The following is a 576,716-nucleotide window of genomic DNA, read 5'->3' as shown; positions in this document are numbered from 1 at the left end:
ATTATTTTGATAGTTTGACTGATTACATTCTAATTGTCTTGACTCACCTGATTCCTGAGTTGAAGTTAACTTTGAGAGAAATTGTTCACAGAAATTTTAATTCTAGTGCCCAAAATTCCTGTTATAGAATTAATACGTTATTGTGTTGTTGATTATTAATAGCATACACCCAGTAAAGAACAGACTACTTACTTGCTTATTTGAAAGAATTTATCTGCAAACTGAACCTGAGGGTGGAAGAGTTATGCATGTGGCAATGTGTCAGGACATATCTAAAAGAGCTTCAGGAAGGGAGAAGAGGCAATTATGTTAAACCTTCAGGACATGCACAATCATCAAGAATGTCACAGTTAGTGGAGAAACAACCCAGACCTATTCTTGTGTTTATTTTTTTTTGCTCCTAATTCATTAAATTTTGATACAGAGTAAAGGAACAGCTTCATTGTAAGTTTGTTATCACAACCTAAATAAAATGCTCAGAAAAGTGAATGAAAGGTAGGCTTAAAATTTCTGTTCTATGCTGATTTATTCCTTTTAAATTCTAGTTTTCCTCCCTTGTTGTGTGAATAATTCTTGTTCAAGAGTAAAACATGAATCAACGTTGGTTTCATCTTGAAAGGACAAAATTACTGATCCCAATTTAGATTTATTTCAATTGTCCACTAGACATTTTTAATCAGTTAGAGTTATAACCATTTTTAAAAGCAGAGCAGTTTGAGTTAAAACAGGTGCACTGAGACCTACAGTGAATTCTCTACTGTCAATAGTCTCTGGAAGAAGACATGCAAAAGAAACCTGTAGCTTAAGGAATGCCATGTTCCACATTAGAGAGTGGTTTTCTGACTTTTTCTCTTTTTAATAGTGGGGTTAATTTCTTACGTGAAATATTATTTGGAACCCAGCTATGAAAGAAGAGCCAATAAAGACGGCTGAAGTATGATTTGCTGGCTTCTCCTTTCCCTCATTCTTTTCCTGAGATATCTCTGGGAAACCTGAGAACTCCAAGTTTGAAAATTATTGGTAAGTAGAATAAAGGAATATCCTTATTAACTTTGTCACTCTAATTGAGTAGGTGAAAATACTTAAAAATATATTTGAATTTTATATTTTTAATGGATGCTTTAAAGAAGGTAGAGCAAACCTTTTCTGTAAACATCCAGATAGTAAATATTTTATGCTTTGTGGACCAAGATGCAAAATCTAGAATATGATGTAGATACTTGCATAAAACAGAGGAAACAAATTTCCACATATTTTTTTGACAAAATCAAAATATAATAATAATAATAATCGAGTACAAGTTTTTGTAATATAGGTTGCCTAATGAGAATAATTGAATTCTTATTTTTTTAAATAACATTTCCCTAATTGGAGTTCAATTTAGTGTTCTTTATCATCAAATCAACTGCAAATGTTCATCAGTAAAAATAATTCTAGCTTACAGAAACAGATTTGGTCCATGGACCATAGTTTGCTGACTCCTCCTCAAGAATAAACTTCAACTGGAAAATAGCAATTAGGAGATTTCAGTTAGCCTTAAAGGATTTTTATTTTACAATGACTACAATGAAACCTCTTTTCATTTCATTATATTTGCAATGCTTTTTATCTTAAATTACAATATCCCATGTGGCTAAAATGTCAGAAAAAGAGAACTCTCACACATTCTGTGTGGGAGTCTTTTCAGGAAGGAAGTTTGTCAAAATGTGTCAAAAATCTACAGAAGTGTATATACACTTGATTTGACCCAGTGATTTTCATCTAGGAATTTAATGTAATGAGGATTATATCAAAGTATTTGTATATGAGGTTCTTTTATCACAGCATTGTTTATGATAGTGAAAATTAGGGCACATCCTAAGTGTTCTGCTATAGACAGATAAGTCAAATCAATTATTGTAGAGACATAAAAGAGATTACTATGCAATATTGCAAATTATTTTGTGGAACTTTATTTACTGACATGGAAAGATGCATACATTTTATGGTTAATTGTCTTAGAAAGCAAACTACAAGCATTATGCATAGTGTGTATACAAATACATGCAAGCATATTCACAGAGAACAAAATGAGAGGCTACAGGCTAAACATTAACAGTGCATACCTGTGAGATGGTAATATAGATCATTATACTCATAACAATAGCTATTTTTTAAGTGCTTAGTAACTGCAGGCACTCTGGGAAATGCTTCCTATACCTACTCTCACATAATCTTTAACTCAATCTTCCATCATAGGATTATGTTATCTCCTCTAAAGCATGGAGACATTAAGGCTTGGAGAAGTTAAGTAGTTTCCAATTCCTCAGTCCACACAGCTAGAAATGGGACTAGAAACCAGGGAAACTGGAGGTTGGACTTAGATGTGTTTGATTTCAAAATTTGTGTTGCTATCTCACATGCAATACTGTCTTATTTTCTTCATACTGATTTGTATTTATGCTCTTGCTCTAAACTATTAATTGGGTGTTTGGGAGAGAGTTAAATATGAGATCATTGGGTGTAAGTACATTAAGAAGATTTAATTGTTATGAAGCAGATTTAATCATTTCCTGCTTTGTTACCTCTGTTTCTGGAGGCACCTACCTACCTGTCCTTTCCACTAGCCCAAGGAGCTTCCATAAAGATTTCAAAGTGTAGAAACCATGACTTTAGGCTGCTGCAAAGACTAGATATTGCAGTTAGTCAGTTTTTCTTGACTAAGCCCACAACGTAGTGTGCTGGTTTGGTTGTATTATGTCCCTCAAAACACCATGTTCTTTGATGCAATCTTGTGGGGGCAGATGTTTAGTGTTGATTAGGTTGGAACCTATTGGTTTAGTGTTTCCATGGAGATGTGAATCAATTAACTGTGGGTGAGACCTTTCATTGGATTGTTTCTATGGAGGTGTTGCCCTATCCATTCAAGGTGGGTCTTTATTGGATCTCTGGAGTATTTTAAAAAGAGCCACACAGGCCCAGTTACAGCTGTAGCTTAAAGAGACATTTTGGAGAATGCAACCTAGGAGCAGAGCTGCTAAAGCTGAGACAGACATTTTGAAGATGGCTGTTGGAAGCTGACACTGACATTTTGGAGAACACCAGTTTGAAATGCAACGTGGGAGCAAGCAGACACCAGTCATGTGCCTTCCCAGCTAACAGAGGTTTTTCGGATGCCAATGGCCTTTCTGCAGTGAAGGTACCCTATTGTTGATGCCTTACCTTGGACACTTTATGGCCTTAAGACTGTAACTTTGTAACCAAATAAATCCCCTTTATAAAAGCTAATCCATTTCTGGTGTTTTGCAAAATGGCAGCATTAGCAAACTGGAATATCTAGTCAAGGAAAAGTTTGTTTTTCTCCAAAATGAAGAATAATCTTACATATTTTAAAAGTAAATTCCTTTTCTTTAAGAGACATTCTGGAACACACACGTTCTCTCTTTGCCACATCTACTGCGAGAATGAAGATCATTCTCAGCAATCAGCTGGTCGATATTCCAGAAAATGTGGACGTCATGCTGCAGTGGCGCACAGTTATTGTGAAAGGCCACCAAGGAACCCTGTGGAGGGACTTCAATCATATCAATGTAGAACTAGATCTACTTGGGAAGAAAAAGAAGAGGCTTTGGTTTGACCAATGGTGGGGAATTAGAAAGGAGCTGGCTACAGTTTGCATTATCTGTAGTCACAAACAGAACATGATAAGAGTGTCATACTTGGCTTCCGTTACAAGATGAGGTCTGTGTGTGCTCACTTCCCCATCAATGTTGTTATTCAGGAGAATGGGTCTCTGGTCGAAATCCAAAATTTCTTGGGTGAAAAATACATCCACAGGGTTCAGATGAGGCCAGGTGTTGCCTGTTCAGCATCTCAAACGCAGAAAGATGTGTTAATTCTGGAAAGAAATGACATTGAACTTGTATCAAATTCAGCTGCTTTGATTCAGCAAGACACAACAGTTAAAAACAAGCATATTATAAAATTTTTGGATGCTATCTATGTCTCCGAAAAAGGAACAGTTCAGCAGGCTGATCTAAGAGTTGTGTAGCAACCGTAAACAACAAGGTGGCAGACCTATTTGTGACTTTAAGGATGCAATAAAATTCATCTTAAAAAGAATAAAGGCATTCTGACTCTAAGCGCTTTTCAGAATCTGTGCAGGAAGTGTGGGTAACAGTTGTTAATTGGGGATCAGGAAATTTCCCCTCACTTCCCAGTGTTTTCCCTCTTCTTACCACATTCTCTTAAAAGTGAAGAGGGATATTTTAACTTATTCAAGTTAAATCTCAAGTGTTTACATAATATTGTGTTTACCCCAAATAAATTATCACCTGGATTCAAACTTCATATTTTTTTTCCTCTATGCTAGGCTATAGATGCTGTAATGATGATGGCTATTGAACTCCGACATTTTCCATTCACTGAATGAGATGAACTGTTCTCTTCTGCTAAATTGCTCTTTAAGATAATGACTCCTGACACCAAAGGTCTGTGAGCATCTTGGCATTTTGGTTTGTGTGATTAGTAGATAACAGAGTACAGTCAACATGATCAATTTTTTTTCTGACCTGTTTTGTCACATCTTTTGTTCCCAGGTTCTTGAAAAAAGCATGATGGGTAAATTCATCTTTCTTTGGAGCTGTGAAAAACTGTAGTTTTATTTATTGAATGCAGTTAAAATGGTCTATTTTGAGATGATCCCAGATCACGGGCAGACAGGTAGGCCATGTGCAGCTATTAAAGGAGACACATGAAAAATCTTGACTCACCAGTAAATTAAAAGAAATTATCAGTATAAATCTTTGTGTTGAGTTGGGAATTTAATAGTCATTATTGACCATGGATTATTTTGGAGTAGGCAAAAATCAGGTTGAACAGAGAAGGATGTTAAATAGTTAAACATAGTAATGTGGGGTTGGGAAGGGAATAGAAGGAACAAGTATATAATGAAAGCTTTGATTTATTTTAGTTCCATTCATTCATCTATTCATTTAAAAAGTATTTATTTAGCTCACTAAGCACTAAGGGCACAAAGCTCAGCAGAACAGACCCAGTCTCTGTTCTCGTGAGTTTCCTGGGTGGATGCTAAATGTCTTAGTGTCTTGAAACATGACATCTTCCATAAATCTTGAAGGTCTGTAGCTCCCTCACCTACATATACACATAATTATGAAAGTGAAAGGGAGAGGGCAATATGAAGAGTTAACTTTCTTGGCTGCGTAAAAGTTTAGATTGATTCAGATTTTTAAAATACCCGACATCACAGATCAAGACGAAAGAGGGAAAACTACACTCATAATTGTTATTTTAAAATAATGTTTTAAACTGGAGTTTTAATTCCTCAGAAGTGGCACTAAATGTTGGCAAAGTGCTGTTCACAACAGCAGGGCTGTTCTTTTTGCTGGTTTTGCCAGAGACTGGTGACTTCCTGCTTGAGCCTTTTTGTTTAAGTGGAGAATTTTCCCAATTTGACATATTTATTTTGTTATAAAAATCACATTAAAAAAGAATAATTTTGAGATAATGCCTTTTTAAAGGAATCAGGTAAAATTTATTACCTTTCCCACAAATATGAACATATTTTTTTTATCAGCATTTCAAGAATCCTGGTCTGGAATGACAAGATTTCCCTAGGAACTTGATCTTGACCTTCATTGAGCTGAGTTTCAGTGATCCAGGCTTTTTGTCTTTTAGAAGCTCTTTTAAATTAATTTCTGTGTTAGGAACAATTAGGCTCTCCTTTCAGACTCTTCGTTTTCTTATTTTGCATATGGCCCTAAAGGGGAAAAAAAGGAATTTATTCTGGAAGATAAGATGGCTGCAGAAGTATCAAGAACTATTTCCTCATATAACAGTATTTGAAAGAAAGTGTCCCTATTTTGTATTCCTTTTTCCTGAGCTCTTTGCAGACTCCTCTTATAACTCATTGGTCTACACCTAAACAAATCTCTAGCAAGGTTTGGGATTGACTTATTAGACCAATCACGATTCGTCCACAGGTCTGGAGAGCTTCAGTCTCCTCTGAAGCCAGTGTCTTCTCAAAGGATGGACAAGACATGTGTTGGCACAAAGAGTGTGTGAATGACAATTCGGTAAGCAAGCAATGAGGTTTGCCAAAGTTTTTGTTCTTGTCGTTTTGCAAATAAATGTTATCAACTATGGTAAGTTTTTTTTTCTCTTATGTTTGTTAAAAAACTCTCTCATAGTATTCTGTTTCTTCTTTAGGTTATTAAATTTCTCATCAAACTCATTGTTCATAGATACAGGTAAAATATTTTTAAAAATTAAATGATTCTTGATTATAGAATTTCTTTAATTGGAATGGCATTTTATTAAAAGAGATATATTTTCAGACTTGCTACTCTGAATTTCAGGACCTAGAAATGAAGCAGGGGAAGGGAAAGAGAAGTTCACAGTTTATTGAAGGCAAAGATACTTTACATAAAATTATTTATTTCACTAGGTCCTGGTATCAGGAGCATTTAAATCTCTGTTTCTTTTAAGGCAGTTAGATTATCTGAGATGAAAAGGGACAAGAGAGCTGAAGGATAGTAGTAAGTCATTTGGTGGACACCTGTGAAGTATCAGATACTGTATGGGGCTTTATATATGTCCTTTCTGAAGCCCCAATTGAAGTAAGAATTACCCCATTTTAACCCCTGGGAAATTGAATCAGAAAGCTTAAGTAACTTTTAAGTGGAAGAATTGGAAATCAAATCTTTCTAAATATTTTCCATAAAATATGCAAGCCTGGATAAAATATATTTAAAATAAATTACATATTTAGTAAAATTTAAGTTTGAGTTCTTACTCTTTGCCAGGCATTGTGTGCTAGGAACCTTCCATGAATTAGTGGGTTAATCCTCACAGTGACATTACAAGTTACATACTAGTTTTATTCTTCCTATTACAGATAAGGCTCACAGACATTGTCTATTCTCTGAGATCACACAGGTACCAAGTGACAGAGTCACAACTAAAATTTGGATAATCTGCTTCCAAAGAATACTCTTTTAATCACCCTCTAAACTACTTTATATTTGAATTGGTTAACAAGAAGAAAGGTTGATGTACCTAAAGCTTAAATCAAAGTTATACAGAGTACCGGGTGACATCATCAAGATGGTGGAGTAGGACACTCCGAGGAAAGTTTACCCTTAGAGACAGCTAAATGAAAGGGCAGACTCAACTCACTTGGAACTCTGGGGGAAGTCTTCACAAACACTCAACTGAAGAAACAAAAACCGACCCCCCCAAAAAAGTAGGAGCTCAGCACAAATTTGCCATTCTAGACACCTCCCTGTGCTTTTTTTTGGTGTAGCTTAGGAGATACACAGTGGCAGCGCAGCAGCCTGGGCACCTCCTGCCGAGCTCACAGACCACAGAGTCACCCCTGGCAGTGACTTCGGTCCGCATGAACATTCAGGCACAGGAACCCAAGACCACATAGATCCAAAGTGGGGCCTTAGTCCCACAAGCATACAAAGCATTTCCCTGGAAATGAGAGTGACCCATGGAAGAACTATTAGAAAGCTGTTACCCACACCCTGCCTGATCCTTAATTGCTGGTACATCTAAATTAAAAAAAAAAAAAAAAAAAAAAGGTGTTTTTGAGCACTGACCCTATTTAGCTCTGTGGGTAGAATCCCCTAAAGCAGAAATTGTCTGGAGGCAGAAAAGCCACAGGGAAAGGGAAACATGAATCTCAGTAAGGGAGAGTGGACCTAGGGCTGAAAGCTGGAGTGAAAAGGTGAACCAGTGTGAAGGAGAGGAACTGAGCCAATCACAGCTCCTGGGGAAGGAAATTTGTACGAAAACATAGAGAACATCCAGGACTCCCCAAGGAGGAATAGATAAATGAGACATCATCAAAATTAAAAACTTTTATGCAAAGGACTTCATTAAGAAAGCAAAAAGGCATTCTACAGAATAGGAAAAAATATTTGGAAATCAAATATCTGATAAAGGTTTAATATCCAGAATATAAAAAGAACTCCTACTATTTAACAACAAAAGGACAAACAACCCAATTAAAAAATGGCCAAAAACTTGAATAGACATTTCTCCAAAGAAGATACACAAATGACACAAAGATACATGAAAAGATTCTCAATGTCATTAGGCAACAGGGAAATGAAAATCAAAACCACAATGAGATATACCCTTTCTTACCCACCAGAATGGCTACTGTTTTAGTTTCGTGGGCTGCTGGCACAAATACCATGAAATGGGTTGCGGCAAGCAATGGGAATTTATTTGCTTATGGTTTTGATACTAAATAAAAGTCCTGACCTAGGCATCATCATGCTGATGCTTTCTCTCTGAAGATGGTGGCATTCTGGGGCTGGCTGCTGGTGATCCTGGGGTCCTTAGCTTGTCATGTAGCAAGGCACATGGGGGCTTCTCCTGGTGTCTCCCTTCTCTTCTGGGTCCCATTGAATTTCAACTTCTTGCTTCCATGGCTTTCTCTGTTTTTGTCTGAATTTCATACCACTATGAATGACTCCAGTAATAGGATTAAGACCCATCCTGATTGAGGTGAGTCACACTTTAACTGAAGTAGCCTCATCAAAAGGCCCTACTTAGAATGGGTTCATATCTACAGAAATGGATTAAATTTAAAAATATGTTTTTCTGGAGTACATGCAGATTCAAACTACCATAGCTACTATTAAAAAATGGAAATTAAGTTTTGGAGAGGATGTGGAGAAATAGCAACTCTGTATTTTGTTGCTGCAGATGTGAAATAGTCTATCTACTGTGGAAAAGAGTCTGGCAGTTCCTTACAAAGTTAAGTATAGCATTACTATAAGATCTGGGAATTACTACGATATGGGAATTACTATATGATCTGGGAATTGAAAGCAGGAACTTGAACAGATATTTGCACACCCTTGTTCATTGGGACATTATTTACAATTGTCAAAAGGTAGAAGCAGTCCAAATATCCATCAACAGAAAAATGTATAAACAAGATGTGGTAATACATACAGTGGAATGTTGTTTGGCTGTGAAAAGGAATGAAGTTATAATACATGCTACAACTTGGATGAACCTTAAAGGCATCATGTTGACTGAAATAAGCCAGATACAAAGGGATATATACTGTATGAACTCACTTATATGAAATAAAGCAGAATATTCATATTCATAAAGTCAGAAACTAGAATACAGTTTGCCAGGGCTTGGATGGGGGAGTGGAATGGGGAACTAATATTTAACTGGTATGGAGTTTCCGTTTGGAGTGATGAAAAATTTTTGCAATGGATGATGGTGATGGAGGCACAACTTTGCATATGTATAATCACCACTGAATTGCATATTTGAAAAGGGGGAAAAAAGGGAAATTTTAGGTTCTATATAAATTAACACATTCACAAACCCATAGAACTGCACAACACAAAGAATGGACTCTGATATAAACAATGGGCTAAAGTTAATAGCATAATTATGATAATACTGTGTCATCAATTGTAACAAAATTACCACAATAATGCAAAATTTTAATAATAGGGATAAGTGTGTTTAAGGAAACTTTATAATTTCTTCATGATTTTTCTATAAACCTACAGCAACTCTAATAAATTTTTTTAAAAAAATTACACAGAGCACCCATGGAAGGACAGTAATGGAAAGTCAGTGATATATAAATTGTTGAACAGATCTTAGAGGGATTTTAAAAATTCAATCATGAAAATAATATTTCTTATGAAAATAGCATATGCTTGGAAATATTTATTTATTATTAAAGAACATAGTCCAGCTGCCTAATCAATTAGTCAGTCAACTAAAGGATCAACAAAAGAGATACTCAGTCCCTGAAAAGGCATTATAAAACAGAGTGCTGAGGCGAATTTCTACAATGTTATTATTTGGGCTCTGGCAACAAACATTATCAGATAACTCACACTTGTGGCCATAATATGCCACAAAAGAGAGGCATACAGTAAGCAGCTGGACTTGCTGCCCAGCCCCCTAAGTGGGACATGACTCCCAGGGGTGTAAATCTCCCTGGCAACGTGGGACATGACCCTGGGGAGGAGCCTGGACCTGGCATCATGGGATTGAGAATATCTTCTTGACCGAAAGGGGGAAGAGAAATGAAACAAAGTAAAATTTCAGAGGATGAGAGATTTCAAATGGAGTCAAGAGGTCATTCTGGAGGTTATTCTTATGCATTATATAGATATCCCTTTTTAGTTTTTAGTGTACTAGAATAGCTAGAAGGAAATACCTGAAAATGTTGAACTGCAACCCTGTAGCCTTGATTCTTGAAGACAACTGTATAATTATGTAGTTTACAAGGTGTGACTGTGTAATTGTGAAAACCTTGTGGCTCACTCTACCTTTATCCAATGTATGCACAGATGAGTAGAAGAATGGGGATGAAATTAAATGAAAAATAGGGTATGGGATGTTTTGGGTGTTCTTTTTTGCTTTTATTTTTACCTTGTTTTTATCTCTTTTTTGGAGTAATGAAAATGTTCAAAAATTGATTATGGTGATAAAAAAAAAACTATATGATGATACTGTGAACCACTGTACACTTTGGATGATTGTATGATATGCAAATATATCTCAATAAAATTGCATTAAAAAAGAGATGCATATACACTTGAATATATATTTGTAACATATCTTAAAATAAAAAATATATTCAAGAAACATAAAATGGTTATTGATACAATATACCCCCCTCTCTAAACAACTTAAGATACCCTGAAATTTCAAAAACTATGGTAACAGGCATCTAATATGTGTCTATAGAGAAAAAGTGAGGAGAAGCAGTGATATGTCATAATGGCAGGTGGTGTTTATGAACTCATAATGCAGGTATAAATCTCATTTTTTCTAAATGCCAACAATATCTTTTCCTCACAGCTTACTTGAGTCATTGCCCAGAAACCAATGGATGAATGTGAAATGTATCAAGATATGAAGCAGGGTGTTAATTAGTTAGCAATGAATGAAAATTCATGATATGTGAAGAATTCAGAAGTGAAGTGATTATAGGAATTCCTGTGGTTCAAATAAAATGTTTTTACTTTGTGAGTTGTAAAATTGTTTCTCAGCTAATTTGAGTAGCATCTCTCTTGTCATCAATAAATGATATATAATATACCATATATTTTTGAACTAAAATTATTTTTGCTTTGAGAAATTTTGCTTCATTCTTTGATATAAATATCTAGACTGAGAATGATTCCTCTGAGTAGCATTTAACACACTACTGGTAGGAGTAAACTTAGAAAGTATGTCAGTTTGAATTATGCCACAGGGATTTTTAGGCCAGAGTGTAGAGGTTGGTGTGTGTGTGTGTGTGTGTGTGTGTGTGTGTGTGTGTGTGTGTGAAAAGAGTGAGGCACTTATTTATTTATTTATTTATTTTTGTTGAGATTGTTCACATGCCATACAATTATCCAAAGATCCAAAGTGCACAATAAATTGCTCATGGTACCATCATACAGCTGTACATCCATCACCACAGTTAATTTTTTTTTTTAATTTTTAGAACATTTTAATTACTCCAGAAAAGAAATAAGGACAAAAAAAGGAAACTCAAATCCTCCCATACCCCTAACCAGCCCTGTCTCCATTACTGACTCTTAGTATTGGTATAGTACATTTGTTACTGTTGATGAAAGAATGTTAAAATACTAATTGTAGTAGAGAGTTTGCAACAGGTATATTTTTTCCCTATATGCCCTTCTATTAATAACTTCTAGTTTTAGTGTCACACATTTGTTCAAGTTCATGAAAGAAATTTCTAATATTTGTACAGTTAATCACAGATATTGCCCACCACAGGATTCACTGTTTTATACATTCCCATCTTTTAAACTCCAACTTTCCTTCTGGTAACATACATGACTCTGAGCTTCCCCTTTCCACCAAACTCACATACCATTCAGCACTGTTAATTATTCTCACAATATGTGCTACTGTCACCCCTGTCCATTTCCAAACACTTAAGTTCAATCTAGTTGAACATTCTGCTCATAATAAGCAACTGCTCCCCATTCTTTAGCCTCATTCTACATCCTGGTAATTTATATTTCATGTCTATGAGTTTACATATTATAATTAGTTCATATCAGTGAGACCCTGCAATATTTACCTTTATTTGTCTGTCTTATTTCACTCACAACAGTGTCCTCAAGATTTCTTCATCAACCCATTTTTTTAAGGCAGTTTTGCTCACACACCATGTATTCTGTTCTAAGTAAACAATCAATGGTTCCCTGTATAGTCACGAATTTATGTATTCACCACCATCACCATTATCTATATAAGGACATCTCCATTTCTTCCACAAAGAAGGAGGAAGAGTCAAAGAAGGTAGAGACAAAAGAAAGAAAAAAAAATGAGAAAAAAAATAAACATGACAGCTAGGAAGAAACAAAGGGAAGACAGCATTAAGCTAAAGTACAACAAAGAGTCAGACAATATCACCAATGCCAAGAGTCCCATACCTCTCTCTTATGTCCCCCTCTTACATGCATTTAGCTTTGGTGTATTGCCTTTGATACATTGAAGGCAGCATAATACAATGTTTCTGTTAGTTATAGTCTCTAGTCTGCAGTTTGTATTTTTCCCCCAATACCACCCTATTTTTAACACCTTGCAAGGTTGACTTTCATTTGTTATCCCTCATGTAAAGACATATTTGTACATTTTTATCACAATTGTTGAGAACTCTAGGTTTCACCAAGTTATACAGTCCCAGTCTTTATCCTTCTTCTTTTCTTCTGGTGTCCCACATGCTCCTAACCTTCCTCTTTCAACCATACTCACAGTCATCTTTGTTCAGTGTACTTACATTGCTGTGCTGCCATCACCCAAAATTGTGTTCCCAACCTCTCACTCCTGTCTTTTCCTATCTGTCTGTAGTGCTCTCTTTAGTATTTCCAGTAGAGCAGGTATCTTGTTCACAAACTGTCTCATCATCTGTTCTTCAGAGAATATTTTAAACTCTCCCTCATATTTGAAGGGCAGTTTTGTTGGATATAGGATTCTTGGCTGGCAGTTTTTCTCTTTCAGTATCTTAAATATATCACGCCACTTCCTTCTTGCCTCCATGGTTTCTATTGAGAAATCCGCACATAGTCTTATCAAGCTTCCTTTGTATGTAATGGATCGCTTTTCTCTTGCTGTTTTTAGGATTCTCTCTCTATCTTCGACATTTGATAATCTGATTATTAAGCATCTTAGTGTAGGTCTATTTAGATCTATTCTGTTTGGGGTATGCTGCGCTTCTTGGATCTGTAATTTTATGTCTTTCATAATAGATGGGAAATTTTCATTGATTATTTCCTTTATTATTGCTTTTGCCCCTTTCCCCTTCTCTTCTCCTTCTGGGACACCCATGACACATACATTTATGCACTTCATGTTGTCATTCAATTCCCTGAGACATTGTTCATATTTTTCCATTCTATTCCCTATCTGTTCTTTTGTGTGTAGGATTTCAGGTGTTTTGTTCTCCAGTTCCTGAGTGTTTTCTTCTGCCTTTTGAGATCTGCTGTTGTGTGTCTCCATTGTGTCTTTCATCTCTTGTTTTGTGCCTTTCATTTCCATAGATTCTGCCAGTTGTTTTTTCAAACTTTTGATTTCTACCTTATGTTCACTCAGTTTTCTTTGTATCTTCATCTCTTTTGCCCTATCTTCCCTAAACTTTTTAAATTGCTTTAGCATTAGTTGTTTCAATGCCTGTATCTCAGTTGAAGTGTAAGTTTGTTCCTTTGACTGGGCCATAACTTCGTTGATCTTAGTGTAGGTTGTAGTTTTCTGTTGTCTAGGTATTTGGTTTCCTTGGTTACCCCTCAGGTTTTCCTAGACCAGAACAGGCTCAGGTCTCAGAAGGGGGCAATATTTAGTATCAGGTTTCCCTGAGGGTGTGTCTTAGAAGATTTATACCCCTTGTGAGGCCTCTAGCAGCTGTGCTTTTCCTAACCTGCCCAGCAGTTGGCATCTGTCAGCCTGTTGCTCCTGACTGGTATAAGGAGGTGTGGTCCACAGTTTCTGTTTTGGCCATTTTCCCCCAGGCTCTGGGGTTTGGTTCTGAATGGGAGGCCAGTGGTAGGGCTGGGCACCACCTCCTTCCTCTTACAGAAGATACACCCCCTAGGGAGTGATCATCAGCATTTAAATAGGTTCTTTGTCTTTCTGACTCTGCTATCTCCACCCTTGTCTGGGTCAGAGTGCTATGAACTGAAAATGGATGTGGCTTTCTCCACTGAGCCACCCAGGTTGAGAGAGAAAAAGGCACAGAAAGCCCCCTTCCAGGCCAGTCCACATTGCCCCTGGCTTCACCTGCTGGCCAGAGATAGCACCTGGTCCTCTGGGCTCCCCCTGCTGGTACAGAGAAGTCCTCTGGCTTTTTAAGTCAGTCATCACTAAAAGCCTCTGTCTGCTTGTTGGGGATTTGTCCTTTGTATTGAGCAGTCTACTTTTGCTAATTAAAACCCCAGTTAGAGCTGGACTGATGTATATTTGCTTGTTCAGAGAGTGCTGCTCTCTATCACAGTGAGGCTTTGCAGTTCAGGTTGCCGTGGTGGAGAGGGGGCTCCCGGATCTGTAAGTTTTTACTTATAGATTTTATGCTGTGATCACAGGCATTCCTCCCAATCCAGGTTAGTGCATGATGTGTGGACAGTCACGGTTGTCCCCCAGCAGTTATTCCAGATTATTTACTAGTTGTTCCTGGTTGTCTATTATGTTCCAGGGGGACTAATTAACTTCCACTCCTCTCTGTGCTGCCATCTTCTTCCATCTTAGAGTGAGGTATTTTTAACTTAAACTCTTATGAAGTGAAGTGCCAATAGATCCAGAAGCTAACTCTCCGAGATTAATCTTTATCAGGAGGGGTCATAGTCATGATTCAGCAAGTCCAAGGGAGAATGAGAAATATCAAACTTTTTCAATAAGAATAAAAGGAGAAATTTCTTAAATGAATTGTTACATTGTGTGTTTTGGTTTGCTAAAGCTGCTAAAATGCAAAGTGCCAGAAATGGATTGACTTTTACAATGGTGATTTATTAACTTACAATTTGCAGTTCTTAGTCTGTGAAAGCGTCCAATTCAAGACATCAACGGGATTATACCTGGAGACAGACTGCTGGCATCTGGGACACCTGTCACATGGGAAGGCACATGGTGATGTCTGTTGGTCCTTCTCTCCTGGGTTTCATTGCTTTAGCTTCTGCCTTCTCCATCTGTGGCTTTTTCTCTAAATCTCTCTGGGTGTTTCTCTATGAGTTTCTCTTCATTTCATCTCTTGGCTTCTGTAGGTGTTTTATCCTCATATAAAAGACTCCAGCAAGAGGATCAAGACCCACCCTGAATAAGGAGGGTCACATCTCAATTGAAATAACCTAATCAAAATGTCCTACCCACAATAGATCTACACCCACAGGAATGGATTGGGATATATAACTTCAAACTACCACATTGAGTAAATTCATATTTTAAAATTTGATTCTTAATTATACTTTTTCCTAGATATTTAGGACATAGTTCTCACTCTCTTATCTCCTAAAACCCCCAAAATATTTCCACTCCCCCCTCTTATTTAAGGACTTATTTCCTACTTCACTGAGAAAGGAAGAAATAAGAAGAGGACTTCCGTAAGCTGCCACTACCACTTCTACACAGCTATAGGCATCTGCTTTCTCTTCTGACATTATAGTTAAAAAATCTGTTACTACAGGAAAAAATATTATAGGACTAACACTAATGGGACCTTATCAACTAGATACCATGCCTTCTCCTTTATTACAGAGCATGGTCGCAGGAGCTTTCCTTCCTGGTCTTCATTTAAAAAAATTGGTCTTTTCTACTGGAGCATACAGGCATTCTTTAAATTCTCCTAGAAGGGGAAGAGGAAGAGGAAGAAGAGGAAGAAGAGGAAGAAGAAGAAGAAGAGAAGAAGAAGAAGAAGAAGGAGAAGAAAAAGGAGAAGGAGAAGGAGAAGGAGAAGGAGAAGAGGAGAGAAAGAAAGAAAGAAAGAAAGAAAGAAAGAAAGAAAGAAAGAAAGAAAAAGAAAGAAAGAAGACTTCCCTTCTCTTGACCTCACCTTCTCTTCATTCCTGTCTCATTTCTTGCCTCTTCTTTACAGCCAAGGTCTTGAAATGAATTTTATCCACTGGTTACTCCAATCCTTCTCCTCCAATTCTTTCTTGAAAGCAGTATCATAAAGATTTTGATGCCAACATTCCACCCAACTGCTCCAGTGAAGATCATCATTGATCTCCTTGCTGCCACATCCAGTGGTCAATTCTCAGTCCTTATTTTAATGGCCTACAAATATTTGACATGGTTGGTTTCTCCACCTCTTTGAAATATGTTGCTCACTTAGTTTCTAGGACATTATAGTGTTTTGTCCTCCTATCCCATTGAACAGTCTTTCTCAGTCCTACTCACCTCTTTGACCTTTAAACTTTCTAGTATCCCTCTACTCAAACTTCAAACATCTCTATTCTTTTTACACTCACTCCTTAGTTAATATCATCCTGCTTGATGATTCCCAAATTTATATCTTCAGCTCAGAGCTCTCTCCTGAACTTAAGACTCAAGATCCATCACTCTACTTAACATTGCTCCCTGGATGTATAACAGACCTTTTAATCTTAACATATCCAAAAACCTGATTTTCTCATATCTTCTACCTCTAGCAAAAGACAATTCCATCTTTCTAATTCCTTAGGTAAAAACTCAAAACCATGACTTTGTTCTTTCTTGATCCCACATCTGATTGGTCTTCAAGTCATTTGGGCTATGTCTTCAAAACATTTCCATAAACCTACCATTTCTCACTACCACCACATCTGCCAATCTAGTCTGATTCACTGTTATTTCACACCTAAAGTCTTGGAACATCTTCTACCTGGTTTCCTTTTTTCTGTCCTTGCCTCTCCTAGCATGTGCCAGTTTGAAACTGTTTTGTACCCCAGGAAAGGCTGTGTTCTTTTAATCCAATCTTGTGGGAGTACACATAATTGTGTGTGGGCCATTTTGATTTGATTATTTCCATGAAGGTATAACCCCACTCATTCAGGGTGGGTCTTGATTAGTTTACTGAGGTCCTTAAGAGAGGTAAGAGAGGACACAGACCCAGATGCTTGGAGATGCAGACAGGAAGTTGTTTTGAAATGCTAGGCTAAGAGATGAAGCCCAGAGTTTGCCCCAGAGGAACTATGAGAGAACCCCCAGATGTTTAGAGAGAAAGGCCCTGGGAGAACAAGTAAGGATGCACAGGAGCTGAGAGAGAGAAGCTAAGAGAGACAGAAGCCCAGAGACATTTTGGAGAAAGCCATTTTGAAACCTGAACCCAGGAGCAAAGTATCAGCAGTCACCAGCCACGTGCCTTCTCAGCTGACAGAGATGTTCTAGATACCATCAGCCTTTCTTCAGTGAAGGTATCCTCTTGTTGATGCCTTAGTTTGGACACTAATGGCCTTAGAACTGTAAATTTTTAACCTAATAAATCTCCTTTATAAAAGCTATTTTTTGGTATTTTTGCATAACAGCAGCCTTAGAAAACCAGGACACAGTTTATTTTCAATTCAGGTGCCAGAATGATCTTTTTTTCTTTATTTTAAAATTATTTAGTGAGAGATATCAATTTCCATTGTGAAGATAGCAGTAAAATTTAACTTGGTTCAATGAGCCATCTTGTCCCTGCTAGGCATTTGCATATTATCCATAATCTATAGCATTTGCTTGGGGAAACCTTAGGAGGAGGAGATACAGTTTACTAAGTTGATTCACATCCTAAACATTTTTGATTCTAAATCATTACCTAAACCCAGGTTAAGAAAGCAGTTTCATTTTATGGCTTGTATTCCCACTTTTCTTCATTTTGACATGGTCACTCATATTTATTTAGAAATACTATTATGAACCAGTGATCTAGATCTATGCTACTTCAGAATGATCCTTTTTAAACATAAGCCAGATCATGTAATTTCTCTTTTCAAAACTGTCCATGGCTGTTTCCCATCTCATTTGGAATACAAGTGAAAGGTCATAATATGTGCCTTTCTGCCCAGAATAATTATTTCTGACCTCATCTTCTGCTACTCTCTTCCTAATTTCCTCCCTTCCAGCCACACTGACTTCCAGGATGTTCCTCCAACAGGCCAAGTATGTTTCTGTCTTGGGGCTTTTGTACTTGATATTTCCTCTGCCTTGAACATTTTTTTTCCCATATATTTGTGAAACTTGCTCCCTCATTATCTTGAGAATTTTATTCATCTTCTCATTGAGGTGTTCCCTTACCAGTTATTTGAAACTGCAACCACCACATACCTTCCTCTATATTTTCTGTATCACATTCACCAACTGATATATTAGATAATTAGATATTTTACTTAACTATTTATTTATTGTCCATTGTCTCTCTTAGAATATATGCTCTACGACAGCAGGGGTTTTTGACTTCTGTAACAGTAGTATTTAAAACATTTCCTGGCACATTGTAGATACTTTGTAAACATTTGAATATGTTAATATATGAATAAAATTGGATAGGTATCCAAACGTAACTTGTAAAACTTTTCAAGAGGTGTGAAATAAATTAGTGATTTATGTCATTAGGTTTAGGTCTTTTAACATAAGAATTCCATTGTACAAATGTAAAAGATACTCTTTACACTTTTTAGAATGGACATTTTATTGAACTGGTAAGGCAATATAGAGAATTAAATGAAATTCAGTCAAGCCAAAGGTTACAACTTTCATTGTTAACTTACAGCTAATTTTTTCCAAAATAGAATTTTGTTGCCTTTCAATTCAGTGGTTATGAATACTTCTTTCTATTTTTTCTTTCAGAAATGAATTATCTCTGTAGGTTATCTGTAGAAAAGTGGGAACTTTCACATTTATAAATGATCTTTTGAATGCCAACATAAATAGTAGGGTGAAGGTAAGTTAGCTAAAGTTAGATTTTTGAGGAACTCCTAAACTCTAAACAAGAGGTTTCCAAACTGTAAGGTGCACAAGATCCCTCTGGACTTGCTTGTGAAGTACAACTTCCTGGGCTCTATTCTTGGCTTGATTTACTAGAATCTCTGATGATGGTCCCAGAAATCTGCTCTTTTACAGTGCCCCAAGGGATTCTGATGCAGGAGCTCTGTGGACTTCACTCTGAGGTATGCTGCTCTGATCACTCAAAAAATATTTAATATCTTTCCTAGAAATCAGGTAAAGGCCAATGGCTAGGAGAAAAATATCATAAATTTCACTCCTGTAGAGACCAGTTATTCTAGTTACCATTTGCAGCTTAGCTGCAAACTGTACTCTACCTCCAAGGTGCGCATGGCTAGGAGAAAAATATCATAAATTTCACTCCTGTAGAGACCAGTTATTCTAGTTACCATTTGTAGCTTAGCTGCAAACTGTACTCTACCTCCAAGGTGCGCATATGCTATGGGTTACAAAGGGGAATGAATAATTTCCACCATTTGATCAATATCAACTTATCACCCTCACAAGAAAAATAATTCTAAGGAAATATCACTTAACTATAGACGTCTAGAATCACCATTGGGCTATATTTGGTGACTCGTCGTCATCAACTCCACAAATAGCTACATTTTGTTTTGTTTCTGTCTTAGAGTTTTGTCCCCTTGCTCCTTTTCTTATCCTAAGAGAACCAGGTGATTAAAGGGGTCAGAATATGGCACACTGTTACCATGGAGACCATAAGCTACTCAACTCTTACACTGGTGTTTTTTTTTTTCTTGGTTTTTGTTTTTCATTTTCTAACCAGCTGTTATTCTCTCTGAGTAAAGGATTTTTATGAAGTGGAAATGTGAGCCTTTAAAATCTTTCCTTTTAGCTCTAGTTTGTATGAGAGTGGAATGCCACTAAGTGCTTTTAACTACTCCGGAACAAAGGGGCAAAAAAATGTTGGGTTTTTGGTGGTGACATTTCCTGACACCATGATGTTTGTTTTATGAAATTGTAGTTATTTTCTTTTAAGTTTTTGTTAGCATATAATAATAATGAGTGGGAACACGTGGAATGCTTTTAATGCACTCACCTCCTCCTGCTATGAGAGAAGGAAACTGACATATTGGTAATTGCAGAGTATTCAATGAAATTCTATCAACCCCTTTATAACAGTAGCTGCCATTTGGGTACTTACTATGTCCAGATACTCTTCTAAGTGTTTACATGTATTATCTCATTTAATCTAACATCAACCTATGAGATGGGTTCTATTAAGATCATTTTATTGAATGAAGAAATTGAAACATGTTGAGTTTAAGTGACTTGTGCATCACTATTAAGTGATGAAACTAGAATTAGCCCCAGAGCCCACATTTTGACTTTGATCCCTGTTCCAGAGAAGCTGCCGCTGAATCAATTGTACTTATTGTTACAGTGCTGCTCTGTAACTATAATTAAGGTCACATTCATGTAGGATGTGGGTGTGCAAGTCACAAGGCTGAACCAGTAGTTATTTCAGCAAGTTGGGAAATATCCTAGAATTAGGGTGTAACAGATACCTCTAGTGCTTGCATGGCAGCCCCTAAGTCCAGCTCCAATTTCAGGAGCAGCTGTGGTGGACAGTTCTTTGACAGTTCAGTTTCAACACAGTCAGCCTCCCACCTGGAACCCAGATATGGGTCTTTCTGAACTTTACACCAAGTCTTCCCTGATGCTCAGGAAGATCCTTATGCTGTGCACAAGAGCAGCCAGGAAGTAAGTGTGGGGGAGTTAATATGCCCAGGGACAACCCTCAGCCAATGAGAGAAGGACAGAGAGATTGGTGCATAAATGCTCCAGGCTCTATTGCCAGCTGGATAATTTTACAAGGCATTCTGTATACTTCTCAGGGGTCCCGGTAGAATCCAGAACCCATCCTGGAACAATCCAGCAATGACCTCAATAAAACATCTTTACAGTGGCTTTTCCTCCTTCCCTGTCTTACCTTTTCCACTTCTTTACTCCTGTTTCCTGGGATCAGCACCTAAATAACCCAGCTGCATTAATGTCCTTGTCTTGGGTTCTGCTTTCTGGAAGAACCCAAACTAAGAACGAGAGCTAATTCTCATTATTCAAAAATGTGAATTTTGAAGACTTTGAAGACAGAAACATTTGTGTATATGTTTGAATTATGGCTCTGTCACATATGTGCCCAACAACATTGTCAGTTAAACAAATATTATGAGCCTCAATAACCTCAAGTGGAAAAATTGGGAAAGTTATACTACCTCATGTGATTGTTGTGACCTTATTCAGAAGCCTGGTATAGTATGTGTCCTGGTGGGGTTATGATACTCACCCCACCTCTGCACTCCTGTCTGTGAGCAGGTGCTAAACTTGGGAAGAAAGAGGAATGGGGGATAGCCCAGAAGACATGTGTATGGGAAATGAGAACTCAGGACATACATTTTTCTCCTCTAGGAAAGTAAGGTAAACTAAATGTTGGTTAGAGATCTCTGTTCATATAAATGTGGCAGCGGATTTGTGAAGCAATGTTTTCTCAATATTTTGATAAGCAAGTTTGAGAAAAGGGTCTGTTTTTCTCCACTCCTCTTTGAGGAAAGAATGATGAGTCTGTTGCAACCTGAAAAGAACTCTGGGGCCTCCGACATTGCCAAAAGCTTCTACTTAAATTATACCTTCATTTATTAAAATGCTTCTACTTTATTAAACTTTCTGTCTCCTGCTGTTGTATAGATGTTACAGTGAAAGGGAATGGAAAGTGGGTGAATGTGGAATGTATCTGCAGTTGCTATGGAAACGGGAGGTACAACCATTCAGTGAAGAGAGAGTGTTCACCCAGGAATTCTCCAAATTGTCCCCAAAGGCCATATGACTGTGTGCATGAACTGCATAACAAGGCTGGTGCTGTATGTCCACTGTCCAACCCCAAACCTAGGTAGGAGCGAGTTTACCTAGCATACACAGCTATGCATCCATGAAGATAATAGAAGTCATCTGTGCTATAGTTCTCACCTTTGTTTTTGCAAATAACAGGGGAGACAGAGTGAATGGCAATAAGAATGACTTATATTTGTGCAGCTCTTTCCACATTTCCAAGGGATTTTATATTCATTGACCCATTCAGTCTTCTTAAGAACCCTGGAACACAGGCAGCCTTGGCCTTACTATCCCGGTATCACAGGGGAGAATACTGATGCACAGGGGATTTTTTCAAGGTCATATAACAAATTTGTAGTGAAAATGAGACTAATTTCCTGGACTTTTGTTTGTGAAACCTTTCCTTTCTGCTAAAGCATATCCCAGAGATACACTGGAGGAGAATAAACGACTTGGGGGTTTGTTTGTCTGGATTCTGGAAGAAACCCTGATGGTTCTGTTGGAAGCTCTATGCCAAAGTTCTATATGTGGGTCCACCTTCTCTCCATCCTGTGATCCATATTTGCCCCTAGCTAAAGCTCAAATTATTTTTCAGTAGGACAGCTTTTTCTTCCATGAAACATTTCTGAAGTTAGTCTATACACACTTATATACCTTTCTTGAATGCCCACATCATATATTCTAACCCTGTTTGTACTGTTTCATGTAAGAGAACCTTGCCTCCTCACCTAGATTATCACTTTTCTGCCAGCAAAAGTCATAAAATTATATTGTGAGCTCTTCATTTCCCCCAGTTTCTAACAGTGTTGGACATAATTTGTTTAGCTATGTTGATTGATAGCATGATGCTTTGCAGCATCCCTTATACTACAGCTTTGGTGGTTGTTCTTATTTGCTTATTTTATTATTTGTTTGTTTTATTAAATAAAGTCATATTTAAATTTGTGAGATTATATCCCTTTTATGACTTATTTGCAGTCCAAACAGAGGCAAGTAAACAATTTGCTAACAATGTCAGAACCCCTCTCAATTGCCATGGATTCCTTAAGTTTCTGTACTAATTTAGTGAATTCAAACCCAAGTTTGACTCCTAGAATCTTAGGATAGTTTACTGACCTCAGGATGTGTTCCTACATTAGAAGAATGAGCAATGAGTTGTAAGCCTAGCTCAATGGAGTTAAAAGGAAGGCCTAAACCCTTCATACAAGTGAAGTTCCTGTTAAATTGCAATACATTTATCATTTCTTTCTTAGTTTACTCCTTCTCTAGACTTAAAAAATGCACTTAATGAATAATGGCTTAAACTCAATAAAATAATATTTCTGATTCATGTAATTGTCCTTAGTGGGCCAAGAGGACAGAGGTGTAGCCCACCACTCATTTAGTCTTGAAACAGATGGAGACTTTGCCTCTTTCAGGGAGTGGCTTCCAAGTTCACCTTGAGGATGTCTCTATTGCAGTGAGCTGGAAGAAATGGGCCAGGGCTGGATCACATGCACTCATACTCACTAGCCTCACCTAACTGGAAGGGAGTAGAAAATCTAGTCTGTGCATCCAGGAAGAAGAGGAGAACATGGATTTGGGGGAGCAGCTAGCATACACCCACTTCCATCACCACAATAACCTGCCTTTCATCATCAATATCCCTAGTGTTATCAGGAGATACAAAAAACAGCAAAAAGAAGAAACTTATGAATGCTTCCTTCATCCCCGAATAGAAGTTTATCTTTGGGGATGTCAAGCACTGATCCTTGGTCTCTTAACCCTTGTCAGTGAAGATCAACGGAATTGTAAAATGAACTTTCACAAAGTCTCTTCCCAAAGACAAGCAAAAGGGGAGAAAAGATTGGCCAAGGTCAGTTTGTAATATTCAAGGTTTTCAGACTTGGGTGACCAGTAACATCTCATTTCAATTTTATTTGAATATTCATTCCCTCTTTAAAACCTCACACACGTTACCATCCTCCCTGTTGGGAATACTGGGCCTGGTGACTAGTATTATGAAAGAGAAGGAATTTCCCCTGAGGAATTTGTGATTGAGTAGAAAGTGGAATACGGCTATTGTAGATCTGTGGGAAGGAGATGTGGCTCAGGGCCTGGTTTTGAGTTGGAGCTTCATGGATCACCTTGTAGGGGGTGACTTCTTAGATTTCCATGAAATCACTGATGCCCGGTGCCCCTGAAATTTCCTTGCACCTCTTGATTACACTGAATGGCACTACCCCATTCTTTGTCCACTGTGTAGGGTTTTGTCTTGATTTTTATTTCTTTCACACAATGAAACTCCTTATTAAAATAGCTCTTGACAGATTCTCCTCTTCATGCCCTTCCCCTAGGAATGGCCTCTACTACCTTCTTCCGAGTGTCACATATACAGTTTACTTACATTGAGAAGCCATCACCTGGAAGATAAGTAGTGGATATTGTCAGTGTAGGAACATAAACTCAGATGACTCAGTAAAACTTGGAATAAAATATCTGTGTGGAGAAATGTAACAAATCCTTTGTTGTGAAGTAGGGATAAACATATTAAGAACTTTGCATAATTATTTCCTTTTATAATTATAGCAATGCTATAAAGCAGCCATTATTCCATTTTTTTTTAAATAGAAGGGAAACTAGGACATAAAAATTGTTTAGTCATTTTTTTCCCAAGGTCAAATTGCTGGTAAGTGTTAGAGTAAGCATTTGAACTTAATTCTGTCTAATTTCAGGCCCTATGTACTTAAATATTACTCCAGTTGGCTTCATCCTTGGGATGAAATATTTTCCATTTGCCCTTAGGTACTACTTTAAAGATAAATTGATCAAAATGACTGGAAATGATTATCATCAAAATAACTTCTTAAGTTCATATCTGTGTATAGTATTGGGCTAGGTGTTAGAAAGAAAAAAAAAAACTTGCCTCTAGAAGCTTATGCTTGACTGCATCAATACTTCTTAGTATCTCTTGAAACTGTGGGTGCCAGATATGTTTTATTTCAATGTCAGGCTTCACATTTAATTGTTGAAATTTGACATATCCTTTAAGATCACTTTGAAAATCACCAATTCCAAGAATCTTTTCTAGATCAATACAAAGGCAATTTATTTCTTATATTCATAATATATTGTCAAAATTCTATATATGCTTTAGAGTTTTTATTCCAGCTTGGTTTTTCTCCCAAAAGGGTTTCTGGAAGGCAGAGTTACATATTCTATGTATTTTTGCCCTTCATGATGCCCCACATGGAGCCTTATACATAATTAGTATACTGCAGATAATGGCAGAAATGAGAGCAATACATTCTCTTAGCTTGAACATGACCCTTTTTAAGCTTTGGTTTTAAATGGAAAAATTCTACTCTGAATTTTGGTTTGCTTCAACCTGTCTTTCCCCAAGCAATTCTGGAAAAGAAGTCCTTGAAAAGATAAATGAGATGAAGGAAAAAATTTGATTGATTAGAAAATGTAATTCTCCCTAACTTTTCCAAATTTGCTCCAAAATTATGTCATAGCTTAGATGAACTATTTTATTCTTTCAGTGTTTATATTTTGCTCATCTAGGAGGTACATACTGCTGTGAAGAATTTGTATCCAGTGTTACTAAGAGCAGTGCATTATCATATTCAAAAAATTGAACTGTGTCTTGGGAAAGGTAAATAAATTCACAACCCCAGGGGAGATTTTGATAAATCTTTGGGTTCATTTATTGGTTCCTTTAAAACAATTTTATAATGAAGATAATCCAGCACCATTTCACAGACCTTAAGAAAGTAAGATTTTAAATGCAGTAAATAATAATGAAAATATTGATCCTCACAATACAAGTGTGCTAAAAATTAAGAGCATTTTCTTTCTCCAGCACTAGAATTGCAATGGTTTCATTTGTTCTTTCATTCTTTCATTTGTTCATTCATTCATTCAAAAAATTCTTTAATCACTCCCTACCTTGCTACTTTAAGGCAGCTTTGAATTTCTATTGTAATTTACCCTCCAAATTGCCCAGAATCAATTCAAAGTTCTAAGAAACAATTGATCCTTATTACAGATCCCTTTGTTGGTCATTTCCCTGAAGTCTCTCTTGCTGAAAGGGGAGCTTGAATGACATTCCCTCTATTCAGGGAAGACATACTCATTGGTATGAGTAATTGCCATAGCTTATGCTACCCATAAAACTACAAGTATGTGGCAGCTCAAGTTAACATATCTAAGTAGAGTGCTATATATTTGAACAATTCATAATAATGACAATATTTATGATTTTGTAGTTAAAATTGATTTTAAAAATGGCATATTTTCTGAGAAAAGTGCTTATGCTCATCTTACAGGGACCCTTGAACCCTCCAAGATTTTATCCTTTTAAGGTGCCTCAAATTTCAAGTAACAGGACTTTATTTTATTGACCTGTCTCTTGATCATCTTCAGGATTACAAGTGCTCTGAGTAGTGATAACCCAATGCATTGTTTGCTGCACATTAAGAAGCACCAAGCAAGGAGGAAGCCTAAAGATCAGAGTAACCGATGGAAGCCTCCACCCAAAGCCACCAAGAATAAGACAGTACATCAATTTTCTGAGTAAGTATGTAACTTCTATTGAGTTATTGAAAATTAAATTACAACTAAGTTTTTATGGAGAGAATGTGCTAACGAGTTTTTAGTAGTAGGTGGAAGAAAGAGAAAAGATTTTAGGTGTCCTTTGGGAGAACTAAGCAGAGATAAATGAGAAATCATTTAATTAGCATCTAATCAGCATATGTACTGAAACCGAAAAACAGTCTTTTGCCTTAGAACAAAATGTGTCCCCATTTTCCTCCCGGAGTTTGAAAACGTAAAGCATGGCGTTTTGGAGAATTTGTTGATTGTCTTTCTGTTGGTCTACTCTTCTCTGCCCATCTCTTCCCGCTGGGGGCTGGTCCCTTCTTCAAGGTGATGGAAAAGACTGAGAAGGGAGTGTGAGTCTAGAGGGGAGCTTCTTGATTGTTTTGAACCCCTGCTCAGAGTACCAGCGGTATTAGCATCTGTCTTCCCCCAATCTGGGCTTCCTGAGCATCTGCGAATTCTTTATTGAATTAGACCAGGCATGACATCAAGGATGGATAATGATATGATTTATTAGCCACACTGACAGTCAGCAGGTGAAGCACCAGACAGGATCAGCAAGCTTCTTCTTTAGGTGGTGGACTCAAGGTATCACATGTAAGTAGAATGACCATAAATCAGGCCAATATGATTTATTGTCCCAATTATGACACATTTGAGTGCAAAAGGAACTATTAATTATTAAATTAAGATGATAGGCTTAAAGGAGAACTGTCCCAGGCAAACCAGAATATATTATCATCTTACATATAAATTGCATTCTTTGTAATGTCATCCCATGCCTGGGACACAAACTCCTTTACTTACTCTTGGTTTCCCATCAAGACAGAGCTAAGCAGACCACATAATAATTAGCACCTATTTACTGCTTACTACATTTGCTTATGGCTTTTCTCACTACAATACCATTATAAAAAGTTTGGGGTCCTATTGTTAGAGCAACAAGGAATGGAGTCTGTACAGTGCAGACATGATTAAGATCATTGACTGTACTTGGTCAGATTCCTTCTGTGTTGTTGTCTTTTCTCACAACACATTCTTAAAGGAATATAAGAATACATACCATTTCACAGTGCTATCAATTTTCTCTCTTCATAGTATTTTTCTCCCACTCCAAATTATGGCTGGTCAGCATAGTTTGCCTAAATTTACTAATTTAACTTATTCTATTGCTCCTAGCTAAAGTTGACGGCTTTCCCCTTCTATTATAATAGAGATTTCTATTTCTGGTTAGCAAACTTGCCATTCAACCCTATTTAAAAATTTTGCATATTAGTTCTTTACTTTGTTCTTGGTTTCTATATTTTATGTATTAAAATGCAAATCATTTGATTTTTATGTATTTTAGTATGCTCACTTTTAAAAGTATAAAATATTTCAACAATCTAACAATTTAATAAAATTTGAACAAGAAAACGTATCTACCGTTTTGACTACAGAGTAATAGTAATACTTGAGGAAAACTCCATGGTCTTTAGGATGTTAGTAAAAAGTTTTTAAAAGTGGATTTTATGTCTATCATATTAAGTATTTAGAATCAAATATTAAATTTGTTTTCATCTCACAGATGTAGTAATTTTGAATAAAATCTGAATAGTTCTAAAATCACTGATGCACTACTAAAACCAAACAGAAAGTCTTTAAGAATATAAAAATTAAATGATGGATCACATATTCTAGACTACATATTTATTCATGTAGGTTTTCTTGCTTGCTCTCCTTTTATGCCTGCTTTTGAACACAGGTAAACTATTTTATTTTCTCAATATTTTCAAACACAAAGCTATAATCTTTGATATGTAAAATAAAAGGGTATATTATATACTGTATCTGCCTCTAACACCAAAATTCATTTTTTTTAATAAATAAATTAAGAAAATGATTACTGAGAGAGAAGCAGTTCCAGAAAGGCAGAGTAAGGACTTCTGAAAACTTGCTCTTTTGTAAAAACAAGAACAAGAACAAGAATACTGGCTAAAATTGTTAAGCTCAACTTTTTCATAAGGCTGGAAATTAATGGCTTGAAAAAATTTTAGGAATGTTTATTCAAACATTTATTTAGCTGAATCTTGGTTTTAATTTGCCCTAATCCCATCCCTCTCTCCCCAGCTCTGCAGTAATTTTTTTAAAGACACATTTATTAGCATCATGATCAGATTATTACTCTTAACAATCAATAGCATGGGTGCAAAAAAAAAAAAAAAATCTCCATTAAAGCCTTTTGTTGGAATGCTTTACACTTTCCACAGGACAAAAACTAAAATAACCTGTTGTACAATTAGTCACAAATATAGTCCTTATAGTTTTTTGCCCATACACATGAGTATTGTCTAAAACACATCTTCTTTATAAAAGTTAGTCCCTGCCATCATTATGCTTGACTGAGTTCACTAATCTGTTGTAACCTGTAGCTTCCCTGTTACTTCTCTGGCTCTCCTCTCCTGCTAAGCTTTGTTTCCTGGCAGTAATTAAAACCTTTGCCACTGCCGTAGATACTGCTGATGCTAGAACCACCATAGCCACCTTGGTTTTGTGGTTTGGCAAAGTACTGGCCTCACCACCATAAGGGCCAGAGCTTCTGTCTCCAAAGTTTCCTCCCTTCATAGGTCCAAATTTGAAGATTGATTGTTGTAATTGCCATAATCATTGTAGCTTTCACCACCTCCAGAATTGCTTCAATCATTACCAAATCCATTATAGCCATCCCCACTGCCACCATATCCATCACCACCTCGGCTGCCACCAAAGCCACCATGACTGCTGAAGGTTCCTCCATGACCAAAGTTGTCATTCCCACCAACACTACCTCCACGACCACCACTGAAGTTTCCAGAACCGCTTCAACCTCTTTGGATGGAGGAAGCACTGGCTGTCTCTTGCTTAGACAGGACTTTCTTTACTATACAGTTGTGGCCATTCACACTATGGAATTTCTGAAAGACATTCTTATCCACAGAGTCATGGTCATCAGAGGTTACAAAAGCAAAGCCTCCCTTCTTGCCACTGCCTCAGTCAGTCATGATTTTAATCACTTCAATTTTCCTTTACTGCTCAAAATAATCTCTTAGGTGAGCTCTTCAATTTCTTCTTTAATGCCACCAACAAATATCTTTTTCACAGTTATGTGGGCACCTGGTCCTTGAGAGTCTTCTCTTGAAACAGCCCTCTTTGGTTCCACAACTCTTCCATCCATCTTATGTGGCCTTGCATTCATGGCTGCATCCACCTCCTCCATAGTAGAGTACATGACAAACCCAAAGTCTCTGGAGCATTTAGTGTTTGGATCTCTTATTACCACACAGTCTGTGAGTGCTCCCCATTGCTCAAAATGGCTCCTCAGACTCTCATTGGTTGTTTCAAAGCTTAACTCTCCAATGAAGAGCTTTTGAAGCTGTTCAGGCTCTTTAGGAGACTCTTCACTTAGACATGACGGCAGTGGGAGGAAAGAGTTCAGTGATGTTTCCTTCGCTGTGTCCATGGGCAGAAAAGCTGCAGTAGTTTTTAAAACCAATAACCTTGCAACTGTGGTAGCTGTGAAGACCAGCAGCCTTGTGGTCACTGGAGGGTTAAGAAGTGTCACTCTTGGGCCTACCTGGTAGGTTGCTGAAAATATCCATTCTCCAGGCTTGTTTTTATTTGACCAGATGCAGCTCCCACTCATGTAAACAGCCCTATCCTTATGACATTTGTTGGAAAAAATCAGTGAAGATTGTTTAATATCACAGATGCCTGAGTTAGTGTTACCAGTTGAGGTTAATAAGAGGATGATGAAAAATATTAAAAGCAAAAATGAGGAATGAGATATCCATAGGGGGCTTTGCAAAGCTTCAATATATTCCTGGGAATATAGAAGGGCTATGTACATGTCCAGGGCAGGGTGCATGCCCAGGAAAGACCTGAGAAGTCCATTAGCTCTTCTCTCTGGCTGACTTTGAAGCGCTGCACAAGAAGGAAGTGAAAGCTAAAGCAGGAGGCTGACTGCCTCCTGGAGTATTGAAGGTGTGCCCCAACACACACACAGAGCCCCTGGGCAAATGCTGGGCATTTAAAGAAAACTCTGTCCAATCATTAAACAACCACTAAGCTAGCATAGCAGGATTGTGGGGTTCTACACAGGAAAAAAAGCAGTTAATATAACCTGACACTAAGGAAGTTCAGATATTGAATTTACTGTACAAAAACTTTAAAAAAATAAAGGACACTATGTCTGCAGAATCAAAGGGAAGCATGAGAACAATGTCTTACCAAACAGAGATTATGAATAAAGAGATAGGGGTTAGAAAACAGAAACAAATAGAAATTCTGGAGTTGAAAAGTGTAATAACTGAAATGAAAAATTCATTGGAAGGGATCAACAGCAGATCTGAAGTGACAGAAGATAGAACCAGTGAACCCGAAGACAGGTCACTTGGGATCATCCAGTCTGAGTAACACAAAGAATGAAGAAGAAAAAAAAAGGAACAGAGCGTCAGAGATATGTGAGATACCTTCTGATGTACCAATATATCAGGAGAAGAGGGAGAGAAATGGGCAGAGTGAATACTTAGATAGAGTAATGGCCAACAATATCCCAAATTTGATGAAAAGCATTGATCTGACATCTAAGAAGCTCAATGAACTCCAGGTAGGATAAAATCAAAGAGATCCACCCTCAGACATGTCATAGTCAAATTCTAGAAAGCAAAATGCAACTAGAGAATCTTGAAAGCAGCAAGAGAAAAGCAACTCATCACATACAAGGGAACCTTACTAAGATTAGCATCTTATCAGAAACTATGGAGGCCTGAAAGCAGTAGATCAAGCAAGAATTCTTTATCTGGCAAACTATTCTTCAAAAAAATGAAGAAATTAAGACATTCCCAAGTAAAAACTAAAAGAATTAGTAGCTATCTGGGTTGCCCTACAAGTCCTGCAGGCTGAAATGAAAGGACAATAGACAGTAACTTAAATCCACATTAACAGAGAGCTCTGGGAAAGATAACTATGTAGGTAAATATTAAAGACAGTATGAACATATTTTTGTTTGTAACTCTTTTCTTCTATCTGATGTAAAAGACAACTACATAATGCAAAAATCATAAAACTGTTCTGATGGGCTTATAATGTATAAAGATGTAAGTTGTATGGCAACCACAGCACATATCAGGAGGGAAGGAATGGCACTATATTGGAGCATAGTTTTTGTCTACTATTGAAATTAAGTAGGCATTAATCTGAACTAGAATTTTTAAATTAAAATGTTAAATAAAATCTCCAGGGTAACCATTAAGAAAATAACTTAAAAAATCACTAAAAGAAACAAGGTAATTAAAATGTTATACTATAAAATATCTATTTAATATCAAAGAAAGAAGAAATGGAGGGATAGAAGGACCAAAAGACATAAGATCTACAGAAAACAAATATTAAGATAACATATAGAGTTGTACTTTATCAGTAATTACATTAAAAGAAAATGGAATAAACTCTCCAATCAAAAGTTAGAGATTGGCAGGATGAATTAAAAAATATATGTATAAGAGACATACTATAGATTGAAAGACACAAATAGGTTGAAAGTAAAAGGAGGTAAAAAGTACCAGGAAATAAACAGTACCCAGACAAACATTACTCAAAAGTGAGCTCTAGTGGCTACACTAATATCAGAAAAAAAATAGACTTTATGACAATGATTGTTCCTAGAGACAAAAAAGGGCATTTATAATAATGAAAGGGTAAGTCTATCAGTAAGACGTAATAATTATTTAAAAACGCACTTAACAACAGAGCCCCAAAATACATGAAGAAATAAACTTAACAGAACTGAAGGGAGAAATAGACAATCCTACAATAACAGTTGGAGGTTCCAACACCTAACTTTCAATAATGGGAAGAACAACTAGGAAGAGCATCAACAGAAAGACAATATGCAAACCAACTAAACCGGCACTATGGGCTGCTGATATGTATACCACTCTATCCAATGAGAGCATAATGCACATTCTTCTCAAGTGCTCATGGAATGTTCTCCAGGATGGATTATATATTAGGACATAAAACAAGCTTAAATAAATTTTAAGTGTGTGAAATAATACAGAGTATGTTCTCCTATCACAATGGAATGAAATTAGAAATCAATAAGAGAGACAAATATGAATGATTCACAAATAATATGGAAATTAGACAACACACTTAAATAACCAGTGGGTCAAAGAAAAAAATCACAAGGGAAATAAGAACAAACTTTTAGATGAATAAGAATGAAAATTAATATGCTAAAGTTGATGGGATATAGCTAAAGCATAATTAAAGCATTAGAAGGATATTTATAGCTGTAAACATCTCTAGTAAAACAGAAGATAGATCTCAAATCAATAATCTAACCTTCCATGTTATGACACAAGAAAAAGAACAAACTAAGCCTAAAAAAAAATAACACCTTCCCCCCCAAAAAAAACATAAAAAAACAAAAAACAAAACAAAAAAAAAAGAGAAGGGAGGAAATAACAAAACTAGAGTGGAAATAACTGAAACATAGAATAGAAAAATAATAAAGAAAAAGTTGGTTCTTTGAAATCATCAAATTGGTAAAACTTCAGCTATACTGGCAAAGACAAACAGGGAGAAAACTCAAATAAATAAAATAAAAAATGAAAGAGAGGACATCACTATTGACCTTACTGAAATAAAAAGAACATAAGTAAATACTATGAGCAATTATTTGATGACAATTAGATAATCTAGATGAAATGGACAACTATCTAGAAAAACACAAACAATTAAAATAGACTCAAGAAGAAAGAAAAAATCTGCATAGATACATAACAACTAAATAGATTAAATTAGTAATAAAAAAAACTTCCTACAAAATAAAATCCAGGCTCATATGGCTTCACTGGTGAATTTTGCCAAATGTTTAAAAAAGAGGAGAAAACACTAATTCATATGGGTTCAGTGTTACCCTATGAAACATAAATGAACTTTTGCATTATCCCTCAACTCTTCCCTTCCCCATGAGCCCTAGAGAACTGATGGTTTCCCTAGCAGTAAAATAGTGCATCTTTGCTTGAGGAAAACAGCATTTCTGCACATACTAAAGTAAGCTTGATTGGCCAACTTTCAATCCTTAATTTGAAGGTATCACAGCCAAACACAATGCACCAATGCCTCAACCCCACATCCTTTGTACAAACTTATAAAACATTGCCCTGTCCTCTGGTCACCATGGACATTTGAGTTCGAGAATTGCTGTCTCTCCTCTTGCCACCAAGGATGAGGACCCCATGTAGCTCCCCTAACAAATCTGCTATTTTTCTCACCAAGTTGGACTTGTGTGAGTCATTCTTTGGTCTGTCGTGCCCCTTGCAGTTTGGTGGAAGGCTGTCTTATTACACAGCTTCTTGCCTTACTCAGATCACCCGAATATCAAATCTAGACAAAAGCATCACAAGAAAGAAAACTACAGAACAAGTTTCTTTTTGAAAATAGATGCAAAAATCCTTAACAATATACTAGCAAACCAAATCCATCAACATGTATAAAGGATTATACAAAACGACAGAGTGGGATTTACCACAGGAATGCATGGTTGGTTTAACATGAAAATTAGTCAAAGTAATAGGTCATATTGATACAATAAAGGATAAAATCCACATGACCATCTCAAAAGAGGAAAAAGCATTTGACAAAATCTAACACACTTTTATGATAACACTCAAGAAATCGGTGAAAGAAGAGAACTTCCTCAATCTGATAAAGGGCAGCCACGGAAACCCCCAAAGGTAATGCCATACTTTATGCTGAAAGACTGAATGCTTTCCCTCTAAAGTCAATTACAAGACAAGGATGTCTGCTTATGCCATTTCTATTCAATGTTGTGTTGGAAGTTCTAGACTGGGCAGTTAGGCAAGAAAAAGAAACAACATACATTTTGTAAAGTAGGAAGTAAAATTATTTCTATGTGTAGATAATATGTTCTTGTATATAGAAAATCCAAAGGAATCCATTAAAAAACCATTGGAATTAATAAACAAGTTCAGTGAGTTTTCAAGATAAAAAGACTAAAATACAAAGGTTAATTATAGCTTTATACATTAGCAATGAACTGTGTGAAAAGAAAACAATTCAATTTACAACTAGCATCAAAAAGAATAAAATACCTAGGAATACATTTTAAAAAGAGAAAGGCATGACTTATACACATAGAACTACAAAATAACTTGGATAGAAATTAAAGAAGACCTGAATAAATAGAAAGACACCCATGTTCACAGATTGGAAGATGCAAGATTTAATATTGTTAAGATGGCAATATTTCCCTTCTATTTTTGTTGTTGCAGAAGTTGAAAAACTGATTGTAAAATTCATATGGACATGCAAAGCCTCCAAAATAGCCAAAAAAATTATGAATAAAAGAGTACAAAGTAGGAGGACTCACATTTGCTCATTTCAAAACAATACAAAGTTAGAGTAATCACGACAGTATAAGAATAGACATACCAGTGAATGGAATAGAAGTGAGAGTCCTGAAATAAATCCTCACATTAACAGTGAATTGAGTTTTGACTAGGGTACCAAGACTATTCAATGGGGAAAAGAATAGTCTTTTCAACAAATGGTGCTCAGACAACTAAATATCCATATGCAAAACAATTAAATTGGATCCCTGCCTCACAATATATACAAACATTAACTCAAAATGGATCTATCATCACCTGAATGTAAGAATGAAAACTCTAAAGCTCTAAAAGAAAACACAGGGGTGACTCTTCATGAACTCGGATTAGGCAATGGTGTCTTAGACACAACAGCAAAAGAATGAGCAACAAAAGAAAAAAGAGTTAAATTAAACTTCATCAAAATTAAATACTTTGTGCTCCAGGGGCATCATTAAGAAAGTGAAAAAACAAACCATAGAATGGTGGAACATATTTGCAAGTTATATTTTTGATAAGGGCTTGGTATCCAGGATATATAAAGAACTCTTACAACTTCACAATAAAAAGACAATGATTCCAATTAAAAATGGGCAAAAGATCTGAATAGACATTTCTGGGAAGATGTGTGAATGACTATAAAGCCATGAACAGACACTCAACACACATTAGTCCTTAGGGAAATGCAAATAAATAACCACAACAAAATACTACTTCATACACACGAGGGTGGCTGCAATAAAAAGACAGATAATAAGTGTTGATGAGGATGTAGAGAACTTGGAACTCTCATGCATTCTGGTGGGCATGTAAAATGGTGCAGCCACTGTGGAAAATAGTTCAGTAATTTCTCAAAAAGTTAAATGTAGAATTACCAGATATATGCCATTCCTAGGTATATACCTAAGAGAATTGAAAAAATAAATCATGCAAAAAATTTGTCTGCAAATGTTAATAGCAACGTTATTCACAATAGATTAAAAGCGGAAACAACCTAAGTGTCTATCAATCAATGAATGGATGAACAATACGTGATGTACCCACGCAATGAAATATTATTCAGCCTTAAGAAGGAGTGAGGTACTGATATGTGCTACAATACAGGTGAACTTTGAAAATGTTATGCTAAGTGACAGAAGCCAGGCACAGAAGGCCACAAATTGTATGATTTAACTTATATGAAATGTCCAGAATAGGCAAATTCTTAAAGACAGAAAGTAAACTTGTGGTTTCCAGGGCATAAGGGAAGGGGGGAATGCGAAATGACTGCTAATGGGTACGGGGTTTCTTTTTGGAGTGCTAAAAACATTCTGGAATCAAATAGTTGCATGAGGCTAGGTGATTCCAACTGTGGGAGACTGCTATAGGAAAATATCAGTGCCAAGACAGAGGTACAATTCATTATACCAGAGGATTTCCACCTTGAGGGACATCTTCCTCCTCTCCAAATTAATTAAAAATCTTAGGCTCAAGCCCTTCCTTCTGGCAATCTATCACTAGTTTACCTCTCTAACATTCCTTATTTATAGGTGGAAAATGTGATACAGTTAAGTTTGAAAATACTATTAAAATATACCGCAACATTAATGAACTATACAAGATTAACAGATATATGGACCGAACAGAGAATTTGAAATAAGCCAGGAAAATAGACTCAGAGAAATGGGTATCACGGCAGATACTATAGGTTGGCTCACACAACATTGTTTCCAAACTAGTTCTGCCTTACATTCATGTACTTTAGAGTCTGGGAAGGCAAAAACCAACCTTTGAGAAGGTCTTTCAGCTAGAGCTGGATATGTGAGACAATTCTAGACAATGAGATATAAGCAACAGTCTCCTGAGGATTTCTGGAAAGCCTTTGCTTGCTTGACAAAGGTGTTGCTTCTTCCCCTGTTTGTCGTCTTTGCCCTCTCTTACTTCTAATTGATGCTGGAGGACAATCACCGTATTGATATATCATCCATGAAGAAAAAACCTTGGCCCTAACTCTGTGAACTGTTGAACCAATGCCAGCAAATGCACACTTCCAAACCTCTTGCTGTTTGTGAAAAGTAAATAAACTAATTTGTTTAAGCCACTATATCATCAGATTTTATTTTGATCACAGGTATAAATAATTTTTAATTTGTGTAGATAGGATATTGAACATATGAAGTATAAAACAAGTCATTTACAGGGTTCAACTAGAACTAGTAAGAAAAATGCAATAGATTAAAGAACTCAATAGAGAGGGTAAATGGCTGAATTCGAAAGCTGTAAGATGAAGTTCAGGTCCTACCCAGAAGGAATCAAGAAGGGACAGAGAGATGGAAAATATAACAAAAATTAAGAGTTTAAGGAAAATTGAAGTAGTGGCATCAATATCTGAATAAGACGAGTTTCAAATTGTAAGACAAATGTAACTGGAGATAAGGAAATATTGAAATTTCCTATAATTAAGGGAAGATATAAGAACTTAAGCTGAAAGGCTTCATGGAGTGTAAGAATAGGTAAATGATAGCTTACACCTAGGCACATTATGGTGAAATTTAAGAAGAGCCCAAATATAAGGAAAAAATTGGAATAGCTTTTAGACATTGAAAGTAGACCCCCTCAATGTAACAAGAAATGCATTGTTATCAGATTGCTCAATAGCAATGCTGGATAATGAAATACTATTTTTAGAGTGTTGAAGAAAAAGACCTTTGAATTTAGAATTTTTCCCTGCTGAATTATCATTTAAATGCTTGAAAAAAATTCTAACGTAAACAATGCCTGGTCCTGTGGGTATGAACCCATTTGTAAATAGGACCTTAGAAGATGTTATTAGTTAAGTTGTGCTCCAAATGTATGACAGTAGGCTTCAATCCATTATGGCTAAAGTCCTTATCAGCAAAGGAAATTGGACACAGAAAAAGAAGGCATGGAGAGCAGCCAGAAGCTGGAAGTCAGTGGAACCAGAAAGGACAGGAAAAGATGCCGCCATGTGCATTGCCACATGAAGAAAAGCCTAGGAACCCCAAAGATTGCTGGCCAGTCAGAAGATACCACTTCTGGGAAGAAGCAAGCCTTCTAGCCTCTGAAGCCATGAGACAGTAACTTCCTGTTGTTAAACCAACCCATTGTATGGTATTTGTTTCATCAGTTAGGAAAGTAAAACAGAAGGCTTACCACATAAAGATCCTTGTCTGAAAACAGGACAGGAGTCAGTAAAGTATAGCCACTATGTACATTTGTAAATGAAGTTTTATTGCAACACAGTTCTGCTATTTTGTTCAGGTATTGCCTATGGATACTTTTGTGCTACATGGTATAGTTAAGTCATGCAATAGAGGCTCTAGATAGCCCACAGGCCTAAAATATTCATTATCTGACCCTTTACAGAAAAAGTTTGCCAACTCTTGCTCTATGACAGAGTATGCAATCAAGAAGAGAAATATATATAGGAGGATACTTTGAGACAAGAGAAGTTAGAATGAGTAAAAAACTTGATAAAGTTTACTGTTGTCTAAATAATAAAGGACTAAAACAAACTAAAGTACATCCAAAAAATTCCATCAAATAAATCAAACATGTTTTATTTGATGACAGCACGAGTGGGAAGAAAAACTAGAGGAATTCAGTTTGTCTTGTTCCGGCAGCATATGGCTTTTCAGATTTGCACTGAACAATGACACCACATCTAAGGAGGAGCCGCTCACCACACACACATCTTAGAGAGATAACTTGGGCCTGAGTTCTGCCCCTCACTTCACTGCCTTACTTGTGGACAGTGGGGTGAGGCACAGGTATGTGCAACTATGTCATGATGCATGAGCTGCCTAGAGTGTGGCATGTACAGGCACTTAGCCACGGCTTCGGCTTGCCAGGGCACTAGAACCAGGCCAATCCCCTCCCCCTACCTGCTGATTTTTTTCTTGAGGAAGGGTTACCTTTCTCTAATTCACACACATTTTCCTGATGAATTATCAGGTGCCCCTTTTTAAGAGGATGATTTAATTATGAATACTTTTAAAATTAATAGGAAAAGTAAACAGATGTGTGGCTATCAATAAATTGGTGGAAATCAAGGGAAGTATAAAAACAGACCAGCAGACGAATAGTCTATCTGTTCGATGGAAAGAAAAGAGAGGGGAAAATTAAGAAAACATGGTAAATGGAAATGTAAAATAGTTGGTAAGAAATAAATTCAAATGTAAGATAATCACAATGAGTATGAAAGCATAAAACATTGATCCAAAGGCATAGTTGCTCAGATTAGCCATTTTAAATGGCTATTGTTAGGCAAGGGAATCAAATGACTGTATCTCCATGGAAACATAGACATGGTATGGTAGTTGTCAAGTGGTAGTTATTACTGTGCTTTTTTCTGTATTCAGTTAATTATTCAGAATCAAAGTAATGTCCAATATTCTGGAGTCCAGCGGTGGGCATCCTAAGGTTTTATCTTCCAATTAACGATCTATTGCAGCAGTGACTCTGCTTGGGAAAATTATAATATGACATAGTGACATGAAAGAAAACTCCTAGGATAATCTTCAAGAGTTTTAATATGCTCTTATAAGGAAAAGTTTCTGCCTTTCTAAAAATAAACTTAATGAAATAATACTAAATATCTGATTTTGTAAGAACCAAATTTGTCAGAAAGAGCTGTCAGTTATAATACAAAGGCGATTAAAATGTGCATAGAGACACTGAGAAATTCAGTTTCACATATTTTGCATAAATGTTGGCTAGTTAATTATGAAGAACAGAGAAATTGTAATCCAATGAGTTCTTGATTGCATGACTGCTTGTTTAAAAGATTTCCATAAACTTGATTCTGCTCTATTTAAAAGCAAGAACTGAAAACTTCCCCTATTTCTGTTATTTAAAAATGTATGTGTATAGTATACTTGAGCCAATTTTGGAGATCAGGAAAGGCTTCCTGGGAAAAGTGCTATTTTTAGCTGAGATCTCAAGCATTGGTTAAGATTAGCCAATGGAAGTAGGTGGAGAGTAGGTGGAGAAGTGTATTCCAGGCAAAGAAAACTGCATGGGCAAGGCTCAGTTGCTAGAAAAATTGTGGTGTATCCAGGAAACTGTAAGCAGTTCCTTATAGTTTAAGAATAGAGTAGTAGGTTGGGAAAAGGATAAAAAAAGAAGTGAGATTATTAAGAACTTCTTTATAATCCATGCTAATGTGTTTGAACTCCTTGAGAAGGTCAAAGGAAATCACTGGATGATTTAATTAAAGGTATATGATTATATTTGTGCTCTGAGATCACTTTGGAAGAGATTTGAAGGATGATCTAGAAAGGACAGACTAGGGGCCAGGAGAGAAGACACGAAGCTTTGGAGTAATCCAGGCAAGAGATGGTGGTAGCCCAAATGGATAAGCAGCTGTGGGGATAGAGAGATTTTAGGGAGTTGTTCTCAATGACTGATTTGTTGCAATGGAAGAAGGAGCAGTTAAAGCTGATGCCAGCATTTATGATTTTGGAAACTGGTGGATGATGATATTATTCTCAGGGAAAACTGATGGGAGTGGGCTTTTGAAGGAAGGGAGACAGTGTACTTGGTTTTGTGCTCTGAAATAGATTTTTATTAGACCAGTAGAGGGATTGCTAGGAGAGCAGGCATGTACCTTTGCCATACCAGGCAGGAATAGAAGAAAATAATATGTCTTTTAAAAAGTTAATTTGAAGAAGCACCTTTTCTACTTCCCCCATACAACTCCTCCCACAAGCATAGATGCCCTTTTACCAACTCCTCTCTCTCTCTCTCTTTCTCTCTCTCAAATCTCTGCTTTGAACTTGTTTTTCGATTGATTGTGAAAGATTAGCCTCAGTCATGCTAAACCACATATGCTTTTACAGTTTAACTGTGACAACCAAGAGAACTTAAAGACTGAAAACGATGAAAAGTGTTGATAAAATTAATACTATACTTCTTATTGTATTAGTTTTCTATCACTGCTATAACAAATTACCACAAACTCTGTGGCTTCAAACAACACAAATTTATTATTTTACAGTTCTGTAGGTTAAAGCCTGACTTGAGTCTGAACTGGGTTGAAAGCAAGGGTTGGCAGGGTTTTAGGAAAGAATCTGTTTCCTTGCCTTCCTTGCCTTTTCCAGCCTCTATAGGCTGCTTGCATTTCTTGGCTCATGGCCTGATTCCTCCATCTTCAAAGCCCTGGTGGATTTGAATCCTTCCCACGTTGCCTCACTCTGACATTCTTTTTGGCCTTCCTCTTCTACTTTTAAGGACCTTTGTAATTACATTGGGCCCACCTGGATAATCTGAGATAAACTCCCTATTTTAGCATCAGCTGATTAGTCACCTCAGTTCTGTTGATAATCTTTGCCATGTTACATAATATATCCATAATTCCTGGGAATTAGGGCATGGATATCTTTGGGGGCTGAGGGGGGCATTATTTACCTACAACACTTAAGAAATCAAATTACTCAGCACTTTAATTTTTAAGGGTTTTCTTGTGCTTTTCTAATTTAATCTCATAAAGGTCATCAATGACTTCCACGTTGTGAAGTACAACACATAGTTCTCAGTTCTCATCATAGATTCACTTAAGACTGTTCTTCATATAATTTTTAGCACATCACATGGCTTTCTATCTACCTCACCGGCTATTTCTTCTCAGTCTTCTTTACTGGGTGTTCCTGTTCCCCCAGAGTATTTAATGTTAGTGAGCCATGATTCAGTTCTTTGTCCGTTTATTTGTAACTTCTAAACTCACTTCCTTGGTCATCCATTCTTACGGCTTTAAATAACATTCATATGCTAAGAACTCTTTTACCTCTATGCCTAGACCTTTTTTTTTTTAAATTTTTTTAATTTTTAATTTTTTAAATTTATTTACTTCTCTTATCTTCATTTTATTGAGATATATTCACATACCACACAGTCATACAAAACAAATTGTACATTCGATTGTTCACAGTACCATTACATAGTTGTACATTCATCACCTAAATCAATCCCTGACACCTTCATTAGCACACACACAAAAATAACAAGAATAATAATTAAAGTGAAAAAGAGCAATTGAAGTAAAAAAGAACACTGGGTACCTTTGTCTGTTTGTTTGTTTCCTTCCCCTATTTTTCTACTCATCCATCCATAAACTAGACAAAGGGGAGTGTGGTCCTTATGGCTTTCCCAATCCCATTGTCGCCCCTCATAAGCTACATTTTTATATAGTTGTCTTCGAGATTCATGGGTTCTGTGTTGTAGTTTGATAGTTTCAGTTATCTACCACCAGCTACCCCAATTCTTTAGAGCCTAAAAAGGGTTGTCTGAAGTGTGCGTAAGAGTGCCCACCAGAGTGACCTCTTGGCTCCTTTTGGAATCTCTCTGCCACTGAAGCTTATTTCATTTCCTTTCACACCCCCCTTTTGGTCAAGAAGATGTTCTCCGTCCCACGATGCCAGGTCTACAATCCTCCCCGGGAGTCGTATTCCACGTTCATGCCTAGACCTTTCAAATTGCAGACTTGTCTATTCAACTGCTTCCTCCACATCTCCACTTGAATGTCTAATAAACATTTCAAATTCAACATAATTGCAGCTGAACTCCAACTCTTCCCATCCAAATCTGTTCCATCGGTGGCCTTCCCAACTCAGTTGATGTCAGCTTTATTCTTCCATGTTTTTATGACATAGACTTTACATAAACCCTGGAATCCTTTCTTTTCTTCACATCCCCTACCTACTCTATCTGGAAATCTGTTGCCTTTCAGATATACCCAGGATTAATCATTTCTCAGTACCTCACTGCTATTGCCTTGGTCTGTAAGCTATTTTCAGGACTTTATGATCCAGACAAACTTGTTGAAAGTTGTTTTTCAGTGATGAACACCACTTTCAGAAGCACAGTGCATAAAAATGGAAGAATTATATATTCTTTATGCAGGCAAAGTCTTAATAATTTTGTGATATCCTTTATTCACTTAGAAATTCTTTGACAAATGTGCTATAAAGCATGAACTTTCTTCAATTCTAATTTTACATGTTTCCTTTTTTAAGAATAAAGGAAAGGCATCTAACTTTGAAAACAAGAGCAACATCTCATTGTTTTTGATGACTGGTCAAATCCAGTAAATTCCTGCGTTATGTTTCTGGATGAGGTAGACTATGATATCCTTGGATTTAGATTACACCTACTACATTTTTTTACTATTAAATCAAAATTTTAATACAGATCAGTAAGAAAAATAGTGAAACCCCAATTCAAAAGAGGAAAGTGATATGAATAAACAAACCATACAAGAAATCTAATAGGTAGAAAAAATTCCACCTCAGTTGTCAAGGACAGCAAAATTAAAATTAGCAAAAATTAAAATTTAACCCCTAACACTGGTAAAATTGTGATAAAAATGATCCACTCACTCATTGCTAAAGATGATGTAAATTTGTGCAACCCTTCTGCAAAGCATTGTGATACCAAGATTCATAAGCACTGACCAGAGAGCTCACTCCTGGGTAAGTCCCATATCAACAAAATCTTCAACCAAAAAAGAGCTTCATGTTTGAAAATGCTTACTGCAAAGTTATCATCAGCAAGCAACCAAATGCCCAGAATTAGGTGAATGGGTTTTAAAAAAATAATCAAATATGCAGCCATGAAATATATACTTTCTTAAAATATATATATAAAATGTACAGCTACTACTTTTACCAAACCATATTAATACTTATCTTTAATAGTTCAAATAAGAAACTTAGGGTAGTGGATCTTGATTATGCAGGTAAGCAAACATCAACCTATATTTTTATGTACTCCTTAATATGCCTTCTAAATATATGGATAATCCATAACCAGTTATAGCATTAGGATAAATGTGATACACTGAGGTAATGTTTAATTGTAGAGAATCCTGCTTTTTAATTTGATGATCAATTTGGTCTCCCATGAAGATGAAGGTGAAAAATGAAATTTACAGCCCAGGTAGAAATTATGTCTGTCAAACTTCCTGCTTCTAGGACATGATGATTCTGTATTAAATCATGCCTCAACACTTTGTTTAATACTAAAATGTTTTGTATTTCTAGTTACTGGTTCTGATTAAGCTCTTCCTCTTTACTGCATCCTCCTGGGGCTGTTTGTTTGAGATAAATATTATAAATTTTTTTTTCTGTTCTATTCTTTAACCATTTTTCACCAAGCTTTCTTCATGATAGTGTTTCATTTTAACAGACATATTTAAAAATAATTGCTATAGTACCTTGCATACTGGAACTTCTCATACCAAACCTAAAGTTACTCAGAGTATTGATGAAAATGCACTGTTTGTCCCCAGTGATGGTGCTAAGCTACTTTTTTTGGTCTCTTCTCCAAAATGGTCCATTAAAGGAGAGAAAGAAAATGACCTGGGCCCTCTGAGCTAAAACACCACTTAGAAAATAAATAAATACAAGTGAAGTAGAGAAGATCCTACCATTTAAGAAGAGTAAATTGAAATAACAATTATAGGGGGGAGAAAAATCCTAACCTTAACACCTATTATGGTGAAAGGCAGTTACAGATAGTAGCTAACCTAGATTCCTGAATGACTATGGGGAGTAGAGTCCCCTGACACTCTTTGTTGGACATGTAGTGTGAGCAAGACATAAAATGTTGTTGTGTTAAACAGATGAGATTTTTGAGTAAATTTATTACTGCAATACAACCTAGTTTACCAGGAGTAATAAAATGGATTAAATTTAAGGCAAATATTATGTGAAAAAGGCAAGTTACAAATAAACAAACGAACAAATTAGAACGACTCCAATGTTATTGGGCTGAGAATTAGAAGAATATTGTTGCATTCATTGGGCAAGAGTGTAGCATATTGTACAGAAGGGAAATAAGAGTTTTGTTTGGGAATATGTTTGTGATGCCTACAAACACCAAACCAGACACACTGAATAGAGACCTGTAGAAAACTCCAGAAGCTGGGACTGGAGAAATAAATTTGGATTCATTGGTGAGACCTAGGGAGCAGTTATAAACAGAACAGGAGATGTCTGTAAAGGGACTGAACCCTGGGGTACTCCAGCGTGTAGAGGTCAGGGTAAGAAGGAGCAGCCAATGAAATACAAGGAGAACTACAAACAAATTGTGCTCAGGCAACCCAGTGAATATGACGAAAGAATCAGTTATGTCAAATGCTGCTAATATATTGAGTACAATAGCAGCCTGAATGTCATAAAACCCTAAGAGAAGTTTTGATGAATGGGAGGGGTGAAGAGAGAATGAAAGGAGAGGAAGTGGGAGGCAGCAATTATAGATGTTGTTTTCAAGGAGTTGTGATATGAAAAGAAATGGAATGGTAGATGGAAGGGGGGGGTGTAGCATCAAATAGGATGAGGGATTTTTTTTTTTTAAATGGGGATATTTTAGCATTTTCAGTGGTGATGGGAACAGGGAGGAAATTGATTTAAGATCTAGGGAAATGAGGAGACAATTGTGGTTGTGAACTAGAAATTAAAGAATCCAGAGAAAATGTAGAGGGGTTGGCTAAAATTGGAGCACAGACAATTCATCCAGAGTTGCAGGAGGAAAGGCAATATATAGTTTAGGTGGATATGCAATATATGAAGGCAAAGTACAGGTTGAGGTAAGTTGGAGGGTTTTGTGGTAGAAGCCTATGGAAGTTTTTTTCTGATGGTCTCTGATTACTTAATTAAATGAGAATCAAGGCTATTACCTAAGAGTGAAGAAAATGGATTGATAAACAGAGTATAAAATAGTTATACACAAGAATGGAAGCATGAATTAGGTAAGGAAATATGATTAGATTATAAAAAAGCTCTAAGGACTCATTTGAGATCAAGGGTTTAAAGTGAGACTAGTTATTGTATTTGTGTGTGTGTGTGCTTTAAATTTTAAACTTTTTATTTTGAAATACTTTCAAACTTACAGAACAGTTACAAAAATAATACAAACCCCATACAGAGAACTCCAACATATTCCTAGCCCTATTTATCCAGATGCAGCAATTTTAACATTTTGCCACATTTATTATATTATTCTATTGCTTTAATATTTTTGTTTACTTGGGCCATCAGTTCCTGTTTCGTTATATGCTTTGTAATCTTTTCTTGTAACCTGGACATTTTGATATTTTCATGTATTATCATTGAATTGTCTGTTCCTTAAGTTTGTATCCAGCCAGTTTTATGACAGAGCTTTCCTTGAATGCCAGGAACCAACAACAACAAAAAAAGAGAACACTTTTCCCAGTCTTTGCAGAGTGACCTGTGCTAGTGCTGTCTATCAGGGCTTATCCATACAAAGAGTTTAGAGAATAGCTTGAGGCCAAAATGTAGGGGTTGCATTGATTCTTTTTTGTTTGTTTGCCTTATATTTTTACTGCCACAAAATTGTCCATATTTTTTTGTTCTTCCAATACAATCAGACATTCACTGCCACTTATAAAGTGAGGGATGTGAACTAAGACATATTAACTGTTTCAGTGAACAGATTTTGTGAAGTGCCTTCTGTTTTAGTACTTTAAGTTTATCACATTTTGTTGACTTCTGACATTCCACTTTCCTAGACTATAGGAAAGATCTGTTTATGTAGTTTGTTTTTAAAATGTGCCAATGCCTGTACATTAACAAGATTTCTAAAAACAAAGTTGTATAAAACATTTAATTTATTGATCTTTTTTTGGAAATTTGATGCATCACCACTCTATTATAACTGAGTCATTAATCTTGTAGCCTCATCAACATTAACTGGTTTGTTTTCATGATGCTGCTGAGGAATCTTCTGTTTTTGTAGAGGTTCAAGGGAAAGGCCTTTTGAGAAGCGTGCAAGTTCCTTTTGTATATCTACAAAAGCTTTATTTACTCTGTTAACTTTTTCATCATCCACAGTGTTTATCTTCTTAAGATTCATGGTAACTGATTTTGCTTTATTTTTATTCTTAAAGTTTTTTGGCTGGCTATGTGAAATACATTCCTAGACTTCTGCCCTGTTAGTTTGTTCTTGGCCATTTTCCCTCACCAGTCCTTCGATACCCAGGTGCAGCTAGCTGCTCAAGCACATTGATTCTTTACATGCACATGTCTTGTCTTGGGCATGTGCATGTGGCCCTTGGAATTACCCCATTCACATGGTTACAAATGTCCCCTTTTCCCTAGGAGACAATTTTCCCATGGTGCTGTGCACTACACTGTGCATCCCACAGCCAGCAATCCCTTGCCTCATGTAACCACTTGACTATTCTCCAAAAGCATTCTGTAGGTGAGCTCAGTAAGCTGGCTTCTATGTAAGAGCAAGTTCTGGGATACTGAGTCCCTAAGGCCACCACCAGACAGATTGGGCTAGATGTGCATGCTCCCAGTATGTGCATCAGGATTACTCTACTCCCTCTGCAACTGTTTGGGAGTGTGGGCTAGCTCTGTGCCAGGGATCTGTGTTTGGGAGTGTGGGCTAGCTCTGTGCCAGCCTGGTGAGGGGTGGGGAAGGGGCTAGCCTGAGCATCACAAAATCTTACCTCTTTTAAGTGTTTTTTTTTTTTTTCCCCTTGATTCAGCACTCATTTTGTTATTGCAATCTGTTAACTGTTTTCTGGAGCTTTGAGAAAGATATTTCTGCCAGTTCTTGCTGGTTGTTCAAAGTTTTTGTGAGGGCACAGAACCCTAAAGCATCTCATTCTGCCATCTTGATTGGGGCAGGTTGTTCTTGTGTCTTTGCTCAGTCATACAAGGTACAAGACATGGAGGGAATTGGATTTGTATAGGATTGGGATTTTATAAGGCATAAACAAGGGAAGATGAAAGGGACAGATGAGCTAAGGCTTATGCAGGATAGTAGTGATTATAATAATGGGCCATGGAATCCAAGGTGGGGGCTGCAGTGAGGACATGAAGTGAGTTTCAGTTCAAACACGGCCAATTTCAAAGAGGAATCAAAGAATTTTGGGAGGAGTAGGAAGGAGTTGCATGCTTGAAATTGACATTATGGAGGACTGCAGATGTGGGTAATAGCAAGGTCTATTGTATAACCATTGGGGGGTGATTGAAGTGAGGTAAAGGACCAGATTCTGGAGGAGGGCAAATTAGTAATGGAGAGGCCAGTATTGAGACTTTGTCTACCTCAGTGATTCTCCATCCTGGCTTCAATTAAAATTATCCAGGGAGCGTTTAAAAAATATCCAAATCCAGGCTCCATACCAGACCAATTAAACCAGAATCTCTGTGGATGGGACTTGTGCACTGGTGCTACTTTAAAGCTCCTCATAAAGCCAGTTTGCAGTCAAGGTTGAGAATTATTGATAGATGTGGATAGAAATAATGATGGAAAGAGAAAGGAACTGAAAACCTTTAAAGAATGGAACAGGGGAAGTGGTGACCAGGATGTCTGTCCATGATGACTGTTGCACACACTTGTAGAATAATAGTAGTACATAGATGTGAAACATCTTGATTCGGTCTCCCAGAACTATTATTGAGTATTTGGATTCCCAGTCCCCTTGCAATATTTCAGTTCTTGAAACGAAGAATGCACTCACCCCTTTGGTTCTGTGTTAGAGAATCTTTCTAGCACTATGGTGGTTTGAAGCTGAATGAACCCTAGAAAAACATATTCTTAAATTTAATCCATTCCTGTGGGCATGAACCCATTGCAAGTAGGACCTTCTGATGAGGTTATTTCAGTTAAGAATGTGTGGCCCACCTCCTTCAGGAGGAGTCTTAATCCTATTACTGGAGTCCTTTTTAAGCCGAGTGAAATTCAGACAGAGAGAAAGCTACAGGAGGCAAGAAGCTAAACCAGGAATAGAAGGGAGAGACCAGGAGATGCTGCCATGTGCCTTGCCATGTGACAAGCTAATGACCCCAGGCTCACTGGCAGCCAGCCCCAGAATGCCACCATCTTCAGACAGAAAGCATCGCCTTGATGATTCCTTGATTTGTACTTTCTTTTAGCTTCAAAACCGTAAGCAAACAAATTCCCAATTGTTTAAGCCAAACCATTGCATTGGTATTTGCTTGAGCAGCCCAGGAAACTAAAACAGGCACTAAAATATTTGATTGACAAGTATGGTCTATGACAATCCCCCATTGTCCTTAAGTATGCACTGTGGTAAATAGAATAGAACTGTGGCTACCAACATCAAAGTTTTCTATACAGTACAGAATGAGAAAAAGAACAGTGAAAATTAAATTAAGCATATATTTCTCTAAAATTTCTGGAAGGCCACTGCTTCCAAAACAAACTGGATTTATACACATTAAAAACAAAATCTATGTTTTTGAATTCCCTGCTTTAATTATCCAGGAAGCTTTGCAGGTATTTGGGCTGCTGAGGCAGATTTTTCCCCAAAGTTTTACATTGAAAAATGTCACATCAGCCCTTCCTGCCTTGAAATTTAATTTTTATTTTGCCCTTGCAATCTCTTTTGATTCAATTTTACAATACTCAGCAAAAGCTAATGTAGCTGTCAGACCTTTTCACGAACAATCATTGTTGGTACTTTTTCCAGGGTTGGTCTTCTATCACATGTTTAAAAGATGGAACATAAACTTCTTTCTGGTTTCCTCATGGTTTTACATTGTTTTTGTTGTATGTAAATTTTTAAGAATGTTGCTCTAAATCATGTATCTTTAAAAAAGATCATGGAAGTAAACTTTTTGATATGTATATGAATCTAGGGTTGGCAGAGATTATTGCATTTAAAGATAATGCAACAATTCTACAAGAGTAGGAAAAAAAAGAATAGTTCTACTTTCTCACTGTGGTGAAATTGGGTATGAGACGTGCTGATGAACTCTACTATTTGGAAATGGTTTTTCCGGCTAAGTGTAATAGGAAGGATCAGCTTTATGAGTAGATGGGAAGGGCAGATCTTTATACCAATAATTTAAGGGCCCTGAAATATTTTTATCACATTGCCTGAAAGATATGTTTGGAGATTTAAACATTTAAGGGTTGAATTTTTTTTTTTTTCATTCCTCAAGAACTCCCAATTCAAATGCCTGTAACACTGGGAATCCATATCATCTAACTTTGGAGTGCTGAGTACTTAATCTAGCTAAGTGCTGAGATGTACAGAGAGAAGATATGTCTCTTCTGGTAAGAAGTCAGACTAGGTGAGAGGTGAGAATAGGAGCAAATCATGTAGGACCACAGAAGTGCGGTGGTATGTGCTCTATAATTATATTGAAGTTTTGCCTTTTGCTAGACTTGCTCTGAGGCCCAGTGGGAATATGCTGAGAGCAGAAGGCCAAAGAAACCATATCTATATATTAGTTTTTGAGTGTGTTTGGGTGTGCATGGTGGTATCATGGGGCCATGATTTCATATAATAAACAAGTTCCTACAAAGGAATTTTTGAGATAAGGAATTCAATGAATCATCAAGAAGCAAAATTGGTTTATTTTTAGTAAAATGTCAGATGCCAGTATATTAGCAAATATAGAATATTATAAGAACCTGAAACCTTTTTCAAAATCAATTGTTAACAAAATAGAATCTAGTTAATGAATAAGGACTTCACATTAGAAGCTATTTAACAAAGATGCGTCAGAGAGTGTTGGTAATAAACCATTCCTGGCAATCATCCTCTTAGTATTCTACTTTATATAATTAAATTGTAGTGAGAAAAAGAAAAAAGGAAAATGAAGAAATATAATAAAGGATCTTTTGACCTCAGATGTAATTTAAATGATTCATACTGGCAGAAATGCACCCTTTGTAAAGCAGCTACTGCTTTTTACTTTAATGGGGTTTTTTTGGAGGTGGGGCGGGGGGGGGGATTCTGGTATTAGTTAGTTCAGCCATTCAAAGGAAAATTTTAATTATAAAAATATGAAAATGATATTTCAAAAACAAAAAGAAGGACTTGGTTTTACACATACAGACACAAACACACACCAGGTGTATATAACATGTGTATACCCGTATGTATTTATATACACACACTATACATATCCACCTACACACGCACACACAAACATAATAGGGAGACCTAGCTGAGCTTATAGTGTAAAGAGAGATTAGACATGTGAGACCTTGCAAACAGCTTTGCTTACCCACTCCCATCCCCCAAAGATAGTTCTTTGAGTGAGTTGAATGTATAAGGACTTCTGTTTATTTGACTAAAGGAGGAAAAAGGATGCTGATACAAGGGCAACTGGGACAGAGAAAAGAGACAGAAGAGACAAAAATATTAGAAGGACAAGACACTGTAGTGGCTACATACTTGTCAATTTACCTAAGCTGGAAGTGCTTTCTCCAGAATTCCCTTCCTGTTTGGTTTGGAGCTAGAGTCAGCCACAAGAGAAATTTGAGAGCAATATGGGAGCTGGTAGTAAAGCAGTGGCTATTACACTCTAAAGGTTGGTGTAGGATGACAGGTATTCTTGTTGTTCGTATGCTTTGTTGCATCTGCTTGCTCACCTTGTCGATGTGGAGAATCAGCAGGATTTATGGCTCTTCTGGTTCTCGTAGGATCTCCTCCTTTGGCGTCTCAAGTCCTGGGTCAAGTGCCTGTGCATCTCAGTGGTGAAGGCTATCAACTTCTCCTGCAGATCGCCAAGGTCAACAAGTTTAGAGGTGGTGACAGACATGAGATCCAGTTTGTCCTCATGGGTTCTATTTGTTCCTGTGGGTTTGGGTTATCATTGCTCTTCTCCAGTCCCATCTAGATTTTCTTCTCAACTGCCAGCCATGCTTACCCATAGCAATTCAGGCCCAACACCAGTTTCAGAGGCAACTGTATTCATGTGCCTAAAGAAGGCAAGACTTTGACCAAGTACCTGCGTCTACAACACATTATAGGAAAAATAAGGAATGTAATGGATTTGGTTGTTTGCTTTTTAGTGCATTGGGAACAAAAATCATGTGCTTACACCTTTAAATTTCTAGCTCAAAGTCTAGATAAGGGAGCAGAAAACTTCCATGTCTGCCCGAAAATAAATTTGTCATGAGTAGTGTACGTACATGTGTGTCATGATCGGGACTGTTGTGTGTGTGGTATCTGTGCATATCTCCTGTAGTTGCATTGCTGAGTATTCTGAAAATCAAACCCAAAGCCTAATTCTGAGTATCTGTATTACAGTACAAATTGAATTCCTAATCTTGCAGGTTTCTTATGCACAGTTTAGGGCATTTGGCAGGGTAGGGTGGAGGAGTGGAAGCCTGATAATTGGGATGGAGACGTATGAGCAGATTCTGATGAAGCTGGAGGCCATGAACACTTATATTTCATCAGGTCCCCTTTGCTAGTAGATGCAGTCATTCTTCCCTATCTGAAGAGGTTAGTCTCCTCTTTCCTAAAGACCAATAATATCCTCCCCTGAGGTAGTTAGTTACCTTGTAGGGAACTGCTTATCGTTCTCAGGACTCAACATCTCTTAACGCACTCCCAACATCTCTTATTGCTCCCAATATCTCTTATTGCTTTTAGAACTATCACCAGACTCAAATCCCAGCAGATTCCAGAACACGAGGCATAGAGCATGACCTATGAGGGATTATGACACACACTAAAATAATTGTCAAATTTTGCCAATTTGTAGGGACAGAAACCTATAGAATGTGTGTGGGAATGGATCCTGAGGAGTTAGATCAAGCTGAATTCATTTATATGGCAGAAATTCAAGATTCAATGTGTTAACTTGAGCAGTTGAGAGTGGGTTTTACAATTGTCTTGATTAGTTGACTAAAACTTGAACCCAAGACATTCCACTCTAAATGGAGTCAAAATGTCAGAACTTTCATGAATACCAAAGAGAAACATACTTAAAAGTTTAGGAAGATTGGAATGCTAGAGTATATTTATCATGTGGGTCATCTTACCTGCTAATTGTTTCACCTAAGATAGTTTGAAGGATAGTCCATTCATGAGGTTGTTATAAATACATTCATGACAGACAGCTCAGCAACCCAGAAGAGCTTTCTAGTGTCTGTTATCTATAGGAGAAGAGTGATAATGGGAAACATTGCCTTTAAAATTGGCTCTCTGAATTCAGTGGGGTGATGGGTTGTCTAGGGTGGCAGGGACAAAGTAGTGGCATATAGTTGTCAGAGGCAAGGTGGGTAGGGCAACTATAAAGGGCAATGGAGTCAATATAGTTATCAGAATAGTCTGATTTGCAGGTATCTTTGGCATTGGCTAGTTGATCACGGTGTCCTGAGAACTGAAATAGATGATATTCTGATTTTTCTGCAAACCACTGTGGTCCTTTGACCTTTTGTTGACCCTCTGAGGACTTAGTGCAGTTACCAACTCCACTAGGCCTGGAAAATGAGCAGGCATGAAAGAATAAGGAAAGGCTATTGCACACCCAGGACACTGGAAGCAGGTAGAATCTAGAAGGGATTATTTCAAATCACTAGAAAGCAATGGATACCTGGGATCATGCCAAAATTTTGTCATGAGAATCAATATAGAACCTCTGACAGTGATATCTTTGTTCTTTGATGTTGAGAAATGTGGTCCCTTGAGTATTTCTGTGAGTCACAATGATTTCTTCCTCCTACTGTTCATGTCAATCAACTAAAAGGCTCATATGCATAGACAGAAAGTTCTTGGTAAGGGAGGAGAATAGATATTGTACAAGTGAATTAAAATCTTCCTTTAGTCAATTTCTATCCATTGATTCTACTTATGACTTTTGGAGAACTAGAGACTAAATCTAAATCCTCTCTTACAAGTCCTCTCTCAATGAGGACTTTGCAATTTGAGATAACACCTTACTTCTTCAACAATTCTTGACACGGCTTTCCATACAGACCTCTCCTCTGTTTGGCTGCCTTCTTCTGGCTATCCCTTGACTTGTATGATCAAATACTTGGGGTTGAGGTGGGTCTCTGTATTTGACTCTACATTACATGTGGAAAGAGCACCAAAATTGAGTTAGGAAGACTTGGTTATTTATGTACCTGTTTTTACTGGTTTCCAATTGCATGAACTTTGGCAAGTCATCAAATTTTGCAGATCAAATGTTTCCTCATTTTTGTAATTGTTTGTTCTTAGGAATCGCTTTTATACCAACAGAGTGTTCTAAGCAGCCCTAAAGAAAATTCTTGTAGAAGACACTATGACTTCCTACCAATAGGATGTTCATAAGTCCCAGAGTGAGTGGGATAGTATCACTTCATATCTGTTTTCTTGTTAGAATTCTTAATAGTGCACCATTTTATTCTCAATAGTGTCCCAGTTGGATGATAAATTTTGTGATTTACCTATGCTTGCCCTCTTCCTTATGCCAATTTTGCCCAAGTTTCACCTTATCCCCAGAGCTAGAGGTAGATCCTGATTAGCCACTGACAATTATGCTAATCTCATACCTTACTAGTGATTAGTTCAGGAACACCTGCTCAAGTCAATTAGAGCATAGCATTCATAGATTGTTTTCTGCCCAGGAGTGAGCACAAGTCCTAATCTGGCCCAATCAGACTAACAGGCAGAATTTATAAACCATGATAAAGTGGCAGCTTTTTTTTTTTTTTCCCTCTATGAATTAGATAATATATTATCCCATTGTTGCTGGCAGCCACCTTGTGAGACTTTGGCTGGCGGGATCAGGAATAAAACTTGCATGCAGAGTGGGCATAACAGAACAATGGAAAGAAGCTAGAACTTTGTACCACACCTAAGCCTGCCCTAACTCTAGATTTCCTGGTATGTAAAATGATATATTTCCTTATTGTATTCATTTGAGTCCAGGATTTCTGTTACTTTATCTAAAAGCATCCTAAGTGAAACAATGTGTATGCATTTTCTATGGCTGCTATAACAAATTACAACAAATTTGGTTGCATAAAACAATAAAAATTTATTCTCATACTTCTGGAGGTCAGAATTCAAATCAATTTTCACTGGGCTAAAGTCAAGATGTTGGCAGGATTGGTTCCTTCTGAAGGCTCTAGTGCGAATCTGTTTTCTTGTATTTTCCAGGGTCTAGAAGCCTTCTGCATTTCTTGGGTTATGACTCCTTACCTACATCATTCCAACTTCTTGCTTTCATTGTCACATCTTCTACTTCTGAAGTCAACTTCCTTCTTGCTTCCCTCTTATAAAGACTCTTGTGATTGCATTTATGGCTCACCTGAAAAATTCAGGATAATCTCCCCATCTCAAGATCCTTAACTTAATCACACCTTGCAAAGTCCCTTTTGCCATGTAATGTATTCACAGATTCTGGGGATTAGGAAATGGGCATCTTTAGGGGTCCTTATTCAGCCTGCTACACAATGCTTTGACTGTAAGGCAGAATGACAGTTCTCTGCAATGGTGAGATAGGTGACATAGGATGTTGACTGGGAATTTCCTATCATCTTAGAATTTGAGATGAGGTCATGTGGTGGATTGAATCATGTCCCACACAAAAATATTTTTAAATCTTAGCCCCTGTTCCTGTGGATGTGAACTCATTTGTAAATAGGGTCTTTGAAGATCCTATTTGGATGAGGCCAAATGGATTCAGGGTGGGCCTTAACCCAATATGGCTGAAGTACTCATAAGTAGAGGAAATGGGGATGTGCTCAGTTAGCAGAAGTCAGTAGACACCAGAGAACGAGACAGGAAGAGACAGCTTGCCATGTGATGGAGGATTACTGAAAAGCTATCACCAGAATGCTACAGACTTTGGAGAAAGCATGGCCTTGCTGACACCATGATTTTGGACTTTTAGCTTCTAAAAATGTGAGCCAATACATTTCTATTTTTTCAGCCAACCCACTATGTGGTATTTGTAATAAGAGTCCTGACAAACAAAGATAATAAATATGAAAGCAATAGGTGATAATTATGCTCACATTTTAAAGACAAATACTAAATACAACCATGATTAAATTACTAAAAGCTAGGAGGTTTTTGGGGACTATCATTCCAGCCACTAATTTCTAGCTTATATAAGAGAAAAATAGGAACTTTAAAGTGATTGTTGAGAGTACTTAAAATAAGTCTGACATTAGATAAATGAGGAACACTAAGGCATTTCCCCTTCCTTCTCAAATGGGGTGCTGGCGTTCATCTTAAGCCAACTGATGGGTCTCTAAGAGAATAAGTCTAAGAGTCTGGAGATGCCAAGAAGTAGCAGAGACTGGAATCTCATTTCCTGGCTGGCTGCTTTAATAGCTGCAGAAACTTTTAAGCTTGCCTGGAGTCTGGTAGAGAAATTCTTTAGAGATTTAACATTTCCCCTAGAGAAGGGACATCTATGTACAAAGCAACTAGTGCCTGCTTCCTACTTGCTTCCAGACTGGAGAATTCTGAAGCCATGAAGCTGACTGGAAAAATCTGCAATTGCAGGACAAGCAGAGAGGGCAAAGGCCTAATAAACTCTATTCCACTATTTGGTAGAGTAAGAAGGCATGATTTTTCTATACCCTAAGTGGCTGTCATGGAAAGGCTCAAGATGTCTAACTGGGACCTATTCAAGAGAGAAGTCAGCTGGAGAGAAGGAACCCCAGGGTTCCAGTTTGCTAATGCTGCCATTATGCAAAATAACAGAAATGGATTGGCTTTTATAAAGGGGGTATATCTGGTTACAATTGTACAGTCTGAAGGCCATGAAAATGTCCAAATTAAGGCATCAACATGAGTATACCTTCACTGAAGAAAGGCCAGTGGCATCTGGAAACAGTCTGTTAGCTGGGAAGGCATGTGGCTGGCATCTGGTGATCCCAGATTTTGTTCCAGCTCTTCTCTCAGCTCCTGTGCATCATTCAAAATGTTGCTCTTGGGGCATTTTGTCCTCTCTTAACTTCTGTAGTATCTCGAAAACACTAGCAAAAGTCTGTTTTCAATGGCCATCTTCAAAATGTCTCTCAGCTGCTCTCCAAAATGTCCCTTTCAGCTGCTCTGAGTTCCTTCTGTTTATGAGCTCTTTTTATAGGACTCCAGTGATTAAATCAAGACCCACCCTGAATGGGCAGAGTCCATATCTCCAAGGAAATAATCCAATCAAATGCTTTGCTCACAGTTGATTGAGTCACGTCTCCATGGAAACACTCTATCAAAGGATTCCAACCTAAGCAACACTAATATGTCTGCCCCCACAAGATTGCCTTAAAGAATATGGCTTTTGGCGGGACAGAATACATCCAAACTAGCACACCCAGCAAAAGAGAACAAGAGGTGCACCAAAGAGAGCAAGAACTGAGGGCAGTTCTAACAAGTCAACTGGGATGTTTCACTTATATAAGGGAATTCTGCAGGCTAGAGGTACTTAAGAGATACCATAAAGGGTGCACAAATGTGCCCCATAAGAGAGCCAGCATTGGGGGCTTGCTGTGGCAAATTAAAATAACATCTTTCACATAATATATAACTATTTTCTTAATCTCTCCTATCCACTACCCTGACTCAGGGAAATCTGCAGGAAGAATTAATGCAGAGGGAAGATGAAGGGGGATAAAATAAACAAGGACCACTTCACCATTGAAGTTATCTCATCTATGGATCTTTTGAACTGTGGCACGGGGTGAAGCTTTGAATGTCAGATTGAAGTTCTAATTTAGCCTGGATTTGATTTTTTAATACCTGAAATTCAGTGGTAATTCCCTAAATGCAATTGTTCTTGCTACCAGTAGTGACCAGAAAGGCATGGGATATGCATGGGATATTATCTTGCAACAGAGACTATTGGGCAGCAATAGCTATTAAAAAAAAAACTAAAAAAGTTCAGTACTTTTTTGATAAAATAATTGTATTAGTTTCCTAGCTGCTAAAACAAATACCATACAATGTGTTGGCTTAACGACAGGAGTTTATTGGCTCAGTTTCAGAAGCTAGAAGGCTTGCCTCCTCCTGGAGTCCATATCTTTTGGCAGGCCAGCAGTCTTTGAGATCTGGGCTTTTCTGTCATAGCAGCTTCCCTTTTCTCTTCTGGGTTCCATTGACTTCCAGATTTGTGCTGCTCCCTGTGGGTTGTCTTTCCATGTCCAATTTCCTTTGCTTATAAGGACTTCAGCTGTATTGGATTAAGGCCCACTCTCATTCAATTTGGGCACACTATTATTAGGTCCTATTTATAAGTGGGTTTATATCCACAGGACCAGGGGTTGTGAACTCAACATGCCTTTTGTGGATGATATGACATCATTCCCCAATACTAATATTTAGACAAGAATGTGTCAAGGAAAAGAGAAGACTAAAAATGTGGAGAAGGAAGCAATATGGAGTAGTAAATGCATTACTAGTGGAGAATATCCAACATTAGAACAAACATCTAGGCCTCTTAAAAAGCAAAACAAAGCAAAACAAAACTCCTAAACAAACCACTAATCTAGCCAAATGCTATTTTTCATTGCAAATATGAATTACTTAGTTCTTTACTTATAGTTTGCAGCTTAAACATTTCCAAAATTGCATTTGCAATCAGTTTTTTTTTTTTAAATTAAGCACAGAATGGCAGTTAGTAGAAAATTATATTCCACTTTTTTCCAACCCCAATACATGACTCAAATGAAGAGGTGGCATTCATAGAAACAAGAGCAAGAATAGCAAAAGAATACTGTAGATGGTATTTTCCTGTTCATTTTATCCAATAGATATGTTAAAATAAATCTTCCATGTGACACATTAGGCAAAAGCAAGCTAGAAGATCTTTTATCACAGCTTGCCTTACCATACCATTTTTTTTTCATTTCCTGTATGTGTGTTTGGCCTAGAGACCTCCCATTAGTTTTAAAGGAATCCAGTGTCTAAATATGTACTAAGACATAGGAATGTGTCCTAGTAAGGAAAAACTTCTATTGCCTCATGCGATAGTGCTTCAGGGGAATTCTTCTGAAAAGGTTAGTCATTAATTTACTTCCTGCTCATGCCAAAGATTAGGCAAGGAAATAATATGGCTTTAGGATGAACCAACTACACAGAGGACATTCATTAAACTTCCATCTCTAGAAAATAATATAAACCTTTTTCTTTTTAAATGTAAGTGTAAAGGATCAAAATGCAGAAGTAAGCTTTATTTAAATGTCAAGGTGAAGTAGTCAATCTCTTAATAATGAAGACTCTCTATATTAAAAATATGAATGTTTACATAAATTCATGCAAACTAATAAATTTTGAGCAGCTACTATTTTCCAGGCAATATGGTAGATGGAGATACAACGATGAATAAAATAGACAAAATTTCCTGTGCTTGCATAGTTTATGTTCCAGAGTGAAGAGAAAGATTCAAATAACTGAATTATATATATATATGTGTGTATATATACATATTCATTATACATAGATTGTACATATATATATTCACTTAGTAATGAGTTCTATGGGGAAGGTATAACCAAGGAAGTGGAGGGAGGGAAAAGGAAAACTATTTTAAATAGGATTGTCCTGAATTCCTTATGAATGAAGTAACTGAGTAAATATCTGAAGGAAGCAAAGGAGGTATGTGGTGGAAGATGTTTTCAGGCAGAAGGAGGAGAAGCACGCATTGTGCTTAGCAGAAAAGAGGCCAGTATGACTGTAGGAGAGAAAGGAGAGTGGTAGTAAATGAGAACAGAGAGGCGTGTAGTGATGCAGACTATATAGGACCTTAAAGGCCATTATAAGGGCTTTTACTCTGAATGGGCTAAAAGCCATTGGAGGGTTATGAGTAGATGCAAGACATGAACTTAACTATAGTTTATTTTTATTAGAGAAGTTGTGGGTTTACAGAAAAATCATGCATTAAATACAGAGTTTCCTAAATGCACCCTATTATTAACACCTTGCATTAGTGTGCTACTTCTGTTATAATTCATGAAAGAGTATTTTTATATAGTCCACCATTTACAATAGGGTATGCTGTGTTGTAAAGTCCTATTTTTTTAATAAATTTTTATTCTAGTAGCATATATGCAACCTGAAAAGTTCCTTTTTAATCACATTCAAATATATAATTCAGTCATGTTAATTACATTCACAATGTTGTGCTACCATCACCAGCCTCCATTACAAAACTTTCCCAACACCTAAGCAGATTATGTACCAAGTAAGCAGTAACTCCCTGCTTTAGTTTGCTAAAACTGCTGAAATGCAGGTACCATAAAATGGGTTGGCTAATACAATGGGGATTTATTAGTTTACAAGCTTACAGTTCTGAAGTCATGAAAATGTCCAAATCTAGGCATCATCAAGACTATACCTTCTTCCTGAAGACAGGCTGTTGGCAATGTGGGACTCCTCTGTCACATGGCAAGGCACATGGTGGCATCTGCTGGTCTCTCCCTTCTCTTCCAGATTTCATTGCTTCCAGCTCTGGCTTCAGTGGCTTCCTCTCTGTTTCTGTGGCTTCATTTCCCAGCTTCTGTGTGTTTCTTTTTCTTTCCCTGAATTTCATCCTCTTATAAAGAACTCAAATAAGAGGATTAAGACTCACTTTGGGCATGCCTTAACTGAAATAACCTAATCAAAGTCCCACTTACAATAGGTTTACACCCACCAGAATGGATTAGCATTATGAACATGGTCTTCTGGAGTCCATAAGGCCTCCAAACCATCACACTCCCCATTTCCTACCTCCATCCTGGCCCCTGGAAACTTGTATTCTGAAAATGACTATGAGAGGCCATTTCACACCCACTAGAATGGCTACTATTTAAAAAAAGGTGGGGGGAGGCAGAATAAGTATTGGAAAGAATGTGAAGAAATAGGAATACTCATTCATTATTGGTGGGAATGTAAAATGGTGCAGCTGCTATGGACACAATTTTGCAGTTCCTCAGAAAGTTATGTATAGAATTACCATATAACCCAACCATACTATTTCTAGGTATATATCCAAAAGAACTGAAAGCAGGGACTCAAACAGATATTGGCACATCAATGCTCAAAGTGGCATTATTAACGTTTTCCATTATTAGCATTTGTATTCTAGTTTCTGAATCTATAATGTGCTTATATTAATTATTTCATATCAGTGAGATCATACAATTTTGTCCTTAGTGTCTGGCTTATTTCACTCAACATATCTCTTCTAAATTCATCCATGTTGTAGCGTGTATCAGAACTTCATTCTTTTTATGGCTCAATAATATTCCATTGTACGAATTTACTATGTTTTGTTTACTTATTCATCTTTTGGTGGACACTTGGGAGGCCTCAATCTTTGGAAAATGTTCTAAGTGTTTTCATCAAGGAGGGGTGCTGGATTTGGTCAAATGCCTTTTCTGTGTAGATTGAGATGGCTATGTAGTTTTGTCATTTGTTCTGTTAATGTGGTATTTACATGAATTCATTTCCTTGTGTTGACCTACTCTTGCATGCCTGGTATAAATCTCACTGATCATGGTGTAAAATTCTTTAAATGTGCTGTTGGATTCAGTTTACTAATATTTTTGTTGAAGATTTTTGTGTCTATATTCACAAATTTCCCCTTGCTTTTGTTTATTTGGGAATATCTTAATCTTACCCTCATTTTTGAAAGACAGTCTCATTGGATATAAAATTCTTGGTTGGCACCTGTTTTCTTTCAGCTTTTAAAGTATTTTGTTCTACTGTCTTCTTGCCTTTATGGTTCTTGATGAAAACTGACATTTAATCTTATTGGGACTCCCTTGTGTATTACACCTTGTTTTCTCTTGAAGTTTTCTGAACTCTTTCCTTGTCCTTGGCATTCCACAGTTTGACTACTATGTGTCTGGGAGTGTTTCTCTTCAAATTCATCCTGTATGATTCATTGGGCTTCTTGAATGTGCATATTCATATTTTTCATTTAATTTGGGAAGTTTGCACCCCTTGTTTCTTTGACTATTCCTGCTGTCCTTTCTTTCTTCTCATTTTAGTACTCACATAATGTGTATATTGGTATGCTTGATAGTATCCCAGATGTCTCTTAGTCTCTGTTTATGATTTTCATTTATTTTTTTTCTCGACCTGAGTCATTTCAGTTGTCTAGTCTTTGAGTTCATTAGTTCTTTCTTCTGCCAGCTCCATTCTACTGCTGAAACCCTCCAGAGAATTTTTTATTTCAGTTAATGTGGTCTTCAACTCCAGCATTTCTATTTGGTTCCTTTTTAAAATTCCTGTATCTTTATTGAGATTCATTTTTTGTTCTTTCATCATTTGCCTGATATCCTTTAATTTTCTCTCTGTGTTTTCCTTTATCTTCTTGACCATGTTGAGGATCTTTTTTGAAAAATTCTTTGATATTACATTCAAAGTCTGGTGTTTTTTGATGGTTTCTGGATTTTTATCTTGCTCCTTTGGATGGGCCATCATTTCCTATTTCTTTATTTGCCTTGTAATCTTTTGTTTCACCCTGCACATTTTAATATTTTAAAGTGTTAAGTCTTGGATATAGACCTTGAGCTGTCTGTTCCTTGAATATGTATCCAGCTAGTGATATGACAGAGGTATCCTTGAGTGACAGAAACTAGCAAAAAATTACACACCAATGCAGAAAACAACTTTTGCAGTGTTTTCTCTCCTTTGGAGTTTAGCCTTCTGATCAAGACCAGCCTGAGGCAAATATGAAGTATAGGATCCTCCCTACTTTTTTGAGCCTGCCTTTTTTCTTGGGCTTGTGCTTGCTCTTGGCCTTAGGAATTCCTCCATTTACAGGAATTTGAATTCCTTCTCTATTCCTTTTAAATAGACTTTCTCTCTTTCCTGGGTGCTATACTGTGTGATTTAAAGCAGGTAAGCCTTTGCCCCAGGCTGCTATAAGACTGTGTCTTACATGGCTCTAGCTGTCTGAAAGCTGCCTCTGACTACAGGGCAAATTCTAGGAGGCAAACCAGAGTCAAATTTCCTGATTAATTAGCACCAGCATACAGGCACCACTGCATGTATATAGCTGTTACTCTGCTGTCTCTGGAACAGGGCTAGAGATCAACAATGGGAGCACAGTTGGGCTTCCCACTATATTGGCAAGGATTCCATGAGCTTCTCTTACTGTTTTTTAAAGCTGTGTTTTCTTGACTCACCCAATTACTGCAAACCTTTAATTGTTTTCTGGGGCTCTAAGGAAGATGGTGCTGCCAGTTTTTGCAAGTTGTTCAAAGATTTTGTGGGGAAATGGCACCTCGGAATGTCTTATGCCACCATCTTCTTTACCAAAAGCCTCCATATTCATTGTTTTACACATAGAGTTACAGTTGTTCCATCACCATTTGATGAAGACAACATTTCTTCCCTCAGGGACCGAACTTGGCACCTTTGTCAAAAATCAAGTGGTCATAAATGTGTGGATAAATATCTTTTGATGATCCAAAGTTTTAAATGTTGATGAAGTCTAATTTATAAATTTTTTATGGTTTGTTATTTTTTCCCCAAAAGATCTTTGTAAAACTCAAGATAACAAATATTTTCTCCCATGGTTTCTTCTAAAGCTTTTATAATTTTAGGTTTTACCATTTAGGTCTATGATACATTTTATTTTAAATTTTTTTTACTTTTATTAGTGTTGCTGTCATTTGATTTTTTTATTCAGTTTTTTGAGATGTATTCACATACGATACAATCATCCACAGTGTACAATCAATTGTTCTCAGTACCATCATAGAGTTGTGCATTCATCACCACAATCAATTTTTGAACATTTTCATTACTCCAAAAAATAAATAAAAAAATAAGAATAAAAATAAAAGTATAAAAGAACACCTAAAACATCCCATCCCCCCGTCACACCTCTATTTTTCATTAAATGTTTGTCCCCATTTTTCTATTCTTCTGTCCATACACTGGATAAAGGGAGTGTGAGCCACAAGGTTTTCACAATCACATAGTCACACCATATAAGTTACATAGTTATACACTCATCTTCAGTTTGACAGTTTCAGGTATTTCCTTCTAGCTATTCCGATACACTAAAAACTAAAAAGCTATATCTATATAGCACATAAGAATACCCTCTTCCCCCTTTTGGTCAAGAAGACTTTCTCAATCCCATGATGCAAGGCCGAGGCTCATTCCTGAAGTCATGTCCCATGTTGCCAGTGAGATTTACACTCCTGGGAGTCATGTCACATGTAGGGTAGAAGGCAGTAAGTTTGCCAAGTGGGCTTAGGGAGAGAGAGGCCACATTTGAGCAACAAAAGAGGTTCTCTGAGGGAGACTCTTAGGCACAATTTTAAGTAGGCTTAGCCTCTTCTTTGCAGCAAAAAGCTTCATAAGGACAAGCCCCATGATCAAGGTCTTGGCCTACTAAGTTGTTGGTCCTCAAAGCTTGTGAGAACATCAGTAATTTCCCAGGTGGGGAAGTTCAGTATTTCTGCATTTTCCCCCAGTTCCTGGGGCAGCGAGGGAGCTGCAAAATACATTTTTATCCCTGCCTAAATTACTTTGGGATGTACAGGGGTTTCACACTCACCTGTACAAACCTACCAGGTCTCACTTCCTATTCTAAGTTCCATTATGATATATTTTATGTCTATTTTTGTGTAGGGTGCAATTAAGGAGCAAATATTTTCCTTTTTTGTGTGTGTGTCACTTTTTGAAAAGTGTGATGGTTAATTTCATGTGTGAATTTGGCTAGGTTGTTATGTCCAGTTGTTTTTTCAAGCAAGCACTTGCGTGATTGTTACTATGAGGGTATTTCATAGATGGATTAGTATCTATATTCTGTTGATTGCTTCTATAATCAACAAAGGAGGCTGCTCTCAGCAATGAGGGTGAATCCTCATCCGATCAGTTGGGGTTGTTAAATCAGAATTGGAGATTTCAGGAGTCAGAAAGAAGAATTCCTGCCTCTACTTCAGCCAGCCAGCTCCTCCTGGGGGTTTCAATTCACCTTCATTGGAGTTTCTAACTTATGGCCTGTCTTATGGAATTTGAACTTGCCAATCCCCATGTTTGTGTGACCAAATTCCTACAATACATCTCATTTATGTATATTATACATAATGTATATAATGTCAGTTCTATTTCTGTGGAGAACCCTGATTAATGCAAAAAGATTATCCTTGCTCCATTGAATTATCTTGAAAACTTTGTTGAAAATCAGTTAACCATATGTGTTTGCATATTTCTGGACTTTCTATTATGTTCCTTTGATCTATGTATCTTTCTTCATGCCAATACCACACTATCTTGATTACTGTAGCTTTATCATAATTGAGAAATCAGGAATGTGAAATTTCCCACTCCATTTTTTGTTGTTTTGTTGTTGTTTGCTTGTTTAGAAAGAGACATTTGGCAAATTCTGGCAGGGGGACACTTGAGGAGAAGTGAACACATTTTTTTCTTTTCAATGTCCAGTGTATGTTCTTCTTCATTATTTATCAAGGAGTACCATATGATAAAAAGTTTTTTTTTTTTTTTTTATGTGAAGGGATAAAGAGGAAGTGGGAATATAGTGCATCAGACTGGAGAGAAAAAGGGAAAGGGATGGAATAGTCTGAACGGTAGCCACTTTGGAACAATAGCGTGGCCTCACAGTGGGACCATTTCCTGGGATGTCCTGGCTGAGTGGGCTGAAAGAAAAACCACCTATTCAAGCATTGTTTGAAGAACACAAGAGCTGTTCTGGGCCATGTCTTTTGTCATGTAACATATTCAGTAGTCACATAAGTGGGAAGGTCTCAGTGCATACACTTCTGTACAGCTTTTATGCAAAATAGGAATTTTCAAAGTATCTACACAGAGAACCCTTCCTAGCTAACTGCCCTGAAGATGGAACAACACGTGGTCAGTGCTACTAATCTTTATTGCTCCACCACCCAGCTATCCATCTATGTATGCCAGGAGATTCATCACCACAGAGTCCCCAATGATGATTAAATAGGATCTCAGATATCTAGCAGGGTTCTGGGACGAGCTCCTCAAGCTGGGATAATGTAGCATGTTCAGCACTCTGACATCTATATTATTTTATTTAATTCACCAATGTGGTGGGTATTTTATGAATTTTATGGATGAGAAAATTGAGGCTTGGCAAGTTTATATAATTTTCCAAAACACAATAAACTGGTAAGCAGAGGTGTCAGAATTTAAACTTGGGGTTTGGTGGTTCCAAAGCCAATGCTCAAAATCACTCTGAAATTAAAAACTGATACAATATCCACTTGGAATTATTTTCTCCAGATTGAAGGACACTTCCTTTTCAACCTTTATTTTCTAAGATTTTGATCAAATTTATGGTTTTCCTGGATATTCCACCCCCCCCCCCCCCCGCCCAACTCTCCATGTCACTCCTTAGTTGCTATACTATGGTATTGAGTAAATAAATCCAAATTTGCTCCTCAGGGACAATTACTGTAACCATTAAGTCAAGCTACCCTGATTGGGCCTATTGACTGTGAATAAATGGAACATGAAATTGTTGGCTGGGGTTGGCACAAGCTTTTATGCTGTAGCTTAATGCACCCTGAGGGTTTATGGATGGATAAGCTGAACCTAAGTAGGTCAACTATACTTTATAACCCGTCTCTTCCAGAGGAGACACTGAAAGTGTTTCACTTGATAATGCACAGTCTGTAATAGTCTAACATTTAGCACTCACAAATTGCTGTTCAACCTTCAGTATTCTAAATAAACATGACATGATACACTTTAGATAGCTGTTATACATGGTCAATCCATACCACTGCCAGTTAATAGTGATGGTCAATAGGTACCAATGTTTGCTGCCCATTACAATTTATTTTTGAGTTTTAAGTTACATTAAAGATTTGGGGACTTTGTTATGTTTCCTTTCCATTTACTATCACAAGTAATTAGCCTTATTGCTTTTAGCAAATGTTGAATTGTCATATTACATAGTATATATTGAGATCTTTTTACATTTTTGGTAATTTTTCCAGAATAAGTCACTTTTTTATGATCCTTATTTAATTCTACAGAGAATCTTGGGGAAAAAGTTAGAGGTAGTTTATAATATGTGCACATTTTGGCACATATTATTGGCAACAGATGAAGTTGCAGTTTACTGAATTTTAAACTGGAAGGCATGTTACACAAACTCTAAACTGAGTGAGACAGAGAAATTTGAACATAATTCTGATTATCAGCAACTCTGGGAGTAATATTTAAAATTTCTAATATACTTTTTTTTCTGCCTTTCCAAGACCTCTGATCTAATTTTCTCTAGCTATCTACCTGGAGGGTGGAGAATGAGTGGGTGGAGAGAGATTATGATTTGTTAGGGAAGACCAAGAAGATGTCCAGCTTCCACTATTCAATCTTAAGATCATGCAGCAGGATCATAGTACCGGACTTTGCCTTAAGAAAGACCTTTCCAATTTCCTTTATGTCCTTTTTCAGCACATCAAGTGTGGAGGAGTCAGTATATTGAGCTTTCCTGTGCTGTAGAGGAGATATAGCAGCTTGCTATTAAGTATTAGTTGGAGTCAGGAAGAGGAAATAAATATAAAAAGAAAGAAAAAAAACCTGTCCTTTTTTACCCCAAGAAATTAATGAAAAGAAAAAGAGAAAGCGTTAGCATTACTGAACACCTCCTCTCTTAGTTTGCCAGGGCTTCTATAACAAAGTATCACACACCTGTTGGTTTAAACAACAGAAACTTCTTGTCTCACTGTTCTGGAGGCTCAAAGTCTGAAATCAAGGTGTCTGCAGGGCCATACTTCCTTTTAAAGGGGAGAATTTACTCCCTGCCTCTCCCATGGCTCCTGGGGGGTGTCTGGCAATCCATGGTGTTCCTTGGCTTGTGGCGTTGTGACTCAATCTCTGCCTCTGACACATGGCTCTCTTTCTGTCTCTGTCTCTCTATCTGTATCCAAATTTCTTCTCTTTGTAAGGACAGCATTCCTGTTGGATTAGGGCCCATTGTAATCCAATTTGGCCCCATCTTAATTAACATCATCTTCAAAGATCCTATTTACAAATAAGCTCACATTCACAAGGCCAGGGATGAAGACTTGAACATGTCTTTTGGGGGAACATGATACAATCCGTAATAACTAATATGAGTTGCACTGTTATAACTACTTATATATATCAGCTCATTCTACTCTAACAATGACACTATCAGATAAATTATTGTTTTATTTCCACTTTACAGCTGAGGAAAATGAGAACAGAGAAAGTAAACAATTCAACTGCGATCACACATCTAATGAGTACCAGAGTTGAACTTGGCTGATATAGCTCCAAAGCAGATGGGTTAGTGAGAATAATGTGGGAGGCAAAGAGGCAGGCAGCTTATGTCCCTGCTCCCTGGTCAGGACTCCATAAAGAAATCACCTCTTAGCCTCAACTTGCAGCAACCTCAGGCATGACCATAGCAATGTGGCTACACAGTGTGGTCCAAAAAGGGAGATGTGCAATGTGAATTTCCTCAGCTGCCTTAAGGGCTCAGTGAGAGGCTAAATTGAGAGCAGGTGGCCCCACCAGTAACTCTGTATCCTGAGTTGGTGTTGGTGGACCATTTGGCCACTGGATTGAAAGGAAGTTGTAGTTGTTGTGCAGAGATCTGTGGCCATTGGGAACAGAGTTGAGACAGAGTCATCCAGGGTTTATTACTAAGTGTGGACAAAGCCAGGAGAGACTGACACGAGTCCCACTGACATAGACTGAAGTATGCAGCCAAGCAGAAGTAGAAACAGCACCCAGGGCCAGAGGGTTCCACACACCTAGGAGCAGAGTACCTTGCACTCAGGACGCTGACTCCTTACTTTTTTATGAGGGTTCAAAAGTCTTGTTTCTTTTCCTCCCCCATTTGCATGCCATCATAGGGAGAAGAGTAGAGGAAAGAGGCGAGCTCAGGGACTAAATGATTTTTTTGGAGAGATTGAATGTATTCCCATGGGAAGTCAGCACTATTGGATTGGGTTATGTTTGAACAGAATTTAGTTAATTTGTTTTCCTGCTAATCAATAGGGATGGGCTAAGATAGAGGGCTGATTACATTCTTCCTCTTCTAATCCATCCTGTGAAGAACTTTCATTTTTTTTTAAAATTTTATCGTGAAATAAATTCAAACTTACAGAAACAGTTGCAAAAACAATACAAACCCCATACACAGAACTGCAGCACACCTCAACCCCCCTCCACCGATACCCAGAGCCACCAACTTTAACATCCTGTTACTCCACCATTTCTTTCTTTCCCTCCCTCCCTATCTATCATCCATCATCTGTTGCTCTGTCTTCTAAACATATGAGAGCAAGCTTCACACATCCTTGAACAAACAATATAATTCACATACACATTTCCCATGAAATAGAACATTCATTTATGCAATCACGTTAAGTGCAGCTAAGAAAGAACTTTCATGTTTAACTCACACCTGAGTTATAGTGAAAGTCCAGTTTTATAAACCTTGTGTGAAATATGGTTCACCAGAAAAAACATAGGGAAATACAAAAACTACTTTGTAGTCAGTTGTACAGGTGATTAAGAAGGCATATGTTAGAAAAATGAAAGGGAAGAGTTGCGCATGACTGAAAGAGGGCAACAGGACAATACTAACCATACTGATAGTAGCTGGTGATGTTAGAAATCTATTTAAAAAAAGAAAAATTAGGAGACATTTAATATCAGTGCTTCCTAGCTGTTGCAAAAGTGTAAAAGAAAAGAAAAACACAAATACCTAAATACTGTAAGATATAGAACAATGAAATTATAGGGGAAGGATAGCAATTTCAGAGCTGTCAGTAGGTTGTTCCAGGGCCACCCAAACTTTTTTCATTGCTTTTCCTCTCCATTGCACTATGGATCTGGACCAGGCGGTAGTGGGTAGAGGGAGAACAGTCTCTTGTTGCACCTCTCCCACAGTTCTCAGCTGCCTCATCTCATCTCATCCCTGCCTGTCCACACTCACTGCTTTCAAATCATTCAGGCCCTTGTTTCCTCTTACTTGGGCCATTGTGAAGCCTTCTTCATCAATCTTATCTCTTACATTCTCTGTCTTCTAATCCATCCTATAAAACTTTGCCAGATTCCTCTTATGGGAGCATGGCTTTCATTATGTACTTCTCTTGTACAAAATCTACAGAAGTCCCTTCAAAAGACCTTCATTTGGCTACTAAATTGTGTAAGAACTTCTCTCCCTGGCATGTAAAGTGTTTCATATTAAGACCATAACAACTCTGCTGCCCAAGGTTTCAGTATTCATTTCTATGCTATCTTTGAAGCTACTACAGTGCTTGTTCCTTGGTTCCTGGATGATCTATAGTTTTGATCATTCAAGGATTGTGGATACACATATACAACCAAATAAACAGGTGGAGGAAGAAACATATTAAAGATTGCAGCCATGTGATCAGGATAGGTGTAAGCAAGTGGGACCTCAGAAGAAGAATCACATTATTAGAAGGGAGGTCTTTTGGGGCTTTTAGGAGAAAGGCCTAATCAGGAGCTGCAGCTCATCTCAAAGGCCACAGAGACACAAAGCAGGCTAGGTATCTACCCTAACTGAATGAACTATATCCCATTCAGTCTCCAATTGTGATAATACAAATGGGAATACTGGGTTGTGAGTAGAGAACTGCAAACATACATCTGCTACACTTCTGAGATCCTTGACCTGTTTTCTTTTTTTTTTCTGCAATATCAGAGGTCGATCTATCTATCTATCTATCTACCATCTATAACCATCTATCCATTTATTTATCATCATTCTCTCGATCAAATTTCTTATTGGTTTTATTTAGGCACAATTTACATGCAAAATTTTTTTACCATTTTTAGGCAAAATCCAATGAATTTTGACAAATGAAACTCATCCATGTAACCACTAGCATAATGACAATGTAGAATATTTCCCTCATACCCCAAACTGCCCTCATGCCTCTTTGTGACTTATCCCCTCCCTAATATCCCCTCCGCCACCACGGCCACTGCTCTGCATTCTATCATTACAATTTTGCTTTTTCTAGAATTTTATATAAATAGAATCATACTATATGTATGCTTTTGTATTGTGCTTCTTTAACATAGCATAATGCTTTTGAGAACCCATCTCTATATAAGTTGATTGCAGTTGAGGGTAAGGATGTGAAAAGAATAGGAAGTCTGGACTCAGAAACCACTGAATTTGACTTCTAGATTTGACCCATTATCTGTGTGGCTGTGGGAAAGTTAATTAACTTATTTAAACACTGATGTCCTACCCATTAAATGGGGGCAAAACAGTTGACTTCATAGTGTTGTTGTGAGGACTATTAATATGACCTATGCCTGTATATTTTAAGTAATCAATAAATATTAACAAAATAAAGAAGTAATAATAAATAATAAATACATAATAAATAAGTGACTATTACATGCCTGACACATTTTTTGCCTTTAAGAATGGTAGCCAATATTATTAACAGTGGCAGGGAATGTTGCAACCCAGTATCCGATCTCCCTAGGGTGACCATATGTCCCAGTTCATATCTGCTGTTCTGATGTTATTTTTAATGGTACTCTTTTAAAACTCAATAGCATCCCAGTTTGGAAAATAAATTACATGGTTACCCTAGTTCCTCCTTTTCCCTCAGTAATGGTGTGACGGTTTGAAGCTGTCTGTATCCCAGAAAAGATCATGTTTAGAAAAGATCAGCTAATCCATTCTCGTGTGTGTAAAACCCATTGTAGGTGTGGACCCATTGTAAATAGGATCTTTTGGTGAGCAGGATCTTAAGTTGAGATGTGACCCACCTCATTCAGGGTGGGTCTTAATCTTCTTACTGAAGTCCTTTATAAAAGGGTAAAAGACAGAGAGACACACATACACAAAATGTCCCAGAGAAGCTAACAGAGAAAAAGATGAAGAAGTTGAGAAAGAAGCAGCCAGAAGCTGGAAACAACAAAACCCGGGAGGGAAGGGAGAAAACAGCAGACATCACCATATGCCTGTCCTTGTGACAGAGCTTGTGAGGATTGCTTGTAGCTTATGAGGATCTCTTGTTGATGCTTTGATTTGGACATTTTCATGGCCTAAGAACTGTAAGCTTGTTAGTTAATAAGTCCTTATTGTAAAAGCCAATCCAGTTCTGATATATTGCATTGGCTTTAGCAAACCAAAACAAATGAACTTCTCAGATTTTGACTGCATGTGGCCAAACAGAATAGAGACTATTTTTCCAGATTCTTTTGTAGCCAAGTAGGCATTTTACTAAATTTTGGCCATTGAGATGTAAGTGAAACTGTTGAGTAACTTTTGAGAAGTTATGCTTTTTTTCCTTTTTCTTTCCCCTGATGGCTAGAATGGGGACATGGTGCCTGGAGCTGGAGTAGCCATCTTGGATCAGGAGATGAATTTAATAATGGAAGTCATGTCAAGTAGAACCACAGGATAGAAGGAGCCTATTCAATATTATTTTAGAGAGAAGTAAACTAATAGTAAAAAAAAATTATTGTGGTAACATATTCAACATAAAATTTCCCATTTTGACAATTTGCAAGTATACAATTCAGTGTTATTAACTACACTCACAATGTTGTGCTACCTTTGGCACAATCCATTACCAAAATTTTTTCAATACCCCAAGAGAAACACTATACCCATTAAACAATAACTCCCCTTTCCATCCTGCCTCCTGGCCCATGCTAACCCACAATCTACTTTATGTCTCTATGAATTTGTGTATCCCATGTATTTCATATAAGTGTAATCAGGCAATATTCGTGCTTTTGTGTTTGATTTATTTCACTCAACATGAAATCTTCAAGGTCCATCCATACTGTAGCATGTATCATATTCATTCCTTTTTATTGCTGAATAATATTCCACTGTGTATGTTTTTATCTATTTTGTTTAACCATTCCTCTGTTGAATGAAACTTGGGTTGCTTCCACCTTTTAGATACTGTGAATAATGCTGCTATGAACATTGGTATTCTGCTGTTGCTTTCAATTCTTTTGAGAATTTACCTAGAAGTGGAATTGCTGGGTCTATATTTAACTTTCTGAAGAACTGTCAAACTGCTTTCTAAAGTGGCTGCACTATTTTACATTCCCACCAACAATGTATAATGTTCCATATTTCTCTGCATCTTCACCAGGTAACACTTGTTATTTTTCATTTTTTTAATAATAGCTATCCTAATAGGTGTGAAGTGATATCTTGTTGTGATTTTGATTTCCCTAATGGCTAATAATGAGCATCTTTTCATGTGCTTATTGGCTACTTTTATATCTTCTTTGCAGAAATGTGTATTCAAATCCTTTGCTCATTTTTATTTGGGTTGTTTGTCTTTTTGTTGTTGAGTTATAAGAGTTCTTCACATATGCCGTATAGTAAACCCTTCTTGAATATATGGTTTCCAAATATTTTCTACTATTCTGTAGATTGTTTTTCACCTCTTTGATAATGTCCTTGGCTTCAGAAAAGTTTTTAACTTCGAGGGAGTCCTATTTATCTATTTTTATTTTGTTGTTTGTGTATTTGGTATGAAATATAAGAATCCATTGCCTAATAAAAGGTCTGGAAGATATTTTCCTATGTTTTCTTCTAACAGTTTTATAGTTTTATTTGTTATATTTAGGTCATTGATCCATTTTGCGTTAAACTTTGTATATGATGTGAGGTAGGTGTCCACTTTCATTCTTTTGTATGTGGATATCTAGTTTTCCCAGCACTATTTGTTGAAGAAACTCTTCTTTCCACATTGCATGGACTTGGTACTTTTGTCAAAAATCAATTGGCCATAGATGTGTGGATTTAATTCTGAACTCTCAGTTGTATCCTTTGGTCAATATATCTATCCTTATGCCAATAATACACTGTTTTGATTATTATAGCATTATAATAAGTTTTAAAATCAGAAGTGTGAATTCTCCAACTTCATTTTTCCTTTACAAGATGGATTTGGATTTTTAGTGCTCTTTACCATTCCATATGATTTGGTCACTGACTTTTCCATTTCTGCAAAGAAGCCTGTTGGAATTTTGATTGGGAGTGTGTTGAATCTGTAAATCACTTTGGATAGTACTGACATCTTAACACTCTTAAGTCTTCCAATCCATGAACACGATGTCTTTCCACTGCTTTAGGTCTTTAATTCCTTTCAGCAATATCTTTTAGTTTTATGTGTAAAAGTTCTCGATATCCTTTGTTAAATTGATTCATAGGTATTTTATTATTTTTCTTGCTCTTGCAAATAGAATTTTTTCATGATTTCTTTTTTGGATTGTTCATTGCTGTTGTATAGAAACTCAACTAATTTTTGCATGTTGCTCTTGTACCCTTATACTTTGCTGAATTCATTAATTAGCTTTAGTAGTTTTCTTGTAGATTCTTTGAGATTTCCTGCAGATAAGATCATGCCACCTATGAATAAAGATGGTTTTACCTCTTCTTTTCCAATTTGGATGTCTTTTATTTATTTTTCTGCTTAATTGCCCTCATTAGAACTTTCAGTAAAATATTGAATAGAGGTGTAGAAAATAGGCATTCTTATTTTGTGCCTGATGTTGGGAGAAAGTTTTCAGTGTTGTACCAGTGAATATGATGTTAGCTGTGGGTTTTCCATATGTGCTCTTTATAAGGTTTAGGAAGTTCCCTTCTCTTGTCAGTTTTCTGAGTGTTTTTATTATGAAGGGATGTTAGATTTTGTTAAATGCCTTTTCTGTGTCAGTTGAAATAATCATGTGTTTATTTTCCTTTCTTCTATTAATGTGGTGTATTACTGAATTTCTTATGTTGAACCACCCCTGCACCCCTGGGATAAGTCCCACTTGGCCATGGTGTATAATCATTTCAATGTGTGGTTGCATTTGTTTTGCTACTATTTTTTGAGGATTTTTTGTCTCTATTTTCATAAGAGATATTGGTTTGTAATTTTTCTTTTCTTGTGATATCTTTATATGGCATTGCTATTAGTTTGATGCTGGCTTCATAGAATGAGTTGGGAAATACTAATTCCTCTCCAGTTTTTTTGGAGGCTTCTTTTTGTTTTGAAAGCTAACTTTTTTTTTTTCATTTTCTGGTATTCACAGGCAAACTTATTCCAATTAATACATGAGTCCTTCCTTACACATCACCCTCAATCCAGAAAGCCCTAACTTGTCTAGGGCAGAGTGCTCCTAAAGCCAAGTTCCACTAGAAGATAATTTCTTCTTTTGCTGTCTGTGAGATATAGCCAAAAATAAATATCCATTATCATATTTCTGTTCTTGTACCTAGTCTGCAAGGTAGAAGATTGGAGTGTATGAACAGTTGAGGATGTGTCTCTCCTTATAAGTTTGTAGTTTGAAGACCTAGGAAACTTGGTCATAAAATAAAATGAGACACATTATTCATTTTTATGTAAGCATCATCTAACTGCTCTGCTAGTTCTTCACTTAGATCTTTAGATAGATTTTTTGTGTATTGTAAGGGGAGTTTTGAGATCTCTTGATACAAGGAAGGAACCCCAATAAGTTCATATTTATTGACCCTGAGAAGGCAGGTTGTTTAAGTTTGGTTCAGTTGTTCCTTTACTAGTCTGTGTTTGTGTGTGTGTGTGTGTGTGTGTGTGTGTGTGTGGTAAGGGTCTTGATAAGTTGAATATAGAGATTAATCTCCTCTCCAAACTGTTGATATCTCCCAAGTTCAAAGGATAACACAATGGTTAAGACAGTTAAAGTTGTTATAATTCCCTCTACTGAGTCTTGATTTGGAACAGCCAAAGGAGTTGGTTGTGCCATGTTCTATAAGGTAATCAACTTGTGTCCCTTATCACTGGCCCTAAAATAGGGCCTCCCATCTAAATGCTCCTTCCATCTATCTTGGTTCATTGACTAAATGCATCCCTTTTCACCCATAAAAGAAGTATACACACTAGTCTGTATTAAAAACTCACTTAGGAATCCCCTAAGTCTCCTTTCTTTGAATGCTTGACTTTGTGACTTTAACCTCAATCCTTGCCTTTGGCCCACCTTTGGCTTTTTGATATCTCCCTATATTTAAACTATTTTTCCTTCTATGCATTTTTGTGTGGCTCTAGTCTCTGTTTCTTCACTTTATCCAACATTTCATATGGGAACTCTCCACACTAAGCTTGCCCTATGGAATGAAATCCCTGTCCCAAGTCTCTAGGAGGGCATTGTCCTGGGAAGGTTCTGGTTTCCCAATAAGTAAGGGAATCATATACAACATGTAAGGGATTGGCAGAATTTCTTGGAGACTTCTGGTCTCTTTCCTTACTTCTATAACAAGTTTTGCCCAGTTTCTCTTCATAATCATAATACCAATTCAATAAATCCTACAATATATGCTTGTCCATCTTATTTGTTCTGCGTATCTCAATATCTGATAATATATTTCTCTCTACATCAGGGAAGAGTACAAAATTTGTCTGGAACACTAGGAATTAACAGATGCAAATCTATTTCATTGCTTTTTCCTGAATCTATATTCGGTGATTTTCCTTGTCTTTCTGTTTTAGAATCAGATGTGCTTCCTTGTGCTTCCTTGGGGAACTTCCTTTTACTTAGTAAATGTATCTCTTTTCTTCAGTGTCCATCATTCTGATTCCCACCTCTACCTACAACACCTTTGGTATTTTTAACTTTCTGGTGTTATTTCCTGCCAATTTTTGTTCTTGGAGGCATTTAATAATTTGTAATCCTAAATCTTCTTATTGCAATAGCCAAATAGCAAGTAAATAGCAAATCACCAGTTTGTGGCCATTTAATTAGGTTTTTAGTATCTGCTTTGTTGAATTAATATGTAGACACCTTTCTTCTCACCACTATTTGCATCAATACTCAGAGAAATTATCTAAAACTGGGATTAGGATTAAACAGTGAGAGTCTTCCATAAAGGAAGCCCCAGAGCATTTTGTCTTCTTTTATTTGCACTTTTTTCTCTCTTATCTTTCTGCTGACTAGACATTCAGTTTCATGGCCAAGTTTATTTATGCCAAAAGTAAGATTATTTTTACACTTGTTTTTTATGCCACTTATAATGTACACATCACTATATTTATTCAGATATCACTGGGCTTCAGAGTTTCAGAGCTGAAAGGGATGTTATCGATCATTTGATCCAAAAGCTTTTTGCATACATGTTATAAAATTCCACCCTGCCCCCCCAACATTTTTTTTTTTTAACAATTTGCTACAACCAAAGATACTCCCATTAATAACGTATAAGTTTGCCATAAGGTAACTGTTGGAAATATTTTTTGAGTTATGAAAATATAATTCATAAGAAGTAAATAGTAAGCAGAAAAAATAATTAGGGATACTATGAAAGTTAAACCTTAATTCAGAAGACACTTTATCAACATGCTCATCTAAAGTTGGTGATGACTCAACTATGGTCTGATAATTGGGGAGGTACAGTGATTGAATACCTAGTTTGTATTTAATTATAGAGAGAGCATTAATCTCCATCAGAGTAAGTATTTAAGCTTCATAAAAATGCAGAGAAAGAAACTCCTTCCCAATGGCCCATGACTATTACCTTGAATATGGATGCCTACATTCTTATATCCAGAAGGGTTCTCTCCCTTTAAAAAACATAAGCAGTATAATTAAAAGATCAGAATTGTATAACAGAGACACAATGGCCTCTTAAGTGTTTATATGTGCACAGAGAAGTATGGTATTTATTTATTCCTTTAAATAACGCCCATAGTATATTGAATCCATTGTCATCCCTTAGGCCAAATAAATATCCCCTCCCCTTTTCCTCCTCAGTCAGAGATTGAGGTTGGGGATGAATCATGGCTGAAACTGTAAGCCTGTTGGAATTTCATTGTTAAAGGGCATGTTTTTGTATAGTTATGAGAGAGACTATTGAATAATGGGCCTCTTTATTAGTTTCATCTGTTTCAGAGAGTTTGATATATTAGGGGAGGGGACAAAGGAAAGAAATAAACACTGTTCTGCATATTAACATGGAGTACTGATTCTACTGTGAGAATATGCGTCTTTCCAAATTATAGGGCCATTGGAATAACTTTTCTCATCACCTTCATGGGTTTAGTTATTCAGCCTCTCAGAAATAATGTTTGTCTTTAAAAGTGTGTGTTTGTGTGTGTGTATATATACACACTTGTGCATGCTTTGCGTTCAAACTTTCTTGTCAGAAAATCAAAAGAATAAGTTGTTCTGAAAAAACATGCTGCTTGAATATCTGGAAGGAAAATAGATTTGGAAGGCCCACACCCATCTTGGACCACCATTTTCCAGGATTTGCAATTCCAAATGGTCCAATTCTCTATCCTGATGAAGGACCTTGCCCCCACCCCATTGGCTATTAATCTAAGCCTGTAGTCCTCAAACTTGAGCATGCATCAGAATCACCTGGGAATCTTGTAAAAACAGATTTTTAGGTTGCAGTCCAGAAAAATTCTCAGGTGATGCTGATGGTGCTAGTCTGGGGACAACACTTTGGGAACCACTGATCTAGGCTAAGCCATTTAGATATTGTGATGGTTTGAATGTATTATGTCACCCAAAACGCCATTATATTTGATGTAATCTTGTGTGGGCAGATATATCAGTGTTGATTAGATTGTAATTCTTTGAGTGTTTCTATGGAGATGCAACACACCCAACTGTGGGTGATGACTCTAATTGGATAGTTTCCATGGAGGTGTGGCCCCGCCCATTCAGCATGGGCCTTGATTAGTTTACTGGAGCACTATATAAGCTCAGACAGAAGGAGCGAGCTTGCTACAGCCAAGAGGGACATTCTGAAGAATGCACGGAAGCTGAGAGAGGAGCTGAAGCTTATAGAGACATTTTGGAGATGGCCTTTGAAAGCAGACTTTTGCTCTGGGGAAGCTAAGAGAGGACAAACACCCTGTGATGGTTAGGTTCATGTGTCAACTTGGCCAGGTGACCCAGCTGTCTGGTCAAGCAAACACTGGCCTAACAATTTCTGTGAGGATGTTTGAGGCTGGTTAATAAACCAACAGACTGGTTTATTAAATTATCAGTCAATTGACTGCAGCTGTGACTGATGACTCACCAAAGGGCGTGCCTTCCACAATGAGAGAATGCAATTGGCTGGATTTGATCCAATTAAACAGTTGAAGACTTATAAGCAAGACAGATGGAGGACCTTCACTTCTTCTTCAGCTGCCCAGTGAAGCATTTCCTGAGGAGTTCATCGAAGTTGCCTGTTCGTTTCCTGAGGAGTTCATCGGACACATTCGTCGAGGATCCCAGTTCATTTCCTGAGGAGTTTGTTGAAGTTGCCGGTTCGTTTCCTGAGGAGTTCATTGAACACATTCGTTGAAGATCCCAGTTCATTTACTGAGGAGTTCGTCGAAGTTGCCGGTTCGTTTCCTGAGGAGTTCATTGGTCATCTTCCTTGGAGTTGACAGTTTGTTGACAGCTCTACAGAATTTGGACTCGTGCATACCCACAGTTGCGTGAGTCACTTTTACAATTTGATAATCAGAGACACCTCTCATTGATTCTGTTTTCCTAGAGAACCCTAACTAATACACACCCCAAGAGCAACTGAGAGTGACATTTTGGAGAGAAACTGAAGCCTAGAGAGGAATGTCCCAGGAGAAAGCCATTTTGAAACCAGAACTCTAGAACAGATGCCAGCCACATGCCTTCCCAGCTAACAGAGGTTTTCCGGATACTATTGGCCATCCTTCAATGAAGTTACCCCCTTACCTTGGACACTTTATGGTCTTAAGACTGCAACTTTGTAACCAAATAAACCCCCTATATAAAAGCCAGTCCATCTCTGGTGTTTTGCATTCCAGCAGCATTAGCAAACTAGAACAGATATGAAGAAATGTCTTGTTGGAGAGAGAAGGCTGAATCCTAGAAGAAGTAACCCTTACTAGGGGGAAAGACTTTCTGAAAGATGACTGGGTGTTTTAGAAATGTTATATCATTTAAGAAACAGTTTAATTTTACAAGTCAGTTTTCAGAGGGGTGGCATGACATGCTCTGTCATCCTAAATAACCATACAGAAGACACTGTTCTTTCTTGAAGGACAGATCTTGAAAAAATGACTTTTATATGATTATAGGTTTTTATATTCAAACCTAATAACAGAGGTCATGCTATTGCAGACCCAAACACTGATTCAACTGGCACTATCAGATATATTGTCCTGGGATTTTCTTTTAATAGAAGCCCCAGGTTTTATTCCCAGTTATTCTAATTTAGTATGTTTGGAATGGGACCAGGAGAACCTATTGTTCAAAGGACTCCCCCATGATTCTGATTGCTAGTTATTGTGAAGCATCAGTGTAACCTTCCACTCAATGCATCTGGGCTAATCCAAATAACCATGTAGGGGAGAAAAATGCATTCTTTCTAGGAATACCTGTTTCATTTTTGGAACAACTATAATGATCAAAATTTCATAGCTATGTTGAGTACAATTTTGATCTTCTTAAACTTGCTACTTTTATGACCATTTTTTACTTCTAGTTCTGCTTTTTAAATAATAAAGTAAAACAAGTCCATACTTCTTCCTCATGGTAATTTTTTACAGTTTTTCTTAGACTTTCTTCTGCAGGCTATTTATCCAAATGTTCACTTAAAACATGATTTGTAGACCCTCTATGTTGATGTCATACTCCAATTTGTCAAAGATCCTTTTTAATATCTAGAATTCAAAATTGGAATGGTAGTCCATTCTAGTTTAGAAATCTAGCCACTCATGATTTGGCCATTGGCCAATTTTTCGATGCAACTTGAGATTTATAGGCTTTTAAATTTTATTTGTTTAAAAGAAAAAAAATCATATTTTTGGATTATGCAAATTTTCAATTTATTTTCTCAAATCTGTGTGTGAGTGTGTATGTGTGTGTAAACTTCTTTAACTTCTTTAATGAGAGAGTTGGCAACTCCAAAACAGGAATGGTAATTTTAAATACCTACAAGGGCCTGGCAGGTTAAAAAAGTGTGAATTGGGCCAGCTGTAAATAATAAAAGAAGGGTAGAGATTACAACAAACTGGAGAGATCATTTTTTATTTAAGGGCTTTTAGATTCAAATAATTTGATAACACTGTATTACCAAAATCCAAACCAACTATACCAAATCGAAACAACACCTGTAGGTGAGATTTGGCCAAACTGAAACCATTCAGCTCCCGTGCTTGAGTCAAAAAGTTGTCTTTGGAATATGTTTCTAAAGACATGTAGACACTTATGTTGTTACTATTTTTTAAAAAAAAGATCTTTAGGAGTAAGATAAGATGGTGCCGTTTTACCATATGTCCTTTAAGATCTTCAGCTTTTGAAGACATGCTAATACTTTTAGTTTTGCTGTCCATGACTAGAAAATGTTACAAAAGCACATAGCTCTGGTACTCATTTTCCCTCAACTATACAGATTTGCTATATTGCATATAATTAAGAGTAGGAAAGACACTTTTCCCAAAGCAAGAGCCTTGGTCTCAATTATTTTGTCCTTCTTTGTCAATGGTAGAGAAAAGTCCCCTTGGGGCAGACCCTCTTTGTTCTGAGAACAACCACTTGAAAGGGCCCTCTGATTTAGCCTCAGTTGCCTTGGGGAAAGGTGTAACAATACTTGTCTTTCCTTTGAAGCACAGAGTGTTTAATTCCAAAATATCCTTGTTATATACAGTTCTGTGAAGGAGGTGGACAAATTTGCATTAGGGTTAAAAAGCCACTTGGAAGCAGAGAAATGAAGATCCTAATATCTTTATTTTGTACAAACTACCCAATGAAAGAAATGGTCCTAACTGAGGATCATAAATATGATCATTGAGAGGACCTGCAGAGATGGTAACCAATTAATTCCCAGTCACTAAATCCAGTGGTCAATTCTCAGTTCTTTCTGTACCACCCCTGATACATGCATCTTCCCTGATTCCCTTGGCTCCATTTGCCCCTCTGAGCTTTGGTAGCTTGTTCAATGGAGAGTCCCAGACACCTGTGCCTCATGTCTTAACATTACTTGGTACCCCTCTCCCTACACTAAAGGCTGCCTTCTGCATGGTCTCCATTATGCTTATCATGGCAAGAGCCACAATAATTCTTGTGCCAATGTCTAGTCTTGCTGAAACCACAGGGAATCCATTTGCCTCTTCTGAACTCAGATGAAGTGCTGCATAGAAGAGATGAGGCCACATAAAAACTAGGAAGTGCAGGGAAATTAATGCCCCCTTGGGCAAACTTTGACCTTTGAGAGATAGGAGTGAGGAAGGTGTCATCAGACACATTCCTTTCATTTCTTCTATCCCAATGCACTTTTTGAAGAGAATTGAGCCATATGTTCTCTCTAGGGAAATACCTCGTGATTGAACAATAACTATGTATGTTTCATCGAGAATTTCTGATATGCTCAGTAATGCACCACCTTATCATGTTTTCTCTACTTACCATTGTCACTTATTTCCCCTTTCACTTTTGTTGTCTTGATTTTGTATGCTCATTAATGTCAGTAGCATTTTACAAAGTTGATCAATCCTCTCTGAAACACTTGGCTTTCAAAACCAACGTTCTCCATATTTTTCCTCTGTATCACTCACCACTGCTTTTCAGTCTCCATTGCTACTTCTACATAAACTCGACCTTTTAGCATTATAGTGCCCAAGATTTCAGTCCTTCCACCTTTTCTATTCTCTATATGCTCCCCACTTCTTAGTGTTTTCATATCCATTTCAAAGCTTTCAGTATGAACTTTGCTGAAAATCTCAAATTTTATTACCAGATGAAATTTAATATCTATTTACTCCCCTGCATTGGAAGTTTTCTGAATTTAATCTAACTAGTCCCCCTTATTTTGAAAGAGTAAAGTACTTTTTATATGGAAAGCAAATGAAAAGAAAATGTACTCTTAAGATCAATGGGGTGCACTCTGTAAGTCAAATAAAAAAGGTTATAAGGATGTAGCCTACGAGCATGGATTCAGGAAAATGGAAAGAAAATGATAAGGTAGTTTTGACTGGGGAGAAGACTTCATTTTATGCAGAAATTTTGTCATTCAGATGATAATCTGTCCCCACAAAGTCTGCCATAGAAGGGATAGCTTTGAAGGACATTGTGATGAGTTTTTCCTCCTTTACTCTGTACCAAATAGTCTAGTATTTGTGGTATCTTACTCTCAAAGGCAAATCTACTGTAAATGGGGATACGTGGTATCTAATTTTTGTGTATATTTCTTGTCAAAAGTATGTGAATGATCATCTTGCACAGCCCCAGTGGAAGCACTGGAAGTACAGTGTTTTGGGCAAGGCCAGGGAGCAGAGTCGAATTACATGTAATTCCACTACCACCAAATTTTACTGATCATCTTAAGTGCAAGACATTGTTATTAATCATCACTTCATTACATCTGTTCCAGTTTGCTAATGCTGCCATTTGCAAAACACCCGAAATGGGTTGGCTTTTATAAAGGGGGTTAATTTGGTTACAAAGTTACAGTCTTAAGGCCATAAAGTGTCCAAGGTAAGGCATCAACAATAGGATATCTTCACTTAAGGATGGCCATTAGCATCTGGAAAACCTCTGTTAGCTGGGAAGGCACGTGGCTGGCATCTACTTCCTCCCAGGTTGTGTTTCAAAATGGCATTCTTCATAATGTTGCTCTGGGGGTGTTTTGTCCTCTCTTAGCTGCAGCTGCTCTGTGTCTGGGCCTGAATGGTGGGGCAACACTTCCATAGAAATAATCCAAGGAAAGGTCTCGCCTGCAGTTGATTGAGTCACATCTCCATGGAAACACTGAACCAGTAGGTTCCAACCAAATCAACACTAATATGTCTGCTCCCACAAGACTGCATTAAAGAATATGGCTTTTTCTGGGGGACATAATACGTACAAACCAGCACATTGTTCTTATCCATTTCCTGTGTCTCTTCAGACACCACCATATTTCAGTACATGTTTTTTTTTTTTTTTTTTTTTTTGATGTATAAAAACAATGAACAATATCTTTAGGGACTCCAGAATTAAAGGAGGACAAATTATTCCTTCTCTGTGAATCACTATTTCTGACCATTTTGGGGGTTCATCCCTTTAGTCTAATGTATATTGTTTGGACTTGGACATTGGCATTTAAAAACAAAGAAACAAACAAATGAGATATACATCATTTACCCTTGAAGTTCTGTGTGAATTAATTTAGAGAGGCTGCATTGTATAGTGGAAAGAATGATGACACCGAAGTCAGAAAGAGCTGGTTAATATTTGAACTTCCCACTTAATAGCTTGTAACCTTGGCCAAGTTTAATTACTGAATTGCACTTATTCTGATCCACTGTTGTAAAAGTTAAATGAGTAAATATACTTAGGCTTAGAGTAGAGTAGGCAGTGAAAAATATGTAGTTATTTCTAAGTCCAGTTTACCAGCCTATGTCAGGTGTGATTTCCCCAGCAGGAACTGACCAAGAGTCTAATTGAGAATATGTTCACGTTTACACATTTCTATCATTTATGTACTTATGATTGTATTTATAGGTATTTGTGCTGGTTTGGATATGCTATGTCCCCCAGAAAATGCCATCTTCTTTAATAGAATCTTATGGGGGCAGATTAATTAATCTTTTTGATTTGGGTGTGTCCTCTTGATTGAATGTTTCCATGAAGAAGTGACTCACCCAACTGTGGGTAATACCTTTGATTAGATTATTTCCATGGAGATGTTACTCCACTCATTCAGTGTGGTTCTTAATTAAATCACTGGAGTCCTATAAGAGCTGACAGAGAGAAGGAGCTCATTGCTGCAGCCTAGAGAGACTTTTGAAGAGATGCTTGGGAGTTGACTGTTTGGAGATGCTATCCTGGGATTTGCTCTGGAGAAGCTCAGAGAGGACAAAATACCTCAAGAGCTTCAGCTGAGAGAGACATTTTAGAGATGGCCATTGAAAGCAGACTTTTGCTAGCTCAGAGTTTGCCTGTGGTAAACCAAGAGAACACCCCTAGATGCTTAGAGAGAGACATCCTGGGACATAGCTATTTTGAGATGAGAACCCAGGAGCAGATACCAGCATGCCTTCCCAGCTGACAGAGGTTTTCTGGATGCCATGGGCCATTATTCAGTGAAGTTACTCTATTGTTGTTGACTTTAGTTTGGACACTTTTATGACCTTGGAACTGTTGCTTTATAACCAAATGAACCCCCTTTAAAAAAGCCAATCCATTTCTGGAATTTTACATAACAACAGCATTAGCAAACTGGAACAGTGTTTTCCCCTTATGTCTCATTCCATAAATTGAAATTCTTTTAGGTAAGTGACTTTTTTATTCCTTTTGTGGTCTTCCCATAATGTATCACATAGAGCTGTATTTCAGAGGTCATTTAATGTTTTCTGCTTAATGAATCACCAATAAATTTGTGAAATCTATGATAGTGGTAGTAAGTCTTTATAGCCTCACCTTTACTTTAAAATAAAGTAATTCCAACTCTAGAATTTTGCTTCAGCCTTATTTCTCCTCTTATCTGTTCTTTTCTCTACAATTTGTATAGATCATACTTAGGAAAGATTATAGGAATTTGAAAGATTTCTTCCAGGCTGATAGTTTATGCTTTCCTAACCACACTCATCTTCTTGCTTAATGCCATTGATTATCACTTTATTAGCTACTATTTTCAGTGTCAAAAGTAGTCAAATTGATATCTGAGTAAATTGTTATTAAGGTCTTTGTTATTACTACCTTTTAATTGTTTTTGAACTTAACCTTTAACTTTAGGGTCTAAAGGTCATTTGTAAGCATATTATATTGTTAAATCCTTTACTAGAAAATATTTGTGATTTGAAAACTAGGCCCTAACATTGTGGGGCTAGTTGTTACAGCAACCATAGCTTTATAAATTGTTTTTCCTTTTATAAGGCCATTGTCTTTGTCCAGGGCTTCTTCTGACAGATACTTATATACATTCCTGATTTATTAATTATGATTCCACATTCCTGCCTAAAATTCCCACCACTGTTCTTATATGATTAGTACTTTACTCTTGATGAATTTCCATGTTTATATATGTAACAACTACAGCAGCTCCAAATCTTTTGCAGAGAAATCTGTAACAGCTTTAATTCAGGAAAAAAGATCTGAGTGGTACCAACCAGAGGAAACTCAACGCTTGTACTAGCAGAGCTGTTGATGCTCTTTCTTATCGAGCTTGTGGCAGTCATTATAGCAAGGCAGCCTTTGATTTAAGGCAAAATCCTAACTCAAATCTTTCTCTTCTTTAGCTAGGGGTATCTGCAGGAGTTTATTCTGGTCCCTGCTTAGAGGATTTGGGACTATGTAGAGCTTGATGAAATGTGATTTTAAAACCATAGGGGAAAAAGGTGAAAGAAACCTTTGTGTATAAGAAGAAAGAAGAATAGCTCCATGCTGGGCTTTATGTCACTAAAAAGTACAGTAATAGGAGCATGATAAGTAGCTTTTGAAACTCCCCACTCGTTACAAACTTAAAACAGCCACAGTTACCTCAATTACTTGTTTTTTTCCTACAGTCAAGAACAAATTGTAATAGCTTAAATCTTTTGGGGAACATTTTTCATCCAGGAATATTAGATTGTAGAGTGAAAACTAAAAAGAGGGGTGTGGGGTGGTAGCTTACAAGACATCAACAATTTGTTATGATTAAAATGGGAAAGGGGGATTAGAAAATTCTTCCCTCTTATGCCATTTAATCTATATGAAAATCTGTGCTAAATATCTCTTCAGAAACTTGTAATAATTTTTAGTGTAAATGAGTTTTAAAAGACACAAAAGAATGGGAATTTATCCAGCAATTTCATTTAACAAGCATATATTACAGTGGACTGGCTTGAGAAGACAGTGAGGTCATGAGAAGAGGAGGAACTTAGTTGTAGTCTAGTCCCAATTTTATCACTACACAGCTATATGATCTTGGGAACAGCACTAATATGTGTCTCAGGTTTTGAAATTATAAAACAATGAGTGTAGGATTAGACGATACTTAATCTAAGTTTCTTTATGGAGATGGTGTTGTACAAAGCAATTATCAAAAGCAGATTTCCTACTGAAAATAGGAGAGGGATAAAGAGAATATTCCAGAAAACCCAGAGGTATCACTTGGTCCTTATACTAAAGAAAACAAAAAAAAAGTCTTCATTTGGCTGGAAAAAAAAAAAAAGACCAGTTGTGGTTTGAGGATTGGTTGAAAAGAGATGACTTATTCCACCAATATTCTTTCAGCCATGAGCAGCCATCCACACCAAATTCGTCAATTAAAAGAAAGCTGTGACTTCTCAGACAGCATTACAATTTAGTGTAATGGTGGACTGAAGGATCAGGTGTAGATAATAACATAAATTGGAGAGACTATGAAGGCATTTATTCAATTACAGTTCAATTATGAAATGCCTTCTTATTGGGTCTAAATAAGCCTATCATTGGGTTCATTCAACAATACACATTTTTGAGCACGTACTTTGAGCCAGGCACACTTGTTCATTTGATTTTAAACCAAAGAGCACCTCTGTATTTCATATCTTCTCATAACTAATTATGTCAGTCATATTTGCATTGGCAAAGAGCTGTTTTTTTTACCCTGTGTTCAGTAAGGATGTGTTGAAATACCCTTTCTTACGGAGTAACAAGTTTTTTTTTATTGGCATCATGAGAACATAATAAGAATTCTCCAGTTGTTTTTGGTTATTAAAATGCAGTCAAGAGTTCTGGGAAGATGGTGGATTAGGAGAGGCAGACTAGATAAAGGGCAGAAAGTGCTCCTGAACAGCAGTTTCAGGATGCCATTGGCCAAACAGGGACCTCTACACCACAAAGTGGAAACTTAGATGGAGAGGCAGAGAGACTGTGCTTGGAAGGATGGGGGAGTTTGTTCATCTGGGACCACTGCTAGGGACTGTCTACTGGAGCCAGCTGCTGAGTGCAGGAGGGAGCAGTTTTCCATGCCTTGTGTACCCATTTCAGCAGTTGGCTGCAGGGATAATTCTTCACAGCCCCAAGACTGAGAGCTCCCATGAGGGAACTCAGGATTTGGTGGTCTCATAATGACTGAACTCACTATTACTCCATGGAAGCCTGTGGTGTGCACAGCCAAGAGGAAAGGGCACCACACTGAAGCACCAGAAACCCCTCTCCACCCCAGAGGCTCACAGGTGCACAGCAGACAGGGACTGTTGTGCATTTGAGCTGGAGGGTAAGAAGTGTAACCCCACAGCCCCACAGTGGTTCACTCACAGCCCTGGGAACTACCAGACCCACTGTGCCCTGGAGTGGACCCCTGCAAAACTGTGTAGAGTCTGCCTACCATCCACAGGGCTGGCAGTCCCCAGTGCACATGGAGAACTCTTGTGCTGATTAGATTTCCACCCTGTTTGGACCCAGCCTATTGAACAGACAAAGTTGGAGGAGAGCTGGCTTGAGAGTAAGAGATGGCTCTAGAGCACCTTCTGCTGTTAAGACAGGGAAAGTTGTACTTCACCAAGCTGTAGCTCTGACAAATTATAGGTAAATGTTCAAATAGTTCTACATGCCCAAAAATAGCCTTATCAAGATAAGCAAATGCCTCAAGGCATACAACAGGAATCATAAAGCACATGAGGAAACCAGAAGATATGGACAAGCCAAACAAACAAAAAGCCAGAGGAGACACAGAATTTGGAGCAATTAATCAAAGAAGTACATGCAAATCTCCAAAACAACTTCAATGAGTTGGCTAAAGACATAAAGGACATAAAGAAAACTCTAGAAGAGCATAAAGAAGAATTTGAAAGAGTAAATTTAAAAATAGCAGATCTTATGGAAATAAAATATACTGTTGATCAAATTAAAAAATATTAGAGACACACAACACAGATTTGAAGAGGCCAAAGAAAGAGTAAGTGAACTAGAGGACAGAACAAATTGAATGCAGATGCACAAAAAAACAAATGGTGAAAAAAAAATAAAAAAAATTGAAATGGAGCTCAGAGAAATGATAGACAACATAAAGAACATGAATATAAGAATCACTAGTGTTCCAGAAGGTGAAGAGAAGAATAAGGGGCTAGGAAGAATATTTGAAGACATAGGGAAAACTTCCTAACCCTTCTGAATGACATAAATATGCAAATCAAAGGTGCCCAGAGAACTCCAAATAGAATAAATCCAAATAAACCCACTCCAAGACGTATACTAATCAGATTATCAAATGCTGAAGAGAAGGACAAACTCCTGAAAGCAGAGAGAAGTGATTCACCACATACAAGGGAAACAAAATAAGTTTAAGTACTGACTACTCAGCAGGCACCATGGAGGTTAGAAGGCATTGGTATGATATATTTAAGATTCTGAAAGAAGAAAATAGCCAGTCAAGAATTCTTTATCCAGCAAAACTCTCCTTCAAAATTGAAGGAGAGAAGCAGGTCTGGTTAAGACCAGGGCAAGCCAGGCCAAAGGGTAAAGGTTGAAACTGATTGTGTTTTAAAACTTCAACTTCCATATGAGACCAAGGGAATAGATATCTATTTGGTACAGGATCTAAATTTTCTAAATGGTACAACTCTACAGTCGATTTGTTCAAACACCACAATTTCATGGAACTTTGAATAGGAAGTGAGATACGGTAGGTTAGTATAGGCTGGAGTGAAATAGTGACACATCCCAGAGTAATTTGGGCAGATAATAAAAAATATATTTACAGCTCCCCCTCCCTAGCCCCGAGGATCTGGGGGAAGGTGCGGATGTGTTGGACATCCTCACCTGGGCTGGTGTTGATGTTGTCACAAACACTGGGACTGGCGGTTTGATGTGCTGAGCCCTCGAGCATGAGACTTGCCCTTATGAAGCTCATTACCACAAAGGAGAGTCTAAACTTGCATGTAATGGTGCCTAAGAGTCTCCCCCTGAGTACCTCTTTGTTGCTCAGATGTGGCCCTCTCTCTCTCTAAATGAGCCATCTCGACAGGTGAACTTGCTGCCCTCCCTCTTACATGGGACCCGACTCCCAGGGGTGTAAATCTCCCTGGCAATGCAGAATATGACTCCCGGGGATGAATGTGGACCTGGCATCATGGGACTGAGAGTATCTTCTTGACCAAAAGGGGGATGCAAAATAAGATGAAATAGTTTCAGTGGCTGAGAGATTTCAAATGGAGTTGAGAGGTCACTCTGGTGGACATTCTTATGCACTATATAGATAACACCTCTTAGGTTTTAATGTATCGGAATAGCTAGAAGTAAATACCTGAAACTACCAAACTCCAACCCAGCAGTCTGGACTCCTGAAGACAATTATATAATAATGTAGATTACATGGGGTGACAGTGTGATTGTGAAGACCTTGTGGATCACACCCCCTTTATCTAGTGTATGGATGAGTAGAAAAATGGTGATAAAAACTAAAGGACAAATGGGGTGGGATGGGGGGATCATTTGAGTGTTCTTTTTTCACTTTTATTTTTTATTCTTGTTCTGGTTCTTTATGATGTAAGGAAAATGTTCAGAGATAGATTGTGGTGATGAACACATAACTACGTTATCATACTGTGGAAAGTGGATTGTATACCATGGATGATTGTATGGTGTGTGAATGTATTTCAATAAAACTGAATTTAACAAAAAAAAATTGAAGGAGAGTTTAAAATTTTCACAGACAAACAAATGCTGAGAGAATTTGTTAAAAAGAAACCTGCCCTGCAAGAAATATTAAAGGGAATTCTACTGCCTAAGAAATAAAAGAAAGGAGAGAGAGGTCTGGAGAAGGGCACAGAACTGAAGAATGTTAGTAAACATAACTTAAAGGATAAAAAAGAGAGGGGGGAAAACCTAAGATGGTGGCTAGGTGAGACAGGGCAAAAAAAAAAACACCTCCGTGAAATATACTAGATAAAAACCAGAAAGTGACCCAGAACACCACTTCCAGTGATTCACTAGCTGGACAAGGTCTGCTAAAACCACAGGGACCATGCACTTGGTGAAACTTGGAGTCTGCATTCTGAAATGAGTGAGTAAGCCAGCTGAAAGTCCCATGGCTGTGCTGCAGTGTGGGGAAACCAGGGGTTGGCATTTGAGTGCACCCACAGCTAGTTGTCCTGGAGCTGGGAAGGCAGAGCTGTGTGAAAAGGGGGGGGGGGTTGAGATGCCCCATTCAGCCATTTCTTCATCAGGCTGGGAGTGCCCCTGCATGGCCTGGTGGCCCGGGGCTTCCCTTGAGGGACAGCGTACACTTGTGATGTAGCACAGCCTTCCCACAGCAGAGGTCCTGGAAGATCACAGCTGAGAAGGGGGGCCACCTTGGAAAACCCAGGGACCCTACATCAATGCCAGGGACTTGTGGGTCAGTAGCAGAGAAAATCTGTGGCAAGACTGAAATGAAGGCTTAGACTCTTGCAACAGCCTTGAATCTCCAGGAACACCTGGGAAGTTTGAATATTAAAACTACCCTGCCTCCCTAACCACCCAGACACACTTCCCACATTCAGGGAGGACAGCACCAACAACACACCCAAATTGAGTGCACAGATTGAACCCCACAAGAATCTTTTCCCCACACACCACAAAGAAAAATTTGTGGAGAACTGACTTGAGGGGAATAGGTGACTCACAGATGTCATCTGCTAGTTAGTTAGAGAACGTGAACACCACCAAGTTGTAGATCTGAAAAATTAGATTGGTATTTTTTATAACTTGAAAGAACCCTATCAAGCAAAGCAAATGCCAAAAGGTCAAAAAACAATAGAAAATCTTAAAGCATATGATAAAACCAGACAATATGGAGAACCCAATCCCAAATACCCAAATCAAACAATCAGAAGAGACACAGTACTTGGCACAATTAATCAAAGAACTACAACCAAAGAATGAGAGCATGGCACAGGATATAAAGGACATGAAGAAGAACATGGCACAGGATATGAAGGACATAAAGAAGACCCTAGAAGAGCATAAAGAAGAAATTGCAAGAGTACATAAAAAAATAGAAGATCTCATGGAAATAAAAGAAACTGTTGGCCAAATTAAAAAGACTCTGGATACTCGTAATACAAGATTAGAGGAAGTTGAACAATGACTCAGTGTCCTAAATGACCAAAGAACAGAAAATGAAAGAACAAAAGAAAGAATGGAGAAAAAAACAAAATAAATTGAAATGGATCTCAGGGATACGATAGATAAAATAAAACATCCAAATTTAAGACTCATTGGTGTCCCAGAAGGGGAAGAGAAGGGTAAAGGTCTAGAAAGAATATTCAAAGAAATTGTTGGGGAAAACTTCCCCAACCTTCTACACAATATAAATACACAAAACATAAATGCCCAGCTAACTCCAAATAGAATAAATCCAAATAAACCCAAACCAAGACATATTCTGATCAGACTGTCAAATACAGAAGAGAAGAAGCAAGTTCTGAAAGCAGCGAGAGAAAAGCAGTTCACCACATACAGAGGAAACAACATAAGTCTAAGTAGTGACTACTCAGTGGCCACCATGGAGGCGAGAAGGCAGTGGCATGACATATTTAAAATTATGAGAGAGAAAAATTTCCAACCAAGAATACTTTATCCAGCAAAACTTTCCTTCAAATTTAAGGGAGAGCTTAAATTTTTCACAGACAAACAAATGCTGAGAGATTTTGCCAATAAAAGACCTGCCCTACTTCAGATACTAAGGGGAGCCCTACCAACAGAGAAACAAAGAAAGGAGAGAGAGATATATAGAATTTTAACAGACATATAGAACCTTACATCCCAAATTACCAGGACACACATTTTTTTCTAGTGATCACAGATCTTTCTCCAGAATAGACCATATGCTGGGACATAAAACAAGCCTCAAGAAATTAAAAAAAAAAAATTGAATATATTCAAAGCACATTCTCTGACTACAATGGAATACAAATAGAGTCAATAATTTTTGATTTGTAACTCCACTATTTACTTCCTACAGGATATAAAATACATAAACTCTAATGATAAATCAGTGGTTTTAGACTCAATATAAAATATGTAATTTTTGACAAGAACTATATAAAGGTGGGGGAATGGAGGAGTATAGGAGCATAGTTTATGTGTCCTATTGAAGTTAAGTTGGTATCAAAGAAAACCAAGGTTGTTATGGATTTAAGAGGTTAAATTTAAGCCCCACAATAAACACAAAGAAATTATCAGAGAATATGACCATGGAGATGAAAAGTAGAGTATGGGTTATGAGAAGTGGGGGAAGGGGCAATGGGGAGTTAAGAAATGAGTGTAGGGTTGCTGTTTGGGGTGAAGGGAAATTTCTAGTAATGGATGATGGGTAGGTGATAGCATTAAAACATTCTAAATGTGATTAATCCCACTAATGGAATGCTAAGGAGGGGGTGGAATGGGAAGATTTAGGCTGTATACATGTTTCCACAATTGAAAAAAAAAATAAGACAGTCTAAATAGATGAAAATTGAATGCCAAGGATGATCCTGGATGGGATCTGAGGATGGAGGACAGGAGGCTCAAAGGGACACAGTTGGGACATAAAAAAAAAAAAGGAAATACAGAATGTAAGCTTGGTATCAATGTTGAATTTCTTGAACTTAGCTGCATAAAAGAATGTTCTTATTCATGGAAATTGTATATGTGAATTATAGTGTTTGTTCAAGGATGTGTGCAGCTTGCTCTCATATGTTCAGAAGACAGAGCAATAGATGATGGATGATAGATAGGGAGTGAGAGAGGGAGGGAAAGAAAGAAATGGTGGTGTGACAGCATGTTAAAGTTGGTGGATCGGAGTATCAGGGGAGGAGGGTCAGGGTATGATGTGTATGGGGTATGTATTGTTTTTGCAACTGTTCCTGTAACTTTGAATTTATTTCAAAATAAAATTTTAAAAAAAGGGATGGGGAGAGAACAGATCTGATAAATACAAACCAAAAGATAAGAGGGTTGACTCAAGAACTGCATTCACAGTAATAACATTGAATGTGAATGGATTAAACTCCCCAATTAAAAGGTACAGATTGGCAGAATGGATTAAAAAGTATGAGCCATCAATATGCTGTTTACAAGAGACTCATCTTAGACCCAGTGACACAAACAGATTGAAAGTTAAAGGATGGAAAAAAGTATTCCATGGGAGCTACAGCCAAAAGAAAGCAGGTGTAGAAATACTAATATCAGACAAAATAGACTTTAAATGCAAAGATGTCATAAAAGACAAAGAAGGACACTATATCTTTATAAAAGAGACAATTCACCAAGAAGAAATAAACATAAATGTCTGTGCTCCCAATCAAGATGCTTCAAATTACATGAGGCAAACATTGTCAAAACTGAAGAAAGCAATAGACATTTCTACAGCAGTAGTGGGCAACTTCAATACACCACTCTTTTCTATATATGGAACAAACCAACAGAGGACAACTAAAGAAACTGAGACCTAAACAATGTGATAAATGAATTAGACTTAATAGACATGTATAGAACATTACATCCCAAATTACCAGGATATAAATTCTTCTGTAGCACTCATGGAATGTTCTCTAGAATAGATCATATGCTGGGACACAAAACAAGCCTCAATAAATTTAATAAGATTGAAATTATTCAAAGCACATTGTCTGAGCATAATGGAATGTAACTAGAAGTCAATAACTACCAAAGAACCAGAACATTCACAAATATCTGGAGGCTAAACAACACACTTCTAAACAATCAGTGGGTCAAAGAAGAAATTGCAAGAAACATTGGCAAATATTTAGAGAAGAATGAAAAAGAACAGAACATATCAAAACTTATGGGATAAGTGGAAGTGGTGCCGAAGGGGAAATTTATAGCTCTAAATGCATACATTAAAAAGGAAGAAGAGCTAAAATCAAAGACCTAGCTCTAATATTTAGGTCTTTGATCCATTTTGTGTTAATTTTGTATAAGTAGTGAAGATAGGAGTACTCTTTCATTCCTTTGGATATGGATATCCAGTTCTCCAAACATCATTTATTGAAGAGGCTGCTCTGTCCCAGTTGTGTTGGCTTGACCACTTTATCAAAGATCAATTGTCCATAGATGACAGGGTCTATTTCTGACCACTCAATTCAATTCCATTGGTCAGTATATGTATTTTATGCCAGTACCATGTTGTTTTGACCACTGTAGCTTTGTAATATGCTTTACATTCCTCTTTCTCAAGATATTTTTTGGCTATTCGGGGTATGCAACCCTTCCAAATAAATTTGGTATTGGTTTTTCTATTTCTGCAAAGTAAGTTGTTGGGATTTTAAGGGGGATACCATTGAATCTATAAATCAACTTAGGTATAAATTACATCTTAACTTTATATTTAGTCTTCCAATCCATGAACACACTATGTCCTTCTATTTATTTAGGTCCTTTGAATTTCTTTTAGCAATTTCCTGTAGTTTTCCATGTAAAAGTCTTTTGTGGCCTTGGTTAAGTTTATTCCTAAATATTTGATTCTTTTGGTTGCTATTGTAAATGGAATTTCTTTAACTTTCTCCTCATATTGCACATTACTAGGGTATAGAAATACTACTGATTTTTGTATGTTGACCTTGTACCCCACTACTTTGCTGTAGTCATTTATTAGCTCTAGGAGCTTTGCTGTAGATTTTTCAGGATTTTCTACATATAGGATCATGTCATCTGCAAGCAGTGAAAGTTTTACTTCTTCCTCTCCAATCTGGATGCTTTTTATTTTTTCTTGCCTATTTGCTCTATCTGAAACTTCCAGCACAATGTTGAATATCAATGGTGAGAGTGGGCATCCTTTTTTTGTTCCTGATCTTAGAGGAAAAGCTTTCCATCTTTCCCCATTGAGTATGTTAACTATGGGTTTTTTATATATTGCCATTATCATTTTGAGGAAGTTCCCTTCTATTCCTTTCCTTTTGAATGCTTTCATCAGGAAAGGACATTGAATTTTGTCAAATGCCTTTTCTACATCAATCAAGATGATCATGTGGTTTTGCTGCTTTGATTTATTGATGTGGTGCATTATGTTAATTGATTTTCTTTTGTTGAATCAGCCTTGAATACCAAGAATAAATTCCACTTGATATGGTGTATAATTCTTTTAATGTGCTGCTGGATTCAATTTGTGAGTATTTTGTTGAGGATTTTTCACCTATACTCATTAAAGAAATTCATCTATAATTTTCTTCTCTTGTAGTATCTTTGTCTGACTTTGGTATTAAGGTGATGTTGGCTTCATAGGATGAGTTAGGTAGCGTTCCTCCTCTTCAATTTTTTTTTTTATAGAGTTTGAGCAGAATTGGTACTAATTCTTTCTTGAATATTTGGTAGAATTCACATGTGAAGCCATCTGGTGCTGGACTATTCTTTTTGGAGCTTTTTGAAGAATGATTCAATCTCTTTACTTGTGATTGTTTTGTCGGGCTCTTCTACTTCTTCTTGAGTCAGTGTTGGTTGTTCATACTTTTCTAGGAAGTTGTCCATTTCATCTAAGTTGTCTAGTTTATTGGTGTATAGTTGCTCATAGTATCCTCTCATTATCTCCTTTATTTCTGTGGGGTCAGCAGTCATGTCCCCTTTCCCATTTCTGATTTTATTTATTTGCAGTCTCTCTCTCTCTCTCATTAGCTTAGCTAAAGATCCATTGTTTTATTGATTTTCTCAAAGAACCAGCTTCTGGCTTTGTTGATTCCCTCTACTCTTTTCATGTTCTCAATTTCATTTATTTCTGCTCTAACCTTTCTAATTTCTTTTCTTATGTTTGCTTTGGGATTAGTTTGCTGTTCTTTCTCTAGTTTCTCCAGGTGAACAGTCAATTCCTCAATTTTTGCTCTTTGTTCTCTTTTAATATAGGTGTTTAGGGCAATATAATTCCCTCTCAGCACCACCTTTGCTGCATCCCATAAGTTTTCACATTTTGTATTTTCATTTTCATTTGCTTCAAGATATTTACTAATTTCTCTTGTAATTTCTTCCTTTCTCCACTGGTTTTTAAAGAGTGTGTTGTTTAGCCTCCATATATTTGTGAATTTTCTGACCTCCTGCCTGTTATTGATTTACACCTTCTTTCCCTTATGATCTGATAGTGTTTTGTGTAATATCAATATTTTTAAATTTGTTGGGACTAGCTTTGTGACCCAACATTTGGTCTATAATAGAGAATAATCCATGAGCACTTGAGAAAAATGTGCAACCTTTTGTTGAGTGGTGCAGTGTTCTATAAATATCTGTCAAGTCTAGTTCAGTTATCATACAATTCAACATCTCTGTTTCCTTATTAATCCTCTGTCTAGATGTTCTATCCATTGATGAGAGTGGTGTATTGAAATCTCCAACTATTATTGTAGAGGTATCTACTTCTCCCTTCAGTGTTGTCAGTGTTTGTCTCATGTATTTTGGGTCATTCTGGCTTGGTGCATAAATATTTACTATTGTTATGCCTTCTTGATGAATTGTCCTTTTTATTAATATAGCATCCTTCTTTGTTTCTTTTAATTGTTTTATATTGGAAGTCTAATTTTTCTGCTATTAATTGTTTGCATGAAATATTTTTTTCCAACATTTCACTTTCATCCTACTTTTGTCCTTGTGTCTAAAGTAAGTCTCTTTTAGACAGCATATGTATGGGTCCTATTTTTTAATCCATTCTGCTAGTCTATGTCTTTTTTATTGGGAAGTTTAATCCATTAACATTTAGTATTATTACTGTAAGGGCAGTAATTGATTCTACCATTTTGTCTATTGGATATTTTTTATGTCGTATCTATTTTTTCTTTCTCTCCTTTTACCCTTGCTGATAGTCTACATTTCTACACTCTTTTCTAAACCTCCCTCTCCTGTCTTTTCCTATCAGCCTATAGCACTCCCTTTAGAATTTCTTGTAGCATAGGTCTCTTATTCCTAAAGTCTTCCAGTGTCTGTTTGTCTGAAAATATTTTAATCTCTCCCTCATTTTTGAAGTACAGTTTTGTTGGGTATAGAATTCTTGACTGGCAGTTTTCTCTTTTAGTGTTTTAAATATATCATACCACTGCATTTTTGCCTCCATGGTTTCTGGGATGAAATCCATACATAATCTTATCAAGCTTCCCTTGTATGAGATGGATTGTTTTTCTCTTGATGCTTTCAGAATTCTCTCTATTTCTTAACATCAGACAATCTGATCAGTAAGTGTCTAGGAGTAGGTCTACTTCGATATATTCTGTTTGGGGTATGCTGCACTTCTTAAATCAGTAATCTTTGTCTTTCACAAGATTTGGGAAATTTTCAGTGATTATTTCCTCCATTATCCTTTCTGCTCCCTTTCCCATCTCTTTTCCTTCTGGGACATCCATGACAGATATATTCATGTGCTTCATGTTGTCATTCAGTTTGCTGAGACCCTGCTCGTATTTTTTTCCATTGTTTTCTCTATCTGTTCTTTTGTGTATATGATTTCAGTTCACTGATCCTTTCTTCTGCCTCTTTAAATCTTCTGTTGTGTGTCTCCATTGTGTTTTTCATCTTTTCTATTGTTCCTTTCATTCCCATAAGTACTGCCATTTGTTTTTCAAGCTTAAAAATTCTTCTTTATGGTCACCAGTGCCTTCTTTATATCCTTCATCTCTTTTTTCCTCATTTTCCTTCAGCTTATTGATTTGATACAGAAGATTTGTTTTAATATATTTAATTAGTTGTTTCAATTCCTGTATCTGGGTTAAAGAGTTAGTTTGTTCCTTTGGGTGGTCCATATTTTCATGCTTCCTAATATGACTTGTGATTTTTTGCTGTCTAGGTACCTGATTTTCTTGATTAGTTTATTCTGGAGATCATTTTCACTTGTTTATATGGGGTTTTCTTGTTGGTTGGCTTTGTTCTCTACCTGTTCTTTGGCAGTCAGTTTAACTTATTTTAGACCTCTAGTATTGCTTCTGTTTAACTGATCAGAATTTCTCAGCTCCTGTTTTCTGGTTCTTGCCCTGCCTATATGGAACCTTTTTTTGAGGTGGTTTCCCCAGATACGACAGACCCCAATCAGATTTTCCTGGTCCATATGGGCCCAGGTCTTGGTTGGAGGGTGCTATGTGTATCAAGTTTCCTTGAGAATGAGACCCAGCAGGTTGTCAGACCTTACTGTGAAGCTCTAGACTCAGCTTTTCCTACTGTGTCCAGCAGGTGGCACTTCTCAGTCCACAGCTCCTGCCCTTACCTGTAGCAGGTGAAAAGAGATGCAGTGTCTCTATGTCTCAGTAGCCCCTGTCCCTGTCAGAGGTGTGGCTGACTCAAGTTGTTTCTGTTTTCCAACACTTTGTGTCTTAATTCCATGAAGGAGGACTGTCATTTGAGCTGGGGTCTGCTCTCCTTTTCTTGGGAAAGATATGCCCTTTAGTGAATTACATCCCACACTTGATTCATTGCTTTGTCTCTCAGACCTAGCTTGACTCCACACTTGCCTGGGTCCAGCTGTCATTTGAAAATATCTATGGTTTCTCTAATGAGCTACTTAGATTAGTTTTCAAAAAGAGGAAAAGCTCAAAAAAAAAAAAAAAAAAGAAAAAAGAAAAGTAAAAAGAAAAATCTCTTTTCAGAGATTTTAACTAGCCTCCAAGTTTCACTTGTCAAGAGCCAGAGTTGGTACCCAACTCTGTGCACATCCCTTCACAGGGTATTTCCCCTTTCCAGTACTCTGAGCTTGGCCAACTCCAGAAGCCTCTGTCTTTGTTCTTTTTAATGTTATTTTTTTTCTGTCAGCCACACCTCCTTTCTACCAGGTTAAGGCTTCAGTTGGAGTTTGCCTGAGCTACTTTTCCTTGCTCCCAGTAGAGACTATTTAATGTATTTAATGACATGCCCTTTAGGGAATTGTCTCCTTCACTTGTCTAGTTACTCTCAGACATCCCTTAATTCTGCCCTTGCCTGTGGCACTGCTGAAACCTGAGAGCTCCTGCAGCCCTAGTGGGCTATTGAAAAGTAAAATAAATAAGTAAATAAACAGAGAGAAAGGAAAGGAAAACAAAAAGCCATTTCAGACCTGGACACTAGCTCCCTGAGTTTGCTAATCAAGAGCCAGAGTTGGTACCCATTTCTATGTGCCCCTTTTACTTTGGGCTCAGCCCTTTTCCAGTATTCTGAGTACTCAAATTCCTCCATATCCAAAAGACTCTGCTTTTTTTTTGTTGTTCCCACCTCCTCTCTGCCAGGGCGAAAGCTCCTTGTTCCTTTCTTGCTTGCTGTTGATTGGTCTGTGCTTGGAGCTTTTATTTCATAGTCTGAATTTGTTAATTAATTCTGCTTTTGGAGCCTGGTTGAGCCACCCTCCATGTTTCCAGCAGTGGTTGCTTCTTTTTCCCTTGGGGAACCAGCTCCAAGACAGTCCGCCCTGTCAGTGAGGGAGGGGCACCAACCTCCACAGCCAGGGAGACTCACAGTTCTTCACTACAATCTCAGCCATTGCACCATTCCAGACTGGTATACAATGTGTGTCTGGTGAGAGAAGTTCCACAAACTGTTGTTCCAGATAGTTCCTGGCTATTTGCCAGCTGCCCAAGAGGAGTAAGTAAATTCTACACCTCACCATACCATCATTTGCCTTGCCCTCATTTTTCTGTTTCTTGCTAACAGAAATGCTTAACTGACACATTTGTCCTGTCTGCAGAGTTCTGTGTGGGAGGCATTGCCTGAATACCCTCATAGCATAGCAGTTAAGAGAGTACTTTTGTAGTCACAGTGTTTGCTTTGATATTGAACTGTGTCATTTACGAACTTTTTCTCCCTAGGCACATTGTTAATCTCTTTGAGTCTCTGTTTTTTTATCTGTAAAGTGGGAATAACATTATAATCTACCCTATCGGGTTTTATGAACAGTAATGGATTAATATATAGAGAGAATTGGAGTTGTTTCTTTCCCACAGGAAGCCCCACTTTCCATGTTCTAATACTATGTGAGAGTCCTAGGCAAATGAGGAGGATATACAGGAAACAAAATCCACCTTAGAGGGGGTGAAAAATGGGACTAGCAGCTATAATGAATTACATACCCTCTTGGGTGCATTAAGCCAAGTTCAAGAAAGAATTGATAGGCAAAAAGGAAAAAAATTGTGTTCCTGCAACTCTGTTCAGACCAATTCTAAGCAGTCTGAAAATGTCCTCAAATACCATATTTGGAGGATACTCAATGCATTAGACCCAATGAGCTCTTCATTTTAAAGGCAGGAGGAGAATGATGGGTCATGTTCAGTGATAGTGGTTGGGTGGAATTCCTATTGTTTTAGCAATTGTTTGAATATGGTCATTTCTGAATCCTAATAGATAGTGAGAATGCTGGTAGCTATTGCATACATTTCTTTACTGTATGGTGTTGGCATTTCTACTTTTATGGATAGTTTTTGAGCCCCAAAACATTACAGGCTTAGCTTGGAAAAGGAGACAATGGACTGCACAGTCTTGATTTCCATACTTACAACATAAGATTAACATAAACTAGAGTTGTAATATTCACTAATTCAGAGTTGACTACTAGTGGTTACGGTTGTTATCAGTTTGTTGATTGCTTATGAAATTGAAATTTTGCAAGAGCTAAGATTATACAGTTAAGAAATGATAGCTAGGAATGTTAAAGTTTTCTTGCATTGGGATTCTTGACAACCCAGGTACAATGAAGAAGGATTTAACTTAATAGAAACTTGCCTCCACTTGTGGCTAAAAGAATAGTACATTTTCCTTTATATCACAGCCATTGTAAAAACACTTCTGAATAAGAAAAATATATATCAGAACAGATTGCTGGGAACAGGAGCATATTCAATTTACCTAAATAATGTTTCTTTAATTCTTTTTGCTTGCTTACTTCTAATTCGTTTGGTTTGTTGCTTTCATTATTTTTCAGATTCTAGTTGCCTGGGGTTTACTTGTGTTTGAAAGTCAGTTGAATATTTCTTTATTAATTTTTCTTTCCTACCTGGAAGGTGAAATAATAAAGGCATGATGCTCTTCCCTATACCTCCTATCTCCTTCACTCATCTTCTTCTTAGCTTTCACTTGCTCAAATCTTGGAGAAAGTCATTGTGGGTTTGGCCTCTAGCTGATAAAAGCCTATTGTCTTGTGAACTAGAAGAGTTCCCTCTACTTGTTTAATATCTGATTAATTATAGAATTAACCTAATAAGAAAAAAAATCCTGTTTAAGGGATTATTTTCACCCTCTTTTAAGCAACATATACTTGAATATAATTTGAATACTTAAAAAGTTTTATTTCTGTGGTTGGCAGTATGAATAGCACATGGAATATGGGTGTTGGAGTTAGGCAGACCTGAATTTTAATATTGGACCCATTTCTTACTAATTCTCTTTTTACCTCACTGTCCTAAGACTAAGTTTCATCATTTGAAAAATGAGAGGTTAAGAGTGTGGGGCTCTGACCTGGGGTTGCCTGCATTCATAGCCAAACTTTGTCACTTAGTAAGCTCTCAATAAATGTTGTTATTACTCATAGAACTGTTGTGAGAATTAAATGATAAAATTTAAATGAGAAATGCCTGAAGGTATTTGACAGCCATCAGTTTTCTATCCCTTATTTTCTTTCTTCCTTCCCTCTTTCTTTTCTTCCTTCCTTCCTTCCTTCCTTCCTTCCTTCCTTCCCTTCCTCCTTCCTTCCTTCCTTCCTTCCTCCCTCCCTCCCTTCTCTCTCTCTCTCTTTCTTTCTTTCTTTCTTTCTTTCATTTTCAGTCCAGACCCTAACTTCATTTCTATATCATAAGCTGCTGGCTTTTCTGTTTCAGTCTGTATCCTGTTTGCAATGGTTATTTTAGTATGTTAACATTCTTACTATGATATTCTGAAGATGCATGGTTGCTAAAATTTTTCTTTCAGTGCCCACTAAATAAGCAAACACTTTACTCAGCCCTAAAGTGTCCTAAGCACTCTTGCCCTTGGGAGCTTTCACTCTATCTAGGGAGTCCCCTAATTGAAGAGCACTGACTATTTGATGAGCAGCAAGACCCAGAGAAAGAAAGAAGCTAAATAATAAAGAGTTTGCAAAAAAAAGGCTGAGGGTAAGCAAAAGATGGCTCACAGATTGTTCGGGTTTTCTAATGCTGTCATTATGCAAAATACCGGCAATGGATTGACTTTTATAAAGGGGTTTTATTTGGTTACAAATTTAAAGGTCTACAGCCATAAAAGTGCCTAAACCAAGGTATAAACATGAGCATACCTTCACTGGAAAAAGGCCATTGACATCCAGAAAACCTCTGTTAGCTCCCAGGTTGCATTTCAAAATGGCATTCTCCAAAATGTCTCTAGGTTTAGCTTCTCTGGGCAAGCTCTGGGCAAGTATCTCCAAATCATCAGCAAAAGTCTGCTTTCAACAGCCATCTCCAAAATGTGTCTCTCAGCTGCAGCACCAAGCTCCTTCTGTCTGAGCTCTTATAGGGCTCCAGTGATTTAAGATCCACACTGAATGGGCTGGGTCACACCTCCATGGAAATAATCTAATCAAAGGTATTACACACAGTTGGGTGGGTCACAGCTCCATGGAAACAATCTAATCCAAAGATTCCTACCTAATCAACACTAATACATCTGTCCCCACAAGATTTCATTAAAGAACATGGCATTTTGGGGGGCATAATACATCCAAATTGGCAAACAGAGGTGAAAATGTTAGCTTAGAAATAGCAAATGTGTGCTTGCCACCCCTCTCCCTGGCCCATGGCAATCATTGCTGGACCCAGAAACAGATTTATAACCCTTTTAAGCCCAATTCTCCACGAACCTGCAATCATCACTTGGATTTCAATTTGCCACTTGTGCCAGTTTAAATGTATTATGTCCCCCCAAACACCATTATCTTTGATGTAATCTTGTGTGCACAGACTTATCAGTGTTGATTAGATTGTAATTCTTAGTGTTTCTGTGGAGATGTGCCCCACCCAGCTGTGGATGATGACTCTGATTGGATGGTTTCCATGGAGGTGTTGCCCCACCCATTCAGGGTGGGTCTAAATTAAATCACTGGAGCCATATAAATGAGCTGACAAACAGAAGGAACTCAGTGCAGCTGTGAGTGACATTTTGAAGAGGAGCTACAGCCAAGAGGAACACTTTGAAGAATACACAGAAGCTGAGAGAGTAGCTGCAGATGAGAGACAGTTTGAAAATGGCTGTTGAAAGCAGACTCTTGCTCTGGAGAAGCGAAGAGAAGACAAACACTCCAAGAGCAACTAAGAGTGACATTTTTGAGGAACTGCAGCCTAGAGAGGAACATCTTGGGAGAAACCCATTTTGAAACCAGAACTTTGGAGCAGACACCAGCCACGTGCTTTCCCAGCTAACAGAGATTTTCCGGACACCATTGGCCATCCTCCAGTGAAGGTACCCTTTGTTGACAGACACTTTATGGCCTTAAGACTGTAATTCTGTAACCAAATTACCCTCCTTTTATAAAGCCAATCCATTTCTGGTGATTTGCATTCCAGCAGCATTAGCAAACTAGAACACCACTTATGTGTTAGAGATAAAATGCTGTGGTCACTCCCCCCTACGTGGGATCAGACACCCAGGGAAGTGAATCTCCCTGGCAACGTGGAATATGACTCCCGGGGAGGAATGTAGACCCGGCATCGTGGGATGGAGAACATCTTCTTGACCAAAAGGGGGATGTGAAAGGAAATGAAATAAGCTTCAGTGGCAGAGAGATTCCAAAATGAGCCGAGAGATCACTCTGGTGGGCACTCTTACGCACACTTTAGACAACCTTTTTTAGGTTCTAAAGAATTGGGGTAGCTGGTGGTGGATACCTGAAACTATTAAACTACAACCCAGAACCCATGAATCTCGAAGACAGTTGTATAAAAATGTAGCTTATGGGGGGTGACAGTGGGATTGGGAATGCCATAAGGACCAAACTCCACTTTGTCTAGTTTATGGATCGATGTGTAGAAAAGTAGGGGAAGCAAACAAACAGACAAAGGTACCTAGTGTTCTTTTTTACTTCAATTGCTCTTTTTCACTCTAATTATTATTCTTGTTATTTTTGTGTGTGTGCTAATGGAGGTGTCAGGGATTGATTTAGGTGATGAATGTACAACTATGTAATGGTACTGTAAACAATCGAAAGTACAATTTGTTTTGTATGACTGCGTGGTATGTGAATGTATCTCAATAAAATGATAAAAAAAAAAAAAAAAAAAAAAAAAAAAAAAAAAAAAAAAAAAAAAAAATGCTGTGGTCAGATTTGCTTATCTGCATCTGACAAATGTCACCTTTTGGAAAACTAATTAGTTCTTTAAGTATCCATATCTCTTCCTGAACAAGGAACCTTCCTTATATTTCTAATTTCAAATTCTAAAGATGTTTATTTTTCCAAGGAAAAATTTAAAGGTTTTGTCCTTATGCAAAGAAATGACTTTGGCAAATGATATTTAAAATGTCAATCACCACAATACACCTATATGTTCCTCTCATATAAAAAGATGTCTGTCTAATTTCTGTGAGAAATTTAAAAATCCCTTATCCTATGCTATAACTAATTTTTAGTAATTATAAGGTCCCTCTCTACGTCTTTGCCCAGTAGAGTCTTATTAAAAATCATAAATGTTGGGGCCCTTAAAATCCTCATATATATATTCAGAAATAAATTATTTTACCATTGTTTTCAGATGATTTTTTTTTTTTTTGCCTCAGAAACTTGGCTTGGATAGCCATAGCAGTCTACATCAGGGGATTTATTTCTCCATTATGATGCATCCCACTCTTTTTTTCCAGTGTCGTGATGGGTCAAGAATTACATATAACAACTGATGAACAGTGTTTCTTAAATTTTTATTTTATTTTTACCTTTTTCCTATGACATTTTTTTCTAGCTTTAATGTCACTGTTGTGTCAGTGTTCCATAGGCAATGTGGAAAAAAAGGACAGACTGCTTTATTTACCATCAAGAACACACAGGTCACCTCTAGTTCTAGGAGTGCTGTGACTTGGATGGCTTTGTTTATTACTTGATTTAATTTTAGGCAAGGTTTAGCCTGTGCTGGCCAGAAGACGAAGATACGTGTAATGGGAGGCACCAATCCAAACACAGGAACAGACATAGGTGGGAGCTGAGGTACAAAGAATGTCATAGGAGAGACATATGTCATGCAAGTTTCAGAGTTGAGTAACTCATTCTCAGCTTAAGTTCCAACCGTGCTCTGCAACCACAGGGACTACCTGGCCTTGTGTATCTGTAACAGTCACTAGAGATGATGTAGTGTTCAGAAGCTTCACTTTTAGAAAAAAGGAGTTAAACCATTCTTTAGGTTTATCCTAATTCTATCATCTACCCCACCATCACTACCCCCAGCAATTTTATTAGCATATAGTGTCCTTTTTTTGTCTATTATGACATCTTTGCATTTAAAATATATTTTATCTGAAATTAGTATTGCTACCCCTGCTGTTTTGGCTGTAGCTTGCATGGAATATTTTTTTCCTTCCTTTCATTTTCAATCTCTTTGTGTTACTTGGTCTAAGATGAGTCTCTTATGAATAGCATGTTGATGGTTCATACTTTTAAATCCATTCTGCCAATCTATATCTTTTAATTGGGGAGTTTAATCCATTCACAGTCAATGTTATGACTGTGAAAACAGTTCTTGAATCAGCCATCTTATCCTTTGGGTTTTAGTTGTCAGGTCTATTTTCTCCCCTCTCTCTCTTTATACCTTTAAGTTACCCTTACTAATACTCTTCAGTTCTGTGCCCCTCTCCAGACCTCTCTCTCCTTTTTTTCTCAGACAGTAGAGCTCACTTTAGTATTTCTTGCAGGGCAGGTCTCTTGTTAACAAATTCTCTCAGCATTTGTTTGTCTGTGAAAATTTTAAACTCTCCCTTAATTTTGAAGGAGAACTTTGCTGGATAAAGAATTCTTGACTGACAATTTTTCTCTTTCAGAATTTTGAATATGTCATATCACTGCCTTCTCACCTCCATATTGCCCACTGAGTAATCAGTACTTAATTTTGTGTTGTCTCTCTTGTATGCATTGAATCATTTCTCTCTTTCTGCTTTCAGAACTTTCTCCTTCTCTTCTTTTGACAATCTAATCAGAATATGTCTTGGAGTGGGTTTATTGGATTTATTCTATTTGGAGTTCATTGAGCATCTTTTATTTGCATACTTATGTCATTTAAGAGGGTTGGGAATTTTTCCTCAAAAATACCTTTGAATACTCTTCCTAGCCTTTTACTCTTCTGTTCGCCTTCTGGAACACCAATGATTGTTATATTTGTGTGCTTCATGTTGTCCAACATTTCCCTGACATCCATTACAAATTTTTTTATTTTGTTTCTCTGTTTGTTCTTTCGTGCTTTTGCATTCAATTGTTCTGTCCTCAAGTTCTCTAATTCTTTCCTCTGCCTGTTCAAATCTGCTGTTGTGTGTCTCAAGTATATTTTTAATTTGATCAACAGTATCTCTAATATTTATAAGATCTGCTATTTTTAAATTTACTCTTTGAAATTATTCTTTATGCTCTTTCTAGGGTCTTCTTGATGTTCTTTATGTCCTTAGCCATCTCTTTGAAGTTGTTTTGGATATTTGTGCTTACTTCTTTGACTAATTGTTCCAAGTTCTTTGTCTCCTCTGCTTTTTTAATTTGGTCATTTGGGTTGTCCATATCTTCTAATTTCTTCATATGCTTTATAATTTTCTGTTGTTGCCCTCATGGCATTTGCTTATCTTGATAATGTTATTTTAGGATATGCAGGATTATTTGAACTTTGTCTATAATTTGGAAGAGCTGCAGATTGGTGGAGTGCACCTTCCCTGTCCTACCAGCAGATGGCACTCTTGAGCCACATCTTACCTCAAGCCAGTTCTCCCCCAACTTTGTCTATACACAGAGCAGGGTCCAAACCAGGTGTGAAGCCAATTGGTGCATTAATTCTCTGTGTGCACTGTGGACTGCCCACCCTGTGGGAGGGAAGTGGGTCCTGTACAGTTCAGCAAGGAGCTCACTCTATGGCACAGTGGTCCCAGCAATTTCCAGAGCTGCAGGTGGACTATTCTGGGGCTGCAGAGCTGTGTGTCTCAACTTACAGCTCAAATGTACCATAGTCCCTGTCCACCATGCAGCTGCAAGTCCCTGGGGTTGAGGAGGGGCTACTGGCACTTCTGTGTGGTGCCCTTGCCTCTTGGCTGTGCACAATGCAGGCTTTTGTGGAGGAAGAGTGGGTGTGGTCACAAGCCTATCGAATTCTGAGTTCCCTCACAGGAGCTCTCGGCCATGGGGCTGTGAAGGTTATCCCTCCAGGCAACTACTGAGATATGGGATCATGGGGCATGGAAAGCTGCCCCCTTCTGCATTTGTCAGTTGGCTCCAGCCACCTGTCCCCAGCAGTGTTCTGGGCCAAACACTCACTCATCCTAAACGCAGTCTCTCGGCCTCTCCAGCTAGGTCCTCATCAGGTGGTACAGAAGTCCCTGCCTGGCCGGTGGCATCTTGGAACTGCTGTCCTGGAGAACTTTCTGCCCTTTATCTAGTGTTTTTCATGGAGGAGAATTTTGCTCTGCCTCTCCTAATTTGCCGTCTTCCCAGAAGTTCCACCTTTTTTTTTTTCTTTTAAACAAAAAACTTGCGTGTCATGACCCAACATAAAAGGTTAATCCAGCCTTCACAGGCTATACTCAACTACCTTTGGGTCCCTCCATGTATCTGCCTCTTTCTTGCCTTTGAAATTCCATGTCCTTTGTCTAAAATTCAGTTTCCCTTTGTTTACTTGGCAAATTCTTGCTCTTCTTTCAAGATTCAGTGCATGGCACCTCCTTTAAGAAGCCTCTCTTGGACTTCCCTTCACACTCCTCGTATGATTAAACGCCATAGCTTTGGCTTCTATAACATCTCACCATAATAAATTAGAGCATTTATCTCACTACAGTGTGCTAGATTTTATAGTTCTATCTCCCTTACTAAGATGGCAAGTCACCTATGTAATCCCATGACTAAGTGGTGTTAAGCACACAGTTCTTGTTTAATAAAGTTTGTTTACTGGAAATTGTTTACTTCAACTCTGCATGAAAATGAAAATGCTTTCATAGAGATGTGAGTGAGGCAGTGTTGTGAGGTTTTCATGGTTAACTACTATACAGGTGTGTACCACAATTGCTGATAAACTTGCCTTGGAAAACAACCACCATCCTTCTTCATTCCTGTAATACCTTCTCTGTAATTCTTCCTCCTTTTTCTAGCACAGTACTTCTGGCAAGAACAATGGCATAATGTAGATACCCTGGCTGCTGGCAGGTGTGGTGTGGTTAGTAATGTATGGAATTTGATTTGGAGCTGTCTCAAAGATTTACTTTAGACCCTCATTGATGTTCCAAGCTCTTGGTTTTGGCAAGCCTGTTATTTGCCAGTTGTCAAATTTGTTGAGTCATTAGTCTGGCCTTGTCATCTGGAAGCCTCCACATGATTGATATGGCTCTGCTATGCTTCCCAATGGGATAATTAAGTGTCCACTCAGCTCTATCTACCTGGTTTTATAAAAAGTAAAATAAAATAAAAACACTTATGCCATTCCTTTTCCTAACTGTGAAAGCAGTAAGCTGAGGAAATGCATTTGAACAAGCTGTTTACTCTCTAATATTCAGTCCCCGAAGGACAAAATTCATGTTGGCAAAAGCAAGCCTTGCAATTCTTTTCAGGCTAACAAAATAATCTCCTCCATTTGTCCACTTTCTATAGTGATTTTGCATATATTTTCCTTTCTTCTTCCCAATAACCCTGTAGGCTAGAAAGGACAAGGATTATCATTGTTACTTTACAGATAAACATCCCACAACTCCTAATTTATTTTAAGATCATATGCAGTTTTTCTATTATATTAATCTACTGCGGTACCAAGTGAACAGACATCCTGTTATACAACAGTGATATCTGCATATTGCATCTACCTGAGTGTTATTCTCCCATCCAGGGCCTATTTCTGGAGCATATATATTTTGACAAACTTGTTTACCAAGATATGAGGGTCCCTTCAAGAAACCTGTGGGGAAGGGGAGCAGTCAAGGTGGGTCATTCCATCCCAGAGTAGAAAGCTTGTCTCCGAGGTGGAGTGACAAGCAGTCCGCATTGCAGAGTCTGAGGGAAAGTGATAACTCAATCCAAGAACTGATGAGAAATCTGTGAGGTGCTTCCCACTTGCCTACACAAATGGTTCTTTTCAAAGGCAGGGTGCTTACTGCCTCCAATATAATGTGACTCTTGGATACTATCCAGTCAGCAAAACAGAAATTCATATTTGGCAAGGGGAACCCAGCCATGCTTCCTGGTGTACTGAATCAATAGGAAATGACTCTGGAAAAACACAGCAACGACAGCAACAAACGGTTTTGAACTTTTTCAACCAAACACTGTATAAAGTGAAGTGCCAAGACTTTCCCATGTGATATCCCTTTTCAAATGATAACATATGACTTTGAACTTTTGAACCATGTATGCTACGTGGCCTTCATCTTTTTGAGTTCATTAAACCAAAATTCTTCTAGAGCTGAAAGGTTGCCCCTGTAAGGGATTTTAGTTTTCTTAATTCTTGCAGAATCAGGTCCTGATTCCTTAGGATATTGTTGACGTCTTTGCTCTCATCCTTATCATTATCTCTTCTCAATTCCTCCCCAGCCACTCCCACTTTTTTTTTTCTTTTTTTGCTTTCTCTTTTGAATATCAGGATAAATCACAAAAAGTCAATAACTTATAATTCCTCATTCATATGTGCAGCCAGGCTGTCAGGGAGGAGGAGGAGTGGGTGGGGATGCAGGGAGGATGGATGACTGAACAGACGCAGGAGCAGCAGGGTTTGGGGATGGCAGGGAGGGGAGCTCGAGAGGAGGATCTGTGGGGCTGCAGCATTAGTCTGTGGAAATTGATGGTAGGTCGCTAGAAGTGGTCAATTTATTGTTGGTGGTCCTTTTCTGTTTGTTTTATAATTTCAGTTTTGAGGAGGCAATATTTTGATACCGTGACTCTTTCAGAATCAGGAGAGTACTTTGAATATGAAAAAAAAAAAATAGACAATTCTTAGCCATGTGCTTGGATTGGCTCTCGTATAGGCAAACTGATGTGTCTAAGAACAAGATTTCTTCTTGTTTACCACTGCTTAGAGACAGCACTAGAAAAGACCTGTAAGGCACAGGCAAATTTCTGATGGGCTCTGTTCCATTTTAGATTATAAACATTAAGCAGTCAAGCAAACCAAGTAGAACAAACAAAGATCTCGACACATGCAAACTTTCTCTCCTGTTCTTATCCCCTTTCTACCAGCTAAATGACTATGGGTATTTTAAAACTTAGTCTAAGTTCAGCAAAAACAGATGATAAGAAAGTGTCTCACCAATCAAGATCTCCCTATATTTCCTCAATGTTTATTATGATGTTCACAGGGAATATTCATTGAACACTTAACTATCTGCCAGGCATGATTGCCAATGTATTACACATATATTATGTACATTATTTCATTAACTACTTCCAATAGTTCTAGGGGATAACAATTGCTCCCAACTTACAGATGAGCAAGCTGAGGATTAGAAAGACTACCCTTCCTAAAGTTGTGCAACAATTTAGATAGGATTGAACACTGGTCTGTTATTTCAAAGCTCCTATTTTTGCTTCCTCTATACTCTATATTATACACCAGGTGTTTTTGTTATTGTTGTTTTTCTTTTCCTGTGAGGTGTCACCAGAAAAACAATTTTACACAAAGGAAAAGAGAGTTACAAATGCGTTGTGCAGCTTTATCCACATTGTGAGGTTTGAATGCTGAAAGTGTTGAAGTTGAGGTCCATTTCAACACAAGTCTCAGAGAAGTGCTCTTACTATCAAATACCATGTAGGCTGACCTTCTCACTTCTTTTGTCCCAGGATTGTCCATTTCAGCTGACTGGGGTGGTCATAACTGCATAGCTGTCACTGTTAACATGTTTCATTTACCTATTGTGTGATTATTTGAAAACAAGCTCCAAATGGTTTGTGATCAGTTCTTGATACCTAAAAGAATCAAAATAAAAATAGCAGCTTAGACTGAGCAACTGCCCTACCAGACACTGCACTAACTGCTTTACATTTCATGTCATTTTAATTCTCAGTAAGATGCTCTAAAGTAGGCATTAATTTAAACTTTACCCATAAAGAAAATGGGGCTCAGAGAAATTGAGTAACATGGACAAGGGCTTTAAGCAAGTTGTGGAGTCAGCTTTAGAACCAGGTCAATACAACACCGTTCAGTTCAATTCCATAAATATTCATTGAGCATTGACTGCTCCAGGCCTGGAGCTATGCATGGGGGACTCAGCAGGGAGCAAGGCAGAAAGACTGGGCCTTGTGGCTCTAACAAGGTAGGACAGTTCGACTCCCCTATGTACTGAATGTCTGCAGCAGTGACAACAAACCACTGGATACATTTGTAATTTTATATCCTTTTCTTTGACTCCATCATTTATAATCATCATAATAGAATTAGTACTCTTATTAAGTAGTTCATTGTTATGTTACTGTGACTGCACTAGACAAGGAATTGTTGACAGATTACAAACCCTCTGATGGAAACTAACTTACTACGGACAAAACAGGACAAGGGTAGATAGCTTTTGCTTTAAAAGAAGCAAAACAAAACACATTAAAAAATGAAGACTTAAGCAAGACTCTCTTCAAAAGTATTTTCAAATTGCAAGTCCCAACATGTAACATTTAAACTTAACTAGTCAGTGAACTTGTCCTTGGAAAATCTACTTCCCTTCCCTGAATACTGTAGAGAAAAAGAGATCTTAAGTCAGGTGGTAACGGCTCTGACATGTGCAAAAAATGCCAAGAGAATTCCACTTTGACCTTCCTTGAGGCTGTCATTTTAAATTGCTCTCTTTGTTATGCACCTACCTGTTTCTAAATTTAAGCTTAAATTCCACCCTAAGGGGCTCCCATTTGATGGAGTGTTTTCACATGATTAAAATACACGTATATTTTAAACCTTGAAAAAACTCTAAAAAAGGAGTTTGAACATTTCTTAAACTCAGGGCAAGGAGATATATTTCAAAATCTAGATTTCACTGGGTTGCTCTCACTAGGGGTGATTTTATTTCTCTTCACCCAAACCCTACCCTCCATTTTGTATATTTTTGCTTTGACCAAGACTACTTGTGGCTTGCTGTTGATTGAAATCAGAGTACAGATTGCAATTACTAAATGAAAAAGCATAAAGCTGCTTAATGAATTCCTTTTAGGAAAATTTTAAGCAGGTCCATGTATTTATAAAACTTCTACAATTTGTGACTTAAATGAACATGGCTTACAAAGTAGGAAAATGGATTTAAATTCAACTTTAGTTTCTTTAACAATATCATATGAAATTAACTACCATTTTGTCATGTGTCAGTTATCATGTGCTTTCCATATATTGCCTGCTACTAAAATGTTCACCATAATGTGCATGGGATATACTACTTGTGCCCCATTTGATAGAAAAGAAAACTATTTTGACCAAGGCCACACAACTTTAAAGTGCAAGCGCTAGGTTTCAAAGCTAGATTTATCTAATTCTGGAAACTTCTTCTCCTATTAACAGTCAATGCTCAGCAGTTATTTATTGGATATTTATTATGTGTAATATGCCAGGGATACACTGGGAAGAGCAACTAGACCCTTGAGCTCTAAGAACACGAAGACCATTTGGAGATAAAACCGTATGAATAGGTAATAACGAGTGAGGAGGAGTGAGGAGGGGGCTTGTGGCAGTGCTGAAGTACACAGAAAAGCTCTGTTCATGTGGATGGGCCAGGGTCAGGAAAGACTGTCCAGCAATTGCTGTTAAAGTAGAGACCAAAATTGAAAAGAAATTGGGCATCCCCCCTACGTGGGATCAGACACCCAGGGAAGTGAATCTCCCTGGCAACGTGGAATATGACTCCCGGGGAGGAATGTAGACCCGGCATCGTGGGATGGAGAACATCTTCTTGACCAAAAGGGGGATGTGAAAGGAAATGAAATAAGCTTCAGTGGCAGAGAGATTCCAAAACGAGCCGAGAGATCACTCTGGTGGGCACTCTTACGCACACTTTAGACAACCTTTTTTAGGTTCTAAAGAATTGGGGTAGCTGGTGGTGGATACCTGAAACTATTAAACTACAACCCAGAACCCATGAATCTCGAAGACAGTTGTATAAAAATGTAGCTTATGAGGGGTGACAGTGGGATTGGGAATGCCATAAGGACCAAACTCCACTTTGTCTAGTTTATGGATCGATGTGTAGAAAAGTAGGGGAAGCAAACAAACAGACAAAGGTACCCAGTGTTCTTTTTTACTTCAATTGCTCTTTTTCACTCTAATTATTATTCTTGTTATTTTTGTGTGTGTGCTAATGAAGGTGTCAGGGATTGATTTAGGTGATGAATGTACAACTATGTAATGGTACTGTAAACAATCGAAAGTACAATTTGTTTTGTATGACTGCGTGGTATGTGAATATATCTCAATAAAATGATGATTTAAAAAAAAAAAAAAAAAAAAAAAAAGAAAAGAAATTGGGCAGAAGATGGAGGGATTGAAAAATGGATTAAGAAGGGCAATTCAAGTTCAAGCACAGTTAAGAGGCCTAGAAGCAAGAGAGACCCTGGTATAATGGAGGAAAGCATGTGGCTTGTGTACAGGGGCTGGAGCTTGGGCTGGGTCTGGAGAGGAAAATGGCCAAATCAAGGCCTTTAAACATGCTCTGCTAAGGAGTTAGGACCATCCTGACATCAAGAAAAACTCTGTCTGTAATGTGGTCTTTGGGGCTGCAGTTTTCTTTGCTTCGGTCATTTGCTTTGTGGGATCTCCTGACTCTCCCAAATACCAGAATTGTCAAATCAGGGGGCTTAATGCTTCACCCTCCATTAAAAGCATTTACTCTCTCTTGCTGTGCTTTAATTCTGTTTCTTGCAAGCTCTATCCTTTGTAACCATGTGCTTCTCTTGTTCAAGGGAGCAAAATTGGGAACAATTGGCCCTGAGAACCCTGAGTGCCTAATTAGTGGTTCATGAATGTGGCTACAAGTGTTAATGATGATATAAAATCTTAGTACCATTGTCCTGCACACTTTTCAGTACTGCTTCTAACCCTGTGCCACCACACTCTAATTACACATTTTACAAAAATCCCAGGAAACATCATGAAATATGGGCTGTTCAGGAAATCACTAAACGAGATCAAGCTGGATTATACTGCTTAATTTCCAAGATGCCGGGTGGCTATTCAAATAAGTACAGTTAGCTTCACAGTGTTTACTTCTTAGCAGATGGGATCCACTTGTTTCAGTATAAATTCTGTTTTTAAAGGCATACGTTTTTCTCCTGGGTGACTCTGCAAGGAGTGAAAAGTTATCATCACAGATAGGAATGATTAAGTTGACCAATGAGAGGAAAACAAAAATACCATGAGTTTCAGGTGTTAGTTGCTGGTGGTAGTATTCTTTGAACCACAGATGGCAACTTTCTCATATGCTGTCTGTTTGACCAGATAGAGCACTGGGAATTCTGCCAGACTTTTGTTCCGTCACCATTTGTCTCCATTTTAAAAATAAGCATTTATGGACTACTCTCTTCTTCATTAGTCTCTTCAGGAGTTGTTATTCCCATTTTTCAGAAAGGGAAAGTGAGAGACAGGAGGGAGTAACTTGTTTAAAATACTTTACTTTAGCAGGTTATTAGACCTTAAGGCTTCCATTTGCTATTAAGTTTATTGAATTTCCTTATTGAGTCATATTGTCATTTTCTGAATCAGCATCCTATTCAGAGTTTTGATTTCAACATATCTGTACTTTATCAACCCAATCCCAGGAAATCCTTCTATTGGCATACGTGGTTTTATTTTGGTTTTGTCTTTTTTTTTTTTTTTTGGAGATTATATTCTAAAGGCTAGAAAAGAAGTGAATGTCACTGATTCTAGTTCCTTTATCTTAAATAAAAGAAAAAAACAGTCTCATTATTTTTCTTTTCTAAATTAAAAACCCAAACAAAATCAAAACTAACACATGACTCATATAAATGTAAATGCTATTCACTACAGGGAGAAAAGAAAAGAGTAGCACCCAACCCTCACACTAGAATTCCTATGTTACAGGGAAGGCAAGATACACAAATAACTATATATTCAGATGATATCAGCAACAGTAAAAATAGCTTAAATTTACTGAGTGCTGACATGTTTCAGGAACTTGCCACACATTGTTTCATTTGATCTTCACAACAGACCTCGAAATACCAAGGTTTAAGGAGGTTGAACAATTTTCCTAAAGGCACATAGCCAGAAAGGCAGAGCCAGGTCTCAAAACCTGGTCTGATGCTGAAACCTATGAATCTTTCTTCCTTGCTCTTCCTTTTCAATTTTTTTTTTTTTAGCTATTCATGGACCTTTTTTCTTCCTGATAAATTTTGGATTCAGTTTGTGAATTTCTTCAAAATATCCTGCTGGAATTTTTATATGCTATACAATGACTTTAAAAAATTAATTTGGGGAACTAAGACATCTTAACAATGATAAGTTGTCTCATCCAAGACCAAGGGAGTGATTTTCCATTTATTCAGATGTTCTTTTGTGTTGCTTAATAAAGTTATTTGTTTTTCTTCATGGAAGCCTTGCACATTCTTTATTAGATTAATTTCTGCCTACTTTGTGATATTTGTTGCTATTTGAATAATTTCTCATTCTAGATTTGTTTCTAGTTTGGTTACTGCTGGTATAAACAAACGATTGATTTTTTCAAGTTGATCTTGTGCCTAATGACGTTGCTGATCTATCTTACTGCTTCTGGTAGTTTTGGACTCTGCATTTCTTTACAGATGATCATAGTATCTGCAAAGAATAAGAGTTTTATCTCTTGTTTTTTAATTCTAATACTTCCTTTTACTCTTTCTCCAGAACTGTGTTGAACAGAGGAGATCTTGTTTTCTGATCTTTAAAGAAAATGAATGTCAAAGAGAATATTTTATGTGATTTTTTAACAATATTAATCAAGTTAAGGATTTACTCTTAGTTTTATGTCTTTGTTTTATTTTAATCATAAGAGACTTTCTGATCAATTAGGCTAAGTAAATGATTTTTCTTCTTGGAGATGTGATAGACTCTACTGATAGATTTTCTGTTAAGTTATATTTGCATTTTTGAGACAATATCTATTCAATCATAGGACTTTCCTTTTTCTTAATATGATTTTAGATCTATCTAGATTATGTTTCATCTAGAAATATTGTATTAATGTTAATAAGTGATTTGAACCTCATATTTCTCTTCTTATATAGATTCTCACTAGATTCTAAGAATCAAGGTTGAACTGGATTCTTAAATGAACTGGACAGCTTTCCTTCAATTCATGTTCATGCTCATTTAAACCTAATGTAGTAAGGGACAATGACATTTTAACAGAGTCTTACCAGTGCTTCAGAAGGGAGAATTCAGAAGTGGGATATTTATAGGGCACTGGGGTCTGGACTCAGGTGACTTAAGATGAGTATTTCTAGCCTGGAAACTAACCAGGATTGGAAAAAGTCTGTGATACAGTTTATGTTTGGTGGACATAGCAAAGCAAGGGTCTTGAAGTGAGTCTTGATAAGCAAACTTTTGTTTCATAAGCAAGCTATTTTCCCAGGTGAATACACTCTCTTCTTCAATAAATTGATCAGTGAAGCAAACAGTGCTCACTGAGAAGATGGCATTTGAGCAAAGACCAGAAGGAAGTGAAGATTTATGGATATCTAGTGAAAAATCATTCCAGGTAGAGGGAACAGCAAATATAAAGGCTCTGAGGCAGAAGGAATGTCTGTGGGATGGCATGTAGGCCAGTGTGGTAACAGTCAATACCTGAGCAGTAATGGAGGAACTGAATTATACAGAACATTGTAAGGACTTTGGAATTTACTCTGAGAGAGCTAGGAAACTATTCAGCTGGGTGGGTAGGTGGGGGAGGGAGGTGTTGAAGAAAAGACTACCATGATTTGACTTGGGTTTTAAAAGGATCATGGTAGTCAGAATAATTTAGAATTCAGAAATAAACCCATGCCTCTTTGGCCAACTGATTTTTGACAAGGATGCCAAGTACATTAATTGGGGATAGAATGGTATCTTTAACAAACGGTCCTGGGAAAAGTGGATATCCATTTGTAAACAATGAAGTTGGAGCCTTACCTCACACCATATACAAAAATTAACCCTAAATGAATCAGTGACCTAAACTTAAAAGCTAAAAACCATAAAACTCTTAGAAGAAAACGTAGGCAGTGGGGATGGGGACAGCTTCACAACCTTGGAATTGGTAATGATTTCTTAGATGTGATGCCAAAAGCACAAGCAATAAAGGAAAAAATCGATAAAATAGACTTAATTAAAATTAAAAACTTTTGTACATCAAAGGATGCTATCAGAAGTTGAAAAAATAACCTAGAGAATGAGAGAAAATAATAACTATCCATATATTTGACAAGGGTTTAAAATCCAGAATACATAAAGAACTGCTACAACTCATACCCAAAGAGACAAATAATCCAATTAAATAATTGGCAAAGGACTTGAATAGACTTTTCTCCAAAGAAGATATACAAATGGTTAATTACATGAAAAGATGCTCAACATCATTGGCCATAAAGGAATTGCAAATCAAAACTGCAATGAATACAACCTCACACCCACGAGAATGACTATTAATAAAAAAACAGAAAATAATATGTTTGGCAAGGATACTGGGACATAGGTACACAGACATTGTTTGTGGTATTGAAAAATGGTGCAGCCACTGTGGAAATCAGTTCAGCAGTTCCTCAGAAAGTTGATTATAGAATTGTCAAATAACCCATAAATCCTCATTCTTGGTATATATTGCAAAGAATTGAAAGCAGGGACTTGAACAGATATTTGCACTCCAATGTTTATAACTGCATTATTCACAGTAGCCCAAAGGTAGGAGCAATCCAAGGCCCATCAACAGAAATATGGATAAACAAATTATGATATATACACACAATGGAATATTATTTAGCTGTAAAACTGTCTGAAGTTCTGATGCATGCTAAAACATGAATGAATTTTGAAAACATCACATTAAGTGAAAAAAGCCAGACAGAAAAAGACAAACAAATATTGTAGGATTTCATTTATATGAAATACTCAGAAAAAGAAAATTTCATAAAGATAGATAGTCAAATGTAAGTTATCTAGGGATGGAGGGTGAAGGTGTGCAGGGAGAGGGAACTATTGCTTAAATGGGTCAGATTTTCTGTTTGAGGTGATGAAAAAGATGGGGGTAATGGATATTGGTGATTGTAGCCCAATATTGTGAATGTGACTAATAATGATGAACTGTACACTTGAGGCAGTTGAAATGGGAAATTCTGAGTTGTATATTTGTCAATACAATAAAAAGTTTTTTTAAAAAAGGATCTCAGTGGCTATCTTGATGAAAATAGGTTGTAGGGAAGCAAGTTGGGGCACTATTGCAATAATTTAGGTGAGTGATGTGATGACTTCTTAGATCAAGGTGAAGCCACAGAGGCAGTAAGAAATGGGTAAATTCAGTATGAATATAAGGTAAGGCAAACAGGTTTTGCTGATATATTGGATATGCGAGTGAGAGAAACAGAGGGCTAAAGGAAGCAATACGAGTTTTGGCCAGAGTTACTGGTAGAGTATGGTTGATATTTACTGGGAAGAGAAAGGTGCTACGAGGAGCAGCAGATGTTGAGGGTGTACATTAGGAGTTTGATGTTTTTTGGTATGTTGATATGAGGTACTTTTTAGATATGCAAGTAGAGGTGCCACGTAGCTAGCTAGTTAGATGAGTTGAGAGCTCCAGGGAGAGGTCTGAGATAGAAATAGGAATTTGAAGTTCTTAGCAAATAGTGGTGTTTAAAGTCATGAGACTAGATGATATCACCTAGGGAGCTAGTGTAGCTAGGGAAAGGCCCAAGGACTGAGTTCTAGAATCTCTGATGTTTGGATGATGAGGGAAGAGGAGGAACCAGCAAAGAATATTGAGAGGGACAACCAAGGCATTGGAAGGAAATCAAAGAGAAAGAGTGATGTCCTGGAAGTCAAGGGACAATTGTTTCAAATGAGGAAAGAATGATCAATTTTGGGCAAATTAAGATGAGGAATGAAAAATAGGAGAACCCTATTTAGCACCGTGGAAGTTACCAGAGATCTTGAAAAAAGCAGTTGTGGTAGAGTGGTGGGGATGAAAACCTGATAGAAAGCATTCAAGAGAGATGAAAAGCGAGGGATTAGAGGCAGGGGCATATAGACTTCCTCTTTGAGGAGTTTTGCTATAAAGGGGATCAGGAGAAGTGGGGATAGCTAAAGGGGAAAAATGACATCAAGAGATATGGTATACTAATGGGCTTGATAAGTAGAGGGAATAAATGATGATGTTAGAGAAAGAAGGATTGCTTATACATTGATTTCTATTTCTACCCATAATTCTGTCTGTTGCTTTAACTATTTTGTGTATGTATGTGAGTGTGTATGCATATATATACTGTTCCAGTCTGCTAATGCTTCCATTATACAGAATATCAGAAATGGATTGGCTTTTATAAAGGGGAGTTATTTGGTTACAAACTTACAGTTCTGAGGCTATAAAAGTGTCCAAACTAAGGCATCAACAAGAGGATACCTTCACTGAAGAATGGCTGATGGAATCCAGAATACCTCTGTCAGCTGAGAAGGCATGTGACTGACGTCTTCTGTTCCTTTGCTCCTGGGTTACATTTCAAAATGGCTTTCTCCAAAATGTCTCTGGGTTTCTCTTAGCTTAGCATCTCCAAACATCCTTCTGTCTGCATCCCCAAGTGTCTCCAAGCATCACGGTTGGCTCCTTTTAAAAAACTTTAGTAAACTAATCAAGAGACACCCTGAATGGGTGGGGCCACACCTCCATGAAAATATCTAATCAAAATGTTTCACCTACAGTTGAGTGAGTCACATCTCTATGGGAACACCTAATCCAAATATACCACAAGATTGGATTAAGACATGGCTTTTGGGGGGACAAAATATATCCCAACTGGCACATATGCATACATATGTATTCTCATACACATGCATTATATATAAGTTCATAACCATATTTATTAAAAATTTTTACTCTTTCTTCTGCAAGTATATAACAGTCCTTCTGGTGCCTTATGTCTTTCATCTCTTCTGTTTTTAAATTGCTGCTAAAGCTGTTTTTGTGTTCATATTTGCCTGAAATATCTTCATTCATGCCTTTATTGAAATCTTTACATATCCTTTTATTTTTAAATGTACTGTTTTATAGATAACATATTGCTGCTCCTTACTTTTTTAGTCTAATACGAGTGTTTCCATTTTAATTTGTGAACTCAACTCACATATTGTTTTATTATGTTAGTCCTTATTTCTGACATCCTTTTTGATAATTGTATTGTATATTTTCCATAATTATTTCCTATGTTTCATTGATTAAATGAATCTGTCTTACACTGGTTTGAAAGTTGTACATTCTATATTTATTCTTTTAGTGGTTGTCCCTAAGGTATTAAGAACAATATCCGTGGTTCTCTTTTCCCCTAAGGAAGGCAATGCCCTGAGCGTATTCTTAGGGCCTTTGATCTGTTTCTACCTTGTATTACTTACAGTTCTCTAGGGAAACAGAATCAACAGGAGATATCTGTAAATATGAGATTTCATAAAAGTGTCCCATGCAACTGTGGGGATGCACAAGCCCAAATTCCACAGGGAAGGCAGCAAGCTGGCACTCCAATGAAGGTCTTTGATGAACTCCCCAGGAGAGGCTGGCTAACTGGAGAAGAAGAAGTGAGAATTCTCTCTCTTCTCCCTTAAAAGTCTTCAACTGATTGGGCTAAATCCAGCTGATTGAATTCTCTCATTGCAGAAGACACTCCCTTCTTTGATGTAATCAGCCACAGCTGCAGTCAATTGACTGATGATTTAATAAACCAGGCTTCTGGTTTATTACCAGCCACAAATGTCCGTGAAGTAACAGGTCAGTACTTGCTTGACCAGACACCTGGGCACCATCACCTGACCAAGTGGACACATGAACCTAGCCATCCCATACCTTCAGGCACTTTTTTTTTTTTTATGTTAGTATCATTTAGACTTCTATTTTTTGAGTGTTTTGGCTCTTTCTTCTTTTTGTCTACATTTTGATCGCCTGTTTCTTATTTGGTAATAGCTCATTTACACCACAAAAGATAATAACCTGCATTCTCATGCTCACTTCTCATATTTTGTAAAGTATATTTAGTTTTATTTGTCTTTTTGCTGAGTGCTTCCTCCAAGAATGTTTTAAAAATGAGTTCTTATAGGGTAAATTTTCTGAGGCCTTCCATGGCCAAGCATATCTTATTTCATCCTCATTTTAAAATTTTATTACTTTAGCAGGACCTACAATTTTTAAAAATTTATTATTTTAGCAAGACCTACACTTCTAAGTTCAAATTTTCAGTCCTTCAAAAGTATGAAAATATTACCTCATTGTCTTCTTACTTCAAGTGTCCCTGTTGAGAAAAGTGATGTCAATTTAATTATTGCTATTTTTTAGGTCATCTTCTCTTTCTCTAAAGGAGATAGTTCATAGAATTTTGACTCTGGTTTTGATGTTTTTGTAATATATGATGTGTTAAGATGTGGGCTTTTTTCCTTATTGATTCTGTTTTGCACTATTTATTATAGATATTGGAAAAATACAACAAGATGTTGTTTGGCTGCATAAACATAATGCCAAATACATTCATCTATATGAATGCAGAGAATAATGCAGAGAATAATGATTTCATTTATTTGGCAATAATGTCTATCATTTATTAATTCTAATTACATTAGGCTTTGTGCAAAGAGTTTTGAATGCATTATTTCATTAACCATTTCCACAGCTTTATGAAATAAATACTATTTTTATTTTCATTTTAGGAGATGAAGAAATTGAAGTTTAAAATGCTTGCGTAACTTGTCCAAGAACACCTAGCTAAGAAGTGGTAGAGCTGATACAGAACCTAAACCCAGGTTGTTTATCTCAGGATCTTTCTGGTAATCTCCTGGTTACCAGGCATCTCTAGTTATCTATGCTAAATGATGATAAATTTATTCTATTTAATTGATTAATTCTCTCGACATGTATGCTTCATCTTATTAGCTTGGTGGTTTATTGTTTAAAATACGTATTCACTTGTATTTGTGTGGAGAGGAGCATGGAGAAGGAATTTTCTTGCCAGTTTGTTTGCCTTGGGCACATTTATGGTAGTAATTGCAATACCGGTTAGAGGAGAGAAGGGCTGTGCTAATGAAATGAGTTAGCAGCACTATTTGCTCATTACTCTTGTCCTTGCAAACTGTCATCTTCTGGTTACTGCTTAAGTAATCTCCCAACTACAAAAAGTAATGTAAGATCCACATTTGAAAGAAGAATGATTGCTAAGTGCCATGGGCAGTGTTATCAGCCACTCTGTCTTTGTGAATGGAGTCGGCATTTATCATCCATGTGTTCTGTTAACTGCTTTTCCAGGGTTGGGTATGATAAGTCAAGCTAGAAAGGCAGACTTTAGTATCAGAGCTAAATGGATGAAAATGGGGTGGGGATGGTGGGGTGGTTGTGGGAAGAGTTTAAATGTTGCTGTTAGAATCATTCACTTCCTGATTAATTTCTCTGAGGTCAAATTTAACTCTCCAAAGATTGCATAGACAGTCATTTTTACCATTTGTTTTCCTAACTTCTTCGTAATTCTGTATGGAATTTGAGAGAGTATTAATGCAGGGGAAGGAAACTTGACCATTACAGGTAAAATCTGTGGGCACAGGAATATTTCTTTTGTATTCCTTTTTAACTCTTCCATTTGTAAATATCCTGTGGGCTTGGGACAGAACTTCCTTTTAGATAGAGTTCACTTATAAAGATGAAATTCTTGTGTTCTAAGCTTGAAGGGATGGCTTGACGTGATTCACTTTATACTGGCTGCTGTGATTGTAACTCTTACAGTTATACCTGTCATGATAATATTAACTATCATTTATTGAGGTGCACCATATATTTGACCATTATTTATGGTCGCCTCAACAATCTGTGAGGTAAATATTATTATTCTCACTTTAGAGCTGAGGAAACAGATGCAACTTTCCCAAGGCCACTCAGCTATAAATATCAGAGCTAGGATTCAAATGAAGTCCTGCCTTTAAAGCCCATCTACCTCTCCCATCTCTTCCCCTCTTCATCACCTCACCATGGAACTCTCCTGTAGACTCATTGCCTTTATCAAAGTCCTTTGGTTCTTTTCCCCTGGTATCATGTCAGCCAGTGCTTTGGTTATGTGTAGATTAAATGTAAAAATCCTGGGCCAAAGACATGTGTTTATATTTTCAGAGTACATTAGCATTCAACAGTTCTCTAACTAAAACATTTTTCTGTTCAATAACTTCCAGGGAAATCAGACTCAGATTGATTTACTGTTGAATTGGAGGTGGGAGGGCAGGGATTATTTGTAAACATAAAGGAAGAAAGACTATTTATTTACTTTTCTCTATTCTAGATTCTTTTTCCTTAACATAGCTGAATCTAACAAAAGAATTATGCCTTTGTTACTAAACAAACTACTGATGGATTGTTACCAGAAGACATCTATACATTCAATTCAGATAAGAGGCTGCATTCAATCAGACTGTGGCACCATCTGATGCAATTTTTTTCCCCTAGTCCTACACACTGTCTGTAATGATTAGTTCTCTGGGATTTCTCCAAGTGAAAGGTTAATTTATAGTTGAATCAGATAATGTGGTTTATAGCACTAGGGATGTCTGGTTCTGTGTACACTCTCCAATACAGTAGTAGCTAGCTGCAGAAGGATATTTAAATTAAAATTTAAATCAATTAATTAAATTCAATTAAAAATTAATTCCTCAGCTACACTAACCACATTTCAAATTCTCAATAGTTGCATGTACCTAGTGACTACTACGGGACAGTGCAGTATAGAACATTTTCATATTCACAAGAATTTCTATTGGATGGTGTTGAACCATAAAGGAGATAGCAATGAAGTTATGAATGGTTATGGCACAGAGGATGCTGATCAGCATCACTTGAGTGATAGAGTGAAATGTATCATGCAGTTTTGCAATTCCCTATTTATCTGTCTCGCTAGATGCCTATTGTTGGTAGGGGATTCAGTCTTATTCATTATGGCATCCCTGTCACCTAGCACAGTGACTGATGCCCAGAGGCTCAGTAAATATTTGTTCAATGAGCAAAAATAAATATTGTTTAATAAATAATAATCAAGAAAATAACAGTAGAAAAGCATTCGTGTAGGTTATAGAATATAGTGAAAATTTGGACAGTATAAATAAAATAGCCATTTTCTTTTCAATGTGAATTTTGTCAGTCTCACTGAGTAGTTGATCAAAGAGGGTTTCAATGTAGAAGAGATGACAGTTGTCCAGACTTCAAGGCCTGAAGCCATCTGTCACCAGGAATGAAAAAAGAAGCCAGAGCTTAATAGCATTGTCAAGTTCAGTTGACTCATATTTGGAAAGTGTCGTTGTCAAGTCATGGTGGAACACTTTGCTTCTCCTGGATGAATGAGAATCTGAAAATGAAAATCATCTTTTTATTCAAAGTGTTTAAATTTATTTCCTTTTCCAGAATTAAGTAAAAAATAAAATTGGAGAATGGATTGAAAAGTCACTTACAGAAGCATTCACATTTTGGATTATGAGCAAGCCATGATAAAGGAGTCATTATGCCTTTGGGAAATAAAGCAAATAAAATAAAGTTTACAGCAAAATATTGCATTGCTATGTCTTTCTTTCTATAACATATGTTTAGTAAGCATACTATATGTAAATAAAGACTTGAAATTGTGGTTGTAATAACAGAGCAAATGAATTTTTTTTTTTTTGCATGTGTGTGGTTTGCAAAATTAGTTTGCAGCAGGGTATGGAACCACAAGATTACTTCCGGCACTGTAGAGAAGAGTTGAACTTGCGATTTAATTAGGCTTCTCTTGCCTATGGTTTAACCACATATTTTATGGCAGACAATCTTTCATATGGTCACTTGGAGACAAAATATGTAAAAACCTGTGTTATGTAGTTAACCTCATGATGTGATTTTTTGTTCCATGGGCTGTATTCTTCTCAGTGGCTAAGTCATTCTACAGTTGTCACAGCATCCTTTCCTTTATGCTGCTTCTGCTGACCCACATCTGTAGGTTGCCCTGGAGTCATATTCCCACTGAGGGTGGTGGGTTTTATGAATCCACTCTTACCCTCTCATGTGGTTCTTATTTTGCCTGATTAAGCATTTCTGAGTTAGCAACCCACTTCTCTGAGATAGAATGGGGATACCTGATCCCGACATGGATTAGATTTGACTTTTAATCTTGATTTCATTAACTGGATGCTCTCAACAACTGAGACACAAAGGATTAGGAAGTGAAGTCACATTCTTAGGCTTTGATGATATGTGCATGTGAGTGTAGTCTGGGGGTGGCCCGAGATGAGGCTATAGGAGGTATTATTTTGTAATAGTCTCCAGAAATCCTGAAGTTAGATATAACTTCCATGTCTAGGAAGGCATTAACTTTAAGTTTCTTTAAATTATAAGCAGTTCCCCTCTTTTTGGGGAGATTGAATCATGTCTCCCCAAAAAGACGAGTTCAAGACCTAACCCCCAATCCTGTGGGTGTGAACCCATTTGTAAACAGGATCTTTGACTATGTAATTAAGGTGAAGACAAACGGAATGAGGGTGGACCTTATTCCATTATCCATTATGGCTGGGGTCCTTACAAGGAGATGGCTGAGGAGGAAAAAACAAGAGGAGGAGACAGAAAGAGATCACTATGTGACAGAGGCAGAGATTGAACCACCACCATAACACTAAAAACTTCAGAGAAAACAGCCTGTGGATACCTTGATGTTGGGCTTATAGCCCCCAAACTGTGAAATAATAAATTCCTGCCATTTAAGCCAATATGCTCTGTGATATTTGTCATAGCAGCCCTGGAAAACTAAGACATCCTTAGACCAGAGAGCTACAGAAGAGAGACAAATGGAAAATTACAAGGTAATTAATTTGCCAATTGCTTTTTTAAAAAGTAATTTATAATTGCAGTTTTTTTTTTTTAACCTAAGCTATCCTTTTCTCTAAATAATCTATAGCTTTTTGAATTTGGGGAGAAGGTAAATTTTCATACTGTAAGAACATGGCTGAATATCCAAGTGATTAGAAGTGATTGATTAGATATGTTAAATAGTGATAAAGCATTTATTGTGTGATTTTGTTCTCTCTATTCTTTCATATTTTCTCTCTTCCTTAACTCTATCAAATAAAGCTTCTCCTTGCAACCTTGCCCCACCCTGCAGTCATATAAAAGAGACTCCAAACCAAATTCAGCTCTGTGGGAGTCGGGAATAGTACAGAACTGGAACATGGCTTGTCTTGCTGTCCTACACAGGAGAGGAAATGTTCTAAGTTAGCATTGCTGGGGACTTAGGCAAAACAAAAAGAAATATTTTCCCTTTGTTTTAATAGAAAGCATAATTCTTCCGGCTTTAAGCAAAGATATTAATCCATGAGTTGGAAGGAAATTGTCAATCTGCTAAGCTTCTGAATATCTAAGAGATAACTCATAATTAGATTAATTATAGATCACATTTAAATACATATTACATACCATACAATGTATATAATATTTAATAATTAGACTAATAGATTTCTGAACCCCAACTTAAGAAAGCTGTGTCTGCTTGCCTGACCAGGTATGTCAGAGATGGGCAAGATAACAGTTTCTCCCTTTAACTCTCTGTCAGGACACAATACATTCTTTTCCTATGGAGGTTTCATCATTAAGAGATCCAAGTAAATCCTGAAGCTGTTAGCTCTGATGGACTCTGGCAGGAAGCCCCAGATGACTTAGGCAGAAAGCTCTCATTAGAAGGGACCTTAAAGTGATGTGACATGGCTGGAATATGTTAAACTCCATCACAGACACGGAGGTCTGGCTCTAGTGACTGTTTTAAAGCCCCACAGTCACACTCAGATAGATGCCTTTCTAGATTAGGAAAATCAGTTTTCCTGACAGGTGTGAAGGGGCACTTTGCCATTTTACATTTATGGGCTCTTTTAAATTCAGTTTTATGATTTATTTTTTGTGGTTTGTTTTCTCTAATATATTCAAATCTATACATTCTGATGATAAGGGCTCAGCACATGAAAAGAAGCCTGAGTGTAATGGGTCAATGACACAAGGTATGAAGTGCAAAATCAGCTTCCATCAGAGACCACTATTCTCTAAACCTTTAAATCTTAACTTGCAGTCAAGAAAGCAAACCACTGTGAGCCTCTCTAGGTAAAGCAAATTACTTCTTCAATCACCACTAAGGATATTTTAGGAACCCTGATTAGTTTGGTGTTCTCCATAGGGTGATAAAACTATTTTGAAAAAAAATGCAAATAGAGAAAAATATTATTTGTCCCTGTGGCAAAATAGTCCAAGAGCTATTTCAGTAGTTGAGAAGCTCCTTAGTGCAGTTCTGAGCAAATTCCATAAATATGTTTGAAAATCCATTCACTTTGAGCCCCTCTCTTTAGTCTTGACAGCTCTCTGCAGGCATAGGCATGTTAAAAATTTCTGTACCTTAGGATATGATTTCCTATTGCTTTTAAAACTAGCCATGTAAATGAACCACATCCCCTTTTTCCACCACAGAAGGTAGATTTTCTGATGCATCCTCACAGTGTTTAGATTCCAGCTACACTGGCTTCTGAGGTGATCGTGGTGCTCTCTCTAGCCTCTTATTCTTAACCTGGAGTGGTTTTGTCCACCAAGGGATATGTGAAAATATCTGGAGACATTTTTGGTTGTCACAACTGGGGGAGTGCTACTGGCATGTAGTAGGTAGAGCTGCTTCCAAACATCTTACAATCACTCATAACAAAGAATTTTCTGGTCCCAAAAAGTCAGTAGAGCAGAGGTTGGGAAACCTTGCAGCAGTGTATGGTAAGAGAGCAATTGGGCAATTTCTCTGCACTGATGACTTATTCACATGGAAGTCACCAGTGCAAAGGCACAGGATGCAGAAGCTTAGCCACCGGGGAAGTGTGCCCTTAAAAATCCGCTATCCTGTGAAGACTTTCTCTGTGAGCCTTGCCTCATGATCTGGAGAGTTTCAACCTTGAGAGAACTCACTTAGGGGGATGTATAATCTCTCTCCCCAGTAACAATCCTACTTTAATGGATAATTATATGAGAGCATATTGAGTAATCCAGTAGACCTCTCTTCACATCAACAATCACTTTTTTTGCACTTTCTATTTTGCATTAGCTATAAATTATTCACTGCTTACTTTGTGTCAGGCAAGTGTGAAGTACTATACAGGGGTTAACTTATTTCATCCTTACAGAATGAATTGAGGCTGGCATCATTAGCTCCATTATGTATCTGAGGAAACAGAGACTTAGAGAAGAGTTACATTGTTGGTAAGTATTGAGTTGGAGCTAACACTTGGATTTAGTTTGATGTCAAAACACATGTTCCGGTTGGGGGAGAGGGTAGGCTGCAGGTGGTTGGAGCGGGAGAGAGAACAAGTGCTCTGGAGCCAAACTCCTGGAATCAGATTTTGGCTTTGTTCTTTTTGAGAACCTGGATTTGGGAATGTAATTTTACATTTGCCAATTTTCAGTTTCATCTTCAGGAAAATAATGCAAACTATAGTTCCTATCTTATGGGGGAGATATGAAGACATACTATAAGCATATGGACAACTCCAGGGCATGGCACATATCAGGAAAAGGAAAAGAGTTTTATTTACTCTTATCAAATATAAATAAGATGGTATTTCCTGAGTGAAAGTAATTTCATGGATTTACAGTCCATCTGGCAGAACTTCCTGGTGAAAGCAGCCCCTCCCCACGCTTTTCTGGTCTCTCCCAGTGAGTGGAGAGCTCAGGCCCTATTGGAGTCCTCCCACATCGCCCCAGGGCAGCCCCAGGCTAATTCAACCAGGACTGTCCACATTTCTAGTACAGGAGGCCTCCCAGAGGCCCTCTGAAGGATTGGAGTGGGACACAGCAGGCACAAATGAGGTGCCAAGAACTATTTAGTGGAAGTAGTAATAGATCTCAATTTATTATCTCTACCTCCTCATGCTCATGCAAAGGTTGGAATCAAACGCATGCGCATTGTTCTCAGATGTGAGCTCAGATGTCGCCCCCAGAAGGGCACCAGGAGACTCTCAGCCCGTCAGGCCTTGGATATCTGAACCGAGTTCCAGATTAGTGCTCCAGCCACTAACCCCTAGAAAGGGATGGACTCTAAACTCCAGGGAGCCTGGGGAAGTCCAGCCATCTCAGGACCCTAGGCCAAGTACAATCTCTGGGAAAGAAGTAGCGTAGGCCATTCTCCTGATGAAATGAGTTAGAATTCTTCTGGCTTTAAGCAAAGAGCTGTTCAATGATAAAACAACAACAGCAACAACAAGAAAACCATGCGGTTACTCAGAACACCCATCTAAGTATTCTGGAGAAAATCAAGATAATTAAGACATACAGATCTGCCTGATGATATTTCACCATTCTTGAATAATTGATGCTTAATCATAGCAAAACACTATGAAAAAAGAACCAGGCTTTTTAATACAGTCATCTGGACCAAATGTCAGAATAAGAGGTGTTGTGAAAGAATTCTAGGATGTAAGCTCTATGTAAGGAAATAATTAATCTGTATGGTTTATCTTTGTATCCTCAGTACACGGAGTAGTGCTTGGCAGGTAGTATGTGCTAGATTGATGTTGCTGAATGAATGAGTGATACCTTTATAGGCAGACAAAGATTTCCTTGGCTTTTCCATAGTGACACTATCTGTTAAGGTTTATTGCTTCAAATAACAGCATTCCCTTCAGAATAACTTAAGCACAAATTAGTTTTATTGCATATATATTTATATGCTTATGCAGTACAAGGAAATAATGAACTATGAAGCCATGGGAAGGATTCCAGCTAGTTCCAGGAAGTTCTTGGATTTTCATTCTAGCCCTGGGCCCACCACCCAATTATATTTGTATCTCAGCTCATAGGTCTAAAGTGATCCCATTTGGCTTCTGATGAGCCAATAAATTGTCTCTTCATGATCAAGAGATAACTTGGCCCAATAAATTGTGGTCAAGGATAGGGCAGAATCATGCAGTACAAACATGGATAACTTAAGCAACTACTATTTGTGGGAGAAGAGCATTCAGAGAAGGGTGTGACCAGGACAAATACCTCATGAGATATATGAAATGTGGACATTTCTGCCTTGTTAATGTGTCTACTGACCACCTAGACTGATGTGAATACCTCCTGACTTCGCATATCCACGATAGAGTAGCTCCTATCATTGGCTGTTGCTACCATTTGGGCATTTGGAACTTAGTTTAGGGAGAGGATTATTCATACACATACATACACAAAACCACATTTGATTAAAATGATCATATTTTTATGCTTGATAATTGGCAAACACTCGTTTGCAGAGAAAACTTGTTCATAATTGAAGTGTTTGTTCTGTGAAGCAGATGGGGAAATTAATGGCCATAGGCTTCCATTTCTATTTCAATTTACAGAGTGGGTCATGTAAGGAACACTTTTTTATTTTCCATAAGTACAAGCCTATATTTTAAACAATTTGCAAATGAGATTTCTCAGTCACTGTTGAAATGTGTTATTGTAGTTCATGTGTACTGAAGGTGTTCACAACAGATAAATCAGAAGGGAAAGGTTGGATGACTGCATATTGGATGAAAGAAGTGTGGCCACTTGAAAAAGAAATAAACAGAACTTGCAAAGTGTTGTAGAGTTGGGAACTACATTTTCTCCCTCCTCATTCAAAGACTGATTTCCAAATGCTCATCCTAATTCACTACGTAAGCAGGAGATTTCAATGCATGTGCGGCCTTAACCGATGGTGTACATCCTGATACTATTATAATGCAGTTTGTTTAGAAAGTATAGAAATTGGTATCAAATATGAACACAGAGCTGACGGCTTTGACATGTGCTGTCTGGGTAATAAGAGTCTGTTGAGGGAATGGACCAGATTGATGGCTTAGTTGAAAAAGCCATGGAGGACTTGAAAACAGTAAGACCAGATTTTAGCAAGTAAAGAAAATCTGTTATATGAGAAGGACATTTCCTAATAATTATATGGATTACTTTTCATAGCAGTGAAGAAAGTGTATTCTCCCATGAATCAAAACATGTATCCTCTCCTGACTTTTCCTTTACTCCCCTGCCTTCCTGCTATATAGTTCATGACAAAATGTTACTAAGAGCCAAATGCTTACTTGAAGTGTGGGGACAGCTGAAGGTCCTCATTGAAATTTGCTTTGTGTGGCTTTCTTGTAAAATATATAGCTTTAATTTTTATCCTATTTTTTTACATCATGGCTTTAAGGCTATAGATGGTGATTTATTGGTCCATTAGCTACTACTCTGACAACATTTTCAATTCTTTCCTCCTTGCTTGCCCCACTCAAATCAATCACATTTGATATTTAACAAATATCTGAAGCATATTCATAGTTCAGAACCTTTGGACTTGCTATTTCCTGGGACTAGGAAGCTCTTTTCCTATATCACTGTAGGGCTTGGTCCCTCGTCTACTCTGTATTTGATTGTATGTCTTCCCTTTACCACAATACATAAAGGGCAGCTCTGTTCATTTCTATTCCCTTCCTCTTTTATAAAGTTATATATTTATTTTTTATCTATCTCTGCTCAGGAGAATGTAAGATTCCATTAAGCAAAATGATTTGCCAGTTTGGTCCTGTAATGTATAACCGATCCTAGAACAATGCCTGGCACATAGTAGCTTCTCAATAAGTACACATGGAATAAATGAATAAATAGACTAAATAAAAATATAAGCATATTTTGCATTTGCCTCAGGAAGTTAGTATACGACACTAAATGAATGACACGTTTTATTCACAGAGTTAAGATACTAGTTTAAAACTGACTTTCAATTGAATTACTTAATGAATGAAATAATTAAAGTTGGCCCCTATTAGGTAGTTATATAACAAATCTCCCAGTTTTATTTTCTGTCATTGTCACTTTGTGTTATAGCAAGAATTCTAAACTCAGTACATCAACTTGTCCTATGAATGTGTCATAACTTCTATTTTGTTTTCAGCTGACCAATTAAACAAAAGATGAGGGGAAGAAAAGTACTTTCTGTTCTCAGATGCAAACCTTCAAATCCATTTGAAACCAAGTATAAAGACGTTTTAAACAAAAGAGTCTCTTTAAAACAAAAGGTAGAGAGCACAAAGTGGTTCTTTATAAATAGATCTCAGAAAAATGTACTTAACCATTTGACTTTAAAATAGATGATGAGTGTGGAAGATTAGCTAAAGAGCAAGAATTAGGCAGAACTGTGAAGTGGGCATATCTTGTCTTTCAGACCACCTCCATATTTAGGTTTCTCCGGTACATCAGATGCCCATTTTTGGTGGCTTATCTCAAAGTTTATGGCTGCCATAACACCCTAATTCCCACCTCTCTTGACACTGCTCTTCTGGAATCTCAAGTCTTTATGATTCAAGAGAAGTTGTGATAATAAAATACTACTACTAATGATGTGAATAACAATTTTTCAAGTAATTATGATAAATACTACTTTATAATTGTTCAGATAATTCAGATGATTATTAATCACTTTGATAAATCTTTTTTGCTACTGGACTCATGTAATAAAAGAAAAAGTCTGAGGTCTGCCATCTAGTTGATACACATGCATTCTCCCAGCCTTCTGATGGTGGTCTGTCTTAAAGTTTAGCATTAACCAGTACTCAGAAATATTTATTGGATGCATGATAGTGACTCGTGGTACTAACCATTGAGATCATACTAAGAATGTAGTCATAAACTCTGCAAATAAGGAAGATTTGGCCCAGTCACAGGTATTGAGAAGAATCAGGATTTACCAAGTCAGTGAAACGATACCATATGACACACCAAGCAATATACCATCTAGTTCTTCCAAAAGGAAAATGATTGCTTACCAACTTACCAACATTATTTTTCCTTAAAGCAGTTCAATCTGTTATCACCTAGCAAAGAATCAAGTTTAGTGAAGAGGATAGTTTTAAGTCCTGCTACTTTAATGCTAAGGAAAAAACAATTAATAGATGGTAATGATTATTTCTACAAAGTTTTTAGCTTTGCATCCATGTTCATTTCTATCTTGGACTGCAGAGATCTTAGCTGGAGATCTTAACTGTATCCACTGCTGAAGTTCAGACAGCAGTGTAGTTGCCAGCCAATTTTCTATGAGGGGCTGAGGCAATACCTAAGGCAAAATTACTCTATTAATGAAGTGGCACATAATTGTCACTGATGCTTGTCTATCTGGTTAGAAGTGATTCTGGGTTCCAACATCAGATCTACTGTCAACTCAGTTAAAGAACATGGATGCTGAATTCCTTTCTGAACATCTTTTCTTTTATTCCAAGATGAAAATAATATCCTTCTAGCATATATTTTAGGAATTTTCTGAAGAAATAAAAACCACATAACATAATGAGCAAAACAAAGGTAGGTAGTTTAAAAATTTTAAGTCAGATAAACTTCTATAGATTGTTATAATGGCAAAACTATTTTATAAATAATGTATTCAACATGGTCTAAATGTGTTTTTATGTCTTTTTGGGAGTTGGAAACCATCAAGGATTTGACTTTAGTGTACACTAGTGTGGGATATATTGATCATCAAATTGATGCATTGACAGAGCTATGTTTAGAAATCATAATCCAGTTCTATTAAACTGGCTCCATAGCTTGTAGTATTTGAATCAGTGAAAGATGATAACTTACTTGGAAGATCTGTATTGTATTATATCAAGATGCTCAGCTGGGACAGTCTCTCGAGTGACTAACTATAGGAAAGGTTTTATAATGCTAGTTTTTAAAAATTATCTTTTATCTCAGTTAATATTATGTCTTACATCATCCTTTCACCATAATTTTAAATATTAGTAATTCATTAATTGAATACATATATATTTATTTACTAAATTCTCTGTTTTTAGGATTATTTCTAAGTTTTCAATATTATAAAAAATGTTCCATTATTTCTGCATGCTGCCTTTAACATAATTAAAATTGTCCTGAGTGCATTAGTTATGTAATAGAGTTTGCTAGAACAAATAAACTACCAAATTTCAGTGGCTTAACCCAGTAGATATTTATATTCCATTCATTTAACAATCCAGTTTTGATTCTGCTTGGTGAGCAGCTTTCATCCAAGTGGTGATTAGAGGACTTAGGCTCTTTCCATCTTTGGGAACCATTATCCTACAAATTCTCAAAGTCTTCTGCTTCCAGCCAATTAAGAGGGAAGGAAAATACTTCTTAAATACCCATGACTGGAAATGACATGTATAAATTCTGCTCACATTTTATTGGTGAGAACCAATCACGTCACCAAACCTAGATACACAGGGACTGGGATATGGAATTCCTGATTGGGTAACTTCCTTCCTGTGACAGTTCCATACTGTAGAAAGAAGATCATAAATCTCTGACAGTGCCAACTCTGAAACACTTAGAATAGATTTCCAGAAGATTTATAGAGAAAAGGGGCATGGAAGTGTCTGGCTTTTGATAGATATTGATAGATATTTTCCCAAAAGTTTACTCTCTTTTCATCACAGCCTCATCAGCCTTGGGTTTGTCATTAAAATTCCTAGTGTTTTTTATTTAATTCCTTTTGATTTTCTATATGGCAAGGAATATTTTCCATGAATAGCTATAAATTTGTCTCTTTCCTTTCACTATTTACTGCCCTTATTTTTATCTCATGTTTACTCACTGACTAAAACTTGCAAGCAGTATTAAATATTGATAGTGATGGCAGAAATATTTGTAAGTATTTCTAATATTTTACTATTAGTTACAATTTTGCCTGTCATGTTAGGAAAGTATTCTTTCATGTTTAAACCCTATTTTTACTTTAAGAATTTTATTAAATGCTAAAAAATTGTATTGATGTCAAATGCTATATTAGTGGATTCATTAATGAACTGATTTTGAATTCTTCAGATTAGTATTAAATTCTTCTTATGATATTTTGTCAAATTGTAATCAGAATTATATGTGATTGTCATATTTATATTCATATGGCATTAATTGCATTATATATGAAATGCTCAGCTTTGTATATTTTTCTACATTAGAACATGATTTAAATAACATATAGACATCTGTATTGGTAATTTCATTTATTTATTCATTCGATCATTCATTCAACAAGTATTTATTTATTGCCAAATATATGCCAGTCACTGTTTATGATGCTGGAGACACAGCAGTGAATAAAATATACAAGTACCTGAGCAAATGCACACACACACACACACATGCACAGGTGTGGTATAGCAAATTAAACAAATAAATATGTAACATTTCAAGTAGTAATAAGTGGTCTGGAAGAAATATAGCAGATTGAAGGATTTAGATTGCTGGGGTGATCAGTGTATATCTCTCTCACTTAAGGCTATTTGAGAAAGGACTTTAAATTCAAAAGAATTTACACATTAATATCTTTACATTATGAATTTGACCTGTGATAATTTGATAAAGGTGCATTAAAATTTTCCTTTATAATTGTGCTGCCATATATGTCTCATTGTCTGTTTCTATTTTCTTTTTATCTTTCTTGTTATGTTAATTAGCATATCAAGGTTCAAATTTGTTATGTTTTGCTGAATGATTGAATTTTTATCAATAAGAAATTATCTTCTTTATGCTTCCTAATGATTTTTGTCTTTTATTATTTGCTATTAATATCATCTTCATTTATTTCTCATTGTTCATGTTTGACATTTGTTTTAGCTTCCTAGGCTGCTTAAAGCAAATATCATGAAATGGTTCAGCTTGAACAATGAGAATTCATTAGCCTATAGTTTGAGGCTGAGAAAATATCCAAATCAAGGCATCATCAAGGTGATGCTTTCTTCCTGAAGACTGGCTGCCGGCCATCCAACACTGCTACTTGGCGAGGCGCATGTCTCTCCTTTCTCTTCCAGATTTTGTTGATTTCATCTTCCATGGCTTTCTCTCTCTCTCTCTGTATTCATTCCATTTATAAAGAACTCCAATAGTAGGATTAAGACCAATCCTGAATGAGGTGGGTCACACCTTAAGTAAAGTAGCTTCATCAAAGGGTCCTACTTAAAAATGGGTCCATACCCACAGGAATGAATTAGATTTAAGAACATGTTTCTGTGGGGTACGTACAGCTTCAAACCATCACATTTGTCAGTGATTTTTAGAACAAAAGTTTTATGAAACCACCTAGTAAGATTTCTTCTCTTGTTTTAACCTCATATTATATCTTGATCTTCTTTCTTTTTGTTAAACATAAAATCCATGTAATTACTAGTTGGTAAATTCCACAAAGGCAGGGATACTTCTGTCATGTTCACTGCTGTGTTTTTAGTATTTAATGTAAACACACAGTAGTTGAGAAAATTACTCCTCTAAATGAACAAATTAATACTGTCATACTGTTTTATAATCTCCTTTTTAAAATTTTAATGTGAACTTAATAATGCCATGAATACCTCCCATGTCCATAAATAAATATTATTCTTTAACATCTTTTCATGTGAGTGTATGATACTAGATAGAGCAATTTTGTCATAATTTATTTAACTTTTTCTCCATTGTTGGATATTTACAGTTATTTTCACTCTCTCACTATTATAAGCAATACTAATATGAACTTTGTATAGTGAAAAATACATACATTTTTTAACTTCTGGAAGAGAAACTGTCATGAATATATGTTTTCAGGATTTTTGATATACTTTTGCAAATTTTTCTCCAAAATCATTTCCTAATTTATACTTCCATCCTCAGTTTATGAGTATCTATTTCTTCTCACTCTCATCTACATTGGGGATAATACATGATTTTAATGTTTCTCAATCAAAATGAACAAAAACGATACCTCAGTTGTAATTTGCATTTCTCATTAACTAGTAAGTTTCAACACATTATATATATATATATATATATATATATATATATATATATACCATTGTATTATATTTTATATAAAATACCTGCCAATGTTTAAAGTCTATTTTATTGGTATTTTTGCCTATTTCCCATTAAATTCAGAAGGGTGTGTATGTTAAAGATATTGTCTGTCTTGTCAAGTTTTTGAGTTTTCTTGTCTCTAATTTTGTTTATGGAAATTTTTGTTTTTAATTTTTATGTAGTTGAATTTATCCTCATTGGTTTTCTTTCCGTTTTATAAACTTAGGGTTTGGCAACATGATTATAACAGTTCTTTTCCTTTTCAGCAGTGTTTAAAAAAGCATAAATTTTCTTCTTTTTTTTTTTAACATCTAACTACAACCTCTTTATTTGGGGTATGCAATCATTTTTTTTTTTTTATTTTGAACTCCATTATTTATGGTTCTAAAATAAATCCTTTTGTTTCATATATTGCTTTTTGCCTTTAATTTTTTATATGCTTTTTGCCTTTAATTTTTTATATATATACACACCAGAGTTTTTGTGTGTTTATTTTCCTTGACAAGCTGTATTTTTTATTTTTTCCTCATTCTTCTATTTTAACTTCTGCTTTAACTTTTAGAGTTTTTCTAAAATGAGTTTTTAATACAATATAAGATTTTTATTTTTTGCCCTACTTTTGAGCCAGTCTAAAAAATGTCTTTGCCATTAATAAAACTATTTGGCAAGTTTTTGGTTAGGTTTTATAACTAATATATTTGACCTTAGTGTTTTCACATTATTATCTGTGTTCTGCTTCTGTTTCTTTGCTATCTTTTTTGTTTGTATATATTTATATTTGCATATGATTTCTCTACTTTAGTGTTTGGACATGAATGCCTTATTTTTCATTCCATTGTTACAGAATTTCCAGACTGAGGGCCCACAGCTAAATTTGTTATGCAGAAACATTTGGTTTGGATTCCACATACCGGCCTTCAGAAAGCTTTAAAACATAATTAACTCAAGAGATTTCACAAACAAATCTGGATTTCTGGCTTCTCAAAAAAAAAAAAAAAAAAGGAAAATTGGCCAAAGTGGACCTGATTCCTGTGTACCAGCAAGCCACAGGAGCTGGGAATCCAGCTGACCACATGAGCTGACCTCTTCAGAGGTGCCATGTACCTTCCAAATCGCCAAGTTTCCACAGTTCCCCATTGTGTCTTTCTCACTGATGTTGAGTCAATTGCTATTTGTCACCACACTTGTGCTGCTGTTTTTTCTTACACTTGGCTTATTTTACTCATCTGTGTTATTGTCCTGTACTTTAGAGGCATTTGAACTTGGGTTACAGACTAGAGCTTTAACTGGACGTTTCCAACCTTTATGACCCTGGCAGAATCAAAAGTGAAACAATATTTTCTTTCATCTAGCTTTTCGGGACAAAATGTATGATTGAAGCAATAATTCTGTGAAGCAGTTACAACCAGATGCTTGTACACATAGGAGTTTCACAACGGCTTCCCAGCAAGCAGAAGCTGTTTCTTCCCTTCTCCCTTCCCACTCCCCGCTCCCTGCCTTCTTCCCCCTCCTTTTTTTTGAACCAGATGTTGAGGTCTAAGGTACATATAATAAAATTTATCCTTTTTAAGTACACAGTTCAATGAATACTGTCAAATATACAAGACCACGTAACCTTCACAATCAAGATCTAGAACAATTATGTCAGGAAGTTCTCTCATGTCCCTTAGCAGTCAATCTTCTCCCCTTATCTCCAGTCACTGCAACAACTGATAACGCTTTCTGTTCCTCTAGCTTTGCTTTTTCTAAAAGGCCAAATAAACAGAATCATACTGTATTTTTTTGTTTTTACCATCTTTTACTTTGCATGTTTTTTTTTTTTTTTGTGATTCATTCATGAGATTACGTGTGGTTAGCCATTTGTTCCATGTTATTGAAGAATAGTATTCCTAATATACCACAATTGGTTTATTCATTCACCAGTTGATGGATATTTGGGTTTTTTCAAATTTTGGGCTATTATGAATTAAGCTGCTACAAATATTCACATATAGGTCATGTGTTTGCGTTGTTCTAGGATAAATAATATCCAGGATGGAATTGTTGAGTCAAATTGAAAGTGTATGTTTATCTTTGTAAGAAACTGCTGTACTCTTTTTGAAACTGGTTATATAATTTTTCATTCTCATTAACAATGTATGAGATTTCTACTTGCTCCATATCCTCACCAATACTTGGTATTGCCAGCCTTTGTAAGTTTAGTCATTTTAATGAGTATGAAGTAGTATCTCATTGTGATTTCCATTTGCATTCCCCTGATAACTAATGATAATGAACATCTTTTCAAAATGTTATCGGTCATTTGTATATCTTCCTTGGTGAAGAGTCTTTTGAAATCTTTTGCCCATTTTTATTATGATTTTTTTCTTCTTGTTTTTGAAGAATAATATTCACAATAAAAGTTCTTTATCCAATACGTGTTTTGCAATTTTTTTCTCCCAGTCTAAGGCTTCTGATTTTATTTTGTTCATGGTGTTCTTTGAAGAGCAGAGGTTTTGAATTTTGATGATATTCAATTCAATTCATCTTTTTATGTTTCATGTCTTTTGCTTTCTGTGTACTAAGAAATCTATAATAACCTAAAAAGATTTTCTCTTATGGTTTCTTCTAGAAATACTATGGTATTAGCATTTACATTTAGGTCTATGACTTGTTTCATATTAATGCTTTTATGTGATGTGAGCTGAGGGTTGGAGTGTATTTTTTTTTATGTGGATATTCAGTTGTTCCTGCACCATCATTAGCGTACCTTTTTCCTACTGAATGCTTGGCATCATTGTCAAAAACAATTAACCTTATATGTGTGGGTCTATTTTTGGAATTTTAAATTTGTTCTGTTGATCTATGTAACTATGCTTAAGCCAATACCTCACTGCTTTGTTTATTGAAGCTTTATAGTAGGTCTTAAAATCAGTAGGTCTTAAAAAAAAGTAGGTCTTAAAATGCTCTGCTTTTTAAATATTGTTTTGGCTATTCTAGGTTTCTCATTTTCCCTGTTAATTTTAGATTCAGCTTTTCAACTTCTACCAAAAAAAAGGGCTGCTGCTATCTTGATCAGGATCACTTCGAATCCATAGATCAATTTGTGGAGAATTGACATGTTAACAATATGGAATCTTTTGAACAATTAATTTGGTATATCTCCATCTATTTAGGTCTTCCTTAATTTCTCTTGGTAATATTTTGTAGTTTTCAGTATTTTACTCATCTTTCCTAAAGGCCATATAATCTTGTGTTCTTTTAAATATTTACTTAATATTTACTCTACCTATTGCAGAAGATGTTTTCAAAGGAATAATCTTGCTGTGATTCTTCTAAATATTGTGTTGCTTTCTTTGTGGTCATGGGGGTTGCACTGTAGGTGGTAATGAGAAGAGAAAGGACTTAGAGCATATTTTGAACATACTGCTAATAAGACTTAGTGATGGATAGTTGTAGAGTCTATAAAAAAGCAAAACTCAAAGTTTTTGGCCTAAGGAACTTTGCAATTGGTGATACTGTATCCTGACATGGATGCCTTTTTTTAAAAAAAAATTCAGTTTTATTGAGATATATTCACATACCATACAATCATTCATGGTGTACAATCAACTGTTTACAGTACCATCATTTATTGTGCACTCATCACCCCAATCTATTTTCTTTTAATTTTTTTTAATGGTTGATTTTTTTTTTTTCTTTTCATTTTTATTGAGATTGTTCAGATACCATGCAATTATCCAAAGATCCAAAGTGTACAATCACTTGCCCCTGGGTACCCTCATACAGCTGTGCATCCATCACACTTAAATTTTGTTCAATTTTTAGAAACTTTTCATTACTCCATACAAGAAATAAAGTGAAAGATGAAAAAAGAAAAAAAGAAAAGGAAACTCTAATCCTCCCCTATCCCTAACCAACCCCCCTCAATTGTTGACTCGTAGTATTGATATAGTACATTTGTTACTGTTCATGAAAAAATGCTGAAATACTACTAACTGTAGTATATAGTTTGTAATAGGTATATAGTTCTTCCCTATATGCCCCTCTGTTATTAACTTCTAATTGTATTGTCATACATTTGTTCTGGTTCATGGAAGTGATTTCTAGTATCTGTACAGTTGATCATGGACATTGCCCACCATAGGATTCAGTTTTATACATTCCCATCTTTTGACCTGCAACTTTCCTTCTGGTGACATATATGACTCTGAGCTTCCCCTTTCCACCTCATTCATGCACCATTCAGCGCTGTTAGTTATTCTCACATCTTGCTACCTACACCTCTGTTCATTTCCAAACATTTAAGTTCATCCTAGTTGAACATTCTGCTCATACTAAGCAACCGCTCCCCATTCTTAAGCCATGTCCTTTATCTTGGTGCCTTATATTTCATGTCCTTGAGTTTACATATTATAATTAGTTCCTATCAGTGAGACCCTGCAATAATTGTCCTAATGTGTCTGGCTTATTTCACTCAGTATATTGCCGTTGAGGTTTTGTCATCAACCCATTTTTTTTTTTAAATATGGTTTTGTTCACTCACCATACATTCCATCCCAAGTAAATAATCGATGGTTTTCTGCATGGTCATACATTTATGTGTTCACCACCTTCAGCACTATCTATATAAGGGCATCTACATTTCTTCCACAAGGCAGGAGGGAGAGTCAAAGAAGGTAGAGAGGCAAAAGAAAGAGGAAAAAAAAAATGACAGCTAGGAAGCAGCAAAAGGAAAAATAACCTTAAACCAAAGTAGAATAAAGAATCAGACAATACCACCAAAGTCAAGTGTCTAACATGCCTCCCCTATCCCCCCCTCTTATCTGCATTCACCTTGGTATATCACCTTTGTTACATTAAAGGAAGCATAATACAATGATTCTATTAGTTACAGTCTCTAGTTTATGCTGATTGCATCCCTCCCTCAATGCCTCCCCATTTTTAACACCTTGCAAGGTTGACATTTGCTTGTTCTCCCTCGTAAAAGACCTTATTTGTACATTTTATCACAATTGTTGAATATTCTAGATTTCACCAAGTTACACAGTCCCAGTCTTTATCTTTCCTGCTTTCTTGTGGTGTCTCACATGCTCCCCACCTTCCTCTCTCAACCGTATTCATAGTTATCTTTGTTCAGTGTACTTACATTGTTGTGCTACCATCTCCCAAAATTGTGTTCCAAACCACACACTCCTGTCTTCTATCACCCTGTAGTGCTCCCTTTAGTGTTTCCTGTAGGACAGGTGTCTTGTTCACAAAGTCTCTCATTGTCTGTTTGTCGGAAAATATTTTGAGCTCTCCCTCATATTTGAAGGACAGCTTTGCTGGATACAGGATTCTTGGTTGGCGGTTTTTCTCTTTCAGTATCTTAACTATATCACACCACTTCCTTCTTGCCTCCATGGTTTCTGCTGAGAGATCGGGACATAGTCTTATTAAGCTTCCTTTGTATGTAATGGATTGCTCTTCTCTTGCTGCTTTCAGAATTCTCTCTTTGTCTTTGACATTTGATAATCTGATTATTAAGTGTCTTGGCGTAGGCCTATTCATATCTCTTCTGTTTGGAGTACGCTGCGCTTCTTGGATCTGTAATTTTATGTCTTTCATAAGAGATGGGAAATTTTCATTAATTATTTCCTCTATTATTGCTTCTGCCCCCTTTCCCTTCTCTTCTCCTTCTGGGACACCAGTGATATGTACATTATTGTACTTTGTTTCATCCTTGAGTTCCTGGAGACGTTGCTCATATTTTTTCATTCTTTTCTCCATCTGCTCCTTTGCATGTAGGCTTTCAGGTGTTTTGTTCTCCAGTTCCTGAGTGTTTTCTTCTGCCTCTTGAGATCTGCTATTGTATGTTTCCATTGTGTCTTTCATCTCTTGTGTTGTGCCTTTCATTTCCATAGATTCTACTAGTTGTTTTTTTGAACTTTTGATTTCTGCCGTATACATGCCCAGTGCTTCCTTTACAGCCTCTATCAATTTGCAATATCTTCTCTAAACTTTTTGAATTGATTTAGCATTAGTTGTTTCAATGCCTGTATCTCAGTTGAAGTGTACGTTTGTTCCTTTGACTGGGCCATAACTTCGTTTTTCTTAGTGTAGGTTGCAATTTTCTGTTGTCTAGGCATGGTTTCCTTGGTTATCCAAATCAGGTTTTCCCAGACCAGAACAGGCTCAGGTCCCAGAGGGAAGAAATAGTCAGTATCTGGTTTCCCTGTGGGTGTGTCTTAGAAAATTGCTCCACCCTTTGATGCCTCAGGTCACTGTGCTTTTCTGCCCAGCAGGTGATGCCTGTTAGCCTATAATTCTTGACCAGTTTGAGGAGGTATGGCCGTGTTCCCCAGGCTCTGGGGTCTGGTTCTGAATGGAAAGGGCCCCACCCCTTTCCTCCTAGAGAAGACAGACCCCTCAGGTGGAGGTCATTAGCATTTCAATGGTCTCACTCTCTGCTTGCGCTGTCTCCACCCTTCCCCAAGTCACAGCCCTGGAAACTGAAAATGACTGGGGCTTTCTCCACTGAGCAAAAAAAGAAACAGATAGTCCCCTTCAGACCCAGTCCAAGGCGACCCTCCGGCTCTCCCAGGTCAGTCGTCACCCAAAGCCTCTGTCTGTTTTTTGGGGATGTGTACCTGTAGTGAGCAGTTCACACTCGCTACTTAAAACCCCACTTGGAGCTCAGCTGAGCTATATTCACTTGCTGGGAGAGAGCTTCTCTCTGGCACCACAAGGCTTTGCAGCTTGGGCTGTGGGGGAGGGGGTCTCACGACTTGGTCCCGCAGGTTTTACTTACAGATTTTATGCTGTGTTCTCGGGCATTCCTCCCAATTCAGGTTGGTGTATGATGAGTGGATGGTCTCATTTGTCCCCCCGCAGTTATTCTGGATTATTTACTAGTTGTTTCTGGTTTTCTGTAGTTGTTCCAGGGGGACTACTTAGCTTCCACTCCTCTCTATGCCGCCATCTTGCCCGAGTTCCCCCCTATTTTCTTTTAATTTTAACAAATTTTTGTTTTACAAATTATATTTACCACACCCTTTTTGAAGAAAAAAGGATCAAATTGTAGAATGTTAAGAAAAAGTACAGTGGAATTATTTGTCTTTTATGGAGTGTTGAATTTTTTTTTTAATTGCGATTGTTCACATACCATATAATTTATCCAAAGATCCAAAGTGTATGAACAGTTGCCCACGGTACCAACAAACAGCTGTGCAGCCATCACAACAATTAATTTCTTTTTCAATTTTTAGAACACTTTCATTACTCCAGAAATGAAATAAAGACAAAAAAAGGAAACTCAAATCCTCCAAGACCCCTAACCACTCCCACCCCTCCATTATTGATTCATAGTTTTGGTATAGTACATTTGTTACTGTTGATGAAAGAATGTTAAAATACTACTAACTGTAGTATATAGTTTGCAATAGGCATATATATTTTTCCTATATGCCCCTCTAGTATTAACTTCTAGTTATAGTGTCATACATTTGTTCTAGTTCATGAGAGGGATTTCAAATATTTGTACAGTTAAACATGGACATTGTCTACCACAAGATTCACTCTTTTATACATTCCCATCTTTTAACCTCCAACTTTCCTTATGGTGACATATGTGACTCTGAGCTTACCCTCTCCACCACATTCACACACCATTCAGCACTGTTAGTTATTCTCACAATGTGCTACCAACACCTCTGTCCATTTCCAAATGTTTAAATTCGCTCTAGTTGAACATTCTGCTCATAACAAGCAACCGCTCCCCATTCTTTAGCCTTGTTCTATATCCTGGTAACTTATATTTCATGTCTATGAGTTTGCATATTATAACTAGTTCATATCAGTGAGACCCTGTAATATTTGTCCTTATGTGTCTGTCTTATTTCACTCAATATAGTGCCCTCAAGGTTTCTTCATCAACCCATTTTTTTAAGTAAACAATTGATGGTTCCCTGTATAGTCATGTGTTTATGTATTCACCACCATCACCTCTATCTATATAAGGACATATCCATTTCTTCCACAAAGAAGGAGGATGAGTCAAAGAAGGTAGAGAGAAAAAAGAAAAAGAAAAAAGAAAGAGAGAAAAACAAAACAAACAAAACATGACAGCTAGGAAGCAACAAAAGGAAAGATAGCATTAAACTAAAGTAGAATAAAGAGTCAGACAACATCACCAATGCCAGGAGTCTCATACCCTTCCCCTGTGTCCGCCCCCACCAGCATATGCATTTAGCTTTGGTATATTACCTTTGCTATATTAAAGGAAGCATAATACAAAGTTTCTGTTAATTATAGTCTCTAGTTTGCATTGATTGTATTTCCCCTCCAATCCCACCCTATTTTTAACACCCTGCAATGTTGACATTCATTTGTTCTACCTCATGTAAAAATGTATTTGTACCTTTTATCACAATTGTTAAGCACCCTCGGTTTCACTGAGTTATACAGTCCTATACTTTATCTTTCCTCTTTCATTCTGGTGTCCCACGTGCTCCTAACCTCCCTCTTTCAACCATACTTGCAGTCATCTTTGTTCAGTGTACTTATATTGCTGTGATGCTATTTCCCAAAATTGTGTTCCAAACCTCTTACTCCTGTCTTTTCCTTTCTGTCTGCAGTTCTTCCTTAGTGCTTCCTGTAGAGAAGGTATCTTATTCACAAACTCTGTCATTGTCTGTTTGTCAGAGACTATTTTAAGCTCTCCCTCATATTTGAAGGACAGTTTTGCCGGATATAGGATTCTTGGTTGGTGGTTTTTCTCTTTCAGTATCTTAAATACATCACCCCACTTCCTTCTTGCCTCCATGGTTTCTATTGAGAAATCTGCACATAGTCTTATCAAGCTTCCTTTTTATTTGATGGATCGCTTTTCTCTTGCTGCTTTCAGGATTCTCTCTTTATCTTTGACATTTGATAATCTGATTATTAATAGGCACAGGCCTATTTGGATCTATTCTGTTTGGGGTACGCTGTGCTTCTTGGATCTGTAATTTTATGTCTTTCATAAAAGACAGGAAAGTTTCATTGATTATTTCCTCTATTATTGCTTCTGCCCCTTTTCCCTTCTTTTCTCCTTCTGGGACACTCATGACATGTACATTCCTGCATTTCCTGTTGTCATTCAATTACTGGGGATGTTGCTCATATTTTTCTATTCTTTTCTCTATCTGTTCTTTTGTGTGTCAGCTTTCATGTGTCTTGTTCTCCAGTTCTTGAGTGTTTTCTTTTGCCTCTTGAGATCTGCTGTTGTATGTCTCCATTGTGTCTTTCATTTCCATAGATTCTGCCAGTTGTTTTTGTGAACTTTCAGTTTCTGCCTTATGTACACCCAGTGTTTTTATTATACACTTCATCTCTTTTGCCATATCTTCCATAAAATTTTTGAATTGATTTACCATTAGCTGTTTAAATTCCTGTATCTTAGTTGAAGTGTAAGTTTGTTCCTGTGACTGGGCCATAACTTTGTTACCCTTAGTGTAGGTTGTAGTTTTCTGTAGTCTAGGCATCTGGTTTCCTTGGTTACCTCAATCAGGTTTTCCCAGACCAGAATGGGCTCAGATCTTAGAAGGAAGCAGTAATATCTGGTTTCCCTGAGGGTGTCTTAGAAGATTGATACACCCTGTGAGGCCTCAAGTCACTGTGCTTTTCTGCCCAGCAGGTGGCACCTGTCAGCCTGTAGCTTCAGACTGATGTAAGGAGGTGTGGCCCATGGCTGATTTCCCCCAGGTTCTGGGGTTTGGTTCTGAATGGAAGGGGGTTAGTAGAGATGGGCCCCACTTCTTTCCTCTTAGGGAAGATACACCCCCTGGGGAGATATCGTTTGCATTTGAATAGTCTCTCTGACTCTGATATCTCTACCCTTATCTGGGTCAGAGCTCTAAGAACTGAAAATGTCTGAGGCTTTCCCACTGAGCTGAAAAAGGGGCAGAAAGCCCCCCTTTAGAGCCAGTCTACAGCCAGCCTAAGTTTCACCCATCAGCCAGAGATAGCACCTGGTCCTCTGGGCTCCCCTTCCTCTCAGAGAGGTCTCCAGCTTTCAAAGATCAGTCATCACCAAAAGCCTCTGTTTGCTGGGGATTTGTACCTTGTGTTGAGCAGTGCACTTTTGTTAATTAAAACCTCAGTTGGAGCTGGGCTCAGCTACATTCACTTGCTCAGAGAATGCTGCTCTCTATCATAGCGAGGCTTTGCAGTCTGGTCTTCCAGTGGGGGGAGGGGGCTCTTGGCTTGGATCCACAGTTTTTACTTACAGATTTTATGCTGTAATCTTGGGCATTCCTCCCAATTCATGTTGGTGTATGATGAGTGGGAAGTCATATTTGTCCCCTCACAGTTATTCCAGATTATTTACTACTTGTTCCTGGTTGTTTATTAGTTGTTCCGGGGGGCAAACTAGCTTCCACTCCTCTCTATGCCACCGTCTTCTTCTGCCTCCCCCAGGATGCCTTTTAAGCATCTCTCAGTCACACTATTTTTACAGATAATATAAAATGTTCTAGTTATTTTAAAACATAAACTGATTTGAAGTAGGGAAGTGGGTGATTGTGGATTCTAGACTAAACTTTGAGGATTGACTCTTCGTAACTTACCTCTAACACCACAGAGTTTTAGGGAATCTATTGTCCTAACTGCTAGTGCTGGAGCTTCAGGATCACCCCATTTTGGCTTGATCTAAAGATCAGGAAGTTTCTGCTACAACTGTGAACTTCTAGAACAAACTATGCCTGCTGTATTTGCAACAGCAAAATATGTGCCTTCTGTCACTGCTTCTTTCCCTAGTTAACTCAGACCCCAATTCAAGACCTGTGTGAAGGCATCTGATCGTCAGAACCTAAATTACATCCAGAACACTATCTCAGGGAGATCTGGGAAATGAAACTTGCTAACTTTTGCCGTACAAGTGGCCACAGTACAAATGTCTTCAAAAGAGAGATTTAGCTGGGCTTCAGATTGGTGAATAGTCTAGACACAAAAATTTTCCAAAACCCCATCACATCAGCTTTGGCACCTGCAAATTTCCTCACTGATATTTGAAGAGAGAGAAGATTTATGAGTTTATCTCCCAGCAAAGTTATTGGGATAAACCTAGAATGAAAAAAATGCTGCTTCCTCCATTTATGTATTATTCAGTACACCAACCATTTACCTAATCACTGCAGAGAGCTGTTCTGGATAAAGACAATGAGGTTACAAATGGCTTCTCTGTTGGGAGTGGCCCATTTACTCTGCTTGGTCAAGTTTAACTTTCTAACGGACAAATGCCAGGGAAATTTAATTTGAGAAGCCTTTTGAAGGGCCTTGAGAGGTAGGGAAATCATACTTCTTCAGGGGTAAGCTGTTCATAGTTCAAATCTATCAATACAGTGGATTTATGGGTACTGTTAGAACATGCACATTTCTTATTTCTCACCAAATTTATAAGAAGTTTTTGTTGCCTATATCTTTCAAAATATTGTTTTTCAAGTGGACAATGGTTTTTTTGTTGTTGTTGTTGCTATTTGAATTCTTTAAGTCTGCTGTTATACATTTATCTCTCTTTAGGAAAGTTATTGGATCTCCTTTGGTCTTGTTTTCCTCATAGGAACGGTGCAATCCATCTTACAGGACTGCTGGGGACTAGTGAGATGATGTATGTGCAATCTGCACAATAAATGTTAGTTTCCCCCTTTTCCTTTCTTTTCTTTTTTTTTTTTTTTAATCTTCCTTAAATAAATTGCCTTAAGGCTTTTCATTTATTTGTCAGTGATACCTTTCTTGCTTTGAAGTTAGGAAAAGTAGGATTTCTCATACCAACTCCAGACAGCATCTTATCTCCTATCTTAAAGGATGGAGAGGGTGGCCCATTTTCTCATATTCAATTTAAGATGCTGATATTCAGAGAAGCTCTAAGGCAGCAGTTTGTCTTTCATACACTGAGTTTCAGGAGGTTGGTTGCATGTCTATTTTTGTTAGCTTGCAAAGGGAGGTAAGCCTCTGAACAGATTGGGAGTTAGAGATTCCGTAGACTTTAAAAAAGAAAAACTATCTCATTTTTGCTAGAGGAGTTAAAGGCTGATTTTAAAACTTAAAGACCTCACATTTCTGTTCTTTGGGGACTTATTCTGCATCTTTTGATGACCAATATATGCAGTCTTAAAATGAGTTCCAGGTTTTTCTCAGCTTTAGTGTTTCCTCCCCAAACAGCTGTCAGAGGCACTGCGTGTGGGCAGAATCCGTAGGCAGAGGCACTCTGTGGGCAGGCACTGTCTGTGCCCTTAGTTGCAGATGGCACTCAGTGGATGGAGCAGGCTTCCTTTTTTTCTTTCTTTTCACCCTACCCTCTCATGAAAATACATCCTTAACTCTGCTTCGTGGGGAGGCTGATTAGCCTAGGGCTCCATTTTCCCTGTTTACAGAGAAAACAAGAGTTTAGAGGGAAGTAATGCAAATAGATAATTTAAAGTCATGGACCATGAAGGCAAGGAGAGCTGGTGACTTGAAAAAACCTGGAGTGGATTGAAGCTTGACAAATAACTGCTAAAAAAGAAGAATGGAGCTTCCTCCAAAAGGCCTTCCCAAGAGCAAATTTACAATACTGGATGGGCCCTAAGGCATGCTTTATTTGATAGTTGTCATCATATGCATTACAAACTTCTGGGTGTTACCAATCTCTGAAGCCAAGGTTAATTAGGTCAAATTAACTTATTGCACTCACTCCTCTTTCCAGGTACTGAAGAACACAAAGCATGGCAATTTAGAATTATATTTACTTAGTGTTATTAGCTATTCTTTAGTAATACCTATTAGTATTAGATAATGCCCAAGGCTGTTAGAAGAGGTCTGCTTATACCTCATCCGTATAACTTCTGTGTCAATCTCAATAGAATGTATCTTGCTTTGAGCCAGAGAGAGAGCTATAGAGAAAAGGCTACAGATGAGAGATCAAGAAAAGGGAAATTTCTCTTTGAAGTGGTTGTGGAGGAAGCAATAGTTTACAAACTAACAAAACTTTGGAAATGGTATATGTTTTGGTAGAGGGAAAAGGTGGCGATTATTACTTTGTTCCCTCCATGGTTAGCATTTGTTTAAAATTTTCAGCTATTATTTCATCATCTCCCAGCAAGATTAGCCAGGACCACATGTATTTATATGTTCTTTGGCATCAGTTTAGGTCCTCCAGGTAGCAGACACCATGATGGAATTAGAAGTGCAAGAGATTTAGTGGGAGTAATACCTGTGAAGGATCAAGGGGAAGCGGAGCAAGAATAGTCAAGAAGAGCCTTTAGACTTCAGTGCATGCCTACCACCTGGGGAAAAAGAGGGGGAAGGGCCAATGATTAGGTTGAAAGAGCCTAAAACCGTCTCTCAGAAAGATCGTGAGGCTGATGGGCTGCCCAAAGCAAAGGTGGTCCATTAGAGGAACCCCGCAGAAGGACTGGCCTGGCCTTAGTCCCTCCACTGTGCTCAGTTACTGGCTGAGAGCAGCCCTGGAAGAGTGGGGCCTTGGCGTGGATGCCAGAGTGGATCCCAAAGATGGGGGATCTGAAGACTGTCAGCACCACCCTCTTCACAGCAGGGTCTCTCTTGAAGGGAGAGCTGGGCAATGTACTGCTGTGGCTTCCATACTACTGTAATGTGCTTGACCGCCATGAAAATTCTAAAAACTTTATATCTTTTCTCATGTATTTTTGCTTGTGTTAGACTTTATGTTCCTGTATCAAGGACAGAGTTTTAGCAAATGTTTCGTTAAACCTCGTGCATTTATTAGTTTGTAAGTGATGCCTATACCCAAATTTTTACTCATTTGGGCCATCTACTCATAGGAGATGTGTGACAAGGCAATTAGTCTGAGACTAATTGAGTTGTGACCAATCTCTGTCCCACAGCTGAGGCTGGGCAAAATATGTGCTATTTCTGATATTTTTGGTTAACACATTTCTTAAACCTTTTGCTCAAAGTTTGTCACATACCATTTAAGATTAAGGACAGTTGTTGGCAGGTGAATCTACCAACTTGAGCCTATCTGGGATGACATGTGGTAGGGCAAAGGAGGGAGTGTTGGCTCTAGGTAGAGAGAAGATTGATGGGCTTTCTGCCCACAATCACAGTTCTCTCCCCAAGACAGTCGTCATAGCATTCCAATTCTAAGGTAATCACATCATGAAGAAGCGATCTGAAATCTCACAGCATGAGTGCTACATCCAAACAGATCACTGGATCAGCATGTCTGAGGGCAATACGCAGACTACAGACACCTACAGAGTTTCATCTGCTTCTAAAAATTAATGAATCAAGAAACCCAGGTGGCAGGGCAGATGTAAGTTGACCTGATATGCTCCCTGGGCTTTGCTCAATTCTTCCTCTCAGGGCTCTACAGGACAGAACATTTTCATTCTGGAAGGGAAGAACTGTGATGAAGCAGCAGGATGGCAGCTTTGAACATTGGAAAGCCACTTTTCCACATTTGAAAAAAATGTGTATTAGGAGTGGTTTGAAGAAAAGGAATTGAAGAAGTCAACTTCAGAATAGCTTCTTTGAAAATAGCTTCTTCCCTTCTCCTCCCCATGGTCTGTTTATGGTAATAGGCATGCACGGTGTTTTGTGGTTCCTTTAGAATTTAGTCTCATGTCCACTTAGGCCATGGCCATGCCTTCCAACCTTTACCCAGGATGTAATTATTTGTATAAACTATCTGTTAGAGATTTCCTTCAGAAGACTTGGCCACAACCCTCTGCAGAGGTAAGATGCTACCAAAGATGAAAATAGTTGGGTTAAAAATTTTACAGAGATGGATAGTAGATTACAAGTTACCATGGGCTGGAGGTGAGGGGAAGGAAGAGTTAATGCTTAATGGGTGCAGAGTTTCTGTTTGAGGTGATGAAAAATGTTGGGTGATGGATGTTGTTGCTGGTAGCACAATATTGTGAATGTAATTAATACCCCTGAATTGTACACTTGAAAGTGGTTAAAATGGGAAATGTTGAGTTGCATATATGTTAGTAAATAAAAAGTTTAAAAAAACCAAATGATTGTAAACCTCAAGTTAATATCCTTACAATTGGTATTGGAAAGAGTATAGCTAATAAAAATTACCTTTGAGAACTAATTCCAAAAGGCAGCTGATAATGCTATTTTGGAATGAGGAATTGGAAAATAAGTTGCTGCTACTACAAGTTTTTAGCCATATCATTCCTAAATTAGGCTACTGCTAAATCTGTTAGGTGGGAAATCATAGCTATCTGTTCTCTCCACTGCATGAGATAAACTGCTTGTCAAAGATTTGTGTCATGTCGGTGCCCTGGGCAAATGTTTACTGTTGTAACAATTCTGTCAAAAAATAAGTTTGCGGCCTGGCAACAAATTCACTGAAAGATTGCTGGTGAACTTCCGCTCAATACTGGACTGTAGTGTGGGTGTATGTGCTAAGGAGACTCAGAAGATGGGCTAATAGGAAGCAACCTGCTTTAGTGCTATTTCCATAAGGTACAGCACTTGAGAGTCCCCTGGAATGACTGTGACCTCATCCAGCCACTCAGCACGTTTCTTAGTTGCATTAAGAAAGTCCACTATTTTTGTTAAAAATGCAGAAGACTCTGCAGTGGCAAAGTTTGAGTATTTCTGGACTCAATAGATTTAAATACTAGAAATATTACCATTGTGTTAATTGCTCAGTAGTTTTAGGTATTAGAACCTAAGTTTTTGTTTGACATTGTATTCTCTTAATGAAGTTAATGAAATTACAATGCTGAAGAAATTAAGTTGACTCTTTCAGCAGCACATGGAAAAGCGGATCCTTATTTTACTTCCTTACCAAATCTCTAAATTGAGGCCATATTTTACTCTAAATAGTTTTCTATTCTCCTTTTGGCACTTTGGTGGAATAGTACATATTTAAAGATTGGTATTTTGGAACTGTGCAAACCACATAAGTGTTTTTGCTAGGAGAAGTTATTTCTGTTAGTTGCCTTCTTTTCTTATAAGTTGACTGTAAAACATTATGAGGTTTATACCCTATATAAATTGCTTTAATTATGTTGGGTTTATGTAACTTCTTGTTTGTGTAGACTAAATGTGCACATGAATTTTTTTCTAAAAACTTTTTTTCTAGAAGCTTGTTGAATTTCACTGTAAATAAATATAACCACATTTAAATGTAATTGTTCATTCTTACTGCTTTTACTTAAGTCTAGATGGCCAAGATCATTGTCTTTGCATGATATTTCATTTTGGTAATTAAGTGGGAAGAACAGGCCGGTATTCTCATCAAAGCAATCCCAGATGGTAAGTGTAATTCTTAGACTTCCAGTTTACCAACATAAGAATCCTTCCTACCCTCTCCTCTGTCCTACAGAAACAAACATGGCCCAGATGCTGTGATAAATGTGTGGGATTCATCCTATATCCTTGCAGGAACATTTGTCATGGCCAACTCTAATTTAAGACCAAAAAATGCTTTCAGCTGTTTCTTCCAGTTGCTAAATCAAATGGCAGTACCAGGAAGAAATTCGAGGAATTTTGAAATGACTGAGAAACTAATATATAATGAAAGTCCCAGCAGAAAATGAAAACACCAACAAAATACCTGTAATATGAATTTGTCTGAATGCTCAGTAGTCTGCAGTCCAATATGACTGTTGAATAAAATATAGCAAAACTTCAAGACAGTTTAAAAATGCAGTTATTGCTCTCTTTAACTGCCTTGATGGCTGTTTTGTCAACTGACAAGAGAGTTGTAGGTGGTATTTAAGCCCTTTCTGGGCAGCATTCTTTTACAGGTTATCTCCATGCTCTTTCTGTTTTAATTCCCTTCCATTTTACCAGTCTTAATAGTTCACAGTACATTGAACGTGAATAGGATTGAAGAAATGTCACACCTGCTTTCCATATTTATGCACATTTCATGCTTAGTGAGAGTGTTCTTGTGATGAAAATCCATTTCACCTAAAACTCTTGTGCCACTATGTAGTATCTTAACTCTTAGTTTGACAAGGACTTGATTTATTTGGGGACATCTTTACAGAATACTCAGAGTGATCTCCTTGATGATATGAGGGACATTTTTCTTTCATGAATGGATAACAAGATTAGTAAAGTTTTGGGGAAATGAGAATAAGATAGAAAATAACCAAGACTGCTTATGGTAATTCCACCCTGCCTGTGCTTCCTGTTCATTTGCTTGCTTGTATGTAATAATTGCATTCTTATTTGTGTGCCAACCATATACAAAACTTTGTGTTGGGTGAGTGAAAAAATATTGTATGACTTCAAGTTTCAGGAAAGGATTTCTGTTCTGCTGATGTATAGTGAGTTTCTTGAACAAATCATAAGAATATTCAAAATTGTAATTAGTGATAATTTAACAAAACTAAATATACGTGTTTTAATTTCTTTAGGGTACTGGTTACAGGCACAGAAAAAACTCTGGCTATCTTAGCAAACGGAATTTATTGTGAGGATATTGCGTATTGACATAATAGGTGGGAAACTGGAGCACTGAACTAGGAGAATGGACAGGATTCAGGGATCCTGTGGGGAATGGGCAGTGAGAACTGAAGACAAAGTCATGCTGCAGGAACTGTGTGACCTCCATTCTCCTTCTGTACCATGATTAATCTGACCTCAACTGTTTTTTCAGCATTCCAGCAATGAGTATCTGATTGGCTGAGTTTAGGAAACTGGCTGTGCCAAGGATGGGTGGAAGAAGAATCTTCAGCTTATCAGTGAGAGGTTGTAATGGGAATGACTCAGGTGAAATCGCATTCTTGTCAAAATTCTTGGGGGAATTTTCTCAGAAGAAGATGACAGTGCCAATAGGAAGAAGGAAGGGACATTTAGATACTGGGTGGCCAAATATGACAGATGTCTGCTATGGGATGGTAAAGCCAAGTTTCTAAAGGATTAAAAAAATCCTCAAGTTTATATAAGCAAGATCGGGCTTTGCCGTCTTCCAAGTTACCCGTTGACCACCAGTATTGGAAGGGATATCAGTAACAAATACCCATTTTGAATTTCTTTCTACATCTATAAAGTGGTAATACCTGCCATGTATGATTGCTGTGAAGATAAGAGATGATGTATATAGTTTTCACAGTGCTTGGTTAAAAGAAAACAACTCACAAAAGACAGTTATTATTATTTTTAGTATTTTAAAGTCAGAAGGTGTTCCAGTTTACTAATGCTGTTGTTGTGCAAAATATCAGAAATGGATTGGCTTTTATAAAGGGAATTTATTTGGTTAGAAATTTACAGTTCCAAGGCCACAAAAGTGTCCAAACTAAAGCGTCAACAAAAGGATACTTTCACTGAAGAACGGCTGACGGAATCTGGATCACATTTGTCAGCTGGGAAGGCACACAGCTTGTGTCTGCTGGTCCTTTGCTCCTGGGTTGCTTTGCTTTCAGCTTTTGATTCCAGTGGCTGTCTCTCTAAGCATCTGGGAGTCCTCCCCTAGCCTCTCTGCAGGGCAAACTCTGGGCCCCATCTCCCAGTCTAGCATCTCAAAACTTCCCTCTTCCGCATTGCAAAGCATCTTCAGTCAGCAGGGTCTGTTTTGGTTCTTGAGCTCTCTTAAGTAGTCCAGTGAACTAGTCAAGACCCACCCTGAATGGGCAGGGTCTACACCTCTATGGAAATAATTCACCCAGAGGTTCCACCCCTATCAACAGACTATCAGTCTGCCCAACAAGATTGCGTTAAAGAATATGGCTTTTCTGGGGGACATAATATATCCAAACTGGTACAGAAGGTCATTCTTCTTTTACCCAGGCAACTTTTGAATTTTCACAGGTCCTTGAAAAAATAATTGAAATCCTAGAGTTCTTCCCCAAAATACATGGGAGAGAAAATTTGATTTAAAAATATAAAATATAGGCATTGTAATAAATGACCTCAACCAGAATTGAATGGTAGATAACTCCTGTAGAATTCCTTATTTTGAATCAGAATGAATGTTTTTTGTGTGTCCACCAGGAAAACTAGTATTGGCTGCGAGAATTGGTATGTTAGCAAGCATTTGTCAAATTCAAATGTTACTCAAATGGTCTTGACTAATTTTAGCCTGTTGGTGCAAATGGGGTCATATCAGATTACATTACGATAGTGCTTACCTGCCCTAAAAGACCTTCGGCATCTTCTCAGTCATTTTGGGGAGTTCTTTGGATATATTTTTTTTTTTTATCTTCATTTTATTGAGATATATTCACATACCACACAGTCATACAAAACAAATCGTACTTTCGATTGTTTACAGTACCATTACATAGTGGTACATTCATCACCCAAATCAATCCCTGACACCTTCATTAGCACACACACAAAAATAACAAGAATAATAATTAGAGTGAAAAAGAGCAATTGAAGTAAAAAAGAACACTGGATACCTTTGTCTGTTTGTTTCCTTCCCCTATTTTTCTACTCATCCATCCATAAACTAGACAAAGTGGAGTGTGGTCCTTATGGCTTTCCCAATCCCATTGTCACCCCTCATAAGCTACATTTTAATACAACTGTCTTCGAGATTCATGGGTTCTGGGTTGTAGTTTGATAGTTTCAGGTATCCACCACCAGCTACCCCAATTCTTTAGAACCTAAAAAGGGTTGTCTAAAGTGTGTGTAAGAGTGCACACCAGAGTGACCTCTCGGCTCCTTTTGGAATCTCTCTGCCACTGAAGCTTATTTCATTTCCTTTCACATCCCCCTTTTGGTCAAGAAGATGTTCTCCGTCCCACGATGCCAGGTCTACATTCCTCCCCAGGAGTCATATTCCACGTTGCCAGGGAGATTCACTCCCCTGGGTGTCTGATCCCACGTAGGGGGGAGGGCAGTGATTTCACCTTTCAAGTTGGCTTAGCTAGAGAGACAGGGCCACATCTGAGCAACAAAGAGGCATTCGGGAGGAGGCTCTTAGGCACAACCATAGGAAGGCCTAGCTTCTCCTTTCCAGCAACCATCTTCCCAAGGGTAAAACCTGTGGTAGAGGGCTCAACCCATCAACCCACCAGTCCCCTATGTCTGTGGTCATGTTAGCAACCATGGAGGTGGGGTAGGCGAATACCCCTGCATTCTCCACAGGCTCCTCAAGGGGGCACTACATCTTTTTTTTTCCTTGTTTTTCTTTTCTTTTTTTTTTTAACTTTCCCTTCTTTTTTAAATCAATTGTATGAAAAAAATTAAAAAGAAAACAAACATACAATAAAAGAACATTTCAAAGAGACCATAACAAGGGAGTAAGAAAAAGACAACTAACCTAAGATAACTGCTTAACTTCCAACATGTTCCTACTTTACCCCAAAAAGTTACCTAATATAGCAACATTTCTGTGAACTTGCTCCTACTATATCCATCAGAAATTAATAGACCATAGTCATTCCTGGGCATCCCCAGAACGTTAAATAGCTTATCTGTTCTTCTTGGATTATTGTTCCCCCTTCCTTAATTGCTCTCTATTGCTAGTTCCCCTACATTCTACATTATAAACCATTTGTTTTACATTTTTCAAAGTTCACATTAGTGGTAGCATATAATATTTCTCTTTTTGTGCCTGGCTTATTTCGCTCAGCATTATGTCTTCAAGGTTCATCCATGTTGTCATATGTTTCACCAGATCGTTCCTTCTTACTGCCGCGTAGTATTCCATCGTGTGTATATACCACATTTTATTTATCCACTCATCTGTTGAAGGACATTTGGGTTGTTTCCATCTCTTGGCAATTGTGAATAATGCTGCTATGAACATTGGCGTGCAGATATCTGTTCGTGTCACTGCTTTCCGATCTTCCGGGTATATACCGAGAAGTGCAATCGCTGGATCGAATGGTAACTCTATATCTAGTTTTCTAAGGAACTGCTAGACTGACTTCCAGAGTGGCTGAACCATTATACAGTCCCACCAACAATGAATAAGAGTTCCAATTTCTCCACATCCCCTCCAGCATTTGTAGTTTCCTGTTTGTTTAATGGCAGCCATTCTAACCGGTGTTAGATGGTATCTCATTGTGGTCTTAATTTGCGTCTCTCTAATAGCTAGTGAAGCTGAACATTTTTTCATGTGTTTCTTGTCCATTTGTATTTCCTCTTCAGAGAACTGTCTTTTCATATCTTTTGCCCATTTTATAATTGGGCCGACTGTACTATTGTCATTGAGTTGTAGGATTTCTTTACATATGCAAGATATCAGTCTTTTGTCAGATACATGGTTTCCAAAAATTTTTTCCCATTGAGTTGGCTGCCTCTTTACCTTTTTGAGAAATTCCTTTGAGGTGCAGAAACTTCTAAGCTTGAGGAGTTCCCATTTATCTATTTTCTCTTTTGTTGCTTGTGCTTTGGGTGTAAAGTCTAGGAAGTGGCCGCTTAATACAAGGTCTTGAAGACGTTTTCCTACATTATCTTCTAGGAGTTTTATGGTACTTTCTTTTATATTGAGATCTTTGGTCCATTTGGAGTTAATTTTTGTGTAGGGTGTGAGGTAGGGGTCCTCTTTCATTCTTTTGGATATGGATATCCAACTCTCCCAGCCCCATTTGTTGAAAAGACCATTATGACTCAGTTCAGTGATTTTGGGGGCCTTATCAAAGATCAGTCGGCCATAGATCTGAGGGTCTATCTCCGAATTCTCAATTCGATTCCATTGATCTATATGTCTATCTTTGTGCCAGTACCATGCTGTTTTGGCAACTGTGGCTTTATAATAAGCTTCAAAGTCAGGGAGTGTAAGTCCTCCCACTTCGTTTTTCTTTTTTAGAGTGTCTTTAGCAATTCGAGGCATCTTCCCTTTCCAAATAAATTTGATAACTAGCTTTTCCAAGTCTGCAAAGTAGGTTGTTGGAATTTTGATTGGGATTGCATTGAATCTGTAGATGAGTTTGGGTAGAATTGACATCTTAATGACATTTAGTCTTCCTATCCATGAACATGGAATATTTTTCCATCTTTTAAGGTCCCCTTCTATTTCTTTTAGTAGAGTTATGTAGTTTTCTTTGTATAGGTCTTTTACATCTTTGGTTAAGTTTATTCCTAGGTACTTGATTTTTTTAGTTGCTATTGAAAATGGTATCTTTTTCTTGAGTGTCTCTTCAGTTTGTTCATTTCTAGCATATAGAAACATTACTGACTTATGTGCATTAACCTTGTATCCCGCTACCTTGCTAAATTTGTTTATTAGCTCTAGTAGCTGTATCGTCGATTTCTCAGGGTTTTCCAGATATAAGATCATATCATCTGCAAACAATGACAGTTTTACTTCTTCTTTTCCAATTTGGATGCCTTTTATTTCTTTGTCTTGCCGGATTGCCCTGGCTAGCACTTCCAGCACAATGTTGAATAACAGTGGTGACAGCGGGCATCCTTGTCTTGTTCCTGATCTTAGAGGGAAAGCTTTCAGTCTCTCACCATTGAGTACTATGCTGGCTATGGGTTTTTCATATATGCTCTTTATCATGTTGAGGAAGTTTCCTTCAATTCCTACCTTTTGAAGTGTTTTTATCAAAAACAAATGTTGGATTTTGTCAAATGCTTTTTCAGCATCTATTGAGATGATCAATTGATTTTTCCCTTTTGACTTGTTAATGTGTTGTAATACATTGACTGATTTTCTTATGTTGAACCATCCTTGCATGCCTGGAATGAACCCCACTTGGTCATGGTGTATGATTTTTTTAATGTGTCTTTGGATTCGATTTGCAAGTATTTTGTTGAGGATTTTTGCATCTATATTCATTAGGGAGATTGGCTGGTAGTTTTCCTTTTTTGTAGCATCTTTGCCTGGTTTTGGTATTAGATTGATGTTAGCTTCACAAAATGAGTTAGGTAGTGTTCCATTTTCTTCAATGTTTTGAAAGAGTTTGAGTAAGATTGGTGTCAGTTCTTTCTGGAAAGTTTGGTAGAATTCCCCTGTGAAGCCATCTGGTCCTGGGCATTTATTTGTGGGAAGATTTTTGATGACTGATTGGATCTCTTTGCTTGTGATGGGTTGGCTGAGGTCTTCTAATTCTTCTCTGGTCAGTCTAGGTTGTTCATATGTTTCCAGGAAATTGTCCATTTCCTCTACATTATCCAGTTTGTTGCCATACAGTTGTTCATAGTATCCTCTTATAATTTTTTAAATTTCTTCAGGATCTGCAGTTATGTCACCTTTTTCATTCATTATTTTGTTTATATGGGTCTTCTCTCTTTTTGATTTTGTCAGTCTAGCTAGGGGCCTGTCAATCTTGTTGATCTTCTCAAAAACCAACTTTTGGTGATATTTATCCTCTCTATTGTTTTTTTGTTCTCTATGTCATTTATTTCTGCTTTAATCCTTGTTATTTCTTTTCTTGTACTTGGTTTAGGATTGGTTTGCTGTTCATTTTCTAGCTTCTTCAGTTGATCCATTAGTTCTTTGATTTTGGCTCTTTCTTCCTTTTTAATATATGCGTTTAGTGCTATAAATTTCCCCCTTAGCACTGCTTTTGCTGCATCCCATAGGTTTTGGTATGTTGTGTTCTCATTTTCATTCGTCTCTATATATTTAGCAATTTCTCTTGCTATTTCTTCTTTAACCCACTGATTGTTTAGGAGTGTGTTGTTTAACCTCCAGGTATTTGTGAATTTTCTAAGTCTCTGATGGTTATTGACTTCTAATTGTATTCCATTGTGGTCAGAGAATGTGCTTTGAATAATTTCAATCTTTTTAAATTTATTGAGGCTTGTTTTATGTCCCAGCATATGATCTATTCTGGAGAAAGTTCCATGAGCACTAGAAAAGTATGTGTATCCTGGTGATTTGGGATGTAATGTCCTGTATATGTCTGTTAAATCTAATTCATTTATCAGATTGTTTAGGTTTTCAATTTCCTTATTGGTCTTCTGTCTGGTTGATCTATCTATAGGAGAGAGTGATGTGTTGAAGTCTCCCACAATTATAGTGGAAACATCAATTGCTTCCTTTAGTTTTGCCAGTGTTTCTCTCATGTATTTTGTGGCACCTTGATTGGGTGCATAGACATTTACGATTGTTATTTCTTCTTGCTGAATTGCCCCTTTTATTAGTATGTAGTGGCCTTCTTTGTCTCTCAAAACATCCCTGCATTTGAAGTCTATTTTATCTGAGATTAATATTGCTACACCTGCTTTCTTTTGGCTGTAGCTTGCATGAAATATTTTTCCATCCTTTCACTTTCAGTTTCTTTGTGTCCCTGTGTCTAAGATGAGTCTCTTGTATGCAACATATTGATGGTTCATTTTTTTTGATCCATTCTGCGAATCTATATCTTTTAATTGGGGAGTTTAATCCATTTACATTCAACGTTATAACCGTGAAGGCATTTCTTGAATCAGCCATCTTATCCTTTGGTTTATATTTGTCATATTTTTCCCCTCTCTCTATTAATATCCTTTATTGTACCCATACCGAATCTCTTTAGTACTGAACCTTTCTCCAAGTCTCTCTGTCGTTTCTTTGTTTCTCTGTCTGTAGGGCTCCCTTTAGTATCTCCAGTAGGGCAGGTCTCTTGTTAGCAAATTCTCTCAGCATTTGTTTCTGTGAAAAATTTAAGCTCTCCCTCAAATTTGAAGGAGAGCTTTGCTGGATAAAGTATTCTTGGCTGGAAATTTTTCTCACTCCGAATTTTAAATATATCGTGCCACTGCCTTCTTGCCTCCATGGTGGCTGCTGAGTAGTCACTACTTAGTCTTATGCTGTTTCCTTTGTATGTGGTGAATTGCTTTTCTCTTGCTGCTTTCAGAACTTGCTCCTTCTCTTCCGTGTTTGACAGTGTGATCAGTATATGTCTCGGAGTGGGTTTATTTGGATTTATTCTATTTGGGGTTCGCTGAGCATTTATGATTTGTGTATTTATGTTGTTTAGAAGATTTGGGAAGTTTTCCCCAACAATTTCTTTGAATACTCTTCCTAGACCTTTACCCTTTTCTTCCCCTTCTGGGACACCAATGAGTCTTATATTTGGATGTTTCATATTATCTATCATATCCCTGAGGTCCATTTCGATTTTTTCAATTTTTTTCCCCATTCTTTCTTTTATGCTTTCATTTTCCATTCTGTCATCTTCGAGGTCACTGATTCGTTGTTCAACTTCCTCTAGTCTTGTACTATGAGTGTCCAGAATCTTTTTAATTTGGTCAACAGTTTCTTTAATTTCCATAAGATAATCCATTTTTTTATTTAGTCTTGCAATGTCTTCTTTATGCTCTTCTAGGGTATTCTTGATTTCCTTTGTCTCCCATACTATGGTCTCATTGTTCATCTTTAGTTCTTTGAGTAGCTGCTCTAGGTGCTGTGTCTCTTCTGGTCTTTTGATTTGGGTGCTTGGGCTTGGGTTATCCATATCGTCTGGTTTTTTCATATGCTTTATAATTTTCTGTTGTTTTTGGCCTTGTGGCATTTGCTGAACTTGATAGGGTTCTTTTAGGATTTGTAGACCAACTGAAGTCCTTATCTCTAATTTATCAGATCTACAGCTTCGTGGAGTACACTTTCTCTAACTAACCAGCCGGTGTCGTCCACGAGCCACCTGTTCTCCACAAGCCAGTTCTCCCCTGCTTAGCCTTTTTGGTGAGTGGGGGAGTGAGTCTTGTGGGGTCCAATTGGTGTACCAAGCTTGCGTGTGTAGTTGGTGTTGCCTGCCCTGTATGTGGGGTGTGTTTCTGGGCAGTCAGGGAGGGGGGGTGGCTCTAACAATCAAATCTCCCTGGTGATCCTAGAGTTTTAAGGCTGCTGCAATAGTCTAATCCTTCAGTTCAGTCCTGCCACAGTTTGTCTCTGCCACTGACCCACAAGTCCTTGGTATTGGCGTATGGCTCCTGAGACTTGCAAGTGGGCCCCTCTTCCAGGCCATGCACCCCCTGGTCCTCTGTTGAGGGATGACTGTGCTATGTCACAGGTGAGTGCCGTCCCCCCAGGGCAGTTCTGGGCTGCCGGGCTGTGTAGGGAGGCTCCTAGTCTGCTGAAATGATGGCTGAATGGGGCTTTGTTAATTCACACTGCTCTACCTTCCCAACTCTGGGACTATCAGCTGAGGTTGCAGGGAAGGCTAATGTCCACGCCCAGTTTTGTGGTGTGTGCCTGTTATTTGAAGCACTTCCGTCACACTGGGTTGTCTGGGGCAGTTCTGGGCTATGGGGCTGGCGATGGGCAGGAGTGTTTCCTGTCCACCAGGATGATAGCTGTGAGCGGACACCCCCCTTTTCTTGGGAAGTTGTGGTGTTTAGTGAATTTTCTCAGCCACTGGATTATTGCGTTTTGTCTCAGAGCTCTCCTAGTTCTGCTGTTGACTTGACCTGCCCAAATTGCAAGTCTTTGAAGCTTTCTGTATTGGGCTTCTTAGAGTAATTGTTTTAGAAAAAGAAAAAAGGATTAAAAAAAAAAAAAAAGGGCCCTCCTCAGAGATCTAATGGGTTATTGAAATGCTAAGAGACAAAGCAACCAGGGCCATTAAGGAAAGGTCCACAGGGCAGAGAGATCAGCTTTTCTTCGGGATTTGCATATGCGCCTCAGGGCCTGAGCTCGGGCCTGGGCTCTGCCCTTCCCCCTTCTATGTTCACCAGAACTCCAAAAATCCTCCGCTTTTATTTTGGAGTTTTTCTTGTTGTTTTTTTTCTATGCCTGTCTCCTCTCTGCTGGGCTGGCTGCTCTCAGATTCTCTGGTGTCTGGTCTCCGTCTATCTATGGTTGGAGTTTGGATCAGCAGAATGAGTTTCCAATAAGGGCTGCCACTGCAGTTCTCCCTTCTCCTTCCCGGAGCTGACAGCCCCTCCTCCCACGAGACTGAGCCTGGCAGGGAGGGGCGCGGGTCCCCTGGCCGCAAAAACTTACAGATTTCGCTGATCTCAGCAGTTCCACGTTTTCATGAGTGTTGTATGAAGTATGCCGAAAGTCAGATTGCTCTGTGGTGTCCAGTCCACGCAGTTTCTGGCTTTCTACCTACTTTCCTGGAGGAGTAACTAAAACATACAGCTCACCAGTCTGCCATCTCTTTGGATATTATATCACATTTGCTTCTGGTACGTCATTGGCAAGTGATCTTGTGAAGACACTGCTGCTCTCAGGATAGCTGTCATCCACCAAGTCCCACCTGGATTTCAGGGAGCCAAAGCGGAATGGGAAGAAAGGAAGATGGCCCCATTCTGGCATTTACCATCTGGGCATGGAAGATTTTCTATTTTTATTTAAAGATTATCTGTAACTTTTACAAATATAGTTTCTTCAACTGAGATGGGGAAAAACCATCTCTCAGGGAGTCAGTTGCCACTCCCTTCCATTGTCCTTGCATGGAAGAATGCTGTTACAGTTTTTCCCCCACATAATCAGTGGCCAAAAAGATCATCTTTCTCTTAAAGGTGCCACACAGTTTATGATGATAAACCTGTTCTCAGCATAAAGAAAAATGTTTGTCTTCCTATTTGATATTATATTGGAAGACAGTTGGTGTGTCTATATCATGCTGTTTACATGTAAGTTAATAGAAGAAACAGGATGAATACATTTGAGTGGAAATTGAGCTTTGTGCTTTCAAAACTGCTGTTGTACAATCCACATTGTAGTGAATTCTGCATTCATCATTGACCACTGAGGCCAAAGTGTCCTGCTGAAATATCTTCTGATTATTTGTTCTTAAGCTTATATTTATGGCTTCTCAGCAGTCTACATTGAAATAAGAGGCAAAGTAGAGGACATCCCTGTTTACTCAGGAAATAACTGAAACCAGAATTTTAGCCTCCTTCTACTTTGTATGCAGTCAGGAGGCCTTTCCATAGAAGCTTGAGCAGTGTGCTCCCTGAGTTCTACACTTGATCTCAGCCAAAAGGCTGACAAGTGATCCCCAAAGTTCTAGAGCTTAGGTCCTCTTGCTCCAAATTACTTTTCTCATTCCCATTTTTATTGTTTTTACAAAGAAAATGATGCAGTAATACATTAAAGTATTTGAAAAATTAAAACTTTCCATAATTTCCATTTACTACTCAAGCTAATTATTTTTATTTTGTTTTTCCAATTCATGCTCCCATGAATATGTATTTTACATGGTTATTGAAATATTCCCTATATGCTGTTGTGTTCCATTTCATATGCTGTATTATGAACTCGTTTCTACCTAGAAGTCATAATACTAATGTTGGGTTGATACTCTCTGAAAGGCTTTTCCTGAATCCTTAACCAAAATAGCCCCCCATTCCTTCACTGTCTATGCCTTCCAGCTTTTTATATTTTCATAGTACTTATTGCCTGACACTCTAGTATATACTAATTTCTTTAATGAATCTCTCCCACTAAAATGAGTACAATGTAGGAAGGTATAGAGAAGTGTCTAGCTATCATGAGCAGTCAGAAACCATTTGTTGAATAAATAGATTAACAAATAATTAAAATTTGATTGTTAGGTGTTTGGAGGCATTGCACTCTTCTACTGTTCATGTGCTAAAGAAAATCTTATTGCCTGTAGGCTTTTACTCCTGTAGAATATATTCCTTATGATTACAATGATAGGTCAAATATATATACATATATATATTTGTTCACTCTTTTTATTTACTCATTATTCATTGATTTATAAAATAGTATCTGTACTGACCATTGTTTTATGTCTGGGGACAAAGTCATGGAAAAGATAGATGAATTTCTTGCCTTTATGGATTTTTATTCTAGTGAGGGAGATAGATAATAAATAAGCGACTAAATATATAATAATTATCAGACAGTGATACATCCTATGGAGAAAAATGAAAAAGGGGAGGAAAAAGTATGCTGTTTTAGGTAGGAATATTAGGGAATGCCTTTTTGAGAGCATAAGTATAAGAAGATTCTTAAGGGATTGAGCCATGTGATATGAAATAGAAGGAACTGCAAGTGCAAAGATCCTTTGGCAGTAACTATTTTTCTGTATATTGCCATTTATATTCCCAAAAAGATGTATCTCATCAGTTTTGTGTTCTCTTGGTTAAAGCTTTTAATTTTGCTAATTTATTAAGTGTATATTTTATCTTAGTTTAGCTTGAATTGATGTTTTGATCACAAATGAGGACACATATTTGTTCCATGTATTGGTTTACTACTTGTATTTCTTCTTAAATGAACTCCCTGCTCCTATCCTTTGGGAATTTACCATTGGAATACTGATACTTTTTTATATATATAAAGTTGAATGTGATCTTTATATGTTAGAGATGCAAATATTTATCCCAATGTCAGTATCATTTCAATTTTTGTTTTGCTACATTTCATATAGCTTATCTTTGTGATTTTGCATGTAATTTAATGGGATAAACTGACTTTAAGAAGTGACTGTGGTAGATTGATTGAATAAATGGTCCCACTTTTTCACCCCTCCCCATATCTGTACCCTTTGCCATGTAGCTTTTTTTATACATTCCCATGTAGACTCCAGTTCAACTGTGGCATGTGGCAAATGTGACAAAAATCATTGACCTGAAAAATACTTGTGCCATTGCTTTCACTCTTCTGCTCTGTGGTTGCCACAAGACTGTGTCTGGGCTACCCTGAGGGTGGATGGGAGATACATAGAGCCGAGCCAAGTTGTCCTGAAGTCCTAGTCAATACCATTCTAGATCAGCACAGCCAGCTGACCCCCCAGATATGTGAGCGAAATTAGTCAAGGTCACTGAGCCGCGTTTGTAATCACAGAGGAGAGCAGTCACATGATGGAAACCAGTCAAGATGAGCTGAGCCTCAAACACTTTTGAGTTAAATAAATGTGCGTGGTATATGATACTGGGGTTTTATGGCTGTTTGTCAGCACTTTTGTGCTATAGATAATTGATAGAGTGCCTGTGATGGCTAATTTATGTGTCAGCTTGGCTAGGTTATGGTGCCCAGTTTTTGGTCAAACGCTGGCCTAGATGTTGCTGTGAAAGTATTTTTGTAGATGGGATTAGCATCTACAATCAGTTGACTTTAGGTAAAAGAGATTATGCTCAGTAATGTGGGTGGGCTTATCCAATCAGTTAAAGACCTTAAGAGTCAGTAACTGAGGTTTCCAGAAGAAATTCTTCTTCAATACTACTCCATCCACTCCTTTCTGAGTCTCTGGTCTGGATTGCTGGTCTGCTTTAAGGATTTTAGACTCAAGACTTCAACATCAACTCTTACCAGAATTTCTAGCCTGCTCTGCCCTACTAATTTCAGTTACCAGCCCCACAATTTTGTGATCCAATTTCTTAAACTGCTTTATATATAAATATCTTTGATTCTGTTTCTCTGGAGAACTCTAATACAGAGCTCATTCTTAAATATACCCATCTTGTTGTGTTATTTGTGTCTGGTGTATGTGGCTGATATTAATGGAATGAAGTTTTAAAAAAAGATGTTAAAATCAAATAGTAGCGCTGGTCCAATATTAAGAATCCATTTTATAGCCATGTTCTAGAAGATGCTGTGTGGATGAATTTGTATGGGAAGAAACAAGGATAATCCAAAGAAACATCCCAAGATAGACCAATTTAATGAAGATCAAAGGGTTCTTTGTCTAGCAACCCTGAATGAGAGAGGGTACTGCTGACTGAACATAAAGAGGAATAAGAGGAATACAGACATTTTAAAGGTATAAATATTCGCTGTATTTCAAATAAGGGGTGATAGGTACACTATAGCCCAATCTTATATTGGCACCTTTCTGTAATGATAAGAAATGGAGAATAAAGGTGCAGCCACATTGTGCTAAGTGGATAGTGTCTTTTCTTCTCTTAACACTGATGAGGTCATGGCCTCTCCCATAGGGCCATCTAACCCTGGTGCTCAGCAGCTGTCAGGTAGCCAGGATCATTTATAATAAGAAAAGCTTAATTCCCAACTGTCTATTGTTTCTTCGTCAAACTCACAACAATCATAGGCTTTATGGTATCTAGTTCCATGGTAAATAAAAGGGGAGGGAAGGCTATGTCATCCCCTGTTTGGACCACTGTGCTCCAATAGACAAGGTATTGACTGCATCAGTGCTAGAGTATCAGGAGTGCTTTAATGTGTCCAGTCTCACAGTCAAGGAAGGAAAAGAGTATCAGAGCAAATGATTTTGTGACTCAAGCTAATTGGGTCCACCTATTAGTATTCAAATTATCATTTTTTTCCCCTTTTCACATCTATATTTTAAGACTGAGAAAGTTATAATTCGTCATACATCTGATAAATGTTTTATTGGTGCCAGGTTTTCTAATGCTTCTCTTCCCTGAAATCTGAACTTTTCAGGTTAAAGTCAGATTATAATGTTATTAATAATGAAGATCTGAACCCATTTAAAGAGGAAACAATCATATTCAACATAGTCTAAAATTTTTATGTCAAAATTAGAGCTTACAAAAGAAGAGCTAATCAATGAATAATTCACTGCTGATGCCTGATTATAGAGGTAAGTGAAATTTTTTCTGAATTTGTATTTTTAGACTTTGATGACAAATGAGTTTCAAGGCCATTTTCCTTTGATTTATAGAAATATCCTTGAGAAATGATTTAAAGGGAATCCAGATTCTACATCTAAGGTAATCAGTGAATAAAGCTTTGACCACATCTTTGGTAATACTGGATTTTAAGTTTCCTAAATTATGCTGTAAACTACTACATGCTGAGATTATATAGAGTTCAAAAGGATTTTGAATTCATTATAAACCTCTGAGTATTTGTATGAATATTGTATTAGATTGATTTGAAAGTTGGATTTATGTCGAGTGGAATTAGTTATTATTTCATGAACAGAGAAGATGACGTGGTATCTACACTTATCCATTTAATAAACATCAAGTGAGCTCCTACTTCAATAAGAGTGAGAACAGAGCAGCAGGGTAAATTTTAGTTTGCAAAAATGTTTTCAGATAACATTCTAATTAGTGGAACTTGATGTAACTCAGTGGACCAGTAAAAGTTCTGCTTAGGAAACAGAAACCACTCTAGATATTTCATTCAAAAAGAGATTTTGACACAGGAAATTAAGTGCTTTTAAAATCATTCAAAGAGCTAGAGGAGCTGGTTCAGATTATTACCACTACTGTAGTTATAAGATCTGGACATCAAGAGACAGCAGCTGTGGCTCGTACCACTGCTGATGACGCTACAATTGCCTCAAACCCTTGAAACAAGTGACCAGACCCTCAAAAATGGATTCCATCTGCCATAGACACAGACATGGTTCTGACCTTTCCTTCCAGCCACCGCAGTAGAAGGCAAGTTCTCTCTGTATCACTTCTATGTTCTATGTCTCTCACAAGACTGTTTCCTATCACGTCTAACCTCCTGGCTGCTGGGAAGCCTAAGAAATGTAAGCTTTGTCTTTCAAGTCAGTTTGATAAAGGGGATATCAGAGAAGGATGTGAAAAAGAGTAAGCCCATATTCAGCACACATTGTCTATTTTGAAGACCCATGATAGCTTCCTGTCTGTTTTTAGGAAAATAAATTAAAAATATCATAAAACCTCTAAAACTATTCCACATTTGCAGGCAGCCTCATAAATGGCTAAAACTTAATTTTGTCAGAATGTGATACAGGTTTCCATGGATCAAAGGACCTTAGCCCAAATTAATTTTTTAAAATAGGTGTTTAGTTTTTGTATTTAGTATAAAGAGAAATATTCCCACCTCAAATGTAATGTTCCCGCTGTTGAATCCAACCTTACTTAATAGTTTATTATATTTCGAGATGAACTATTACTATAATAATAATAAACAATGTTTATTGAGCAGTTTTCATGTTTCAGGTTTATAAACGTTACTTCACAACTTATCAATGAAGTAGCATTGTTATTAGCTCCATTTTACTCACGAAAAACTGAGAATTAAGTTAATTGATTTGTGCAAAGTCATAAACCCCACCAAACCTCATCCTCCCATCTTTCCCAGCTTGGTAAATGATACCAGCATCTACCAAGTTGCTCAAGTCAAAAAATTCAGGCATTATCCCTATTTATTGTTCTTAGCTTTGCCATCAAGCCCATCAGTACATCCTGTTGACTCTGGTACCAAAATACCCCTCTCTCCATCACCTCTGTTATCACTCTAGTCCAAGACACCATTATCTCTTGAACACCACTCATACCCACTAACAGATCATCTTGCCTCCACTCTTGACTCCCTATGATCCATTATCCATTCTGCAGTAAGAGTTACTTTTCTATAAAGCCTTCCAATGACTTCCCACCATACCTGGAATAAAATCCAAAACTTCTTACAAGACTTTGCACCTGCTTGCAACTCCAAACTCAGCTCATATCTGTCACCCTTATCTACACCATGTAAAGTAATCTTATTCAGCACACATTGCCTATTTTAAAGACCCATGATAGCCTCCTGTCTGTTTTTAGGAAACACTGACCTTCTCTTCTTGGTATTTTTACACTAGGAACATCTTCTGCCTTCAGGGCTATTCTCCCTGCTCTCCCCAGGGCTGACTCCATTTCATTTTTCTGTTGTTAGCTTAAATGTCATTCCTTAAAGGGATCTTCCTGATTACCTAAACTAAATTAGCCAGAGTCACTTTCTGTCTCATCCCTATTTCCCTTTTTTGCATAGGACTTATTGCTTCCTGATGTGTTCTCATTTTATCAATTAGTTGCTTTTTGGTTGATCATCTGTTCTCCCTAGACCTTACCAAAATGTTAGCTCTGTAAAGGCAGAGACCTTGACTGTCTTGTTCATTTTTGTATCCTAGCACCTAAAAGAGTACCTATCCTGGTACCTGAGAGGAAGGAAAGAGTGAAAGAGTGAAAGGAGGAAAGAAGGAAGGACGGAAGGAAGGAAGGAAGGAAGGAAGGGGATGAAGAGATTCAAATCTAGGTCTGCTTCACTTCTAGATATTCACTACTGGACTGCTCTAAAAGAAAATGTGCTCCAAGTATTCAACTGAATTTAAAGTACCACTTTAATTACCAAGGGAAATAATGATTGATTTACAAGTTGTAAGATAAAATTTTGATTTTATGAAGCAAAATTTTTGGTTTCTTTCTGGGTATCATTGCTAGTAGTGTTGGATTCCATGATGAATCTGCATAATCCTGAGAAGAGCTCAAAAATGCAGATGTAATGAAAATTGCTAAGTTCACAAAAGTCATACAGACAGCTTATTACTCACTCATTTTGGCTCCCATTTCTTTCTTTTCAATGCCAAATGTGCAACTCCACTGAGAGAATTGGGATATTGGAGAAAACCACTTAGCTAAACACAAATGTAAAAACAGATGCAGGTGGAAAAAGAACCAGAAACTATCAGAGGAGGTATTCTTATTTACTGAAAAATAGCAAAGGGTTACAGAGTATTAACGTTTCTTCATAGGCCACCATAAGAAAATGAATAAGTTGATTGGTTCTAGGGAGAAGGCATCATTTGTTTCTCAAAGAAAGAGGTCTTCTTTTAATAATGTTCTCAATAACATGTTAAAGTAAGATCTATGTAGGAAGGTTCCACTGCTGTCTGGAACTTGTTTTCAAAAGTTTCTAATATAAACTTTAAGTGTTTGATGGTGTGTTGGGCAGAATTCTAAGATGGCACTCATGATTCCTTACACTCCCCCTGTAAAACTCTCTCTCCTTGAGTGTTGGCAGGACCTGTGACTTGCTTCTAGAAGACAGAATAGAGAAAAGGTAAAAGGATTTTGTGGTTGGAATTAAGACCCCAAGTCAGTTGATTCTGAGATAATTAAAAGAATATTATCATGGGGGTGGGAGAGTGGGGCTGATTTAATTAGGTGAAAGCCCTTAAAAGAGGAACTTGGCCTTTGCTGACATGAGAGGTTCTCCTTGAGTGCTTGATGAAGTGGGCAGCTGTATGGAGGAAGCCCATGGAAATGCGGGAGGTCTCTAGGAACTGAGGGTGGTCTCCAGCCTTTAGAGAGAAAAAAATCCAGGGACCTCAGCCACATATCCTCAAGGAAATGAATTCTGCTAACCAACCTGAATGAGCTCAGAAGCAGATTCCTCCCCAGTTGAGCCTCCAGATGAAAATTCAGTCCAGCCAATATCTTGATTGCTGCATATTGAGACCTTGAACCACATCTAGATTCCTGACCCAGGGAAACTTTGAGATAATAAATGTGTGTTATTTTAAGTTGCTTAGTTTGTGGCAAATTGTTATGTAGAATAGAAAACTAATACAGGTGGCTTCAAAATTAAGAGCCAATACGTGGCCTTGCACTTAGACAATTTTTACTACATCTACTCCAGTTTGTTACCCTAGTTCAGCTGCAGTGCTCATTTTTAAAATGCAAATATGACATCCTCCTTGCTGAAAACTCATTTGTGATTTCCATAATTTTCTGGAAAAACTAGAATCCTTATGTTACTCTTCACTGTCTGTGCCCTAGTCATACTGTCCTTATTTAGATTTCTAAGTTGCTCTTTCCTTCTTTTTGCCCCAGGGCCTTTGCACTTGCTGTTCTCTGTGTTTTTTATATTTTTCCTGGCATTTCCACCATTAAATTCATTACTACTCCTTCTTGCACCCTTTCTTCAGATCTCATCTCCATTGTCACTTCCTCAAGAAACCATTACTCTGATTTTCTTAATAGGTCAATCCCCATTTTCATAACTCTCACAGAACCATGTACTCTCCTTCACAACATTTAAGACAAACTTTAAGTACATATTTATTACTATACTTATTATTTTAAATGTTTATGGCCCTATGAAGGCCTGCAAATATTCCTGTATTGGATTACCACTCATCCCAGTATCCATAGCTCCCAGTATATTGCCTTTCAAATATTAAAAATTCAAATGATTATAGTAATAAATAGTATTTATTGAGCAACACACCCAGTGAATTTAATCACATAACTATCTTATAATGAAGGTAGTATTAATAAACCATTTGCAGATAAGAAAATGAAACAGAAAGAGGATAAATCAATTTTCTAAGTTTATACAATTAGTAAGTTTTGGAGTTGGGATTTGAACGTGGACACCTGAAGCTCATGTCATTATTTAAATATCCCAATTAAGTGGTTACCAGTCCTATATGCTTCCTCCCAGGGCAAGTGATATATAAACAAATGAATGAATGTGAACCTAGAGGGAATTTGTCATCTGTTCACTTGCATGGAGGCCTAATGAGAACACACAGCTGCTTATGACATGTGGAGAAACTGTCTTCCCCACTGAGTGGGGGAGGCATAGATATATATTCTGGGAACAGTGATGCCACTTCCATAATTTTTTTGTGACCTTAAACAATATATTTTCATATGATTTTTCTGCCATATTTCAAAGAATATTGCAATTTCTCTTATTCCCATCTCAGAAGCTAAAACCTTACCTGACTTTTTAGAGCTGGCTTATATCAGGAACTGCTTAGCTTTTCTGTCATTCAAGAATGTGAGGAAAGAGATGGGCTTTATAGACATAGATAGGTTGTTGTGCCATTTTCTGGCATTGTTTCTTTAATGTTAAACCCTGAAAGATCACCTCTGATTGAAATCCAAATGGGATGGTACATAAACATCTCACTCAAGATACCACAGTTTACGGAAGTCAAAGTGAAGAGAACAGATGGAGCACATAAAGAAGGTCCTTATGCCCTTCTATGTCACAGCTAATGACAGGCCATCTGTGGGGATTTCCCAAGTCTACTGAATGCAGATCTGGAAGTATGGATACAATGTGCCAGGTCTGAGTTACAGTATACCTCATTTTACAACATTATGACAAATGCCAATGTCTTGCTAGAGAGCTTGGGGCTCTGTAGTGTAACTGCAGATGATTTCACTTGATTGCCAGGCATGAATGCCATAACATCATCTCACACTTCTCTGAATCCCTTGTCTTTCTTTTGCTGGACCAAAGAAAAAAGAGAAAGTTCTAGGAGCCAAACTGTAGCACCCTTATTGTAGTTGATATAAAATGTCCATTCCCATTTGGAGAAGTGTAAGAGACAATCCATTGGAAATTGTTGGTTGATTTGCTGAAGGTTAATTTCCCTCTTTGGGAGTCATCTATTGCTATAGAGAGCAAAAAGACAATCTGAGCAAAACTACATTACTGGATTCCATGGACTTAGAAATTGCCTAAGTGTTTGATACATTTTAATATGCAGCATCTCTAAATGGTCTTATACCAATTCTCAGTGGAATGAAGCTTGATGTTGATTTGAAGACATAATAAAAAGAAACATGCAGCAGAAATGACAGCGAAGACATGTTTTCTCATTCAGTTGTTCAAAAGACAGGTGATAGCTGTCAGCTTAACTTTATTTGGTGTTAACCCTAACTTTTATTAAGTATCTGCAAAATTTATAACTAAACGTTTAGTTTTAGGCTAACCAGGTGCAAACTTTGAATGTCAAATAAGTATCACCCATGCACCACCCCCTTGTCCCCTCATTTCCCATAGCAGACATCATCAGTTGATCATGACACAGTTTCCCACTAAATCCAGGTTTCAGATTCCATCTCAGCACATCACTCCAGTTACTCTCTTCCAATTCAGTGGAAGATGAGGCCTGTTTACATATATATAAAATGTATGCCAGTGTTTCTCAAACAGTATAGGTTTTTTTACTGCAGTATTACTTTGAGTCTTCAATACTTTGATGTATATGCCATTCTAAAAGGTAATGAAATATATGATATTTTCCAGACTGATTTTTAAAATACCCATGAGTTCCTTGGAACAAAATTTGGGAAAATGCTATAGTACCTTACTATTCATGAATTTTCCAAAAGACTTCTGATGTTTTGGGGCAATCCAGGTGGTTATTAAAAATTATGTAATAATTTGTCTTTTTATAGTGGTATGGATTTGAATCACATGCTGTGAGGATGAAACAAGACAGCCTAGTGCATCACACAGCATTCACATTTCAAAGAGGATTTCTTTTATTGCAAGCTCTCTTCTTTGAACATTTGTTCTGAGCCAAAAAGTTCAAAGGACTTACCTCTCATTTAAATAGGGTGACCATATATTCCAGTTTATGCCTGAGGCAGTCCCCTCTTATGCCATAATCATAAAAACACTCCCTTTCATGATCAAAAAGGTGCTGTTTGGTTGATAAATTAATTAGATGATTTCCCTATATTTAATACTCAAAACAATCTACTCTTACATTGACATTATTACCCCCATTTTTCCAATGATGAAATATGGCACAGAGAGACTGAAAGACTGGCTTAGTTCAAGCAGCTAGGATGTAATTGAGCCAAGACTCACACTAGGTCAGTCTTCTTGAATGTAGTTCTCTATCATTAATTTAGCTACATGACTTCATTTAATACTCATATAATTATGTAAGAAGCATTATGTATTGCAGAATACAGTAGAAATAATAAATACACTGTCATTTATAAATTTGAGGTCTATTATATTGAGAGCTTGGCCTCAATATAATAGTCCCTGCCTTTAAAGATCTGCACCACAAAAGTAAGGCAGGCCAAGTGTAGCTGGCTGGTATAGCTATGGAACGGACTGCAAATAGGGCCTCCTACCAGCTCTGTGCTATTTTGCTTGGACCCACTAGATCAGGCTCATGATACAGATCTATGTTCTAAATGCTCATCTTTTTTAAGAAAATCATATGAAGTGGAAATTTAGATAAGACTAAGTCATTAAAATCAGACCCCCTCAGCATTATTGAAAACAAAGGGATTCAGATGAGCAAATATTCAGTGCACAAATAGGATGCAATCACGACCCAAGTAACAAAGTCATTCTTATTTTAAAAAAAATACTGAGAAGAGTCTCATTTTCTAAAATTTGAAGGCTCCATTGGGTAGAATAATGTTTGAGTTCTGAAAATGTGCTAGATTCATGTTCTTTTGAGTGTTTAATAATCCATTTAAGCTTAAGCCATACGTAATTAAAAGTAAAGATGTTCATTTATGCTGTCATAGGGGTTTCCAGTTTCAGAAAACTCTGCATAAAGTTAACTGCCTTTATTTTAACAGCTTTCTTTTAAGTGCTAATTCCATTTTGCTTTGTGGTGTGGAGCAGGGGCTCTCAACCATGGCACTATTGACATTTTGGGCTGGATAATTCTTTGCCCTGTGTGTTGTAGGAACTTTATCAGCATACCTGGTCTCTAACTAGATGCCAAGAGCACCTCTTCCCAGGCCATGCTAGTCAGAAATGGCTCTAAGTATCGCTAAATGTCTCAGAACAGGGGAAGCAAAATTACCACAGTTAAGAACTATTGGTAGTCCAGATGTTTCCCCTTTTTTATCCTAGAAAATTGATAGGAAGAAAATAAGAAAATTAATATTAAAAATAAAACTCTTTTGATAACATTTTGTACCAGTTAAAATTTTTCTAGTAGTGGCAAATTTCTGGTAAATTTAAGAACCTGAGGAAGGGGACTGGTTCTTGGTTAAAGTTAGGAGTAATGATTGGAGAACAAATCTGATTTTGAGTAAGGAATCATGGGAAAGCTAAAGAATAGTAGCTCCTGGCTGCTCAGAAAACTGTTCTGACAGTGGCTTGGGCTCTTTGAAAAAATGTCCCAAATCTCCAAGGAAAACTCAAGTATCTCTATTCTACTTCTCTGCCCTTTGCCCCTGTCCCATGATCTCTCCTACCACTAAGGAAAAGCATTTGTTATGTGGCTCAATTCTATGGACAGTATTATATATGCTATGATGAAGCATAGTGCTACAGTTTTCTAGGCTGCTGAAAGCAGATACCATGAAACGGGTTGCATTAACAATGGGAATTTAGCTTACAGTTTTGAGGCTAAAAAAATGTCCAAATCAAGGCATCATCAAAGTGATGCTTTCTTCTCAAAGACTGGTTCCCACATGGCAAGGGACATGGCGGTGCTGGCCTCTCCCTTCTCTTCTGATTTTCTTTGCTTTCTTGCTTCCATGACACCTCTCTCTCTCTCTCTTTCTCTCTTTCTTCCTCCCTCCCTCCTTCTGTCTCCATCCTGTTTATAAAGGACTCCAGTAAGAGGATTAGACACACCCTGGGCCATGCCTTAACTGAAGCAACCTCACTGAAAGGTCCTATTTACAATAGGTTCACACCCACAGGAATGGATTAGCTTTTCTGGGGTACATACAGGTCCAAACTGCCACACACAGAGATAAGAAAGATTGCTTCCTTATAAACATTTTCATTTGGGATTGCCCCTGAATTTGAACTATCCTTCCATTTCTTTACTTTTCATCTCTTCCTTTCATGGGACAGGTATGGGAAGAAGGATTCCTTCAGATCCCCCAACTTCAAACTTATCAAACCTTCTTCTTTGCCCTGGCAAAGCCAAATCAGTCAAGGGTAGCAGTCATGGTAAAGGAAACACAGGAAGAACCTAGATTTCTTTTTTCCATGTTTCTTTGTGATGACAAGATATTAAGACTTCAAGAACCAGAATGTCTAGGGAAAGAGGCTATACAGTGGCTTTTTTACTTTGGTTTTATTCTAAGGTTAGCCCCATTCATAAGAGTAGTACTTAGAGATCCTAGTTTTAGATTTGCATCTATATTAGAGACCTGAATCACACTCTGCCTTTATCTCTTGCTTTTACCCTTAATCAAGTCTCAGGTAAGAAATGATCCAATTGCTTTACAGTGAGAAAAGTTGACATTTTTCCTATCACTGGAAATTTACATTTTTAATAAGAACCAAGCTTAACACTTTGTATAGGGCAGCCCACAAAAGTGGGGACTCAGTGAGTGAGATGGCATACTATCTCTCAAAAGCTTGGTTGTAAAACTATAGACTGCATTTCCAAATGTCATAATCAACACCTTCATATTAGGGATTAGTCAAGATACAGCATTAGTTTTTTTAATCTTAACTTATTTAAAAATATTAATAGATATGAGAGGCCTATAAGAAGTGATTTGCAAAATGACTCTAAGTAGCTCCTACTGTCACTGTTTTTAGGTTCATTACTTTATTTGCTTTTCACAATGGAATCAATATGTGTTTTCATATTTTTAACATGACACATAAGCATGCTGAGGTAGCCTATGTTAACTCTTTTGATCTTAGTTTTCTTTTTAGATGAAGAATATTTCCATTCTGAGCATCATGTTTTTGGATGAATGACTTTGGAAAGCTCCTGGCCTCAGCATGTAACTTCTGACTTGATGTTTCTCCTCTGATTTTTGAAGTTGGAATTTTGGAATTTACATCCAATATGTCTAAGACCAAATTCATCATCTTACTCTCCAAACTAAGTCTTCTTCCAGTGTCCCTTATAGAGTGCCAGCACTGCCAACCAGCTTCTGGACAAGCCTGTAACCTAGAGGTCATTCTTGACACCTCCTCCTCCCTGCTCAACATATGCAATCCATCTCCAAGATTTTCACTCCTGAACATCTCCTGAATCCATTCCACTTCTCACCATCTCCAACGACTCAATCATTGTCTAAGCCACCTTTGTTTCTAATCTAGACTATGACAGTAGCCTCCTGACTGGTTTCCTTGCATTTCTTCTTGACCCTCTGATGCTTCATTCTCTTATTGACCATTATTGATTAAGGGAGCATGTTCTGTTTTTCAGATTGTCTAGCTATGGCTTCTAAATCTTGTTGCACATCAAATCACCAGGCGTGCTTGCTAAAATGCAGGGTTCCCCTGTAGAGATTCTAATTCAATGCATTGTGAATGAGTTTCCAGAATTTGGATATTTAATAAGCACACTAAAATGATTTGGATGCAGCCAGTCTGAGGAAGAGCATTTTGGGACTATTGGCTACAGCTCACCAGCACCATACCCATTTTAAAGAAGGCCAAAGGTTTCCTGCACATATCAAGGAATGAGTACCCACTTGATGTGTTTAGACACTAGAGATACAATAGTGAATAAAAAAAATCCCTGCTTTCATAGAGCTTACATAGAAGAATAACAGAACACAAAAAATAAAATAAAATATATGTAATGTTAGATAGCAATATGTGCTATGGAGAAAAATAAAATAAGATGAAGGATGGGAGAAGAGGGGGGGACAGATTGCAATGTAAAATAGGATGGTCAGGGAAGGTCTCACTGGGACAATAGAAACTGAGTAAATACTTAAAGAAGAAGAGGAGAGTGAGCCATACAGATTACTGAGGCAAGTCCCTCAGGAGCTCAAAGGCTCTTCAACAAAGCTCTACCAGAGCAAAGGAAATGAGGCTGAGAATCCTCTTAGGGGATTTGGGGGAAGGCATCTGCACTTGGAACAGGATTGAGGGGGATCTGAGATCAAGTTTCCTTAGGGACACAAGTGTCCTGAGTTGGCCACAAATGGACCAGGAGTGGCTCGGCCCTCCGGTGCTGTCCATGTTAAGGTCTGTCAAAGGTGCCCACAGCTCCGGGGCACGATGCAGCCTGTGCCACAAGAGGAAGCTTTTTCCACCGGGATAGCACAACTGAAAGGGAGTATATTTGGTCCCTGTGTCCACAGGACTCTTTCTTATCCATTCCATGGAGTCCCCTTCTCCAAAGCAGCTGTTAGTCCTTGACCCCACCCTTATCCTACATTACCCACCCACCTTTTCTTTCCCAGAAAGCCCTCCTTCCCTTGGAGTTTTCCACTTCCTGAGGAATAAAGTTTTACTCGAGGGAGGGGAGATTGGGGTACAGGGCCTTGGGCTGAGGAAGAAAACGCACAAAAGAAAAGTGAATGGGAGAGAGGTGAGAAGTCCAGTCCTGCCTGGGCTCCTGATTCTGGAAGCTGTAGAGAAACTTGACACCAAGGCAAGGGTGGGGAGGAACTAAACCGTCTTCCTGGAGCAGGAAGTGAGCAAGCGAGTGAGAGCCAGCTGGGGATGTGCTCTGTTTTCTTTGGCCTCCTCCAGTCCCTGGAGGTAACTCAAACAGAAAGAGGAGCCCTAGGGAGGAGGATGCAGCTGGCAGAAAGATCCGGCTTTTGTATCCTACCCTTCCCAGGAGATGGAGTCTGGAGGAGGGTGGTGGTGGGGCTGGGGGTCATCCAGGCTGACATTTTGCCTGTTGCTCTCTGTGAAGTGTGGAAGGTAGATGGAGGCACAGAGTTCTAGAATCAGAGACCACTCCGGTGAGAATATGAGGTGTGGGGAGGAGTTGGGGGTGGGGGGTGGAGATGGAAGGAGGGAGGGTTAGGTGTATGAGGGATGGGATGAGAGCAGAAGCAGAACCTGAACACCCTGGGCAGCCACACTGAGTTCCTGCATTCCCTCCTGCCTTGGATCTCCTTAGGGTTCCCCCCCAAAAGGTTCTACTCCCTGTTTAAGAGAGGTTGACCTTGTGCACTGCTCTCTGGGTGTCTGAGCTCCACCAGAACAGAGCATTAGGGTCATCCTGGCAGAAGCTCTGGGCTTAGGCAGGCAAGGGTAACCCTCTTGGAAAAGCTGGCCTTTCTGAGACCCAGCTTGTCTAATCTCTCCTGAATATATGCTGGTCCTTAGAGAGGGTGTGGTCATTTTCACTGCTCACAGAAATGCCTTCCTTAAAGGTAGCTCCCTCCCTACCCCTAATTCTTCCATCAGCTTCCATCCCCAATGTCACCTAACCCCAAAATCATTCCCAATACCCTCCCCTAACCAATCTCAACCCAAGCATATTAGAAATCTCTGAATTTAATTCCACACCTTTATCCTCATCAAATCCTAAACCTTAGCATGGCCGCAGCTCTAGACTCTCATCCTGATCTATGTAAATCATATTCCTAACCCATACATAGGAATAGGAATTCTTAACATATATTGAGCATTCTTGACATGTAATAGGCTTTTTCCATTTGTTGTCAATATTTAATAATACCAACCAGATGAGGTAGACCTGACCCTTATCACCATTTTACAGATGAAAAAAATGAGGCTCAGAAAGTTTACTCAGGTAAGGACTCCTGGCCTGGGATGTGACCGGCAGAATGACAGCTCCTGGCAGGAGAATCTCACAGGAAGAGTGTAGGGCCTCAGCTGGGATGTTTCCGTCTGTATTAGGAATGTTATGGGAGTTCTGGAAGTCAAACCACGCACCATCAGAAGATGTCCAGATGGGGGAATCTGCTCAGATATTGGGTGAGAGTTGGCCCTTGAGCCTTAGCTGGAAACACACTACAGTGTGTTCCTGTCACTTTTCAGATGCTGGAGAAAAAAAATACTTTGTATTTACTCTACTTTGTGGACCCTACATGGTGAAATTAACTTGGTTTATTCATCTTAAGAAATTTTTTAATAGACCTTCCTCTTTAAACTGGTAAGCAGAAGAATTTAGTGTTATTTCTCACAGATTTACTTTGGAAAGCCAGACATTGCCTTAACCATTCAATTTATTTGTAGCAATTGTACATGGAGAACATAGAATGATAAAATAGAATTCTATTCTAAGCTAGTAAATTGTTTCTACGAAATCAGTGATTAAATCATGAGTCTTTTAATGAAGAATATAGGTTGTGAAAATATGTATTAATTTGAATACATAGTACGAAATTGAAAGTTTTATAATGTTCTCTGGGTTATATGTAAATAGACAGTAAATTAGGGATGTTCTCCGCAAACATGATGTGACAATAATCATTAGAGTGTTGGATGTGAGAAATCTAGAAAATGGACCAGCCACTTAAAAGGCAAATATGTACTTTATGAATTTGCATTTTCATAACTATTCTTAGGATAGTATAAGTAAACTATTAACTTTGCAATGCAGTATTTAACTTCTCTGCTCATCTTCCCTTAAATTCCAAAATGGAAAATAGCTGCTTCAGTGGCAAGGTGCATTCTAAAAAGGAAGAATTTTCAAAAAATGCAATTGCTCCATGGCATTCAGCTTTACTTTTGATATACCCATCTGGAGCAGGTATAATGTCAATTATATTGTGTGAGTAACAAATTCCAAAATCCAGAAATCCTGAGGCCTACTTCTGCTTTCATAGTAGAGAATTTCCCTGGAAAGAGCAGGCAATCCAAATGCAAGCTTGCTTCATCCAGAAAGTACAGTATCCTCACATTCTTGAGTTTCATTATAATAACCTGGAAATGAGATCACAGGAAATGTATTAGTGAATAGTGGATCATCAATAGAAATTGATTAGCTGCCATAAAATCACCCCTACACATAAATCGAAGGAACAACTATTGTTAGCTTGAAAAATACATATGTTTATCCTCTCAGGAGAAGACAATAAAATATTTAAAGTATTCTGTTCTCTGGACAATTGATTCCTTCAAGTCCCTAACTAGCCTGCTTTAGGTTTTCTAAAAAAGTAGAACTAATATTTTACCTTCTTTAATGATCTTTCCTGTAACAGAAACCAAATTCCTTTTCAGCTTGGAATCTAGCAGGAAGCTAAAAAAGAAAGATACTGAGTTAGCATTTTTCCATTTCAATGCTGAACAAAGACACATGACAAAGATATAGTTGCCTTTCATAACGATGGAAAAAATAGCTTTGTGGAGGTAACTGACAAGGGAATCCTGCATGTTAAACAGAAACAGAATCATTGTAAAGTTGAATTACATCAAAGTCCTTGAATTCAAATTTTATTTCCATTTTGAGGGAGAGCAGTGTAAGTTTTGGAAATCCATTCTTTTCCTGTTACCCAAACTCTAGCTCTCAAAAACTATGCCATGGTTGTGTCGTCTTTCATATCTTGTAGAAGGATCTTTGTTTGGCAAAGGTATTTGCACAAGCTCCTGGGCCCGGGTAGTACCCCAAATTCTGCTACAGTTCAGTGAATCTAATGAGTCTGTTTATAGCTCATTGTTGGGCCACTGAATGCTCCAGAAATGCAAATACTTCAATCGTTTCTTAAGGGTGAATGACTTTCATAATGACTTATGATGTATTGAAAACATAAGTGAGCTTAAAGGGTTACTATATTTTGGTAAATTAAAATTACCTCATTAGAACTTACCAATTTCTCTAATTCAGGATTTTAGTAAGAAATCTGGCTGCCACACAACCTTTGGTAACAGTGCAAATTTCTTGCATCATGTATGTACATTCAAGATAACTGGAACACCACAATTTTTTTGAATGAAAATTTGTGGTCAGGCCATTATCAGTATTTTCTTGAATTGGTTTTGGTGTTTGATTGCTGCTGTCTTTGTTTAAGGTTATTTTTAGCTTTTTGTTAGAAATTTATTTTCAGTTAACTCTTCCAAGTGAAGTGATGCATATTTGCATCAACAGTATTTCAGGGTTATACTTTCCCTATAAGTAGACTTTATGGACTGTATACATTGTGATTCAAATAGACTTACCATATTTCTACTGCTAAAGCAGATACATTCATAATTCCTCTAAGATTTTCTTGGTCTGTACGCACTGAATTTAGCCACAGTTCAGTCTTGGTGACTTTTTCTCTTGACTTCCTTCTTTGCTTTCTTCTGAATAATTGATTTCCTTAAATTATTGCTCATGGAGTTTGCACACAAACGTTTAGGTAACTTATTTAGTCCATATTTGTTAGGATGTTCATAGCACAGGGAAGATAAAAGCCTCACCATGTTCTTTCTCCACAGAGAGTTTCCTTCTTTGCATTTTATAAAAATTAAGATAAATGTAACTTACCTTATTGCCAAAGGGTACGCTATTAAAAATATTCTCATTGTGAACAGTTTCATTACCTAGAAATAAAAATTCTGTTACTATCTTTTCAGTCATTCACACATTTAATGATTCACTTATTTAACACTTTTTTATGATACATGCAAAGAGTAAAGAGAAAAATTACTAGAGATAAAAAGGGCACCTTGAAAAGGCACCCTTAGCAGGTAGGCGATTAATTTCTCCTACCTCTGTGAATTGACTTGGGTAGGATACTGGAGAGTCAATTCAGCTCAGTAGCAATCTTTCCAAAATCTTTGAACTTCCGCTTGATTATGCCTATCATTCTCCTCTACCTTCTCCCCACTCCTTCTGCTCCTTTTCCAGGACTGGCCCATTACAATGTACACTATTTTGTTACAATTTCTTCCTACTACTCTTGCCTTTACCACAGCCTTCCCATTTTGCATCCTAACAACGTGGCTCAGTTCTGTTGCTTCTCCATTTCCATAGCAGTGCTTTGGTCCAAGGTGTAAATAGTTGCCTCTATATTATTCAACAGCCCCCTAGCTGGACTCTTGCTCTCCCTCTCAAAGTCCTGCACACATTCCTTCCCCATCATCTTTCACACACTGGAGTGATCTGCTCTCTCACATGTTATTCAAATGTCATTTCATTTTTTCTATCAATAATTCCAAACATCAGTCCTATTTGCCATATATCATCAGCAGTTTTTACAACAATTCCCAACAGTAGGAATTCTTATCTTCATTTCACATATAAGGAAACAGAGCGAGGGAGTTTAAGTGATTTGCCAAAACCCACAACTAGTAAGTTGTGAAGAGCCAGGCCAGACAGAGTTTAAAGCACTTGTTACTATATTTCACTGCTATTCTAGAATCAACTCATGCTTATTTCAGTTGTTTTGGGTATAAATGTAAAATCCATGTGAGTTTTTACACTGATATCCTTACTCATATTAGGCTTAGGCTAATATTGAAACTGGTTTACTACGTGCTTTGTTTTAGTACTAAATCATTCACTAGATGTTAAGCACTTACCACATGGATGGTGCACAATGGTGAGTTTATCTAGAAGACAAGAAAAACAAAACAAAAACAAAAAAATTATACTGAGCTTTGCTCATTGTTTATCCTGAGCTCTCTTCTTTGCATTATTTGGCTAATTCTTGTCTTTTAGGTGAGTATAAAATCTCACAATCTGATTTTAAAATGCTAAAGTCAATTTTGTTTATCCCCAGCAACTAAGTGTGAAACCACATCCTCTATTACTTTTGCCTTTTTACCTCCTGACCTTTGTTTCAAGACACTTAGCATTATGGTTTTAGATATATTTTACACTTATTAAAAGCTGGCTACTCTGCTTTGCTATTCCTTAACTTGAACTACTTGATTTTTTAAAAATTTCAGGAATAATTACACATGGTACAATTTACGTAGGTTTAAGCATATAGGTTGGTGACTTTTGACAAACTTATACAGGTATGTACCCAATTAAGATAGAGAACATTTCATGTCTTCAGAAATCTCTTGTGTCCCTTTAAGTCAAGCCTCATCTTGCCACAGTCCCTGACAACCCCTGATCTGATTTCTCTATCTACAGATTAGTTTTGTTTAGATTAATTATATAAAATTCCAGATAAATGTAAGCATACAGCATGTACAGCATGTACAGCATGTACTCCTTTGTGTCTGGTGTCTTTTACTCACCCTTACATCTGGGAGATTCATTCATGTTGTTCTGTGTAACAGTTATTCCTTTTTATTGCTGAGTTGTTTTCCATTGAGCACATGAGCCACCGTGTAAGTATCTATTTTCATAGTAGACATTTGGATTGTTTCTAATTTAGCTATTATGAATGGAACTTCTATGAGCTTTTATAAATAAGCCTTTGGGTGGATATATGCTTTTGTTTCTCTTGGAAAAATACCTAGGAGTGTAGGGACTGACTATAAAGTAGGTGCAAATTTAACTTAACAATAAACTGCTACATCATTGTTTTCCAAAGTCATTGTGCTATTTTATACTCCTATCAGCAATGCATGAGGGTTCTAGTTGCTCCACATCCTAACCAACACTTAATTTTGACAATCTTTTAAATTTTCCCCATTATAGTTGTTGTGTAATAATATCTCATTATGGTTTAATATGCATTTTCCTGATGATTAATGATGTTGAGCAACTTTGCATGTGCTTTTTGGCCATCTGTTTTTGTAAACCAAAGTCTTGATTCTAGGTGTGCTGATTGGTACTGGCTGTCATTGCTTCTAGGTCCTCTCAGCAGATAGGGCAGGGTTAAGGAAAAATACATATATATATGCACATCTTTATTTATTATTTGTAATATATATTAATGAGTTTTTATTCTTTCACTTCCAATTCAGTCTAGCCTTTCCTCTTTCCTTCTTTTTAGCTCCTTTATCTGACAATAGGAAACCTGGCTCTCATTATCATAGAACATTTACTCATTTGCTCAATCCTAGGATACGTATAAAGTAGTATATACATATACATATGAAGAATACATATTGGTAAACTATACCTGGGTGGGAAAATAAACCCTAGTAACTGTAGTACAGAATATGATTTTAATGTACTGTTCTTTTTTATCTTCCATCTTAGAATACAGAGTTTTCTAAAATTATTTAAGTCAGCTTTGCCTTTCGATTTGGTTATGTTATTTATTTGTAATATTGTTAGGTTCATTTGCTTCTGCTTGCATTTTGCCCTTATCTCCCTTTTTTGTTTGTTTGTTTGTTTTTGTTTTTTGTTTTTATGAGATGTTACCTAAACTTTGTTCAAAGAAAAGGATAAGTTTAAATATAGACAGTGGACTAGCCCAGTCTGTATTTTCAAGCCTACATTCTTTATCTGATGCACTGAATGCTTTCAGTTCACAGTACCTGGAAGCAGTTTTTCTCTTTAACTTTTTCCTCACTCAAAGCAGCCACACACAGTAGCCATTTGAAAGCTGGAAACTTGGCTGTTGCCTTTTCCTAGGAGGCCTGGCCAGAGCTGCCCAAGGTTTCTCTTCAATGAGAATCAATGCTGTCACGCTGTATGGATGGCGATAGAGCAAGAAAGTAGAAGCACCTGGTACAGGTTTCGTGAGATCCATTCAGGTTAGCATCCTTCCAAACCCGCTGCTGAATGCCATTTGTTCACTTTGCATGTGTTGAACAGTTTATGGCCTAGGGGCTGCTGTCAATTTATGCCCTGGAGGTTACCTGCAATAGCAGCTCCAGCAGGGCTACTTGTGGAGGTAGCAAGTAGGCGTCACAGGCTGGCTGTTGGACATGGATTCAGTTCTCCTTTTGGTGGGCGAAACATCAAATACACACCCTCACTTCAGATATCACTAATGGCTTTGGTGGAAACTGTGCTTCAGTAGCTTTAAGAGTAGTATTCTCTTGAAGAATGGCCCGCTGGGACTGGTTATGGCCAAAAGGCACTGATAGAAGATCACACTCCTTGACCAGACAACTTGATCTCAGATCTTTGGTGGTTCTTTCCAAACCACAAAACACTCTGGTGGTAAATACCAAAAGTACCAGCACTTCGTGACGTTAACTCCATGCCATCCACTGAATTGTAGCTATCATCACCCATGATTGTGGAAAGACCCAAATCTGTGATTTTTATCTCTCCACATGCTGTACCACTTACTAAGAGAATATTATCTGATTTGAGGTAATAGTGTATGATGGGAGATTTTATTTCATTTAGGTACTTTAAAGCATTCACAATCTGCATGATAATGGACTAGGCCTCTTTCTCCAACTTTAATTTGTGCTGCTTCAGGTAGAAATCCAGATCATTTCCCTCACAATATTCTAATACTGTACAAAACAAGTTGGTGTCCAGTGAAAAGTAATCACACAGCTTAACTCTTCTGGATGATCCAGTTCTCTATGAATCCAACATTCCCTATATTCATGCTTGTGGTAGTTTTCCTTTTTCTCATCTCTCCAGTTTTTATTTAACTGGTATATTTTCACAGCTACATACCTTTGCTCTGTTACATCAAAGACCTTGTAAAAATGTCACTGAAACCTCCTCTACCCAAACAATGTAACCACAAATATATGTCATTAAGTGTTGGGTAATTATCTTCATTATGTATCTTTTCTAGTTCTCTGATATGTAGATTTCTAACTCTTCCTAGCCTTTCTAGCTCATCCTGTATCTCTGTTTTCTCCTTTTTCAAGATAATCGAATCTGAGTTTGAAGATTTTTTCTTGTTCATGGTCTTCTGCTAACGTTAACGTTTCATTTTCGGCTCCATTGGTCTTGCTTTTCCACTGTTTCTGCTCATCAGTTGCTGGAGGGGCCTGTGCCATGGCAGGAGATATGCTTTTCTAACATTTTCCGTTGTCTTTTAATCCTTTCTCTCTGTGAATTAATCCTTTCCTGTACTTGATAAGGTTCTCAAAAGCATAACCATCTGCCCATTGTTCAGTAAAAGAGGCCCCGAATTCGAAAGTAGTAAAGTGACCCAATCTCAAGGGGTCTTGCATGCTCTTATCTCTACTTGCCATCTTCTGTTTGATTTTTCTATAAGGAGTTTCTTGCTAATTGCCACACATTTATTCAATCGTTCCTTGTATTTCTCTAGCATCTTTTGCTGATCTGCCATCTCAAATCACAGTTGGCTCTTAATCATCTATTCCCTCCTTTTAATCAGAATTTTTATTGTTTTCTCATGCAGATACATATTATATATATATATATGTGTATATATATATATATATATATATTTTTTTTTTTTCCTATTGTGAGGTTAGACTGAGTCTGTCTGTGTTGGATTGAGATCTGTTTGGGGGAGCTGCAGGAATGCTCTAAGTTGACAGATCCCATAGAAGAGGGACTGTTTTGCTGAGCTGAAACAAAAGTGAAGCAGAGGCCAGCTCGCCTTTGTGCCAACTGCTCTGTATTGAAACGAGGTTTTGCTAGCATCACTGACATCAAGGTTGGCAGAGCAGATCGCTCCTCCAATACCTCCTCTGCATCACTGCCATCTCAGCCATAAAGGGGCTCCTCTACTGACCTCGGTGAGGGATTGGATAAAGAATGGTGCAGTGAGGATGCTGCAACTGGTAGAATATTTCTGCCAGGGCTGGTTCCTGGCTCACTTCCCCAGCAATCACAAAGTAATCACTACTTTTATGTCCCCTAGGATTGCCTTTTCCTTGGCTAGTTTCATACGATTCAGCCTGTATTTTCTGGTTTTGCTGGTCATTCTGCTTTTTCTCAGGAATTTCTACTTCTTTATCATTCAGGGACCCCACACTGCACAAACTCTGGTTGGAAGACTCACTATTGAGTGTTCCCTTATTAACATCAACTCCTGTAGACTTGGCCTCTAATAATTCCTGCTCTCGTGGGTACTGGCTATGCAATTCTTCCATCCTTTCTACTGACGCTACTGCCACTGCCAGTCCATGCTCCTCCCAGGAGGGGCCCCGACTTAATACAGGTCCTGGCCACTACGCTCTCCCCATGGGCAGGCCTGGGATGGAGCCCAGACCTCTCCTGAGCATCGCAAATGCCCATCATGGCAGCTACTGCCAGTGCCCAGCTCTGCGAGAGGGTGGGCAGGGGAGGGCGGCGCGGAGGCCGCAGACCCCTGGGTTCCAGAACAGAGCCAGGTGCCCGACACGGGGTCCACCCTTGTTAGTTGAATATATTTTTAAAGCATTAACATGGTTCTAAAAGTCAGAACTACACAAAAAAGTATACTCAGAAAAGTACAGTTTTTTATTTCTTTTTTAGTTAATTTTGGTAAGTTTTGTTTTTCAAGTAATATGTTCTTTTTACATAAGTTATCAAAGTTGGCAAAAAGTTAATTACATTTCCTTAGCATCCTTTCAGTGTCTGAAGGATGTGTTGTGATATCCCCACTTTAATTCCTGTTACAGACGACTCTTGTTTTAGCTCTTTTTTTTTTTTTTTTTTTCCTTTATCTTTCTTGCCAGGGGCTTATCAATTTTATATGTATTTTCAAGTAACTTTTTGGCTTTGTTATTTTTTTCTATTCTGTTTTCTATTTATTGATTTCTGATCTTATTATATTCTTTTTTTTCCTTTAAACTTTAAAAAATAATAATAATTTGCTTTTCTTTCTGTAGTTTCCAGGGTGAAACTTAGATAATTGATTTATTTGTTTCCTCTTTTCTACTATGACATTTATATCTATAATTTTTCTCTAAGTACTTATTTAACTGCATCACATAAATTTTGGTATGCTGTGTTTTCATTATTATTCATGTAGTAATATTTCCTTGTGGTTTTTTATTTGACTTATGGGTTATTTTGAAATTTTTTGTTTAATTTCTAAATATTTGAAAGCCTTTCTAGATATCAATTTGTAATTTATTTCTATTTATTTCTGCCGTGGCCAGAAAATATAAGATTTCAAAATATTAGAGTCTTTCAGAAAACATACTCTGTTAGAGTTCAAACTTTTTAAATTTATTGAAACTTTTTTTATAACCTAGTATGTATTTGGTGTTGGTGAATTTTCCATGTGCACTCTAAAGAATGTGTAGTATGAATTTTTTGGATATATTTTCCTGTAAGAGTCAATTAAGTCTAAATAGTTCATAGTGTTTAGATCTTCTCTACTTTACTGATTTTTGTCTATTCATTCTATCAATCAGTTGCTAAGAAAGAGGTGTTAATATCTCTGAGTTCTGTTGGATTTTTGCTTCAAGAATTCTGATCTTTTCTTATAATGCACACAAATATTTAGGATTATTGTATTTTCCTGGTGACTTCCCCTTTTTATCATTGTATAATGTCCCTTTGTATCTTTTGTAAACCTTTCATCTTGAAGTTTATGTTGTCTGCTATTGATATAGGCCACGAGCTTTGCTATGCTTACTGTTTGCATGGTAGATCTTCTCCTATCTTTTACTTTCAGCCTATCTATGTTTTATATTTAAAATATATATTTTTTTATATTTTAAAATATAAAATTTTAAATATAATTTATATTTTATATTTTAAATGTCATATTTTATATTTAAAATGCATGTTTTATTTTTTTGTTAGAGAATACGTTAAATACTTCATTTAAAAGGCAGCAATTCTCAGAATAGATCAAAAGGCAATATTCAACTTTATGCTGTCTAAGAGGCATGCATTTTTAGGGTATTGGTGGTAGGGTGGTGTATGGGAACTCTGCATTTTATATATTTTATGCATGATATTTCTGTAAACCTACAACTTTTAATGAAGTTTTAATCCATTTACATTTAACATAATTATTGATATGATTCAGTTAAATTTTACTATGTTGCTCTTGGTTTTTCATTTATCCATTTTGTTTTTGTTCCTCTTTTGCTTCTTTCCTTGCTTTATTTTTAGTGAATTAAATAGTTTTTGATGCTGCTTTTAATTTCCTCTGTTGGCTTCATAGATATACCTCTTTTTAAGTATTTAATCTCTGTAGTGGTTGTTCTGTGACTAAAATAGGCATTTTCTTAACTTAGAGTCTATTTAGTGACAACAGTGTACCCTTCTTGCTTCATGACTTACACTTGACACTTCATACTTCCTACCTTACTTTTTCCTCTTCTTACTTTATAACTGATTCTCCACCTCCACACTTTACACTTCACAATATAAAATCTTATACAACCATATAATTCTACGTATCTGTTATGCTCTGCTTTGTCCTTTGTGTGATTATTTTAATAACTTTTCCTTTGTCATATGTCATGAACTCCACCTGAAGTAGTAGTATTTTTGCTTTAAGCAGTTGTCTTTGAAACAATTTATGAGAATAAAGAAAATATAATAATTTATATTTTCTCATATTGTATCATTTTTCAGTGCTCTTTATTCCTTAGTATGGATCTTAGTTTCTATTTGCTAACATCCCCTTCACCCTAAAGGCCATTCTTTAGCATTTCTTGTACTGTGGTTTCGCTATCATTGAATTCTCTGATTTCATAAGTCTGAAACTATATTTCAACATAGTCTTTTTTTTTTTTTTTGACAGTTTAAAGATCTCATTCCATTGTCTTTATTGTTTCATTGTTTCTGAGGAGAATTTTTTTTTTTTCAATCCTTCTTCCCACTATGTAACATATCATTTTTCTCTGGCTGCTTTCAATAATTTCTCATTACCTTGGCTTGAAGTAGTTTTTACTACAAGTTGCCTAGATGAAATTCTCTTAATAATTATGCTATTTTATTCTATTAGGGTTATTTGAAATTTTTAGAACTATATGTAGAGGTTTGCAACAAATTTGGCAGGTTTTGGTCATTATTTCTTTAAAAATGTTTTGCCCCAATATCACTCTTTTCTCCCTCTAGGACTAATTACAAGTATTGCAGACCATTTTATATTGCCCTTTATGTCTTCGAGGCTCTGTTCATTTTAAAAATATTTTTCCTCTCTGTTCATTGGATGGGATTATTTCTATTGCTCTGTCCTCCAATTCACTGACTTTTCTGTTATACCCAATCTGCTGATAAGATTATCTGATAAATTTTTCATTTCTTTTATTGTAATTTTAATTCATACAAATTACATTTGGGTCTTTTGTATAGTTTTCTTTTTTTTCTGCTGAGATTCCCTATTATCACTCATAAAACCATATTTTTCTTCACTTCTATCATCTGTATAAAGTTGCTGTAATGTCTTTGTCTGCTAAGGTCAACAACTGGGCCATCTCAGGTTCAGGTTTATTGAGGACTTTTTTTTCTTGACTGTGAATGACATTTTCCTGTTTCTTTGTATGTCTTTATTTTTTAACCAAGTGCTAGACATTGTTGATAATCCGTTGTGCAATCTGGGTTCTTCTGCTGATGAGTGTTGATTCTTGTTTTAGCAGGCAGTTCAGTCACTGGCTTGAAATTGTGCAGGCTTGGTTATATGCTTTTTTAGTGTTGATATGTAGAAAGCCCAAAGTATCATCTAAGTCCCTCTAACTTGGCAGGCCTCAACCTCTAAGCAGTGCCTGCCCTGTGGATCTTACAGGGCTTGGTTTTAGGCTTTCTTAGGTTAAGTTTAGAGTAGCTCTTACTCTGGGTCATGGTCCTTACTCTTGACATCTCTTTGTGTCACAGCAGAATAACAAGACTTTTAATGAGGTATTAAGGAGATCTTTTCACTCTGGTAGGGAAGGAACTCAAACATCCCCAGAACTGCTCTTTCCCAGGCACTGCTCAAGCTGTAATATCTCTGCTCTGCTTTCAGTTTTTATCAGCTGCTATCTTGTCTGCCTTTAGTGGTCTTGTCCTGCACATGATTAGCTCATGTCTTCAACCATGGACTTGTGGAGACCCTCACATGAACCATGAACTTCTGAGGCTAACACTCTGGTCAGCTTCTTCTTCTTCAAAGATTCACCATGCAGATTCCAGCAGCTTCAGTTGCCCTGAGTATGATCTCTGCCTCTGCAGTTTAATAGGCCTTCCTTGCTTTGCTCAGACTCTAGTCAGGAAATATTCCCCTGGCAGAGAGCTGGGCAATCATGAGGCTCACCTTATGAGTTTCAGTTGTCGCTAGGATTGTAGTCTTGGGTACCTGATAACAGTTGTCTCAAGTTTTGCCCAGTATTAGAGTAACGTACAGTGGGAAGATTAGTCTGTACTTGTTATTCCATTGTGGCTGGAAGTGAAATTAATTGTTTCATAATTAAGAACACCAGTGATTCAGAGCATTGACTTTGGGTTCAAATAGAAATGGCTGGTACTTTCTAATCTGTGTGTTCTTGGCTTCTTAGTTCCTCAAATCCTCTGTTTTCTTAATTATAAATAGTGGACTATGCCTACGTCATAGAGTTTTTGTTAAAGATTAATAATATAATACTAAGTGCATAGTAGTATTTGATAAATATTAACTGGTACTACTGTTTATTGTTCCTTAGTAAAAGTACTTATGTATTTCGTAATTTTATAAACACAAAATTTTAATCTTATTACACATTAGAATGGAGGTCTGCACAACTCTGTCATCTGTAAATTAGCCACATGTTTATGACCTTAATTATTTTAAAAAGTGTATTTCTGCTTTAGAAAACATTTTCTAAGAGAGCTTAAAGAATTGTCTATGAATAGCAGCTCAATAATATGAAAAGAAAATGGACTACAACATAGTGAATTTCCACATGAAGCACTAGTTAAAAGCTCTGAAATACTATTGAAAATGGAAAAAATGAAATATTTTCAGCTTTTCTAGTAGTTGTCAGTTTTTAATTACCTGTGCAGGGGTAGGGACTTGGGGAAAGAATGGTCATATAATGAACATAACTTATTTTCAATTTTAGAATGTCTTGTTTATTTTTAGAGGAAATTTACCATCATAATAATGTTTGGTTTGTGTTAGCATTAAAGGAAGTTCTTTTTTTTTTTTTTGAGAGAACTGTTAATTATCAGCAAGGGGAATGCACATTGCCAAGATGTGTGCTTCCTGTAGGGGAAGCCAACCGAGATTTATAAATGTAAAACAATCCACATGTGGACAATTGTGAGAACTGACTACATTGAGAATATTCTACCTTATTAAAAAAGTATGACTCCTTAATAATTTAATTCCTTTTATAATGGTTCACAAAAAAATGGAGCAAAATCATCTTATTTGCAATTTACATAGAAATCAAAGGAATAAAAGCAACTATCCTTTATTGAGGATCCATTACAGGCCACAGAATGTGATGAGTATTTTATATGTTAATTCATACAACTATCAGATATGTGTGTAATTATTCCTGTTTGGCAATTAAGGAAACTGAATACCAGAGGTTGAGACAGTCTCTAGGACATCTGCTGGGAAGTGAGGGAATGTGAATTTGAACTCAGTTCCCTTTGATTCCACAGCCCCTGCATTTTCCACCATGTCACTCTATCACTTCTGTATAGCAGGCAAATTTTACTTACCATAGGCAATTTCTTCTTCTGGCCTTTTTCCAATAATGCCATCTCGTAGTTGGCGTAGTTTTTCCTTAATGAGGGAAAGACCAGGAAACAGATGTCGAGGTTTATGATGGACCAAAATGGAAACATCAACTATTACTACAGCACTACCACTTCTGCGTAGTATTTATTAAGCACTTATGATGTACCAGCTGCCAGCTTAATACTTTCCATGTATTCTCTCCCTTATTCTCACAACTTCACAAAGTGCATGTATTCATCCCCATTTGGCAAACATAGAAACTGAGACACAAGATATTAACTAATTTGCCCAAATCACATAGTTATAGGTGGTGGAGTCAGGGTTAGAAGTCAAGGCCCAATTCTTTTGGGAGCTGTTTCCCTAACATAACAATTGTGGGGTACTCACTGGCTGGAGTCCTAAAGCAGGAAGGCTATAAAACAAGGGTTTGTTGCAGTCTGAGCCTGTCTCCAGCATGTACAGGGCACATTACTTCCTGACCTTCTAATTCTAATAATGAGGGGTTTAGCAGCAAATGATACATAGCTAGATTCCCTGTCTTAGCTCATTTGTGATTGCTCCCTAAATATTTCACATTGAATATCTATTGTCCTTTTAACCAAAAAGGAAAATAAAATAACATTCAATAAATCTCCTTTCAGAAAGGAACATAGAAATATCTCTTTTTCTTCAGGGTTTCCCCTGAAACCTAGAAACCACTCTTCCTACAAAGACAGTTGTTTTCATTGCTCTAAAGAACCTCTACTGTGAGTGGAATGTGCATCTTTCTTGAGGCACTTAATGATTATGAGATGAGTGAGGAGAAGAAAGACTAGGTTTTCACCTCTCAACCATCTCATCTTCAACTCCGAGGATTCTACATAGGTATTTGTCATCCTAGCAACCCTTCTATAATTAATTTTATGTTTGTATCATTTTCCTTTTAGTTTCATAGGACAAGACTTCCTTGGATTTTGATGTAACTTAACAGTAACCTATGATGGATTCGTCACCAGATACAAATGAATAATTTTTTTAAGCTGCAAGAATACTATACTGGAAAGTATATTGGAATGAGTGTGTATGCCTGTGTGTCTTGGGAATTGAGAAAAGGGGAGAACATTCATTCTTTTTCTCACTCAGACTTTTGTCTGACATAGGTCCCTACATTAAGAACTGACTGATTCCCTAACAGTATTCAGCCAGATTTTCTAAATTTTTGAGTCTTATGAAAATGATTTTCTTATTCCTTTTAAACCTGGTCTACGTATTACACTCTTCAGAGTGTTAAACACATGTTAGTGTAAGGATGCTTCACTTTAATTTCATTCAAGAGATTCATAAACATTTGCTAAGCTAAGAAAAGCCTTATAAACTGATTACATGTTAGCTCTGATACCCTGGGTCTCAGGATCGAGTCCACAATGGTTTGTAAACATGAGCCCTGGATATTTTTAAACTTCTAATTGGTAGTTTCAAAAAATCTTGCTTGTGAAATAAGTAGAATAAGCAAACTCAGAGTCAGAATCTAGAATATAGGTTAACAGGGGACATGGTAGGGAACGAGACGTTAATGCTTAAATTGTACCGAGTTTCTGTTTGGGTTGATTGCAAAGTTTTGGTAATGGATTTTGGTTATGGTAGCACAATATAGTGAATATAATTATCAGCAATGAATTAAAAGGGGAAATTTTAATTCATTCCTGGTTAAAAGAGGAAATTTTAGGTTGTAGATATGTTACAAGAATAAAAATTAAAAAAAAACAACATAGGACTATATAACACAGTGAGCCCTATTGTAAATGATAGACTATAGTTAATAGTACAATTATCAAAATGTTCTTTCATGAATTGCAACAATTGTACCACACTAATGCAAGAGGTTTATAATAGGTGGTATATGGAAACGCTGTATTTTATGCATGATTTTTCTGTAAACCTACAACTTCTCTAAATAAACAGTCAATGTATTTCTTGTGAAGACTGAACAATTATAAGGAGGTTAGGAGCTCTACAAGTGAGCAAAGGTTTCAGAAGGGATCTGAGTCAGTATTACCTGCTGAATCATTTCCAGGCCACTCTTTCCGATCTTCCAGTGTTTAAACTTCTCCAGTGCTTCATCCACAGACAGTTTCCCATTTTTCACTTTCTCCTGGAGGAGAATGAGTTCTTCCTGCCCAGCAGCCAGGCAGTCCTTTGGAATGGAAAAGGCTTGACTCTCCCTCCGAGCTCTGTCTACAATGTGAGGGGAAAGTGTTTTAACAGGAAGTCAACATATGGACAACTGGAAGGAAATTCTAAGAAAAAATTAAGCAGAACTGAGTTTCTTGTTTCTGATTATCCATGAGCAATTGCAAAGTGAATCAGCACACATTCTTTATGAGTTTCTCCTAGGGACAGTAACGCCTGGCAATGAAGTAACATGAGTGAAAAGAATGCTTCTCATCATTGATAGCAAAAATTCTACTGGACTGTGCAAATTGGAGGCATTAAAACAGATCATGTGCATAAAATATACAACATGGTGCCTGCCCCATAGAGGCTAGATAAATATTAATGTTATTATGATTAATAAATTTTTGTGGAATGAACACAAAGTCTCTAGCTTTGAGAAAAGAGATCTCAACCAACATCCAAACATCACTGAAAGCTTAGGATGACTTTAAAATTTGTTACCGAAAGATTTAAAATAAATAATTGCTGGTCATTTGACAGCAAAATGCTTCCTTTTCAAAAGAGTTTATTTTGGAACAATGTTGTTTATTGTTTGCTGCACACAATAAGAACATTAGATGGTCTGCTTTCCCATGTATTGAGTTAATGCCACACCAGAGACTGGCCTGAGGGGCAGCGGAAGCAAATCAGCAGACCGTGTGCTGAATTCCATGTTTATTTGTTGAGTAGGGTGCTTAAAGACATCAGTGAACCTACGTGCCTTTAGGGATGGTATACACTGTCCATGTCACTCCAGTCCCACCCTTCCTTATAGCTACCAGATGATTTAACACACTTGTGCTATCTGCCAGACCACTTAAATTTGAGTCTGTACCTTCTCATTTAGCTATTTCCCTTAAGTCCAAATATCTATTATACTTTCTTAGGATGGAGGAGGGTAACTCAGCAGCAGCACATGTCTTAATGTACTGTCAAATCTAAATATGCCACTGGAGTCTAGGTTGTCCTGTTCAACAGTATGCTAGAGAAACCTGCTCATTCCTGGGAGTCCTTCTTGAATAAAGAAATTAGTTAAACCAGACTGTGTCTACAGCAGAGTGAAAAGGGTTTGGGAAAGGTGGAGGTTATTCAAATTCTATAGCAGTAATGATTTGCTGATAGAATTAGGATTGGTTAGTCTGGAAAAGAGAAGTTTTCACTATTTGATGCTAGGTTTTAAGTATATGAAGGGGATGTAATTGTCAGATAAGGGCTGCCCTGGAATGACCTAATGTCCCTTTCAGTTTTGAAAAGGAGTCTGGCAGTGAATTTTGGAACAGGGACATGGAGGTTTCTCTCCTGAAATGATTCACATGCAAGCAAAACTGTTCAATGTTCCATCATTCTCATTCCCACAGGGACCTCCTTGCCTTGTCTTTTCTTTTCAGAAGTTCTTTTCCCCCTTGAACTAAGAAGATGTCAACAGATTCTATCCAATAAATCTTTTCCTTCAGGGATGATAGAGCATGAAATCCCGGGAAAATTGGAGAAGTACAAGTCAGCCAGAGGGCTAACTGGTTAAGCAGCAAAAAGCACAGATAACAATGAGATCTTGCTTCTTATATCATTTGCTTTTTATAGGCCTCCACACTCCAATCAATTATGAAATGCAGTGTGCAGTCGAATTCTATGTGCCATTCCTGCCAAAGGGTGTAGGGTTAGCATCATCATTTAACAGCATTGCCATCTACCTTTCATCTCACTTCCATCATCACTTTGCCCAAGTGTGAATTCATTTTTATCTTAAGTAACCCATGCAACAGGATTCTCTGCTTTGGGAAAGTATTGCCAGAAAACTGGACCAGTTTCAATTTTTCTACGTGTTCAGGTTTAGGTGGATTCAGAAAATAGTGAATCCTTTTAATAAAATTTATTTCAATTGCCCCTTCACCGTTCAAATTCTAGCCATCAAAATATAAGTAAGGTGACTTTTTTTGTCCAGTTTTAAGTGCATGTGCAGAGAGATGTTCAAAGGTAAAAGAACATGTCCTAGATATCAAATAATTTACAACTGGAATAATTTTGCATATGTGTGATTTTATTTCTTTTTATTTCACACTGACACAAAACATTTTGTCTTGAGAAATTACTATTAGGCATTACAAGCTGCAAAGAAAAATGATCAAGGCATTTTAGTACTCTTCCTCCAAGGGCAGACTAGTCAAACCAAAACATTGACCTGTAATCATTTGGTAGGGTTTGCAAGACTGCTTTGTTGCATTTAGATTACTATTCGATAAAGGATGGAAGTGTATTTTTCCTTCCTCCGGAATTTCGTATTTCTTATTAGTTTACCTTCAGAAGACTTACAATGAGTTTAACATAATATCCATTGAAAAGTATTTGACAGGTCACCTGCTGAACATATCGTAGACTCCGGGTCTCTCGTAAAAACTTCAGGACAAACTATAGTTTCTAGGGGTTTAGTTCCTTTTGGATAAATTTCTTTCTAAATTGTTCTTCATTTGATCAAGAATTCATAATCTAAATATCAAGCCACCTATTGCTGTGAGCATATGAACCTAGAGATTGGGTACTCAAATGAAATGGGCTTTTAACTAAAATTCTTGCCATTTTAGATGAATGACTAGAGGAATATTTGAAAAAAAATTGTAAGGAAGCAACCTGACTGTCCAAAAACAAGGGGTCTAAAATACAAAATAATTAATGAATAAACATTACATAGTCATAAAATAATAATAATAAAGTACGTATTTTAAATGACAAGTACAAAAGCAGGATACGAAATTGTTAATACGCTATAATATGCTAAAATTTTAACTATACATACTATAAAGCACAGGAAATAATTTTGTAAAATGATTGTAGTTGTGTAATAGTAATAATAGTATATTGTATTTACAATAAGAAAAATCCTTCCACTTTGCTAACAGACTTATTTATGGAATACATGTCATTCCAATTCATACCACATATACTATACCTACAATACCTACCATACCATAATAGTAAATTTTAACTCCTGTGTTATGCCTACCATACCATACTGTAACTGTACCATTACATCAAATTATTTTGTGGGCAATTTGAAAAGAACTTGTCAGTAATAGGACCTAAAATTTTAAATCTGGGTTTAGTGTTTTGTTACTCAGCTAAGGGATTGATAGATAAGTAAGTTTCGACCTGCATGGGCAAGTTAGGAGGTGCTTGGATTGTAGCCCTATTTATAACTTAAAACAATGACTCTACAACACCTCAACTTTAAGGCTGCATATATTCTTTGCTATTTCACTTTCATTATTGTGATTTTAGAATATAATTTTTCCCACCACTTAGGAAATACAGAAGATTACTAAAAAATGAAATGACTATCATTCACTATTGAACTTTTCATACATAGGTATTGTTAACACCTTGGTAATTTCTCCTTTTTAAATGCACGCATGAATGTACAATTTCCTTCTTTTTTCTGAACTGGCTTTATACTGATATGTTTCCTGCTGTTTTTAAAAATCTCATCCTGTCATCTCACCTAAAATATTTAGTATCTGTTTTGCTTTCATCTCTTCACCCTTAGCTTTCTGCTGTTGTTGTTCTTCATGTTTTCAATTTATGAATTCACAATTTTCTGAAATTTTCTTTTTTTGCCCTTACATAATTGTGCCAGTTGTCTAGTACTGAACCTGAAGGTTGGACACTCTAAATAAGTAAAAACTAAATAAGCAAAAATTCAAAAGGACCTATACTTCTTTATAGTTATTATTTATTGCCTTAGAATTTTTTCTAAAACTTCAAATATTAAAAAAGCTTCAGAGTTAATTATAATCACTATCACAATTATTTGTTGAAAGTACTTCATGTTTACATGTGTGTGTTTGTGTGTGTGTGTGTTTCCCACTAACTCCATGTCAATGGCTGATGCATTGGGGAAGATTTCTGGCAACCTGATTCATTAAATAAATCATTTACAAAAGTATAATTATCCTGTGTTTTCATAATGAAATTCTCTTTCCCTTCCTCTGGAGTAGTTTTTGAGGTTCCCATATAATTTGTTTTGTTCTCTAATCATTCTTGAAAGAGAGCTGTTAAGTAAAATAATTGGCTGTCTACATTGGTGTTGCCAGAAGTGACCCCTTTTCTCAGATATAACAGGGAACTTATAAAGAATTGAAAATTAAAAAGTGGGGCTTTCTGAAAGAAAAAAAAGAGAAAATATCCTGCAAAAGTTGCAGTTTAAGCAATAATTGGAAATAAGCTGGTTTGGGTCCATAGAAGTAGCCCATCATAAATAGACACATATACTATATAAACAATCTATGATAATCCTCCACTTTCCAAAACTCTCCTTTATAACAAGGAACCTAAATGTCAACCAACTGTTGTAACTTCCCCTTTGGAAATCCATTAATTACCTTTATAAGCCAATGTAACTTGCTAACTATTTTGAGACTCTTCTTAGGTTTAAGCTCTCCCTGCTTGAGCAGTTTCTCCTTCCATAAAACCATTACAGTGATCATTATGGGTGATTTGATTTCTTTTGACAATTTCTGGTGTCAGAAGTGGGATCCACAAATAACTCCTGACCATTCCTGCAGCTGGTGAGTGATCAGGTGTCAGTATTCATGGGACCATTTGCATCTGCTTCTGTCTTCCTGCCCATGGAGCTTGAGGGGTAACTTTCTTCCAGATCTGCATCCTGCTTTCTTTATGTTGAGTTTTTGGGGTTCATTGAGACTTGGTTTTGGTCTGTCTGTGAGGGTGACCAGAGATTCTGGTACACTTTAAGATGGCCACTTATCTGTTTCAGAACCCCTATATAATTTTCATTTTCAGAATCTTTGATTGAACTTAGACTCTTCTCAATTTAAACTTAAATCTCTCTCTTCTCCTAAGCAAAGATGCCTGCTACTTATATGTTTTCTCACTTACAGGCCTAGTTTATGTTTGGTTTCGAATAAATAAGTAAATCCCATCAGGGGTGTCTTGAATTTGTGGTGGTCACTTACGGGGAAAATTTGAGCTAGCTATATTGAGGTGAGGTGAGAGGTGTAGTTGAATAGGGGTTGCCAGACTCCACAAAAGGAGTGGGGGCCATTTTTGATTGGTGTTGAAAATATTTTAAAAGACAAAATGACTCTAAAATAGCCTGTTTAAAAGAATCATTAGAGTCCACATAAGAAAAGCCAAAAAATCTTGATACTAGTCCTAATATTCCCCCTTATAGTACCACAAACCCCTCTCACCATTATCCTTTCCACCTCATCTTCCAGAGCCTGTAGGTCACTGGTCCCTAAAAATTAGACCAAGGTTGAGCCCAATATGTCAGGCAAGGGCCAAACTTTGTCACATTATAAAAGATTTCCTGGGCTTCAAGAAAAATCATTCCAAATTGTAGAAAACATTGTATCAGCTAGTTCAGATGTCTTTTTGCCCACTATCCAAACCTCTTATCACAAAAATAAGGCCACTAAATGGTCAACATTTCTTTACTCTGTTTGGTGTCTCCAAAGGAAAAGATTTCTCACAAAACAAAATTACATTCCAGATCATCTGGTGACCAATCAAAAATGCCCCCCACTCCTTTATGCATGGCACAAGCCCATTTAGAGTTCCCTTCCATGGACACATCAAAATACTAACCTTAAAAAAATCCAAATTAACCCTTTCATTCTGTTACATAAATTATCCCTAATCAAAGCATTTTTGGAACATGCTGGCTACTGTCAACAGTGAGTCCGAGTCTCCTCAATTGGCTATCCCCCTTAATAAATGAGCTAAAACCTCAATTTCTGAACTATTAAAATGAGAGGAAAACCATGAGTTGACCTTTTACCCAGTCAAAAAGAGCTCTAAAACAGCCCACAATCTTAGGCTTATCTAACTGCAATTTACCCTTGGGAGTTCTCACTCAAAAACATAGAGATCAATAGAGACCCACCATTTGCCCAGCAAAGACAAAAAGCCAGCAATTTTATATAATCTAGTGCTTTGTCTTTTCGTGTTTTGTCTTTTTTGTGTTTTTAGAATAAATTTGTTTGACTCATGGCTAATAACTTTGAATTATAAGTCTTTACTGTGTTTGTTCAAATGTTTACATAGGTTATGTGAATGGTATTTTTCCCTCCAGGGGTATTGCCAAAATAACTGTTAAAATTCCTTAAAGAAATTTTGTTTAAATTGGTTCAAGGATAAATAAGCATTTATATAAGTTAAATAGTCCTGAAACCCAGGAATTAAAGAAATCAAACTTTCAATGCCTCAAGTGTTTTTAAAAGCTAACTCAAATGTTTTAAAATCCAAGTTCACATAATCTAGGTAGATCTTTAGCAGATGAGACTACATTGTTGGCTAAATAGAAGCAGTCATGGCTTTTGAGTTATAGGTGATTGATATAGTATGTCTGTTTTTGCTCTATATAGGTATGTTTTTCCTAAAGTTATAAGGGTTATTGATTAAAAAGCTAAAACTATGTTTGCTAAATGTTTTAGATGACAAAAATTGTAGTTTACATTGACCAAATTGAGTCATTATTTTGACAAAATTTATTTTGTCAATATAAATATTTTGACAATAATTGTGCTTTTCTAAAGACAGTTTTTACAAATCTTTTTGGTAACTGAAGTAGGTAAGATATATGGAATGTGTCTTTATTTCTTTATTAGATAAACACTGGGCATAGTTTTGCCTTAAATTAAAACAACTAGTTGTTGCAAAACAAAACAGAAGAGAACATAAGACAAAACCTGAATGTATATGGAAAGTTGTAGAGGTTTGCAGAAAAAAGGATTTTATTTCATGTGGTCAAAGTTGATGGGTTTATTTATGATTTTTAAGAGCTTTCATAGCAAATAATATATTAAACTGTATTTTCTTCTGTTACAAAGACAAAATGTTCTTGGATTATTGGTCTGCCTTCAGTAAGACATTATAAAAACAGTGTAAAAATAGTTTCTTGAGCTTAATTAAAATAGTCATACTACCTCCCATAATAGCTACTCTAATTTTTATTAATACTTTGGTTAAATAGAAACCAAGTGTTGTCTCACAATGACCCATGATCTTGTATAACTAAGTGTTCAAACCCTAGACAACTCTTACAATTTTGCTTCCTCCAAAATCAAATCCTAGATAATGTCTTGATTTCTCTCTTCATTACTCTTTGTGACTTCACATTTAGAGGATGTGTTTTAAACCTCATTAAAAAGGACCTGATCAGGCTTACAAAAATATTTGATTGCTATTAAATAACAAAATTTACCCTTGGATTCATATCTCCCAGTTTAAATAGGCCTCTCTCAGGGACTAAAATTTAGCATTCATCCCAATAAATGATGATAAATTGAAACGGACTAAGGATCAGGATGAGCCAGTCCCAGAAGCTCAGAGGTGGACAGCTTTATCCAAGATCATGGAATAAGAAATCGTAGATTGGAACTTTCCCCATTTGGTCCTGGTACCTTGTAATATTGTTACCACCTTTTGATTTTTTAAATGATCTATTTGCCAGTCTTTCCCAGTATCAAATGAAATCTTTAGTTCTATTAATGTTACCTTTATTTATCCCAATATTTATCCCACCCTTTAGCTCTAACAACACAAAAAATCTATGATAGAGCCTGCCTAACCAATTGTTGGCTTTGTGCAAAACTGCTTTATGAAAAAAGGCCAGAAATTATATAAATCCTGTTCCTGTAATTGCATTTAACACCAAAAAGGCGTAGGAAATGCAGACAACTACTATTGTCAACACATTCACAGACTACACATTCTCCCATGCTGATAACAATTTCTTATGTCACTGGAAGTTCTCCTATTTGTATGGAATACTTCAATAGAAAACACTACTTCACAGAAATTCCCTCTGACTTATGTGATCAAACCTTATTGTTTCATCATAAATGTCTTAAATGGGTCCCTGCTTATAATGATATTGGCCTTAAAATAAATGATACTAAACTAGCCATCAATAACTCAACCTTTACACATACAGTTTCAAAATTTTCAAAATATACTTACAATTCATTTAGCTGCTGGAATATGTCTATTATTTCCTTATATAACACAATGTGCCTGTTTGTATACATTATGTTCCCCAGAAAAAGCCATGTTCTTTGATGCAGTCTTGTGGGGGCAGAGGTATTAGTGTTGATTAAGTTGGAATCATTGGATTAAGTCATTTCCACAGAGATGCGACCCACCCAACTGTAGGTGATAACTCTGATTAGATACTTTCCATGGAGGTGTGGCCTTGCCCATTCAGCGTGGGCCTTGATTAGTTTACTAGAGCCCTATATAAGAGCTCAGACAGAAGGAGCTTGCTACTGTAGCTTACAGAGACATTTTGAAGACAGCATTGAAAGGTGGCACTTTGGATAACACCATTTTGAAATGCAACCTGGGAGCAAGTGGATGCCAGCCACGTGCCTTCCCAGTTAACAGAGGTTGTCTGAATACCAATGGCCTTCCTTCAGTGAAGGTATACTTATTGGTGCCATAGCTTGGACACTTTTATGGCCTTAAGACTGTAACTTTGTAACCAAATAAACCCCCTTTATAAAAGCCAATCCATTTCTGGTACTTGGCTTAACAGCAGCGTTAGCAAACTGGAACACACAATAAGCTTGATGTTTTCTAGGGGTGACCAATATTCCAGATGAATTCAGAGAAGAAATTCTACCCACACAATGACTGGATTTGCCTCTGGTCTTTTGTGGCTCCTTACCAGACACACTGGTTGTTCTTAATTTAACTAGATCCCCACTTTATTGGTCTCCCAAAGACTCAATTACTTGAGGCAGTTCAACTTTACACGTAAAGTTACCTGAAGCAATGTTTATTTCTTATGGAAAAAGAATATATAAAGCCTTTCCCCTTGATTGGTTGGGAAGATGTAGAATAGGATACCTTGCTCTGACTGTGACTAAATTGTCTTCCCTAAATGCTGGCCAAATAGTTAATTTAAGCTCCTTTGTACATCAAGTCTCAACTTGAAAAAAAAAGGAGAAATACCTCCAACTCTTTAATATACCATAATATGGGGTTTCATTATTTCATGTCCACCATCATATTTTCTTGGAGACATATGATCTGGAGTGAGCAATTATAAATATATCAAAGGTTATGGAAAAGAGCTGTAAACTACTCTAAAAACTTTTCTGACCTCCAAGATGAAGTAAATGCCTAGCATCAGTGGTCTTACAGCATAGATGGGCCCTAAATATTCTGATTGCCTATTGGGGGAACACTTGCACGCTGATACATGAACAATGTTGCTTTTATGTTAAAAAATCTGGCAGTGTAGTTAATAATTAAAAATTTTAAAAGATAAAATCAGAGTATTCCATGATATGTCACATAAACATTTCAATGGGCAGATTTATTTCCTGAACTAGTTTCCTGATTCAGTGGACTTTGGGAACAAATAACACATTTTGTATTCATTGTTTTTAATAATAATTATTGGAATCTACATTTTTAATTCTTGTTGTACTAATTGTGTTTCAAAAATTTGTTCAAATTCCTTGTTACCCATGAGACAAATGATTTCTTTTTAAATAGTCATCAAAAAGGAACTGTCTCTGGTGGACCAAGACTAAAATTAAACATAAATTAACAATAGGTTCCCTGACTTGAAAAAGGAGCCATTACCATAATCCTTTCAAACAAATTAGCAACTCCCCTCCAAGAGTCTTAAATGTAATTAAACAATCACCCGACACACCCCATTACAATAAAAAATGGAAAATCCGTGTGGAAATTAAAAGGAAAAAAGCTAAACAGCCATCCAACATACCCCGTTACAATCAAAAATGGAAATTAAATAGAAAAAAGCAAAGCTGAATCTGCTGTGACTTGCCTGAAACTGAAACTACTGTGATCTCAGACTAAAGGAGAGATTAATGGTGGTGACCAGAGTATTTTGGCCAAGTTTGCAATGAAATCACTGGAAAAATGACCAAAAGGAGGGACTGTTAAGTAAAATAAATTGGCTGCCTACTTTGGTGTGGCCTGGAGCAAACCCTTTTCTGAGAAGTAGCAGGGACTTTCTAAAGAGTTAAAAATAAAAATGGGGCTTTCTGGAAAAAAAAAAGGAATGTACTTTACAAAAGTGGCAATTGAAGTAACAATTTGAAATAAGCTGGTTTCAGTCCAATAGAAACAGCCTATCAGAAATAGACAAATATACTGTAATAACCAATCTATGATCATTCTCCACTTTGTAAGATCCTCCTTTATAATAAGGAACCTAAATGTCAATCATTAAAACTTACCCTTTGGAAATCCCCTAATTGCCTTACTCACCACTATAACTTGCTGACTGACTACTTTGAGTCTCTTACTTCGGTTTGAGTTCTCCCTGCTCTAGCAGTTTAGTAAAACCATTAAATTGATTATTGTTGGTGACTGAGTTTCTTTTGACAGAACACATCTATAGAATCATTATTCACCAAGAGATTTGGTGTTTATTTGTCCTTTTGTTCTATTCTCTTGTGTTCAGTTCAAATTTTGTTCTTAGTCCCAGGATTGCAGAGGAGTTTGATCAGAGTAGTTCACAGCCCAATATCCTAGAGTCTAGGAAGCTTCTGTCCATCTAATGCAGCCTTGCTCCGTAAAGGTGAGACATGATTCTCTGGCACTATGGACTGATAGATCTGTAAGCAGCTAAATTACTTAAAGAACTCTTCTGGACCATCCCGTCCCTCTATCACAGAGCTGTTTTTCAGAGTCCCAGGATGCAATGTGTAGCATTAAGTCCTTCCTCCTCAATTCCTACTGGGAAGACTAGTTTCTGCATGTGTATGTGAAACACCATAACTGGAGGTGGGGAGCACTTTGAACTATTAGTGTCTGTGTAAAAAAGGGATAGCTGGGGTCAGTGGTGAGATTAAACATCTTCCCACCTTCTTTTCTGAGCTAAGGATTTGGTTTCGTAGACAGCAAGAGCTAGACTACTGATTTTATTTGTCTCAATCTTCTTTTTTTTTTCAACTTTAGAATTCATTGGAATTGGTTCCAGATTCCAGCATTAGCTTATCTTCCTATGTTAGTTCTTACTGCTATTAAGAATTTCATTTTCTTTGATGCCTTGCCTTCATGGGTAATACCTGTGGGCTGTAAGCACATCACCGTTTTAGATCTGAACTAGTTGTTATACAACTTTTTTCCAGGTATGACTTTAACAAAAAACAAAAAAACAAAGCAAAACAAACAAACAAAAAACTTTTGTGAGCAATATAAAAAATGGAAATGTAAGTTATATTGGCAAAGAGAACTGAGGCCATCATTCTTTTATGGAGTACAAATGACCACATTTTGACAGTTTTCCCTCTTTTCTTTTTAATATATCCAATACTGGCAAAAACAGCCTGATGAAAATATCTCAGACACCAGCAATCCCTTTCCCCACATGAGGGTAATACCATCCACGTTGCCCCAAGTCTCCTGCTTATAGAAAATTTTATTACCTAACATTTATCAAACTGCTGCAGCCCTGGACACTAAGAGAACACATAAAAGATATGTTCCCTGAGTATATTTTCCCCATGAGCATGCACCCCTCCCAAAAAGACCAGCCAATAATGATTTTGCAGTCTGGGTGAAGAATTAGTGGGCCGGGACTAAACCAGGAGTTGCAAACTCGTAAGCCTATAGGGGCCAAGCAGATAAAATTACTGATCTCTTATAATGCCTGCTTATTAAACACATAATAGTCTTCATTATCACAAATAAATATGTTCTCTTTCCTATTTTCCTGATAACATGACTCTCTCAATAAATCTTTTATTTTCTCACTTTTGATAGAATTATAAGTTTAGAAAAATGTATCTCAAGTATAAGAGAAACAACACGGAAAGCATGATAACAAATGATAATCACAGAAGTCATTCGTAGCAAATGATACAATTACATAATAGGGAGTGGTTGTAAATCTGAATGTTTACATGAAACATGGTTTTAAATGTTGGCAAAAATTTAAAAGTATATTTTTCAAGTTATTTCTGAAACACAACATACTTTATAGAACATATTTGGTCTCAATGTTGTCTCTGAAATGTACTGTTTCTTTTGGTGGGATTTTTTTTTTTTTTTTTTTGTATATTGGTTTTGAGACTATTTGCTGATTATTATTCTCATCTGTTGTACTCTTAATCCAAACATTTGTTTGCTTAGGCAAACAAATTTTAGAAGCTCACCTGAAGTTAGAGGTCACTGGTATAGGGTATGGTTAGGGTAGATGTTTTCCTCATACCGCATCTCACCCCACTCCCCAAGGAAACGGTTTGCCCTCTAAGAGTGACAGGAACAACACATCCTTGATGAGATTTAACCATGTGAGAAAGGAGGTTTGTGGATGAACAAGCTGGGTCAAGTTAGCTGAACCTTGACCACAGAGAGACAGTTTGCTAAAAGAATGATTAAACTTCATCAGTTGCCATGTATCATATCTAAGGTAAGACTATGTTAATGAAATGGGGATAATCTCAGTGAGAATAGAAAAAGCTCCTCAGCACTGTCTAAGAGGACAGGATAACAGATATGGGAGACGTGTACAATCTTAACCCTGAACTAGTATACAATTTAATGATGAAAAGAAAGTTACCCAGGTATTCCCACACCCTTGAAGAGAGAGCCCTTAAATTCCTCCAGCACCCTTTGACTTGATCCGTGTCAACCTAATAATTTTCTAGTTATAATATATTTTATAGAAATGGTATTATTTTCCAGGGTCCTAATGGATGCTGGCATCCCAGTCACTGAGAAGGAATATTCTCCTACTGTGGATTTACTAGATTGGCACTGGGATTATGAATCAATCTTCTGTGAGCTTGCTTAATATGACTCAGACTTCTAAAACCTCAATAACTCAAGTCACCATGCTAACATTTAGTTCTAAAAGTTAAAAAGAAAACAAAACAATAAACCAATACCTTGACTGCCCCTGTGAGGCACAATTTGGGGCAATGGGGTGGAAGTGTGGGTGGCAACATATTCTGACAATGTTCTCTGGCACCTTTTAATTTCTAAAACTACTTGGGAAAATTGATTTGACAATTTTATTTTGAAGGAAAAGTTAATCTGTGATCCAATGTCCTCCTCACTTTTCCTTATATTTTTCGAGATGTGGAAATTGAGATGAAGCAATCCATTGAGGTTCCATGGAGAGAATGCCAATTATTTTTGTTGTTGTTCCTCAGGAAAATTCCTTGACTTAGCAATAATGTAACTTCCTGGCAATCCCTTGGCAGACCTGAACCTAGAGCATTTGAAACACACTTTCAGTGGTAAAATAGTTGGCTTTCGTAATCCCTTTTCCTTCCAGCATACAGTGGGAGCATTAAATAATTTCTTTTACTTTCCTTAGAGAACTTAGTAGTTTCCTTAGAAAATATTGATTCTGACAAGCATCTCATAACAGAGCCTTTTTTATTCTCTACCAAATAAAGAGATTATCATTGGTGAAGTCTGTACTTCTTTTCCTATTATACCATGAAATCTCAGGATATTTGAAAAGCATTCATTCAATAATAAGCACTTTGGATTGCCTAGTATGTTCCATCAACTAAAGAGTCATATAATTTTAAAAGTTTAGAGAAAAATGTTTTGATGGAGGAAAGTCTTTTAAGCACTTAGTTCTTTTATTTCAAAATTTTCCCATTCATATCTTTTTTCTCATGTGAGACGTTCATTTCCCTGCAGATTGTATTTATTAGAGATTTCTTTTTAAAACACTTCATAAGGTTTAATGTTCCCCTAGTCCTTTCAAATGGAAAAAAAAATCTGTTCCATGCCACTGTGTCACCAATATCCAGAGCTGAGACCCAGGGAAACTTCTCTAAGGTGACTAACCAAAAACTTCATCAATAAGTGTAGACAGGTAAATCCATATAAATTTGATAAAATGTTCAGTATCCCAGCCTGCAGAGAGATTTAGAAATCTAGTGATAGTTGACTTTGATAGAGGAAATTAGGTAGCAAGATATGGACAGATATTAATTAAAAAAAAATACTTTATGAACAGGTCCTTGTTCTCATTCACTATTTTCTCCTCCCCTTTTTTTCTGGGTATAAATGGGTATCATTTTTCTATAAATGTGGTGTCATAATAATTGGGCTCTTCCAGGCTTAATGGAAACTGAAACCTTACCTTATATCGCTCTCTGTGGGACAGCCTGAAGGATAGATTGATAAGATCAAGCATTCCAAAGATCTCTTCATTACACTTGCTCCTTGTCACCTTCCTCCATCTACTGTGACCCTCTTCATATTTTTCACTTAATTCTTAACAGAATTTAATTAAAATATGATGGTTGAATAATTTACAAGATAAATGCTTCAGGGGAAGTTTCTTCCGAAGAGCTGAAAGCATTTTCCATCTTCTCCTTTTATTCATTCCAAAGCTCTGTGAGGTATGTGGAGGATTCTACATAGGAATATTCTATATATTTTGTTTAATTTTTTAGTAACTCTTCTGAACCTAATTAAACAATGGTCTCACCTAGAATTTTGCATTTATTTCTTGAGAGAGTGAAAGGTACAGGGGGAAGATAAAAGTAGACTCAAAAAAAAGATATTTCTTCAATAAATCACTTGGATATACTGTGTGTAAATTTGCATGCAAGAAACGAACTCCCTTTGTCAGTTTTCCATTTTTAGTGATTTCATATTTATTGAAGAAATATAGACTAGAAGTTCAGCCTCATGATGAGTCACATTCATACAGAGTGGTAGATTGAATCATGTCCCCCACAAACACATGTTCAAGTCCTCACCCCTGTTTCTGTGGGTGTGAACTCATTTGTAAACGAAATCTTCAGATCTAAACCATGGTTGTGTGGATGTGAACCTTTTAAGATTCTATTAAGATGAGGCCAAACTGAATCAGGGTAGGCTTTAATCTGGTAAAACAGGAGAATTTATAAGCACAGGAAATTAGGACACAGTAGTACAAGCCATAAGAGGAGCAGGTCACCTTGTGGTGGAGGCAGAACTTGATTGCGAGAAAGCCACCACCAGCAAGTGGTGAAGGCATAGTCTGCCAATACCTTGACTTTGGACTTCTAGCCTCCAAATTCAGTCAACAAATTCCTGTGCTTAAGCCAACCAGTTTGTGGTATTTTGTTACAGCAGCCCTGGAAAACTAAGACAAATGGCAGCTACATTGAAAGAATCTTCTAGGTACAGTCTTGCTGTCATGGAAATGCTACTTGCAGTGATGGGTGAAGGCTCACTCTTTGCAGGACACACCTCTGGAGGGTCATTCAGGTGTCCACTGAGGTTCTGAATTCAATGGTTACTTGGTGTTAGAAGTTGGCTCAATTTGTACTTAGCTATCTCCACAACGGCACAAAAGGAAACTGAATGAGAGTGAGAGTGCTTTGGTGACTGCTTTGAGGTAATTTCCTGGTTTTATTTTAGTGTCTCTCTCAACAATTTGCTGGTAACAACTTGAAGGCAATACTTTTTTTTTTTTTTTTTTTTTTTTTTGGTTTTAAATGACACCCCTTTATTATCTTTATGATTCTGTGGGTTGACTGGGCTCAAATGGGTGGTTCTTTTGCTCCACATGATGTTAGCTGGGGCTGCAGTCATCTGGCAGCTCTCTGGAGCTAGAGAGGTTCCAAATGACTCATTTGCAATTCCAGAAGCTTGGCAGGAAGGATTGCTCAGCTGGGATACTAGGAGGGTTGAGCCTCTCCCTCTATGTAGTCTCCCAGGCCTCTGCCTCTCCTTTCCACATGGTCTTTCCAGCAGAGTAACTGGACTTCTGATATCAGGGGCTCAGAGCTCCCCAAGTGACATTCCAAGAAAGGAGAAGTGGAAGCCATTGGTCCTCTAAAGGTTAGGCCTAGGATTGGCACAGAGTCACTTGTGTCACATTCTACTGGTTAATGCAGGTCACCGGCCAGCACAACTCATTGTGGGAGGTGACTATGCAAGGACTCAAGGAACTTGGAGTCAGGAAGACATCATGACAAACCTATTCCAATGCCTTACTGAAGTCAAGATTTATTGTCATTTGCATTTCTTCCTTTACAAATCCATTAATCAGAATCCACTTTTAATTTCTCACATTATCTAATGATGACTTTGGAAGGTTGAGACCTTAAGGGACCTGAAGCATGAGAAGCCATATGTTGTGAGTGACGCAGAGATGAAAGAAAGAGCACTGCAGCTTCATATCAGTTAGAGTCTGGGAGTCCAAATCAAGGTATCATCCAGATAATGCTTTCTTCCTGAAGCCTGACTGCTGGTGATCCTTGGTTCCTCTGCTGCATGGCAAGACACATGGCAGCATCTCTTGGTCTCTCCCTTCTCTTCCGGGTTTCACTGATTTCAGCTTCTTGCATCTGTGTCTTTCTCTGGAAGGTAATACTATTTTTAACTGAAGCTATTTCCAAAGTGGGTTGAGGGTTAAAAGGTCTGTATATGTACACTGATGATAAGAACCAGTCCCCGATATCTGTCATCTTTAAAAATTTTCATTTTTGAACTTTAACCAAGGTTTTATTGTCAGAAAAATCATAATAAATAACTTGCTAGAGTCTCTCTTCAATAGAAGACAAGTATTTCAAGGAAAATGGAGGGAGCTGCCCCTTTATAGAACAAGAGGAAAATATTCCGCTTTTGGGAAATGTCTTTGTAGCTACAGTTTTCAGCTCTTCTCTGCATAACAAATAATTGCTAATAAAAATGTTGTATCAAGTGCTGAAGGCAAGAAAATAGTAGGAAAAAGGTAACAATCTTCTCTTGGAGCTCAATGTGGATGGAGCACAGAACACCAGTGCTGGTCCCCGTCTCTGGCGAACTGGACTGAGTAATTAACCATCTGCCCCTTCCGCCAAACTAAGTTCCAGCAGTCTTCCCTCTTACAGTCTACGGGAGCATGGTCTCAAGTATGTGTTAGGAAATTTATCTTACTTGACCTTCTAGAGCCTTGCATATAGTATCAGCATAACCACCATAAATATTCTGATAAGGTCATTTCCTGTCTTTTTAAATTAAAACAACTATTTTGCATTGATCCTATGGGAAAAATTTTATTTGGGTAAGACACAAACTTAAGACTAAAATTAATCAAGCACACAATTATTGACTTCTCTACCAGGAGGCTTTATTCCATATTCATTAAGATTTCTTTGAATCTATTTAGAGTGTATTAAATAAACTGAAATTAGTGTCTGTACCTTGTTTCTTAGGAAGACAATGGAACTTGTCACCATCAGATTGTCTTCTGGCTGCCTTTTGTTGGAAAACTGTAAAAAATATAGACCATATTATTTATTGAACATAAACATTAAAAAAGAAAACATTCTGTGTAAGTCTTTAGGAAGCCAGAATGCAATAAATCATTTTCCTTAGTAACAATTCCTGAATTGTATTATTTTTTGAGTAGGAGGATTATTAAATTTACAATTTTCTCATTTGTGCAGCTTATCAGTCATTTCAAAAAGCATTTTCTTTGGGCAGAGTAGTTAAAGCTGATAGAATGCTTCATTAAACTATTTAAATCAAGATAGGATTCCATTTTGATATCAGGTTAAGATAAAAGCTACATTTTGTTAGAAGTGATAAATGCTCCATTTGCACAGAAATTATTCATGCTGACTTTTTGGTGATAAGCAAAGATAATGACTGTTTCTTCTTAAACAGATGAAAAGACTTTTGTATTTCACAGATGTAATAATACAAAAACACTTTATTCTTGTATCATCAAGCTAGACCTCAGACCTATTACAGCAGCTTATTTGAATTACTTCATGATGTGAAAAGTACTTTATTCTCATTTATTTCTCACACGAAATTTTATGAGACCAGTCAGCATTACTCACCCCATTTTGCAGATGAATGATAAAACTGATTGTTTAATATTTATTGAGCATCCTCGAAGTTCTGTACTTCTGCATTTGCTAATGAAAAAGTCTATACCCATTACAACTTTACTTTAGAAAATGAACATCCCAGAGTTACATGTATTTTTTTATGGGCAGTCTGGATTATGGGATTTGGGAATACAAAAGGCCTTGGGATTTAGTCCAACCCTATGTGTTTACAGATGAAGGAGATAAAAGTAACTAACTTCTTAAGGGACTAAGTAATTTTGCGATGATCCCAATGTCCCTGTTTAAGTAGAGATGTGATTTAGGTCCTAAAGCCTTGAACTCCAATCTATTCCTTGGTTCTTCAGGGCAACACCACCTCTCCTCTTTCATAGCTATTCCCTCTTTAAAGAAAGAGGAGGAGACAAGGGAGGTGATTAAATGGAAACCTTCGAGCAACTCCAGCATGGTTGTGCCCATGGTTCCTCTTAGCAGTTCACCCAAGATTTCCTAGAATAGCCAAACTGGGCACATGGGAGAAAGAGTGATCCACTTGGAGGGTGTTTAACCAGTTCGATTGGAAGAAGCTTCTCAAGAGTTTTTTTTGGATCTCTGTCTTTGGATTAAATATTCTTTAAACCAATCAAATATCAAGGTCATGTCTGTGATGAATTGAGAAGACAATTTTTGAATTTAAAAGTGACTCAGATTATATCAAGTCAATAATTATTTACTCAAAATATATCATTTGTCAGCTGCAGTCATCCTCTTTCAAACAGGATAGGCAATTATATTTTCAAAGTATGATGTTTTTAAGAAAAACTATGCATATGAAATAACATTTCTAGTTGAAAATCAGTTTTCTGCTTTAAGTTAATATTTGGAAAACATGATAAATATATATTACTGCATTTATGGTTTATATTTTTCCTAAAATAAAATATACTGAGGGTTATATAGTGTGTGAATGTATTTGAGGGTATTAGAAGAATTTTTACAAATCGTGCTTGATTTTTTTCATTAGCCAAATCTAAAAGTCTTTCAAAAATGAAATGCCTTTGAAATTTTCATAACATCAGACTTTCCAAGCTTTTTTGCCAAGATTTTTAAGATAACAGCTGAACATGTCTAAGACTAAAAAGCTTGGTCCCATTCATATGGGAAATAATCTGAATACAAGATGAGTCCAGAAAATAAATTCTCCAAATAAAAAAGTTCATTAGTTGGTAAGTTTTAAGAGTTCTGCAAGGTATTACAGCTAGAAAGTACTTGGAAATAGGATTATTTTTCCAGCTCCTTGGAGTTAATTTGTTAAAAATCACTTTACATTTTATTGAAATACTTTTTGCTGACAACAAATGCCAGCATGTGTGAAATACAGTAAATGGTAAACATATAAACTCTCCCTTTCAGTTTCTAGATTTAGTAGCATATGTATTTATGAGGTTGAGATTTCTCCAGGGTTTATATTTAGGACAGCCTGAGATGGGTTAGGGGATTAGAATGGGAAAATAGGATACTCTGAGTGGGGCAATTGTGAAAGTGGTGCTAATAGTACATTTTAAAATCAGGATGGCCAGTGAGTCATGCCCATAATACAAGTGTCCTCTCTACCTCTATGACCTCCCAGTTACACATAGTACAACTGTGCCCCTCCTCCTGCCTACAGACAAGGCTCACTTTGTTACAAAAGACCGGAATTAGCAACGAGTACATTGCCAAACACTCCGTCTACTCATCACTACTAAAGTTAGGAGGTGTTTTTTAATGTGAGGCAACATTGGGAAAAGACCTATTACAACTTGCTTCCTGAAGAAAGAATTACTTCATCAAAATTATCATCTAAGCAAACATGCATATCAGGGAAAGAAACCCCATGATTAGCCTTATGAAAAGAACAGAGAGATACATAATTCCAGAATATGTTCATCTTTTTAAAAATTAGTTAATATATCCTGAAACATTTAAATTTTCTTAACAGCAACCAAACTTTTGTTCTAAAAAGCTTTATATACTTTATTATATTCACCCATACAGCCTCAGAAGAGGTTGAGTGTAAAATCCATCCCCAAGATGTAAGTCTAAAACCTATGCTATAGTGAGAATTGAGTCCTGGGTTATGGGTTGCTCAAATTTATATAAAAACATACATATTCTTGTACTGCAAGAATTGTGGTGAGTCAGATGAGAGTCTGCTTTAATTATACACACTGTAATTGAGAAATTCTATATACCAGAATGCTAACTAACATGGCATAGAGGAGTATAGTTTTGTCTTTACATTGATAGCATGCATGAACTGGGGCAATGGTTTTCTTCTCCTAGGCCTTCATTTCTTGCTTTTAAAGTTAGTGCTTAGATGTGATGATCTGTAAGGTCTCAGCTCTAATACTGTAAGATGCTACTAATTTTTACTTCCCAGGTCATTTCAGGGCCAATCACACCCTGATTAAGTGAGTATGGATTTAAATAAAATGCTGTGCTTTGAGAAAGATATTATTTGAAATCAGGTGACTTTGACTAATAGAAAAATGAGAAAGTTAAGTCATGGACCAAAGTTAATTTTTGTAATATATTGAGACAGTCCTGTCCATATGTGTTTGAATTCTTGGAGGATATTATGTTTGACTACATTTTTAGTGCATTAATGCTCAAAGAAAGCTCTCAAGGCAATTATGACATACGTCAACTTTGATGACTCTCTGCCTCAGTGAAATCTTATTTTTCTCCTCCTACCTAAAATTGAAATTTGAGAAGAAAGAAAAATGAATGCATTATTAGTAGTTGTCACAACCTTTAAACATAAAAAAGCCCATAAAGAAAGAAAAACTATTTTTGAGGTTTAAAATATTCCCAAACAATGCAAAGGTCCCAAATACCACCCCCCCTTTATTTTAAATATCAGTGGAATGGCTTCTGTAAAATTTCCTCCAGAATAGAAATAACGTTGAATGGGAAAAATTAGCATAGTATTAAATATTCAAAACATTAAGCAAAGCAGAACTAGCAGTAAAGAGCAGAGGAGGAGGAGAAGGTGAAATATAATGAATTCACTTGCACTATTTGTCTTTCTAGATTGCTTTTGCAAGAACATTCTTCATGTCAACCTCATCTGTGACCTATTCAAGCAAAGGGAGTGTTCTGTAGTTGGCCTTCTTAGAAAATCTGGATAAAGTTTATTTTAAATTATTTTATAAGTGGCTAAGTTGATGAAGTCTGTGTAATAACAAAGAACATTTATAAAGAAATGAGTTATAGCCATAAACCCCTTGATGTCTCATGCTCATTGTAAATGTATAATGAAATATTGTTTAAAGCCATACACCTATCACTGATGAATTATTCGTGAAACTGAAGAATTGATTTGAAATAAAATATATGGATCCAGATTGTGTTCTGGGCTCTCAGAGAATGATAACATATAGAGTAGCAGAAGTCCATAATGCGCTCCATTTTGGTATATTCATTTAAGCAAAGGTCAATTATGTCGTTAGTGTCTTACTGATGAGTGAGGATAACCATGAGAAGCAATCAGGAAGGACAAGAGCCATAACTCACTCCCTACAGCCTCATTTTCCCTGTCTTCTCCCTCACCCCTGCCCCCCTTTTGCATCTTTTGAAAGCTAATCACAAAGTGTTCAAATGAGGTAAAAAAAAAAAAAAAAAAAAAAAAGAAAAAGCAGTGGCAACAGCTCCATCGCCAAGCCAGCAAAAAGGGAACAGAATGTTCTAACCCTATGAATATTCATAATGACTAATCAAATGTAATACTTGTGGATATCTGTTTGATCCATCTATGATTTCATCTTAAATGTTCCCTAAAGTAGTTGAATGTTTACTCTGTTAAAAATTGGAATTAATAGAGGTCAGGTTTTCTCAAAAAGGGACAGCAGTGATGAACTCAAAAAGTTCATCACTATGCCAAAGCTTAGCAGTTGGAAAAATTAGCATACTATTAAATATTCAAAAAATTAAGCAAAGCAGAACTAGCAGAAGAGCAGAGGAGGAAGAGAAGGTGAAATTGGCTGGGCTTCTGGTTGGCCAAGATAGTGTTGTAAAACACTCCAGAATACTGTGCCCCCACAAAATCTTCGAACAACTAGCAGAAACTGGCAAAGCCATCTTCCTCAGAATTCTAGAAAATGGTTAAAGGTTTGTAGTTATCTGGGTGAATGCTACGTTAAAAAAAAAAACTTTAAAAAATAATGGGAGACTCTCGTGGCACCTTGTTTGTCCCCCACCACTCCCTTCCAGGCACATTGTGGGACCAGCTTGTGCCAGCAATGTGGGTCCCTGGCCCTGTCCCAGAGGGAGGAGAATAACCCTAATGCACATACTTTGGTGCTTGTATGACTGTGCCAATCTATCTGGTGACAGCCTGAAAGACTGAACCAGGAAACTTCTCTCTGCCTCACCCTCCCAGAACTTGCCCTGCAGGCAGAAGCAGCAAGTAGACCACTAAAGTATAATAAACAATTAAATCCACTTAATGGAAAAGAATGCTACTGGGAAAACCAGATATCCATATGCAGAAGAATGAAAGTAGACCCCTACATCACACCATATATAATAACCCCAAATGGATCAAAGACCTAATATAAGAATCAAAACTATAAAACTCTTAGAAGAAAATATAGAGAAGCATCTTTAGGACCTTGCATTAGGCAATGGTTTCTTAGATTTTACGCCCAAAGCATGAGCAACAAAAGTAAAAATAGGTAAGTAGTATTTCATCAAAATTTAAAACTTTTGTTTATCAAAGAACTTCATCATGAAAGTGAAAAACCAACTTTTAGAATGGGAGAAAGTATTTGGAAGCCACATCTCTGACAAGATTTTAATATCCAGAATATAAAAAGAAATCACGAAACTTAACAACAGAAAGGCAAACAACTGAATTAAAAAATAGGCAAGAGATCTGAACAGATATTACTCCAAGGAAGATATACAAATTGTAGATAAATAAATGAAGAGATGCTCAACATCTTCAGCCATTAGGGAAGTGCCAATCAAAACCACAATGAAATACCATTTCATAACCACTAGAATGGCTACTATTAAAAAACAGAAAATAACAAGTATTGAGGTGATGCAGAGAAATAGGAACACTTATTCATTGTTGGTGGGAATGTAAAATGGTGCAACCACTGTGGAAAACAGTTTGGCAGTTCCTCCAAAGTTAACTATAGAACTACCGTATGACCCAGAAATCCCTCTTCTAGGTATATACCCAAAAGAATTGAAAGCGGGTACTTGAACGGATCTTTGCACATAAATGTTCATAGCAGCATTACTCACAATTGCCAAAAGAGGGAGGCAACCCAAGTGTCCATCAACAGATGTATAGATACAAAATGTGGGATATACACAGAAATGAATATAATTCAGCTGTGAAAAGGAATGAGGTTCTGATTTTGCAACAACATGGATGAACCTTGAAGGCATCTTGTTGAGTGAAACAAGCCAGACACAAAAGGATGAAGTTGTATGATGTCACTGAAATGAAGCAATTAGAATAAGCAGATTCATAGAATCAGAAACTAGATTACAGGTTACCAGGAGCAAGGGTGGGGTTAGAGAATGGGGAGTTAACGCTTAATTGGGAAAGAGTTTCTATTTGGGATGATAGAAAAGATGGTGGTGATGGTAGCACAATATCTTGAATGTAATTGACACCACTTAATTATATATTTGAGTGTAGTTAAAAAGGGAAATTTAGGTTGTATATATGTTATCAGAATAAAAAAAAATTTTAAAAGCCACATAGGAGTGTACAAAACAAACAGTAACTCTGCTGTAATTATGAATTAAAGTTGAATAGTATAATTATAATAACGTTTTATCAATTGTAACAAAGGTACTACACTAATGCAAAATGTTAATAATAGGGAGAATTGTGGTTGCGGGGCAGGGTTATATGGGAACTGTATTTTCTGCATGATTTTGCTGTAAAACTAGAACTTCTCTAATGAAAACTTAAAAAACAACATTGCAAATGTTTCGCAAATCCCTTCACAGGTATCATTTAATATCTCTGTGAATATTTGGCTGTGAGAATATAAAGAGCAAATCAAAACATCTGGTTTACACAAGAAGGCTTGATCCTCAGAATGAACAGTGTGAGCACAGGTTAGCATGACTGCCCCTTTGAAAAGCCATGCCATTGCTATGTCGTGGAAAGGAGAGAGAAGGATATTACAGGGGAAGACAGGAACATTTGGCTAACAAGCAGAATGACAAATATGCCCTCATCTGGGGGAGTACCTGAGATATATTATATACTAGGGCATGAAGCTAAATGGTTTGGACAAGGTCACCCAGCTGGAGAGTAGGGCCTAAGGCTCTTGATTTAAGGTCCACTTTTATCCACTTGACCATATTTCTTCACCAATGAGGAGAGAAACCATCCCACTCTGCCACATCTACAATGATATAGATTAATTTTCCTAAGGGTTTCTACAAGGCCTTTTTTTTCTCATTTTTAATTTCAATTGCATTCTGTGTGATCAATTTCAAGTACAAGCAAATTTCAAGTGGAAAATTTCTGAGAGCAAGTGAGTTGTACTTGACATTTAAGGGTCCCCTTTGCTAAGTAGGTCTCAAAAAAGGTCATATACAACTTTCTTGCACTGCAAAATGCCAGGGGCAACCTTTGTATCAATTGAAAATTGAAAGGGAAATTATATTCTACCCCAAATCAGCCACATGGACTCTGACGGCTCTTTCTCCTATTAATTGTATGAGGAGAAAATGGGAAATTGTCCATTAATATTGAAAAATGTTCCCCAATAGTTATTCATCTCTTTATGATTATGGATAATTTTACTATCAGTCTATCTACACATGGGAAGTGCTCATTTGTTTTAAATGGAGAATACTGTCACTACAGAGTGCTGTAAATCCATGTTAATTTCTCTATTTTCTTGATGCTTAATGAACCTGATCCTTCCAAATATTATAGGGAGAAAAAGATGGAGATAATAAAATATCTGAAAGCAAGCAGACTAAAAACTTTTCACTTGAGCAGAATGAGTTACTTCTTTTGTGGTGGTTAGCATCAGATTAGGTTTACAACATTACTGAGATAAAAATCAGAACCATATCTCTTGATACAAATAAACTAACATGGGTTCAGTTTTGCATTAATAAGTTACCTTTTTGGGGACATGGTGATGGTGGAAATAGAATTTCTCTCAAGGTATTAAATGCTTAGCTATAACTGGATATCCTAATTCATTGTCCCATTCTGTGTGAATCCCCCTCTTCAAAGTAGTAGTTGTTTGAACAAAGGATGGTTTAAAACAGGAGCAATTTAGGAATTAGTAAATTGGTATAGTCTTCTGACTATCCTCCACAGCATTAATGAAGTCTCCCATTCTAACACATTGACATGGGCTTGTCACTATCATTCATTGATTCTTTTATTCATTCAGTTAACATTCATCAAATATTTACTCAGTTTCTGCCATGAATTCATCCCTGAGCTTGGCACCAGAGTTACAATGATGGACAAAAACAGAAGACATTTGTCTCTTCCTTAAGGAATCTTATGGTTTAGTAGGAAGAAACCAATATTAATAAAATAATCTAGAAATAAATATATGAATGAAGGAAATTTGTGGTGCCATGTGTACAGGCACTAGAACCAGACTACTCTGGGTCCAAATCCTGCATCTTCCTCTTAGTTTTATCACCTTGGGAAAGACACTGAAACTTACTGAGCATCAGTTTCCTACCCTAAAATGATACTGTTAATGCCTCTCATGCAGGATTGTTGCATGAATTAGAAATTATCATGAAAATTGTCTAATAATTATTAGAAGGAGTAGACTAAGTAAACAGAGAGGACAGGTTTTTCCCTTGGTGTCCCATTCCAACTCTCATACCTTCCTTTTTTTATGACTCCACCAGAATCCAGAAAGCACACAAATGCTTTTTCTATAATTTAAAGTTAGTTTATCAAATTTGTCCCCTGCCCAGAAGTTGAGTAAAGGTAAAGGAGAATAATTTATTGAGTGTATACCACATAGCAAGTTTTATGCTGGGTATTTACTAATTCTGTGTAAATATAACAATCCTTGAAGTAGGTGTTATTTCTATCCCCAATTTACAATGAAGAAATCAACTCTCAGATATATTAAGTCATTGTTCAGAAAATATAGGCTGAATTTGAATACAGGTCTTTCTGCAAAGCCAACATATATATTTTTTTCTTATACTTCCGTGGCTTTCCTTTGCCTCGTCTCTGTCACTTTTTGAGTTTCTACAATAGTAAGTTGGGACTCAACTTCATTATGCACTCTTTTTCCATCCATTACACCACATCTTTCTCTCTTGGCTATGTTAATACATCCTGGATATGCCAACATTCTGCTACTACTTCTGTGCTTTGGCAAGAATTGGGGCAAATTAATTCTTCTAATTGAATGGATGGCTTTTTGTGAAACTGAGTCAAATCTATTTAATAGACCTGCCTGAGCCAGGAAAAAAAAAAGGAGGAAAGATGTGATGAAAGATTTTTACCCTGAAAAACACAAGGAACATCAAGAAAGAATTAGTTGATGAGGCAATGTTTATCCTAACGTAGGAACAGAATGATAAACAATCAGTGGCATAAAAAGGGAGATACTGGCAAGCATATCCTGGTGAAAAAGAAAAGGAAGAAACAGTAGAAGGGGACTGTAATGACTTCATTTATAGTTCAGCTTTTGCTACTGATTTGGGATTTGGGGCAAAAAAACATACTTGTTTTTATATATTTACCTGCAAAAACCCCTCACCACATTATAATAACACTGGTTCCTCTCTCCGTATGATACAAAAACCACGAGAAAACTTTTAATTGTGTAACTGAGTTAGAAAGATGCTTATAAGTGTTGAGGGGTACCAGGCTTGGCATGGGTAAGGAAGATAAATAACCTTTAAAATTTCTTAGAAACTTAAGAAACTAAGATTTTTTTTAAAGTCCCCATATGTGTATATACATATTGGACAAATTATACTAACATCAAGTAGGGAATTTATGCAATAATACATAGAAAGACTTTATCACTTGGCACTTGATAAATCTTTGTGTAATTAATAAATAAATGAATGAGAATGAAAACAATTCCAGTTAATTTATTCAACATGGGGGTTAGTTGAAAGTCTAAGGCCCTAAATTCCTTCTCCAGTCCTATGCAGTGAGGCAACCATCATAATGAGAGATGTGTTCTTTGTAGAAATTGAACAGAAGTATCTCTGGACATGGGAACTAAGGCACAGTTGGTGGCAGGAGTTATATACTGAACTGAAAACAGGGAGAATAAGTTAAATTGTGCATTCTTTGTTGAAGTTTCCCAATCTCCTTCCCATACTCTGATCTCAGAGTGCTCGCAACCAGATATATAAATACAGACTGGTGTTAATTGGATTTTACTCTAGAAACATTGAAAAGCATCAGGGAATAGATCTACATAAACTAACATTTTGGGGTCATTCAGTGAAAAAGCTGGTTACCTCCCAAATTATCTTACGATAGAGTCCATAACTTAACAAGTAGAATTGCCATTCAGGTTCTTGATGCTTCATTCTTAAATATGAAAGCACAGCTAAGAATAATCAGATACTCAATGGAAATATGAAGCATTAAAGATAGCATCAAAACAAATAAAGATAATAGAAACAATATGAGAGCTGAAGTAAAATTAAAATAAAAACAATAAGAAGCAAAAAATTATAATGGATATACACAAAGAAGGAAGAGTAGATAAGTAGATACTGAATTAATGCTTTACATCCTTCCCTAAGGAAAAGAGAAAGAAATGCTAGAAAAAAGGAAGTACAAATAGAAAACAAGAGAGTGCTTGGAAAACATGAACATGATAGTCAATAGAAGGATGGGACGAAGTCCACAAACTGAACAATATGAAATGGGAATTGATGTTTGTGGTCTTGAGACACTCCCTAAGGATTGCAGTTGAGCCCATGATGCACCTTTTCAAAAATCTCTAGAGTATAACTAAATTCTTATATTGAGCTATATATATTCTCTCTCCTTATAATATTTATTGGTTAGGTTGTATAAAAATATTTATTGGGATTTAGCAACCTTGTTGAAGAAATGGTAATATCTTAGGAGATCAATATAATGGGTAATCTGAGAATTTCTAATTAAAGCTTATCCCCTGCCTTCATAACATAGATTATTGTTCCAATCACATTTTATCTGAAACATTTTAAAATTTGTTATAGTTTCCTAATTTGTTACAGTTTCTTGAACATTATTGGCAGTAGATTATTTTTAAGTATATATGTTGTGTACTGGTAAATAATTTTACATATACTTGATATATTTCAATACATACTGTTTAAGGAATGGAATGGTTTCTTTTGAACATATCAGGCATAGATGAGTAACTGTGTTAGTCTCTGGTGGATTTGGGGTATATTTTTGAATGTTTTGTTTAGGCATTTGGTTTGGATTATTTGAATTTAAAATCTATTCCCTTTCAGCAACCAAATATCTTGTTCAAAAATCTTTAATAAGTGTCACATTTATTCTGTGTATTTGTTTGTATGTCTGTCTCCTGTAGTAGTCTAGGAACTCTTCAAGGATGGGAACTTGTTTTATTCTATACTCAAAGCCCCTACATGGTTTCTAACCTATAAAAGTCACTCCACGAGCCCACGATTTTAGAAATCGTGGGCTCGTGGAGTGCATCAAACTAAACAGGGTATACAAGAGCAACAGGCAAAAAAACAGGTGAGTCAATCCATCCTCCTGGGACTACAGATGTTAAAAACTCTACTATAAAAACTTGTTTTTCTTTACATCCAACTGAGTGGAGAATGAGAAAGAAATTAAGTCTAAAATGAAGTAACCCTTCTAAGATTAAGGAAATGAATTGTAGCAATTGGGACGAAGTGAAATTATCAGATAGATTGGGGTTGAATATCTCAGATTCTAGTATTCAAACTGCTTAGGTTTTAAAAGTTATTTTAAATAAAATTAGGTGCAAAAAGTAAAGTTAGAGTACCCTCATGGTCTACTGAGCTTCCCTCATGTAGAATTATAGAAGTGTCAAATAGAATTTCTCCTCATTTCCTACTTTCTCCTATTTCATGTTCCTTGGATTGTTTGTCAAAACGTTCCTCCTAAATGAAGAAAACCCAAACCCAACCATCATTCTTATTATCTTCCTTCATTGTGTTTCCTAATTTAAAAAATGGGCCTATACAACTCACATGTGACTTGAAAAAAATAATTTTAATCTTTGTTTTCTGGATCCAAGCACTAAGCAGACAACTTTATACCCCACATTAAAAAAAAAAAAAAATTTACCAGAAAGGACAAACAACAAACATTACCTTGAGCTATGTAGGATGTGGTTTCCTCTTTAGGAGGGATATTTGTGGGCCGGGGTGTGGGAGCAGGAGGTCTGTTTATAATAAAAGACCGACTTCCAGTTTTTTTCCTTGTACTCCTATTGGCCAATATTGTGTCATATTCACTGTCATCATTCTCAGGAAAACTGTATGGGTCCTCCTCCTCCTGCTCCTTCTCATCTTTCTTTTCTTCCTTTCCTTTGGGCTCGCCTCCTGTTTCTTGTCTTACACCAGGATCGCACCAGTTTTGACTTCTTTCCATTTGGCCTTCCAGCATTTTTCCTGCATATGAAATATTTAGATGGTGTTTACTTTTTTGTTATATGCAGTATTATTGATGTCCATCTGCACTTGCTTGAGCTTCTCAAAGTGATTAAATCAAACACCATAGGAAACAATTTAAGAGAAGATTTCCTGCTTCCTGAAAAAGTGTATACATTACCTCATAAATTCCAAAAAGAGAAGTGAGCTGTGTATTTTACTAAAAATATCCTCTTGCAATTTGTAACTTTTAACTTTGTTAAGGAAAAGGTTGTTTGCATGAGACAGAGTTCTTTGTAAACATAAAATATTTTTCATATTATTTTATGGAATCATTAAATGAATGATTTAATGTCGAGGCAATTCTTATAAAAATCTCATAATACTAATATATATACATATATATGCACATATATATATACATATATATATCCTGTCTGTTCTGTTTCCTAAGAGAACCCTTATAATACACTTGGTTTCCTAGTAAGTCAGTTTCACTCTGAGAAACTCACCTTCAAAAATGCAACTCTTGATTTCTACAATACAAACCTCATTCTTAGCTAAAGGACACTGTAAGCAGAGTTGATAATATTCATGACATAAAAGATGTACCGACAATCAATGGATTGAGGATTAATTCTTGTGGAAATAATAAAATTATAGGTTTTATAGTCTTTGATACCTTTCATACTCAGTAAAATATGTAAATATTTTTATAAAAATGTGTTAAATATTTTAGTAGAAATTATTTACAAGACAGATTTCATCATAAACTTTGGTTAATGAAGAGGTTGAAGAGAATTTTGAGGACTCTCTACCAGGCCAATGAGAATAATCATTTTTTTTAATTTGCCCTTTGACAAATATTTTACTTAAAATACTAATGCCAACAACAGAATTGAAGGCATTTAAATTATTGACTGAAAAATCATTGTTTTCCTATGGCATTTTGACAGATTCATGCACTTGTGCTAAGGGAGCACTTCCCTCCCTTCTCTTTGTTTAGTGAGAAATCTGTCCAAAAACATTTAGTTTGCTTATAGGTATTTTAGTGCAAAGACAAGTTTTTCTTTAGGGAGAGACAAGTTTTAGAGCAGAATAAAGGGATGTTATTATCAGAAAATTAAGCAATTGTTTTGGGTGGGTTTATGAGAGACACTAAAGTAATATCCCAACAGAACATTAGATCTGATTATTTTAGTTGGCTTAACCTAAGAAGTATTAACTGCCTATGACTTTAAAATCACCATGAAGTACCTTTTCCCTTATAAATACATGGTTTTGAGATTTTGACTTCATGACTTGTTTCACTTCATGTTTCACTGACAGCATCACAGCTGAAACCAGATTAAGTGTGTGGGAAACGATTTTACAGCGTTTCATTTTTAGCAGAATATGTCAACTATCTTACTTTTATGAACCCATTTCCTGAGCTGTTAACTTTCTTTGTTTTCCCACCCACCTCCCTTGCCAACTATTTCCAAAGTTGGGCTTGTGCTAGAAATAATACATTTTACTTTTCATTTTCCAGTGCATCAGATTATACTTTTCAGAGTAGGACCTGAACTTTCTTAATTCAGGTTGTACATTAGCAAATAAAGATGGAAATAAATCACTCTTATAATTCCAACTTTTGAAATAATTGGGCTGAGAATGTGTAACAAAGAGAAGAATCCTAAAAGCCCAGAAAACCTGTTTATATGAATAAGTATTTTACATATTCCAATTACAGTCTTCATGGTCTTAATTCTCAGCCAAAAGGGAATAATAGTGATACCTATCTTAAGAGGTTGTTGTGAAGATAAGAGGAAACAATGTATTCTTTATAAATTGAAAAGTGCTATACAGTGTTATGTATTGTTATTTTCTCTAATGAATTTGTCCACAAAGTGGTCATGGGGATTTGATATTTAGGTCTTGATGAGGTAGCCTCTCTTCTCATGTACTTGAGGACAGATGGACACTACTCTTTTTTTTTTCTTTTAATCTTAAATTTTTGTTTTTTGTAAATGCAATTTTATTGACATAAACTTACACACATATAACACATCCAACGTATACAATCATGGCAGGTAGTATCATCATATAGTTGTGCATTCATCACCACAATCAATTTTCTAGTATTGTCGTTACTCCAAAATAAAGAAAAAAATATTTTAAAAATATAAAAAAATTTAAAAAATAAATTAAAAAGTACACCCAAACCATCCCATACCCCTTATCCACTCTATTATTTGCATATTTTTTGTCATTATTTTATTACTTATCTGCCCATACACTGGGTAAAGGGAATGTCAGCCACAAGGTTTTCACTATCACATGTGTAAGAAAGGGATAAGTTTAGTTTTCACATAGAGACAGCATGGAATAAGGGAAATGGAGGCAAAACCAGTTTAAACAAGCCCCAGACAAAGAGAAGAGAGAATCTGCCTGCTCCTTATATGGAAAAGTAACCATAGTTACTGGAATGTAAAGAGATATGAGGTAATATCAGAGGCGGGAACTCACAGCAAAAAAAAATAAAAATTTGAGGGGGATAGGCTGATCAGTTCAAAATCTCAATAATGAGCTAGTTGGCTCTCTAGGATTGGCTGTACAAATTAAAATCTCAAAAGATGAATTAGTTAGTGTTCTCGGATAGGCTGTAACCTCTGTAGTACCCAGTCAATGGGGAAACAGGGGAGGGACTTGCGAATTAGGAGTAGGAGATTTAAAGATCGCCATTCTCTTCCTCTGGCGCGCCAGTCTTCCATGTGTTTGGCTGGACGCCCTATCTTGCAAGATTGTAAATAAATTCTTTTCTCCTCCAAAACCGAGTGAGCGTTTATTCCCTTACAGGAACCGCTTTATTTCCGACAACATGGTCACACAATAAAAGCTATGTAGTTATATAATTTTCATCAAGAATCAAGTCTACTGGATTACAGTTCAACAGATTCATGTATTTCCTTCTATCTATTCTAATTATTTCCAGTGGAAATAAAAGGAATCTCTATATAATGCATAAAAATAACCTCCAGGTTAACCTCTTGACTCTAAGATCTCTCAGCCACTCAAACTTTATTTTGTTTCATTTCTTTTCTCCCTTTTGGTTAAGATGGCATTCTCAATTCCGTGATGCCAGGGAGATTTACAACTGTCACTTGTTGCCAGGGAGATTTACACCCCTGGGAGTCATGGCTGCTACACTTAATGGGCAATTCCTGAAGGTATCAATAGCTAAAGTCAAAGAACCCATACGAAGTCTCTGGCAAAAAAAAAAAAAATACATGGTAATTTATGGTCTTACTTTTGAAGACTTTAATCAAATAATTTTAAGGACAAATATTGGCATTTTATTTTCCATTTACTTTCAATATCTGCCCTAGGAAAAGATGAGATTAAATATAACACTGCATGTAAAATGGAAAAATATAATACCAGATTTCAAACAAAAGGAATGCATTGGGTTTTATTTTGCTTTTAATATTTGGTATTTTTCAGAAGATATATTAACCAATATTAAACTTTTGGTCTTAGATATTTGGTGAACACTCTCTGTAGAGTAGTTCTAACTAACATATCATATATAGAAATTTACAATAGGAGAAAATGCAATTAATGTTAGCTCTTTTAAGAGAATTAATGTGACATAAGACCACCTTGTCTTCTTAACAATTGATTTTTATGATTATATAAAATGGTTCACATCAGCATACATCATGAAAACTGTAGAAGTTTGTTGTGAGTGTACTACTAACCTGTATGCCCCCACCCCCACCCCTGATATTAATATACCTACTTCATTGATACAGGTCAAGGGCACACAGTAGGTGCTCAGTAAATTATTTGAATGTGAAAGTAAATCAGAGGAGTGTCCATTAGATTATAGGTACTTTCCCTTAAGCAGTACTTTCCAGCTATAAATATAGTGCCTAACCTTATTAAAGGTTTATAGTGATAAAAATGAGCCTTCATAGAGGAAAAAACTTCAAGGATACAAATGTTAAGTTTCATGAGTTCAAAATTCACTTTTTGAAACAGTGTTTATGTGCTTTCTTTATAATTTTCTAGGACTTGACAATTAAAGGATAGTCATACACAGGGTTTTAATTGTGGGCTTTTTTTCATACTTTAAATTTCTGCTGTAGGGACATATTTGAATTTGAAATATCCATATAAGATAGCAATCAATAAATTGGGGATAAGTAGTGACTATAAGAATGGACCCGGAGTTGGAAATTTTCAGATAACAAAAGAACAAGCCAGGCAGATTAGCCCAATGTGGAGGCTTCCCTTCATACTCTGCATACTTTCCCCCACTACAATACTTACTTCTTGCATTGGGGAAAAATGCGATCCTAGCCTTGCTAACTGTTCTTCCAATTCAGCAGTATATGGAATATTCCCAGGCTTTGGTTTCTAGAGCTAGTCAAAATGCAGTGTGTAAGAAACCCTGTATCACTCGATTCCCCTACAGCTATCAACTGAGTAAAGTGCCCAAGGTCATTTTCAAATGTCTGTAAAACATTATTCTTTCTCTCTAGCTGGAAGACTAAGAGTATTACTTAAACGCAAAGCTGTTTACTTTTCCACATGGAATGCCTGGGGTCCATGCTATGTACAGAACCACAGACTCCTTTCAAGTTTTATTTCTTTACTAAAGTTTCTAATGAGATCTTGTTCCTAAAGGAAAAAAAAAGAAAGAAAAAGATAGTGGCAGTTACATGTTACTTCATTTCCTAGGCCCTAGTTGTTAAAGAACAGGAGAAAAGTTATTCTTGGTTTCCAAAGTTAATCTCTGCATTGGTCTACCACAGCATATATAGGATGTATGCCCACAAAAGTTTTTTTTAATTTAAACTCACCTTGTAATGTGAAGTGTGGTTTTTCCAGTTGGGGGACAGCAGCTACCTGTCGTGGAGGGGGAAGTGGGGGTCTGGTGCACAGGAGTGGCTCTCTTGAGTTATCTTCTGGATTGCTTTCAGGAATGAACACATACAAGTCATCATACTGGTCCTCAGAATTCCCACTGCCAACCTCTGGTGGGCTTTGCTCAGCCTCCATGCCTGGTTCATTCTCTTTTTCTTCCTCTTCTGTTTCATTTGCCTCAGCTCCTTCTGCACTTGGTCTGTATGCCTGTCCACTTTCATGATGAAATGCTGTGTTCTGTGCAGCTGTTTATGATAAGGATTGTATTATTTCATTTAAACCCACCATCTGGAGGCATTTCATGTTTTATAATTTCATACAGAATTAGTAGTGCTGCTAATAAAACTTTTATGAACTGATGTAGTGGAAAGCGGACAAATGCATGACTTTGGTGGACAGTCATTTCTGGGCCTTTAAAATATTTACTAAATGAATAGTCAAAGCTTCCATTATTATCTTGGTACCTCAGTACAAGACATGCTCATGCATATAATAATATTCTGATCCTCTAGAGTTATTGTTTGAGCAGATTCATATATTTGATAGCATTATTGCATTTTCATTAGACAGCAGCATAACTGACCTAATAAAATAAGTAATAGTAAGTGATAGAAAAGGCAAGGGAAAGAGAAAGAAACAAACCTTGACTTGCATGTATATAATGCAATAAAAATGAATCTGTGACTCTTACATAGTTATAAGAACATATTTACTGTGTGAATTCTTGAAATATTACTTGTGAAAAAATGTTAATATGTTTTACAGGGAAGCCATCCAAATCACATTAGTAGGTAGATCTTTCTGGGACTCAGTTCTCTCATATATAAAATAGCTTCAATCCTGAAACTTAACCAAATGATCCCGTCAAATTCCCTCTACTCTAAGAACCAACATTCCATTGTTACTTTTTATACTGTACAAAATAAATGCTCTTAATCACTCAGGAAGAAAAAAGGGGAAAAAAAGATATAAAGCAATAATGTTAAACTTTAAACAAAAAAAACTTTGATTACATTTTCTTTATTAAAAAAACTACTCTAAAAAAGGTTTCAAAATATTTTTAAACAAATTTTGGACCTCTAGATTGCAGAGAATATGTGAATCGTTGCCATTGTCAGTGTAATAGAAAAGCAAATAATTGTTTTGAAATGAAGCTAAACTATAGCTAAAGAAACCAATAGCAGAGCACAGAGGAGGAGGATTTTTTTTTTAATGAAAAGAAAACTGTATAAACTTTTTAGCAACAGGAGAAAAATTAGTTATGTGGAAAAATCAAGCCCATGATGGAACCCCATATTTCTACATAGATTTTTCTTTTTTATTTTCATCTCTTTCACATGAGAAGGATAAAAAACACAACTTCCAGCATTAGAACTGCAAACCAAGATTATTTCGTTAACAGCCTAGCTAAGCAGACAGACATTCATTCTTGGTGTTTTTTGCTGCACAGACGTCTCTGCACAGATACCTCATTCAGCTTTCTACCCCTAATACCAATCACTGAGCCTAAAATAAAGTAGTCTCTAAGACTATTGATGGTGTAGATGATGGAATGACTAAAAAGAAATTATTGCTCAGGCCAGGAAAGGGTCTTCACTATTTCTGTCTGGACAAATCAAGCATTAACTTGGAATTACCTCCACGGTAAAGGACATTATTGTAGCCACCCTTCTGTTTATGTAGGTCAGTGTATCTTAACACTGACTAAGCAGCAGGGTCTCTGTGGTGCTTGTCCAATATGCCAAGGCCTGGGATCGGCTCTAGAGAGTTGAATTTATTGGGCCAGTGGGTTGTTAGCAAGCTTTGTGGTAATTGTGATACCAAGACATGATTGAAAACTACCAATTTAGGGTGTCCCTAAGTCCCCACCTCTCCCATGAAAGAAGGTTGAGTCACACAGAGTTTCATATTGAGGAAAGTCCCCAGTTCCAAACCATCTGCACAAATGAGGTTGTTCTGTACAAAGAACTGAGATAATGATTTTTTTCATTGCAAGCAGTTCTTCTGAGGATTAAATGTCATAATGGATACATGGTCATTATCAATGATGGCTTTATTATCAGTTTTACTCTCATTAAGAATGATAAAACACTGTTATAAAATGTGGTGCATTAATTCATTCTCTTGACAATTAGCATTTTTCTGTATTCCGCAATAATGTTTGAAAGGATTTCACTGATTTTGCCAAAGTGTACAAGGTAAGGCATTGCATTTCAATGTATCTTCTATTGGATTTTCAGGTCACCCTATCATTTGAATACTAGTAGACAATAATATTTAATTGGGCACCTACCATGTGCTGTTACAGGTGCTGGGGCTACAAAGAAAAAAGTGTACAAAACAAGTCCTGATCCTTTTCAACATATAATCTAGAAGGGGGCACAGGCAATAAACCAACAACCAGATAAAGGAGATGAAATGTTCAAATAAATGCAATGAATAAAAGGAGCAGGTAAAGGGAAATTGAGAGTGATGGCAGAGAAAGGGATCATAATCTGGAGGAAGAAGTGAGGAACCAAACTGTATGGATATGTGGAGGCAGAGTGTGCCGAGGGGACAGAAAGGGCAACTGCTTTGAGGCAGGGCATCCATGGTGTGTGAGAGGTCACTGTGGCCATTAATGAGTAAGAGAGTGGTTGGAAATGCTACCAGAGATTATGTATGGCCTTATAAATGCTGATAAGGATTATGTATTTTACCATGAGTATGATGGGAAGGCATGGGAGGATTTGGAGCAAAAGAATGACATGTTACTTTAATTGCTTTGTGAAATATAGAGTATAGAAGCAGCAAGTGTGGAAGCTGCTACTGCTGAATTTCTTAAAAACAATACTGTCTAAATTCTATCATCCAGATAATCCTTTGTGGACAAGGGCTTGGGGACTGTCTTGGGCATTGTAGGATATTTAGCAGCATTCCTGTTCTCTTACCCAATAAATACACCCCATCCTCCCTGGGTAGTGATAATCAACAATGTCTCTATTTATTGCCACATATCCCCTGGGTTGGGGTTGGGGATGCGAGCAAAATAGTCCCCAGTTGAGAACCACGGTGCTACTGCCATAATCCAGGGGAAAGCTGATGGTAGCTGGACTAAGAGAAAGGACAATGAAAGCAGTGAGAAATGGTTGAAACCTGGCTATATTTAGACGAGAGAGTCAACAGTACTGGCTGCAATTGAATTGAGAGAAAGTAAAAGGAAGAGTTACTTCAAGGGTTTGGACTGAACTGAGCAAAGGAAGAAGTGAGTTTTCATTTCCTGAGATGGGGAAGTCAGCAGGTGGAGCAGGTTTGGAAGTAGCGGGAATAAGTTTTCAGATTTGGGAATGTTAAGTATGAGATGTCTATCACTCCTGCTGGTAAAGATGTCAAGCAAGCAGTTGTAAATCAATGAAGTCTGGCAGAACGGGTAGCCTTTGTACATGTGTAGGAACACTCTGAATTAGTCTTCAGACCATAGAATATAAAATTACAACCTATTAGAGCCAGTGAAGTCCTTAGAGTGTCCTTGTCCGAACTTCTCATTTCACAACTGAGAAAACTAAAGCCTCAAAGGAATGTAACTTTGTCTAAATGAAAAAAAAAAAAAAACAAAAAAAACAAAACCTGAAAAACATAGTTGTCAGGTAGTCAGAATATTTATATTAGCCCAACTTGTGTATTTCTTACTCTGGGTAAGAAATCTGCTGTTTGTTTGATTATTAAACTGGGAACTTATTAGAAGAATTTAAATCAGTAACATAATATAGTATCTCTGCCATATTATAAATTATAATTCAGTCAGTTAATTAAATACCTTCCCACATTCCCTTCGATTTTACCTTTCCATTTATGTATAGCATACAGGACAACTTACCAGGAGGATATGTAGAAAATGAGATAATATCATCTTCATAGTCATTTTCTTGCTCATTATTTCTGCTAATTTCTTGGATCTAAAAAAAAATTGAATGTAATTTTCAATAATATGCATTAATCTTAATACATCTGGATTTCTACACTTTTTATAGAAAGCTGATTCTTGTGGAGATAAGAAATAGTTTTAAAGTTTTCATTTGAATACTTTAACTTGATTATAGCACATATCCTACTTATTATATTTGTATAATATGCAATTGTTCAATAACACAGGAAGTATAACTGTGGCAGTAGAGCATTTATAATAAGCAATAAATTGATTTAAAAATGAAACATTGCAAGTGCTAAGATTGAAAGTATCCCAAGATTCAAAGAAATTTCATAATGAAATTGAAGTGCAATAAAGAACTTCTGGATAAAATTGAAAACAATTGGTTTCCTTAAAAACCATGTGCTTTGATTCCTTTTAACTTTCTATATCTTTTACCAGTTCAAAAGAGATTTTGAATTACATCAAATATTATACTAGAGTGAAGGACAATGAATTTATAAAGTGGCATATTTTCACTCTTTAAAAGAAGAAAGAAACCTAATAAACGAATTTTTTTTCTTTCTTTCTGAAATCAGTTCCAATATAATTGGAAGGGAGAATTACTGAAAAACTACAGAAAACTGTTATGTCTGGAATTGCTAGTCTTTGTTCATAACTTCTGAAGGAGACATGGCATCTACAGTTGTGGTACATATTGGTGCCCACAGAGAAAGCTAAATAATGCCAGCGACCGTTTTTCTGTACAAAGCATCTAGGGAAAGGGATGGAGCTCGGTTGCATTTAACATGGATCACATTTTGCAACAATGAACTCTAAGGGATTACGCAAATGATTTATGCTTTTGTTCTTAAGTAAAATTGATTGAAATGATTAGGTCATGTGTTCTGCTTTTGGAATGTCCCTTTAAAAATTAGAAGCAATATTAAAGCATTATTAAATTTATAGCAGCTTGTTATGCAAAGGTATTTGACCTGCATATTAACTTTATCAATTTGATTTGCCACCACTTTGGCCAATGTGAGATAAATGGATTTTTTTTTTTTCCAAATAATGCTATCCACAACTTTACAAAAGGTAAAACAGTCTTTGGTTTCAGTGGTATCTTGAAAAGAAAAATCTTTTTAGTATTTTTCAGTGAACCTGATGTAATAACTTATTTTCTATTTAAATCATTTTTCTTCTTGGTGGGCTTAACCAGATGCTATTATGAAAAATCATGTGTTTTTTACTAGGTGGATGGACATGATAAATATTTATTTGTTTAAGTATTAAAAGTATTACTTTAATATAGCAATTTTTTCTAATTAGCCCAATTCTTTGTTCCAATCAGCCTGATCTATATATTTTATAAGGTAGGTCAAGAATTTTAAGAAAATTCCATAATATCCTTCAAACCATATCAAATAATTTTTACTAGTTGAATAACAGGAATAGTTTTCAAAGATCTCAATAATTATGTGAAAAATGCTGTATACTGTTCACAAGCCTGGGCATATGAGCTCAGAATCACTAGAAATTAATAAAAGAGACATTGGGCAAGTGTTGTAGGTGTATGTGTATATGTGTGTGTGTACTGAAGGTGAAACCTAATGGAATCATAATTTTTATCATATGACATTTGTACAAACACTCCCAAACCCAAAAATGTCTTAAAGGAAACACTTCCAAATTTTAAGAATGGCCCATTTTGACTGATTTGAGCACTCTCACAAATTTATGTACGATAGATATTTTGTATAATTAGGCTGTCAGAGAGTACTTGTTTTCTCAGTAAAGGAGCTTTGGAAAAATTTACACTTAAAAACAAGTATTCCTTAGTTGGTTTCCTTACTCTTACAATCATATTTATTTTGAAGAGCACGTTAGGTCTAATGATATGATAACACTCCAATAAAATCAATGATGGCCTAAAGAAAAGTATTCTGATGTCTCATCACCTAATACTTGGCTGTGTAAAGTAGTGGGCAGAATATGGACTTTTGAGTCAGACAATCTAAGAACATATCACAACTCTGTTATTTGTCAGCTCTGTGACATTGGGCAAGATATTTAACCCTGAACCTCAATTTTCTATCTTGAAAAATGTGGATAGCAAAATGTACATCATTAGATTGCTGGGAGAGCTAAATTAGAATAAAGTTAAAAAAAAAACATATTACCTCTACTATGTAGTGAGTGCTCAATACATATAAGCTATACATATTAGATTTTCCTTAATCCTATATAATATAGAACTACTTTTAAGCAAGCATGATGGCCTCATCAGTTTGAAGGGGGGAATCAATCAATAATAAAACAATAATAATTGAATTTATTTATTTTCAACCATGTGCCTTCAGATATTTTGCTGCAACAAAAAAAGAACTGGGATATAGACTATCTGTCGTAAGTGTGGTAGTCAGTATTTTGTTTAAAATACTACTAAAATTTACAACTAGTAGAGATGTTAAGAAGCAGTAAAAGTATATTTAATAATTTAATACATTTCTTCTGAGGTTAGAATCTGGCTCTATTCATTCATTTGCCAAATATTTCTGCAAGCCTACCATATGTTAAATACTCTGTTTAAGGAAAATAAGAGAAAAAATTTTAAAAAGAAACAAAATCCCTGCTTTCAAAAAATCATATTTTAATGAGAGAGGGAGAAACAATAATAAAATATTTAGAATATAGTATAATAAGAACTGGAAGCAGAGGAGTTACAGAGTTTATTTTTACTTCACAGCAGCAAATGAATCCTTACAAGTGAAATGGAGAATTAAGAAATAGATAATCAAGGCAAAAGTTTTATTCATTTTTGGGGGATTGGGGAGGTTGGATGACTAAATTGTCTCTATAATTGCCTTGATTTCCATTATCTAAATAAAAGATCCAGCTTAAACCACAAAATCTATTATTTGAACATGCTGAATGTAATATTCCAGCCCACAGATAGTCTCTGCAGTACACAGTGTTTAATGAAATTATAATCATTTGTGATCTAAGATAAATTAAAAAGAGAACTTCTTGGTGACTGAGATATCTAAAGTACCACATGGCTTTGGCATCTGGTCCTGTACAAATTAATTGATCACAATAATCTGATTTTGAGTGAGTGAACAAAAACAATCTTCTTATGGCAGTTGGTTTCCAATCTTTTTATGAGATGCTGAAGACATTATAATTGACCTAACTATGCCCAACTTTCATCACTGTTAATTTTAAATTATTTTAATCAGTTTTTAAAGCACATGGCATTCTGCATAATGAGAATAAGGAGATGAATATGTTTTAAGAGTAACAAATTGACCATGTAATATTTTACATATTACCCCCAAATGAATGCACAAGGCTGTAGAATCCATATTCCAATGGAGATTAATAAATATTATTCTTACTGAATGTTAAGAATAATGAACAATGTGATACTACAGTCATGAATCATAGCAAACATCAAAACATTTTTCCCCCAAGGGCACATGGTAAGAGCCTAATCTCCATACTCTACTGACATTTCTTAAGAAAGTTTGTTTTTCCTTAGGTCATCTAAGAATATGGTCTGGAGTCAGATTCACATAATTTCCCATGAAAAGTTTCTCTTTATTTTATAGAAATTAGAGTCCTGAGTGTACAATTTAAATAGGAACTCCATCCATGGTTGGGAGAGAAATGAAGAAGAATAAAATAGATTTGGAGGTGTTAAACTCAGGAGAAAAAAAGTGAACATTTTCCTTGGTAAGAATAAAAATTTAACTGAAGAATGTGAGGATGTATGATCCATTTTTTTTTTTTTTTACAGAATCTTCCTATAGAAAATTAAAGTAGTGAAAAGATACTTTCACCAGATGGACAAAGTCTAGAAGTCTCATTTTGCACAATGAGAAATTCAATTTTCTAATTGTGATAAAAAAGGACAATCTGGTGAGGTGGAAGGAACAGTTACCATGGGGACAAGCAATGGTTATGCCTGTTAGTTGGTATTAAGAGAGAAAGAAACAGCAGGCATATTGAGATCTATCTCCTCAAATTTATGGGAATAGATTAGAAAAAATTGCCTTCCAAAAAGTTCATTGATTTTTTTCTTTTTTTTTTGCTTTTGTGGCTGGTAGGTATCTTGTTTTGACTTCAGCTGGTTGACTGTGTTCCACTCCATCCTGTCAACACCTTATATTTCCTTACTCTGAGGCCACCCTCCAGCTGATCTCCTGAGGTGGTGACCCTGAGGGGCTCTGGCCCTGGTCCTGATAGCTCTTTGTCTTAATCTCTGCCCATGATGCAGCTCTAACTTCAGTTGTAGACTGCAGGCTTGTACACCTGCCTCTTTAAATACATTCTAGTTCTATTTTGGTAGTGCTTATTTCAAACCAACCCTAGTTGTGACTAGTTCTGTGAGATACCATCCATAGCCTTGGTTTGACTTCAGCCATCTCTGTCACTAAAATAAGAATGATAAAATTAGAAATCCATTCCTTGGTTGGGATTATGATTGCAAATATGAAATCTAGCTACCTTTGTTTAAAATTATGGAACCCCAAACCTGAAAGGAACCTGTGGAGAATAACTACTCGACCCTCATTTTCATACACTGATACAATACTAAAACGAAGTGTTGCACTAAAACTGTAAACAATTTTAATTAAAGCTTCATTGATCCCAGAATGGTATTCAGAACTCAAAGATTTCAAAGAGAATGAATTTCTGCTTCAGGTGATTTTACCATAACATAAAAACACTGAACCCTGCAAAATTTTAACTATGTTCTCCAGATATGTCTTCTAATGTTTTCAAGCATGACAATTACAATCAACATTGGTCAATCAGTCAATAACTATTATTAAGTGTTTTCTATGTGCATAATACTAGGTAAGTTTCCAGGGGTATACAAAAGTTGTAAGCATAATATGCTCTCCAGATGCTGAATATGTACCTGGAAAAATAAAAGTGAAATGGATGAAGCATTTGTAGACTCTGGTTTGACTAGAGGTGAAGAAGTGTGAAGTCATTCTACGTTGGAATAACTAGGGCTGGGTTTTAAAGGTTGGGTAGAATTTTGGAGATAAATCCTGAATCTAGTCCTAGCAGCAACTGCATGTCATGTTTATTGTGTTAGCGGATGAATAAACAAATGAATGGACTGGTGGAAGATGAAAGAGTGTAGGTGCTCTTGGTATGAAGAATGACACAAACAAAAACAAGGCTGAGCAGACCATACATAGCGGCAAAGAGAAAAATCACCCAATCTAAGAGGCAGATGATTTTTTTGGTAAACAGGTAAATTTTGATAGGAAGAATGAAATCAACATTTGCTTATTATATCCCCATTGTGGAGTATTGGAATTATCTCTATATGATAATGATGATGATTTTGCTATTAACCATCCCATCCATCAATACATATAGGTTATAGGCTTAAGAGTTAAAGTTCAGGAGTATAGTCAGACAGATCTGGATTCAAATCTTACTCTCCCATTAAACTCCATGAGTTTAAGTATGTTCTTTCTGGGCCTTAGTGGATGCAAAAAAGAGCATAAATGTAACTTACCCCAGAGTTATTGTGAAAATTCAATGAGATAATACTTACAAAGTACCTAGCATGGAGCTTGGCACATAGGAAGCACTCCAGAACTGTTAGCTCTATTCTCTTTATTAAGACCATATTTTATTTGAAAGAATTTTTATGTTGCCCTGTTTTTTTCAAATTACTGTCTAAATTATGTTTTTAAATTGGTTTAAATGATGTCACAATTTATATTCAATGATAAGGTTTAGTAAAGATCAGTTGTGTTAAAGCTGGAATATAAAAAATAAAAATGAAGTCTTCTCCAAATAGTGTTTTTTCTAGCTTACTATGATTTAAAAAAATGATCCATATTTTTAAGTGTGAGAAATTCAAAAGACAGATGCAATGATGGGCCAATATTGGGTCATTTAAGTGAGTGGAAATTAAGCAGAGCTTCTGGGCATGGTTGTGTGGGCTATACACCAAAATTCCCAAGGGACACCAATCCCCATTCCCACAGACTTGATTTGTAAGGCATCCTAAGAGCTGGGTTTCAGCAGAGTTGTGTGTGCGTGTGTGTGGCGGGGGCAGGAGGGGGGGAGGGACTCAAATAATTCTTCAAAATGCTTAAGTCCCAAATGACTTATATTTGATTTTACAATGTTGATATATATAACAAGAAGGACCTGTTTAGGGTAATATTAAAATTAAGCATAAAATGATGTGAGGGAAGGCAGGTGCTAACTCTGAAGAGTCTTACTCTAGGAAGAACCAGAAGTAGGGCTGGAGAAATTGGCCACGGATGAGATACAAAGTTGACATGTGAATAATCAAGAATTGATTAAAGAACTTGGCTAGATATGAACCTTTGATTACTTCATTCAACACTTCAACTCTGGTTTTCTTTTCCTATGAGATCAAAAGTATGCACCAGACAGTAAGTAGCATCTAGCTTTGCTATTGAGCATTCTAAAATCTTGAAATCAGTTTTAGTTTCAAAACGATAAGTTTAAAAAAGCATGTTTGTAGAGAAAATACAAAGTATCATATCAAAAGTATAAATCGCTATGTTGTTTTAAATACCTTAATCAAATCAATAAAAATGCTTTAATTTTGTGGAAAACTAAGTAGAAAGAAAATAATGTATGGGTTTACATGTTTCCAAGTTGCCAGGATGGAGTTAGTATAGAGGTAGTCAGATTTACATTTTTGTTGATAATAGCCAATTTTTTTCCTTTTTTTGAGATTTTTTTCCTTTTTCTGAGTCAAAAAGAACCAATGGAGAATAAACAAAGTAATAAAAGGCTAGCGTTTTCATCAGCACAGTTGTTAGACCTTTCTTTTAGCTAAAAAGAGGCACAAATGGTTTCTGAAGCTTTATCTAAGCCAGAAGCAAACATAAAATAACACTTAGAGACCCAGTAATTTCCCATAAAGGTTATATTCTTCAGTTGTTAGATAATAAGTGTTATTTGACAAATGATACAAAATAACCTTTAGTTTATATTACCAACCTATCAGAAAACTAGTATTTTTGACAAATTAAACAATTTTTGAAGCTTATATTGTTGCAAATCCATTCCCAATGAGTGTTTTATGGGTGGAATAATCCCTGATTTCCAGATACAGATTAGAAGGGTAAATTCTTATTGATCAGAGGAACATTTAAAACAGGAAAGCTCTGGCCTCAAATCCTCAACTTGAGACAGTTCCCATGAGAGAAAGTCACTATAAATAAAAGCATGAGATACACTGATTTCATATATGTGGATTCAATATTTTTAGATGCAATCAAACACACAAAGTACCCTAAGTATTTTTCCCTACCTTTACAATTTTACATTTAAATTCTGGAATTTAACTAGTAATGATATCTATACCGTTGAGTAGCAAAGCAACATCTCATAACCAGAGAAACTTCAGACACACACACACATACACATGTATCCTCAATGAAAAATTTTCCTATTAAAAGCCACAATTTTCACCCCATTCCAGTTCATCAAATTCCACTCAAATCATATACCTATGTGGAGACCTTTTACATTCCATTTAAATTTGATGAATACTTTAGTAGTATGCATGCTATTACCTACATACAGATCTATTCAAGGAAAATCATTTCTAGACAAGAAACGCATTTTCAAGCACCAAAATAACCAAAAGTGTAATAGAATAAATTTGATAAGTTGATAATAGAATGAACCTGTTGGAAATAAATTTGCAGTGCACTTAAGGTTAAATGAAATGGAAAATTTTTCTGGTAGAAGAAACATCATTGTTATTTAAGAAATATACTCCCCCCACACCCACATGAAAAATCAAAATAGAAGAGAATCAATAAAACCAAGAATCTCAGTTTGGAAGAAAAAACATTATTTTCTTCACTCAGAAATCTGAAAGCTTTTAGCTTGTAATAATGAAATAAATTTTATTTTGTGGGGTCCCCAACAAAGGCACTCAGGGATTGCAGTCTGTATTCTAGAATTACAGTACAATGTGCCTCATCTCACTTCATTCTGCCATTAAGAATTGCAAACCTGCTTGTTTTTTAAACTTTGAGTGGTTTATTAGGCAGATCTCAGTCAATTGTGAAAATAGTCTTTAATTTCATATCTATTACAAAAAGAAATCAGAACCAGTCTAATGGAAATCAGACTACATCTAAAATCCATTTTAATCTGTAAGTAACTAATGTGAGTATGTAGCCTTGCACAAAATTTAAATAAGTTTGACTAATGCATTTTACCTTAAGCTTTGCCTTTATGAATCTGTGGAGAGACATTTTTCTGGTTCTAAATAGACAGCCATTCATTTCTAAGATTTAGGCCATACCATTTGACTGAAAGATGATTTCACAGTAGGATATGTGTAAGTTTGAAACAGTCTCTTTAAATAAAAAAAAAAAAGTTCATATGCCAATAAGAAGTGGATTTAATATTATTCATTTTGTCTAAAGTACCTCTGAAACTGTTTAGGGTAAAATTCTGTAGTAACCAACAATGACTTAGCATACAAACATAATTATTGAGTCAGTGGGTCATCTAGTTTTCTAACATTACATGTTAATGCTTTGTCTTGATATTTGAACCTTGTACATTGTTAGAGACCATGTAATTAAAACAAGATAAGGATTGAGGTACTTTATCTGGGATTTGCACTTATTAGCACAGCTTAGCTAAGTGCATGAATATAAACTTAAATATTCTGCCCAGTGTTTGAATGCATTTTGAAAGTTTTGTAAAGACATATTCTTCACCAAAAAGTTGGGCTGTTCAGAAACTCATCAAACTAAAGCATTGTCAACTCAGGTACAGTTTAATCTCTAGAGAATCACAACAATGGCAGAGGGACTTTATTTTTTTTTTTATTTTTAAAGCACTTATTGAGAACCTACTAAATATCAGAAGCTAGATTAGGCAATGGAAATATAAGGACTATAAGGAATACAAATTTCTCTCGTATTCACAGACAAGCACATACATATTTATGATTCATATGTTGGGGGTAATAACAACAATACCAACAGTAATATCATTAATAATACTAATTTACATAGTGTTTCTTATGTACCAGACACAGTTCTGTAACTATATTAACTTATTTCATCATCACAACAATTTTAGATTAGGTATACTATTGTAATCCTAATTTAATGAATGAAGAAATAGGCACAGAAGGGTTAAATTTTTGCACAAGTTTACACAGCATGTATCACTTATTACAGATCCAAAACAGCAGGGAAAATAAGTACCTAGGAGTACTATAACTTGATTCATAGAGATTCATAAGAGAGAAGGTTGAAAAATTTTTGCAAGAAACACAAAGCCTTAGGATGATGGCATTTGAGAGATTTCTGAAAGTTGATAAAAATGTCAAAAGTCAGGACAGAGGCTGGGGCAGGGCATCATGGACAATCAAAGCATCATAATCAAAGTGTGGATGTGGGAAAGCATTGCTCATGTTCGGGAAGCCATGAATTGTCCAGCTAGGCTTGAGGATAGGACAATGGACATCTGTCTGTGGGGCAAAGGCAACCACAGTGGTAGTGTTCTTATCTTCTCACCCCTCTCCAGCATTCAGGTCAGGCAGCCTGGCGTCCAGCCGTCAGTTAATGCTGCCTTCTGAGTGCACTGAGATAAGTGCAGTATCTCCTGTCTGAGTTACAAGGAAATGGAAGACACACTCTTAGTCCCCAAAGAAGAGCTGAGCAAACAGAACTCATGGCATTTGAAAACATAAGCAAGGAATCAAAAAACCGTATCATAACTATATGGATGCTGATAGAGGAGTGCTAGCAGAGGTATTGGGAGAGAAACAGGTAAGACTGAGTAAAGATGGCTCAAGGTTTTCCTATTCATTTTTCTCTGATCCCCTGCTGGCACAAGAGCTAGGTATTTTTTTGAGAAGCAGGAGACAGCTATATTTTTACATTTGGCTTGGATACAAATACAGTTAAAGTCTCTTATAAATGTTTCTTGTGTTCTGAGAAATGAAAAATGGGATGAATGGAAATATGGTATAATCAGAGAATGTTGCTTTAGGCCCAGTCTGTTAAAAAAGTGTTGTAAGATGGAAATGTTACAAGGAAGAACATATGGGTTTTACAGTAATATAGTTTGATAACTTAATGGGCTGTGTCTGCTTGGTAGCACAGAATGAAAGCATTTCTGGCTGTTCCTTCTAAATCTACCTCAAACAATATGTAATTATCCATTAATGTATTTATATCAAAAACAGGAAAATGTAGGCTGAGAAATTTTTAATGACATGTTCATGGCCACTGGCTGAGGTGAGTTTCTTCTAATCCAGAATTTTTTCCACAGCACCTTTTTCACATATATGTGATATATATATCTAGAAGCTCTACCCTCTGTCTTATTGTGAAATAATGAGAGAGGCAGTTCTATGATTTAAGATCTTAATTACAGTTCTCTACATTAAAAAAGCAATTAATCATTTTTAAAGCAGTTTTACATATACCACGGTCCTCATATCAACACTACAGGGCAGGGAGAGAGAGTTCTACAGATGAAGAGATCAAGATGAAGACGTTGCTTTGCTCACAGTTCATGGCAAATAATGCAGTCAGATTCAAATCCAGAATAACTCAGGGTTTTGGAGGTCATATCTTTGGGACCCAAGTCCAGTGCTGTTTACACTACAACGTGGAACTTCCTTCCCCTGCTAAACCATCCGCAAGTGTAAAGATAAAATTAAATAGACACGGTAAAAGAAAATAGATTTTGGAAATGAAACTTTTTACTCCATGAAGACATCATGTTTGACTACAGCTTAAAGTTCTTCTATTCTAGAAATGAGAACAAAGTTTGAAAAATTTATGTTGGTGGTAAAAATAAATTTGAAATTCATATCCCCCATATTTGAATATTGCAATATTCTGAAAAATAAGAGAGAAAATTATGGAGTTAATTCAACAAAATCTAGTAATCAATGAAAATCATGATATGCAGTTCAGGATGAAGGGTGACCATTATGAGTTTAAAGACCGAGCAATCCCACTACTAGGCATATAGTCAAAAGAACTGAAAGCAGGGACTTCAACAAATACTTGCACACCAATGTTCACACTGGCATTATTCACAATTGTGAAAAGATGGAAGCAACCCAAGCATCCATCAACCGACGAATGGATAAATAAAATCTGGTATATGCGTAAATGGAATATTATTCAGCTTATACATGTGACAACATGGATGAAGCTAAAAGACATCATGTTGGGTGAAATAAGCCACACACAAAAGGACAAATGTTGTATGATCTCACTGATTTGAAATAATTAGAATAAGTAAATTCATAAGTCAAGAATATAGCATATAGGTTATCAGGAGACATGGTGGGGATAGGGAATGGGAAGAAATGTTTTGGAATGATAGAAATGTTTTGGTAATGGATGGTGGTGATGGTAGCACAATATGGTGAACATAATTAACAGCACTGAAATATATATCTGAATGCAATTAAAAGGGGGAAATGTTAGCTTGTATATATGTTAACAGAATAAAAAATTTTAAAAGTATCCACTGAAGTACACCACACAATCCATAAACCCTAAGTTAAACCATGAACTATAGTTAATAGTACAATTATAAAAATATCATCAATTGTAACAAATGTTCCATACAAATGCAAGGTGTTAATAGTACAGTGGTATATGGGAATCTTATATTTTATGCATGACTGTCCTGTATACACACAACTTCTCCAATAAAGAAAAAGAATGATATCTTTGCATATTTCTGCTGATATTAGAAATGTCTGTATTTTATTGTCTATTTACCAGCAATTGAATTTCCAGAAAGTGTAATGCTTTTTAGAGGTGAAACATTTTTACAACGGGTAGACTTAACATATATTTTGATAGATGTAACAAAAAGTGAAATAAAAGTAAAAGTCCACACATTATAGTTACATTTGTCTAAGACTTGAAACAAGAAGATTAAAATTAACTTAAAATTGTGATTTCAGACTACTTTGTTTCCATGGTCCCCATCACCACAGAAAATTTTATATCTATCCTTTCTTTCTTATTTCCTGAATCTTTAGTCAACATTTCAAAGATAATCAAAACACTTAGCCTTTTATCACTGACTTGTCTCTGGAATATAAACTCACTGTTGTTTGACAGCCTCTGTAATCATGATCAATTCTAGTGCAAACCCTACTGATGGGTCATTTGCTAAAACAGAGGTGTCTGATCTGTGCTTGTTTCTTCTGTTACTTTTATCTGATCAAAGAATATCTGCCCAGACATGCATTACCACTTTATCAAATACCTAACATGTGGTGCTCCAGAAACTTCAAGTCTTAGGGATATTTTTCACACTTATGATAATTTACTGATTCTTTTCCAGACTTGTACATTAGTTGAATGCTCCCTTTCTTCTTCTTTCACTTTTTAAAAATGACTAAATGCAAACTACAGAAAGATGGGCATTTATATACTTAGTTAAGTTTTTATTGCATTCTACAACTGTAGCTTCATGAGACATTTTCTTTAGCTAAATAAAATAAGCTTGATTCAGGTGACCCTATGTTAACCTTTTGTGAATTAGAGTTGCACTAGTCAAAAAAGTGTGGGCCAGGTATACTAACAATTAAAATATAGGAAAAGGGACAATTAAATAGATCATATGTAATGGAAAGATTTTCTGTCAGGATGATTAGGGAAAAAATGAATTTAAAATTGTGACATCCTACCCAAAGCCACATAATAATTCATGACTGGGTTAAGAAATTCATGTCACATCTAATATCTATTTCTTGTTATGTTAAATCCATATAAGAAGGGACTGGAAGTTTCCAATTAAGTCTCTTGTTTCTACCTTACTCCATCCTGGAAAGAACAGTCTGGTGTATTGTGTTTTAGGAGATTAGCACCAAAGATAATTTTAAGATGACCATCAGTATCAGCTAGTGTAGTGGCTCTTTGCCCTGTGGGCCCATTAGATCATTTGGGGAGCTTTTATAAACTACTTATTCTCAGATCTCACCTTCATCTAATTAAATTAGAATCTCTAGAGGTGGGCTCCAGCCATTGGTCTTCATTAATGGCTCTGATGGGGATTCTAATGTGTATCCAGGATGAAGAACTACTAGGATAGTGATTACAAGCACAGATATGGAATCAGATAACCCAAATTCAAAGTGGCTCCCAACTATTGATGATGAACAAGTTATTTAACTTTTCTCAGCAATAGTTTTCATCTGAAAATCAAGTATCTTCTTTGGGTTGTCTCAAGGATTAGACTAACTAACTTTTGGCATATCTTAAGTACTGCTACTATTATGCAATGGGGGGGATATTCACCTCACGTATAGGTGAAGAGTGACAGCATATACCAAGCCCTGGCACTGTGTTTCTATTCTAGTACTCCAATATCTGATGGCATTCCAGATTTCCACTATCATATCACTTCCTAAACAAGAAACTAAATTTTTTCTTATTAGGCAATTTGGTATCTTCTTGAAGCAACAGAGCAGTGGGGTTAAAAGCTTGGAATCTGGAGCCAACATCCAAGTTCAAATCTATTAGCTCTGTGATACTGACCAAAACTTAACTTTTCTGTCCCTCAATTTGCTCATCTGTAAATTGGGCTACTAATACGTACACCTCAGAGGAATGTTGTGATGCATGAGTTAATACATATGAAGCATTTATTGTGTTCCTTACACATTGTAAGGGCTCAATAAATGTTATCCATCATGATGGTAATAATGCTAATAATGATGATGGTGGTGGTGTACTCCATTACCAAAGGAGACATCCATAGGTCTCTATTTTCCATGAGTGGAAAAATCTAACACCATGCCAACCAGGTCTTTCAATTTTTCTGGGCTGTTCTCCCACACCATGCCCATTAGAACCAAGTGCGGAGATTAAATTTTCAAGGACAAAGTTTATATCTACCTTGTTTCTCTGCTAGTTCATGTCATTAATGGAAGTAATGATTCAAATCCATAATCACTTTTTGAAAATAGTCTGAAAGGTCATGTCCTACTGATAGCTCACAAGTAGCATCTTCTTTGTACATACATTTGTTTTATAAATATTTCTTGATCATTTATCATAAGGTTATATGTGATCACAGATTGATGTTGGTGTTAGAGGAAAAATTAAGAGAATTCATAGATTAAATCTATGTTTGTAGTTCTTATATGAAAGCTTCTTTTGTGGGTTTTAATCAAAATGTTCTTGATCAGAAACCTTGAATAAAGAGACTTTTGAATTTCCCCAAGGGTGTTGAATATCATCTTTGAACATTTAATATTATTCTCTTAGCATCTTTAATCAATATTTAAGTTTTAAGAAATTTTGCATCACAGACATATCATGTAATTTACAAATTTACTAATTTTGATCATGACTATAGTTACTAATAACTAAAACATCTGTCATATCATTGTGTCAAGGGTCCAATTGGATATCACAATTAGCAGCTGATATTAGGTGCTTACAACTAAAACTGTGGAGGTACTTGTCATAAGGAATTTATTATAATGTATCTCATGTCTGCCAAAAGGCACATAATCTTTTATTGCTTTCTATGCTTTGAGTGTTTTAATTTTTCTACAAACAAGGTATTTTCACATGATTTTTGCTTGACTCAATGTGCCAAAATGTATTTGTATGAATATCAACTCCTGTACTTTCTGAAATAAATACTATCATGACCTGTTGAAAACACCTCAAGGCAAAGCAGGCAATTTATTAACTATGGCTTTTTGAGGCATCACAAGTTGTGTCTTGTGGAAGCAAATAAAATCTCCACAGCTGGCACTGCTGTTTTCTTAATATTTCACAGCCACCACCCAAAAATGCCCTTAGATGATGCTTCTAGCAATGGCTGGGTAATGAAAAAGAAATAAAATGCAGAGGAAAAGTGATTACAGTGGTGATATTTTCCATGGGATTGGAAATGCACATCTTAGGAACTTCAATAGCATTTTCTGTCATGCGCCAATTTTGTTATATATGGAAAAGAATGCTATTGATTTTTTCTTTAACTGATGCCTCAGAGTCCAGCCTGAGAGGGCATTTATGCTGCTGAATTTCTGGTCCTATATACTGAAGGTGGTATCCATTCATACATTCATTCATTTATTCAACAAATAGAAATTGAGCACCTATTATGTGTCAGGCAATATTCTGGATAATAAGGATACAACAGTAAATAAAATATGTTAAAGTGCCTGCCTCTGTGCAGCATCACTCTAGTGAGGGCAGACAGGTAATAAATGAATAAATATATAATATGCCAGGTGATTATGTTTACTATGGAAAAAAAAGAGGGAGATTTGGAGTATCAGAATGGGCTTGTTATTTATAGTTCAAGTAGTTCACATAATATGAATATGAAATTTATGTATATGCAGGTATTTGAACATTTGAACATGAAATATTTACATGTTACTATATACATGAATCATAGTGCCTCTATGTGACTTCTGAGGCTAGGTCATAAAAGTGGTATAGCCTTTCCCTGTCTCTCTCTTGGGATGTTCACTCTTGGACACAGATACCATGCAATGAGGAAGTCCAAAAATATGGAGCGCCTCACCAAATGGAGAGGAATAGAGGCCTCTAGCTCATAGCCCCATCTGAGCTCTTATCCCTGAGCTCCTAATTTCCAGACATGTGAGTGTTCCTTCTTTGAACGTGTATCCTCCAACCCTCTTTGGAAGTGCCCCAGCTGACATCATTTAGAGCAAGGATAAGCCCTGCCTCCATAGCTACTGACTCAAATTGTGGATTTTTGAGCAAAATAAATCATTTTCATGGTTTTAACCCACTCAGTTTTGGGATAGGTGATTACACTGCAATGTATACCAGGACAGTGAATACACATATGCATAACTATTTTGGTTAAAGCTCTGTTGAGTGTGTTCCTTTCAATTTTAAGATTAGATGCCCAATAAAACAACTCAAACTAAGTTGGGTGACTTGGGAAGGGAACCACTGGGCTGCATATCTTAGCTACCAAGAGAACCAACACAGCTCATTTCAGCAGAGTTACAGTCGCAGATGACTGTTAGATTGACTCCTGAGAGACGATCTGGACACTTTCCCTGGAACCGCTTTGGGTGCTGAGTCTAGGTTTTCTAGTGAAGTGATGAACCTGGAGTCAAAAACTGCAGATTGAAGCTGTGCAGATTAGAGATACAGAATTTTGAACAAGTCATTTAACCTCTTAGAGTTACTTTATATATACATATATATGTGTGTGTGTCAATATATTTACATTATTTTCTACCACATGGATTGTGAGGCTTAACAATGATAAATAATGGTAGTATTTTTGAGTGCATACTATGGGGTAGACATCATGCCATGTGCTTTTCACACATTATCACAGTTATTCTTCAAAACTACTCAATTTTTTAGGGACTATTGTAATCTCCATTTTTTACAGATGAAGAAACTGAGTTACAGAGTGATTAAGTAATTTGTCCAAGATCAAATACAAGTATTGGAGTGGGCTTATAAAACCAAGTGTCTTGGATAGCAGACTCATGCTTCTTAATCTCTATGTGGTATATCAAATGAAATCATATACATGAAAGATGTAAAGTGCTGAACATGTTTAAGTGAAAATGAAGCCGTATAGGATTGTACATATGGAAGAAGCAGAAGAGCTATAGAAAATGAAATGAGAGAGAATTTCGGAAAAGCTGTATGCTTCTGGCACTGCCCACATCATCTTTATATGTCGTGAAGCCAAAAAATGGAGGATTTGGGAGAGAGGCAGCCCAAATGCAGCCTTCCTGCCTGGAGCATAGGGCTTCAGAGAGATGAGTTGGAGAACAAACATAAAGGTAGGAAGCAAGGGGCTTCCTTGGAGCCCTATAATTACCCAGATAACATCTTGAAGCTCTGGATTTTGTTTCTAGAGCTTTGTGCTGGAGTGACTCAGGCAGTGACACCATGTCACCTAGTCTGAGTTCATAATGGATGATGCCCAATTTTTTTCCCTATTGGCTACTAGTTCACCCTCTCAGATCCTGAGACTCCTCCTTGGCTTCAGAGCCACTCTGGCCACAATTATTTTGTTTATCACACTTAACTCTTTATGGTCTGTAGCAACTCACTAGAGGCTCAAATCAATCTGTGGTTCACTGCCATCCTCACTCTGACCTTTAATTCTTTCTTTTTGTCATGGGTTCTTAAGCCTGTTTTCTTCTTGTTTTGCACTTTTCTATTATCAGTGGCCTTTAAGTGAAGAAGAGGTGTCAAAAGAAAAAACACTGTGTTTCTTAAGGGATTTCAGTACGTGTTGCCCAAGATCTTATTCAGACTATCTGAGCTCTCCTTGTCTGTGCTTGGGAATGTATGTGCTGCCTTTATTGGCACAGACTTCAGTGTTGCCCCTTTGATTTTCCAGAAACCAGCCTGGGACCACACACACTGCCTTTGTTCCTGTTTTGTGCCTTAGCTTTGGTGTTTTCCAAGGGTCCTGCAATCCACCATTAGTTTTTGCATTTGTCTTTTCCGTCTCAGCATTGACCTCAGCTATTTACCATAACCTCCTAAAAGATCACTTAGGGCTTAGTCTATCAGGTTGGAGCCCCAAATAACTACCCTGCTCCTTGAGAAATCCATATGTAAAAACACAATGCATAACCCCTATAAGCAACCCATTCAGTAGTTGCTCCTTTTTGTATTTGATCCTAGTCTAATCAATTGTCCAAGGCAGAAACCTGGACATTATGCTTGGAGCTTTCAACTCTCTCCTTTACCACTAAATCCCTTAAACACTTAAGCTATCAGCAAATCCTGTCAATTTTACCTCCTGGTCCAGGAACAAACTCATTGCTTACTTGAATTATTGCAACAGCATGTATCTATTTCCTTTTTTCCAGCTTTGCATACCTCTACTTTCTAATCCACAAGGAATCTAAGCTACAGCAAGAGAAATCTTCCTAAAATAAAAATTTAACTGCCACCCTCCTACCCTCTTACTTAACACCCTTCAATGGTTCTTCAATAGATTCAAAACAATGAAGAAAGAATATACATGGCTTAAAAAGTTCCAGGTTTGAACAATACATTCTATGCTCACCCAAATTTACAAGGTCTTTCATTATTTTGCCTCTTCAGCCTTTTCTCTAATTCTGTTTGTTTAAGCCTCAGAGTATATGAGCAATTTCCCTGAAAATGCTATTCCTTCTTTCACTTCTGGGTTTTTGCACATATTATTCCATCTATAGAGATCACTTTCCCCACTCTTTGTCTGGCTGACTCCTTCTTATTCTTCAGATTTCTCAAAAGATTTAGAAATCCTTTTCTTCTTTCCCAAGAATGAGATGTTGAGTTCTCATAGCATTCCATCTTCAGGTCTCTACTAGCACTTGTTCTATATAATTGTTTATTCATATGTTTGTTTCACCAACTGCTTGAAGTTAAGATAATGTTATTATGTTCACTGTTGTATCCTAGTACAAAGCACAGATTCTGGAAAATATTTCTTGGATGACTGAGTGATGAATAAATAAACAAACCTGAACTCTAGTAAAAAAAAGTATTTTTGAAGAGTAGCTATATATCTAGGAAGTTTAAAAATTGTTAGGTGAAGCTTCATGCTTTATTGACATCCATCCTCTCAGAAGGAGGGAGCGTTCATGTGAATTTGTTAAAATTTGTGTTCCTTTCTGAATCTGGAATAAGATGTATTCATGCTCTTTTGCATTGGTTTCATTAGCTTAGGAAACTGCAGCGTTGGCAGCCCCTGCTATGAATACCCTAAGTGGGAGCCAGAGAATTTCAAGATCCTTTCATGATGTAGTTCTATTTAGCTGGGAAATGAAGCTGGGAAATGAAGTAAGAATATTATTAGAAGTAGTTACTATTTGCCAATGATAGGAATAGTAACCAATCTATTGTGAGCTTCACTTTGGTTATGGAGAAGATGTAGTCAGTGATTTATATAAATGTTTTGGAAGATGTGATTTAAAACAAAATTATATAAACTTCAAAACATAAATGTTTCAGGAAGATTTCAAGAGCCTATGCATATTACAGAAAGAGCTTTTTACCATCGGACAAATTAACTTAATGAAAATAAACACTTTTTTTCTATACCTCAAATGAAGCTACTCTTAAAAAGAAAGCCATTTTCTTAAACAAACTAGGAATAGAAAGGAGGTGATCATAAAGTGATAAAAGATAACAACACCAACGAAAACCTTATAGTAAACATCATGCATAATGTTGCAACACAATGGCGTAAAAGAAGGCTTCTTGCTATCACTGCTTCTTTTCAAGATTGTTCTGGTGGTCTTAGTAAAATAAGGCAAGAAAAATAATTTGTCAGGATTAATAAGAATGCTTAGGAATGTTACTGGATACAAAACTAATACAAAAATCAATTGCATTTCTATATACCTTTGATAAAAACTAGAAAATGGGAACAAGTAAATATACCATTTAAATAGCATAAAAAATAGAGAGTTTTTAGGAACAAATGTGACAAAACATGTACAGAATGCAAGAACTGTATGTTGAAAATAATGAAATTTAGTTGAAAGATATCATAAAAGATCTAAATAAATATAGACATGGTCTACATCTGTCATTGATTAATCATAATAATCAGACCTGTTGTTCTTCCCCCGATGCTGTATCCATGACTTTTGTCATTTTACTCTGCAGTTCCACTCACTATAGAGGTGAAATCCATTTCACCACCAGCTTATATTGAGTCCAAGGATGTGATTTGTTGTGGCCAATGTGTGTGCAGTGGGCTGATCTTCAAAGATCTCACATACTACTCTCCAGACTTTGTGAATATGTTACCTTATATGGCAAAAGGGAATTTGTAAACGTGATTAAGTTAAGGATCTTTAGATAGGGAGGTTGTTTTGGATCATCTTGGTGGGCCTGATGTAATTACAAAGGTTCTTATAAGAGAAAAGAAGGCAATATGAAGACAGAGCTGAGAGCACTTTGAAGATGTGATCCTGCTGGCTTTAAAGATGGAGAAAGGGGTCAGGAGCTAAGGAATGCAAGGAAAGTGGGCAGCCTCTAGAAGATGAAAAAAGCAAGGATTCTCCCCTAGAATCTTCAGAAGGAATCAGCGCTGTGGTTATTTGACTTTAGCCCAGTGAAACTGATTTTGAACTTCTGCCCTCCAGAACTGTAAGAGAACAGACTTGTGTTGTTTTAAGCCACCAAATGGTAATTTGTTACAGCAGTAATAAGACACTGATACAGCGTGTAAACAGAGCTGCACTTGTAAAGGCTTAACAAAGTGCTTGCCTATTTCTATTTCTGCTCTGGCTCCTCTGCCACTACCATGGGATCAATCTCTGTTTAGCCAGCTCACAGCCAGGTAAAAGGAGCTCAGGAGAAATGGGACAATGAAGAGAATCAAAGAAATCTTAAAAAAAAAAAAAAAAAAAAATTCTAATTCACATACAAATAGTTAAGATAGAGTATGGTATTTATAAAATTAGAGCACAAACTTTAAAATTGAATCATTAAGAGAAGTAAAGAAGATTCTGGAAAATTAAAACCATGATGAAAATAAGGAAAAACTCAGTGGAATATTGAAAGATAAATTTTTAAAAAATCTCCTAGAAACAAAATAAAGAGGTGAAAGGGATGAAAAAATTAAAGGATTAGCCTAGAAGAATGATTACCTGAATAATACAATTTCTGGGATGAGAGAAGAGAGAAAATAAAGGGAAGGAAATTATCAAAGAAATAATTTATTAAAATATCTACAAATTAAAGGACATGCATTTTATATTGAGAGAACTCTACTAAGTAGCCAGCAAAAGTTATGAAAAAAGATCCAAACCATGGCATATCCTGATAAAATCTGGAACAACACTGAAACTAGAAGCAATGGCACAGTCTTAAAATTTCTAGGAGAAAATGATTCCCAAACTAGACTTTCATATGCAGCCAAATTCTTAAAGTAAGGGTGGGCTCAGAAAACAGATATTTTCAGCCCTACGATCCTCAAAATATTTTATGTTCCATGCATCCTTTGCTCAGAATGTTTCTGAAAAATATGCTCCTCTAAAATGAGGGAGTAAAACAGGATCCAGGAACCAGGGAATTCAAATGTGAGAGAGATAATTAGTAACCTAAGGATAATGAAGCTGGGTGATGCTAGCAGGCCCAGAAAGCAATCAGCGTATATTAGAGTAGGACAGCTCCTGGAAAAGATGAATTTGATGGATCATCTGATGAGTTTAAATGTATTGGTGAGATTTAAACTAGGGTCAGAGTGCTTGGTATGAATTATTGACAGAGATATAGGGTATTAAGCAAGCAAGCAATCAACAATAAAACTGAATCGTACTAACTATAAGGAAAACAAAAAAGATGAACAAGAGAGCAAATGTAATAATTTTTCTCCATCTAGAGTAAACACTGAATACTGATGTAACCCAAACAAATGCTATAACTGTATTTAGAAGTTGGGATGGGGGATAAAGTGGGGAGAGAGTATGTTTGGATGGAGATGTGCATGAAAAGAGTTAAATTCTCATATTCTGTAGCAGCAAATCAATAGATGATATCTAAAAATAATAATGAAAAGCAAATAGTATAGACTATTTATCTAGAGATGTGAATGCAAATATCAAAAGGGCAGCGCAAAGAAATGAATGTGGGTACCTCTGGAGCATCAATAACACAGGAGAAGGGACAGATAACTACTGTTTTCTGTTATAAACCTTGCAAAATTATTTGGCTTTTCAACTGTATCTGTATAAAACTTGCATATAGTAACGTAATTTTTAGAACTTTGTTCTAGCTTAACTCTCATTATGAAATCAAAGGAATTTAAAAATAGAAGAAATTTGAGAATGATAAAATTTCTGTTGATATAGTGAAAAAAAAACCAGCATAGGAATCAGGCAAAATGATTTTCTGCCTTGTCAGTAATGAAATGAGTACTTTTCCTCATCTATAAAATGAAGGAATTGGACTAATTTATCTCTAAAGCCCCATTAGCTCTAACATTCTGTTTCTCTTATTGTGATGTTGTGAACGATGTACAACAGTATGCGGCTTGCATCCTTTTTATTTTTTATTGCCATGAAGCATTTAAAAAAATAAAACATCATTGATTCTATCAATTAATTAGGAAAACAAATTATTGCTAACATAAGACAGATGGTTAAACTCTCACAAAGTAGAGTGTGTAGGATAGCGGACAATCCTGTCCCAAGATAAAAGGGTCTTTTAGGAGGGAATCCCAGCTTTTACAGAAATTCTCTGTTTCCTTTCTGTCAGGAATAGTACATGAACTGCAATGAGCATTTCTGTGGCATACAGCACAATTGCCCCTGCATTCTTGATATTCTAGGTGACAAACAAAAAGCTAAATAAAATAAATCATTCTTTAATTGGAATTTAACAGAACATCCTCTTCTTTGAAAAAATTCTGAAAGAAATTTTCTTTCCTGTTATTACAGAGCCTTTTAAAACATCAACTTTTAATCCAAACATGTACCATAAAGTATTAAAGCTGGAAGGACTATAGGCCAACCTGTTCATCTCAGATAAAGAGAGAACCTAGTGTGGTAAGTGCTGTGCCCAAGGTTTCACACACTCAGTGACTGGTGGCACTGCCAGGGTCAGGACCCCGGTCTCAGACTCCATGACACCATGTTGGTAGAGATGAAACTACCTAATATAGCCAATATGAACTCATTAGTAAAGGTAAAACAAAAATAAATTTGAAAAAAACAAGCAAACATAAAAATACTAGGAAAAGCTCAATCTGCAAGTTCTTGGTAGATCTTAGAGAAAAGAAAATCCAGAAAGCATTTAACCAAAAGCTTTACATCATCTACCGTGTTGTGCCAGCTTTGTAATTTGGCAGAAACAAAGCCTATTCCCTGTAATCAAACACCCTGGCTAGGATTCTGGGTCATAATAAATTAATGAAGTGAGTTTCTCCTCTCTATTAGATTATCAGTGGCTATCATTTTCCAAGACAGAGATCATAAAACACCATAGAAGAAAATGCTCTATCAGCTAGCATGACTTTCGTGCCAAGTAATTATTAATGCTGGAAAGGAAATATGCTGGATCAGCTTTGGTAATATATTTAAAAACCTCAGGCACTGAAAGTCTCTACATCCTCATGCTCCAATTTACCACACCTACTCACTCAGCTGTATTTCTTTCTCTCTTCCTATTGCTTGCTGTAACAGAGAATTCTAGAAGGAAAACTGGAAAGTTTGTATATATATATATTTAAAACATAATTTGGAATGGTTTTAAAGGTATTTTATTTTATTTTTTTTTAATCATCATTTTATTGAGATATATTCACATACCACGCAGTCATACAAATTAAAGGTATTTTAAAGACTAGTAATTCAAGAAAGAATGAAGTAAATTGCCTGAAAGAAACCATGATTGCTACTGTTAGTGAAAAAGCATTAGAAGACCATATAAAACTTTTTCCACTAGTTTTAGGGCTACTGTCTGTCCTGCCTCAGAGTTACTGCCATATTCTTTCAAATTATGCATGAAGACATGCATAGTTACAACTACTTATTTGGGAAAATCCTTTGCAGAATCAATGACTAGATTCACAGTTAAAAGATTCCATAATAATTGTGATTTAGAAAGATGGAAAATAACCTACCGACTTTGTAATAACTTGACTGTGCTTTTGAGAGTAGTCTGGATTAAAAAGTTTGGAGGACAAACCACAGTTCCTGAGGGGATTGTGGACCCACACCTCCATTCAGATTTGGACTATCTATTGGGTGACCAACCATTCGGTTTGCTTGAGACTCTCCTGGTTTTAGAAAGCCCTGAATGCCTAGAAATCCCTCAGTGCCATGCTAACCAGGAAAGTTGGCCACTTATTATACAAAGTGTTGTTGTTTTCTCAGATGCCATCCTTAGATCTCTGAGTATTGGGGGGAATTTTTTTCCCATAAAATAAAAGCACATACTTGAATCTTAAAGGGCATTTATTTCTGTAACCTTTTGATGTTAGCATGTCATCTTGCATATTTTAGGAGCTTGGGGGAAATGTACCATCTTGCTCTTTATTTATTTGCCATTTAAATGTTTCACCAGAAGCCAGGTGGGGAGGAGCGATGTGCAGAATGAGCCATGCTCAAAAGAGATACGTAAAAAGAAAAACAAATCCTCAACAATGCTGCCATGCTCTATTCTAATATAGTTTCCATGAAACTGTGCCTGTCATTCTTTTGTCTTTAAATACAAGCTCCACTAAAACGACTGATCAGAAATGTTAAAAAACAAAAACAAAAACAAAAAAAATCAGAATTTAAAATCACGGAATCTAAGATATTCTTGGTTGAATGAAAAGAAAGGCTGGTCCCCATATTTCCTAGGCCAGGGTTTGTGTGTTTTTGTTGGGAGGGGGGATTTACCAACAAAGACCTACATTATTTTGTAGCCCTATTCTTTAAAGACTGGGTCTGCTGAAGAGAAAGAGATGGACACAACTATATATGTATGTATATATATATATACACACACACACACACACAAACACCCCAATACGTAGTCTTTCTGCATACTTGAAAGTCCTACTTTGTGGATTTTTCTTTTCACATACACAGGAAACTGGTCTGTGTAAAGCACATGTTGAATGTGGCCTTATAAGGGCCTTATAGCATAGTTGAAGCTTGTATGCATCTGAGTTCCAAATTCTCACTTGTCTGTGGGCCAACAAAGCCATTTCCTGTGTTCATTTTGAAAGACAGAATGTCAGTAACAATGATACTCCTGCAGAAAAAGAAGACATTTTCAGCTTCTCCCTCTCTTTCTCTCTCTCTCCAATTAGATCAACAAATGTACAAAGTGAACAAAGAACAATTTACCTACCCAAGAAAATAAAGAGCTCATTTGGGACACTGTGCATGGGTAAGCCTACTATTTTAGTCATTGATTTGTCTTTCAAGTGATTCCTATTTTAAATTGGATGCCATCATGGTTGCAAAACCTGTTCTAATCAACTCACACAAAATTTGTTTTCTTTCAAGAGGCAAACGAGACAGGTTCTCACAGGTTACAGCCCAAGGAAAAGAAGGGTTAGGAGTATGGGCTTTGGAGTCAGATGGAACCAGATTCAAATCCCAGGTTAGTCCTTCACTAGTTGTGTAGGATTTGGGGAGTTTTATAACCATCCTAAGCCTTGGTTTTAACATATACAAAATGAGGTAATATTGTTTAATTAATGGTTGTAATAAAGATTGACATCCTAATATATGAAAGTGCCTAGAATGGCAACTTGCATTGACCAAGTGTTCAATATATGGAAGCTATTATTAGAGAAATCATTTTTACTTAAATTTCTTGAATATTTAATACATGCTGAGCAGTGTTCACAGCACTCTACATGAATTAACTCATTATCCTTGTAAGAACCTTATGAGTTAAATACCACTGTCATCCCAACTTTATAGATAAGAAAAAGGACACAAAGATAAATTAATTGCCCTAAATTTTCTTGCATAAAGAATTTGTATTTGTTGTTCTTAAACGTTTCAGTATACCTTGTGTTCTGTGGATAACTTTGTGAAAGTTTATCAAGGTGTAAAAGTCATTTTTAATAGTCAGGCCAGGATTTGAACATGGGATGTTTGGGTTTAAATGTTCTTTGCTTAACCACTGTATATACTATTTTTTGGAGATACCATGATTCTCCTAAAAGATTTGTGTGGAAATATATATTCCATTTTTTTTTTTTTTTACATGTCAGACAGTTTGCAAACGACAGTTCTTATTCTGTGAAGTTTGCAAATGACAATGTTTAGTCCTATAAGGAATACAATAGCAATCCTGTAAGGAACATATAAACAATGGTGAATATGAAGGGAGGTGAAAATGAAGGGAGGTGTCTGGGAACTCATGGGGGAAAGGCTACATATTTATTAGACATTTGAAGAGTCTCCACAGGATGCAATGTATTTTGTAGCATTGAAAGACATCAAAATAGAAATTCTTAATGTGAGAAAAAGAATCATAAAATGATGTGTTTTCACAGTTAGAGTCAAGGAGTACTGCTTTTGTTTGTTGTGTTTTGATTTTTGTTTTTTATAAGCTGAAAAAGAAAAAAAATAATTTTTTCTTATAAATCCAAGAATGCTTAGGGTTATCTCTAATTATATGTCAATATCCTCTAAAATCACAAACACTGAGAGGCGGGGCAAGATGGCAGACTGGTGAGCTGTATGTTTTAGTTACTCCTCCAGGAAAGTAGGTAAAAAGCCAGGAACTGCGTGGACTGGACACCACAGAGCAATCTGTCTTTGGGCATACTTCATACAACACTCATGAAAACGTGGAACTGCTGAGATCAGCGAAATCTGTAAGTTTTTGCGGCCAGGGGACCCGCGCCCCTCCCTGCCAGGCTCAGTCCCGGGGGAGGAGGGGCTGTCAGCTCCAGGAAGGAGAAGGGAGAATTGCAGTGGCTGCTCTTACCGGAAACTCATTCTACTGATTCAAACTCCAACCATAGATAGACTGAGGCCAGACACCAGAGACTCTGAGAGCAGCCAGCCCAGCAGAGAGGAGACAGGCATAGAAAAAAAACAACACGAAAAACTCCAAAATAAAAGCAGAGGATTTTTGGAGTTCTGGTGAACACAGAAAGGGGAAGGGCGGAGATCAGGCCTTGAGGCGCATATGCAAATCCCGAAGCAAGGCTGATCTCTCTGCCCTGGGCACTTTTCCTTAATGGCCCTGGTTGCTTTGTCTATTAGCATTTCAATAACCCATTAGATCTCTGAGGAGGGCCGTTTTTTGTTTTTTTTTTTTTTTTAAATCCTTTTTGCTTTTTCTAAAACAATTACTCTAAGAAGCTCAATACAGAAAGCTTCAAAGAATTGAAATTTGGGCACGTCAAGTCAAGAGCAGAACTAAGAGAGCTCTGAGACAAAAGGCAATAATCCAGTGGCTGAGAAAATTCACTAAACAACACAACTTCCCAAGAAAAGGGGGGTGTCCGCTCACAGCCACCATCCTGGTGGACAGGAAACACTCCTGCCCAGCGCCAGCCCCATAGCCCAGAGCTGCCCCAGACAACCCAGTGTGACGGAAGTGCTTCAAATAACAGGCACACACCACAAAACTGGGCGTGGACATTAGCCTTCCCTGCAACCTCAGCTGAATGTCCCAGAGCTGGGAAGGGGGAGCAGTGTGAATTAACAGAGCCCCATTCAGCCATCATTTGAGCAGACTGGGAGCCTCCCAACACAGCCCAGCAGCCCAGAACTGCCCTGGGGGGACGGCACTCACCTGCGACATAGCACAGTCATCCCTCAACAGAGGACCCGGGGTGCACAGCCTGGAAGAGGGGCCCACTTGCAAGTCTCAGGAGCCATACGCCAATACCAAAGACTTGTGGGTCAGTGGCAGAGACAAACTGTGGCAGGACTGAACTGAAGGATTAGACTATTGCAGTAGCTTTAAAACTCTAGGATCATCAGGGAGATTTGATTGTTAGGGCCACCCCCCCTCCCCGACTGCCCAGAAACACGCCCCACATACAGGGCAGGCAACACCAACTACACACGCAAGCTTGGGACACCAGTTGGGCCCCACAAGACTCACTCCCCCACTCACCAAAAAGGCTAAGCAGGGGAGATCTGGCTTGTGGAGAACAGGTGGCTCGTGGACGCCACCTGCTGGTTAGTTAGAGAAAGTGTACTCCACGAAGCTGTAGATCTGATAAATTAGAGATAAGGACTTCAACTGGTCTACAAACCCTAAAAGAACCCTATCAAGGTCAGCAAATGCCACGAGGCCAAAAACAACAGAAAATTATAAAGCATATGAAAAAACCAGACGATATGGATAACCCAAGCCCAAGCACCCAAATCAAAAGACCAGAAGAGACACACCTAGAGCAGCTACTCAAAGAACTAAAGATGAACAATGAGACCCTAGTACGGGATATGAAGGAAATCAAGAAGACCCTAGAAGAGCATAAAGAAGACATTGCAAGACTAAATAAAAAAATGGATGATCTTATGGAAATTAAAGAAACTGTTGACCAAATTAAAAAGATTCTGGACACTCATAGTACAAGACTAGAGGAAGTTGAACAACGAATCAGTGACCTGGAAGATGACAGAATGGAAAATGAAAACATAAAAGAAAGAATGGGGAAAAAAATTGAAAAACTCGAAATGGACCTCAGGGATATGATAGATAATATGAAACGTCCGAATATAAGACTCATTGGTGTCCCAGAAGGGGAAGAAAAGGGTAAAGGTCTAGGAAGAGTATTCAAAGAAATTGTTGGGGAAAACTTCCCAAATCTTCTAAACAACATAAATACACAAATCATAAATGCTCAGCGAACTCCAAATAGAATAAATCCAAAAAAACCCACCCCGAGACATATACTGATCACACTGTCAAACATAGAAGAGAAGGAGCAAGTTCTGAAAGCAGCAAGAGAAAAGCAATTCACCACATACAAAGGAAACAGCATAAGACTAAGTAGTGACTACTCAGCAGCCACCATGGAGGCGAGAAGGCAGTGGCACGATATATTTAAAATTCTGAGTGAGAGGAATTTCCAGCCAAGAATACTTTATCCAGCAAAGCTCTCCTTCAAATTTGAGGGAGAGCTTAAATTTTTCACAGACAAAGAAATGCTGAGAGAATTTGCTAACAAGAGACCTGCCCTACTGGAGATACTAAAGGGAGCCCTACAGACAGACAAACAAAGACAGGACAGAGAGACTTGGAGAAAGGTTCAGTACTAAAGAGATTCGGTATGGGTACAATAAAGGATATTAATAGAGAGAGGGAAAAATATGGCAAACATAATCCAAAGGATAAGATGGCCGATTCAAGAAATGCCTTCACGGTTTTAACGTTGAATGTAAATGGATTAAACTCCCCAATTAAAAGATATAGATTCGCAGAATGGATCAAAAAAAATGAACCATCAATATGTTGCATACAAGAGACTCATCTTAGACACAGGGACACAAAGAAACTGAAAGTGAAAGGATGGAAAAAAATATTTCATGCAAGCTACAGCCAAAAGAAAGCAGGTGTAGCAATATTAATCTCAGATAAAATAGACTTCAAATGCAGGGATGTTTTGAGAGACAAAGAAGGCCACTACATACTAATAAAAGGGGCAATTCAGCAAGAAGAAATAACAATCGTAAATGTCTATGCACCCAATCAAGGTGCCACAAAATACATGAGAGAAACACTGGCAAAACTAAAGGAAGCAATTGATGTTTCCACAATAATTGTGGGAGACTTCAACACATCACTCTCTCCTATAGATAGATCAACCAGACAGAAGACCAATAAGGAAACTGAAAACCTAAACAATCTGATAAATGAATTAGATTTAACAGACATCTACAGGACATTACATCCCAAATCAACAGGATACACATACTTTTCTAGTGCTCACGGAACTTTCTCCAGAATAGATCATATGCTGGGACATAAAACAAGCCTCAATAAATTTAAAAAGATTGAAATTATTCAAAGCACATTCTCTGACCACAATGGAATACAATTAGAAGTCAATAACCATCAGAGACTTAGAAAATTCACAAATACCTGGAGGTTAAACAACACACTCCTAAACAATCAGTGGGTTAAAGAAGAAATAGCAAGAGAAATTGCTAAATATATAGAAACGAATGAAAATGAGAACACAACATACCAAAACCTATGGGATGCAGCAAAAGCAGTGCTAAGGGGGAAATTTATAGCACTAAACGCATATATTAAAAAGGAATAAAGAGCCAAAATCAAAGAACTAATGGATCAACTGAAGAAGCTAGAAAATGAACAGCAAACCAATCCTAAACCAAGTACAAGAAAAGAAATAACAAGGATTAAAGCAGAAATAAATGACATAGAGAACAAAAAAACAATAGAAAGGATAAATATCACCAAAAGTTGGTTCTTTGAGAAGATCAACAAGATTGACAAGCCCCTAGCTAGACTGACAAAATCAAAAAGAGAGAAGACCCATATAAACAAAATAATGAATGAAAAAGGTGACATAACTGCAGATCCTGAAGAAATTAAAAAAATTATAAGAGGATATTATGAACAACTGTATGGCAACAAACTGGATAATGTAGAAGAAATGGACAATTTCCTGGAAACATATGAACAACCTAGACTGACCAGAGAAGAAATAGAAGACCTCAACCAACCCATCACAAGCAAAGAGATCCAATCAGTCATCAAAAATCTTCCCACAAATAAATGCCCAGGGCCAGATGGCTTCACAGGGGAATTCTACCAAACTTTCCAGAAAGAACTGACACCAATCTTACTCAAACTCTTTCAAAACATTGAAAAAAATGGAACACTACCTAATTCATTTTATGAAACTAACATCAATCTAATACCAAAACCAGGCAAAGATGCTACAAAAAAGGAAAACTACCGGCCAATCTCCCTAATGAATATAGATGCAAAAATCCTCAACAAAATACTTGCAAATCGAATCCAAAGACACATTAAAAAAATCATACACCATGACCAAGTGGGGTTCATTCCAGGCATGCAAGGATGGTTCAACATAAGAAAAACAATCAATGTATTACAACACATTAAAAACTCGAAAGGGAAAAATCAATTGATCATCTCAATAGATGCTGAAAAAGCATTTGACAAAATCCAACATCCCTTTTTGATAAAAACACTTCAAAAGGTAGGAATTGAAGGAAACTTCCTCAACATGATAAAGAGCATATATGAAAAACCCACAGCCAGCATAGTACTCAATGGTGAGAGACTGAAAGCCTTCCCTCTAAGATCAGGAACAAGACAAGGATGCCCGCTGTCACCACTGTTATTCAACATTGTGCTGGAAGTGCTAGCCAGGGCAATCCGGCAAGACAAAGAAATAAAAGGCATCCAAATTGGAAAAGAAGAAGTAAAACTGTCATTGTTTGCAGATGATATGATCTTATATCTAGAAAACCCTGAGAAATCAACGATACACCTACTAGAGCTAATAAACAAATTTAGCAAAGTAGCGGGATACAAGATTAATGCACATAAGTCAGTAATGTTTCTATATGCTAGAAATGAACAAACTGAAGAGACACTCAAGAAAAAGATACCATTTTCAATAGCAACTAAAAAAATCAAGTACCTAGGAATAAACTTAACCAAAGATGTAAAAGACCTATACAAAGAAAACTACATAACTCTACTAAAAGAAATAGAAGGGGACCTTAAAAGATGGAAAAATATTCCATCTTCATGGATAGGAAGGCTAAATGTCATTAAGATGTCAATTCTACCCAAACTCATCTACAGATTCAATGCAATCCCAATCAAAATTCCAACAACCTACTTTGCAGACTTGGAAAAGCTAGTTATCAAATTTATTTGGAAAGGGAAGATGCCTCGAATTGCTAAAGACACTTTAAAAAAGAAAAACGAAGTGGGAGGACTTACACTCCCTGACTTTGAAGCTTATTATAAAGCCACAGTTGCCAAAACAGCATGGTACTGGCACAAAGATAGACATATAGATCAATGGAATCGAATTGAGAATTCAGAGATAGACCCTCAGATCTATGGCCGACTGATCTTTGATAAGGCCCCCAAAGTCACCGAACTGAGCCATAATGGTCTTTTCAACAAATGGGGCTGGGAGAGTTGGATATCCATATCCAAAAGAATGAAAGAGGACCCCTACCTCACCCCCTACACAAAAATTAACTCAAAATGGACCAAAGATCTCAATATAAAAGAAAGTACCATTAAACTCCTAGAAGATAATGTAGGAAAACATCTTCAAGACCTTGTATTAGGAGGCCACTTCCTAGACTTTACACCCAAAGCACAAGCAACAAAAGAGAAAATAGATAAATGGGAACTCCTCAAGCTTAGAAGTTTCTGCACCTCAAAGGAATTTCTCAAAAAGGTAAAGAGGCAGCCAACTCAATGGGAAAAAATTTTTGGAAACCATGTATCTGACAAAAGACTGATATCTTGCATATACAAAGAAATCCTACAACTCAATGACAATAGTACAGACAGCCCAATTATAAAATGGGCAAAAGATATGAAAAGACAGTTCTCTGAAGAGGAAATACAAATGGCCAAGAAACACATGAAAAAATGTTCAGCTTCACTAGCTATTAGAGAGATGCAAATTAAGACCACAATGAGATACCATCTAACACCGGTTAGAATGGCTGCCATTAAACAAACAGGAAACTACAAATGCTGGAGGGGATGTGGAGAAATTGGAACTCTTATTCATTGTTGGTGGGACTGTATAATGGTTCAGCCACTCTGGAAGTCAGTCTGGCAGTTCCTTAGAAAACTAGAGATAGAGCTACCATTCGATCCAGCGATTGCACTTCTCGGGATATACCCGGAAGATCGGAAAGCAGTGACACGAACAGATATCTGCACGCCAATGTTCATAGCAGCATTATTCACAATTGCCAAGAGATGGAAACAACCCAAATGTCCATCAACAGATGAGTGGATAAATAAAATGTGGTATATACACACGATGGAATACTACGCGGCAGTAAGAAGGAACGATCTGGTGAAACATATGACAACATGGATGAACCTTGAAGACATAATGCTGAGCGAAATAAGCCAGGCACAAAAAGAGAAATATTATATGCTACCACTAATGTGAACTTTGAAAAATGTAAAACAAATGGTTTATAATGTAGAATGTAGGGGATCTAGCAGTAGAGAGCAATTAAGGAAGGGGGAACAATAATCCAAGAAGAACAGATAAGCTATTTAACGTTCTGGGGATGCCCAGAAATGACTATGGTCTGTTAATTTCTGATGGATGTAGTAGGAACAAGTTCACTGAAATGTTGCTATAGTATGTAACTTTCTTGGGGTAAAGTAGGAACATGTTGGAAGTTAAGCAGTTATCTTAGGTTAGTTGTCTTTTTCTTACTCCCTTGCTATGGTCTCTTTGAAATGTTCTTTTATTGTATGTTTGTTTTCTTTTTAACTTTTTTTTTCATACAGTTGATTTGAAAAAAGAAGGGAAAGTTAAAAAAAAAAAAAAGAAAAAAGACAAACAAGGAAAAAAAAAAAAAAAAAACAAAAAAAACAAAAAAAAAAAAACGATGTAGTGCCCCCTTGAGGAGCCTGTGGAGAATGCAGGGGTATTCGCCTACCCCACCTCCATGGTTGCTAACATGACCACAGACATAGGGGACTGGTGGTTTGATGGGTTGAGCCCTCTACCATAAGTTTCACCCTTGGGAAGACGGTTGCTGCAAAGGAGAGGCTAGGCCTCCCTGTATTTGTGCCTAAGAGTCTCCTCCTGAATGCCTCTTTGTTGCTCAGAGGTGGCCCTCTCTGTCTGGCTAAGCCAACTTGAAAGGTGAAATCACTGCCCTCCCCCCTACGTGGGATCAGACACCCAGGGAAGTGAATCTCCCTGGCAACGTGGAATATGACTCCCGGGGAGGAATGTAGACCCGGCATCGTGGGATGGAGAACATCTTCTTGACCAAAAGGGGGATGTGAAAGGAAATGAAATAAGCTTCAGTGGCAGAGAGATTCCAAAACGAGCCGAGAGATCACTCTGGTGGGCACTCTTACGCACACTTTAGACAACCTTTTTTAGGTTCTAAAGAATTGGGGTAGCTGGTGGTGGATACCTGAAACTATTAAACTACAACCCAGAACCCATGAATCTCGAAGACAGTTGTATAAAAATGTAGCTTATGAGGGGTGACAGTGGGATTGGGAATGCCATAAGGACCAAACTCCACTTTGTCTAGTTTATGGATCGATGTGTAGAAAAGTAGGGGAAGCAAACAAACAGACAAAGGTACCTAGTGTTCTTTTTTACTTCAATTGCTCTTTTTCACTCTAATTATTATTCTTGTTATTTTTGTGTGTGTGCTAATGAAGGTGTCAGGGATTGATTTAGGTGATGAATGTACAACTATGTAATGGTACTGTAAACAATCGAAAGTACAATTTGTTTTGTATGACTGCGTGGTATGTGAATATATCTCAATAAAATGATGATTAAAAAAAAAAAAAAAAAAAAAAAAAAAAAAACAAACACTTTATTTTTCCACTAATGCAGTTATTATTAAAGTCTGAGGCTGAACAGTATATGGATCTCCTCCAGGAAGCTTTCCCATGAAATGTGTAATCAGAAAATCATATAGATAGAACTCTAGTAAAATGGTAGGTAGAGATGTCATACTTTTGAAAGCTATGCTGATTTTGCCATTTAAAGCAATCACTCTGCGGATGAGGAAAATTTGGAGGTGCCAGGGTGGGGAATAATCAATAATCACATTATATTAAAAATTTGATACTAATTTGTTTGGCCGTTTTCCTTCTGCCTATCTCTGTCTATTTTCTCCAACCCTGTCCTCCCTCCATCTTAAACTCTGAATCCCATTTTTGAACCGTATCCTCCCATCCTCTTTCACTTTTTCAACTCTTCTTCTTTTTTTTTTTCTTGCTGGTACTTCTACATGATTCAGGCATCTAGTTCTTCACTTTCTTTATTTTCCATCCATTTTATCAGTCTTATGATGATTTAAGTTGTAGTCATCAAACAATCCAGATCCCAATGGCCAATCACTTCTGCTTGTCTTTCTCAGCAATCTCAATGTCAGATCTCCTTGTCTTACCCTGTACCAGCTCAACCATTCAGCAATGCAATGCCAATCTGATCATTTTCATTTGCCAGCTTTGGAGGGTCATACCTTTACTATAGTAGAGGTGGACCCCAGATGTGAGTCTAGAGATACAACTCTTCCAAACAGGCTGTGTCTCGCCACCTGGGTCAGGGTCTAAAGTTGAGCTATCAATATGAAACTCAGACCTGAATTTCCAATGCTTGTAAAGATCAGATTTGGCAGCTACTTCTGAATTAACCTAATGTCCTACACATACTCTTAACCCTATTTTTTTTATTTTCCAGGTAACATTTTTGCATTCTACCCATGGAATCTCAGAAGCTAACCTTAGCTCACTCTAATGTTTAGCTTCTCTCTCACCAGAACACACAGTTTGGAGTCATCTTGCCCCTAGTGAAATTAAAATAGGACAGCCTTTTACAGACTGATGAGCATTCAAAGGAAAATTATATAATCATGAATATTGGGGGCTAAATATGTGAACTGGATTGCAGGTAGTTCTGAAGCTTGAGTTTGCCAAGGCATATTGTAGGAAATTGACTTTTGACTCACTTTTCTCAGGATAAAAACTCAGGAATGTGTGAGGGTTGTTTTCCTTCAATTACTCTCACCTTGTGGATAGACAAGGATGCAGCCAGTCTTCCCAAATGTCAGTTGCAATTGAGCAAGAGGTAATTAGAAATCCATGATAAAGATGCAGATATGAGCTTCTTGTAACTGGTAGAATCCTCAGTCTGTATAAATAGTGCTCTCAGCAGTTTTTATCCTTAGGGCATGTGGGGTATTGAGTACCATCTTATTGTCTCCTAGTTTGTGTAAATTTTTGCATTAAATTTCCATATCCTTTTTTTGATATTTAAATTCTTCTAAATCATTCAATATTTTGAACACCTAAACCATAAACATATCCAAAAATAAAGAAAAATTTGTAAAACCGGGCTACTTTAATGATTTTTTTACAACATAATAGTTTTCTTGGTGATTGCAGAAATGTAAGACTGTTTGATAGTATACAGAAACATGAGAGTAATGGTGGTTTTCCTGATTGGTATGTAGTCTTCAACAATTAGTAGTTACTTGCATGAAACTGCTGTTAAAGCAGTAAGATTGCATTTATGCATCCATTGTCTTCAGGATTGTTGATAACCTGTGCATATTTTCCCCAAATAACCTTGCCTCCTTCTGTCACAAGGCGCAGGTGGCTCACATTCACTTCAACGACAGTATCTTTGGTGATACTACCCAAAGTTTTATATAGTGAGGATGAGGGATTCTTCTTTACACTAAGTATTGGCAGACAAAAGGTGGCCTTAAGTTCAGGATGTGTAGTATGTGCCTTCTTGAAACGTAAGCCCATTGGTCTAATGAATCTTTCATATTTAGATGGTTTTCGTGTAAAGCCATCTCCAACAAAACAGACTTTAGTAACTATCCTCTTCCATGCTTTCTTCTTTCTCTTTCCTGTTTGGATAACTTTTAATACTTCTGTTTCTTCATAAGTTCAAAGTTTCTTATGAACTTTGGGCAGAGGGACTTCCCATTTCCCTGCTTTCTCTTTTGGTTTTTGTTTAACCCTATCGGAAATTACTTCAGCTGGGCTCTGTCCCTCTGTCCAGCAGATAGGCAGCCACTGCACCCTATGGAGTCTTCTCATCATTCTTTTGTTTGGTATTTCTCTTTTCATGCATTTTGATAGTCTTTTTCATTTGTATTTTCTCAGCATGGTGTTGTTTATGGTAGAGTTTAACCTTCAGGCCAATCATCTTTTTTGCCTTCTTTGACCATTCATGAGCCTCTGACTTTCTTTCTTTCTTTATCTTTTTCTCATGGTAATCCAAATGATATGCATAGCATTTACTGTGTAACTCAATATATTCATTTTGTGGCATGATGAATGCCACAGAGCTGCGAGGCACAGCCACCGGGGCAAGAAAAAGCAGTCAATTTTCTGGTCTTCGAGACCCATGAGCCAATTCCACTAGCCAATTCCATGCAACCCACGATAGGAAAGTCTCTATATCATTTTTAATTAGACAAATTAGGTAACTTTTAATTGTGTTGCCTGTTATCTTTCTGACCATCACATTACAATGCTATTTTGTGCCAAGCACACACCATATGTTGGGTTTCCAAACTCAAAACCTCAGAGCTTCCGAATACTTTTGCTCATCTCTTGTTGGCTCTTTCTTACATTACCACTACTATTAGCTTACTAGTGCTCCTTAACTTGGCAATAGTAGGGATAACTCTAATTTGCATTTATTATTGCAGTATATTGGTATTATGTGTTTATATGTCTACTCTACTGGAAGGTGGACTTCTCAAAATAAATCATCTTACCTTGTTCAGTGCTTAGAATATAATTAAATGTGTAATAGATTGGTGAATGTTCTATTAGACCTTCCTATTTTAATGTCACTATTTAATTTTGTCATTTCAAGGTCTTACACAGTGTCATATGTCTTATGAGTGTTTACTGAATTCTAAGCAAATTAAAATCATATGTAATTAGTAGAGTCACATGATAGTTTAGAAGAGTTTCTCTTTACCGAACAGTTAACATGCATGGGCAAAGCTGCAGAGTGGTAGTGTGCAAAAAGCCCTGAACTTGGAATCAGAGGATTGACTTCCAGTCCCAATTCATGCCTGTGCAACTGCAGAACAGAACCATTTAAATTGCCTGTGCCTCAGCTTCCTTATTTGCAAAATGAGAGAGTTGAATTAGTGTTCTGCTGGTTCTAATCCTATTAATATTCTGACTTGTTCATACTCAAAGAAATGCTCTTTGTGCTATAACTCTTCCTGTTCTCTAATTTCCTTTCCTAGGCAAAACACCAAATTCTGTTCACTCACCCCATTTGTTCTCCATTACGGTGCCTTATTCTGAACAAATGTTGAAAACCATCATTAAGGTATGGCAGGCTATACATATTTGAACTGTTCTTACACATTTCAAATATTTTGTCAATGACAACTTTATTAAAAGTGCTTATGTTTTATGATTTAATATAAGTTTGGCTTTTGAATTGTATAGACAATTCAACTTCTAGAAAATGAAGTTAGCCAAATTTTGGTATCCATAGACTGGTTTCTCTTATGAATAATATTGTTAATTTTCTCTTCTTTTCATGGATGGGGATGTCTTGAATCATAATTTAAACTTTGAAATAATCCAAAATGTATAATACCAATACTAGTCTACAGAATTCTTTCCAGCCAAAAAAAAAAAAAAAAAAAGGCCTTCTCTGCTTAAATGTGTGATCAAAATTCATGATAATTTTGTTTTTCTTGACACCATTCTCTTTGGTTATGTAATCAGAAACAAGCCACTTATATTTTCTACAATACTCAGTTTTCTCATCTTTAAAAATGGAGGAAAATTTAACTCACATGTATACTAGAAGGATTAAGCAAGATATTAAATATGAAAGTACTACTGTATAAAACATAAAATATGAAATAAATATAATTTATTATTTAAAAATAATTCAGTTGAAACTCTTAAGTTTTAATACTTTTTTTTTTTAAGACATCTTACTTAAATGGACTTATTTACAAGATGTAAGTAGACAAGTTTTATTCATCATGAGCAAAAATCAATTCCATGATTTCCCCCCTTTTTAATTAGGCAGAGTGAGCTCTAAACTTGCTTTGCATGTGATGACTGTCTTAGACAGTTTGTAACCCCCATATCCATCCCCCGCACCCTGCCTCTGATGCTGACTACAAGAGTGTTCTGTTCCATTTTGGTCCCTGAAGGCATTCTTCAACATCATGCTTCTTAGTGGTGAAGAACTGGCTTTTACTCTTGTCAGGCTGCATTCTGGTTGCAGTCAGTGTAAGTGCCATTAATTGCCCATTTTCAGAGAGGTGTTAGATCACTGCTCTGGCCTCAGTGAACCTTGGATTGAGTTCAGTCATATTCAAATTATCCAAGTATAAAATCTGAATCCTTCATCTTGCACTGCCAAAGGTATATTGGATTCTAAGTGATTCAGCTTTCAAGGTACTTTCTTTAAATTATTCAAGAATTGTGGAATGGGTTGAGAAAAGCAAGTGCTGCACTGATAGAAAAAGAAAATCAGGAAAAGTGATATCTAGGTAGATACAAAGATTTAATAATAAGCTTCTGTGTCTCACAGTTTGCAATTTTCTTTATTACATTCTTTTTTGTTAATGAAATAGTTAGAATGAGATCATATTCCAGTTTTATTCTGAAAGATTTACTTTCCAAAATGGAGCAGAATACAATTTTTTTTTTTCCTTTTCTTTTTACCATATGGCTGCTAGGACCAACACCTTAAAGTTACTTACATGTTCTCTGGCCAAATTACCCAGGGAAACTTAGAGAAGACCATATTCATATAAATTTTCCATATAAAGGTGAGTCTTTTATTCAGAATAAATCACTATTGTGAACAATCTAGAATAGGAGAGAAAACAATACTAGGAATCCATCAGTTAAATTAGTGACTCTCAACCATTTCCTCTATTCATACTTCACATCATATTAGGGGAGAGGAGAAGAATGAAAGGAGGGGGAGAGAGCATGTGTGATCATTTAAAAATATTTCTTGTTGGAAAAACAGCAACTTTACAGTGGAGAAATCTGGCAGATACCATTTTACTCAACTGATCCAAGTTAATATCTACAATAATGAGGTACAACAAACTCATGTCTCTTGATGTGATGTGCTGAGAAGGTTGAGATGTTTTCTCTGGAATTCTTACCCAAAATACATAACCTGAATTTAATCATGAGGAAAAATCAGAGTCAAACTGAGAGACTTGATACAAAGTAACTACTTTTCCCAAAAGTAGAATAAGAAAAACTGTCCCAGATTAAAGGAGATGCAGGAGACATGACAACTAATTGCAGTGTGTTTCTGGGTTGGATCCTGACACAGTATAAAGTCTATTAGTAGGAATTGACAAAATGTGAATAAATTCTTTAATTAACAGTATTTCACCAGCATTACTTTCCTGGTTTTGATAATTCTAATGTTAATATGTAAGAGGCTAACATTTTGGGAAGCTGGATGAGGAAAATACAGGAATTTCTTGGGGCTATTTTTGCAATATTTTGTAACTCTGAAATGATCTCAAAATGAAATTTTTAAAAAGAAAAAACACAAATTTAAAACAACAGATAATGTGACATGACCTGCATCCCACATCAGTTAGTGGTGCCTCATGCAGGGTTCTACCACAGGTTTTTCATTCCAAATTCATGCTAAGAACACAGAAATAAGCAACTGCATTGTGTCTTAAATTTAAGTTTTCATATCCTATTGCTACACATGAACACCAGATTAATATTTTATAGAAATAATATCATTAGTCTGCAAGATACGATTATCAACTGATTATTTTCTAAATCCCCAGTCATTTTATGTGGGGGGGGGGGGTGGGAAGAATGTAGCTTGAATCACCCATCCTGAATTTCCAGAGACTTAAAAATAGTTATTTATTACGTTTTTCCTTCTAAACCAAAAGCATTTATTTCTGATATATGCTAAATTAGAAGGAAAATCACTCCCCTACAAGGCATAGCCCTCTGAAGAGTTTTCTACAACCTTTATGAGGATTGCAACTCCCAACTTTGATGATCCCCAAACTGATTTTTATCAGCCTGTTCAGGTTAGAAATAATAAGAAGGTAAGATGACTTACCATCTGAGTTTTATGTTTTTGAGCAAACAAATAAGGAAAATGTTTTGCTTGATATGAAAATTCAACTAAATGGATTTTGTATGATTCCTTTTGAATGATTCATATATTTCTATTTTGACCTAGAACATAACACATATTGATTTATTGCTATGGATAGCTAATCATTAATTAACTCTATTGAAAATGGAAAACCATTTCTTTCCCATGAATCTGATAATGTGAAAAACAGTCGTGTTAGAAGGCCAGATATACTGTAAAGGAAGAACTGAGCACTGCAACAATACCCACAATTTTCAAAAAAAGGATAAACTGCCAAATCAAAACCATGATGTTCAATACAAACTCTTGAAGCTCAAACTCCTTTATCATCAGTTCATCCAAAAATTTATGTCCTAAAATAAAACTATAGACAAACAGTAACTCCTCACAGGCTTATGTGTCTAAAGACAAGTCTGCTGACTGTTTCAAAAACTCCTGAAACCAATCCTTACCAAGACTTTCCCCAAACCCCTTAGTTTCCCAGGCTGCTATGACAAATACCACGTAATAGGTTGGGTTAAACCACAGGAATTTTGAGGCTAGGAGAAGTACAAAATCGAGATGTCAGCAATGCAATGCTTTCTCCCCCAAGTCTGCAACCTTCTGGTGCTAGTTTGCTGACATCCTTGGGGTATCCTGGCTTGTATCTCTGCTTCACTTCACATGGTGACGTCCTTTCCTTTCTCTTATGGCTGCCCTTGATTTGTGAATTCTGGTCCCTCCCCATGGCTTTCTCTTTTTCTTAAAAGCCTCCAATAATCTGGATTAAGAACCACTCTCATTTGGTTGGGTCACACCTTAACTAAAAATAACATCTTCAAGAAGTCCTATTTATAACAGATTCACACCCACAGGAACATGGATGGACTAAGATTAGTGACGTATCTAAATTGTGGTACATAATTCAACCTACAACAGCATCCTTTTCTTAACTCCTCCCTTTTGAGATGCCTGCCCCACTGCTATCCAAGGTATGCAGTATCCCTTATTGCTGCAAGTGATAAACCTAATGCCCACAGGTGTGTTTCTGGAGGTTTTTTAGCTGATGGACATTAACAAATGTTATTTTAGACAGCAATCTTAATTAGTAGAAATTTTTACTCCATAGTTTTAGGAATCCTAAGAAGTAAATATTTTTAGAACTGCTTCAGTGTCTTCAGAAAAGCGTTAAGCACAAAAACAAGAGGAAAATAAGTACCTATATGACTCAAAAAATAGAATAAAAATCCCCCAGATAGGGAGCTGTGAGAATCACAGGAAACATCCAATACGCTTTGTAAGTATGGTGATGAAGTGCAAATTTGTCCTAGAGCTGACGTAAGCAATGGCTTTCGACCGTGGCTACACATGAGAATTATCTAAGGAGCTCTTAAAAATACTGATTGTCCAGGGACCATCTTAGACCAACTTAATTAGAATCTCAGGAGATGGGGCCCCTGCATGATTCAGATGCAGCCAGGGTTGAGAATCCTTGTTTTAGAGTGTACACGTAGCATTCTACTAAAATATTTATTAAATGCTGAATCTGTTCATCTATCCATCTTTTCAAAAAATATCTATTGTGTGACTTTGGTGTAAAGCAAACATTTAAGAAGTTACCTAACTCAGAATAAATTTGACTAAAACACAATAAACTCTTTATTTCTTTTTAAAAAAATTTCTAAAATTTACACACCAAACAATTACTCCCCCTTCTCCTCTCCCTCCTTTCCTTGGTGACCTCTAATCTACTCTGCCTCTGTAGATTTGTATTTCTAGCTATTTCATATACTTGAGATTTGTCTTATGTGACTTTCTTACTTCACCTGGCATAGTATTTTCAAGGTTCATCCAAGTTGCAGAATGTCTCAAAACATCATTCCTTCTTACTACTGAATAATATTCCATTGTGTGCATGTACCACATTTTGTTTAACCTTTCATTGTCAATGGACATACAGGTTGTTTCTACCTTTTGGCTATTGTGAATAATGCTGCTATGGACATTTGTGTACAAGTATCTGAGTCCCTGTTTCTAATTTCTTTGGGCATATACCTATAAGTGGAATTTCTGGGTCATATGGTAATTCTATATTTAACTTTTTGAGTAAATACCATACTGTATAGTGGCTGCACCATTTTACATTTACATCAACAATGTATGAGGGCTCCAATTTCTTTGCATTCTCTCCAACACTTTTTTTTTTAAATAATAGCTATCCTTATGAAGTGGTTTTCATTTGCATTTTCCTAATGGCTGATGAAGTTAAGCATCTTTTCATATGTTTGTAGGTCATTTGTATATCCCCTTTTGAAAAATATCTGGTCAAGTCCTTTACCCACTTTTTAAATTGGATTGTTTGTCCTTTTGTTGTTGAGTTGCAACAGTTTTAAACAAATATTTTCTGGATGCAACTATCAATAAACTCTTCATGGCAAAATCTGCACTTAGAATGGCTTTTTCCTGGTACATCGGATGTTTCTGAGAACGGGAAAGGCTGGCCTTTTGAGAAGATGCTGCTTCAGGATAGAAGTTGGTTGCTTAGGAATTGTTGTTATTCTATAAAACTATCAATGACAGTAATAAAAGCATCTGAATTTTATAGTACTTATATTTCAAATGCACCTTCAAAATTATAATTGCATGTTATTTGTACAATAATTCTGAGAGTTCAGTGGTAACTAGATACTATCCGCATTTTCTGGACAGGAAAACCATCAAAGTTAGGGTTTGAGATCAGCAAGTTAGTGGTCATGAGACTGGGATTAGTGGCTTTTATACACAGAGAATAACTGCTTAGTATCAACTTCATAAACTCCCACAAGATTCATAACTAGAAGATGATACTGACCTTGGCTTCTAATTTCTAGTATAACACTCATACTCCTTAACTTTCTTCCTAGGACTTCTTGTCTAAGCATTTATTTTTTCCTTTCATTTTCAAGATTGATTAGGTTTTTTAATATCCCTTTTTGGAAGTGTGGCAAGTTAAGCTAGTCACAGTATTTCAGAAAAATTATGAATATTAAATATTTAGGCTTCTGGTAATATAAAGAAATTCTTTGCTCAACCAGGCTGGATGTGTATCATATCTGATATCAGGGTGTCTTGAAGTATCTATACATTCCCCTCTGTCATCTACTGTAAAGTTTACTGTGATTTAATACACCAGAAACACTATTACTGGCTCAAGAATTTTATTTCTCAAGCACTTCAAGTCTTTATACTATCCTCTGAGTACTATTCTTCTCTATTATGGCTTTGCCAAAACATTAATGCTGTCCAATATGATATTTGGTTTACATTTTAGCAAATTAATTAAAATAATATTGAAAATGAATAAGCTAATTTGGGAAGGCTTTGAAGCACTGGCAACCTAAGTGCTATTGCTTCTAGCTAAATAATTTCCTTCTCTGTTAAATACTGGAGGCTTTTTCCCCCTTCTTCCAAAAATTCCTTTGTGGTAGAAAGTCTTTCATCAGGTTCACTTATTTCCTTTAATCTTAGGGTTAGGTTTTAAATATCTGTGAAGACCATGCTATGCTTTAAAGAGATCATTTATTCATAATTTGGAATGGCAACAATAGGAAGCATCCGATTATCTGAAGAGGGTGAAATGAAATTGTCATTGCGCACTCTGTGCTAGGCATTGCTGTAAGCACCATATGTATATTAACTGATTTTGTCTTCACAGTGGTTTTTTTTCAACAAACTGGGGAAGGTACTAGTTTATGGATGAGGAAACTAAGGTATAGAGATTTCATAATTTGCCTGAAGTCACACAGCTGCTAAATAGTAGAGACAAGATTCAAACCTAGGTGGGTCTTCAGAGTCTGATCTTTTAAACATGAAAAAAACTGCCAGTAACTTCTAAAAGATTCCCCATAAATTTTACCTTGTTTTTCTCTAACATATAACATGACTGAATGTCAATACTGTATTTGAGAATGAGTGGTATTTTAAAATCAAAAATCATTTTTAACCTCAGATTATCTTTAATTTGGCTTTGAACTTGACATGAAGAAATTTTTAAAGATAGGTCACTGATATTTCCATCATCAGTTAGGAATAAGAAGACAAGTATGTCCTAAAACTTGGAGCCTAACCAAATCACAGCTTGTTACAGAATATTTACATTGTGTTTGGAGAAAAATTAATAAAATTATTTTTTTTGAAATCGCTATCAGAAAATTATCTAATCACAATTTTTTATTATGTAAGGAGATTCAATTTTAGGGAAAAATTGCCACATAATTTGTTACACTGGTTGTGCAGTGTTTTTTAATCATACCTAATGATTGTATTCATCAGATATATTTGTCAATTGGATGAAATGTAATATGAGTGCTCCTCACTTTATGCAGTAATGCTGTGTTCTTGAAATATTAGGAGTAAATCTGGTATAATGAAATACATGATAATCTAAATGTACTATAGAAGCACTATATTTTATGAATATTATAGTAAGTTTTTTTGTTGAATGAAGAATTGCTTTACAAAGTTATTGATCACTCACAATTTGTGTTTCAGAGAATCTAGTGTAAATAAACCATATTTGTTTATCACAAAGTAAATGTGTATCTATTCTGCTGAAGTATTCTTTAGATGTGATAACAACAAACGGAAAAACATTCTCTACTAGACTTCATAATGGTAGGAAATTCAGGTAACTAATAATTTTACTTCTAAAAAAAGACAGGGCAATGTAAGAGTCATAGAATATCAATGTCAACTCACTTGTTATTAAATCTCTAACTTTAAAAAATGTTTTTAGGTCTCTAGTTCGTGCCTGTGTAATTTATTTTCCTTGTTTCTTCCTGGAAGTCATCCAAAAGCAACAAGAAGGAAAAAAAAGTAATAACCTCTCCTGTTAGGGAAACTAAGAGACATACATCAAAAATTATAAAAGGTAGTCAGGAGCTACCCAGCTATGGCAGATCTCAGTAGGAAGCACAGTTGCTTACGGTGAGGAGTCCGCCTGGGAAGGCAAAAGCACTCACTGCCTGTAATAAAGGGGCCTAAACAGAGGAAGCTTGGTGGTAGCAGAGCCACATTCAGTCCCCCTGCCCTGCCCCACCACACACAGTTCAATCTGGCAAAGCAGAGAGGGCAGCCTACACAGAGAAGGGAACATCAACACATCAGCCACTTTTCTGAGGCAATCTAATTCTGTGGCGGCTGAATTTGGCTAACCTGAAAAAAAAAACTGTGACCTCTTCCCAACTAGAGGACAGTTTTCCAATTTTATCAGAAAATCCAGCTCATTGAATGTTGAATAGTAAAAAGAACTGGTATGGTAGCTAAAAAATATACTATAAGAAAAAGTTATGGAGAAAGAACATTTTAATAGACGAAAGAGTTTTCAGTAGGAACCCTCTGCCATAGATCAGGATAATATTTAAACAGGTAATTCCAGCATTATTAAAATGTGCCAAAGTATATGAAAAAAGGAAATACTTCCAAATTCTATTTTATTCCATGAATACCAAAACTAACAATGATTACACAAAAATACAGTATTTAGCTTATGCATTTCAATGTAAAATACAATTTATCAGTCAGACTCCATTGACATTATATGAAAAAAATATCATAACCAAAGGTGATTTTTTCTAGGAATACAAAAATAGTTCAATTTATTAAGTCTATTCATTAAAAAAAAAATTCCTGTCTCCATTGATGCTGAAACGGTATTTGCATTCTTGATTTAAACAACACCCCCAAAATAGGAAACAATGAATATGTATGTAACCTGATAAACATAAACATCTATTTCAGTCCCAAAGACAGTATCAGGATTAATGGAAAAATGATGGAGGCATTTTCACTAAAGTTAGAAACAAGGCAAGGATGACTACTATCACAACTATTAAATAACACTGCACTGAGCTAGTAGTCTCATTTAGTCAGAGAAGGAAATTAGGAGTATTAAAATTAGAAACGAGGTGGAAAAGTATCACCATTTGCAGATGATACATTGTACCCCTAAAAAACACATGAAAATTAGGTAAAATGTAATACAAACATCAAAATAATTTAGTAAGGTACCAATATCAATACACATAAAGCAATAGCCTCCATTATATGAAACATCTTAGAAGATGCTTCTAAGCATCTAGAAGATGCAGTGGAAGAAAGACCTCATTTATAATAGCAACAAACAATCAAATGCTGAGAAATAGACTTAACAAGAATGAGCAAAACATAGCAGAATATAAGACTATCCTTCAGGACATGAAAGAACACCTGAAGAGAAATGGAGTTGGTATACTGTGCTCTAGGATAGGAAGATTCAAGATCATAATTATGTCGAGCCCCTTAAGTTCATTTATAAATAAAGGCAATTCCAACAATGTTTTATTTTTCAGAACATAAGGTTTTCTAAAGTTTGGTAGAAAAATATAACAATATTCAGGAAAATTCTGAAAAAGCAGAGCAAAGGAAGGAGAGGAGCCAGTCTTGCCAGATTAAAACACACATACCATAATGACTCAATTATGAACAGAAAGAAGGAGAGAGTAATGGAACAAAACAACAGAAAGCACAGAACTTGACCGAAATATATGTGGAATTTTATTATGTGAAAATGGTGGCATAGCAATCAGCAGAGAAAATGAACTAAGCAACTGTAGGGACAATTAGATACTCATTTGAGAAAAAAAGGATAAAATCCTCACTCATAAAACAGGATAAATTCAACATGGATAAATGATTAAATGCAAAAAAATGGCAGAATTCTTTTATAATCTCTTCAATAATCTTTCTAACATTGAGATAAAATCCATAAACCATAAAAAGAAATGACTGATGAACTTGGCAACAACAAAAAAAGAATAATGTAAGCAAAGACAAATGAGAAACTGGGCAAAAAACTTTTGCAGTGTATATTATAGACAAAGTGCTAATCTCCCCAAACTCTAGGGGACTTCTCAAAATTGAGAAGGAAAAGACTAAAAATCCAAAAACAACAACAGATGAGCAGAGAATATTAACAAAGCAATCACAGAAAATGTCATACAAATGGTTTGAAACCATATGAAAGGATCTTTGAACTTATTCATAATAAGAGAAGTAAGGTATCACTTTACCACTGTGAAAATGTGAAATTCTAAAAGTTTGATAATTCATAGCAAAATAATCAGATATTCTTCTACATGGATTGTAAAGGTATAAATTGATTTGCCACATATGGAAGGCAATTTGGCAATCTATATCAAAATACATGTATTTATTTATATAAATTTTTTTGTTGCATATATTTGCTATATATTATATGTTTATTTTATATAATTGTTACATATGATAAATAGGTTATATAAAATACATATTTATTGATATATTTATATATATTTATCACATATATTTACTGTATATTATATATTTAGTTTATATACTTGCTACATATAATAAACATACTATATATGAATTAGCAGCCCCTAAGAATGTGGCAATCAAAATTCAGTAGATACATACACACACATACGTGTAGAGATTTTATTTTTATGACACAAGTGAAATAGTAAATTTCCCATAGCTTATTAAGCTTTTCCTTATGATTTTCCCTCAACCTATATATTTTTCTGAAAATAAAGTATTCCTTTAAAATGCTGATAATTGATGTTAAGAAAAGGAGACATTTAATAGTAGTGTGAGTCATTTGAAGCATTTCAATAAAAACCAGGTAATTTTCCTACTCAGGACAATAAAAGGATATTTATGGTCCTTTCTCTTTCTGGATTACATCCATATCTTTATTGGTTTCCTCTGAAATCTTTTATACAGATTACTTTTATATGGGCCAAAACAAAAACTATGCAATTTTAAAACCTATCTTAGGCAGGTGGCTTTTTCTTCAAAAAGCCTTTGCTGCATTGAAATGTAACAATACCGTTCTTGGAATTTTACATTGACTTATGTTTCTTCTTGTCTCATATTTCACAGATAAATTGGGTCTCAATTTTATAAAATTGATTTTGCCTAATATTTGCATTACTGCTTCTTTTACATGGTCTACGCTCTGATATTTCATAAAAAATGATATGAATGCAAAAGACATGTTATTCCAAATGTAACTATCAGCCAACATTGCTAAATGGCATCTACCAAATTTAATTTTAAGTAGGAAAGCTAAAGCTTGAAGAAACAATGAATTACCACATTGATAAAAACAATTTATGTGGTATTTTGATTCTTGAAATTTAGTGATGTTAGTTGGATGGATATTAATTTTAGTATTTCCCAGAAATATATTGTTTCAAAGTTTACATTTCAATTGAAAAATATTTTAAGCAGAATTTTGTGTCATTAAATAAGAAAATTAACCAAATATAACATTTTTATTACAGTCATCATTACACAGTTTTTTTAATTGGGAAGAAATAGAAAAAACTATGATTCCAAAAAATGTAAATAAGTAAATTTCCTAAAATTAAAACAATTGCTTTGAAAAGCTCTCTGTATAGATTTAGAATTATTTATTTGAGCGATGAATGATTGTACGCCAGGGAAACTCAGGAATTAAAATGTTGGAAGGAAGGTTGGAATATTGTTTGTTGAATACTTTACTATATTGTAGGCATGTCACGTATATTATTATAATTAAATAATCAATTGTATAATTCACAGAATTTGTATCATGAGGGTAAGGATATTGGGTCTGTCCTGCTCACCAATAAATTTCTCAGGTCTAACATAGTGCCTGACATGAAACAAATGCTTCATGCTTATTTAATCTCTTGTTGTACATGCTTGAAAATAGCAGCAACAACAAAAAACTAAAACAAACAAATAAAAATCCTGAGAGTTAGGAGTCACTACTATCATTTTTATAGCTGAAAACACTGAAGCTCAGAGATATTAAACTATTTCTTAACTTGTGCATTGCTGAGCTGGTGCATTGCTGAGCTCCTGACTCTGAACTACTGTACTTTACTGCCTTTCAGTGATTCTAAGAATCTCTTATAATTTCCAATTATAAAGCTCATAGATTGTCAGGCATGACATTTAGGAAGGGACATTGAATAGTTTAGATTGGCTGGATTGCAGATGAGTGAGGTGAGGAATAATGATGGGAGATCACTGGGACTAGCAGCTAGAGTGACTCGAATGCAAGGAAGAGGATTTTATTCTATAGGTAGGAGGAAAGGAAGATTTTTGAGCAGAGGAGTGAAAGATTCATCTGTTTTCAAATCTCAACATATTAACAAATACATCAGTGAATGAAATGAATCACGTATGGAACACAGCTGACACTCTCCCTGTATGTCCTCCTTCTGCTCAATGTAGACAATTGTGATAGATAGGCAATCACAGGTCAGTAGCCCATGCCTGATTTACACTGGAGAAATGCCAGAACTGGATTCATAATTGGGGTTCAGACTAAGATTGAAGTATCTGATCTGATGCACAGGTGAGAGTACATAGAAGTCAAATTGCAGGGAGAGATGAGGAATTCAAAGAGAAAAATTACTATGAATGAATAAATACTTGGCACTTGAATAATTATTGAACACTGAATACAGAAATGTGTTATGAAGAAAAGTGTTCCCACAGTGTGAGATATCCATCTACCATCATGACACCACCTAATACCCAAAAAACTGATAACTGAGACATAAATTTATTTTACCACCCTATCTTCTGGAAAAGGTAAGCCCCAAAGTTGAGCAACCAAAACTTGAGAAACTCCAGACAACTGCAATGGGAAAAGTACAGGTTAAAGCACCCCACCCCACCCACGCAGAGGTCAAGATTGGGTGGCTGAATGGTTGAGTGAGTAAAGCTGTCCCATTCCTGTACTTTCTGCCCACAGAGGAAAGCAAAGGAAGCAGCAACTTGAACAAAGGGGCAAAAGGTCCTTGACTATGGCTCCAGTTTTATGACCAGCTTTTCTTTCTATTGTAAGATTTAAGAAAATCTGGAAGGCTGCGATCCTGCCCCTTGCAAATAGAAAATACTTACCAAGTGAATTTGGGAACAAACTTTTCAAAATACTTTACCCCAAACTAGTAAGACACCGAGTACATTTAGGTTCAAAGTATTTTTTCTCTAATAAATTATAAAGGTTATGAGAATGAAGAAGCATAAAATCAATGCATGGGTTTTATTATTCTGAATCAATTATCACCCTAACACTGAGGTTTAAGAGGCCTGTTGTGCAATTCCTGCTCACCAATAAACAAGCCAGGTGAAATTGGTCGTCACATTACCTTTTTGAGTCTCAGTTTCCTCATTTGTAAAATGGTTGGGTTGAGTTATCTGATCTTTGAGGGACTCTCCTTTAAAATGTTATGGTTCTAAAAATGAAGTCCATTGTTATTTGATCTGGAATTACAAAACTGGCTAAAATAGAATCACTAGAGTTTCAGAGATGTCTTCTGTTCAAAAGGACCCACTTAATTTTTTTTGTAACATAATTTTCAAAAATGTTTTAGAAATGATTCTTTAAAATGGTATTTTAAATGCATCATATTTTCTCATTGGGGTCTGCTGAAATTCAAAAGGAAATATTTGATGTTTTGGTGACTACATATTTGTCTTTATGCACATTATTAGAGTCATCTATTTTTAAAATTGCAAGTCTTATAATAGTTCCATCATTTTTTCTTTAAGAACAATGGAGAAAGAATAGAAGTGACGCATTCTGAGGCAAGGATGAGATTCTTGGCTGGAGTGACCACAGGTCTGACTCAGGAGAGTAATTCATGTGATCTTGCTGATATAAGGTCAGAAAATACGTGAAAGAAAGAAAGAGAGGAACTCAGCTAGTTCATTAGCCTGGAAATCATCAGACTCTTTACTTTTATTTTTTGTTATTTTTTAGTTTTTTTTTTCTCATCAGATTCTTTAGAATTGCCATCCTGCTCCTTGAATTCATTTAATAACAATAAGATAGGAGAATGGACCATATCACAGAAATGCCATAATTCTGTAAGTAACAACTGAGTATAAAAGTGTAAGGTAAAAGGATGTAAACTGTAGCCCTCAATGACCACAATGACAAGAACAAGTTTAGGGCTAATTTGTGTCATTAGGGCTGTTCAAAATATTCTGATGCTCCTCCATTTGGGTACATCATAGATAGGGCTGCAATTCTCCACTCTCTTTGAAATAGGCCTGGCCATGTGGCTTGATTGTCAGGAAAAGTTGAGTCAGTGTGTAATTCATCACATTCACTTCCTCCTGATACAGGACATGGGGAAATATGAGTAGTGATGGAGTCTCCGTCAACCTAGGTCCCTTAGTGACTAAGATGAGCATAACCCCCCTCTTCCCCCTGAACTGAATTCAATATGCTGTGTGAACAAGTGTGATTTTAAGTTTGGTGTTTTTCTTGTTGCAGCCTTACCTGGCCTATCCTGACTGAAGAATTTGTAGGAACTCAGGGACTCTTTCCACACAACTGCATGCGTCCATCTTGACTAAATATACACAATCCTGATGATTTGCACAATACTAAAGTATTTTTACTTTCTGATTCATATTTTCTTATTGATAATATGATTAGTTTTATTGTTATAGTAGAGTTCCTTAAAATAAACCCTACCCTAAATATTTCCAATGTGCAAAATTCAGGCTGCATATAAATATGTTATTGCTAAATCTTAAAAATAATTACCACCCATGAAAAAGGCCTGTTTGGCTAAGCTTGCAGATAGTTATTTTATTAGTACCAGTACTCGAAAGACTAAGCTTTTTGAAAGTATTAGTTATAAAATTGAATAAAACTCAGAGATAAAAAAAAATTATGGTATTCATATCAAGCAAATGACAGTGAGAATCAAATGAAATTTATAATTTACAATTAAAACATGATATTCATTTGGCATGTGAAGGGAGAAAATCTGGATTCTTTCTTACCCAAATTTTTGCAACTTAGCTAACACATTAACCCCCAAAACAGAAAATTACCGCATCAACACTTTCCTCTGGCTAGATAATTAAAGAAAACATCTACATATACCCACTCAATTAAATATTCCATTAAAATAACTAAAATAAAATATCTTAAGACTTCTTTTTTTTAATATAGAATTAAATATTTATTAGCTCTTATAACTGGGAACACATATAATTAGCATAACCCTCCCTAAATATTTTAATTCAGTTTTAATGAGATGTAGTCACATACCATACAATCATCCAAAGTGTACAATCAATTGTTCACAGTACCATTGTATAGCTGTGCTTCATCACCACAATCAATTTTTGAACATTTCATTACTCCAAAAATAAAATAAAATAAAATAAAATAAAATAAGAATAAAAATAAAAGTAAAAAAGAACACCTGAAACATCCCATCTCCTCCATCCTACCCTATTTTTTAATTAAGTTTTGTCCCCATTTTTCTACTCATCTGTCTATACACTGGATAAAGGAAGTGTGAACCACAAGGTTTTCAAAATCGCATGGTCACACCATGTAAGATACGTAGTTATACAATCATCTTCAAGAATCATGGCTACTGGGTTGCAGTTCAACAGTTTCAGGTATTTCCTTCTAGCTAATCCAATACACTAAAAACTACCAAGGGATATCTACATAAAGCAAAAGAATGCATTGCAGAATGACTTCTCAACTCCATTTGAAATCGCTCAGCCACTGAAACTTTATATTGTTTAATTTCGCTTCCCTCTTTTGGTCAAGAAGACTTTCTCAATCCCATGATGCCAGGTCCAGGCTCATCCCCAGGAGTCAGGTCCCATGTTGCCAGGGAGATTTACACTCCTGGGAGTCATGTCCTACATAGCGGGGAGAGCAGTGAGTTTACCGCTGAGTGGGCTTAGAGAGAGAGAGGTCACATCTGAGCAACAAAAGAGGTTCTTTGGGGGAGATTCTTAGGCACGATTATTAGTAGACTTAGCCTCTCCCTTGCAGTAACAAGCTTCATAAGGGCAAGCCCCAAGATTGAGGGCTCGGCCCTCTAAATTGGTAGCCCTCAATGCTTGTGGGAATATCAGTAATTGCCCAGTTGGAGAAGTTTAATATTTCCACATTTTCCCCAGTTCCTCATGGAGGTCCTGCAAATACATTTTTATTACCTGCCCAAATTACTTTGGGATGTATCGGGGTTTCTCACTTCCTATTCAAAGTTAAATGTAATTGTGGTGTTTGAATAAACTGACCATACAAGTTAAATTTAGTGTGCTACAGAAAATATAGATCCTGCACCAAATAAACATCATTTCCTTGGTCTCACACAAAAGTTGAGATTTTAAGACACATTAAGAATTCTTATATACTAATTTTCTATATTCTTTGCCAGCATTAAGCCAAATCCTGGATAGTCATTTTTTTCCCTAGGTCACAGGAAAGTCCCACACTTAGATTAGTTAGAAAATGGTCAGATTAACCCCCTTTCTCACATCTGGTGTTATTACTATTGATTTTCCCTGTGGCTTTGGAGTATAGATCCAGGGACAGTTCAGGCTGTATTTAGAATACTGAAAAGAGCCAGCAAAGAGCAATACCTCAAATTCATTGTTTATGACCACAGACCCTTTTGATCTTTAGACAAATGGAGAACCTGAGATGCTTCTCTAAATGCTCTTCAGTGCTGGTTTATACCCATATGAGATGCTCAAAATTAGTTAGCATGTAAATTAATGCCTAACCAGATTCTTCCCCTTGGTTGAGGAAGGTGTATTGTGGAAAAAAGTCTTTGAGAGAGGATCTTAATGAAAAAGGTCTAAGAGAAGGAATAGCATAAACACATAAGGAAACTGGCAGATAACAGGGATAGAACTTATCAAATACAATCAATCACAGATTCCATTCTCATATTAACAAGTCTTGCATATTCACTGACTCATGCAGGTATTCATTTAATAAAGAGTGATTGAGCATTTGTTATGCCCTAGACCTGTACTCAGTACTAAAGATACAGGGCAGAAACAGCAATGCAGTTTCATGACCTTATAGCCTTTCAGAGAAGCTGAGTAATAAAACAAATATTAACACTCACAACTAACATTTGAGTATTATTGCCTGCCACTGGTAAAAGTACTTTTCATGTATTAACTCACTTGATCCTTGCTATACTCTTATGAGGTAGGTTATGTGGTTGCACACTCAAACCACTATGTTCTACTGTCTCTCCAATAAACTGTAATGACTGCCCTGCAGAGGAAATAAAGGGGACTGTGTGCCTTTATGATGGGCATGACATATAGTGTAGAGGTGAGGCAAGACTTTCACGAAGAACTCATCTTTAAACTTGTATCTGATGGAGTCACTTGCTCCCAGGTTGAATATAAGGGAAATATCACCAGCTAAATATGTTTAATGACAATCTAGATGTATCTCCAAAACTATTTATATAATTGACTGAAAATAGTCTTTGATGGGCATTCTTAACATTGCAGGAATAACTGCTTGTGAAGTTAGCACTTTCAGAATAAGTATTCAAGAGATTTTTTCCATTGACCTCCTTGAAAATATGTTTAGAATAAAGTATAATTTTTCCCCTACATCTTCCTCTTATCTTAAAACACCAGGGAGTCACATTCATTCTTGCAGGCTCCTTGGCTACCAACAAGGACACTGCACATGAAGGTATCAGTTTTAGATAGCATTCTCAAGATGAGGCCAACTAGTAGGCTCACCAGGGGTAAACTAGAATCTAGATAAGACATAACACAAGAGCTAAAGTTTAAAGTATATCAGATTTAAGGTTATATAACATTACAGGCAAAATCCATTACTGCACTATACAAGACCTCGGAACTATTTGTCATAATGGAAGCTTGCTAAGTTTGCTACGATCAGTCCACTGCTGGCAATCCCACTTTCAAGCTCAGAAGCAGGTGATGAAATGAGATAAACTTCTCTCTATAGCATAAGGTGAAAGATAGGAGGTATTATGAATATTCTAACTTACCCCCTTGCTCTTTATCCAGTGTGTTAGAAATTTTGTGTTGATTGAGCACAATGTTTAGAAACATATTTGGACTTTTACAAGGGGAATGTTTAAAGTAAAGACGAGATAATGTTGTTAACAGCTAATTCTGCCCCATCACAGAACCACAGAATAGGAAACCAGTAGTTTGATTCAGTAAAACACCCCCATTTAGTCAGATCTTTTGACAAACACCAGGATTGTTACATGGAAAGGAAGCAGAGAAAACATTTTAGTATTTTTTAATGGGAATATTTTTTATTTAAATTCATTTAATATATACATTCTGTGGTAGTTTGAAACTGTATGCACCCCAGAAAAGCATGTTCTTAAAGTTAATACATTCCTGTGGGTGTGAACCCATTGTAAGTAGGACCTTTGATGAGGATGCTTCAGTTAAGGTGTGGCCCACCTCAATCAGGATAGATCTTAATCCTATTACTGCAGTCCTTGTAATTGGAATGAAATTCAGAGAGAAGAGAGAGCCATGGCAGCAAGATGCTGGAATCAATGGAACCTGGGAGAGAAGGTAGAGACCAGCAGATGCTGCCATTTGCCTTGCCATATGACACAGGAGCAAAGGATCTCTGGCAGCCAGTCTTTGGAGGAAAGTGTTGCCTTGATGATGCCTTGATTTGGACATTTTCCTGGACTCTTAACTGTGAGTGAATAAATTCCCATTGTTTAAGGCAAACCATTTCGTGTTATTTGCTTTGAGCAGCCTATGAAACGAAAACACATTCTTTCTCTCATCAAGATAATAAACATTTACTGAGTACCTCCCTATGCCAGGCAATAAGTTCAATTAACAAAGCAATCCTCTTGACATTCAATGGGAAAAGTAAAGAGCTATGTTGTTGAAACACTTCATTGTTAAATAGTTCATAGTAATGAGGATATATCTCTTTAAGAGAACAGTGAGCTTAAACTGAACAGCTAGACAGAATTAGGGAGTCAATTAGCTTCCCTGTGACTCAATTTTGTCATCTTTAAATTGGACACAATATAATAATATTGTCTTTTCCAACTCACAGACTATGTGAAAGTGTTTTAGATGTAAAAGGAAATATTACTTTGGTTTCCATTTGTAAAAGTCAATAATACTGCATAACATCAACCACCAAAAAATGAGCTAGCTCATATGTGTGCCAGGGGATTTTTCACATAATATGAGAAAGAGCAAGTGACTGTAAGAACTTATGAAAGTAAAGCATAATGACTATTTTCCATCACTAGAGGAATTTAGCACTTCTTGGAATTTTCACATCATGAAATAGTCTATTTAGATCATTCATCCCCATGAAAAATATCACCAGCAGCAGAGTTTATGAATAAGGCCATAGATTGTAGTGGTTAAGTAAGCAAGCTCTGGACTCAGATAATCATGTTGAAATTACTACACCATTTATTAACTGCATGATTTGAGGCAATTACTCAATCTAAGCTGAAGTTTCCTGATCTGTATAACAGAGATTATAATGAAACATACTCAGTAAGGTTTTTTTTTTTTTTTAAGTATTCATATAAATAATTAAAATTAAATATCTAGGGAGTTTTAGATGACAAGATACTAGGTAAGGTGGTCTTACTGTTTATAATAAACAGGACTATTCCAGGCAGATTCCTAAGTTTTACCATATGTCTAATGTTGGTGCATACAAATTTCTACAAAATAAGTCAGTAATTCTTTCTTTTTTTCCTGCTTTTCACATATTTTGGTTAACAGAACATTTGCAGGCATACTTAAAAGATATGAAGTATCTATTTCATTGTCCCACAGGAGTCTATAATTGGGTTTTCATTCTAATTTACTTGATTTCAGCATTGTTTATTGCCTGTATAACGAGAAAGCTCAAGCTTTCTTGCGTAACAACTTTAAGTTATACTTCTTGCCAGTTACTTTTCATAATTTATAACACAGTCTATACCAAGTGGCATGGACAGTTCACCTGTCATTCATCATCTGGCAACACACCTGTGAAGGTCCACCACACACCTGCGTGCTGTGGCACACCTGTGACAAACTTGATATACTTAGGACTCTGTCTTAGTTGGCCAGAGTTTGCCATAACAAAGTAGCACAAACTGACTGGCTTCAGCTATCTATTGTCTCACAGTTTGGACTTCCGAGGTCTGCAATGTTCTGGTGATGGTTTGCCAACAATCTGTGGCATAACTCAATCTCTGACTTTGTCACATGGCTGTCTTCTCTATGTTTCCTACAGACTGTCCAAATTTCCTCTCCTTATGAGGACACCAGTAATATTGGATTAGGACTCACTCTAATCTGGTTTGTCCTCAACCAATAAGGTCTTTGAGATCCTTTTTCCAAATAGGATCACATTCATGGGACTGGGGGTTAGTACTTGAACATATCTTTTTGGGGGACACAATTCAATCCATCACAGGCTGTGTGTGTAGAATCCTACTACATATATATTTTGAATTATCACAGACAAGGCTTAAGAAAATCATATTTTGTTTTCATATCTCATTCTGGGTTGAATCTAAGGAAAGGAAAACCAGATTTTACTGATTTTCCATACCAGCTATTTGGTTTTCTCTGAGCAAACATTATCCATCTGGGGAATATGGTATGGTCAAGAGATATTTCCCAAGTGGGGATTGTGAAGACTGGCTGAAAGGTTATATGAACATTTTAGATGGAAATTAAATACGAGTGAATTGACATCCACCCTGGCTTTTCTCATTTTCTATTTAATTAAATTTTCAAGATTTAGAGGGCAAGATGACTTTTTTGGAGTGAATATATCATCTAAAATGAGGCTAACAGTGTTTTCTTTCCATGTTTGTTTGTTGTTTTGATCTCCCTCGAGGATAATGGAGGTAACAGGACAGGGATATAATAAAATAATAAGGATTGTGGATTGTTCATTTCTGAAACTTTCCCACAGCTCATTATTTTACCTTTCTACTTCTGACTGTTACAGGAAATTCCTGAAAATTGGAACAATATTTCACTGTACATTTGCCAAACTCTCTTTCCTCAACTATTCCCAAATCTTAAAACTATCTCCATAGCCCTAAAACTACATAACCCTAGTCTTGATTAGTTCACTCCGAGGACAACCATGACAACAGTAGGTATTTCTTGAATCCTAATGTGTGCCAGTTTATCTAATCCTCACAACAGTCCTGTGAGATAACAGTGCCTGATATGCAGCAGGAATTCAATCAAGGATGCAATCTAGAGTCGAGTGGAATGATAGGAATTCAGAGGAGGAAGTGGAGGCTTAGGGAGATTAATTTACCCAAGGTCACACAGCTAGTAAAATCCTTTAAAACTCAAGGCTGTCTGACACAAAAGACTGGGTTCTCTACTCTTCCTCTCTAACTTAACAATATATTTCTGTCCAAACTTATTTAAAATCATCTATATGTATTCCTCCTCCAGATCTATAGCAATGCAAAGGTAAAGAAGGGATCTTAAATTTAAAGCTATTTTAGCATCTAAAGTCATTCTATGCAAAGAGTTAACCCTTAATCCGTACTCCTTACACAAGGGCTTAGGTAGAGGAGAAATTATGACAAATTTTGATCTCTGATTATATGAACTTTACCTAAAAATTAGCCTGATGGGAGGAAGTGTGAAATTATACTCTATGTATAACTTTGCTGGTATGGAAGCACGGTAACAATGCTATTTTCTACTCCTTACTCACTCTACCTACAAAGGAAGATTTGTTTCTCGTCCATCTACAATAACAAGCAGGTGTCTATTTCATTCAGGAATATAATTCTCTAGACTCTACACTTGTATTCTTAGCCCAGATACATTTGAACTCTGAATTTAGTGAAAGGGGCTGTTTAATTTTCAAACCTAATATGTATTTCAGATGACTCAACTTTCTAAGTTGATTTTGTTATTTTTTTTTTAGTTCTTTGCCTCTCCACTTCTTCAAGGTCAAGTATAGACAAGTTCAGGACCCTGATCTGACTGTGTTCTCTGTATTTTGATCCTATTTACAAAAGAAGCAGCACATTCTATCTTTCTTTATCAAATATAAGTTCCAAGTCATACCTAAGCATACTGAAATCTGTCTATGTAGTAGAGACAGTTCCCTGATGAGCTCACATCTCAGACATTATCTCACAACAGTTTTCTTTGTCTGCTTTCAGAAACCTTCAGCACTCACAAGTGTCTGGAAAAGGAGGATGGTTTCTCATATATTCTGCATTACCACTATCACCTTTGGATGTTCCAGTTCTCAATAAAATTTTATCATCACAGCATTTTCAAAATATTATTTCATTACCTTTGCAGTCAACTTTTCTCTTGCTTTCCCATGGGAGAGTTTTTTTTTTTTTTTAATCTATTTGGAATTCTTGCTTCCTGCCTCCTATATAAGAAATTTTCTAGCATTTGCATGACAGGTGAAAGAAGATTTTGCAATGATTTTTATTTCATTTCTTAAAAATCTCCTGCTATTTTAAAAATGTCCATTTCACATTCAAGTTGTCCTCATTTTCTTCTTGACCAGTGTCCTTGGACTTTTGTTCTGTGGGAGCACAGATCCCCCCAGTAGTCTTGCTAAATTTCTGTTTCTCTCACTGCAGCTAGTGGTGCATGCAGGGAAGGTGCACTTTTTCACTCTCTTCTCTGCACTAATCCTCACTCAGTCAGCCGGGAGCCTGAAAGTTCATTTCTGTCTCCTGGTAGACTCTGCAGTCTATCTTTAAGACCACATTTTTGCCAGTAAGAAGGAAAAAAAAAAAAAAGCAACTTTTCTGTACAATTCCATTTCACATCTGAAGTTTTCCATGTAGACCCAAATCTATCCAAACTTTGCAAAGTCTGTAACATTAGAACGCCATTTCAGCAGTCACATCTCAATGTTCTTTATATTTTGTGCCTAAATTGAATATGCTGTTTTCTTCCTCTGGCTGTTTAATAGCTTCTCTGCAAATGCTTTCCAGCAATTTTGTGGCTTTCCTATAAACTCATTTTAACATTTGTCATGTATTGTTCCATCCCAAAAGATTAGATCAAATGATTTCTTGCCTATAATTTGAATTGCAGTAAATATACCTTTTGGCATAATTCCCAATGGATTATTGATGCCTCCTCCCAGCCTCCATAGCCTCTTGTGTGGGCATTTCTTCTTATCAATTGTGTATCTTACTCTGAGAAGAAATCTTTTCAAAGATTCGTGTGAACCCCCACACCCCAGCCCCTCCCCAGAGATCCCTTTTCTTCCCGTTGCATATGGGGAACAGAGATTCTCCTCCCTTCTATGCTATGCTTTAGCCAGGTTTTTTCCATCTCTTGCTTTCCCCAGCTTGATGTTCTGCAACTAGTTGTTGAAAACAGTTAAGTTTTATGCTTTTGAATCTTATCCTGAATTATCCTAAAAGTCCTTTGTTTCCACACTGCTTTTTAATGTTAACTTCACTACTCGCAACAACCCTCTTCCTTTCATTTCCCCAGTTACCTTTTCATATCTACTCCTTCAGCTTAGCTTGTTCCTTTCCTCATGACTAATAATAGAGTTAAGGTTTAAATCTAAAGAGGTATGATATACAAGTGGAATTCAGACAGTCTAGTACATGAAACCTGATTCTGCTATATTTGAGCTAGATGACTTCAGGCAAGTTATTAAAACTTTCAAAGCAACAATATCTTTTTCAGTAAAACAAAAATAAAATTTGGATAATTGTAGAGACCTTGTAGGTTTTCTGAATTTAATGTTATTTTTTCTGAATTTGCTACCCATTTATTTTCTTTGAATATCTACTGTATACACTCCCCCAAATTTGATTATATCTCTCACTCCCTCATCTGTGCTGCTCTGACTCTCAAGTTTTCTTTCACCACACTGACCCTTATTGTATTGTAATTATTTCTCTAGAGACAGCACAGTGATGTAATTTTTAGTGTGACTTCTGGACTCAGAAACCTGACTCTAAATTGCCTTGGATTCTCCATGCTTAGTTTCCTCTATAAACTGAAGATCATAATAGTATCTACTCATATGATTGTTATGAAGAATAAATGAAGAATAAAGGACTTAAAATAGTGTCTGGTACATAGTAACTGCTCACTAAACATTAGCTGATATTTGTGTAATTCCATTCATATGTGGTCTCTGTGATGTTGACAGTTGTATCCACTCATTTATTTCTCCTTAGAAGCAAGCATATTACCTAGAATACAATGCATGCTCAAATAATGTTTACTGAATTGGACTAAATTGAGTAAAGCATCTAGAATACACTTTCTGGCTTGTGCAAGGCACTTGGACAATGTTTGCTTTCCTTGGAACAAGTTTTACTGCTTTCTTCATTTGGAGAAAATTTGTCACAGAAAAGCTGTGCGAATTCAGTAGCCCATTAACTGGAATTCAGGTGGACTGCTCCAGGACCCGACTGTACGGATGGAGCTCACAGCTTCCTAGTCTGGCTGTCTGGCCAATGGTTAATACATCTTACCCACGAATGCATTTTTGTGCAATGTATTCTGGCCCTGTGAGTCAAGACATGAGGTGGGCCACAAATGGCAGTTTGAAGTATGTCTGAGACCAGCAATAACCAAAGATCACTTGGGGTCCCAATCTATTTCCTAATAAAAAATTAGTTGAATATCTCTGAATAAAAGAAATAAGTATTTTCTACATAGAATGACAAGCTACTTGCTTTTCTCCCTCTCTTTCACCCTTTTAGAAGCTTGGAAATATTCAAAGAATTGCATAACATTACTCTTCATGATGTCTATCATAGCCAGATTTAACAATTTATTATTATTATTTAAATCCAAGACTTGTGGTTCCACTACTACTTTCTGAAGTCTTGCCTTGACTCTTGGCAATGAAAGGGAGTCTAATAAAAATTTGCTGAAGGCAAAATAAGATGTTCGTTTAAAAAAAATTCTTTAAATTTTGACCTAAATTTATGAAGAAGAAGAAGAAGATAAAGGATAAAGGGGAAGAAGAAAGAGGAAAAGATTGTTACAGAAAGGGGAGATAGAGTAAATATTCAGTGAATGGTTACAGGTTCTGATGAAAAATAAAATTTCTTCTTGACTGGTATCTTCTATTGTCTATATACTTGTATGAATTTTAATCTCATTACCTTTCTAACAGAATAACAGAAGAATAAACTTATTTAGAAGAGAAATGAACTTATGTTAGGGAAAACCTTCCTGGAAAACAAATCTTCCCATGTGTTTCATTTCGATAATTTCATTTGGATTTCATTAAGCAGCAAGCTACAAGGCAAATGGACATTGACCTTTGGGGCAAGAGGGTTACTAAACCTTCCCAAATGTCATAAGACTATAAATTAGTTCAGAGTACATTACTCAGCATGTTTCACATGATTATAAAATGAAAATTTCTGAAGAAAGGTCATATCAGTACTTCAACTGGGAATTTATGGAACTTATATGACAACATTGGCAGATAATCAGAGCACTCGGTGGGTGTCCAACCATCTAGGTCTATCTCAGAGGTAGCCTAACCAATATAAGTAACATCAGGGAGCTGAGCTTTTTGCAGAGAAGTTCCATGATGCTCTGGTATTAAAGGACTCACTTGCTGAGACTTGAGACTCACATACCATAAAGTTGCTATATGTGGCTTCTCAGAAGATAATGACTAATTTTTTCAGCATCTTAGCCAGGAGGCTATTTTAAATGAAGAATAGGCTGACATAAATAAAATCATTCTGCAATTCTTTTAGACTCAAATAAACTTTTTTCTAGTGATATTTGTACCCTTTAATTAAGAAGAAATAGGCTTTGCTATCATCCAGGGATTATAATGCTCCTTGTCACATTTGCTTGAATCCAGACCTAACTGTTTGTATACTTTGTGGCACTGCTTTTTATTTAGGTGGTTATGCAATGTAAAAACTCTGCAATAGAGAGTGGCAAAAGCTATTTAGTTTCTTTTGGATTTCAAAATGCCTGTCATTTTAGACTGAAAATGCTTTCTGTTTTTGAGTAATAGTACAGATTAAAAGGGAGATAGCTTTCAAACATAAGTAGGAAAAGGTCAGTATTTTGTCTATTTATTCCTTCTCTAGAACACTTTTTCATTTATTTTAACTTAATCTCATCTCTAATAAAAAAAAAATAGTTAGGCTTATCCATTCCTAAGGGAGAGGAAAAAATTGTTTCAGTAAAGAAGTCATTTAATACAGAGCCTTTGTGAAAAATGATACCCTGTTATAGCTTTTCATATAAATGGATTTTGTAACTTCCATAATTGAACTCCACGGTACATACTAGTTAAAATTACAATATAAAATAACATTATGTACCTATAAAATATAAAATTAAATTATAAAAATAATATGAGCATGTTTCCCAGAGTAGGACACTCTAACAGCCAGAAAAGAGAGCAATTACAATTCTAGTTTATAGATCAGTAAAGATTTTTCAGAATTTTGTTGCTTCTATGGGGCTGTGTGGTGGTGCATTTTTAAAGTAAAGTAGACATGCTATTCATCAGAAAGAAATCTAATAGCATTTTTTATGAGCATATGTAGCCACTTCCCCATGATCTCTTGACCTCATCATCTAATTACCCTATCAGTGATGGATGGCCAACCAAACTTTAGCCCATCCATGATTGATGTTGCAACAATGGGGTGAACAGAAAGTGGAACTCTGCTGATAAGATTCTAGGCTCAAGATACTTGATGTATTCAATGGAAATAAAAACACATATATTGACTCTCTAACAACATGCAACACACTAGATGCTGCTGAAGATACAAAGGTGACAAAATGATAGCTCTTGCCTTTAGTTATACACGGTGTAAAACCTGATGTCAAGTGACTTGTAATTAAAATAAATGCTATGGGAGCTGTCAATGTAGGATGGGTTTTCAGAGATGGAAAAACTAAAATATGTTAGAATTATCAGGAAAGCCTACCCCTATCAAAATGGCAAAGTGAGAAACCACAGAGCTTCATCTCCCCATAGAAGCTTTGAACAACCAGCCAGAGCTGGCAGAAACAGCTTTCCTAAAGCTCCAGAAAACAGTTAAAGGATTGCATCAAGAAGGTGAAATCTGAATCAAGAAAAAGACAACATAAAAGCGGTAGGATCTCCTGATGCCCTGGCTGACCTTTACCCCGTCCCTTAACCTGCTTGGCAGGCAGCTGGCCCTTGCTTTCAAGAGAGGGTCCCTGGTCCCAATTCTGAAGGGAAAAGTAACCCTTGTGCATTTAGTGGGAGCACATATATCTGACCCAATCTGCTTGGTGACAGCCTGAGGGACTGTACCAGGACACTCATCATACACTCACCATCCCAGAACTTGCTCTGTATGTAGAAGGGAGCTCACAGAGCTATCCTGCAGAACTCTATGGGAAAGCAATCAAGTAGTAGCTGCCTGGGCAAGGGACTGCTGACTGTAGGACTTAACACTATAGTGCCCAGAACCATAAGAAAACACCTTCCTATTTAAGTGGGAACATTTATATCATGTAAGTGGGGGAATTCCTGGGGCCACATGTGCAGCAAGGACAAGGGAGGCCACTAGGATTCAGCCTGGAGCAACTCTCTAAACTCATTGTATGGATAAGCTCTGAAGGAGGGCACTCACGCAGGTCAATCTGAAAGACTATGATAGGAGTTTTCTTCTATCCCTTCTCACTTTTTTTTTATTTAGCTCCTGGCATTCAAGGAAAGCTCTGTCATAACACTAGTTGGACAGAAGATTAAGGAACTGATGGCTCAGAATCTAAATTCTGGTGAACATACATTAAAATATCTAGCTTTCAACAAAAGACTACAAAACATACAAAGAAACAGAAAACGATGGCCCAGGCAAAGGAGAAGATTAAAGCATAGAAACCATCAATGTGGAGAAACAGACCTAGGACATACCAAACAAAGACTTTAATGCTCAAAGAACTAAAAGAAAACATGGACAAAAAACTAAAGGAAATCAGGAAAATGATGGATGAAGACAAAGAGAATATCAATAGAGACCTCAAAATTATGAAGAGGAACCCCAAAGAGTTGAAGGCCACAGTAACAGAAATTAAAATTTCCCTAAATGTGTTCCACAGCAGATCAGAGCTGCACATGAAAGAATCAGTAAACTTGAAGGTAAGACAATTGAAATCATCCAGTTTGGAGAGGAGAAAGTAGAAAGAGTGAGGAAAAGTGAACAGGTCCTGAAGAACCTGTGGGAGCACTGTGAGAGTTCCAGAAGGAGAAGAAAATGAGAAAGGGGCAGAGAGAATATTCAAAGAAATAATGGCTGGAAACTTCCCAAATTTAACAAAAGACATGAATATATCCATCCAAGATGCTTAATGAACTCCAAACAGGATAAACCCAAGTAGACCCATTCTGTGACATAATCAAACTGTCTAATGACAAAGATAAAGAGAGTTCTCTAAAACGTGTCAGGGAGAAGCAACATGTCATGTACACGGGAGCCTCAGTGGAGTAAGTGCTGATTTCTCATCAGACACCATGAAGGCAAGAAGGTGTGGGTTGAAATACTTAAAGTGCTGAAAGAAAACAACTGCCAACCAAGAATTTTATATTTAGCAAGATTTTCTTTCAAAAATGAGGTAGAGATTAAGACATTCCTAGATAAACCAAAGCTGAGGGAGTTCTTAAGCACTAGACTGACCCTACAAGAGATGCTAAAAAGAGTTCTGTAGGTTGAAAGGAAAGGACAATAGACAAGAGATCTAAGCCCTGGTGAGGGTAATGACATTAAAGTCAGTACTGTATTTTTGGTTTGCAACTCCACTTTTTCTGACTTCCTAAAGGATCTAAAAGGCAAATATACAAAATGTAATGATAAATCAGTGCTTTGGGACTCATAATTTGTTACAAGAACTAAATAAATGCTGTGTGTCGGGGATCAGGAAGGTATAGGAATATAGTTTCTGTAAACTGTTGAAGTTAAGTTTACCAAAACAAATGAGACTTATAGATTTAGCATGTTAAGTTTAAGCCCCATGGTAATTACAAAGAAAATATCAGAGAATTTGCACAGAAAGACTTATGTATACACTGGAATACAAAGTGGCGTCTGAGGTCACTAGAGAAAGTACAGGTAACAAATGCACTGATGGAAGGTGGGTAAATTTGTATATTTTGAGGGTTAACTTGACAGTATTCTCCTAACTGAACTGCTCATCCTTTACATGCAGCAATTCCACATAGACATATAAATGATTATATGTGTCATTGTTTATAATAGAAAAACTTTGGGAACAAAATAAACATACATCAACAGGAGCTTAAAGAACTTACCTAAACATACCCACACTCTGGAATACTATACATTCATTTAAAAGAATATACTAACATGGAAAATATTTTTAAAAACTCAAATAGAAAAAGCAAATTGCAGAATATTGTTTACAACATAATTATAATTGGTCGAGGCTGGAGTAAAGAGAAACAAGCATCAAAGTATCCATTCAGTTCAAAAGTATCCATTCAGGATAAAGTGACTGGGGAAATGGTGAAGTTGTTAAAAGAAAGAGGGAAATTGGTGCCAGGAGTTGGTTTGCTAACAGATGAATGAGTTAAGCAGACAACTGGAAGAGAAGGTTTGATGGTCAGTTGAGAATTCTGAAGTGACAAATATTTGGAGTCATCTCCATAAAGATGATAGTTGGATCACAGCAGATGAACTCTCTGTGGTAGAGAGCACAGAAAAGAAATATAATCCAGAGGCAAAACCTTGAGTAACACGTGCTTGTAGGCAGGGAGAGAGGGGAAGGAAAAAAACACAGAGAAAGAGAATCAGAGACAAGGAAAGACAACTCAGTTCAGGCAATATCACGAAGGCTGAGATAAGAGAGTGTGAAGAGGGGTGAACCATGTCACATTCTGTAGAAAGAAGTCTACCAAAAGGAAATCTGAGTCAAGTTGATTGGCACTGGAGTTACTGATAAATTTTAAGAGAACAATCTTGGGGAATGAGAGAAAAGAGAAGACAGATTTTAAGGGAGTGGGTGGTAGCACCCCAATTATATATTTGAGTTATACCTCCACTTGCTTTGTAACCTTTCTAATTATTTCATCATCTAGGCACCAGGAAATGAATTGGAAATAAAAGAAAGAAACAGCAATGACAGTAAAATTATTCCTTGTGACTGAACTTACATAAACAGGCACTTGTAGGCCTACATACAAAATTTTCAAATTTGTTCACTAGACACTTCAGTATACCACTTAGCAAGGTAAATTGTTCCCCATTCTTAAGGGACTCAGTTGGATAGAGCTGAGAGGTGAAGGATAAGGCAGGGATTACAATATTTTAAATAGCACAGCAGGAACTGTATTTATTTTCTTTCTCTAGTAAAGAACAGAAATGAAATAAGACACATTTCTCTAATCCATCTGAAACCTTTGGTTTCTTTCTCCACCTAAAGCAAACTGACTTTCTAAAGAACCATTTATTTGCTTTAGATTTTCCTCAAACTGAACTATTTTAAAATAAGAGGTTGATGGTGAAACCAGTGTGATCACTAGAAAAGTAGGGACAATGAAGAAGATTCAGGAGTTCTAAAAGGAGGAGAAATTTTCTTACTTAAATGAGAGTGACAAAAACAAACATGGTTTCATTCCCCAGTGAAATGCATCAGCCATCCTTTTGAAGTTGGGACCTTAATGCCAGTGCTCCCTCCCCTGGGTAACTGAAGAAGCTAACAGTAACACCCTCATCAGAGTTGGGCGCATCAGGAATACGAGAGTCTAGACCTGGCTGTCACCATTTTACTTAGCATATGTTTAAACCTATTCAAAACTTGATTAAATATCATATACAGATTGTAGCACTCACCTAAGTGAGTGATCAACACCTGTAGTAAAGTCACTTTACCTCCATATATTTTCAGCATCTGACCAATTACTTCCTTTTATCTTCCTTCTCAAGTCAGAAAGACAGGAAGAAGATGGTTAAAAAAAAAGGCTTTAGTGATCATCTTGTTCAATCCTTCAATCCTTCCATCTTACAGATGAAGAAACTGAGGCCCTGGGAGGTGACCTTCCCAGGGCTACATGGATTTTTAACGGAAAAAGCAGAGCTAAAAACCCCTGCTACTTGATTCTTAGTCCTTGCTCCTCACATATATGATAAATTCAACAGTTACTTAGCTTGTTGGGGGTTTAATGCTTTAAAAAAAATTACTTACTGATTAATTATTCATGAAGTTTTGTATGTTTGAGCAAAGCTGGACAGAGCAATAGAGAACAAGCTTAGAATCAGAGAGGGAAGACACACTCTACTAATCAACTCCATTTCCTCTCACCACAGGTAGAAATAATTTCCCTTTTTCTCTGCTTGACCCCTATTAATTTCTCCACTGCCTGCCACCTCCTAAGACCTCTGCAGGGTTCTCCACTGTCCACTACATAACTGCCCCCACAAATTGTCACACACCATATTTGTGGGTTGGAAGCAAGCATAGAGGTAGAATTCAATGTAACTGCGAGCATTATAAACTAAACAACAAAAAGCTCTTGGTGACCAACAATTCTGTTTGGGGGCTTCTTTTTCACTATTATCTATTTGTACTTCCTTGCACATGGCTTTGTAAATTATTTACATGTATCACAGAAGTTCTTCAAGGGGAAAGACCATGATGATGAAACTTTTTCATCCATTTTCCTTACAACTCTGTGGTCCTGGGGACCCAGAGAAGACTTAATAAATTTCACTTGCATTTTTAGACTGCATTGATTTGGTACTTTCCAGTAAAAATGTCCTCCTACTTTCTTTTATAAATGATGAACAAGAGTTGGAGGTTTTATTGCTAGCTCTGCCTGTAATTGTTTATCTGGACTTCAGCCTTTTTATCTATAAAGTGGGAGGGATAGGCTTGCCCATTCTAATATCCTTTCCTATTCTAACATATAATGGGCCAATGTCAGAATCCTGATATAGGAGGATGAGACCAGGGAAGGTAATGATCACATTTTCTAAAAATGATATTGAGTGCTACTATGAGAGATGATACTAGACTTCAAAATCTCTGACTACTTCATGTATAGCTTATGTGTTTTTTTTTTAATTGTGCAGAATTTCAACCCATAAGATTTTTCTCTTCAACACAGTTCATGAGGATGGATTCCTAATCCCCCAGCCTTGATTACCTTGATTAAAGAAGCTGTGTGGGAGCAAGCAGCACTTCCATTCTCGTGGACGGCCTGACCACATTTGATTAACTAGCTAACAAGACTGCCTTTCCAGTTAATGCTAAGTGTGCTTGCAGATCACACTGGTGAATATATTGAAGAAATGCCTTATGGTACTTTTATGATTTTTGATGGGTATTGCCATTATACTTGTAGCCTTGTGTGGTGGACTGAATTATGCCCTTGGTCTTGATCTGCATTCTGGTGGGTGTGGTCCCTTTGTAAGTAAGATTTCTCCAAGATGTTACTTCAGTTAAGGTGTGGCCCAGTGGAATCAGTTTGCGCTTTAACTTGGATTATGGAGCCCTTTATAAATGGAGTAAAAGTCAAACAGGGGGAAGACATGGGAGCACCCAGAAACTTGAAATCAACAGGGCTCGTAAGAGAAGGAAGATGTCACCATGTGTATTGCCATGTGACAGAAAAACCAAGGAGTAAGGATCACTGACAGCCAGCCCAAAATGCCACAGTCTTCTTGGAGAAAGCATTACCTTTCTGACACCAAGAATTTGGATTTCTCCTAGCCTCAAAACAGTGAGCCAGTAGATTACCATTGTTAAAGCCAACCCATTGTTTTATTTGTTTTAGCAGCTAGGAAACTAAAACACCTTGCCTTGACATTGGGCATTTTCATGCCATAATAAAATTTTCAAATTCCAAAAAGACATCTTATTTCAATTTCCCATGCCAGGATAAATCAAAACATCGGAAATACACTTCCTAGGAAGCAGAATAACAATAACATTTAGTATTAAAAGTAAACACCTCTAGCTGGACTTACAGTTTCCCTGCTATATAGTTTCCATCTTCAACTTTCTCCGTCCTAATCATAAATCCATAAGGCAAAGCTGATTTTATGAGACAATCCATGACTTTTTAGATAACAAAGTGAAATTATCAACACATAAAAAGCTTCCACATAATTTCCTCAAGGACTTTTGATCATACATATTCTCAGTTAGTTGAGGTGCAAGATTTTCTCAAAATACCTGTGCTGCCATCCAGTCTACCACTAGAGTTCTGGAACAGAGCCATTTTGCTAGCAGTGAAGCAGTGCTTGCTGCATCAGAACTCTGCCAAACTTAGCATGTGTAGAGGATGGATGTCAGTATCCATATCCACACAATTGCTTGGCATCCTGCTGACATCCTCCTGCACACATGACCCAGCTCATCAGAATTTAGCTGGAGTAAGGTGGCCATGGTAGAGTGGCCATTACAAGGTAAGCACAAACTATATCTTAAGGAAATGTTAAAGCACATCCTTGAATCACACAAAAGTACTGTGAAATGCTGGGAAAACAGCACCAGATGGGCCAAGCTGGCATACAACTATCAGAAACAGAAAGAAATATTTTAAGCAAAAAATCATTGGGGCAGTCTGCAAAGCAAAGAGGAAAAGACAGTGAGCATATTTAGAATGACTTAGTAAAAAGGGCATGGATTTTAAACTCAAGCTTGTTTTTAAATCCCAGCTGTTAACTTGGTAGTCTACTTTGGGAAACTACTTAGCACCTTTGAGTCTCAGTTTTTTCAGTCTATAAAATGGGGGTGGTAGTATTTATCTTATAGAATTATTGTGGGGAATTAATCTAGTCTAGTGCTGCCCAGCACATGTCAAACAAATAAATGTAAAAATTAATAAACATCAACACAAGTAACAAACTTAAGGATAGTTTTCAGGTGCACAAATTGAAGAAAGATGTTTTAGCCTCAACATTTATGTTTCCAGTTATGTTTACCGCACCAGGATCTTCAACTACAAAGGTTAATAAATTAAATAAAATGTAAAAAATGATGGCCACTTTAAGTGGGAAATTGAAACACTTTCAAATTTTCCACATAATCTTGAAATGTTTAGAAAGTGGAGGGACAACATACCAATAGTCTTCCCTTCTAAATTTCCAGGGTGAGTTCACTGGTGTTTTCTTCATGATGTGTGAATTGTCCCTAAGCCATCGAATGACTCATGGTAGACTCACAGACCATGACTCAATTAAGAAAGGGATGTGTTTTGTCCAAACAGTGGCTTCCTGTGAGAGAAGACACCCATTCAGTGTCTCTTAGGTCCTGAATGATCATGTAAGTAAAATTTACTTCTTATTAGAACAAACCTGCTTCAGTGGTAACAGGATTCAGGGACTGCAGGAAAATGGTTACATTCAATGCAGTAATCCTGGCAATGGAACCCCAAAGGAGTGGCTATGAGATAGAAGGAAAGAAAAGATGCACAGAATATACCAAGATAGCCATAGAGATACAACTTGAACAGATTAAATCAAAGGCATTTTGTTTGTTTGTTCTGAGCACCAGAATACAAGGGAAAGGAGGTAGTGCATTCATCTCCTTGTTAATAAATATGGTTTCCGGTAAAGTTAAACTTACGACTGATGGAGGAAGGGACTCACCAACCATACCATCAAGGGAAAGAAAAATAACCATGAGGCCTTCAGAAGGAGACGACTGGCAATGCTCTTTCTGTATTGAGCAACAGTGGGGCCTGGGAAAGAGAACTGGGTTCTCACAAGGACGGAGCCACTAAATTATCTGATCTTGAGTAATTCACTTGCATCCTCCATAACTGTCAGTTTTCTATCTGTACAGTGAGAACTCTGAGGTTTCTCCCTTCTATATGATTTTGCTCCCAAGAAGGGAAAAAAAGATAGAATACTTTGTCTACAGATTTCAAGTGGGCAGATTTTTTTATTCTCTGAATTATACATTGGCAGCAAGGCAGAGCAAGGGTGGGGACTTAGAAGGAATGATGAGCGTTGTCATGTTTTTTGGTTCACTTTGCAGATAAGCAGAGAGCTGAGGCTTCCAAGTTAGCCTGGCACTGCTCCAGGTCTCGACATTATCTTACATTCTAGGTCTGTTACCAACTCAATGTGGCTTTTAGTGGTTGGGTTATTACCAAAGGGATTGCCCAAACTGCCTTAAATAGCTGATGTCTAGGGCTTTCAGGTGAGTGCGTACCATTTGACTCAGCTCTCTGCTCTGGGTTTTCAAACTGCAATTCAAAAGAATAAAAACAAAATAGAAAATGGCATAGTATTACAATTGCCTGAATACTTAAAATGTTCTGAGGGCAAAGATGATGATAAGGTATTCCCAGCTTCCATGGGAATACAAATGAAAGTCATGAAGATGAAGCAGAGATCATGTAGTCCCACCTTCCAACTGCTCCAGGATCCCATATGTGGCCCTTTTGATCTTAAACATTCCAGTGACAAGTACACATTTCTTGCAAAGAAACCCATTTCTGGCTTTAATGGTTTAATTGTTAGAATAGCCTTTCCTTGTTTGGAGCCCCAAAGCATATTTTGTTGTATTCCCAAAGTGTTATATGCAAGCTATTTTAAAATATTTAATCTTATTTTTAATGAAATGAGTAGTAGCATTTCACAAATCGCTCAGGGATTATTTTGAAAGTATTTATTTTGGAAATATTTTATTTTTCTTTTTGATTCAATAGTTATTGAGCACTCACTACATGCCAGATACTGTGCTAAACATTTCCATTAACTATCTCATTTACTACACACACCAAAATATGAAATAGGCACTATTATGTCCATTTTACATATTAAGATACTGAGATGCTTTGCCTCAGGGAACACCTATGGTTAACTGATGGAACTGGGATGTAAAACACATGCCCGTTGTTCTAGTTTGCTAATGCTGCCAGAATGCAAAACACCAGAGATGGATTGGCTTTTATAAAAGGGGGTTTATTTGGTTACAAAGTTACAGTCTTAAGGCCATAAAGTGTCCAAGGTAACACATCAGCAATCAAGTACCTTCACTGGAGGATGGCAAATGGTGTCTGGAAAACCTCTGTTAGCTGGGAAAACATGTGGCTGGTGTCTGCTCCAAAGTTCTGGCTTCAAAATGACTTTCTCCCAGGATGCTCCTCTCTAGGCTGTAGTTCCTCTTTAATGTCTCTCCATTGCTCTTCTGGCATTTGTCCTCTCTTAGCTTCTCCCAAGCAAGAGTCTGCTTTCAACGGCTGTCTTCAAACTGTCTCTCATCTGCAGCTCCTCTCTCAGCTCCTGGGCGTTCTTCAAAGTGTCCCTCTTGGCTGTAGCTCCTCTTCAAAATGTCACTCTCAGCTGCACTGAGTTCCTTCTGTTTGTCAGCTCATTTATATGGCTCCACTGATCAAGGCCCACCCTGAAATGGGTGGGGCCACGCCTCCATGGAAATTATCTCATCAGAGTTATCACCCACAGTTGGGTAGGGTGCATCTCCATGAAAACACTCAAAGAATTTCAATCTAATTAACACTGATAGGTCTGCCCATACAAGATTACATCAAAGATAATGGTGTTTGGGGGACATAATACATTCAAACTGGCACATCCATAATGATAAATCTATTATAAAATAGTTACCTAGCTTATTTTTATTTAACTACAAATTCTTACTAATCACTTTTAAGGAGAGGATATTTTATAACACCAAAATGTACAGTGAGCTTATATAATTTAATCAAGGAAAGGTCCAGTAAGAGACAATTTTCTCCTCAACAACAAACCGAACATCAAATTCCTGTTGCATAACCATGCTGCATTATCTTTCAAGAGATCAGTGTTAGAATAATATACAGGACAACCTTTGTCTTGTTTGATATGATTGAATAACAACTTAAGTGGTAAATGCATGATGTGAAAGTGAAAGAAACAATGACTCTAGCTGTGTGGCACAATTATAGACAAAAAGAAGTACATCTAAACTGCACCAGGAAATAAAAATCATGTTTATGTCAACAACACTGGGAAACAGGAAAAGATCTAGTCCTAGACCTGATAAATTTTTTTATTCTTTTCTAAATCTCTCATGAATCTTTTGAACAATCAGTTTGATTGTGTGTTAAACCAGTAAACACGATGGCTGTGCTAGAAAGACATATATTCCTATGTTAACTATATAGCCTCCCTTGGTAATGATTTTATGGCTCTTTCTGGTTGTTTGGTTGGTCAATGTACCCTCCCCAGCTGCATCATTGCCTGCATGTACAGTAGCTAATCTGCCATCTCTCTTTCTATAGCACCTGTCAATGAAGCGTTTATGAGCAGTAAATGAGCACTGCACAGCTTATAACATTTTAACACAATCCCTCATTAAGAAAGGGTTTTTTTTTTTCACTTTTCATTCATTAATTCAACTCATGCCAAGGTAACCACCTACCTTCACATTCCCAATGGCTTGGCTCTACAAATTATATAATGCTCTCTGTGAGAAACAAGCAAAAATTTTTAAAGTATTCCTTCTGGTATTCAAAACAGCTTTCTCATCAAGCAGTAGCAGGTTACTTTTGGGTGAAGCACAGAATCCTTCTCTCTGTGTTTTAATGTGTGTATGGCATTAAATAAAACACTTCAATTATATATGAAGTAACTGCATGTGATTTTTTTAAAAATCTGCTTAGAAAACGGATTTCACATTTGGTCAACTGGGGTGATGTTGGTTCAAAGAAGGACTGTTAATCAAGTTGAAAAAAGTCAGCAAAGTCAGTGGACTTAAGTTCATGGGTATATCTTTTCCCCTACTATCTGAGTATTTCCTTTGTCAACATGCCAGCCCTCCAAACCCTTGCTTGGTCTCTTCCCAAGACAACTATCAATTCCGTCACTTCACTGGTTAGCCGCTTGAAAAAAGAGACCCCTTATACCAACGGGTTTACTGCCACCTTTTCCAGACACAATAATCATCAAGAATTTCTTCTGGACTTTATCTTCTCACTGTGTGGAAGTCAGAAGAAGTGCAAGACCTCACAAATGAGCACTAAGTTTGCCAGAGTGTAAAAATCCCTTTGATTATTTTCCCACAGTGAAGTTTCATAGGGAAGGCAAAATGCACAAGAAAGCAGAGAAGCATTAGACTCAATATATATACCACCTCAGCATTCACAAAACATATCTAATAAAATATATGTAATCCCATAATCCAGTGGGGTTTTATTTAAAAGATCACTAAGACCTTGAGATTGCCAGGAGGCAATCTGTGAACTTTTTTAAAGTCATGACTTTCAAATCCATATGAAAACTGAACAATGAGATAGTGATCATCAACAGTCTGGGAGGAGACAGGCAACTTATCTTGTCAGCTCTAGTTTAGAACACTTGAATTCTTTGCTAACTGGATCCAGAAAACAAGCAATAATGTGGGTCAGCAGTCTGCTGCAAAATTTCAAAATGCTATGGCCATGAGATTGGGAAAGTTAGTCCCCTAGAGCAACTAATAAATAGCCAGAAAAAAACTAGAAAATAGTCTGGAGCAAGATGGGGGATATCTGTGACCAGACAACATCATACACCAGTCTGCAATGGGTGGGACGGCTGAGATCTCAGCATAAGAACTGTAAGTAAAGATTCCCAAACTGCAGAGCTGGTGTCCCTCTTCCACTGGCATGGCAGGCTGAGTTGGAAGACTTCCTGTGGGAAAAAGAAGCAGTCTACTAGGAGGAAGGGAAGGTAGCTCCAACTGAAGTTTTAGTTAACTGATTTGGACTGCTGAATACAAGATATGAGCACAGATAAACCTGGAGAAAGCAGGAAAGGAACCTGGAGGTTTCTCCCAGCAAAGATGGGGCAGGGCTGATGGAAAAAAAAAAAAGAACACACACACACACACACACACACACACACATATAAAAAGGAAGATTTTTGCATCAGCTGAGCTCAGAATGCTGAAAAAGGGCTGTGTGCCAAGAAAAGGGGCATACAGAACTGGGCACCAACTCTGGTTCTTGAATAGTAACTGGGGGGCTGGAGATTGGCTCTGAAAACAGGATTTCTTTATTTTTTCCTTTTTTTCCTTCTCATTCTAAGTAGCTCATTAGAGAAAGCCTCAGACATTTTCAGTTACCATCACTGATCCAGGCAACAGTGGAGTTAAGATAGAGAGATGAAGAAAGAAGTCAAATGTAGGAGTATAACCCCTAAAGGGCTTATCTTCCCTGAGAAAAGGGAGAGGTGGTGCCCAGCTCAAGTGGCTGCCCTCCCTCAGAGAACTCAGACCCTAGGGCCTGGGGTAAGGGGGGAGGAAGAAGCAGCTTAAGCTTGGCTGCTGACACTCTCAGCCTCTGGCTGGGACAGAGGCTACTAAGAATTAAAGGCAATGCTCATCTTTATGCTGGTGGGGATCTGCAGGCTGACAAGCACCATCTCTACTGGACAGGATAGGAAATGTGCAGCATCAAGAGGTCTCAAAGGAAAGTCTGACAAATTTCTGGGTATCATCCTCAGGGAACTTGATACTGATTACACCCTCTTCTTGACACTTGGGCCCATCTGGTCTGGGTAAATCTGATTGCAGTAATCAAGGAAACCAGATGCCTAGACAACACAAAATTATGATTCACACTGGAAAAAATGAAGATATGGCCCAGTCAAAGGAACAAACTTACACTTCAAATGAGGTACAGAAGTTGAAACAACTAGTTAAACATATTCAACAAGCATGCTAAATCAATTCAGAAGTCAAATCAATGAGCTGAGGGAAGATATGGCAAAAGAGATGAAGGGCAAAAGAAGACACTGAGTGAACATAAGGAAGAAATTGAGTTTGAAAAAACAATAGGTAGAACATAAGGGAATGAAAGGTATAATAGAAGAGATGTAAAACACAATGGAGACTATAACAGCAGATTTGAAGAGGCAGAAGAAAGGATTCAGGAATTAGAGGGCAGGACATTTGAAATCCTACTCAGAAATGAACAGATAGGGGAAGAAGGGAAAAACTATGAGCAGAGTCTCAGGGAATTGAATGTCAACCTGAAGAGAATGAATATACATGTCATGGATGCCAGAAAGAGAAAAGAAGGGAAAAGGGGCAGAAACAATAAATGGAGGAAATAATCACTGAGAATTTCCTCTCTTATAAAAGATATAAAATTACAGATCCAAGAAGTACAGCATACCCTAAACAGGATATATCTGAATGGGCCTATTCCAAGACAGTTAATAATCAGATTATCAAATGTCAAAGACAAGGAGAGAACTCTGAAAGCAGCAAGACAAAAGTGATCTATGACATACAAAGGAAGCTCAATAAGACTATGTGAGGATTTCTCAGTAGAAATGATGGAGGCGAGAAGGCAGTATTATGATATATTTAAGATACTGAAAGAGAAACTTCCAATCAAGAATTCTATATCTGGCAAAACTGTCTTTCAAAAATGAGGGAGAGTTTAAAATATTTTCAAACAGACACTGAGAGAGTTTGTGAACAAGAGACCTGCTCTACAGGAAATACTAAAGGGAGCACTACAGTCAGATAGGAAAAAGCAAGACAGAGAGGTTTGGAGAAGAGAGTAGAAATGAAGACTATCATTGAAAATAAAAAAGGAGAGAGAGAAAATTAAAATAAAGAATAATAAAATAAAATAAAATACATATCAATTCCAAAAATCAAAATGGCAGATAGTAGACATTATGTTAAGTGAAATTAGCCAGAAACAAATGAACGGGTACTCTGTGGACTCACTGATACGAACTAACATTGATGAGTGAAATTTGAGAGCTAAAGTTAAGAACACAGGTTATCAGAAGATAGAAAGAGGTTAGAAATTGGGCATTTGATACTGAAGGAGTACAAAGGGTAAACAGGATTGACTGAATAGATCCAGAAATGGATAGCATTATACTGTGAAATGATAACACAATATTGCAGGTACTCTGAACAAAGATGAGTGTGAGTACAGTTGAAAGAGGAAGGCTAGGGGCATATATGATACCAGAACGAAAGACAGAAGATAAAGACTGGGATTGCATAACTTAGTGAAACCTAGAGTGGTCAATGATGGTGATTACATACACAAATACAAGAATGTTTTTAAAAGAGGGAGAAAAATGAATGTCAACATTGCAAGGTGTTGAAAATTGGATGGTACAAGGGAAAAAATACAATCAATGCAAACTAGAGTCTACAGTTAATGGTAACATTGTAAGATGCTTCCATTAATTGTAATAAAGGCAATACACCAAAGCTAAATATCTTCAACAGGGGGATATAAGGAAGTAATATGGGATTCTTGGTGGCAGTGGTGTTGTCTGACTTTTTCATTTTATTTTACTTTATTTTATTTTTTCTTCTTTTATATTTTTCTTCACTTTTTTCTTCTTTTTGTCTGTCTTTGTGGAAGAAATGGAAATGTCCTCATATAGGTTGCAGAGATGAATGCATAACTATGTGACTACACCTGGAATCATTGATTGTTCACTTAGAATTGATTGTATGGTGTGTGAATAAAACTGTTTAAAAAGTAAACAGAGGGATACAAGTGCTGGAATAAATGTGGACAGAGGGATGTACCTACTCACTGTTGGTGGGGAAGTAGAATGGTGCAGCCCATCTGGAGGGCAGTGTGGTGGTTCCACAGGAAGCTAACTCTGGGGTTGCCACATTGTCCTGAAGCCTCATTACTGGATCCATACTTGGAAGAACTGAGAGCAGGGACATGAATGGACATTGCACACTGGTGTATATGGTGGCAGTATTCATGATTCACAATGGATGGAGGTGATCTAAGGGTACATTGACTGATAAATGGAATGTTGAACTGTGGTATATACATACAATGAAATATTGAGCAGCATCAAGAATAAATGAAGTTGTGAGATATGCAACTAGGTGAATGGACCTTAAGAACAGTATATTGAGTGAAATAAGCCAGAATTGAAAAGATAAACATTATAACACCTCACTTATGTACAAAATCTGAGAACTGAATCTGAGAGCATAGGTTATCAGATGGTAAAGTTTCCTAGACTATAAGTTCTTACAGCAGTCACATCTATTTATAAGTTGTAATGCTTATTTCTAAATTCTGAGATGATGAGCTGTTGGTGTATAACCTGGTCAGTCCCTGGAAATTTAGGTGTCTGTGTGACACCTCAGACTCAGAGCCAGAGTTCAACAGCTATGAATATCAGCATTATCCCATACAGCAAATATTAAAGAAGCTGAAAAAAAGATCAGACTTTAATTAGAGATATGAACAAAATGGACTTTGTTAGGACTAAGGTAAACGAGACTACAGGGAAAAAGATGATATATACTGTGTTTTAAAACTTCAACTTCTATGTGATACCAAAGATGTTTATTTGGTAGAAAATCTATATTTTCTGTAGCATGTTAAATAATAACTTGTATGGTCAGTTTTTTCAAACACCATAATTACATGGAACCTTGAAAAGGAGGTGGGATCTGGTTGGTTTGTACAGGTTAGCATGGAACCCCAATACATCCCATACTAATTTGGGAAAAGAATAAAAATGTATTTGCAAATACAGTCCCTTGAGGGACTGAGGAAAAATTGGAAATATTAAACTTCTCACCTGAGAAGTTCCTGATATTATCACAAACATTGGGGCTACCATTGTAATAGGCCAAGTCCTCAATTTTTGGGCTTCACCTTATGAAGCTTTTTACTGGAAAGGAGAAGTTAAGCCTACTTACAATTTTGCCTAAGCATCACCCTCAGAGAACCTCTTTTATTGCTCAGATGTGGTCTCTCTCTCTAAGCCAATAACAGCAGGTAAACTCACTGTCCTCCCCCTATGTGGGACATGACTCCCAGGGTTATAAATCTCCCTGGCAATGTGGGACATGACTCCTGGGGATGGGCATGGACCAGCATGGTGGGATTGAGAAAGCCTTCTTGACAAAAAGGGAGAAGAGAAATGAAACAAAATAAAGTTTCAGTGGCTGAGAGACTTCAAATGGAGTCAAGAGGTCATTCTGGAGGTTATTCTTATGCATTTTATAGATATCCCTTTTTAGTTATTAGTGTATTCGAATAGCTAGAAGGAAATACCTGAAATAGTTGAACTGCAATCCAGTATCCTTGATTCTTGAAGATGATTGTATAACTATGTAGCTTATATGGTGTGACTGTATGATTGTGAAAACATTGTGGCTCACATCCCTTTATCCAGTGTATAGACAGATGAGTAGAAAAAAGGGGGACAAAATGTAAATGAATAATGGAGGTGGGGGAAGGAGTAGGAGATGTTTTGGTTGTTCTTTCATACTTTTTATTTTTACTCTTAGTGTCATTTTTATTTCTTGGAGTAATGAAAATGTTCAAACAATTGATTATGGTGATGAATGTACAACTATATGATGATACTGTTAACGATTGTGCACTTTGGATGATTGTATGGTATGTGAATATATCTCAATAAAATTTCATTTTAAAATAATTTTAAAATATTTGTTCTGCAGATATCTTCTAATCAGTTTATTCTCTCAATGAAATGCTGCCACATTAAAATCTTGGTATTTACTGAACAAGAATAGAGGTGCTTCAATTGTGGGCAGGTTGTTTATTTTCACTGTTTCAAGATTAAGTATTCTGTGCAGGGCATTTCCTACAAATATGACAAGAAATGGAAGAAACCATATGGGAACATTTCAATCTCTGCTTACCTATTATTTAAGTTATCTTTGTTCTCAGAATAATATCATCAACTTTGTGGATGAAATAGTACTATTTCATTACCCCCAGGGTTCTTACACATAGTAAAACTTAGGTAACAAATTTTTTATTTCATTTCATTCCCATTATTTGAGACTTGTTAAGAATTAACCTTATCTCAAATCCAATTTCTCTATTTCACTTGGTTAAATGGGTATGGGGTACCCTTTATTGTTATAGATGAGAGCATAAGGCCTTACCTAGTTACCCTCATTGATCACAAACCATTAGTGTAAACATTTTTGTTCTTTTCCTTCAGTTGTCATTTCATTTTGTTTTCTATAAAAAGCAGTAACATCAAAACTCATATGCAGAAGTCTTTTGGCATGAATGGTACATGGCACTGGAGAAGTGTGGAAAGAATGTAAATGATTCCTAATCATCAGGAGTGTAGAAAGAATGTAAATGATTCCTAATTATCAGGTCCTGCATCTGGAAACTTGCTTTGCCTTTTCTTAGCTGCGAAAAGGTTTATTCATAGCTGTCAACCTACTTTTGGTATCTGTCCAATGTATAACATCTGCCCGACAGATAAAATGTTATCAATACCTGGCATTCTGTAATCTGACCAATATTTACTGAGCACCTATCATCTGACAATGTTGTCAGGGCTGTGGACCCACCAGTAACAGAAAAATTCTAATCTTCATGGAGCCTACAATCTACTGGTGTTTTACCAAATTATAAGCATTTGCTAAACACTCAGTAAATTATAGTTATTATTTTATTACTATTTTTATTGTAACTATTATAGATTTACTAAAAATAAGTCCCTTTGTAAAAAGTTTTATCTTCTATTGAGAGAAGTTTCTGAGAATCTATTGGGTGTATGAGATGATTGTGATCCTCAGAAACATCATGCTGAAGATAAGTACTGATAGTCATAGCAATTAGAATATTACTCATATATGTACATGCAAAGGCACAGTGTACTCTAGTACTTTGGAGATTTATTCATTTCTGTAATAGATAAAGCCACAAGTATTTGGACTTGAAATCAGTAGTTATTAAAAACATCCTCTGGGTACCCATTTTGTTCTTGAGGGAAATGCATTAAGACAGCACATGGGCTATTCGCTTGCTATAGCTGAGCTCTGAAATGACAAAAGAATTTTTACACTTTTAAATTTGTGAATATGCAAGTATTATTTTTAAAAATAAATATGTTGGGTTGTAATAATTGTTTAAAATTAAGATTGATCATGATTGCACAACTAACTGAAGATAATGTGAGACATTGATTGTTTATCTTGGACAGAATACATGTCCTTGTTTGAGGTCATCAAAGAAATTACTATATATAACCACTTGTTAAATCATACTTTGAAAGTTATCACCTTTGTTGCATATATATTTCACGATAAGGAAATAAGTGAAATTGTGGAACTGTAACCCATAACATTCTTTGAAATTTGCTTTCTAACTTCTTGTTAAATTGTACTTTGAAAGTCATCACTTTTCTGTATATATGTTATATTTTACAATCAAAAACGTAAAAAAAAAATTTTTTAATGAATGAGCTCTACCTATAACAACTAAAAAATTAAAAAATAAAAATATTTGTATTGGTAGTTATTTAGTTTCTGTTAGATTGCTGAAGGGAAATCCTGGAAAATATTTATAGGTTTGTTTTTATTCCTTAATATGCAATTTAGTAATTTTCTTCAGTTTCCATCTGAAAAGTGAAAGTCATAATTGTAGGTATATTTTTGTACTGGAATTTATCAGAGTGAAACAATGTTTTAAAAAAAAAGGCCAAAACTAGTATTTTGATTCCTCCTTAAAGTCCATAAATCATTGCATTATAAAAGTGAGGACATCTAAGTATTAGTTTTTTCTTACAAAGGGCTATCTAAGCTACTAGAGCATCTTTTGAATTTCAAATGGTAAAAATAACAATTCTTTAGCTTTTGTTCAAGGAACTGTAAAATAATGAAGCAGTTATAAAGTACTTGGATTTGAGATGTTAACTGTTAAAGCAACTTTAAGGTTTCCCTGTAAATTTGTGTCAGGCTAAAGTTTATAAAAATAATCCTTGATGAACAGAAAAATAATGTGATTATAAAACTAAAATTATTCATGTTTTCATAAACACTTGTCAATTCCATTTTTTTTTTTTTTAAAGCTCTGGTTCTTAGCCAAATTTTAAGTTTTAGGTAATTTTTTTAAAATAAGATTTTTATTTTAGAAGGGTTTTACATTTACAAAAATTGTGAAGATAGTTCTGAGTCCCCATATATTTCCCCCAAGTTTCCCCTATTACTAACATCTTATATTAGTATGATACATTTGTCACAATTAATGAACCAATATTTATACAGGGCTATTGAATAAAATCCATATTTATTCAGATTTCCTTAGTCTTTACCTAATGTCCTTTTTCTGTTCTAAGATCCCATCCAAGATACTACATTATATTTCTTCACTATATGTCCCTAGGCTCCTGTATTAGTTAGGGTTCTCTAGGGAAACAAACCCAACAGGAGATATTTATAAATATGATATTTTATAAAAATGTCTCACGCAACTGTGGGGATGCATGAGTCCAAATTCTGTACAACAGGCAGCAAGGTGGGACTTTGATGAACTTCCCAGGAGAGGCTGGCTAGCCGAAGAAGAAGTAAAAGTTCTCTCTTCTCCCTTGCAGGTCATCAACTGATTGGATTAAATCCAGCTGACTGAATTCTCTCATTGCAGAAGACACGCCCTTTGTTAATGTAATCAGTTTCAGATGCAGTCAATTGACTGATGATTTAATAAAACAGCTCTCTGGTTTATTAACCAGCCACGAATGTTCTTGCAGTAATGGTTAGGCCAGTGCTTGCTTGACCATACACCTGGGCATCATCAGCTGGCCAAGCTGACACATGAACTTATGCATCACAGCTCCTGTTAGCGGAGTCAGTTTCTCAGACTTTTGTTGTTTATATGTCCTTGACAGTTTTGAAATGTACTGCTCAGGTGTTTTGTAGAATATCCCTCAGTTGGGGTTTGCCAGATGTTTTTTCTCATGGTTAGAAAGAGTCTGTGGGTTTTGGGGAGGACGATCATGGAGGTAAAGTACCCTCCTCATCATACCATATCAAGTGTACACACTATCAGCATGACTTACCACATTGATCATGCTAAACTTGATCACCTGGAAGAGGTAGTGGTTGCTAGGTTTCTCTACTGCAAAGTCATTCCTTATTCCCCCTTTTCAACACTGTACTCTTGAAGAAAGTCACTATGTGCAGCCCACACTTCAGGGGTTGAAATTTAGCAGGTTTTTTTAAACTTTAAATTTGACATGAATTTTTTCCCAATATGAAGCTGTATTTGGAAATATTTGGTTTTCAAAGAAAGACCATTAGAAATTTCATGACTAGGACAACAGTCTCCTTCCTTTTTATAGCACTTAGCTAGGGGTGATGTTCCAAATGGTGATAGGACTCTTATTGGACAATTTTCAACCTCAAGAATTTTTTAGGTTTATGTGCCCGTTTCTCTTTAAGTGTGCAGAATCCCAGGAGTTCCGGTGGAGTTTTTATGTGTATCCAGTAGCTCTACTGTTCTCTTCAAACATTTATACAAAGTGAATATAACAATCATCTCCATTGAATTTAATAGTAGTTGCCTCTCTTGTGTAGCTTATATGTGTAGAGTTAATACTGCAAGAAACTAGGAGCAGCATAATGAGTGAAAATCTCCAACAGCAGGCTCAACTGGTCACATCCTTCATGAAGAGACAAGGATTCCAGCTATCCCAGAAACACCCAAAACAATATTTCCCAGGGTCTCACCTGCACAAGCTTGATTACTGCAATTTGACAAATCCTTCAAACCAGGAGGTGCATCGATGGACTAATGGCACTAACTTTTATTTATATTGTGATCTCGAGAGCCTGTGATCATTTCTGCACGTTCTTTATAAATATGAGCTCATCAGAGAACCTAATATAAAACTTCCTCTTTTTCTTTGTAAAATTTCCTCTATTTTTCCATATTACACTTGGAAAGTTAGAAGTCTGTTGGTTTGTGTTTATTATTGGATTATGTGTATTGCTTTTTCATGATTATTGTTACTATTTAATAACCCCAAATTAAGTTTTCTTATTATTTTGAGAGATGAATTTTTCTGCAAGGTAAAGTCTGAACATCTCCAATGTTACTTTTAAAGGAATAAGGGCTACCAGCTACATCTGGATCAGTGAATTCTCTTGTCATTAATAAATCTTGTAACTTTGCCAGTTTTCTAATATTCTATTTGGAGGACATATTCCACATGCTTCTTCTGGCTGGCTTCTTCTTTGACCTGATGACATGAATTCTATTCCTATCCCTTCTTATAATTTCCTAATAGGCTTCATTTTTGTTCTTTCATTCAACAAATACATACTGAAAGTCTACTCTGTGACAAGCACTTTTTGAAACTCTTGGGACACAAGAGTGAACAAAATAGAGCAGCCTTCCTGTTTTTAGGGACTTTAATGGATAATGGAGGAAAACAATAAACATCATAAATAAGCAAATTGTCTAGTATGTTGTGCCGGTTTGAATGTATTGTGTCCCCCAAATGCCATTATCTTTGTGGTCTTGTTGGACAGATGTTTTTGGTGCTGGTTAGATTTGCTTGGAATGTGCCCCACTCAGCTGTGGGTAATAATTTTGATGAGATGTTCCCATGGAGGTGTGGCCCCACGCATTCAGGGTGGGCCTTGAGCAGTGGAGCCATATAAATGAACTGACTGAGAGAGAGAAAACTCAGTGAGTGCAGCTGGGAGTGATGTTTTGAAGAGGAGCAAGCTTGCTAGAGAGGAACGTCCTGGGAGAAAGCCGTTTTGAGGCCGGAGCTTTGGAGCAGATGCCGGCTGCCTTCCTAGCTAGCAGAGGTTTTCTGGACACCATTGGCCATCCTCCAGTGAAGGTACCTGAATGCTGGTGTGTTACCTTGGACGCTTTGTGGCCTTAAGACTGTAACTGTGTAGCAAAATAAACCCCCATTTTATAAAAGCCTATCCATCTCTGGTGTTTTGCATTCTGCAGCATTAGCAAACTAGGACAGATTTTGGTACCAGGAGTGGGGTACTTTTGCTGCTGAGTTTGCAGATAACAAACATGTTGGAATGGCTTTTTAAATGGATAAGGGGAAGATTCTGGAAGAATTATGAGGTGCTTGATAGAAAAGGCCAAAACTTCTTTAAAGAGACTGTTTGTGGAAATATGGACTCTAAAGATACTTCTGATGAGGCCTTGAACAGAAATGATGAATATGTTGTTGTACACTGGAAGAAAGGTGATCCTTGTTTTAAAGTGGCACAGAATTTGGCAAAATTGAGTCCTGGTGTCAGATGGAAGGAGGAATTTGAAAGCAACAACCTGGAATACTTAGCTGAGGAGATCTCCAAACTACGTGTGGAGGATGTATCCTGGCTCCTCCTTGCAGCTTATAGTAAAATGCAAGTGGAGAGAGAGATAAACTTAGAACTGAACTCTTGGGTTCAAAGAAACCAGAAGCTGATGGCTTGGAAAATTCCAGACTTCCAAGGGGTGGAATCCCAGAAGCTACAGCCCAACATGAGGATGTAATCAAACATGGAACCCAGCAGCCATTTAAGTACAAGCCAAGATTGGAAAAGGAGTTAAGCAGAAAGGATTTGTGGAAAGTCCTATTGTCTGATGGCTTTGACCACTGCATGCTTCATGCAAAGCCAACAGAATTTTTGCAAGATCTTTATAGACAGAGCCATTGCCAGTCTGGACTGGAAGAGACAGACAAGGAACAAACTGAAGGAAAAATTTCTTCAAATACAGAGCCATGGAGGTTGAGGTCTGGAGTCAGGAGGTCTGGGGCTGGGAAAGTGGAGCAGCCCACACGCATGGAAAGGGTGAGTTTGCCCTGGAGGTCGAGGGCGGGCTTTCTGCCTCGATGCTCTGGAAGAGTTTTGCCACCTCAGGTCCCAAAGAGGGTGGAGCACATTTCCAGGGAATTGGGGAGAGCCTGGATGCCACCCCACTGTTCTGAAGGGGTTGAGCGTGTCCCCCGGAGATGGAAGGGAATCCGGGAGCTGCCCCGATGTTTGAGGAGGGTGGGGCCGAGAAGGTGGTCTCCCCAATGTGTGGAAATGTTGGAGCACTCACCCAAGCATTTGGAGAGAAAAGGGCTGCCACAAAGGCCCTTAAGAAGGGTTAGGCTCCCGCTCTCTCAAGCCCCATGGATGCAAGGTTGTTCTGTAAATGACTCTCAGACTTTGAAATCTAATGGACTTTGTCCTGCGGGTTTTAGGAACTGTTTTGGTCCTGTTAAACCTGTTTTCCTTACTGTTTCTCCTTATGGCAATGGAAATGTTTATCCTATGAATGTTCCTCCTTTGTATATTGAAAACACATAACTTGTTCTAAGTTCACAGATCCACAGCTAAAGAAAAATTATGCCTTAGGACTGGCCATGCTTATAAATTGATTTTGATGGGATTTTGTACTTAACTTTTGTTACTGAAATGATTTAAGTTTCTGTGATATTGTGATGAAATGACTGTATTTTGTATTTGGAAAGATAATGTCATTTTGGGGTCCAGGGGGTGGAATGTGCCAGTTTGAATGTATTGTGTCCCCCAAATGCCATTATCTTTGTGGTCTTGTTGGACAGACGTTTTTGGTGCTGGTTAGATTTGCTTGGAATGTGCCCCACTCAGCTGTGGGTAATAATTTTGATGAGATGTTCCCATGGAGGTGTGGCCCCACCCATTCAGGGTGGGCCTTGATCAGTGGAGCCATATAGATGAACTGACTGAGAGAGAGAAAACTCAGTGAGTGCAGCTGGGAGTGATGTTTTGAAGAGGAGCAAGCTTGCTAGAGAGGAACGTCCTGGGAGAAAGCCGTTTTGAGGCCGGAGCTTTGGAGCAGATGCTGGCTGCCCTCCTAGCTAGCAGACGTTTTCCGGACACCATTGGCCATCCTCCGGTGAAGGTACCCGATTGCTGGTGTGTTACCTTGGACGCTTTGTGGCCTTAAGACTGTAACTGTGTAGCCAAATAAACCCCCTTTTTATAAAAGCCTATCCATCTCTGGTGTTTTGCATTCTGCAGCATTAGCATACTAGGACATATGTTAAAAGGCAAGAAGCACCAAGGAGGAAAAAAAAAATATGGAGCGTGGTACGAGTTATATCAGGAGTACCAGTGCTGTGGGGAGGAGGATGCAATTTTAAATTTTCCATTTAGGTGTACCCCTTTTACATCCTTCTTATTATTTACCCTTTTCCACTGATATGTTCCATTCAGGTATCCTATCCAGTAAAATATTTTTGATTGTTTTTACCTTAATGTAGTAGAATTTTACATGTAGATTTGATTTTATATCATTATAATTAGCAAAACCTATATTTTATGCATTTTGTTAATATGACAACTGGGCAGAGTCTTCTTTATTTTCTGTTAAGAATCTCCTCCATCCCTGATGAGAAATATCCTTTATGAGAAATAAACGTCACCCGTAATGTCCCCCACAATACACCTGGATGGACAGAGTTTGGCAGGTCTTGGTAGGTACAAATACCAGATTCCCCGTGAAGGATGGAAGCTATGAGAACAGGAAAGGTGAAGGAAACAAAAAACAGGGGAAGCCACCATGAATTTGACTGGATTGCTGCATTGTTGCCCAGAACATTCTTGTTTTGAAACATCCAAAATTGCTGGCCTCGAAAACCTCCAAACTATCAGTTTCCCATTTTTTTCCTTTTTCCACAAATATCAGATTAAAATTGTTTTGATCTGGCTAGTGTGTTTGCTGTTAAGTGTTTTTATCTTAGTCTTCATGCAATATCATGTCCCTCCCCAGGAACTGAGCATTATGTTATCATGTAGTAAGCCAAGAAAACTAAAGTCTGTTCTTTGAAGACTTTAGTGTATTTCTCTCTTCACTTCTCATATATGCCTATTCTTTTTCCAAAGTCACAGATTTCAATAGGGGAGGAGATAAAAATAACACATGGACTCCCAAATGCTTCTGTTTCCTAGTTAGAATAAAGAGTAACATACAGGTAACAAAATGCTGTTCTGCTTACCTCCTAAATATATTGTGAGGAGTGAACAAATGAGAAAAAGTTAGTAAAAGTATGAGGTTCTATTAAAATGAAAAGACATTTCTCTGAAGAGAAAATACAAAGTCTAACAACACATGAAAAAAAGTTATCCTCACTAGTATTAGGAGACTCAAATCAAGACCACATTGAGATATCATCTCACAGCAATAAGAATGGCTGCCATCAAACTAACAGGAAACTACAAATGCTGGAGAGGACGTGGAGAAATTGGAACTCTTATTCATTGCTGGTGGGAAGGTATAATGGTACAGTCACTCTGGAAGACAGTTTGGTGGTTCCTCAGAAAACTAGGTATTGAGTTACCCTACGATCCAACAATTGTACTTCTTGGTATATACCCAGAAGATCTGAAAGCAGTGACACGAACTGACATTTGCACTCTGATGTTCATAGTGGCTTTGTTCACAACTGCCGAGAGATGGAAACAACCCAAATGTCCTTCAACAAATGAGTGGGTAAACAAAATGTGGTATACACACACGATGGAATACTACTCAGCAGTAAGAAGGAATGAGGTCATGAAACATATGACAACATGGATGAAACTTGAAGACAATGCTGAGTGAAATAAGTCAGACACAAAAGGAGAGACACTGTATATAACCACTAACGTGAATTCTGTGAAAAATGTGAAATAATTGTTATCATGCAGAATATAGGGGACCTAGAGATAGACAGAAGCTAGTGAAGGGGGAATGATAATCCAATATGCACAGATATGATAATGAGGATGATCTTAATGGTATGGGAATGGTCAGGTGTGACTATGGTTTGTTAATGGGATTGTAAGTATCAGTGATTCATTACAGGTGATTATTTTTGTAAACGGTTGTTTAAAGGCATGTAATCCACAGAGTAGCACCACAAACCTAAATAAGTGATAGCACAATATACTTATAAAGTATGATACTGGTGAAGAAGGTTAACAACAGAGTGGTATGGAAAAACTACCCATTATGTATTAAATACTATATTTAATAGGAGTATCTTACCAACACTACACTAATACTAGGGATGAATAATTAGCAGCTGATAAGAGCTCTGGGATGTATAATTTTATGATAATTGTTTAAATTGAGAATGAACAAAGTGAAGCTAATGTAAGAAACTGACCATTTATCTTGGAATAGAATACAGATTAAGTGAAGTTAGGAATCCACTATTAATAAATCAAGCCCTTGACTTGAGGCTTGCTCTTCTGAAACTTAGGGTTGTAAATAGGAGGTTGAGCCCTCCTATAATTATTCCTCCAGGGAACCTCTTTTGTTGCTTAGATGTGGCCTTTCTATCTCTAAGCCCAACTCAGCAAATAACCTCCCCCCCATGAGGGACATGACTCCCAGGGGAATGAATCTCCCTGGCGATGTGGGACATGACTTCGAGGAGTGAGCCTGGCCCTGGCAGTAAGGGATTGAAAATGCCTACTTGATCAAAATGGAAAAGGTAACAAGCTGAGGTCACGTGGCTGAGATATCCCAAATAGAGTCGAGAGGCTATTCTGGAGCTTTCTCTTATGCAATCTCCAGCTAGACATTCCAAATGGCCACAGTATGCCATGCTCTTACCAAAAGTAGTTCTCAAATACCTAGGTCTCTACCTGAGATTCAATAAAAGATTCACTCACTAAGCTTTTTTGTTTTGTTTTGTTTTTTTAAGTTCAGTTTTACTGAAATAGATTCATATATCATACAATCATCCATGGTGTACAATCAACTGTTCACAGTGCCATCATATAGTTGTGCACTTATCACCCAAATCTATTTTTTGAACATTGTGCTTATAACAGAAAAAGTAAAAATAAGACTAAAAAATAAAAGTAAAAGAGAATGCCCAAATCATGCCCCCACTCCATTTTTATTCAGTTTTTGTCCCCACTTTTCTACTCATTACTCCATACGCTGGATAAAGGGAGTGTGAGCCACAAGGCCTTCACAATCACACTGTCACCCCTTGTAAGCTACATTGTTATACAATCGTCTCCAAGAGTCAAGACCACTGGGTTGCAGTTTGATAGTTTCAGGTATTCACTTCTAGCTATTCCAATACATTAAAACCTAAAAAGGGTTATCTATACAGTGTGTAAGAATGCCCACCAGAGTGACCTCTTGACTCCATTTGAAATCTCTCAGCCACTGAAACTTTATTTCATTTCATTTTGCATCCCCCTTTTGGTCAAGAAGATGTTCTCAATCCCACGATGTTGGGTCCAGATTCATCCTCAGGAGTGATATCCTGTGTTGCCACAGAGATTTACGCCCCTGGGAGTCAGATCCCACATAGCTGGGAGGGCAGTGTAACTCACTAAGTTTTATCTTTCAGAAACTTAAATCCACCAGTGTTCCTATACCAGAGAAGTCCTAAAACCCAGAAGCAACAGCCTTTTAAAGTTCAACAGTCAGATGCAGCCCCCTTCCCCACACTGTCAACATCTCCTTTCATATGAACAAGTTGGGGTTCTCACTGCCTAGACACCCCTGAAGATGGAGAAAGAGATTAAGTGAGAGGAAAGGGTAGCACCAAACAAGGTAAGATTTAACAAAGGTCTATGAATACTGAAACTTCATATAATTATGTATGTATTTTGGGGTGCTGGGTATTGGAATGGCTGGAAGGAGGTAAATGACATGGTGAAAATGAAGCCTATAGCATCCTTTGGGATTTGCTCTGTAGCTGCTCATTGAATTGTGCCTTGAAGGTCTTCACCTTTTCTGTATATACCTCACATTGCATAATAGGGACGGGACTGAGACTGTGGAACTGTAACCCATAACAATTTTTAAAATTACCTATATGACTGCTTGTTGAGCTGTTCATCAAGAGTTGACACCTTTCTGTTTGTAGGTTATGTTTTACAATAATGGAAATGGCTGAAGTTGTGGAACTGTGACCCATGACATTCTTTGACTTTTGCTGTCCAACAACTTTGAAAGTTATCACTGTTATGTATGTAAGTTAAAGTTCACAATAAACATAATAATAAAAAATCGTAAATATATATATGTAATGTGATCATCCTTGTATTACTTCTGGTCAGGATTCCTCACAAACCAGTTACAATGCTAGGAAATATAAGGCATTAAAGTTGATACAAAGACTTCTTTTGAGTTGAGTAAGGACATTTGGTCCACAGTATTTGCTCTGGTATCACCTTTACAGTTTTCTCATGTTGATTCAGTCATGGTCCGCCTGTCAATGTTTAGTTTGCAGGAATAAATCCTTCCCATGTGAACACCATATCTCTTAAGTAGGTAAGATGTGAGTTTTATACATAAAATAACGCCTCATCAGGTTGTTTGGAACAGTAAACAAAATGGCATATGCATTGTGTGTGGCATAACAACTGAGACATAATAGGGATGTGATAAATGTTTGCTCTCTCCATCATCAAAAATAAATGAAAGTTTGTAATAATCTGAACAATGATAGACAAATAAAATGAAGACAATCAATGGCAGGCATGGCCTCCCCAGTGTCATTTCAAATTAAATCCAATTGGCCATAATAAAAAGCATTTTTAACCATGAATGAAGCAAGTCTAGTCATGATCCATCATAGTATTATATCACACTTATTTTAGACTTTCCAAAAGGAGCATCTTTGTATTTAACCCAAATGAGAAAAGACCTTTATGTGTATATCAGCAGCACAGCATCCCAACCAAAAAGTTAGAGGAGATGTATATAATAAAGCAGTCTTCTGAGCATTAAGATAAGCTTCTTTCCATCTATAAGTTTACCCTTTAGGAAACTGAAGTCTCTTTTTTTATATCTGGAACCTGAGGGGAAAATCAATACTGCTATCCATTTGAAATGCTTTGGTTTTCTGCCCCCACACTTGCTTCTGTTTGCTAATACACAAGAAAACCACTAGCATCAGAGCTTCTGACAGAACCCACCCCATTTATGAGACCATAATTATCATTGGAGTACTTTGTTATCCTTCTTCTCCATGGCGTCACACAATGGTATCTCAACTCTTCAGCCCATTGCCCGTTATTAGAAAGGCTCCTAACCATCAGAATTCTAGCTCAACCAAACCTGTTTGTTTTACTTAATCACTGTTTGCATCTCTGGAAAACCTGACTTTACCAATTATGCATGTATGTCTGTCTGTCTGTCTGTCTGTCTGTCTATCTGTCTATCTATCTATCTATCTATCTCATCTTTACTACCCAAGCCTCTGCTCTTGAAGGACTTTCGTGATCCCCCCTCCTTCCACGGGCTTCTTCTCCTCTAGGCAGGGTATAGTGTAGAGAGAAACAGTAACCATCCTTCAGCTCCTGGAGCTTATAGACTACCAGGAACGATGATTCTTCAATAACTATGATTAGACGACAGGGTGCTATGGAAACATAATAGGATCCAATTTAGTTGGGATCACAGAAAGTGAAACGCTGAGATATGGATGGAGGAAGCTGGGTCAAGTAAAAGGGGTAAAAGTCTTAGGGAACAGTTAAGAAAGTCCTAAGGCAAGGGAGATCATGGCCTTGGGGGAGCCAAAGGAAGCATGGCTGAAGCAAGGTAAGGAGGGGAGAATGTCTTATTAGCACTATTGTTTTATATAATTTTTTGCAACCCCTGTAAATATTGAGTTTCCTGGCAAGTAAAACATCTTTCGCTCCTCACATAGTTTTGAGCAATATGCTATAACTAAAATTTATTGATTGATACATTGACTATAGGAAAACTGATTTATTGAGAAGTCTCAACTCGGGCATACACACACACACTTGCACACATATTTGCTGGTTGTCTAAAAATACCAGACATGATTTAAAGCAAATTATGCACATTAATTTATTTAATCCTTTTAACAATTATCCTTATTTTACAGAGGAAAGTAAAGCCCAAAGCAGTTGAGTAGCTTTCCCAACAATAAAAAGCCACTAAGTGGTATTCAAAACCAGAAAACCAAGGAATATGGCTTCAGAGCATTTAAGCACTAAGCTATGAAACATTTTTTACTTTTTCCATTAATTGCTTTCCATTGTGCTCTATTGGAGCCATTTTTCTCATTCCTTCATTATAATTATGGAAAGTTTCAAAATGTTTTGAGCACTCTTGGTCATTAAAACTAACTCCTATCCAGTTTAAAGCACTGGTGGCCATGGAAGCCCATGGTGACCTCCGTGACTCTAGGAGCACAGAGTGGAGGAGAAGCAGAAGCCTCAGGGCTGCTCAGCAGCTGCCTTGTTAGGGGATGTCCCACCAAGAGAAGTGGCTATAAAATAAAAGAAAGTAAAAAGAGAACTGGGATGCCCCCCAAAATTTTCTCCCACTTTTGTTATTTTGCAATCTGAAACTAACAAAAAGGTTAAAGGAAATATATGGCATAAGAAAGAATGAGCAGGTTTCCCCATGTGTCCTGATTCATTCCACAATACAGAATGAAAAGGTATTTGTAGGCAATGCCCTTGCTTTTAATGAAGTAGGCTAGGACGATGCCAAGCTTTATTCAGCAATTAAGGAATCTAACATAACAGTGGATCAAGTCTTGTTTCAGGTACAATGGAGCCTGATCCATATTTTCTTAAAGTTCTAAAAATACAGAAATTTCATTGCAAGAACTCCCACAAAGCCCAAAATACTCTCTCTAATCCTAAACAAGAAAAAAGTTTCTTTGCTTTCACATTCTTTTCTAGATACCATCCTATCTCTGTTCTCTTCTCAGCAAAACCATATTTCTCAACTCACTGTCAACTGGACTCTGCCCCCACTTGATTACATAGCTCTTATCAGGGTTACCAAATCTATGCCACTCTTCCGTTCTTTCCTTACTTCATCTCTCTGCAGCATTTGCCACTGTTGACCTTTCTTGAAATTCTCTTTTCCCTTGGTGTTGGTGGTTTTCCTTTGGTCTTTTTGACAACTTCTTCCTGTTTCACCACACATCACTTAAATGTTGATGTGCCTCAGGGACCTTTCTTAGACTATCTTCTCTGTTCTTGTTACACAACATCCCTGAGTGGTTTCATGCATACCATGATCTCAACTACCATCTGTGTGCTATACACATGGATAATCTCCAAACTAACTCCAGCCCAGACTGTTTGCCTAAAATCTAGATCTAGGTATCAAATTGCTTACTAGTCATTTCAATTTAGATGTAAACAAGCATTTCAATTCACATATCCCAAACTGGGCTCATATTTCCCCAGCAGATCTCCTCCTCCTTCATTCACTGTACCAGTTAATAGCCCTACCATTTACCTAGACACTCCAGCCAAGACCTTCTGCTCCCTCAATCCTCACACTAATTCACCCACCATGTTTTGTTGTCCTGTCACCTTAATGCCACTCTACTGGACTACTTCTCTCCATCCCTTCTATCACTATCTCAATTCAGCACCCTGTCATCAATTATCTAATTGGTCCCTTTGGTTCTGAGTTCCCTTACAACACTTTCTCCATCCTGCAACCAGAATATTCTTTCTAAGTCTTAATTACTACTATGTCACTCTCCTGCACAAACTCTTTTAATATTTTCATTTCCCTGATAATTATTTATTTAACATGGCTTCAAGTTTACCTCTGTACCCTTATTTCTTGCCACTTATCCTTTATATGTCACATTTACTTGCATAATATTGAAGGTACTTGTGGTTTTTCAAATAAACCATATTCTCTTCCACTTACAGCCTTTGCTCATCCTACTCCTTATGTTTAGAATGCCCCTTCTTTATTTCTTCTCTTGGCTGACTCCTACTGGCTTACTGGAACTCAGCTTAGAGGCTTGATGGTGCTTCTGGGTGTTCTGATGATATCCTTATTAAGAATACTTATCATACTTAATGTAATCACATCAGATTGTTGTATCCTTTAAGGCAGAGTCTATTATATTAAAATGTATATTCTCAAGGCAAGCTACCATACCTGACACCCTAATTTTTATTCAATAAATATTTGTTAAATGAAAGGATTTTTTATTTTTAATAGGCAGTTTCTCAAATGCTTAAAAATTATAACTGTCTATTGTTTTACCTTTTCCCTCTTATACCTCCTAATATTTGTTTCCCATATCTGTGCATGATATTTGCTATGAAGTCCGATTTTAGATTAGCACTTAACCTAAACTCTGGAAATATAAAAATGAGAATTGTAAATTCTTTATTCTAAAGAAAGAGCTCCACATATCTCTGTATAGTGACTTAACTTTAAAATATAAAACAATTTCTGAATTCCTTCCAGCCTGCACATTTATTTTCTATAAAAGAGCAATGCCTGTGCATAGTTATCTCACTTATTTATGTTATTTTCTCTGTTCAAGCTTTCTAGCTCAACCCTCACCCTATAACAGTCTAAAGAGAAATTTGGGCCTCTGAAATGCTCTCTGAGAAAGAGCAGACTCAAAACGCCCACCATAGGCTATGTCCTCTTCAGTGATTTATTGGAAGTGTTTCCCACTTTGGTGATGGAAGAAGCCTGCCCGATGGTTCAGAACATTCAGTAGGCATTAAAAGCAGGCTCTTAGTCTGTAGAGTGAGAAAAATTTTATGAAATGACTTTGGGCAATGCAGCTGCAGAATCAATTAAGGCTGAATAGAGTCTCTGGTTGCCAATTTTAGTAATAGCAGAAAAATGAAAATGCTGAGGCTGGTAGCACCCAGATGTTCGAGTCCTGCTGACTGATACATTAGTGTGCATTCTTTCTGATCCCTTTGGTTCTTGAGCTTACCTATTGATATAAATAACTGCCGCTCTTACTCTGTTCCATGAAGTCCAATTACTGGAGGGGCTCAAAATACTACAGTAAAAAAACAAGTTCTATTGTTCCATTTTCATGGCTGAGGGGTCTTAGCCACCCCACACAAGTAGATCATCATTAGATTTAGTAGAAATAACAAAAAGTGAAGAATAAAATCCATGCCATAGAAACACTGGGGAAATAATAGCAGTACTATTTCAACTGTCAAACTTTTAAAAATTGGAATAAAATTCAAACCTTTCAACTTGTATTAGAAAGCAAACTTCTATCACTTTTATCATGTACAAGTATTACTGTTGTAGATCACTGCTCTTTTCATGCTTAGTATAAGTGCTGACTTTGATAGCCCCATCTTATACTTCTGATGAAGTGTAAGACCTCCAGATAAGACTCCCTCATTTATCTTTCAGTATTAGAGATTCTTCTTTATTCTCTGGCAAGGGTCCACAACTACCAAAGTAACTCAGATGAGATGGAAAAGTCTTTTACCCTAGACAAACAATGTCGGAAATCACAGTAAACAGGGGGATGACTTCAGTGAAAACTGAATGAAAAACACATATCTTTACTTGTTTTATCAGCTGAGAGGGCCTAGGACAATGATACCCCTGTAACAATGAACACATCTAGTGCCTAGTTCTTGGTTTTAATACAATTCTCTGATATAAAGAACTAGAGCTCTTTGAGAAATGGCTGATTATAAGATTGGGACAGAAAATATAAAAGATGAGTCTTCAGTCCCTTACGGTGCCAGAACGCAAACAATTGTTCAAAAATACCTAAAAATGATGGATTATGTCAAAGGGACCAGGAACCAACTGAACCACTCCAATAGCCAAAACCAGAAAAAATCAGAGCAATGAAATAAAGTAGTAATGGATTATAACAAAAAGTATAAAATAAACATCCATGAGTCCATACTGATATAAATAAGTGATTAAATAAAATAAATAAATGAGGGAGAATGGGAATTTTCCCATTCCACTAGTCTCCTATACATGTTACGTAGACATTTGACCCTCAAGGAAGCGGAGCATAACTTCCGACTCCTTAAATCCTTAAATGTGTACTGTGCATAGTGACTTCCTTCCAAAAAGTATAGTATGAAAAGTGGAGAAAGAGCAACTTTACATGGGGCAGCCTGAAAAACACTACCTCAGCCCAGTGACCAACATTAACATTCGTAGTTATAAGTCATGTTGATAGTATGTACCCTTGATATCATGTGAAGAGAATAGCCTTTTACTTCTGTGGTCTTCCTTCCAAAGACCTATTACCTCAGTCTAATCATGAGAAAAACTTTAGACAGGTCCCCATTGAGAAGCAGTTTACAAATACCTGATCAGTATTCCTCAAAGCTGTCAAAGTCATCAAAAACAAGGAAAGTCTGAGAATTTGTCAAGCCAACAGGAGCCTGAGGAGACAGGGCCAATAAATGTACTATATACTGGATGGGGTCTTGGAACACAAAATGAACATTGGGTAAAAAACTAAGGAAATCTGAATAAAGTATGAACTTCAGTTAATAGTAGTATATCAATATTGGTCATTAATTGTGACAAACGTACCAAACTAATAATATAGAATGTTAATAGAGAAACCTTGGTGTCAGATATATAACTCTCTGTATTCTCTTAGAAATTTTTCTGTAACTCTAAAACTGTTCTAAAATAAGAAGTTTATTTAAAAAAAGAATGAAATCACCTTTTTTTCCTACTTGAAAAGGTGAGGGGAAAAGTCTCTGCCATTACAATTGCTCATCATAATTACATTCATTTATCTAGAGAAATAAGTAAATGTTATGTAATCTTGTCCGGGGGAATGAAACCTGAAAGAACACATCTCTTAGGGGCAATACTTAAAGAAATGAATTAGAGTGAATTGATATTTGATAAGAGATCTCTATGTAGTTTGGTTCATGAATGTGTCAAACAGTCAACAGGGTAACTAGGAGTTGAATTGCTCTTGTTCAAGTTAATGGCTCATTTAGAAGATATTTGAGTGGCACCAGAGAAGCTATTGTCAGAAGAGATCCTGTTTCAATGAATTCAATGTTATTTTTGAAAATTACTTTCTTATAGATGTATTCTGGTTTATCATCTTTGCTTATGCCTTCAGAATCTCTGGGCATGTTTAAGATACATTTTTATTAAAATTATGTCAGGTTTGAAGATTGACATATCATGTTAGTGACTATAGCTGTACAAAATATGTGGCAGAGAGAATTAGTTCTCACCAAATATTCCAAGTGCTCTCCTATATTTCCCAGAATCTCTTGGAGTTAGGTTGGGCCATGTGAGTGGTTTAGGCCAATGATTCATGAGAAGAAGTAACATTAGTCACTTCTGGGCAGAGGCAATTATAAGCCCAAGTAGCATCTCCGTCTCTCTCTTCCCCTATCATTGCAACCTCAGAAGTCTTGTTTCCAGGTGATGCTGGATCATCCATCAGCCTGGGGTTTTGAGTTATTATGTAGGGCAGATCCTCCTCCCCAGATCCTGCCAACCTAGACTGAGCAGGTAACGTGTATTATATACTGTATTATATCTTAAGACATTGGAATTTGTTGCTATATTTAGTATTAATTACTTTCCTTCAACTAGTAAGGAAAATTGCAACTATTTTTGGAAATTAATATTATAGTTCAGGCTTTGTTGTATAAGTGGTCAGAAGTAGCTTTTGAGATTACTATAAGGTTCACTGTCTAGAGATCCCAAATCATAGTGTCTTGTGTCACAAAGGATTATTGTATACATATATAATTTAAAGGGAGGCAGGTTTAGAAGTTCTGAGTGGGGACAAAGTTCCTTGTAGAATGCATTTGGGAAGGAAACGACTCTTTGTCCAGTCAGGAAAAATATCATAAATTTAAAATATTGGAAGAATGGGGATTTCAGCAAAAGATTAAGTTTTATTAGAGAGTATTTGGGAATGGGTACATCTCACATAGGTAACACATACTGCTTGGCCTGTGAGTTTCAGGAAAATGGTATGAAGAAACCACAGCTTTTTAAAATTATGTCAGGTTATTATTATTATTGGTTTTGAGGAGAGACAGACTTTTACTGAGTAGTTTGAAGCATTTTGAGGAGTGACTGTAAGATGTTGAATATATTATCATTTTGATAAATTATGGGATTATGAACACAGAACACTTTCACCCTCTCCATGCAAAGGAGAGCTTTGAAATACAGTGCCATTAGTCATTTCTCCAAGAAGTTAATGAGACCCAAGCTTTCTGCTACTCACTTAATCATGACTGATAAATGTATAATCAGTTTTATTCTGTTAATTAAACTTCTTAATATGATTGTAGGGAGAGGGCTTATTCCATATTTCATATATTCCCTTGGGGCCCTCCCGAAACTAATTACTTGAGGGCAATATGACATTCTATCAATTATGATCTTACACATACGGGAGATTTTTCATGGCATTTGATGATAAATTGAATAATTAATGTGCTGAATTCAAATAAGATCACTGCCCCCCTTTTTATTGTGATAAGTGATTTCAAACATTAAAATAGATACCTTCTCAAAAAGTAGATTATGGACTGCGGATTAAGACATTAAAGGTATATTTCTTTCCATCAGCTAATGGATAGTCCCAGTGTCCCACTAATGAGCCAAATGTATTTTTCAGAAAAATTAACGGTCTGCAGAAAGATTTACATTTCAATTTACATCCACCAGCAGTTTCTGATACAGCTGTTTTCCTGATTGACTCCTTAAGAACTTTTCTAACAACTTTTTCATTGCTTTGCTTTCAGAATTGCAGTACGGGTGTTCAAATTTACTATGTTAATTTAGAAAATTTGCTTTCTTTAACTTTAGAAAGATTTTTAATTCAATAAAAACCAAACAAAGATCTCTACGTTTTAGATGGAGGTGGGGAAAGACAGATAATTTATACATTTACTTCAGAAAGTGATAAGTGCTATGGCAAAAAAGAGAAATGGGAGTAGGATAAAGGGGAATTGGAATACCAGGTGATAGGGTGGGATTGAGGTTGGCAATTTTAAATTGAGGGGTCAGAGTCAGCCTCACTGAATAGATAGCAGTTCTGAAGAAGGCAAGGGAGTTAGCCATGGTCCTGATTATGAAAAGGAAGGGAAAACACCACCCACCAAGTGTAATGATGAGCTGTTGCATTGTTGAATACATATGAATTCAGGAGAGGATTGCTTACCTAAGTTGTTTTAAAGTGTTTTAAATTACCAGTGTAGTCACAATAGTGCCCATTATGGGTCTATATGGGGAACATTCACCTTATTTATGAATTGTTCTAATGGTTTGTTGGTGAGTTAGTTGCTTTTGTTTTCTTTAGTTTAATTTTTTTTTTTTTTTTTTTAATTTTTAACCTTTGTTCATAAGGCCACTGGTTATGGCAATCCAGAAAGGCTTATTAATCTTTGACTGTCTTGTCACTAAAAAAGACTTTTCATAAACCTAGGACAAAAGAGTAGCTCTGAATGCTAAAATTCACTTGTAATGCATGTGATGGAGGTTCTCACTCCTCACAATTTTCTTCCATTTCCATCAAAGGGGTCAGGAGTTTCTCCTTCAAAGATTACAGCCATCAAATCACTTTCCCTTTACTCTTCCCAATTGTCTGTTCCCCATTGTACCCTCATAGCATATCACATACACAACTCAGTCTACACATCTAGTTTATTACTAGATTTAGAGATATTGCAGCACCCACTTTAAACAAGTAAGTTGAAGGGGCCCTGCCTGTCTCATTTGTCGAATACAAAGCTGCTTCAAAAGACTCAGTATGCCCTTATAGCCACTAATGAAGGTTTTTATAATGCACTCTGGAAGCTGCATCCTAGTTAATGCTAGTATACAACTGATCTTCTTGCTAGGAAAAAAAAAGACCTCTATTCCCTGAAACCCTGGCTTTGCCCTTGCCCCTTGGCTTCACATTTACACTGGGTGGTGTGCTGATAGCATCAAGGCCAGAAGATGCAATTTACAATATTTTTGTGAGCAATGAGACATGCTTTCAGACACAAGCCTTTCTGGCAGCAAACTGGGAAGGAAGAAAAAGGCTCAAATGACTAGGAACAAGCTGAATGACAGTGTCTCATTGAGTTTATAAAAGTGTCCACAGCAACCTTTCAGAGTTGTCATGAGCTCTGAGTAGAACTGTTTACCACACTGACCTCCCTCCATTAGACTCATAATGCAGAGTTCTCAATCTTTCAATACACATTGGGATTGGGCCTTCTGTTGCTATGGGCTTGATGTTAGTTCCTTAACTCTTATTTTTGCAATAAGTTGTTCCAGTATCTATACTGCTTTGTTCTACCTGTGCTGAACATTCTCTTTGACAGTCATCACTATAACAGTTTTTCATGCTAAATTATTGAAAAAAATACATTAGATCGAAATTGGATGATATTCACGTGAAGGTATTAAGCTGAAAACAGCTGCTCTGGGAAAGACTCACCTTTCTTATTAGGTTAAGATATAATAACCATTTATCATTAGGCAGAAGATTACTATGGAACAGTCAGGTAAAGCCTTGTACCTGTTTAATAGATTTCTCTTCTGTTGACCAATATTTTTTTCCCTAAAAAAGAAATTATGCCCAGCAGGTGCTGTCGTGTTTAGTTCTTTTTTTTTTTTTTTTTTTTAATTCAGTTTTATTGAAATATATTCACAAACCATACGGTCATCCATGGTATACAATCAACTGTTCACAGTATGATCGTATAGTTATGCGTTCATCACCACAATCTATTTCTGAACATTTTCCTTACATCAGAAAGAATCAGAATCAGAATAAAAAATAAAAGTGAAAAGAGAATACCCAAACCATCCCCCCATCCCACCCTATTTGTCATTTAGCTTTTACTCCCATTTTTCTACTGATTTTTTTTCAATTTTTTAACTTTGTTTATCAAAAAATTAAAAACAAGCAGGCAAACAACAACCAAAAAAACCCCACAACATTTCAAACAAAGCAATGGATTAAGGAAAACAAATAACCTAAAATAACTACTTTGTTTCCAATATGTTCCTACCATACCCCAAGAAAATTAATAAACCATGTCCAAACAGAGGAGTAAGAAAAACAAATAATCTAAAATAACTACATTGCTTCCAACATGTTCCTACCATACCCCAAGAAAATTAACAACCCCTAAGAAAACAAAGGCATAAGAGAAAAAAAAAACCTAAAATAACTCTATTGCTTCCAACATGATCTTACTATATCCAAGAAAGTTTACAAACCATAATCATTCCTGAGCATTCCCATAACATTGAGATCACCCTCCATAGTTTATCTGTTCTTATTAGATTATCATTCCCCCTCCACTAATTGGTATCTCTAGGTCCCCTACATTCTACAGTATAAAACATTGTACATTTTTCACAGAATTCACATTAGTGGTAACATACAATATCTCTCTTTTTGTGCCTGGCTTATTTTGCTCAGCATTATGTCTTTTTTTTCTTTCTTTTTTTTTTTTTTAATCTTCATTTTATTGAGATATATTCATATACCACGCAGTCATACAAAACAAATTGTACTTTCGATTGTTCACAGTACCATTACATAGTTGTACATTCATCACCCAAATCAATCCCTGACACCTTCATTAGCACACACACAAGAATAACAAGAATAATAATTAGAGTGAAAAAGAGCAATTGAGGTAAAAAAGAACACTGGGTACCTTTGTCTGTTTGTTTCCTTCCCCTATTTTTCTACTCATCCATCCATAAACTAGACAAAGTGGAGTGTGGTCCTTATGGCTTTCCCAATCCCCTTGTCACCCCTCATAAGCTACATTTTTATACAACTGTCTTCGAGATTCATGGGTTCTGGGTTGTAGTTTGATAGTTTCAGGTATCCACCACCAGCTACCCCAATTCTTTAGAACCTAAAAAGGGTTGTCTAAAGTGTGCATAAGAGTGCCCACCAGAGTGACCTCTCGGCTCCTTTTGGATTCTCTCTGCCTCTGAAGCTTATTTCATTTCCTTTCACATCCCCCTTTTGGTCAAGAAGATGTTCTCCGTCCCACGATGCCGGGTCTACATTCCTCCCCGGGAGTCATATTCCACGTTGCCAGGGAGATTCACTCCCCTGGGTGTCTGATCCCACGTAGGGGGGAGGGCAGTGATTTCACCTTTCAAGTTGGCTTAGCTAGAGAGACAGGGCCACATCTGAGCAACAAAGAGGCACTCGGGAGGAGGCTCTTAGGCACAACCATAGGGAGGCCTAGCCTCTCCTTTGCAGCAACCGTCTTCCCAAGGGTAAAACTTGTGGTAGAGGGCTCAACCCATCAAACCACCAGTCCCCTATGTCTGTGGTCATGTTAGCAACCATGGAGGTGGGGTAGGCGAATACCCCTGCATTCTCCACAGGCTCCTCAAGGGGGCACTGCATTTTTTTTTTCCTTGTTTTTTTTTTTTTTTTTTTTTTTTTTTAAATTTACCTTCTTTTTTAAATCAACTGTATGAAAAAAAAGTTAAAAAGAAAACAAACATACAATAAAAGAACATTTCAAAGAGACCATAACAAGGGAGTAAGAAAAAGACAACTAACCTAAGATAACTGCTTAACTTCCAACATGTTCCTACTTTACCCCAAGAAAGTTACCTAATATAGCAACATTTCTGTGAACTTGCTCCTACTATATCCATCAGAAATTAAGAGACCATAGTCATTCCTGGGCATCCCCAGAACGTTAAATAGCTTATCTGTTCTTCTTGGATTATTGTTCCCCCTTCCTTAATTGCTCTCTATTGCTAGTTCCCCTACATTCTACATTATAAGCCATTTGTTTTACATTTTTCAAAGTTCACATTAGTGGTAGCATATAATATTTCTCTTTTTGTGCCTGGCTTATTTCGCTTAGCATTATGTCTTCAAGGTTCATCCATGTTGTCATATGTTTCACGAGATCGTTCCTTCTTACTGCCGCATAGTATTCCATCATGTGTATATACCACATTTTATTTATCCACTCATCTGCTGAAGGACATTTGGGTTGTTTCCATCTTTTGGCAATTGTGAATAATGCTGCTATGAACATTGGCGTGCAGATATCTGTTCGTGTCACTGCTTTCCGATCTTCCGGGTATATACCGAGAAGTGCAATCGCTGGATCGAATGGTAACTCTATATCTAGTTTTCTAAGGAACTGCCAGACTGACTTCCAGAGTGGTTGAACCATTATACAGTCCCACCAACAGTGAATAAGAGTTCCAATTTCTCCACATCCCCTCCAGCATTTGTAGTTTCCTGTTTGTTTAATGGCAGCCATTCTAACCGGTGTTAGATGGTATCTCATTGTGGTCTTAATTTCCATCTCTCTAATAGCTAGTGAAGCTGAACATTTTTTCATGTGTTTCTTGGCCATTTGTATTTCCTCTTCAGAGAACTGTCTTTTCATATCTTTTGCCCATTTTATAATTGGGCTGTCTGTACTATTGTCATTGAGTTGTAGGATTTCTTTATATATGCAAGGTATCAGTCTTTTATCAGATACATGGTTTCCAAAAATTTTTTCCCATTGAGTTGGCTGCCTCTTTACCTTTTTGAGAAATTCCTTTGAGGTGCAGAAACTTCTAAGCTTGAGGAGTTCCCATTTATCTATTTTCTCTTTTGTTGCTTGTGCTTTGGGTGTAAAGTCTAGGAAGTGGCCGCCTAATACAAGGTCTTGAAGATGTTTTCCTACATTATCTTCTAGGAGTTTAATGGTACTTTCTTTTATATTGAGATCTTTGGTCCATTTTGAGTTAATTTTTGTGTAGGGGGTGAGGTAGGGGTCCTCTTTCATTCTTTTGGATATGGATATCCAACTCTCCCAGCCCCATTTGTTGAAAAGACCATTATGACTCAGTTCAGTGACTTTGGGGGCCTTATCAAAGATCAGTCGGCCATAGATCTGAGGGTCTATCTCCAAATTCTCAATTCAATTCCATTGATCTATATGACTATCTGTTCCAGTACCATGCTGTTTTGGCAACTGTGGCTTTATAATAAGCTTCAAAGTCAGGGAGTGTAAGTCCTCCCACTTCGTTTTTCTTTTTTAGAGTGTCTTTAGCAATTCGAGGCATCTTCCCTTTCCAAATAAATTTGATAACTAGCTTTTCCAAGTCTGCAAAGTAGGTTGTTGGAATTTTGATTGGGATTGCATTGAATCTGTAGATGAGTTTGGGTAGAATTGACATCTTAATGACATTTAGCCTTCCTATCCATGAACATGGAATATTTTTCCATCTTTTAAGATCCCCTTCTATTTCTTTTAGTAGAGTTATGTAGTTTTCTTTGTATAGGTCTTTTACATCTTTGGTTAAGTTTATTCCTAGGTACTTGATTTTTTTAGTTGCTATTGAAAATGGTATCTTTTTCTTGAGTGTCTCTTCAGTTTGTTCATTTCTAGCCTATAGAAACATTACTGACTTATGTGCATTAACCTTGTATCCCGCTACTTTGCTAAATTTGTTTATTAGCTCTAGTAGCTGTATCGTCGATTTCTCAGGGTTTTCTAGATATAAGATCATATCATCTACAAACAATGACAGTTTTACTTCTTCTTTTCCAATTTAGATGCCTTTTATTTCTTTGTCTTGCCGGATTGCCCTGGCTAGCACTTCCAGCACAATGTTGAATAACAGTGGTGACAGCGGGCATCCTTGTCTTGTTCCTGATCTTAGAGGGAAGGCTTTCAGTCTCTCACCATTGAGTACTATGCTGGCTGTGGGTTTTTCATATATGCTCTTTATCATATTGAGGAAGTTTCCTTCAATTCTTACCTTTTGAAGTGTTTTTATCAAAAACGGATGATGGATTTTGTCAAATGCTTTTTCAGCATCTATTGAGATGATCATTTGATTTTTCCCTTTTGAATTTTTAATGTGTTGTAATACATTGATTGATTTTCTTATGTTGAACCATCCTTGCATGCCTGGAATGAACCCCCCTTGGTCATGGTGTATGATTTTTTTAATGTGTCTTTGGATTCGATTTGCAAGTATTTTGTTGAGGATTTTTGCATCTATATTCATTAGGGAGATTGGCCGGTAGTTTTCCTTTTTTGTAACATCTTTGCCTGGTTTTGGCATTAGATTGATGTTAGCTTCATAAAATGAGTTAGGTAGTGTTCCATTTTCTTCAATGTTTTGAAAGAGTTTGAGTAAGATTGGTGTCAGTTCTTTCTGGAAAGTTTGGTAGAATTCCCCTGTGAAGCCATCTGGCCCTGGGCATTTATTGGTGGGAAGATTTTTGATGACTGATTGGATCTCTTTGCTTGTGATGGGTTGGTTGAGGTCTTCTATTTCTTCTCTGGTCAGTCTAGGTTGTTCATATGTTTCCAGGAAATTGTCCATTTCCTCTACATTATCCAGTTTGTTGCCATACAGTTGTTCATAGTATCCTCCTATAATTTTTTTAATTTCTTCAGGATCTGCAGTAATGTCACCTTTCCCATTCATTATTTTGTTTATATGGGTCTTCTCTCTTTTTGATTTTGTCAGTCTAGCTAGAGGCTTGTCAATCTTGTTGATCTTCTCAAAGAACCAACTTTTGGTGATATTTATCCTCTCTATTGTTTTTTTGTTCTCTATGTCATTTATTTCTGCTTTAATCCTTGTTATTTCTTTTCTTGTACTTGGTTTAGGATTGGTTTGCTGTTCATTTTCTACCTTCTTCAGTTCATCCATTAGTTCTTTGATTTTGGCTCTTTCTTCCTTTTTAATATATGCGTTTAGTGCTATAAATTTCCCCCTTAGCACTGCTTTTGCTGCATCCCATAGGTTTTGGTATGTTGTGTTCTCATTTTCATTCGTCTCTATATATTTAGCAATTTCTCTTGCTATTTCTTCTTTAACCCACTGATTGTTTAGGAGTGTGTTGTTTAACCTCCGGGTATTTGTGAATTTTCTAAGTCTCTGATGGTTATTGACTTCTAATTGTATTCCATTGTGGTCAGAGAATGTGCTTTGAATAATTTCAATCTTTTTAAATTTATTGAGGCTTGTTTTATGTCCCAGCATATGATCTATTCTGGAGAAAGTTCCGTGAGCACTAGAAAAGTATGTGTATCCTGGTGATTTGGGATGTAATGTCCTGTATATGTCTGTTAAATCTAATTCATTTATCAGATTGTTTTGGTTTTCAATTTCCTTATTGGTCTTCTGTCTGGTTGATCTATCTATAGGAGAGAGTGATGTGTTGAAGTCTCCCACAATTATTGTGGAAACATCAATTGCTTCCTTTAGTTTTGCCAGTGTTTCTCTCATGTATTTTGTGGCACCTTGGCTGGGTGCATAGACATTTACGATTGTTATTTCTTCTTGCTGAATTGCCCCTTTTATTAGTACGTAGTGGCCTTCTTTGTCTCTCAAAACATCCCTGCATTTGAAGTCTATTTTATCTTAGATTAATATTGCTACACCTGCTTTCTTTTGGCTGTAGCTTGCATGAAATATTTTTTTCCATCCTTTCCCTTTCAGTTTCTTTGTGTCCCTGTGTCTAAGATGAGTCTCTTGTATGCAACATATTGATGGTTCTTTTTTTTGATCCATTCTGCGAATCTATATCTTTTAATTGGGGAGTTAAATCCATTTACATTCAACGTTATAACCGTGAAGGCATTTCTTGAATCAGCCATCTTATCCTTTGGTTTATGTTTGTCATATTTTTCCCCTCTGTCTATTAATATCCTTTATTGTACCCATACCGAATCTCTTTAGTACTGAACCTTTCTCCAAGTCTCTCTGTCCTTTCTTTGTTTCTCTGTCTGTAGGGCTCCCTTGAGTATCTCCAGTAGGGCAGGTCTCTTGTTAGCAAATTCTCTCAGCATTTGTTTGTCTGTGAAAAATTTAAGCTCTCCCTCAAATTTGAAGGAGAGCTTTGCTGGATAAAGTATTCTTGGCTGGAAATTTTTCTCACTCAGAATTTTAAATATATCGTGCCACTGCCTTCTTGCCTCCATGGTGGCTGCTGAGTAGTCACTACTTAGTCTTATGCTGTTTCCTCTGTATGTGGTGAATTGCCCCTCTCTTGCTGCTCTCAGAACCCGCTCCCTCCCCTCTGTGCTTGATAGTGTGACCAGCATATGTCTCAGAGTGGGTTTATTTGGACCCATTCCACTCGGAGTTCGCTGAGCATCCATGATTTGTGTATTTATGTTGTTCAGAAGATTTGGGAAGTTTTCCCCAACAATTTCCTTGAATACTCTTCCCAGACCTTTACCCTTTTCTTCCCCTTCTGGGACACCAATGAGTCTTATATTTTGGACGTTTCACATTATCTATCATATCCCTGAGGTCCATCTCGATTTTTTCAATTTTTTTCCCCATTCTTTCTTTTATGCTTTCATTTTCCATTCTGTCATCTTCGAGGTCACTGATTCGTTGTTCAACTTCCTCTAGTCTTGCACTATGAGTGTCCAGAATCTTCTTAATTTGGTCAACAGTTTCTTTAATTTCCATAAGATCATCCATTTTTTTATTTAGTCTTGCAATGTCTTCTCCATGCTCTTCCAGTGTCTTCCCGATTTCCTCTATCTCCCGTACTATGGTCTCATTGTTCATCTTTAGTTCTTTGAGTAGCTGCTCTAGGTGCTGTGTCTCCTCTGGTCCCCTGATTTGGGTGCTTGGGCTTGGGTTATCCACATCGTCCGGTCTTTTCATATGCTTTATAATTTTCTGTTGTTTTTGGCCTCGTGGCATTTGCTGAACTTGATAGGGTTCTTTTAGGATTTGTAGACCAATTGAAGTCCTTATCTCTAATTTATCAGATCTACAGCTTCGTGGAGTACACCCTCTCTAACTAACCAGCAGGTGGTGTCCACGAGCCACCTGTTCTCCACAAGCCAGTTCACCCCTGCCTAGCCTTTTTGGTGAGTGGGGGAGTGATTCCTGTGGGGTCCAACTGGTGCACCAAGCTTGCGTGTGTAGCTGGCGTTGCCTGCCCTGTATATGGGGCGTGCCTCTGGGCAGTCAGGGAGGGGGGGTGGCTCCAACAATCAAATCTCCCTGGTGGTCCCAGAGCTTCAAAGCTGCTGCAATAGTCCAATCCTTCAGTTCAGTCCTGCCACAGTTTGTCTCTGCCACCGACCCACAAGTCCTTGGTATTGGCGCATGGCTCCTGAGACTTGCAAGTGGGCCCCTCCTCCAGGCCGTGCACCCCGGGTCCTCCGCCGAGGGACGACTGTGCTATGTCACAGGTGAGCGCCGTCCCCCCAGGGCAGCTCCGGGCCGCTGGGCTGCGTAGGGAGGCTCCCAGTCTGCTGAAATGATGGCTGAATGGGGCCTTGTTAATTCACACTGCTCTACCTTCCCAACTCTGGGACAATCAGCTGAGGTTGCAGGGAAGGCCAACGTCCACGCCCAGTTCTGTGGTGTGTGCCCGCCACTTGAAGCACTTCCATCACACTGGGCTGTCCAGGGCAGCTCCGGGCCATGGGGCTGGCGATGGGCAGGAGTGTCTCCTGTCCACCAGGACGATGGCTGTGAGTGGACACCCCCCTTTTCTTGGGAAGCTGTGGTGTCCAGTGAATTTTCTCAGCCACTGGATTATTGCGCCTTGTCTCAGAGCTCTCCTAGTTCTGCTCTTGACTTGACCTGCCCAAATAGCAAGTCTTTGAAGCTTTCTGTATTGGGCTTCCCAGAGCAATTGTTTTAGAAAAAGAAAAAATGATCAAAAAAAAAAAAAAAAAAACGGGCCCTCCTCAGAGATCTAATGGGTTACCGAAATGCTAAGAGACAAAGCAACCAGGGCCACCAAGGAAAGGTCCACAGGGCAGAGAGATCAGCCCCTCCTCAGGATTTGCATATGCGCCTCAGGGCTCCCCCCCACTCCATGTCCACCAGAACTCCAAAAATCCTCCGCCTCTACCCTGGAGCTTTTCGTGTTGTTTTTCCTCCACGCCTGTCTCCTCTCCGCTGGGCTGGCTGCCCCCAGACTCTCCGGTGTCCGGTCCCAGTCCATCCATGATTGGAGCCTGGATCAGCAGAATGAGTCTCCGACAAGGGCTGCCACTGCAGTTCTCCCCCCTCCCTCCCGGAGCCGACAGCCCCCCCTCCCCGGGACCGAGCCCGGCAGGGAGGGGCGCGGGTCCCCTGGCCGCAAAAACCCACAGATTTCGCTGATCTCAGCAGCTCCACGTTTTCATGAGTGCTGCATGAAGTATGCCCAAAGTCAGACCGCCCCGCGGTGTCCAGTCCACGCAGCTCCCAGCCCCCTACCCACTCTCCTGGAGGAGCAACCAAAACACACAGCTCACCAGTCTGCCATCTTGCCCCGCCCCCCGCTTAGTTCTTTTTATCTTACCTAAATCTCCTTAGGTCATTGAGTATGCTATCTAGTACTGCAACATAAATAAAACTCTAAGTCTTGTTTCCAAATGTCTCTCCAAATAATTTCCATTTCTATAACCCTAACCCCATCATAGGCCATTGTTTGTGACAAATTTCACAGCAGCCACTTACCTATTATTCACGACATCAGTATGCCTAACATTCATGCTCACATTTGAAAGGGAGTAGAGTTTTCAGTGCAACCAATTCACATCATAAATTGTGGAAACATGAATAGTTTCCAGTATACATTCTCCAGATGATATTATGATGCCAAAATACAGGCCATTTAAAAATACAGGAGAAAGACAGTAATATCAGACAGCCCTCTATTAACATGTTTTCCAGATCCATTTTAAAGACTATTCTAATCACATGGCTTTATACTATCTTATTCTGTAATTTTGCCCACCCACAAAATCTATTGTGTTGCTTCTTATCTATCTTTGACAGGTAGAATTAACTCTCTTGGCAAAAAAAACACTTCTGCTTCCTCTATGTTCTGTTTCCTGCAGTACATGTATATCTTTCACCAGAAGAATGGGGTTCTCACCATATTTCTTTCTTTCAGAAATACAGAAATATTACTCACATGGAGGAGAGACATCTCATTAAAGTAGGAAGTAGCCATTTACTGGATAACATATAATATGACATCAGCTGCAAGTTCATCTTCAATTTTACTTTTAGAAGCTTTCAAGCTGTGCTCTCTTGTAACGATGGTAATAGTTGTTTCTGGCAAAATGGCAGCCCTCCACTTTCTGACATAATATAAATTATTAAAATATTTTATGTATAAATATTTAAGGGAATGGAATTGCAATAGGACAACTAATCATAAAAAATTCCCCTTAGAAAATTCCTAATTCTAATTTCATAGTAGAACTTAGTTTTTATGAACACACACCAACACATATAAGACATATAAAACATACATGATATGGCTGTTGAATCTATTTTATTTGATTTGTACAAATTTATACTATCTTATTCTGTAATTTTGCCCACCCACAAAATTTGTACCTTTATTTAGTACACCTACTTGCCAAAGGGTTAAAGAAATCAGAGAGAATAGGGGGTAATTTTTGAAGTCTAGGCTTACTGAGTGTGATTAGCTGAAAATATTTTGCTAGTAATTTTAAAGGAAGGTTCCATTGGCATTTTGGACAATCCAGCTCTTCATTGGGGGAGATTGTCCCCAGACTACAAAACATTTAACATTTGCCTATTGACAGTCATTAGAATTCTTCAACCATGAAAATAGGTTCCCACATTTTCTCAAAGCCCTCCTAAGAGATATCTGAAAACTACTGCACATGTTCTTAAATTGCATTTTATTGTAAAGGAAAATTTAAACTGTTTCTCATGTTATTTTCCAAGAACAATTATAGCTATTTACTCCTGAATTGTTACAGATTTTTACTGCCTCTCCTGTGGCCCATCTGTCTGCTTCTCTCTTTCTGCCTTCTGGGGCTCTGCATATCTCTGGCTTTATCTGGAGCACGCCAGTTCTCTCTCACCACCTAACCAATTTAACACCTGGTTACAGCACCAACAGCAAATTGTACCATGATATGATTAATCTAGCATTAAGATATTTCCTCTTATTGATTTGTACCACAAAAAGAGTCAGAAAGAATTGGTAGTTAGAGCTTTAAAATCAAATTAATACTCTTAAGAGTCTATAAAATTATGGCAATAAAAGAAATTCAAGAAAAGAACAAAGGATGGTGTTAGAAAGTTAAGCATATAACTACCATTACCCAATCTTAATTTGACCTATGAACACCAGAATGTAGATTTTTTTCTCCATACTCTTAGCCCCTTTAATCTATCTGCACAGAACACAGATGAGACTGAATTTGGACGCTTCCAATCTGAACTGAATCCTACATTCTGTTCAGTGAAAATTTTATGTAGAAAAATCTCTGACCGCCCTATGGTGGGCTAAGCTGTAAGAAACACGCTAGAAAAGATTGTGTGCCTTTCCTAAGTATCAAGACACAGTCTAGTGTAATGTTGAAGCACACACGTGAGAGCTGCACTGCCTGGGTTCGGATCCCAGCTCTATCTCTTACTAGCTGTGTGATGGACCATAGATAGTCACAAAACACTCTGTGTCTCAGTTCCTTCATAAGTAAAATGGAGATAATAAGACAAGGCTGTTGTTATTATAAAGCAGTAAGAACAGCTACTGGTACATAGCAAGTGTTGTTTAACTTTTTACTAGTTTTATTATTTCTGACCCTTAATAACCATAATAACCCGTTCTGTTTCCTAAAGTACTGAACTGCTTGCTGATCTTTTTGCTGGAGATTGGGTATGGGAGGTGAAATTTATAGTAGAATATAGAAAGATAGACAACAAAGAACCCATGGGCCTTTGTTTGTAACCACTCCCTCTATTGAACTGTTAGTTCCATAGATTTATCTTTGTATTGTTACCGTAACAATGACAACATCCAATAGATAGTGCGTGCTCAATATCTGTAGGAAGAATTTGTTCTTTCATTTTTTATGATATACATACATACATATACTACTCTGAGACAGTTACTGGGATGGGCGTGTCAGATACAAAGTGAACAAATATGTTCTCTCAATGAATTTACAGTTCTGCGGGAGAGACAGATAGGAAACAAATATCCACATATTTGCAACTATATACTCTGATACTTTTTCATTAAATTTATTGTCTGGCAAGAGAAATGGATTCTAGGCTTAAAATGATTAATACATTAATTATATTAACACGTTTCTAATGCTGGTTATGTTAGGAAGCATACCATAAGAGAAGGGGATTCTGATTTTAAATGGGGGGTTATATTTAGAACATGTAATTTTGAGCGTGGTGTGTCCAATGTCTCATTCTGTCTTATCACTAGGTTTCAACTACAATTTTGTTTTTTAAACTTAAAATAAATACCCACAGCATTTATCACATTACCTTGTTTGTTTGCTTGTTTGTTTACTATTTCTCTACAACCAACTAGAACATAAGCACTGTAAGGGCTACTAACAATCTCTGATGTTGGTTACTCAAATTTTTCTGACTTAATAAGAAAAAGACTAAAATAAAACGTATTTGTTCCCTGTCTGGGGAGATGTTACAGTATAACCTGCTTAAGGAGAAACTTTAATGAATCTTATTTCCTATATTCAGTTCAGGAACCATACCCTAAAAAGGAAATAAAAACTCCATAATATGTAATATACATGTGTCTTTATGAAAGAGCTCATGTTAAAATAATTCACTCACAAAGTGAGTTGTTTAAAAATGATGATAATTATAGTAAACAACATCACTAATGCTTCATGAATTTCAAAGGCCTTTCTTATATACAATTTTATTTGAATGTCACAACATTCTGATATTTAATGAGGTAGATTTTATAGAGGAATTAAGCACAGGATTTTCTCTTTTCTCCTTTCCTCTCTAACAATTCTTCTCATATCAAATATGGCATGGGTGATCAATAGATATTTCGGAATATTATGACAACATAATGATGAAGCTGGCATTCTATTTTGAAGCATTGCATGGACATACGGCTGGCAATGTCAAGGAAAGAACAAACGAGAAGATTAGAGGTGAGGACTCAGCTAACTCAATGAATATTTATTAATACATTTACATCTGTCTGGCTCCTTTGGTCCTGATCCAAAATCCCTTTCTCTTTCTTCTATTCCATATTAAAATTGGAAAGAATCATTCTAATATTTACAGAATCATGAAATGAGATCCTAAAATTAGTAGGTTCTTAGGAAATTTTTTTTTCTGACTAATCATCTTTTGGAGGCCCTTTAATGAAGATTCTGGATCCATAGTTCACCAACTCTCCAGCTTTTGAGACTCAGTTTCCCAAAATTTAAAATAAGTAGACATTCCCCAGAGGGTAGTAGAGAACATGAAATAAGGGGTATGCATAAAGCTTCTAGTCCAATCTGGCTTGTACTAGGCCCTCAGCGAATATTCAGCTCCAAGTCCTTCTCACTCCCACAGTTCTAATGTAAACAACTGGCCTCACACTGGAGCCTTGTTGAGCAATGCAGTCCAATACTGTGATAATGAACTGGATTGCTCGGGTTATTGGTGTTCTCCCTACAAAATGCAAGATTGATAGATTCAATATAAGTCTATGCAGTTGCCCGTTCTTGTAAAAGAGAGTTCTCATTAAGGAAATGGATTAATTGGCTTACTGATGTTTTACTGAGAGCCAAATTTGAATAAGTGGACTCGGCAGTACTGAGAAAAGCAAATTAAACACTAATAAAGGGAGAAATGTTCTTGTTTAGGCTGACGTCTCAGCCACAGGCTCAAATCAAGGCTCTGAGTTTAAGAATTGTCAGCATGAGTGGACTTTAATGTCTGACAGATGAAAATGCTTTGCTTTTTTTCTTCCCTGACAGTTCACTTTCTCTCAGAGACACCCATACCAGTTGGAGGCTGCATGAGTTTCTCTTCCCCTAGAAGACTGTCATCAGGGATTACTAACCACATATTAGAAAATGTTCATCATAAATAGAACCATGCTTCACTTTTGGCTCCACAAACAACTAATAAGACGGTACTTAAAACAAACAGAATTGTCCCCAAAGTATCAAGAAGTTCATGTTTCATTAGAGAATTTTGCCTTAATCTCCCTCTTCTTCCCCAAATCACTGTTCCTTCTTTCTGACAGTTGGAAAGGCTTTTTATTGAGATTAATTTAAAGGAAAATATATAAATAATTATGCATATACATATATGCACACACATATACATGTAAAAGAAATTGGCACTTTGTTTCCCTCCTTTTCAGAACCATCAATTTTTCCCTACATACTGGTTATTCTCATTAATTTTCAAACATGTAATTTTTCAGTCTTTACAAACCAAACCAAAACAAACAAACAAAAAACAAAACAAAAAACACTTCTTTTGACTGCATATTTCCCACTATCTACAGTATATTTTCTTTGCTCACCTTTACAGCAAAGCACCCCAAAAGAATTACTATATACTCACTATTTCCCAGTTTCACGCCTCCCTTTCTCCTTTGATCCTCTCCAATCAGGTCCAGGTTTTGCCACCTCTCTCCCTGCCACCTTCCCACTCCACACAAACTACTCTTGACCTTTGCACTGCTAAATCCAAAGGTCAATTATTGGTCCTTGTCTTAGCTGACCTTTCAGCAGCACTTGGCACCGTTGACCTCTCTGTCTTCCTTCTCTTCCTACTGTAGAAGCTACTCCTTATTGGTCTTTTCTGCTGCTATCTCCTATCACCTCACTTCTAAACATTGGAATATCTAACAGGCATTTCAAATTTAATATGTCCAAAACCAAACTACTGATTTTCCGCAATAGATTTCTTCATCCTCCTCTCAATAAATGGCAATTCCTTCCTTCCATTGCTTCTACAAAAATCCTCAGAGACATCAGTAAATGCTAAGCTTCTTTTATACTCCACAGCCAAAGAATCAGTAAATCCTGTCGACATTACTGTAAATTGCAGGCATATTTTGAATCTGACCACTTCTTACTGTCTCCCCTGCTGTCATCCTAGTTTAAGTTAATGTCACTTTATCATCTATCATTTGGATTATTAATAGTTTCCACTTAGGTCTAGCCCCTTCTGCTCATGCCCTATATGGTCTGCTGTCCATTCAGCAGCCAGAGAGATGCTGTTAACTTTAAATCAGAACATGCTATACCTCTCCTCAGAATTCTCTGTTGGCTTGCTTTCTCCCAAATCCAAAATCCTCACAATTGTCTGCAAGGCTCTACAGACTCAAGCTTTCATTACTTTTCGGGCCCCATCTATTACTGTTCTCTCTCATTTACTCTGCTACCTTGGCCACTTCTTTTTCATTGGACATGTCAGGCACTTCCCACCTCAGAGCCTTTGTATTTGCAATGCTGTTTTCTCTCACTGGAATGCTTTCCCCAAGTCTGTAAGACTTGCTCCCTCATAGCTTCAAGACTGCTACAGAAAGGTCCCCTTCTCACTGAGGACTGCCTTGATTACTCTTTTCAAAATCCACCCCCCAACTAACCCATATACAGCAGTCCTTCTTATTTCTTCTTGGCCTTAAACATTAATCCCCAGATGACACATTATATGTCTCTAGTGTTTATTATTTATGATCTTTTTCCCATTAGACTCTGAACTTCACAAAAGCAGGGGGCTTTGTCTGTTTTGAATTCTCAGTGTTTAGAACAATTCCTGGCACTTAATAGCTACTCAATAAATATTTGTTGAATTAATAAATAAATTGATTTGCTAAACATTTTAAAATCTGAAAGACTTGATTTTCTGGATCAAGTAATAGTTGGTTACTTTATTTAAAACAAACCCAACATTTAGCCTCCTGTGGGCAGCCAACTCAGCACCCGGCAGTCGGCCTAGTGGCACGGTCCCTGGGCCTTCAGTACATGTCTTGGTGACCGTTCTGCAAGGCGGAGCGTCGAGTGGCGCCTATGACTCCTGCCTAAAAGGAATTTGTCTCTTATGCTGTTTCTTATATGTTTCTTATATTCATACTGCCTCTTTTTCCCATTTGGCGTCTTTTGGGCTCTGTGATGGTGACATGCTCCCACACTTAGCTACATTAATGAGCCAGCAGCTTACCCTGCATTAGCGTCAGCGTAGTGAAAATGCCCGCTCCTTTCTTAGAAAACAATAGGTCACCTTTTCTGCTCAAAATCCCCCTTCCCAAGCTTTGAAAGAGTTAGCTAGAAGAAACAAAAAGGTAATGATTAGCAGACTCTAAAACATGAACACAACAAATAGTTATAGGTTGCTTGGTACTCAATAATAGGAACTGCTATGCCTGTGCCCAAGCACTGTGTCTTGCTACGCTTCAAGGAATCTGTCCCTGCAAGCCCATTGATCACTGTGTAAGAATAAATAATGTCTGAAATTTAGCCAAACTATTCTAGTATTGCATGCCTGAATGCTAGTGCGTATGTTACAGAAAATTATAAAAATAAAGCTCTGATGCTCTGCTTGGTCGGAGATTTCATCTTCGTACCCGAACACAACAAGGTGTCTGTCTCGTTTTTTTCGCTGACTCCAGCCCCCCTATCAGGACCCTGCCCGTTGCTGAGGGTTAGGCCAGCCCTCGGCAGCCTCCAACTGTTATCATCTATTTTCCTTTTGTCATATATCCTTTAAAGGCAAAATAATTCAGTCATAACGTGTAATTTCTCACAGTCATATACATCACAAGGAAGATGTGCTGCATATGGAGATATGAAGAAGAAATTAAATTGTTCAGGCTCAGAGCTATGATATCTGGTGAATTTTACTGTTGTTTTTTAAATACACAGTTCTTCTTTCTTCTAATATGTAATCAAATTCTGGAGAGGCCTTTATTTAAATTTAAAATAGAAACCATACCATGATACCAGTAAGAAAGTGCATACCCTTTCTACCACATTGAATTATATTAAGTATCCTTTTCTATCCTCAAGAATCTAGAATGTCTGATTCAAAGCCAATTAATAGAAGAGAATTTGCAAGACCCATATTTTCCCCTAAGAAATTCAATTCATTTGCCTCTGTATGCTTTCCTTCTGAAAGTGGAATGCTATCGTGTTTATTTTTTGAGGTCCCCTCTAAAGCTATAATGTCAATACCGATTACTCTTATTAACATTTGTGATTAAGTTTGCACTCACTGAAATTGCATTTCCTTTTGACCAGCAGGCATGTAAGTGACAGCTCTAGACTATTCTTTTCTACACAAGCTAATTGGCTTGAAAGAAGCTAGAAAATAAACAAAGAACTCAAGTTTAGAGGGTTTCTGAGAAATTAGAAGTCTAAGGATTTTAAAAATTAGGACTCCAAGGAACTTTAAAGACCATTTAACCACCATGTGCAGAGATGTGACCCTCGATAGAACACTAGAGACCTCCAATGTCTGAAGCACATATATCAAAGATAGTGAGTTATCGGAATAGAATGAGATATTGTTTCAATCCTAAAAAACAATCTTTAATGATGTATTAATTATCCGTATTGGAGAAGAACTGTAAGCTCATATATGTGGTTGCCCTATCTTACTTTCTTGAATTGCCTTGTTACCTGTGGGTATTCGATTAATGTTAACCTAATGAGCATAAAAATCAGTATCTACTGAGAAACTAGGTAATCAAAATCATATTGTTGCTTGTCCTCATATACCATGGCTACTTTCCAATGGCTATGGTATTTGGAACAATGAAGCTCAGAGCAGAAAGACTAGAAATTCTTTCTGAAATGTACATTTGCTATGGCTGAATTTGTTACCTCAGGTGTAGCCACATACCCTGAGATTAAGATAATGGAAACCAGGCTGAACTGCAGACTGAGGGGTTTGCCATGCATATAAAGAATATTTCCCTCAAAGTGAAGATAAATAGATATTGCAAATAAGAATTATAAGATAGGAACAAGACCAGAACATTTCCTCTAAAGACCAAGCCTTCCCTCTGTCTGAGATGATGAAATTTCTAATTTTAAAAACCTGAATCAGGGGTTAATACATTGTGGCTATCCAACAAATGAAATACACAAATGCACTGTATTTGTAATGAAAAATCTTTTCTTTGTTGGAATTTAACTAGAGTCAGTTACACTTGTGATAGTATAAATTGATAATGTGATAATCTGTTTAACTTAAGTGTTTGGCTCTTAAAAACAGCCATTCAGATAGTTTGCTTATCTTGCTTTTCTAAGTGATACTTGCCCCTTGTTTCCTAAAAAAGATTATATGACTGTGGAGACATCTGTAAATTGTTCTGCCCACTGTTGTCTCTGTTTTCTATTGTGTGGAGGCAGAACAATGGATAAGAACTCAGAAAAACTTTTTTTAGGGTCATATCCTGTGCATATACATATCCTGTGCATAAATTTATGTGAAGTGAGAAAATGCAGATACTGCTAGCTAGCCTAGGAATTATTTGAAAATATGAATCATTTATTACGTAGCAACACACTGAGAAAACGGCAGCTGTGACATCTGTGAATAGTTCTTACTGAGAATAACAAATAGGGTTTTTGTTTGACTCTGTTAAACACAACTAACACCATTTCAGGGAGAAAGAGATTATTTTAAGCAGTGTTATAGACTGGGCTTAGTGGTCTTGAGAAATGGCTTTTCTTAATGATCATTCTATTGATATACAGCCTAAGAACAGTTTTCCTAATTCATATCTTACACTTGATAAAATACAATTGGAAAATCATCGTTACATTTTCTCCAATTTGAATTAGGCTAACTTTTATGTGTTGCATTAAGCACATAGCCTGGGGAAAAATGTTTAAAGTTAATACTTATAAATCAAGTATTGTCTCAGAGTAACAGAGTGGGAAGAAACTACCACTGACACCTATCTTATCCATTTCCTCTCTTCTACAAATGTCTGTTACTTTTGCTCACCTTGTCCCTCCATTTGTCCTCTTTCTCTTTAGTCACACATGCTTTTCATTTGATTTTAGAGCTGAATGGGTATGTTTTAGATAAGTTCTAAAATCAAAACAATGAGAATTTGTTTTGGTGTATTTGCAATTCCTAAAACTCAGATTACACTTAGATGAAAATTTAAATAAGCAAATAATAAACTGGTTGATATCATGGGTAAGAGGCAACTCATCAATTAACTGGATTTTCCACATTTTAATCAATTATTTTAAAACAATATGCAGTAAGCATTAGGTTATATCTCTCTCCTCTTTGTGAAAATGCATGCCCTGGCCCAAACATTATCATAGCAGCATGTAATGTGATTAAATAAATATTGTTGCTAAGTGCTCAAAAACGTTATGTTTTCTCCTTTCTTTCCTTTAGGTCTGCCTCTTACCCATATCATAGATTACACCCTAGAAGTAAATACCAGTTTGCTATCCAAAGAGGGTAGCAGATTTTAATCAAGGAAAATCTCTTCTAGTCTTAAAGTCAGAGAATTATTAAGTCCAAGGCAGAGCTGCTCTACTCATATGTAACAATAATGCTCTCCTCCCAGAGGGAAATGCAGTCAACTTACTACTTCTATAGGTTCAGTACTTGGGGCCATCCTTGGTGGTGTGGTCATGATTCACCAACATCTGTTATCTCGTATGTGATAAGCATCTTTGGCGATAACTAATTCAATTCCTCTTAGACTTTTCAGGTAGGGCCATGCATGCCTTTTGGCCCAGGTGTTGGAGAGTTTAGTGATTCCTCTTTGGTAATCATTTTGATGAAATGAAGGCAAACAATTCCAACAAGCATCCTTTTGGATTTATCTCTGAAGGATTCATCTCATATTATATTTATATTAAAATTCTAATAAAATGTTAAATTAAAACAGCATGATATAAGGTATGTACGGTATAGCATGTTTGTAAAATAATGAGTAATATATATTGGAACATCTGACACCAGGGTTCTTTTTTAGGGTTAAAGAGGATTTTCTTTGGAATTCCTTAATTAAATGTTTGAAGGTGGAAACTGATATTTTAAGGACATAAACTGACAAAAAATAAATGAAACGGCCAAACTCTATTTGAGGGTTTGCAATAACAGAGAATTAAAGCCTGTTTTAGGGGGAGTATTTGGGCAGGAAGGGGGAGAATTAGCCAAGGTCATTGCTAATCACACACAGGCGTGAATGGTGCTTGTGTGTGAATCTAGGGGAAAAGTCAACATTGCCCAGAAGTGGGAGATTGTCCAGAAACTGAATGAATAAAAAAGAAGCCATAACATGCAGCCATGGGCAATTAGGAAAGACATAAGAAATCCATTACTATAAAATTACTAGAGATAATTAAAATATATGGCCCGTAGATAATTATTTGAATTTATCTAAATTTCCAAAAGACAGAGTGCCTCAGATTGACATCTGAGTTATACATGCATAGGAAAATAATGGAAGAAAACACATCAAAATGCCTAAAGATGCTTTTTTTCTAGATGGTAGGATTATAAATAACTTATTTTTCTGTATGTTTTCCAACTATTCTAAAATAATCATGCATTAACTTTAAATTAAAAGGAAAAGTCAAGTGAATGCATTTTCTTATTGAAATGAATCAATTATGAGATTTTTAAAAATTTCTGTGCCACTGTTAGTTTAATACATATCAATGCTACACAGAAGAAAGCAAACATTTATTTAATATATTTATCCTAGAATTTTGTATTCTGAATTCTTTTACTCAACTTGAATGTCCAAACTTAGATCCATAAAAAGATGGCCAAGATCTCCTTAAAATCAGAAGTCCATAAAGGCAAAATCTCAGCTTAGCATAACCAAGTGATTTCAATAAGTATTTTCTAGTCTAGTGAGCTCTTTAAAGTGTAGATGTTAATTCATAAGTGGCATTCATATTCAGTCTTTTTAAGAAATGAAAATGAAGTCTGCATCATTTCTCAGAAATTAAATGGAGGTATGAGTATATATATATATAGATAGATACATATAGATATGTATATTCTTAAAATATCAACTTATTTTGATATTTTCTACTGGAGAAAGAATAGGAGCCACATTATATTATTAGAAAAGTACATATGGAAGTAATACGGTAAGAAAACAAAGTACACATTTCATAGATTTCAGTTGCCCTGATTATTTATGGATACAAATTATTAAAAGTCAACAAATCTACTGTCACAAAATTTCCCTTTATTTTTACCAATAATAAATGAGAGTATAATAATAAAAATTCATTTAAATGGCAACTGGTTCTGTGCACTCCCTTTAGTCCCTCTTTCTCCACACACACACACACACACACACACATACATGCTTTACAGAATTCTGCATCAAATCAAAGACATGAATAAATGCAATATGTTGATCCTTTTTTTCTTCTTCCTATTCTGTTTTATTTTTTGTCCTCCTTGAAATGATGAATAATGACAAACATTTAGAAATGAGAATCATTCCACAAAAAGAATGGACTAAAGGAATGAAATCATCCTGATTTGTTTCATTGCATTATTATATTTTAGTTAAAAAAAAATCCTTTTGCCTGTGTTTTAAAATACCTTACCACTGATATAGGTATGGGCTCTTCTGAGCTCTCAAAACAAAATTTCTTTTATATATATTTTATTAAAATCCCATATAAAATGCTAAAGCTAAAAAAATAGATATGTGGTCCTTCTTAGGTCATTATTATTAGCAAGTCAAAAGATCATGTGTGTCCTATGAAAAAAATCACATGTGAAGGCAAGGTTTTCTGTTCTAAGAAGTCAGCATTTATAACTGCCTTCTTCCCACAAATGCCCATTCCATTCCCTTCACCCAGACGCAAGATGCATCATCCATTTTCCTCTATTTGACTCTTCCTTTTTACAACCCTATTTATGATTTACCTTCTTAAAACAAAATTCCACGTGATTCCAATTGTTTCAGTCATGATGCTCCCTTCCATATGTCAGGATTTTTATACTTATGTAGATGTTTTAGACATTTTTATGTTCATCCATTTCATCAGCTACTGGAACACTAGCTATCACTTTATCATTCAGCATCAATGAGATTTGGTTCTTTTGCTTGAGGTATTTTGCTCAGAAAGTACACTGCCAGCAAGGGGCTTCAGCCTTAGGTATTCAATGTTTTAGGGAGAGATTTTATTGTACTTTTTCCATTTTTATATAGAAATATATTTTGCCAGCAACTTCAAATGCAATTCTAATCAGGAATTGAATCTATGTGCTTTCCCACAAAATACCAAAACAGCTTTTTTTTCCCGGGCAAATCTAATTCCCATCAAAAATGACTATCTATTGCTCCATTACACAGTGTTTCAGTTGACTACAATATAGTATAACGCAGAATAAAATATCAATTTACTTCCTGCATAATTGCTTTGAAAAAAAAGTCATATATTTGTTACTGCAGGAAGTTTCTTTTTAAATAAAAACAGTTAAACAGAAATATTCAAAATCAAAATTATATATATTTCCCGATTTAATTTATGCATTTTCATTCATTCAGGGACAGCTTTTTCTCCTCTTTGGATCCTTTGCCCTAATGCCTACAATCATATTTTTTTCATATATTATAAGATTCAGTAAATAAAGTTGTTGATGTATTTTGTGTGTTACCAGAATATAAATATAAAAATGAATAATAAAGGTTAATGGTGTTCAATTGTAAAGAAAACAGATATATGGCAGTTTTAAAAAACATCAAAAGGAAAAAAGTTGGGCTTTGTTGAATAATTACCCTGCCAATTACCTTAAGGAGATGGCATTCTGTTTGAAGTTTAATTTTCTGATCTGTAAAATGGAGTTAAAATTGATTGTGAAATCATCAGCATAATATCTGACACAGAAGCACTCAATAAACACTAGTTTATCTTCTCTTGTTTCCCTTCCTTTCTTGTTGTTAGATCTATATTGGACAAAAGAATGACATTGGACTAGATTAACTTTAAGATGCCTTTCAGGTGACGTTATAGGAACAAAGCTACTAATTTCAAGGATTTTGAATCTGTAGATTTAATGTGAATATCTAATTCATAATTGCATAGTGAATATGTACAATCAGGAAAAGTCAGAACTACCACATGTCTCTGTTTTCCTTAACCTCCATTCTGATCCCGAATATTTGTCAGCTGTGTATTTCCATGTGAATAAGCTTTAAGACTTGCTCCAAACCTAAGGTATTTATAATTCCACTATTCAAAATCATTCTTTTAAGTAATTCTCAATAATTGTGGTACTAGTCAGCAAATACAATAAATACTCCTGTGTTCAGTAATTGGGCACAGGCTACAAAATTCATTAAATGGGCAATAACAGATGTGAAATGAAATTGCTTAAGTCTCTGACATTCAAAAGATAAGTATGTGTGTGGAGGGTAATCTCAATGTTATGGGAATGCTCAGGAATGATTATGGTTTGTAAACTTTCTTGGATATAGTAAGATCATGTTGGAAGCAATAGAGTTATTTTAGTTTTTTTTTTTCTCTTATTCCTTTGTTTTCTTAGGGGTTGTTAATTTTCTTGGGGTATGGTAGGAACATGTTGGAAGCAATGTAGTTATTTTAGATTATTTGTTTCTCTTACTCCTCTGTTTGGACATGGTTTATTAATTTTCTTGGGGTATGGTAGGAACATATTGGAAGCAAAGTAGTTATTTTAGGTTATTTGTTTTCCTTAATCCATTGCTTTGTTTGAAATGTTGTGGGGTTTTTTTGGTTGTTGTTTGCCGGTTTGTTTTTAATTTTTTGATAAACAAAGTTAAAAAATTGAAAAAAAATCAGTAGAAAAATGGGAGTAAAAACTAAATGACAAATAGGTTGGGATGGGGGGATGGTTTGGGTATTCTCTTTTCACTTTTATTTTTTATTCTTATTCTGATTCTTTCTGATGTAAGGAAAATGTTCAGAAATAGATTGTGGTGATGAACGCATAACTATATGATCATACTGTAAACAGTTGATTGTATACCATGGATGGCTGTATGGTTTGTGAATATATTTCAATAAAACTGAATTAAAAAAAAAAAGATAAGTATGTGATCTCTTGTTTTCCCCTGTCATTTGCCATAAAATAACAAGCACATACATTATCAAGTGTTCCTGGTGATGTAAATGTCCAATGTTATCAGGCAGATATTTTTACAAATTAGAAAACTGGCAGTTTTAGATATTCTATCTCTAGTAAAATAAATTTTAGTAAGAGCAATATGAAAATAAAATCACAAAATAGCTCTAGATATTTCATTAAATGATGGGTAATGTGGTAGAAAACGTTATAATGCATGTGTTGGCCTGAATCTAGTTCTTAAAGGATAAGAGGAAAGTTGTTTGTGGAGGATTTGGAGAGAGTCTCAAGAAGATTAAGTGTGGGTATTGACACTAATACACTGGAATATTTGCCAAGATCAAAACCACTTGTACTGTGATAATGAACAGCTTTAAATGTCTTTTTCACTAATGGAAAATTCCTGGAAGCTACCAGATTTTTTTTTTTTTTTTTTTTTGGTTTATTATTTCTTCTATCAGAATTTTACTTTCCCATCATCACTTCCCTGAAAGAGAGAAAGGAAAATAACATTTATTTCTGATCTTGAATGAAGTTATCTAAATAACAGTTTTACAAATTTTCCTCAGAGAAGTATCTTTAATATTGTTATTATTCAATAAACATTTATTATCGATAACTTAGGATACTTTATATTAGGTGCAATGGGGAACAGAATAAACAGCATGGTACTTGCCTCTATGAACTGAGTTGACAAAATCAACAATTGATTGATTCATTCACTCAACAAATATTTAGTGAACCCATAATATTTGCCAAACTGAGTTAGGTAATGGGGATATTGTGATAAGCAAGATTAAACTGCCCTTGCCTTCATGGCAGACATGGGGAAAAACAAAACCTTTCACCAGTAGTTAAATTGTAACTAATCCCACAAAAGAAAGGAATAGGATCATCCAAGACAGAACAATGGGGTAGCAATACATAATTAGCTAACATTTGTTAAGTACTTATTATTTGTCAGTTATCACTCTACATGTTTTATATGTATTTACATTTAATTCTCATAACTGTCATGAAGAAAGGTGTTATTTTTATTCCCACTTTACAGAAGAAGAAACTGAAACACAGAGAGATTAAGAGATTTACCATAGGGTAAACGGCTAGAAAGTAGCAGAGTCAATATTTAGATCTTGGCAGGTAGGTCTAGAGCATCTGCTCTCAGGCACTATCAAATAGCATTCCTAGAGCATGCTAAAATATGTGATGGAGATTAATGGTATATAGCGGAGATTAAAATATATGTACACTCTTCTTCCGTGAAAGTTTCCCGAAGCAGTTGATTCTGGCCATGATTTGGAAATCGGGATATTTTACTTAGGAGAATGGAGGTTCTAGGTAGAAGTAACAGCTTGAAATAATGACATGAAGGAAGGGCACGTAGATTTTGGTTGCCGAGGTTTGAAACAAAAGAAGAGGTAAACACTGACTCTGGAAGAAATAGACCTCAGCAAACCAATCACAAGTAAAGAGATTGAAATATTCATCAAAAACCTCCCAATAGAGAAAAGCCCAGGAACAGATGTCTTCTCAGGTGAATTCTACCAACCATTCCAAGAAGAATTAGTACCAATCCTGCTCAAACTCTTCCAAAAAATTGAAGAGGCGGAAACACTACCTAACTTGTTCTATGATGCCAACATCACCGTAATACCAAACACAGATAAAGATACTGCAAGAAAAGAAAATTACAGGCCAGTTTCTTTAATGAATATAGTTGCAAAAATCCTCAATAAAATGCTAGCAAATCAAATCAAATATACACTGAGTTCAGGTGGGTTTTACACTGAAAGGGTGGTTCCACACAAGAAAAATCAATTCATGTAATACAAATTGAGGGGTGGAAAAACCAAATGATTGTCTTGATTGATGTAGAAAACTCATTTGACAAAATCCAGCATCCTTTCCAATAAAAACACTTCAAAAAACAGGAATAGAAGGAAACTTCCATTACACGCTAAAGGGCATATATGAAAAACCCACAGTTAACATCGTATTCAATAGTGAAAGACTGAATATTTTCCCTTTAAGATCTGGAGCAAAACAAGAATATCCACTGTCACCATGTTATTCAACATTGTGCTGGAAGTTGTAGCTAGAGCAATTAGGCAAGAAAAAGAAATAAAAGGCTCCAAACTGGATCCTTTCACTGTTTGCAGATGATGTGATCCTATATTTAGAAAGTCCTGAAAAACCTACAACAAAGCTACTAGAATTAATAGATGAGTGGTGGGATACATGATCAACATGCAAAAATCAGTAGTGTTTCTATACACTAGTAATGAGCAATCTGTGGAGGAAATCAAGAAAAAAATTCCATTTACAGTAGCAACTAAAAGAATCAAATAGTTAGAAATAAATTTAACCAAAGACATAAAAGACCTATACACAGAAAACTATAAAACATTGCAAAAAGAAATCAAAGAAGACTTAAATAAATGGAAGGACACTCTGTGTTCATGAATTGTAAGATTATATTTAGTTAAGATGTCAATTCTACCGAAATTGATGTACAGATTCAACATAATCCCAATCAAAGTTCCAACAGCCTACTTGGCAGAAATAGAAAAGCAAATCATCAAATTTATTTGGAAGGGCAAGGGGCCCCAAATAGCCAAAAACATCTTGAGAAATTAAAATGAAGTGGGAGGACTCATACTTCCTGATTTTAAAGCATATTACAAAGTTATAGTGGTCAAAGCAGCATGGTACTGGCATAAAGACAGGTATGTCGATCAATGGAATCAAATTGAGAGTTCAGAAATACACCCTCACATCTATGGTCAACTGATTTTTGACAAGGCTGCTAAAGCCTTGATTGGGACAGAGCAGTCTCTTCAACAAATGGTGCTGGGAGAACTGGCTATCCATATCCAAAGAATGAAAGAGTCCCCCATCTCACACTTTATGCAAATATTAACTCAAAGTGGATCATAGATATAATAGAAGAACTGGGACCATAAAACTCCTAGAAGAAAATGTAGGGAAGGCAGTAGTAGGCGGTAATTTCTTAAGCTTTACACCCAAAGCACAAGTAGCAAAAGAAAAAAAATAGGTAAAAAGAATCACCTCAAAATTGAATACTTCTGTGTTTCAAAGGACTTTGTCAAGAGGGTGAAAAGGCAACCTACTCAAAAGGAGAAAATATTTGGAAACCACATATCCAATAAGGGTTTTTTATCCAGAATATATAAAGAAATTCTACCACTCAGCAAGAAAAAGATCAACAGCACAATTAAAAAATGGGCAAAGGACTTGAAGAGACACTTCTTCAGAGAGGAAATATAAATGGCTAAAAAGCACATGAAAAGATGTTCAACATCACTAGCTATTAGGGAAATACAAATCTAAGTTAAAATGAGGTATCATTTCACACCTACTAGAATGGCTACTATTAAAAAAAAAAACAAAACAAAAAACTACAAGTGTTAGAGAGGGATGTGGAGAATTGGGAGTTCTTACTCACTGCTGGTGGGAATGTAGAATGGTGCAGCCACTGTGGAAGACAGTTTGTCAGTTCCTCAGGAAGCTAAGTACAGAATTGCTATATGATCTGACAATCCTGCTACTAGGTATGTACTCAGAAGAACTGAAGGCAGTGATCCAGACATTTACACACCAATGTTCACATTGGCATTGTTCACAATTGCCAAAGATGGAAACAGCCCAAGTGTCTGTGAACCAATGAATGGATAAACAAAAAATATGGTATATACATACAATGGAATATTGCTCAGCTGTAAGAAAGAATGAAGTCTTGATGTATGTGACAACATGGGTGAACCTTGAGGGACATTATTTTGAGTGAAATAAGCCACACACAAAAGCACAAATATTGTATGATCTCACCAATATCAACTAATTGTAATGAGCAAACTCATGGAGTTAAAATATAGAGCATAGGTTCCCAGGAGACAGATTGGAGACCTGATGCTTACTTTGTACAGAGTTTTTAATAAGGTTTGATTTTAAATGTTTGGAAATGGATAGAGGTGATGGCAGCAAATTAAGATGAGTGTAATTAACGGCACTGAATTATGGGTGTGATTGTGGTTGAAAGGGGATATTTAGGGTTTTGTATGTCACTAGAAGGAAAGCTAGAGGATAAAACAAGTGAACACTGTTGTGGATGATGACTGTGGTTAATAGTACAAATATAAAAATATTCTTCTAGAACAAATGTATGTCACTATTACATGGTGTTAATAATAGGGTGGTATATGGAGAAAAATACCACTAACGCAAACTATGGACTATGGTTAACATCAATATTGTAATATGATCTCATCAAGTATAAAAAAGATATCATACCAAACTAAGTGACTATAATAGGGGTTACAGGAGGTATAAGAATTTTCTTTTTGGATCAATGAATATGTTCTCAAATTGATTGTGGTGATGAATGCACAACTCTGTGATTATACTGGGAGCCACTGATTGTACACTTTTGATGGATTGTATGGCCTGTGACTAAAACTGTTCTTAAAAAAAGAGAAGAGGTGAAAATGGTGAGTTGGAGACAGCTGGATATGGGATGATTTGAAGCCATAACAAACTGGGAAGAAAGACCAGGTAGGAGGCTTCTTCAGGACAGCAAACCAAAACAGAGATGATGAAGGCTCAAAGCAAAAGAGCCACAGAGAGAATAAAAAAGAGGGAACAGAGATGAAATACAGTCAAGTTACGGTGAACAAATTGATGGTCCAGATGGGGATTGTGTAAGGGAGATGGAGGCTATAGAGAGCTCATGTAGGGAGGCTGTGAGAATGGGTTCCGGGTTTAGTCAAGCCTGATATTATTAGCTGGGTGCCCCTGGACAAGTTACATCATCTCTATAAATCTATTTCCTTATCTGAAAAACAGCAAGCAGTGTATGCTTGCTTGGACACTTAAATGAGATAGTGGAATTAGGGTGTTTCACATAGGGTTGGCGACATGGTTAGCTTATACACATGGTAGTTATTGTTATCATTGTTGAAGATTTGAAAATTATTTTCAGGTTTAAGGCCAAGTCAAAAAGATAATTATGCCACTAACTGGTATGTAGGGCAATGGATCATTTGGATACATTGAGATCTAGATCCCTGTAATATATCTGTGTGGACACATCTAGCTTGCAAATTGAAACTGGAATCTTAAGACAGGAAAAAGAGGCAGGTAAGAGACAATGATAGAGTTATCAATCACATAGAAAAGACTGTAGAAAGAACCTTCACTGATGGGGTAAGGGAAGGAAACCATAAGGGGTCAGTAGAGATTCAGGAAGAGGGTAGGGTTAGGGAACTCAGTGCTGAAGCTTGAGCCAAAGAAAGTCTAAGGTGGAATCTATCGGACCCAATAGATAGTAGATTGTTCATGGTCCTTGACAGAGCAGCTCCAGGAGTGGCTTGAATGCAAAGCTTTGATTGTTAGAAGGGAAGAAATGAGTGAAATAAACAGGCAGCTGGTGTAGACCATTCTTTCAGTTAATTCTGGTATTGAAAAAGGAAGCTTGAAAAGAGAGCAGGATTGTTGGGGGTCCCTAAATACATGAGACTTAAACATGTTTGTTCAGGAAGAGTCAGTGTGATGGGAGAGATTAATGGTGGAAGAAGAAGAGAGGGCATGATGGATGGTGAGGTCTAAAGTTGATATGAATAACAATAAATCAAAAGAAAATAAGGTGAATGCAGTAACATTTGTTGGAGATATTCTACATACTGAATGCTTTCACATTTATTTCGTCAAATCCTGAAAACAATCCTGACAGATGTTTTTTTCCCCCATTTTGTAGATAAACTGACACTGAGAGAAAATAAAGAGGCTCCCCAAGGAGGCACACTTGGTATTTGATGAAGTTAGGATTCAAATGAAGATCTGGCTGGCTCCCAAGACCCTGTGAGAAGAGGAAGATGGAAAATTTGACATAGGAGAGAGGAGAGTTGAGGGAGGTTTTATAGGATGTTTAGAGCTGCAGAGTTAGGGCATCAGAACTGGGTCTGAGAACTTGGGAAAGGGAAAAACTCTGTAATAGCTGCTGTGGTGCATTTAATGGGATTTTAAAAAGAGATTGCTAAGTAGCTCCAAAAGCACAACTGAGACATGAATTTGTAATGTATGCAGTCAAGTGCAGTTATGTGACTTGTTCCAGTTTCCTCAGTTCTAACAGAATATCAATATTAAATAAAGGCCAGAATTCTGAAATTCATTGTAGGCCTGCCTATTAAAAATACATGCTGAAGACAGAAGTTGGGTTATCTGTCCATGAATTCTCTGAAACTAAACTTAAAAAGAAATCCTGAATATATACAAAATATGACCAATTATTTTACTTAAAATGTGAAACCTGGTTCAGATATTATTGAGCCAAAAGTTTGGCACAGTCCTTCTACTCCATCAGTGAATAAATTCATGCTGAGCACCTTCCAGGCATCTGACAAGGAAGTGAGAGTTATGGAGGGGAGTTTCTAGACTTCTATGGAAGAAAAACTACATAGACAAAGCAGGGTATATTTCTGTTTAAACCAATTTATATATTACTAAATTAAATGGATCAATCTACTTGAGAACAAGGATATACATAAAGTGCCATATGAGCAATTCTGGGAATAGGAAAAATAACGGGTCAAGAAGAGTCAGAATTCACTGGTTTAAAAACAAAACCCATCATGAGATTCTCTATGTTGCCAGGTTATTGTTTTATATCATGGATGCTCTAAGGGCTTCAACACCTGTCTTCTTTACTTTCATTCCAAACTCTTGACCATTTGAAGAAGTTCTGGGGTCACTGTCTGTCAACCAGTTACTAAAGGGCCACAGAATCAATCTCTCTGTCTGTCTCTCTGTCTGTCTGTCTCTCTCTCTCTCTCTCTCTCTCTCTCTCTCTCACACACACACACACACACACACACACACACACACACACACACGCCAGTCACTATCCAATGGGCAAAGAGCATTGTCAGGGTAGGTCAGTGACAGCAAGATTTCAAGGAATTCCATCACAGGCAGTGAACAATGGAAAGATTCCCAGTCAGGAATCCTCCTGAAAGGTAACTGAAAAAATGCATAGAAAGCTGATTTTCCTATTTCTTACATTTTTGTGACAAATCTTTACGATTAAGATCTTATGAATATATGTGACAAACTACATGAAGGAACACTGTCATAGAATAAAAAAGATACTTTCTGGTTACTATGCATCAGATAAGCAAACATCTGTTGGTTCTCAACTTCACAGTCAGCCAACAGAGAAAGATTTATTGTCTCCCTCTATTTACACATTGATGCAATCATTTTGTTTGGTGTTTTAAACTGATGAGAAAAGATGGGGTGAGATCCTAGAGACAATGCAAGGAAAGATTAATTATATTATTTTGCTAATGTGTATACAGCAAACATCCTAATGTTTGCTGTATACTTTATCCTGATTCACAAAAAAATGCTTAATTCGAGTACAAGTTCTAGTGTATTTTCAGTTGTTCATGTATTTTTTACTTGATATTTTTTTGAAGGACTGAATTAACCATTGATATTCTTATTTGCTACTTGAAATAGTCTGAGGTTTTCTCAAGAATTCTGTTACGCAATTTATGATTCACACTCAGCTGAGGATTTAAATACCAACTCCTTTGTTTTTTGTCCACCCACCTTTCATAATAATTCTCAGGGGAGATATTGACACAAAATGAAAAATGGGTAGCTATCTGAAAGATTTTACGGGTTATAGGAATATCTGGTATCCAATAACTGTACTGAAAATATTAAAGAAGTATGAGCATCAATTAGATAACTTTCTCAAAATCTGAAAGGTATGCATTCATAATGAAGAGATTCTATTAATAATTCCTGTATGAATCATTAACCTCTCAAAGGAAAATATGTCATGAAGAAATGTGTGCAATGTGATTTGAGACTACTACTCTTTTTTTTTTTTTTTTTTTGCCTAACTAACACTAGGATAAGGATGGCACTTGTTGGTTTCTGAACAATTGCTAATACTTTTCTTTTCTTTTGAATTTAAAAAAAAATGTAATTGGCTTCTTGCTTCTTCCCACTTCATTCAGTGATGCCCAGTCTCACTGTATATAACTCCCCATGAGATCCTAAAATGAAAAATGTTTCACAGGTGGAAGATTAAGGAGAATTGGACAGATTAGTTAATCAGTTAGGAGCAAAATATGTTTGAATTGAAAATTAAACATCTCTTCAATCTGAAAGTATTTATGGTGAATTATAAACTTCAAACTTGAAAGAGTATCTATTCCTTTCAACTCTTCCAAAACAATAGTTTATGGAAAATTTAAACACATACGGAGTAGTAGTAGATTTACCATAATGTTATTATAAAACTAGAGCTACATAAATACTATTAAAGTTACAAAAAGGATTTAGCAGCATAGTAAGATTCCACAATTTTTCCTCTATCAGATTCAGATATACACTTAAAAAGACATGGTTACAACAATTTAGTTTATATATTGTCACCATGTGGTTATCTGGCATACCTTTGCTGAAGAAGATATGACTTCTGGATTTGTTTAAAATAAAATTGACAATTAGAAGAAAGATTTACATAGGAGATAAGCCAACAAGGAAATACAATTTTCCATGCGTGTCACAATCTATGTTCCAATTCCTTAACAATGTTTCCAATTCTTTAACAATACATTTGCTAAAAGGCTTTTAGTAGATCACAAAATTATTGTATCTGAAACCATCCATGTCCATAAAACGCACTTAAAGACTTTATATATATGTGTATATATATAGATAAATATATACACATATATATATATTGTGTTATGTAACAGCCTTTAAATATATATATATACACATATATATATTTACACACACACACACACACATACACACACAGGGCTATATAATGGCTACAAGTCACATAGAACTTATGACATAATTTACCTGTCCTATCATGGCAATGTCTACCACAGACATTTTCTCAGAATAACAGTTTACAAAGAGACAGGATATATAAAATCATTTAACAAATTTAATAGAATAGTTATCAGATATAATTCTGCAAAATTAGAATGCAGCCAGTATAAAGGAGTGGATAATCAGCAAAGAAAATGATAGCAATGAACTTTTCTTAGTGTTATTAGTGCAGGAGCACAGGTATAAGCACCCAAAGAAAGTGAGAGAAAAAAAAATTATTTCCCATGTACATCAACCCTCATCTCCTATGCTTATACTAACTTTCGTACTTACTGTTATCATTATTTAATATTATGTTATTTATGGAGCACAAATAATTTGTCTGGAGTTGTATCTGTCAAAAGCTGAGCCCCCACTGAAGAGCAAGAAATAGAGCAATGATTCCTTGAAAATAAGGGCTCATCTTAGAAAGGATGCTGAGACTTCTAGGGAAATTTTTAACTTAAGTTTACCAGTGGCTTGAAATTCAATAAGGTTGTTGAGAGTTGGGTGCAGCCAGATTGCACTGAATAATAGTATTATAGGAAAATATCCAAGGCTGAGTTGACTCTACTTACCTGAGATAGAGACCATGTTGCACTTGTCAATGACTATATACAGTGTATACATTCTACAGTGAATGCACTTAGTGGTTAAAGACAGAAGGACTAGTTAAGCATCATATGTAAGAATCACTATCTAAAATCCTTTTATGAATAAAAATAATGCTTATTTCTGATTTGAAGGATATATTCTAATTATTAATTTTATTACAAATCTGCATGTTCTATATTTATTTTGAAATAAACACAAAGATACTGGACTGTAATTCCAGATAAAGGATAATATTCATGCTCTTCTGATAACTATTTGTTATTTCTTAAAAATGGGAAAAAGTTACATTGGTTGCCATTTTATTCTCTGGAAAGCATAAATACCAATTATTCTTTAAAAGTCCAATGTTAATTAGATTGACTTAATCTAATAGAATAAATGCTAAAATAACCAGAAGCTATTTACAGTATCCCGATCTCCCATACTAAATGCTGATTGGCAATAAAATTATTTCTGTTCTTGGAACCCAAAGACAAAATTTGACCATTCACCTGCATAATCATTGTTATTTACATTTCTCTAAGAGCCATTATGGGTACAATTCATTTTCTAGAGTAAAATGTGCACACCTTTATTATAAACAGAAAGCAACTGTTTTTCTAAACTTAATTTCAGAAACACAAAGTGTGCTTTCTGTACTAAGATAGTAGCTGCTCTGTATAAAGTTTTGACTTGATTCCATTCTTATGAAATTAACATCCTCTATGGGTCTTCTAAAATTTGGGACTTCAATCTATGTAATAAGAAACTGGTCCTTAACAGGGACAGAGAAGGCATCATATAAGAGAAACAATTTTAAACAACATGAGTTAACTTATTAGATAGACTCTTTGAATCATTTAGGATATTTGTTTCCTATGGATGCTGTAACAAATTACCAAAAATTTATTAGCTTGAATACCCAGAAATACATTCTCCCACAATTATGAAGGCCAGAGGTCTGAAATCAGTACCATTGGGCTGAAATCAAGATGTTTACAGAGCGATGCTAACTCCAGAGGCTACAGAGAAGAACCCGTTCTCTGCCTCTTCCAGCTTCTGGTGGCTGCTGGCATTCCCTGGCTTGTGGCCACATCACTCCAATCTCTGTCTCTGTGGTCACATTGCTTTCTCCTCTGCTGTTTGTGTCAAATTGCCAAGACTCCCTCTGCTTGTCTCTTAAAAGGACACTTTTGATGGGATGTAGGGCTCACCTAGATAATTTAAAATGACCTCTTATCTCTAGATCTTTATTTTAATAATATCTGCAAAATAATCTCCTCCTCCTCCTTCTCCTACTCCTCCTCTCATCCTCCTTCTTTTTCTTTTGCCATATAAGGTAACACAGGTTCCAGAGATTAGGGCATGAATATCCATTGGAGGGCCATTATTTAACTTACCACACTAGCAAAATGTATTCCTTTAACCTTATAATTGATAATTTGTTTCCATGTACCTCATGTTGTCTTATTTTGACTTTGAACAAAAGGGTAAAAGTAATTGGCTAGTATTCTCTTCTCACCATCTCTTTTCCAATATCAAAAAAGCTATAGAGAAGATAAAAAGACCAGGAAGATTTCAAAAAGGGATGCTTAGGGGAGGGAGTATGGAGTATTACTCCACTGTTGATTACAGTAAAAAATAAGCTGAATAATCTTTCAAAATGCTTTTCAAGACAATGGATGACCCTGTACTGACAGACCTACAAACCTGATGGTGCATTGGCATCATTTTCAAATGAGCAATGCATGTGTGCTCACACACACACACACACACACACACACACACAAATAATTTATGAGTTTTAGAGTAAAATGGAGGAAGCTTACTGTAAAGTCTTCGAAGATTTCCTTGAGTTCTTTATGACCATGCCTTTCAGCAATATGTGCTGGGTCAGACCCCTTCATATTTTTCATCTGAGATGCCCAAGTTGCTCCTGAACATCGAAGCAAATGAATAGCCAAGTTCTTTAAGCCAAATTTTGCTGCACAATGGAGAAGAGTTGGAAGTTCTTCGGAATGAATATCTGTAAGTACAAGAAGTAATAAGATTTATTATGTTTTTCTTGTATCTGCAATCCCATAAGGGAAGAACAAACACATTCTACTCCTAAAAGTAATTCCAATAAAGCAGTGCAAACTTTTGGTGTGACTTTCATATAAGAAACCATCACTGGTTAATTTAGCAATGTTGACTCTTTCTCTTATCTATTTCTCAAAATAAATATAAACTACTATTTTCAGTACCATTAATGTCCCACTCTTACTTGTGGGATAAGTTTAATTTGGAAATAAACATCAACTCTTAAATATTAAACACACAAAAGAAAACAAACCAAAAACATTACATTGTGATTACTCCTTCTAAATGTACTTAGACATTACCCAAACACTAGAGAACAAAAGTCTATAAGGTCATCTATAAAACCTTTTAATTTGCCTGCTGCCACACTTAGTTTGCATCTTTTTGAAGTTGAAATAAACATGAAATTACTGGGTGATATGAGATTTCCATATGAAATTTTTCTTTCAAAAAGTAACTACAACAGAAAATGCAACTTAGCCCTCATTAACTGCTCATAAATTTCAGTATGAAAATTTCCATCAGGATTTTACATCTTTTATGTTTTAGTGTTTCAATTTCATAGTTATGTATTAAGTATCAATTTAAAGACACATTAATTTTGCATAACTATAAAATGATAAATGTAAACTGCTATCCCAATGGAAAAAAAAAAAAAAGAAAACCTGGTGAGTGATGCTTGCTATTCATCTACGCTTTCACACCCAGCTGAAGGAAATGTCTCACAGAAATTACACACCAGCTTACCCCATTATCTGGGGCAAACAATGTGAAGATTTCAGTAACAGAAACAAAGGAATCATACCAAAAGGCAACTCTATTCCTCCATAAGAATTCTAAAGTAACAGAAAACAGCCACCTGATAACACTTTTTAAAATTGTGAACCTGCATGGACACTTTTACCTCTTTGGTATTTTGCAGTTTCAAAAGACTTTTAAAAAATAGGGAGAAAAAGAGACGGAATCAAACCTTGAGTTTTCAATTCACTTGGATGCTGTGCCTCACGGTCAATGTATTTTTTAGTTTTTTTGGTTCGTATGTTTTAATAGAAAGCAAAACCAAAAACCTTCAGGTCACCATGTAAGTATGTACAATAAGAATAACTTTCATCCTTCAAAATGTGGTAGAACTAATAACTATAGATAGATCTATGATCTGATTTCGACAATAAATGTACTTGCCTCTTTTTATATGGTGTATAGTGGGTGAAAGGTTAACAAATGTTTTGTAAAGATGAATGAAGATGGGTCTATGAAAGCTGGAACTTTACCACATAAATCTGAACTGTGTCTAAGGTAAGACAAATTTTAAAAATAAAAATATGTATTTGCACAAAAAGATATTAACTAAGAAACAATTTTCTATTTATTTGCATTGGAATGCATTATAAAAATACAATATTCTACAACAACTAAAACAAGCCAAAGATAATAAAGAAAAATATTGAAGTGATAATGTCAGATTTTTACATTCCTTCAGTCATCTCTCTCTCTTTGCTACGTTCAACAAAATATGGAAAACATCATCAACTGCAAATCAATGCCTTAAGCACTGTTATTCTGGTGAATTTTTAGATGATGTTCAATCAGCTTAAGATACTGTTTTCACTAAATGAATTTTTTTTTTTGAATTGTATATCTGACAAAAGCTTTAATATCCAGACTATATAAAAAATTCCCACATTTGAACAACAGAAAGACAAACAATCCAATTTAAAAATGGCAAGTTACTTGAACAGACATTTTTCCAAAGAAGATACACAAATGGCCAATAAGCACATGAAAATATACTCAACATCATTAGCCATTAGGGAAATGCAAATCAAAACCACAATGTGACACTGCTTCACACCCACTAGGATGGCTATTATTAAAGAAACAGAAAATAACAGGTGTTGGTAAGAATGTGGTTCACTAAATGAATTTTTAATCATTATAGTAATGCATTCACTTTTTAACCTCAGCAGCCTCCCTGTCAGTAAATTCCTTAAGTTTAATGTAATTTAATATTAAAAAAAACATCATGACAAACTTCATTAAGGATCTCTCTACTTTTGTATACTCAAAAGAGTAATAAGGACTGTGATAAATGATTACAGTTATTCAGGACACATTTCTTAACAGTCTTGCTAACCTGTAACCACATTTTCCAACACATGAAAGGAAGAAGTTCGGCCTATTGAAGGTGGTACTGCTGATACTAAAGGGGACTGCAAGTTTGAAGGCTACGTTCTTTATTTTCCACTTCTTTATTTTGATTTTAGTGGCAACTTAAACTTCTTTAATCCACTATATTTTTTTTGTAAAGTTATAAATCTGGAAAGAGCTTTGGAGGACAACTTTCTAATTTCTACCCATTAATGTAATTGCTTTCATAATACCCATAAGAGATGATCTTCTAGTTATTGCTTACATACTTCCAATGACAGTGTTCTCTACTTCCCAATGAAGCCTTTTTCTTTATTCAATAACATTGAATATTAGGAAACTATTACTTCTCTTAAGGTGAAATGTCTTTCCTTGAAATTTCCATCTCTTCCTATCCCTTGGGCAATATAGAATTTAATAGTTACAAAAGCACAGGCTTACAGTCAGTTGGCTCTGCCATATATTCACTATAGGAACTTCAGTAAGCTTTAATTTCTCTGTGCCTCAGTTTCCTCATCCAAATTTGCAGGGTTATTGAGATAATTAAATGATTTCATATGTATAAATTACCTAGTAAGGTGACTGAAACAGAACAGGAGTTCAATGCATATTAACTTCCTTCTGCTTCTTTTTTCTGCATCAAATTGTCAGCCTAATTCATCTCTACCCCAGCTTTATAATCCTTAATTCTGTTCATTATTCCAGAGTCATTATCCCAAGAGCTTGATTCTAGAATAGTTGGCTCTTTATAAAATATTGAATCAGTTTCAAATCTGCCAGAATGTTATTTACATCAAGTCTTTTTATTGTCTTGAGTAGGGTTATTTTTCTTGCTTACTTTTCATTAAGCAGGAAATGCTTTAGTCTTGTAATGTACATCAACTATAACTAGACAATTTCTCATTTAATTTTTTAAAATTTAACAAAACATGGCAGAGTTAACCTTTCAAAGAATTTGGCATGTTCACAGAACCTATATTAGTTGTTTCAATATCATTTAAATCATGATTGTAGCTTTATACAGAATGCCAAATTAAACACAGTCAATATATGCATATGGTATTACATTAATATATATGACAGCTGTATATGAATAAAGGTATTCATTTAAATAAAGGCATTACTATGATTTAGGACATTCAGTTAGTTTGGGTTTTTGAGTAGTTGTTTACAAATAGAGTCATATTTTTAATATTTTCAACTTAATTAGATAATTGTAAGAACTGCTTTCCCAAGATGGGAATGGGTCCTTCTGTATGAGGAGCAGGCATGCTTGTGCTAGCACAGGATGAGGAAGTCCTTTATCTTAAAAAGCCTCCTGGGCCAGGGAGAGGCTCTCCTGTGCCTGCTGACATTTCATTCTGTGAGAGGGTGAGAGCTGATCATATAATGTGCCTGTGACTTGGAGAAGGAGTACATGCTTTCCCTTGTTTTTCAATGCTCAGTTTTACTCTAGACCATATGACCATTGATGTTTTTGCCTAAAGATATTTGTGCCTCTTTTGGCTTTTCTTATTTAAATAAAACCAATGCATAGATCATGATTTTGATGAGTTTTGACAATTTTAAAATCACTATGCAAAACAAGTTAAGGAAAGCTTCTATCACCACAGAACATTCCTCCTGCTCTTTTCTAGTCAATTTCCCATTTCAGAGGCAACTATGTTCTAATTTTTATCAACATAGATTAGTTTTGTTGCTTCTTGGATTTCATGTAAATAGAATCATATAGTATGTTCTCTTCTGTGTTTCATTGTCATCTGGAATCTTTATTTTTATTGGAATGAGAAGTCAGGTGACATTTTTAACATAATTTTCCTTTATGTAATGTAATGTGTTTCTCTCCCCTCCCCTCACCCCTGGGCTACTTTTAGGATTTTCTCTTTATATTTGGTTTTCCCCTTGTCACTATACTTTCCATTTTCTCTGGTGAAATTTACATCTTTTTGCACATGTGGCCCACCTTTTACAATAGATTCTATAATATATTTATCATAGCTATTCTAAAGCTCCTGTCTCATAATTCCTATGTCAGCTTTGATTGACTATTTCTTTTCTTGAACATGCTTTTTTTCTTTTCTTGCTTCTTCATGTTCCCTGTAATATTTTTTTATTTTATGCTGGGAATTGTATTAACTGAAGTAAATAATATTCAATAGAATAGGACACATCCTTTATTTAATCATACAACTATGGTAGAGGGCTGGGTTCAAACTAATCTGTAGATGATTTGAGCTTGGTCTTTTTTGTGGCTTTACAGTTCACAACTGCCCTCAAATATTTTAGGGCAGAAACAAACATTTCTGTTCATCTAAGCCTTGGTGAGATACCAGAGATCTTTGTCTGTTTTACAGATTGGTTATCAACTTTTTTGGGTCACTAGGTGGTTCTTTTTGCTCTCCAGTCCTGCCTCTAGATTATCACATTTCAAAATTTCTCTCTCAGATGTTGGGGTGGGGGAGAGCCCTGCAATGGTCTCAGTTAAGGCAAACTGCTTACCATCCTGAGAGCCTGGAGATACTTCTCTCATCTTTTCTCCCCTTTAGCATTTAGAAGTTGGCTGCTGCTGCTTTCCATGTGGTGAAAGCCAGAGTGCTTTGAAGGGATTTGTCTTAGCAGCCCTGTCCTACTCCCTGTCTTTAGTAGTCACTGGATGGCCTCTAGGGAAGGCTAAGAGTATTGTAAGGATCTTTCTTAGCTCTTCTGCCTTTCTCCAGCCACTGGAATACCAGCTGTTTGCACTCATGACAGTCTGTGAAAGAGAGTTGGTGGTGGTACAGACTCATTTTGTAGCTGGGGCTCCTGGAAATTCTATTCCTCACATTAGCCTAAATATAGCCATTGAAAGTTCGCTTTGTTCAGCAGTTTTCATCAATGGTGATTTCTCTTTATTCTGTTGCTCTGTCAAGAATGAAAGTACTCATAAATATCTTCTCTCTTGTGAAAGACATCTGTTTCTGGAATTTAGTTCATCTAAGTTTCTTTGGTCATTAGTTTAGTTTTCTTCCGGGTTAAAAAAAAACTACTATGATTTCAAAGATCATCTTTCTTATTCTTGTTATAGTGGGAGCAATAACCTCTTGTGACTGTACAATTTAAACAGGAACAGAGATTCTATTAGTCTTTGCTCATACACCATTTGAGATATTTTTCTCAAATTCATATAATTTATTATACAGTTTACAGTCTTGTTAGATTAAAATGATAGATTCCTTAAGAAGACATAGGAGCCTTTTAGAGTGTGCTGAATCTGCAGTGTACATATGCTTCATTTAACGGCAATTTTCATTCAATTAATCAAGATTTATTGCATCTTTTTGTATTATGAAGGTGTAAATACAAAAGCCACAATTCATACTAAGGTTTGGCCAATTTGTTTTGTTTTTTTTTTTCCTGGATGATATAAATTTTCAGTTTTTAGTTGTTTCAGCCAATATCTGTCAAATGGTAATTTCAGGAGAGGAGAATAAAATGCCTGGGGGAATTTTTCCAAGGATTTCCAATTTCACTACTTTTACAAATAAAGACAAAGTGATGGGTTGTCACATAGTAAAGAAATTATGCCATACATTTTTCTGTGCAGAACCATTCCTAAACTGTTCAAGATAATCGCTATAAAAGACTACCAATAATTAGATCAAAATAATCAAACCAAAGCTTTCAAAAGATTAAGCTACATCACCAGAATGATGAAATGGGCATATAGCCAAGCTTAGAATATAAGCACTAGATACAAATTAAACAGTAAGATGAGTAAGGAAACTGGAAGTGCATGGTCATGTAATAATTTGTTCTCATTAAACACTATCTGGAAGGGTAAATATTTATTTGCTTGGAGTAGGATGAACAGATAGCCACTTTAGGACAAAACAATGAAGGACACAACAAAGAAAAGATTAAAGGTTAAAGTTTCTGGATTCTAGAGCTGGTTCAGCCTCTAAATCTGTGATCCTTGAGACAGTTCGTTCATCTCACTGGACCTCAATCTCCTCAATAATAAAATGAGAAGATTGGAGTTAAAATTGTAGGATTTCTAATGTTCTTTTGAGCTAAATTATTCTATTATTTGCTATGGCACAGAAAGTTTAAGCCAAGCACTCTTTGGAGGGTAATTTTCTCTGATTGCTATAGATACAAGATTAAGAAAGGTATAGATGCAGATTGAGGCAAGGTAGTGACTTTCATTCCTTTCCTCATAAGGATTTGGAATCTAATGAAATATTGGTATTTCTATTGGTCTGTAGACACATAGCATTACTGGGGATATGAATCTGATTGCTCTGATGCAGAAGGAGCTTACATGCAGAATAGGAGTTGTCACTTCTCCCATCCTACTGCCTTAGATGTAAAATCTATTTCAAATTTCAAGCAACAGAAAATGCTGTCATGATTATCATGTTCTGAAAACTTTGATAATGTAAGCAATGTGCATAAGGAAAATAATGGCCCATCAAAGTCTTATGCTGCAGTTTTGTTGTTAGGATATCTCTCATACAAATTAGGAGGTGTTTATTAGTTAGAGTTCTCTAGGGAAACAGAATCAACAAGAGATATCTAAATAAAAGATTTTATAAAAGTGTCTCATGCAACTGTGGGGATGTACAAATCCAAATTCCATAGGGCAGGCAGCAAACTGGCAACTTCAATGAAGGTGTTCAATGAACTCCTCAGGCAGTGAACTGGCAACTCTGATGAACTCCTCAGGGAACACTTCGCTGGCTAGCCGAAGAAGTGAAGGTCCTCTGTCTGTATTGCTTAAAAGTCTTCAAATGATTGCATTAAATCCAGGTGATTGCATTCTTTCATTGTGGAAGACATGTCCTTAGGTGATGTAATCAGTCATAGCTGCAGCCAATTGACTGATGATTTAATAAACAAGCCTTCTGGTTTATTAACCAGTCACAAATATCCTTGCAGTAACAGTTAGGCCAGTGCTTGCTTGACCAGACACCTGGGTACCATCACCTGGTCAAGTTGACACATGAACCTAACCATCACAAGGTGTGAAGTGCATAAAAGTGCATACTCTTGACTATAGATCTCAACTTTGTAGTCACTGCATTATTTATTGTTATTGCATTCTTGTTATTAAAATATCCTCTTAAAAGTTGTATCCACTGTGTTTAGGTCCTACTACGATAATACCCATACTGGGCATGGTTAGAGTCCCATTCAGCAACCAGCCTGAAAGTAGGAAAAATGTCAGGACCCTGATTCTCTCTTGTTTATTCTCCCACTTGTCAGGCTTAGGCAAAACCCAGAAGGGAAGTAAATCCCAACTTTGTTGTTTCCAGATAATACAAATTCTTTTGAGAAGTTGTGTATCTCTTCAATTTTGGTGAAAATTCAATATTTTGCAATAACCATATGTTTAATATTTGAGAGCTTTGTAAAACTATAGGATTCTAGAAGATTGATGTTCTGTAATCTGAATGACGAGCTGACAGGAAGCATTAGAAGAACAGAGCACACAATCTTGAATCCAGAAAAGGTTCATTCCTCACTGAATACACCAATGAATAAATCCACCATAACATTAGCAGTAGTAGTGATAAGAATAGAAAGAACCAAGTCCACGAACTGCTAATAAGAAGGAAAGGGAAAGGGGGAAGAGAGAGAGAGATGTATGGTGGATAATGAATGATGGTTCTAGAGGAGGGATTTAAGGCACTGAGAGTCAGAAAAACAAAGAACAGAGCAGCAAAGCATGTAACTGGCAGGTTAGTATGAGATGGTCTGAACCCAAATAAGGAGTCTTTGGGAAAAACTGTGCAGCAGCTTCTTATTGAGGTCTGTGGGCCAAAAAACAGCCAGAGAGAACTAAGGCAATGTGCAGAACAAGATTGAAGCAAGGCCTGATGCCAAAATGAACTGTCTGGGAGCTTGGAGGTAATGCTAGGAAGCAAGAGGGGATGTGAAGATCTTATTAGCAGTTCTTGGACTTAGAATCAATTAAAACATTACAGCAATTAAATATTTTTCCTCTATAATCCATTTTCTACCATCAAACCCAGGCAATGATGAGTAAATAGAGTTTGGGCTGCTCCATGTTTAAACCATTATACAAATCTGTGAGTAAACTCTGGTTAAAATAAGAAAACTCAATAACTTTATTTATAAACATACATGCTTGCATTCCTTTACTCTATGTTTATAATAAAAGTCCCTTTTGAAAATGTATCTCGACAGAGATGGTCTCAAGAACCTAGGAAGAGCTAGGAAAACTGGAACAACAAAATTGTGGAAACTGGATGGGGTTGGAGTCAGATGGTTGGCCATTCAACCCTAGAGCCTTGCCTTACAGCTAGAAAGCTACCTGTTGGCCTTTTCATGGGTCTTATATGGAGATTCAAGGAATGTGTGCCACTAAACAGTAAATCAAAATATTGAGCAGGGATGCTAGATTTTATTAAGAAGTATTCAGCATTTCTTAGGACCCTATATTCTCAAGCACAGATCTATTCTTTAAAAAAAAAAATATGATTTTGAATAATAAAAATGGACAAGGACAAGGAGGAAAAGCTGGGCACTGCTTAGGTCAATAAAAGCCCTGGGTAGGTCTTAAGATACTTTTAGGGAGCACCAGCTTATGTAATGAAGGGACAAAATGAAAATGAGAATGATTAGGGAAGTATCTAAATAAAGGATGGATTAGAAAAAAATGGTGAAACTTGTTCGAAAAGCCTACTGGGAGACTTATTCTGGAAGAAGGAGACATAATTGATGGTATGAAATAGAGTGGTGGCTGTGATTGTGAAGGGTAAGGATAAGAAGGACAGAGGTGCCAGGCATTTCAAAAGAAATATTAAGGGGATTTCATGATTTGACCATGTACAGGCTTTGAAGGAAAGAGCTAGACTTAAGACAACTTTCAAATTTAAGGGTACAAAGCTACAAACAAGAAACAGAAAAATAGTATTCACTAGAGAAGATGAAAAAGAGTATTGCCATGGAGTACAGGTAGGGGAATTGATGAGATAGCTGCTGGTATCACAATTATATGGAAGTAACTCAAATTAGAAATATATGTCTTTGAGTACAGGAGATTGGTTTAAAACTTAGCTGCTGTGTCACTAAACATTGATAATCACCACAGAATACTTGTTTTATGGAAAAGGAAGTCTTCTTAAATTGGGTCCCAGATTGCAACTACCAATTGATCAAAATTCCTCACTAGAGAGAACCTATTTGTTACCCCAGAAGTTGATTAGATTTGCTGGGTATATACTACATGTATTAGTTTCCTATTCCTGCTGTAAAAGAGTTACCACAAACTCAGTGACTTAAAACAACAAAAAATTATCTTATAGACCTAGAGGTAGAGATGTGTTCCTTATGGAAGCTCCAGGTGAAAATTCATTTTCTTGTCTTTCCCAGCATCTTAGACAATGCCCACTTTCCTTGGCTTATGGCCTCACGTCATTCTGATGTCTGCTTCCATCATCACTTCTCTCTCTGATCCTCCTGAACCCCTCTTATAAAGACCCTTGAAAGTACACTGGGCCCACCCAGATAATCCAGAATAATCTCTTCATCTCAAAATCCTTAACCTAATCACCATCTGCAATGTCTCTTTTGCCACATGATATAACATATTCAATTTTGGGGGATTTGGATATGAACACCTCTGGGGAGCCATTATTTAGCCTATGACATTGAGCAAGAGATAGTAAGCCAAGGGGCACTCTTTTAAAACCTGAATGTGGTCAGGGCTCTACAATTCCGCATGTCTTAACTACATCTATTTCCCCTTGACAAGAGCTTATATTTCTGCTATCACACAATCAACACATTCTCAGCTTTGTAAACTTGGATAAGATATATTTGGAGATTTTCCTACCCATTAGGTTACAGTAGATTTATAAATATATAAACTACTATTTTTAAAACTGATTATCAGGAACACCAAGCAGTATGTGGGTAAGTTACAGTTGTTTAAAGCTACAGACCTCTGAACAATAGGATGATTGGGGAGGTGACCATGCTGGCTTAGGTCAACTGGAGCCTATAGGATCAAGATGTGAAATAAGTTCTTCTGCATCTTTGAATCTCTACACTTCTCAGAGTAATGCAATATTAGTCTTTAAACCTGCAGTGACACGATGAAACTTTTCTATAAATACTTGGTAATGGCAAAATTCAGAGAGCAAATGAGTCCCTTTAGGAAGTAGAGGTAGATGTTTTGGGGTGGGTTGGTGTTGGGGTCATGTAGGGGGTTTCTGGACCTGTCAAGTGATTCAAAGGTTGGAAACTATAATTGGAGGATCATTCCTTCCACAAGCTGAAAAAAGGAAGAGAGTACCTTAAGTAACTCATTCAAGACATTAAAAAGCCCTTTTCCATCATGTGTATGTTTATGTGTGAAATTGAAGCCAACCCATGAATGCATTTCCCTTATTAAAATGAATTTATATTAGCAAGCTTATTCCTGTTATCAGTTACATTTATAAATGGACAGTACTTCTGTTTCTTTTCCTAACCCTATGATATAATTACAGATGCTTTTTCTGTTGACCCTGAAAAACTGACATTTTTTGTGTTGGCCCAGAGAGAATAAACATATGTGCCTTGGTTACTTGAGCACAGTGAGTTTAGTGCAACACATTCAGAAGGCTAATGTGCCAATTCTTCATTCTGCTAATGGAAGATGCCATAGATAAGAGGTAGAAAATAAAATGAAAGACAAAACAAAGACAACCTACAGCTGCCTCAAATATTACCAGTCTATACCTATTAGTGACCAGGATTTTATTGATTTTAGTCTATGATTGTGGTGGTTTGAAACTGTATGTACCCCAGAAAAACATGTCCTTAACTTTACACCATTCCTGTGGGTGAGAACCCATTGTAAGCAGGATCTTTAGATGAGGTTATTTCAGTTAAGAAGGTGTGGCCACCTCAGTTAGGATGGGTCTTAATCCTATTCCTGGAGTCCTTTATAAGTAGAGTGAAATTCAGACAGCCAGAGAGAAAGCCACAGGAAGTAAGAAGCTGAAATCAACAAAACCTGGAAGGGAAAGGGAAGCTCAGGATTATTAACCATTAATCCAATGGTTAATAATGTGGCCTGTGTCCTAGCTATGCCACCTATTATGTGGTCAGGTTATATGAACGCTGCAGTCTCCAGGGAGAAAGCATCACCATGATGATGCCTTGATTTGGACTTTCTTTTAGCCTCAAAACTGTAAGAGAATAAATTCCCATTGTTGAACCCGACCCATTTCATGCTATTTGCTTGAGCAACCTAGGAAACTAAAGCAATGGGTTACTTTGTTGTTTATCAACTAATTAATTAATATAATAAACATTTATTGAGTTCTGCAAATCCATCTAGGTGCTGTGAATACATCTGTGAACAAAACAGACAGGGCTGCTTCCTAAAGGACATTGTCTGCCCCAAGAGAGAAAGCAGATGATTTGAAAGACTCGTACAGTATGAAACAAAAATCACTCTTTTTCTATGATTACCGAAAAAAAAAAAAAAAACCCATAAAGATCATCTAAGACAATTTCAATCTTTCCTTTATAAATTATTCATTAAAATAGTAATTTTAAATAACTTAGCAGAAATAATTCATAACCTTTCCTTTAAATTTAAGATCATCATCCCCCATGACACCATGAAGGAACTCTTCATTACAGCATATAGGGAAGCAGAATAATCCAATGGCTAATAATACGGCCTGTGTCCTAGCTATGCCACCTATTATTTGGTCAAGTTATATGAAGCAGAGGTAAAAATAGTACCTACCTCAGGATTGTTGGAGGAATTGAGTAAAGTATGTAAAGTGTTTAGAACTGTGTCTGGCACAGAGTAAGCAAAATGCAAGTGTCAGCTCCTGTTTATTAAAGCACATACTATTTAATGGCATTGTGTGTGTGTGTGTGTGTGTGTGTGTGTGTGTTTGTGTGCTTTTGTTTTCTCTTCCCTTAGGTTGGGTGCCCTTTGAGGGACTGGGCTATATTCTATTTATCCCACGTTCCTCCACCTTCCCTTAGCACCTAGAACAGTGCACAGTACAAGCCAGAGTACACAGAACTTCAGAAAATTCATGAATTCATGAGTTTTTAATTTTACTAGTGATACAGAAAAAACACATTTTGAGAAAAGCAGTCACTGTAAGACAGCTTCATCCTGCACCCATGATTTTAATCCTGGGACACTGGTAGGATTTTAAAAACAATGACATCAACAACAAAATAAGAATGCACTATCTCGACTTCAACTTTATTCATGCAAAATCAATACATGTACCTAACATAACAATGGTGGCACCCATTACTGTGATATCAACTCACAGTTTCTTTGTGTGCCTCTCCCAGGAAAGCAGCATCAGCAGTATCTGGGAATTTGTGAGAAATTCAAATTCTTGGGCCCCATCCTAGAAAAACTCTTATCAGAAATTCTGGGAGGTGGGCCTCAGAAATTTGAGTTTTAACCAGCCTTCCAAGTGACTCTGATGCACAATAAAGTTTCAGGACCACAGTATTAAATAAAAAAGAAAGAATGGGACTTAGTTCTAATAATTAAACCAGAGTGGATAGCCAAGAAAATTGGGGTCAACATCACAGAAATCTAAAGAAAACCACAAAGTATCCAAATATGTTGGGTGGGGTAGACTTTCTCTTCATTCTATTCCCAGTCTCCCTTGCTCTTTTCTCATGGCTTAGATGTTTAAAAATATCATCTCATGGCTATTTTATGAAAAGGGCTATAATAGAGGTGAAAATGGCATCCTAAAGAATATTTACCTTAATTTATTTCTTAAAGAGATACACAATGTTAGAGCACTTAATAAAGTGCTGTTAACAAAAATATTTAAACCAAACTGTGTGCTTTATTTTCTTATGGAAGTAATCTCCATTCAGAATCTGTATATAATAATCACAGAGTATATAATTTCTTTTAGTCAGTTAGATGGTATAGTAGTTGTCATGCCTATTTCCCAGATTTCCATTAATGTGAAGAATTTCTTCTGTAAGGATGCAACTTTTGCCTTTCCAGCTAGTTCCAACTATCCTCCTCTGTGAGCTTCCAGAATGCGGGAAGCCAGAAACTGGTTCTCAGCTGGATAGAAGTGGTTATGAAAGCAGCTGGAGACATTGCTGGAAACTGCTTCAGCTTTCAGACCTCACTAGTTCTGCATCACGTGCTATTAACCCTGTCTTCCAGTACACTTTGGATTCCCACTAGTCTAATGTATCACACTTCTTTAATTCATCTGCTGAACTGTCCCTTATATTTCACACTGCCCTGTTCTTAATTTGTCCTGTGGGCTTCCATTCACGCCTTATCTCAATATCTGTGTATCTCAACTCACTCTGATTTATCCAGTACTGAGGTTGGGTTTCTTAAAATGGGGGGAGGGTGCATTCCAAATGAAATTGAGGTTCACTGCATTGCTAAACAGGCCCAAGGGTCAGTTAACTGAATCTTTACCTAGTCCTCTTCCCTATGTCCTTTGTATAGTGTTTGTTTTCACTTTTTAACACCTCACATTCTCTGAAATTTTCTGCATCCTCATTTACTTTTGCATATTCTGCAGTTTTTTGGGGGAGTTTGGGGTATAGCTAGTCTATAATTCTTTATCTTTGCAGTGTTTGCTCTGTAGACATTATTTATGGATACTGAGTTTCGGGAGAAACCAGTAGACCTTCACGATATTATTGGTGCAAAGATTTGGGGAGTACCTGCAATCACTGGGGGACATTTTGATATTAATGACTGGTGGTGTTAATCACAACTTATTTTGTGTCATTTTCCCACTCCTCCCTTCTGCAGTAGGATTTGATATGACTGATCATTTCCTTCTCCCAGACACATTTCTTTTTTCACTTTGCTTCCAAGATACTACACTTCTACTTCAGTGGCTGCCCCTTCCCCATCTCCTTTTTTGGAAACTTTCTTCCAGACATGTAAATATTGCATTGCCCAGGACTCAGACCTTTGCTCTGATCTACACTCTCTGCAGAAAGATCTCATTCACCCTTGGCCATGAACACCATGATCTCCTTCTTGGGCTTTGACTTCCATCTAACATCATCATCAAATGTCCTTTCATTTGACAAATGGCACAATATTTATTTAGCTGCTCAGACCAGTCTTTGTTGTGTCCTCTCTTTCTCTCATATGCAATCTATCAGCAAGTCCTACCGTCGTTACCTTCCAATTTCCACCCAAGTCAGAGAAAGTCTCATCATTTCCACTGCTGCCATCCATGTCCAAGCCAACATCATGTCTCCCTGGAGACTACTAGAATGATTTCCTATCTAGTGTTCTGCTTCTTTGCTTATCACCTACATGTTATTCTCCTCAAAGTGGTGAGAGTTATCTTTCCCGAAAATGAAAATTTGATTGTATCATTCCATGTTTAAAAGCTGTGAATAGCTTCTTATCACATTAAAATCCAAATTCTTTACCATGGTGTACTATATTGTTATTCAAGATGTATTCTACAGAGCAGCAGTTTTGACATCACCAGAAACTGGTTAGAATTTTATGTCCCACTCTAGACCTCCTGAATTAGAATCTACATTTTAACAAGATCCCCAGGTGTTTGCATCTCATTAAAAACTGAGAAGCACTGGTCTGCAAGATTCTACCTTTTCTGGTTCCTCTCTACTTCTGACATGGTCTCTTATCTCTCTCTCCCTGAGTCACTGTATTCCAGAGACATTGGCTTTTTTTTCTTCAGAAATGTCAAACTCATTTTTTTTTTCACCTCAGGGACTTTGGATTATCTGCAATCTTTTCCTTAACTATTCTCCCCCAAATTTTTGTTGGTCTCATTCATTCACATAATACAAGTTATTACTATAATATTAGCTCTTCAGATGGTCTTCCTGGACAATTCTATTCAAAGCTGCATATGTTTCCCTCTAATTCTATCCTTTAACTTTGTTTTATTTTTCTCTTAACTTGTATCACTAGTTGAAATAATACTGTTTTTTAAAAAAATTGTTTACTCTTCTACCCTTACTAAAATAAAAGTTCCAAGAAGACAGACTTTTCTTTATTGGTCACTGTCTCTGGAGCATCTAGAAGAGCATCTGGCACTTAGTTTGTACTTGTTACATGAATGAATGAATAAGATTGCTTGATAGAATCTTAGTTCAAAGATCTTGTAATTGTGAGAAAGTATTATATTTGCAGGCTCCCCTTTTTCAGATTTTGTTGTCATGATAATGGGAATGGGCTGAATAAGAAGGAATTAGGAATGATGTTGAAAGGTAGAGAATAGCCATTCATAAATGCTGTTCATTAAAGCTGGACTTAGGATAACACCATTACTTGTTGTCCACAGTGTCAGGATGCATCCTGAGACCAAGAAAATTCTTTGAATCTGCATGACATGTTGTTCTGTCTTCCCTACATTCCCTGTGGACTCAAGGTCAGAGATGATTGCTTGAAGGGGAACCATTCAAGAGTGAGGGAGACCAAATTCTGCCCATGTATCAACCTTGATGCTTTTTCTTTCTTTTGCCAGTTTTATACTTACATCCTCCAACCACTTTTGACCTCTGCAACAGTTAGGATGATTATAAACATAAATTTCCAAACTTCACATCTGAAGAAATATAGAATTTTTGAGGACACTTGTTAAAAGTGAATAATAGTACACTACGGAAGAAATATCTCATTTTTTTATTATTCAAGGGAAAAATGCTTACCCTTGCCCAGCAGCCACAAATAATTAGTATCATTTTGAGATAAGGTATTTGATATTTGATATTAACAAAACCATAAGACAACTAGAAATATATTGAACTAAACTTTTCAAGAACTTTATTAAAAAAAATACAACATTTTGTTGAAGGACAAAGAAAGGCCTAAATAAATAAGGTATCATGCTTATGGCAGAAATAGTAAGTTTAATACAAATGGCAGTTCTTTCAAAGTGACTTTTATTTTGCTATTATTTGACTCAAATTGAACCATCAATTCATGAAATTAGCTTAAGTATGCTAAAAATATCCTTGGTAGTAGATATGGAAATTTATACTTGTAGGCTATCTCAGCAAAAAGAAACAAAAACACCAAAACAAAATAAAAAAAAAAAAAATCCACAAAAAACTGAAGTGGAAAAAATCTATAATTTTACAGTCAATTTACATGCCAAATATCTGATTATCTCAATTGCTACAAGTTTTGATGATGTGATATGTGTAACTCTGTCCCTAATTTAGTGTATTTACTTAACACTGATGTCTTTGTTACTAATTTGAAGTGAATTTACATGACTACATTTTTCCCTACTGTCTATTACTTCACACATTCTGGAATAGGAATAAACTTGCTCTTTTTTTTTTTTTTTTTTTTTTAACATTGATTTCTTCATGACCTGATTTTCTTGTCAGGAGGTTAGAGTTTGGCTCCTGGTCAAGAACCAATGTATGATCTTTCAGGCTCTATGACAGGCAGTTAGAAGGGCTTTACCTAGCATCTTCAAAGGGGAAAACTGCCCTCCCCACAGCAGACACGGCCAGTTCACTGCAGTCTCTGAAGGGGGCTCAGGACTCAGGACCCCTGGCTGGTGAGTTCTTTTACACACACCTACATTCTGAGGCCACACCCTCCCCAGACCTCTGCTATCTCCTTATGGGGGGAAACTGGGGGAGGCTTGCAGACACTTTGCTCTGTTCTGATTCAGGACTCGGTACTTTACCAGTTCTATACTACCCCCTGCCTGCCACACCCCTCCTGCCCTGAGTCCATATAAAGCCATGAACTTTTTATGTGGTGTTCCCCCAGCTGACTCTTACCCAACAGTGTTCTATGGGGGCAATGGAACAGTGCAGGGCCTGGTGTTTTCTCTGAATTAACCCCTTGCTTATGCTATCACAGTAAGAGATGAAAGTCTTGTCTATTTCCATTTTGGCTTGTTTTAATTGACTACCTCAACATCTCAACTCAGCTCTCCCTCTCAGCTCAGCTCTTGACAGTGGCACAAATTCAAAGTGAAAAGACTCATGCAACTTCAGTTTTGCAAACCTCAGATTTTAAAAATTATGTTAAAGAATTTTTAGACAATCTCCTTGATGTTGATTGATCTGTTCCTAATTTTCTTTTCAGGGAGTAGGATTAGAAATTTCTCATTTGCTAAAAGTCCTTTTTCCCTGAAGAACATGATACATTATAGTCCATGTGACCCCATCCCAATATGTATCAAGGAGGTTAGCAGCCACAGATAATTAGAAAATATCATTTTGAAATAAGATATTTGATATTAACAAAACCATAAGATAACTAGACACAGATCTAATGAAAGTTTTCAAGAACTTTATAAAAAATATAATATTTTGTTGAAGGACAAAGAAAGGCCTAAATAAATAAGGTATCATGTTATGGCAGAAACAGTAAGTTCAATACAAATGGCACGTCTTTCAAATAAAACTATAATTTTATTACTGTTGTATGAGGGGTTTTCATGAAATTTTACAAACTTATCCTAAACATCATAGGACAAATAAAGGAATAAGAACAAAAATCATTTAAAGAATGAGGTGGGAGACTACCTCTAATAGATAGCAAAGTTTATTATAAACTTTCTATCCTATAAATGACACCATTTAAGTGAATAGACAAGCCACATATTGAGTAGATATTTGTGATGGGTAAAACTGACAAATGTTTACTCTCTGAAAAAGATGTATTGGATGAAAGAAACCTCTCAAAAGCCAATAGGAAAAAGAATAAAAACCTACAGAATAAAATGAAGACTATTAAATGGCAGTTTACTAAAGAAATATCAAACTGCAAATAAACAGAAGAAAAGATGCTCAACTATATCTGTAAATATGAAAATACTAATTAAAGAATTAGGTACTATTTTACACCATTGAAATGACATAAATAAATAGCCTGACAATTCTTAGCATAGAAAAGATGTGGAAAAATGGTACAATGCTGCAGGAGGAATTGTAAAACAGAAAAAACATTTCAATAGAAATTTGAAAATATCTAGCATATAAGTTAACCCAGAAATTCTATTGGTAATTTTATCTCCTGAGAAATTCTCACATATATGCATTAGAAATCATATTCAAGAATGCTTATTGTGCATTAATTGAAATGATAAAAAATGTGAAAACAAGTTAATATGTATTAATAGAACAGATACATATTGTAGTGTAATCAAACAACATAATGGTATAGAATATTTATATAAAATGACCTAAAATACATATAAACATGTATAAATATAAAAAAAATTATTATTTCTGAAAATATTAAGTGGCAGGAATTCAAGGTTTGACACTATTTGCATAAAATTTACAAAACTGAACAACAGTATATATGGATTAGGAAAAAATATATAGTAAAAGGATGAAGAGATTTGGGAGAATAATCATCAAGAAATTTAATTAAAGTAACAGTTATTTTTTGACATATGTGTAATCACAGAAGGAAGCAAAGAAATTCAACTGAATCTGTAATGCTTTATTTCTTACAAAAAAAAAGATCTGAAGCAAATGTAGCAAAATGGTAAGACTAGACAAACCTAAATGGTGGGTACAAGGATGTTTGTTATATTATTATCTATACTTTTCTGCATGTTGTAAATTATTTCATGATATAAAAAGGAACATTCCAATGGACATTTAGTTCTCCTCTACTTAGATAGAAAAGGCACTATTCTGTATGAACATAAAGATGTAAGTCCAAGACAAATCTTAGAGCTACAGTGACTACTAAATCCACTTTGAATATTTAGCTAAATGCTCCACATTTCATAAAGATATCAGGAGATAATATCTTGAATTAACACTCTCACATGTTACATGATTGTATGTTGTCTTTCAGATGAAGATTTTGCTACTTTCTGCAAATAGGATATATGCTTTGACATACTTTTCTAAAAATTAGCATGGGCTTTACGGAATCATTTCTCCTTCAGAGTTAAGGTAAATAATCTGCTGCAAAGAAACTTCATTTCCCTTTTCCTAAACTAATTGATAGAAACAACCTCTGCAGCCTCTTTTAAAACAAACTGTACTATTTATTTCTTCCTATCTGTGATGGTTTGGAAGCTTTATGGATCCAAAAACGTATGCTCTTAAGTGAATCCTTTTCTGTGGGTGTAGACCTTTTGTAGGTGGGAGCTTTGATTAAGTTATTTCAGTTGAGATGTGACCCATCCCATTCAAGGTGGGTCTTAATCCTCTTACTAGAGTCCTTTATAATAGGATAAAAGACAGAAGGAAGCCAGAGAAGCAAAGAGACCCAGAGAAGCTGAGAGACAAGGGGATGCAGAGAAGCTGAGAGAGGAAGCCTCACTGAAGCCAGAAGCTGAAAGCAATGACGCCTGGGAAAGAAGGACCAGCAGATGTCACCATGTGCCTTGCTGTCTGACATAGGAACCCAAGCCCCCCGCCCCCAACAACCAGTCTTCGGGGAGAAAGCATTGCCTTTGATGTCTTGAGTTGGACATTTTCACAGCCTAAGAACTGTAAGCTTGTAGGTTAAAAAATCCCCATTGTAAAAGCCAACCCATTTCTGGTATATTGCATTTTGTCAGCTTTAGCAAACTAAACCACTATTCATGACAGGAGATTCTCTGCATTATCCAGGACTCGTGAGGGCTCTGATGAGAAGTTAGAGAAATTGATGGACCTGCCATGGGAAGACTTATGAAACATTAGGAGGCTTGAAACTCAAAATTGGAGAGAGCTACAGAAGCGGCTAACTCTAATGTTTGGCTAAGGGGGCTGGTCTGTCTCACCATCTTACTATGCTAGCAGCATTCATGCTGTTTTGATGGCAATCCTGTATCAAAACAGAAGTTGTTCAAAATGATACTGTGAAATAGTAAGGGTACTGTGAGAGATGTGCTCTATTTTCTATTCTAGTCTCTTATATGTCAGTAAAATATTGCCTGTCACAATCCCTTATATTGGTTTCACAGTCCCTAATAATTCACAATACTAGAAAGATGTTCAAAAATTATTTGTATGACTGTTGTGTTCAAAAGTCCTACATTACATTAATACATCACATATATTTAGAAACCTTAGATTATTCTACTTGCAGGGAGAACTTTTTTCCAATGGAAAATTCTTATCAGTGGAAAATGTTATTTTTAAATCAACAATGAAGTATTACAAGGTACATATGAGAAGATCATTAAGGAACATTTGTTTTCTTGTCTACTTTCTATTTTATCTCCACGCACCTACAACATTGCCTTCCCAGAAAAACAGACAAACAAAAATATGGCAAATGGGGAATTCTATTTGATAGGAAGGAAAATGACCAAGACATAATTGCATTGCATAGCATTTTACTTATTATAAATGAAATGGCAGGGAGCCAAACTCCAAATTTACCAAAATCAACTTTGAAAACAAAATAAGATGGAGAAATAATAAGATAAAACAGTTTTGATTGAAATAGCTTTTAGTTCCGTACTTTCAAGCAACCATAGGTGTCTGTGGGTACTTCCATGACTCATTCACAGGGTAAGTCAACATTCAGGGTAAAATCTCTGTCTCTTCCTTGGAGATACCTCCCTTTCACAGTATTCTAACCTCCAATTTATTTTACTTAAAATACAGAGGAATAACAGTAATTTAATAACTAAAACATCTTCCCCAAATAAATGGAGAACTGTCTTCTGTCCAAGATATTTGGAATTACACCTGAATTTACTTGTTAGAATAACTCTTCTAGTGGTGTTTCCTTTAGAAGTTCCTCAACAATCTACCATTTCTTCCCCAAATTCACTACCTCAATGAATTCCACTTCCTGTATAAAGGAGTCTGAAACATCATCAGTTCAATTTAACATGAACATGCAGGTGCAAGTTCTTAAAGACCAGCTATTCTAGTGCTGACTCTTGATTGAAAACCTTAAGGTCAAGGAGGCAAGAAAAACATAAGGTCAGTCATACTCATATCTATCTTACATTTTTTGTATTGTGTGTCTTGTATTATGTACTTTTGTACTTCAACTAGGGATTAGAGCCTAATTTTATGAGGATTGTTTGGTGCTGTTACAGGTTTAATAGCATCTGTTATCTAGCAGTAGTCAGCAATAAGGTTTCTGAATAAATTATCTAGATTATATTGAACTTTCCACTTTTAGCTTCTTTTAAAAAATTTACCTGTGTCTTATGAAGATCATTGTCAAATACAGAACGATTATTAAATTCTAGTAATGGTTCAAAACTCTCATATGCTGTCAACTTTCTAACCTTTGAAAAGAGAGAGTGATATTTTCTAGATTTCAGAGATCATTATGGGAATGAATTACTGTGCTGGTCTGTAGTACACTGAAGCAATTAGGGGCTGTTAAAATGTGCTGATAAATGTGGCTGCACATTGGAATCATCTGGGAAACTTTAAAAAGTACTGACATTGGGTTCCACCCCCAGATTCTGAATTAATTGGTGCGCTGTATGGCTTAGGCATTGGGATTTTTAAAAGCTCCCAAGCTGAGAATAATATGCAGCAAAGTTTGAGAACAACTGCTCTAAATCTTGATACTCAAAAAGAGGTCTGAAGAGTAACAAAATTAGGATCACCTGGGAACTTGTAGAAATGCAGAATCCTGGAATATACCCTAGAACTACTGAATCAGACCTACATTTTCAGGAGTTCTCATTTAACCCATCCAGAATCTTTATCTATAAAAATAAACAAAGCTATTCCATCCATTCCAACTCTAAAATTTGTATTCCACAAAATACAGAATAAACCGAGAAGCACTTGCTAAACTTACCTAGAGTTCTTTGCTTATAAAAATGAGACCCAAACTTCCCTCCCCTCCAGTTCCACAATTCTGATTCTACAAACCTAAAAATATATATAATTCTGAGGGAATTTTAAAAAATTAAGTCATAATTCCATCTTAATACCTTTGCATGTACTTTTGCTTGTTTTGAATTCCTTTTTCCTCTCTCCCTCTTCATTGGGACCCTGTCTATCATTTAAGACTTAGGTAAAAATTCTGCCTCCTTTGTGAAGTACATCCTGAAAAATAATGTATCTTTTCTCTGAAGGTTTATTGTTAATACAATCGACTCTATAAAGCTTAGCACATTGTTTCTATTATAACATGTATTATCTTGTTTCCCCATTAAATTATAAGCATCTTAAGGGATAAATCTTGCCATGTTCCTTTTCTATCATAATCTAGTGTATAAGTTTTATAAGTGAATTACATATCATTAAATGTATATGAGAGGGGGTGATGTTATCAACATGGAGACGTAAATCACTACTGAAAACTTCTTTCCAGAAATTCAGCAAAAAAAGGACAATTCTGAATTGTTTGAAACTCTGGAGGATGACATATTCTGGAGAAAGACACTGAAAATGTCAAACTGAAAAAAGAGAAGAAATATCAAGTAGGAATCTTCTGTCCCAGACCAGCTGGTCTTCTCCCTTATCCCTCACTTGGCTTAGGAAGAGAAAGGCACAGATGGGACCCCTCCCACCACAGAGACAGACTATAAAATCTCTCACAGCACTAAGCACTGCTCAAAGACCTGGGGGACAGGGGAGGACATTTCAAAGCCCAGGTCAGTGAGCAACAAAGAGACTGAGAAAACATGGACAGAGACTGTGTTTCCAGCCCTGGATCTGAAATCACCTCGGCCAACCTTGAGAAAAGCATCAGCCAGCGGCTGTTTCCTTGCCTTGGGGATGGCTGGAGTACTGGCTCAGCTGAGGGAGAACTTTGCCACAGGTGGAGCCCCACATGGAGCCAGATTTTGGCCAGCAAAGTGAGGGCATAGGAATCCCACACTTTCAGTTCACCTGTGTAGACACAGCCTTTGCTCAGAGGCAAAGCAGCACCATCTGCTAGACTGTCTGGAAGGTGCAAGGGAATTGAAATATTTTTAAAAAGATGCTCCAGAACCTTACTTTACTTAGAACCACAGAAGCTGGTCTACATGCCCTGTATGGAAACCAGGTCCTGTTTTGGCTGAGAAATATGGAAGACCTAACTTAACAAGCAAGGCTCTGAAACAAACCCAGGTCTTGCTGGCTGAGGTTAAACAGAGCACCATTGGAAATCATGAGATTTGTGTTACCACACACAGTGAACTTGCTGGGTTGCCCAGTGCCTACCTCCTATCCCTGTGGCAGACCATGGTGGGTGCCAGATTTTGGGGGAAAGACTGGGGGGCAAAGCCAATCTGACAACTGGCCAGTGAGAGAACAAAGAAAAGAAAGAGATCAAAGACAACCAACAAGAAAACCCTAGGCAAAAGAGAGTAAATAACATCCAGAATGAACTAGTCAAGAAAATCGGATGCCTAGACAGCAAAAAATCATGATCCACACCAGGAAACATGAAGATGTGGCCCAGTCAAAGGAACAAACTAACACCTCAACTGAGATTCAGGAGTTGAAACAACTAATTAAAGATGTTCAAACAAATCTTCAAAATCAAGTCAACAAGTTGAAAAAAAAATGTGACAAAAGAAATAAAGAATATAAAGAAGACACTGGGTGACCATAAGGAAGAATTTGTAAGCTTGAAAAAACAAATGGCAGAACTTATGGGAATCAAAGGCACAATAGAAGAGATGAAAAACACAATGGAGACATACAACCACAGACTTGGAGAGGCAGAAGAAAGGATCAGTGAACTAAGGACAGGACATCTGAAATCCTACACACAAATGAGCAGATAGGGAAAAAAATGGAAAAATATGAGCAGGGTCTCAGAGAACTGAATGGAAACATGAATTGCATGAATATTATACATGTTATAGGTGTCCCAGAAGGAGAAGAGAAAGGCAAAGGGACAGAAAGAATAATAGAGGAAATAATCAATGAAAATTCCCCAACTCTTATGAAAGACATAAAATTACAGGTCCAAGAAGTACAGTGTACCCCAAAGAGAATTGATCCAAACAGACATACCCCAAGACACTTACTAATCATATTGTCAAATATCCAAGACAGAGAATTCTGAAAGCAGCAAGATAAAAGCAACCCATCATATATAAGGGAAGCTCAATAAGACTAAGTGTGGATCTCTCAGCAGAAACCATGAGGTGAGAAGGCAGTGGTATGATGTATTCAAGATATAGAAAGAGAAAAACTGCCAGTCAAGAATCCTATATCCAGCAAAATTATCCTTCAAAAACTATTTACAGATAAACAGACAACTGAGATAGTTCATGAACAGGAGAGCTCCTTTACAAGAAATACTGAAGGGAGTACTACAGATGGATAGGACAAGACAGGAGAGACAGTTTTGGAGACGAGTATAGAAATGAAGATATCAGGAGACAGAAAGAGGGTAGAGAGCAGGCATTTGATGCTGAAGGAGTATAGAATGTTCAAGAAGATTGATTGTATAGATCCAGCAATGGATAGCACAAAACTGTGTGATGGTAGCACAATATTGTAAGTACACTGAACAAAGATGACTGTGAGAATGATTGAAAGAGGAAGGTTAGGGGTATATATTACACCAAAAGAAAATATAGAACATAAAGACTGGGACTGTATAACTTAGTGAAACCTAGAGTCATCAATGATTGTGATTAAATGTACAAATACAAAAACGTTTCTACATGAGGCAAAACAAATGAATGTCAACTTTGCAAGGTGTTGAAAATGGGATAGTATTGGGGAAAAATGCAATCAATGCAAACTAGAGTCTATAGTTAACAGTAACACTGTAATATGTTTCCATCAATTGTAACAAAGGCAAAGGGAGTACTATGGGATTCTTGGCGTCGGTGTTGTTGTCTGACCTTTTTATTGTATTTTATTTTGCTTTTGCTTTTTTTGTCATCTTTTTTTTTTTCTTTTTCTCTTTTGCATTTTTCTTTTTTCTTTTTTCTCCTCTAACTCTTTGTTTGTGGAAGAAATGTAAATGTCATCATATAGATTATGGTGGTGAATGCATAACTATGTGATTATACTGGGAACCATTGATTGTTTACTTAGGAAGGAATGTATGGTGTGTGAAAAAAACTGTTTAAAAAATAAACAGTGCTGGAGAAAATGAGGAGAGAGGGAGGTATCTATTCATGGTTGGTGGGGAAGTAGAATGGTGCAGCCCATCTGGAGAGCAGTGTGGTGGTTCCACAGGAAGCCAACTATGGGGTTCACATATGGTCCTGCAACCCTGTTTGGATATATACTTGGAAGAACTGAGAACAAGGACATGAATGGACATTTGCACAGTGGGGTTTATCATGGCAGTATTCATGATTCACAATAGAAGGAGGTGAACTAAGGGTACATCAACTGATGAACAGAACGTCAAACTGTGGTGTATACATACAATGGAATATTGAGCAGCTACAAGGAGGAATGAGGTTATGAGGTATGAAACCAGGTGAATGGACCTTGAGCACAGTTTGTTGAGTGACATCAACCAGAAATGAAAAGAGAATCATTATAATGTCTCACTAATATGGGCTAACTATAATGTGCAAACTCTGAGAATTGAAAATGAGAGCACAGGTTATCAGGAGAAAGCTTATAGTAAAGATTCCTAGATTGTAATCTCTTACAGCAGTTACATCTATTCCTGAGTTGTAATGGCTATTTCTATATTCTGAGATGCTGAGCTGTTTGTGTATAACCTGGTTGGGCCCTGGAACTTTGTGTATCTTTGTGACACCTGAGACTCAGAGCCGAGTTTGGCAGCTATGAAAGTCAACATTACCCCATATAGCAAATGTTAAAGAGGCTGAGAAAGAAATTAGACTTCAATTAGAGATATGAACAAAATGGACTTGGTTAGGACTAAGGTAAATTACACTAGAGGGTAAAGGATGATATTGATCATGCTTTAAAACTTCAAATTCTGTGTGAGACCAAAGAAAGGGATTTTTATTTGGTACAAAATCTATATTTTCTGTAACACACTGTATAATTTAACTTGTATGGTCAGTTTATTCAAACACCATAATTATATGGAACTTTGAATAGGGGGTGAGATCTGGTTGGTTTGTACAGGTTAGTGTGAAGCCCTAATATATCCCAGAGTAATTTTGGCAAAGAATAAAAATGTGTTTGCAAGGAGAGGCTAGGCCTGCCTATAATTGTGCCTCTTGGTTGCTCAGATGTGGCCCTCTCTCTCTCTAGCTAAGCCAACTTGGCAGGTGGAATCACTGCTCTCTCTCCTACATGGGATCTGACACTCAGGGGAGTTAATCTCCCTGGCAACATGGAATATGACTCCCGGGGAGGAATCTAGACCTGGCATCGTAGGATGGAAAACATCTTCTTGACCAAAAGGAGGATGTGAAATGAAATGAAATAAGTTTCAGTGGCAGAGAGATTCCAAAAGGAGCCGAGAGGTCACTCTGGTGGGCACACTTATGCACAATAGAGACAACCCTTTTTAGGTTCTAGTGAATTGGAGTAGCTAGTAGTAAATACCTGAAACTATCAAACTACAACCCAGAACCCTTGAATCTTGAAGACAATTCCATAAAAATGTAGCTTATGAGAGGTGACAATGTGATTGGGAAAACCATATGAACCACACTCCCCTTTGTCCAGTGTATGGATGGATAAGTAGAAAGATGGGGGAAACAAAACAAAACAAAACAAAACACCCAGTGTTCTTTTTTATTTTAATTGTTCTTTTTCACTTTAATTTTTATTCTTATTATTTTTGTGTGTGTGGTAATGAAAATGTTCAAAAATTAATTTTGGTGATGAACATGCAACTATAAAATGGTACTGTGAACAACTGAATGTACACTTTGTATGACCGCATGGTATGTGAATATATCTCAATAAAATTGAATTTAAAAAAATGAATTTTCAAAGCCCCCTTGAGGGACTGGGGAAAAATGTGGAAATACTAAACTTGCCCACCTGGAGAATTTCTGAAATTCTCACAAGCATTGGAGACTACCAATTTAGAAGGCCAAGCCCTTGATCTCAGGCCTTGCCCTTATGAAGCTTGTTATTGTAAAGGAGAGGCTCAACCTACTTGCAGTTGTGCCCAAGAGTCACCCCTAGAGATCCTTTTGTTTCTCAGATGTGTCCTCTCTCTCTAAGCCAACTCTGCAGATAAACTCACTGCCTTCCCCCCATGTGAGACATGACGCCCAGGGGTGTAAATCTCCCTGGCAACATGCGACATGATTCCTGGGGATGAAACTGGACCTGGCATCAAGGGATTGAGAAAGCCTTCTTGACCAAAATGAGAAAGCAAAATGAAACAAAATGAAGTTTCAGTGGCTGAGAGATTGCAAAAGGAGTTGAGAGGACATTCTGGAGTTTATTCTTATGTGTTATATGGATATCCTTTTTTTAGTTTTTAATGTATTGGAATAGCTAGAAAGAAATACCTGAAACTTGAACTGCCTTGATTCTTGAAGATGACTGTATGCCTATATAGCTTACACAGTGTGACCATGTGATTGTGAAAACCTTGTGGCTCTCACTCCCTTTATCCAGTGTGTGGATGGATGAGTAGGAAAGTGGGGACAAAAAGAAAATGAATAATAGGGAGAGATGGGGGCAGATGCTATGGTTTTGGTTGTTCTTAACTTTAATTTTTATTGTTATTCTTATTTTTTTATTTTTTGTGGTAATGAAAATGTTCAAAAATTAATTGTGGTGTTAAATGCACAACTATATAATGGTACTGTGAATGGTACCATGGATGATTGTATGGTTTGTGACTATATCTCAATAAAATTGAAATAAAAAAATTTATGGGAAACAAAAATAAATTGTCACTTATCTCACAAGCTTAATTAAATTATTGAAAACTAGCATATCTTGACTTTTCCCAATAATTAACCTCACCATTAACACAGCTTCTCGCACATTTAGGTGAATTGCAATCAGCCCTGCCGGAGGACTTCTGCTTTTTCTTACTGCTGCCCTGGGGCCTGCTAGCCTGCTTCAAATAGCCAGAAATCTGAGACAAAACATTGTTCATCAGTCCTTAACAGGCCAACACTAAGACTTCTCACATCCTTTAGCTTCATTCCTGACTTTCATCTCTATCATAGTATATGGCAAATAATGGGCATGAAAGTGAAATATAGAGCATGTCAACAAACTATGTAGGAACAAACATCACAAGAATATACTGTTGAGTTCTTGGCAACATTTAGAAGTAAAATTTTTCATGTAGTATCTCCCATATATATTTCTCTTGATATGTAAATATTTTTTCTTTTTTTAAACAAATAATATGTAAACATTGTACAAAACACAGATTAAGTAAAATGAAAAGAAAAAAGATGTATTACCTGAAATTGCACAACCCAAACATAACTAGTGCGAACACGGATTGCACATCTGTCCAGACTTTCAATTTATATGTACATATATAAACACATATGCTATTAAACCTAGGTATTCCTACGTTTATAGTGTGATCTTATGTTTAAACAAACCTAAGTCATACTATGTATACTGCTACAAGGTCTGCTTTTGTTCAAATAGCTGTATATCAAAACGTCACTCCAGCCAGCAAATAAATTTATAATAAAATTTACTTCTGAAGGTTGCATTTATGGATGTACTAAAATCTATTTAATCAATTACCTATTAGAAGACTATGTTATTTTCATTTATTGGTAATTTTAAACAATTCTTTGATGGACAATCTTCATCATAAATATAAATATCCAAACATTTTCTTAGAAAAAAATCAAGAAGTACATTTGCTGATTTCAAAACTTACACACATTTTTAGGCCTGTGATTTAAAAATTAGCAAACGGACTTTCAGTTGGTTGTACCAGTGCACTATCTCACCACAGATGAGAGTATCTAAAACATTTAATTAGCAGTGTAGCTAGCTATATAGTTGGCTATCATATGTATTAAAGAGTTACATACAGTGGGATATGACACAAAGAATAATTGATGCACTTGGAAAATACTTACATTCTTTCTGAGGACAGATTTCGGTTAGTAGAAATTTGAACTCATAATATGGTATTTCATGTTTGAATATGGATGTGAGAACATCATCAAGTTCTTTAATGTCATTCTGTTTTCAAATGAAAAAGAAATTTTTTCATTAGATCAATTATCAAGTAGAAACTCATCTTAACACATAAAAATTTATTAGCTGCAGCAAATACTGTATAATCTTGAGTCATATTGATACCTATTTTTTGAAAGCATTCTATAAAGCAGAGTTGTGCTTAAACCGATTACTAAAATAATAGAAAAATATATGTGATAATTAAAAACATTTGCTTTTGGATGACTGACTTTAATTTTACTTATATTTACTTATATTTATTAATATTAAAATAGATTACAACCAGGACAATAATAAATTTGATAAAATACATGTGGTATTTTAATAAATGAAACAATAAAATGATGTCTGCTTTTTCAATTAAGGGTCAGAAAGAGATGGTCTTATATAGATTATTTTACTTCTGTGTCTGAGAGAGGGAGAATATTCATCAGCTATTTTTTTTTCCTGCAGATTTAGAGTAACTTTTTTCTATTTCTCTAATTTGAATATTTGGGGTGGGAATCATGTGAGCCCATGTGTTCTACTATCAGTGATGTGACATTTTATAAAGAACAGCGTTCTTTAAAAATTGTGTTGTCTAGTTATGACTGGGACCACACTGCCTTAGACACAGGTGACTATAGCTGAGGAGCGGCCCCATCGAGAATGCCAGGAGAGTAGGGAGGGGATTGTGGAGGGAGGGTGGCCATTTAGCCTTGGCCTCACGTTCACGAATTTCCTAATTAAGACTTTTGAAATGATTTCCAAATAAAATGAAACATGTAGTGCAGTCATAGAAATTAAATGAATGTATTGAAAAAGGACATTATTTTTATAACCCTATCTTCAATTTTTAGCATTCTGGGTGCTTCAATGATAAAGTGGTTCAAGCCTCTCTGCATTTTCTCACAGTCCTACTGAGAAGTGGAGAAAGGAGGTAAAAAGCAAAATCTAACATTAATGTGCATCTACCAACTGGTGTGGACTATGTTAAGCCCTTAGCTTTGAGAAAAGGAAGAAAAGAAAGGGAAGAGAAGGGAAGGGAAGGGAAGAGAAGGAAGGGAAGGCAAGGGAAGAAAAACAGGGGAGATGGGACAATAAGTCCTGCCTGCAAGAAATTCACACCATGTAATTACATATGGGAAAGGAAGAGTCCTCGGTACTAAGACAGAAAGTTTCTATGGATCAGATACAGTGAAAGCAAATGGAGGTGCATCAGTTCCACAGGGCAAGAATTGGTCAGGGAAGGTTTTTGGAGTAGGTTGCCTGAGCAGAAAAGGAGCATTCTAGATGAAAGGAAAAAATTGCATAAAGATATGGAGGTGTCAGGAAGCATGACCTGTTTAAAGACTTCAGATATTTTCAGAAGACTGCAGATGAATGAGAGCTGAGAAGAAAGTAAGTATTACAAAATGTGCCTCACTTCATTAAAAGTTTGCAATGCTTCCTGTAAGATGTGAGGAGTTGTTTAAGGTCTATTGTACTTTATGTGAAAACATTTATTACATGGATTAAATTCGTCTTATTTAGGTTCTAGTTTGATTATGATTCCTTATTAGTTGAATATTGACATTGAATGGAATGTATACTATAAATTAAGATGTGAAATTTTATATTAGTTGTCATTACTCTTTTAATATTTTCAAGAAGAATGGCCCCTAGGAAAGCCCTTGATAGGAATTGTGGGGGAAAATGTCTCATATTATCGGCAATATGTTTGCAAGTCTGTATACCGCACCTCAGAAAAAAATGCATTTTAGCTATAGGAGCTGATGAAACATGAAAACATGAACATCAGAAATCAGGAAAATCATAGCATTAAGCTGTAAACTTTTAAAAAATATTCTTTGCCAATGGCTGTGAGAGTTCTGATTTGCCTGTTATCTAGTCATTGGTATTTTCACATAGGGACATAAATTAACTATTTCTTTCCAAAAGTATACAAGATTTGGTAGGTAGAAAGTGGTGTAACATAGAGTTACTGCACTCCTGTATAAGTTAAACATAAGAAATCTTTGGGATGTCTTCCAACCAGAGATTCTGAGACTCAGATGAGAATTCAAAGGAGCAAGAGTTCCCACTAGGAATCTGAAAAGCACTACTTCCCACAAAGAAGCACCTATACTTCAATGTGAGAAAATTCTGCAGCTTATGTCATTGCACCCCTCTCTCAAAAACAAGAAACAAAACAATAGCAGACTTTTAGAATCAGAAAATTAAAAAACTCACTATGTGGACAAAGACATTTAATTAATTAGGAAAGACTACAAATACCATTTAAAATTCTGGCCTGCTATAACTAGTTAAATCACTTCAATTTTCAATTAAATAATTATATTTCTATTATTATGCTTGCATATAAATAAATGGCATAGAATATAAAAGAAGTTGAGACGATTTAGAGAAATTGCTACTGAAAATAACCCTGAAAGGATTTCTCCTAGAAGATAGCTTAACTAGAAATATCTGAATTGATTAAGCATGCTTCTTTTAAAATTATGTTGCAAGGCCACAAATAAGCATCCTTTCCAAACACTGGCACTGAAATTTTAACATGCTATGAGTTAGAATTTTCCTCTCCTTAAAATAAATTGTATAACCCAAAGAACATCTGATGAGTTTGATAAATTGTTGCTCAAATAGAAAGATTAAAATAGCATAGTGAACTATTTGTACAAAAGATTCACAACCATCCTAAGATTTAGTTATTAGGAATTAACTTCATGTAAAATTAAGAAATAAAATGATGAAATTATATTGGCATTATTATGTCTACAGGAAAACTTACATGTATATATCCATAATATATATGCATATACATATATCTATATATTTGTATTCTATCCATCTGTAGATAAATAGAAAATTGGAAAAAGAAAACAGACAGGAGATTAAAATATGAAATAGATGAAGGTTGGTTATAAAATAAATGGAGTAAATATATGACTTTTCCCAGGAGATTTCTTTCAGTGTCATAGGAAGAAATGTAGAATTGATGAACATAACTTAAAACAATCATTCCCATACATAGTTATAAATCTAAGCTATATTTAAATCTGAAGGCATTATATAAATATATATTTCTCCCCTCCTTAAGAATTCTATATATAATAGATGAAAAAATCAATTATTCCTGGTAAACAACTTTATTATAATGAGCATTTCTTCTGAAAAGAGAAAGATACTTAAAATATCTGTTTTAAAACATTTAGGATTATGGACATTTGCTTCTAGGAAGATGGTGTAGACATATTTTGCCTATTCTTCCCACTAAATACAACTAAAAACCTTGGACACTGTACATGTACATGTATATGTATATTTATCTCTATATCTAGGTCTATATATATGTCCATATTTAAATCTATATAAACAGCTGGTCTGCTTTCTTCTCTCCATCTTTCATAGTCTTTGTGTGTGTGTGCATGTGTGTGTGTGTGTATGTACAGTTATACACCATGTCCAAGTGGACTTATTCCAGGAATGCAAGGCTGGTTCAATATTCAAGAGTCAATCAATGTAATCCACCATATTAAGAGGCTATAGAAGAGAAATCATATGACATATCAATTGATGCAAAAAGAGCATTTGACAAAATTCAACTCTCATTTGTTACTTAGGAAAAAAACTGTCACAAATATAGGGGAAGAGGGTAATTTCCTAAACTTGATAAAGAGCATCTACATAAAACCTACAACTACGATTATACCTAATGATAAAAGACTGCATTCTTCCTTCTAAGATTAGGAATAAGGCAAGGATATTCACTCTCACTTATCTTATTCAACTTCGTAGCGGAAGTCCTAGCCAGTGCAATAACACAAGAAAATGAATTTAAAGGCATACATATTGAAAAGGGGTAAATAAAATTGTCTCTACTTGTATACGACATTATTATCTATGTAAAAATTACAAGGTTTCTACAGAAAAAAATTCCTAGAACTAATATGTGAGTTCAGTAAGGTTACAGGACACTGAATAAACATATTAAAATCAGTTGTACTTCTGTATTCTAAAAATGAATACATGATCACAGAAATTTAAAATATGGTAAAATTTATAATTGCTAAATTAATCAAGTACTTAGCCTTAAATGTAACAAAACACGTAGAGGATTTGTATGCTGCAAGTAAAATAAAATGGCCACCTGCATTGGGCATTGCCAGGAGGGACCCCTTTCCAAGAAGAGATTTTCCAGATGATAAAAACAACTGACCTGCAGTGGCTTTCCAAGAAAATGAAACAATGAAATGCACCCTACAGAAATGCAGAGAGGCAACACCTGGTGATAAACCAGTTCCCCACTCCAGTAGAGATGGCTTATCAGAATGGACAAGCATATCATAATAATCAACGTATATCTTCTCCCCACTTTGTAAGGTGATTCCCTCATGTAAAATGGAAACTTAACATCAGACAACCAGAACATTTCCTCACTGGCTTCTGTGCTTGCCCTATAAACTCTCCATATTTGACTATCTTGGTGGAGATCCTTTCCACATGGTGTTTGAATGCTGCCTGATTCACTAATCATAAACTGCTCAAAATCTCATAAATAATATCTTGTCTAATATTTTTTAACAGCTGAAAATTACACAATGCTGATGAAAGAAACCAAAGCAGGTCTAAATAAATGGAAAGATACAGTGTATTAGTGATGAAAGAAACCAAAGCAGGTCTAAATAAATGGAAAGATACAGTGTATTAGTTAGAAACTATGCACCCCAGAAAAACATGTTCTTAAACTTAATCCATTCCTGTCATTGTGAAACCACTGTAGATAGGACTTTTTGATGATGTTACTTCAGTTAAGAAGTGGCCTAACTCAATTGGATGTGTCTTAATCCTATCACTGGAGTCCATTATATGCAAAATGAAATTCAGACAGAGAGAGAGTAAGAATGCTATGGGAAGCAAGAAGCTGAGAGTCAATGGAAACTGAAGAGAAGGGAGAGGCCAAGAGAGTCCGCCATGTACATTGCTGTGTGACAGAGAACACGACCAGGGATTACTGGCAGTCAGCTCCAGAAGGCCAATCTTTGAGAAGAAAGCATCGCCTTGATGACATCTTGATTTGGACTTTTGCTTAGCCTCAAAACTGTGAGCTGATAAATTCCCGTTGTTTAAGCTGACCCATTACATGGTATTTTCTTGAGCAGCCAAGGAAACTAAAACATACGGTAAAAATGTCAATATACCCCAAATAGGTGTACAAACTCAACACAATTCCTATCAAAATCCCAGCAAGATTTTTGGAGATATAGGCAAGATAATTCTAAAATTTACATTAAAAGGTAAAGGAACTAGCTAAAACAATTCTGAAAAAATAGTAATAAAGTTGGGAAATACTTCATATATTGGAGTGCTGTGCAACTATATATGATGTAGGTATAAGTCTACAAGAAAATAAAAACTTAGAGAGTTTAAGTTGTACTAATAATGAACATGTGCTGAGTATGTATAATGTGCTAGACTTTAATTTTATAAAATTCTGCAAGGTAGATTTTTTAATGCCTATTTTTAAAGACGTGATAACTATGGTACATAAATGCTCAGTAATGCCCCAGATCATACTGCTAATAAGTTATAGAATAGGGATTATAACTTATGTCTTCACACTCTAAACACACTGCATATCATACCACACCCTAACCCTAGAGGGAAGAATAAAATCTGAACTCGTATTTGTGTAAAGTGAAAAGAAATTTTGGTCCTGTGTTTTCATGATGGCCACTGTAGTTCCAAACATTATATTCATGTTGTGCCAGTTTGGATATATTATGTTCCCCTACAAAGCAATGATCTTTTAATCCAATCTTGTGGGATATTTGGATTAGGTTGTTTTCATGGAGCTGTGACTCACCCAACTGTAGGTGATAATTTTGATTAGATTATTCCCGTGGAGGTGTGGCCCTGCCCACTCAGCTTGGGTCTTGATTAGTTTACTGGAGTCCTATAAAAAGAGCCACAAAGGCCCAGATGCCTGTTGACAGTGACACTTGGAGATGCAGACAGAAGGACATTAGCAAAGAGATGAAGCCCAGAGTTTGTCCCAAGATATGCTAAGCCAGGACCCCCAGGCACTTAGAGAGGAATGTTCAGGGAGAAAGAACCAAGAACGCATGGGAGCTGAGAGAGGAGCTGGACCACAACCCGGGATCAAAAGACACCAGCCACATGCCTTCCTAGCTAACAGAGGTTTTCTGGATGCCATTGGCCTTTCTCCAGTGGAGGTACCCTATTGTTGACACCTTAGTTTGGACATTTTTATGGCCTCAGAACTGTAAATGTGTAACTTAATAAATCCCCTTCATAAAAGCCAATCCATTTCTGGTATTTTCCATAACAACAGCATTAGCAAACAGGAACAGATTTTGATACCAGAGAAGTGGGGTGCTGCTGAGTTCGCAAATACCAAGCATGTTAGAATGGCTTTTTAAATGGAAAAGGAGAAGATTCTGGAAGAATTGTGAGGAGCTTGCTAGAAAAGGCCTAGACTGCTTTGAAGAGACTGTTGGTAGAAATATGGACTCTAATGATACTTCTGAGGAGGTCTTAGACAGAAATGTTGAATGTGTCATTGCAATCTGGCAGAAAGGCAATCCTTGTTTTAAAGTGGTGGAGAATTTGGCAAAATTGAGTCCTGGTGTCAGATGGAAGGCAGAATTTGAAAGTGACAACCTAGAATACTAAGCTGACAAGATCTCCAAGCTAAATACACAAAATGCAGCCTGGCTTCTCCTTGTAGCTTATAGTAAAATATGAGAGGAAATAGATAAGCTGGGAAATGCACTCTTGGGTTCAAAGAAACCAGTAACTGTTTGTCTGGAAAACTATGGGCTTCCAGAAAGTGAAACCCCAGTGGCTACAACCCCAAGTAAGGATTTAACCAAACATGGAAACTGACAGCCATTTCAGTACAAGCCAGGATTGGAGATGGATTTATCCAGAAAGGATTTGTGGAACGTCCTATTATCTGACAATTTTGACCCTTGTGTGCTTCATGCCAAGCAAACAAACTTTTTGTGAGATCTTTATAGACAGAGACACTGCCAGTCTTGAGGGGATGAAGGGACAAATTGAATGAAAAATTTCTTCAAATACACAACCATGGAAACTGAGATCTGGAGTCAAGAAATCCCTGGGAAGGATAGCAGAGCAACCCATGCATGCTGAAAGGGTGAGTTTGCCCAGAGGCAGAGGGTGGACCATATGCCTAGATGCTCAGGAAGAGTGCAGCCACCTCAGGCCTCAGAGAGGGTGGAGTGCATTCCCTAGGGATTGGGGAGAGCCTGGTCACCACCCCACTGTTCAGGGATGGGAGAGCCTTTGCCCCGGACAGGCAGAGTCGGGTGGCACCCTGCTGCTTGAGAATGGTGGGGCCAAGAAGAAGGTGGTCTCCACGATGCATGTATACGTTGAAGCACTCACTGCAGCATTGGGAGAGAAAAGGGCTGCCGTGAAGGCCCTTGGAAAGGGTTGGCCTGCAGGTCTCCCAAGCCCCAAGGATACAGTCATTCTATAAATGACTCTCAGACTTGAAATCTACTGAAGTTTGCCTTGCAGATTTTAGGAAATCTATTGGTTCCATGAACCCTGTTTTCCTTTTAGCTTCTCCCTATGGCAATGGGAATGTTTACCCTATGACTGTCCCTCCATTGTATATTGAAAGCAGATAACTAGTTCTAAATTCACAGGTCCACAACTAGAGGGGAATTTTGCCTTAGGACAGACCACACCTATAAATGATTTTGATAGGATATTGTACTTACCTATTGTTGCTGAAATGATTGAAGTTTTTGTGATATTGTGATGGAATGAATGTATTTTGGATATGGAAAGATCATGTCTTTTTAGGGTGCAGTGGGTGCAATGTGCCAATTTGGATATATTATGTTCCCCACAAAGCAGTGATATTTTAATCCAGTCTTGTGCGGTATTTGGATTAGGTTGTTTTCACGGAGATTTGACTCACCCATCTGTAGGTGATAATTTTGATTAGATTATTCCCATGGAGGTATGGCCCTGCCCATTCAGCTTGGGTCTTGATTAGCTTACTGGAATCCTATAAAAAGAGCCACACAGGCCCAGATGCTCGCTGACAGTGACACTTGGAGATGCAGACAAAAGAACATTAGCTAAGAGATGAAGCCCAGAGTTTGTCCCAAGATATGCTAAGCCAGGAACCCCAGGCACTTAGAGAGAAGCATCCAGGGAGAAAGAACCAAGAACATACAGGAGCTGAGAGAGAAGCTGGACCACAACCCGGGATCAACAGACACCAGTCACGCACCTTCTCAGCTAACAGAGGTTTTCTGGACACCATCAGCTTTTCTCCAGTGAAGGTACCCTCTTGTTGGTGCCTTACTTTGGACACTTTCATAGCCTCAGAGCTGTAAATTTGTAACTTAATAAATCCCCTTTATAAAAGCCAATCCATTTCTGGTATTTTGCATAACGGCAGCTTTAGCAAACCAGAACACATGTTTATCCAGAAGGAAGGAGGAAAGAGGCATGTGTGGATGTGAGAGGGGGTATAGAATACTGCCAACCAGATCTGTTATTTTTCTGTTTTTAGTCAGAAAAACCAAAGCTCCAAAGGTGCTCCCTTATGTCTCATTGGCCAACACTAACTCACATGGCTTCCTCTAGATGCAAGGTGGTTAAAAAGGTGAGAATCTGGCTTTCCTGGCTTCAATAGTAAAGGTGGGCAAGGCAAAAGGGTTTAACATTGATGTTGTGTGAACAAACCTATAAGGTCTATCATAGAATATTAAGGTCATTAAAAAAAAAAGAAACAGGCAAAGGAGATAGTAATAATCAAGAGCCTTGACTAACAAGAAAAGTAATTCCAGTTGAAATAACTATATGTAAAACATTCACTTTAGGAGATAAAATACATTAAATATTCATGTTATTTTACTCATTGTCTTTAGGTATCTAAAAAGGAAAGTCAAATATTGAGCTGAAAACAGCCTGGTTCTTCTTACTATAACAAATCGTTATGCTTGTTTAAGTGTCACTAGTAAAAGGAAAATATCATCTCATTTGTTCCATTGTTCATAATGCACACTGTGAAAGGGAGCCAAAATAGCCATTTAAAGGGGAATTTGATAAATAGTTTACTTAACATATCTTAAATAAAGTTTCCTACTGCAGCTTGTAAAGAAAATGACAGGTACAAGAGCAAAGCAGGTACTTTCTACTGTTAAGCAAAATTTTTTTTTTTTTTTAATTTTATGGGTACTAAACTCCAAGCAGTTAATTAAAAAACAAATAAACAAACAATATATAGGTGAATAGGTTTAAGATAAAAGAGAAATTTTCTTGTTATACTAATTTTTCTAAGTTTTGAGTGAGACAATTCTTAAAATTGCAGGATATCTGTAACTACATACGCAAAATAAATGCAAGACTATAAAGCTCAATGTAATTTAAGACTTCTTTCAAATGATTTTAAACATATTATGTATTAGGTATTCATATAGGTGTAGAATTGCTTTAAGTAAATTGGAAATTATATTATAAGATGAAGAAAATGAATTATAAGGTCTGGGAAACCTGTGTTTAAATGCCTGCTCGTGGACTCATTGGCTCTATGGCCTTACTAATACTTACCTTAATTATTCAGAGGTTTAAATGAGTAAATATTTCTAAAGTCTTTGGTAAATAATAATTCCCTCTTCTGTAAATACTATGATGTGAGCTTACAGGTATTTAACAACTCATGAAACGTAATACATCGTGATTTAGAGAGAAGTGCACAAGTCTATCCATGAGAACTGACTCCTAGAAATGGTTTTTCCACTGATTGAACAAATGAACTAGTTGGTTTTTTCTCTGTAAATTCCTAAATTAAAGCTAATAACGCATATCTTCTCAATTAGTTTGAGTGTAGGTTTATCTATTGTAACACAGAGGCCCAAATGACAGTGGCTTAAATAAAGCCTGGAAATAGGCAGTCCATGGCTGATGTTGTTGCTCTCTGGATTTGGGAATCAGGGATCCCTCTATCTTGCTTTCCTGTCAGGCATTGTCTTCATGGTCGAATATGGTTCATCCTTCTTTACATGTCTGCATTCCAGCCAGTCAAAAGAAAAAAGTAGGTGGGGAAGAGGGCATGACTCCCACCATCCCTTAAATAACATGATCTAAACTGTTCACATATCACTTTCCCTGACATACTGTTGTCCATAACTGAGTCAGTTAGCCAGACTTAGCTATAAAGGAGTCAGTAAATGCAATCTTTAGCTGGGCAGCCATGTGCCCAGATAAAAATTACATCATAGGTAAGTAAGAAAAAATAAATACAGGGTGATAAATAGCAGTTTCTGCCACCACCATAAACATCAAAATTAGTGTAAAAGCATTGTGGTAAAAGTGAAAAACAAACAAAAAACAAACAAAAAATACTCTAAGACTGTTAATTGAAGCTTGCTTGTGCTGAATTTTTAACTTGACCCCCTTTTCAGAGTTACTTCATAATGTCAAAAAGGCTCAAAGCTTTAATTTAACCATACTTGAACAGAATCACTAATATAAACCACTAATAATATTAATATCAACATTAATGTTAACAAACAAACCCAAGTCTTCCTATTGTAGGCATTAAATACAGCTGTCACAAGAGCCATACTTTTCTTCACCCTCACCTACCTTTAGCAACCATTTTGTAACAACTTACTATTAAACATGTAATAAAAGAAGACAGACATTTTAAACAAATTTAGCACTATCATATTCAAAGAAATGTCTTTCCAAAAAGACTTCTATAAATGACGGCATGATTTTTGAAACATTTTTGTAACTATTCTTTGGGTTGTTTTAGGAGCTAGTTGATAAGCAATACAACAGAATTAGTCTCATTGTTTTATATTCCTAGGGTCCTTTCCTTTGGCCATCCTTCCCTTCTTTGCTTTGCTCTTTCTGCTTCAGTCAACAGTCCAACAACTCCCTCAGGAGGAGCTGTGCCTATTACCAGGAAACCATGGCCCCTGGAGCCACAGCATTCTGATTGGTGTTTTGATAGGTGTGGCATAGGATGTTGGGAAACTTAAAATATAAAACTCCTTCACCCTCTTGTTCATTTGCTCAATAAATATTTATTGATCACCTCTGTTCCAGGCATTGAACTTGGTTCTGGAGATAAAATAGGGACCCAAACAGATAGCATCTTTGCCCTTCGTGGCCTTGTAGTCTAATGAGAAGCAGACATTAATTAAAAAATAACCTCACAAATAGATGTCAAACTAGAATGCAATTAGAGCTACAAAAGAGATACATATGGAGATGTATGAGGTTAGCAAAGGCTCACTGAGGAAGACATGATAGAGCTAAAATTTGCCTGATGAATTGGAATTAATGAGCTGAAGATAATGAAGGGGAAGAGGAGACAGGAAAAGTGTTTCAGGTATAGAGAAGAACATGCAAAGGCCCTGTGGTAGGAGATTGCACGGCACTGTCCAGGAACTAAAGCAGGTCAGGACTGTGCACCTGGAATGCAGAGGGAGAGGAGAAGATTGAGGTAAAGCTGGAGAGAAAGACAGGGAAGAGTCTCTGCAAGGCCATATTTTTCATGTTGCATTGATTTTGTTTTTATCCATACAGTAATAGAATGCACTGGCATGTCTGAGCAGGAGGATGGCATACTGAGATACTCCTTTTTAAAAGAAACTCTCAGACTATAGACTTGAGATAAGTAGGAGGTGGACAAAAGCACATGTTGTGGAACCATTTAGGAAGCTATCATGGTAGTTCAGGCAAGTGGTGGACTAAAGTGTTGGAACTTGAGACGTATAGAGAAAAGTGAGTGGTATTTAGTAAATAAAATTGATATGGCTAGTGATGGACTGAATTTTCAGAGTGAGTGAGTAGAAAATATTAAGGAGATTCTTAAGTTTCTGGCTTTTAAATTGTATTTATGATGCATTTCCTGAGTTAGAGAACAGTGAAAGAGTAGTGCTTAAAGAGAAACCACATTTGGAATATATCTTTTAAATATTAACTAAAGAAATAAAGAGGGCCTAAGAACTAAACCTTGATAAATTCGGGCTACTTTCTAAGTCATAGAAGGAAGAGATTGCAAAAGATATTGAGAAGACAAGGCTAAAGAAGTAGAGGGAAGCAGGAAAATATGATTTCATGGAAGCTAAGGGAAAACACTGTATCCAGAAAGTGAGAGTGGTCAATGATATTAAATGCTGCTGAAAAGCCAGGTGAAATTCAATAAGAAAAATGTCCATTGGGTTAATTGGGAAAGACTTGAGTAAAACTGGTGTATAATTGTGTGTTTCTGCCTAAAGTAACAAGGTTAACGGGAGTAAATGGCTGACTGCCCAAGATTTCTTTTACTTTATTGCCTATGTTTTGAGGCAGTTTACTGTATGAGCATAATTCATGAATTATAAACAAAATTAGAGTTTCCACATCATATATCCATTTTATTTCATTATCTTATTTATTGATACTAAAACTGTTGGTACAGAGACCTATATCAGTGCATATTGACTTCAGAAAATGCCAAAGATAAATTTTTTTTCCACAGGGCTTTTCAGGCCTTCTAATTTCCAGAGAGCTAGTGATGATTTTTCTCTGATTTCCTTGTTATGAATAATAGCTATGAAGGAATATGGTTAACTGAACATACAGTTAACTGTATCAACTTGTTCTTTGTTTTTCTGGATTATTCTTAAGTGTTCTTTAAGATTAAGGATCTGAATTCTCTAAAAAAATCATTAGTAAAAGCAGAAGCCTCCACTGGAATGGGGTGACTTATAGGATGCATGCATATCAGCACACAGATATTTTTTGTAAAAGGTGGTCAAAGCCAGTCCCAGAAAATGAGAGAAAAGGGGGCATGTAAGAAGCAATAGAGGTGTGTTATTTTTGAACAAATAAAAAATGGGGGTGGGGTGATATTTATTTCCACTGAGTGAGTAGAAAATATAAATTCAGAAGTCATTGACATAATAAATCCTAAACAGAAGCTAAATATAAGTTAAAACATATGTGGCCAATAACCATGAAAATGGACTGAGATGGCTTATAAGGTAAAGAATTGGAAAAAATCAACAGTATGGTTGTGTTAATTGCTGAGTAACTGCACTCAGAAATAATTTTCCCTGTAACAGCTGCTATATCTGCTGTTAAAATTAACCAATTTATTTTTCTGTAAATAAATGGATGAGAGTACTAAGTGTTATGTTTCTGTTTGATTCAGTAATTTGTAACTGAATTGAGTATAATCATTAAGTCTGAACTACCCTAATCAGGAACCATTAACCATCTCTTCATCACTGCCATTGGAGGTAGAGACACAGAGCAAAGGAAACGTCACTTGTTTTATTAGTAAAATACAAGCTGCAATAGATATGCCTTATTCTTATTGATCCATTCTAATAAGGAACACAACATGAATAAGTGAATCCAGAATAAATTTCCAAATTGCATTTGATTTAAGTGTTCTTTCTGTACTCAATTTCTCTTTCATCAGAAATATGAAACAAGTAATAAAACTGATTGAATTGTTGCTCAGATGTGGCCCTCTCTCTCTAGCTAAGCCAACTTGGCAGGTGAAATCACTGCCCTCCCCCCCTACATGGTATCTGACACCCAGGGAAGTAAATCTCCCTGGCAGCATGGAATATAACCCCCAGGGGCGGAATCTAGACCCCACATCGTGGGACCAAAAGGGGGAATGTGAAAAGAAATGAAATAAGCTTCAGTGGCTGAGAAATTCCAAAAGGAGCCTAGAGGTCACTCTTGTAGGCACTCTTACGCACAATATAGACAACCTTTTTAGGTTCTAATGAATTGGAATAGCTAGCCATAAATACCTGAAACTATCAAACTACAACCCAGAACCCATGAATCTTGAAGGATTGTATACAAATGTATCTTATGAGGGGTGACAATGTGATTACGAAAGCCATAAGGACCACACTCCCCTTTGTCTAATTTATGGATGGATGAATAGAAAAATGGGGGAAGAAAAAAAAAAAGGCACCCAGCATTCTTTTTTAATCGTCCTTTTTCACTTTAATTTTTATTCTTATTATTTTTGTGTGTGTGGTAATGAAAATGTTCAAAAATTAATTTTGGTGATGAACACACAACTATATAATGGTACTGTGAACAACTGAATGCACACTTTGTATGACTGCATGGTATGTGAATACATCTCAATAAAATTGAATTAAGAAAAAAAAAACTGACTGAAGAGAGGCAGGAAGGTTTCCATCAACCTTTTGAAGGAAACAGTGGCCTAGAGAAGAAACCTATTCAATGGTCAGGCACCCTGGCTTAGAGGAGCTCTTGTATCTCCCAATGGAAAGGATCTTCTGAAGAATTCTTTAAGGGATATACCTGCTCACATCTAATTCTTAAACTAACCATATAAGAATTATTAACAGCAAGGTTATGAAGTAAGAGTTCTCTAGGACTTTCTCTCACCAAAGCCCCATCTGGCTTCATACTCTATATTAAATATTTGCAGTTAGCAAACCAAAGATTGATTATATATTCAATTAAAAAAAAAAAAAAAAAAACCCCGGAAATAAAGCATACCTAAAATGAAGACGAAAATAAAATTTCAATCTAGATCATTTAAAAATGCAAAGTGATGCAACACAAATATATCTTTTTTGTTAATAAGAAATGTAACTAAGAAGAATTATTTGGTGCATAAGCATTTCAAAAACTCTTTTAATGGATAGGCTTCTAATACTTTGATCAATAATTGCTATGTTCTTTTAGAATTCTGTCCTAATTTTGTTTCTGTATTGTATCTAGTTATTCCCATACAAAGTTAACTTTACTCTCGCCCCAAGATACTTTCATAAATAGGATGAAAATCTCAAAGGTTTTTATTATCTCAGTTAAATAGCAGTGACTGGTATCCCTATTACTAGTGCTTGAATTCTAAGTATCTTCACTAACGGGGCCTTGGACTATTTTCATTTGAGTTTCTCTTAAATTCATTGTTTTAGGTGATATTCTGGAAACTGCACCTTTATGATGTTATGTGTTGGTATTTAGTATCTATCCAAAAAAAGATTAAATGAGTTAGGAAGCAATTAGATAATTAAGCCAGTTCAGGTAAAGCATTCTAAGATCTAATGGACATCATTAAAAATTCAAAAAATTAAAAAATAAAACCAGCTTTCTCATTATCATTTACTTTCTCAAGTTCACAGAATAGTCATTTTGCTATATGCCCAATAGCTTTTAAATGATAGTAGAAAGACCCTTTGGCAAACTCCAGGATGACTGAGAAAAAAAAATCATCGATTTCTCATTAGGATCTCTTTTCTCAAATTCACAGAATGTTCATGTTGTTATATGCCCAACAGTTTTTAAATGATTATAAGAAGTATCCTATTACTCATTTTTAGAATTACTGAAATCGCATCTAGCATCAAAATTTACAGGAAAATTCAGGGCAGTTCTTACAATATACCATTTTAGCTAAGTAGTCAGGATATTAAAAAAGATTCAAATCTGCTGGTGTATGTTTTTATAAATACACAGTAATTGTGAATAAATTATAAGATATGTTGTGTTTAGAAAAGAGATGTTCAGTGGACTATTTGCAAAATATCCAAGTTTCCCAATTAAGGGGCAGAGAAGCGCAGTAAAGAAACAATTATTTAACGTTCTCTACTGGTAAATGAAAAGAACTGCTTTTTACACAATTCTTTAAATAAAATCTATGTGGGAGCAAAATCAAATGTCAAAAGGAAAAATGAGGGTGCCCATAAAGCACAGCACACCGTGGGCTGGTGTATGGCTTTCGAGGCCAACCCACAGTAAAACATACCAAGCTTTTGCCCCCGTGTTTCCTTCCTCATGACGGTAGACTAAGCCTTTCACCATTTCAGTGAATCCATAGTAAGAATAACCCAAGTGGGCCAGATGCCAGCAGATTTAGACCAAACCCATGTCATACCTAATCTGAGATTCTATGGAGACTGACTGAATTGCAGCCTTTTCCTTCTTTCAGGTGTGACAGTAAAGCCTGGTCTGGTTTGAGACCCCAGTCTTTGGATATTAACGCTCCTGGGTCCCCTGATAACAGCAGAAAAACCTCTAGACCTGGTTTAAATTACATAAATGAAACTTGATCTTTTGGTGTCTCTCTCTCACTCTGCTGTCACCGAGTTAACAGTAATTGTTCCCCTCAGTACTCAGACCTCAGGTTTAAAATGGCTTTTTCATGATAGTAAAAGCCTGCATCAAGCTTTGACTGCCCAGAATTCCCTTTCACCAGGGCTTGGTAGAGGGGAGAAATCCTAAGAAGCAATGATGACAACCCTTTCTTACCTCTCATTTCTTACCTCTCACTCTCCTTTTTTATTGAGGCAAAAATGAAACAGTATTTTCTAGTTATCTAAAAACTACGCAAAAAAGTTTGCTTTTTTATTCAAAACTGTAGAAAAAATCATGACTTGCATATTTATAGCATTCTGAACACAACTGTCCAGAAGTCATAAATGACATTGAATTTTTATGTTATAAAAAATTGTTTTTCTGTGTTTTTTTTTTTACCCAACAGCCAAACCAATGCAAAAATGTATTTTGGGGACTGCCTTACTTCTATGGGACTGAATACCAAAAATGCGATATAATGCTTTTATTAATGTTTTTGTTATGAATAGTATTCTTTAAGTAGAAGATAATGTAGACTTGTCAAAGAAAATGGGACTATCTGCATTCCAAGCACAGGTTATTACCTTTGTTCTTGCTCTGTAATTACCGTATAGACATTTTGTCAGACACTCCAGTTGGACAAATGGTATTTTACTCCCTGTCTTTTTCTAAGACATTTTATTTTTTCCATTGTTCTAAAATATATCATTCATAAAGTAGAACTCTAATAGAGAAATGTGTCATACAAAATAAAAAAACAAAGCTTCCAATTCCAAATGATTGTAAACATATAAGGCTTCAGACAACCAGCCAACCTCACTATCATTGATGTCTTTGTTATAAATCAATATTATCTAGGATGTTTTCTGGCTAATTTGAAGATCACCATGTTTAATTCAACTACCGTCTTCTTTGTCTCTACCTCCTTTCTTGCAAAAAAACAAGGCAATTAAGCAAGGTTATAATTCTGATTATCAGGTAGCTATAAAAAGAAAAGACATTAATTTCATCCTGAAAATTTGACGGAATAAACATATAAAGAAAAAAAATCCACTTTGAGAAAACATCTTCTCTATTGAAATTGAGAAAATAAAATGCAGAAATAAAACTAATGACTTAAGACTAATCAAAATGTAGTTTTTACATTCTAATATTCATGAGGGCAAAGAATTCACAGCATGTATGTTCACTGGAAAAAGTCTCAAAAAAGGGCCCTTCTAGAAGACTGGAAACTTCTCAAGTTATCACTGCTCAAAAATAGTTTGATACACTTAGAAAAAACAACCTTGGGTTTGAAAATGTCTCTTTGTATATCTCCTAGGAAACTTCAGCTTTTCTGGAATTCCTAATAAACATTGCTCATATAAAGCAATAGTTTTCCCTAATAGATAATTATGACAAATGAAACCAACAAAAAGACAAACTGAACTTGAAAATTTGCACCCAAAAATGACAATTTCTATGTTAACACGACTCACTCTATTTTTGATAGTACTCTTGGTTTGTTTAACTTCAATTCAAGGCATTAGATAAATAATCTGGTATACATTTCATTTTGTCTTGTCCAGATCTGGATAAAGGGAATTCATTTGGTTAAGTGTTGTCTTTAATTGTTCTCTCTTTATCTGCCCTGTAACAGCTTTAAAATGAGCCTATTACAATAGCTGTTTTGTAATGGATAGGCTGTCTTCAACTGACATTATCTGGAATGACTTGACTTAAGCAAACAAATTTATCTGCATTTATGCATCACAGAGATTGACTTCTTCCCTTCCTATTGATCAGTAACTTATTCAATCAACATTTAGACTTTAAATCAAAGCACACATTCTCTTATCCCATATTAGCTCTTTAGCTGACATTATTAGTAACTTCAGGGAAAAATCAACTTACCTGATGCATGCCATCTCCTGGATCTGTCACTCTGGAAAGGCATTCCATTTCCTTTGCTGTTGTATAGTATTTAATCTCTGTTGTGGCCTTAAGGATTCCATCACAGTAGATATTTACATAGACAGAGCCAGCAGGAAAATCTTATAAAACACAAACAAGTGTTGGAGCTGAATATGTAATGCATAAGTCATATTAGCATATCTCCTAAGAATATGAAGGAAGGCTTTAAGAATTCATAGCAATTTCGCTAAACTCTGGCACTTAAAATGTTGCTTTTTTAATCTTAATGTTTATAAACCATAACATAGAATGCATAATATAGGCTTAGCTGTTAAAAAAAAATCCTTAAAAGATAAGAACACACATTAAAATTGTAATAAAAGCAAAGCTCTTAATTTTTTCTTCCTACTTACTAACCCCCGTCTTTTGAAGTGATTTATAATCATCTCTGCATAACTTCAGAATTTAGAAAAGTACAGTCAATCATTAAAAGTGAGAGGTTTGTTATTAATCTGAAGAAAATTCCTACTAATTATATAGACAAGTTTCTCAAAATTGTGTTTCAATAGAGTAGCGTGTAATGAAATTATAGAACTTTAATTTAATTGACTACAATGAAAAACTCCGGGAAGACAAGTTTCAATGCTCTGCTACTTAAGTACTAGTTGCACCAAATAGTCATCCAAAGCCTTTTTATGAATAAATTATTCAAAGTGACTGATATACTGCACTGTGAATTCTGCTGTAACATAACCACAGAGTTCAAGTTACCTATTTTGGTCTCTCCATGAAAGAACAATAAACAATCATTTTAATAAAAAGTTACTGTGTTTTATTACAACAAAAGTAAATAAATCAGCTCTTTAAATTCATATATATGGAAAATATTAAAAACTTTTGCTCAAAAGACAAAAAGACACAGACAAAAGACAAAAGACATGGAGTTATTTCCCAAATTCTCCTGGGAAATTATCAAGCAAACATCCAAAGTTTGGAATAAGTCATTAAATATAAAACCCAAAGCCATTTCTAGCCTTAGCTACCTGATAAAACTGACTATTTAAAGGCTCTTAAGGTTTAAGTATTAGTTTTATTTTATCTCAAGATATGGTTGTGGAGGTTTGAAACTGTATGTACCCCAGAAAAACATGCTCTTAAAGTTAATCCATTTCTGTGGGTGTGATAGGATCTCTTGATGAGGCTACTTCAGTTGGTGTGACCCACCTCATTAAGGATGAATCTTAATCTTATTACTAGAGTCCTTTATAAACAGAATTAATGGAGGGAGAAAGAGAGAGAGAGAGAGAGAGAGAGAGAGAGAGAGAGAGAGAGAGAGAGAGAGGGAGGGAGAGAAACAGAGAGAAAGCCATTAAGCAAGAAGCTGAAATCAATGAAACCCAGAAGAGAAGGGAGAGATCAGGAGATGCCACAATGCAACAGAAGAGTCAAGGATCACTGGCAGCCAGTTTTCAGGAAGAAATTATTGCCTTGATAATGCCTTAATTTGGACATTTTCCCTGCCTCAAAACTATGAGTGAATAAATTCCCATTGTTTAACTCCTCCCATTTCATGGTATTTTCTTTGAGCAGCCTATGAAACTAAAACAGTGGTTTGAGGCCCTCATATAATATTGCTCAGGGAAATTTAAAGAAAACAAAACTGTGCCCATTTGAATCTGTTATGAACCCCAGAAAAAGCCATATTCTTTGATGCAATCTTGTGGGGGCAAACTTATTAATCTTCGTGATTAGGGTATGACCTCTTGACTGCATGTTTCCATGGAGATTTGACCCCACCGGTTTAGGGTGGGGCTTCATTAGTTCACTTGAGTATTTAAGAGAGCCAGAAGCCAACACAGGCACTGATGCTGACACTTGGAGATGTTTGGAGATGTGGACAGAAGGACATTTGGGGATGCTAAGCCAAGAGATGAAGTCCAGAGTTTGCCCCAAAGAACCTAAGAGAGGACCCCCAGATGCTTAGAGAGAAATACCCTGGGAGAAAGAAACAAGCAAGCAAAGCGGCTGAGAGAGAGGAACCAAAATAGATGTCCAGAGACATTTTGGAGAAAGCCATTTTGAAATACAACCCAGGAGCAAAGGACCAGCAGACACCAGGCATGTGCCTTCCCAACTGACAGAGGTGTTTGGATGCCATCAGCCATTCTTGAGTGGAGGTATCATCTTGTTGATGCCATAGTTTGGACACTTTTATAGCCTTAGTACTGTAAATTTGTAACTGAATAACCCCCCCTTATAAAAGTTAATCCATTTCTGGTATTTTGCTTAATGGCAGCATTAACAAACCAGAACAGAAACCAGTCTTAAACTTAACTTGGTCAAGGAGCTAATATTTCTTACCCAATGTTGCTTGATTAGACACTTAATCTGTATTATAAAGAAAAAAGTAGAAAATGGAAGCTTCTTGTTCCCAAAGAAGTACCTATCCAATAGAGAATGTGAGAGCTATAGCAACAAAACACTGAAAGTTCCAAGTACATCTCACTAACTACACTTATGAGCATATGGTAAAAGATGTTCCGGAGTTACTGGAATCAAATGAAATCAGTAGATTTAATAAAGATACTTTTGAAATAAAATATTGATTTCATTTTTCAGAAAAGAGGCTAAAAGTTTTACCACAGGGAGTTAGCTTATGAAAGAACGTTAGGCAATAAATCATGGGTGATATATGATGAGAAGATTTGTTTGGTAGTTCTTGAATAAAGGATGACTAAAATATTCTTACTTCTTAAGAATCTAATGTGAAAACCATATGATTTATTTCTGATATACTGAGACATTAGTTGATTCAAACTTTACCATTAGATCCATGATAATGGTGTGGGTTTTAGAGTAATATTCCAAAGAGATTTGAAAATATCTGAAGTATTGTCTTTGTTATACACATTTTCATACCATTGAAAGGCAGCTGTTAAATCAAGACCTAATTATTGTTTCCACTTATATATCAGGGAGGACTCCTTATTGATCTCATTGGGATGCCCGCCTTAATAATATATTATTGAATTGCCCTCTTCATGAACAGCACCCGGTACTACTCTAACCATGGTTCATTATGATGACTACATTTCATATCTTTTCAATAAAAATAAAAACCAATTCAGTTAAGGGCTCAAATAGAAAGGAGGGAATGTGAATTACACTATTTATTGACAAAAGTAAACCAGTAACAGCTAACACTTGTAAGTACACACAAATATAAGTCAATATCACCAAAACATGCATGGGTATCATTGGGAGTCAGCTGTGAAGAAAACTGAATATAAAGGAAGGAAAAAATTGAACTCCTTCTCCCCATCAGACTTAATAAAGTACCCTCACAGAGGGACAATGATAAAAAGGAATTCTATTCAGATCTCAGATCTCAAGTTCCAGGCTATTCAAGAGTCTTTGTCAGTATTCCCTATCTCCATGATCTAAGTGGGCTATCCTTCTAGATGAGAGATAAACTGAAGTAATTTATGGAGACTATACGCCAGAGATATTTCTGAATGGTCAGGAATATATTCATTAATTCCATACAAAAATATATTTCACAGACACATTAATTTTAGAGCTCTTTTACTTTATCTGATAAGCTGTGTTCCTTTATGAACCAGTTTTAGCCTTCTCCCATATGGTAAACACAGTAATGAACCCGCCTAGCGTTTCCATGGGAACAGAAACCAACATGACTCTGTTTTGATTAGAACATTATTAAATAATGATAGGTAGCTTCAAAACATTGGTCATGCCTCAAAATTAATATCAATTTAGTATATGTTAAAATTATTGTCCTGAATTTTGACTTTTAGAAGTTATTATCAATTGCTATTTTTTTTTTTTTTCCCTAAGCAGGTTCAGCTTAATCTTCAGTACATCCTTAAGTATTTTGCATGGCCTTTTAAAGGAATATGAAGATATAATTTATATTATCCAGAGCACAGTTTCTTAATTAATGAAGAGATTCTATGTCTTTGTCGATTTATTATGCATTCCTTTCAACTTTTAATTGGTTGTCCCCCTACTGTGTCAATTTTTTTTCTACCTGAACTGCAGGTACCAGAGGAATATCCTCTTCATTCTTGTAAAAATCACTTATTAGTTAATATTTCTAGTTCAAAGCCTTCACATGTATATTTATAAGTTTTGGCATAAACTCGGACTATAGTAACTTCAAATTCCTTTAGTACAAAGCAATCCTTTTCAGAGACAAACCTATGCATACAATTAGACAGGGATGGTTTTTAGAAAATGAAGTAATTATAGATATTTCAAGTTATTGAGCTGAAAGGAAAGGAGAATAGTGAAACTAGAGGATATTTTCTCAAATTAAAGAGTCATGTTAAGATGTGGAATTTGTCAGAAGGGAAAGATGCTACGTAGAAAAAGAACATCTTAGGATTTCCTCACTGTTCAGCATAATTTCACTTTAACATAATGTTTTTCTCTGCATTGCCACCAAGTTAGAAAGGACCATACATAAAAAAGAACATTGATATGGTAAAGGTTGGGTTGAGTAGGGAGAAAACTGGGAGCTCTATCTGAGAACTACAAGAAGAAGATCTCAGATGAAATATTATGCCTTACACTGTGGAGCTACTGAGATCTGGGAACCAGACCCAAGCACTCAGAATCAGATGATGAAAGTAAGTCTAGGCATAGAGCAGAAAATAGTATCCAGAGAGCTGGCAGGTGAGAGTCCAGATATGTCATTTATGTTAGAGACGTGGAGCAAGTAGTAGTATGTGGTATCTGAACTGGCAATTAGAATATGGTAATAAGGAAAAGAGAAAAACTGTGCAGCGATATAGGGAGACACCTGGTTGACACATGAGAGGTCAGCACAGAGGGAGAACTTCTCCCAATGGATAAGGAGCAAATCTGACCCCTTGGGATGCTGGAGAGAGTATGTAACAGTCTCGGTATTATAAAAATTTGGGAAATAGGCAGGATTTTGAGATAGGCCTAGAATTACTACACTTTGGACCACAGAATAGCTCGGCCTATATTTGTCACAGAAATGAGGCAGGACCCTAATTACTGGAATTGAGCACATGGTCAGAACAGGACTTGCATTAAAGTTATGAATTGATAATGAGTTACTTCAATTAGTGAGTAACTATTTCCTGCATAAGAAGAATGTTTGGTCCTAAGGTTTGGGGATGACTAAGTCTAAATGTGTTAATGGAGGGCTAGATAGAAGATTGCTACAAATAAGATATTAATGAGTGAGTTACCTAATTGTCCATTGCTATTTACAATTCTTTATGTATGCTCTAAATTGTATGCTACCCTTGTAATAATTCTCCATTTCTGTGTGTTTAATCATTTTTAAATATTGTCAACAAAACCATTATTTTCTTTCCTTCTACCTTACCTATGTATATTTGATCAATTGCAAAGACTTATTGTTTAGAATTTGACAATATCTCTGCAACAAACTCCATTTTTTCCCTTCCCAATTCCACTTCCCTAACTTAAGAACTTGCTATTTCTTGCTTAGATTATTACAATAGTAAGAAATGATCTACTTGCTTGAATGCCATTCTTTTCATATTTATTCCTTTCCATAATTCCAATAACATCACTCGTTTGCTCAAAAACCTTTAACGATTCCTCAATACCTAGAAATATATAAACTCCACACTCTATATTTCAAGGCTGTCTATGATTTGCCCCACAATTAACCATTCTGGGCTTATCACGTACGTTTCCTTATTTCCAGGAAATATTTTTCATTCTTCAAAAACATCCCATAATACATTCACATTGCACACAAAATCTGCTGCTATTTCTTTGATCATGTTTTATTCCTTTACTAAGAAGTTTTCTTCTCCCATCTAAGCCTGTCAGAATTGACCCATTCTTCACAGTTTATTCCAAATGCCACTTTCTTAGGAAGCTTTTCCTGATTCTTTCATATTAAGGTGCTTTCTTTGAAACTCTATTGTATTTATTATTGGAAACTCTATGGCATATATATTTTTTGCATTTATGTTCCTTACTGTCTGCTCATCCACCCTCACTCCCAAGAGACTGAAAGCTACTTCAAGAGAGAAACTTGTTTGATTCTTGCTACTAAGTAGCTCCTTAGTAAAATTATTTGCATGCAGCAGATCTTAATAAATATTAGTTTAAAGTATAATTAAATTATTATACTTAAATTAAATATACTTAGTTAAATTAAATCAATTTTTCTTAAAGTATAAGGTTTTATTTTGATAATATGAAAAGTTAAATTGAAAATATTTTCTACATTATTTGACTTAGTTAAAAGGATATGGAGAGAAGGAGAGGGGCAAGATGGCGGCATAGAGAGGAGTAGAATTTAGTCAGTCCCCTAGAACAACAAATAAGCAACCAGGAACAACTAGTAAATGATCTGGAATAACTGCTGGGGGACAGCTGTGACTGTCTACACATTGTACACCAACCTGGATTGGGAGGAATGCTTGACAACACAGCACAGAATCTGTAAGTAAAAGCTAGGGAACCACGCCAGGAGCCCCCTCCCCCATGGCAGGCTTTGCTACAAAACCTCGCTGTGGTAGAAACTAGCAGCACTCTCCGAGCAAGCAAATATAGCTCAGCTGAGGTCCAACTGGGGTTTTAATTAACAAATGTAGACTGCTGAATACAAGCTACAAACCTCCAATAAGCAGACAGAGGCTTTTAGTAATGACTGACCTTAAAGAACACAGAAGACTCATCTGTACTGGGAGGGGGAGCTCGGAAGACCTCTGGTTGATGAGTGAAACTGGGGGACCATGTACTGGCTCCAAAAGGGGGCTTTCCGTCCCTTTTTCTCTCTCCCAAACTCAGGAGCTCAAAAGAGAGAGAAGCAGCCATTTCCAGTTCCCAGCACTCTGACCCAGACAGGGGTGGAGATAACAGAGACAGAGAGACAATTCAAATCCAAATGATAAATCCCTAGGGGTGGATTTTCCCTAAGAGTAAGGAGGTGGGGCCCAGCTTTCCCTTCAGAACCAGACCCCAGAGCCTGGGGGAAAACAGCCAAAACAGAAACTGAAGCCAAAACACATCTCCTTACACCAGTTGGGAGTGACAGGCTGACAGGCACCACCTGCTGGGCAGGTTAGGAAAAGCACAGCAACTGGAAACCTCAAAGAAAAGTCTGTCTTTACTCTAAGATACACCCTGAATATAACCCCATTCTGAGACCTGAACCTGTTCTGGTATGGGAAAATCTGACTGGGGTAACCAAGGAAACTGGATACCTAGAAAACAGAAAACTACAATCTATACTACAAAAAACGAAGATATGGCCCAGTCAAAGGAACAAACTTACATCTCAATCAAGATACAGTTGAGATGTTGTTTCAGTTTAATGAAACAGTCTATTAAAGATTTTCAAAGAGATATGCTAAATCAAATCAAAAACGAAATCAATGAGTTCAGGGAAGATATAACAAAAGAGACAAAGGCTATAAAGAAAACACTGGGCGACATAAGGTAGAAATCAAAACTTTGAAAAACCAACTGACAGAAGCTATGGAAATGAAAGGCACAACATAAGAGATGAAAAACATGATGGAGACATACAACAGCAGATCTCAAGAGGCAGAAGAAAACATCAGACACTGGAGAACAGGACACCTGAAATCCTACACACAAAAGAACAGATAGGGAAAAGAATAGAAAAATATGAGCAAAGTCTCAGGGAATTGAATGACAATATGAAGCATATGAATGCACATGCCATGGGTGTCCCAGAAGGAGAAGGGAAGGAAAAGGGGGTAGAAGCAATAATAGAGGAAGTAATCAATGAAAATTTCCCATCTCTTATGAAAGTCATAAAATTACAGATCCAAGAAGAGCAGCATACCCCAAACAGAATAGATCTGAATAGGCCTACACCAAGACACTTAATAATCAGACTATCAAACATCAAAGAGAGAGAGAATCTTGAAAGCAGCAAGAGGAAAGTGATCCATCACATACAAAGGAAGCTTGATAAGACTATGTATGGATTTTTCAGTAGAAACTGTGGATGCAAGAAGGAAGTGGTGTGATATATTTAAGATACTGAAAGAGAAAAACCACCAACCAAGAATCCTATATCTGGCAAAACTGTCCTTCAAATATGAGGGAGAGTTTAAAATATTCTCTGACAAACAGACAATGAGAGAATTTGTGAACAAGATACCTGTGCTACAGGAAGTACTAAAGGGAACAATACAGACAAATAGGAAAAAACAGGAGTGAGAGGTTTGGAGCACCATTTTGAGTGATGGTAGCACAGCACTGTAAGTACACTGAGCAAAGATGACTGTAAGTATGATTGAAAAAGGAAGGTTAGGAGCATGTGGGACACCAGAAGGAAAGAGGAATGATAAAGACTGGGACTGTATAATTCAGTGAAACCTAGAGTGCTCAACAATTGTGATAAAATGTACAAATATTTTTTTACATGAGGGATTAAAAATGAATGTTAACCTTGCAAGGTGTTAAAAATAGGGTGATATTCTGTTTATTAACAGAAACTTTGTATTATGCTTCCTTTAATGTAACAAGTGCAATATACCAAAGCCAAATGTCTATAAGAGGGGGTCATAAGGGATCGGTATGGGACTGTTGGCATTGGTGATGTTGTCTGACTCTTTAATTCTACTTTAGTTTAATTCTTTCCTTTCATTGCTTTTTAGCTGTCATGTTTTTTTTTCCTTCTTTCTTTTTCTTTTTCTTCTGTCTCTCTACCTTCTTTGATAATTCCTCTTTCTTTGTGGAGTAAATGGAGATGTCCTTATATAGATAGTGGTGATGCTGGTGAATACATAAATATGTAACTATACAGGGAACTGTGCCAGTTTGAATGTATTATGTCCCCCAGAAAAAGCCGTATTCTTTGATGCAATCTTGTGGAGCAGACATAATAGTGGGGATTAAGTTGGAACATTTGAATTAGGTTGTTTGCATGGAGATGCGCCCCACCCAACTGTAGAGGATAACTGATGGGATATTTCCATGGAGGCGTGGCCCCACCCATTCAGGGTGGGCCTTGATCAGTGGAGCCATATAAACGTGCTGACTCAAAGCGATGGAACTCAGTGCAGCTGTGAGTGACGTTTTGAGGGGGAGCAAGCTTGCTGGGGAGGAACATCCTGGGAGAGGGCCATTTTGAGGCTGGGGCCTTGGAGCGGGCTCCGGCTGCGTGCCTTCCCAGCTAACAGAAGTTTTTCTGGATGCCGTTTGCCATCCTCCAGTGAAGGTGCCTGATTGCTGATGTGTTGCCTTGGACACTTTGTGGCCTTGGGACTGTGGCTGTGTGGCCAAATAAGCCCCCTTTTTATGGAAGCCGGTCCATCTCTGGTGTTTTGCATTCTGCAGCATTAGCAAACTAGGACAGGAACCATTGATTGTTTACTTAGGATGCAAAGTATGGTGAGTGAACAAAACCATTTTTTAAAAAAATTGGTTGATGAAGAAACCTTGAAGGCACTACAGTGAATGAAATAAGTTAGACAAATAAGGACAATTATTGCATGATCTCACTGATATGTACTAATTATAATATGTAAATATGTAGACATGAAATATAAGTTAATAGGATATAGAACAAGGCTAAAGAATGGGGAGCAGTGCTTATTATGAGCAGCATGTTCAACTAGGTTGAACCTAAGTGTTTGGAAGTGGACAGAGGTGATGGTAGCATGTTATTGTGAGAATAACTAACAGTGCTGAATGGTGTGTGAAGGTGGTGGAAAGGGGAAGCTCAGAGTCATATATGTCACCAGAAGGAAAGTTGGCAGTTAAAAGATGGGAATGTAAAAAACAGTGAATCTTGTGGTGGACAATGTCTATGATTAACTGTACAAATATTAGAAATCTCTCATGAACTTGAACAAATGTATGACACTATAACTAGAAGCTTTAATAGAGGGGTATATAGGAAAAAAACAACATACCTATTGCAAACTATGTACTACAGTTAACTGTATCTTAACATTCTTTCATCGACAGTAACAAATGTGCTACACTAATACTATGAATCAATAATGGAGGGGGGTAGTTAGGGGTACAAGAGGAACTGAGTTTTCTTTTTTGTCTTTATTTATTTTCTGGAGTAATGAAAATGCTCTAAAAATTGGAAAAAAATTAACTATGGCAATATATGCACAGCTGTATGATGGTACCTGGACAATTGATTGTGCACCTTGGATCACTGGATTATTATATGGTATGTGAACAAACGCAATAAAATTTAAAAAAAAAAATTCATTACCTACCCCCCCCCAAAAAAAAAAAAGGATATGGAGAGAGAAAGCCATGGAAGCAAGAAGTTGAAGTCGATGAAACCTGGAAGAGAAGGGAGAGACCAGCAGATGCCACCATGTGCCTTACCATGTGGCAGAAGAGCAAGGATCACTGTCAGGCTGTTTTCAGGAAGAAAGCAGTGCCTTGATCATGCCTTGATTTGGACATTTTCTCAGCCTCAAAACTGAGTACAAAGAGGAATAAAGGCAGATATCTCAGGAGCAAGATGTGGAAAGGGTAAATAGACCTCAGTCAGCATCCCAGGATGGAATTACTATTCCTAGACTTTATGTTTGGGAGAAGTTTCCTTCAAACAGAAGACAGAGAGATAAGAAAACCTATGGCAATTTGAACAGGCTTCTTAATGAAATCTGGCCACCAAATCTTTGAAACCTTGATGGAAATTAATAAATTCTGAGAAACATATATATTTCTAAATCTGCAACCAAATTTCTATCTTGTAAGAAATGGTTGGCTTGAATATATTTTGGGGGCAGATTGCGTATCTTTGTGTGTTTATGTATGGGTGTGGGTGTACTGCAAAAATGACCTGCATAAGCTATTTAGTTATGCAAATGTGGTGTAAAGCTCAGCTTCTGATGGTAAAATACAATTGTAAGAAAAACATGTTGAACTTTGTTTAATTTGTCTTTGATATAAGTAGCTTATTATGAATTTTGCTTTTTCTATGTATAATGAAGCACGAACTGCTTTAGTTTCAATATGTACTTATTGAATTCGCTCATTACCATTTATTTAGTGCCTATTGTCTGTTATCCACTGTGAAATTTCTGGGACACAATTTAACTTACCTTAAGAAACTTTCAATCTACTGAAAGAGTCTGTAACATTCCCTACAAATTCCTTTTTTGGAATATGTTTCTGATAATAGAAAACAATATATTATTGCTTCTTATTTCAAATAAGCTGCAGGATGTATAAAGAAATCATGCTTATATTTGATTCTGATATATTTATAATGGATATCTATAGAGTTTTCCATTTAATTGTACCCATTCAAATATTCTCTATAGTTTTCATCCTAGAATAGTGTTGATTTAAATGCCAGAGTCGTTGAATTCTTTCTGGTTTCCCATGGCTTTATTGAAAATGAAATACCTTTCAAAATATTATAAGAGCAGTTAGAGGCAAAAACTCTGATAATAGTGAGGGTGAGAAACAACCCTCTCCAAGAATGAGAGACCTTGATACAGTAAAAGAATAGACAATTTTTTCCTAAATAAAAACATGCTAGATAACAGCAGAGTGCTAAACTGTTTTTCCTCAGAACTTCCATTTAATAAAACTGGATTGCAAATTGAAAAGTGATCAACCCCAGAGTAAAACAGCTTCCAGTGTTTATCTTGAACGGGAAATTGACACATGTATCACTCTGATACTTCTATGTCTTATTCCTAATCTTAGGGAAAACATTCAGTTTTTCATCATTATGTTAAGTATCATGATGTTAGGTATAGTATTTGTAGATATTCTTTATCAAGGTGGGGAAGTCTCTCTCTATTCCTAGTTTACTGAGAGCTTTAATCATGAATGGGTGTTGGATTTTGTCAAATGCTTTTTCTGTATCAAGGGATATCATTGCATGGTTTTTCTTTAGCCTGCTGTGGTGGTGGATTACATTAACTTATTTCCAAATAACTTTGAAACCATATTTTCATACCCATAGTAAATCCCACTTGATTGTATTGGATAATTATTTTCATATATTGTTGGATTCAATTTGCTAACATTTAGATGAGGATTTTTGCATCTATGTTCATCAGAGATATTGGTCTACAGTTCACTTCCTTATAATGTCTTTAATTGGTTTCAGTATTAAGGAAATGTTGGCTTCAAAATGAATTCACATGTGTTCTTTCTGCTTTTTTCTGTAAGAAATTGTGGGGAATGATATCATTTCTCTTTAAATGTTCAGTAGAATTCTCCAGTGAAAAAAATGTGGGCCTAGTACTTCTGTTTTTGGAGTGTTATTACCTGTTGATTCAATTTGTTTAATAAATATAGGCCATTCATATAATCCATTTCTCCTGAATGAGTTTTGGTAGTTTGTATCTTTCAAGAAAATGGTGCATTTTGTCTAAGTTAACAAAGTTGTAGATATACACTTGTTTGTAGTGTTGCTTTATTATCCTTTTAATGTCTGTAGGATCAGTAGTAATGATCCTTATTTCATTCTGATATTGGTTATGTGTGTCTTCTTCCTTTTTTGGATTAGCTTGGCCAGGAATATCAATAAAAATTCTATTGATCTTTTCAAAGAAACTGCTTTTAGTTTCCTTGATTTTCTCTATTGTTTTCCTATTTTCATTTTCCTTCTGTTCTGCTCTAATTTCTATTATTCCTTTCCTTCTGCTTGATGTAAGCTTAAGTTGCTCTTCTTTGTCTTGTTTCCTAAAGTGGAAGTTTAGGTTACTGATTTTAGATCTTTCTTCTTTTCTGTTATATGTGTTTAATGCTAAACTTTGCCTGTAAGCACTGCTTTTGCTGCATCCCACAAATTATGATAATATGTATTTTCATTTTCCTTAGTTCAAAATAATTTTAACTTCTCTTGAGACTTCTTCTTTGACTCATGGTTACTTAGAAGTGTGTTCAATTACTTTCTTACTTAGAAGTGCTTAATTTCCAAATAATTGTGGATTTTTTTACTGTGTTTTATCGATTTTCCGTTTAATTCCATTGTTATCTGAGAAAATTCTTTGCATGATTTCTATTCTTTTCATTGGTTAAAATGTATTTTATGGCCCAGATTGCAGTCTAAGTGACTGTTCCATGTGAAGATGAGAAGAATGCATATTCTGTTGGTGCTGGATAGCATATCCTATATATGTCAATTAAATCAAGTTGATTCATAGTGCGTCAAGTCAACTATGTTCTTTCTGGTTTTCTGTCCACTTGATCTGTCAATCACTGAAAGTAGGGTTATAAAATATCCAACCATAATAGTGGATTTATTTATTTCTCCTTGCAGTTTTATCAGTTTTTGCCTCACTATATTTTGACACTCTATTGTTAGATGTACACATGTTTAGGATTGTTGGCTTCTTGGAGAATTTACCTTTTTTCATTAGGTAATGTCCCCTTTATTCCTAATAATTTTCCTTGTTAAGAATTTTGTTTTGTCTGAAATTAATATAGCTATCTAGCTTTCTTTTCATTAGTGTTAACATGATACATCTTTCTCCTTCACTTTGTTTTTAACCTATCCACGTCTTTTTTATTTCTTATGGACAACAAATTGTTGGATCTTGTTTTTTTTTTAAGCGACTCTGACAATCTATGTCTTTTAATTGGTGTATTTAGACTGTTCAGATTTAAATGATTGTTGATTTAAATGATTGTTAAATGATTGTTTAAATGAAAGTTGGATTATTATCTACCATCACTGTAACTGTATTTTATTCATTGCTTTTGTTCTTTGTTTCTCACCCTACCCCTCTTTTTCTGCTTTATCTGTCAGATTCCACTTTCTCTTCTCTCAGCATATCAATTATATTTCTTTTAAAAGAACTTTAATTATTGCTCTAAACTTTTAAATGAGCTAAGCCTACCTTCAAACAACACTATATCACTTCTCATGCAGTGCAAGTACCATATAACAGAATATTCCCAATCCCTTCCTCTCATCCCTTATGACACTGCTGTCATTCATTTCACTGATTCATAAACTATAATCACCCAGTGCTACTATTTCTCCAGTTATCTCTTAGATAAGTTAACAATAAGAAAAAATTACAATATTTTATTTTATCTTCAATCATTCTCATTCTTTCCCCAATTCTCTTCTGTTCTTTATGTAGATCCAAGCTTCTGACCTAAATAATTTTTCTTATTCTCAAAAAACTTCTTCTAACATTTCTTGCCAGGCAGGTCTTATTGGCAATGAAGTCACTCACTTTTGGCTGTCTGAGAAAGTCTTTATTTCTCCTTTGCTTTAGAAGGAGAGTTTCTCTAGATATAGAATTCTAGTTTGGTGGATTCTTTATTTTAATATTTTAAATATTTTACTCCACTTTCTCTTTTTTTGTATGATTTGGATGAGAAGTCTACTGTAATTCTTATCCTGTTCCTCTATAGGTAAGAGGTTTGTTTTCTCTGGCTTTTAAAAAAATGATTTTTCTCTCTGTCTCTCTCTCCCTTTTCTTTTCTTTTCTTTTCTTTTTTTTTTTTTCTCTCTATTTTGAATATGACATGCCTAAGTGTAGTTTTTTTGGTGTTTGTCTTGCTTGATATTCTCTGAGCTTCCTGGGTCTGTAGTTTGGTGTCTGTCATTAATTTCATAAAATTCTCAGACATTATTTCAAATTTTTTTCTGCTCCATTCTCTTTTTTCATTTTTTTCTGGTAATTCAGTAAAACAGATGTTACACCTTTTTTAAATTGCCCCACATTTCTTAGATGTTCTGTTCTTTTTGTACTTTAAAAATTATTTTTACTTTCTGCCTTTTAGTTTGGGGAAGTTCCATTGACCCCTCTTCAAGTTGAATATATCTTTCCTCAATTATGACCAATCTACTGAAAGGCCCATCAAAGGAATTCATATCTATTCCATCTTCTTTTTTATTATTATTATTATTATTTCTGGCATTTCCTTTTGGTACTTTCATAGGATTCCATCTCTCTGCTCATATTAACCATATTTTCTTGCATGTTTTCTACTTTTTCCACTGGAATTATCAACTCGACATGATAAATTTTCTGTCTGATAATTCTAACACCTGTGTCACATCTGAGTTTAGTTGATTCTTGCTTTGCCTCTTCTGATTATTGTTTTCCCTGCCTCTTGGCATGCCTTGTAATACTTTGGTTAAAAGCAGACATATTATATCAGGTAATAAAAATTAAAGTAAACAGGTCTGTGGAGAGAGAATTTATATTTACCTGGTTAGGAGTTGGACTGTATTTAATGTTTGTTGTAGCTGTAGGTACAAGAGACTTCAAATTCCTCTATTGTCCCCATTTTTGTCTCCCCCCTTCAATCTGACCTCCCTAAGTGTTCCTCTTCAGAAAGTCTACATATGCAGCTTCTTCAACTGCAACACATTGCCATTCTTCTTGAATTTTCTGGATGTAGGTGGTCAAGTGTGGGGGAGAGAAAGCATTCTGTAATTTTATGATTAGAACTCAGTCTTTTAGTAGGCCTGTGTCGCTGGGCTGTGACCATCACAAGATTATGCAGTGGTATAGCTTTGTTCCTCCTCTCTTACATGAGACAGGATGGCAAGAAGGGCCTACAGTAAAGGTATGTCTCTCCTCATAGGAATGAGACTCAAAATCTTTTCCCTTCAGAATAGACCTTTGTTCCGGAAGATGCTCTGGGAATAGCCTCCCTCACTGCCTCCCACTGGCAGAGCCAGGAGAAGATCCTGCTTGGATCTTCACTGTGAGAACTTGGTGGGGTTCCTGGAGGTAAAAACCTACAAAAGTGAGAGGGTATCTCCAAGAGGATGACCCTAGGAGTTTCTCACTCTCAAGGTAGTCCATGCCCAGCCTCCAGCAATTTGTCAAAATGACTACTTCAGTGTTATTACCAGTTTATGACTGCAGTGGCCTCACTCCAGGTAAGCATATTTCAGCAATCATTCTCTGAATTCACCTGCATTTATGCATTTTGGTATGGTTTCCATGCAACTAAGTTTTCTGATGGGTCTAAGAACAGTCATTGCCTTCAGTTTGTTCACTTTTTTCTGTTCACTTTTTTCTTGCTGTAAAAATGGGAGTGACAGCAAAGCTCTTTCCATGTTGGGAGTGAAACTAATAGTCTAAGTACTGCTTTTAAAATTTTTGTTTTAATTATGCATTTGTGTGTATGTGCTGAGTCAAGATGCAAAATGTAGCTCTTGATGTGGTTTAAAACAGATCAAGAAACACTGACATGGAGCATGAAAAATAAGACTCTGGGATTCTACCTGCAGAGGCATGTCCCATCCATTTTCCCACACATTTTCATGGAACCATCCTATGTATTGCTACATAACAGCCAACGATTTGGAAGCAAATCCCTGATTAATTTGCAGAACACACAGGTTGAAAGAAAGGCTTGGAAATGTTTAATTAGTATAACTTATAAATAGTGTTTTTAAAACTATAAATTTGTAACCACATAGACAGTATTATGCATCATCTTTTTAATCTACAAGTTAAAGTTTCTCTTTGTCTCAGTGGTACTTCATTCTGATACATATAGAAAATATAGAATATTAGTTTTCTGCTTTTCTGATAAGCAGTTTGAAATTTAACATGTTTTATTCTTTTCACTGTTGAATGTGTGTGTGTGTGTGTCTGTGTGTGTGTGTACGTGTGTATCATGCCAATCTTCAGCAAGGAATAATGGGAGTATTAAAATTATAACTAATATTTATTGAATGTTTAGTATATTAGATATACTTTTAAGCACTTGAACAAGTTATCTCATTTAATACTAAAAATAACCTAATGAGGTAAATCCTATTATGATCCCCATTTTACAGATGAAGAAAGCAAGACAAAGGAAAATTAAGCAACTTTCTCATAGTTCCTCAGCCAGTATATGAAGGAATGAGGATTTGAACCCAGATCACTGCTCTTTGCTACTAGGTAAATTGAGCATAAGGTATTAAGTAATGTGAATCACTTTATTTGGCAACTCGATCTGCTACTTGGGACATATTACCTAAGTATTTCTTAATTTGAAATATTGTTTATTGTGTAGTGATGTTTGTCTAATCAGACTTAAAATCTGAAATTAATTAGTTAAAATAGTTGTTTCATTAAATTATATTAAATCATGCCATCCCAGGAAGTAGGGGGCCTTAGAAGAGAAAGAAAATAGGCAGAGAACTCTATCATCTCACTCTTGAATGTCCTTGTCTGTGACAAAAAGCAGTGTCTGAAATGTTTATAAATGTTTGGTGTAGAGTCTTTCCTTCCTATGATCCAATTTTGACCTAAACTGTGCAAGAAAATCCATAGAGGGGACACATACTCTGCATAACACAATAGTAAAGGTTTATAAATCCTCTGTAAATGGACTGCATAACAGCCACATTTTAAAAGGGGAAAAAGTTTTAAGCACTTTTACTAAATTTCTAAATTCATAATAAGATTGGGTGTCTTTTTACTTTAAAATATTTTATGTGGTGCATATTTATGAAGTTTTAAAAGGTAATTTTATTTTCTGATTGTAAAAGCATGCCATAAATAGATAATGGATGATAGATAGGGAGGGAGGGAAAGAAAGAAATGGTAGTGTGACAGGATGGTAAAGTTGGTGGATTGGGGTATCGGGGGAGGGGGGTCAGGATATCCTGGAGTTCTGTGCATGGGGTTTGGATTGTTTTTGCAACTTTTCCTGTAAGTTTGAATTTATTTCAAAATAAAATTTAAAAAAAAAGCATGCCATACATTCAAAACAAGTAGCCTTCATTTATATTAAAATAATCAAAACCAATATTTTCTAAATGTTATAATGAAAAAAATAATATAATAAAGAATTTTAGGTCTATATTTAATAGCTGATGTATATTACAGTGCACTCTGCTGACATATTTAAAAACATGTGATTAAGTTGCTGGCTGTCATTTCACCACATGGCATACAGGCTAATTTCTCATAATTCACACATTCGTACTTTTGCGAATCCAGATTAATAATAATCTTCTGTATGTGAAAACTAAACACAGGAAACACCTGCAGAACAATATTAGTTTTTATAGGGAAGTGAAACCATGAATCATAAATTTATTGGAAAAAAACTGAGGATGATGTTTTATATTAATTAAGGCATTAAAAAAAATGCTTACCAAAAGCTTTCATACACCAGACTGTCTTATTCCAAAGTGCTGGCCGTGTTCTAATGCACTTATTATTTGATGTAAATTCAATCTCCACAGTATTGCCAATGACTTCATCTCTCAAAATAATGAATATTTCACCAGGATTCTATATGTTTAGAAATGTAATATAATTAAGCATTAGAAAAAGTTCACATTAACCAGAGGCCATTAATTTATTAATGATAAGGATGACACACATTCATTGAATAATTCTTCTAACATGTTAGTATTTTCAAGTATATTAAAATATGAACTGTAAAATAGGATTTTCACCACATTTTAAATTTATCAATTTAGTATCTCTGAATGCTCAATTTTTTCCCCAATACTGTATTTTGCAACTGCCCCCATTTCCATTCTATGGCATTGTTTTACAAGTGTAAGAGTATAATGTAAACCTCATTGCAGTAAGTCTTATGTTATTTCATTGGAAATTAGGTTCTGGGGGGAGAAAAGTTCTTCAAAAGACAGGGAAAATAATATTTTTCAGTGTCCTAAAGAAACTAAAGTTGTACAGTGTGCCAGTTTGGATGTATTATGGTATTATGTCCCCCCAAATGCCATGTTCTTTAATGCAATCCTGTGGCGCAGATGTATTAGTGTTGATTAGGTTGGAATCTTTGTATTGGGTTGTTTCCACGGAGATGTGACCCACCCAACTGTAGGTAATATGTTTGATGAGATTATTTCCATGGAGATATAGACCCCACCCATTCAGCATGGGTCTTGATTTGATCATTGGAATCCTATGTAAAAGTTCACAAACAGAAGGACTTCAGAGCAGCTGCAGCTTAGAGAGACATTTTGGTGACAGCCTTTGAAAGCAGACTTTTGCTGACACTTTGTCCTGGAGAAGCTAAGAGAGGACAAGTGCCCCAAAAGCAACATTTTGAAGAATGCACAGAAGCTGAGAGAGGAGCTTGAACACAACCTGAGATGAGCAGATGCCAGCCACATGCCTTCCCAGCTAACAGAGGTTTTCTAGACGCCATTGGCCTTCCTTAGGTGAAGGTATACTCATGTTGATGTCTTAATTTGGACATTTTCATGGCCTTCAAATTGGTAACCAAATAACCCCCCTTTATAAAAGCCAATCCATTTCTGGTATTTTGTGTAACGGCAGCATTAGCAAACTTGAACACACAGTATAGTTTTTAAATGAAATTTAAATGACATTTCCCTCAGTAAAGTTGAAGGACTACACTTTTAGGTGTTTCTGGAGAAAATACTGTCTCTAGACTATTGATACAGAGCTGCAAAATCCAGACAGGGCACACTGACGAGTAAGGTACTGAGGTGGCTGTGGGGTCCCAATTGCCTACAGGCAGCCATGCACACTGGAATTCCCAGAGGTGAAAGTTGTTTCCTGGATCAACTTTGCCATTAAGGGCTGGAAAGGACTGTGATCAGGTATCCCCCAAATTGGGTTAACTGCAGTGATCAAAAGAGGATTAACATTTCAGATGTTTTACTAAATCATGTATGAGTCTATTTTTGTATGGCTCAGATAAAATTCAGATAAAATTTCACTGAAAGTCTTAAGATAACCTGTAACCAAAAATGTGCATTTATTTTTCACTTTCTTCACCTTTTCAGAAATGGGTTGATTTGGGGGTTCATTCTGAATAAGCAGTATACATTAGTTCCTACTGAGTCAGCCTTGACCACCTATGTTCAGAATGTTATAAAGTTTAGAATTTAAAATTTTTAAATCAAATTTTAAAAATAAAATGAAGTTTTAAAGTTATAATATAAATTTAAAGCTGTAAATTATTTTATAATTAAAAATGCAGGGACAAATCTTTCAATACAAGTATTGGATGCTGAATGGTTCTTCATGATATAAAATTAGAGAATACTAAACAATTACGATTGCTATCCTCAATAGGCCTGAGGAAATAAAGAAAAGATGTTTGCACTTCATGCTTACCACTAAAAATATTGGCATAATATTATTTTATATACAATTGTTTGTTTTATCACTTTCGTTTTCAACACAACATAGTACTGGATACAGTTAACTTTAAAAACTAAGCTCTAAACAACACACTTTAATTCTATCTTACAGAATTTTACTTTTAATTTGTGTTGCTTCTTTTTGGTAAAGATTATGATGCAATCACCTCCTCCCTCCCTCCCTCTCTCTCTGTTTCTCTCTCTCTCTCTTTATCCCTTTTGCTCTTCCTCTTAACCATCCTCACCTTCATTTTGAACACAAAGAATTGGTCCTATGATGCATGGAATTAGTGTCAAATGCAAGACAGTCAATTTGTTCACAGATTTTTAAAATTTGTTTTTTTTTTATTTACCAAATATCCACCAGAGCAGCAAATATCCCTAGCAATGCTGGGAAAAGTGGTTTTAGAGTTGAGATATCTAGTGTATTTTGTGCATTAAATGAAACCATTCTCGGAACCTATGTGGTAAAAGCTATACTATTTGATCAGTACATGCTTGGAAATTCTATGTATTTTTAAAATGTGTTATAAGGGATATTGTATAATTGCAGTTGCTGCAGCTAACTTGACTGGTATGCACTGCTCCAAATTCCATTTGCATGTGGCAACACCTTTTAGACTAGCCCCACAGCAAAGGGGATGAACAAATCTGCAAAAGATGGAAGCTATCATTCCCATTTTGCCACACAAAGTCATCAGTAAAGAGCTTGGATCTGCTTCAGTACAAGGCAGGCTAGAGCAGTCACAAAGCAGAAATGACCACTGGAAAGTATGACCAGAAATCTTGAGCATGTGGTATCATAACTGTAAAAAAAATCAGCAAAGTTGTCCAATGGGTTTGTATAGATTTAGCCTGGTTTTGAAATATGCCTAAATCCTTACATTTAGATTCTTGCTCTAAATGGGAAAAGTATTGATTATGGGGTGACAATATAAAGTTTAGTTTTGGATCATTTATTTTCTAGCAGTAAGATCTAAGATTAACTACTTTACTTACAATCTTCAATTTCCTCATCTGTTATATTCAGATTAGAACACTCAGTTCCTGAGGCTTTTACTGAAACAATGTTTATGAAAAAATTGCAAAAATTGTAAAGCAACAGACATTTGTTGTGATTTATGCTTGTTGTGAAATATTTATATGAGTGACTGGTTCATGTTATCGTTCTGTATCAGGTAGCCCAGTATCCTTTATGTGAATCAAAGCAATTGCTAAAACATACAAGATGGACTATAAATAGATATTTATGAATTCTAAGTAATTCTTATATATGTAGTAAGATTTGCCTCACAGGTAATATAATTCAATATACTGCACTAGCTTTAGAGTCCAGAGTACTGGGTAATTGTTCCACTTCTTCCACTATTTATGTGATTCAAAATATAAGAAAAGTGTCTCCTTTTTCCTCTTTTCTCTTCCTTGTATGTGCAGCTCCCTATCTCAGGATAATTATCGTTATTTTCAGAACACCTGTGGCATATAATTCACTTGTTAATCAAATCCTTTTTCATTTCTTTACCCTTTCTATAAAATGAGAGGATCAAATAAGTTTAGCTTTAGGGTCTCTTAAAATTCAAATATGATGAATTTTTTTAAGTGCCATTAAAAAGAAATTTTATATAAGAGGTTTTCTGGTTATTCTGTTAGGGAAACCAACTAATATATGTGTCTGTGAAGGTTTTCAAGATGACTAAAGGTTATGAATCTAAAAGTTTCAAAATTTAATTAAGGTGGAAAAGCTAAATCTGTGTATATAAGGTAAAAGGGTTATTGAAGGGTTATTGAAAAACTCTTCTTGGAAAAAAAACAGGAAGAAATAGGAATGAGAAGATTGAAATTTACACAGATACAAGGAAGGAATAAACATTTATTGAACATCTATATTATACTAGGAATTATGCTGAGTAGTTTTTTATATAAAGATATTTCCTTTAATCATAGCTAAATATACACAACACACAAATACAAAACCAAAATGGATACAGCTATTATTTTTCTCTTTTATGAGCAAGGAAATGAATACACAGAGTAGCATTCTGAGGATTAATCAAAATCTGTACTCTTCTTTACATCGTGCTATTTAACTCTTCAAAATTAAAATAAAATATCCTTTTTCAGATATCACTCTTCAAAATTAAAATAAAATATCCTGTTTCAGATATCGCTTTTCAAAGGCTTTCTTCAAAGTCAAACTAAATTTCAGTCCTACATTAAATAAATAGGAACCTCATTTACATTCTTTTATAAAGTCATATTTATCCAAAATTATTAATTTCAAATTTCTCTTATTTAAATGTTATCTCCCTAAGCAGAAAACACCCACCAATAAAAGCATCTTTAATGCTCTATGCCAAAGAATTTCCTCAATGTTACAAAAACATTTCAGCCAACACTCAAATCCACTTCAGAAATTTTCCACAAGATTCTAACGCTTCCAAATATTTCCCTTGGGAAATTATGAATTGAATTTTACCTCATCAATTAAATTGCACACAGAGAAGGTATCTTATCTCCAGTGAACTATCACTATTCCACCCATTGCTCTTGCTCCAAACATCCAACATGTCAGAAATGTTTTCCCTTTTCCTTCCCTGTATCTCCTGAAAGCACTGCTTCATCTCACTCCTGAAGGTCAGGAATAGGAGCCCCTTTCACTGTGACTGCTGCAATCTCCTCTCACAGGACCACACTGCCAGCATTTAACTGTCACCTTACTGTGCATCTTTAAGAGCCACATGTTTTCCTGTTTCACTTTGGCTCAGATCCTCAAGATTATCTGCTTTAAAGTTCTTCGGTTCTTTTCTCTGCCTACATCACTCTTTGTTTAACTTTGGTCTACCTCTTTCAAACTTGTTTTGGTGGTTTGAAGCTGTATGTGCCCCAGAAAAACATGTTCTTAAATTTTATCCTTTCCTGTGGGTGTGAACCCATTGTAAGTAGGATCTTTCAATGAGGTGACTTCTATTATTGGATTCTTTTATAAATGGGATGACTACACAGAGAGATAAAGCCATGGAAACAAGAAGCTGAAAGCAAACATAGAAGAGAAGGGAGAGACAAGCAGATGCTGCCATGTGCCTTGCCATGTGGCAGAGGAGCCAAGGATTGCTAGCAGCTGGTCTTTGGGAAGAAAGCATTGCCTTGATGATGCTTTGATTTGGACATTTTTTCAGCCTCAAAACTGTAAGCTAATAAATTTCCATGGTTTAAGCCAGCCCATTTTATGGTATCTGCTTTCAGCAGCCTAAGAAACTAAATCACTTGGTAAGGTTTCTCTCTCAATGTTTTATTCATCCAGCCACCTAACTAATTTTCATTCATGAGTGTTCACTCAGGCTGCTTCTTATGTATCTGATTCCTTCTTTAATAGAGGGCAGGACCTCACCTTTCAATCATTTCCAGAGAAAAGTTCTAAATAAAAGACAAGCATACTGACCACCCCAAATGAGGCATTTCTATCTTCATTTATACACTCGGCCAGACTCATGGGTATATGAGTACGGGTATATGACCTCTGCAGTTATACAGGCCCTGTGCTTGGAAGGAATCTGTGCTTTATTTAAAGATTTCCTGTAATCCTCTTGAAATTCTTACCAAATTTTGAACAAGGGGCCCTGCATTTTCATTTTGCACTGGGCTCTGCAAATTATGTAGGCAGACCTGTTTGTACACAATGTTGCACATAATGCCACTTAGTTCCTTTTTTCTCTCCATCTCTCCATACTTATCCTCTCCGTCAAAGTCAAATAGATTTCACCAGTTTCACAAAATCTTCCCTGCAGCTTCAGTCCACAAGGAGTTTAACCACATCCAAAGAAATCCTCGAGCATTTCGCATCTGTGCTACTCATTAACTGTGCTAAATCATGCCCTCTACTCTTAATTAGCTTTTCATGTCTAAGTCTTGGCTTCCCAGATAGTCTTTAAACATCCTGAAGGTGTTTTTATTTTCTCATATCACTATAGCACCTTAATACCTAAGCACCTAAGAGACATTCTGTATCTATTTTTGTTTTTTCATTAAGATGGAATAAGTCTTTTGAAATATGACCTCTTTTAATTGAGCATGCTTAGCTCGGATCCTTATCCTCCTCAGGACTCAGAGCTTCATCTGCTCCTTGCATCTTCGTGCAATAAGTAGTCTGCTCCAAAAGGGAGAGCCTGCAGTTGCCCAGCCATATCCTTAATTTTACAGGTAAACTTGATTCAATGGAGAAAATATTAGGACACTCAAATGGCCATACATTTAGTTCTATCAATAATGAAACTTATTTTGCTCTCATCTTTCTGATTCTTCTGTTTATCTCTTATTCAGTTCTGAACATTCAGGAAGCTAGACAGGTGTGAAAAGTTTCACTTCCAAACTCAAGTGTTTTGAGACCTGATCTTTTTGAATTTGGCCTACAATAAAGCATGTGGATATTGAGGTAGCTGGTTCTATCATGGTGGGTGTCTTTAGGATTTAATGATTTAGTAAGCACAGATGACAGAGGATTTTGATCCTAGTGGTTCATATCAGCTTACTATGACTTTGGTACACAGACTAATGGCTCTTTTCATATATTTATGAGTACTTCAATGAGCACTGATTTATAAACATAGTTGCATGGGTCTTAGTAAGCCAGTATGGTATAGGTTCCAGCAGATGTCCCATGACAGCAGATCAAAGATAAGTCTAAGGCAATAGTTTTCAACCTTGACTGCTAATTCTCACCTTCAGAATGACTGGGGAAGCTTTTAAACCTTCCAGGGCCCAGAACATAAGCAGACCAATTAAATATGAATCTCTGGGGATAAGATATGGGTATAACTATTTTTTAAAACTCTCCCAGCAATCTCTATCTGCAGGTAAATTTGAGAACTACTTGGTTAAAGGAAAGAGACATCTTCTGGTCATTGTCAAGCCTTATCTCAAATGAATCAAAACCTAAACCTAAAATGTAGACATGTTAGGCAGTGAGGCACACCATAATCTTTTACTGCTTTTACTGTGCTTTTCAATGAAACCCAAGGATCAGACTTTAAGTTAAAGTTAGTTACCAGAACTACTGTGTGATTTAGTGTTAGAAGTTTAGATTGGCAGTAGTATGACAGCTATTGTTTTGAACTTTTTTCAGGGGTTAAAAATGAACTGATAAGGAGGTAATCTCGGAGATTCTTGTGGCTTTCCCAAGGGTTTCTAAGAGTCACATTCCTTCACATACTCTCAAGGTATCTACATTTTTGGGTTGTGTAGCCTGTATAAATGCTATGGTTTTGGAGACTCATATTATGGTTTTGGCCTCAGAAGTTTGTCAATGAACGGGTCAAATGAAATGGAGGCTTCTATTAGGAAATATGAATTGTTCTAGGATTCAGATAGAAAAACAATTCAATTCAATTAATCTTTACCCAAATTATGGAAAAAAAACATTTAAAAGGACTTTTTCCTATTGCACTATAACTTTAGAAATTAAATTTGCTGAAGAATTCTAGGAGTGATAAGTCTGGTTTTAAATTTTTTGTTTCAGTCATATCAGAACTGGATCAGCTGGGGGAATAAAATAAAATAAATCTATGGATTGATTACACTAAATGAAATAAGCAATTTTCTTGGAGAAAAGCCAAGATTGTAGTAGGCAGTTTCTACCAAAAGGAAGTGGGATATCATATATTGAAAACCTGCCTACACATATATAAGATAGAGGAAATAAACTCACTGTAACTACTCTTTAGAACATTCTTCTGAAGAAGAAATACAGAAACCAGTATAGAATCTGTGACTGGAAATAAAAGGAGAGACAAGACATCAGAGAGGAAACTGCAGTGCTTCCAAGAGAGATCCCCAAGGAAGGAAATACTTAGAGGCTTCCTCTTAAGGCTCCAGATAAAATCTATAAAAACAGTGACTGGGAATCATCCCTTAAAGATTAGGTAGCTCTGAGAAGTGAACACTGAGCAGATTTCAGAGAAGCTCTGAGAGGGAGAACTGAATTCTTGATACCACTATTAGGTGAGTATCAAGGTGATTTATTCATCATGAAAGGCATGTATATATTTCCTACACTCTGAAGCAGGATTTAACCTTTGCATTATTGACATTTTGGTTGAGATAAGTCTTTGTTGTAGGGGCTCTCCTATGCATTGTAGGATGTTTAGCAGCATCTCTGGCTTCTACCCATTAGACCCTGGTGTCCCCTCACCTTCCCAGTTATGACAAGCAAAAATGTCTGCAGACACTGCCACATGTCACCTGTGAGGAAAAATCCCCCATTCTCCTGAGAACCATGCTCTGAGGGAACTTGCCTAGGAAATTTATGGTGCTAGGATTTTGGAGGCATGCACAAGGAAGAGGAGACACTAAATAATAGACTAGGAACAGTCATCGTTTAGTTGTTATTTCCAATGGGGGAAGGCCTTCCAGGTGGATTTTTCATCAGGGACATAAAATTTAATTACTAAACTAGAGCAGAGTGCTAATCCTACAAAAGTTAAGAGGCCAAACTAAAAAGTAGATTTCAACTGTTAGAGCTCATCTAGGTTTTTCTTAAAGAAACAGGGGATACATTTCAGAAACAGAATACTGGAGGCCTAGCCTCACTAGTGTATTAAGAAAAGGCGCGGGGGGGGGGGGGGGTGACAGGAGAAGGAGAATACTGTCTGCTGTTTTTCAAGGCCCAGAACATCTAAAATCTGTGGAAAGTTGCAGTGCTAGGAAAGATGATGAGGCAGAGAGATTGATCTTCCCAGGCCCCAGAGATCACAGACAGCAGAGCACTGCCAGCTGCCTCAGTTAAGCAATCTGCCACAGTTCATGTCCAGGTGAACAGATGCTGGAACGTGAAACATTTCTCTAGGAGGCAGGTCCAAGGGATCAAGCAAATCCACAGCAAGAGGCAGAAGCAGCAGAGATTCAAACCATCTCCCTCTATATCAGAAAGAAGATGATGCCACTCTATGGAACTTGTGGTCAATTCCGCACTGGCATGCCAGAACACAAAACTACAAAGGGAAATATATGAGGTTTTGAAGATGCTGGATGTGAAAGAGGCACATCTCAAATACAATCTGGTGACTGGCAGTAACAATATAAATTTCTCGATTTTGTAAGATGACAGGGAAACTTTCAGGGAGAGGAGGCGACATTCTTAAAGTGGTCTCTCCTCACCCCCAGCTATTTAACTACTGATTTGAAGACTTCTCAGAAATAAGTTTAGATTCAAAGGTTGGACTTTTGGACCATTGGCATAGACAATGTTTCCTGATAAATCTGAAACATGATTTTCTCTCACTGCCTGATCTTCCCTTGAACACAAATGGTCTCCCCTATGGTGTTTGCCTGGAATAACTATTTTACGTCATAGGGATTAGCTTATTTTGAATTTTTAAGTTGTACAGCTGGTGCTAAAATAATCATTAGGACCTTTAACCTCTAAGGATTTTCTTTTAGTATGGACTTCTAAGAGAGATTTGATATTGAAATAATTTAACTTCAGAGATTCTGAAAGGATTATATCCATGTCAATAAAAGCCCATGATTCCGCTGTTAAAACCAACCACCTGAGTCAGGTATCTCTGCCTGGAGGATGGTGGGGTTTGATTGTTAGACTTTGATTTCTCTGCGGATTTAAAAGTGGGAGGATTTTAGATTGTTCAAATTTTAGTGTTGCAGATTTTTTTAAATCAGCTATTTAAGACTCATTGCATAACTTCTGGTGAGCTATTTTTAGTTCCAGAGTTCTTTTTTCCCTTTTCTTGACTTCATCTACTTGAGAGTAGTACCCGTTTTTCCTTTGTTACAATTCCTTTTGATATATTCCAGTATTTCTGACTCAATAGGAGGCACCAATTTGATTGCTTTTCCTGATTTCCCGCCATCAAGTTTCTGGGTCCGTTGAAAGGGTTGTAATATTTCTTTGCCTGACCATGTTTGTTGTTTCCCTCAGCTCTCCAGCATCAGGCTCCTGGGATCTCTAAGGTAGTGTCAAAAAAGTTTTTGTTCCTTTGGAACTGATAGCAAAAGAGTGAAAACTGCAATTTTTCTGCACAGACAAGGTGTGTTGAGGTGAGGGAGCTAAAGTTTGCCATGCAGGTTTCATCAGGATACCCTGTGTCTGGCTCTCCCCACCCAAGGGCACCAAAAATACCAAGACCCATCATCTTTCCAGTGTCTAGAGTTTACACAATCATATATTCCAGTCAAACACAACCAGTAGTCTTATTTTAGTGGTTCATTCCAACAAAGACTTACAGGAAAGAAGCATCAGGAACATGTATTCATATAGCTATCTTTCCAGAAATTCCCCCCACCTCATTTTACTCTCATAATGGTACTAAAGAACCGGTTCTTCTAGCTCTTATGATATTTCCACTTAGTAATTTAGGCCCTTAGTACATGTTTTATAATTGAAAAATTGGTGACTCTAGAAATAAATATTTCCAAATTCTATTCAAGGGTATGTTTCCTTTTATGAACATAAAATCCTTGATTTATTTAATTTGAATACAACTGTTCTGTTAAGTAGTTTGACGCATGTAGCAGTCACATATCTGTTTGCAAACTGTCAAGCAACATTTGATAAAATTAATTTCTCATTTATTCTCTAATATTCAATTATTCAATAAACAGATGTCAAATGCCTATTAATTCCCAGGCATTTCTCTAGATTTTGGTGATACAGCAGTGAACAAAGTACACTAAATGCCAGCTATCTTCCAGCTAACCACCTAGCTATATGCAATATCTATTAAGACAATAGGGCCTCTTAAATAACAAAGTATCTTTACTGACCTCACATGGAATTTCGGAGGGAAGAACCATTGCGAGTGGTTTGCTGCTTCTTGAAGTCTCTGATAATTCTTCAATTTCCCTTCTCTCACTTATTTCCACAGAACATTCTCTTCCTAGGTCTGTCGGCATGTTGACCTCAAAGTAGTCCTCAGAGCCTAGGGAAGATTTCATGAACATATATTATAATATGGCTAAAGCCATTAATTCCTCCACTGTTAAAAAGACTAATTACTGGAAATCAGTGCAGTTAATATCTTGGACAATAAACTGAGCTCATTAAGATAGCTGAAATAATTGAACTAATGTTAATAATTAAAATAATGCTTACAATTTACCTAAGATTATCACTTTTATGACTCAATGAAATCAATTTATATGTTCATCTACTAGTTAAATGTTTTTAAAAAAAAAACAATCACCACCATTTCTATTTTCTCTAAATATTAAAACATTAAATCTGAAAAACATGAAACAATCTTTTCAATGATTGTTATTAAGGAAAGTAATTTTATTTTAAATCAGACAATTTAAACTGGAATAATTATTAACACTTTACATATATTTCTAATTTTTTAAAACAAGTAGCATAACTGCAATCACTAAAATATTATATATTTATATACCAATGTTTCTCAAAAGATGAATGAGTTCTGGTGAAAAAGTGTTGCATGTCAAATAAGCCATATTTCTGTATGGCAGTACTACTAAGAACATTAAAGTATGCTAATATTAATTTTGAATTCAAAGAAAGGTATAGAGTATTTGATTTTTTGAAAAATTTTAGTATTTAGTAATTTGACATATTTCTGTACTCAAGGAAAGAAAAGGTTGCCTTGATCCAGATGGATAATTTTTTATTACTGAACATCTCAAAGCCCAAAGTGTTTCATTAGGCCCAGAACCAATGTGACTAGAACCAAAGCTCTCACAACAAGATCAAATTCATAACCTCTTAGGCTTTATTCTTCACCACCTAAAAAAAAAGCATCTCTCAAATCCTCATTGAAGGGAATTGAAAAAATATACACAAAGAAAGCAGCCTCTGACACCTAGAAACTGGCCTGGCAATATGAAATGACCTTGGGATTTCTCAGAGCTGGTTTGGCAGTCACAGTGAGACCTGGTGTTTTCCTGTTGAATATGAACAATTTCACAGAATACCAAAATCAAACACCGCCACTCTGTGACCACAATGGATAAATACAAAAACAAGACCACTCTGCAATCATGTCTAAATACAGAATGAAGCCTGAACACTGCCCAAGCCACAAAAATACCAAACATCCCATACCCTAATATAAGTGACAGCTGCTTCTTCACCAATTACAGCATTAGCCTCTTTTCATTTCTCCGGCATTCTAGATAGGGTGGCCACCTCATCCCCAGTTGCCTGGGATTTTCCTAGTTTGGGCACTGGTAAGTCCCATGACCCAGTAATTCCCTATTATCCCCAAGCAAACTGGGACAGTTAGTCACTTTACTTCTAGATAAGAATCAATCTACCAAATCATAAAATTACCCCTGCTTCTTGAAAGCAAGCAAACTATAGCAAAGCCTGGTTTCCCTTGAACCCTTCCTAAAATCACTTAACACAAGCCCAAATCTTGTAAGTCCTTTCTAATATCCTCTTACTGAAACATCCCACTGTTCTCCATGGTTTGCCTTCTCTTCATTGCAACAATCAATAAATCCAACTAGGTCAACTACAGGTGTGTTCCCGTAATCTTTGGCTGAAGTGCTTTGGCAGAATAAGTAGAGGAGTTAAAAGCAATACAGCTGGCAGTAGGATGGCCTTTGGTCTCACTGTAGTCATGAGAATGAGTCCAACAGTTTCAGACAGGTAAATCTGCAAAGTAGAGTAACAACAGATGCCCCTTTGAGGGAAGCTGTTTCCATGTGGCATCTAAGAAGGAGAATATTTTTTTCTGTCTTCCAAAATTTGCATAATTCAGCCATAAAAACACCTGGGGTTTACAGATTTCTTTCCTCCCATTAAAACCAGTCTCATCCGAAATGAAAAGAAAGCCTGATTTCCCTGATAATTTAAAATACTATCATAACCAGACTCTCCCTCCCTCCTTTTTTTTTCTCTTTCTTTCATACACACCAACCCACCACACACACACACACACACAATCAAAGCAGTGAAAGGTTGTTCAAAACAGGCTCAATCATTTTGTGAATTGATGAAAGAACAAGGAAACTGATTTTATTTAATAGACATTAAAAGAAGATTTGAGTTGCTCCATGGCAGTATCTAGGAATTTCTGATAATTCCTTTGTGATATTAAGTTAAGAAAAGCCATTTTATTTATCCTCAGGACACAACAATGGATGTACAAAACAATTTATCTCCATGAATGTTCACAGAACCACTGTTTATAATGCAGAAAATTGGAAGCAATCTGAGCAATAATGAACCACATAAACATATGCTATGTGAGAGAAGATTTTGTCACTAATAAAAATTTCATCAAGAACATTTAGCAACAAGGAACAGGTTTATGATATAACTGAAAAAAAATAGGTATAAAATTGTCAATTTAGTTGGTTCTCATTTTGGTAAAATGAAAAGCATACATATACAGAATTATGTGGTAGGATTTCAAGAAATGTTCATGAATGAATAAGAATAGACTAAGAATATTTGCACCCAAAATATTAAAAGCAGTTATCTCTGGCATGTTGAGTTACTGGTTATATGTTTTTATATATTTATGATGGACATACATGTGTATCATTCACTATTTATACTATATATTATCTTAATAATATCTAAATATATCCTGATTTTTCTACAATGAAAATTTGTTATTTCAAGGATTACATTATATACATTTATTTCAAGTGGAGGAAAAAATTGGATCAAGATTGCAGATGAGCATTATGTCTCTATTCCCCTCCTCTGAAATGTGTAAAGGAAATAACAGAAAATATTATTTAAAAAATAATAAATGCAGTAGAGCACTAGAAATTGATAAATAGCACAATTGCATAAGAACAAATTTGAGGAGTTTCTGAAAGATACAAGTTAAATTTGGAGATAGATGAACAGAAAAACCAGAGAAGAACAAACACAGCCAAAAACTTGTTTGGAAAAGGCAACATCAAATATGAGATCAGTTTTCAAAAAACAAACAAAAAAGGCCCAAAGAAACCACAAATTCAAGAATTAAAAAAGTAATAGGAGATCTTGGAACAAAGCTAATTATAGTAAATTAAATTATAATAAATAGTAAATTAAATCCACTTGGGGAGGCCCCACCCTGAATAAGATGGCAAAGTGGGCTGCTTCAGGGCTCCATCACCCCACAGAAGCAGATTCTTGAACAACCAGCAAGAATTGGCAGAAATATCTTTCTCAATGCTCCAAAAAACAGTTAAGGGACTAAAGCAACAGTGCAAGCACCAAACTAATAAAAAGGATACTTAAAAGTAGGATCTCATGGTACCCTGGTGGCCCTTCCGCCACCCCTCACTGACAAAGACAAACTGTGCTCCCAGTGTGGATCCCCAGTCCTGGTTCCAGAGGGAGTAGAATAACTCTTGCACATATTTCTCAATGCGTAAACACATAATTTGCAAAAAAAAGTACATAAAGGTGAGAGGACAGAGGGGTATAGTTTGAGCATACTATTGAAGTTGTTGGTGTAAAAGCAAACAAGATTGTCATACATTTAGGAGGTTAAATTTAAGCCCCATGGTAATTAAAAGGAAATATCAAAGAATATGCAAGCTCATGGAAATAGAAGTAGTGTAGAGTTTTCCAGGGGTAGGTGGCAGGGGGGATGGGGAGTTAATGCATAATATGTGTAGGGTATCTCTTTAGGGAGATGGGAAAGTATAGCAATGGAAGGTGGTGAGGGGACCATAAAATTGTGAATGTGATTAATCCCATTGAATAGTATGCCTGGGAGTAGTTGAGATGGGAAAGTTCATGTTGTGTATAAGTTCCTACAAATTAAAAAAAAAAAAAAAAAAAAAAAAAGAGCAGCTAAAGAGACAATGACAATTAAATGTAAAACCTGATCCTGAATATGATAGAGCAAAGGAGACTAGGCTCAAAGGGACATTATTAGGACACATGAAAGAAATGGAATACAGATGGTAGGTGTTATGTTGAAGTTAAATTTCCTGAACTTGGTAAATGCATTTAAGGTGGTTACAAAAGTGAATGTCCTTGTTCTTAGGAAATGTACATGGCAGCATTAAGTGTTCAAGGAGCATGATATATAGAACCCAAACTCAAGTGTGGAGAAAATGGATTGATAAATAGACAGATGATAGATGGATAGATAGCTAGAGAGATGAATAGGTGGATAGATAGAATGAAACAGGAAATGTGGCAAAATGTTGAAATTGATGGATATCAGTATCTGGGGGCAAGATAGAAGTATGTTGGAGTCATTGAATTGGTTTTGCGTTATTTTTGTAACTGTCTTGTAAGTTTGAAAGTATTTCAAAATTAAAAAATTACAAAACAACAACAACCTCAGAACTACATAAAGGTGAGAGGACGGAGGGATAAGTTTGAGCATACTATTGAAGTTGTTGGTATAAAAGCAAACAAGATTGTCATACATTTAGGAGGTTAAATTTAAGCCCCATAGTAATTAAAAGGAAATATCAAAGAATATGCAAGCTCATGGAAATAGAAGTTGTGTAGACTTTTCCAGGGGCAGAACAGCTGAGATAATTGGGACTTTCCCAGCTGCTACATTTACTGATCAAAAAGTAGTTTAGGCATTTCCCCTAAGAATAAACCTCTACACTGTTTCTAAAACAAAATGAGCTAGAACTGGGACTGAATAAAGGAGCAGAGAGGTGCCTGATGTACTTCTCAACCTTCCCAAAGACAGAAGAGAAAGGAAAAATAAGAAAATACCTGACTTCCACATTTTCCTGTGGGTTAAACTTGCAAACATGGTCCTGTAGTGTGTAGGTGTTTTGACCAGGAGACTTATAGAAGGAGCAGCAACTATTAACTGACACTAATTCCTAAATAAAAATACAAACTGACACCCCAAATTATCCTACTCTTGAAAAATAATCTATCACAATGGAATCAGATCAAGGGCTCAGAAAACAGTCCTCACATTTATGGCCAACTGATTTTTGACAAGGGGGCAAAGAACACTTAATTGGGAAAGAGTTATCTCTTCAACATTTGTTGCTGGAAAACTGGATCTCCATTTGCCAAAAAAATGAAGCAGGACCCCTGTCTCAAACCTGATATAAAAGTCAACTCAAAATGGATCAGATACCTAAATATAAGAGCTAGAATGATCAAACTCCAGAAGAAAACATAGGGAAGCATCTTCAGGGTCTTGGGTTAGGCAATGGTTTCTTAGACTTTACACCCAAAGCACAAGCAACAAAAGAAAAATAGATAAATGGGATCTCATCAGAATTAAAGACTTTTGTGCCTCAAAGGAAATTATTATGAAAGTAAAATACAACCTAAACAACAGGAGAAAATATTTGGAAACCACATATCCAATAAAGCTTTAATTCCAGAATATATGTAAAACAATCCCTCAATTTAACAACAAAAAGACAAACAACCCAATTAAAAATTGGGCAAAAGATTGAATAGACATTTCTCCATAGAAGATATATAAATAGCCAGAAAGCATGTGAAAAGGTGCTGAACATCATTAGCCATCAAGGAAATACAAATTAAAACCACAGTGGGATACCATTCACACCCGTTAGAATGGTTGCTGTTAAAAAAAAAATAAAAATAAGTGTTGGAAAGGACTGGAGAAGTAAGAACACTCATTCATTGCTGGTGGCAATGTAAAATGGTGCAGCCATCATGGAAGATAGTTTGGTGGTTCCTCAGAAAGCTAAGTATAGAACTGGCTATCCTGCTACTCTATATATACTGCAAAGAATTGAAAGCAGGGGGATTAGAACATATGATTGCACACTGATGTTCATAGAGGCATTAATCACAATTGCCAAAAGATGGAAGCAACCCAAGTGCCCATCAACCAACGAATGGATAAATAAAATGTATATACATAAAATGAAATATTATTTCAGCCATAAAAAGGAACGAAGTCCTCATACATGTGACAACATGGATGAACCTTGGAGACATAATGTTAAGTGAAATAAGCCAGACACAAAAGGAAAAATACTGTTTGATCTCACCGATTTGAGACAAGTAGAATAAGCAAACTCATAGAGTCAAAATCAAGAATATAGGTTACTGGAGGGTGGGGTGGGTATAGGGAATGGGAAGTTATGGCTTCAAATGTACAGGGTTCCTTTTTGGAATGATGGAAATGTTTTGGTAATGGATGGTGGTGAAGGTAGCACAACATTGTAAACTTAATTAACAACACTGAAATGTATACCTAAATGTGATTAAAAGGGGAAATTTTAGATTGAATATATGGTAACAATAAAAATTTTAAAAATTCTATGGAACTACACTACACAAACAGAACCCTAAGTTAAATCATGAGCTGTAGTTAATAGTACAATTATTAAAATGTGCTTTCATCAATTGTAACAAATGTACCTCACCAATACAATGTGTCATTGAAAGGATGGTATACAGAAATTTTATGCATGAGGTTTTGTAAATGTACAACCTCTCCAATAAAGACAAAATCATAAAAATAACAATCACAAGAAAAATTTAAGGAGGAGAAAAACTTCACATCAAAAAAATTTATTAAGTATAGTCAACCTCAGAAAAAACTTGGTAGGCTATCATATGCTTACAAAGAAACAAGTTGATATGATAAAGTAGGAGAAGAAAGAAAGGAGAAAGTAGGGAAGACAGGAGACACTGAAGTTGAAGCAACATGTACAGGTTCATTGCCTAACCCCTATGCTCATAACTATGCAGTGAGTGCTTAGAGATAGGGGAAGTGATAGTCCTGTCAGCTCTGGGCCAGCAGATTCTTTCATTTTCTTCCAGTCAGCAAAATAATTATTATCATTTTCATTGTATGTCATGACATAAAAATGTTAGGAACTACCACTCTATAGATAACATGTGAAATGAATCACTTACCACAAATTGGTCTTGTGGTAAGAGATCTAAACAATTAAAAAAGATAACATCTGGAATAAAGGTGACTCTCTTTTCTGAAAATTAATGTAATATTAGGGGACAATGAAAATAGATGGTCTGAGGCAAGATAATTTTTCATAATTTTCCCAACAACAAATAAAATTATATTAACTTCTGTAAAATAGTAAAGCATTCAAAAATAAATATTCCTTTATAAATTAAGTTGCAAATATGTTTATTTTTTAAGCTTTCATTACACCTTCCAAAATAGAAACTTCTTAATGCTACTTATTTTTTTCTAAAAACTATCATATTTATTTAGTATTTATATATATTTTTAATTCCTTATCAATTAATTAAATCCACAATTTACAATGTCCTCACTTTCCTGAGGACATATTTTCTGATAATTGTCAAAACTAGGTGAATACTGAGTAAAAGTAGAACTTTCTATTTTTATCTTGGAACTGCCTATTTTTTTGAAATGCAATTTTATTGAGATATATTCACATACCAGATAATCTTCATCTAAAGTGTACAATCAGTGGCTCACAGTATCATCATATAGATGTGCATTCATCACCACCATCAATTTTTTGTACATTTTTCATTACTCCAAAAAATTAAAATAAGAATAAAAATAAAAATAAAAAAAGAACACCCAAACATCCCAAATCCTTTATGCCCCTCTTTTATTTATTTATTTTATTTGTCTATGTTTTCTTACTCATCTGTCCATAAACTGGATAAAGGGAGTGTCAGTATGAGGTTTTTGCAATTTACAGTCACACCTTAAAAGCTATATAGTTACACAATCATCTTCAAGAATAAAGGCTCCTGGGTTGCAGTTCAACAGTTTCAGGTATTTCCTTCTAGCAATGACCTATTGACTCCATTTGAGATCTCTCAGCCACTTAAACTCAATTTTGTTTCATTTCTCTTCCCCATTTTGGTCCAAGAAGGCTCTCTCGATCCCATGATGCCAAGACCAGGCTCATGACCCAGTGAGTCATATCCCATATTGCCAGGGAAATTACACCCCTGGAAGTCATGTCCCATGTAGGGGGGAGTTGGCTTAGAGAGAGAGGCCACATCCGAGCAACAAAAGAGGTTTTCTGGGGGTGACTCTTAGGCATAATTATAAGTAGACTTAGCTTCTCCTTTGCAGGAATACATTTCATAAGGGCAAGCCCCAAATTCAAGGGCTTGGTCTATTAAGTTGGTAGTCCCCAATGCTTCCAAGAATTTCACGAATTCCCCAGGTAGAGAAGTTTAATATTTCCACATTTTTCCCAGTTCCAAAAGGGAGCTGTGAAATTACCTTTGTTTAAAATATTCTCTGTCCAGATTACTCTGGGATATTTCAGGACATCGCACTAACCTGCACAAACCAACAAGATCTCACTCTCTATTCAAGGGAGCCACCTTTTTAACTGTGATTTGATACATGAAAAGAAATTATTATTCAATACCTAAAGACTTAAAATGTGACAATTGTTGAGAAGAAAACCAAAGTTTATTTGTCATCATAAAAGACTTTAGGGAAAAAAGAAAATAAATAATTTGAAGAAAATAAAATCTGCTGTCTACTACAAAGATGCCTGTTAGGTATTTCTCAGGTGAATTTGGTAGAAGTATTGAGTGCTATGAGCTTCAATTTCCTCAATTATTGAATGGGGAAAATAATATATTTGTGAACTGATAAACCCCCATTGTAAAAACCAATCCATTTCTGATATTTTGCATTCCAGCAGCTTTAGCAAACTAGAACATATGTCTATATCCTAACTAAGAATACCAACATCACATGTTATTTGTTAAGATAGAAACTCTTGTAAGGATGAGGCATACAGTTTGACATTCTAACTTAACACAGTGAAGAGCGAGAGAATTCCATTCATTGGAACCACACTCCCTTCACTCCTTTCTCCTATTTCCATGAGATTGGAGAATTGACTGTCTTGTTCATTGTTGAACATGTGGTTTCTCACTAATTATTTGCAAAAGGAATGAATTAATATATTTCAAATGGAAAGACTTGAGGGAGATGAAACTGGAGGAGTGGACTAAATGGGAAGGGCTTGTCTGTAATTGTCTTCTCTTTGAGATTCAGGGAACCATCCATATTATAATGACAACCTTATTTTTTCCATTTCTGGTTTTGTCTTCAGTACGGATATTTACACATCACTAAAGATCCTTGTGTAATAGGCTTTGGGAGAGCACAGGGCAGTAAGTACAGAAAAGTAAGAGGAAGGCATGTATGTCCACCCTGATCTCCTCAATGTTTCAGCAGAGAAGGGCAGCAGCCAATCCTGTAACCAGAACTTGGGGAGGGACTCAGTGCTGAAGGGGAGTGGTAGTAAGATGCTAGGACATGAAAAGGATCCTAGAAAGGCAGACTTTTGGAGAAAGGCAGATGCTTCTATAGTAAGTCCCTAAATGTTAGAGAGGCTCTGCCCTTGGGAAAAGTAGGAAAAAGTAGCTGCACATTTGAACCAAGTTTAAATAACAATTGAGTTGCTTTTTTAAAAACTTGTATGAATGATTGATTAAATTAAATAATAAAAACATGAAATAAGTTAATAAAAGAATGTTACCTGCATTAAAACTCCATTCCTTTGCCACTGGACTTGAATTTCTCTTATATGCTCAGTGACTATGTTATCTTAGCAAGTGGCTCTAGCTCCTGACTTTTCTTTTCCAATGTAGCACAGTTAGCCATAAGTTATTATCAGTAAGCTGGAATGTTTTTTGTATCCTATAACTTAGCAAGTGAGAGAGAGTTAAATTCAATCTATTGCCTAAAAGGAAAGGGATTTTAAATAGGTATTTTATCTAAAATGAATACCCATGGTTTTATAAACCAACTTCCTCAGGAATGCTAATAACAATTATTATGCATTTACTATGTGCCAAATACTGTTCTAAGTGTTTTGATTATATTATCTCACTCAATACCCAACAAACTCCATGAGGTAGGCAATGTTATCCTTACTGTATAGATTAATTAACTCATTATTTCAATATTTATTAAGCACTAACTATGTACCAGATGCTATGCAGGATGCTGAGGATGCAGAGGTGAGCTTTGCTTCCCAGGGCTTACAATCTAATGAGGGAACAGCAGACAATACATGAGTAAAATACAGAGTGTGTCAGCTGCTGGTTAATACTGCAAAGAAAAATAAAACCAGGGAGGCAGATAGGGAGTGTGAGGGGAGGGTATATGTGTGCTGTTTTTAATGAGAAAAATAAGGCACCAAACTGTAAATTAACTCTTTCAAAGTCACACAGCTAGTAATTGCCAAAGTCAGGGGAAGAACTGGCTAGTCAGACTGCAGAGAACCAGAATTACTGCGCTACACCATTTCCCATCCACAGTTAATCCCTGCATATGACAGTCTACTTATCACAGGAATGATCTGGTAGACTCAAAGACAGAATTTTCAGAGTTGTTAAAACAACATATGGCTCAAAGTTCCAGATAAAATGTCTAAGGCTTTAATTCCTACTATAACACAAGATTATATACCCCATTTGACATTAAATTGATGTTCTAGTTAGAATCGGTAATTTGCATAGAAATGCAGTTTATGTGTAGTACGAATGTTTTCAGTGCTTGTTGCCACTGAATTATCTCATAAGAGTGTTCTGTTTTACAAAGAATTCCCAGGGGTGCTTTATATGTTGTAGGCTTGACTCTCACTGCCAGAGAAGATGGTCTTTTTTATAGTGCCAGACTTGAAGAATAGTTTTCAATAGGCTATGACAATTTTTCTGTCTCTAAATTGGATTTGAAGGAGAAAGATATATTTCTAATTTTCTCCTTCAAGTATCTTCAAAATCTTTACAATTATGTGAAAGGCAGAACTTTCACTTTGATAGACCTTTAACATTAGACTTCCTTTGACATGTTTTTTAAAATATCCACTAGTGTTTTGAACATTTTAAATATTAATCAGTGTCTTAACTTGATATATCTAGGGGTATTTCCATAAAATATTAGGGACTCTGCACCTGAATATTTTATATTATTTTAACTTCTTACACCTAACAGACTTACACGTCCCATGAGGGCTGATCCACATACATCTTACGGTTCCCAGCCTCACACAGATGTTCTAGCAGGTTGATGTCTTCAGCAGACATGCACGTGTTTACAGCTGTGAAGGGTTTCCTGACCTGCTTACCTGCTTTCCTATGATAGTGCTCTATCCCATTCTAGCCATTCCAACTACTCACCATTCTCCGAATATAACATACTCCCTCATTCTTTCATGTATGTTCTTCTCGTTGCCTATTTTGCCTATTCCCATTTTCCCTCTAGTTATCGTTAAGAGATCAATGATTATTCCTGTGGGAGACTTTTCCCACCTTCCACAGCCACTCCCTTTTCTGTGCTCCCACAATCATAGCTCTTTGGATGTATTGTATTTCTTTAGAACCACCATCACATGGAGTCATATTACTTACGTATTATTTATTTTCCTGTCTCTGTCATGAGATGGTGAGCTCTTGATGACAGCCAATGCTATTGTGTCCACCTCAACTCCAAGTGACTACCAAAGGACTACAACATAGTAGAAGCTGGATAAATGTCAGTTGCTTTGGCTAAAACCATCATTCAGTAGAAAATCAGTCAAGCCAAAGGAGAAAACGTGTCTTCCAAAGGAAGATAATTGTTCCCTATAGCCAGTGCATGTATTTTGAAAGAAAATTAGGCAAGGTTGAGTAATGAGGAAAAGTAAATTGTACATAAACAGTCCTAACTAGCGTGGGAAGTAGGAAAACATGTTAGACATAGGAAATACAAATTCTCTGAGTTATGAAAAAGTGTTCCTAAATATCTAAATGTAATAATAAAGAGAACAATGATAAAATTTTAGATGCTAATGTTTCAAGTAACACTATGGAAAAAAAAATGTATCCTAAATCCCAGAGATTAAAAAGGCTAATTTCAAGAAAGTGTCTAAATGCAAGATGATCAGAGTAATTCGGTATGATTAATATGTTGATGGAGAGGGTACTATGGAGTACCATTTCATGCACTGAATTAGGGTTAAAAGGATGGAAGATTTATCAGAAAAGTACAGATGAAAATAAATCTTAGTATAATGAAATGAGATCCAAACAGTGGGTTCACTAAGAAGAAGGAAAATCAAGAAAAAAAAAATGATAATTTTTGTTTGCAATTTTGAAATATGATGCCTAAAATGAAAAAAATCATATATTTTGGAGCAAAATGTTTCCAAGGGAAAATTAGAAAATCATTTCATTTAAAAGTTAAAAAATTTTTAAGTATTGCCATGCTATTACAGACAGAAAAGCTTTGTAAAGATCATTCAGCTTAAGAAAGGTAACTGAAATTGAAGAGCTGTATAATATTGTGTTCAAATGAAATATGGTCCAAGTTTGTGAACTGTAAGTGAAGACCTAGGGTCTAAGATGTAAAATAGTTTAAATTGGGGCATCCCTGGAAAATCTAGAATGTGGAGGTACTATGTGAAAGCTTAGAATGTCTCCACAGTCGAAAACATAGGCAGTAGGGAAGGAAGAAGTTACTGCCTCTGCCAGCATCTAGCTCAACAGAGCTGCTTCCAATTCACTCCTACCTCGGGTTTTCTTCCAAGAATAAGGATGTACTTAAGAAATAAAAAGTAGTTCAGATACTCTCAAAGTACCCTAAAAATATTTTTTTTCAAAATTAATATAAAATTCGTTCGGTAGAGTAATTACTTGAGATGTGGGTGCTGGAAGTGTCTGTTCCACATCTCAGCTCTGTTTCCCATTTGCCTGCCCTCCTGTATCTGTGTTTTTACTTAAAAATCAGAATGACAATAATACGTGCACTTCAGTGTTCTTGTGAGGATTGAATTAAAAATGTGAATAAAGTTCTTAAAGCAGCAGATATTTCATGGAAATTGATCAATGAATATGAGAAAATAAAGAAACAATAAGGAATAAAGGACTGGATCAATAATGAACAAATAATGGAAGAGAAGTAACATGCTCTCTCGTGTAAAGCACTAATGCTGTCTCAGAAGTGGATTTTGCAAGCGAGGAGCCAGTGCTCTGATTCAACATGGATTTTCCCAGATCTCTCCCCACTTCTGATATTATGTGTCCTGCACAAATTACAATGTCTCAAGATCTCAATTTCATCATCTGGCAAATAACATTTTTGGAGAAAATATTCTTCATATGAAATATGAGAAAAGCTTCACATAAATTTATATAACTTCCTCCATTTTTCATAGTAGTTCACCCGTTTATAGCTTATCTCTGAATTTCTTATTCAGATTATGTTGCCTTTCCTTAAACCATTATTTTGCATAGTTCTGTATAAAGATTATCATTGCCATTTAAACCTAAGCTTCCATATATTAATATTTTGTTTCATTATTTTAAACCTATTTCAAACAGAATCTCTTATGAGTGCAGCATTGATTTTAGTAGGATTTTCACTTTCTCATGGAACAGTTGTTACTAAATCATTCCTGTGCCCAAGGCAAAATTCGACATCTTGGCCTATCATATTAAACTTTTTAAAACTTGAAAAAGAAAAAAAATTATTCCCAGACTAAATACCACATACTTGCCATTTATGCTTTGCCTTTCCCTCTAACATAAATACAATTTATCTTAAAATGATTCTATGTACATATTTGGCAAGTACTCTCTCAACTTTTAAATTGCTTATATTCTAAACTGTAAGAATTTATCTTTGGAATGAAATACGCCAAAATGTTAACAGTGATTGCCTTTGGGTATTGTCATTCTAACTGAGATTCTTTTTCCTTTTTTTTTATATTTTCTCTGCAATCCGTATCTATTTTTTTTTTATTTTTACAATAAGCATGTATTATTTTTATAATTAGGACAAGTAAATAAAAAAGCTTTTATGTATTTTTCTTTGGATTTTGAATCTTATCCATAATTCAAAGCCAGTGTCATGTACTTACCGAGATAAAGAAGACTATAAAATTCAGTATTTGAAAATAATAGTCTCTTTCTTAAGAAGGAAAGTGGAAGAAAGCAAGTGTATAGCTCTTTTTGTCCCCTAACCTTGAAACTGCTTTGAAAGATTAAAAACAATTACAGATTAGAGATAAACCACACTTTCTTAAATTCTGAAAGATTGCAATGATTGTACAGAAGTTGAAATTGGGTATTTTGCTAGTCATTGTGAATACTGGAACAGTGCTTGAGACAAGTCTCCCTTCCTTAAGGAGCTTTTAGTTTAGAGAAAGGGATGAAGACCAGTGGTTAGAGTATCAGGTAGCATTCAAGTTGGGCTGGAAAATACGTGATCTCTGTTACCATAATGTTCATCAAATTGGAATTCTTACTGAGGTGCTCTAAGAAAAATAAATGCTAAAAGAGCTAAGCTTCCTCAAATGGAAGCTATTAAAGAGATTGATGAACATTACTTATATCCCTACAAATACATTCTAAAGCATTATGAAGCTATTAATAGTCAAAAATATGCAGATATGGGATGAGCCTAAGTGGAAGACTTGTGTTGATTTCCATGTGCTCTAACATTCTTATAACAATTCAAAAGGAATTTGTAATTGTCCAGTAAAGAGTGCAACCATAAAATATTTATGGACAAATATAGTTCCTGGGAACACATATAATTCCAGCTCTGCTACTGTGCAGTCTTTAAATGGGGATTAAAAAAATTAATCTCTCCAAATATATAGGAATATAAAGACACCAGTAAAAATAATTTGAAATATATTATGGAAACTTAAGGTTAAAAACACATATCCTCAACATATGAGAGTAAATTAATTCCTATTTGGTGGTATCACAGAAATTAGTACTTTTTAAATCTTCGTTTATTTCTAGAAATAATTTAAATTGCCTGTTTTGTCTCAGTGATGTATAAAGTTAATTTTACTGTCCTCTCACTCTATTCCCTATGTGAAATACAAAAAAAAAATGGCCAACCAATGTTAGATAGTATCATTTTGTAGTACGCTGTTAGCTAATCTCACATGATCCTGTGTCCTAAGTGTAGATGAGAACATGTAATTGATGCTAAGAAAATAAAGTTTAAGAAATTTGTCTAGGAAAATAATTACTGAGACCAGCAAACAGTTGGTCACCAGCTGGAGCAAGGCACTTCTCAAACACTGCTCAACTATAAACTCTACTTCCAATGACTAAATCATCACTTGAGGGTGGAGTTCTAGGGACTTCAGATTACAGTTCTGTAGGCTTCAGACTATGGATTATTTTGGCATTTATTGCAGAGCCAGATATTTTATTTGATAAGAGACACAACTAAAAACATCCTGACCAAAGGCCCTTATATTATTATCTAGGGGTAATAAACTTCTAACAACTTTGGAGTTTAAGTTTCATTCTTCAATATATATAAGAATGATCAAATAATGATATTTAGAAAAAAAATAAAAGAATGAAAAATAGAATTCCAAAGTATAAACTGTTTAGAAGGACAAGCTAAATATGTATTGTAAGTTGAGGAAAATACCTTTAAATCTTAGTCTCAGAAATAATTTCAGATACTTTATTAAAACATGCAGGTCAGAGAAGCTTTTTGGGACAAAATAAACTCCTTGTATAAAGTATCAGATACCTGCGCTCACATTTATTATTCAGACTTTTGGGTAATATACTTTTCAAACAATCCATCATTTTAATTGGAATTCTGAAGTTATAATGAACTATTATTTTCCTGGAGAAAGAAAAAAAGCAGTTATTCAATGCCTGAATCTAAAAGTTGGCAGCTAATAATTTTTCAAGCCATAATAAATTCTAGAAGTACAAAAACAGTTCTACTGGCCTTTGTCCTAAAAGGTACTAAGTTAGTTACAAATTTACTGTTAGAATTGATTAATCATTGTCTAAATTAGGGAACAATCAATGTAGGTGTTTTAAATCATGTTGCTGATTTTTTTAAAATACTTTGCATAATATTTGTTTATAATACGTCTTGTCTGCCATTCTAAAGCCGTTTGACTTATTCTGTAGTCAATGCAGAGTACCATAATTGGTTGGGTCATTTAAAAGAAGTAGAGAGGAGAAAGACAGGCCACTGGCTAGGAGACTAGTAGCAGACCATTCTTCAGGCCAGGAGAATGGGAAAAAGGAAGAGAAAAGTATTTCAAAGAATTTCTGAGACAGAAAAACCAATTCAATGTGGGGGAGATAGAGAGCTCCATTATAGCTCTGAAGTTTATTCTTGGGGTGTGGGAAGTAGTAGTGATGCCTTCAACTAAGATAGAGAACATACAAACAGGGCTAAATTTTAATTTTTTCCACTCTGAGCTGGTGGGAACACAAACTATCCCTGCCTTGAGTGAGTTCTGGAGATTTTTTCCCTGTTTTTAGGATGTTTCTTTCACTGGTCTTGAGAAGTTTCCTCATATGCATACCCTGATTAGCACTCAGGTGAAGATTCAAGGGGAATCCTCTGCAGATCCCCACAGCTCCCTCTCTATGCAGCTTTCTCCTCTCGGGCACTCTGCCTTGAGAACTGTAGCTGCCTTGGCCTTCCTGTACAACCAACTCCACTTCCTGAATTTTGAGAAACTGCTGATTCCATTTGGGTTCCCTGTCTATATGCTATGGTCTAGAAACTCTCCAAGTAGTAAGCTGGGGCAACTATTGGGCTCACCTTGCTGTTTTCCCTCTCTCTGGGATCACACTCCTGAACTGTCTGATATCCTTTACCTGAAAACTGTTGTTTCATACTGTGGTGGTTTGGAGCTGTACTTACCCCAGAAACGTGTTCTTAAATCTAATCCATTCCTCTGGGCATGAACCCATTGTAAGTAGGACCTTAGATGGGGTTACTTCAATTAACCCCACTTTACCTAAATCAGAATGAGTCTTAATCCTATTACTGGAGTCCTTTCGCAGCAAAGTGAAATTCAGACAGAAAGAGAGAAAAAGCCACAGGAAGCAAAAGGCTGGGCATTGATGGAACCCAGAAGAGAAAGGAGAGACCAGGAGATGCTGCCATGTGCCTTGCCATGTGACAGAGGAACCAAAGATTGCTGGCAACTAGTTTCAAAATGCCACAGCCATCAAAGCTTCACCTTGATGATGTCTTGATTTGGACTTCTTTTAGTTCCAAAACCGTAAGCAAATAAATTCACACTGTTTGAACCAACCTATTTCATGGTATTTGCTTGAGCAAAACTAAAACCCATATATTTTTCCCTTTTATTGTTAGCTTTTTTGGGTCCTAATAACTCCATTTTGGCAGAAAGAGGAAAGTTCAATATACATCTTTTTAGTATTCTATGTGGCAAAACACATAACATACTTCTGCTACATATTGAAGTTCAATAGCTGTCTGAAGGAAAAATACTTGCGCAATTCTTTGAGTTACAGCTGAACAAGTCCTTGCTTTCTGTTTGTTTATTTTGTTTATTTTGTATTTGTTCTTGTTTTTCCATGAAACATTTTGATTTCAAAGACAACTAACAGACAAACTATGGTTATTCAGACTTGGCTACTTGGCAGACATTTTCTTAAAAGTGAATGAACTGAATATGTCACTTCAAGGAAAATTGACAGTAGTTGGTGCTAATGGGAAAATTTGAACTCTTAAGCCAAAATTAGAACTTTGGACAGCTTATATCCACAACCATGAGCTTGAGAATTTCACAATACTTATTATGTTTCTAGTGAGACCAATGGTGACGTTAGCACATGTAATTTGGGGGTATTTTGTTATAAGATGTGTCAATATTTAGAAGATTTACATAACTCAGTAAACAGATTTTCTAAATGACCGATGTATGGTGTTACAAAATCATGCATAGTAAAAGAGCTTTTCAAATTACAAGAAGGACCAATGAGTTTTAATATAATTCAGTCTGAAATTTTTGCAGATATGGTTTTTATATTCCACATTGGAACTAAGCTTTAAGAAACTACCATGTGTCACTTTGGAGTGTCGTGTTATAAAGAATACTTCTCTCTTTCCTAACTACGTATCAGGGTGAGGCAGAATTTTATTCATATGCTACAACTGAAACAACATATTGCAGAAGTCAATATGAGAATCTGGCTGACTTTAAACCAGACATTAGAGATTTGCAAAAATATAATCCAATGCCATTCTTCTTACTAATTGGATGTTTTTAAGAAAACATAGTTATTTTACATAGAAATATGTTTTTTAGGTTTATCATGTAAGGGATTTATTATTATTATTTTGAATTGAATTCACAAATACTTTTTAAAACTCTCTTCTAATTCTAGCATGATAAAAATCAATAGATTTAACACACACACACATACACACACACACACACAAGTCTCTTAAGGTTCTCAAAACTGTAATAATGTAAAATTGACTTGACACCAAAAAGTCTGAGAACTACCCTAGAATTGTAGATTTGGAAGTATTTGGATTAGAGAAAATGTTTTAAGCCACATTCAGGGAAAGCTAGTTGGAAGAAGCAGGCCAAGGACAAAACTCTGAGACATCCTTACTTCTCCTATTGCTCAACCTCTGCACAAATCCAATTTGTCCTTAAGACCTGTTTAGTTTTTCCTTTATGCATCTTTCTAATGTGTGCCTTATACTCCATCTCCCTAATTCCCTAAACTGGGCCCTCATCATTTCTCTCCTATATCATTGCAGTATCCTCCTTGCCTTGCCCAGCTCATAGTTTTATAACCATTATCTGTGTATCACACTGTCAAAGTAATCCTTCCAAAACCCTTATCTGGTTATAGCTTATCCACTTTGAAAAGGCCTTGAAGCTAATGACTTGGAGTTAAAATCCAAACTCCTTAGCAGCATGAAAAACTTCCAGATTGCATCTAGCTCAGGCTACCTCTCCAGCATCCTTATACAAGGACGCCACCACATGAATCCTACATTGTCATTCAAACTACATGTAGTTTTCTCAGTGAGATAGACTCTCAGTATATGTTGTCCACACTATCCCCAAACTGGAATAGTTTAAATAAATAAAACAGTAACTGAGCCTTCCTAGAGTAATTTTTATCGCCACATATTTATGAGTAACAGACATTACTATAAATAGGTGACTAAGGAATAGTTACATAAATGTTTTCTTTCTAATCTGATAAACAATTATGCAGCAATAGAGCTGACAAAAAAATGATCTGATCAGGATCTTTAAAATGATTGAAAAATAAAACCCTAGATAAGGTTCACACTTTCCTAATATTGACTGAAGCTTTACATGAAGTGGTAATGAGCTGTGGTGTGCATATTTGTTTCTTTCTTCAGTGTTTCTATTTATGTAATCTACGCATAATCTAAGAGTTTATGAACTCATTTACAACATTCTTTTTGAACTATACTTTCATTCCCTAATCTTGTGTCTGTAAATCACCAAGTTGGAGGAGAAGGCATTAGAAGAAAGAACACTCACTAAAGCCAAAAGTAAATTTTTAAAAATAGATTTTATGCCGTATTCTCCCCAAATAAATCCCAGCCAAAGGGCAACAGTAACCTGATAACTTTTCCAACCAGGTTTATTACTGGGAGTGCAGACCCTCACAGTTTTACATACAATACACTCCTCAGAAGGTACCCCCAGGATAGTCCTTTGAAGAGCAATTGTCCAAAAATTGCAATTTAATTAATGTGCCATGCCACATGTGTCTAATTTGCTGTTATTATAAACATGAATCCGTTTTCTTACCTTATAAGGTCTATTATGAAAAAATTAGTCTTTATTTTGACATGGCTCTGCATTCAACTACCTTACTCAGTGTATCATGCATGCCAAAAAATATGAAAACTAATTAAATTGTATCTTTCCTACAATAAAATGAGGCTACTTGTCAAATGATGGAAAAATGGGCCATGGTTCTTACATAATAAAAGACTTTTTGTTTTTCTTTTTAGTTAAAGAACGCTGGATAATGCATTTTGAGAAGGTGATTTAATCTCAAATGTATCTAAGGACTCCTTTTTGAATGTAAGTTTAAGTGTAACTTCCTGTTTATTGGAATTTTTGAAAGAATTTGTATTTGTAGCATTTCAGAATGACTTAAAATAATTTTTCCTCTTAAATTGAAATGTCTACCAATTTTGCACTATCAATCTGCTGAAGATACTGTATTTCAGTGGTGGATTTTGACAATAAAAATGAAACCAATGAAGGCAGAACAAGGAGAAAGACAGTTTTAGTTATTCACTTCAAAGGCTCACAGAAGCCATGTCTCAAAATGCAAGCTAGAGGTTTAATTAGTTGCAATTTCTAATTATTCACAGTCCATGCTACATTCCTTGCTACATTCCTAAATGATATTTTTTTCAGTTTTAAAAAGTGCTTCTAATATTATATTTACATTATTATAAAAGACTAGAGATCCAGAAGCATTAGTCCCTTCATATCAAAGCTAAAATGCTGTAAATAATAATAATAATGATAATATTGTTATTGTTATTGGATGAGTTACTACTGGATGAGTTATTGGATGATTATTAATGGATGAGTTGAAGTAAGAAAATTTCCTAGAGGCCAAACAAAAAGTAGAAACAAATTCATAGCATTAAGGGAGTGTATTAGAATCCATATTTGATTTGAATTAATCTGCCAGTGGTTTGTGGTGTTGGATTTTAAGATGGGAGACAAAGTTGGGACATGAGTGAAATGAGATCAGACCAATGTTCTGCTTATAAATCTGGGGAACCCAAACCTGCAAAAAGAAAGCTTCTTTCTCAGCCTTGTTTCTAGGTAGAACAGAAAAACAGAAAGATTAACTCTTGAGATTTCCCAGTGAAGAGCTTGCATTCCCAAGAATTCAGGGTCTGGATAGACACTAATTTTGTGGCCTCAAAATTGCAAGTCCAAAATTTAATTTAAAGTGGTCCTGGCATAAAATTCAGGTTCCTGGAGAAACAGACCTGAATCTTCTCTTTAGGAAACACTTTAACAATCAGGCCTCAAAAGATTTCCATAGATAAACTTCCATGTAACATCAATTTACATTAAAAAGTTACTTAAAAAACAAAAACCTTAAAAGAATCAGGCCTGCAATCCATATATTCTAATTTTCAGAAAAAAAATATAAATATGTTAATATAAAGAAATAAATAAAAAAGAAATGGAGGCTATGAAGGAATAAAAGACTGTTAAAATGGGCCAGGTTCCTCTCTCTCTCAGCCAATTCTGCCTTCCCTACTACATGGGACATGACTCCCAGGGATGAGCCTGACCCTGGCATTGTGGGATTGAGAATGTCTTCTTGACCAAAAAGTGGAAAAGAAATAAAACAAAATAAAGTTTCAGTGGCTAAGAGATTTCATATAAAGTGAAGATGTCATTCTGGAGGTTATTTTTATGCATTATATAGATATTCCTTTATAGTTCCTAGTGTATTAGAATAACTAGAAGGTAATACCTGAATTTGTTGCACTGTTATCCAGTAGACTTGATTCTTGATGATGACTGTATAACTATATAGCTGTTTATCATGTAACTGTATGACTGTGAAAACCTTCTGACTGACATTCCCTTTATCTAGTGAATGAGCAGATGAGTAATAAAATAAAGACAAAAATAAATATTTAATGGGGGGTAAGAGTTGTGCTGGTTTGAATCTATTATGTGCCCCACAAAAGCCATATTCTTTAATGCAATCTTGTGAGAGCAGACTTATTAGTCTTTTGATTAGATTATTTCCATGGAGTTGTGACCCCACCCATTCTGGGTGGGTCTTCATTAGATCATTGGAGTCCTTTAGGAGAGCTCATGGAGATAAGGAGCTCAGAGATGCTGAGAGAGACATTTTGGAGAGAAGTTAAGATATGTAATCCAAAGTGTGTCCCCGGGAGAAGCTAAGAGCCAACACAGACCCAGACACTTGGAGACACTGGGAGATGCAAACAGAAGTATGTTTGGAGATGCTAAGCTAAGAGATGAAGCCCAAAGTTTGCCCCAGAGAAGCTAAGAGAGGACTCCCAGATGCTTAGAGAGAAATGTCTCAGGAGAACCAAGCAAAGAGCTGAGAGAAACTAAGAGGGACAGAAGCCCAGAGACATTTTGGAGAAAACCATTTTGAAACCAGAACCTGGGAGCTAAGCCAGCAGACACCAGCCATGTGCCTTCCCAGATGACAGAGGTGTTCCAGATGCCATTGGCCTTTCTCCAGTGAAGGTATTCTCTTGTTGATGCCTTAGTTTGGACACTTTATATATATATATAAAAGTCAATCCATTTCTGGCATTTTGCATAACTACAGCTTTAGCAAACCGGAACAAGGTGTATGGGATGCTTTGGGTGTTCTTCTTTATTTATTTATTTATTTATTTATTTGGAATAATGAAAATGTTTTAATATTGATAGTGGTGATGAATGCACAACTATATGATTATACTGTGAGCCACTTATTTTATGTATACTTTGGCTGGATTATATGGTATGTGAATATATCTCAATAAAACTGCATTTAAAAAAAATGGGCCAGACTTTGATAAGATATCAGAATGAAACTCTTAGAAATAACAAATTTAATAGCATGTAATAACTGAAATTAGAAACTCGATGAAGAGTTTAAAAAATGACAGAGAAATAGCTGAGGAATTAGTGATCCAAAAGATAGAACTGAAGAAATTAAGTAGAGCGAAGCAAAATGGACAAAGGGAGGGCAGATGTGAAAGGGTGATTAAGAAATAGGCAGAGAGAGTGTGAAAGCCTTAAATGTGCCTACTCAGAGTTCCAGGAGATAACTGGAGGAATGGAGAAAAGGCAAGATATTGGAAGGTATAATGGCTGTGCACTTTTCAGATTATGGAAAGACATGGAATCTCAGCTCTAAGAAGCCCAAATAATTACTTACAGGATAAGTGAAAAAGAATTAGATAGCTAGACACTTCATTGTAAATCCAAATAAACTCAAAGTCAAAAAGATCTTAAAATTAGCTAATGAAAAAAAATAGCTTGCCTAAAAAACAAAGGTTGTCAGATAACAGACTTCTCAACAACAGAAGCAAGAAGAGAGTAGAATGATACTTTCAAAGTAATGAGAGAAAAATAACTGGACTTTTACATCCAGTCTTTTGATAATGAAGTAAATAACATTTTTGCTCGAAAATAGTTTATCACCAACAGAACTCACCAAAGGGAGTCTTAAAAGATAAATTTCATGAAGAAAAGGTATGACCCTAGGAGGAAGGTTTGTGATGTAAGAAAGAGTAACATGAAAGGGAATTATAAATATATATGTAAGCTAAACAAATATTGATACCATAAATATCAAAAACATGGAAAAAACAAAGATGGAAAATTATCCAGTAAAGTTGGAAGAAGAAATGACTGGAATTAAAGCATTATAAAGCCTTATTTTATTTTTTTGGAAGTAAATAAAGGTAATGATTAATTTTAGGCTACTAAGTTAAAAATTCATCTTAAAATTTCTAGGATACCACTGAAACAATACAAGTAGAATGCAAATGAAATGGGGGAGGGGAGATAAACTTAATCAAAAGAAAGCAAAAAATAAAAAATAAAGAAACATGAAAAATCAGACAAATAGATAAATAAGATAGTAGAATTGAATCCTTATGTATCAGGAATGGCAATCAAATATAAGTTGGTTAAATTATACATCACTCAGTGGTGATGACTGTAAGATTTCCCCCTGATATCAGGAACAAGACAAGGATGCTTACTGTCACCATTGCTATTCAATTTAACTGGAAGTTCTAGCCAGAGCAATTAGTCAAGAAAAGAAATAAAAGTCATCCAAATTGGAAAGGAAGAAGTAAAACAATCCCTATTCACAGATGACATAATCTAATATATAGAAAATCCTGAAGAATCTACAAAAGCCTATGAGAGCAAATAAATGAATTCAGCAAAGAGGTGGGGTACAAGATCAATATAGAAAAAACACAAAAATCAGTGTTGTTTCTACACATCATCAATGAACAATCCAAACAGTAAATGTAGAAGACAATTCCATTTACAATAGCAACTAAAAGAGTAAATATCTAGGAATAAATTCAGTCAAGGATATAAAGGATTTGTATGCATAAAACTACAAGTCAGCACTGCAATAAAGTAGACCCAAATAAATGGAAAGGTATTCCATTCTTGTGGATTGGAAGACAATATCAGTAAGATATAAACACTAACCAAAGTAATTCCAGATTTTAGTCAATCCCAACCAAAATTCCAACAGCCTTCTTCACAGAAATGGAAAAGCTAATCACCAAATTCATATGGAAGGGCAAAGGACATTGAATAAGCAAAACCATCCTGAAAAAGAGGAACAAAGAGAACTCACACTTCCTGATTTCAAAACTTATTACAAAGCTACAATAATCAACATAGTGCAGTACTAACAAGGTCAGACACATAGATCAATGGGATAAAATTGACAGGTCAGAAATAAACCCTCTCATTTATGGCCAACTGATTTTTTTACAAGAGTGCCAAGTCTTCTCAATGGGAAAAGAAGAGCATCTTTAGCAAATGGTGCTGGAAAAACTAAGTATCCACATGTAAAAGAACAAAAGTGGACCTATACTTCACACCACATACAAAAATTAACTCACAATGAATCAAAACCTAAATATAAGAGCTAAAACTATAAAACTTTTAGAAGAAAACATAGGAATATATCTTCAGGACCTTATATTAGGCAATGGATTCTTCGACTACACCAAAAGCATGTGCAACTAAAGGGAAAAAATACATAAATTGGACTTCATCAAAACTGAAAACTTTTGTGCATCAAAGAACATTACAAAGAAAGTGAAAACACAAACAATGGAATTGGAGAAATTTAAAACTTGCAAAGGACTTAAATAGACATTTGTCCAAAGAAGATGTACTAATGGCCAATAAGCATATCGAAAGATGCTCAGTGTCGTTAGCCACTAGGGAAATGGACTTCAAAACCACAATGAGATACCACCTCACACCCACTAGAATGACTATAATTAAAAGAACAGAAAATAACAAGTGCTGGTGAGGATGTGAAGAAATAGGAACCGTAGTACATTGTTGGTGAGAATGTAACTGGTGAAGCTACGGGGAGATGAGTTTGATGGTTTCTCAAAAAAGTTAAATTAGAACTACTATATGCCATGCCATCACACTTCTAGTTATATACCCAAAATTATTGAATGCAAGGATTCAAATAGATGTTTGCAAACCAATGTTCCTAGCAGTATTATTCACAATTGCCAAAAGGTGGAAGCAACCCAAATGCCCACCAGCAGATGAATGCATAAACAAAATTTGATATATATGTACAATAAAATATTATTCAGCTATAAAATGGAATGAAGTTCTGATAGATGCTACTACATGGATGAATTTTGATGACATCATGTGGAATGAAATAAGTTAAATAAGTCAGACACAAAGGGACAAATATTGTATGGTTCCAATTACAGGGAGTAGTTAGAATATGCAAATTCATAGAGACAGAAATTAGAGTACAGGTTACCGTGGCAGAGGTTGAGGTTATGGGGAGTTAATGCATAACAGGCATAGCATTTCTGTTTGCAGCGATGGGAAAGTTCTGGTAATGGATGGTGGAGAGAGTAGCATTACATTGTGAAAGTGATTAATCTCATTGAATTGTATGCTTGGGACTGATTGAGATGGGAAAGTTTATGTCCAACAAATATTTCCACAATTTAAAAAATAGAGAGACATAGGAGGAGACAATGATGTTAAATGCAGTACATGATCATGGAATGGATCTAATAATGAAAGAGAAAAGGTCCAATAGGACATTATTGAAACATATGAAAAAACTGTAATATAGACTGTAATATAGGCTTTATACAGTATCAATGTTAAATTTCTTGAACTTTATAACTGTATTTAAGGTGGTTATAGAAGTGAATAAACCTGTTCATAGGAAATTTACATGGAAGCATTAAGTATTTAAGGAGCATGACGTATTCAAATGCTTAAGAAAAAAATGTATATTTTATATAGCGAGACAGATGGACAGGTAGTGAGTGGGTGGGTGGGTGGATGGATGGATGGACGGATAGATGGATAGAGTGATCAGCATATGTGGCAAAATATTAAAAGTTGGTAGATCTGGATGGAGGAGGTGTTGAAGTTCTATATATGGGTTTTATATTGATTTTGCAACCATTATGTAAGTTTGAACTTACTCAAAATAAAAATTTTAAAAAGATTGCAGAACTCAATTTTTAAAATTAAGCTATATGCTAAGTATAAAAGAATGCATCTAATGTACAATAGTTCAAAGTAAAAGGATATAACAATATATACCATATAAATTATAAAATGAAAGCTGATGTAACTATTGAAGTTCGCAACTTCAAGACAAAAAAGTTTTCTAGAGATAAACTGGTTCATTCTAAATTGACAAAAGAAATTCATCAAATGATAGAATTATTCCAAAGCTGTGTGTATTTGCAACATGGTTTCAGAAATATATAAAGCAAATCTTTATAAAATAGTATGGGATAATTGATAAATCCATGACCAGAGTGGTATTTTAACACACCTATATTAGTAATTGATGATGTACAAAAATGAGTAAGGATATAAATATTATTAATCATACAAATAATAAGGTTGCTTTAATGGCCATAAAGAACAGGACGTACCAAATGTGGAGAATAGGTATTCTTTTCAAGCACACCTGGAACATTTAAAAACACTGATCACATACCAGACCATAAATAAAAGTCAACTATCTGAATCATACAAACTACATTTTCTGACCATGCAACAAACTTGAGAAATCAATGCCAAAAAGATAAATTAAAAACCAGACTTCCATATATGAAAAAAACTTCTATAGAATAAATCAAAATAAATATAGAATATAGAATAAATCAAAATAAAATTAGAAAATATGTGGAATTGAGTAATTACAAAAGGAGTTATAAGAACATGTAGAGTATAAAGAAGCACTTAGAGAGAAATATAGCCTTAAATGCTTATTATGAAAAGGAAAAAGAAAAAGACTTTGTACCCAAGATCTAAGCACCTTAAAAATTCAAAGGAAGTAGAATTAAAGAAATATTAAATACAATAGCAAAAATAATTGAAATAAAAAAATATAATAGAAAGTATTTTTAAAAATTCAAAAGGTTGTTCTTTGAAAGGACTAATGCATTTGTCAAACTTCTGGGAAGAGTAAGTATAAAAAGAGAGGCACAAGTGAATGATCTTAGAAATCTTAGAAGGGGACATAATTTCATATAAAGCAGATATAAAAACTGAAGGGCTATAAACAATCTTATGCCAATAAGTTTGAAAATAAATGAAATAGACAAATTCCTTGAAAAATATAACAAAAATGACTCAGAAAATCTGAATAGTCCCCAAAATTTTTAATATACTGAATGGAAACATTCAAGAAACAGGTAATTCACAATGGAAACAATAATTTGAGTCTAACCTCATATTACACCAGAATTAATTCCAGATATATTTCATACTTTAATGAGAAAGTAAAAAATTTCAAACATTTAGAAGGTATCTATATGACTTAAGGAAGGCAGGGATTTCTAAAACAGGATATAATAAATAGTAACCTAAAAGAAAAATATTGATATCTTTGACTATATTAAGTGTCTCTCTTCATCAAAACTATTAAAAATGAAATTAAAAATGCAAACTCTGAGAAGGTATTTTTGAAATATAACTAAATATGTGAAAAATATCCTGTAAATCATTTTTTGTTTGTTTTTGTTTTTTCTTTTTCCTTCTAGCTATTCTAATACCCTATCAACTAAGAAAAAGGAAATTATATAGAGATTCAGTATTCATAATCCATTGTCAAATTCCATCTTGTCTGTTGCTACCCCTTCCTCTAGTTTATTCATTTTCCCAATCTTCAGGGATGTCTAGACAGTGACCACCCTAACTTGTTCATGTTGAAAAGGGGTATCAACAATATGAGAAAAGGGGACACATCTGGTTGATGTTCTTGAAGAGGCTATTGCCTCTGGCGTTTGGGACTTAGCTGGCATAGGAGCTCTCTGGAGGATTTAAGTTTCTGAAGAATAAACTTAGTGAGTGAAACTTTTACAGAGTCTCAGATAGGGATCTGGGTATTCTTTAAGGTTTTTGGGACTACTGTTGACTTGGGCTGATCATACTGTAGCCATTTGGCATTTCTAGGTGAAGCTTGCATAGGCGTAACCTCCAGGACAGCCTTTTGACTCTATTTGAATTCTCTTAGCCACTGAAATCTTATTTTGTTGCCTTTCTTTTCCCTCTTTTGGTCAAAAAGGCATTCTCAATCACTCGATGTGAATCATTTTTTAAAAAACAAATCAACCAAATAAAAATGGATAAATGACATGGAGGCATTTCAGAGAAGAAAGAAATTGTAGACTGCATATATGAAATATGTAAATAGATGAATATATGCAAAAACACTCATTAGTGATCAAGGAAATGCAAATTAGATCTACAATGAAATATATTTTCACATCCAGTAAATTTGCAAAAACTAAAAATTCTGAGGATACCAAATATTGGAAATGCTGCGACACACTGTGGAGCTTATATACTTCCTAAGTAAATTGGTACAATTACATTTGGAAAATAATTTTCATTAATAATTATATGCATAAATCCTTGACCCAGCAATTCTCCTCCTGGACATAAGCCCCCCCAAAATGCAAACACCTATGCACCAAGAGACTTGTACAAAGAATGCTCATGGAACATAGTTCCTAAGTGCAACAAATAAAATAAAACAAAAACAAAGATTCTATAAATAACCCAATTTATGTGGATAATAAAATGAATAGATAAATTGTGGCATTTTCCAACTATGTGACAATAAAAGTAAATGAATTGTAACTATACACATCAATATTGATAAATCTCACAATCATAATGTTGGGTGAAAGAAAGTCAGAAAAGAACAAATACAATATGGCTCCATTAATGTAAATTAAAAATCAAACAATACCCAGACAATGTATTTTGGGGGATAAATACAAATGCATTAAAACTATAAACAAATGCAAAAAATGAATAAAGAAACATTCAGAATGATGGTTATTTAGGAGAAGAAAGGGGGATACAATGGGGATAGGTCCCCAAAGGGCTTCAAGAAAATCTGTGATGTCTATATCTTAAAGCAGCAGTGAATTCACAAGTTGATTATTTAATCATTCTATAAAATGCGCACACACACACCCTACTATATAAGCATACTGTACTTCACAGTTAAAGTAAAACAAGATTAGTGTTTCAAAATACCCTTTCAGGACTAGAAAAATGATCTGTAAATATGTTTCTGGGTAATTATCATTTTCTAAAACAATGAGCTGAATTATAATTGCATACACATTTATGAAATCAACATAAACAAGTTCCTTTTGTTAAAAAGAAAATTGAGAGTTTTCAAACAAAGGGAAGAAACAGATTTAAATTGCACAATACTATTTCTAGTTCTTTGAGCAGTTCTTAATTATCCATTAATAAAAATTCTGCTCATGAGACAATTGATCTAGGTCAGGGATTCTTGCATTTTAGTTATGTGAGCCACATGTTGGGACAATTCAAATGCTTCGTCGGGAGAATTCAGATGCTTATCCCCAGAGACCTCTGCTACCTATTCTGTCACAACACACACCCAGAGATTTTGATTCAGTAGGGCTGGGGTAGAGCCACTGATTTGAAGATTTGGCAAGTCATCCCCACACCACCACTCTGAATAGCCTGATGCAGATGGAGAGAGGCCTACACAGTGAGACTGATGATCTATAGTTATTACTCTTGCTATTATGCAAGTTTGGATTGTTCCAGGCAGACTTCTTTACTTAAAGAAACAACAGTAGATTTTATTCATTTGTAATTTCCTCCTATTCTCAGAAAAAAAAAATCTTTAAACTTTAAAAGAACCTATGAACCTTTAATAAACTAGGAAGAGTGGCTCTAATTCATATACCTTACTAGAGAATGCTTAAAAACATCAAATTAGGAAAATGTGAAACTGAACAACTAGAACCACTACAAAGTGACGTTCCTGTTTACCTTGAACATACATACCCATATGCCCATATTTATCACATCTGGCCAGTGGGAAATAAAAACAGTTATCTAATCTATAAATTAACAGAAACCTCATTTTCCCCCAAATTCTTCCTTTCTGCCCCCGGCAGGTATTCTCAGTGATCTGGGTCCTCTCTAGGACCCCCCCTGCTGCTTGGCCTGGGCCTGCAAAGGAAAATGGAACATCGTGAGTCATGAATTGAAGCTGTTCTTTGTCGTGAGGCGTTGGTGACTTATATTAGTTCTTTCTCTATTTCATCCAACTTCCTCAATTCCCACCTGTTTTCTGCTTCCTGAACTCTAATCTCTGGAATTTTTAAATCTCTACTTGCTATCTGAGGCACTTCTTTCCTTGATACTCTTTCCAGTCTTGGGTGTCTTAATTTTCCAGGGCTGCTTGACAAATACCATACACTGGTTGGCTTAAACGGAAGTTTATTGTCTCATGGTTTTGGAGACTGGACATCCAACATCAAGGTATTGGCAGGACTTGCTTTCTCCTGGAGTCTGTAGTGGTCCAGTGGTATCTTGCCAGCAATCTTTGGGGTCTCTTGGCTTGCATCTCTGCCTCTGTCCCATGAAGATCTGTCTCATTCTCTGGCTACTTCTGGCTTCTACTGAATGACTGCATCCAAATTTCCTTTGCTTATAAGGACTATAGTTGTATGGATTAAAGCCCACCCTGATTCAGTCTAGCCTCATCTAAATAGGATCTTTGAAGATTCTATTCACTAAGAGATTCTCATCCATATCCTGACTCATCCTGAAATATTCAAAGAAACTATTTACAAATGGGTTCATACCCGCAGGGATGAGGATTAAAACTTGAACGTGCTTTTGTGATAGACCCAATTCAATCCCCAACCTTAGGTTTCCACTTTCTGCTCTGATCTCTGCTTTGTCCAATCAGTAACATCCTGAATTCTAGTTCCAATCCTAGAGGGTTTCTCTCCCTCTCTCCCTTTCTCTTCCCCACTATCTCAATCTCTCTCTCTTTCTTTCTTTCCTTTTGCCTTTCTGTTTGCCTTCCATCTTCCCTCTTCTTTTTTTTCTTCCTCCTGCCCTTCCTTTCCCCCCTTCCTATCTTCCTTCCCACTTTCCTTCCTTCCTTCCTCTTTCCTTGTTTTCTTTATATGCATAGAAAGAAAAGTAATACTACCAGGTTATATTTATTGAACACATTCTTTGCCAGGAACACATCTAAGTACTTTATATATAATTTATTTAAGCATCACAACAATAAAATCAGATGGGAACTATTAATTCCACCAGCTCTCTGCTATACCCACTGCCCTGGGCTCAGAATGGTAAATATAAATCTGGGGTAAATATAAATCTTTGCTTAATAGGAAAAAAAAAAGCTTCTCCTACGAAAATTCAGAATATAATGGAAATTTTAGGGAACAACTCAATTTAAGTTGATGATTCCTAATTTTTAATGGATTTTACTTTTAGAGCAGTTTTAAGTTTACAGAAAAATTCTGCAGAAAGTAGTGTTCCCATAAACTCCGCTCCCTAATCCCACATGGTTTCTCCTGTTAACATCTTGAATTGTTACAATTGATGGGGACCTACTGATACATTATCATTAAAGTCTGTAGTTTACATTAGTCTTCACTCTGTGTACAGTTCTACGGGTTTTGACAAATGCATAATGTCATTTATCTGTCATTACAGTATCTTACAGAATAGTTTCACTGCTCTAAAAATTCTCCGTCCTCTGCCTATTCATCCCTCCCTGCTCAACCCTCTCCCCCCATACCAAACTCCTGGCAAACTCTAATCTTTTACTGTCCCTATAGTTTTGCCTTTTGAAGAAGGTAATACAGTTGGAATCATACAAAATGCAGCTTTTTCAAACTGGCTTCTTTCACCGAATAATATGCAACTAAGCTTCCTCTGCATCTTTTCATATCTTGACAGTTCATTTCTTTTTATCTCTGAATTATACTCCATTGTATGGAGGTATCATAGTTTGGTTATCCATTCACCTATTGAAGGACATCTTGGCTACTTCCAGGTTTGGGCAATAATGAATAAAGTTGCTATAAACATTTGTGTGCAGGCTTTTGTGTGGACATAGTTCTCAAATCGTTTGGGTCAATGCCCAGTAGCGTGATTGCTGGATTATATAGTTAAGCCTATGATTAGCTTCATAAGAAACTGCCAAACTGTTTTTCCAAAATGGCAGTACCATTCTGCATTCCCATCATTTTTATTTGCATTCTTATCTATGAGCATGGAATGTTTTCCATTTATTTGGATCTTCTTTGATTTATTGCATCAGAGTTTTGTAGTGTTCCTCATATAGATCTTGTACATATTTTGTTAGGTTTGTTTGTTCTTAAGTATTTCTTTCTCTCTTATTCTCTGATCTTTTTTTTCTTTTTCTTTTCTTTTCTTTTTTCCTTTTTTTTTTTTTTTTGTGCTTATGTAAATGGTGTTGTGTTTCCGACTGCAAACACTAGTTGTTGATTTCTAGAATACAGGAAAGCAGTTGACTTCTGTATATGAACTTTGTATCCTGTGACCATGCTATAATCATGCATTACTTCCAGGAATTTTGTTTGTTGATTATATCAGATTTTCCACTAGATAATTATATCATCTAAGAACAAAGACAGTTTTAATTCTTCTTTCTCAAACTTTATACCTTTTATTTCCTTTTCCTGACTTGATACATTAGCTAGAGCTTCCAGTATGATGTTAAATAGGACTGGTAAGTGGGCCATCCTTGCCTTGTTCCCAATGTTAGGGGAAAGCATCTAGTAAATGTTCTTTATTAAGTTGAGGAGGTCCCCTTCTATTCCTAATTTGCTGAGAGGTTTTTATTTTCTTGTTTAAATGAATGGTTGACTCCTAATATTTTTGAAGCACTCAAATTGCCTAAGAAAAGAATATGATGTACAACAATACAAAGTGAAAATAACTTCTCAGGCCAGATGACCAATCCTTCCCCCCTTCCCTATTGCTATACTGTTACATATAAAACAGACAACTGGAAGCTCCACGGACGTCCACCACAGTGTAATTAGGTCTAACTTCAGAATGCCTGCATTGAGCTACATCCTTCAAAATGCATAACCTCTTAAAGCTACACAGACATCGGGACATAGTACTAGTATGTGCTTACTTTTTTTTTTATTTCTTAGACATTATAAATATGGACAGTAGATAACTCAGCTAAGATGTAGGGAAACAAAAAAAATGATACTGAATTGTTTATTTTTGTTGTTTTGTTTGTGGTGATTTTCTTTCTTTGTTCTGTTTTGTTTTTCCAATAACTCCACTGTTAGATTGCTATACTGAATTTAAGGTTTCTTCTTTTAGGTTGAATACAGATAAAGATTTTAAATCCTTGGTTTGTTAATTGAAAACAAAATTTAAAAATTAAAGATCTTCATGGAGGAATTAGCAGCTTTCCCACCACCATTATCTACCATTTAACAAATGAAGAAATTACAAGAAAATAAACCAAGGAGGGAGCTGTTGGTGATGGTAATGTAAGTACTGGAAGCAAACCAGGGTGTCTGCAAGGGCCAAGGTGCAGAGATGGGAAGAGCAAAGAACTAAGACTGAGAAAGAAAGAAAAAGTAGATATACCATAAATATAGAAATTGGTAAACATTTTTTTTGTTTGCTTACAAGGGAAAGGGCTAAAGTACAGAAACGTTAGGGGATTTTACATAAATGTGAGATCAGATTATTTATATTATATATAAATAATACAAGTATTAAACCTATATATGGCAGAAAATCTAGAATGGGAAAATTAGGTAAAGTACCAAAAATAAATAGAAAATAAGGAAGGGAAGAAATACGATCTACAACATACAGAAAGATGGAAAACACATGTGGATTTGTATTATTCTTAATTTTAGAAATAAAGGAATTGTAAAATTAAATTTTTAGTTTCTTAAAAGGAAATAAAACACTTGATTAAACACATACTGCTTTATATTTTCTCATCTATTTTTTAATATTAAAAACTTTCTCAGGAGCCTTGATGAATTATAAAACATCGTTCTCTTTCATTAAGTTTTATAAAATTTCCTATGATTTTCCTTTGTCTTATGAATATATTAGAGCATTTATATCTATTACTTTTCTGGCATTTTCATTATTCTCTTTATCATATGTTTCTCAACACATGTCCTTTATTCTTGGCATAATTTGTCTAGGGGATGGGGGAAGGTAGAAAAAGGATAGTAAAAATTGAATTTCATATCTTTCCTTTTATTTTACTCATTTTACACTATTTCCAATTTTTAATAATAAGCTTTACGTGTTCAACATGAATGGCAATATGAAACAGAAAAAGGTTTTGCTGATTACTTAATCTGTTTATTAAAACAAATGCATTAATGCAGATTTCTGCTGGACCACAGAAACTAGTATCAATTTTGTTAAGGGACTCAATTCATAAATAAAATCATTTTATGCATGATTTGGAAATTGCTTATAAGTCTACAATCTGGTTGTACTGTGATAACTGAGATATATTTATCAGCTTTGAACACCTTTTCCATGCAGCACTATTATATTTTCCATTTTAGTACATTTTAGTTACTCTAAAAAATCAGAGTCCACCATTTGAATGTGGGAAGATGAGAGCTACTAGCATTCTCAAATTGGTACTATTTTGTCTGTAAAGTATAAACTTTTCTCCTATCAAATATAGATGGGAATATAATTTGAAGATGTAACAGATCCCACTGTCATAACCAACTAAAGATAATCTTCATAAAACAAAAACCATAAAAACAACCAAAAGATATTCTCCAATTTTTGAAACATAATAGTGACATCATAATTTAAATGACTGAAACTATTTGAGTTCTTCAGATGAAATAGCAAAGATAGGTATGGGAAGAACCACTTAAAATTTTGCTATCAATTTTTAGTGGTCCTGTATATTGTGGGAGAAAATACATATAGAACTACCTGTATTTCATATGCATTTTCTTGTCATTTTTTTCCCAGAATTTTCCAACTGTTTTCCCTTTTAACCAAACAGTTCAATGTACTTAGGGAATATTAAAGAAAAAAGGAACTCTGAGAGTTTCTAGTTTGAAAATCGTTGAGCACAGTTGAAATTTCTCCTTTTTATTCCTGGAAATCACCCCATAACCCAGAGAATGAGAAACAATTATGCAAAAACCCTTAGTAAAAATAGGAAACAGTGAAATCCCAGACCCTCAGATCAATGGAATAGTTTCAAAAGCAGCACCAATTCAGCAGAAGAGTGTGCAGGAGAAAGCAGAGAAAAGAAACCTTGCAGAAATAATCCAGAAGCAGCAAATTTCAAAAAGAACTAACAAACATACATTCCTCTAGGTCTAGGGGCGTACTCCTTGTTTTAACTGCAGACACAATGAAGCAATTTGAGAGAGAAGCATTTGTGGAAGAAGTTTGGTTCCACAAAAAGTGGGGCTAAATGAGGAAATATAGAGATAAGACATATTTATTAGAAGCAGTCTATATCTGTGAAAGCAAAGAAGAAAAGTTTTCTCACTGCGGGGAAAGAAAAACAGAACAGAACAAAAAACAGAACTCTCAAATAGCCTCTTTCCATTGGTTCGATTTAGAGAGACACACTTTGGTTGGTCCGTGACACAAAGGAAGAGTAAACCAGCACGGCAGGGGGGGGGGGGGGATACCCAATGGCATATGAGGAACACAACTAAAATCATGATGCCATAAAAGAAGTTGAAAATTATACCATACATTTCACCATGAATTTAGAAAGCATAATGAACAGCAACCACCTCTTTGAAGCAATTGTACAGTGCAAAAATGCAAGGTGTCAGGGAGAGGTAGAAAGACAAGAAATGAATCATAAACTTCAAGTGATCAAAAGGCATATGGGAATAAAAATAAAAGCACTATAAAAATGGAGAAATTGGAAGGACAACAACGGAAGAACTACTGGAAGCACAGTGAGGTAGCAAGGATTGAAGGGATAAAACTGACAAAGTAAGTTGGAAATTAATAAAGAATCAAAAAGGATTGGAGAGAAATTATAGAATGTAAGACAGTCAAAAGAAATCCAACATATGTGTAAAGGAATCACTGGGGGAGGGTGGCACATTAATCAAAGCAAATACCTAAAGATATAATTCAAGGCATTGTTGCTAAAATAAAAGAAGATTTGAATCTATGTTTTGGGAGAAAACATATGTCCTTGGGCAAAACGATCCACAATAGTAACCTCTAGGATAACATCCTAGCAAAGTCACAGGATGTCAATATAAATGAAGAACCTTTTAGTCAGGCAGTAAAGAGATCAAGTCACTTACAAGAGAAAACTATCAGACCAGTTTCACAATTTTCCAAATTCTTTCATTAGTGCTCAATGCTAGTAGGAAGGCCAAGAGCAATACTGTCCTCAGTCAAGGTAAGAGATGGACACTTTTGAAGAGGCAGGAATTCAGAAACATTGTTTCCAAGAGACAGACCTTCCTCAGGAATCTATTAGAGGTAAACTTCAGCCAACCAATATATGATTTAAAAACCAATAACTATTGAACTTACCCAGAAACTGAGCACACCCCCTTGAAAGCACATCCTTCCCCAGTGGAACCTTCAGGTGCGTGCAGCCCAGGACAGCTTGAGTGCAGCCTCATGAGAGACCCGACACCCAGCTAAACCACTCCTGGATTCCCAAACCACAGAAACTGCAATATACTAATTACCCATTGTTTTAAGTTGCTAAATTTTGGAATAACTTGTTATGCAGCAATAGAAAATTAAAACAAGTCTTACACAAGGGTTGACTTTGAACAGGTTGGGATACTAGAACAAAGGGAAGGATTACTTTAAAGAGAAGTGCTGATGTGCTGTGAGTCTCACATGTCCTCCACCTCCCCCATGGGGGAAGAGTAGGGATTGTTACCCTTTCTTAAAGCGTAGTGAGATTGGCTTCCAGCAAACCATTTGGTGCTGATATGTGTTTCCTGGATTTATAAAACATCAAGGCTCATGCTAGATCCATATTTGGAAATGGCTAAAGACAAGAGACAGTGCTGGCTGTACTGCTGTTCTGAGGGTAGGTGGTGGTGAATGGCTTTTATGCCCAGAGTTTGTCATGGCAAAAGATGAAATTTTTTACAGACAAATGTGGGCCAGGTAGGAGAAAGGGCCAGCTGAGAGATCTCTTGGTGTGATTTTGACTAAGAGAGACCCATGAGTGGTCTTACAGTATCTAACAGTAAGCATCTTTATCTGGTTGGCCACCTAAGAAGAGAGGAAATATTCACTTTAAGGAACTACACATTAGTGAGGATGTCTCCAAAGAACCCAGAAAGAGACTCTTCCCTCCCCCCCAAAAAAGATCTACTTCTCAATAACTGATATGACCAAATTAAAATATCCCCACCCCTTTCCTGTAGGGGATGAAACCAGAGCAGGAAGACTGGGGGTTGAAGGTGAAATGCAAGTTGAGAAAACTAGAGAAGCAGCTGACCACTGCCCCTTCCATGCCAAGGATGCAGCAAAATAGAGCTGGGGAGGGAGAAGCTTTAGCATTAATAAACTTCGGAGTTTTGACTTTTACATGGGATTGGATATTCTAATTACCAATCCTGTGTTCTGCTGTTTAATGTAATGATTATATATACTCAAAATTAAATTTGCTGTTCAAACTGAATAAAAATAACTGTATTTCACACCACAGTAACAGATGAACAATTACGGATAAAACAGAAATTCTGTAACAATCCAAACCTTCAAACCTTGGGACAGCTAGCGATCAACAATAATACTAGGCTATATAATGTTGACTCGAACCTCACTAGCTGAGTAAGAAACAAGCTTCTCAGAACAAAACTGGCATATAGTGGCATAGTATTCATTCTTGTTCCACCATGGTATCATACAGGCTGTCCTAAGGAATAATTTCATAAAACATTTTTAGAACAACTGATAAGCCTTGACTGGAAGATAGCTAAAAATTAAGGCCCTTGATAAATTTGGTGGAAAGTATATTCTGAAATAAATTTGGCTTTCATTTTTCTTCTTTTTATCCTAACATCAGAGTATTATTCATTCTTTGAATAACAAAAAAACTTCTGATTTTTTAATTATAAAAAAGAAACAAGAAGATAAACAAATAATGAAGATTTGGCAATACTACCTCTGAATATGACACTCTTGATTACAGAGATGTAGTCTTCTGGCTCCTGCTCAGTTGAGATCTCCAATTTGCCTCCAGAGATATTTAATAATTTATAGAGCTGATCTGAACTCTTCACCCCACAAAGTAGAGTAACCACACTTTCTGTTGAATAAAGTATGTTTTCCAGAAACTGACACTTCTTTGCAGTTAGGTCTTTAAGCAGACTATTTGATAATATTAAAAGTTTACATTTGTAAGTGTTTAAACTCAGCAATTCCAAATGTCGAAGAGAGGAATTCTCCAAGCGATACAACAGGATTGCTTCCCTTTCCACAACATGCAAAAAAACTTCCTTCAAGTACAGAGCCCATTCCTTAGCATCTTCTTCATAGATCACCAGAATGTCTCTTGTGTTTTCTGTGGAAGAGGAAAATAATGCATTAATTTTCTTATAGTTGGAATGTTATGGTTATATTATTATGTCTTAATAATAAGAGTCTGATAAACTCTTTAGGAGATATATTAATTTGCTTCTACCAGAGACCAATAATCCAGTTAATATTACCACATTATAATAATACAGAATTTAAAATAATCTTTAATTTATAACATAGTTTGTGCCTTCTGTAAGTCTACACTATACTCATCTTATACAAATGTGAATTGACGGTGTTCAACAGGAATAAATGAAAGATCTCCCATTAGACTGGAAAGTATACTTTAAGGGAATGAAGCTCCCAGGCACAGATCTGCCACCAATGCCTAGATTATGCTATTAATTCAGTTAAGCCATTGCTTCTTCTTCTGCTAAATTAAGGTTGGAAAAAAAATTTTTGAAGCCCTTTCAAATGATTGTGATAATTTTGGGAAGAAATGAGGATGTTCATGAAGAACTTTAAAATTTTACTTCCAGGAAGAGATGGGGAAATAAGGCCATAGCACAGAATTTCCATCCCTGGATACCCAACACAACAAAGAAAGATAATGTTTTTTAAAAAAGGAAAGCAAAAAATTCAATAGCAGAAACCAAAACACAGGGTACTATCTCATGTCATCAACTAAAAATCTGAATCCAGGGAAACAAAGAGAAAAGTGTTGGAGCAGTACCCATACTAAATCTATCTCCAATCCCAGAGACAAACTTTTGTCTCCAAAAACCTCAAGGCACTTGTGGGTCTCTTTCTCCCCAGGAAACTGGTAACAGGGTGACTGCAGAAGGAGGAAAGTCTGTCAGGACCCTCTACATGGCAGTGTTCAAAGCTGAGTTTGGAAAACCAGCCAAATCCCACAGAATTCAACCGTATCTGTGATAGAGGAGAAGGGCCTTGCAGAGAACAATAGTAGGGTTTCATTGGAGACTACAACCCAGCATCTCAAGCTCGAGGAGCTTCACACAGGCAGATGTTCCTTCTCCTCCCCTTTTCTGTGAGGCCATGGAAAATCAATTAGAACATGGATTCTGTCTCTGAAACCATAGTTTGAAGGAAAAATTTTAAAAACCCAAATAAAATAGAAAAGGGAATTAAAAGGATAATTTTCCCACACTGTATTAAGCAAGTAAAAGTCTAAACAGAACTAAGAGAAAGATGAACAAGAAAAAAAGATAACTAATTGGTAATTATGGGGGAAAAAACTAAGACAAATAATATCAACAACAACAATAATAATAATAATAGAGAAAGTAACATGGCATGCAAAAATCTAGTGGGAGTCATTAGAAAGGAAGAAAAACTCTCCATAAAAGTCCTTTATAGCATTTAAAAAAAAAAAAAAAAAAATTAAATAAAACCAGAGTTCAAACACAAGGTATTTTCATTAAAAAAAATAATGTGGAGGAGGATAATGCAATGAGACAAACTGAGATCCCAACAATACCATTACTAAGGTAATAAATAAATTAGAAAAATAAGCAACTGAATTAGACACAGATAATATTTTAATTTCCAGCTTAAAAGAAAAACTTGATATTTTCATAGTAAATAAAATAGAAACAGGCTAAAGCAATTGGGGAGAATACAATATATAGAGAGAAGAGATTTAAAAAATAGAAGATTCAATATAAGGATAATCCAAAAACTTGAAGTAGAAAAAACAAAAGTCACATTGAAGTATTTTAAAATGTAATTTTAAAAATCCCTGAAATAAAGCAAAAGGAACCAGCTCTAAGCATCAATGGAGCATAGTTATGTTCCAGGAAAAGTTTTGAGAGAAAACATATCTTGATTAAATTTCTCTTGGTTTAGTGGTAATTATAAAAGTTCTTAATATATCTAGGAAGGAAAAGCAAGTCACCTACAAGGAGAAAAATATTATGTTGGTCTTAGATTTCTTCAGAGCAATTTCAAGGCCAGATTATAATGAAGAATTATGAGAAATTTCTTACAAAAATAATTTTATAGAATATTGCACAGCACTGAAAAAGAATGATTACTGCTACATGTAACAACAAGGATAGTGAAAGAAACAAGACACAAAAGAGTGTATACTGTATGACTTTATTTATAAAAAGTTCAGAAAAAGAAAAACAACTGATCCATGGTGATAAAAATCAGAATAGTGGTTATACGTGAGGGTAGGATTATTGAAAGAAAGCCAGCACAAGTGAGCCTACTAGGGTTCTGGGAATGCTCTATATCTTGATCTGGGTGGTGGCTATGTAAATCTATACACTTATAAAATTTATTGATTTGTGTATCTTAGATGGTATAAGTTATACTTCAATAAAAAATAAATTAAAAGTAAAGTATCAAAATAAAATTCTAGAATAACAGCTGTTGAAAGTCCTAGGACCAGCAGGGAGTTACAGTATTTTGGTAGGGAAATCTACTGGAAACAAATAAAGCAATTGTAAGAGTATCTCATAGATTTAAAAATTAGGGATATGTTAATTAATAATAGAGATTTGACAATTCTGGTAGGACAATTTGAAAAAAATTAAAGATAGATACATTATATTCTTTGGCAAGTAAAATTAACATGAAGTAAATATTAATTCCAGAAAAGCAAAACAAACAAGAAAAAAGCAGACTATGTGGATAAGACAAAGTATGTATAATCATAATAATATCAAAACTGATTAATCAATGATTTAACTAAAAGTTGCAATTTAAGTATAATAGAAAATAAGGGAAATGTCAGGTGGATTAAGATCCTTCTCTAACATCTTATATGGAACCAATAGGTAGTAGCTAAAATTAGCAAATTAAGGAATAGCAGTATAAATATATATTTTAAAATATGGATTAGAACAAAAAAAGAAACATTTGGAAAATTAAAAGTGGTTTTTATGGGGAGTGGAATGTGGTGTGGGAAGGGAAGAGCAGAGGGCTGCTGGTTTTCATTATAGATATTTTATCACTATTCTATAATAGAGATAACTTTGATCAAAACTTATATTAAAAAAATTCAACCAGCAAATATAATAACAAAAGTAAAGGAAATAAGAACTGTAAAAAATTTTGGGAAAAGACAGGTAGTATTTGAATACATGTGCCTATAGGACATAGACTAAGTACTGAGGGATTATCACTGAACTACAAAATGCAAATGTTAAAAAGCTTGATGAAATAAAAGTAATTATAGAACTGAAAAGTTAAGCAATAGGGAAGAAGAAAATGTAAATTACTAACCTCGTCTTTTATAGAATTTACTCTTCCATACAGCCTAAATTTGAAATATGAATTTTTAAACATTACCTCATTCTCTCAATATTTGTATCATCACTTTCCCCTAAACAATCATAAACAATTCAGAAAGTGAGGTGAAGAAATTTTTATCTGAAGTTCATACATGCTTCAATATTATTTTTATCTAAAAATAGCATTTAGAGCATGATCTTATTTTTAATTAAATGATTACCCTCAAAATAATCCCATAATTTTTAACACTAGTTGTTTGTGGCAGATAGTACTTTGAGAGATATGTGGCCCTTTTTCATGCTTTCATATTGCTTATAGTTTCATAGTAAACTTGTACTGTTTTAAAAAACAGTAAAGTAACCACATGTGTCAGTTTGGCTGGGTTATCATGTACGGTTGTTGGGTTGAACCCTGGCATAATTGTGTCTGTGGAGGTATTTCACAGATGGGATTAGCATCAGTTGACCTCAAGTAAAGGAGATTACCCACCATAAGGCGGGTAGGATAGCCCCAATTAGTTGGAGGTCTTAACAACAAGGACTGAGGGTTCCAGGGATCAGAAGGAAGTCTATTTCAAGGCTATACCCCCCACCTCTTCCTGAGTTTCCAGCTTAAGGAATTCCAACTCAAGAATTCAACATCACTCACACTGGAATTTCCAGCTTCCAGCCTACACTACAAATTCATACTTGCCAGCCCTCCTTCTCCCACCACAACTGCATGAACCAATTTCTTATTATAAATATATGCATGCATACATACATACTTATAACATGTTGATTCTGTTTCTCTGGAGAACCCTGACTGATGCACCATCCTTAAAAACAATTTGTAAGACATCATCATGAACACAAAGAACAAATCACCAAAACTTTTAATACACAGTTCTCTTTCTTCTTCTCTGGATATAGAGCATGAGTTTTCTATACCACTGATAGATCAATTAATATCATAGTGATTTTGAGAGCTTCTGTATTTTTATCGTACTATGAAGTTCACATATATCTCTTTTCTCACGATAAAAATAATATCTCCATGTACAGATGTTTTATCTTTCAAGTCTTTGATTCCTTTGCAATGCCTAGCGCAATTTCTTGAACAGATATTCAACAAATGTTTTTATATTTATATATACAGCTTGTGAAAAACATCTGGAAGAAACCATACGGCAATCATACACAAGTTATGTATGAATCATCAGTATGGTTCTGCTATTCTCTGTGTAGTGTATCACCCAGCCTGGATGCTAAATAAACACTGTTAATCAAACACAAACACAGTGCCATAATTCAATATTTTTATGTTTAAGGCACAGAATACGGAGGGCTTTTTTTATATTACGGTTAGCCAAAGTGAAGTAAGCTATCAAACAGTTAAAAAACAATTGGAGTAAATTAAATTAATAATAATTAAAATAATCAAGTGCTTAAAATAAATTCGGTCTCCAAGAGTTTTGCATATGTTACCTCATTTACTTCTCAAAATTATCCTGTTAAATATGTATTAATGTTATTTCCATTTTACAGATGGAAACACTGAAGTGGTATTAGAGTCAGAATTCCAAAGCAGGCAGTCTGTCTCAGGAGCCTGCACTTTTAAATCCTAACAGCGGAGGACACAATTACATTATTTAAGAGATGAATATAGATTTCTCTGTAGTGCCATGGGCTAGATTTGTCAATACTAAGCAGCCTATGAGGTCATCTTAAGTATGGAAGTATGTGAAGGCTTACTGAGAGACTGGTTTCCTCGCAAGGAAAAAGAACGCATTCCAAAACTATGGTTGTCTAGGAAGAACTTAAAGAACTTCTTGACTGTAAAATTAAAGCCAATAAAACTATAGAATAAGCTATGAGGACATATTACAGTACAGAATGAATACTCCTATGTTATATTGGTTGGGTATCATACTGGACTGACAATTGTATGGTATACTTCTAGAAATAATCACAGACTGACTTTCAAAACTTTCCAAGAAAACTATACAATCAGTCTTTCTCAATACTCTGTGGCCATTTTGTCTTAAGTTGAAAATTGAGCCTTCTTTTTTTTTAAATGCAATTTTATTGAGATATATTCACACACCATACAACCCACCCAAAGTATACAATCAGTGGCTCACAGTATCCTCACATAGTTGTACATTCATCACCACAATCATTTTAGAACATGTTCATTACCTTCTTTTAAAATTTGTAGTAGAATACCAGTAAGTAAATATACTTCTGTAAGACAATTTCCTAACCTGAGGATTAGCATTAACTGTCATTCCATTCTTCTCTATGGGTGAAATCATTTCAGTATTTTATTTTACTGGTTTAATATTTTCAATTATCATCTACTGAGACTTGCAATGTGCCACGCATGTTCCTAAGAACTTTACCAGCATTACCTCATTTAGTCTTCATGAAATCCTCATAAAACTATATTCTTATTGTACTGATGATTATGCTGAGCCTCAGAGAAGTTAAGTAACTTACCAGGGCCACAAAGATAGTAATTGATCTTTATGCTGTCATACATTCTGTCCCTATGAAACCATGTTGAGTTGAAACAAAACAATTAATAAAAGCTTTTTTAATAGCCATGGTTGTCTTTTTCCTTGTCCTAGAAAATAGAAGCTCATACTTGAGAAATATCTAGGCTTTTGACCCAACAATAGTTATTTATGAAGTCCAATAGGAGATTAGTGGCCTTGCAGTGCACTTCATGTTTTATACAGTTGAATTAAATCAATCCTAAATCAAGAATGCCCACATTATTCCCCACATTTAAAGAGGGTTATTGTCATTAAGATAGACAACTTTTATAGGCTGGGAAATGAAGCAATAAATGATGAACCTGAAATATAGAAATACAAAATTTTCATTCCTGGAAAACTTCATCACAATAAAGGGAAATTACTACTGAAGATGCAATTAGAGTCTGTGAGTAAATTATTTAAAATGTAAATCTCCAGTCTAGAAACATAAAGTAAATGACAGCATTATCCAATGGTTTTGCAGGAACAAAATAGAGCCATGTTAATTTTTATAAATTTATTGTAAAGTATTTCAGATTCAATAAAAATGCATTAATTATTGATTTATCTCACAAAATAGTATAATAAATGCTTAAATTGAAGAAAATTTGTATAAACAATTTATACCTATAATTGCTTTCACACAGAAAACAGATTATACTACATATTAGCAAAACAATGAGACTAATCATAGATCAAAATCCTTCCTTTTACATATGCACAGCATGAGATGGCAAATTTTCTTATTTTTGAATAAGATCCAGGCTCTTATCCATGTTTTGACTGTGCATAATAGAGAAAGATTGCATGATGCATCTTTTCAATATTATATTTCTCTAACAGATAACCAAAGTGCAGAATAAAAGCAGAAAATTACAAAGAAATGAGTTATAGCCATTATGGATTCAGTAATGATAACATGAACATCAATTTTGATAGAATCATATACACACACAAACATATCATTACTGAAATTATATAGTAAGTGTAACTGAATTGGCTTTATACTCTAACTTTATAGTGTTATTTCTAATACGACAGGGAACAAAACTGGCTATTTTCCAAAGGTATTAGGGTAGCGAAGTCACACTATAAGTCACAATTCTCCTCTAGGAAAGTTGGTTAATTTCATTTATTCATAGTGTCAAAAAGCATTGATTGTTTCCTGTACCTTTCATATATATATGTATGTGTGTGTGTGTATATATATATATATATAATCTGTGTAGCAGATGCTGCTGATGCACATCTTGCATCTCCCTGGCCCACCAGCTACAGCTGGGTGGTCACTTACTAAGCACACTGACTACTTCACCCTGCATTGCTGCCTGAGGACTTTCTCAGGTGCTGTGGAAGCAGGCTCAGCCTGTGCACCAGGCAGCTCCAAAGTAGGGATTTAGTGCAGAGAGTTGCATTCAGCCAGTGATGAATGGAAGCAAATGTCTAAATAACTCGACTTCCCCATCCTTCAGGGGGCAACTCTGAAGTCTGTTCTACATGGTAATCAGAAGGTCCCCAGTAGGCTTGAATTGTACTGGCCCAAGGCTTTATTCAGCTTACTAATACACACTCTATTGGCTTTTCCACCTTTTTTGTCTCACATTCCCCCTTCTATCAATAGTGCTTCCAGGGCTCATCTGCTCAATAAATTATCTGCACTCAAGGTCATTTCCCAGAATCTTCTTTAGGGGAAATCTCTATAAATATCTTATTTAACTTAGTTCTATTTTTCAAATACAAGAGGGTACCAACATATTTTAGGATTATGTTTTTCAGCTGTGGTGAAGAAGGCCCAACAAAAAATCATTTTTATACAAAGCAAGTGTCAGAATCAATTAAATATGGTAGTATTACCAACTCACACAGTCTCTTTTAAAAAAAATCATTAATTTATTTTAACTGTGATAAAATATATGTAACATAAAGACCATTTTAATCATTATAAATGGACAATCCTTTCATATTAAGCACATTGACAATACTGTGTAACTTTCACTATTATTTCCAGACTATTTTCATCATCCTAAACCAAAACTCATACCCATTTAGCAATAACTCCCCATTGCCCCCTCCCTACAACCAGGTAACCACTTTTCTGCTGTCTATGAATTTTCTTATTCTTGGTATTTCAAATATTAGACTTCATACAATATTTATCTTTTTGTGTGTGACTCATTTCACTCAACATGATGTCTTAAAGATTCACCATGCTGTAGCATGCATCATAACTTCATCCTTTTTACAGACAAATAATATTCCATTTTATGGATACTCCACATTTTGTTTATCCATTCATCTGTTGGTGGACATAAAGATTGCTTCCACCTTTGGCTGTTGTGAATAATAATGTAATGAATACTGGTGTACAAACATATGCCTGAGTCTCTGCTTTCAATACTTTGGAGTATATACCTAGTAGTGAGATTGCGGGGTTATATGGTAATTTTATGTTTAACTTTTTGAGGAATTGCCAAAATATTTTCCACAGTGGTTGCATCATTTTATATTTCTAAGAACAAAAGAGTGAGTTTTCTTATTTCTCCCATCCTACCAACACTTCTTATTATTTTTTTTACTTAAAAATTTTTAATTCAATTTTATTGAGATATATTCATATACCATACAATCATCAATGGTGTACAATCAAATGTTCACAGTACCCTTATATAGTTGTGCATTCATAACCATAATCAATTTTTGAACATTTTCATTGCCACACACTAAAAAGAATAAGACTAAAAGTTAAAGTAAAAAGAAGACCCCAAACATCCCATACACCCCATCCCTCCCTATTATTCATTTACTTTTTGTTCTCATTTTTCTACTCATCTGTCCATACACTGGATAAAGGAAGTGGCAACCACAAAGTTTTCACAATCACACAGTCACACAATGTAAGTTATATAGTTATACAATTGTCTTAAAGAATAAAGGCTACTGGGATGAGGTTCAACAGTTTCAGTTATTTCCTTCTAGCTATTCCAATACACTAAAAACTAAAAAGGGATATCTATGCAATGCATAAGAATAACTTCCAGAATGAACTCTTGACTCTATTTGAGATCTGTCAGGCACTGAAACTTTATGCTGTTTCATTTCTCTTCCCCATTTTAGTCAAGAACGCTTTCTCAATCCGATGATGCGAGGACCAAGTCATCCCCAGGAGTTATGTCCCATGTTGCTAGGGAGATTTACACCCCTGGGAGTCATGTCTCATGTAGAGGGGAGGGCAGTGAGTTTACTTGCAGTGTTGGCTTAGAGAGAGAGGCCACATCTGAGCAACAAAGGAAGTTCTCTTGGCGTGACTCTTGGGCACAATTTTAAGTAGGCTTAGTCTCTCCTTTGCAGTAACAAAATTCATAAGGGCAAGCCCCAAGATCAAGGGCTAGGCCTTCTAAATTGGTAGTCCCCAATGCTTGTGAGAATATCATTAATTCCCCAGGTGGGGAAATCTAATATTCCCACATTTCCCCCCAGTCCCTCAAGGGGACTTTGCAAGTACATTTTTATTCTCTACCCAAATTACTCTGGGATGTATTGGGGTTTCACACTAACCTATACAAACCAATGAGATTTCACTCCTTATTCAACGTTCCATGTAATTATGTTGTTTGAATAAACTGATCATACAAGTTATATTATATACTGTGCTACAATAAACATAGATTTTGCACCTAATAAACATCTCTTTCTTTGGTCTCACACAGAAGTTGAAGTTTTAAAAATACCATCAATATCCTTCTTTACACTTTAGTCTGATTTACCTTAACCCTAACCAAGTCAGCTTCGTTCATATCTCTAATTGAAGTCTGATCTCTTTTTTTGGACTCTTTAACATTTGCTGTATAGGGTAATACTGACATTCATAGCTGCCGCACTCTGGCTCTGTGTCTTAGGTGTCACACAGATACCCAAAGTTCCAGGGAATGACCAGGTTATACACAAAGAACTAAGCATCTCAGAATTTATAAATAATCATTACAACTCAGGAACAAATGTACTACTGTAAGAGCTTATAATCTAGGAATCTTTACAATAAGCCTTCCCCTGATAACCTATGCTCTCAGCTCTCAATTCTCAGAGTTTTCACATTATAGTTAGTCCATATTAGTGAGGCATTATATTGTTTTTGTTTTCATTTCTGGTTTATTTCACTCAGCATACTGTCCTCAGTGTCCATTCACCACACAACTTCACTCCATTATGTAGCAGCTCAATATACCATTGTATGTATACACCGCAGTTTGCCATTCTGTTCATCAGTTGATGTACCCTTAGGCCACCTCCATCCACTGCAAATTGTGAATACTAACACCATTATCCCCACTGTGCAAATGTCCACTCATATCCCTCTTTTCAATTCTTCCAAGTATATAATCAAAAACTGAGTTGCAGGACCATAAGGCAACCCAAAGCTTAGCTTCCTGCAGAAACATCACTCTGCCCTCCAGATGAGCTGCATCATTCTACTTCCCCACCAACAGTGATTAGGTACATCCCTTTCTCCATATTTTCTCCAGCACTTGTATCTCTGTCTATTTTTTAGAAGCTTTTATTCACACACCATACATTCCATCCTAACTAAACAATCAATGGTTTCCTGTACAATCACATAATTATGCATTCACCACCGCTATCTATATAAGGACATTTCCATTTCTTCCACAAAGAGGAAGAGGTGAAAAAAGTAAATGGAAAAAATAGAAAAAGATGACATCTAAAAAGCAACAAAAGAAAAAATAAAATTAAAATAAAATACAATTAAAAAGTCAGACACCACCACCAATGCCAAGAATCCCATACCCATCCCTTATATCCCCCTGTTATAGACATTTAATTTTGGTATATTGCGTTTGCTATAATTAATGGAAGCATATTACAATGTTAGTGTTAACTATAGACTCTAGTTTGCATTGACTGTACTTTTTTCCCCAATACCACCTCATTTTTAACACCTTGCAAAGTTGACATTCATTTGTCCTCCCTCACGTAAAAACATTCTTTTATTTGTACTTTTAATCACAACATTGACCACTCTAGGTTTCATTAAGTTATACAGTCCTAGTCTTTATCTTATATCTTTCCTTCTGGTGTCCCATATGCTCCTAACCTTCCTCTTTCAACCATACTCACAGTCATCTTTGTTCAGTGTACTTACACTGCTGTGCTACCATCACCCAAAATTGTGTTCCAAACCTCTCTCTCCTGTCTTTTCTGTCTGTCTGTGGTTCTCCCTACAGAACACGTATCTTGTTCACAAACTGTCTCAGTATCTGTTTGTCTGAGAATATTTTAAAATTTCCCTCATTTTTGAAGGACAGTTTTGTCAGATATAGAATTATTGGTTGGCAGTTTTTCTCTTTCAATATCTTAAATATATCATACCACTGCCTTCTCACCCCATGGTTTCTACTGAGAAATCTGCACAGAGTCTTATTGAACTTTCCTTATATGTGATAGATCACTTTTCTCTTGCTGCTTTCAGAATTCTCTCTTTGTCTTTGACATTTGGTAATCTGATTAAGTGCCTTGGCATAGGTCTATTCGGATCTTTTCTGTTTGAAGCATGCTGCAGTTTTTGGATCTGTAATTTTATGTCTTTCATAATAGATGGGAAAGTTTCAGTGATTATTTCCTCCATTATTGTTTCCGCCCCTTTTCCCTTCTCTTCGTCTGGGATACCCATGACATGTATACTCATGTGCTTCATGTTGTCATTCAGTTCCCTGAGATGCTGCTCATATTTTTTCCATTCTTTTCCCTATCTGTTCTTTTGTGTGTAGAATTTCAGATTTCCTGTCCTTCAGTTCATGAATCCTTTCTTCTCCCTCTTCAAATCTGCTGCTGTATGTCTCCATTGTGTTTTTTATCTTTTGTATTGTGCCTTTCATTCCCATAAGTTCTGCCAATTGTTTTTATCAAAGTTTCAAGTTCTTCCTTATGTTTGTCCAATGTTTTCTTTATATCCTTCAACTCCTTTGCCATATCTTCCCTCAATTCATTGGTTTGATTTTTGAATTGATTTAGCACATTTCTTTGAAGATATTTATTTAATTAGTTGTTTCAATTCCTATATCTCATTTGAAGTGTAAGTTTCTTCCTTTGACTGTGACATATTTTTGTTTTTTCTAGTGTGAATTATAATTTTTTGTTGTCTACGCATCTGGTTTCCTTGATTACCCCAGTCAGATTTTCCCAGACCAGATGGGCCCAGGTCTCAGAAAGAGGGTGTAATCAGTATCATGTTTCCCTGAGGATGAGACTAAGAAAGTTGTCAGACTTTCCTGTGAGGTCTTTAGGTGCTGTGCTTTTCCCATCCTGTCTATCAGGTGGTGTTTGTCAGTTCACAGCTTCTCACTGGTGTAAGGAGGTGCAGTCCCTTTAATTCTCAGTGGACCCTGTCCTGGCCAGGAGCTGAGGGAGTCAGAAGCCAAGTTTAACTTGTTTCTGCCCCCAGGCCCTGGAGTCTCAAATCTCTGAGGGAAGGCCACCATTTGAGCTGGGTCCCACCACCCCCTTTTCTTAGGTAAGATAAGCCCTTCAGGGATTTATCTCCAACAGTTGAATTCCTCCTTTGTCTGTCTGACTTTCTTAATTCCACCCTTGCCTGGGTCAGCACTGACAAGTAAAAATGCCTGAGGCTTTCTCTAATGAGCTACTTAAAATGGGAGAAAAAAAAAGGAAAAAAGAGAGAAAGCCTCTTTTCAGAGCCAGTCCCCAGTCCCCCAGTTTTGCTAGTTGACAATTGTTGGTACCCAGTTCTCTGTGCCCCATTTCTTGGAACACATTTATTTTCCAGTATTCTGAGCTCAGCTGTCTCCAAAATTCTCTGTTTTTATTTGTTTTTTGTTTGTTTGTTTTTGTTTTTTTTTTCCCCATCAGCCCTGTCTCCTCTCTGCTGGCAGTGACCACAGGGTTCCTTTCCTACTTGCTCCAAGTTTATCTGTGCTTTTAGCTTGTATTCAGTAGTCCAAATTTGTTAATTAAAACCACAATTGGAGCTTGGTTGAGTTACTTTCCCTTGCTCCAGGTAGCCTGCTTCTTTTTTCCACAGGGAAGTGTTACAACTCAGCCTGCTGTGCCAGTGGGGGAGGGGTGCCAGCTCCACAGTTTGGGGAGCTCTACTTACAGTTCTTATGCTGTGATCTTAGCTGTTCTACCCATTCCAGGCTGTTGTACCATGTGTGTCCAGTCACAGATGTCCCCAACAGTTGTGCCAAACTATTTACTAGTTTTTCCTGGCTATTTACTAGTTGATCTAGAGGGCTAACTAAATTCCACAGCTCTCTATTCCACTATCTTGCCCTGCTCCCCCAACACTTACTATTTTCAGAGATTTTTTTTCTTTTAGTAATAGCCATCCTAGTGGGTATGAAGTGGTATTTTGCACTTTTACATTTCCTTAATGACTAATGATGTTGAGCATCTTTTCATATACCTATTGACAATTTGAATATCTCTTTGGAGAAATGTCTACTCAAATCCTTGATCCATTTTTTAATTGGGCTGTTTCTTTTTGCTGTTGAAGTGTAGGAGTTCTTTATATATTCTGGATATTAAACCCTTATTAGATATATGGTTTCCAAATATTTTCTCCAACTCTGTAGGTTGTCTTTCACTTTCTTAATAATATCCTTTGGTGTGAGTCTATTTTATATATATTTTCTTTTTTTTCTTGTGATTTTGGTGAGAAATATAACAGTCCATTGCTATTACTCCATTACTACCTTTTCTTGGATTTGGTTGCTTTTTTGTAGTGTACCATTTTGATTTTTTTCCTTCCTTCTCTCTATAATTTTCCTTCTCTCTATAATCTTTAGTTATTTTCTTCATGGTTACCCTTGTAATTACATTCTCACACAGTCTTCTAATGGATGTATTCACTCTTAATATCTCCCATTTGATATCCAGAATTATCTTTTTAGGATGTCAGAATTTGATGCAAATCTATCATGTCAATTAGTCACTAATAATTTCAGTGCAAGTCTATACCAAAAGCTGAATCTTCTTTAGCTGACCTAGTAGATATTAGTGTAGGTCAAAAATTTTAAATATGCATTTCCTCAAAAAATCATGACAGATGTTTTCATCAATGGTAAATATAAGCTCTAGAATTCAGATTGCAAAATGAGAATATTGTTAAAGATCCTGGGAAGCATTCCTACAATTTTATTTTGATTACGTGGATTCTATGTGCTCCTCCAATTTTCATATTACCAGTTTTATTTCTCTATTAAAATATAGAGAATATCCTAGAAACAATGATTAGAGTAAGCATGTAATCAGCACCCCAATTCATACCCACGGGCATTTCATTAAGCTTCTGCAGCAAATGAGAGCGTATGTTCCTGATTGGTCTTGGTCTGTGATCCAAGGTCTTCTGTGGCTGAGTGGGTGAATCCAATTCTAGAATTTCACATTACAAACTCTACCTTATCACAAATACAAGCTATGCTAGTCCATATCAATTTTATGAGTAATAAAGGCAATATATGATTTCCCTTCTGCCTTATTTTTTTGCTTATTTCTCAATTGCTGAGCAACTCAAGCATGGAAGAGGAATATTTACTAACCCCTTCAATCCCCATCCCCAATAAAACTCCCTGAGTTTTCTTTTACTGAAAAGTAGCCTAATACTTGATTGTAAATATATCACAATTCTAAATAACATATACTGAAATTCCATCCAGTAGTAATAATATACAAAGTGCATTCAAAGGAATACATGGTGTGCTTTTATACTACTCATAGTGTTATAGTCTTATGAAAAGTATTCTAAGTCAACCCAAAAACAAAATTTTAAATTGAGAAAACATAAGCTAGAAAGTTTGAAAGACATGCCCAAGTTCACACCAATGGTAAACCACAGAGCTGGGCTTAAATTCACACCATCTAATGCCAACTCTGGTTTGGGTATCAAACCATACCACAGGCAATATTATTGAGAAAATGAAATAAAACTGCAGTCCTTTCCTCAGAGTTCTCAATGGAGAAGAGCACATGATCAGTTGATCAGATTAAAAAGAGAATAACTTCAATTCCACTGGCAAATCTAATGTTGCTGTCCTAGTTCTAAGCAAAAGTGAATTGTGTTGGTATTCCCTTTTATATTTGTTTTACCTCATTCTCCATTTCTTCTACTTCTTTCCAAAGCATAACATGGTGGTGGTGGTAGCAAAAAGTCAGAGAGTATGCTACTCATGGCTTGAGAGCAATGACTAAAGTAGTTCATATTTCCACTCCTGAATTCCTTTTGTGGTCTTTAGGCAGATCTAACTGCGCAAATGAATGTTTTTCAGCCTATTACTGATGTTCATAAATCAAGGATTTATGTCATGAAACTTTAGTGGGACCTCACAATGTAATTATACTGGCAAACATTTGAATATCACGAAGATATGAATGCCTTTCAATCATTTTATGTGCAGAATTACATGTGTTACATTATGATAACATAACTGAGTAAGAATTCACATTTAGCAAAACTCTGCAGAAAGTTTATCTCAAAATTTGTATCCTACCGATAGGATCAAAAAAATATTAGAAATCACTATGTACTAGAAAACATATACGTAATGAATCATTGAATAGGTTATATTTGTACTCATTTGTTGCAGGCAATACCAGCAAGCTGGTGACCTTCCCTTCCTGAGGTCTGCATCTTCTGCAGCCATTCTTGACCAGAAGGGAAATAACAGACTTAGCAAAGTGTGTCTCCTACCACTCCCAGAAGCTACTGGCGGTCTCCTGGGGCCTCTGCTTACAGTAAACATGACTCTGGGCAGAGATTACAAGTTAGTGAATGATCAAAACATTGGGTGCCTTTAAAAAAGTCCTCAACTCTGTTACAGCACTTGATACTACACTGCCCCATTCTGACTCCAGCCTCTTTTCATAATGTGGTCAAGTGCCTACTTGCTTCAGAACCATCTGTAGGACCTGAACTGAGGCCCAGGAAAGAATTAGCATGTAACTAAGCATCCAGATAATTCTTAAGTCCACTCAAGTTTGAGAATCACTGTAGTAGGGTCTTTTTTTTTTTACTGTTAGTATTTCTAGTACCATGTTTGGTGACTAAAGCCACAATTCTTATCTCTCAGTATTTAAGGTATAAGAGAAAAAATGACTTTAGTCCTCCCTATGGAAAAAACATCCAGATGGCTCATAAGTTATTTATTAAGGAACTGAATGCATGTGATTGAGTCCATGCACTAAGATTATCAACTTGCTCAAGAGCCACCTTATTTCACCAAAGTGATTGTGCTTGTCATATGAGAACCAAATCACTTCTTTCCTGACAAAGGACACATATTTGAAATTATGTATCTAAAATTTGATTGCAAGTCTGAAGTGAATATTGTGTCTACGATGTTTATTCGAAACTTTAAAAAGTAGTATAGACTGTAATTTTTTGGAAATACAATATGTAGTTAAGTGAAAGCAATTAAACTTGCTTAAGAGACTATTCCATTTCATATTAGTTTTTGTAAAGACCACTTTTTCATTATTATTAATTCCCATGTTCCAGGTGCCATATTAAGAAAATTAACAGCCCACAATTCAGGCACTAACCTGGTTACAAAAGCCAAGTTAAAAATTTAATGTTCAATTACTTTACCCATGGTTCATATTTTCTACAAGATTGAATACTAAAGTCTTTTCTGCTCTGAAATAATGAAGCATTGAAAATTCCTCATGGGGTAGTTTTCATTAATATTTGACATTTATGCACAATTTTCATAAAAATGTGAATTCTCAGACAAAGAAATATGATTTTAGAATATGAAGAAACAGGAAAAAATTATGATTAGTTATAGAATACTTCTCTACTATTAAGATGTATAAGGATACTGTCCATCAAAACCTGAAGCTCTATACTATATATGTTTCAAAGATGGAACTATGTAAAGAAAATATGAAAATAACTGTTTAAAATTTATTCTTAAATAATTTTAGCAGTCCATTTTATTTATTGAATCTTATTGCTTAATTATTTACATTTAAGCAGTGTAGACAAATAGCTATCCAAATATTGACTTTTTCTCCAGATACCAATTTTTACTCCTAGTTAGTTACTATTAGTATTAAAAATTTTACCACTTAAATCTGAGGATATTCCTATATCTTAATGTAGTTTACAATTGTAATCAAAGTTGAAAATCAGCAGCAGATAAGAGATGATAGACAGATAGATGATAGATAGATGATAGATAGATAGATAGATAGATGATATAGTTCATTCATTAGAAATTCTTAATACTTCCAAACAGTCATATTTATCAGAACAATCTTCCTTACCCTTCTATGACCCTGATCCTTAACTAGCCTAACATTTTAGAATCTTCACTCATCACTTGGATTTAAGATCAGATCTTTAGAAGTAAACAGGATAATTTTACATATCATAATGTTCATTGAAATACCTCAATATCAATTCCCTAGTCATTTATTCTTTTAATATGTTTCCTTAATAATCTTTTTACGATTATTGTAAAAAAAATTGTTGGGACTTTAAGATCCCTAAAGATTATAAATTAAAATTCCTGCCCTTAATGGGACTTATATATTACTAAAAGAAAATGGATTTGTACAAATCATTTATACCACAAGATAGTTTATTTTAAATATTTTGTTTAGACCTGTGGTTGAAGAATTTTTTAGCTTTATATATCCTAGAATTAATGTGAAACAATTATATTGGAAATAAACTATCAATAACTCCTTAAGTATCTCAAAATTACTGTGTAAACTACACTGAAAATTATAAACAATATATAGGGCTCTTTTTATGTATGCACACACAAACTCATACAATTCAAGATGAATAATATCAATATTTATTCCTGAGTGGAGGACTGTGGTAAATAATTATTTTATCCTTATATTCTCTATTTTCAAATGTTCTAATGTACATATTTTACTTTTGTAATCATAAGAAAATACTTTTTAAAACTATCACATATGGTTCCATGTATAGAAAACCAACCTGACCTGTATTTTTATCATTCAGAGAAAACAGTTTCAAAATATTCCCCTGCCAGGGTTTTATTAAAACAACGTGGGACCGTAAAATAAAAAAAGAATAGTACTTGTACATCTAAATCAGCCATTTGTCTCAGAATACCTTTATCCTTTGAGGCATGAGGATGGAGTAGGGCTTTAATTAATGGAAGCAGATAGATAGGGATTAGCAATAAAGCCTGGTAAAAGTTTAGTCAGGCGTATCAGGGAATAGCCCTGACTCCATTGTTAAAAAGCTCTTCAACCTTGGTTAAGGTACTTTCTCTATACTGCACTGCAGTTTTTTCCTCTGGAAAAACAGAGATAGTGATCCCTAATTCCTAGAGATAGTATATGAAGCCTGTATGCCAGGTTTAGGGACTGTTACCCAGAAGCCACTGATATGTACAGTCATGGTGATGATAATGATGATAATGATGGTGCTATTGATAAAAGCTATAAAAATGTAGTTAGTCCCTAATATACATGCTTAAGATCTGGTGTTTTACAAGCATCAACTTATTTTAACCTTATAACAATCCTGTGGAAAAGTGCTTTTATCTCATCTTGCAACTGTGATAAATGAAGCATGGAGAAAGCAAATGCCTTACTAAAGTTCATATATTTGTACCAGTAAGAATTGTCATAGCAGCACAGCTGGCAGCATTAATAATAAAGAATGTTAAACTGGCAAAAGCATTAAATGAGAACAAACAATAATGGGATCTTCGTTTCCGTTTGGCTATTGTAACTAGAAAAATGTTCTAGTGATGAGTCAGTACATATTTTGCCAAAGATGACTACCTAAGGGTTACATTGATATGCTCTTCATATGTTATGAAAGCCTATTTCTTCATGGTTATATCAACTGTTTTAACTAGACCTGATGGCTAGAGTCCCATCTATGATATTCATGCTTCTCTTTGCCCTTACTGAGTTCACATATGTTTAGGAATCTATATTAGTTTCCTACTGCTGCTGTAGTAAATTACCACATATTCAGTGGCTTAAAACAATGCAAAATTTATTATCTTACAGCTCTGGAGATCAGAAGTCTAAAATGGGTTTCACAGGGCTAAATCAAGGTGTCGGCAGAGCTTTGTTCCCCTGGAGGTTCTGGGGAAGAATCCATTTCCCTGTCTTTATGAGCATCCACGTTTCTTGGAACATGGTCCCATTCCTCCATCTTCAAGTCACCAACCGCAGCTTGAGTCTTTTTCATACTTCCATCTCTCTGATTCCCTCTCTTTTGCCTCCTTTTCCCACTTATAAAGACCCTTGAGATTACATTGTGCCCACCTGGATAATCCAGGATAATCTTCCCATCTCAAAGTCAGTTGATTACCAATCTTAATTCTATCTGCAAACTAATTCCCCTTTGTCATGCAAGATAAGACATTCACAGGTTCCCAGCTGTAGGACATGGACATGATGGGGGGGAGAGGGGTATTCTTCTCCCAACACAACATCTGAACACTGTGTATAGATTATTTCCGTCTGTCCCTTTCTGAAAGCCTTCTGAGGTAAAATGGATATATGTGCAAGTTTACTTTCTGCTTCTACTTCTCCTTGCTCAATGTTTGTAGGATAACCCTGATTAAATAGCTAAAATGATCATTATTTAGATATCTTGAGCCAAAGCAAATGATACATTAGAAGAATTTCCTAAGAGTCAATTAGTAGGGGTTTGAAAATTCCTTTGAGGATGCAAAACATTAGGCAGATGCAAACTATTAGCTCTACATTCTGAAAGTACTCTTTATATCCAGCATTTTATAATACATTTTAATCATATTTGTACTACAGCTTCAATGATTTTAAGTACCTTAATGGTTGCCATCATTAATGATGCTGTTTTTCTAGCATTGTAGATATTTCACTTCCTGTTATTTCATTCATTTCCAAGGACCTTGAAGGTAGCAAAACTTTCTAAATTTTGACTATACTCATTTGGAAACTCTGCTTCTCTCTTTTATTCCTCATAAACAATCTTTCTAAGTTGATCTGCTAATAGGTATCAACATCAACTTGTATATACATATATATAAGCAAATTTTCTTATTAAAATTACTGCTCTTATTTACTACAAAAATGGAAATGTCCATATGGGACCTTTCTGATATGTGCGTATATATGTGTTTGTATAACAATGAAATGAGTTTATTTCAGAGTGGCATATAGTAGTAAAAAATTTCCTGGATTCAAATTCCAGCTCTATCACTGACTAAAGCAAAATAATTAACCTCTCTGAGCCTGAATTTTCCACTTGTAACATACGGATAACACCACCTATGAAATCAGTTGTTTTAAGGATTAAGTGAGACAACTATGTAACACACTTATCATAGTGCCTGACACTGAGTAGGCATAAATAAGACTTCATTTCAATTTTCTGGAACGTAAAATCTGTTTTGAGAACGTAAAGTTTGTCAGTGAGTGGGATGCCAGCTCCTGGAAACACACTGACAGGACAATATATGGTAAGGAGTCATAGAGCGAGAATGTTATTCCCTTTAGAATACTTCTGCAATCCTGATGATTTCCAGGACAATGGCGTCAGTTGAGGGCTCTTTTGACTCGATGAGCTCCAACACTATCAAAAAAGAGAGTAAGCTATAAGTCCAGATTCTGTCTTCACTATAATTATTTCAACACTATCTTGTTTTCAATTTGTTTCTTTGTATGGTCACCTTCTATTTATGGCAAGTGACAATGGTTTTTCATTTATGGTAGTGATATGCTAAAGTACCCTTTAAAATATATTATATTTTAGTTGAAAAAGAAGTCAGTCTAAAGAAAAATGTTTCCTAAACAAGAAGACAGGTAGTGGAACCAAAAATTAGTGAGGGCTTATGAGAATGACTGACATTTGCAAATACTATCCCAGGGGGCTATACCCATGACTGCATTCTGAAAAAAAGTGATGACTTTCTGGAACAGCAGATATGCACCAGGAGTCACCCCCAGTATTTAGAGGAAATACTTTTTAGCTGTAGTTCACCGAGGCTCACTAGTTCTCACAACTGAATTACTCAGGCCTCCACAGGCTTAGGGTCTTGAACTATCTGATGTTGGGTTAGGGTAAAGATAAAAAGAAATAGAGCCATTCAGCATCTCCCATCCTGATTTCACTTAAATTCAATCTCTGGACTTGAGCCACCTTTTTTTGTACCCCTTGAACATATAGCACAGGAGATCAAGAATAAATAGTTGAGGAATGAATGAATGAATAAGGGTTAATTACCCCTGTATAAGATTATATTGGCTTTAGTCCACTCTTCCTCTATAAATATCCTCAATCCTGAATGTCTAGTGAAAGCTATCTTCATCGATTCAGTAATTTTCTTTTAAGGTAAAAGATACTAATTTAATTATTATTTTGAGCCAAGTAGTCTCTTGAAAAATTAATGTTATCAGTATGTATATAATGCCCCCTGGGCATCAAAGAGGTTGCATGGTTTGTAAAATGTTAAAAGTTAGTTATTGATAGAGCCAGTACTTGATCCAAGGCTCAGAAAAACTATTCCCCATGTTACTGAAAACTATTCACAGTCTTTCTTTAGGTAATTGATAGTGTTGTATGGAGAATGATCTAGTCTTTACTCATGTTTTGTTTTTAAACATTGTATAATAATTTTTATATGGAGAGATATTGAAATATTTACAAATGATACTTCAGTAAAAATCCATACAAATGTAACTTTAAAATGCATATGCAAATACTAAATCTTAAATATTTTAAAGCTACAAAGCTGAACAAAGGAAAGCATTGGAAGTAAATATAGGAAATTAAAATCTAGAAGTACCTATGTCACAAGTCTTTATTACCTATGTTCAGTTATGTGCATGTACTATCTTAGAAAAAATAAAAACTAAAATAATGTGTGTTAATCTTTTAGACTTACACGGAGGATATTAAATTCCTTGTGCTTTTAGAACATAAGTTTAGTTTTTCTGTTTGCTCCAAAAGATATTTTAACTAGCTAAATTGTCTAGGTTATATTAAAAGGATATAGAAATCTTAGTAAAAATAACTATACTTACTTGCTATCAGATTAAAAGTTAATTTAGTATTGGGAAATGCCTTAAAATTCTCTTTGTGTAAAAGGCTTCATGATTTTGTTAGATTTTTTGTAATCAAAGAAAGCCCCTTTTCAAACCAAGCAATTTGAAAAAGAATGTTGGAGCCAGTGTAACAATCCAAAGTTAGATATAAGGACTCCAAGGATACTCAGAAATGTGGCATTGAGAATGCTCTAGAAATAAGGCATTCAGAAATGGCTACAACTTTCTTTATACTTTTTCATTAGTTATTCACTCTAAAGTCATTCTTTTGACTGGCTAATCAGCAAGCAACTATTAATGTGCTTATTTCTGCTGAATGGTTGCCAGAGTTTACCCCTTCTTTTAAAGAGCATTCAATGTATTTTAGTGGTAAAAGTTATTGTTATATTAATGTTATTTTCTACATGACATGTTAAGTTAGTCAATCTCTAAGACATAAAATGTATTTTCTGTCTAAATTACTTACATTTATATCAGTTACTGTTATTTTATGGAAACAAATATTTTAGCAGTAATTCATTTGGGTAACTCTTAACAGCCCATATGTTTGTTTCAAGCATATGTTTCATTGTCAAACATTTCTAAAATGAAAATATTTTGTTTATAGTCATTGTAGTCAAATTGCTCTTAATTTCTTTAATATTTTAATGAATGAATATCCTAATATTTAAACAATGAGATGCCATTTACAGAACTTACACAATTATCAGTTAGGTAGCAGGTTTATGTAGTCTAACATCTAAATGCCTGAAAATCATTATATCAGATGCACATTATTTAAATATCAACTACATGCACACACACACACACATGCTCAAAAATATTATTCTGTATAGAACTCTCTTAAGTACATTTGTATACTGAAAAATTCAAGGTATATTATGTTTTTAATAAGTTATATCTAGGAAGATCCTTTAATGTGATCAGATTGAAATGCTGTTCTCACAGAAATAATACTAGAAAAGTATAATTCTCTTTCCTACTTCCATTTTATCCACACACATTACTTTTCCTAATAGATAGTCACCTTCTTATTTTCTCCCCATTTTCTCTAGCACACTCACATCCCACAATCATAACTCCCTGCTGAAAAGGTAGAATTAATCATAAGGAAATTAAAGAAATAGGAAAATTGCATGTGCCCTCCTCAGCCTACCAATGCAATTTTCCCTACTTCTATATCCCCTTCAGTATTTACTCCAGTCATAAACTATCTCCCTTTCACTCAATCAAACTGTGGCCAGGAAAGGATGAGAACTTTATTTACACTATGGTATACATAATTCTAGGGAAAACATAGCTTAAAACACAGCTACCAAATACTGGCTGAAAGAATTATTTCCATTTAACTGGGATGATATCTTTGTGCCAAAAAACTTATTTTCTACCTATGTTAAAAGCTAACAATGCATCCCATGGTTAAATATATTGGCAAAACAATGGATTAGAGGAAATTGAAAATTCATTGTTAGTTGTAGAATTTCTCAGATCTTTGGAATATTCTAATATGCACATTCAAAACTTATTTCACCACAGAAAGCTTTCTCAAGGGTCATATATGCTACAGAACACAGTTGGAGCAACATAGTACTTTAGTATCATGAAGCCCTGGAAGAGTAAGTTCAGGTGTTGCAGGTTTTGGCCATCAGGTGAAAGATGTACATGTCACAAATCTTAATGACCCACCAGCCAGTCACCTACTCCTTCAGCAACAGACATGAGAATTATCAATTACATTGTACCTACTAAGCTCCAGGATTATTATATGTTATTTCATCTTTTGCTGATGAAAAAATATAATGTATATAGAGGTCTTGTAACTGAGTTACCTACAATCATAGAACTCCCAAGTGATGCAGCCAGGCCTCAAATTCAGAATGAGGAACCAAAGCTCAGGTTTGTGTATATATCAGATCATAAACAAGTCATAAAGTGATAAAATATTACCTATAGCTGCAAAGTACATTTTAGTGAATCTTCCATATTTTTTTAAGAAGCAGAAATACATACTAAGTGTATTAATGGCTGATTTCTCAGCATAATGACTCTAAGAGAAATAAAAACACAGTCCCTGTTTTTTTTTTCCCCATAATTACAAATAGTGCTTAACTATACATTTCTCAGAGCTAGAAATTTGCTTGGGTGAAAAAGTTCTTTCTATAGGGGGAGATGTCTGCTGACCCTCAAATATATGGGCGAGGGAGAACATAGATTTATACCCAATAGGGAGTATAACAATATGTAACCAGTTCTGAATATATCACTAAGCATTATCTATACAACTGTATATCAACTATTATTTTTACCTATATTATGATATTAGAAATGCATTCATCACAAAAGTCTTGAGGAAACTGAGTCAACTCAGTTATAATCCAGTTTTGTTGGATTTTTGGTAATATGTAATTTAGCTGTGGAGTATGTGTCTTTCAGGAATAAACAAAGAAAGAAAAGTAACCACATTATTTTGAAAAATGATGTCTAGAGTTAAAATATCAAAAAGGGAAAAATGTTCTTTAAACATTGACAATTTTCCCTGAAGACAACATCTAAAATCATGTATTATCATATAAGTTGTTTTCATAGCAGAACATACGTCTCAAGTTCAACTTCTAGTGAGTACCCAACGACACATGTTTAGAAATTACAGCATTCAATGCAGTGAAGAGAAAAGTTACTCAGAAGAATAGGAAAGAACATTTATATTAGGTTCTCAATCCTGACATTCACATGTATGTGACATGAACTACTTACATTCCTTCTAATAAAAGTGAGGGTTGAACACTACCTCATGCTGAAAGTAACAATATTTGCCATTTGTTGAGCACCTGTTATACTCCAGGCACTTTACATACTGAATTAGATTTCATCATCATGATGTTCTTATAAAATAGGAACCATTTCAGGAATAAAGAAATTGGATCTTGGAGTAGGCTAAGTTACTTGCTCAAAGTCACATGACCAGTAAGTGACAGATCCCATATTTGAGTCAATATAGATTGATAAATATAGATATCAGTATATAGAGAGATGATATAGATAGAAATGAGATGTATAGATGGGACATGACCGAGACAGACAGAAAAGAGAGGGAGATGGAGATGGAGATATATATCAGCCCATATATATGAATACAACTTGGGTAAATATATTTTAAAATAACACTTATCAATGTTAAATTAGAGAAATGTATAGGAAAACAGGTGAGAGATTAGAGTGATTAATACTGGTCTGTAACACAAATAAAAATCTTGATATATTTTAAACTGCAATTCTATATGCATATCCAAACATCTTTAAAGATATATTTTAAATTACTTGGAAAAAAATCATTGCATGTTTTCTTTCACTTCCAATGTCATCTAAAGTTTAATGGTAATTAATTTTTAAAATTAGATATTTTACTTCCCATAATTTCAGTGCAGAGCGGCCTAATTTTCTAATCATGACTAGAGGATGAATTTGTGATAAAATATTCATCGAAAATACATTTTAAACATAGAAAACAGTATCACAGAACTACGTCAAAAAAGTTCACCCTTCATGTGATTATAACGTGGTCAGATTGAAATGCTGTGTTCTCCCAGAAATATACTGGAAAAGTATAATTCTCTTTCCTACTTCCAATTTGTCATTTGACTTTAATAAATCAATTTACTATATATTTATTCTGAGATCTAGGATGTTTTATACCCAGAAACTTCTATCTACATTAATTAATTAGCAGACTTACTAGCATACCAAAGTTAATTCTCCCCAAATTAATAAATAAATAAATGGAATTCCAATGGAATTAAAGACATCTATTTTTGCTTGTGAAGATCCTGCAAGCACGAGATGGCTCAGGAGCTAGCAATTCTTGATGTCTTCTCTCCAGATTGATCTTAGTAGTGCATTGCAGATGCCAACAGTTAGTTCAGTGACTTTCTGATTCCCCAGCTTCCTGCTGGTGACAGAGATAACAGATTCCCATGATGGGACAGTTAAGAAAACTATTCCTGGTGACCCAGCCTAGAGATTGCTCCTGAAGTCCTTACATGAATTTTGCAAAAACCTAATTCCCCATATTAAATTCCTTTCTGCTTAAATTGTTGGAGTGCTTTTATTACATACATCTAAGTTATGAGTTACAGAACATCCTAACTGTTTCATGAAAGGGAGGAACAGAATTAGATAAAATAATCTTTAAGTGGGAAGTAGAAGCATGGAAGAATAAATATTTAATCATAGCCAAGAGAATTATAGAAAAGATTTCTTTGGAAAGCTTTCCATAGCAGATATTGGCTTTGGAACAAACAAATTCATCACTGGAACAGAACAGAGAATAGAGAATTCAAAATAGAGGTTCCAGTGTACATGAAAATTTGCCACATGGCAAAGGGAGTATTTCAGTTTAATAGGGTGAGTATGGTTTATTTAATAAACGTTGTGTTCTCAATTGATGGCCCTTATCTAAAAACTGAATTTGGATTCCGCCGCATGCCATACACAAAAATAAATTCTAGGCACATTATATATGCAAAAATTAAAATCACAGAAAAAATGTCGACTATTAGATGTGTAACATAGGAGTTGGTAAGTCTCTTTCAGCCAATAAAATAAACAGAAGCTGAAAGAAAAGATAGGCATATTTGACTCAATGAACATTAAAAATGTTCAATGGCAACACATATCATAAAGTAATCTTAAAAATGATACAGCTGGAAAAATGTTTTTGATACATAAGACAAGGTTTACTTTTTCAACATATTACTTGCTCTTACAAATTAAGACAAGAGACATAATAGAAATATCAGTAAGTGATAGGAATAAGTAACACACGGAAAAGCAATCCAAATGCTAAATGTATTAAAAATTAAAAATTCTCAGCTTCAAGAGGAGTCAGAAAAACGAAAATCAAGAAAATAGTAAAATGTCACTGTGGAAATATCTCTTACTGGTGGAGAGGTTCTCTCTAAACTACTGGGGGGATTGTGAATTTTGCTAGCATTTTTATGAATGTTAATCTGATAATACCTGTTCTATGGTATGTCATGAGAAGGAAATCAAATTGCTAATGAATTTCATTTGAAGTTTTTTCTGAATTTTGCCCATCAGCAGATGGAAACATGTAAGATTAATCTGACATCCAAAAAATATGTGCATTCTACACTCTTTTTCAGGGAATTCAATTTGAGCTCACTGTCATTTATCAAAATCTTGCATGGAACAACTAATATGAAACAAAAATTGCGTAAATGTACATTGTTTTCAATCTGTTTGAATGTGTTTTTTGTTCAGCAATATTCTGTTTCTTAGACTCAGACAGGAACACTGCAGTTGGATAGACTTATTCAGGTTTGGGGTTTTATTAAATGGGTGTGACACAAAAAGAGATGAATCAGGGAGTTGAACAGTATGCAAAGATAGGATTGTAATAGTAATCAGTGGAGTCCAATTTGGATGAAAAGGGAAGGGATGATCAATAGAAAGTAAAGCCGAGATATAATTCAATATTGTGCCAAAATTTTCACAAAAACAAATATCAATTACTATCTATTGAGTTCCATACAAAAAAAATTAAAAAACAAAAACAAAAATGGAAGAAAGAGGGAAGAAAAAGAAAGGAAGGAGGAGGAGATCTAGAAACACAGAAGAAAAGAAGGAAAGAAGAAAGGGAAAAGAATAAGACAGAAATAGTTAAACATACGAGGAAATGTGTATATTAGAATGACTTCCTAATGGAATTTATGAAACTCTTCTCTGAAAGTGTCCACAGGGGAAGATCCTGTTTCGCGTGATGCCATCATCATTTTAGTACAATTAATTGCTACAGTAGCACAGAACTTAAAGCAGAAATAAAAATAAAACCATTCCTTGATACCATATCCCCTCCAGCTACTGCTATCTTCCACACTCAGGCAGCCATGTTTGCAAAAGGGCTGTCTGTATTTCATCCACATCCTCATCTACCTTCACCCTTCAATCCATTCCAATCTGCATCCCACCTATTCTACTGCAGTTACTTAACTTCTCTTCCTGAGATAATCTTTTAAGTTCCATGATGCCCTAGATCCTAATATCAAATTGCTTACTTGATATCTCAACCTGAATGTTTCTCAGGCACCTTATATATAATATGCCCCAAACTGAAATCTTGATGTTCTCTCATGTCCTTCCAATCTCCTCCCCCTCCTCCTTCAATCCTTTCCATCAGAATGAATGAAAAGTTCCTGAGCCTCTCAGTTGCCTATGCCACAAACCTAGCAGTCACTTTTCATCACCTTTCTCCCTTATACTCCATATCACAAAAGCAGGTAAGTAAGTTTTAATAAATCTGTCCACGTCTCTCTGTCTTTTGTTGGTTGGTAAACTCCTGATTGTTCACCAACTTCCATTTGTTGCCCTTCTCTAATTCATCATACCAATAGCAGCTCATGTGATCTTTTAAAAACAAAAATCTGATCACAGCATGCCTCTGTTTTAAAACTCTTCACATTATACATAGGAGAATTTTTATGCCAGTTTATGCAATTTAGTTTCTGTTTATTTTTCTGTCTCTTTTGGCCTTCTCTCCCTTGAAAATGTTTTATCATTCTGAATCTCATTCCTTCACCTATATCATTGCACTTAATTGCTTACAATTGAACTTATTTATTTGTGACTATCTCTTCAGTTTAACAAGACCACACTGAATTCTGATCTTTTTTTCCAAGTTTGTTATTAATCCCATTCTTAACACATGATCTGTAATTTAATGAGAATACTATACTTTCTATTCTATTACTGATAAATAGGTTGGTAAACAACCTATCTGTGAATACAACATGTATTCTGTTGCTTCAGACTTATATTAAGCCACTGATGTTGTCTGTAAGGTTTTCATAGTGGCCTATCATTGATGCCATTTTTCTTCATATGGCAGGAACATTGCAATAGCAGTTATTAAATAATGCTACTTTCATGCCTCCTCTTCCTCTTTTGCTAAGATAAATGTTGTAAGTATTCTCTCAATATGTATACCTCACTTTAAATATATATAAAAAATCTCCCAGAAGCATTATGCTCTAAATTTTTCAGTTAAGACATCCTATTAACAAAACATGGAAAAACACTGTTGTTATAATTTTATAACTACATAACTCAAATCTCCAAACTTCATAAAGTAACAGTTTTCAACTCTTATAATATTAACACTTGATTGGATTATTGACTCACCAATTCTAAGGACTTCACATCTGGAGACTTAAAAATTGCATGGGCTCCCTTTTAATTTCAGTATTAAAGCCAGGAAACTCCAAAATATTCTTATCTGGAGATCGCTAGACTTACTGACAGGGTACCTTCTCAGTATATAAAAAGGAATTGACCTTACTCTCAGTTTGTTTAATTTTCAATAGAAGAAGAATAACAGGCATAGTTTTAACAATAGCAATAACAGTACAGAAGAGAAGTTATGGGAACAAACGGCATTTTTTTAGAAGTAAAGGTACTCTAACCCAAACTTTTTATTCTACAAGAAAGAGAAATTCACTCAAACTAGCTCACGTAAAGAGAAAATAATTGTAAGGGTAACTCATGGACAGACAAGATCAGAAAAACAAGCGCAGCTGGGTCTGCCTGGAAGTGAAACTGGGAAGTTGGAAACCAATTAAATAAACTAAATAAAATGTTTGATCATTGTAGAAAATGTGTATACCTTAGGGATTCTTCAGAGAGTACCAGGAAACACTCTACAGGTCATCATACTAGCGATACTGTAGAATTGTAATTTTTGTGTATCCCTTCTAATGATAACTTAGAAATTCCAACAGTTTATGAATGTTTTCATAGGAAAACACAAAGATTCATTAAATATTTTCTTATAATTATACTGTACAGTATAACTTCTAGTCTGGAGTGGGTGCTACTCTTCTAATGTTCACACTTAGCAAGGTATTATGTTATCCATTTCATATGAATTCAAAGTAAGAGCACAACAAATTGCAGCCATTAAAAGAAAGCCAAAATTTGTGACTTTGACACTGTTATTCCTCCGAAAGTCAGGCATGTTCCTATCAATAAATTGGAATGATTAAATAATAAGAATATTGATCCTAACCAAAGAATGAGGCTTTTCTCTCGGCCTTGATCATGATCTAAAAATGAGGTCTCTGGTAAATGGAGTTCCAAGTCAGGAACTGTTCTTGTATCTTGCAGTATGCCTATTCATAATGTGGAAAGCATATAAACATGTAGCAATGGAAATCGCTAATATGGAAAAGTGACAGAGTAACTTAGAAGAAAAGAAAATATGACACATAGTATTATAAAACAACTTATTTTAATGAACTGGATACAAAGAAAATCTTACAAAAGACCACAAGGCATTGATAAATTACTCCTTATGATTACAAAGAAAAGTGGTCTTTCTGGATTATTTCAATGTGAAGCACTTGGAAACAACAAAGAAATTTTTGTCCAGTGGTAAATGTCTAAAAGAGTCATTATTTTTCTCTGAGTGAAAAATAAATACAGGCGGGGTATAATTCCATACAATATCTGATATTTTCACCACCTGGACTATCTCAGTGTCTGCAGTCAAACTTAGATACCATTCCTTGTATTTAAAACAGAAAAGAATCACAAGGTACTGTAACAATTTTTTTAAAATAACAATTTCTGAAATGTTTGCCCTTTGTAGTGTTATTTCACAGCTGTTTCCAAAATTACAGTAAGACATTCTGTTTTTCAACCCAGCAGTAAATATTGTGGTAAAATAGAGTCCTTATAATTTGGAGAAGTATCCCATAATTCTCTGTTCAATGTTTATTTTTCATATTTTTTATTTCATATATATATTTCATATATCTAAAAATGCCTGTATACACACACACACATATATATATATAGAGAGAGAGAGAGAGAGTGTCACAACTGGTACTCTGTGATATAGTAAAATACAGCATGCTCACATTTTGCGCCATTAATTCCTGCTTTATTACTGTACTACACTATTTTTAATGCTCTTTTAATAAATATATCTTTAGATTTTTTCATTACAGATTCAATTTTTCTCTTCTCAAAACTATTAACTGTATTATTTCCCCAAGGATAAGCAGTATCTTTCAATAGGAAGACATACCCCCCCCGTTATGATTGAATTGTGTCCCCCCCAAAAGATATGTTCAAGTCCTAGCCCTGATCCCATGAATGTGACCTTATTTGGAAATAGGACCTTTGAAGACGATATTAATTAAGATGAGGCCAAACTAGGTTAGACTGGGCCCTACACGGATATGGCCAGCAGCCTTATAAGAAGAGGAACTTGGACACAGTCAGACACAGAGAGAGACGATGACCAATCGATGGAAGCAGAGAATGTGTAGATTCTGGTCCAGTGCAAGCATGGCCCTGCCAGTACCTTGAGTCTGGACTTACAGCCTCTAGAACTGTGAGACAGGAAATTTTGGTTGTGTTAAGCCACCCAGTTTGTGGTATTTTGTTACAGCAGCCCTAGGAAACTAAGACATACCCTAATTTTTTTGATTTGGGACCTTGATTGCTTCATTAATTAAGTTTTCCCCCAAATCAACATAAGGCAGTTTCTCAAAAAGAACTCTATTCTTTATATGTAATTATGACATTGCTGACCAATGACCTAAGAACTAAAATAATAACTAACATGTGTTAAGCAATTACTGAATGCTATGGCACCCTGAAAATCACTTCACATGTATTTTCTCTTTTAGTCCTTATAATAGTTTGAAGCTGTATGTTCCTCAAAAAAAATGTTCTTAAATCTAATCCAATGTGGGTGTAAACCCATTGTAAGTAGGATCTTTTGATGAGCTACTTCAGTTAAGGTATGACCCACCTCATTCAGGATGGGACTTAATCCTATTACTGGAGTCCTTTATAAAAGGAATGAATACACAGAGACAAAAAAAAAAAAAAAAAAAAAAGGCATGGGAAGCAAGCTGAAATCAAGGAAACCTGGAAGAAAAGGGAGAGATCAACAAACACTGCCACGTGCCTTGCGATGTGGCAGAGGACCCAGGGATCACCAGCAACACGTCTTCATATTGATCATCAAGCAGTGCCTTGATGTCTTGATTTGGACATCCTTACAGCCTCCAACTGTAAGCTAATAAATTCCCATTGTTTAAAGCCAACCCATTTCATGGTATATGCTTTGAGCAACCTAGGAAACTAAAACAATCCTCAAAACAATTCTATAAAGTAAATGCAATTGTTCTCCCTCATTTTAATGTACAAACTGCAATAATGACAAATTTAGCTATTTATCTGAGATCACAGAGCAGATAAGTAATGAAGTTGGGACTTGATCCACGGCAGTTTGAGCCCAAAGGCCACCATAAATCAGGCATGTTCACCTATGATATATGTTTGGATAGACGTTGGCAGAAAAGTACTCTTTATTATCCTAACAATAACACCAAATTCCCTGATGTTTAGGCCTGAAATCCTCAGTAATTAGATTTTATAGAATTATTCCATGTTAAAGTGAAAATACCCTAGAAGAGCTATGCCTCTTTAGAATCTCAGCAAAAATCACTATCAGAAGCTGTCCACTCTGGTCTGAAGAAAGCATATTTTGCCAGTTATCAGGATAGAACCAGGGTATTCAATCAGTAGGACATATTTTGATTGTTAGCTATGTTGCAAGATTGCAGTAAGAGCAAAAAGCTTCAAATCTTCAAGCTTTAAGCCAAAGGGGAGCGACCTAGACAAATTATATTCCTTACAAGGTATTTATAAGCACCAAGCACATGGTGGAACATAGATGCTAGTTCTACCTTCCCATATTACCTGTTTTTAAATTAATAATGTACTTAACTCTTTCCATCAGAGGCATCAAATACTGTCAATAAAAAAATACAAAAACTATGGGGTGGGTAATAATCTCTTCAATAAACAAGCAGTCAGTTCTTAATGAAGGTAGTAGTTTAAATTAAATAAGATATTACTTTAAGAATCAAACAGATAGAATCTTTTGGACATTGCAATACAGTCTCAAGTTATTTAACATAAACCACAAAATACATTCTATGTGGAGTTTTCCTCCATTGTATGTTGTTTTTACACTGTTTTAGTACTGACTATCATATGTTTTCTTCTTCCATTAAAGGACAAGTTGGACACTCAGCAGTTATTAGATCTCCCTACACAGATGTGTCATTACAAATCAGCCATCCACTGCTAGAAATACAGTATCTTCCTAGGCATGCTGCTGTGCTTACCATTTTAAATTGTGTTTATAATTTCAGGTTCATATTACTATGCTACTCTTGTGGGGAGATAAAAGGTTGTTAGCAAGTTGATGAATGAACTATTTTTATCTAGTTACTAGGAATGGGATCACCAGCAAATCACTCCCCTGGGTTTCAGTTTCTTCTCTAAAATGAGGCAGTTGGACTAACTGGTCCCTACCATGCTACATGAAGTTCAAGTTAAAACCCAAAGCAGAAGGAAAGGACTCACAAAAAAAGAACTCCATAAAAAATATGGAATACTAAGAACTAGTTCTTTAGAAGACTTCTCATATCAAGAAAATGGTCATGGGTTAATATCAAAAGACTGCAAAAGAAAAGTTCCATTACTTCAGCCAAATAGGAAGGAACTAAAGCAAGTTATATTGACAGGGACCAAAGGAAGGTGGGGTGGTATTGGGATGCTTGGGGGGAAACAGAAATAATCAGAATGAGATACAAGTTCGTTCACATCACTTTGGCATTGTTCACTAAAACAAGCGCTCAAAGTAGTACTTGGGTATCAAGTGAAGTAAAATTCACTTTCTGCCTAAACTGCTCAATCCAGAAGTTTGAAACAAATTGTACCCCATTCAATTTAACTAAATTATTAAGCTAAAGTAAAATAGCTTACCTGCTCAAGGTTGAAAAGACATGGCTAGTTTATTTATAGAGGCTATCAAAGGCCACAGAGCCACAGTTTTCAAGGATATCAATGTTCAGTATTTGAAATGTTAATATATTAGGATATCATGGGCTCTAATTCCTTTCTTGTCATTTTCCATTGTCACAAGTGTACTTCCCATTTTAACTAAAAAGCAGTCTTTTTAATTTATATATTAAAAAATATTCTAGCCAGGAGAAGCAGCTAAAGCCAAAATTACATTATTTTAAAAATGCTAGTAAGCTATTAAAACTTTAATTCTAGTCAGCAAATAAATAGAATTTCATTCAGCCTGAATGTCTCCAGTAACCTTGATACCTGAATGAAGCCTTTTTTTAATTTTAAAAATTGAACACTTTTAATAATATTATACAATTCCCAAATATATTTTTCTTTTAAAAGAACTGACTACAACTGCCTTGAGATCCATTTGAATTGAGAATTCATTTATGTCTTCAACCAAATTTCCTTTTTTCCTTTAACAAGTACCCAAAGCCTGTGGAGTGGAGAGGTGGTGGCAGGGGTTCTAGATAAAGTAACCTGTCTGCACAATAAGTCACAGTCCATTCTAGCAATTTACCCGGTTAGATTTTATAAGGTGGGGCAGGAAAATGGGCAATTCTACAACTGGGCAGTGTTGCTGAATTTTTACATAATTTTTTTTTAGGATTGCACTTAACTTTACAACAGGCTCATGACATTGAAAGACTTTCCAGAATGATTTTAGACACCAGAGAATCTGCCCGGGTCTTCTTGAACTTGAACTTGAAAAGTTATAATGTAATTTATAACCTATTTATTTATTTTTCTCTTGTTTTATTATTGTTACTATTAATTGCTACTTTTTTAAAGTATTCTATGTGTCAAGTACTATGTGAGTGTTTCACAACGTTTATGTAATTTAGTTCTCGAAGTTAGCTTGAACCTTCCAGGTAATCAAAGTTGGCGGCCGTTTGTCAGTGCACGCTGGCCAGAACACACTGAGCGCTACCACCTTGTTCAGTCCAGAATCCCCATCAAGGAAGCCAGTGGAGGAGAGCCCTCCCGGGAGCACCGCGAAGCCATCAAAGACAGCAGCTGGAAGAGGAAGCCCTGCACTGGCTTTAGTACAACGATTCCCTAACAGGTGACCCTTCAGTCTCTGCAAAGCTCCCGAGCCATCCTGTCAGGCCTCCCCATCCAGCTACTCCGAACGCGCGACCACCCACCTGGGGGCGCCAGGCCGCACGGCAGCCTGTCCTGGCTCCCGTCTGCCTTTCCGGGAGCTCCACGAAGCATTGCGGAGGCTGAAGCCAAGGGGCCTGTGGACCGGTGCCCGCAGAGTCCCGGACACTCCAGTCCGGAGAGATTCTCAGCTAGCTCTTCTCTAGGTCCCGCCGCTCCCCTGCTTGCTCCCCACCCGGGGCGCCCAAGGCCTAGGTCTCCGGAAACGCAGCCCCGAGGCTCTGGCCACAATTTCAGGGCTTGGCTTTGCTGGGCGCCCGGAGGAAGTGAAACTGCTCTGGGGCTTGCTCTTGCACCCTTTTCAGCTGCTTTAGTTTCTCAGCCTTGACACTTCTGGCCCTGTTTCTCTTCTCACCTTTCCACCCAGTTTGTCTTTAGGGCTTTGTTCCTGTTACTGTATTTCTTTTTGCCCCAAACTTCATCCAAGATACCTGATGGATTGCTGGAAAGGGGGAATAATAGATACAGATATAGATGTAGATATGAATATAGATATAATGTAGATGTATTTTGTCGAGATTTTCAAAACTAAATTCATGAATTCTAAAGTGATTTTAAATCCCATATAAAACTTACTTTAAATCCCATGTAAAATTTAAATCCAACTCAAGCAGGAGTGGGAAATACCGGACTGGGAAAAACCAGAAGAGTTGTCCCAGGGTCTTAAAATAAATGTCACTCTTTTCTCAAAGATCTCTAAATTAGTAATTTACCCTTTGAAGTTGAAAATATTTCTGAAGACCTATTTGAAGGTTTGGTAATAATTCAAAGTTTAAATACTCTGCCTCCCTCCTCTTTTAAGAAACCTAAAAGAAAGGCTTGCTTAAACCCTATTTCTCTCACATGAAGTCTTTTTTTAGGAATACCATAAATATCAAGTATCGAAGAAAATTTCATCAAATAACTGAACTTGTTTTTCATACTTTACAACATAATGAAGAAAACATGAAGAAATAGGTGAAATGTCAACAAATTTGAAAACTATTGTATTTTCTGCTTTCCAATAGTTCCTTTAACCTCATTGTTTTAAGTAGATTTTTTGAACTTGAAATAAAGGAGCAAAATATTTTACCTAACTTATGAAATAATGTATTAATTTCAATAAATACCTGTTTATTAGGAGACCTGTTTTACAAGGTGTGGATTTCTGGCACATATAAACTTGCTCAGTATTTTCAAAAATGCAATTCTTAGGAAATCATAAGTCTTTTTAAACCAATCCATTGTGAAACCAGTGTCCTAAGTGATACATTTGCTAGTCTATATTCCAACAACAGCTGCTCTGGTCAGTATTTTGAGGTGGAAGGAAAGGACATAAACTCTCCAGTTTATGTTCTCTAGGTAAGCAGGATCTACAAGTATTCAAATCTTCAAAGGCACTTCAGTTTATTCCAAGGAAATACAGGATGCTCACCAATTCCACATATACACATTTTAAAATAAGGATAGTCTTCAGATAGCAGTATCTTTCAAACAAATGGAGCAGCTTTCCTGTGTGAAGGACACTGGACTAGAAGTCAGTAGGCTGTGGCTGCCCTCTGACATCCTGACTCTGCGCCTTGTTCTGCGGATGTCTTGACAACTCTGTATTCCCGAGCCTTGCATATCTCATCTAAATGAGAAGTTGCAGTAATTATATTCAAGTCACTACCAGGTATAAAATTTTATGACACTGTCTCCTATGATACACATAGCAAATAAGAAATAGGAAAACTGAGTACATTTTCAGAGGCTCATTTCCACTATTTATGTCAATATGGTTCTGGGAAATAGTAGAATGGAAGGAAAAGTGTGTTTAAAATTATGGGCTGGATTTTTTCAAAAATTATTTTATTTAATAAGATTTGTATTAGAAAATATTTTAAAATCCTCCATCAATGTTTAAAAACTTATTCTAGCTTTATTTTTGTTTCATATACCAATGAAATCACAATGCTTGTTCAAAAGTTATAATGTAATTTATAATCTATTTTTCTCTTGTTTTATTATTGTTACTATTAAATGCTACTTTTTTTAAGTATTCTAAGTGTCAAGTACTATGTGTTTCACAATGTTCATGTAACTTAGTTCTCAAAACAATGTGGCTTTAACCATATTTTACAAGTGAGGAATCTGAGTTTTAAAAATTTTAAATGACAGAGCTCGAATCCAATCCCAGATCTAACTCAAAGCCTGTCCTCTCAATTACAACCCTCCCTTTTTTTTTAAGGTCACATGATGTCATTGATGTTATTGTCAAAGATTACATAGACACCATAGGCAAAAATATATATACATATATACTGAAAAAAATTGCATTTGTTTTCCCTCCCACTTTCCCACAGAGCTATAATCCCACAGAACTGAACATCTATATATATAAAAATAGGAGTTAGCTGGACTTGTAATTCATTATAATTTTGGTGCTATTTGGGGGAAGTAGACGTTGTTTTCATAAAGAAAGGAAAATGTGTGGATGTTATAAACACACACACACACACACACACACACACACACCCCATAGATGCGATGTCTAGGTCTTACATGTATTCTAACTTTGCCCATGCATTTATGAAAAGATATTTTAGAAACATTTTCACTTATTTTGGTCTTGTTTCTCAGTTTCAATCTCTTTAGTCACAGTTGACTTTACTTTTTTCCTCTCTCCCTTAAGTAGAGGATACTGTCCGAAATCCTGGGTTATCTTTTGATTGATGTTTGTTCTCAAGGAAGAGGCACTTAGTAATTCTCCCACTGAGAGGCTTTTCCAGTCAGAATGCCACCAGCAGTGTGTAATCACAGGTTTCTGATTTTACTTCTGTTACAGAAGGACAAAAAACCAGCCACAGTTGGTTTCTTGTTTCTCAATATATCAGACTCTTGGATCCATTGACCTCTTCCCTTGCATTCTTTTTTCTAGCAGCATATTGACAGCCACAATATTACTACCCCACTTTGTGGGGATTATAAGAGCCTCACACTGTCTCTATGTTCCAATAAATGGACAGCTATAGCGATTCGCTGTTGCTGTGTGTTGCAGTTGCCATGGATGATTCCTTGGTGCTCTTTGCAGACTGGATGCTTTGTTAATGCTGTTGGTTTTGTTTCTGCTTTTAGATTCTAGATGCCTTTAAAGGACCAAACCAGTTATTTCCTAAAGCCACAACCTATTGTAAAAGTGAAATTGTATTGGAGAACTTTCCTCTTGAAAGACATCTTCCAATCTTTAGATATTGGGTTATATTATTGTACTTCTTAGTTGCTATCTCACAGCTAGCAAATACCAGTGAAAATTGAAGGGATTGCCGAGCATAATACTTTTTTTCTTTCCTGACCCCTCTTTATTTTCTGTTTTTTCAAATGATAAAAGTATAATAAGCACTTTTAAACATGTGAACTGATGCAATACAAGGATACATAAAGGTCAAGCTAGTCCTTCCCTCCCCACCTGACTCCTTTGCCCTGAGGACATTGCTTTGGCAGTAGTCTGTTACTTCTCAATCGACCTTTTACAACCTACAGACATATGTTCACATATATGGAGCTTTTGCTGATTTGTTTTTACCTGGAATACAATCGTACTCTAATATTCTTAAGCAATTGATTTTTGTTTTCATTCTGCCATGGGCATCCATATACACCTACAGTTAAAGATGTGATTTTGTAATATTTTCCAAATTCTTGAGTCACATGTAGACATATTGATTTAGTTTTCCTAGGCTGCTCAAGCAAATACTGTGCAGAGGGGTGGCTTAAACAATGGGAATTTAATGGCTAATGGTTTTGAGGCTAAGAGAAATTCCAAATCAAGGTTTCATCAGGCCAGGTTTTCTCTCCAAAGATCGTGGTGTTCTGAGGCTGGCTGTCAGCCATCATTGGTTCTTGGCTCCTCTGTCAAATGGCAATGCACATGGCAGCCTCTCCTGGTCTCTACTCTTTTCCCGGTTTTGTTGAAATTTCAGCTCCTTGCTTCCTCTGGCTTGCTTTCTCTGTGTCTGAGTTTCATTCTGCTTATTAAGAAGTTCATAAAAGGATTAAGACCCATCCTGGGTCAAACCTGAACTGAAGTAACCTCATCAAAAGATCCTACCCATGATAAGTTCACACACACTGGAATGGACTAAGCTTAAGTACATGATTTTCAGGGGTACACACAGCTCCAAACCACTACATATATTACTACAATTTGCATAATTGAGACTTTGTCATTGATTCATGGATGCTGAATATTTTCCTTTTTTTTTTTTGTCTCCGCCTCACTTTCTCCTCATTATGCAGCTTCCTACCTGCTCCCCACCTCTGTCCAGGTAACCTATGCTCATCACCTGGTATGAATTATTCTGTTCTTATTTTCAAATACAAACAACTGTATATAGTGTATACACAGGCACACATATATAAATAAACACATCTGTTAACACAGATATGTACATATATATGTATGGTTTTATTATGGCTTAATTTACAAAATAGGATCATATTAAACATACTTTTCACATTACTTACTAAAAAATAAATTTTCTCCTCCTCTCCCCACTGACTCACTGTCAGGCATTAGCTATAATCTTAATATAAGATGCTGGAGGAAGCCCTGGATAATGTTTGGCACAGGGATTTTACAACCCCCTTTCTTCATTTTCTTATTCTTCCTCACATTTAACTGAATTTTTTAATACCAATCTAACCGTGATAAACCCCATAGTGGTCCTCCAGGATGTCCACATCCTAATCCCCAGAGCTTTTGAATGTTGCCTTGTATGGCAGATGTGATTAAGTTAAGAATCTTGAGATAGGAAGATAATCCTATGTTATCCAGGTGGGCCCAATGTATTTAAAGGGTCCTTATGAGGGAGAGACAAGAGAGTCAGAGTTAGAAAGGAGATGTAATAATAGAAGCTAGGCATGGAGAAATGCACTTTGAAGATGGAGGAAGGGACCACAAGACAAGGAATACAGACAACCTCTAGAAGCTGGGAAAGACAATGACACAGATTACTCCTCATCCTCCAGAACTCTCTAGAAGGAACCAGCCCTGTCAGTGCCTTGACATTTTATCCCAATGAGACTGAATTTGGACTCCTGACTTCCAGATTTGTAAGAAAACAAATTTAAGTAGTTTTAAGTGGCTAAGTTTGGAGTAACTTTTTCAGCAGCTAAAAGAAACTAATATATCAACTTAAGACAGATTGTTTGGTGAGATTCATTAATAAGAAAAAACTTTTTTGCATTGTTCTAAATAAACATATTTTAAAGCATATTCAATTTCCTTTACCATTAACTTGCTAATTCCCCATGGAGCAATATTTCATTGTTAATTGGTGGTTGTGGTAGTGCTTTAATAGTCATTCCTGCAAGGGTACATACAATTATGTACTTGCTTCTGTTCTTTAGTGATTAAGTAGATGTGCTGTATATTCTCTTTTCAATTAGATTGAGTAACCAAGTTTTCTGCTTGTTATACTGTAGCTGATACCACCACCACCACCACACCTCTCCACCCACATCCCTGCCAGTGTGAACATATAGGAAGCTAATTTGCTGGAAGGGAGCTTCTCAGTATACCTGAGTTTTAAGAACCAATACTCTAAAACATTTGAATGTCAAGGAATGTTAAATTCCTCATTTCTCTTTTTGGTTGTTTTGACTTTCTTTGTGAACTGTAGTAATTTGCTTCCATTTTCACCCTATAATTATTGATTTGTTTAGGATTTCTCCCCTGCCTCCTACCCAACATATAATGATAATTTCTTTAGCACCTAATTCACCATAGGTCTCTAAATGTCTGAACCAGTTAGGGTTCCCCATCTATAGGATTGGTAAAAAGAAACATTGCTTTTCAGGTTTTCATTATTCATTTAAAAAGAGGTAAATGCTAACCATATGCAAGTCACAGAGCTGGATACTGGGCACACAGTGATGAAAAATATGACCCTTTCTCCCAAAACTCTACCTTTCAGACAGTCTGCTTCAATTTTTGTGAAGAATTATGTAGGAGTAAAATAATATTGAATGGTGCTTTGGAATTGAAAAATACCTTTGGGCTACTGGGGGTATCAAGAATGTTCTTGAGAGTAATATGGTTGTTGGGGTAAATTCCATTGTAAATAATTCATAGTAAGGAGACATATTGCAATTGGGAGGGTTTGGAACCAGATGACAAAAACAGGAAGTGGTTGGAGAAAACTTTCAACAGAAAGAGAAGCAAAGATAATGTGTTTCAGCCAGTGGTGTAACTAGCATTATTATACGTAGGGCAGGTTCCAAGAATTGTGCCTTTTGACAGAATCTGAGAACTGGACGAGAATACAGAAAAATTATTTTTACATATACCATACAGTTCCATAGGGTAATGGGTATCCAGTAGACAGTTTAGAAGTGAGGAATATGCAGACATTTATTTGAGGCAAGTGAAGTTAGAAGGCCAGATCACCTTGGACTATGACCTGAGGAGCAAAAGTTATAGAACTCAATGTCTGAAACACCTATTCAGAGAAGAAAAAAACAGTTTATACCATGGACTCCTCCAAAGAACAGGAAAAAAAGAGCAGCAAGTGAGCATTTTATGGTGAGACTTTTCACTAAAAAATTAAGAACTTTCATTTTTCAAAGGCAAATAATAGAGATGTTTGAAATATGAAATTAATGCCAAGAGAAAAAAACTGTCTCCTGCAGAACCTTTTGCAATTTTGCTGAGGCTAGTTTAGAGCATGCTCCCCACCCCCCCACCCCTCCTGCCAAGGGACCAGCTGTGTAGTAACAGAGGAGTGCTGATGCCCTAATGAGCTGCCTGTGAGATTTCAAGACAGAAGGCTTTTGATGGCACAGCTCTACATTCTGTTTTGAGAACTCATAGAGTTTGTGGATCCTGGGCCTCTTGTGAAAGGGGGAATCTTAGACCACTTGTTGGAAATAATGAAAAGTATTCTTTTTGTCCATGAAGATCTCCTAGAATCAAAAATATCATGTATGCTTTTGAAGGAAAGAGAACACATTATTCAGGGATGATTTCTATGTGAGTGTAAGTCAAATATACCTAGGAGAGGAATATTTTAAACTATTATTTTTCACCCTGGAAATATTTATTGAGCATCTTCTATGTGTATAATATCCTAATAGTGGTTGTGCCAGTTTGGATATATTATGTCCCCCCAAAAGCCATATTCTTTAATGCAATCTTGTGAGGGCAGACGTATTAGTGTTGATTAGATTGGAATCTTTTGATTGTTTCCATGGAGATGTGACTCAATTAACTGTGGGTGAAGTTTGATTAAACTATTTCCATGGAGCTATGGACCCCATCCATTCAGGGTGGGTCTTGATTTAATCACTGGAGTCCTATAAAAGAGCTCACAAATAGAAGGAGCTCAGAGCAGCTGAGAGGGACATTTTGGAGAGAAGCTAAGAGCTTATACTGACACTGACACTTGGAGATGCTTGGAGATGTCTGGATCCCAGTTTGTTCTGATGAAGCTAAGAGAGGACCCTGATGCTTAGATGCACAGGAGCTGAAGAAGCTAAGAGAGACCCAGAAACATTTTCAAGAAAGCCATTTTGAAATGCAACCTGGGAGCAAAGGAAGAGCAGATGGCAGCCATGTGTCTTCCCAGCTGACAGAGGTGTTCCATACATCATTGGCCTTTCTTCATTGAAGGTATCATCTTGTTGATGCCTTTGTCTGGAAACTTTTATGGCCTTAGGACTGTAACTTTGTAACCAAATAAACACCCTTTATAAAAACCAATCCATTTCTGGTATTTTGCATAACAGCAGCATTAGCAAACCCAAACAGTGGTATATAAAAGATGGAAATTTTTAGGTGCTAAAATTTATAATTCATTTAGAGACATTAGTAGTATAATAACTAACAGACAAGATTAATAAAAATTCAACTTAAATATAAATGAAATCTTTTAAAAACTCTAAAGATACTTGCCATATAGTTGCATTAAGGAATTGAGAAAAAAAGTGAATTTCTGAAATAATTATGAAGGATTGTTAGCTATCTTTTCAGCATTTATATAATTATATTTATAGGTATAGTTATAAATATAATTATATAATATATGTAATTTCAGCAATTACATATATCGTGTGTGTGTGTATATGTATGAGTGTGTGTGTATATACATACAGATATATATGTGTGTGTGTGTGTGTGTGTGTGTGTGTGTGTGTGTGTGTATCACATCCTGAGGGGCTTTGCCAGTCAAAAGACCAAAGAAGATGCCAAGCATTTGCTGAAACATGAACTTTTATTTGGGGCTTACTCACAGAGAGGCACAAGTCAGCAGAAATCAAATGGCTTTTTTCATACTGGGCAGGTACTGCTTTCACAATTGAAAGAGGACAGCAAGCCAATTATAAAGGGTTTAAGACAAAGACATTCCTAAGGGTGGGAGAGCATCTTGTGACATGGGGATGGTGCAGGAAGGAATTATAGGATGGGACTTTGTAAATAATCACAAGAGTGGTAACACTTGGGGGCCAGGAAGCAGGTAGACTAGATCAACATCTTTGCTCTTTCGTGAGAGCAAGAGCTTCTCACCTCCTGCTTACTTCTCATTTAAAGTTACAATTTACCCTTTTTCTCTTTACTGGCTTACAAAGAAATATTAGCTGCCTAGGTCATGCAGACTGCTATGCACCAAGGTCCACAGGCCTGTTTTTTTCAGGCCAGGGGCTGCTACTATACAATATACATGTTTTCTTAAAGACTTTTCCATAAGACAAAAAAGAATAATTGTAGTAAAATAATATGGGATATTTGGCAGATTAGGGAAGGACATAGGGAGGTTAGCCTAGCCTTAGCATGAGAGGATCAAATATCCCTACTCTTGAACAATTGAACTTTAAAAATACAATCTCAAAAGTAGTCCCAATCAGGAAAAGCTGAGCACCCTCTGGTACATTGAAATTATTTTCACAAGTGAATTCAAACCTACACTATGTATATAAAATAGGTTAGTAAAGCTATTGTAGCATAGAACATTTATATGTCACTTTATTTTCTAAATCTTTACTAAAATTGATTCATCATTGCAATACCCTTAGGGAGTGGTAATTTTTTTTTCAGTCCTCTTCCTTTCAAACTCTGATTGAAGTATAATGGACAGTTATTGACTGTATTGAGAGTTTCCCCCTTTATACTTTTCATACTTTGTTGAAAGGTATCTACTTTCAGTGACTGAGAGACTGCAATTTCCTTGTGGTAGCCAATTTTATCAGATGCAGCACCTTAAAGAAGAGGGAAGCTACGCTGAGATAAGTGGCATTTTTTCACCCTTTGCAGAAGTACATTTACTCAAGGATCTGCATAGTTCCCTCCCATACAAGCATAACTAGTGACACTGGTCTCAGAGGGGCCCGCCAGGGTGATTTCTATTCCCAGGAGGAGGCCGAACTCCCTAATTCCCATTCAGATACAAGCAGGAGAAGAGATCCCACACTTTGACACTCTATGCATCAAAAATTACTAGAAATAGCAGTATAGTCAGTTTGAGACTTTTGGACACTTTATGAATCTGAAATCGACAAATTAGTGAACTCACACACAGTGTAGATGTGAACTCACACACAGTGTAAATAAGAAGTTAAACGAGATTCTCTTCCTAGGTGAAAATCCAAAATTGTATGGTCTGAGTAGAATTGACCACATCTTGTAACCTTTCTGCCCTCCGTACCTTATCCTTATTTTTACCATAGCACCACTAGCACATTTTATTCTTGTTTAAATATAAACTTCCCCTAATAGAGTATAAGCCCCTCAAGTGATCTAATTCATTTTTCTATCCCAAGGTTCTGGGATAGTCAGGGAGGCCCCTAGCAGCCTTCTCCCAGTCCTCCCCTACTCCCCACCCCCATTTCTATTGTGTGCAGATGTTTCAGTAAGTTTCCATTCCACAGCCTGGGGGAAATTTTAGGTCTAATGAAAACGTCTGACCAGACCTTAAAACCGAAACCTGAAACCGGGAATAAGCAGTTCCAGCCACTTATAGGGTGGGAACCCTCAGTGGCAAGGCTCCCTCCCCCCTGGGTTGAATAAATGCCTCTGTCCTCTGTTGTCACAGTTTGTATACATTTGTCTACCCTCTCCAAGGTGCAATGAGGCGTGCAAAGCCTGCAGAGCTGCCGTCCACCAACACTGACCCCTGCAGTTTGCCTCCTGGGGAGACCGGCCACATTGAGATCTCATCCCCTGCTCTTTTTAACCCTCTGTGCTGTGCAAATAATAAAGTCATCATTTACTGAAAGTTTCTGTTGTGCCGAAACCTGTGTTCCCACAACAAATCATATAGCAACTTGCTCCACACCAGGCCTATCATAGTTCCTAACAAAGAATGAGTGACTAATCTATAGAAACTAGTAAATGTTCATAGAATTAATTACTGTGAGAACTATTGGAAACAAAAAATTGAACAAGAAAAATTCCAGGACTCAGAGCTTTCAGTCTAGTGATTAAGGTTGATATCTAAACATGATAATTTAATTCACATTGAAGTAAACCTAAATAAAAGTGCAAAAGAAATGATTTAAGCCTTAAAAGGATGGGATGATTAAATATCATTAGGGAGCCTTCTGACCACAGTAGATTTTGGAGCTTGGTGCTTTAAGGTTGGAGATTATTTCCACAGGCAAATAATTTCTACAAGGAGATGAGGGAAGTGGAATGACTGAGCAACTGTGAGTTATTTCTAATCTTTGGGCCTTTGTTATTTAAATAGCTTCACTGGTTGTTACATTGTTTAAGGTTTTATCAGAAGTTATGTATTAACTTCAATTCTTGTAAGGACATGAAAGAAACCAAGCTCAATGTAGCTTAGGTAAAAGGGGGTATACTAAATGGGTCATGTAATTAAACTGTGGGAAGGGCAGGAGTACACACCTAGGCCTTAGAGAAAACTGAAACAGAGAAACTTTGTCTCCTTCTACTCCTGGGCAAATTGCAGACATGTCCATCTTTGTCTATAAAAATCCTTTGCCATCCCTAAAACCCCAAGGCTACTTCTGTTCTGCTTTCCTTTACCGCAGCAAAACTTTGGTGTCCCAAATAAAATGCTGTAGTTTGCCAGCTCAACTCCAATTTGTCTTTCACAAACCCAGGTGTCCTTCAACTGATAAATGGATAAAGAGAATGTGGTACATCCATGCAATGTAATATGCTAAGAGAAAGAAGCCAGTCACAAAAGACCACATTTTTTATAATTTCATTTATACGAAATGTCCAGAATAGGCAAATCCATAAGGACAGAAATAGTAATTGCCCAAGGTGGGTTGTGGCTGATGGTGATTGATTGCTAATGAGTATGGGGTTTCTTTTGGGCATAATAAAAATATTCTAAAATTAGATTCTGATGATGATTGCATGACTATGAATATACTAATAACCTCTGTATCATAAACTTTAAAAGATGAATTTTATGATATGTGAATTACATCCCAATAAAGCTATTATAAAAAAAATCATGAGAAAAGATTTTAACTGACTGTTCTAGTTTGCTAATGCTGCGGAATGCAAAACACCAGAGATGGATTGGCTTTTATAAAAAGGGGGTTTATTTGGCTACACAGTTACAGTCTTAAGGACATAAAGTGTCCAAGGTAACACATCAGTAATCGGGTACCTTCACCGGAGGATGGCCAATGGCATCCGGAAAACCTCTGTTAGCTGGGAAGGCACATGGCTGGCGTCTGCTCCAAAGTTCTGGTTTCAAAATGGCCCTCTCCCAGGACGTTCCCCTCCAGCAAGCTTGCTCCTCTTCAAAACATCACTCACAGCTGCACTGAGTTTCTTCTCTTTGAGTCAGCTCATTTATATGGCTCCACCAATCAAGGCCCACCCTGAATGGGTGGGGCCATGCCTCCATGGGAATATCTCATCAGTCATCACCCACAGCTGGGTGGGGCACATTCCAAGCAAATCTAATCAGCACCAAAAACGTCTGCCCCACAAGACTACATCAAAGATAATGGCATTTGGGGGACACAATACATTCAAACTGGCACAACTGACCTAGATTGCTACAAGGGCTAATCTTTCTAGTTGGGAAAGGTAGTGTGTGGGGTAACCTGATTCATTAGGTTGAGGTCAGTTTCTCATCCTTGGCTAAAAATTAACAATGGCAGGAGGAGGTGTTAAGATATGTGGGACCATGCCCATACAAATTTGGAGCACATGGTTGGTTGCGAGAAAACCATTTTCCGGAAGAAGGTGATTGTTATTCCTAGATAAAGGAGCAAAAAGGTGTGGGAAGATTAAATAATAGATGCCTACTATAAGAGAACAGTTTGCAAAGCCCTGATATGACTATAGCAATTGGTTCAAGTAGTGGCAACTCTTCAGGTCTGTGGTACTCACCCCACAGCTGCTGGGAGTATCGGCTACAAACAGCTCACAAATGAGTCCTCTTCAATAATTGCCCTTGCCCAGAAGGAGCTGCCTTGCTCAACGCTACTTACCCTGCCTGTGAGACAGTCTGCATCCAGTGAGTTATTAATGTGGGAATACAACTGCCGGGCCCCGGACCCATGTGGGACAACTCTGAAGGGTTATCCAGCTGAGGAGGTCATCACTGGCACTGACAGCTCCTGGCATATGATTTCAGTGTAATTGTTAACACTTTTGACAATGGTGAACTGGGGTGGGATCTGCTGAGGTACTTACCCTCTATTAGGAAAGGCTATAATTAAATAAACAAGAATAAAATATGTTAGTAGTGCCATGGTAAAAATAAGTACACTATATAGGAAGGCCGCAGATGTGGTCAATTCCATTACACTTAAACCATAGACTCTTAGTTAAAAGAGAATCCGCTCCAATGCCCAAGAAGGTTATTCATCTTCTGATGAACATATGCATTATTGCCAAATAATATTCCACTTTATGGACATACCACATTTTGTTTATCCATTCATCAGTCAATGGACACTTAAATCATTTCCACATTTGAGCTATTAATGAATAATGCTATGAGTATTTGTGCCTCATGATTTTTTTAAACTTGATATAAAAGAGGGCAATGGTTTATATCAGAAAAGAAATAAATTAGTGAGTGCAACATTTCAGGCATATGAGTAATTATAAGGATTATGGAATTGGATGGCTGTTGTAAAGGCCACCAGTGAATTAGAAAAAGAAATGAATAAGCTGAGGATAATTAATCACCATAAGAAAAAATTGTGGAGCACAAAGGATCTCCTTGGAAGCACACAAAGAATGAAGAGATTCTCAGCTCCTGCAGTTGAAGGGCAGAGAAAGCTGAGGATCAGGGCCAAGGCTTAATTTTAAGAGCAGCAGAGCTCCAGAGAAATTTGAATTCTCAGCCTTAGCAAGTTGGCTAAGCCAAGGCCAGGGCCCTGATTGGGAATAAATGGACCATGAAACTTGGAACAGGGATGTTTGCATTAATGAACTTAAAACCCCCAGATTCCTCTGAACTCTGCTCTTGGAGAAGTATCCCACTTCTCCATGTTGAAGGATCACACTTTCTCCTGCTTGAAGACAATGCACAAGATTCTACCTTGTAAAACAAGATACACCATCCCTTCTCATGATTCATCCCCATTTCCCCTCTTGACTACCAGATTAATAATTAGGGTCCAGCTACAACAATACTAGTTCGAGGAAGACCCAGGCCTAGCCAACACATCCTGGCAAGATTTTGGAAAGTATATTTGGGACTTGATTCTGAAGGAACTGAGTCAAGTGAAACACAAAGTTGGATAAGGGAGAATTTATCAATATGGGATTACCTTCCTATGATATAGGATTTAAAATTCTTACAAGGTCCCCTCGAGAAGATATTAGTATGCTGCTTGATTGGGATGTAGAAGCTTAGAAAAATTGATGACCCATATTCTGTGAAGTAAAACTGATATGGCAAATGGTAGAGTAAGGGTTTGATTAAGAGCTCAGATAAGCCTTCAAGAGAGTAAATATTACATACAACAGAACAATCACCAGATTACTATATTCTATTGGAAGACCCAGAGAATAGTTTATTTATCAAAATGATAAGGGCTGCCCTGGTGAGAGGATAATCAGAATTGTTAAGAAGCTCAATGGAAGCTACCATCTGTAGGCCAGAGCTTTGAAAACTAGGACCCAAGATAGCAAAATAATAAATCCAGTGCTTTAGCCATCAGAAACAAAATGGGCACAGTTACTGCAATTAGTAGCCAGGTCCAAGGGATAATCAGGGGAGCTTGATCTGCAGAAACTTATAGAAATGATTAATAGAACATGGAGTTCCCAGAGACAAGCTGGATAGGCAGCCAACAAAGATATTGCTCAATCTATATTAAAGAAAAATTGATTTTAGATCTGAGCCAGTTCTCAGCTTTGGAACCCACTAACTAAAAGAGACCCCTAGGAGAAAGGACTCTGTATCACCATATCAAGTTTTTATGGTAGTAATCCCCCTAGTTCTGTAACCATTTACTCAAATATTCTTTGTATTGCACTCACATACAGTGCAGATTAATCCTCATTGAAACATTACATATATTCATCAGAAGTGAAATGCGCAGCCAGTCTCTTGTTATTCTAGCCATTACAGCTGAGGAGTGGGGCATGTGAAGCTAAAAGCCATTTTGGATATTTAAACATTATCAGATACCACATAGAACAGAAGAACCATCTAGCTGAGCCCAGCTCATATTGTAGAATTGTAAGAAATAATAAATTTTATGCCATTAACATTTGGGATAGTTTTGTTATGCAGCAATATATATGTTAAACACTTTTATAAAAATCAGCAGATAATACACAGTAGGGAAAAATGTGATTGATTATTGACAGACTGAATTCATTTAACCATAGTATCTAAGAGTGAATTTAAAACACAAAGTAGTGTTCCAGGGGACTGAGCCATAAAATGGGAACTCTCCCATGTATGAGAAGTCAGTTTGGGCAGAAAGAACAGCAATAACCTACAAAGAGGATAACCACCTCACTTAGTCAACCAAGGAAACATTTTTTCCTTTTATTTTCTCTCTCTTTACTTCCTCAACTGCACATTTGCAGTTTGACAGAATTTGTGTTGATTTCCTTAAATTTTACACTGTTCTTTAATTGCAATATAAATTTACATGTATGGGTGTGTGTGTCATGTTTTTTATCTCCCCAATATTTTGAAACCACTTAAACTGACACCCTTTTTCTGTCATCCTGTTATCATGTTTGAAAGAGAACCCTACATGTTCCCCCCAAAAAACATTATTTGTCATCCAGATTTTCCTGTCTCAGATAATTTCACTATTGTGAACATCATTGCTTAAACTGAGAACCTCAGAGTCATTATGATTCTTTCTCTGACATTATATATCCAATCCAAGCCCTTTTTCCTCTGTTAAAATTCATTGTGTCATCAGCAGTTTCAATGTGTCATCACTGCCCACCCCCCCCCCCCACATGGGACCTGATTCCCAGGGATGTAAATATCCCTAGCAACGTGGGATATGACTCCCATGGATGAATCTGGACCTGGCAACACGAGATTGAGTACATCTTCTTGACAAAAGAGGGGACGCAAAATGAAACAATAAAGTTTCATTGGCTGAGAGATTTCAAATGGAGTCAAGAGGTCATTCGGGTGGACATTCTAATGCGCTATATAGATAACCTTTTTAGGTTTTAATGTATTGGAATAGCTAGAAGTAAATACCTGAAATTATCAAACTCCAAACCAGTAGCCTTGATTCTTGAAGAGGACTGTATAACAATGTAGATTACAATGAGTGACAGTGTGATTGTGAAAACCTGTGAACCACACTCCCTTTATCCAGAGTGTGGATGATGAGTAAAAAAATGGGGACAAAAAACTAAATGAAAAATAGGGTGGTGGGGAGGATGATTTGGGTGTTCTTTTTTACTTTTATTTTTTATTCTTATTTTTATTCTTTCTGGTGTAAGGAAAATGTTCAAAACTAGATCGGGATGATGAATGCCTAAATTTATGATGATACTGTGAACAGTTGATTGTACACCATGGATGATTATATGGTATGTGAATATATCTCAATAAAATTGAATTTAATCAAAAAAAAATTTAATGTGTCATGAGAGCCCGGAAACAGAGAAATATTAATTTCATAAGAGCCTGGAAACATGAGAAATATTAATTTTAATAATATATTAGTTATATTTTTCAATAATCTATCGAATAGTGTTTCCTTCAATTTCTAGAGAATTCTGCAAGTGAAGAATGTCCTAATTTAAAACCTGAAAAATGTTGAATAAAAATAATTAAATACTTCCCCTATGTTTCCATATATTTTGAAATCTAAGTATATCCTGTGTGTATCCACTGTATGTTGTTCCATGTCCATTGCTATCACACTAGCACAAACCTGGATTACTATAAAACCTTGCAACTGCTCTTCCTGCTTCCACCCTTGTCCTTTAAAACCCATTCTCTACACAGCAGCTAAACTTAACCAATCCTGTCACTACTTTACTAAAAACCCACTATACTAAGCTTCCCATGGTACTAAGAATTAAATGCATAGTACTTCCTCGCTTATACCACCCTCTAAGAGCTGAGTCCTGCCTATCAACCAAATCTTATCTCTTAAAACGCCTTACCTTCCTCATTAGGCTCCAGCTACACCATCCTCCATTCTGTGCCTCAAACCATAGAAAGCCTTAGAGCCTTTACACTTGCCATTCTTGTGCTATTTCCTGAAGTCTTTGTGAGGCTATATTTTTTTTTCATCAGTTCAGTTTCAAGTCAAATGTCACTTCTTTCAGAAGGTTCTTTTTAATGTTGTTGCCAACCCAGTCACCCTTTGTTGTAGGTCATGGCAAGGCACAGGAACTTCAAGTGGATGCAAACGTATAGCAAGACATTATGAAATAAAATTCAAAAATATATAACAATGGGACAAGAAGAAATCCATGTTATGCTAATAAGGTAGATCCTTGAATTCTGAAATCTTCCCCACTTCCAACCTGAGAAGGTTTAAAGGCAGGAGCCTGCAGTTCTGGTTGATATTCAGACCTATTCCCTTACTACCTGCAGAGCTCTTCAAACATGGGCACACCTGTAAGAGTAATAGAAGGGACATGAGGGAGCCACATTCAGTCACTGCTTCATTTCATTTGTGTAGCATTACTCCTTACATAAATCTATCTATCTTGTGATTCTGTTTATTTTCTGTCTCACACACTAGAATGTTAACTCTGTGAAGGCATAGATTTTGTCTATTTTTTCCACCTCTCTCTACTCAATGCTTAGAAATAGGTGTAGCACACATGTAGATTACTGAATTAATAAATTAAAATTTGGGTTTAGGGAGAAAACAAAGATATTTTTATACCATAGATATTCCAGATTCCCAGAATTAATCCATGGGTAACTCAAGCAAAGTGCCAGGTAACTGTCCAAGAGCAACTGTGCTGGTTTGGATGTATTATGTCCCCTAAAATGCCATGTTCTTTGATGCAATCTTGTAGGGGCAGACATATTTAGTTTTGATTGGCTTGGAACCTTCAGTTTAGGTTGTTTCCATGGAGATGTGACCCACCCAACTGTAGGTGATAACTCTGCTTAGATAATTTCCATGGAGGTGTGGTCCTGTCCATTCAGTGAGGGCCTTAATTAGTTTTCTAGAGCCCTACATAAGAGCTCAAACAAAAGGAGCTTGGTGCTATAGCCAAGAGAGACACTTTGAAGAATGCACAGGAGCTAAGAGAGGAGTTGGAACACAATCTGGGATCAGCAGATACAAGCCAGGTGCCCTTCCCAGCTAACAGAGGTTTTCTGGATGCCATTGGCCTTCCTTCAGTGAAGGTATACTTGTGTTGATGCCTTCATTTGGACCTTTTCATGGCCATCAGACTGTAACTCTGTAACCAAATAAACCCCCTTTATAAAAGCCAATCAATTTCTGGTATTTTGTATAAAGGCAGCATTAGCAAACCAGAACAACAACATAATCTCATCATTTTCTTCTGAAAGCTGAGATCATCAAACCACTAGCTTATAAAATTAAGGGAATATTTGATATGGACAAACATCAAAATAGTTTTTACTCAAAAAGAAATCTGTTATTAAAGATAATTTGATATTGAGACAATAGGTTCATGTTTGTAATGCCTTGCAAATATTTCCCTAACAATTCACTTACTTTGAGACATGGGCCACTAGAAGTTTTGAAATGAAATAGCTTGTGTAGTTTACATGGCATTGGAATGAGAATCAAGGGATCTGGGATCAGTTTTTATTCTGCTACTTATAATATTTGACCATGGTCTTGGGAATATGGAGGGGCTGGGGCTCAATAACCCTAAAAAGGGAATGCACCTTCTTTTCAAGTGCCTCTAAAATGCTCATCAAAACTAATGACATATTAGTCAGAAGAAAAGCCTCAACCAAATACAAAATTTAGATAATATATTAATCATCTAGAATGCAATAAAACTGGAAATTAGTAACAAAACTAGAAACCAAAAAAGCCATAATATCTATAAATTTAAAAATGATAAAATTCTTACATACTTGCTTTAAAGAAGAAATCCAAAGAGAATATTTAGGAGAGGAAAAAACAAACAAACAAACAAACAAACAAGAAAGAACAAACCAGAACCTGTAGAATATAGATAAAGTGAAGCTCGGAGGAAAATTCATAGCCTAAAATAAATGATAAAGAGTTCATTAAGAGATTGAAAGAAGAGTCCAAAACCAAAGGAAAAAGACAACAGGCAACAGAAAGCACCCATGGTTAATCCATCGTTTTGTGCTCTTAGACTTGGAATTTTAAATATCTATATATGATATCAAGAAAATAGATAGATGGAAAATTTTCTCAGAATAATGGAATCTATATAAAATGAATCAAAAAAGAATCCTAAAATTTAAAAAAAACAATAACTAAAATTAATGATTAAATAATTGAACTAATTACAGATTATGACTATAGAAAATTGGAGGAAGATAAGTAAACAGAAAGTATATAGATTGAAATGCAGACAAAAAAGGGGGGAAGAGGACACAGTGAAAAAACTTATAATTGGAATCCCAGAAGACAAAAGATACAAAAGGGAAGAGGTAATATTTGAAGAGATAATGATGATTGAGGATTTTCAAAAACAAAGGAAACATATCAAGTCACAAATTCAAGGACATCTGGAAAGCTAATCATGAAAAACATAAAGAAAATCACTCTGAGGCACATCATAAGAACATTGCTGGAAGCAAAGCACAAAGATTTCAATGCATTAAAAGGAACAACTTACTACAGACAGTTGATTATACAATAGAAAATATAGGTGCCTGGAGATAATAAAATATCATTTTTAAATACTAATAGAAGAATTTTTTTCAATCCAGAAAAACAAAACTAGCAACAAAATCATTCAAAATATCAAGGTAATTAACATTTTCTGGTAAAGAAATACTGAAAGAACTTGTCACTAGTAGTCCCACAACAAAAGAAATACTAAAGGAGTTCTTTAAAGAGAAGGAAAATTGTCCCAGTAAAAACAGATGGCCAAAATGTAATTATTTATGTAAATATAAATAAATATTTATTATTTAAAATAGTGACTATAATATCTTTTGAAGTTCAAAATATGTGTAGAAATAAAATACAAGATAAAAACCATACAAAAGGCAGGAGAGGATAAATGGAGTTAAAAATTTTAATACCCTTGCATTTTTCAGAGAGTGGTAAAATACTAATTTAAGATAAGCTATAACAATTCAGGGATTCATGTTGACATCTAGAGCAAAGGTTCAGTAAACATTTTGTCTAAAGCACCAGAAAGTAAGTATGTTAAGCTTTGTGCAGTCTTAGTCACAGCTACTCAACTCTGCTTTAGTAATGTGATAGCAGCCATAAATAATATGTGAGTGAATAGACAACTTTATTCACAGAAACAAGTGGTAGACTGGACTTGGTTCATGGTCCATAGTTTGCCTATCCTTAGTTTAGAGAATCTACTAATAAGATAGTAAAAATTGTATAGCAAATATAACTATAAACAAAATAAGAGGAGGAAATGGAGTATTAAAAATAATTAATTGAAAGAACAGATGAGATGCAAAGAAAATGGGTAATAAAAATTTAGATTTAAACACAAGTACACCAGTATTTAAATTAAATGCAAATTGCATAATATTAAAAGAAATTATAATTGCCATATTGAATTTAAGAACACAATTTACGTTGATTAAAACAGTTTCACCTTTTTTTGAGGACACAGATAAATTGACAGTCATACAAACATTAACGAAAGAAAAATATTTGTTCAATAAAACTAATATCCAACAAAGTTCCCTTTAAGGAAAGAAGCATTACAAGAGATAAAGAGGGATATTTCATAATGATAATTGGTCAATTAAACAGGAAGATACAATCGTCTTACATTTGTGTGCATCTAATATTCTTGCTTCAAAATATAGAAAGCAAAATGGGCAGAACTCAAATAAGATATAGTCAAATCCACAAAAGTAACAAGAGATTTCAGCATACTCTTTTAGTTACTTCCAGGAGAACAAAAAAAAAAAAAAAATCACTAAAAGTATAGAATTTTTGAAAAACAGAATTAACAGAAAAACAATTTTGACACAGTTTACTTATATGCAATATGAACTAAAAAGCTGCAGAATACACAGCCTTCTCAAGTCCATATGAACCATTTACCAAAATAGAACATATGTTGGCCATAAAGCAAGTATCAAAAACTATCATTGGGTTTAAGCAATTCAGAATCTGTTCTCTGACAACAGTGGAGTTAAACCAAAGATCAATAAAAGACATTAAATAGAGCAAACTCTGTTTTTGAAATTTGGGCAAGCACCTATAGATACCATAAGAGTAAAAGAAGAAATCACAAAGGTAATTAGAAAGTATTTCAAATGATGAAAATCAAAATATGACACATCAAAACTTGTGGGATGCTGCTAAAACTTTGCTTAGAGGAAAACTGGTACCCTTTAATGCATATATTAGAAATGAAAAAAGACTGATCAATGATTCAAGCCTCCATCTCAAGAAGCAAGAATAGCAACTTAAATCCAAAGAATATATGACAGGAAATAATGATTATAAGAATAGAAATCAATTAAAGCAAAAACATAATTACAAAAGAAAATTTTCACAACATCAAAAATTAATTCGTTCAAAAAACTAGTAAAATTGATAAATTCCTAGCATAAGAGATGAAAAAGTTAGAGAACATAACTTACCAGTTTCAGGAATAAAAATAGGACATCATTAGAGATTCTGCCGATAGTAAAATAGCAATGAAAATGTATTATGAAAAAATTAGATGTGGTAGATAAAATTCTGACAAATGTTGCCACGTGGCTCAGATGTGGTAATAGAGTGATGGGGTTCAGAAAATAAAAAAGGATCATCTTCAGAAGGTTTAAAGAAAACTCTTCTGACAGAGGAGGAAAGTAAGCAGGAATGGGCAAATATATAAATAACTTTTCAGATAAGGTAGTGAGGTTGAGGGAATTGATTCTTAATGTTTTCTGTTTCCTCTATGAGAAGGGAGGCAGGAAAATGTTTAGTGAAGTAAGCAGGAAAAACTTTGAAGCAAGTAATGAAGGTTTGGAAAAGCAATGGAGGAGCACAGACCTGGGAAGAGGGGGAAAGCACCAGCTGGGTCTCTGGAGAATAGTACGACAAAATGCACATATACTTTTTATGTATGTTTGCACACATATACTACAAGACACCTTTAAACTGAGCATATTCTCTTTCCACGGCTCAAATTTATACCACTTATCCTTAGAAAATAACCAGAAGTGTACACAGATATTTTTATACATTCCAAAGCATTTTTATACTTAGGGAATAATCTAAATTCTACAACTAGATGAATATTTCTCATTGGGGATTAATCATGTCTCCCCCAGGACATGTTCGAGGTCAAGTGAGTGGGAACTCAATTGTAAACAGGATCTTTGAAGATCCTATTAAGAGGAGGCCAAATTGAATCAGGGTGGGCCTTACTCACAAATGACTGGAGTCCTTTTAAGAAAAGGAAATTTGGGCACAGAAATAGAAGCCACAGAAGGAAACAGAAAGAGACAGACCGCCATGTGATGAAGGCAGAGGCTGACTGGCATCAAGCCACCAGCAGAATGCTACAGACTTCAGAGAAGACATGGGCAGAAGATACCTTGATATTTACTTCTGGTCTCCAAAACTGTGAGCCAGTAAGTTCCTGTTGTTTAAGCCAACAAGTTTATAGTATCTGATAGCAGCCCTGGCAAACTAAGACACACAGTGACATAAGATAATGTTGGGGATGGCTCGATTTTTTTTAAAAAAAAGCAAGCTAGACACAGTTTGAAATTATGCATACAATATGAAAAAAAAAGGCATTACAAAGTTTTCTCTTCCTTATGCTTTTCAGTATTTTCTCGATTTTCTGATTTGAGCATGTATTACTTCAGTAATCAAAGAAACATTGTTTTCATTGAATAATTTAAAAACAAGTTGTTAAAAATCTACTTGGAGAAAGAAACGGCAAAACTTTGAAATATAATGGTACTTCCAAAAAAAGACTCTTTTTCCCTATGAAACATCAGGGGCTGATTCACTCTCTGATCCACATGGAAAAATATATAAATAAAGAAATGTAATTTGTGGAATACCTATATTTGTTAAATGACATCTGGGGCCTCTTCAACATCCCACAGCAATTTACAAATTTCTCTATTATGACATAAAATAATTAATAAAACCATTCCTCTTGTATTTGATTTGAATCTGTAAGAAATATCTGAATAACTAACTGCATGCTTCCTTTTTGAATTTAATTCTTGAATTAGCAGTCAAGAAGAGTTTATTCATTACAAGTTTCTTAATCAAAAAAAATTTGTAGGGGAAATGCAAGATGCTTATTATAACACTTTCTAAAAAACTAGTGATCAATAAGCTTTTTAAAAGTAACTACAATAATTGTAAAACACTCAACATTTTCCCATTCGCTGTATTAAAATTAAAGATATCTTAAATTCTTTTTTGCCACTGTTGTTCTTGTAACTGTATTTAAGAATTCCAACCATATTGGAGATAGAATGAAAGCTCAAGACAGCCGGGCTGTTGTTTTATTCAAGGTTATATCCTGAGTGCCTAGGGCAGTAACTCGCCTGTAGTAGGACTCAATGAATTTTGTTGAATAAGTGAGGTAGTTTCAGACAAAAAAGGTAAGTGCTTATTCACATGTTCTTCCTCCTCTTTCAGCATACTTTCCCCAGTGCTTCTCACCCATTTTCAGTTTTCTGCTCGCTCCAAATTTAATTTACCTTTTCTCATGTTACTGAGAAGTTTTGATAAGTTAATAATAGTGCTACATGATCTTTTTTTAATTCATTTTATTGAGATATATTCACAAACCACGCAGTCATACAAAACAAATTGCACATTCGATTGTTCACAGTACCATTTCATAGTTGTGCATTCATCACCAAAATCAATCCCTGACACCTTCATTACCACACATACAAAAATAACCAGAATGATACTTGAAGTGAAAAAGAGCAATTAAAGTAAAAAAGAACACTGGGTGCCTTTGTTTGTTTGTTTGTTTGTTTCCTTCCCCCATTTTCTATTCATCCATCCATAAACTAGACAAAGGGGAGTGTGGTCCATATGGCTTTCCCACTCCCATTGTCACCCCTCATAAGCTACATTTTTATACAATTGTCTTCAAGATTCATGGGTTCTGAGTTGTAGTTTGATACTTTCAGGTATCTAACACCAGCTAGCCCAATTCATTAGAACCTAAAAAGGGTTGCCTATATTATGCATAAGAGTGCCCAATACAGCGACCTCTCAGCTCCTTTTGGAACCTCTCTGCCACTGAAGCTTATTTCATTTCCTTTCATTTCCCCCTTTTGGTCAAGAAGATGATCTCCATCCCACAATGCCGGGTCTGCATTCCTCCCTGGGAGTCATATTCACTCCCCTGGGTGTCTGATCCCACGTAGGGGCGAGGGCAGTGATTTCACCTTTCAAGTTGGCTTAGCTAGAGAGAGAGGGCCACATCTGAGCAACAAAGAGGTATTCAGAAGGAGGCTCTTAGGCACAATTATAGGCAGGCCTAGCCTCTCCTTTGCAGCAACAGTCTTTCCAAGGGCAAGTCCTGTAGTAGAGGGCTCAGCCCATCAAACTACCAGTCCTCTATGTCTGTGAGCACATCAGCAACCATCGAGGTGGGGAAGCCCAATATCCCTGCATTCTCCACCAGCTCCTCAAGGGGGCTCTGCATATTTTTTTCCTGGTGTTTTTTTTTTTTTTAATGAACTCTTTTTTATTGTAAATCAACTGTATAAAAAATAAAATAAAATAAAATAAAATTTAAAAAAACATACAATAAAAGAACATTTCAAAGAGACCATAACAAGGGACTAAGAAAAAGACAACTAACCTAAGACAACTACTTAACTTCCAACATGCTCCTACTCTACCCCAAGAAAGTAACCTAATATAGCAACATTTCTGTGAACTTGTTCCTACTACACCCGTCAGAAATTGACAGGCCATAGTCATTCCTGGGCATTCCCAAAATGTTAAATTTACCCACAATAGCTTATCTGTTCTTATTGGATTATCGTTCCCCCTTCCTTAATTGCTCTCTATCACTAGTTCCCCTACATTCTACATGATAAACCATTTGTTTTACATTTTTCAATGTTCACATTAGTGGTAGCATATAATATTTCTCTTTTTGTGCCTGGCTTATTTCGCTCAGCATTATCTCTTCAAGGTTCATCCATGTTGTCATATGTTTCACGACATCGTTCTTTCTTACTGCTGCGTAGTATTCCATCATGTATATATACCACATTTTATTTATCCACTCATCTGTTGAAGGACATTTGGGTTGCTTCCATCTCTTGGCAATTGTGAATAATGCTGCTATGAACATTGGCGTGCAGATATCCGTTCATGTCACTGCTTTCAGATCTTCTGGGTATATACCAAGAACTGTAATCACTGGATCAAACGGTAACTCTATATCTTGTTTTCTAAGGAACTGCCAGACTGACTTCCAGAGTGGCTGAACCATTATACAGTCCCACCAACAATGAATAAGAGTTCCAGTTTCTCCACATCCCCTCCAGCATTTGTAGTTTCCTGTTTGTTTAATGGCAGCCTTTCTAATTGGTGTGAGATGGTATCTCATTGTGGTCTTAATTTGCATCTCTCTAATAGCTAGTGAAGCTGAACATTTTTTCATGTATTTCTTGGCCATTTGTATTTCCTCCTCAGAGAACTGTCTTTTCCTATCTTTTGCCCATTTTATAATTGGGCTGTCTGTACTATCATCATTGAGTTGCAGGATTTCTTTATATATGCAAGATATCAGCCTTTTGTCAGATACATGGTTTCCAAAAATTTTTTCCCATTGAGTTGGCTGCCTCTTTACCTTTTTGAGAAATTCCTTTGAGGTACAGAAACTTCGAAGCTTGAGGAGTTCCCATTTATCTATTTTTTCTTTTGTTGCTTGTGCTTTGGGTGTAGAGTCTAGGAAGTTGCCACCTAATACAAGGTCTTGAAGATGTTTTCCTACATTATCTTCTAGGAATTTTATGGTACTTTCTTTTATATTGAGATCTTTGATCCATTTTGAGTTAATTTTTGTGTAGGGTGTGAGGTAGGGGTCCTCTTTCATTCTTTTGGATACGGATATCCAACTCTCCCAGCCCCATTTGTTGAAAAGACTGTTATGACCTAGTTCAGTGACTTCAGGGGCCTTATCAAAGATCAGTCAGCCATAGAACTGGGGGTCTCTCTCTGAATTCTCAATTCGATTCCATTGATCTATATGTCTATCTTTGTGCCAGTACCATGCTGTTTTGACAACTGTGGCTTCATAATAAGCTTCAAAGTCAGGGAGTGTAAGTCCTCCCACTTCGTTTTTCTTTTTTAGAGTGTCTTTAGCAATTCGAGGCATCTTGCCTTTCCAAATAAATTTCATTACTAGCTTTTCCAAGTCTGCAAAGTAGGTTGTTGGAATTTTGATTGGGATTGCATTGAATCTGTAGATGACTTTGGGTAGAATTGACATCTTAATGACATTTAGCCTTCCTATCCATGAACATGGAATATTTTTCCATCTTTTAAGGTCCCCTTCTATTTCTTTTAGTAGAGTTATGTAGTTTTCTTTGTATAGGTCTTTTACATCTTTGGTTAAGTTTATTCCTAGGTACTTGATTTTTTTAGTTGCTATTGAAAATGGTATCTTTTTCTTGAGTGTCTCTTCAGTTTGTTCATTTCTAGCATATAGAAACATTACTGGCTTATGTGCATTAACCTTGTATCCCGCTACTTTGCTAAATTTGTTTATTAGCTCTAGTAGCTGTATCGTCGATTTCTCAGGGTTTTCCAGATACAAGATCATATCATCTGCAAACAATGACAGTTTTATTTCTTCTTTTCCAATTTGGATGCCTTTTATTTCTTTGTCTTGCCAGATTGCCCTGGCTAGCACTTCCAGCACAATGTTGAATAACAGTGGTGATAGCGGGCATCCTTGTCTTGTTCCTGATCTTAGAGGGAAGGCTTTCAGTCTCTCACCATTGAGTACTATGCTGGCTGTGGGTTTTTCATATATGCTCTTTATCATATTGAGGAAGTTTCCTTCAATTCCTACCTTTTGAAGTGTTTTTATCAAAAACGGGATGTTGGATTTTGTTGAATGCTTTTCCAGCATCTATTGAGATGATTATTTGATTTTTCTCTTTTGATTGTTAATGTGTTGTAATACATTGATTGATTGTCTCATATTGAACCATCCTTGCATGCCTGGAATGAACCCCATTTGGTCATGGTGTACGATTTTTTTAATGTGTCTTTGGATTCAATTTGCAAGTATGTTGTTGAGAATTTTGCATCTATATTCATTAGGGAGATTGGCCAGTAGTTTTCCTTTTTTGTAGCATCTTTGCCTGGTTTTGGTATTAGATTGATGCTAGCTTCATAAAATGAGTTAGGTAGTGTTCCATTTTCTTCAATGTTTTGAAAGAGTTTAAGTAAAAATGGTGTCAGTTCTTTTTGGAAAGTTTGGCAGAATTCCCCAGTGAAGCCATCTGGCCCTGGGCATTTATTTGTGGGAAGCTTTTTGATGACTGATTGGATCTCTTTGCTTGTGATTGGTTGGTTGAGAACTTCTGTTTCTTCTCTGGTCAGTCTAGGTTGTTCATATGTTTCCAGGAAATTGTCCATTTCCTCTACATTGTCCAGTTTATTGGCATACAGTTTTTCATAGTATCATCTTATAATTTTTTTAATTTCTTTGGGATCTGCAGTAATGTCACCTTTCTCATTCATTATCTTGTTTATATGGATCTTCTCTCTTTTTGAGTTTGTCAGTCTAGCTAGGAGCTTGTCAATCTTGTTGATCTTCTCAAAGAACCAACTTTTGGTGTTTTTGTCCTCTCTATTGTATTTTTTGTTGTTGTTGTTCTCTATGCCATTTATTTCTGCTTTAATCCTTGTTATTTCTTTTCTTCTACTTGGTTTAGGATTGGTTTGCTGTTCATTTTCTAGCTTCTTCAGTTGATTCATTAGTTCTTTGATTTTTGCTCTTTCTTCCTTTTTAATATATGCATTTAGTGCTATAAATTTCCCCCTTAGCACTGCTTTTGCTGCATCCCATAGGTTTTAGTATGTTATGTTCTCATTTTCATTCTTCTCTATATATTTAGCAATTTCTCTTGCTATTTCTTCTTTAACCCACTGATTGTTTAGGAATGTGTTGTTTAACCTCCAGGTATTTGTGAATTTTCTAAGTCTCTCATGGTTATTGACTTCTAATTGTATTCCATTGTGGTCAGAGAATGTGCTTTGAATAACTTCAATCTTCTTAAATTTATTGAGCCTTGTTTTATGTCCCAGCATATGATCTGTTCTGGAGAAAGTTCCGTGAGCACTAGAGAAGAATGTGTATCCTTGTGATTTGGGATGTAATGTTCTATATATGTCTGTTAAATCCAATTCATTTATCAGATTGTTCAGGTTTTCAGTTTCCTTATTGGTCTTTTGTCTGGTTGATCTATCTATAGGAAAGATTGGTGTGTTGAAGTAGCCCACAATTATTGTGGAACCATCAATTGCTTCCTTTAGTTTTGCCAGTGTTTCTCTCATGTATTTTGTGGCACCTTGATTGGGTGCATAAACATTTATAATTGTTTTTCTTCTGGTTGAATTGCCCCTTTTATTAGTATGTAGTGGCCTTCTTTGTCTCTCATAACATCCTTGCATTTAAAGTGTATTTTATCTGAGAATAATATTGCTACACCTGCTTTCTTTTGGCTGTAGCTTGCATAAAATATTTTTTCCATCCTTTCACTTTCCATTTCTTTGTGTCCCTGTGTCTAAGATGAGTCTCTTGTATGCAACATATTGATGGTTCATTTTTTTGATCCATTCTGTGAACCTATATCTTTTAATTGGGGAGTTTAATCCATTTACATTCAACGTTATAACTGTGAAAGCATTTCTTGAATCAGCCATCTCATCCTTTGGTTTATGTTTGTCATATATATTTTTTCCCTCTCTCTATTAATATCCTTTAATGTACCCATGATGAATCTCTTTAGTACTGAACCTTTCTCCGTGTCTCTCTCTTCTTTCTTTGTTTCTCTGTCTGTAGGGCTCCCTTTAGAATCTCCAGTAGGGCAGGTCTCTTGTTAGCAAATTCTCTCAGCATTTGTTTGTCTGTGAAAAATTTAAGTGCTCCCTCAAATTTGAAGGAGAGCTTTGCTGGATAAAGAATTCTTGGTTGGTGGTTGTTGTTTTAAACAATGTTGTAAGTCATGGAAGAGTCTAACAGATGCTTTATGGATTGACAAAACTGGATGAAACAGTTTACATTGGAAGTGCTAACGAACACAATTTGAATTGAATTTTTATAGAAAGTCTTGTTAAAACACTTTTTCCGAGTATACAGTGCTTGGAGAATCATATTAGTTTTCACTGTAAAAGTACACAAAAAAGTTAGGGAAATAAATATTTAAAATTCTGTCTTCATTCTTCCTTAATTTAATTCTTATTCCTAGCTTTAAATTGACACATGGAACAGTTTCTGATCCTTAACAATAAGAAAAAACCTCTATAAAATTTGGTCTGTACCATTTAACTGCTGTCAATTATCCGTATGCCCGGCATGCCTGCAACTGTGAGAACTGTGAATTTCATCATACCTATGTTCCTTTGCAGGGTGTATGACAACATCTTAATATATTTTCTATTGAAAACTAACTTCAAATAAAGTAAGAGGAATTTTTTGTCTGAATATATAATACATGAATGATTCTTTGAAAGAGATATATAAATAATAGATCAGCTCTCAGATATTGTTGCCATGTATTATTAATTAAAAAATAAAACTCAGATCTACACTGAAAAATACATCATGGTATCTAGGCTACAGTATGTCTTAACAGTAGGGATTAAATTTTATGGGCAATGAAATTCGTATTGTCTTAAGGCCTTTGAATATTCCATTCTTCTTCAGTAATACCCATAGCTATAAAGATTGGTCTAAAAACCCCACTTTTCTGGTAACATTCCTAGAATAAATCTCACCCAGATTTGACCACTGTGTGCTCATAAACACTATTGCCTATTTCCATGGCATTTCTGAGCTTTGGTAGTGTTCTCTGCTCAGATCAAATCAAGGTCTCCTAGTCAAACAAAGCCTCAAATTTTCTGTATTGGGAGAAGACTCTCCTGATTCCAGGCCTCTGGGTTTCCTCTTTTATCCTAAGAATCTCTTACTGTGATTACTGCTGCCCCCAGCACCCTGAGTCCCTTGGCATGCAGTGTTCCTGATACATCTTGAACCTAAGCATGAATAAATACCTCTCATATTGTGCACAATGGAAAAATTCTGAAGTATTTGATTTAACTCTGTAAATTCCAAGGGGTTGCCAATGGAAAACAAACTCAATCCAATAGAAGTCAGACTTGCCAAGTACTGATTGTACTACTAACAAGATTAATTTGCTTCCAAGACTAACATGCCCTTTCTATTCTATATGAGGTGTTCGATCCCCAACCTCTTGGTAGAATTTTACAAGACCAAGCCTATATTGTTCTCAGTGTTTTTATTGTCTATTTCTTTTTCATGTCTCATGAGATTAAGCTTTGCTTAAATCCTGGATGCAGACTTAACCATTTATTGCAGCACATTTTAATTGACTGCAATTTCTTGTTTAGCATGATGAGGAACCTACTCTGGAAAGAAAAGAATCTAACTGATTAACAGAATCTAATGTCTTATTTGTCTACCTTATTAAAGAAAAATAATAACAACTTGTTTGACCATAGGTTAAGATTAATATTTGAGCTCATGTGAAGAATTGAATTGTCAAATCAAACTCACATGATTCAGATATTTTACCAAGTATCACATTTCATTAATAATTTCAGGAATACAAGCAAAAAAGATATGGGCAAAGCAGGAAGAGGTCTGCAGCATCAAGACTAACTCTCCAGGTCCTTTTTGCTGAATCAGGCATGCATACTCTCTGGCCATTTTCAAAGATGAACTCTCAAATAAGATATATACCCACTTCACACAGCAGGGAGTATTTTAGGATCAGAAACATCTCAATGTTTTACCCAGGAAGCCTCATAGTTCAGATGACATTTTCCAGGGAGTCATACACCATAAATATATAGAGGTTGGAAGTTTGTTTACCTTAAGCAATCCTAAACCAGAGATATGCTGGGAAAAGCATTTCATAGATAAAGAATTTCCTCCTAGGACATACCATTAGTTTACTTACCATGAGTTATTTTTCAACATATTTAAAAAAGAGATTGAACTGCATTATCCACCTTCACTCTTTTCCAGTAGGAACTCCTAGAAATGGGAAAGAAATGGATTGTAGGTCAGCTACTTAAATCCTTCCTTCCTCGTGTTCAAAATGGAAATCCTGCATTATATACATATGCATTCACATATATATATATCTTCAATTGATTTTAAAGTAATCTAATGAATTTTGTGACATTTTCATCACATCTATAATTATTTTCTCTTTTCCACTTTTTATGTTGAATATTTCCATCTTTTCTCTGTCTTGATCAATCTTATCAGATATCTTTTCGAAGAACCAAATTTTGCTTTATTAATCTTCTATATTGATTTTTTAAATTGATTTCTGTTGAATTTCTACTTTGTTTCTTCGTGTTTGTTCTGTACTCTTGGTCCAGCTTCCTGAATTTAACAGTTACCTTGTTTTCAATGTTTTGTTTTGTTTTGTTTTTTTGATAGTATGTTTAAAATTATGCATCTCTTTCTAAATATTTTAACCGTGTCTGACAATTTGGAAATTTAGTGCTTTTACTGTCATTCAATTCTATTTTGTTTTTATGAATTCCTCCTTAACCAAGGGTTATTTATTCCAGTGCTTCTCAAACTTTAATGAATTTTATTAAAGTAAAAATTCTGATTCAGAAGGTCAGGGTTGGAACTTGAGATTCTGCATTTCAAATAAGTTTCTGTGTGATGCCAGTGCTGTTTTGTCCTGGAATAACCATGCTTCACCTCTGCTGTCCATAGTTTGACTCTGACAACACCATGATTTTACTCTGAGAATCTTGGCATAGCTTGATGCTTTCCTGTTTCACAGAAGTGTCATGGCAAACAATAATTCAGTCAGGGCACTGTTAGAGAGAAAAGAGGATAATCCAGAAATCTTTCCCCCTTTCCCCAGTATCCCCCAGTTACCCTCTGATCTGGGATAAGGTTCCCCATGCCTGTGTTTCGTCTCTTTGATATCTGCCTTCCCGGTGTTGTTATTGTTTTGCACAGTTCTCTTTTTTTTTTTTTTTTTAGATATTTTAATGCAATTTTATTGAGATATATTCACACACCATATAATCCATCCAAAGTATACAAGCAGTGGCTCACAGTATCATAGTATAGTTGTGCATTCATTACCACAATCAATTTTCATTACTCCAAAATAAAGAAAAAATATATAAAAAAATTAAAAAGAGCATCCAAACCATCCCAAATCCCTTGTCCCCCTCTATTATTTATATATTTTTTTTCATTATTTTATTACTCATCTGCCCATATACTGGTTAAACGGAGGGTCAGTCACCAGGTTTTCACTATTACACAGTCACACAATAAAAGCTATATAGTTATACAATTATCAAGAATCAATTCTACTGGATTACTGTTCAACAGATTCAGGTATTTCCTTCTAGCTATTCTAAGACACTAGAAACTTAAAAGGAATATCTATATAATGCATAAGAATAACCTCCAGATTGGCCTCTCAACTGTATTTGAGATCTCTCAGCCACTGAAGCTTTATTTGTTTCATTTCTTTTTCCCCTTTTGGTCAAGAAGTCTTTCTCAATCCCATTTTGCCAGGGCCAGGTTCATCCCTGGGAGTCCTGTCCCTCGTTGCCAGGGAGACTTACAACCCTGGGAGTCATGTCCCATGTAGCAGGGAGGGTAGTGAGTTTATTTGCAGGGTTGGCTGAGACACAGAGGCCACATCTGAGCAACAAAAGAGGTTCTCTGTGGGTGACTTTTTTTTTAATATTCATTTTACTGAGATATATTCACATACCACTCAGTCATACGAAACAAATTGTACATTCAATTGTTCACAGTAACATTACATAGTTGTACATTCATCACCAAAATCTATCCCTGATACCTTCATTACCACATACACAAAAATAACAAGAATAATAATTAAAGTGAAAAAGAGCAATTAAAGTAAAAAAGAACACTGGGTGCCTTTGTCTGTTTGTTTGTTTGTTTCCTTCCCCCATTTTTCTACTCTTCTAGCCATAAACTAGACAAAGGGGAGTGTGGTCCTTATGGCTTTCCCAATCCCATTGTCACCCCTCATAAGCTACATTTTATACAATTGTCTTCAAGATTCATGGGTTCTGAGTTGTAGTTTGATAGTTTCAGGTATCTACTGCCAGCTACCCCAATTCACTAGAACCTAAAAAGGGTTCTCTAAATTGTGTGTAAGAGTGCCCACCAGAGTGACCTCTTGGCTCCTTTTGGAATCTCTCTGCCACTGAAGCTTATTTCATTTCCTTTCATTTCCCCCTTTTGGTCAAGAAGAAGTTCTCCATCCCATGATGCCGGGTCTACATTCCTCCCCGGGAGTCATATTCCACGTTGCCAGGGAGATTCACTCCCCTGGGTGTCTGATCCCATGGAGGGGGGAGGACCATGATTTCACCTTTGAAGTTGGCTTAGCTAGAGAGAGAGGGCCACATCTGAGCAACAAAGAAGCATTTGGGAGGAGGCAGTTAGGCACAATTATAGGGAGGCCTAGCCTCTCCTTTGTTTTGCACAGTTTTTATGCTAGCCATTCAGATTCATGCTTCCCTTTCTTTTCTGTGGTTTCCCCATGGTTGCGTTTGGAGTAATGGATCAACTGCTCATGATAATTTATTATCTTTTCAGGTAGCAAAGTCCCTGATTTTTATTTTTATTAGAAATTTACTGGTATTTAAATGTTGGTTATAATTAAATTAAACAAATTACATCTCTTACATGTGGCCAATGATCACAGTTTGCTACTTTTGTCTTTTTTTCCTAGACCCGCTTCATATATTTTGAGGAAAAACTCTTTATTCCAGCTTTTAATTATTAGAAATTGCTGAAGTGTCCCAAATCTATTTCTTCATTCCACACCTCTTAGCATTTGGTGTATCAATATTTAACGTCCATACCACCTATTCCACCAAGGTTAAGATATTATCACATGTAAGATACACTATTGTTTTTTGTACCAAAGAGAAAGAAAGCAACAATTCTGTCCATTATATAGCATGTGCTTTTGATTTTAAGATTCAACTCAATTTCAAAAATGCTTAAATGTGAAGAGTGCTTGTTAAAATCAATGAAACATGGTAGGAAATCCCATTTATATGCTTCACAGTTACTTAAACTCATCAGGTTAAGAGTTTTATAATTTCCCCACATGCTTTTCTAATTGGCTTACCTTTATTAATAATTGTCACCTCTATCCATCCAATCAAGAAAGACCATCAGTACAATTTTTTTTCTCTATCTCATCTCTCTAATTTAGTGAATGTCTAATTTATCTGAATTCTAACTTTAAATATTGGTTGAGTCAATCCACTTCCTTTAAATTTCTCTGCCACATTCTAGGCCAAATCAGCATCATCCTCACCTGTCTCATTGCAATAAACTCCTCCCTGCTGTCCTTGACTCTATTTATTCCCAAGGAATGCAAGAATTTTTTATGAGCCATAGAAGCAATGGTTCCTGACAGATAATCAGGAGTTTTCTAGGCAGTGATGATGATAAGCATATTCCAAATGGAAGAAATGCCATGTTCAAAGTCACAGACATATGATCGTGTATGTTCAGCAGATAATTTCTAAGTATAATGATGGGACAGGACACTAAGTTGAGGACTGCATTGTGGGGAAACACAGCTGCTACAAAAAATTTAGACTTTATCCTATAGTAAATACGAAGTCATGGAGGGTTTCAATGCAATGATGGAACATAACAGAATTTGTGATTAAGAAAGGAAATACAAGACTAGAAAAGGGTGAGATGAATTAGGAAGTCATTGCAACAGTCCAGATGAGAGACGGTGAGCCATTATCCACCCAGTTCCCCAAACCAGAAACCTGAGTCATCCTCAACTCTTTCCTCTCCTTCATTGAAAGACTCACCAAGTTCTGTCAATTTACCTTCTAAGTAGAAGTTGAATCCATTGTCTCTTTTACCCTCTCTACCACTTCACTAGAATATGATGAAAAGCCAGAGTCAGTGCCCACCTAAGAATCCTGAGCATGCTGGAAAACTGAGACAATAACTAATTTTGAATCTTCCTGGTTGGGGCCTGGTGTTCTCTCATGGCTGTAGGCTAAATGCAGTGTTCTTAAAGCTCTAGTGTATGCTTGAGCAACTGTTGGGAAGAGAGTTGCAATAGGGCAAGAGATAGCAATGAAGAAGGGGGTGTTTATAAAGTTCTGGTGAAGGTGATGTGTGACTAAGTAGTCATGAAGGCTGTGAATTACAGGACATGTGACAGCAGAGAAAAGTCAGGAAATGCCTGGATAAAGAAAGAAAGGACCAAAATTTTACCCCTACCTCACACCATATACAAAAATTAACTCAAAATGGATCAAAGACCTAAATATAAGAGTTAAAACCATAAAACTCAGAAGAAAACATAGGGATTTGGCATTGCATTCTTACATATGACTCAAAAGCATAAGCAACAAAAGAAAAAAATAGTTAAATTAGGTTTCATGGAAATCAAAACTATTGTGTATCAAAGGGCATTGCCAAGAAAGTGAAAAAGACAATGTACAGAATAGGAGAAAATATTTGGAAATCTTTTATCTGATAAGGGTTTAATATCCAGAATCTGTAAAGAACTCCTAGGACTCAACAACCAAAAGACAATCCAATTTGAAGAATGAGCAAAGGACTTGAGTAGACATTTGTCCAAAGATATACAAATGACCAATAAGCACATTAAAAGATGCTCAATATCATTAGTCATTAGGGGAAGGTAAATCAAAATCACAATGAGATACCACTTCACACTCACTAGGAAGGCTATTACTAACAAAACAAAACAAAACAAAAAATAGAAAATAACTAGCATTGGCAAGGGTGTAAATAAATTGGAATTCTCATATATGCTGTTGGTGGGGATGTAAAATGATGCAGCCACTGTAGAAAACAGTTTGGTGGTTTCTCAAAAAGTTACGCATAGAATTATCATATGACCTGGCAATTCTACATTAGATGTATACACAAAATAATTGAAAATAGGAAGAAAAAAGATAGAACCAAACTTTGAAAATAATAGAACACAAGTAGGTTGTCAATGTTGGAAATAATACACAAGTGGGATAAGGTGAGAACCCAATCCATAAAGGGGAGATATTATTTGAAGACATGAGGATATGAATTAAGGCAGAAAGCCTGTTATTTTAATTGGAGGGTAAAGTCATAATAAGGAACAATAAAGTTGTCTTAATACTGAATCCTGGCACAACTGGTAAGAGCACTTTTAATTGCCCACTGGTGAAGATTAAAGCTGGTATAAGCCCTGAATATTTGGACAAATGAAAAGTTATAGGGAAACAAATGGAATCCTCCCAATATCTAAGAAAACAACATACAATAGAACTTTATGAAAAGCATATGTAAACTTCAGGAGCATATATCCTATTATTTTCTAGAAAGCAAGAGAAGAAAAATGGGAAATAATTTTGCAGTTCTCCTTTAAAAGTCAATTGATAGGTATAAAATGTCACCAACATTATATTGGTTTAGAGTGCCATCTTTCAAATGAATATGAAGAGTACTTTAATACTCTAAAAGCTTCCATTTACTATGCATAATCCCTTACTGTTATTTTTCCTCCCAAATTCTTATATTTCTCAATAATGTGTTTTCCTACTGTGGAGTGTTTTTTTCCAGTTGGGGAAGAAATCATTATAATTTCAACCAGCATCATTGTCATCCAAAATCCCAACCAGTTTCTTTTATCAAACCAGACAGTTCATTTATCTATGACAACTCTTGTTTTCAACTCTTCTTTTTCATATCAAATCTTTTGTTTTAATTTCTCTTTAAAAATGTAATTTAAGATCAAGGAGACAGGTAATGAGCCCAATGAGTAATGGCAAGGGAAGCATTCAGGAAAGGAAACTGTCAGGAAAGAGCCAGGTCATGACTAGAAGTTCAATGATCAGAACAGAAGCAAAGGTCCAGAACTGGGAAAATTCAGCTAGTGTGAGGCAGAGTAATATAGAAGGCTGGAACCACCCTTGTAGTTGGTAACTATGGGGACAGAACAGTAAAGGGATAAACAAGGAGGCGAGTCAGAACTGTGGACAGGTAGTCAGGGAACAAGAATCACAAGGAAGAGTAAGTCCAGCCTGGGGCCACCAGATGTCACAACTAAGGCACTAAATCTGGGCAGCAGGCAGGAACAAAAATTATGATTATCAGTCTTTAGTTAAGATAATATTGCATTTTACTTAAGGAGCCAAGAAACCAGAGTTGACAGGTAAGAAAAGATAAGTGATAACAACTGGCTAGAAGAGGCAGTCAAATGGTAAGAAAAAGAAAACCCTGAAAAAAATTGATGGATTAAGGTTTCACCTCATTTATTTGCCCCTGGAAAGAGGTCAATAGGGAGGAGAGAAGACAGTAAGACCAGGGCTCTTAAGAATTCAGAAATCTAACAGTTCCCTAGCGGTTAAAGTTATATTACTGTCTTTTTCCTGGTTTTTCTGACACCTTAATTATTGGAATTTTTCAAGTTTCTTATTTGATACCCAAGTTATCTGAAAATGTTATCTGTGAACCTTAAAGAAGACTCATAGTGAAATCAAGAGTAATAAAAAATTTCATTTAAAACATGATTGAAAGCAGTGAAAGTTAAGGGAAAAGTCATTTGAAAGGAAAAAAGGCATCATTTAAAAAACAAAAATTTTTTAAATGAACGGCTTCATTAGGCCCAAACAGAAAGATTCATTGAAATTGTGACATATTTTTTCTAATTAAGAAAACAGTAAAATATTCTTTGCAGATTATGTACAAATCCTAGTGAGCTGATTAAAGTTCTTATGTATCTAATTAAAACCTGACTCTTGGTTAAGGACTGTAAAAGGTATTTTAAAATTCTTTTAGCTTGGATAGAAAGTTGCCAAGTCCCTTGTTTATTGGGAGCTTCTTCTCTGTTTAGTCATCATTCCACTCTTCAGTATCAGTTTGGAGAAAATTACACAAATACATTCAATCTTCATCAGTGGCAAAAGAAATTACAGTCTAATTTGGGACTCTTTGGATTATGCATCATCATAATATACCATAAAATTATGGATAATAACAAGTATTGGAGAGGATGCAGAGAAACAGGAACACTTGTTCACCATTGGTGGGAATGTAAAATGGTGCAGCTGCTGTGGGAGAGTTTGGCAGTTCCTCAGAAAACTAAGTACAGAACTACCATATGACCTGGCAATCCCACTTCTAGGTATATACCCAAAAGAATTAAAAGCAGGGACTCAAAACAGATATTTGCACACCAATGTTTATAGCAGCATTATTCACAATTGCCAAAATGGAAGCAACTTAAGTGTCCATCAACTGATGAATACATAAATAAAATGTAGCATGTGTGTATAATCAGGTATTATTCAGTTGTGAAAAGGAATGAAGTCCTGATACATGTGACAATATGGATGAACCTTGAAGACACTATGTTGAGGGAAATAAGCCAGACACAAAGGACATATATAGTATGATCTCACTGTTTGAAGTAACTAGCATAAGCAAACTCATGGTATCTGAATCTAGAATATAGGTAACTAGGATGGGGAATGAGAAGTTATGGTTTAAAAGGTACAGGGTTAAAATTTGGAATGATAGAAATGTTTTGGTAATGAATGGTGGTGATGGTAGGAAAACATTGTGAATGTAATTAACAGCACTGAAATATATATATGAAAGGGATTAAATGTGGAGATGTTAGAGTGTATATATGATAACAGAATAAAAATTATTAATTAAAAAAACCATGGAACTACATTAATAGTTCCCTTAGTGAACCCTAAGTTAAACTATTATTTATAATTAATAGTAAAAATAAGCAACCCAAGTGTACACCAACTGATGAATGGACAAATAAAATATAATGTATACATTACAATGAAATATTATTCACCCATAAAAATGAATGAAGTCCTTGATGCTGATGTTGTCATAAACATTGAGGACTGGCGGTTTGATGTGTCGAGGCCTCTATCATGGGACTTGCCCTTATGAAACTCATTACTACAAAGCAGTGGCTAAACTTGCATATAATTGTGCCTACGAGTCGTCCCCTGAGTACCTCTTTGTTGCTCAGATGTGGGCCTCTCTCTCTCACTCTTTCTCTCTCTCTCTAACTAAGCCACCTTGGCAGGTGAACTCACTGCCCCCCCGCCCCCTACTTGGGACCTGGCTCTCAGGGGTTAAATCTCCCTGGCAACACAAGATATGACTCCTGGGGATGAATCTGGACCCAGCATCATGGGATTAAGAATATCTTCTTGACCAAAAGAGGGATGCAAAATGAAAGAAATAAAGTTTCAGTAGCTGAAAGATTTCAAATAGAGTCAAGAGTTCACTCTGGTGGACATTCTTATGCACTATATAGATAACACCTTTTAGGTTTTAATGTATTAGAATAGCCAAACTCCAACCCAGTAGCCCTGACTCTTGAAGAGGATTGTATAACAATGTAGCTTACAATGGACGATGGTGTGATTGTGAAAGCCTTGTGAATCATACTCCCTTTATCCAGTGTATGGATGGATAAGTAGAAAAATGGGGACAAAAATGAAATGAAAAAGAGGGTGGGATGGGGGGATGATTTGGGTGTTCTTTTTTACTTTCATTTTTTACTCTTATTCTTTCTGATATAAGGAAAATGTTCAAAAATAGATTGTGGTGATGAATGCATAACTGTATGATGGTACTGTGAACAATTGATTGTATACCATGGATGACTGTATAGTATGTGAATATATTTCAATAAAACTGAATTTAATTTAAAAAAGTGAGTGAAGTCCTGATACATGTGACAACATGGATAAACCTGAAGGACATTAAGTTGAGTAAAAAAAGCCAGACACAAAAGGACAAATATTGTATGATCTCACTGATATGAACCAATTATAAAAAGCAAATTGATAGAGTTAATAACTAGAATATAGGTGACCAGGGGATAGAATGGGGTAGAGAAGGGAACTGATGCTTATTTTGTACAGAATTTTTTTAGATTGATTTTAAATGTTTGGAAATGGATAATGGTGCTAGTAGCCCATTATTGTGAGTGTAATTAATAGTGCTGAATTAGGCTGGAAAGAAGTTTCGGGTTGTGTATGTTCCTAGAAGGAAAATTAGAAGATAAAACATGGGGCTGTATAACATAGTGAACCCTGTTGTGAATGATGGACTGTGGTTAATAGTACAGATATAAGACTATTCTTTCATGAATTATAACAAATGTATGACACTTATATAAGTTGTTAATATTAGGGTGGTTGTTCCAGTTTGCTAATGCTGCCATTATGCAAAATACCAGAAATGCATTGGCTTTTATAAAGGGGGTTTATTTAGTTACAAATTTAGTCTGAAGGTCATGAAAATGTCTAAATTAAGGCATCAACACAAGTTTACCTTCACCGAAGGAAGGCCAATGACCTTCTGTTAGCTGGGAAGGCATGTGGCTGTCATCTGCTGTTCCAGTTCCTCTCAGCTCCTGTGCATTCTTCAAAATGTTACTCTTGGGATGTTTTATCCTCTCTTAGCTTCTCCAGAGCAAAGTGTCAGCAAAAGTCTGCTTTCAATGGCTAGGTCCAAAATGTCTTTCTTGGCTGTGGCACCAAGCTCCTTCTGTCTGAGCTCTTATAGGGCTCTGGTGATTTAATTAAGACCCATGCTGAATGGGTGGGGCCACACCTCCATAAAAATAATCCAATTAGTGTTATCACATACAGTTGGGTGGGTCACATCTCCATGGAAACAACCCAATCCAAAGGTTCCAGCCTAATCAAGACTAACTACATCTGCCCCCACAAGATTGCATTAAAGAACATGGCATTTTGGGGAGCATAATATATCCAAGCCAGCACAGTAGTGTCTGGGAAAAATATACCTAATGTAAACTCTGGACTATAGTTAACAGTAACATTTTAATATTCTTTCATCAATTGTAACAAATGTACCATACTAATGCAAACAGGCAACAATAGGGGGAGATACGGGAACGTTATACCTTTTACATGACCTTTCTGTAAACCTACAACCTCTCTAAAAAGATAAGGATAATTTTTAAAAAAACATTATGCTTAGTGAAAGAACCAGATGCAAAGTACTACATATTGTAGGATTCCATTTATAGAAAATGTAAATATGAATAAATTTATAGAGACAATTCAATTAGCAGTTATGTAGGGCTGGGGAAGGATAGAGGGATCGAGAGGTGATTGCTAAGTGCTGTGGGTTTTTTCTTTTGGAGTAATGAAAATGTTCTAAAATTTGACTGTGGTGATGAATGCACAATTCTGTGATTTTACTAAAAGCCACTGATTTTACACATTGGATGGATTACATGATATGTGAATACATCTCAATAAAATTGTTTAATAAAAAATAACTAAATAAGTAAAATAAATTATGGATAGTGAGAAGACTAGAGCCAGAGCAATCAACAAGAGTTAAAATAGACCTTTAATAAAATGGCCTAATCTACATATATGTCAAATTGGAAATTCAACACTAAATTTTATTTTAGTAATCTGATAAGTTAATTACTTACGTACCTGCAGAGATAGGGCTCATCTGAAGTATTAGTTAAAAGTTTTAACCAATTTCAATCTATGGGAAAGTTGAGGCAAGAATATGAAGCCGAAAAATCCAAAGCAATTCTAGCTAGAACAATTTCCCAAAACACTTACTGTGTGTGTATTATGTATTCATTCCCATTTTAAATTCTAGAGAGATAATGTATGGCCTTGTCCACTGGAAGTTCATCATTTACAATACCTATTTTTCTTAACATCAGGAATCATTATCTTACCATTTGCACCATTTCACCTCTTGTCTCAAGTGATCGTGCCTGATCATTTAAAAATAAGGAATGTTGCAATGAGCCCTCATCCTAGGGGCAGTGGCTTTAGTTTCAGTCAGCCTGTCCTTGAATGACACCTCTACCACTTTTATAAATGTGTTTGTTTCCTTAGACATTAGAACCTCACTTATCTTTCCATTTTCTTATTTAATAGGTATAATAATATAGTAAGTGTATTACAGAGTTGTGAGGAAAAAATGAGATGACAGTGCACTTAAATTACTTAGCATAATGCCCATAGTAAGTAAAATATCTATGTTAGCTACTATTATTTATGAAAATCAGAACTCATTTGAATCAATAAGATGATAGAATAATGGACAAAATGTTTTCCTTATGTATGCACCTACGTCTATGGAAATAATCTTATTTCTGATAGCTGGAAGGTATTTGCTCTCTAAATTCCAAGATCAAAGGCTTTATGTGCTGACTCTCATGTTTTTACCCAGGTCTAACACTACTACTCAAATTTTTTATCTTTCTTAGATTAAAAAACTCTTAGAAAAAGAACTGTGGACTCCATCCTTGCATATACAAAGCTCATACATAGTATATTTTAAATTTTCAATATCTAATTGTAGAATAAAATGGAGGCTGAGCAAATCTGATAGATGGTGCTAAATAGTCCCCCAAAGAATATGTACCAATCTTTATAAACAATGTATGGAAGTGTCTATTTTCCCATACATACAGCCACTGCTCTTTATTGTTAAACTTTTTGGTTTTTGCCAATCTAAGGTGTAAATAATACTGTTAGATTACACTTTATATAAGATTTATTAAGGCATAATTTACATGCAATTAAACAGACAATAGAAGTGGAAAGTTTGTTGAGTTTTGACAAATGCATACACCCATATATTCAGCCCAAAAGAGTTCATGTGTCGGCACTTACTTACTCAGGTGACCTCCATATGTTCTCTTATCACCAGAGATTAGTTTTTCCTTTCTGTGGATTTCATATAAGTTGCACTACACTGCATAAACTTTTTTGTGTTTCAGAAATTTGAAGGTCATGTTTTGGCATAAATTTTGTTCTGTGATCTTCTTAGTATTCATTGTACTTCTTGGATCTATGAGTTTATAGTTTTTACCACATTTGGAAAATTTTCACATGTCCATTATTTCCACACATAAAATTTTCCTAACTCCCTCTCCCTACCCCTATATAGTAGACCACTTGGTATTGTCCCACAACTTATTCAGACTCTCTTCTCAATGCCTCTGTTATTTTTCTCTTTGTGCTTTATTTTGGATAGTATCTACTGCAAAGTTTTCAAGATTACTAATCTCTTTTACTGCAGTGTCTAATTTGCTGTCAATAACATCCAGTAACTTTTTATTTCTTATGTTTTAGTTTCTCTTCTCTAGAATTTACAGTTCTTTTTAAAATCCTCCATTTTTTGCCTCATTATGCTTATGTTTGTCTTTAAATGCCTGAAAATGTTTATCTTGATTCTTTCAACTTCTATCTCTGCTAACACTATCATTGCTATCCTTTTGGAGACAGTTTCTGCTGATTTATTTTTCTCCTATTTATGGGTCACATTTTCTTGCTCCTTGGCATGACTACTATCTTGAATTGGATGCAGTACTTGTGATTTTTATGTTGTTGAGTGGCTGGATCCTGATTTCTTCTTTTAAAGTGTTGGGTTTTTCAGGTAGGCAGTTAAGATACCTGTGGTCCAATTTGATACTTTCAAGTCTATTTAATGGTGAGTCTGGAGTGACCTTTACTCCAAGTAACATTTCTCAATTTTTTTGGTCTCAGCATCAAAATATATTCTGAAAAAATTGAGGACCCAAAAAAGCTTCCATTTCTGTGTGCTACATCTATTTATATTACATGTTAACACAACATAAATTTCACTTTCCAAAATCAAAAAATTTTGGAAAGGAGTGGCATTATTTACATATCTTGCATATTTTCACAATGTCTAGCTTAATGGATAACTGGATTTTCATATCTGCTTACACAACCAGTTATGATATCAGACATCAAATAGCCTCTGGAAAACTCTACTGTAACTTCCAGAAAGAATGAGAGGAAAAATACAAATAAGTTTCTATTATTAATACGAAAATAATTTTGAACTTTTGGACCCTCTGAAAGAGGCTTGGGAATTCCTAAGAAGACTCTGTTCCATATTTTAAGAGCTTGTACTCTAAGGATAGGTTAGTCCCACTACTAGGGTTGACAGATAAAGTACAGAATACTCAGTTAAATTTGAATTTCAGATAAATAAATTTTTAGTATAGTTTTTAAATACTAAAAAAATTATTCACTGTTTATCTGAAATTCAAATATAACTGAGAATCCTATATTTTTATTTACTTAAATGCTAATAAGTCCAGACTCTTCTACAGTCTTGACTCTGCGCCCTGGTTAATCAATGAGTATTCTCCACCCTGGCTGGTGAGAACTTCAGTGATTCTCAGCCCTGTGTTAGTTCTGGTAATTCTTTGGTGCTAAATTTCCAAGTCCATCTCTGCTCAACTTAATGGAATTTTGTCCTACACATCCCCATCTTACTATTTTTCAAAGACTTTGAGGGAATCCTTCTGCATACTTCTGGACCTCTTTTTTCTGCATAACTCTTCTCTCTTCACAACCCTTACTTTCAATTCTCAGCTGCCTCAGATTCTCTGAACTGGGACAAACTGTCAAGATCTGCTTAGAGCCCCTCCCCTTGCTCTACTCTCTGTAATGGGTGACTAGGAAAAAAGGCAGGGCCATCACAAGGCTTAACTCTGTCATTCTCCTTATTTTGGGGACCACAGTCTTCTGCTGCTTCCTGCCAATATCTGAAACAGTTGTTTCGTGCATTTTTTTTCAGTTTTCTAACTCTTTAAGAAGGGAGTAAATAACTTCATTCCCTGTTGCTCAAACACAAACAGCAGCAGAAATCTCTACAATTATACTGTGGTTAATTTTTATTTTTAATACAAGTGAGAGTCCATGTGATTAAAGAACATTAAATTTTCTTTTTCCTACATGTCTGTTCATGTCTGTTATGCTGCCAACTTTATTCTTTTTTTATTATTATTATTAATTCTTAGCACAGGTATTATGTTTGTTTTCTGTTTATTTCCTTTACTTTTTACCATTCATATTTCACAAGAGTCACTTTCCTTTGGTATTTCTGTATGATAATGACATGAATAAAGAGAGTTCACAGATGCAATTAAAGTTACAGACCTTAAAGTAGGGACATTATCATGGATTATCATACTGGGTGTAATCTAATCACATGGGCCTTAAAAGCCAAACTCCTCCTCAGGCAGAAGGCAGAGAGATGCAGTAGAAGTCAGAGAGATTCAAAGTATGAGAAAGACTCAATGAGGAAATACAGCGATTACAGTTATTGGGTCCCTGGGAGGATGGGCAGTTTTTTTTGTAATTATGAATGTGGTATAAACACATTGTTAATTATAGTAATTTGAATGGCTCTCTAAATTTTGATCAAAATCTAATTATGCTAGGCCAAGGAGAAATGGGTGGGAAGGAGAATCCTCAGATGATATGGATAGGGGCAGGCTATTTCTCCACCTCCCAAGAGTAGTAGCCAGGATATGATAACTGCTATGCATTGAGATATTGAGATTTGGCTCTTTTCAAACACTTATCTTTCCCCTTTGAACTCATAAAAAAGGGGAGCTCAAGGTTAGTGTAGGAATGATAAATAGAAGGTAAAGGAAAGATAATTCTTACATTTTAAAGAAAATTGGACAGGGTTTTAATTCTAATAAATGAGGAAAAATTTACAGATGGAAAAATGGTCCCTGTGCTGCTCTGACTGATTGCATTATGAGTTATTACTTGTTTGTATTCTTTGTACTGTGTTGGTTGGTGATGGTAGGAAAAAATAAATGTGTTATTCTACTTCTATTTTTGATGCTTTGTCTTTACTAGAATTATAGAGAAAGCTTGTCATTTGCTTCTGTCATTGAGTTTTTCATTTTATATCACTAGAGGAATACATTTTGCTGGCTTCAAATAAAGGAACCATAAGAATTTTCTAACTTGTTTTTGAGGGAATGTTTCATAATCTTATCTGGTTTTGTAAACATTAGTATTGTCTTTGCAAATCTGAGGCACTGTGGCTATAGTCAATGAAGTTAGTTTAAACCAAAGTATGAAATTGCCTGAAGAACAGTATTCCAAAAGTATGAAAAAATGGCCTATCTTGTTTTTATATTTGTAGATAACAATTGTTGAAATACATCCTAATCTTTATATCTTTTTGGGTAACTCTTGTAATCATACCATATTATAGACAGAAGTACAGAAAAACTTTCCTTTAGTAAAGAAGTAAAATAATCTGAAAATTAGGGCTTGTGATGCATAAGTAGCATTAGACAGAATATGTAATAATACCAGTTCAGTTTAAGACAAAGAATTAGACAGTTTAAAAAAATAATTTTTATATATTCTACCACAAAATTAGTAAGCTATGAGTGATTTTAGGAATACTTTGAATTAATCTATATACTTGAAAATTAAAGTCGTCGAAATTCCTCTTTTCTGTGTGGTAACATGAACCATAACTAATTGAACATAACGTAAATGAGGGTAATCCAACTTTCTTGAAAAAGTGACAGAAATAAGAAATTTTGATTGCTATTCAGTACCAAAAGACAGGGGCTGGGGGGTGGGGTGGGGTGGGAAGCCAGTTCCTTGTGGTAGTTAGAGTAATTATACCTTGGAAAATGGGAACACTGGCACCTAAGGGCTGTCCCTGTCACACTCCCACAGAAAGAATTACATGAGATTTCAACACAACAAGCTTCAGTGAATTGTCAGTAGCTACTTATTCTGCATAGTATTCCCCGATCAATAATATGTTCCTAATGCCCACAGGGAAAATAAGATTATGGTTTAAGAACAGACAATGTAACACCATGTAATCTTTGTTGAAAGCCATCTGTTCAGCATTTATATAACTTCTATTGAATAGCATTTAAGTATGTTATGTTATTATTTAGTAATTTCTGTGCCTGTTGGGATTTAAAAGTCATGTGCCATTTATATACATATTGAAGAATTTAAACTCATAGTACATAGTTTCTGTCTTTAAATTGTTCTGTGTAAGACAGGGGTATTTGGTCTCATGGGCCACAAGTGAAGTAAGTGTCAATTTTGCTTACCTCCAAAATGGTCTTAATCTACTATCTACTATGGAGTGCCAGATCTATATAGTGTTCAGTTGGTATAATGATGTTTCCATAAATGAGGAGGTAAAGGTATGCTGCTGACTATCCAAAGATAAGCTAATAAGGAAGTTCCAATTAAGATAACAAGCTATTAATAATTTCAGAAAGCTATGATCACGGGCATAAAAAGGAGGGTCTTCTTTAATATGTGTGACTTTTTAAGATAATTTATTTGAGGAGTCTAGAGAAGAACCAATGTCTTTGGAGCACCTTCTAAGAGTTAAACACTTTGTCTATATTATCTCATTCCGTCCTCACAATGGCCTAGGATACAGACATTGTTAATGACCTTCACAGGTAAAGACGTTCAAGTTCACAGACTCTACCTCATCCAGGATTATTCAAATAGAAAATAGTAAAGCTGGACCTTCAACCCAAGTGTATCTGACTCCAAAACCAGTGTGCTTTTCATTACCTCAATAACTCTCAATAAAGGAAAATAAGCCATGTTATAAGATGCTGTGCTGCTAAATAATGTATTTGAGGAAAGGGATTTGGGAGACCTTGTCAATTATTTCTGACATGTACTTGGATATCAGACTCATTCTATGTTTATTTCTATCATAACATTTATTTCATTTTGTGATAGTTTTTCTATCTTTTCATTTGTTACCTTGTCAAGGTTGGAAGGCCTTTGAATGCAGAGATTGTCTTTTATCTCTCTAACAACAGAATACAGCATCTTCATTCACCCCTTCACAAATATTTATAGATCACCTACTAGGTGTCAGGAATTACATCAGAAAGATTAGCTTCCCATGAAGCAGGAAACATTCTACTAGAGTATGTGTTGTAAAAGTATTTCAAAAGGAATGCATTCTTAAATGTAATAAATTTTGCATCTATTTATTGGAGTTCTAGTTGCCTCTTCTCAAGAAAGACATGATGAAGATGAACTAAAATAAAAAGACATCAAAAGATTTAGTATTTAGTCATGATTCTGCCACTTGTACCTTGGACATGTTCATTAACCCTTAAACCCTACTTTCATTTTTTCTATAAATTAGAGACACATTATCAACATCCATGAAAAACAAAGACTTTCATGCTCTTAATATCTAAAGAAACACTATTAACCAATCAGGAAAAGATGAATTAATGGAAAGGAAAAAAAGCTGAAGAAATCTGGAGAATCAATAAGAAATTAGTATACTACAAATATAGATAGCCTGTAAAAGAGAAACAATGTTCAACATGATTAATAAAAATGCTTCTTTTTGTTAAAAATGCAGTAAAAAATATTGCATTATGTGTACCTAATTGCAAAAGTACTATCTCTGGTTGGTGTAGGTTTTTACTCTTGAGATTTCTGAGTTGTTTAAATATTCTTTTAATCTGAACGCATATTCCTCATGTAATCACAAAACCACAAAATATATTTTTCTAAAATATAGATGATATTTCATACTTATATCCAGGGATTATGTTAGAGATCAAATAAAATAGAATTATGAAACATAAAAATAATATACAAATGTAAAGCATTGATGTTGCAAGCTGGAATATAAGCCAAAAATCCTTGAAACTTGGGTTCAATGAACACAAAATAAGCTTGGCTAGCAAGCATATATTCATTAGAGAAAGCTAAGCAGCTTTAATCAATAGAAATCATAACTCAGTGGCTAAAAGGAGGAAAAAAACAAATATTTCTTCCTTGTGTCACAGTTCCAGTCAGTGGCAGAGGTTCCCAATTAGCAGCAGCTCAGCTTCATGAGTGAGGCTCTGCCATTTTCTACTAACGGTTTTCATAGTCACGCTGGGCTTTGTCTCTATCCAAGCGAATCAGCAGAGGGAAAGAGCACTGACAAGGGCATGTGGGATGTTATTCTAGGCAGGGCCAGCAGGTGGCAAACATTTCTTCTGTCCATAGCCCATAGCTGGGAATTTAGTCACATGACCACATGCCTGAGAAGAGTCATCTAGTTTATGGTCAGAAAGAGGGGGAAAAAGATTTTAGTGGACAGCATAACCATTTTTGTCATAACACTAGGCAACAAAAATCTATGCCACCCTTCTTCTCTCACTTAGAACATATTCTCTCCATCCTCAATGGGGACAATTTCAAGTCCTACGCAGACAAATATTCAGGATTCCTGTGGAAACTTTACTGCTCTCCATCAGGTCCAGATGTGGATTTTACGTCTGATAATGATGGAGTATGGAGAAGATAAACAAAACAAAGCTTCCCATTCAGAAAAGGGGAGAATAGACCACAAACATCAGTCACACTCCCATAGCCATGAGGAGTTTCTGCTGAGTAGGTTTTGGGAAGACTCCTGGCTTTGGTCCAGATTATCATTCAGCAGAAAAGTTGAGACGGAGGCTCTGCCATCTTCATTTGACGGCTTTTAACGTTGCCTGATTACTGGAGCCATTGTCAGCCAAAAGGAAAAAAGAGTATAAGGGTTAAAGATGTATGGAAGGATGTCATGGACCAGGCCTAGTAGTCAAATATATTGCTTCCCCTCACATTATAGAGGCTAGAATTCAGTCACATGGTCATATCTAACTGCCGGGGGTGGGGGGTGGGGCGGCTGGCAAATTCAGCCTAGCTGTGGATAGAGGAGGAAAGAGGAAAAAGATTTTGGTGTTAAGTAGCATCTCTGCTACAGTAACCATTAGAGAAAAATCAAAATAGAAAAAAGTGGTGGCTTACTTCTTTATGTTTCTGTTTGTTTTGTTTTGTTTTGAGCTCAGAGTTATTTGTTCTTTATCTGTGAAATTGGAGATGCTTTTCTCCAAGAATATTGGAATTTGTTCGTATTGATAACCAGAGGGCACTGCTGGTCTGAAACCACTTTATTGTCTTTGAAGTTTTAGGCTCAATGGATGTTCCAGTTTGATAATGCTGTCATTATGCAAAATACCAGAGATGGATTGGCTTTTATAAAGGTGGTTTATTTGGTTACAAATTTACAGTCTGAAGGTCATGAAAATGTCCAAATTGAGGCATCACCACAAGTATACCTTCACCAAAGGAAGGCCAATGGCTTACTGAAAACCTCTGTTAGCTGGGAAGGGCACGTGGCTGGCATCTGCTGATCCCGGGTTGTGTTCCAGCTCCTCTCTCAGCTCCTGTGTGTTCTTCAAAAATGTTGCTCTTGGGGTGTGTTGTCCTCTCTTAGCTTCTCCAAAGCATCAGCAAAAGTCTGCTTTCAACGGCCATCTCCAAAATGTCTCTCTAGGCTGCTCCCAAAAATGTCCCTCTCAGCTGCTCTGAGGTCCTTCTATTTGTGAGCTCTTTTATAGGACTCCAGTGATTAAATCAAGGTCCATCCTGAATGGGCAGGGTCCATATCTCCATGGAAATTATTCAATCAAATGTTTCACTCACAGTTGATTGAGTCACATGTCCATGGAAACACTCAAAGGATTCCAACCTAATCAACACTGATATGTCTGTCCCTACAAGATTGCATTAAAGAACATGGCATTTTGGGGGACATAATGCATCCAAGCTGGCACAATGGGATTCTCAGATTGAGTTCCTCACCTTGCTGTTTATTGTTGGAGTGCTTAGCCAGATACTCACATTTGCTGTAAGATCAACACTGCTTCTTCTGTCTATTCACTGGCCAGAGACCACAGCTCTGGTTTCAGCTCCTAGGAATATGCAGGGGTTGAACTTAGGAAGTAGACTTTCTTCTTTCAATCTGAGCAATTCACCAAGAAGTATTCTTTATCCAAGATGTAGTGGCTGTTTTAAAAAATTTTATATGATATTAATATGCCAAAAAATATTGACTCAATCTTTGGCCTCTGTATATTTTCTTTTATTCCTTTTATTAGAAAAGTTGTAGGTTTACAGAAACATCATGCAGCAAATGCAGAGTTCTCATATACTCCTTCTCACACAGATAGTTTTCCTTACTATAACACTTTTCATTATTGTGGAATCTGGTTACTTATACATTTTTAACACTATGATAATAATTAGATATTATTGTAATTATGCTATTAACTATAGTCCATAATTTACACTAGGGTTCACTGCATTGTAAAGTTCTATGTTTTTTTCTAATTTTTATTCTGGTAATGTACATACAACCTAAAATTTCCCATTTTAACCACTTTCAAATACAAAATTCAGTGGTGTTAACTATATTTACAATGTTGTGCTATCACCATCAACCATTACCTAAACTTTCCCATCACCTCAAACAGAGACTCTCCCAATTTAGCATTAACTCCCCACTCCCTACCCCCATTCTGGCCTCTGTTAATTTGTATTCTAGTCTCTGAATTTGCATATTCTAATTAATTTATATAAGTGAGATCATCCAATAGTCGTGTCTGGCTTATTTCCCTCGACTTGATGTCTTAAGATTCATCCATGTTGTCGCATGTATCAGGACTTCTTTTCTTTTTACGGTTGAATAATATTTCATTGCATGTATATTCCACATTTGGTTTATCCAGTCATCTATTGATTACTCACTTAGGTTGCTTAGGATGTAGTGGTTTTTTAGTTACAAAAACTAACCCACTATACCATTGAAAGTGTAGTTCCAAAGGAAGGACTTTGGTTTAATCACCATACTGAAAATTATTTTTGGCCTACTTCCTCCTTAACTTATCAAATAATTCTGAAATACTTTTTTCTCAGCTGGTAAAAAACAAAAATATAGGAAAACTATAATTTATATATTTTATGCCCTTAATTTTTTTGTAAAGCTTAACATATGATAAGGACATTTTACACAAATGATGAACTCAAATTTGGAAACTGGTGTCAACAATATATTCAATTCACAAGTCATCTCTGTGTTTGATACACTTCCAGAATTTCATGAATTGCAGTTAATAATATATGATGATGTATAATTCAAAGTCTTTTTTTAATGAACTACTTAAATTCCTGTAGCTTATGCTTTTATTTGCTTACAAGAGTTCTGAATTTTTTCCAGCCCATTCACAGATGGAATAGTATAGTACAAGGAATTGACAGAAAGGACTATTCCAAGATTTTTTCACTTTTCACCAAACTAATGTTTTTCAAACTGTTCTGTGGAACAAAGAATTCCAGCAAGACTGTTGATAGGTATTCCATGGCAAAATGGTTCTATGATCAAATAAGTCTGGAAAAATCTTTCAACTATGGCCCTCTATCAGAGATTAATAACATGCATTAACATATTGAAGACTCAATATAAATTCTTATACTCTCAGTGAAAACATAAAATCAGTCTTTTAGGGCAATTAGACAAAATTTCTTGACTCACTAAACAAACATTTATAAACTTTAGTGAATAATTACAACATGGACTTTTTATCTTAATTTTAAAATTTGTGTTTAGTAAGAAGGAAGCCACAATTGAGCATGGCTGCAATATCAAATAACTGAAGCAGAGAAATCTGTGCACCAGGCAAGGGTGTAAATCTGGACAGGTGAGAACATGAACCAAAATGAATTTGCATTCTAGAAGGGAAAACACCAGAATAAAATACATGAATAAAAGAGTACCCTAGGTTGAATTTTATCAAATTGCTTATGATAATTCTTTGTCTTGTTTTCTATCCTAATTTTTAAAATTGATTTTTCCCTAAGTAAAAGAGAAGAGTGGTTAAAACACACAGTATGTGTAGCTGATTTCAATATTTGTAGATGATTTGGATAGTTTTATTATTAGAGTTGGAAATAACTTTGAGAGGAGCCTGAAAGGGTTTACCATTGGTTTATCCTATCTAATGAAATAAATCATTTACTAGCTTTGGCGGTGACCATTTTGTAACATGGAAAAAACACAAGTCAGAAAGGCAAGTTTGGAGTGCACATCCAAGCACTGTGAAGTTACAGGGCACCCTGCCCAAGAACTCAGCAAGTATACCCTAATAGGAGATGAACCTCCTGTGGCAGTAGATGCGGTTCTCACTGTCTTATATCAGGGTTTCTCAACCTCAGAGCTATAGGCATCTTGGACTGGATAATTTTTTGTTGTGGGAGGCTCTCCTGTGCAATGTAGGATATTTAACAACATCCCTGGCTTATCCAATAGATACCAGTAGCAACCTCCCTCCCCCAGTTGTGACAATCTAAAATGCCTTCAGACATTTCCACATGTCTCCTGGGGTGTAAGTTCTTCCTGAATGAGAACCACTGCCTTCTACCAATCACTGCAGAATTGAATCAGGCAACTAAACACTTCTGCTTTCATGCTCACCAAGCTGAGGAGCTATTAGAGAGTGCTTAAAAGCAGACTACTTGGAATCACAATCCATCTGTTCCATTTACTAGCTATATGTACAAGTTTCTTAACTTCTGCTTCCACTTCCTTATTTATAAAATGGGAAGAATGATAATATCTACTTTACAGGTTTGTTGAGAAGGTTAAATGACAACATTCATAAAGCATGTCAAGCAGTGTCTGGCACATAATATTTCATTAATATTTTAAATTATTTAATAATAAATATTATTATTAATTTCACTTAGATCATAGTCTCTGGTTAACTGAAGATTCTATCCAGTCTACTTGATGTTTGTGTTTCTCCTTATCAGTTAGCACATTGGCATTCAGCTTTAGTTGAGTCTTCCATGATTTTGGTATACGTTAAGTCAGAAGCCTTGAATTTAGTCAACTGTTTGACACTTGTAGCACTGAGATTCTGCAAAGCTAAGAAGACTCTGCCTACCACAAATTAATTAAAGAAAATGTATCAGGTATTAAGGGAGCGCTCTGGGTAGCCATTCCATCGGCCTTCCCTGGTAATAGTTCTACCTCATTGCCTACCTTCCTTCAATTTCAACAAGTTATTTAATTGCATACATGTTACACTACTAAATGTAATAACAATTACAATTACATTGCCCCCCCCTTCCCATGTAATTATGTGGCCATGCGCAAACCAGTTCTTCTTATCTGTAAAATAAATGCATGGAGCTCAAGAGCCTCTACTTTCCCTTAAAGTGCTAATGTAACCATAGCACATATTCATTAATGATTTGCTTAACAAATTAACTAGCCATTATTTAGAAGATGGGAGGAGGGGGCTCTGGGAATTGGGAAACGGTGCAGGTCAGTTTTGATTGGGTAGGAAGTAGGCCTAAGTGGGGCTTTGCAAGGGAGGACACTGGAACACATAGCATTAGGGACATGGGAAAACTGTCTACACTGAAGATAAAAGTCTAACTCAAAACTTCGCACAGGCCTAACTCTGGCCACAGACATCTCTCTACAGCTGTCTCAAAAACATTCAGATTAGAGAAAAAACCAAGCCCACATTAATTGCCACAAACCTTACTGACAGTAAGAATTTGGAGACCAAAAAAAAAAATCTCTTCCTGGGAGACAGGTGAAAGTTCAGCTTTGGTAGTGTTTGAGTCAACTCCTGAAGTGGCAGCTTAGTTTTATTGACATCATTGAGTTTGTGCTCCTCTCTCCAACCCGTGAACAATGCTTTGGCTTTGTCAGCCCCATTTTCATTGTCTGCAGAGCTTCAGAAAAAGGGGAGGGGGTTCAGTGAGCCCTCTCTCATTCTGACTGCTGTTCTGCCACCACTCAGTCCCTCTCAACCACTATGCTTTGACGTCCGTAATCAAGATTATATCACTTCACCCATGGCCTCAGATACTTTGGTGCAGTGCCCCCTTAAAAGTACCAAACTGCCATAAAGCTTCCCATAGAACAAGGAAAGGGATAAGTCAATAACAATATTGTGAAAGCAAATGTTTTCTATAGAAGTATGAATGCTTTCCTTCATTACAGTTTACACATGGGGTGACTCTAGCCTCAGTGGGCAAAGGGCACCTCAAATAGGGAATAAGAAATATAAAGGTTGTTGGAAGAACTGATTCCATCTAGACATTGTAAAGTTGGCTTTAAAAAGGATATTTATCTTCTACACATCCCGTCTGCTTTCAACAAAGTATAGAAATAATCATGAGTCTGCTCTGATATGTGTAATGAAATTAATTTTAGCCCTTGGATCAGCAGACCTTGTTTGATCTGGGATTAAAGTGGCACTTAAAGGATTTGATCTTTTCAATTTTTAACTATGGGTACTTCTTAAATTTGTTCTCACAAGCTACTTTAAAATAAAAACTCCATCTTTAGGTTTCTGAAATTGAATGTTAAATTCATTTCTTGAGAATAATTATATAACACATACATTTGTTTCTATATCTGAATGGAAGTGACAGTTTTAAATTTTCATGGATTCCTACCACTTTACAAATAAAAAGTATTAATTATTACCATTAGTCTGTATATGCAGAAAACCTTGTGTATGTGTGTG

The 576,716-nt window shown here is 36.1% G+C and overlaps 1 protein-coding gene, 1 long non-coding RNA gene and 5 pseudogenes across 5 annotated transcripts; 2 read left to right on the top strand and 5 right to left on the bottom strand.

Moving 5' to 3' along the window:
- The first annotated feature begins 3,443 nt into the window (after positions 1-3,443).
- Positions 3,444-4,030, top strand: LOC119530387 (annotated as a pseudogene).
- Positions 4,031-28,816: 24,786 nt separating this feature from the next.
- On the bottom strand, positions 28,817-30,058 carry LOC119530386 (annotated as a pseudogene).
- Positions 30,059-46,478: 16,420 nt separating this feature from the next.
- Positions 46,479-46,780, bottom strand: LOC119528744 (annotated as a pseudogene).
- A 134,783-nt stretch (positions 46,781-181,563) lies between these two features.
- Positions 181,564-521,925, bottom strand: BANK1 (B cell scaffold protein with ankyrin repeats 1). 3 transcript variants are annotated; one of them, XR_005215919.1, is made up of 17 exons: positions 521,628-521,925; positions 486,319-486,717; positions 448,155-448,309; positions 437,394-437,532; positions 419,312-419,451; positions 401,188-401,293; positions 371,947-372,143; positions 235,099-235,177; positions 231,179-231,487; positions 226,053-226,352; positions 214,071-214,139; positions 196,766-196,944; positions 194,712-194,775; positions 184,862-184,891; positions 183,515-183,880; positions 182,533-182,597; positions 181,564-182,281 (listed from the first exon to the last, which is right to left on the bottom strand). XR_005215919.1 is itself a non-coding variant. In XM_037830343.1 (17 exons), exons 1-16 carry the CDS (start codon positions 521,695-521,697, stop codon positions 182,538-182,540), a joined length of 2,352 nt encoding a protein of 783 aa, XP_037686271.1. In that variant the 5' UTR covers positions 521,698-521,925; the 3' UTR covers positions 181,564-182,281; positions 182,533-182,537. The 3 variants fall into 3 exon arrangements, 1 of the variants encoding a protein (XP_037686271.1); XM_037830343.1 differs by having other exon boundaries at positions 183,825-183,880; XR_005215918.1 differs by having other exon boundaries at positions 182,533-183,880.
- On the bottom strand, positions 184,936-189,299 carry LOC119529710 (annotated as a pseudogene).
- On the top strand, positions 259,837-294,652 carry LOC119529711. 2 transcript variants are annotated; one of them, XR_005215921.1, is made up of 3 exons: positions 259,837-260,024; positions 260,144-260,240; positions 294,498-294,652. It is a non-coding gene; the product is annotated as an uncharacterized LOC119529711 (long non-coding RNA). The 2 variants fall into 2 exon arrangements; XR_005215920.1 differs by lacking the exon at positions 294,498-294,652 and adding an exon at positions 272,597-272,682.
- On the bottom strand, positions 270,719-271,710 carry LOC119529709 (annotated as a pseudogene).
- Positions 521,926-576,716: the final 54,791 nt, after the last annotated feature.

This window comes from Choloepus didactylus, chromosome 3 (assembly GCF_015220235.1).
Source record: "Choloepus didactylus isolate mChoDid1 chromosome 3, mChoDid1.pri, whole genome shotgun sequence".
Lineage (NCBI taxonomy): Eukaryota > Metazoa > Chordata > Mammalia > Pilosa > Megalonychidae > Choloepus > Choloepus didactylus.
Note: the sequence above shows the minus strand (reverse complement) of the source record. Positions and strands in the feature narration are given on the sequence as shown.

Coding starts and splice junctions, on each gene's coding strand:
- BANK1 (XM_037830343.1), bottom strand. CDS start 521,697: ATGCTTCGTGGAGCTCCCGGAAAGGCAGACGGGAGCCAGGACAGGCTG. Junction 448,310..486,318: donor CAAGAGTGTCATATTCAGAG/GTAGTATTGCCA, acceptor AATCTTCCCTAG/GCTCTGAGGACTACTTTGAG. Junction 372,144..401,187: donor AATCTGTCCTCAGAAAGAAT/GTAAGTATTTTC, acceptor TTGTACTTACAG/ATATTCATTCCGAAGAACTT.